This window comes from Tamandua tetradactyla, chromosome 11, assembly GCF_023851605.1.
Source record: "Tamandua tetradactyla isolate mTamTet1 chromosome 11, mTamTet1.pri, whole genome shotgun sequence".
Lineage (NCBI taxonomy): Eukaryota > Metazoa > Chordata > Mammalia > Pilosa > Myrmecophagidae > Tamandua > Tamandua tetradactyla.
This window is the reverse complement of record NC_135337.1, coordinates 60,876,239-61,331,376: the sequence shown is the minus strand read 5'-3', so window position 1 is coordinate 61,331,376 and position 455,138 is coordinate 60,876,239. Positions and strand designations below refer to the sequence as shown.

Sequence of the window (455,138 nt, the reverse complement as noted above, 5' to 3'; positions counted from 1 at the left end):
TGTTCTGGGATACACAACAGTTTCAAATTTGCACACGGTCATATGGTGATTCTGTACTTAAGTTTCTGAAGAACTGCCAAACTATTTTCTGCAGCATCTGCAACATTTTATATTCCTGGCACAAGGGTTCCTGTTTCTACACATCCCTTCTAACATTTCTATCTGTTTTTAAAAACAGTCCATTCTAGTGGATGTGAGGTGATATCTCATTGTGGTTTTGATTTGCCTTTCCCTAATGGCAAATCATGTTGAGTATCTTTTCCTGGACCTATTAGCCATTTGTTTATCTACTTTTAAGAAACATCTTTTCAAGTCCCTTGCCCAGTTTTTAAATTGGATTGTTCGTCTTTTTGTTAAATTGCAGCAGCTCTTTATATATTCTTGATATTAAACCCTTAACAGATATATGGTTTCCAAATACTTTTTCCCATTCTGTAAGTTTTCTTTTCACCTTCTTGATAATGTCCTTTGCACTAATGCCATCTAGTTTTGTTGTTATTGTTGCCCTGCTTTTGGTGGAAAGTTGTATGTCAGGGTTCACCCATCTTATAGCATACATCATAACTTTATTCCTTTTATATCTGAATAACTATTCCATTGTACGTTTATACCATGTTGTGTTTAGCCATTTTTCCATTGATGAAATTTGTCCATTTCATCTAGGTTATCTAGTTTGTTATCATACAATTGTTTCTTAGAATTCTTTCTATTTCTATGGTGTTAGTAGTAATTTCCTTCTTTCATTTCTAATTTTAGTTACTTGTGTCCTCTCTCTCTTTTTCTTTCTCAGTATAGTTAAGGTTTGTAAAATTTATTGATGTTTTCAAAGAACCACTTTTGGTTTCATTGATTCTTGATACTGTTTTGATTGTTTATTTGTTTTTTCTTTTTCATTTACCTCCTGTCTAATCTTTATTCCTTTCATTCTGTTATTTTGTGTGTAGTTTGCTCTTTTTCTATTTCCTACAGGTATGAGGGTAGGTCACTGATTTTAATTCTTTCTTCTTTTTAAATGCATTTAGAGCTATAAATTATCCTGTTGGCACTGCCTTTGCTGCATCCCAGAAGTTTTGGTGTCTTGTGTTTTTATTTTCATTTGCTTCAAGATATTTTTACTGATTTCACTTGTGATTTTCTTCTTCGACCTATTGGTTGTTTAAGAATGTGTGGCTTCATTTCCAACCATTTGTATCTTCTCTCTCTCTCTCTCTCTCTCTGTCTCTCTCTTTTACTGGTTACTAGCTCCATTCTATTGTGGTCAGAGAAGATACATTGTATGATTTCAATCTTTTTAAATTTATTGAGACTTGCTTTGTGACCTAACGTATGGTCTGTCCTGGAGAATGATCCATATGTGCTCAAAAAGAATGAATCTTTTGCTGCTGTTGTGTGAAGACTTCTATATATGTGTGTTAAGTGAAATTGTTAACAGTATTGTTCAAGTCTTTTATTTCCTTATTGATCTTCTGTCTGCATGTTCTATCCCAATTATTGTAAGTGGTGTATTGACGTTTCCTGCTATTAATGTAGAACCATATTTCTCCTTCAAATCTGTTAATATTTGCTTCATATATTTGGTAGCTCCACTTTTAGGTGTATATATATTTATGACTTTTATATCTTCTTGTTCTGTTGACCCATTTATCTGTATGTAGTGTTCTCCTCTGTCCTTTGTAAAAGTTGTTGACTCAAAGCCTATTTGAGCTGATATTAGTATACCTACCCTAGCTGTCTTTTCTTTACTATTTGCATGAAATAATTTTTCTTTCTATTCACTGCAGTCCACTCATGTCTTTAAATTTGATGTGGGTTTCTTGTAGAGAGCACATAGTTGGGTCATGATTTTTATTGATTCTGCCAAACTCTGCTTTTGAACTAATGTATTTACATTAAAGTAACTGCTGATAATGTAGGATTTCCTTCTGCCATTTTGTTATTTGGTTATTTAAGTCTTATACCTTTCTTTCTCTAAGTTCTCCAATTACTGCCCTTCTTCATCTTTACTTAATCTTTTTAGTGAATCATTTTTAATTCCTTCACTTTTTCTTCTGTTGTGTTTTCAGACATTTTCTTTGTGGTTACTATGGGGCTGAAATGTAACATCTTAAGTCTATTACAATCTCATTTGATTTGATATCAACTTGACTTCAATAATGTCATAAATCTTTTTATTCCCCCTACCTTTTTGTTGTTCTTGTCACAAATTATTTATTTATATATTGTATGTCCAGAACTATAGCTTTATCTTATACACTTACATTTTCATTCCTATAAAAAGTAGAAAATGTAGTTATATACTAAAAATACAACATGCTGGTGTTCATAATTACCCACGTGGTCTTTGTTTCTTTATGCCATTTTCAGTCTCCTGTCTAGAGTCTTTTCCCTTCACTCTGAAGAACTCCTTTTAGCATTGCTTGTAGGGCAGGCCTAGTGGTGATATCCTCTCTCAACTTTTGTCTAGCTGGGAATGTCTTAATTTCTCCCTCCTTTTGAAAAAAAGAAATAAAATTCTTGGCTGGCAATAATTTTCTTCCAGTACTTCAAATATTTCCTTCTTTCCTCCATGGTTTCTGACAGGAAATTGGCAGTTATCTTATTGGGCCACACTCTTATATCACACATTGCTTCTCTCTGGCAGCATTCAGGATTTTCTCTTGTCTTTGGTGTCCAACAATTTGATTTTAATGATTATAATATGTCTAGATATGGATCTCTTTGCATTTACTCTGTTTGTGGTTTACTGGTCTTCTTGAATATGTATAGTTATATCTTTCATTAAATTTGGGAAGTTCCTGGATTTCTCTGAATATTCTTTCTGCCCCTTTCTCTCTTTGTTCTCCTTCTGAGATTCCCATAATACATATATTTTTTTTTAATTTTTTTTATTAATCAAAAAAAAGAAAAGAAATTAACACAGCATTTAGAAATCATTCCATTCTACACATGCACTCAGTAATTCTTAGTATCATCACATAGATGTATGATCATCATTTCTTAGTACATTTGCATCGATTTAGGAAAAGAACTAGCAGAACAGCAGAAAAAGATATAGAATGTTAATACAGAGAAGAGAATTAAAATAATAATACTAATAAAAAATATATATATAAAAAGGAAAAAGAAAAAAAATAAAAACAAAAGATACAAACACACAAACAAACAAAAAACCATATTTCAGATGCAGCTTCATTCAGTGTTCCAACCTAGTTACATTACACTTAGGTATTATTGTGCTGTCCATTTTTGAGTTTTTGTATCTAGTCCTGTTGCACAGTCTGTATCGCTTCAGCTCCAATTACCCATTATCTTACCCTGTTTCTAACTCCTGCTGGTCTCTGTTACCAATGATATATTCCAAGCTGATTCTCGAATGTCGGTTCACATCAGTGGGACCATACAGTATTTGTCCTTTAGTTTTGGGCTAGACTCACTCAGCATAATGTTCTCTAGGTCCATCCATGTTGTTACATGCTTCATAAGTTTAGTCTGTCTTAAAGCTGCATAATATTCCATCGTAGGTATATACCACAGTTTGTTTAGCCACTCGTCTGTTGATGGACATTTTGGCTGTTTCCATCTCTTTGCAATTGTAGATAATGCTGCTATAAACACTGGTGTGCAAATGTCCGTCGGTGTCTTTGCCCTTAAGTCCTTTGAGTAGATACCTAGCAGTGGTATTGCTGGGTCGTAATCCATTCTGCCATTCTATGTCTTTTGATTGGGAAATTCAGTCCATTAACTTTTAGTGTTATTACTGTTAGGATAATATTTTCCTCTACCATTTTGGCTTTTGTATTATATATATCATATCTGATTTTCCTTCTTTCTACACTTTACTCCATACCTCTCTCTTCTGTCTTTTCGTATCTGACTCTAGTGCTCCCTTTAGTATTTCTTGCAGAGCTGGTCTCTTGGTCACAAATTCTCGCAGTGACTTTTTGTCTATAAATGTTTTAATTTCTCCTTCATTTTTGAAGGACAATTTTGCTGGATATAGGAGTCTTGGTTGGCAGTTTTTCTCTTTTAGTAATTTAAATATATCATCCCACTGTCTTCTAGCCTCCATGGTTTCTGCTGAGAAATCTACACATAGTCTTATTGGGTTTCCCTTGTATGTGACAGATTGTTTTTCTCTTGCTGCTTTCAAGATCCTCTCTTTCTCTTTGACCTCTGACATTCTAACTAGTAAATGTCTTGGAGAACGCCTATTTGGGTCTATTCTCTTTGGGGTGCGCTGCACTTCTTGGATCTGTAATTTTAGGTCTTTCATAAGAGTTGGGAAATTTTCAGTGATAATTTCTTCCATTAGTTTTTCTCCTCCTTTTCCCTTCTCTTCTCCTTCTGGGACACCCACAACACGTATATTTGTGCGCTTCATATTGTCATTCAGTTCCCTGATTCCCTGCTCAAGTTTTTCCATTCTTTTCCCTATAGTTTCTGTTTCTTTTTGGAATTCAGATGTTCCATCCTCCAATTCACTAATTGTAGCTTCTGTCTCTTTAGATCTACCATTGTAGGTATCCATTGTTTTTTCCATTTTTTCTTCTTTGTCCTTCACTCCCATAAGTTCTGTGATTTGTTTTTTCAGATTTTCTATTTCTTCTTTTTGTTCAGCCCATGTCTTCTTCATGTCCTCCCTCAATTTATTGATTTGGTTTTTGAAGAGTTTTTCCATTTCTGTTCGTATATTCAGCATTAGTTGTCTCAGCTCCTGTATCTCATTTGAACTATTGGTTTGTTCCTTTGACTGGGCCATATCTTCAATTTTCCGAGCGTCATCCATTATTTTCTGCTGGTGTCTGGGCATTTGATCAGATTTCCCTGGGTGTGGGACCCAGCTGGTTGAAAGGTTTTTCTGTGGAATCTCTGGGCTCTGTTTTTCTTTTCCTGCGCTTGTGGCGGTCGTCTGTCTGCGGGGCAGTCGGCCCGGAAAACCGCGAGTGGAGGCGGGGGTCGCTGGCCGCCGCGGCTTGGGGGAGTGCCGGTCCAAATTGCCCAGCTGGCCCGAAACGCCAAGCGTGACGGGAGGGCCCCGCTATCCAATGTTCCCAGTCAGACCGGGGAGCCACGTGCGTGGAGGGGACCCCAGTCGCCAGCCACCCCAGTCGCCAGCCGCCCCGGCCAGGAAAACGTGCGCCCCTCGGGTATCTCACCGCAGTGGATTCTCCCTGCCCGTTCAGCTGTTCCAGAATGGGGTACGCTGTCTTTTTGGTCTCTGTCGTGACTCCGGGAGCTGTTTCGTATTGTTTCTGTTTCTTTAGTTGCTTTTCTGGAGGAGAAACTAAGACCCGCGCGTCTTACTAAGCCGCCATCTTCTCCGGAAGTCCCATAATACATATATTAGTACACTTGATGGCTGTACCACAATACAGACCTTAGGATCTATTCACTTTTCTTCATTCTTCTTTCTTTCTCTCTCAGCCTGAATCATTTCAATTGTATTACCTTCAGATTTACTAGTTTCTTCTGTGAGTGCCAATCTGCAATTGAATCCCTCTAGGAAATTTTGAATATCAGTTATTGTGGTCTTCAGGTCTGTTTAGTTCCTTTTTGTAATTTCTATCTCTTTCCTGTTTAGCCTCAATTTGTCCATATATCATTTTCCTAACATCCTTTAGTTCTTTCTCTGTGCTTTCCTTTAGTTCTTTGAGCATATTTAAGATCATCATTTTTAAAAAAGTCTTGTCTGATATGTCCAAAGTCTGCTGTTCTTTACTGATCATTTTTGATGTTTTTCTTCTTCTTTTGGATAGGCCAGCACCTTCTGTTTCTTTGCCTCGAGATCTTGTCGCACGCTGTACATTTTAATGTTTTAATGTGTTACCTCTGGAATTTAATACCTGAGCTATCTGTTCCTTGTGTTTGTGTCCTGCTACTGTTAGGACAGATTTCCTTGAGTGCTAGGACTTAACAAAGACAAGCAAATCAAGACAATGGGCATCCTTCCCAGTCTTTGAAAATTGGTTCTGTGTTGGCTGGTGCTTCCCAGAACTTAGCCCTCTCACCAAGAAGATAAGCTGAATGTGAAAGCGCAGGTTCTCTCCAGCATTTTCTGAACATGTGTCTTATCCTGGGCGTGAGCTCATGGCCTTAGGAATAGTCCTGTTTGCAGGGATCTGAATGTTCCCTCTTCTCCCTAGGAAATAGACCTTCCTTCTCTCTGGGGTGCTCAGTTTTGTGTCCCAAAGCTGGCAATCCTTTGTCCCAGGCCTCTTCAATCTGATTTCTTCTTGTATAGTTTTGGTTGTCACAAATTGCCTCTGTGTGCTAGGCACATCTCTGGGTGGTGAGCCAGAGACGAATGTCCTAGTTCAGTCTTTCAGCTGCAACCAGATAGATTGTCACAGACATGCGTGCACCGCCGGATGTTGATAGGGGTTACTCTGCTCCCCCCTGAAAGGGGTCAGGTTGCCAAGCTGAGAGCACAGGGTCCAGCAAGGGCACCATTTGTTTTTCCTACCAAATTAAGGTTGTATTTTCTTGTTTTGGTGCTGACCGAGATACTGCAGCCATTAACTCTTTTCCTGAGCTCTGAGGATGATAGCTCTGCCAGTTTTTACTAGCTGGTCAAAGATTCTGTGGGGAAATAGAAACCCAGCCATCTTGGTCAACTAGAACTCTGTCTTAGAGTCTTAACACTGACTGACCCCTCTGCTGAAACCTTTTCCTCCAGAAACCCTGTAGTGCCAATGCCTCTACCTCTTTCATGTCTTTGCTCAACTATCACCTTTTCAATGCGACCTGTCCCCTCTATCTGAATTTTTTATTCCCTCTATCCTGCTCTATTTTTTGATCAAGCACTTATCATCTTCTAACACTCTATGTAATTTACTTAGTTATTTTGTTTAGTATCTGTTTTCTGTCTGTCCCTACTAAATATAAACTCCATGAAGCCAGAGATTTTTATTTTTGTTTTTGTTTTTTCACCGATGTATCTCAGGTGTCTAGAACAGCGTCAGCTTGTAATAAGTATTTATTGTTGAATTTACCCCCTTGTACAGGATGTATTTTATCCAGGTCCCTTAGCAGCCAATCAACCAGATGCTGATCCTGCTTTTCTGTTACACTAGGAAATAGATAAAAAACTCTTAAATAAGTTAGGATAATGATAATAGCTAAGACTGATACTGTTTTAAGGGCTGTATGTTTTTTAAATAATTTAATCCTCACAATAACCCTAGGAGGTGGGTGCTATTATTGTCCCCACTACAGATGAGAAACCTAAGGCACAGAGAGGTTAAGTGTTATGTCCAGTGTCACACAGCCACTGAGAAGCAAAGTCACCCTTTGAATCCAGATAATCTGGAAACTGAGTCTGTGGTTGTCACCACTACCCTCTATATCTCTCAAAAGCACATGCATCTAGGGAATAAAGCTCGCAAATAACTCTAGATGCTAGATGTTTATGACAAGTATTTGTTGAAGGTCAAAATGGTTTCCTTTTGGCATCATCTCCAATATAGTGTGAGATTGTTCAGAAATTTTTAAATTAATGAAATGTTCAAAGATCAAATTAATAACAATTTGTTTTGCTATTTTGACATTTCTTTGCTTTTTCTCATTAGTAAGGGCAAAAAACACATATCTTCCCAGCATTCATCTCTTTTTAATATATTTCCTTCAATAAATTATTTTCCCAAGTCAATTTGTTACTTCAGTTTAATAACGTATACATTAAAGGGAAAAAGCTTTTTAGGGACAACCTGATTTTTATGTTAATAATAATGCTATTAACCTTGGGAAAAAATACACTTTTCATGTATACCATGAAGGAAAAAAAAAGCAGTGTACAATTTTCCCCACAAAACTTCTATCCATAAAATGGAAATTGGTTAAATTGTTTTTTCTAGTTCTGTTTGGATATTTTTATTGCTACTCTTGTGGGAGTTTTATATAATCCTTTCCTTCTGTGTTCATCTTCCATGATGATCAAAAATTTAAATAAGTTTGCCAGTAGACCTATCTGGCAGCTGTTGGGCCTATTAAATAGAGTACATCTTTAGAGCATTCCATTCACAGCTAAGTGGAAAGAATGTTTTTTTTAAACTAACCTACTTCCAGAGAAGTGAGAGGGCTACACATAATCTAAATGAAATTGGAGATGCGATGAGTTCATTATGAATTGATGTTATTGTAATAGGCAAAGAATCTCAAGTCTAACTATAACTTTGTGATTAAAACTTCCTTAACTATGGAGAAGGTATCTAAAATCACATTTGATGTACTTCTCTTTGTGCTTCCTAAAATCTGAAGTTGCCTTGGGCAGGTTCAAAGTGAAAAAAACTCCATTATTTCAATATTTGGGCCATGTGAAATATCTAGATGCAATAAAATTAGTTATTGCTTATAGCTCTGATAGCATGCAAATAAGATTATATGACTTCTTCATAACCCACTTTCATACATATATCAGAGAACTAGGAAGTGTTCCTTCTTCAGAGGCCATTATATATATATATATGTACACACACACGAGTATTGTCTATGTGGTGCTTTTATTTATGAGACCCTCTATATATAAGCAGTATACATCTTACTACTAAGATTTTCATTTACTGTAATGCTTACAGCAGTATAAAAAGAAAGCATTTATTCCTAAAAAGTGGGATGGGGCTGGCAAGATGAGAATCACCCGGGGAGCATTTCAAAATGCAGAGTCCTGGGCCTTGCATTTTCTCGAATATTCTGATTCCACAGCTGGGGTGAGGCTAGGCCGGGAGGCTCGCTTCCCACCGGGGTCAGTGGGCTGGCAGGCTCGGGGGGCTCCTCTGCTCTTCCGTCACGTGGTGCTGCACGTCATGTCCTCTCCTTTTTCCTCCGAGCCCTGCGGACGTCCAGCTTCTGGCTGTTGGCCAGGGCTTCTTTCTCCACCCCAGTTTCACTCTGCTTATAAAGGAGTCCAGGAATCCAGCATTAAACCCAGGCTGGGTTGCCCTCGGGCCCCGGCTACCTGCAGTGACATCTCGAAGAGATCTTAAGCCGGGTGGGTCCGCACTCACCAGAACGCCCACGGCGACCGCGAACGCGTCCGAGCCAGGCGCACAGGTCAATGTACATCAGTCCCTGACTCAGCCGTTTCCCAGCCTGATGGCCCGGTGGGAAAGGGCGCCGCGTGCGGGGCAGACACACCTACCACCAGGTGCGACTCTGTCCCCGACTCCTCAGCATGCAGTGAGCCCCTTCAGCCTGCTTCCTCATCTGTGTCATGGGTGCAACAGCAACCATTTAGGACCCTGGCAAGGATTAAATTAGAAAGTGTACGTTAGGTGCTTGCTACACAGAAGGTGTTAAATAAATGTAAATTGCCTACATTATATCTCTGTTTTCTTCCATGTGGGAGGGAATCTTATGGTTCCCTGGTAAGAACAGTGAGAGACCAGTGGTGAGCCATGCATCCCCAACCAAAGCAATATCTGCCCTCCCTCTGGACTCCTGTAGGAATTACAATAAAAATGAAGCACTCGCCATACAGCGTACAAAAAAATAAAAATGAAGCACGAACATCATACTCATAGCTGTGCTGTGCTAGCTGTTGATTTTAGTGATAGCCTCAAGCAATGCTTCACTGATCAGCTGTGGCAGAGACTTAGCTATCCCCCCCAACCTATTCTTCCTTAGTGATCTAAAACAACTTTTAGTTAGACCCAGAGTTGTCCAAAATAAAGACTTTGTTTCTCAGCCTTGCAGCTGGGTGTGAGCATGTGACTAAGCTCTGGCCGATAAGAGGCAAGTAGATGCGCGGTATCGTCATTAAAGGAAGGAACTCCTCTTCTTCCTTCTTCCTCCCTCTTGCTTCCTCGGATGTAGACCTGGTGGCTTGACTTGAGTGGCCATTTGGATGCTAATATGGGAGACCCATGTTGAGAATTCTAAGCGCCTGGACTCCTAACAGTTTCATGAAGCTGCCATCCTCTGAACTGTTTCCTACCGGGCCTTAGTGTCAGACAGAAATAAATTCTGCCTTCCATAAGTCCTTTTTGATGGGGGATTTTCTGCCACAGATAGCTGAACTTAGTTTTAAGGAGTACACCATCTGTTTTCTGTTACGTGGTGTATTCGAGGTTTCAAACCTCAGAATTAAAACAATCGGAATTGTACTGGGCATTGTGATAAATGTCTCATAATTCCGAATGATGAGACTTCTATCTCAGGGACTTAAGGTCATTATAACCATATTGATTAAGTTAATAACTTAGTGAAATATTATGTCATGGTCATGGGTTTTATTGACTTCCTAAAATTCTTGTTCTGAGACAAAGCAGATAAGATAATATGCCTGCTGTGGCCCCAACCCTGTGCTGGGCTGGGCTATGGCTCTGTGGAAATCCAGGAAAACCATTCACAGTGGCGTCTCCTCAGGGCATCGCTGTAGTGTGAGCGGCGCCCCCAGCAGGTGTGCGATAGAGCGGCCCCTGTGCTAGTTTCAAAGCACTACTGGGAATATAAAAGAAGTAGAAGATGATTCCATTCGTTAGAGACTGTTAATGATCTTGTGAGCAAAACAGTTTTGTTGTATGTTTAAACTGTTATATCAGTGTCATATTCCTGGGAATAATTGCCCAGGGTTCAATTACAGAAAATAGAATTCACCGTAGATAGTTTAAGAAGAAACGGACTTAGTACCAGTTGTTTGATGGCTTCTGGGATTTTTCAGGGTCATCTGGGCTGGGCTACAGTAACCGACAGATCCCAAATCTCAGTTTTGTAAACCAGCGAAGGTTTATTTCTCACCCACGCAATGTGAACTAGTGGGAAACTGGGAAGTCTGTTCTGTGGTGTCCTCATTCCAGACTGAGATTGGAACGCTGCCGCTAGCCGTGGCAGAAAGGAAGAGAAAGGGGGTGATTGTGCTTGCTCTCCTAAAGCTTCCCTCCGGGATAGACATGCCCCGCTTCTCTCACGTTTCCTGGACTCGAGCAGGTGACACTGCCAGTGTAACTCCAGCGCCTGGGGTCGAGGCCCCCTCCCATGTGCCCTGAAAGCCAGAATAACACCTGATAAATAGCCCTAATGCCTTCTCCACCAGATCGTCAAGAGGACGGGAGGGCAGAGGTAGCTAAGTTGAGCTCCCGCAACCAGCTGTCAGAGCAACACTGTGGAACTGGTCCTTCAAGCCTGCTGCTGCCTCTGCCGTGAGCAGGAAGCTGCAACCAACTCAGGTCCGTGCAGATGTGCAGAGCACACCCTGAGCTTCCAAATACCTTCAGAGTTTGTCTTCCAGCCCACAAAGTTCACTTCAATCTTCCAGTTTTTTCCTAGTGTGTCCACAGGGAGGAAGTAAGGTTATGATGGGAAGTGAGCCGTAAGGAAGCCTGAAATGCGCAGCCTCTGGTGGTCAGCAAGGGGGCTGGATGCACTGAGTGAGCTAGCCCACGTTACCTGTCACCCCCACAGCATTCACCTGTTCTTTCATACGTTCTCCACCCACCTTTTCTTTTGTTCTTTCAGCTGACAAAGGTTGGACACCTTCTACTTCTAGGTAAGGTACGAGATGGTCGTGGCGGAGTCACGGTGGGTGGACACAGCAGGGAAAGAGATAGCAATAATGACCTGGCTTATAATTATGATCTTTGTTTTTGGATCAGACTTAGCAATCTACCTCACTAAATTAAGAAGCAAGTTTGAAACCGAGCTGTGGAAGCAGGTCTTTTTTTCACACATACCACAGGAAGCTGCTTTTTTTTTTTCAATCATCCAAAATTAAATAATTTAAAATGTGTAGAAATCAAATGGTTTACATGGCCAGAAGGGGGAGGTGGTTGTTGCGACAGCAAAATACATGAGTAGGTGTTGGGAGACAAAAAGCATTTAGCAGATTACTTCCTTATAAATGCTAACTGGTACTTGAGGGTTTTCCCTAGTATAAGTAATGAAGTCAATAACGTTTATTTTAATGAGCTACATAAGCAGTCCCAGGGGAGCAAGTTAAGCCTCTGGTTCACCCCCAAGAGAACAGGAATATTTGCTTGAGGATGCAAAGATGTTCATAAATGTTTAGAGCCCGGTGAACATGCCTATTGTGTTGGATGAAACTCCACAGCTGCCCAAGCGCCGTTATTAAGTGCACAGAAGCAGTGCTCCCCGCTGCGGCGGCCGCTCCTCCCTGCCCCCAGCCCACCGCCTGTCAACATCTCTGCAGTGTTTTCCTTTGGAGATGAAAAGTTCTTGATTGAAAGCCATTTCATCGTTCATTTAATCTCTCATTCTCGACTAGTTCTTTTTATGTCAGCATTTAAACGTGGCCAAGTCTCTCACTTAAAAAAAAAAAAAAAAAAAGCGAAAACAGCTTTCCTCTTACTCCTTATTTCCCCCTGAGCTACCCCCTTATGTCCTCTCTTCTCCTGATAGCCGCAGTTCTGGAAAAGGATGATGGTGATAGCTCCCCAGGCTGCCTCACCTCCCTTTCACTCCTCAGTCCATTATCATGTGGCTGCTTCTCCACCTTCTACTAAAACCATTTTTTAATGAGATCATCACAAACAGATGTGATTCAAAACTGTTGAATTCAAAACTGCTTTCCTTTTTAAAACATCCTCTTGGCTTCCAAGACCGTAGAGCCTCCTGGTTTTCTTCCTAGTTCTTTGGTAGGTTGTCCCCTGTCTCCTTATAGGTGTAGGAGGATGCTAAATGGGACTTTATCTGATGTTTCAAAATTTAAACTGAAATCTAAAGCGGAGAAACAAATGACCTGTACCCCTGTATTCAAAAGAGAGTTATGACTTGCTAAGAGGGTACCAGTCTTGTCCTGCTTTCCTTTAGTTCGCAGGGGTTTACTACATCCCTTTAGAGGGAGGGGGTTCCTGGGAAGGGATTGTTAGTAAGAAGAGCTGCAGTGTTTCCCCCCATAAGGAGGGATGGGATGGACCACCCCACTTCAAACCAAGGGAGGAGGAGGGCAGTACGTGAATACTTGGAGAGATTGAGGGTTGGTGTTTTCCAGAAATGAAACTTGGTCTCTTATTCCCAGCTGGATGCCTGCTAAAAACTCTTAGTTCTGTATCCAGAAAAAATGCAGCAGAGTCAAGCACAAGTTTATAAGAGAGTCTCATATGGGCTTCCAAGGGCTAAGCATCTCTGTGATAAAGACAGAAGCTGGCCGGAAAGGCTTCTGTCAGCACAGTAGGATAGGGACGTTACCAGGATTTGGAGTGTTTCCTCTGGGTCATCTGGACCATAGGGACGTGGCGGTCACTAGGATTGTTTACACGTATTCCAGTTCTTCTCTCCATCTAGACTTCATTCCAAATAGACTTGAGTATGTGGCCAGCTTTGGCAGGGAGAGGTATTACCTCTGGGTAAAAAAGTGAAGAGCCAGCATGGGATTCCCTACCATGTTCTTTCCTTCTGGCCTGGTGATCAGAGAAGCCGGAGTCAGGATGGAGTCCCCATAAGTCTAGGCTCCTGAATGACTGTGAGAAGGACAGCCCCTCTGCTGACCCACCAGGAACATGAAGCATGAGGAAGAGCACATTTCTTCCAAGATTTAGGAGCCATGGCAGCATAACCCAGCCTATCCTGACTAATACAAGAAGATAGCATGATCTCAGAAGGATCCCGTCGAAGAGGTGGGCTGTGTGGAGGCTACTTACCCCAGCAGACAAAGATGTGCCACTGGAGCAGCAGATGAGAGGAAATGAGAGCAGTCAGTTGATAATGGATTTTCTGAGTCAAGGCAGAGCACTCTGTGGAGGTCCCCAGAAGCTTGGTGGAAGATGAGGGGCAAGTAGTATCTTTAGAGAACTCAAAAAGTACCCCCACAGGAAGAAGAGCATTTTAACACCTGTCATGGCAGAGGGCATCTGACAGTCAAGTATAAAAGAAATGTTTTCGCCACTTTTCTTCTTCTACTACCTTTCTAACCTTAACTGGAAGGAACCAAGAGCCACAAAGACTATGGGGATAACTGTGGAGCAAAAAGAGTGAAAGAGTAGACCAGACCCCTTCCCTACTGCATGACTAGGGAGCCGGTGTCAGGCTCATGCTTAGGGAGGGGAAAAGGTTGGAACTGAATATGAGTTGGAAGTGTTAATTTAGATTGGGCTGAACCTTTCGGTATTTGAAAATGGGGCTATTTTAGCAGTAACCAAAAAATTAATGGAATGCACTCAAGATATTGTCCAGGGCTGGAACAGTTTCAATGAAGTGATAGGAGGAAAATGAAGCTGATTTCTGAATATTCCCTACCAAGTTTGACCAATTCAATAAACAGGCTCTTGTTCCTCAATAAAATCCTTGAATTTTGAATGTTCCTTGGGATTTAACCTGGGCCTGCCTTCAACCACTTGCATGGCTTCTGTGCTGGTTTGCAGCTGTTATGTACCCCTAGAAAAGTCATGCTCTTTCAATCCTAATCTAAACCATGTGGGTTTATACCTGTGGTGGGTGGGACCTTTTGATTAGGTTGCTTCCATGGAGATGTGATCCCACCAATCCAAGGTGGGTCTTAATTAGCTTACTGAGTCCTTTAAGAGGGGAATGTTTTGGAGAAGCCTGGGACACAGAGGCTTGGAGATGCTGAGAGAGCTGTTACAGAGAGCCGAGAGGCTTGGAGACAGACAGAATCTCAGCGAGGAGGCCGCTGAAACCAGAAGCTGAAAGTAATGAAACCAGGAGCTGAAAGCAACGAACCAGGAGCAAAGGACAGCAGGTGTGCCCTGTGTCTTCCCACGTGACAGAGAAATCCCAGAAGTGGCCACCCTTTCTTGAGTGAAGCTATCCTGTTGTTGATACCTTGATTTGGACATTTTCATGGCCTTAGAACTGTAAATTTATAACCTAATAAATTCTCCTTGTAAAAGCCAATCCATCTCTGGTATATTGCATTCTGGCAGCACTAGCAAACCAAAACAGCTTCCAATTTCCATGGCTATGCTTATCCCCAAACTTGAATTTCAGACATTGGCCACACTCCTGTGTAACAGAACAAGAGAAACTGTTACTCATAACTGCCTACTGGACAGTGACACTGGAATAGCTCATGGGAATCATGCCAATTGATGCATTGTCACCCAGCCTGCATTCTTCAAAGCTACTCATTGTTGTGTTCTCTTTATTTCATTGTCCAAGGTAGAAAACTTGGATTTTTCCCCTGAGTGGTTCATAATATCCCATCATTTGTCAAGTTCTATGTACTCTGCTTTCTAATTATTATCTCAAATCTGTACATTTCTCTTCATCCCCACGGTGACATCACTGGTCCAAATCCTCTCCATCTCTCATTTGAATAACTGTACCAGTTTCTCTCTGGACTCTCTGCTTCTAGTCTCACTGAATTCCAATGCATTCTTTTCACTGCAGCCTCAAGTGAGCCTTATAATGTGAGTCATTCATTCAACAAATGTGTATGGCATGCCTACTGTGTGCCAGGACCTGTGCTAAGTTCTAGGGAGAGGAGCAGAGCACAAAACAGAGTTTCTGCCCTCATGGGCTTTACATTTTAATGAGAAGAGGGTAGACATTAAACAAACAAAATCATCTATGTCCGTGATCTAACTACAGTGGCTGTAGTTAGAGGATTCAAAAATATATAATTGTGTACTAAGTATACATGGAACTTATCTGTGTATTGTGTGTATATGCATGCTACATTAATAGAAATACACTATTTTGATTTATTGGGATTATGAGAATTATTTTGGCTGATAAAGTATTTAAAAACACAGACTAGAAAATTGGTTATAAATCGTTTATAATTTCTGCAACCACACAATTGAGCTAAACTAAGAGTATGAGGATTTGACAACATGGTGCCTGAAAAGGAGGTCTTGCTGGGGCTCAGATGTACAGGCACCATTCCCAGGGGCCTGTGTTACAGAACCACCCCATCCCCATATTAATGATATCGTAGTGAGAAAAGCTATGTGCAAATGAAGAACTACAATTAGGGGTGGACAGCCTCTGGAACTTTCTGAGGAGTGAAGATCTGTATACCTCCCATGGATTTAACCCCAACCAGTGTAAGCAGACTGGGTGTCTTTCAATCTACGCTTTTGCCCAGTAGCATCACTTCCTGGAAGTACCCTTGGTCTAAGAGACAGTAAATCTTATTTCCCTGATATTTGTGAATTAGCTTTGGTTATAAATTGATAGCTTGCTACCTGATTGCTCTCTCTGGCCCTGCCAACCTAAAAAGTGTCAAGAGTACACTTTTTAGGGATAAGAGAGATAGGAAATCGCCTTAGTTAGAATAGCCTAGGTTGACTATAGTCACCAACAATCTCCAAATTTCAGAGGCTCAACACATATGATGTTCTTTCCTACTCTCACGCAGACTCTCGCAAGGTTGACAGAGGAGCTCCACGCCACCTAATCACTCAAGGCCTCGGGTGGTGTATTCTGGCTCCATCATCTGGCTTGTGGTTCATCACATTGCATTTGGGGGAGGAGAGTGGAAATTCACATTGGGGTTTTTGCTGTCTCCCCCCTCAAAGTGACAAAGTCCCTTCTGCCCACACTTGATTAGCTTATACTAGCTCCATGACCCAGATTAATTGCAGGGGAGCTGGAAATCAGAGCTTCCTATATGCTCAGGAAGGAAAGGAAGCTGGGTATTGGTGAGAATTGATAATGTCTACCACCTAAGTTAATGGTCACCTTGTTGAGAAAGCCTCTCCTGACCAATACTCCCCAAGTCCCAGACCATGTAAGATGCTATTTACATGTGTTTCCACAGCCCCTGTATGTCCTCTTTCATATCAGTTAGTATACACTATTTATTGCTCGTTTCTGGACTTGACTTATGAGCTCCCCCTCTGCCTAAAACATTCTTGGCCCTCTACCTGGAAAACGCCTACTTTTCCTATAGGTCTCAGCTCAGATGACTTCTCATGGTCATGAGGAAAATTTAAGTTAACCTAGTACCTGGAGTTTTTCTCCTTACAAAATTATTTGATAAAGAAACTAGAGCCTAAGGTGAATGGAAGTGGATCTTAGGGGAGGACAAAGCAAGAAGATATCAAAACATCTTGTTAAAAAAACAAAAACCAAAAAACACAGATATTTTCAGAAATACCTAAATGAGAATTTAAAAATGAGGGAGTCAAGCCTAAAGAGCATCGTTACTGGGCAAAAAGTGGCAAAATTGGCATTAAAAATGGTTACAATTTCTGGTATGATTCCACATACATGAAATACTAGAATAAGTAAATTCACAGAGACAGAAGTCAATTCAGGGTTACCAGGGGCGAGAGGAGAAGGGAATGGGATGTTTTTATCTAATGGGTGCAGTTTCTGTTTTGGGTGATGGCAAAGCTTGGCAGTAGATGAAGGTGATGGTAGTGCTACCTTGTGAGTGTGATTAATTGTCCTAATAAAAATAGTTAAAATGGCAAATTTTATGTTGTAAATATATTAGCACAGTAAAAATTACATCCCCCAAAAATGATTTCAATAATTGGAAAATACTGTATCTGTGAAAGGAGCCATGACCCATGGTGATTTTTCAGAATGTAGAAGGTATGAAAACATTGTTCAAACGGTGGTATGGGATCCTGCTGTGAAGGGCACCCACGTGGGATATGGGGAGGTTAAGGCACTGCCATGGCAGCTGCTGTGGCACCGGTGCCGGTGGAGGGAGTTACTGAAAATCAAGAGAGTCAGTCGGCATCGGGCTGATGAGTTCATCCAAGCACACACCACCCACAAGCTGACAGTCATTTGCTAGAACAATCCAGGAAGGTATTGGAAGATGCTTACAGAGATGCCAACTTGCACCATGTAGCTTGTAATATGGTGGTAAAATCCTGGCAACATTTGTTACCTTTACAAACGGGAGAGCAGTCAGCAATATTTTCTATTATTTCTCCACAGGAATGGGGAACAAGCTGGCCACATGACCTTCTTGGTGACTAGAAGCTACAGCGTAACTTGTCCTGGCCCCCTCATTGAAGATATCACAAAGCAAGATGCTAATGTTGGCATCGTGGACAAGTTGCTAAGCCAGCCAAGGACCCTGCCTCCATGCACTGAACCCCACTTTCAAGGACCGACTCACTGAGGGTGGACTCTGGCCGCAGCTGTCGTGGTGAGGAACTGACTATGACCTCCTTTTTGCCCCAATTTTTTACCTTGATGTCATGAGAGTTGAGGGAATGTAAGTGACTCATGAACTTCTCAGATGAGACCCTGTGTGAATGTAAATGTTGTCTTTGTTATTACTTTTAGTTGGGATGGTAATGAATCACACTGCTCTGTTTTGGGGTGCTTTCTGCGCCACAGGGACCCAAGCAGTCAGTTTCAGAGTGTTGGCCTCTATATTTTCCTTCTCCTTTGGCTCTGTGAATTAAAGCGTTAAAGAAAGAAGAGTTTCTTTTTTCCCCACCCAAAATGCGTCACTTTCCAGAGAGAACTAAGTTTTCATTCGTTTTGAAGCTGGAAATTTGAAGATTGGGGTTGGGACTATTTGACATTTGCCTTTAAAATGATGCAGCTCTAGCTTCAAATTCATCTGGGAATAAGGATGTTGGGTATTGGAGGATGACACACAACTTGGCTTGGCTAGCCTGGAGAGATTCTGGTATTTTTGCACAATTGATGAGGTTTGGCTTATCCCTTCTGCTCTTTTTGCCTGACAAGTGTGAATGGAGAATGTGGGGAAGCAGTAAAGGTCAGGGCTTGGGGATCAGCCTCTAAACTCACAGAATTTTAAAACTGGAAGAGGTGTTAGAGGCTGCCACTAACCATTATATGAAGCCATCTGCCACAGAAAAAATCCATTTAAAATGGCAATTTAAAAAGATTATGGTGACTCAATGGGGCTCAGAGTAAGAAATGAGAAAATCAACAGATTATGAGTTAACGAATTAAAACTCATTTTCACCTAATTATTCAGGAACTTAAAAAAAAAGATGATATGGGACTAGTGAAAATTTATTGAATAAATGAATGAGTTGTATTTTGATACAAATAGAAAATGGTCGTTTATATGAAAATTCCTACTAAAGGAAACAAACAGTGCTGGCATACTTGTGTGAAAAACAATAATTTTTAAACTTTTATTTCAGACATAAAAAAATGGATTTGTTGCATCAGAAGTATTTTTATAATCAAAGAAGAAATTCCTGGCTTTGCTCATTTTTAAACTTTAAAGTAAGGTTATGGACTTATTCTAGGGAGCTTTTATCCCATCTGGGTTGTTTATATATAATTTGGCTCAAGGGCAGAAGAATTCAGCTGAGATAACTTCCTGTAACTACTTCAGGCATATAATTCTTTAAGGTGGTTTTTATGAGTCAGTTATAAATATGTTTATACTATGTTACACTTAATTCAGTGAAAACTTGGGTGAGCTTTTTGAATGGACATCCTGAAAACAAAATGTTTATGATGCATTAAATGTGGATTTGCACCAAAGACATAAGTTTCTATAACGATGGGAACCTGGGAAACTTTCAAAAGTATATATGGAATTAGCACTAACCTAGTTTACTTAAGGTTTTCTATGTTATACCCTAACTTGCAACCATTTTCTGTGTTAGAAATAAGTCCACCAGCCGAAAAATATATTAAAGGAAAGATCTGTGCTCATGTCAAAACTATTCTGGAATAGTACAACTTCAAAGTTTGGGTTTCTATTACTGGGTGAATAAAAGCAAAATGCTGCCCGTAAATGGACAGTTGAGGGCAAAAGCAGAAAGGGTAGCGAAATATTACAACCAAAAAAATAAATGGAAGACCTGGCAAGAGAACTGGGAAACAGTGAACGGGGGGATGTAAAATTAGCTGAAAATAGAGGCAGTTGTAGGAACATTCCTTTTCACTGGGCAGCTCAAGCGCTAATGCTTTTACAAGACGTTCAGGCTTTGACTAAATAATCCTGGGAATTTAGACCCAGAAACATATTTGGGAAGGTATGGGAGAATTAACTTGAAAACCCATACTTCAGTTGGTTCAGATAGGTGATTTTATGTTCATAAAAGCTGTGATGTACTGGCAGAACTGTGATGTACCGTCTACGAAATTATTTACTAAAGTGGCAGGCCCGTGAATCTTTATAGGTTTCTCTTCTCTGCCCTCTGGAGCTCATGTGTCTTACCAAGAGCTCCATCAAACAACCACCTCTTGCCTGTTCTGCCAGATCGGCACTATATCATCTATGTATGGAATCAACTATGATTGAATCAATGTGACTGGATCAATATGATGATGCAGGCTCTTTGGATTAAATTATGACAGAAGGAAGAGAATAAACATCGCCTTGGGGCAAAACTGTGAATGCATATTGTTGTCTCTTCCCTGTCAAAGTGAACTCATTTTGACCCTCTTTTTTGACTTGAGAGAGAAAAGAATGCAATTATCAAATCAATGGCTGCATAGCTGAGGCCTTATTAATATGCCCCATCATCAAGACCATGTTACATAAAGCAGTTGCTATTGGAGCAACTGCTTGATTGAGCTTGTGGAAGTTACTCTCAAGGATCCATATAGTTTCTACAGGGTCAGACTGGTGAATCAAGAGGGTACAGGAGAGGGGCAACCAGCCATGCATTCTCTAGCTCTTCTTTGGTGGTGCTGATCTCTACTATAATTTCTTGGATGCAATATTGGAGGCTTTTTGTTTGTGTCTTAATATTAATTTTATGTACACATACAATATTGTTTTTAATTCACTCTCTTCGTGAATTGCTGGGCAATTTAAGAGGTTCCCATTGGGCTTTCCCACTAGCCAAGATTGTGCCCAACTACCATACATGAAAGTCCTAATTTTGTACTCAAGAATTTGTGCATGTGACCATGTACAGGGTTCATGGACTCTGTAAAGTGGACTTTAGACAGACTCCATAAATTATTGGCTGCTCAAAGCCTCCACTCTGATAGGGTGCTGTGATTACTTGCTACGTATCAATGCCAACTCAGGTGGTGTGTCCGGTAGCCCTTAAGATGTGTGGATATTCCCTTTTCTCCAGGCATTTGAGTAAATGGCTATATGTCCCTTTGGGACAGGACTGGAAAAGTTCTACTTGCCTCTGAGATGCAAAGTTCTGCCTCCCAGGAACTCAGCCACCTCTTCAGTCACTGGATTCTTGATCTGAAAATTCAGGTCTGGGAACTGAACAGTGAATCTTGAATTTTTATTGGGGCAACTACCCTCATTCCTGCTTATCCATCCTTGCCCATTTCTGATTATAATTGTTAAATGGCACTCCCATTGAATTTCCCCTAGGGATACCATATCCTATTAATGATTTTCACAACCTCCCTCTTGACATCTCCTTCACCCATAAGAGTAGCTCCAATAATGGTAGTCTCCTAGCTTCTAGCAGTTAAGTATTCTACTTGACTTCTGTCCTTTAGGCTAGCATCCCTATGGCAACTCATAAGCCCAACTCTCTGGCAACCTCAGCCCTGGCCTTCTGAGGAGAACCACCACTAAACTTCTTAAAGATGCCAGTGTCCCTCTCACCAGTGCATTCCTGATGGTCTTGGAGAATGATGTATCTGCTTGGCCCTCCAGTGGAACATAATTCCTTGTTGGGTCTTCTAGCCTCACATTATAAATCCATTGAATAATATCTGTTCCCCACTTCTTTTTATTCCTTCCTCCACCATCTGCTATGGCAACTCAGACATTTCAACTTCACAAGCCATCACCTCCAGGCTTCTACCCATTTCCTGAGGAGTCCTTTCTTAGTGTTAAATCCCGTGTCCCAAGAAAATGCTCCAAGGCTTTTAGAGAGCCTTTTAAACTTTTTCTGTTTGTTTTTTCCACCTTGCCATTTCCTGTTTGTCAGTTCGCCTTTGTTTTTCATTACCTCTCTATAGAGCATCAATAGAACTCTGAAATAAGCAGCCAACTCCAGTATTTTGGAAGCATTATTTTCTTCATACCTTTCAAATGCCTAAGTCTCTACACTAGCAAAGCCACTTCCCTCCACCAGGATGTTTTCTCAGATCACAACAAGTGAAATATTCAGCAATTTTATGGTCAACTTATGCCAGGAGTACCCATCCCCCACATTCCACTTAGGAGCAGGTCCCCTTGTCATCCTGCTGAGAGTGAATCAGTTCCCAAATTCCATTTTACTGCCTCCTTTTTTGGACCACTTCTACCAACTGTGTCCTCTGAGAAGCAGACAGTAAGCCAACTTTGACATGAAAAATATTTGTTGGGAAAAACATTTGTGAAGGATAAAGGGGAGAAAGAAGAAGAGTAAGTAGGAAGAGGCTTCAGATCATACTGCAGGTCTGAAACCTATGAAAAGAAGGGAAAGGGGGAAGATAGGGCAGGAAGAGCCCTAGGCTGCAGTACAGTTCTGAGAAAGTCTTGGCCATGCTGATGGCAAGTCCTGAGCAGATTACCCATTAGAGGAATCATGTGTCAGACAGAGATGGCCTGGCTTCAGTACCCCACTCTGCTCAACGGTTGGCTAGGAGAGACCAGCAGGGAGCATGTCCTCAGTGTGAATGCTGCAGATTCAGAGGTGTGGCAGCTGGTTAAAGGGTGTCAGCCAACTGTACTTCATACAGTGTGTTCTCATAAATGGAAATCTGAGCAGGATACCTCCACAATCGAGTCTAAGTGTCAGGAGCAGAAAGAAAAGAAGCCAAGGCCAGGAGACCAGGTAGAAAATGGAATGGAATGGGAGACTGGCAGGGAGCATTGAGAGTAATAAGCATAGGGATATACAAATTTTACCAAACATTTACATAGGTATGACTTGGTGAACTGGTTTAATATTACAATAAGCACAAATGAGCCTATGCAGGTACCTGGACAGCCATGAGAAATGAGGCAGGAGATAAAGAAGGAGACAACAAATTTATAAAAGTTGGATGGAAAATTAAGAAGGCATAGCTGTGTAGAGCTATTTAATGTCAGGGGAAATCATCCTATAATTCTCAACAGACCTGGGAGGACAATTATCATCACAAAAAGATAATCTAGGTTGAGAATCATCTGTTTAAAGAGGTAAATAAATACCTCCCTGTTTCTGGCTGCTAAAACAAACACCATGTAATGGTTTGGCTTAAACAGTGAGAATGTACAGGCTCATGGTTTTGAGACTAGGAGACATCCAACATCCAGGATGTCATCCAGGCATCGTCAAGGTGATGCCTTCTCCCAGAAGACAGTGGCATTCAGGGGCTGGCTGCCAGAAATCCCTGATCCTTGGTTTTTCTGTCACTTGAAAATGCACCTGGCAGCCTCTCCTGGATTCCCAGTTCTGTTGACTTCCAGTTTCTGGGTGGTTCCTCAGGCTTCTCTCTCTGTAGCCTTCCCTATAAGGCCTTCTGTATTAGGATTAATACTCATTGTGATTCAGTTGGGCCACAAATTGAATACTTTGAACTAACCTCATCAAAAGGTCCTATTTACAATGGGTTTATACTCACTGGAATGGACTAAGTTAAAAACATGTCTTTTCTGGGGTACATGGCTCCAAGCCACTACACTCGTTAATGTAATGTATGTATTTTTAAAAGATTTTCAACAAGATTTTATTTTATTTGTTTTACCATCACATACTTTAGAGTAAGAGCTTTAAAATATTTTAAAAAATGTGTTTAGATTAAGACAAAAGGAAAGTCTATATACTTTGTGGCTCTATTTAAACTAAGAAAAGGCATTTGTATTAAGGAACATCATTTAGTTGTGGCTTTTAATAGACAATGTGTTTGTGGCACAAAATTAGATTTGAGACTATTATGTGCTGTTAAATTTTGAGCAGCAAAGCATTCATCTCTCTGTTATCATCACCACCACCATCATCTGACCCATCTTATGTATCCTTATTACTACTTACATCAATACTTTCCATTCCCTTGATGGCTTTCCTAAGTCTGGATGCAGTACGGAAACCAAGTATTTGGAGACAGACATGGGTTCTTGTACTCAATCTGACTCACTCTAGCTTCATGACATTAGGCATTGTACTTAACATAACTTTCAGTTACCTTAGCTATAAGATACTCCCATATATATATATATAATATTATTATAATAACCACTTCAACTGTGCCTGTGAGAATTAAATAGATGTAGTCATCTATGTGGACTACAAATTTTAGTGGCCTGCCATTCTTCCTCTTCTGAATGGAAAAAAAAATGAGAAGGCATAAAGTTCAATGCATCCAACTTTCCTATAATAGACTTCTCTCTCACCCCTACTACTTGATTGAAGTCACTCTTATTCAATGATACCAGGAGCTTCCTAACTGCCAAATATGATTCCCTCCTCTTCAGGCTTCATTCTGTTTGTCCCCTCTGCTGCATTGGCAGGTTGGCCGTCGTCTCCTTGAAATATTTTGCTTCCTTAGCTTCTCTGAAGCTCCTCTTTCCAAGTTCACATCCAATTGTTTCCTTTCTAATTTTTGTGGTTTCTTTTATGGCTGGTGTGTCATGGAGTGCAAGGAAAGAAGGGTCAGAAGCAGAGAGCAGTGAGTGGTGAGTTGGTCCAGTTGTGATTCAAGAAGCAAGGCCAAAAAGCAACCAAAGTCAATACTGTGAAGACAAAGGAAGCCAAGGAAGGGATGTGGCAAAAGTTATGACCGAGACACTAGAACCAAGGTTTAGGATCTGGGGTACTCCTCTAATGCGGTAGGAGACAGGAATATACGGAGCAATTCCAAACGGAAGGCAACTATTTTTATTTGATACCTTGTTAATTTTCACCTGGCTCTGTTTTATAGGCTAGCACATAGGTAGTATAAGCAGAGTCCTAACGGGACTGCTAAATACCATCCACTTTCTTTTCCTTCTCCTTGCCTAAAATAATGTTTTCCCCTAAGGTTCTTTTTCTTGGACTTTTCATTCAATCTACATGCTCAGCCTGGATGATTTCATCCTGTCTAATTTTTTAAATACCAAGTTCTCGTCTGGCTACCGTTTATCTTTATTTATATGACCTGCAGTGTTTTAAGCTTTGCAATTGAATTTGGCGTCCTTACTTTCTAAACTTTGTTCTGTTTCAATTGTAGGATCACCACTTTTCCAACCTTTCACATTAGAAACCACAGTGCCATACTTAACTTGTTTCTCACTGCTGACACCCAATATGTCATCAAGACTTTAAAAAAAATTAAATACTTATTAATTATTGTTATTAATATCATCAATGCTATGACAGCCTTTTAGGTAGCCTTTGGGCTGGGCATTCTCCTAAGCTCTTTATATACAGAACCTCATCTAATTCTCATAGCAGCCTTTCATCATAGCCTCATGGGTGATGTTATTTTCTTGGTTTTAGAGAAGAGTCTGTGCTTGGCATATTTAACTTCCTCATTTTTTTCAATAGCTTGCTCTGGTTAAATAATTGAATCTAGGTAGCTTGACTCCAGCTTTTGCTCTCCTCACCATTAGATTCTGCTTCTACATTGCTCTACCATATTCCCCTCAGAAAAGTCTCACAAATCCAGTCCTCCTCTGGCTACAATACACCAGGCTATATATTTGGACTGAAGAAACAGGTGGGTTTGCATTGGACATCTGGGGCTTCTCCCTGCCTGCTGTGTGACTTTAAGCAAGCTACCTGAATGTTTGGCCTTTGATTCCTCAATGGTAAATAGTTACAGTGTTAGCTACTTCATGGGTTGATTATAGAGTTGAAAATGAAATAAAATAAAAAAATAAAGAAAAGAAGAATAAAAGCTTAGGTAATCTTTGAAAAGTGCTATATGCTTAATTGCTGTTATTGTTATTATTTTACTCCAGTACAAGCCCTGAAATGTTCTTACTCTGTTTCAAAAAATTCTTAACTGATCTCCCTGACATATGACACTATTAGTCCCTCCATTGTCATCAGAACTATTTTTTTAAACTTATTTTATTGTGAAAAATAACATATACATAAAAAAGCAATACGTTTCCAAGTCCATCTTAACAAGTAGTTATACAACAGACCTTGAAATTTGATATAGGTTATATTCTTCGAGTTTTCATTTTATTCTAGCTCTCTAAGACACTAGAGACCAAAAGGAATATCAGTATATTGATTCAGCAGTCATATTCGTATGTTAAATCCTATCTTCTCTATTATACTCTTTCTTCCCTTTTTCTTTCTTTTTTTTATGAAAAATAACACATATACAAAACAATAAATTTCAAAGTACATTGCCACAAATAGTTGTAGAACAGATTTCAAAGTTTGGTATGGGTTATAAATCCAAAATTTTAGGTTTTTGTTTCTAGCTGCTCTGAGGTTCTGGAGACTAAAAGAAATATCAACATACTGATTCAGCACTCATACTCATTTGCTAAACCCAACCTTCTCTGTTTAACTTAAACCTTCGATCTCTCTGTTACTCTTTAGGGGTACTTAGGCTATGGCTATTCTAACTTTTTCATGTTGGAAGGGTCCGTCAATAATATGGGATAGGGAGATGTTCTGGAGAGGCTGGTCCCTCTGCATTTCAGGGTTTATCTGGTCTAGGGACCCGTCTGGAGGTTGTAGGTTTCTGGAAAGTTACCCTAGTGAATGGAACCTTTGTAGAATCTTATATAACGCCCTAGGTGTTCTTCAGGATTGGCAGGAATGGTTTTGGTTGGGGTTTGGCAAGTTATGATCATAGCAATGTCTAATTGAAGCTTGCATAAGAGTAACCTCCAGAGTAGCCTCTTGACTCTACTTGAACTCTCTCTGCCACTGAAACCTTATTTGTTCCACTTCTTTTCCCCCTTTTGGTCAGGATGGCATTGTTGATCCCACAGTGCCAGGGCCAGGCTCATCCCTGGGAGTCATCTCCCATACCGCCAGGAAGACTTTTACCCCTGGATGTCATAGTGGGGAGGGCAATGGTTTCACTTGCAGAGTTGGGCTTGGAGAGAGAGAGGCCACATCTGAGCAACAAAGGAGGTCCTCTAGAGGTGACTCTTAGGCATGCCTGTAGGTAGGCTAAGCTTCTCTGCTACATACATAAGTTTCACAAGAGCAAACCTCAAGATCCAGGGCTTGGCCTGTTGATTTGGGTGTTTCTAACACTTGACACGGTATCAGGGGTTTCCCCAGTGGTAAAGTTTAATAGTTCCATATTGTTTCTCCTGTCCCTCAAGGGACTTTGCCAATACTTTTTGATTACCTGCTTAACATATTCTGGGATGTATGCAGGCATTACATTAAACTTTACAGTATTAAAGTCTCTCATTCTTATTCTGGGCTCCCTGTGTTTGGATTGTTTAAATAATCTATCCAGACAGGCTGAGTTAGATTATGTGCTAGTGAAAATTTAGGTTCTGTACAAAATAAACCTTTTTCCTTGGTCTCAAAGACTAGGTGAAGTTCTAAAATACAAACAATGTCTTCCTTACCCTGTATTCTGAATTACCTTAATCCTGACCTGATCAGCTTTGTTCTTATCTCTGTATACTAGGTTATACATATAGAAAACAGCCCCTCAAAATCAAGAAGTAACAATTACCACTCCAGACTAAATGGGACTGCTATATGAGCTTACAGTCTAGACCCCAGTTTTCTTATGAGTATTTTCCAAATCAGATGATACAATGTTTGCTCTTTTGTTTCTGACTTATTTTGCCTCACCAAGTGTCCCACAGGTTCATTCACACTGTTGCATGCCTCACAACTTTGTTCCTTTTTGTAGCAGCACAGTGTTCAATCATATGTTTCCACCATCATTCGTCAATCTGCTTCTCAGTCAGTGCATCTTACAGCCACCTCCATCTGCTGGGCCTCATGTATGATGTCCAAAGTCAACAGTCCATCAATTTTAGATAATTTCATTGTTCCCAGGAGAAAGATAGCCGATACACACACTCTCACCAAATAGAAAGTCCAAACCACCCCCTAAATCTTATCTCTTCCCCTATTATGTACTGCTGGTATTGCTGTGGTACTGTTGATGTTTTCCTGTTAAACTTGGCCCATAGCATGCAACAGCAGTTTTCCCCTATATCCCAAACTTCTACGCTCTTTGTAAAAGATTATCCCTTTGCAGTAGTTCAGGCAAGAACTTGCTTATATTTGCAGTGATAATCAGTGGGACACATGAGCCTTTACAAACCTTTTCAATCATGTTCACCTTCAATATTATTTATAGACCCACTAGTGAACCGCCTTCACTTCTATCTATTCCCTTACATTTAAGTTCAACCTCATTAGCTAATTGTTCACCCATCTCAAGCTTCTGTGTATTTCTATGTTCTGTATATAAGCCTCTGATTTTACCTTTACCATGGTCATAAAAGTGGAATCATACAGTATCTATCCTTTTGTGTCAGGCTTATTTCACTCAGCATTATGTCCTCAAGGCTCGTCCATCTTGTCATGTGCTTCAGGATGTCATTTCGTCTTACTGCTGCATAATATTCCATCATATGTATGTATTACATTTTGCTAATCCACTTGAGAACTTTTTTTTTAAAAGCTAAAACTTATATCACTTCCTCGCCTAACAGGCTCTGATATGCCTCTTCTCTATGGGATTGCCTTTTATGTCACGTTAAAGCAATGACTTAAAATGAAATCAAACTTCTTAAAATGGAATAACATCTGCTATTTTCTTTTTATTTCCTGCTACTTTTAGAGAAGTATCATTTCATTTATTAGCAACAGATTTTCATTCTTTTGTGGACACAGCAGTCCCTTTGATGTCTCTGGGCCTCTTTCTATTCCTTGTTTCAGTACCTGCCCCTTTTTATATAGAAAACTCCTACTTAGTCCTCCAGACACAGCTCCTCACGATGCTTTTTCTTATCAAAATCAAACACTTTTCTGTGCTACTAATAGTACTTTATTCATATCATTTATTATACTGATTTGCAATTGCTCATTTTTGCATGTATTTTCCCCAGGGAAAGGACCACATCTGAATAAAAATCAATCAACTCTGATTGACTGTATAAGATCAAGTATATTGTAAGCACACTTTCTCTCACTCTAAATGTGTATATATATTAGAACGAATAAGTGATAACTAATAGTGTATCATTCTTACAGTTTGCAGCCTTTATACATATTTAATTTATTGTCATTGTACTATCATAATATATGTGTAAGATTGTTTTAGATACTAGAGGGAAATTTTTAAAACTATAAACTGACTAATTAAATTTTTCCAACATTTTCCCCAATCATTGAGCTTTATAAAACAAGGAAAAATAACCTCAATTATTAAAATATAAAGGCAAAAGTGAATATATAGCATATGTTTTAAGTACAATATAATTATATAGATGATGATAATCACCTGTGGATATTGGTAAACACATTGAAGCTTGAAAATTGTACTCCACTTCAAGTTCAGATTAAAGTATTCTTTTACTTTGCCACATAAGCTATTATTTAAAGAGTCAGGCTGAAACCTGGAATGAAGGCAACTCTTTTGAATTATAGTAGCATTTCCAAGTCTTTGCAGCTTCTACTAATTTTCTCTTCTGTGGCAATACCAGTCAATTCAGGTACAAATTTAAAATCAATAGATTCTATCATTCCCCCAGTTTCCTTGAAACACAATCAAGCAACAAGAAGAGATGGTTGCTTTGTACACTAGAGCTGTATTAATCCAAAGTATGAGTAATGACTCTTTAGTGGATCATGAAATTAATTTGGTGTATTACCCCAGCAATTTAAAAAAAAAAGGAACAAACAGAATAGAAAATATTAGTATGCTGCATGAGATGTGTATGCTGTTTTGTGAAATCTTTATTTTGTGTGTGTGTGTGTGTGTGTGTATTTATTGGTGGTGTGACATAAAATACATTTTCCACATATATAACTTTATTTGTCACTGGATTGGGTCAAAAAAAAGTTTGAGAGCCATCATCCTACAGGACTCAGCAATATTGTTCAAGGAGTGGAATTCATACTGAGAAGCCACTTAATGAATTGGTTTAATAACTTCAAAATATTGTGATCATGTTCCAGTTGGGGCTAAAAACCCTTTTACATAATCTTAACCCATAGAACATAATTGACCCCTTATTCATTCACCAGACTTGGCTTCAAATAACATTTAATTTTTTCTCAAAACCGTTTAAGAGATAAACACTTGCTACTCCAGAACTATGCAGAAGAATTGGCTGTAGATTCTGAAGTCAACACCAACAATGTAGTTCCAAAAATGTTTTGAGCAAAAGCTGCAAATCTTCCAAGGCTGCTCCTGAAGTTTCTGCTTGCATGTGTATTACCACATTTAATTGTAATTATTATACATTTTTTTTCCTAAAGGAGACTGAGCCCCTATAACCCAGGAACCTTATTTTATTTGCTCTGTTATTAAAGCCTTTATATATATATATATATATATATATATATATATATATATATATATATATATATATAGTCTAGTAAATAATGGACATTTCATAAATGTCAGGAAGACGGTACTCATTTATGTAAATGCATGTTCTGAGAAGTTAATGAATGGCTCACGGTCATAGCATATACTCAGGCTATTCAAGCTTTTGCCCATTTTAATAGAATATGCTTTTTGAAGTCTCTCAGTGCTCCCAAACAGGGCTTTATTGGAGTTTAGAAGTCGTAACTTTTTGAATCAAAGGAATAACATGTAAAACAATTTAGACCAAATTATCAGGTTCATAAGCAGGGAAATGAACCCTATCATACAATGCTTGTGGTAAGGAAAACTGAGGAAGGTAGTTTAGAAATACATATCAAAAACTTTTAAACATGCTATCATCTGCAGAAATTTTTCTTCTAGTTTACTCCTTGGAAAATTAAGGATGGTCAATATGGACACAAGGATATTAAATTCAGTGTTGCTTACAAATAGAAAAATAACATCTCATAATATATGATTAGTGAAATAAGTTATGGTGATATCACAACAGAATAATATGTAGCCATGAAAAAATAACGATGTTCAATTACATTGGCATGGAAAGATGCTCAGAAAATATGCTCTGAAAAGCATGTTATACTGTTATTTCTAAATTCTGAGACACTGAGCTTTGGGTATATAATCTGGTTGTTCCCAGAAAGTCTGGGTGTTTGTGTGACACCTGAGACCCAGGGTTAGAGCTCTGAAGCTGTGAAAGTCAGCATTATCCCATGCAGCAATTGTCAACAAAAAAAGAAAAACTACAAACGAGATCAGACTTCCACTAGAGATATTAATGAAACTGCTCTGGATAGAACTAATGGAAATCAGAATACAGGATAAAGGATGATATGATCTATATATTAAAACTTCACTCAGTGGCTCAGCAGGCAGAGTTCTCGCCTGCCATGCTGGCGATCTGGGTTCGATTCCCGATGCCTGCCCATACGAAAACAAAGAAAACTTCAGCTTCTCTGTGAGACCAAAGAAGCAATGTTTATTTGGTGCAGAACTTATATTTTGGGTAGCACATTATCTAATTGACTTGTACAGTCAGTTTATTTGAACCTTTCAATTACATGGAATCTTGAATACAACGTGAGATCTTGTTGGTTTATACAGATTAATGTGATAACCCAATATATCCCAGAGTAATTTGGGTAGAGAATAAAAAGTATTTGCAAAGTCCCCTTGGGAAACTGGGGAGAAAGGAGGAAATATTCCCCATCTGGGGAATTCCTGATACTGTCGCAAGCAGTAGGGACAACCAATTCAATAGGCTGAGTTCTTGATCTTGGGGTTTGACCCTATGAAACATTCCTGCAAAGAAGAAGCTAAACCTACTTATAATTATGCCTAAGGGTCACCCCCAAAGAACCTCTTTTGTTGCTCAGATGTGGCCTCTCTCTCCAAGCTAACTCAGCAGGTGAACTCACTGCCCTCCCCCCTACATGGGACATGATTCCCAGGGGTGTAAATTTCCTTGGCAAGGTGGGACATGACCTCATGGGATCGAGAAAACCTTCTTGACCAAAAGGGGGAAGAGAGAAATAAAAGTCTCAGTGGCTGAGAGATTTCAAACAACGTGTAAAGATTACTCTGGAGTTTATTCTTATGCATTCTATAGATATCCCTTTTAGTTTGTGGTGGATTGGAGTGGTTGGTACACAGTACCTGAAAATATTGGAACTAGATTCCAGTACCCTTAACTCTTGAAAATGATTACATAACTAAATTGCTTTTACAAATGTGACAGTATGATTGTGAAACCCTAGTGGCTGATGCTCCCTTTATCCAGGGTATGGACAGATGAGTTAGGGGGAAAAAAAGGACAAAAATTAGATAATAAGGGGGATAAGCGGTAAAAGAAATTGGGTAGATTGCAATACTAGTGATCAATGAGAAGGAAGGGTAATGGGTATGGGATATTTGGGTGTTTTCTTTTTTCTTGTTATTTCTTTTTCTGGAGTGATGCAAATGTTCTAAAAATGATCGTGGTGATAAATACATAACTATGTGATCCTATTGTAAGCCATTGATTGTATACTTTGAATGGACTACGGAATGTGAGATTTTTCAGTAAAAATATTTTTTAAAAAATCAATTGACCACTTTAAAAAAGCATGTTACATGCTTAATGGGTCCAGAGTTTCTGTTTGGGATAATGAAAACATCTTGGTAATCTATGGTGGTAATAACAGCACCGTATTTGTTAATTTAATTACAGCCACTGAAATGTATGGTTGAAAGTGGTTAAAACAGGAAATTTGATGTTGTGTGTATATTACCACAATAAGAAAGCAGATTTCAAAATTGTGAACTGCAGAATCTCATTAAAAGTTTTTGAACTGAAATTCACACAAAAAGTAATCATTTAGAGTGAATAATCAAATAGCATTTGGTTCATTCATGATGTTGTACAACTTCTACCTCTATGTAGATCCAGAATATTTTCATCAACCCCCCGGCCAAACACACAAAAAAAAACTCTGTACCCATTTAGCGGTTGCTCCACATTCTTCCTTTCCCTCAGTCCCTGGCAACCACTAAAACGCATTCTGTCTTTATGGATTAACTTATTCTGGATATTTAGTGTAATTTGAGTCATACAATATATGACCTTGTATGACTGGCTTTTTCCACTTAGCCTAATGTTTTCGAAGTTCATCCACCTTGTAGCATCTATTAGTACATAATTCCTTTTTATGGCCAAGCATCAACAATATGTGTCCATATATATATATATATATATATACACACATACACACCACAATTTGTTTATCCATTCATCAGTTGATGGATTTTTTAATTTTTTTCCATCTTTTGGCTATGGTGAATAGTGCTGCTGTGACCATGTGTGTATGGCAGGTTATCATTTAAAGAACACAAATATCTTCTTAACAGATGAAAAATTCAAGAATATCATCAGTCATTACTTTTGGGTGGAGTGAATCTTATGTATTACTTATTATTAGATAGTATTGATTAAGAGTATCAGGCTTTAGAATTAAGCAGACCAGTCTCCAATTCCTCATATCTCAGGTGAGGAAAAGAAAATCTACTTAATTCTTATGAAAGGTAAATGAAATGTATGTAAAGTACTTAGAAATACCCGAGGGCACATAGTAAGTGTGAACAAATAGTATGTGCTTTTAAGTAAAATTTGTATTCTTTTTAGTTTTTGTACATTTATTGCATTTATTCATTCACTTTGTAAATTTATTCAAAGCACTTTACCTTAACAGAATACATATTGCTGCTAAACACGCTTTTGCTGCGAGTGTGTTTGCCTGCTTAAGTTGCAAGTTGCCCTTTGCCGATGGATCACTGGGGGGTGGGAGCCAAATGCTGGCGGGGTGTTTGACCTGCTATCACTTTGAGTAAGGACTACATAACTTTCCCTTAAGTTTCCATTAAAATGATGTTCCAAGTAACATATTCTCCAGCCCTCTGCTATAGTTCCTCTTCCGTTCTCGTCTTTGTCTCAGCATCGCTTAATATGTCGCTTTCACGACGTTCATTTCCCATTGCATTCATTTGACCTCTTTAGGAAGTGTACAACAGGGACGGCTTTTCCTACACAGCCAGGGAAATGGTCGGCGATTAGGTTTTACCAAAAATATATAATTCCCCCCAGAATATCCCTCTTTTCACTTCCTAGGAAAATCTCAATTTTAATTTTTCTTTGTAGGCTCAAACTTCTTTGCCAAATGTGCATGCACATCTTGCACTAGACAGAAGTGTGTGCGTGCGCAGAGCTGCCGGGAGGCGCCCTGCGCGCCCCCCCGGGGCTGGGAATCCTGACTTCGCGTTTGCAGCCCCCGACCCGCCACGGCTGGGAATTTCGAGGGGTGGGGGTCTTGGGAGAGTTGCAATGTGACGTGGGGAGGCCCCGCGGGGACAGGCGGCTGGGGTGCGCGTTCGCCCGCGAGCCCACAGCCCAGCCGGGCTGTCCGCTGGGGCCTCGCCCGAGGGGGAGCGCGCCCGCCCACGCCAGCGCAGGTGTCCGACCCGCGGCGCCGGGGCCCCGGCGGGCGGGTCGGGGAAAGGGGGCAGGCGCCGCCTGTGCGCGGGCCCGGGGGCCCGAGGGGGAGGTTCCCGCGAGGTGGTTCTCAGGCTCCTCCTGGCGCCTCAGGTTTCCTTTCCCCGCCCGTCAGCGCTCACCCCGCCGGCTGCAGGCTGCGCCGCCGCCCCCCTCCTCCCCTCTCCACGGCTGGGCCCGCTCTCTCCGGCCTCGGTCTGCCTCGCCCCGCCGGGGCCTCCTCCCGCTTTCTCTCTCCGCTTCCCCGCGATCTTACAGAGCAGCCCTCAGGCGCGGGGCGCCCGGGAAGATGGCGGCGACGGTGGGCGGTGGCGGCGAGGGGGGCGCGGGCCTCGGCTGTGCCGCGGAGCCGGGGCCGGGCTTTTCGGCCGAGGCGCGCGAGGGCGCCAGGGGCCCCGCGCTCGCCGCCCTGCACCCGGAGGAGGTCGCCGCGCGGCTGCAGCGGATGCGGCGGGAGCTGAGCAACCGCAGGAAAATCCTAGTGAAAAACCTGCCCCAGGACAGCAATTGCCAGGTTCGGGGACGGAGTGTGGGGCGATGTGTCCGGGGGTGGGGGTGGAGGGGGGCGACGAGAGGGGGCGGGGCGGAGGAGAAGCTGCGCCCGGCGTGGCCGGGATGGGACGCGGCGCCTTGGAACCGTCGGGGAAGGAGGGTGTTGGGGCAGAGTGACGAGGACGGCTCCTCGCTTTTGCATAGCCCTCTGTCACCCTGAACGTGCGGCCACCCAGCGAGGGAAGGTGGCAGGTTGGGAAATTGAGACTCCGTGAGCCGAAGTTGCTGGTCCAAGGTCACGGGGAACCGGGGCGGCTGCCTCCAAGTCCGGCCCTCTCTTTCCTCTCCTGCGGTCCAGGAGTGTGTGCGGGAGAGAGGACTGGGAGGTTGTGGGCGAAAGAGGTGAGGCTGAGCTGTGGAGCACACACTTGGGTGCTGAATCTTCGGAGGCAGATTCAGAGAGGCGGAGGGTCCTGCCCGGGATCCCGGGACTCGAATGTGCCTTGGGGGGCGGGGTCTTTGGAGTGCTGGGAGTTTGGCTGTTGCAGAAGCACTTGACCAAGTTTGTATGAAACATCTCGGCTCCTCAGTTTGCTAAGGCCCCTGAGTAGAGAAGTTATCATTGGGCTTTGGGGAGCCTCTCTGCCATGCCAAGTACTGGAGATTTATTCCTCAATGACTCTAATGGGGTTTAAAAATAGGCTACTCTATGTCTTTGATACAGATTAACTGTTGCTTTCAGATTGGATCTCTGCCATCTGATTACCTTTTTTTTTTCTGATTGCAAAAGTTACATGTTCATTGTAGGGAAATTCACAAGCACAGAGGGAAAACATAGATATTACTGATTTCCTGATATTGAAAGATCGCCGTTGGGAGCATTGCATACGTATCCTTCTTTCTTTTCCTATGTATGTGTATATGTATTTTTGCTTTCCAAAAATTTTGATTTTTCAGAGTTTCTTAATTGTCTAGATGTTAATGTATAATTCACATATAGCTTGATTTTATATTTTATGTGTGGTGGGGACGGGGTGCTGTCCTCAGTAGAGGATGAGGGAATATAGTGAGAACAGTTGTGTGTGTGTACATATATGTTTTCTAGTAGTTGCAGAGATTTGGGTGAATACATCTAGTTCCCCTTGTTACTGGCCACATGAAATTGCAAGAGGGCTGACTATTGATGATTGTAAGGCTGTTCTTTCACCTAACCAATAAAGTAATGAGATCAGTGCCTTGTTACTATGTAATTAGACCCTATGCTTTCACTCCGGATAAATGTGAACATATAACCTTATAATCCATATGCAGGAGGGGCCATTTCATTTCAAATGCAATGTAAAAACAGACTCTTGCTAACGTTGTATGGCTTATCCTTCTCTACCGTTTTCCACTTCCGGTAGTTCAGGAAATGTTGTGATGCTACCTGTGAGACATCTCCAATGGATTGATTTCATGGAATTTACTTTCCCTCCCCTCCCCGGAAAAGTACAGCAAGGGAGTTTGGGAAGAGGAAGGCTTGGAGGAGGCAGAAGGCATTAAAAAAGAAAATTAAAGGAGTAGCTCTGGGCAGATTATCTAGGAGAAGAGAGGTGGAGAGGTGTTTGGTTTTACTTTGTAGAATATCAGCTGTGTTGTTTTCGCATTTCCTTGCGGTAATTCTGAAAATATTTAGATCCAGAATTCTTGCTTTGTGTTCTTGCTTTGCTGTTGGATCTTTCTCAGGAGACACTGGTATAGTGATGGACAGAGGCTTTATGAAAACTTCATTGTGATTTGTATTTTTCAGGTATTCTTTCTCTGTTATAAATTTATGCTTAGTCTAAGTTTTTCTGTAAAGTAGCCAACAGACACTATCAAATAAAATTGGTGTAAGATCTGTATGTCTAGATGAGATTTTTGCTGCTAGGTGAGGTTCTTAAATTCTTATGCCAGGTTACATGTTTTTTGATCATGTTCAGAGTTTCATCTTAAAGTGAAAAAAGTTGTTAGAAACTGGAGATTTGTTTCCAAACTTGTCCTAGCACCTGTTTTTTCTATAATAACTTCCATAGTAAAAGTGTTATTTTTAAGGTTTCAAATATTTAGTTTTAAAATCTAAAAAGACCAGTGTTTGATTACATTTAACTTTTGCTTAACAGTAATTTTTTCTATTACTGTCAGTCCTTTTGCTAGTTTCTGATCACAATCATATTACCACTATTAATGCTGTGTGTTACAGAAATAAGTAGAATAGGCCAAACTGTGCTAATTTCTAAAAGTAAATAAAAGACAATGTTCTCTAGATTATTTAGATTGATAGCTGCTATTTTTAGTGGTCCAATAAAAACATCTCCTGTCTCTCAAGTTGTAATATTTTTATGAATATATTCTGCATGAATTTTAAAATTTTATCTTGTATCAACTTCCTGTAACAATTTTAACATCTTGAATATCACATAAGGATCAAAGACATTTTTAATTCTGGTCCTCAAACTGTATAGTTTTGTTTTAATGTCTGTTTTTTACTGTTAACTTACTAAAGAAGGTGTAACCATTTTATTTTGTGCCCTTTAGCTAAGTCTATATTAAATCACATGGGGTTAAAACAACATATTTATCCCTTATGAAATGACTTGTATGGTTTTAAAAAAGGTTACTATTTTTTAATCAGTTACTAAGTAATCAGGTATTTGAAATACTTAAATTCAAGTTATTTTCCAAAAGAATCTGTGTTTTTCAATAATTTAGTCTTGAATATCACATAAGGATCAAAGACATTTGTAATTCTGGTCCTCAAACTGTATAGTTATGTCTCTAGAGACTATCCATTGGTAACTGATTAGTAGGAGCCCAATAATTTTTAACCATTTTGGAAACATGGATATTTTCTTTATTAAACAGAGTTTTTATTGATCTTACTGAAACCTTAATTTGCAATATAACAGATTTACAGTAGCATCTCACATACCAGTCTTATGATTAGAAGGCACTCTGGAAGTATGCTTAACTGGGAGCTTTTAAAGTTACATGTATCAAATAATCGCTCTAAAAAATGAACACCTTTATATTAATAAGTTCTCAAAAGCACAGAGCTGATCCTGTTGCTCTCCTGCTTGAAAAAAAAAAAACCTGTGGTTCCACATTCTCAACATTGCTTCTCGAAGTTTTCTCAAATTGTCCCTAATAATAGGGAATAGGGAACCTGAATGAATCTACCTCGAGTGAAATTGCTTTGATGTTTCATGTTGTGTCTGAAACATTCAAATTAATTTTATATTCTGCTAATAAGATTGTATTTAATATAAAAACAGTGCTTTAATTTAACTCCCCTCCAAATTCTTTTTTGTACGCAGGACACTTAGGGAAGATGCATCATATTTATCCTGGAGCTTTCCATGCTCTTATATTGCAATGAAATACTTAGACCTCAGTTTGACAAACACAACACAATAGCATAGAAATCTAAGATTTTAGGGTTTATGTGATCTGGCCCCTACCTCCCTTTCCATTTTCATTTCTTACTAGTTCTGCATTGTATTCTGTTCCAGCTTTATCAAGCTATCTGTTTTTTGTTCAGTTATTAAGTAATCATTTAAAATTCATTTAAAAATATCAAGCTTCCTAGATCCCCAAGTGCTATGTGCCACTCTGATTTCAGTATTTGTAGTTACATCTTTGAATGTTCGTGTTTTGGAATGTCATTATTTGAAGGAATGTATCAATGTTGTGAACACTTGTTCTCATTCAGAATATCCATTCTGTATATGTTTCTGTGTATATGCATAGTCTTTTGGAATTCTTAATTGACAAACTTTGATTAGTTACGGCAATGTCCTAACATATATTTTTATTGCATTTCTTTAAATTTTTTGTATCTTATGGTTAACCTGGTTCTGTTTCAGTAGCATTATTACATGTGTTTGAAAATGGAGACAAAGTAGTGTTTTACTTTCTATATCATTAACGTTAAATCAGTGTTTTCGTACATGTCTTATGAATGGTACAAGTGTTGTGCTTTTGTTATGTTACTTTAACATTTCAGAGAGATTTTATTGTGTAATGAGAAGAAAATGTGAAGTGCTTTGGGCTAACAGCCAAGATCAGTAATAGAAGAAACATTCTATTGTTTTACTTTGGATATTATTAACTTTCATTTCAAAGCACCCAATTATGGTAGTTAATTGAGAAGCTTGATGGTTAATTCAAGAGGCCCATTTCAAAGCATAGTATTATCAACTAAGCACTTAAAATCACAAACCACCAAAAGTAGGAAACTCTGGTTGATTTTGTTGTTAAAACATACTTACTCTTTTTTTTTCTTTTACATTCATATAAACAATAGGGCTTCCCTTACATACTTTGTGCTCTTTAACAGTGGGATTTTCCAATAAGTTATTTGTTTTCTCTCACAATATATTCAGTAATTATTGCCTCCCTTTAAAATAGGACGAATTTTCACCACTTTTTCCTGGATAGTATTGAGAGGTTTTCTTACTTTGATATATATATATTTTTTAATGGAGAATGCCACCTTGCTTACTTCCAAAGTTATTTTTCTTAGTATAGTATATAGTACTTAAAAGTTACCTATTATGCATTCTTTTGCTTAAAAATTGTATTTTGGATATGCAACATGTTTTCCCATAGAAAGAATATGGTAAATGGTAATTAGTTTTGCAGATGAGCATTTTAACATCTGCATTAAACTCTGATGCTTTTATAAACTGTAAGATTACACTAATAGTGCAATACATCCGATCACTTTGTATAGGAGCCTGGAAATCCAGGAGCAGAGACTCTTTAGCTGCAAACCACTGATGGCTCCTCCTGTGTCTTATGGCAGAAGCTCAAGAAGGAGCTGTATTTCAGGGAATTCCTCCATAAATAAACAAGACTCAGAATATCAGGGAAGCTTTAACTGAGATCAACTCTGATGGAAGTCTCTTGCTGCAGAAGGGTCCCCATCACTAACCTGAATTTTGTCTCTTGAACCTTCTATCTGCATTTATCTTAACTTCCTTCTAGCCACTGGCCCTTAGAAACTGCCTGGGCCCATTTCTTACCTGTGGACAAAAAGATGTATGCTTTGCAGTTCTTACCTGAGTAGAACCAGGCAAACGAAAGTACATATTTTTTTAAAAAAATAAAGAAAATAAAGTTATTTATGAACCTAAAGATCTTAAGATTGCTTATCAAGAACCCTGACGCTGTTTGTATTTTGTTTCCCTAAAGAGGCAGTTGGGAGGATAATAAGTGAGAAGTAGGACGATCAGACCACCTAGGACGCTTATCTGTACCGTGTATTTTGGCTCATGATCATCTGTAGACAAGGGTCTTTGCTCTTCCAGATCCACTCTCCATCCTTCTCTCCTGCTTTGTCCCCTGGAAGCTAACCTGTCCTCTGGGCTGCTAGCAAGGCCCCTGTAGCTTTCATCCTCTGCTCTTGTTGCATTTGGCCAGCGTGAGCCCCTGGTGGAAGGTAAAAGGGCACAGGAGAGAGAGATTTGGGGCATTTCCTCCCCAGCTCCTTCCCTATTGGGCAGCTGTGGGTTGGCTACTTCGCTCTATGGAAGGCCATAGTTTATATCCAGTGACTCTCAATACAGCTAAGCTTTCTGAGTTCATGTACTCACTTCCGTTGCCTTCTCAGGCGTAGGTGTATTAGGGGACTGTTGGTACTCGCAGGTTTTCTCTAAACCTTTGCAGCTAGTCTCTTTAAAAAATTCTCTCGAATTACTTAGTGTTTGAGTGTGCCACCTGTTTCTTGCTGAGACCCCGGGACTGTTGCCCACCTAGATTGCGTTCTCCCTCTTGCCTTTCATAGTAGCACCCATGTTTTCCTTTGAGGACCTTACTCTCATTATCTAGCAACTGTATGATTTGGGTGGGTTTCATACAGATTCAGGTGGGGTTCATACAGGGGTGACATTAGTCAATGGCATGTGGTTGAAGGATGGACGATAATCTGGACCTAAGCCCGTTGGTATGTGGGAGTCCCCTGGCCACAGTGATTGTTTCAGCCTGGAATAACAGGGAAGCCTAGGACTTTAGTTTGGTGGCTAGAGTAAACCTTTCTCTTTCTCCATCCTGGATGTGAATGCAGAGACATGCAGCCCTGTATGTCTGAGGACAAAGCAGACTTCCAAAGGAAGGATGATCTGAAAAAAAAAGAAATGTTGGGGAAAATGAGCTGGAGAGCTGATCAAACTCTATCTATAGCTTGACTTACCACTAGATTTCTCAGTTATGAAAACCATTAAGTTTCCTTTACTGTTTCATTTATTTCAATTGGGTCTTATGTTATTAGTAACCAATAGCATCTTAACAAGTAGAGCATTTTAATGAAAAACATAAAATGCCAGTGGCAGTAGAAGGGATGGGAGATGAACATATAACCCTTCTGCTGAACATATGATCCTACCTTACAGAGTCCTCAACACATGGATTTTAGCATGTTTTTAACACCTTTAGTTTCAAAGAGATTATTGCTTTATATAGTATCTTCCTCCAATTTCAGACAGCCTTCTCTAAGTTTATTATTTATATTGAATATATAAAACTTATTTCCTTGGAATTTTGATTTTTGATTCAACCTCTCCCCTCCAGCAACATGTAGAACTTATGATATTCTCTTTTTTGTATTTATAACTTCAGTTCCTTCTCACCACTGGTTTTTGGAATGTGATATCAAGATTCCTCACTGTTCTTTTTTTTTTTTTCACTGAACACACACCATTTGTCAGTTATCTCTTAAAAACTGGTACCCAGAATTGAGCATGGTAGTTTAGACGAGATCTTGTAATTCATCAAGCAGAACAAATATTTCCTTTCCTATGGTTATTCATAATAACAGTAATACCTTTTGTTTACTGGGTACCTAGTGTTGCTAGGCAATGTGCTTAGTGTTCCTTTTACATTATATTTACTCTTCACCACAAGACTTTAAGATTAGAATTTTGTATTCCTATTTTCAATTAGAATTTTTCTGGAAACAGATGCAGATATGTCATGCAGTTTGTCCGAGATCATTCAGCAGGGTGCTAGAATGGAGAACTGATGCCTGTCGATTCCAAAGCTCAGTTCTTATCCCACACTGTATTATAATTATAATTCCTCCAATATATTGCATAGATTTCAAAGGGCAGAAACCATGTAATATTTACCTTTGTATCACCAGTGTTTAACCTAGATCCTGACACACTGTGCTGTTCCTAGAAAAATGTAAAACAGGACCTACTTTGTTCCAAAATGCCGTACTTTTATTTATGTGTTTGGCATATAGCAAACTCAGGATTGGTTTATTAGACTAACAGATTTTGCAGTGTATGATTGTGTCAGCTTTCTTTGGTAATGAACTCACTCCATTAACTTACAATTATCCCATTAGCCAACTGTTTTGGCTTAATGAGTATCATGAAAGCTATATATCTTCACTCTGGGAAAGTGGTAATACTCACAAGCACATGAAAATTAGGATTCCATTTCAAGAGTTTCATAGATCTCTTAAACTGATCCTCGATCTCACTGGGAAATTGCAGACCCTAGGTGGAGAAGCACTGTTCCAGGCCAGTGCAACTTTGTTCACGTTTTAGGGATTTTGCCAGAGTATGGATCGCTTGAACAGATCCAAAGCTGCTTTTTGAGAAAAGTTTTCGTTAGAAAGTTCTGTGGCCCACATTTATACCTAGATGGGGTGATTCTCCATCTGGACAAGAATAGAAATCATGTCTCTTAATTCTTTGTTTTTATAAAAATGTCAGCTGTGTCCCTACATATTTAATATAAAAGCTTCTGGCTCTTGATCTCTCAACAATACATGACTGACATTTTGGGCACAGTGCCAGGTACCGAGTAGCTGCTCAGAAAAGTTTGTTCTTAGGAGGGTTTCAAGGAAATACAGTGCAGTGTATTCCCCCTTTATGTATATTAAAAGTCAAAGACTGGTATGAAGAATGTTTCTCATCTTTTAAAGTGATGTCGGTAATATGTCCATTGTGTTGTTGAGGGTTCTTTATGGTAAGAATTTATTACAAAGAAAAAAGTTTCTCACTTTCTTAAATTTTAGCTGTGCGACTCATGATCCCCTAAACTTGTTTTCCAGGCATTTGGTGCTTAATTTTATGCACATTTCCTATCATTATCTTCAAATTAATGAACTTATCTTCCTCTTCCCCATGCTTGTTGATTCTCTTCGTGAGTTTGGAGCTTTCTGTTAAACGTTTGTTACCACTCTGAGTTCCAAAATAGCATTAGAATTCGTTGGAATTTTTTGAGCCTGTATTTGTATGTGTGTTCGTGGTCTCTCTTCATGCCAGCCCTCCTGCCCCAGCCCACCCCACTCCACTCCCCATTCCCTGGCCAGTTGGTTTTTATATCTTTCCTCCACCCACTCCAGTGGTTATCTGTTGTTAGTTCCCAGCTACCTGTATTTCCTGGACTTTGGATGTTCTATAACCCTACCAGTTTAACCACTTACTTTTGATTCTAGCTTAGTCTTCATTTCCTTGACATTACGAGTTCTTTTGTGGCATTGAATGGTGATGGGCTTAGCTAGGGTAGAGGTGAAGGCAATGAACAAGAACATTTGAATCTGGGAACTTTCAAATTTTGAAGTAATCTCAAACTTACAGAAAAGTTGCAAGCACACTACAGAGCATTTCTTTTTCCCCTGAGCCTTTGAGAGGAGTATTGGCCTGATGCCTGTGACACTGAATACATTATTGTGCATTTTCTATAAATGAGGACATTCTCTGACAACCAAAATACTGCTGTCAAAATCAGGAATTAATATTGATGCATTCTTATTCTCAGGTCACAGTTAAGTTTTGCCTTTTGTTCCTGTACTGTCCTTTGTGGTGAAAAGATCAAGTCCAGAAGCATGCATTGCACTTAGTCGTGATGTCTTTGTAATCTCCTTTAGCCTGGAATAATTCTTCGGTCTTTCTTGACTTTCGGGACCTTGGCCCTTTTAATTTTTTTTTTTTTTTTACATGGGCAGGCACCGGGAATTGAACCCAGGTCCTCGGGCTTGGCAGGCAAGCATTCTTACCTGCTGAGCCACTGTGGCCCACCCACCTTGGCCCTTTTGAAGCTTACAGGTCAGTTATTTTGTAGAATGTCCTTCAGTTTGGGTTTGTGGTGATGTTTCCTCATGATTAAATTCAAGTCCTGTGTCTTTGGCAGGAATGTCACAGTGTGGCACACATTTTAGACTTGTCCATTGTTGTTAAAGTTAATTTTTATTACTTTGATTCAGTTTGATTAAGATAATATCTGCCAGTCTTCGCCATGTAAAGTTACCCCTTTTCCCTTTGTAATTAGTAAGGACATTGAGGATGGTACTTTGAGGCTATGTGTCAATATTCTGTTTCTCCTTCCAACATTCAATTTATTAATTTATATCAGTGTAGGCTCATGGCTTCGTCATTTATTCAGTAGGTTATAATCTGTTACTATCATTATTTATTTTGAGGCCTTAATTGTTTCACATTTGGGAGTGGGAACTTCTTTGAGCTAGCTCCTGTCCTTTTTTTTTATTTATTTATTTTTATTTTTATTTTTATTTTATTTTTTTTGCTCCTGTCCTTTTAAGTAAACTTTTTAAAAAATGTATTTTTTTGATAAATCTTCACACATATAGAGAGTACAAATCAGTGGCGCACAATGTCATTACATAGTTGTGTATTCATCACCATGATCATTTTTAGAACATTTACATCACCCCAGAAAAAGAAATAAAAAATAAATAAAACTCAAATATCACATACCCCTTACCCCTCCTTCTCATTGACTGCGAGTACTACAATCTATCCAATTTATTTTACCCCTATCCCCTGTTATTTACTTATTTTTTATCATTCATCTCTCAATACCCTGGGTAAGAGGAACATCAGACACAAGGCTTTCACATAATCACATTGTAAAAGTTATATCGTTATACAGTTGTCTTCAAGAAACAAGGTTACTAGAACATACCTCAGCAGTTTCAGGTACTTCCTTCCAGCCACTCCAGTATACCATAAACCAAAAAGGGATAGCTTTATAATGCATAAGAATAACCTCCAGAATACCCTCTTGACTCTGTTTGCAATCTCTCAGCCACTGAGACTTTATTTTGTCTCATTTCTCTCTTCCCCCTTTTGGTCAAGAAGGCTTTCTCAGTCCCATAATGCCGGGTCCCAGCTCATCCGGGGAGTTCTGTCCCACATTGCTGAGGGGATTTACACTCCTGGGGGTCATGTCCCACATAGGTGGGAGGGAAGTGAGTTCACTTGCCGAGTTGGCCTAGCAAGAGAGGCCACATCTGAGCAAAAGAAGAGTCTCTGGGGGTGAATCTTAGGCATAATTATAAGTAGGCTTAGCCTGTCTTTTATAGGAAGAAATTTCATAGGGGCGAACCCCAAGATTGAGGGCTCAGCCTATTGATTTGGTTGTCCCCACTGCTTGCGAGAATATCAGGAATTCTCCAAATGTGGAAGTTGAATATTTCCTCCTTTCTCCCCAGTCCCCCAAGGGAACTTTGCAAATACTTCTTTATTCACTGCCCAAATTACTCTGGGATGTATCTGGCCATCAGACTAACCTGGACAAACCAACAAGATCTCATGCCCTATTCAAGATTCCATGTACTTGTGGTGTTCAACTAAATTGACCATACTAGTTAAATTAAGAAATGTGCCACCCAAAATATAAATTTTGCACCAAATAGACATCTCTCTGCCTTTGGTCTCACACAGAAGTTGTAGTTTTGAAATATAGATGATATAATCCTTTTCCCTGTATTCTCATCTGCTTTAGTCCCGTCCAGGTCAGCTTCCTTCACATCTCTAGTTGATGTCTGATCTTTCTCAACTTTTAACCAGTTCCTGTATGGGGTACTGCTGACTTTCATAGCTTCAGAGCTCTAACTCTGAGTCTCAGGTGTCACATAAATACCCAGAGTTTCTGGGAATGACCTGGTTATGAACAAACAGCTCGGTATTTCAGAATTTAGAATTAACAGTTACAACTCCTGAATATATACGACTGCTGTAAGAGTTTACAATCTAGGACCCTTTACAATAGGCCCCAACCTGTAACCCGTGCTCTCAACATCAGTTCACCGAGTTTGAACTTTGTAATTAGTCCGTATGAGTGAGGCATGATAATATTTGTCATGTTGCTTCTGACTTAAGTAAATTTTTTAGTTTGGAATAACTTTAGATTTACAGAAACATTGCAAAGTTAATAGAGACAGGTCTCATATATCCTTTACCCCATTTCCCCTGAGGTTACCATCTTATATAACCGAGCCATTTGTCAAAATTAAGAAATTAACGTTGGTACATTGCTATTAACTGATTCAGATTTCATCAGTTTTTATCACAGGTGCCCCTTTCTGTTCCAGGACCTGGTCCAGGGCCCCACATTGCATGAAGTGGTTTAGTCTTCTTACTCTTCTTTCTGTGACAGTTTTTCAATCTTTCCTTGTTTTTCATGATCTCAGCAGTTTGGGTTAGGTCTTTTTTAGAATGTCTGTCAGTTTGGGTTTGTCTCATGTTTTTCTCATGATTAAAGAGACCTGAGCTGCAGTATCTTGTATCAGGGTTAACGTGGCTTATCACAGGTGATGTTAACCTTGATCGTTTGGTTCAGGTGATACCTGCCAGGCTGCTCCTCTGAAAGGTTTTGTTTTCTCCTTTCTTTATTCTTTGGAAATGAATTGCTAAGCCCAGCGCACACTCAGGGGAAAAGTTCTGTGTCTAGTTAGAATGTCCCCTTCATGCATCTTGAGCACTTCTTTGCTTTTTTTTGGCACAAAAAAAGTTTTTTTTGCAACTTCGGTTTGTACTTTCTGTGCTCCAGCTCTGGAATCAGGCATTTCATTAAGATCTAGTGTCTTTTAGGGGAAATATTATTTAGAAGCCAAGATCTGGGAGTTAGGTGTACTCATTGCTAGTGTGGTATCACTGCTCCCAGACCCTTCCAGGAGACAGAGCTAGAAAATATATAAATGTATGTATGGGTATATACACGCACATTTTTATCTGTATTTATTTCTGAATACATATTGAGTACATACATATTGAAGGGAACGAGCCCGTGTTGATTCATCAGTTCACAGTCTAACTCCGTAGAGTTCATTGTAGTTTTCATACGTTTTGTAATTGCAACTCCTTTCTCTGACAATGAGAAATTTAGTGCTCCTTATCCTTAATGTATTTACCTATTAAATACCCTCCTTTCTGCAGTGAATCTCCCCTCCCCCATGTGGATGCTCACTCCACAATTTAGGCTCCATCCTGCAGCGCTGGAATTCTCCAGCTGCCTGAAGCCCTCCTCACTGCAGTTGAACTCTGAAACTTGAGCTTTCCCACCTTAATTCCTGGGACTGTGACTATGATGATGTCTCCCATGTGTGATTATGATTATGTGACATGGCAAAAAGGGATTGTTGAGATGTAATTAACATTATTAATCAGTTGATATGGGGTTAATTAAAAAAGAGATTATCCAGGTGGGCCCAATCTAATCGCACATACCTTTAAAAGCAGCCCTTCCCAGCTGGTAGCAGAAGGGAAGGTCAGAGAGGTTGGAAGTGCAAGATCCTGACCAGCTGTTGGTGGCTTTGAAGATGGAGAGGTCCCTGGGTCAGGACCTGAGGGGAGGTCCTGTAAGAGCAGAGGGTGGTCCCTGGCCAGCAGCCAGCAGGGAGACAGAACTTCGGTCCCATACCGTGGAATTCTGCTAACAGCCTGGTGAGTAGAGGCGAATCCTTCCTTGGAGCCTGTGAGTGAGAGCCCAGCCTGCCTGTGGCTTGGTTTTGGCCTTCGAAGATCTGAGCAGAGAACTCAGCTGAACTTGCCGGACCGCTGACCTCAAGAACTGTGAGACGATAAATGGGTGTTGTTTTAAGCTGCTAAGTTTGTGGTACTTTGTTATATGGCGATAGAAAACTAGTGCTGTCGTATATCCAGCTGATCCTTGAAAGAAAAAAGTTACGAAGGTCGGGGAAGAAGAGTTTGTGATGTGTGTGTGATTCTTCTTTGGGGTGGGTGACTATCGGAAACTGTCTCCTGGAGACCGAAATGTTCTTCCTTGGAACATCCGCAAGTGCAAAAACTGCTCAAAAAAACTGCGTATGGTTAGATAGATAGTGTTAATTAATTTGAGGTATTTAAGTATTTTCTTTTAAAATAAAAGTGAGATTTATGTTAGGTTGGTATATAATAAGAGTTTTCAGTTTTTTTTTTTCCTTTAAACATTGACTTGTGTTTAGAGTGTGAGGCTCTCAGAAAATATAGTTCATGTGGAGTTGATGAAGACACTCTATGGAAACACATTGCGTGTCAGCTTTTAGCTGGATGTTGAGGACCTGTTTAGAAATAAGGCAGATATGTGGTATTTGCTATTACTAAGCCTACAATCTGATACATGTTCCGTAAGAGAGAAAAATAAAAACAACATAATTTTACTATTCGACAGCTAGAAATCTCTTTGCATCACTCCCTTTGCATCACTCCCTTGTTTAAATCTTTCTATAGATCCTTGAAATAAAATCCAAAATCCCCAAGATAGCTTACAAACTTTTAATCATTGGTCCCTGCTTAATGTACCAGCTTCATACTTCAGCACTTTCCTCTCAAACTCTATGCTTCAGCAGCAATGAACAGCTAAATCTTGGCCATGATTTTTCCTGTGTGTAGGGCTTGGTACATCTTGTTACCACTGCCGTTAATATTCTCCACTTTTCTCTTTCTCTCTCTTTCCTTAGCTACCTTAGGTTTGCCTTAGGTAAATTTCTCAAAGAAGGCATTCCTTGTCTGGATTTTTTCAAAGTCTGGATTTTTTTCCCCTTGTGCTTCCACAATACCTTTTACTCTCCCCATCATACTTTTAACACCTAACATCCATATTTTAACTGTGCTTGGGCCAATAAAAATCATCCTGTGTGGAACATCCAAATGCAGCTCCAGGCAGCAATATCACATAGAATTTTGTATCCTAGGAGAGAAGTTTGAGGTGGAAATAAGAATTTCGAGATCACCAGCATCAAGATGAGACTTGGGTCATCACAATAGATACAGAAAAAATATTTGACAAAATTCGAGATCACCAGCATCAAGATGAGACTTGGGTCATCACAATAGATACAGAAAAAGTATTTGACAAAATTTGACACCCATTTCTAATGAAAACTGAGAGCCATCAGGAATAGAAGTTACTCAAGCCTGAAGATTATCTAGAAAAACCACAGTCGGTTGTATTCAGTGGTACAAAGTAAGACCATTGTTGCATACACCTGCAGTTCAGCCAGGATGGCTAAAATTAAAAAGCCAACCTAGACCAGGTGTTTGGCCACACCGGGCATTGGCTGGACTGTGGAGCAGTTAGAACTCATACTCTGCTGGTGGATATTTAAATTTGCTTAGCTATTTTGGAGAAGTGTTTGGCAGTTCTGTTAAAGCTAAACATGTACCTACTGTATAAGTTAGCAATTCTGATCAGACCTTGGTTCTTCATAGCCCCAAATTGTCAGCAATCCAAATACCCGTCAATAGGAGATTGTCTAAACAAACTGTGTTATATTCCTACAAAGGAGTATTATACAACAATAAAAAAGAACAAATCACCAGTACGTGCAACAACATGGATGGATCTCATAGACATCTTGTTGACAAGGAAGCTGGACACAAAATACATTCATTGATTCCACTTATATGAAAGTTTATGAACAGTCAGAATAGTGGTTATCTGGGCAGGGGTAGGGGGATCGTGACAGAGTGGGACTGTCTGCAATGGGTACTAGTCTATTGGTAATAACAGGTGATGGAAATGTTCTGTATCTTGTTTTGGGTGGTGACTATACTGGTGTATACATACATAAAAATTAATCATGCTGTACACTTAAGATTTGTATATTTTATTTTATTATTTGTATATTTTATGGAAGTTATCCCTTAATTTAAAAAACCTTAGGTATGTGTTCTAGTTTGCTAACTGCCAGAATGCAATATACCAGAAACCAAATGGCTTTTAAAAAGGGGAATTTACTAAGTTGCTAGTTTACAGTTCTAAGGCCAAGAAAATGTCCCAATTGCAACAAGTCTATAGAAATGTCCAATCACAGGCATCCAGGGAAAGATACCTTGGTTCAAGAAGGCCAGTGAAGTTCAGGGTTTCTCTCTCAAGTGAGAAGGCTCATGGCAAACACAGTCAGAATTCCTCTCTCATCTGGAAGGGCACATGGTGAACACAGCATCATCTGCTAGCTTTCTCTCCTGGCTTCCTGTTTCATGAAGCTCCCCAGGAGGCATTTTCCTTCTTCATCTCCAAAGCGCTGGCTAGTGGATTCTCTGCTTCATGGTGCTGCAACGTTCTCTGCTCTCTCCAAATCTCCTTCATTCTCTAAAAAGTTTCCTCTTTTATAGGACTCGAGAAACTTCTCAAGACCCACCCAAATGGGTGGAGACATGTCGCCATCTAATCCAGCTTAACAACCACTCTTGATTAAATCACACCATCCAGGGAGATGATCTGATTACAGTTTTAAACATGCAATATTGAATAGGGATTATTCTATCTTTATGAAATGGGATTTTGATTAAAACATGGTTTTTCTAGGGGACTTACATCCTTTCAAACCAGCACAGTATGGGATTGCAAATATCCCAGTGAATGATATATGGGGATTTGTCTACCAATATCAAGGATTATAAAGCTAATATTTTTTAAGATGATATAATATTAGCACAGAATAAAAAAATGTCCAAAATAATAGAATAGAAGCAAGAGATCAGAAACAGATCCACACATATCTGGGAACTTGATTTAAGAGAGAGATGGCTTTCCTGATTATTGAGGAAAGGGTGGACTGTATAATAGGTGCTGCCATGGCAATCAGTTATCCATATGGGAAAAATGAAATTAGTTCTCATATTTGAGCAAAAGATTACCTATCTTACATTGCACAAAACCTGACCAAATTGACTGAAAATTGAAATGTGAAAGAAAAATTCTTAAAACCATTAGAAAAGAAAGTATTTTTTTTTTATTAATTAAAAAAAGAATTAACAAAACAATTAGAAATCATTCCAATCTACATGTACAATCAGTAATTCTTAATAACATCACATAGTTGCATATTCATCATTTCTTAGTACATTTGCATCGATTTAGAAAAAGAAATAAAAAGACAACAGAATAAGAATTAAAACAATAATAGAAAGAAAAAAAAACAAAAAAACAAAAACAAAAAACCTATACCTCACATGCAGCTTCATTCAGTGTTTTTTTTTTTTTTTAAAGGAAAGACAGAGAGAAGGAAGGAAGGATAGAAGGAAGGAAGGAAGGAAGAAAGGGAAACATCTTTAAACATTTTCTTGTTTTATTGTATTCTGTTTCTCCGTTTTTTGTTACATGGGCTGGGGCCGGGAATCGAACCGAGGTCCTCCGGCTCAGCAGGCAAGCACTTTGCCCGCTGAGCCACCGCGGCCCGCCCCTTCATTCAGTGTTTTAACATAATTGCATTACAATTGGGTAGTATTGTGCTGTCCATTTCTGAGTTTTTATATCCAGTCCCGTTGTACAGTCTGTATCCCTTCATCTCCAATTATCCCTTCTCTTTTTTTTTTTTTTTTAATTAACGGAAAAAAAGAAATTAACCCAACATTTAGAGATCATACCATTCTACACATGCAATCATTAATTCTTAACATCATCACATAGATGCATGATCATCATTTCTTAGTACATTTGCATTGGTTTAGAAGAACTAGCAACATAACCGAAAAAGATATAGAATGTTAATATAGAGAAAAAAATAAAAGTAATAATAGTAAAATCAAAACAAAACAAAACAAAACAAAAACCTATAGCTCAGATGCAGCTTCATTCAGTGTTTTAACATGATTACTTTACAATTAGGTATTATTGTGCTGTCCATTTTTGAGTTTTTGTATCTAGTCCTGTTGCACAGTCTGTATCCCTTCAGCTTCAATTACCCATTGTCTTACCCTGTTTCTAACTCCTGCTGAACTCTGTTACCAATGACATATTTCAAGTTTATTCTCGAATGTCCGTTCACATCAGTGGGACCATACAGTATTTGTCCTTTAGTTTTTGGCTGGATTCACTCAGCATAATATTCTCTAGGTCCATCCATGTTATTACATGGTTCATAAGTTTATCTTGTCTTAAAGCTGCATAATATTCCATCGTATGTATATACCACAGTTTGTTTAGCCACTCTTCTGTTGATGGAGATTTTGGCTGTTTCCATCTCTTTGCAATTGTAAATAATGCTGCTATAAACATTGGTGTGCAAATGTCCGTTTGTGTCTTTGCCCTTAAGTCCTTTGAGTAGATACCTAGCAATGGTATTGCTGGGTCGTATGGCAATTCTATATTCAGCTTTTTGAGGAACCGCCAAACTGCCTTCCACAGTGGTTGCACCCTTTGACATTCCCACCAACAGTGGATAAGTGTGCCTCTTTCTCCACATCCTCTCCAGCACTTGTCATTTTCTGTTTTGTTGATAATGGCCATTCTGGTGGGTGTGAGATGATATCTCATTGTGGTTTTGATTTGCATTTCTCTAATGGCCAGGGACATTGAGCATCTCTTCATGTGCCTCTTGGCAAGAAAGTATTTTTATGACCTTGGGTAGAAAAGGATTTCTTAGGGCACAAAAAGCACAACTTGAAAAGGTTGAGAAATTTGACTTCACAACATTTCTCAAAATGAAGGACAACTTTTCACCAAAGTAACCCTCAAATAGACACAATGACCACACTGGGTGAATACATTTAGAGTACAGTAACCAACAAAAGATTAGTATCCAGAATATAAAAATATTCCTGCGAGTCGGTGAGAAAGAGACAAACAATAGAAAAACAGGCAAATGAGATCGATTTGATATTTTTCAGAAGAGGAAATATGAATGGCAAATAAGAAAAGATACCCTGCCTTGTTACTTAAAGAAATGCAAACTAAGACCAAAAAGATACGATTTTACATCTATTAGATTGACGAAACCTGAGGATCTGTTAACACCAGGCCTTGGGTAGATGTGGAGCAGTGGGTCTCCTATGGTGTTGAGGAGAACGTAGACCTGTACAGTCACTCTAGCAAACAAGTGGTCCTTTGTAAAGTAAGACTGTGATGGTTTATGTTGCACGTGTACACTTAGGAATTTCACTCCTTGAGAGACTGTTGTGCACAAACACCAGGAGATATGTACAATTTACAAGAATGTGATTGTAGTAGCTTTAAAAAAAAAAAATGGCAAAACAGCTACTGCTACCACTGGATACAAACCAAAACAGCCTACAATCACAAAAGAGATATCAAATGTGAGTGAATAAAATGAACATAAGTGAATTTTAGAAACATGATATTGAGTATAAAAAGCAAAGCATAGAGATGGAAGATTAAAAATAGCAAAACAACATTTTTAAAATAAAGCTCAAAAACAAAGCAAACCAAACAACATGTCGGGGGCCCGTACCTATGTGAGAAATTCAAGCTGGTGGGGAGTGGGGTTGGGGAGGCAGGACGGGAGAGGGAAGTGGATGGGTGGGTGGGCTGGAGAAGGAACCCCCTGGGCTAAGCAGCAGAGCTGACAGTCTTCTGTTAGGCTGGGTGGTGAGATGCTGATGTTTATTTTGTTAGTATGCCTCATAACTATGTATTACAGATATCTTTTTTGTGTTAGGAAATTCCTTAAAATTTTAAAAGAAAATTTAGCTCAAATATTTATTTCCCTTTTTTCAATCCAAAACCTAGGCTTTTAAAAGTAATATGCTTTAATCTTACGAAAGCCTTTCTTAAAACAAAAACAAACAAACAAAAAAAAGTCAATGTGTAAAAAGTCTCATAGACTATTGGACAGTGTGATGAGGTTTCATTCAGGAAGAAGCCAGAGCAGCTGGGATGATGGTTATTTAACTTTTGGGGGTGAAGAGAGGCCATTGAGTTGAAAACTTTTGATCCTCCCTCTAGAAAGTGCAAAGCTTCTTTTGTGCAAAACTTCTTATTTAATTCCAGGGAGTGAGAGTGCACCCGATCTGAAAATAGGTTACTAAAGCTATTTAACGTCATCAATTTTGATTAACTCTAAATATAAAAGAAATTTGTAGCTGATATTCTGATCAGAACACAAAGTGTTTTCATCAAAGGTGCTACTTCTTTCCTTACCATTTACTTTAAGTTGTTAGAAATCACAAATGTTACAAAGTTGGATTGGTCCTTTTTGTTGTGTGTGGCAGAGCATAGTGGAATTTTGGTGAATGGTGGTCAGGACTCTCTTTCAGGTTTTAAGTTTTTAATTTGGCTGCCTTACCAATGCTCAAATTGAGAGGTTGACCTACTTTTGCCTGGGTCAAAACAACCAGGACATGGAAAAAAATAATCATTTTTCTTTCTTTGTAGGAAACATGGTTTTCCATTTGGCAAATTGGGTACCCGCATCTGATACATAGCAAAGCTATTTTTAGAAATGTGGTATTTTCAAAATTTTCTAAGATGCAAAATGTGTCTTTGAATACTGTGAATACTGTTAGGTAATTTTCTTAGCTGAATGAGTCACGTAACATGTCATTTGTTTACGGATACTTGCTAATGTGAAGAGTAGGATCATGTTTTCTTTATCTAGCATTAGACAGCTGCTAACCAGTGAAATGAGAGCTCAGAGTCTGTGCAACTGAGTACACACACTGGATCCTGTCAAACAAAACCGTGTCGTCTTCTATATAAAGTATTAAATTAGCTGATTGGCAAGATGTAGATGTTATGCTTTCTTAATGAAGAATACAGTGTATGTTATTGTAAATCCAAGAAAACATGGAAGCTTACAAGATAAAAATTACCATAATATATAAAACCAATCTGCCTATTAAATATAATTAATCAAATGATATCTTACAAACTGGTGTGTATAATTTTTAACATTTCTAATTACGTAGTATTGTCTAATAGGGAGTACTAAATGATCTGTTTTACCTTTCTTATATTTCTTATCAAAGATGATTATTCTTTATTCACCTAGCTTTATATCCATCCTTTGTCTATTGTTGCTGTTTTTGCCCTTGCATTGGATAAATAGGGGAATACTTGGATACTTGTGACAGCCCTCTTATTTATGTTTCATTTCCATATTGCTCTTATGGTCCCTTACTGGGTAGGTGGTGCTTTTGTTTTTGCAGCCATTGTGGTAGGATACTGTCTGTAAGGTCAGCCCTGGAGGAAACAGTGCGTTAGGCGTGGAGGCTGAGAGCATGGCCCTGGAGCCAGCCCAACTGGGGACCCCCACTTGGCCGGTCACTCGCTGTGTGACTGTGGCAAGTCACTAACTGCCCCTCTGCTCTGGTTCTCATATTTGCAGTAAAAGAGGTAAATTCAGTGCCTGGTCCTAGAAAAAGCTAAATAAATATTAACTATCATAATTAATTATTACTATTAAACTTTTTAGCTTGTAAAGTTGAAATGCTAGCACTTGGGTTGTTTTTTGTGACGTAGAACATGTGGCCTGCAACTCTCCATCCGGAGTCACAATGGCCACCTATGTGGTAGTAATTCCTTTAAAAAATAACTATCTTTTTGGTATTATAAGTAAAAATTTCAGGGCTAATATCAACTCAGTAACAAAGCAAGTAAATGAAACTCACTTTAACATGTTTCTGAGTACTTACCACATGCAAAGCAATATAGATATATATTATAGCCATATTTATATTACTCATATTCCTAAGTATTATCGATATAACAGGAAGGATTAGGGAAACAGAAAGGAAATCTACTGTTTTAAGGCAGATGGTTAGAAGAAGGATATCAGAAGAGAAAAATTCAGGCTGGCTTAGTAATAGAAGGAGAGCAAACCAGAAAGCCGATTTAAACGTCTTGGAATGCCAACTGGAAAATCAGTTGGACTATGCATGGTAACTTGATGGTTGTTAGATGTTTTGATATCCAGGGATCTCCAAGTTAGGTTTGCAGTCTGCATTTATTTCTTCTACATGCTAGTATTCACAAGCATCTCTATCTGTCTTAAGTATTGAATACTCACTGTATAACACACAGACAAAAATGAATATAATGCTTATTTGTATAAGAGAGGCGTAAACAAGAGGTATGACCATTGTTAGCACAAAGGAGGGAGATGTCCCTTTCAGTGGGAGAAAATCGGGAAAACCTTCGTGGAAGAGCATTAGAGCTGGGCTTTCAAAGGATGCATGTGATCTTGGGTGAAGTTTGGAGGCTTTAGTGGCATGGATGCCCCATGCTAGGTCAGTGTTTCAGCAGGAACAGAAAAATAGTGTGGGCACTGTGCATGGTACGTTTATGAGACAGAGAGCACCCCGTGGTAGGCAGTGCGTACTCCATTTGAACAGGAGGATGTGATATGTGTAGGGGTTGTACTGGAAAATGTATTTGGAGAAAGATTGGCAGTATAACTGGTGGACCTTGAGTGCCTTTCATTTGATAGATCATGAGGATCCACAGAAGATTTTTTACATGGGGCAGGGATGGGCGGTAATGGTGGTAGGCTGATACAGCTGAATTATCCACTAACTGCATTCGTGTGTCTGAGGAATTTATGGTTTTGTCTCTTTTAGGAAGTTCATGATTTGTTACAAGACTATGAGTTAAAGTATTGTTATGTGGACCGAAATAAACGAACAGGTAAGATCTCAGTTCTAAGAATCTAATTTCATTTTGATTCTACATATGTGATAGTCATAACCAAAAAGGATTAGTGACTTTTCCTGCTTAAGCTAGTCTTTGAAATTATTAAGGATTTAACTATATAAATGTTACTTAGATAATATATTTTCTGAAAGTAATAATAGTAATCCTAAGTTTTAATCATGTAGACAGTATACTGTTACTGGAGGCTTATGAATTTTTGTAAGGAATGAATGTTTTTCGTATGCTTCATGTCCCTCAATTTTAATGATATACTTTTGGACTTGCTGAGTAGACTGTGATTTGACCTTTAACTAGCTTTGCATATTGCCTGCTTTTCTGAGTATTAGTTTTATAATCTTGAAATTAAAGGACTAAACTACGTGATTTCTTTTGTGTTCATGTGATATGTAAATTTTTTAAAAATGTGTTTTTGAAATGACAGACCAAGTCATGGAGAAGTATGGAGGATGATCACTACCTACCACTTTCAAATTAGAAAATATTAATATTTTACCATTTAAAACCTAGAAGCTGAGTTCTCATGTAGACATACTGAATAAAAGTCTCTGGCAGCGTGGTCAGAGATTTTATGTTCTTTTTTTTATATGAAGAAGATATATAGTAAAAAGGAACATTATAGATAGCTATAAGTCCTGTTTCTACTCCTCTGATTCCATCCCCTCCCTCCTTAGATGGAGACAACACCTCTGAGTTTGGCATGTGCTTTGTAGTCTGTAGTTGTTAGAGCTGTTCAGATTCTTGGTCTTTTTCTTCTGTCCCCCTTTGAAGTTACATGTGGATATATGATTTGGGTTTTTGATGAATGAATTGAGAGTAAAAATGATCAGCATTCCTTTTAGGTAGAAGATTTCAAAGCCAGCATGCAATTCACTGCTCTCCCTTCCCCTGCCGGAGTACCTGGGAAAGGTTGCAGGACCCCTTGTAGCCTAAATCCCAGATTGGCTGTAATGAGGACGGCCTCCTTCCTTCCTTCCCTTTGGCATGAGAGCTGCAGCATGAACACGAAAAAAATCCTTTTGTTTTCTTAAGCATTTACCCAACTATATTGACTAAGACTGTACCTTTACTGCATAGAAACAACTAATGGTATTCTTCTCTGTATTTTTTTTTAACTTTACACAAATGGCATTCTATTATTATATATCTCATTTGGCAACTTGATTATTTTTACTCAACATTGTTTTTTTTAGAACTTTCCCTGTTGATACATAGGGCTCTAGCTCATTAATTGAAACCAGTACATATTATTCTTTCATGTGAATTTATCACTATTGATTTATCCATTACTGAGAGACATTTAAAAAGTTTTCATTTTTTCAGTACTTCAAACAGTCCTCCAATGAACATCTTTTTGTTTGTCTTCTAATGTACATTGCACCTGTTCTCCACAAGTGAACTGCTGGTTTATAGGTTGTGCACAATACCAGTGTTACTAGATGTTGCCAAAGGGGTTAGAACTAACAGTTCTCGCAGGTTACACCGGGCCAGGAATAGTGCCATTTCTACAAGCCAGAATGATAAACCTCATAATTCCTGAGGCATCAGCAAAGAGTATGCAGAAGGGTTTTGTTTCAGTAATGGGGAAAGTTAACTCGAGATTAAATGATGCTCTGGTCATACCTGCTTAACAAAGCTTAAAAGTAAGACCAGAAAGGATCCAACTGTTTCCAGGTAACTTAATCACATCCCAGCACAAAGCTCAAGAAAAGTCATGTGAATACAAGAATATCCAGTACCCAAAATAGCAAATTCACAAGTCTGCCGTCCAATAAAAAGTTACCAGATATGCAAAGAGAAGGGAAAATACCAAACATGTAGGAAATATCAGTTGAAACTGACCTAGAATTAACACAGATTAATTATTGTATAAGGATATTAAAACAGTTTTTATAGCTGTGTTCCATATGTACGAATTCATAAGGTATATTGAACGTGTTAAGTAGAAATATGGACGATATTAAAAAATATCTAAATCAAACATCTGAAGACGGAAATTACCATGTCTGAGATGAAAGATACATTGGATGAGATTAATAAGTAAACATTGCAGAAGAAAAGATTAATGAACTTGAAGACATAGCAATAGAAATGATCTAAAATAAAGCACAGAGAAAAAGTCTGAAAAATATGAACAGAGCATTAATGAACTGAGAAAACTTCAAGAGTCCTAATGTTGGAGTAATTGGAGTCCCTGAAGGAAGAGGTGTAGTTCAGAAAACATATTTAAGAATTAACATAAAAATTTCCATATTTAAAGAAAACTATAAACCCAGAGATCCACAATACAGAAACAACTCCCCAAGCATAAGAAGCATGAAAAAAATTATCTGGAAGATCATATGTCGCTCATAACTACTGATAAATAGGAGGGGGTTGGGGAGGAGCAAGGAAGGAACAAAGATATGAATAACCACAAATTTCTTGGGAATATTGCAAGTGAGAAGACGTGGAGCAACATCTCTTCTTTACTTACTAAAAAAATAAATTATTTCCTTACCCAGTGAAAATAACTTTGAAAGATGAGGGTGAAATAAAGGCATTTTTCATACTTATAAAAAAAATTTTAAATGTATCACCAGCAGACCTGTAATTCAAGAAATACTTAAGTCCCTTAAACAGAAAGAAATGATACTAGATGGAAATCTGGATCTAGACAAAAATATAAAGAATACCACACATGCTACTTATATGAATAAATTTTTTTTTCTTAATATTGAAATCATTTGAAAAGATAATTGACAAGCAAAAAGATGCTGAGCATCAGTAATCACCAGGGAAATGCGAATAAAAACATGAGATACCATTTAATACATGGGGTAGCTATAATCACAAAAAAATGGGAAATAAGTGTTGGCAAGCACGTGGAGAAATTGGAATCCTTGTGCATTGCTGGTGGGAATATAGAATGGTTTAGCCGCTATGGGGAACAGTTTGGGGGTTCCTCAAAGAGTTAAACATAGAATTACCTTCTGACCTGGCATTTCCACTCATTGTATGTATCCAAAGAATCGAAAACAAGTACTCAAATAAATCCTTTTGCACAAGTTGTTATAGTAGTGTATTCAGAGTATCTAAATGGTGGAAACAGCCCGATGTCCATCCACAGATGAATGAATAAGCAAATTATGGTATATGCATATAATGGGATAGTACTCAGCCATAAAAAGAGTGAAGTACTGATACATGCTACAACATATATGAACCTCAAAAACATGCTACGGAAAAGAACCCAGCCACAATAGTCATATATTATATGATTCCATTTATATGAAATATCTGGAATAGGTGAATCCATAAAAATAGAAAGCAGAGTGGTGGTTGCCAGAGGGCTTCATGGGTATAAGGTTTTAGTTTGGAGTGATGAAAATGTTTTGGGACTAGATTGAGAAAGTGGTTGCACAACACTATGTGTTAATGCTACTAAATTGTTCACTTTAAAGTGGTAAATTTTATGTTCATGAATTCTCCTCAATTAAAAAAAATGCTAAGTTATTAGAAAGGTTAAAAAAAAGTCAATAATTATAACAACAGCATAAGCTCCACTTCCTTCTATTCAAATGATATCTTCATTTTTTGAAAATGTCCCAATTGGGATTCATAAACTATGAGAAAATATTGGGAAAATTGACTGTTTACAACAGAAATAATGTAAACACACGAGAACAATAACACAAAGGCTGGAAGGAGAGAAATGGAAGTATTCTGCTATAAAGCTTTTATACTGTACATGAAGTGGTATAATATCACTTGAAAGTAGACTGTGATGAGTTAAAAATGCATACTATTAACCCTATAAAGCAACCACTAAATAAAGTATCTTATTCTATTAAATGGTACTGTCTTGGACTTCAGTAGCTATTGTGATGTTTGTAGATCAGCTCATTAATAATAGATTGATAAAAGGTAGTTACAATTGTAAACTATAGTCTTACAGTGCAGAGCTTTCTGTAGTAGTTATCAGGAAATATTTCTATTAAAACAGGGTACATTGAAGAAAAAACTCTTGGTGTGCCTGGTATTAAATTTGTTCCAGTAATAATCTAATAGACCAAGCAATGGGACAGAGTAAATAAAATTATGACTTATGAAAGGATTGGAACTTGTGGATTATTTAAATTTGGATAGGAAAATAGTTATAAATTAATCTCAAATTCCCTCACAGCTTTCCCTCTGTAGAGTGACACCTGCCACTTCCATGGGAGCCAGTATAAGAAAAATTAGATTTTTTAGAGAATTTATAATCTTGGAGAGAAATAGAAAGGAGTCAGTGACCTCATTTCCCTATTTTGTTTGAACTTTTAAATTTACTTCATTATGTTTTCTTACCCCTACCATAAAAGAACTTATTTGGGTTGAACAAATGCACATATACAAGGGGAGGGAAATAAAAGCTTATCATTTTTTAAAATATTAGTCATTGAATGAATAAGCAAATTGTGGTGTATGCATATAATGGAATAGTATTCAGCTATTAAAGAATGAGGTACCAATGCATGCCACAATGTAGATGAACCTCAAAACCATTACGCTTGCCAGAAACCCGGGTTCAATTCCTGGTGCCTGCCCGTGTTAAAAACGAAACAAAACATCATGCTAAGGGAAAGAAGCAGACACAATATCTAGAATTGGTGAATCTATAGAAATAGAAAGCAGATTGGTGGTTGCCAGGGGGCAACATTTATGGAGAATCTACTGTGGGCCCCACGCTGTGGTAGCTCATATTGATACTTTGATTAGTAATTTAGGAAACTCACAGTTTAGTATTGTAGCAGGCATCTGAACAAATAGATTACAGCACCGCAAGATCTGTACAACTGTCCAACCAAGCACAGAGGTGTGATCACTCAGGGACCATTGGGTAACTGGGAGGGGATCAGAAAAACCTGGCCAGAGGTCTCAGTGCATAATCTCTGCTCTGGATTTGAAAGCCGCTTGCATGGTTTGGGTTGGCTGGAATAGGGGCAGCATCTTGCAGGCAGGGGAAATACATGTATAATGCCTAGACACATAAAACAATTTAATCTCTACAGGGAGCTGCAAGCAATTCAGTATTGTGGAAGATAAAGAACACTTTATGTGAGCAGGGGAGGCTGAAGTCAGATCATAAAGGGTTTTATAGGGCAAGAGAACTGAGCTGGGACTCAGCTTTGTTGACAATACCAAACTATTGCCGTTTGGGAAGTAGACACAACTAAATTTCTATTTTTGAGCGTTCCTTTTTATTGTGGAAATAAGATTAACGAAGGAAAAGATAGAAGAATGAAGTAAGGAGGATGGATTAAAAAACTATATACAGGATAGAATTTGAGGTTTTTATTTTTATTTTTTTAATGTGGGAGGTGAAGGAGACAGAATCTTTGGTAACTCCCAGTTCTTGATGTGAGTATGGTGGGACCACCTAAAATAGGGAAGGAGGCAGACAAACCATATTGAAATGTTTCTGGCAGACGAAAGTGAAAATCCTGAGTTAATTTGGGCAGTCTGGGGGATTGGTATGTGAATGTATATGGAAATGAAGGTTAAAATTATAGATTTGGGAGTTATCGGGGTATAGAAGGTCTTCTGTGAGTCCCAGTTTGCTGCGTTAGTTTGTTCTATTTAATTGCTTCCTTAGCCTTCATACTCCCTCTTCGATGACACATTTGTAACTCTTTATTCAATATCTAGCCTCCACTCCTGAAATGTGAGCTCTGTGGTGAAAGACATCTTACCTGTTTTGTCCACCAACTCATTTCCAGTGCCTAAGTCACTTGGCGCATTGTACTGAATAAATGGGAGTGGGCATGATTGTCATAAGAAAGAAGGCATAGAATGAGAGACGAGGGACTCAGTCGGGCAGGGCTGCCAGGTACCACTGTACGGGTGTTACCAGGTGTGACTCTGCTGTGAAGTCACCTGGAGGGGCCTTCCTATGAGCTGAGAAGAAGGACCTAGCAAAAGAAATGGAGGAAGGAGTACTTGATCAAATATGAAGAGACTCAGGAAAGAATGTATTAAGGAAATCATGTCAAATGTCATGAAAATTCACATCAAATATGGACTAATGATTTTATGGGCTGGTAAGGGATCAGAACCAGTATTTACAAAGTGTTTATCTGTTGCTTGTTTGGGGAAAATAGAATAAATTTGTATTTTATGTCAGAGTAAGGAGAAAAATGCATAGAATCAAAATAACTCAAGTCCTTTAAGAAGGATTTTGGGAATCAAGAAACATTCTCTTAGTAAATGCAACAAAGCCAGTGGCCAGTTCCTCCCAACTCCCCTCAAACTACCCCCCCTCCCCCCCAGCATTGCAAGAGTTACCTGTTTCTTTGGTCATTGTTTCCTTGCATGTGAAGACCGTGGTAACTAAAAACTGTGTTTCTTAAATTTTGGCACCACGCTCAGTGCAGTGTAGTGTTCACACTCTGAGAGCCGAATAAGCTCTGAGACCAACTGAGGGAGCAGCAGGTTGATTCACTGACAGGTAGAAGAATTGCCAGGCTGTGCTCATTCTTTCTTTCTCTCTCCTTCATATACATTTTCCATATTTTAATTGAATTTGGGCGAGTTAAATGCTTATATCACACAACTCTGTTGTGTGTTCTATACTGAGAGGAAGAAAGCGAATGAATGCAGAAGGGAGGGAGAGACTTTTAGAGAACGATTTATTTGTGACTTGTGGATTACCTGTGTTCTGTGTGTTTGTGTGTGTTGTGTTATTTCTTTTAATGGGAGCTTTAAACTTTTCTCATAAAATTGCTTGAATTTTTATGTTCTTTATTTTTATAACTGATACATTGATATGGCTAAATTTTAGTTTTACAAGGATTATCACTGTATTGTACATGATATTTCATTGGTTTACGACCTTACATTTGTATCATGTTTTAGATTTTTCAGATTATGTATATGTACAGCAATTATTTGCTGGAGCAATTTCATTAGACAGGACAGATTTTTTAAAATTGTTTTACAAAGATTCAGAGTGAAACAACTTGTTCAGGATCATAATCCTGGGCTCTTTTCCTACATCATTCATCAAAAAAGTATACCAAGTTATGTGTGTATTGTTTCGATATAATTAATCAGATTTTAAGAAACCATGTAAACTAACTGGAAATAGAACTGCCCTCCTGTGGGGCATTTTTTTACTATACCTTTATTTGTTTCAGGTCTTTGCTTTCATATAGGGTCTTTTAGAACTCCCTGAGAAGAAAGAAAGACTTCATAATCCTATCTTTATTTCAGTGACGGTTTTTGTAAAAACTTCATAATCTTACTTCATAGGCTGTTGGGGGAAAAATCGAATCTGTATGCAGTCAGAAAAGATTACTAAAGTGAAAAAGACTATTTTAAAATTTTATAGTGAAATTCTTCAGCTAATCACTGTTACGTTTTGAGTTACTGGTCAGGAAATTAGTTTAGTGGAGTGTCAGTGTTAAAAGCCACAGTGAAAAAGAAGAGAAAACTCCAGAGTACCTTGTAGAAGATACTTTTCAGAAATATGTGTATGTATGTATAGAATGAATTATAGACAAAAATTGTATTTCTTACTGTGGGTCATAGTCAAAAAACTTTGAAAACACTGACCTAGAGAACTCTTGGATTTATTTTATCTTCCAGCTTTTGTTACCTTACTGAATGGGGAACAAGCTCAGAATGCAATTCAGATGTTTCATCAATATTCTTTTCGAGGAAAAGATTTAAGAGTCCAGCTCCAGCCTACAGACGCTTTGCTGTGCATCACCAATCTTCCCATTTCTTTTACCTTAGAAGAATTTGAAGAACTTGTTCGTGCTTACGGAAATATTGAGAGATGTTTTCTGGTCTATAGTGAAGTTACTGGCCATTCCAAGGGCTATGGATTTGTGGAATACATGAAAAAGGATTTCGCTGCCAAGGCTAGACTGGAGCTTCTGGGTAAACAGCTGGGAGCATCAGCTCTCTTTGCACAGTGGATGGATGTTAATCTGTTGGCTTCAGAGCTCATTCATTCTAAGTGCCTTTGTATAGATAAACTGCCTAGTGACTACAGAGATTCAGAGGAGCTGTTGCAATTTTTTTCCAGTATCCATAAACCTGTGTTTTGCCAGGTATGTATTTTTAAGATATCACTAGAAATATTTACAAATATGTATATATGCATCTATTCCACATGCACTAACAAATTTATCATACCCCTGTGAATATTACCAGGCATAATCTAATTCTACTTTGATGACTTTAATCTCTGGGAAATTTTTAACCCATTCCTTTTGTTGATGAGCCAGATTATATTGTTGTACAGTTAAGCATGCCTTAGCAAATCCATCACTCATTCATCTGTCTTCTCATTCCATGGCTTACCCATTCATCCATTGATCCCTCAGCCGTTCAAGTTTCATTTGCTATCTTCTGTGTGCCAGACACTACACTAAGTGTCAGAAATGTAGAGATTAGAAAGCTACATAGTGTCTCTCAGTTTTGTGAGAGGGATTGACAAATAAGCAAATAATTGCAAATCCTGTATGATGGGGATATAATAGAGGATAAAAAAAGTGTTATGAGGTTTAAAAGGAATGTGCTATTCTATCTGTATGGGTCATGGTAGGTGAGAATTTTAGAGAGGATCCTGAAAACTAACAACACTGGTGAGAACTTTCAAACACTTCATCATCGCAAAATTAAATTTATTCTCATAGCGACAAAAGCATATATTGTATGTAATCCCATTTCTTAAAGATTTTTCAATAGCAATTCATGATCTTTTTTTCCCTCCCTTCTCTGAATTTGTTCATTCTCTTCCTGGCTCTTCCCCCCCACCAACCTTTTTCTTTCTACACCCCCCCCCCCCCCCCCACCCCGCATGGACAGGCACTGGGAACTGATCTCCAGCATGGCAGGCAAGAACTCTGGCACTGAGCCACTGTGGCTCTTCCCTTCCCTTTTGTCACCCTTCGTTCTCTCCTTTCCTTCCCATCCACCCTTCTTCCTCCCTTCCTCCCCCCTTTTTCTTTAGTCATATACTTGTTGAATCCCTAGTATTACAGTAGAAATTTTGGATTATATGCTGTATAAATCTTTTTTAAGTCAATGCTACTGTCTTCCTTTTTTCTTTTCTTTTTTTTTTTTAACTCCTCCACCCCTTCAATCTCAATAGAAGTACCAGAGAAACCAAAGAAACATTTTATAAAATTAGAATATTTGGGACAAATCGTTTAACAAATTGTGCCCAGATATTGAAAGTTAACCGGTTTATTAATAAGCGGTTCTTTAATGCAAAGAATTGTGTAGTAATAGCCTATGGCTATGCATGATTCTCTGGAGCTTTAGTTGAGGCTTTTCAAGCAAATGTGAGGGAAGCCACTAATCACAAATTATATTTGAATTATGAATCCCAGAGTTGGAGGAAACCTTAGAGCTTATTGGGCTAGCTTCACGCCTAGTACAAATATGTTTGCTACAGTATTTTTGAGTGACCATGTAGATTCTGCTAAAATACATCAAAATAATGGAAAATTAAAAAAATTCAAAGTGAGACCAATGCATCTTTGAATGGCTCTAAAATATTCTTTTCTGAAATTACTGATGCTGTACACTTAAAATAACTTTGTGTATTGAAAGAATGGTTTTTACAAATCTGATTTTAAGATCTGGTTTAGATTATAAGAGGAATGGGGTTGTTAGAGAAATGTTTGGAATAGATAGATATTTTCCCTTTCTCCCATGTGTTTGGAAAAACTTTATGAAGGAAAAGGCATTTGAGGACAATTTTAAAGGGAAGGAAGAATGTGAAAAATAGAATTTTGGTCCAGTTATACAAAGAAGAAGAAAGTGAGGCTTTAAAAATAGAATAAAATAAAAAAGGGCTAAAAATGTTTTAATTGTAATATTAACTTATGAAATACTAAATCCAAATAGAAGTGTTATAGATGTATCTTCTCATAGATGCGCCATGCTGAATTTTTTCACAGTACTCACTTTATAGTGTAAATGTTATTTAAGGTAATTCAGATGTATTCAAAACTTAGAAACTTTTTAGTCTTTTGGTCTTATTTTGCTCTTTGTACCAGTCTTTACAGCTCCAGTATCCTTTACACTCTTGCAGGTAGGTAACTGGAAATAAATCAAGTTCTACATGCAAGGCGTTTATTTAGGGCACATTCAGAAATAAAGATTGTGTGTTGCATGTGGTATTTTTAATAAACCAGGGGCGCAGTTTCCTAAACAACGTTTGCGTTGGTATACTTGATCAAATACCTGGAATCTGCCTAAAACATTGAAATACAAGTAGAATAGGGTTCCATCTACCTCCCTTCCCTTGATAATACTATTTTATATAGATATATGCTCAAATAATTGTCTGATATGTTTCATTGCCCATGTTTCTGGTGAATTTTATTTTAAAGAAAGTTTTAATTTTGTGTCCCTTATCTTGCCCATAATTTTCAGTTATATATATTTCATAACATGTAAGACAATTATCATTTGGGTTTTGATTTTTAAAATAAGTTAAAGAATCAAAGAATCGAAAAGAAACTTGTTGGGACCTTGTTTGTTGTCCTGTCTTCAGGAAGGACTGCATCTAAGCAACAGTATACTTTTCAGTGAGGAAAAAAAGGGTCTATTACTTTCACCAGTACCGTGTTCTGTCACGCGTTTGTTCTTGAATTTGAAAATTATGTATTGCAAATGAATGTTTCTTAGTAAATATCAGAATTTCCCTGTTAATGAAGTGCATTGTGTTAGCTCGCACAGGATGAAGGTAGTTACGTCGGCGGCTTTGCTGTAGTTGAGTATAACACTGCAGAGCACGCCGAAGAGGTTCAGCAGGCGGCCGACGGTATGACCATCAAGGGCAGCAGAGTCCAGGTTTCCTTCTGTGCCCCAGGAGCGCCGGGCCGAAGCACGCTGGCAGCGCTGATAGCAGCGCAGCATGCGGTAAGCTTCTTGTTGTTGTTGTTTTAAGGGTGTAGAACAATTCTAATACCACTTCAATCTATCCGATTTATCTAAACTATTTCCTCATTGGTTGGACCATCATTTTATTTCCATTACATTGAAGACATTCTTCTTTTTTCATTTTTTTTTTTTTAAAGGCTTAATGATGTCTCTGTCCGATCAAGCCAAGAGTCATTACAGTGGGAGAAGTTGTTTAGTAAAGTGATTTAATCTTAGGAAGTTTTTCAGAAGTATTTTCATTCATTCAGCAACTGAGTTCCTCATTGTTCTGCATTTGCACGAACGTGCCCCTTGTTTTCAGGAAGCATTCAGAAGTAACTGTAGTGCATGTAGAAGGCGTACCTCCTTTTTCACTCACATGACCCTTTACTTCCGCCCTTTACTTCTCTGGTCTGGAAGTTCATTGGAGATAGAGTCTATACCTTCTGCACAGTTTTTATCTCTGATACTTAGTGTAGTAACTATTTGTTGGTTGAACGGTGACACGAAGGGTTGCACATTTTGAAGGGATCAGGGAAGACTTTCTTTGTGGCATGTGGTATTTGAGGGACATTAAAGGACAGACGAGATTTTGCTGTGTGTTGGTGGATATGAAGGACAGGATTCACAAATGACTGATTTTGCACAAGACGTACTGGTATTAAGAGATTATTTGTTTATATTAACTTCAGATTAACTGGGCAGTCTATTTTTACTTGTACATTCTGGCAGCCCTCGGAAGGAGAGTGAGTGGAACAAAAAAACACCTGAAGAGCACTTAGCATGAGGTGAATTTGCATGCTCAGAGTGGTAAGTGGTTGAAAGAGGCATATAAAAGGACTTGGTGAAGTGGTAGATTGATGCCAAAGCGTGGCGGACTATCGAACACTCAGGCAAGCGTGGTGGACTATCGAACACTCAGGCGAGCAATTCAGATTGAATTTAATTAGCTGTGAGGAATTTGTAACCTATGTAAACAGGTGGTGACGGGATCAGACTGAAACCATAGGGAGGTTAATTGTGAAAGGGAACTGGGGAGAAAGGATATTAGAGGAGGGAGAAACAGGAAATCATAGTTAGTCCTTTACTCTCACATCTCTAGTCCACCTCCTCTTGCACTCTGATTCCACTTCTCATCCCAGATATCTTCTCCCTTTTACTTTAGTCTGTCCATTCCCTTACAGGTGTGTCTTCCATTCACATATCCTTGCTTCCATAATTCACTGCTTCAGTCGTTCTTTCACAATTAACTTCATTTCCTCTAATTACGGTGTTTCACTGTTGGATTGAATTTATAGAGTTTACAATTCTGAATCTATCCAGTCACTCTCTTCTTTAGCCAGACCACCACATCTTCTTGGCGAAAAATGTACTCTGGCATAAAGCTATTACAAATGTGTGGCATACGTTTATAGCTGGCCCCTTTAAATCTCCAGTTCATCTTGCATCAGCTCTATTATATTTTTTATAACAACTATCTCAAATACACTATATATTCCTGCTTCTTTCCTCCTTTCTCCTACTTTATCATGGCTTTTACATTTTTTTAACTTTATATATTGAAATCATTTCAAATTTACAGAACATTTGCAAAAATAATATAAAGCTAATACAAAGAATCAACATATACCCCAGTCACATACCCAAATTCACCAACTTTTAACATTTTGCCACATTTGCCATCTCTTATCCTCTGTTCTAAGCATCTGAGAGTAGGTTATATACATCAAACTTGAGCACTTAATACTTCCATATACATTTCCTAAGAACAAGGATATTCACAATTGTAGCAGCTAATTTAACATTGATAAAATGCTTACAGGCGATATTCCAATTTTTACATATGACTCAATAATGTCCTTTGAGGCCTTTTCTCTTCCATTTTTAGATCCAACCCAGAATCATGCATTGCATTTGCCATTATCTTCTTAGTTTCTCTTTTAAAATTTTAGAAGCATAGCAGACAATAATTTTCCCATCTCAACCACTCCCAAGCATACAATTCACTGGGATTCATCACATTTACAATATTGTACTGCCTTTACCACTATCCATTGCCGGCACTTTCCTGTCACCTCAAACCATAACTGCACAACCATTATGCATTAACACCCCATTCCACCCCACCCCACCCCACCCCACCCCTGGTAACCTGTACTCTGCATTCTGTCTATATGATGCTGCATATTCTGGCTATTTCATATAAGTGGAATCATACAATATCTGTGCCTTTGTGTTTTATTTCACTCAACATGATGTTTTCATAGTTCATCCACAGGGTAACATGTATCAGAAATTCATTCCCTATCAAGGTCAAATAATTCTCTTGTGTATATATACCACATTTTATTTATCCATTCATCTACTTTGTGTTGCTCCCACCTTTTGGCTATTGTGAATAACGTTGCTATGAACATTGGTGTACAAATATCTGTCTGACTCCTCGCTTTCAGTTATTTTTGGTATGCATCTAGAAATGCGATTGGTATGTCAAATGGTAATTCTATGTTTAACTTTTTGAGGAACTACTGAACTGTTTTCCACAGTGGCTGCCCCATTTTACATTCCCACCAGCAGTGTACGGTGGGAAATGTACCAGTTCTCTATATTCTTGCTGTTCCGTTTTTTGTTTGTTTGTTTGGGTATTATTTAAAAAAACATTCTAGTGGGCATGAGGTGGTATCTCATTGTGGTTTTGATTTTGATTTCCCTAAAGGATAATGATACTGAGTATCTTTTTGTGTGTTTATTTGCCATTTGTATCTCATTTTGTGTGTATATATATATATATATACACATATATACACATATATATATACGTACACACACAAATATATATATTTAATTATTATTTTTTTGTATAATGTATGGTGGGGTCACATTTCATTCTTTTTCCATGTGAGTATCCCATTATTGCAGCACCATTTTTTGAATTTTTTTGTTTAATTTTTGTTTGTTTGCTTGCTTGTTTGTTTGTTACTGAGAAGTACGTGGGCTGGGAATCAAACCTGGGTCTCCCACTTGACAGTTAAGAATTCTACCACTGAACTACCCTTGTACCCCTGTGTCTCTTCTTCAGAGAAATGTCTGTTCAAGTCCTTTGCCCACTTATAAGTTGGAGTCTTCGTCTTTCTGTTGTATTTATATATTCTGGATATTAAACTCTTATCAAGTATATGGTGTTCTAGTTTGCTAAGTTGCTGGAATGCAACATACCAGAGACAGATTGACTTTCAATAAAAGGGGATTTATTTCGTTAACATATATTTCTTCAGAGGAAAGGCAGCTAACTTTCAATTGAGGTTCTTTCTTACATGGGAAGGCACAGGGTGATCTCTGCTGGCCTTCTCTCCAGACCTCTAGGGTCGAACTATCTTTCCCCGGGGTAATTTGTTTCTGCATCTCCAAAGGCCTGGGCTGAGCTGCAAGTGCTGAGATGAGGTATGCTGAGCTGTTCCGGCTGTGCTACATTGAGCTCTCTCATTTAAGCACCAACCAATTAAACATCATTCATTGCAGCAGGCATGCCTCCTAGCTGATTGCAAATGTAATCAGCAACAGATGAGATTCACATGCCATTGGCTCATGTCCACAGCAATAGAATTAGGCACCTTCACCTAGCCAAGTTGACACCTGAATCTAACTACCATATATGGTTTCAGAATATTTTCTCCCATTCTCTTGGTTGCATTTTTACTTTCTTTTTAATGTCCTTTGCTGTGCAAGAGTTTTAAATTTTAATTAAACAAATCTATTGGTTTTCTTTTGTTGCTTGTGCTTTTCATGTGAAGTCTAAGAATCCATTGCCTAATACAGGGTCCTGACATAACATATTATCCTCTATTTTCTTCTAAGAGTTTTGTAGTTTTAGCTCTTTCATTTAGGTCATTGATCCATTTTGGATCATTTTTATATATGGTGTGAGGTAAGGGTGTACTTTCATTCCTTTGCAGGTGAATATCTAGTTTTTCCAGCACCATTTGTTGAAGAGATTATTCTTTTCCCATTGAATGGACTTGGCGCTCTTGTCACAGATCAGTTGGTCATAGATGTGCTTGTTTCCATGGTCTCAGTTCTGTTCCATTGGCCCATATGTCTGTCCTTGTGCCAGAACCACATTGTTTCAATTTCTAACTTTGTAAAAAATTTTGAAATCAGAAGGTGTGATTCCTCAAACTTTTTTTCCCCCTTGATTACTTTGGCCATTGGGGGTCCCATATGAATTTGATGGTTGATTTTTCCATTTCCATGATGAAGGCTGATGAAATTTTGATTGTGACTGAGTTAAATCTGTAAATCTCTTTGGGTAGTATTGACATAAAAATGATATTGAGTTTTCCAGTCCATGAGCATGGAATATCTTTCCATTTATTTAGGTTTTCTTCCATTTCTTTCAGTAACTTGTAGTTTTTTGTTTTTGTGTACAGAAATTTCTTTCAGTAATGACTTATAGTTTTCTGTAGTTGCTGTTGTTAGTGGAAGTGTTTTCTTGGTGTCTTTTTCATATTTTGTCATTGCTGATATATACAGACACCCTTGATTTTGTGTTTAGGATCATGTATCCTGCCATTTTGCTGAATTCATATATTAGCTCTAGTAGCTTTCTTGTTGATTTTTTGAGATTTTCTATATAGAGAATCATGCCATCTATTAATAGGGATAGTTTTACTTTTTCCTTTCCAAAATGGATATCTTTTCCTTTTCTTACCTAATTCCTCTGGCTAAATTTTCCAGTACAGTATTTAATAGCAATGGTAATAGCAGGTATCCTTGTCTTGTTCCTGATCTGAGGGGGAAAATTTTAAGTCTTTCATTGTTGAATATGATGTTTGCTATGGATTTTTAATATATGCCGTTTATCATGTTGAGGATGCTTCCTATTTCATAGAAATGTAAAGGCTATCTGTTGGACTCATTCATTAAACTCTTCTCATACCCACCAGCCAATGTACTTCTTTGTGTCATTTTTTTTTTACTTACTTCTTTCTTTGGTAGCATTCATTTCACAAATATTTACTAGTGTCCACTAAATGCTAGAGACTTTTATAGATGTATAGCATTCATCAGTGATGAAGAAAGCAGGCAAAGGTCTTTACTCTCTTGGATGAAGAGCTATGCCTTGTAACTATGACCACCATCTTCAGGGTTCTTAAACGTCACCTTTCTATTTATTTTCACTGGTTGCTTGACCAGTTCCTTCCCATGTACTTGTAAACATGTTCAGATCTTTTCTTTTAAAAATACACATTCCCTTCACAACTGAACTTCTAGAACAGTTAAGTCCCCCATGTGGCCATTTCTCCATTTTCCATTTCCCTCTCAGGCTAATGCAGTGTATTTCTGCCTCCACTATTCCAGTGAAACTGCTTTCATTATGATTAACAGTGACTTCTTAACATTCATATCTAATGGGTACTTTTCAGCCCTTTTAGCCCTTTTATTCTTGCTGAATTTCCTTGCAATGTCTAAAACTCTATACTACCTTGAATTCTGCCACACCATCCTTTTTCTACCTGTCCAGCTATTCCTTCAGTTCTTCTTCTCTTTTCCTTAACAGTGAGTATCAGTATATTTCTGCCTTTGGCCTTCTCTCTTCCTCTTATATACACCATCAAAGGTAACTTCCAAGAATATATTTTCAGACCAAACTGCTCCCCCAAGTACTAAATCTGTATTTCCAGATGTTTGTAAGACATTGCCACCTTTGTGTTTTAGAAATACTTCAATTTCAGCATTTCCAAAGGAGAACGTTAAAATACGTTTTATTTTTCTCTGGGACTTAGTTTTCTTTTTATGTTCTGTAATATCTGTGTAGGGCATCGGTTCATCCAGTAAGTAACCCAAATTTGAAAAATCAGTCAATCACGATTAGTCTCCCTCATTCACCCCTCGAATCTAGATGTTAAAAATAATAGCAGATACTTTCAGTTCTCCTCATATCTCTCAAATCCTTGAGACCTTGTCACCATCTTCGTTACTTCCCATGGGATCTCATATTTTTTCACCTAGATGATTAAAAATATCCCGAACCTAGATCTGATGTCATTAGTCTCTCACTTCTTATGTGTCGTCCACAGTGCCATGAGATGATCTTTCTCATCCTGAAATCTGATTGTCATTCTCTTGCTTAATATTCTTTAATACATCTGGGAAAAGTCCAAATTCCTTAGCATGGCATAAGAGACTTGCACGATTTGATTCTTATTCCCTTTTCAGTCTAAGCTCCAGACCCAGCTGCCTGCTCGAGATCTCCACCCCAAAGTCCGCACCTAAGAAACTGAATTTATCATCGTCCCACTCAAATATGCTTCTACTCCTTAGCTGCCAGGCTTAGAAGCTGGCATCATCTACATAAACATCCAAACCAGATAACTGAGAGACACGTCATATTCTTTACCTTCTGATTTAGTTTGTTGAAGATGCCAGAATGCAATATGCCAGACATGAAATGGCTTTTAAAAGGGGAATTTATTACGAGTTTACAGTTCTAAGTCCATAAAAAATGTCCAAATTAAGACATCCAGAGAAGGATATCTTGACTTAAGAAAGGCCAGTGGGTCCAGAAGATATCAGTCATTTGGAAAGGTGTGGGACTCGGTCTGCTGGGGTCTTTGGCTTCTGGTATCAAACAGCTTCCCTGGTGGGGGGCGGGGAGCATTTACTCTGCATCTCCAAATGTCTAGGTTTCATTTTGGCTCTGTGGGCTCTGAACTTGCTGCAGAATGTTTCCCTTTTTAAAATTCTCCAGCAAACTAATCAAGGCACACCTTGAATGGGTAGAGTCACAGCTCCATCTACTCAAAAAGTCACACCCACAATCGAATGGGTTGTATCTTCATGGAAACAATCTGATCAAAGGCTTCCACCCTAAACAATGTTGAATGAGGTGTTAAGAGAACAAGGCTTTTCTTGGGGGTACATAACATTTTCAAACCAGCACAACTTCCATATTCAAAACCAGGTCCCAGTGGTTTCACCTTCTAGATATTTTTGGTGTCCATCTCTTTCTTTGCTTTCTACCACTTTAGTTCAGACCTTTATATTGTCTTGCCTGAACCATTATATCCTCCTCAGTGGTCCTTTTGTCTGTTTCTAGTTTGGGTCCTTTCCAGTGTATTTTTTCCACTGTTGCCAGGGTGCCCCTATTAAAATACAGCTCTGATTGTATCTCTTCCCTGCTTAGATTTTTTTTTAGTGACACTTAGCATTGCCACCAGATAATATCTTAAACTTCTTTGTGTAATGAAGTAGGACTCTCATGGTTAGCTCCTGCTTTGCTAATCAGCTTCATCCTCTGCCGAACTACTTCACTGAACGAATCTAAATGATTTTGTAATACCTTTTTCTCCTTCTAACTTGCCCTCAATCTGCTTGTCTACCAGGCCAATTCTTCTCCCCTCACGTAAGTTTATTCACTCTTTTATTTACAAATATTCTTTGAGTACTCATTCTGTGCTAGATACCATCCTAGGTACTTTTGTATTGCTCATTTGGAATATTTCTGCAACAAGCATCATACTATTATTTTTGTTTTGTTTTAAACAATGGGAGTGTGTATACTGCCTGCCTTCTGGAAACATGAAACTTCACTTGCTACTTCTCTTCAAAATATTCTTCTTGCTACTTGTCTTCAACTATTTGTGGACATTTCTTTCTGTATGAATTGTAAAATAACTTTGTCAAATTTCTAAAAAACAAACAAAACAAAAAACAGCCTGCTGGAATTTTATTGTGATTGTATGGAATCTATAGATTTAAATTGGATTTGAATTGATTTCTTCACAAGGTCATCTATAAGCATGGTATATTTAGTCAAGACTCCTTTTACACTTTTTTAATAGTTAAGTCTCTTTTTTATAAAGATCTTTCTTAGCTTAATTTCTAGGTATGTTCAGTTACTGTTGCTATTGTGAGTGGTATCTTATTTTTTAATTGTTTTCCAGTTTGTTACTGCTGATATAGAGAAGTGCTATTGATTTTTCTAAGCTTCTCTTGTTTTTTATATCATATGGCAATAATAACATTTATTTCTTGCCTCTTACTTCTTTGTCTTTTTGAAAAAATTATGATGGCAATACCTTAATATACTGAATTGTAGCAGTGATATGGGAGAGATCAAAATTTTCTCAATCCTGGAAGTAATGTATCATGTGATGTTGTTGGTAGATATCCTTTGTCAAGTTTTCTGAGATTTTTTTTTGACATGAGCAGGCTCCAGAAATGGAACCCAGGTCTCTGGCATGGTAGGTGAGAATTCTGCCACTGAGCCACCGTTGCACCGCTCTTTTTCTGAGGTTTTGAAACAATCATAAATCACTACTAAACTTTATCAGAGTATTTCTACAACTATTAAGAAGATCGTGTGACTTCTCCCTAAGTTCGTTATGTGGCGAATTACATTGATGACTGTTGTAACATTAATATATCCTTGTATTGTAAATCCCTATTGATAATGATGTGATTTTTTTCCCCCAATGCATTGTTGGACTTGATTTAGATAATATTTTTTTTTGTTATATGTGCAACTGTGCTCATCAGTAAAAAGAATTTACATTTTTTTCTATCTTAATTTTGGAATCAAGATTACACTGACATCATAAAATGAAATTTCGGTAATTCATCCCACCCCACATTTCCCATTTTTCTGTTTGACAGATCAAATTGAACAAAATAAGAATTGTCCATTCTTGGAGAATTTAAGAGGTATTATCTATGAAACCTAGTCCCTAAGCCTCTTCTGATGGGGAATCATTGATTAGCATTTCAGTTTCTTCTGTGGATATTTAAAAATTTTAGTTTTATTTTTCTCTCTGAGTCACATTCTATCCATTTTGTCTGTTTCAATTTATAATTCTTTTATTTTTAAAACATATGTCAACTCTAGTTTCTTCCTTTTGATTCTGTATTTTGTTTATCTACAGTTTTTTTTCCTTGAACAGTCTTGCAAAAGATTGATAAATCTTGTCTTTTCAAAGAACTATCTTTTGATTATTCATGTTTCTGTATTTCTCTCTCTTTTTGGCATATTTCTGCCCTTTATAATTTCCTCATTTCTGTCTTCTTCACATTTATTCTTTTTCTCATCTTTATTGATGGGAATGTCTAGCTCATTTGCTTTCACTTTTGCCTGTTTTCTGATAAATGTATTTAAAGTTATGTTTCCTTCTAACTACTGCTATACTATGTGCCATAAAGTTTAGATGTTTCAATTTTTTATTCCAATTTTCTATTGAACTCACAGCAGTGATTTTAAGTTTGTAGGTGCTTGGAAGTTTTAAAAAGCGATTCCTCTATTACAGATACTCAATTTTATCGTGATATGTTCAGAGATCCTTGTATCCAGTGTTGATTTGGCTGGTGGTGGGTATTGTGGTTTCCTTGTGGTTTGGTATGTGGTTGATTTCTGTGAATGTAACGTGTGTTTGAAAGCAATGTGTACTCTCTATTTATTGGTTGTATTTATGTGTGCACGTGTGTGTAAATATTAATTTTGAGTTATTGTTATTCATATCTTTTGTATCTTTGCCTATTTTTTTGTCTCCTTGAGCTGTTGGTTTCTGAGAGGACTGAATTAAAAATTTCCTATTTGATTGTTGATTTTTCTATTTGTCCCAATTCTTTTAGTTGTTACTATATATATTTGAGGATATAGTTTTAGTTATATATTTGTTCACAATCATATTGATCATTTTATGTGTATTCCACCCTGAATATTTTTTTTCTGATATTAGAATTGCTACCTCAGCTTTTTTTTGTATACTGAATAGCGGGGTCACATTTCATTATTTTTCCATGTGAGTATCCCGTTATTGCAGCACCATTTGTTGAATGTTTGTTTGCTTGTTTTGCTTGCTTGTTTGTTTTTTGGGAAAGTTCATGAACTGAGAATTGAACCCAGGTCTCCTGCATGGCAGGTGAGAATTCTACCAGTGAACCACCCTTGTACCTCCTACTTTAGCTATTTTTCCCAGTTCATATTTGCCATGTCTTTATTATCGACTTCTCTATGTATTTTGTTTTGGATATGTGTCTTTTAGACATCATGTTGTTGGACCTTTTTAAAAATCAAATACATGAATGCTTATCTTTTTTAGTCAGTGCATTTAGGCCATTTACTTATGTGTTGATTATTACTCTATTAGGATCATTTTTGCCATCTTATTTCATGTTTTTTTTTTTTTTTACATGTACAGGCACCGGGAAACAAACCCAGGTCTCCAGCATGGCAGGCGAGAGCTCTACCACTGAGCCACCATTGCCCCATGTTTTCTTTTAACTATACATTTTCCCCTTTATTTTCATCTCCTGTCTGCTGTTGGACAGATAAGACTTTTCTGGTTTGAGAGTTACACATTTTATTTTTATCCCTAATTAATTAACACCCCTAAGTTTATCAGTATCTCTGTCTTCCCTGTAGCTCATTCTCACCTCCATCCTGCTTTTCCTTCTTACACAACCTAATACCATATTGGTGTCTGCAGCTTAATTTTAAAAGTGTCTTAAATATGTTTTTGTCTGTATGGCCCTGGCTTTTTAATACAAATTAAAAGGAACTGTGTTATTATATAGCTTAATATCCATGAATCATGTAATATTGTTTTGCGTTTATTTATTTTTCTTGCTGAACTACTTCCTTTGAGCACATTTTCAGAGAGGGTTTTTGTGTGGTAAAAACTTTTGAGGACGTATATGACTGAGATTATTTTTTATTTACGTCTCATATTTAGGTAATTGCGTAGCTGAATATAAAATCTAAGATGAAAGTTCCTTTCCTGCCATGCTTTGAAAATACTAATTCATTTTCTTCTTGAATCCAGTGTTGATGTTTTGAGGTAGAAGGTTGGTTTTAGTCTGCATCCTGTTCCTTTGGATATCTGCTTTCACACTGGAAGCTTTTAGTATTATTTATTTATTTGGCTTTGATGTTCTTCAGTTTCACACCCCAAAATGTGACCTTAGGTGTGTTTTCCTTTGTGCGTCATGTTTGGAAAACTTTAAACCCTTTCATCTTTGGTCTTAAGTTTTTCTTTAGTATTGGAAAATTCTCAGGCGTTATTTCTTCAAATATTTCCTTCTTTTTTCTTCTCCTTTGGGGGCTCCTTTTATACAGTTGTTGACCCTTTTACTTCTATCTTCTTCATCCCCTTTCTTTTTCTTGTTTCTTTGCCATTTCCATTTCTTTATTCTTTCCTGATGTCTTCTGAGAGTGTTCTATGACCTAATCTTTCAGTTCACTATTTTATTTATCAGTCACATATATTCTGTTTAACCTTTCTTTTAAAGCATAGAATAGAGGTTAACCATGATGGTTTGTGAGTTTTCTCAGTTTCTTTATCTGTAGACTGGGAATAATAGTACCTACTCTGTAGAGTTGCTTTTGAGGATTAAGGGACCTTAAAGGGCTTAGAACAATGCCAGGTATTTAAGTGAGGGCTACTGTTGTTTTCCAACCCAGCCAGGCAGCCTTCCACCTTAGAGAACTTCTCTTCATCTCTACCCCCCCACCCCCCACTGACTCTGTTCTTGTCCAAGACCGCAGTGCTTCTAGCCTGCATGGTGGGTGCAGTAAGGAGGGCGGGGGGAGTTGATGTGGTGGGAATGAAATTTTCAGTGACCAGCTGGTCTGGCTGCACCTAGTGTTGTCTGTTTCCCACCATCTCGGACCTGGAGTCCCACCTACTCTTTATTCATTAGTCCAGTGGCCGGCCCTGGCACCATGCGGGACCATAACACAGCTAAAAAGCCCGTCCCTAAGCTGTTCCCCTGCCTGTCCAGTCAGTAGGTCTAGGCTATTTTGTGCTCTCTGCTGTTGTTACCTCCACATTGGCACCCACTACCTTCTCCCTTTCTAGTGTTTTCTTGAAGGTTTTGTGTGTGAGTTCTTAGATCTGTCAATATCAACCTCTCAATTCTATGGCATCTGGGTTGAGAGAGGGATCCATTATTGTTCCCCCCTTCTCCATTTGCTCATGACTAGAGGTAGATAGTTCTCTTTTTATAAGCAGTATTATATTAATATTCCCATCGATCGTGCTTGTTTTTTCAACTGAAAACAATTCCACATTTGTAAGAAGCAACTCTGTTACATAGCGTGGATGTAAGGCCAATTCATCTTAGTCACATTTTAGAAGATTAAGTTAATGAGATAGAAGCCTTCACTACAAAATTTGTCTGCAGGGCCACCTTCATTATTAAGCTTTAGATCAACATTATAACAGATTCTTTTGTTGTATCAAGGTATTCATATTGTCAACAAGTTATCTCTGTGTTAATAAATTCAGATATCCTTGTCATTTTTGTATTTTGTTACTTTATGAAGAGATTTATCTTATTAAATTGTCAATCCTCTTAAAGTAAATTTGTGTTTAACTGAGAAATTCCATGAGAATTCCAGCAAATAATGTATGGCAAAGCATATAACATATTCCAGTTGGTAATGGTGAAAAGTAAACAACAAATTAATAATATTAAGCATATTGTCTTTATTATAACAATAGATCGTTTAGATTAATGAGAATTTCTGGGAGAAAGCATGGAAAAACTATATTCTTTGTATTTATCCTTGTTCTAACGTTTTGTATTTCTGTATTCGTTAAAGATGCACAGTAATCAAAAGGGCTTACTTCCAGAACCAAATCCAGTACAAATTATGAAAAGTTTAAACAATCCTGCCATGTTACAAGTTCTTCTACAACCTCAGTTATGTGGACGTGCTGTTAAATCAGGTAAGCATTTATATTTAAATTAAAAATAGAATGTGGGCTTGACGTTGTATTGCTTTACTTAAGAAAGCACATTTAAATTAGTTTAAATATGTTTAATTATTCTAGGGCCTGTCAATGAATTTTAATCCATAATCTGAGGTGATACAATGTTTTGACTATTTTTGGCAGGCACAACCTGCTATGTGTTTCCTGTTTTTGTTTTTTTTTTCCAACATAACAATAATGAATTTTAAATATTAAACGTTCAGTTTAGTTCCCAGCTGATAGAAATTTATAGACCAGGTAATGATTAACATACTGCATTGTTACAGCCTATATCAAAAAAAAAGATGTACTACTTTTATATGTATGTAACATTTTTAGCAAAATTGCTTTGTTGAAAAAAGCTAAAGGTCTTTTTTTTTGCTTCGCTTTATTTTCTTTATTTTTTTAGAAGAGTTTTAGTTTTGCAGAAAAATTAAGCATATGGCACAGAAAATTCCCACGTGCCTCCCTCTCCCCCACAGTTGCTCGAATTATTAACATGTTAGTGTGCTATATTTATTGCAGCTAATCTGCATTGATACCATTACAATTAATCAGCATTGATACCATATCAGTAACAAAAGTCCACAGTCTGTATTGAAGTTCACTTTTTGCGTCATGCAGGTCTGTGGTTTTTGACAAATGTATAATGTTATATTTATACCATTCCCAGTATCATGCCCAATGGTTTCATTTTCCTAAAAAATGCTGTTCACCTATTTATCCCTCCCCTCTTTGCACACATGCCTGGTAGTTACTCATCTTTTGCTACCTCTATAATTTTGTCTTTTTCAGGATGTCATATAGCTGGAATCATGTAGGATGAAGCCTTTTCAGACAGGCTTCTTTCCCTTAACAATATGTATGCATTTAAGTTCCTCCTTGCCTTTCTGCAGCGTCATAGCTCATTGCTTTCTATTGCAGAGTGATAGTGCACTCTGGGGATGTGCCACCATTGTTTATCCATTGACCCATTCAGGAACATCTTGATTGCATCCAGCTTTTGGCAATTGTGAATAAAGCTGTCGTAAATATTCACATGCAGATTTTTGTGTAGATATACATTTTCAAGTCATTTAGGTAAATTCCTAGGAGCATGAGTGCTGGAACCTATGGTAAGACTGTGTTTAGCTTTGTAAGAGACCACCAAAAGCCTTCCAAAATGGTCATACCATCTTGCATTCTGCTGACAATGGACGAGTTGCTGTTATTCCAGTCCTTGTTAGCATTTGGAATTTGCTAGTTTTAAAAAAAACTTTTTACCCATTCTCATAGGTGTGAAGTAGTATCTCGTTGTTTTAATTCCTGTTCTTTTTATTATAAAATTGTTTCCCTTTGTAAAAAATGACAAAGCCATTATTTTCTAAATATTATGCAAATGTTAGTATTCATAAATTATCCACCTATTTAGTATTTTTTCCTGTAAGAAATTACCTTTTGATGTGCACAACTGTAACATATATAAAAACGATATTTTAGCATTTCAGTGAAAACCATGGCTGTATTCAGTGCCAAGGTTTAAGGTAAATGTTTAGTGTATTCATATTTTAAATATATTAAATACTTCATATAATCATCAATTATTTGTATGCAAAAAGCATGTTTAGAGATTTTATTTGCCCAGCCTATTATATAATCGTGTATCTCTTCTATAATTTTAATGGTATACAGACACCCTCTTTTGTCTTGAATACTCGAATTATAAAAAGGTCATTATTTCCCAAGACAGTTTATTTCCTGGCTTGATAATTTTAATTACTGGAAAGTTCATTATATTAGATGGAAATCCCTGTAACTTCAAGAGACTTCTGCTAGTCCTGACTCTGCAGAAACGTAGAATAAATCAATTTCCTTTTATGTAGGAAATCACTTCAAGTATTTTTAGTGTAATTTCAATGAGATATATTCACACACACCATACCGACTGTCTGAAATATGCAGTCAGTGGCTCAGTGTCATGACATAGTTGTGCATATATCACCATGATCAACTTTAGAACACTTTCATTACTGCAGAGAAAACAAACAAAAAACGTCCCTTTCTTCTTATCCCCCCTATTATTGCTGCATAGTATTGTTGTGGTACTTTTGTTACTATTGATGAAAGAATATTCAGATATACTGTTATCTGTAGTCCATTGTTTTGGTGTAGGTTTTTCCTGGTATGCCCCTTCTATTATACATTCTTTGCAGTAGTGTTGTATGTTTGTTCTAGTTCATGAATTAACTTTTTTGTATTTTTACAGTTAATCACAATCATTGTCCACCACAAGATTCACCGTGATATACATTCCCATGTTTTACCTCCAACATTCCTTCTGGTGACACACATGACTCTAAACTTCCCTTTTCTACTACAATCGTTCACAATTCAGTACTGTCCATTATTCTCACAAAAACGTGCTTCTGTCACCTTTATCCATTTTCAAATATTTATGTTTGGCCTAATTAAACATTCTGCACGTATCAAACATCTACTCTCCAATCTCTGGCTTCATCCTATCCCCGGTAACCTATATTCTATATTTTATGTCTATGACTTTACATATAATTAGTAGCTAGGATATTATTAGGGAGATCATATGATATTAAATAACCTTTTGTGTCTGGCCTATTTTGCCAGTATAATGTCCTGAAGGTTCATCAGTGTTGACGCGTGCTGCTGAACTTCATTCTTCTTATTGCCGAATGATATTCCATCGTATGTATAGAGCATATTTTGTTCAACCATTCATCTGTTGATGGGCACTTGGATTGTTTCCATCTTTGGGCAACTGTGAATAATGCCACTGTGAACATCGGCGTGCAAATGTCTGTTCATGTCCCTGCTTTCGGATCTTTTGGGTATATAGCAAGTAGTGGGGTTGCCGGGTGGTACGTTCTATACTTAGCTTCCAGGGGAAACATGAAACCATCCTTCACAACTGCTGTACCATTTTACATTCCATCCAGCAGTGAATAAGTGTTCTTATTTCTCCACATACTCTCCAGTATTTGTAGTCCCCTGTTTATTTAATTGCGGCCATTCTAGTAGGTGTGACATGATATCTCATTATAATTTTGACTTGCATTTCCCTAGTAGCTAGTGAAGGTGAGCATGCTTTTCATGTGCTTTTTTAGCCTTTTTTGTGTGTGTGGAAAAATGTCTGTTCATGTCTTTCTTTTTATTGTCTAGTTGAAAGATTTTATATATTCTGGATATTAAGTCATTATCAGATATATGGTTTCCAAATATTTTCTCCCATTGAGTAGGCTGCCTTTTTACCCTTTTGACAAAGTTCTTTGCAGCACAGAAGTATTTGGTTTTGAGGAGTTCCCATTTATCTATTTTTTTTGTTTGTTTCGTTGCTTGTGCTTTGGGTGTAAAGTCTAAGAAACTACCACATATCACTAGATCTTGAAGATGTTTCCCTACATTTTCTTTCAGGGGTTTTATGGTATTGGTTCTTATACTTAGGTCTTTTATCCATTTTGAGTTAATTTTTATGTAGAGTGTGAGATGGAGTCCTTGTGCATTCTTTTGGTTAGTGATATTCAGTTCTGCCAACCATTTATGGAAGAGACTGTTCTCTCCCGGTTGAATGGACTTGGGAGTCTTGTCAAAAATCATAGACCATACCTGGATCAGATAAGTCCTGAAACCTAGAGGGCCCAGCCTCTCCAGAACATCAGAAAGTTCCATCTCCCTACCCCATATTAGTGACAGTCCCTTCCAACATGAAAAAGTTAGAATGGCCATAGCTCAAACACCCCTAAAGAGAGGGATAGAAAGATCAAAGGTGATGGTAGAGTTATACAGAGAAGATAGGATTTAACAAATGAACATGAATGCTGAATCATTAAATCAATATCTCTTTTAGTCTCCAGTATCTTAGAGCAGCTAGAAGTAAAAACCTAAAATTGTGGAATTGTAACCTATACCAAACTCTGAAATATGTTCTACAACTAATTGTGGTGCTGTGCTTTGAAATTTATTGCTTTTTTGTATATATGCTATTTTTCACAAAAAAGAAAAAAAAAGTCAATTGTGATGATAAAAATATTTATTCCTTCTAGCCTCCTATATTCTGGAGCAGCTAGAAGAAAAAGTCTGAGATGATGGCGTCGTAGCCCATGATAAACTCTGGGATCTGTCGTGTAACTCCTTGTTGAAGAGTGCTTTGAAAACTATTGCTTTTTTCTTTCTTCGATTTGCTTTGTATATATGTTATTATTTTTTTATTATTATTATTTTTTTAATACATGGGCTGGCACTGGGAATCGAACCTGGATCCTCTGGCATTCCAGGCAAGCGTTCTTGCCTGCTGAGCTACTGTGGCCCACCCTGTATATATGTTATTTTATACAGAAAAGCGGTTTAAAAAAAAATGAATAGTTGGGCAGGTTGTGGTGGCTCAGCACGCAGAGTTCTCGCCTGCCATGTCAGAGATCTGGGTTCGAGTCCTGGTGCCTGCCCATGCAAAAAAAAAAAAAAATGAATAGACCATTGAACTAAAAGTTTATTTCTAAACTTTCCATTTGATTCCATTAATCGATATGTTTATCTTTATGCCAGTACCATGCTATTTTGACCACTGTGGCTTTATAATGCTTTAAGATCAGGAAGCATTAGTCCTCTCACTTCTTTTTCAAGTTCTTTTTTGGCTATTCAAGAACCCTGCCCTTCCAAATAAATTTAATAATCGGCTTTTCCATTTCTGAAAAGTAGGCTTTTGGGATTTTGATTTGTATTACGTTGAATCTGTAAATCAGTTTGGGTAGGATTGACATCTGTATGACATATATTTTCCAATCCATGAACACAAAATGTCTTTTCATTTATTTAGATCTTCTTTGATTTCTTTTAGCAGTGCTTTTTATTTTTATGTGTGTAAGTCTTTTACATCCTTGGTTAAGCTTATTCGTAGACAGTTGATTCTTTTAGCTGCTATTGTAAGTGGAATTTTTTCTAGCCTACCTCCTCAGATACCGCATTACTAGTGTATAGAAACACTGCTGATTTTTGCATTTGATTTTGTATCCTGCCAGTTTGCCGAAGTTATTTATTAGCTCAAGCAGCTTTGTCATGTTTTTTCCAGAATTTTAAAAATATAGGATCATACTGTCTGCAAAAAGTGAAAGCTTTAGTATTCTTTTCCAATTTAGATGCCTTTTATTTATTTTTCTTGCCTAAATGCTCTAGCTAGAACTAGCACAATGTTGAATAACAATAATGAAGAAATAACAATCATAAATATTTATGCACCTAATCAAGGTGCTCCAAAGTATGCTCCTTCGCAAAACTGAAGGGTGTACTAGACATCTCTACAGTAATAACAGGAGACAGTCTAGCTTCTGTCAGATTTCTCAGCTCCTGGTGTCTCCTGAGGCTGCATTTCCAAACATCTGCCTATAAGGTTTCTCCCAAATGTTCCCCTGTGTCAGCTCTTTTAAGGACTCCTGTGAACTAATCAAACCCACCTTGAGTGAGCAGTGTCACATCTCCATCTAATCGAAAGGTCACACCCACAACTAGGTGTTGCTACATATGCATGGAAACAACCTAATCAAAAGGTCCCACCCTACAATACTGGGTTTGAATTAGAAGAACAAGCCTTTTCTGGGGCACATAACAGTTTCAAACCAGCACAGTTGTGTTCTTATTTTCATTCATCTCAAGATACTTACTAATTTCTCTTGCAAATTCTTCTTTGACCTCCTGACTAAGAGTGTGTTGTTTAACTTCCTTATATTTGTGGATTTTCCAGTTCTCTGTCTATTATTGATTTCCAGCTTCCTTCATTATAGTCAGAGAAGATGATTTGTATGATTGCAATCCTTCTAAACTTATTGAGACTTGTTTTGTGACCCAATATGTGGCCTATCCTGGAGAATGATCTGTATGCACTTGAGAAGAATGCATACCCTGCTGTTTTGGGTGGCAGTGTTCTGTATATGTCTGAAAGACCTAATCCATTTATCATATTGTTTGGGTTCTTTATTTCCTTTGATTCTCTGTTTAGATGTTCTGTCTATTGACGAGAGTGATGTGTTGAAGTCTCCTGTTATTACTGTAGAGATGTCTATTACACCCTTCAGTTTTGCAAAGGAGCGTACTTTGGAGCACCTTGATTAGGTGCATAAATATTTACGATTGTTATTTCTTCCTGGTGAATTGCCCATTTTATTAATACGTAATGTCCTTCTTTATCTCTTATAACAGTTTTGCACTTAAAGTCTATTTTGTCTGATATTAATATAGCTACCCCAGTAACTTTTTTTATTACTGTTTGTATGGAAAATCTTTTTCCATTCTTTCACATTCAGCCTATTTCTATCTTTGTGTATAAAATGAGTTTCTGGTAAACAGCATATAGAGGAATCATATTTTCCATATCCATTCTGCCAATCTGTGTCTTTTTATTGGGAATCTAATCCATTAACATTCATTGCTATTACTGTAAAGGCAGTACTTACTTCAAACATTTCATCTGTTGGCTTTTGTTTGTCATATCTATTTTTTTCCCTCTTTTAATCCTTTTAGTTACCCTTACTAGTACTCTTCATTTCTGTACCCTCCTCCAGGCTTCTCTTTCCTGTCTTTTCTTTTCAGCCAGGAGAACTCCCTTTAGTAGTTCTTGTAGGGCTGGTCTCTTGTTAATGAACTCTCTCAGCTTCTGTTTAGCTGTGTATATTTTAAACTCTCCCTCATTCTTGAAGGACAGCTTTGCTGGATAGAGAATTAATCCTAGTATCTTAAATTTTTTTCTCCTAGTATCTTAAATATATTGTACCAGGACCTTCTCACCTCCATGGTATCTGATGAGAAATCAGCACTTAGTGTTACTTGGCTTCCCTTGGATGTGGTTAATTGCTTTTCTCTTGCTGCTTTTTAAATTTTCTCTATTTTTTTTGGCATTTGATGGTTTGATAAGTATGTATTTGGGAGTGAGTCTATTTAGATATATTGTTTGGACTGTATTCTGTCTCTTGGATTCGCACGTTTATGTCTTCTATAAGGGTTGGGAAAATTTCAGCCATTATTTCCTGGAATATTATTTTTGGCCCCTTTTCCTTCTTTTCTCCTTCTGGAACACTTATTATGTGTTTATTTGTAAGCTTTGTGTTATCCATCATTTCCCTAAACCCTGCTTAAGTTTTTCCGTTTTTTTCTCCATTTGTGCTTTTGTCTGCTCACATTTGATTGCTCTTTTTTCTGGGCTTTCAAGTTTGTTGTGTGTCTCTAGTATACTTTTAATTTCATCTTCAGTGTCTTTTATTTCCTTAGTATCTGTTCTTTTTCTATGTATTTTTCTTTATGTTCTCCTAGTGTCTTCTTCTTTATGCATAGTTTCCTTCAAGATTGTTTCAAGAGATTTGTTTGAATATCTTTGATTAGTTCTAGATTCTGTGTCTCCTCCGACTTTTTGATTTGTTCCCTTGACTGGGCCATTTCTTCCTGCATTTTAAAATTCCGTGTGATTTTTTTGCTGATATCTGGTCATCTGATTCTCTTGATGATTATTATTCAGATTATCCTGAAGGTCAGTTTCTCTCTCTTCTCCAGGATTTAATTGTTGTCTGGGTTTGTATTAGGGCGCTGCTTTGACAGTTGGGTCCTCAGTATTTCTCAGTCAGAACATGCTGAGTATCCATGCAGGGGTGTAGACCACTTCCAATGGGGTGGGATCTGAAGAGGCTCTGGAAATAGATTTTGTTGTTCCCTCCTAATCTTCCGTTTTTGAGAGCTCCTCTTTTGTACCCTTTTGTATTCTGCCCTCCTCAGCAGCTTGAGTCCTGCCATGAGTCCCTCAGTGTCTGGATATAGGTGGGGATCACTGCTCTGAGATTTTAAAGTCTGTGTCCCCAGCAGGAAGTGGGAGGGATCCTGGTCGGTGCCTCTGAGTACTTTCCAAGCTACCTGGGACTGAATGAGGGAAAGGGAGAAGGACTGGCCAGTCTGGAAAGAAACTTTCCTACGTGATATTTTTCTCTTTCTTCGATTGAGCATTTGTGGGATCCTTTTCTAGTCTTTTCCTTCCTCCAGAGTTCTGAACAAGTGAGATTTATCCTTTTTTTCCCGCTGAATCTCTAAGGAGAGGTTTTCAATAGCTGTCCTGCATCACCATATTGATGACATCACTGTCAACTTGAAATATTTGGAGACAACCACCATGTAACCTCAGTCATCTTTGGTTTTTCCCTGCTTCTATTCCCAGACCCAGTGGTCTCTAGTTTTTTTTTAACTGTGTAGTCATATCCATAAAATATTTTCCAGCAGATGCCTGTATATGTCAGTTATGTATCAATCATATACATGTACCATTGTCAATCCACATATCATAGAATGGTAAAGTTTAATATTTTTATTTTTTAAGATGAAAAATATAAATGTTCTTATATTTTCTCTCTATACCTTGCCTTTTGTATGTTTTATCCACTTTGGAAACTGTAGTTTTATATTTGACTTTCCATAGTATGTTATAGGACATGCTCCATAGATCCCTCCACAGGTTGATCTCTTGTGGATGTACCGTAGATTTTTTGTGTTGTTCTGACCTATGGGGCACACTGACACAAGCATTTCTGTAAATGGGCTCTGATTATCCCAGAGTGCAGTCGTATTTTCTTCCTGTGATCATTTCTGTTAATGCAATCCAAGATTATGTTAGTGCTTAAAGAAGTATAACATACTCTTGGGTCTTTTGGAAAATGTTGTTCTCATCTTTGGACTCTGGGCTGGCTTTAATCCCCCCTTTCTCTTCTTTTCACTTAAGTTAAATATTCCCTATTCTGCTTTTCTACTCAGATTGACCTATGGCCATATGGAAGTATGCTTCTTTGTTTCGTGCTTTTTCCCCAATTTTGAGAAAAACTGTTTTAATATTACACCAGATATGGCTTGTTCTTTGTTGAGGTAACAAGAGATGAGGATTAAATTCCTACCTCACTTTAGCACACGCAAGGCTTCCTGGAGAATGTTTCTTGGTGTTCAGGAAAGACAGTGTTCACTACGTCTTGTAGTGTCTTAACAAAACTCCTCACAGAGGCTTTTCTCAGCAAACTGAAATTAACCTGATCATTCTTTATACCTTTCCTTAATTCTCATCATTTCATTCTTCAGACACTAACGTGTCATATTTATTTGTCTGTTTTCTAAGATCTTGCCTATATGAATAGAGCTCCATAAGGGTAGGATTTGTCTGTCTTGTTCCTTGTAAGCATCTTGAACAGAACTGTTATTTGTAGTTATAGGTGATCAATAAATACTTGTGTGCTGATTAAATTATTTCCTTTTCATCTCTGTCCCATAACTTATACATAGCCTGCTACTCAAATATGATCTAGTCCACAAATTATTAACTCCTTTTCTTTTTTTTTTTTTTAACTTTTTTTGTTAAAATAAAAAGTTTAAGGAAAAAACATATATACAAAGCAAAGAAAGAAAAAAGCAACAATTCTCAAAGCACTCTTCAACAAGCAGTTAAAGGACGCATCCCAGAGTTTGTCATGGGCTACCATACCATCCTCTCAGATCCCTCCCTCTAGCTTCTCCAAAACACTAGAGGCTAGAAGGAAAAAACTTTTCTTTTTAATCAACACAATTGACTCCCTTTCTCTTCTTTCTGAAAAATGACATATATATATATATATAAAAGAAAGCAATAAATTTCAAAACACAGGGCCACAATTAGTTGTAGAACAGATTTCAGGGTTTGGTATGGGTTATAATCCCACAATTTTAGGTTTTTACTTCTAGCTGCACTGTGATACTGGAGACTAAAAGAAATATCAATATAATGTTTCAGCAATCATACTCATTTGTTAAAGCTTACCTTCACCTTTGATCTTTCTCCCACTCTTTAAGGGTATTTGGGCTGTGTGCATTCTAACTTTTTCACATTGGAAGGGCTGTCAGTGATATGGGGTAGGGAGATGGAACTAGCTGATGTTCTGCGCCTCTAGGTTTTAGGACTCTTCTGGTTCATGGACCCATCTGGAGGTTGTAGGTTTCCAGAAAGTTACCCTAGTGCGTGGAACCTTTGTAGAATCTTATATAATGCTTTAGATGTTCTTTAGGATTGGCAGGAATGGTTTTGGCTGGGGTTTGACAAGTTATGACAGGTAGCAATGTCTAACTGAAGCTTGCACAAGAGTGACCTCCAGTAGCCTCTCAACTGTATTTGAACTCTTTCAGCCATTGATACCTTATTTGTTACGCTTCCTTTCCCCCTTTTGGTCAGGATGTAATTGTTGATCCCATAGTGCTAGGGCCAGATTCATCCCTGGGAGTCATCTCCCATGCCACCAGGGAGACTTTCATTCCTGGATATCATGTCTCACATGGCAGGGTGGGGGGTGAAGCGGGGCAGTGATTTCACATACAGACTAACTCTTTTCTTATCTAACTTGTTTTTCCATCTAATCTGTTCAGCACAGTGCCGTCAGGTTGATTTTCCTCCCAAACCCTGTGTGGTTATGTCACTCTTACCGTACTGATTTTTTCCCTTCAATCCAGAGTTTTTAAGTACCTTCAAAAATATAATGTAACTATTTCAGATCTTATGCATGCTCCCTCTCTCCAAATAAATTAGTATATAATCTTTTATGATCTAAACTGTATTTTTAAAATATGTTTGACATATAATTGTACATTAAACTGCACATATTTAAATTTTCTTAAACTTGATAACTATGCTTAAGGTGGTTACTTGAGTGTGAGTATCCTCGTTCTTAGGAAAAATACATGGAAATATGTGTTTAAGGAGTCTGATATATACAACCTACTCTCAAATGTTATAAAATAGAAAGATGTTGATAGATAGAGAGAATGATGCAGTAAATGTGGCAAAATGTTAAAATTGGTGGATCTGGGTATCTGGTGGAGATAGGGGGAGGTATGTTGTAGTTCTGTGAATGGGTTTTGTGTTATTTTTGCAGTTACCCTGTAAGTTCAAAATTATTTCAGAACAAAAAGTTTAAGGAAAAAACCCTGCACATATTTTAAGTGTACAGTCTTACAAGTTTGATGTATATATGCTACGATGATATCATCACCACAAGCAAAATAGCAAGTACACCCGTCATCTTCTGTTTCCTCACGCTCCTTGGTAATCCATCTTCCATCCTTCCCCCAGCAAACAACTAGTCTTCCTGTCATTGTAGAATAGTTTGCATTTTCCAAAAATGTACGTAAATGGGATCATTTGTACTACAAATGATATGTACTACTTGGTTTCTTTCACTCAGCTTATTATTTTGAGATTCATCGTTGTATTCCATTCCCCAATTTGTTTATCTGTGGACTTGATGAATATTTGGGTTATTTCCAGGTTCGGACATTACAAATAAAATTGCTATGAAATTTGTATACTATTCTTTGTGTAGTCTTACACTTTTATTTCTCTTGTGTAAATGCATAGGAGTAGAATGGCTAGGTCATTAGATAGATGTATGTTTAAGTTGTAAGAAATTACCTAATTGTTTTTAATGTAGTTGTACCATTTTTAAATTCCCATCAGCAGTGTACAGTGTTCCAGTTTGCTTAATATACTTGCCAACATTCGGTATGTCAGTCTTTTAAATTTTAACCATTCTATTGGGTGTGCAATAATATCTCATTGTCATTTTAATGTGCATATTTCTTATGGCTAATGATTTGAGCATCTTTTCCTGTGCTTATTTGCCATCTGTATCTTTGATGACATTTCTGTTCATTTTACACATTTTAACATGTTATTTTTCTTATTAAGTTTGTAAGAGTTTTTTTTTTTTAATTCTAAATACAGGTCTTTTATTTGGCTTACATTTTGCAAATATTATCTTCCAGTCTGTAGGTTGTCCTTTTATTTTCTTAATATGTCTTTAGAAAAGAGAAATTTTTACTTTTATAAAGTCCAATATTTTTTTCCTTTTACAATTTGTGCTTAAGTCAGTGAATAAATCATTGCCAAATTCAAGATTGCGATGATTTTCTCCTATGTTTTCTTTTGGAAGTTTTTAAATTTTTTTTTTTTTTTTTTTTTTTTTTTTAAAAGGAAAGACAGAGAGAAGGAAGGAAGGATAGAAGGAAGGAAGGAAGGAAGAAAGGGAAACATCTTTTAAACATTTTCTTGTTTTATTGTATTCTGTTTCTCCGTTTTTGTTACATGGGCTGGGGCCGGGAATCGAACCAGGTCCTCCGGCATAGCAGGCAAGCACTTTGCCCGCTGAGCCACCGCGGCCCGCCCAAGTTTTTAAATTTTAACTCCTAAATTTAGGTCTGTCTGTGATCCAGTTTGAGCTAATTTATTTTATGGAATGAAGTGTGCAGTCCTTTTTTTGCATATGGCCTCCAGTTGTCCACCTGTCATTTGTTACAAAGATCATCATCTGTTAAAGAATATGATTTGTTAAAAGTTTTGAAGTTGTATAGTGTAAGTCTTCCAACATCGTTCTTCTTTTTTCAAAGTTTTAACTGTTAGAGATCCTTTGCATTTGCAAAAGAAATGCTTGCTGAAATTTTGGTAGGGATTGTTTATGCTAATTTGGACAGAAGTGGGAACCATTTTGAGTTTTATGATCCATAAACATGGTATATCTCTCCATTTATTTAGGTCGTCTTTAATTTCTGCAATATTTTGTAGTTTTCACTAAACAGATCTTATACATCTGTTGTCAAATTTATCCATAGCATTTCCTATTTCTTGATAAGTGGTATTGGTTTTTTATTTCCATTTCCTATTGCTAATTGCTAGAATACAGACAAACTATTTTATTTATCTTGCAACCTTGCTAAACTTATTCTAGTAACTTTTGTAGATTTCTTAGGATTTTCTTTATCATATCATCTGTGAATAAACACAGTCTTACTTCTTCCTTCCAAATATGTATGTCTTCTATTTAATTTTCTTTCCTTAATGCAATAGATAGAAATTCCAGTAACATTGCGTATGGAAGTAGAGTGTACATCCTTACCTTGTTCCAAATGATAGGAGAAAGCATTCATGCTTTCATTATTATGTATTATGTTTGTTATAGTTTTTTACCAATTTCCTTTATCAAATTGGGAAGTTCCCTTCTATTCTTAGATTGCTGAGAAATCTTGATGAATGTTGGAATTTGTTAAATCTTTTTCTCCATTGAGATGTTTTTCTTTCATGACTGTTAATATGATGAATTACTTTGAATGATTTTTGAATGTTAAACCAACCTTTCATTCCTAGGGTAAATTCCACTTGGCCATGGCATATATTAAAATCCTTTCAATGTATTGTTGGATTTGGTGTGGCAAAATTTAATTTAGAATTTGTATATCTATGCTCATGAGGGATATTGGTCCATAATTTGCTTGTAACATTTTTCTTGGTTTGAATATCAGGATAATGCTGGCCTTAGAATGATTTGGGAAATATTCCTTCCTCTTAAATTTTCAGGAAGAACTGGTAAACAATGGATATTTTTTTTCCTTATATATTTGGTATATCTCACTAATAAAATCATCTGTGTCTTGAATTTTCTTGAAGATTTCTAACTAAAAATTAATTCATTTCTAAGAAATATATAAATGCTATTCAGGCTATCTATTTCTCTTGAGTAAACTTTGGTAATTAGTGTCTTTTCTAGTTTGCTAGGTGCTGGAATGAGATAGAAACAGAACGGCTTTTGAAAAGGGGAATTAATAAGTTGCTAGTTTACAGTTTTAAGGCCGTGAAAATGTCCAGATTAAGGTAAGACTATGAAAATATCCAAATTAAGGCACCAACAAGAGGTTACTTTTACTCAAAGAAGGCCGATGAAGTTTGGGGTTTCTCTCTCAGCTGGAGGGGCACATGGCAACATCTGCTAGCTTCTCTTTTGGCTTTGCATTTTCCTTCTTTATCTCCAAAGGTCTCTGGCTGCATGGGCTCTAAAGCTTTTCCTAAATGGTTCCCTCTTCAAAGGCTCCAGTAAGCAAACCCCACCTTGAATGGATGGAGATGCATCTCCATGGAAACCATTTAATCAAGAGTTAGCCCCACACAGTTGGGTGGATCACAGCTCCATGGAAACAATCAGAAAGCTCCCATCCAGCAATATTGAATGAGGATTAAAGAACTTGGCTTTTCTGGGGTACACAACAGTTTCATACTGGCACAGTAACTTTCAAGGAAATTATCAGTTTGGGGTAAATTGTCATATATTGATATAATGTTGTTAATAGCATTCTCTTATTATTTTAGTATTTTTAGGGTCTATAATGATATGCCCTTCCTTATTCCTGATATTGGTGATTTGTATCTTCTCTCTTTTTTCCTGATCTGTCTGGTTGTAGGTTTATCAGTATTATTGATCATCTGAAAGAATCAGTTTTGGTTTCATTAATTTATTTGTTTTATGTTTTCTTTTTCACTTTAATTTTTATTTCATCTGCTTATTTTCAGCTTTACGTGTTCTGCTTTTTTTCTGGTTTCTTAAGGTAGAAATAGGTTATTCCTCTTTTCTAATAGGTATTTAATATCGCAAATTTCCCTCTTAGAACTGCATCACATGGGCGTTGACATGTCATGTTTCCATTTTCAGTCAGTTCAGAACACTTCCTAGTTTCCATTTTTGATTTTTGACCCATGGGTTATTTATAGGTGTGTTATTGAGACTCCAAAATATTTGCGATTTTTCAAATAACTTTGGTTACTGAATTAAAATCGCATCCATCTGTGGTCAGAGAACATACTGTGCATAATTTAAATTCTTTTATGCTTATTGAGACTTGTTTCATGGCTGAGAACATGGCTACATGGCACATGCCCCATGTGTGCAGGGATGTTTCTGTGCGCATGTTCCATGTGTAGCCTGCCTTGGCGGGGTGGAGTGTTTTGTCGGTTTGGTTGATGGTCATGTTCACATCTTCCATTTATTACTGATTTCCTGTCAAGTTACTCTATTACTTAACTGAGAGGAGGAGTGGGGCACAGGCAGGGTCCTAGTTAAGGGTAAGGGGGCAGGTAGGTTGTGAGGCTGTAAACATTTTTGCGGTGTTTTGGTTCCTGTTGTTGTTTAAAAAAATGGGCACTGTTATCTTCAGTTACAAGTTGTGAAGAAAAGTGTATTTCATTGTTTTACAGTAAAATGCAAGTTTCTGAAAATAGGAAGAAAGGGAAGTGTAGAAACTCTAACCATAATAGTGAATTTATCTACTTTTTCTTTTAAGTCTCAGTTTCTGATGCTTTGATATTACTATAGCCACTGCAATTTTCTTTTCATTAATGCTGCATAACTTTATATATATTATTAGTAAGAGTATCTTCTAATCTTCCAAGTGGGTTTGTATTTTAGGTGACCTTGGAAAATCCTGTTCTTAGGTTTCTCATGTGATATAGTCATATGGAAATTCTGGCAGAGCTCTAATAATCTGTGACTTTAAAACTAAAATGTAGTTTTAAAAATTTTGGCATCTGTTACTTATTATTCCCATAATTTTTTGAGGAAGAAGATTTTCATTTCTCTTTGAAAGAGAATAAATCTAGGTCTTTGTAATTAGATGATTTGCTTCAGATTGTCATTAATATAAGTGTGGATGTGTCTTAACTCTACTTCAAATCCAGAATTAAGAAAACAAAGCTATTAGTCAAGTAATATTTTTCCCAATTTTCTACACATAACTCTCTAACATTTTATTGGCAAGGCAGCTGCTTTCTATATTTCCACCCAGAAGTGCCTTTTTCCTACATTGGAATAGATAACAGAATCCTAGAAGGATCCTCTTCTCTGTATCTTCTCTTTCTCATAAATCCCGTAAACTGGTACCATAATTAAATGTTCCCTCCATTTCCACACACTCTGGGAATTTCCTCCTTTGCTAGAGAAAATATTTGAAACTGTTGAATTAGTGGTTCTTGTGAGTTAACTGATTTTAATTCTGTTCCTGAAACCAAGATCATTTACCACCCTTGCTCTCTGAGATTATCCAAGTATTTACCGCGCTGGACGCAACAAGTATTCTTTTCACTAGTCTTTCAAGTTCAATGTTTATATTTGCCAAGTTTTTTCATTGCAGAAAGATATTACGGGGATGTTTTCTGGACTCTAAATACTTAGTTTTTAAAAAATATGGCGCTTTTCCAGCCAGCATAAACCTTCACAGCAACCTTTACTCTTTTAACATTTTTTATTGTTAAATATAACATTGTTTTTACTACAAAGAAAAGAAAAAAAAGCACTGATTTTCAAAGTATTTTCAACAAGTAGATTCAGAACAGAGGGGAGTTTGTTATGGGTTATCATTCCACTATTTCAGATTTTTCCTTCTAACTGCTCCAAAACACTGGAGCATAGAAGAAATATCTCTGTGTGTGTGTGTGTGTGTGTGTAAAATAACAAATATTCAAAAAAGCAATAAATTCAAAGGACATTGCAACGATTGCTGGTAGGGCAGATTTCAGAGTTTGTTATGGGTTACAATTTCACAATTTTAGGTTTTTACTTCTAGCTGCTCTAAGATACTGGCCACTAAAACAAATATCAGTCTAATGATCCAGCAATCATACTTGTTTGTTTAAACTCTACCTTCTTTGTATAACTCCACCATCCCCTTTGATCTTTCTCCCACTTTTTAGGGGTATTTGGGCTGTGCCCATTCTAGCTTTTTTATGTTGAAAGGGGCTGTTGATAATATGAGATGAGGGATTGAACTAGCTGATCTTCTAGAGTGCCTGGCCCCTCAAGGTGTCAGGACTTATCTGGTACAGGGACCCATCTGAAGGTTGTAGGTTTCTAGAAAGTTACCCTAGTGCATGGAACCTTTGTAGAATCTTATATATTGCCCTACGTGTTCTTTAGGGTTGGCTAGAGTGGTTTTGTTTGGGGTTTGGCAAATTATGATAGGTAGTAATGTCTAACTGAAGCTTGCATAAGATGACCTCCAGAGTAGCCTCTCCACTCTATTTGAACTCTCTCAGCCACTGATACCTTATTTGTTACACTTCTTTTCTCCTTTTTGGTCACGATGGCATTGTTGATCCCACGGTGCTAGGGCCAGACTCCCAAGCCACCAGGGAGACTTTCACCCGTGGATGTCATGTCCTATGTAGCGGGGAGGGCAATAGTTTCCCTTACAGAGCTGAGTATAGCAACCTTTTAGTTAGGTTATAAATGTTTTTATTAATGAACAGTGGCTTCCTAATAAGCCACTCATCCTAATGATCAAATCTTCCATATTAACTACAGTGAAAACATGGCTCATTCTAAAGGAAGCACTTTTTACAGTTAATTTTCCAAAGACGTAATTGACTGCGTCAACAAGTAAATTCTTTGAAATACTCTTCAAAGCATGGAATGAACCTGTGGAGATATTATATATAATTTTCAAATATTTTTGATCATTGCATTAGATGGTTTGTGAAGTAACATCTAATATGACATTCTGTCATGCTAGTTAACTGTTGCATTGCTAGAGAATTTGTTATGACTTTTCAGTTATTTCATAATAATCAGATGAAATGGCTTCATATGTTTTGTATCTCATGGTACTTCTTGCCTATGTATATTATCTATTCTAAAATAATCTCTTCTGAAATGTACTCTGATATTTAAACTCCTGGATTTAATTAAAAGTATAATTACTGTTTATTTTTTATCAATTATATTGTGTTTTATTTCTTTTGTGTTTTTATTATGTAAATAATTTTTCTACATTTTTCTTATCAAATGAATCATAAAGTTTTCAAGGACAGGGGATTGTATCTTGTACTTGTCCTTTCCCCAGATCCCCTACCCCTACCAAAATTGACCAAACACCTAAAAATTACTGAACAAACAACAGGGGTTCAATAAATATTTTCTTGCTAAAATAAAAGATGGACTTACTTTTGTTGTATTTAGAGAAAAATAAGCCTAGGTTTGGTGTTTGTTAACATTATCCCAAAAGGCATAGTAATTTTAAAATAAATTCCAGGGTTGATTCACAAGAAAAGGATTCTGCTACTTTTTGACCAATAACAAGGTCAGTATATTATTGAATTTCCAATGGATTTGTTTAAAGAAATATTCACTTACCCATTTTGGAGCTTGTTTTATTTTTTAATCCCATATATATCATAAAGTTAAATTTTTACTTTTATTTTCTCAAAGCAGTTCTTGGAACACCTCACAGCTTGCCACATCTGATGAATCCATCCATCTCCCCTGCATTTTTACATTTGAATAAAGCACATCAGGTATATAAATAGCATTGAGTACTAAAGCATCAAAAATTTGGAGTAAATATTTTGTTTTTTCTTAACACTTGAAGTTCTCAAGAAATTAAATGAGTATCTTGCTTTTTAAAAAATCCTTAATAAAAAGTTCAGCCACGTTAAACAAAGAGAGTGCATTGGATCAAATAAAGCTAATCAAGATAGTATGTATGTGTGTATTTATATACATTCCTATTTCTAGGGCATTAAGAGGGGAAGAGGGATATTTTGTGGTGTAGTTGGTCTAGAAGTAAATCATTAGTTTAAAACAAGCCTTCTTAGGTAGTCTTAACTCAAAAAAGATTTCCAGAAAGAAAAAATAAATGAATAAACAGTAATTCTTAAAAATTTAATCAATGTTATTAAAAATAATTCGTATACCTAGGTTAGTTAAGAATGTTTTTCTTACGTTTCTCAGATAAGAGCTTTTAAAATGTGTTATTATTTGTAAATAACCATAATATTGGACATAAATATTATACATTAATGCAGGGACTGTTTAAGGCTGTGTATATATAGAATCCTAAGAACACATCAAACCTAATGCATTATAGGTGCTTAATGGAGATTGAACAAACGAATATCTGTTCCTAATCCTGGTTATTTTTTTTAATGAATGAAGACCTGCCCTTATTCACTATTGCAAGTCTAATATGTACTAGTAGATGCTCTGCTAGCATTGAGACAACAGCATTAAACAAAGCATTCATAGTCCCATTCTTGCAGCATTTCAGCAAATCGGAAAAACAAACATTAAACCAGTTAATTGCAGCAAGGTGTAAAGAGTGATGAGAGGCGTTCAGAGTATGAGAATATTCCCATTGTTTTAGGATAAAAACTGAAGTGTTTAATTTTACCTGTACGGCACGGTTCACCTGGTTCCTCCTGCTTCTCAAGTTCATTGGCCATCACTGTCTGCAGCTCCAGTGACCCACTTTTGGGCCTCGAGCAACACTGTTCCCTCCTCTTGGATCTTTCTCCTGATGTTCCTTCTGCCTGGAACGTTTCCCAACCCCAACGCCTAATTCCCCCAGAGTTCACCAAGTTATTCCTGTGCAGCTTTCAGATCTCAGCTCAGGAGTTAGTTCCTCAAGGAAATCTTCCTTGACCCTTCCAGTCTAAATCAAGTCCTCCATTATTTGTTTATTTACTTCTTGTATTTTTCCTTCATACACATATCATCATTAGCAATTAAATTTTGTTTTATTACTAATTAGAGTCTCCCTTCCCAGGAGTCTATAAAATCCATAAAGGCAGGCCATCTTGTAGTTCTCACTCGGTAGCTCAGTGCCTGACGCATAGAAAGTGCTCAATAAATATTTGAATGATTAAATGAACAAATACACAATTAAATATAATTAACACTGTTACTAAAGGCAGAAAGGGGAGAGGGAAGGGAGGAAAGGATTAAAAGCAAGAAAGAAGGGATGTGGAATTAGTCAAGTTGTGTATTTGGAAATAATTTATTAACATCACCCTAAATTGGAAACTGGGATACTAAGAAGCTGTTGCTTAGATCAACTGCAGAATTGAACTTTAAAGTTAATTGGCTTATACAACAAACAATTTTTCAAAATTAAGCTAACTTAATGTTTTGTCATTTTTACAGAGCTCAGTTATGGGTAATACCTGTAATTTATTCCTTCAGAATCTTTCTCATGTATCATTGGCTCAGCAATCATTAGTGAAGTTTGAGACTATTCATTCTAATAATGTAAGTATTATAGTATTTTTTTCTTTTGAGAATGCATTTTTCTTTTCTATAATAAGATTGTTGAACACATTGTTTATGAATTTGTAGCCTTCTGATTATGTTTGATTATGTTACATCTTCCCTTTACTTCCAATGGAAAAAGTTGTAATTATTTTTCTTCTTTTGTAGAAGCCTGGCTTACTTGGAGAACCCCCAGCTATGGTCATTCAAACTGCTTTAGGGATGGGGTCAGCACTTCCATTGAAAACGGAGTTGGGGCATCACGGAGAAGCACATAAAAGTAAATGATATGTATTTACTGAACAATCAGTAAACACTTAGTTTTAAGATTCAGATATAGTCAATCTATCTATATTCTTTTATCTACAAAAAAGATCCAATTTGAATTTTATTTGGGAAGACATTTAAAATTTTGGGAAGCCTCCTGGCATTTCTATTTTTAGAAATTATATTATATTAGAAAACTGTTGATAAGTTATTGATGGACTTGTTTTCATGCTCAGATAAGACTTTCCCCGTTGGGTGTGCTTTAATATTTTATGAATGTTCACAGTGGTATGAGATGAAGACTTAAGATCTGTTTGAAATAACATGCTGCCCACTGGGCGGACAGGATGTTACATAAACATCTGTTTAATTTTGGCCTGGCAAAGAAAACCTGGGCTTTTGAAAAAGAAATATCTGGTATTTGTAAATTTGAAGTTTTATTACCTATTTGTATCATTTTAAAAATCTATTCTCTACATTACTAGAAAGAAAATAACACTATCTGCCCCTGAAAATAGGACAAAGTAAACAAAAATTATTTTGGAAAAATAAGAACATGGTCATATTCCAAGATTTCTTATTTGAATGAGATTTTGAAATGTCGTTTTAGTTTTAAGCATAATTGAAATTTGCTTAGAATTGAGTGTGCTGAGGAAAAACACTCAGAACACATCAGTAATAAAAAATAGTCGATTAAATATAGGTAGCTTCCTAGCCTGTTGTACATAAAACCAGCTAGTCAGATGATCAGACAGCTCAGTCAATTATGACTGCCGGATAAAAGTTAAACCAGTATACAGACAGATACAGAATTTTTAATGCATGATAGGGTCCGTCTTTTCAAAAATTAAATGTTCTGCAACTGGGCATTGATGCCGATGTTTATTATTTACAGTGGATTAAAACATAAGCCTTTTGCTTTCATCTGTGCTGACAAGAACACTGAAAATGCAGTGTCTAAATATAATGAAGTAGTGAGTAATTTGTGTCAAAGAGGTATTTATTAAGGGTGTGCTTCATCTTAATCTGTAATTATACATTCTGACTATTAGATTTTAATCCGTCTTGAGTCTTCCTCTGAAAAGATAATTTACTATAGTCTATAAAGAAAGAATATATGAAAATATACTGCTAAAGGATAGAACCGAAGTATCCATGTCTAAGTATACTTGTAGTTTTACTGAATTTGTAAAATGTAAGTTGGACTTGAAATATTTATCAAAACTAGCTCTTTTCATTTAATTTTGACCTGTCGATTTTTTTTTTAAGTGGTGTGATTCTTCAGGGCTTTCTTATTAAAGGTTTAATTTCTTCCAGAATTTCTTGTTCCCTGTAAATAAAAGCATAAAACTTTAATCTGTTAAATTTAGTTCTTATCAATTCACAAATAGTAATTTTTTTTAACTAGTAATGTGGCTAGTGTTTAATAATCAACTCTAGCATTCGCGAATTTCTGCACGTAAGAATTCCAGCAAGAGCCGATTTCAGGTTCCCAGTGTGAAGACACTGAGCTTGCGAGTTGGGAAGAGATGTGCACAGTCCCCTCTCATGAGCTGGTTGGTGTGAGCCGGCTAACCAAATTTAGTGTTGGATTCAGTTAAACTTTAACTTTTAAGTGTCAGAGAACTTTTTAAATGAAGACTTAACTTAATTTTTCCCTTCAAGTAAGGAAGCAGGCGTATCACAATGATTAGGCATGAAACAAGTCCGTATGTAATTTAAATGCCTGAAGTGCATAAATTTTGCCTTCAGCCTTCTAAAATACACAATTAAAACTTGGATTTTTTAAGACGTAATATCACTGTGGCTGCCTAGGAAGCTGTTGAAAATACGAAGAGTATCATTATTGTTATAGGTATCGGTTTTTCGTAGAGGAATTTCCTAACTTACAATCTCTCTCTCATTTTTTGAGCATAAGAGTTCTGTAATAAGCACTAAGAAGGTTTTCAGTATTTTGTCCCCTGATTAACAGCATCAAAGGGACCAATGTGAATGAGTCTTGTCTAAATTGTGCTTCTCTGCAGCCTCGAATCTGATCCCAGCTCAAGCAGCTGTCACCGCAGGGATGGGCATAGTACCCTTCTTTCCAAATCAGCACGTGGTTGGACAGGCTGGGCCAGGCCACAGCTGTTCTCAGGAGAAGAAGTCGGTCACAGCGGGACTGGCAGAGGGAGTGTTCTCAGGGTCACAGGCTCATCTTCAGAGCTTTGCAGGTCTCACCGCTGGAGGTTTGCTGATGGGGCCCCACAAGCACCAGCAGAGTCAGCCAAAAGGCACTGAGGTGAGTTCAGGGGTGAGGAAATGCTGTGTGTGTGCACATGCGTGCGCGCGTGCGCGTGTATTCCTTTTCATTGTATCTTTTTTTAAAAATATTTTTATTGTAAACTTTAACAAACATACAAACTTTCTTGACATATGACATACAAACATTCTATACATGGTGTATAATCAGTGGCTTATAATATCACGTAGTTGTGTATTCATCACCATGATCATTTTTTTAGAACATTTGCATCGCTCTAGAAAAAGAAATAAAAAGTAAAAAAAACTCATACATAACATTCCCCTTACCCCTCCCTCTCATTGACCACTAGTATTTCCATCTACCCAATATTTTTTTTTATTTTATTTTTTTAAATACCGAAAAACACCAAATAACACAAACATTCCTATTTTGGTCATTCCGTTCTACATATATAATCAGTAATTCACAGTATCATCACGTAGTTGCATATTCATCATCATGATCATTTCTTGGAACATTTGCTTCTATTCAGAAAAAGAAAACAAAAACAGAAAAAAAAAATTATACACACCATACCCCTTACCCCTCCCTTTCATTGATCACTAGCATTTCAAACTAAATTTATTTTAACATTTGTTCCCCCTATTATTTATTTTTATTCCATGTGTTCTACTCATCTGTTGACAAGGTAGACAAAAGGAGCTGCAGACACAAGGTTTTCACAATCACACAGTCACATTGTGAAAGCTCTATCATTATACAATCATCTTCAAGAAACGTGGCTACTGGAACACAGCTCTACATTTTCAGGCAGTTCCCTCCAGCCTCTCCATTACATCTTGAATACCAAGGTGATATCTACTTAATTATAAGAATAACCTCCAGGATAACCTCTCGACTCTGTTTGGAATCTCTCAGCCATTGACACTTTGTCTTATTTCACTCTTCCTCCTTTTGGTCGAGAAGGTTTTCTCAGTTCCTTAATGCTGAGTCTCGGCTCATTCTAGGGTTTTTCTCAATCCCTTGATGCTGAGTCTCAGCTCATTCTAGGATTTCTGTCCCATGTTGCCAGGAAGGTCCACACCCCTGGGAGTCATGTCCCATGTAGACGGGGAGGGTGGTGAGTTTGCTTGTTGTGTTGGCTGGAGAGAGAGGCCACATCTGAGCAACAAAAGAGGTTCTCCTGGGGACGACACTTAGGCCTAATTTTGAATGGTCTTGACCTATCCGTTGTGGGGTTAAGTTTCATATGAACAAACCTCAAGACTGGGGGCTCAGCCTTTAGCTTTGGTTGTCCACACTGCTTGTGAGAATATCAAGAATTCAACTTGGAGAGGTTGAATTTTCCCCTATTCTCACCATTCCCCGAAGGGGACTTTGCAAATACTTTTTTATTCACTGATCATATCACTCTGGGATTTATCAGGGCATCACTCTGGACAAACCAACAAAATCTCATGTCCTACTCAGGGTTCCATGTACTTATATAGTGTTCAATTAAGCTGTCTACCTAAGTTATATTAAGAAATGCACTAGTCAAAATATAAATTTTATACCAAATAAACGTTTTTTGCTTTTGTGTCTCACATAAGTTGAAATTTTAAAATATTAATTACCATCTATTTTCAGCACCCTGCAGTAATGACATTCCTTTGTTCTTCCTCATGCAAAAACATTTTTAAAATTTGTACATTTAGTCACTATCATTATACACTCTAGGCATTCCCAGATTATACCATCTCAATCTTTATTGTCTATCTTTCTTTCTGATTTCATTTGTGCCCCTTTCATTGTATCTTAAGTGAAATTACTCTAATTTTGGAGTAGTCCATTTTGGAGTGTTGTTTAACAGGTGGCATAATTTATGAAATATTATAAAGTAATCTGAGCTAATCTTGAGTTTCAGAGGAAGTTAATAATATAACTGAGTTATACAAATGTGAATTGCAGATTTGATAATTGCTATGTCAAGGAAATGATTGCTTCCCCATAGTTTATGTTTATTTCTCAAGATACAAGAAGAAAGGTTACATTCTTTTAAAGAAGCACCTATTATAAACAAAATTAAGAAAACCTCCTTCTGGTAAGTTGTGTCAGCTCAGTTTTGAGACTATGCTTGATTTCTTGGCACTCTGCAAGGAGAATAATTTTTGTTTGAGTAAAATGAGTTTGTTATGTTTATGATAATTTAAATGATTCTTCTTATAAATATTCTACTTTCTGAAAATTTTAAGAAAAATGTGTATGGCTTTTAGAAACACTATATTTTTAAAATAGATTTTGATTAATAAACTAATCGAAGTTCAAAAATTTTTTGGAAAAGCTTATGTGTATCATTAAAACTTTAAAAAATATATACTGTTATTACTTAAAAGTCTTTCTAAGTAAATAAATACTGTTCTTTAAAACTCATTCATTTTTCTCTATTTAAATGATATACGGCCAATTAAGGCATTATTTTAATATTTAAGACAGAACAGTTATATTTTACCTGAGAAATATGTCAGTTATTGAAGTCTGTTCTGTTCAAAATAATCTGCTCTGTGTTTTAATTTTGGAAGTTTTATATCATTCAATTGGTTCATATACCAATGACATTATAAATATTATAATTAGCAGGTAGAATAAAGTATTTTTAGTTTTTAACGTTTTTGTATTCTAAAACGTTCTTTGGTTTGTAAGTGGTATAAAACTTAGGCTATAAATAGTATGTGGGGGAAAAAATTAAGATAGTTGATTGTTTTCAAATACGAAAATATTAATATGGAATATGTAAGGGGCTTTGGTGTCACCGAGTCAGAGCAGGAGTTATGGATAGAGTGTCCTGCAAAGGTACATTGAGAAGGCAAAGGCGATTCTTTATAAAATGAATTTTAAAAATTCATCTGCCATGTCAGTCGGTTGTTGAGGGAAATTAAGCATGTAGCTCCCACATACACTGCAGTTTTCTGCATAGGTTCTTTAGTTCATTGAAAGCACCAGTGTCTTTAGAAAGCCTGGATTTGAGAGGAGTCACATAATGGGCACATGGAAAACTCTCTGGAAGAGGGTGGTAGACATGGGACAGGGACTGGAAAACAAGTCATGTGAAGAATTGGGAGAAGTGCCTATCTGGAACCTGGAAAAGGAAAGACTGGTTGGACATAATTTTTGAAATATTCAAAGAGTAATAATATGATATTTTGTGTTTCTCCAGTGGACAGAACTAGTCCAGTAAGTTTAACAAAAAGTAAGGCAAACTTAGGCTCAGTAAGGAAGAATAATTCAAGCTTTCAAACAGATAAAAGTATGATTACTTTACAGACATGTGAACATTGTATCACTGCAAACATGTAGACTCCGGGTGAGCGTCTGAGACGGATGTTGTATAAGAGATGTCTCTTAGAATAGAGGGTTGGACCAGGTAATCTCAGAGTGTGTTTTTCAGTTGTAAGATTTTATACCATGCTTAGGATCCGCCTTACCTTGGCTTTAGACTTTCAGATCTCATTTTTAAATTATGTTGACTAGCGATTCCTGATTCTGCCTTTTTGTCAGTCATCTCTGAAATTAAAAAAATAACAATACATAGAGGATGCCAGGCCCTACCTCCCTGCCCTTGAGATTTTTATTCAAGAAGTTAGGAGTGAGATTCCAGCATGTATTTTTCCTTGTTTGTTTCTAACTTGGTGATTCTAAGACCCAGCCTGAGTTGAGAACTCCTGATACGGATATAACCTGGTTGCCTTAGCAGTCTGAGTACTTTAGGAACAAAAGTGTGAGACTTGTTTGCTGGCTACCTTTCCTCCACTCACTCAGTCACTGGATTTTCTTACTCTCCGCCCTTCCCAGGCTGTAGCTCTTCTCTGGTGGTTCCACTCTGTCATGGTTTTAGCTCATACCTATAAACGTAAGGTTCTAGCTTGGTCATCTTTTGAGCTTTCTTCTCCACTGTACTCTGAACTTCTGCAGAGTAGAGACTTGTCTTCCTCATTTTTGTATTGCCAATACTTACCACAATGCCTGGCACATACTAAATATTCAGTAAATGCATGTGGAATGAGTGAATACATCTAAATCTGTGATTTGTACATCATAAACAAAGATGAACTTCTTCAGGGCTTATCGATATATACAAGACAGACTTCTACAATACTGGCCAGATAAGAGGCACATGTAATTAACGCTGGTTCTCAAATGTAGAAATAAGCACGTGGGATTATAGTTTCTTCATTCTGGTCGGAGATCAAAATAAAAATTAATTTAAAATAAAAACTTAGCTAGTAGCTTTCACTTTGGTTATAGTAACCTGGAGTGTGTCCATTTTAAAGTGTTCACTTAACATTAGAAATGATAAATAAAATTTTCTAACAGAAGAAAATGACGTACACTGAAGAGCCATACAATTTATTCTCGTTTTTTTCTGTTGAAGAAATACTATAGTCTTTACACTTAAATCATTACATAAAAAATACTGACATAATTTTAAGAAGAGTGTGTTTCTAGGACTGTACTTAACTCTAAATGTGGAATATGGGTTTGTTAAATCCATTTATTTTGTTAGGTATTATTTTTAGTACAAGAAGTAAATAAGTTTTTGCTTGGAGCATCTGGTTGTCCCCATGCAATATTAGATAAGAATCTTAACTGAAAACGTGATGGATCATTTCTGGGCATGAGGTATAGAAGTTTTTTGCAATGAATATGACTTGTCTCCTGGTTTGAGTGAGAAAGTTAGACAAGATGACCTGTAATTCCCTTTCAGTTCTCAAGTTTGATGGTTCTAGAATTGTTTAAAATGAACAAAAAATTGAAAATATAATAGCAAGTCTTCCAGCTTTTGGCCTGGCACGTGTGGTGCATAGAAGTTTTCTCTCCCATCCTTACAACAAGATAAAAGCTGAAAGACAACTCTTCTTAGATTCTTCAGAGAATTGAGGTCACAGGGCAAACCACTGCCCTGAAGGCAGGAGGCAGATAAAGAGAAGCACGGCTGACCTAGAGAAGCAGCCCAGTGGCAGAGCGGCTCTGCTGGGGCCAGGACTGAGAACTGCAGTGGAAAGAACTGCAAGGCTGAGACCTTACTTTAAGAAGTTTTAGGAAAACCCAAAACAACAGGGGAAACAAAAACCAAAGACACCAGAGGAAATTCTAGTCTTTGACACCTGCAGCCACTGCAAACAGTAAACACAGCCTAACTCCTGGCCAGATGAACGTAAGTCCATACACTGAAGACCTGAAAAGACTGCATATGGTGTATGAGTCCAGCTGTGTGACATTGTGGAAAAGGTAAAACTAGAGAGACAGTAAAAAGATCAGGGGTTGTCATGGGCTCCAGGGGGTGGGTGGGAACAAGGGGTGAATAGTGGAGCATGGGGCATTTTTGAGGCCATGAAACTATGCTGTAGAGTACCATGTTGGTGGAAACATGACATTATGCATTTGTCAAAAACCACAAAATTGTAGACGCAGTGAACCCTAATGTAATCTGTGGACTTTAGGCACTAAAAATGTAGCTAATAGTGGATCAGTATTATATTAGCTCAACAAATATACCACACTAAAGCAGGCTACTAGTAGGGGACTACCCTGGTGTGGGGGTAATTGGAAATTGTACTGCTGTTAAGTGTTCTGTAAACTTAAAATTGCTCTGAAGATACATTTTATTAATAGAATAATAGGTAGAATATAATCATTTTTATCAACATTGTTTCAGTTTGTTAAAGCTGCTGGAATGCAATATATCAGAAATGGACTGGCTTTTACAAAGGGCATTTGTTAAATTACAAGTTACAATTCTGAGGCCATGAAAATGTCTAAATTAAGGCACCAACGTGAGGATATGTTCTTGGGGAAAGGCTGCTGGCATCCGGGGTTGCCCTGTCACACGGAAAGGCACATATTTTGATGTCTGCTAGTCCTTCTCCCCAAAATGTCCCTGTGGGCATTTTCTTCCTCTCTTCTTGTGGCTGTGAGCTCTCTACAAGATGTCTCTCCCTTACAGGTCTCCAGCTAACAGATTAAGACCCACCTTGGATGGACAGAGGGCTACATCTCCGTGGAAACAACCTAATCTAAAAGTCCCTCCCAATAATAGGTCTGCCCCCACAAGACTGGATTAAAAGAACATAAGTTTTTCTGGGCCCATAACAGATTCAGTCTGGCACAAACATCCATAAATATTTCATTTGTTTATATCCTCAAAGATTAGGTTTCATAAATTTTTTATCACACTAGACTAGATTATTGAAGAATAGTTATTTTCTCTACTTCTGTATTTTTATTTCCTCGTATTTCTTAAATACCCTCTCTTTTGTTTTTGACAACTAGGCTGTCTCTAAAAGTCAGACATCACTCTTGGGAGAGCCACCAAAAGAAATTCGGCTCAGTAAAAATCCATACTTGAACTTGGCAAGTGTGCTGCCCAGCATGTGTTTATCATGTAAGTAAGGCTCTGGATTAATATTTAGGAGTGTCATTGACTTATTTCCATAGTGAATTTTACTTTACTTTTTAACTTAATAGAAGCAAATAATGCCTATTCATCTAATTAAGGTCTAAATTTTGACCCTAGTCTTTAAATAAAAATAACTGACTCTTAAAATACACACTATTTTATTTGTTGAAAACATACAGTATTTTAAAAGACTATAATCAAGTTATTGAATTATATGTAATTATTATTAAAGTAATTGGGGGAAAAGAAGTATTTGGTAATACTGTAATTCTTTACAATAGAGAAAGAGTTGTATTTCTAAATCAGAGGTAAAACCTCAAAGGAATCTAAAGTACCCAGAATGCTTGCTAGGTTTAAGTCTCAAAAACACAAGCAAAAATACCCCAAAGTATTTGTACTACTGATAATTAGCAAAAGGGGAATTATCATTTGGTTTTTTGTAGGATTCTTTCATTTCTTCAATCAAATATTAACTATTTAAATATAGTTTTAAGGGAAAAATCACAAACATGTTGTGCTCTAGGTAGGAAGGTATTCACTGCATCATTGATTGTTAATACTGAAGAACCAGACTTTAATGGTCATCAATAAGGAGCAGTTAAATAAATGATTCATTATAAAATGAAATATTATGGGACTTTTTTTTGATTGAGGGATTTCTACATGTACAAATATGAATTGATCTCCAGAGCATATTGTTAAGTGAAAAAAGCAAATGTATATTTACTATGACTACATTTATGTTTATTTTCATTTATATGGCATTAACAAGAATGGTTAATTTATGGGTTTTTTCCTTTTTTTGCCTGGGCAGGCACTGGAAATCAAATCCGGGTCTCCTGCATGGCAGGCGAGGATTCTGCCTGCTAAGCCACCGTGGCCCTAATTTATGTTTTTTATGGCTTGTTTTAGAGATTAGACATATATATTTTTAAATGTTCCCCTCAAAATTATTTATCCCTAGGACAAATTTCCATTTTGTATTTCAAGTAAGTGAAGCAATATCATGTAGTATATATATCTGTATGTATTTTTTTTCCCCTTGGGGATAATAAATATAATGTACTGGCAAATTAAAATTTGTCTTCTGTTTGAGATTTGAACTGAGTTTTGTACTCTATAATAAAGTAACCTAAATAAAATAAACTTACTGATTTTGCTTTTAGCCCCTGCAAGTAAAACCACTCTGCAGAAGACCGGAATTGCAGGCAACCTTCTAGATGCAATCTCTCAGGGAAATGATTCACAACACGCTTTGGAAAAGTGCATTGCTTATTCTCAGCCTTTTGGTGATTATGCACAGGTAAATAATTTTCAGGTTCTGATGTTATTTAGAAAAATTCGTTCAAATATCTGTATTCTCTGAATATGAAGTTGTGATTTCCATCATCGTAGTCAAGTAAAATTGCGTAATCTGCACAATATTTCTTGCTTACCATTGGCAGTTTGGGGACATAGAGATTTTGCAGTATCGTTTTGCACTAGATATTTACTCCTCATTGTTTACACCAGCAGTTGGCAAGCTGTAGCCCACAGTCTATAACTGGCCCACCACCTGTTTTTTTTGTTTGTTTGTTTGTTTGTTTTTAATACATGGGCAGGCACCGGGAATCAAACCCAGGTCCTCTGGCATTCCAGGCAAGTGTTCTTGCCTGCTGAGCCACTGTGGCCCTCACCACCTGTTTTTATAAATAAAGTTTTATTGGAACACAGCCACATCCATTCATTTAGATGTTGTCTATGCTGCTTTCATGCTACAATAGCAGAGACTGTTTGGCCTGCAAGACTCAAATGTTTACTCTCTGGCCCTTTACAGAAAAAGTCAGCTAACCTCTGATTTATACCAGTGTAGACCTGACTAAGAAACCCAAGGAATATGCTCCTCTAGACATAAGCCTAAGTAAAGCCACACCTATACTCACTTTTACACCAACCAGTCCATCAATATTAAAAATTAGATTCAAAAGATATACTGTGTCATTACTTAAATATCTCAGTTTTGCTTTGGCTCTTTCTTCTCCATTATGCTTAGAGACTTATACTGAGAGTAATTGTCATGTTAGCATTATATGAGTATGGAATTATGAGAGTCTTATAATTAACAGTTCTGATTCCTATTTCTCAGACCAGTCAGCTTCTTTTCAGCTCTGACCGTTGGAGGAATGCCTCCACTTTAATGCCTGGTAACTTGCATTTTAGTTTCTGACTCTGAATTTACTTATTCTAATTATTTCACGTCAGTGAGGTGTCAGTGAGATCATAAATTTGCCCTTTTGTACCTGGCTTAGTTTACTCAACATGATATCTTCCAGGTTTATCCATGCTGTCGCATGTATCAGAACTTCATTCCTTTTTATAGCTGAATAATATTCCTTTGTATTTATATACCACAATCCATTGTATGCTTATACCACATTTTGTTTATCTGTTGTCTGTTGTGTTTATCTTTGAAAATGTGAGTAATGTCACTATAAAATCAGTGTGAAAATGTCTCTTCAAGTCTCTGCTTTCAGTTCTTCTGGGTATAAACCTAGAAATAGGAATTGTCAGGTCGTATGGTAATTCTGTAGTTAACTTTATGAGGACCCACCAAACTGTCTCCACAGTGACTGTACCATTTTACATTCTCTCCAACAATGAACAAGTGTTCCTATTTCTCTGCATCTTCTCCAATACTTTATTTTCTGTCTTTTTAATAGTAGCACTTCTAGAGGGTGTGAAATAGTATCTCACTGTGGTTCTGATTTGCATTTCCCTGATGGCTAATGATATTGAGCATCTTTCCATGTGTTTTTTTTTTATTGTTGTTGTTGTTTTGTTTTTGCTGTTTGTATGTCTTCATTGGAGAAATATCTCTTCAACTTTTTAGCTAATTTTTTAATTGGGTTGTGTGTCTTTTTGTTGTCAAGTTGTAGGATTTCTTTATATGTTCTGGGTTTTTTACTCCCTTGTCAGATATGTGGTTTCCAAACATTTTCTTCCATTCTGTAAGTTGTCTTTCTAGTTTCATGATGAAGTACTTTGTGCAAAAGTTTTTAATTTTGATGAAGTCATATTACCTATTTTTCCTTTGGCTGCTCATGCTTTTGGTATAAAGTCTAAGAAATCGTTGCCTAATACAAGGTCCTGAAGATGCTTTCGTATGTTTTCTTCTAGGAATTGTATAGTTTTAGTTCTTCAATTTAGGTCTTTGATCCATTTTGGGGTTTATTTTTATATATGGTGTGGGGTAGGGGTCCTCTTGCATTCTTTTGCTTATGGGTTTTCCTAGTACCATTTGTTGAAGAAACTGTTCTTTTCCAATTAAGTGAAAACTTGACTTGGCACCCGTGTCAAAAATCAGTTGGCTGTAGATATGAGAGTTTACTTCTGAACTGTCAGTTTTTTCCATTGTGCCAGTACCATATTGTTTTGATTACTGTGGCTTTGTAATAACTTTTAAAATTGGAAAGTGTAAGTCTTTCAACTTTGTTCTTTTTCAGAATGTTTTTGGCTATTTTGGGCTTCCTACAGTCCCCTGTAAATTTCTTTTTTTTTTTTTTTTTCCCACATGGGCAGGCACCGGGAATCAAACCCGGGTCCTCTGGCATCGCAGGCAAGCATTCCTGCCTGCTGAGCCACCATGGCCTGCCCCCCTGTAAATTTCATGATTATTTTTTCCATTTCTGTAAAGAAAGCTGTTGGAATTTTTATCGAGATTACATTGAATCTGTAAGTTGCTTTGGATAGAATAGACATTGTAGTAACATTTAGTCTTCCAGTCCATGAACACATAATTTCCTACCATTTATAAAGGTCATCTTTGATTTATTTTAGCATTGTTTTGTAGTTTTTCATGTACAAGTTCTTTACATCCTTGATTAAATTTTTTCTTAGACATTTTATCTTTTTAGTTGTTATTATAAAGGGATTTGTTTTCTTGATTTCCTTTTTGGATTTATAGTTGATGTATAGAAACATAACTGGTTTTCGCTCATTGATCTTGTACCCTGCCACTTTGTTGAATTCATTTCTTAGTTCTAGCAGTGTTGTTGTGGTTTTTCAGGAATTTTAAAATATAGGATCATGTACTAGATAAAGACTTAAATCACTTATTTTGAATATGGTCAGAGAATTTAAAGGGAATCATCTAAGGAACTATGAGGGTAATATCTCACCAAATAGAGAATATCAATAAGAGATAGAAATTATATTTTAAAAGAATCAAATAGAAATTCTAGAATTGAAAAGGGTGATTGAAATGGAGAATTCATTAGTGGTACTCAACAGCATGTTTGAACAGGCAGAAAAAGACTCAGCAAATTTGGAGATAGAGCAATTGAGATTATCCAGACTGGGAAACAGAAGATGAAGAGAATGAAGAAACAGGCAGGAGCTTTAAGATGTATGGGGCACCATGAAGCATAATGGGAGTCACAGACTAATTGCACAGAGTTAGTTTAGAAAGAACAAATGAGGAAATAATGGCTCAAACTTTCTACACATCCAAGAAACTTAGTGAACTCAAGTAAGAGAAACCAAAAAAGATCATCACCTAAGCATAAATAATCAAACTATCAAAAACCAAAGACAAGAAAAAAATGTTTAGGCAATAAAAGAGTAGTGATTCATGAGATACAAGGAAATCTCTATAAGATTAAAGCTGTGTTCTCATTAGAAATGGAGAATCAGAAGGGAATGGAATGGCATGTGCCTCAAAGAGCTGAAAGAAAAAGTGTCAACCAACAGCTTTATGCCCAACAAAACTGTCCTTCAAAAATGAAGAAGTTAAGACATTCCTGGATAAACAAAAACTGAGAGAATCTGTCATGAACAGACCTACTGTCTCTCTCTCACACACACACACACACACACACACGCAAAACCACTAAAGAAAGTCCTTCATGTTGGAATGAAAGGACACTAGACAGTAACTTGAACCCACATGAAGAAATAGAGCATTATATAAAATAGTATAAAAGTCTTTTTAATTGTAAATGTGTTTTTTTGTATCTTAACACAAGTTCTTCAAGCAATAATGATAAATTTGTGTTGTTGGGCATACAGTGTATACAGATGTAGTTTTTATGACAGTAACATCAAATTAGACATGAAGAGAAAACAGATCTACATAGAAACAAAGTTCCTGTATACTATTTAAATTAATTTTTGTTAAGTTGAACAAGATTGTTATAAATTAAGATGTTAATGTACTCCCTAGGCCAATCACTAAGAAATTATCTCAAAAACATACAGTGAGAGAAACACCAAGGTAATTAAAATGGTATATGAAAAAGTATCTATTTAACACACAAAAAAGCAGTAATGGAGGCATACAAAAACAAAAAGACATAACGTAAAAGAAAGCAAATGGCAAAATGTCACTTGTAAATTCTATTTTGAGTAATTATAACAAATGTAAATGGATAAACATTCCAATTAAAAGGCAGAGATTAACAGAATTTTTAAAAATTTAGAAAGAAACATGACCCAAGTTTATACTGTCTGTAAGAGATTCACTTTAGCTTCAAAGACACAAATAGATTGAAGGTAAAACAATATACCATGCAAAGAGTAACCAAATGAGAGCTGGAGTTGCTATATTAATTTTAGATGAAATATATTTTTAAGATCATAATTGTTATTGGAGACAAATAAGGACATTTAAAAATGATAAAATGTCAGTCCACCATGAAGATATTGAAAGATGCACCCATATCTGCACCTATAAACAGAGCCCCAAAACATATGAAACGCAGATTGTCAGAAATAAAGGGAGGACTGGACAATTTGACCGAAATGCTTGGAGACTTCATTACTTCCCTTTCCATAATGGATAAAACAACTGTAGAGAATATCATTAAGGAAAGAGAAGACATGAACAACGTCTTCTAGTTATTATACACTAGGTGGGCATAACACAACTGTAGAATAGTCTGCCCAATGACAGCAGAATGCATATTCTTCTCAAGTGCACATAGAACATTCTCCTGAATAAATCATACATTAGGCCATAAAATGTTTCAGTAAATTTAAAAGAAAGAATTAAAATAATAAAATGCATGTTCTCTAACTGCAGCAGATTAGAAATAGCAATAAGTAACAGAAGGATATTGGGGAAATCTGCAACTATGGGGAAATTAAACAACCCCCCACATAACCAGTGGGTCAGAGAAGAAGTCACAAGTGAAATGAAAAAAAAATATGCTGAAATGAATTAAAACAAAAATACAATGGACTGAAATTTATGGGATACTGCAAATGTAGTGCTTAAGAGGGCACTTTATAGCTGTTAATGCCTATGTTGGAAAAGATGAAAGATCTCAAATCCGTAAATAACCTAACATTCCATCTTTTTATAAAACTTTTTTTATTGTGTAGTACAACATATATACAAAGCAAAGAAATAAAAAAGCAATAGTTTTCAAAGCACTCTTCAAAAAATGGTTACAGGATAGATCCAAGAGTTTGTCATGGACTACCATACAACCTCTCATGTTTTTCCTTCTAGCTGCTCCAGAATATAGGAGGCTAGATGGCTTAAATACTTTTTTATCATCACAACCGACTTTTTTTCCTTCTTTTTTTTGTGGACAATAACGTATATACATAAAAGCTATAAATTTCCAAACACAGGACCACAATTAGTTTTAGAACATATTTCAGACTTTGAAATGGGTTACAATTTCATGATTTTAGGTTTTTAATTCTAGCCGCTCTAAAATACTAGCGACTAAAAGAGATATCGGTTTATTGATTCAGCATTCGTATTCATTTGTTAAATCCTGTCTTTTATGTATAATTTCACCATCACCTTTGATCTTTCCATACCACTCATTGGAGTTGTTTGGGCTATGGCAATTCTAAATTTTTGATATTGGAAGGGTCTGTCACTAATATGCGGTAGGAAGATAGAACTAACTGATGTTCTGGAGAGACTGGGCTAGGTTTCAGGACTTACCTGAACCAGGGAACCATCTGGAGGTTGTAGATTTCTGGCAGGTTACTCTAGTGCCTGGAACCCTTGTGGAATCTTATAAATTGCCCTAGGTGTTCTTTTAGCATTGACTGGAATGGTCCTGGTTGGGGGTTGGCAGGTTATGATGGGTAGCAAGGTCTACCTGAAGCTGTGTAAGAGCAACCTCCAGAGTAGCCTCTAGACTCTATTTGAACTCTACCACTGATGCGTTATTAGTTGTACTTCTTTTCCCCCTTTTGGTCAGGATGGAATTGTTGATCCCATGGTGCCAGGTCTGGATTCATCCCTGGGAGTCATCTCCCACGTCACAGGGAGACTTTTACCCCTAGATGTCATGTCCCACTTAGTGGGGAGGGCAATGATTTCACTTGCAGAGTTGGGCTTAGACTGATGCCACATCTGAGCAACAACAGAGGTCCTCCAGAAGTAACTCTTAGGCATGCCTATAGTTAGTCTATGCTTCTATGCTACCTACATAAGCTTCACAAGAGTAAGCCTCATGATTGAGGGCATGGTCTATTGATTTGAGTATCACTAAAGTTTGACACAGTATCGGCATTCTCTGTTGGTAAGGTTTAATTGTTCCATATTCTTTCTTCCTTCCCTCAGGGGACTTTGCCAATACTTTTTATCTGGTTAATGTATTCTAGGATGTTTCCAGGCATTACAATAATCTGTATAAAATGAAAGGACCTCTTTCTCATTCTGTGCTCCCTGTGTTTCAGTTGTTCAAATGAGCTATACAGATAGGTTGAATTAGATTATGCACTACAGAAAATTTCAGTTCCAGATCAAATAAACCTTTATCTTCCACTGGTCTCAAAGAGTATGTGTGGTTCGAAAATACAATCACTGTCTTTCTTACCCCTGTGTTCTGAATCATGTTAATCCCAATCTGTTGGGTTTATCTCTAAATATCTAAATATCTTATCTCTAAATATCAAGTTTAAACAGCCTCTCAAAATTTAGAAATAATAATCACCACTCTGGACTTAATGTGTCTGCTCTAAAAGCTTACAATCTAAGCCCCTGTTTTCTTATAAGCATTTTCTAAAGGTGACCACACCATTGTTGTTTCTTTGTTTCTGGCTTATTTTGTCTCACCAAATGTCCCGCATGTTCATTCACATCCTTGCACACCTCACAACATTGTTCCTTTTTGTAGCAGCACAGCCTTCGTTCATAAGTATGCACCATCGTTTGCCATTCTACTCCATCAGTGCATCCTTCAGCTGCCTGCATTCATTGGGCATCACGTAGAGGGCCCAAAGTCCACAGTCCATCCACATTCTCAATTTTAGATAATTGCATTGTTCCCAGGAGAAGAAAACCAATAAACATACCCTCAACAAACAGATCTAAACCAAACCTCCTCTTAACTCTTGTCCCTCACCCCATTACTTACCTCTGCTGTTGCTGTGGTAGTGCTGATGGTTTCCTTTTGAACATAGCTCATAGCATGCAATAGCAGTTTTCCCCTCTGTACCCTGGACTTAAGCACTCTTTATATAAGAATCATATCTTTGAAGTAATTCTTAGAAGAACTCATTTATATTTCTAGTGTGAGTTAGTGGGACACGTAGGTCTCTACAACCCCTTTCAGTCTTGTTCATCTTCAGTATGGTGATATTACTTCTAGATGCACTAGAGAATCACCTTTGTTCCTATCTATTCCCTTACATTGGAGTTCAACCTCATTAGCTAACAGTTCACCCATGTCTAGTTTCTATGTATCTCTATGTATTCTGTATTTTGAGTCTCTGATCATACCTTTATGCTGGTCATAAAAGTGGAATCATATAGTATCTGTCCTTTTGTGTCTGGCTAATTTCACTCAGCATTATGTCCTCAAGGCTCATACATCTTGTCACATGCTTCAGGACGTCATTTTGTCTTACTGCTGCATAATATTCCGTTGTATGTATATACCACATTTTGTTGATCCACTCGTCTGTTGATGGGCGTTTGGTTTGTTTCCATCTTTTGGCGATTGTGAATAATGCTACTATGAACATCAGTGTACAAATGTCTGTGTCATTGCTTTCAGCTCTTCTGGGTATATACCAACTAGTCCTATTGCTGGGTCTTAGGGCAGCTCAATATTTAGTTTCCTAAGGAACCGCCAAACAGTCTTCCATAGCGGCTGCACCATTGTACATTCCCACCAGCAGTGCATAAGTGTCCCAGTTTCTCCACATCCTCTCCAACGTTTATAGTTTTCTGATTGTTTAACAGCAGCCATTCTAATAGGTGTGAGGTGGTATCTCATTGTAGTCTTAATCTGCATTTCCCTTATAGCCGTGAAAATGAGCATCTTTTCATGTGCTTTTGAGCCATCTGTATTTGCTTGTCAGAAAAATGCCTACTCATATCTTTAGCCCATTTCGTAATTGGATTGTTTGTTCTTTTGTTGTTGAGTTGTATGATTTCTGTGTATATAAAGAAAATCAAACCTTTGTCTGATTGTGATTTCCAAATATTTTCTCCCATTGAGTTGGCTGCTTCATCACCTTTCTGACACAGTCTTTTGAGGTGCAGAAGCATTTGAGTTTGAGGAGTTCCCATTTATCTATTTTTTCTTTTCTTGCTTGTGGTTTGGGTGTAGAGTTTAGGAAGCTATCTCCTATTACTAGGTCTTGAAGATGTTTCCTACATTTTCTTGTAGAAGCTTTATGGTGCTAGTTCCTATATTTAGGTGTTTGATCCACTTTGAGTTAATTTTTTTTTTTATTAATTAAAAAAATTAACTAACACAACAATAGAAATCAATCCATTCTACATATGCAATCAGTAATTCTTAATATCATCACATAGGTGTATGGTCATCATTTCTCAGTACATATGCATCGATTTAGAGAAAGAAATAGCACTACAACAGAAAAAGAAATAAAGTGATAACACAGAGAGAAAACACAAATAAAAATAAAAAGTACAAAAATATATAAGAGAAAAAAACAAACAAACAAACAAACAAAAACTATAGATCAGATGCAGCTTCATTCAGCGTTCCAAGATAATTACATTACAATTAGGCAGTATTGTGCTGACCATTTTTTTTTTTTAGACGTCATACCATTCTACATATGCAATCAGTAATTCTTAACATCATCACATAGATGCATGATCATCGTTTCTTAGTACATTTGCATCGGTTTAGAAGAACCAGCATTATAACAGAAAAAGATATAGAATGTTAATATAGAGAAAAAAAATAAAAGTAATAATAATAAGAACAAAACAAACAAAACAAAACAAAACAAAAACCTATAGCTCGGATGCAGCTTCGTTCAGTATTTTAACATGATTACTTTACAATTAGGTATTATTGTACTGTCCATTTTTGAGTTTTTGTATCTAGTCCTATTGCACCGTCTGTATTCCATCAGCTCCAATTACCCATTATCTTACCCTGTTTCTAACTCCTGCTGAACTCTGTTACCAATGACATATTCCAAGTTTATTCTCGAGTGTCAATTCACATCATTGGGACCATACAGTATTTGTCTTTTAGCTTTTGGCTAGACTCACTCAGCATAATGTTTTCTAGGTCCATCCATGTTATTACATGCTTCATAAGTTTATCCTGTCTTAACGCTGCATAATATTCCATCGTACGTATATACCACAGTTTGTTTAGCCACTCGTCTGTTGATGGACATTTTGGCTGTTTCCATCTCTTTGCAATTGTAAATAACGCTGCTATAAACATTGGTGTGCAAATGTCTGTTTGAGTTTTTGCCCTTAATTCCTTTGAGTAGATTCCCAGCAATGGTATTGCTGGATCGTATGGCAATTCTATATTCAGCTTTTTGAGGAACCGCCAAACTGCTTTCCACAGTGGTTGCACCATTTGACATTCCCACCAACAGTGGATAAGTGTGCCTCTTTCTCCGCATCCTCTCCAGCACTTGTCATTTTCTGTTTTGTTGATAATGGCCATTCTAGTGGGTGTGAGATGATATCTCATTGTGGTTTTGATTTGCATTTCTCTAATGGCCAGGGACATTGAGCATCTCTTCATGTGTCTTTTGGCCATTTGTATTTCCTCCTCTGAGAGGTGTCTATTCAAGTCTTTTTCCCATTTTGTAATTGGGTTGGCTATCTTTTTGTTGTTGAGTTGAACAATCTCATTATAAATTCTGGATACTAGACCTTTATCTGATATGTCGTTTCCAAATATTGATTCCCATTGTGTAGGCTGTCTTTCTACTTTCTTGATGAAGTTCTTTGATGCACAAAAGTGTTTAATTTTGAGGAGTTCCCATTTATTTATTTCCTTCTTCAGTGCTCTTGCTTTAGGTGTAAGGTCCATAAAACCGCCTCCAATTGTAAGATTCACAAGATATCTCCCTACATTTTCCTCTAACTGTTCTATGGTCTTAGACCTAATGTTTAGATCTTTGATCCATTTTGAGTTAACTTTTGTATAGGGTGTGAGATATGGGTCTTCTTTCATTCTTTTGCATATGGATATCCAGTTCTCTAGGCACCATTTATTGAAGAGACTGTTCTGTCCCAGGTGAGTTGGCTTGACTCCCTTATCAAAGATCAAATGACCATAGATGAGAGGGTCTATATCTGAGCACTCTATTCGATTCCATTGGTCGATATATCTATCTTTATGCCAATACCATGCTGTTTTGACCACTGTGGCTTCATAATATGCCTTAAAGTCTGGCAGCGCAAGACCTCCAGCTTCGTTTTTTTTCCTCAAGATGTTTTTAGCAATTCGGGGCACCCTGCCCTTCCAGATAAATTTGCTTATTGGTTTTTCTATTTCTGAAAAATAAGTTGTTGGGATTTTGATTGGTATTGCATTGAATCTGTAAATCAATTTAGGTAGGATTGACATCTTAACTATATTTAGTCTTCCAATCCATGAACACGGTATGCCCTTCCATCTGTTTAGGTCTTCTGTGATTTCTTTTAGCAGTTTTTTGTAGTTTTCTTTGTATAGGTCTTTTGTCTCTTTAGTTAAATTTATTCCTAGGTATTTTATTCTTTTAGTTGCAATTGTAAATGGGATTCGTTTCTTGATTTCCCCCTCTGCTTGTTCATTGCTAGTGTATAGAAATGCTACAGATTTTTGAATGTTGATCTTGTAACCTGCTACTTTGCTGTACTCATTTATTAGCTCTAGTAGTTTTGTTGTGGATTTTTCCGGGTTTTCGACGTATAGTATCATATCGTCTGCAAACAGTGATAGTTTTACTTCTTCCTTTCCAATTTTGATGCCTTGTATTTCTTTTTCTTGTCTAATTGCTCTGGCTAGAACCTCCAACACAATGTTGAATAATAGTGGTGATAGTGGACATCCTTGTCTTGTTCCTGATCTTAGGGGGAATGTTTTCAATTTTTCCCCATTAAGGATGATATTAGCTGTGGGTTTTTCATATATTCCCTCTATCATTTTAAGAAAGTTCCCTTGTATTCCTATCCTTTGAAGTGTTTTCATCAGGAAAGGATGTTGAATCTTGTCAAATGCCTTCTCTGCATCAATTGAGATAATCATGTGATTTTTGTGCTTTAATTTGTTGATATGGTGTATTACAGTAATTGATTTTCTTATGTTGAACCATCCTTGCATACCTGGGATGAATCCTACTTGGTCATGATGAATAATTCTTTTAATGTGTTGTTGGATATGATTTGCTAGAATTTTATTGAGGATTTTGGCATCAATATTCATTAGAGAGATCGGCCTGTAGTTTTCTTTTCTTGTAATATCTTTGCCTGGTTTTGGTATGAGGGTAATGTTGGCTTCATAGAATGAATTAGGTAGTTTTCCCTCCACTTCGATTTTTTTTAAGAGTTTGAGGAGAGTTGGTACTAATTCTTTCTGGAATGTTTGATAGAATTCACATGTGAAGCCGTCTGGTCCTGGACTTTTCTTTTTAGGAAGCTTTTGAATGACTGCTTCGATTTCTTTACTTGTGATTGGTTTGTTGAGATCATCTATCTCTTCTTGAGTCAAAGTTGGTTGTTCATGTCTTTCCAGGAACCCGTCCATTTCTTCTAAATTGTTGTATTTATTAGCGTAAAGTTGTTCATAGTATCCTGTTATTACCTCCTTTATTTCTGTGAGGTCAGTAGTTATGTCTCCTCTTCCATTTCTGATCTTATTTATTTGCATCCTCTCTCTTCTTCTTTTTGTCAATCTTGCTAAGGGCCCATCAATCTTATTGATTTTCTCATAGAACCAACTTCTGGCCTTATTGATTTTCTCTATTGTTTTCATGTTTTCAATTTCATTTATTTGTGCTCTAATCTTTGTTATTTCTTTCCTTTTGCTTGCTTTGGGGTTAGCTTGCTGTTCTTTCTCCAGTTCTTCCAAATGGATAGTTAATTCCTGAATTTTTGCCTTTTCTTCTTTTCTGATATAGGCATTTAGAGCAATAAATTTCCCTCTTAGCACTGCCTTTGCTGTGTCCCATAAGTTTTGATATGTTGTGTTTTCATTTTCATTCGCCTCGAGGTATTTCCTAATTTCTCTAGCAATTTCTTCTTTGACCCACTCGTTGTTTAGGAGTGTGTTGTTGAGCCTCCACGTATTTGTGAATTTTCTGGCACTCTGCCTATTATTGATTTCCAACTTCATTCCTTTATGGTCCGAGAAAGTGTTGTGTAAGATTTCAATCTTTTTAAATTTGTTAAGACTTGCTTTGTGACCCAGCATATGGTCTAGTTTTGAGAATGATCCATGAGCACTTGAGAAAAAGGTGTATCCTGCTGTTGTGGGATGTAATGTCCTATAAATGTCTATTAAGTCTAGTTCATTTATAGTAATATTCAGATTCTCTGTTTCTTTGTTGATCTTCTGTCTAGATGTTCTGTCCCTTGATGAGAGTGGTGAGTTGAAGTCTCCAACTATTATAGTATATGAGTCTATTCCCCTTTTCAGTGTTTGCAGTGTATTCCTCACTATTTTGGGGCATTCTGATTCGGTGCGTAAATATTTATGATTGTTATGTCTTCTTGTTTAATTGTTCCTTTTATTAGTATATAGTGTCCTTCTTTGTCTCTTTTAACTGCTTTACATTTGAAGTCTAATTTGTTGGATATTAGTATAGCCACTCCTGCTCTTTTCTGGTTGTTATTTGCATGAAATATCTTTTCCCAACCTTTCACTTTCAACCTATGTTTATCTTTGGGTCTAAGATGTGTTTCCTGTAGACAGCATATAGAAGGATCCTGTTTTTTAATCCATTCTGCCAATCTATGTCTTTTGATTGGGGAATTCAGTCCATTGACATTTAGTGTTATTACTGTTTGGATAATATTTTCCTCTAACATTTTGCCTTTTGTATTATATATATCATATCTGATTTTCCTTCTTTCTACACTCTTTTCCATATCTCTCTCTTCTGTCTTTTTGTATCTGACTCTAATGCTCCCTTTAGTATTTCTTGCAGAGCTGGTCTCTTGGTCACGAATTCTTTCAGTGACTTTTTGTCTGAGAATGTTTTAATTTCTCCCTCATTTTTGAAGGATAATTTTGCTGGATATAGGAGTCTTGGTTGGCAGTTTTTCTCTTTTAGTATTTTAAATATATCATCCCACTGTCTTCTAGCTTCCATGGTTTCTGCTGAGAAATCTACACATAGTCTTATTGGGTTTCCCTTGTATGTGATGGATTGTTTTTCTCTTGCTGCTTTCAAGATCCTCTCTTTCTCATTGACCTCTGACATTCTAACTAGTAAGTGTCTTGGAGAACGCCTATTTGGGTCTAATCTCTTTGGGGTGCGCTGCACTTCTTGGATCTGTAATTTTAGGTCTTTCATAAGAGTTGGGAAATTTTCAGTGAAAATTTCTTCCATTAGTTTTTCTCCTCCTTTTCCCTTCTCTTCTCCTTCTGGGACACCCACAACACGTATATTTGTGCGGTTCATATTGTCCTTGAGTTCCCTGATACCCTGTTCAAATTTCTCCATTCTTTTCCCTATAGTTTCTGTTTCTTTTTGGAATTCAGATGTTCCATCCTCCAAATCACTAATTCTATCTTCTGTCTCTTTAAATCTATCATTGTAACTATCCATTATTTTTTCTATGTTTGCTACTTTATCCTTCACTTCCATAAGTTCTGCGATTTGTTTTTTCAGTTTTTCTATTTCTTCTTTATGTTCAGCCCATGTCCTCTTCGTGTCCTCCCTCAATTTATCGATTTCATTTTTGAAGAGGTTTTCCATTTCTGTTCGTATATTCAGGATTAGTTGTCTCAGCTCTTGTGTCTCATTTGAGCTATTGGTTTGTTCCTTTGACTGGGCCATATTCTCAATCTTTTGAGCGTGGACAGTTATCTTCTGCTGCTGGCGTCTGGGCATTTATTCAGATTTCTCTGGGTGTTGGACCCAGCAAGGTTGTAAGATTTTTCTGTGAAATCTCTGGGATCTGTTTTTCTTATCTTGCCCAGTACGTGGCGCACGTGGCACACGTTTGTCTCAAGTGTTTGGAATGGGTCTCCCCCAGTCACCGATCTCCGTGCCCTGGGGCTTTCGGATCCAAATCTCCCCGTTGGTTCAGGGGCCGCACGTGGTGGGGGCGTCAGCTGCCGCGGCTTGAGGGGACCCTGTGGCTGGTTGCGGGCTGCAGCGGGCCTGGGGGATTCCCCACCGGACCAGGAAGCCTCCCGTGGGGGGGGGGCTTCCGCGGCTTGGATAGCCCTCCTATCTGAGACTCGTATCCGCGGACTCGAAGCAGAGACTCGAAGCCGCCCGCAAAAGAGGGGTGCCACCTGCCTCGGCTTGGGAAACTTGCTTCTCCAATACTCTCAGCCGGCCCGGAAAGGGGGGAGGGAGTAGCTCGGACCACCGCAGCTGCCGCTGATCGGGAGATCGCACGTCGCTCGGGGGTCTCACTGCAGCCGAGTCTCGCAGTCAGTCTAGCCAGCCCAGACTTTGGGTAGCCCTCTGATCCGGGACTCGTAGCCGCGGACTTAAAGCCGAGACTCGAAGCCGCCCGCAAAAGAAGGGCGCCGCCTGCCTCGGCTTGGGGAACTTACTTCTCCGATACTCTCAGCCGGCCCGGGAAGGAGGGAGGGATTAGCTCGGACCGCCGCAGCTGCGACCGCGCGGGGGTCTCGCCGCAGCCACGTCTCGCAATCAGACTTGCCAGCCCAGACTTTGGATAGCCCTCTGATCTGAGACTTGTAGTCGCGGACTCGAAGCCGCCTGCAAAAGTGTGGCGCCGGCCGCCTTGGCTGGGAAGCTTGTCTCTCCGAGTCTCTCAGCCAGCCCCGGAAGGAGGGAGGGATTAGCTCGGACCGCCGCAGCTGCGGCCGCTCGGGGGTCTCGCCGCAGCCAAGACTCGGAATCAGATTTGCCAGCCCAGACTTTGGATAGCCCTCTGATCCGAGACTTGTAGTCGCGGACTCGAAGCCGCCTGCAAAAGTGTGGCGCCGGCCGCCTTGGCTGGGAAGCTTGTCTCTCCGAGTCTCTCAGCCAGCCCCGGAAGGAGGGAGGGATTAGCTTGGACCGCCGCAGCTGCGGCCGCTCGGGGGTCTCGCCGCAGCCAAGACTCGGAATCAGATTTGCCAGCCCAGACTTTGGATAGCCCTCTGATCCGAGACTTGTAGTCGCGGACTCGAAGCCGCCCGCAAAAGTGTGGCGCCGGCCGCCTTGGCTGGGAAGCTCGTCTCTCCGAGTCTCTCAGCCAGCCCCGGAAGGAGGGAGGGATTAGCTCGGACCGCCGCAGCTGCGGCCGCTCGGGGGTCTCGCCGCAGCCAAGACTCGGAATCAGATTTGCCAGCCCAGACTTTGGATAGCCCTCTGATCTGAGACTTGTAGTCGCGGACTCGAAGCCGCCTGCAAAAGTGTGGCGCCAGCCGCCTTGGCTGGGAAGCTTGTCTCTCCGAGTCTCTCAGCCAGCCCCGGAAAGAGGGAGGGATTAGCTCGGACCGCCGCAGCTGCGGCTGCTCGGGAAATCGCCCGCCGCTCGGGGATCTCACTCACCGCAGCTGAGTTTCGCAGTCAGACTAGCCAGCCCAGACTTGGTTACGCTGTGTGTCCATTCCCTGCTGTAGCCCCGGGAGTTGTTTTGTACTGTTTCTGTTCACCTATTAGTTGATTTGGAGTCGGAGGAACTAAGACGCATGTACCTTACTAAGACGCCATCTTGGATCTCTCTGAGTTAATTTTTGTGTAGGGTATAAGATAGGGGTCCTCTTTCATTCTCTTGGCTATTCATATCCAGTTCTTCCATGCCCAATTATTGAAAAGTCTATCTTGTCCCAGTTCAGAGGATTTGGGGGCCTTGTCAAAAATCAGTCGATCATACATTTGGTGGTAATAATTTGTGCACTTTCGATTCTATTCCATTGGTCAATGCTTCTCTCTTTGTGCCAGTACCATGCTGTTTTCACCAGTATGGCTTTATAATAGGTTTTAAAGTCAGGGAATGTTAGCCTTCCACTTCGTTCTTCTTTTTCAGGAAGCTTTTAGCTATTCGGGGTTTCTTTCCCTTCCAGATGAGTTTGATAGTTAGCTTTTCCAAATCTTCAGAGTAGTTTGTTGAATTTTTGATTGGTACTGTGTTGAATCTGTACATAAATTTGGGGAGAATTGACATCTTAACTATATTTAGCCTTCCTATCCATGAGCAGGGAATGTCTTGCCACATATCTAGATCTCCTTTGATTTCTTTTAGCAGTGTTATGTAGTTTTCTGTGTACAAGTCCTTGGCATCCTTAGTTAAGTTCTTTCCTAAGAATTTGATTCTTTTAGTTGCTATTTTGAATGGAATTTTTTCCTTAAGTGACCCCTCAACTAGCTCACTGCTTGAATACAGAAATGTTACTGATTGTTGCACATTTATTTTGTATCCTGCCGTCTTGCTGAATTTGTTTATTAGCTCAAATAACTTTGCTGTAGATTTCTCAGGATCTTCCAGGTATAGTATCATATCATCTGCAAATAATGAGAGTTGTACTTCTTCCTTTCCAAATTGGATGTCTTTATTTCTTTGTCCTGCCTGATTGCTCTAGCTAGAACTTCTCACACAGTGTTGAATAATAGTGGTGGCTCTGGGTATCCTTGTCTTGTACCTGATCTTAGGGGAAAGGCTTTCAGTCTCTCTCCATTGAGTACATGCTGGATATTGATTTTTCATATATTCCCTTTATCATATTGAGGTCGTTACCTTTGATTCCTATCTTTTGGAGTATTTTTATCAGAAAAGGGTTTTGAATTTTGTTGAATGCTTTTTCAGCATCAATTGAGATGATCATGTGATTTTCCCCTTTCCATTTGTTAATGTGCTGTATTACATTCATTGATTTTCTTGCATTGAACCATCCTTGTATTCTAGGTATAAACCCAACTTGGTTATGGTGTATAATTTTTTTAATGTATTGTTGGATTTGATTTGCTAATATTTTATTGAGAATTTTTGCATCTGTGTTCATTAGGAAGATTGGTCTGTAGTTTTCCTTTCTTATAGCATCTTTACCCTGTTTTGGTATTAAAATGATATTAGCTTCATAAAATGAGTTAGGTAGAATTCCTTTTACCTCAATTTTTTGGAAGAGTTTGAGCAGGATTGGTGTTAGTTCTTTCTTGAATGTTTGATAAAATTCCCCTGTGAAGCCCTCTGGCCCTGGGCTTTTCTTGGTGGGAAGATTTTTGATGACTGACTGAATCGCTTTACTTGCGTTTGGTTTGTTGAGATCTTCTATTTCTTCCTAAGTCAGAGTAGCTTGTTTGTGTGTCTCCAGGAATTTGTCAATTTCATCTAAGTTGTCTAGTTTGTTGGCGTATAGTTGTTCATAGTATCCTCTTATGATTTATTTTATTTCTTCAGGGTCTGTGGTAATGCACCCCTTCTCATTTCTGATTTTGTTTATTTGCATCCTCTCTCTCTTTTTCTTTGTCAGTCTTGCTAGTGGCCCATCAAGTTTATTGGTTTTTCTCAAAGGACCAACTTTTGGTTTTATTGATTCTTTCTGTTGTTCTTTTGTTCTCCCATTCATTTACCTCTGCTTTAATCTTTGTTATTTCTCTTCTTATATTTGCTTTATGGTTAGTTTGCTGTTCTTTCTCAAGTTCCTCCAGATTTGCTAAATCCTCGATTTTTGCTCTTTCTGGTTTTTTAATATAAGCATTTGAGGCCTATAATAAAATAAATTTCCTTCTCAGCACAGCCTTTGCCACATCACATAAGTTCTGATAAGTTGTGTTCTCATGTTCATTCGTCTCCAGATAGCCGCTGATTTCTCTAGCAGTTTCTTCTTTGATCCACTGGTTGTTTAAGAGTTTGTTATTTAATCTCCATATATTTGTGAATGTTCTCGTTCTTTGGTGGTTATTGAGATCCACCTTCATCCCATTGTGATAAGAGAAAGTGCTTTTAATAATTTCAGTGTTTTTAAATTTGTAAAGACCTGTTTTGTACCCCAGCATATGATATCCTAGAGAATGTTCCATGAGCACTAGAGAAGAAAGTATAACCTTGTGCTTTGAGGTGCAATGACCTATATATGTCTGATAGGTCTAATTCATTTTTCAAGTTATTTAACTTCTCTGTTTCCTTGTTGATCTTCTGTCTGGTTATTCTATCTATAGAGGAGAGTGGGGTAATAAAGTCTCCTACTATTACTGTTGAAACGTCTATGGCTACCTTCAGTTTTGCCAACGTCTGTCTCATGTACTTTGGAGCTCCTTGATTGGGAGCATAAACATTTATGATAGTTATATCATAAATGGTGAATTGACCCTTTAATTAGTATATAGTGTCCTTCTTTGTCTCTTATGATGTCTTTACATTTAAAGTCGATTTTGTCCACTATTAGTATAGATACTCCTGCTTTCTTTTGGTTACAACTTGCGTGGAATATCTTTTTCCATCCTTTCACTTTCAATCTATTTGTATCCTTGCATTTTAGATTAGTCTCTTGTAAGCAGGATATGGCTGGATTATGTTTCTTAATCCATTCTGCCAATCTGTATCTTCTAATTGGTAAATTTAGTCTGTTAACATGCAAAGTTATTACTGAAAAGGCGTTTCTTGATTCCACCATCTTATCTTTTTTATTATATTTGTCAGATATATATATTCTTTCCACTCTTTCTCTTTGTATTCTTTAAATTACCCTTAGTGGTACTCTTCAATTCTGTTCCCTCCTCCACACCTCCCTCTCCTGTTTTTCTTTTTCAGCTGGCAGAACCCTTTTTAGTGTTTCTTGTAGGGCCGGTCTCTTGTTGACAGATTCTTTCAGGACCTCTTTCTCTGTGAATGTTTTAATCTCTCCCTCAGTTTTAAAGGACAGTTTGGCTGGATACAGAATTCTTGGCTGGAAGTCTTTCTCTTTCAGGATCTTAAATATATCATACCATTGCTTTCTGTCCTCCAGGATGCTAGTTGAGGAGTCTGAAGTCAGTCTTGTTTGATTTCCCTTGTATGTAGTAGATTGTTTTTCTTTTGCCACTTTCAGGATTTTCTGCTTCTCTTCAATATTTGACAGACTGATTCGTATGTGCCTTGGGGAAGGCCTATTGGATTTATTCTGTTTGGAGATCTTTGCGCTTCCTTGACTTGTATATTTATGTCCTTTATGAGGGTTGGGAAGTTTTCCCTCATTATATCCTCAACTACTCTTCCTTGCCCTTTACTCCTCTCTTCTCCTTCTGGGACACCAATGATTCTTATGTTTCTGCGTTTTGTCTGTCATTTCCCTGAGATCCCATTTGGTTTTTTTTCCATCTTTTTTGCCATTTGCTGTTTTGAGTCTCCGAAGTTAATTATCCTGTCCTCTATATCACTTATTCTTTCTTCTGTCTCTTCAAATCTGGTGTTGTGTGCCTCTAGGATGTTTTTTATTTGGTTAACAGAGTCTTTAATCTCTGTGATTTCTGCCGTTTCCTATTTATTCTTTTAAATTCCTCTTTGTGCTCTTCTGTTGTCTTCTTGATCTCCTTTATGTCATTTACTATCCCTGTTATTTTATTAATTAGAGTTGTATGGATATCTTTGATTAGTTGTTCCAATATCTGAGACTCCTCAGTATTTTAATTGGTCATTAGTCAGGGCTATATCTGTGTGCATTGTGATATGCTTAGTGATCTTCTGCTGTCTTCCTCGCATGAAGATATCTTGTTTGATTTACTTTGGGAGTTGATTTCTTTTAGTGGTCTAAGGCCTTGTGTTTCCAGAATGGTTGTACAGCAGGGAGCAGGGCACAGGGTGGAGCACTCAGTACGGTGATTTGTTTTAGGGCAGGTATGGGCGCAGGTTGGGAATGTTACGCTGATGCTTGTGAATGTGGGTGCCCAGTGTCCAGGGTGGATGTAGCTGTACGGGTACACTGGTCTGGGGGCTTAATCCTGGTGTGTGCTGGTCTAAGGCATGGGGCCCTTTGTGCACATGCGTAGAGCTGTGGCAGCAGGTCAGCATTATGCCTTCGTAGATTGGGGGCAGTTGTGACCTGGCTGTGCAGGTTGAAACTTTCTCAGAGCTAGGAATTGAGGTGGAGGGCTATGTGCATGCATGGTTCTAGGACTGCTGTAACATGCCATTCCCAGAGCTGAATGACGTGATTGGGGACCCATGCACATGCGTGAGCCTGGGAGTGCCATAAACAGATGCGCTGAACTCGGGGAGGGCGGGGTGAGGCTGTGCGACACTATGGGTGGGAGGGTGGAGGTAGCCTAGGTATGGAGGTTAGTGCCTGCAGCCCATATATGCTTGTAACAGCCTGCAGAGAACAGGGAGGGGGAGCTAGTACTTGGGAGGGGTGCAGGAGAGGTGGGTTGGGCTACACTTGGGGTGGGGATGTGGAGTAGGTACGTGCACCGGGGGCTGGTGGGGTGGGGGTGCCTGGAGCCCGGGGAATGGAAGTGGGTAAGGGGGTTCATATGCGTGGGGTATGGGGTGAGTCACTGGTTACGGGGCTGTGCCGGTGAGGGTAGCTTTTGCCCAAGGAACATGGTCTGGCTTACTTCCTACTTCCGTGTACCCGTCCATGCACTCCCACTCCCATGGGCTTCGCCACTCCACCCCTCCATGCCAGGCTCCAGCCCTCTGCCTCGCAGTTCCTTGGCCTCTGCATCTAGGGCTGCTGCATGTGGTGCAAAGGCTCTCCCAGGTCAGCTGTACTCTCAGATTGCTGCTTCAGTCACCCTGTTCCGTCTTTAACTTTTCAATGGAGTAGGGCTAATCTCAAGCTGCCCTAGTCAGCCACCTTCCCGGAAGTCTAACCTTCCATCTTGATGAACTGGAATAAGAAGAACTAAACCCAAAGCAAGCAGAGAGAAAGTGACAGTATGAAGTAACTGTGGTAATAAATAAAATAGAGAATAGAAAAAAAATAAAATCAATGGACCAAAAGTTGGTTCCATGAAAAAATTCAGCACAGTTGACAAAACTTTAACTCTACTGTCTAACCCAAAAAAGAGAGATTTTAATTACTAAAATCAGGAATGACAGAGGCAACATTATAATTGATCTTGCAAAAATAAAGATTTTAAGGAAATACTGTTAATAATCATATACCAATAAATTAGATCAATTTATTGGATGAAATAGACAAACTTCTAAAAAGAGACATGATCTAAGTAGAAATAGGAAATCTAAATAGACCTATAGTAAACAAATTGAATTGATAAACAGAACCACAAAGAAAAGTCTAGAACCTCATGGCTCATTGGTGAATTCTGTCAAACTTTCAACAGTCCTTCACAAACTGTTCCCCAAAAAATAAGAATGAATATGTCCCAACTTATTTTGTGAGGTGAGGATTATCCTGATAGCAAAACCAGACAGGTATTCTAAGAAAAGAAAAATGCAGACAAGTATAATTTATGAATATAGATACGAAAATTCTCAAGACACTAGCAAACTAAATTCATTAGCTTATAAAAAGGTGCGTATGCCATGTCCAAATGGGATTTATCCCAGGAATGCAAGGTTGGTTGAACATCTGAAAGTTAGTCTATGTAATACACCATATTAACAGAGCAAAGGACAAACACCACACAGTTATCTCAATACATGCAGAAAAAAAACATTTGACAAAGTCCAAAATGTTTTCATTATGAAAACACTCAGTACCTGGAAATAATAGGAAATTTCCTCAGTCTGATAAAGGGCATCTGCAAAGAAGCCACAGCCAACATCCTGCTCAATGGTGAGCGTGTGAACATTTTCCCTATGAGAGCAGAGGCAAGACAAGGACACCCGCACTCACTACTTCTGGGAGAAGGCAAGAAAAAGAAAGAAAAGGCATCCAGAATGTAAAGGGAGAAGTAAAACTATCTTTTTTCACAGATGACATGATATTGTATATACAAAATCATAAGGAAAAAACTATTGGAGCCAATAAACAAGCTCAGCAAGGTTGCAGACTACCAGATCAGTTTACAAAAATCAATTTTATTTCCATACATTAACAATAAAAAAATTGAAAAGGAAATTAAGATACCAATTACATCTCTGATAGCATCAAAAATAATAAATTAGGTGTGTGACAGTGGCTCAGTGGCAGAATCCTCTCCTGCCATGCCGAGACCCAGGTTGATTTCCCAATGCCTGCCCATGCAAATAAAGAAATAATTAACAAATAAAAATAACAAATTAGGAATAAATTTAGCAAAAGAAGTATAAAACCCAAACCCTGAAAACCATGAAACAGTGTTGGAGAAATCCAAGAAGCCCTAAATAAATGGAAAGTCATCTTTGTTCATGGATCTGAAGGCTTAATATTATTAATATATAGTTCTACACAAATGGATCTACAAATAAAAATCATTCCCTACTAAATCCCCAGCTCCCTTTTTTGTTTTTTTTATTCTTATTTTTTGCATTAATTGACAAACTGATCCTAAACTTCATGTGGAAATGCAAGGGATCCAGAATAGACAAAACAGTTTTGAAAAAAAGAACAAAGCTGAAAGTCCAGAACCTGGACAGGGCGTGCTTTCTTCTGGAGCGTGTGGCATGCTGTGCTGGCTCACTGCGAATCTTGGGTTTCCTTGGCTTGCATCTCTGCTTCTGTCATGTGACAGGCTTCCTCCTTGATTTCCTCTTATCGCTATCTCTGACTTCTTAGTGTGTCCAGATTAGTTCTGCCTTATAGGAAAACTCCAGTCATGTGGACTAAAGCCCATCCTGGTTCATTTGGGCCTCGTTTAACAAGATTTTGAAATATCCTATTCACAAATGAGTTCACACCTTCACTAATAACATTGGATAGCTTCAGAGGTCCTAGTGACAAAGGGGTTCAAACCCATACGAACATGAGTAAGTCTTCAGTATGTTATTTGTGGGGTATATGATTCAATCCCAAACACTGTATTACTCATAATAGCCCAAAAGTAGAAACAATACAAATTCCCATCGTTTGATGAGTAGATAAACAAAATGTGGTATAGCCATACAGTGGAATATTATCTAGTCAGAAGAGGGAAAGAAATTACTGTGCATGGTACAATGTCTATGAACCTTGAGAAGTTTGCTAAGTGAAGGAAGCCAGGCACAAAAAACATATATTGTATGATTCTGTTTATAGGAAATGTCCAAAATGGGCACAGTCCATAGAGACAGTGTAGATTAGTGGTTGTCAGGGACTGAGAGGAAAGGAATTGGAAAACGAGTACAAGCATTTCTTTGGAGGGTGATGAAGATGTCCTGGCATTCGATGGAGGTAATGGTTGCACAATTTTTAGAATATACTAAAAACCAAGGATGTGCAGTTTAGAAGAATGAATGTTATGGTGTGAATTATACCTCAAAAATACTAAATTATAAAACTTCTAGAAGGACAAACAGGAGACTGTATCCCCATTGAAGTGTTTAGAAATGACAAAGAAAGCAGCAACCATAGAATTATGCTTCATCAAAATTTAAAATGTCTACTCATCAAAAGAAGGCATAGGAAAATGAATAGGCAAGCCACAGACTAGGAAAATAATTTCCCCAAATATATATGTAACAAAATATTTGTATCCAGAATATATAAAGGACTCCTACCACGCACCAAAAGACAAACCAATTAAAACTTTGAAGGGGTGCACGGGTAGTTGTGGTTAGGTTGCCGTCTTCCTTGGGGGAGACCTGGGTTCGATACCCAAACCATGCACCCCCCAAAAACCCAAAACTTTGAAGTTTTCCACAAAAGGAGGTGGACCAGTGGGCAATAAGCACCTGAAAAAGTGCTGACCGTCATTAATTTTTAATACATCCACTAGGATGGCTCAAGCTAACACCCCCACATAAGGAACAAAAGGATTTCTCCTAAATTGTTGGTGGAAGTGTAAATAGTATCCCTATATTGGGGGAAAAATTGGCAGTTTCTCATATAAACATATATCTCCTTGCACCAACAATTCTATTCTTATGTATCTACCCAGGAGAAGTGATTTTATAGATGTTTACAAAAGGATTTTGTGTGAGAATGTGTGTAGCAATTTTACTCACATAGCAAACAAACTGGAAACAGATGAAATGTATCTCAACAGGAGAATGGATTAGAAATTGTGGTATAGTCAGACAATAGAAAGCTACTTGGTAATAAGAAGGAGCCACAAACAGATGCAGTAACATTTTGATAAGTGACAGAAACTAGGTGGAAAGCACCATCTTTGAATGGATCCCATGTATAAGAACCTTTACAACAAGAAGTATATGCTTTGGTGTAAAAAAAGTTAAGTAGTTGCCTGTGGGAGGTTGGAATTGACCAAGAAGAGATCTGAGGAAACTTTCTGATTTGGTGGAACTCAGAGAGGGATGTGGTTAAAACTCGCTGAATTATACATTTTCCTGTGTGCTAAATTTACCCTAAGAATCTGTAAACAAATACTGAACTCTTCTTTAAAATGGCAACTCTTAACTGTACTAAACAGAGGACAGCTTTTCATTCAATGTTTAGAGATCCTAAAATTATCTAATGATAAGTAAGCAAGTTAAATCAGTTCCAAATAACAGTTCTAATTAGAAACAAATTAAAATGGGCTACTCTGCCCATTTCTCTGGTTAATTATAGTAATTAACTAGAATTGCCATTGCGCTGTCGTTATTTTCTCAAACTGTGTTTCTTAAAATACTTGAAATGTGATTGAGAACACTTAAACCACAAATGTAGTTATTGTAAAATTTCTAGTGCACACTTTAGCAGTGATCCTAGCAGTCTGCTTAGCTCTGTGACTTCCTCATACCAGTGGGGTTTGAAATTTCATGTTCTAGGTGGAGAGTGATAACCTTCTTTTTTTTTTTAGAGAGGTGTACATCTATCAAATGGTTGGGAGAAGCCCACATTATGGGAGGGAATCCTTTACGCCAATTTATTAAAATTTTCTTAAATACCTCAATCTAACACCTAATTATAATCTATCAAAAACAAGACGCCACTGTTTATAAGTAGGTAAACCAGATGAAATTCCTTGGAGGCAACTTTAAAGTTCAGCATAAACATTTTTAAAGTTAGTTTTAGTAATGTCAGGATTATTTAATCTATTTATATATGATTGTTTAAATTATGATTTTGGTTTTTCATTTGTCACTTCTCTTAGTTGGGAATTTTCTGCCAAGCTTTATATTACGACCGGACTACCTGCCTCCATGGTGTGTGCTCGTGTTACTCTGGTTGCAGAGGTCTTTCCTGCCGGGAATTCCAGGGCATCAGCCGCAGAATGGGATGGGAGAAAAGGAAACAAAATGAACAGAAGGGCTTGCGTGATGCCGGGTCCCTTCGTATGGAGCCTCTTGCTGCCACCTGGTGGCGACTGGCACGGCGAGCCTTGCCCAGAGGACACCCGCCGCGTGGGGGCTGTTGACTCTGATGGGTCAGAATTCCATGACAAACACTGACCATATACAGCGATTAAAAACTCGAATCCCGTGCTAATATTTATGGAGCCACGGCTCATATGTATGTTAACCCTAGACAGTAGTCCAGAAAGCTTTAAGAAAGATGATTTTGGCCACAAAGAAAAGCAAGCTTTTGAAACTTAAAATTACTCTCATTACTTTAAAATCTTTAGGTTATAAAGCAAATAAGTCTTATAAATATTCGAAAGTATAGTAAACTCTATAAATCTGGAAATAGCTTTGAATTACAATCCAGATGTGTTAGTCTACTTTTTCAAAGAATTTTAATAGTGTTTGGATTTTTCAGTAGTATTAAATAATCTAAGTTATTCAGTTTATACAGTTTCCTGTAGCCACTGAAGATTAATGGGTAATGATCAAATTTCACATTTTTTTTAAATAGGGAAAACCCTTTTTGGGGGAGGAATAACTAAATCCAAAGTGAAGACTTACCTTATACATATGAAGAAAGGTAGATAGCTAAGAGGAAAACTAATATGAAAATTGAGAACACTTACGTGTATAGATGAGGAAAAGAGATTTCAGTTATATCAGAAAGGTGACAAAATGAAGCATGTTGGTTTTAAATTTTTTTTTAAGATTTGGGGGTAGAGAAAACAGTATTCATTAAATAAAGTTTTAGAAATGAACTATGTTTAATGTAGAACAGAAAAGTCAGTTCATGTTTCATAGGTATGAGATTTATCTCTTATGATGTCTTTACATTTAAAGTCTATTTTGTTTGATATTAATATAGCAACTCCTGCTTTCTTTTGGTTACACTTGCGTGGAACATCTTTTCCATCTTTTTACTTTCAAGCTGTTTGTGTCCTTCTATCTGAGATGAGTCTCTTGTAAGCAGCCTATAGTTGGATTATATTTCTTAATCAGTTCTACCAATCCGTATCTTTTAATTGGTTAAGTTTAGTCCATCAGCATTCAAAGTTATTATTGAAAAGGTGTTTTTTGAATCTACCATCTTATCTTTTTAATTTTATTTGTCAGGTCTATATATTCTTTTCCCTCTTTCTCTTTTTATCCTTTTAATTACTTAGTGGTACTCTTCCATTCTGTGCCCTCTCCCAGACCTCTCTCTCCTGTCGTTTTTTTTCAGCTGGCAGAACTCCTTTTAGTGTTTCTTGTAGGGCCAATCTCTTGTTGACAGATTCTTTCAGGACCTCTTTGTCTGTGAACGTTTTAATCTCTCCCTCAATTTTGAAGGACAGTTTGGCTGGGTACAGAATTCTTAGCTGGAAGTCTATTTCAGGATCTTAAATACATCATACCACTGCTTTCTCTCCTCCAGGATGCTAGTTGAGGAGTCTGAAGTCAGTCTTATTTGATTTCACTTTTATGTAGTAGATTGTTTTTCTCTTGCCACTTTCAGAATTTTTGCTTCCCTTCAACATTTGACAAACTGATTAGTATGTGTCTTGGGGAAGGCCTGTTTGATTTATTCTGTTTGGAGTTCTTTGTACTTCTTTGACTTGTATATTTATATCCTTTATGAGGGTTGGGAAGTTTTCCCCCATTATATCCTCAACTACTCTTCCTAGCCTTTTACTTCTCTCTTCTCCTTCTGGGACACCCGTGATTCTTATGTTTGTGCGCTTTGTTTTTTTGTCTGTCTTTTCCCTGAGATCCAATTCAAATTTTTTCCATCTTTTTTGCCATTTGCTGTTTTCAGTGTTCGAAGTCTGTTATCCTGTCCTCTTTATTGCTTATTCTTCCTTTGGTCTCTCCAGATCTGGTGTTGTGCGCCTCTTGTATGTTATTTGGTCCACAGAGTCTTTAATCTCTGTAATATCCGCTATTTTTCTACTTATTCTTTTCAAATTCCTTTTTGTGCTCTTTTACTGTCTCCTTGATCTCCTTTATGTCGTTTGCCATCCCACTTATTTTACTAAGTAGAGTTGTATGAACATCTTTGATTAGTTGTTCCAATGTCTGTGTCTTCTGTGGTGTTTTAATTTTGTCCTTAGGCCTACGTCTGTCTGCATTGTGATATGCTTAGTGATCTTCTGTTGTTTTTGTCACATGTAAATATCTTGATTGATTTACTTTGGGAGTTGATTTCTTTCAGTAGCCTAAGGCCTTGTGTTTGCGCTGGGGTGGGGAGGGAGCACAACAGTGCAGTGATTCGTTGCAGGGCAGGTGTAGGCGCAGGTTGGGAGTGTTATGCTGATGCTTGTGAACATGGGCACCCAGCGGTCAGGGAGGATGTCGCTGTGCAGGTGCACTGGTGTGGGGGGCATAACCCTGGTGTGCGCTGCTCTAGGGCATGGGGCCCTTTGTGTGTATGTGCAGAGCTGTGGCAGCAGGTCGGTGTTATGCCTTCGTTTGTGGGGGGCAGATGTGATTGGGTCTGCCCCCAATCACATGGGTCGGCCCTTTCTCAGAGCTGGGAAGTGAGGGTGAGGGCTGTGCGCATGCATGGTTCTAGCACTGCTGAAAGTGCAGTTCTCAGAGCTGAATGATGTGATTGGGGGCCTAGGAGTGGCATAAACTGATGTTCCCAGAGCTGAGGGGTGTGACTGGAGGCCAAGCACACGCACGGGTCTAGGAGTGCCGTAAACAGATGTGCAGAGCTCAGGGAGGGCGGGGTGAGGCTGTGCAACACTATGGGCAGGGGGCAGGGGTAGCCTGTGTATAGAGGTTAGTACCCACAGCCTTTATGTGCTGGCAACAGCCTGCAGGGAGTAGGGAGGGGGAGGTAGTGCTCAGGAGGGGTGTCTGAGAGGTGGGTTGGGCTGCACTTGGTGTGGGCGTGTAGGGCTGGTATGCACTGGGGGCTGTTGGGGCAGGGGTGCTTGGAATGTGGGGAGTGGGGGGGGCAGGTAATGGGGTTCAGGTGCATGAGGTGTAGGGCAAATTGCCAGTCATGGGGCTGCACAGGTGAGGGTAACACCCATTGAACGCAGCCTGGCTTACTTCCTAGTCCCAAGCTCCTATCTGTACACTCCTGCAGGCTCCATGGTTCCACGCCAGGCTCCGGCGTTTTGCTTCTCAGTTCCTTGGCCTGTGCAACCAGGGCTGCCCCACGTGGTGCAGAAGGCTCTCCCAGGTTAGTTGCACTCTTGGATCACTGTCTCAGTTGCCCTCCCATCCCTTCTCCAACTTTCCTGTGGAGCAGGGCTAATCTTGAGCTACTCTATAGGCCATCTTCCCAGAAGTGTAGGTATGAGATTTAAAAGCTGGACTTTAGGCTATAAGAAAGGACTCTGTGATTTGATTCAGATTTCAGAAGAATTATTGTATTTCTTCATTTTAGATTTTCCATCCAACGTAACTCCATTAAAGAGATAAGATTTAGAATAGGTAGAGGGAGGCCAAAGGTCAAGGTGAGTGACACCTTCTAAATAGTGGCAGAATTTTCTGACAATCAATAGATTTTGCATTTAGAGGGTTACATTCTTTTCAGAAGAGCCATAATGTTTTATATTATTAAAAGAATTTATAATTTTTATTTAAAAAAGCCTTAATTTTTTAAAACTTTTTATTTGAAAAAATTTCAAGCATAAAGTACAGTTGCAAAAACAATTCAAACCCCATACAGAGAATTCCAGCATACCTCCCTACCACTGATACCCAGATCCACCGAATTGTCTGTTTCCTAAACATTTGAGAGTAGGTTATATACACCATACTTCTTGAGCACTTAACATTTCCATGTATAATTTCTAAGAATAAGAATATTCACCTTAAATAGAATGATCAAGGTCAAACAATTTAATGTTGATATAAAATTTGCAGTCAACATTATTTTCTTATGTCCCACCAATGACCTTTTAGGCCTTTTCTGCTCCATTTTAAGTTCCAGTCCAGGCAGGATCATAGATTGCATTTAACTGTCCTTGTCTTTTAGTTACTCTTTTTTCTCTTCTTTGTGGAAACCTGTATATAACATAAACTTTCCCATCTCAACTATTCCCAGTCATAATATTTGGATTAGTCACATTCACCATGTTGTGTTATCCTCATCACCATCCATTACCACAACTTTCCCATCCCCTAAACAGAAACCGTATATGCTTTATGCATTAAATGCCCCACCCCCCACCCCAGCCCTAATAACCTGTGCGCTACTATGAATTTGCACCTATGAATTTGCACATTCTAGCTATTTCATGTAAGTGGACTCAATATCTATGTATCTGACTTGTTTCACTCAACACAATTCCTTCAGTGTTTATTCATGTAGTGGCATATATTAGGCCTTCATTCTTTTCTGAGTACATTTCATCGTGTGCATGTATCACATTTTTTCCATGCCTCTGCCGATGGTCATGTGGGTTAGTTGTCGCTTTAGGCCGTTGTGAACAGGCTGCTATGAACACTGGTGCACAGAGGTCCGGCCAGCCCCCACCCCCACCCCTTCTGCGTATGTACCTAGAAGGGGAATTGCTGGTCATGTGCTAGTTCTGTGTTTAATTTTTTGAAGAATCACCAGACTGTTTTCCAGTGGCTGGACCATTTCACATTCCCACTGGTAGTATACTAGGGTTCCAGTGTTGCATTCTTACCAACACTTATTTTTGTTCGTTTAAAAAAAAAATAGCTATCCTAGTGTGTGTGAAGTGGTGTTAGGGTGAGGGCTAGAGAGTGTTTGAGCACTGTCTGCTGTTTAATTTGTGGTCAAGGAAGACCTCATCGTTAAGTTACTTGGGCAAAGTCCAGAAGTTTAGGAAGTATGCCATCTGAGTATCTATGTGACATGCATTCCAGGGAGCGGGGCCAGCAGGAGTAGAGAGGCTGAGATGGGAATGGGCATGGTTTGTTCTAGGAACAGTGAAGAGAACATGTGGAACAGAAGAGGAGTAAGCCAAGTGGAGGGTAAGATATGAGGCCTGGGGAGAGTTTGGCAGACCATATAGGGCCTTTGACATCCAAGTGGAGAAGTTGTTATTGGTGTCAGTTTGTTAAACAAGTCTGTAGATGAGGGGAAAGAAATGGGCAGAGCTATCTATCTGGGAAACATCATCATGTGGAAGGGTGGGTTGTAAATTCCTTGAGATTAGGCAGGACCCACGGAGTAAGGATAAAGAGACCAGGGGTAGGTTACTAGACTTCTCAGGATGCCTCTTTTGATGTTTTCTTCACTTGAGAATGAAGATAAGGGGAGAGTTGGTGGAGGCTCAGGTAGAGGGGAGGTGTAAAGTAGCAGAGTGAGCCACCAGGGAGTGGGGTGCCTCGCAGTGCCTCCTGGGAAGAAAGGGCTCCCCTGAAGGGAGGAGGAAGGCTATGTGGGCGGAGGAAATATAGGACTTGGGTTGTAGTTCTTAAGGACAGATTGGAATCACTGGGTGAAAACTACATAGGGTGGCTTCAGCTTGCCATGAAGAGGATTAGAATCCTCCAAATATGAAATATTCTTTTGGAAGAGCCCACACTGAAAGGGGCAGTAACCCCTTATGGAAGATGAGGTCTGGGGATTAAACCATTGTGTAGGATTTCAACTAGATGCTCTTCAGAATTCTTCAGACTGGGATGGGACTCAACTTCAAGCTGAAAATACAAATGCCAATGCAGGCTATGCAACCTTGGTGAGTTACTTTCTGAGCTCCTCCCTCACGGATAGTAATTTGCTGAAACCAAGGAATGAACATTTTTGCCACAAATGAGAAATCTTTAAATTTTTAAAAATGTTACCTCCTGCTCAGTCACCCTGACGGTGGTAGTGACAAATTTTTATATTACCTGTAACTAGATGCAGAAAGCTGTAGTGATAGTGGAAGGTGCTCCTGCAGTAGCTATGCTCTTACACCTCAGAATGTTACATCAGAGTAACTAATATGTTCTATTTGTTATCATAGAAACTGCATTAAAAGTCTAGATTTTAATATATGGATATATAGACCATTTGTCCAAAGACAAGAAAAAATCCCTTACTTTGTTCTTCACATGATTTCCCTGCCCTTTTTCTCTAGCCCCACCCGTTTCTAATGATATCCAGAAGACAATGAAAAATTAATATCTGAATGCTTTATTTAAAACTTCAAAAAAGCTTTATTGTAGTAATTCCATATTTAGCTGCTGTCTTGATTTTTTTGAAAGGCAGATCTGTATAATAAAAACAACACTTAAGTGAGAGAGAGTCGACTGGAGTCACAACTCTGATACGTAACAGCTGTCATTTAGCCAAGTCACATGAGTTGTCTGAGTTTTGTTTTCTCATCTTTTCAAAGGAGATAATTTTTCTCTGCCAACTGCAAAGGGGCTGCTACAAAGATCAGTAATATGATGGGCATAAAAGTACTTCCTATAAAATATTAGTGACATCATAATTATATCAATTTATACTTCATCAAATATACCATTGTTTGGTTATTTTGTTGATATGGTTGCCACCTGAGTATTAGATATTCAAAAGAGGATCAGTATCAAGTATCTTCCCGTTCTTTGGACCTTCCAAGGCATAAGTGTACACAAATTGTTTCTTTTCAGATTTTCTAAATATACTAAATTCTTTCTCACCTTCATAGTCCATACAAAATCATAAACTAAATTTTATATCATATAATCTGTGGGCTTGCCCACAGGTGTGTATGTAATAATGGGACAAGTATCGTGGCCTCCTGGCAGGACCTCCTAATGTCCGTCTTTCCCACTGCCACGTTTCGTATGGAACTAGCAGATTTATCTTTCCAAATGCCAAGATTGAGCATATCGTTCCCTGTTCATAACCCATAGCCAGGCATTCCAGCCCGTGATTGAGGCTGTGTGCCATCACACACCCGTGCTTTCCTGCCACCTGCCTGTGCTCATGTTATTTCCTTCTCCAAGAAAGGTAACTCCCTTGTCTCCACATGTCCGTGTCTGACCTCGCCTGCAAATCTTAGCTCACAGGCCATCTCATCTGTGACAACACTGCTGGGATCCTTGCAACCTCGTCTCCCGTTTTGACTTCTCTAAAGTTAGCACCTCGCATGTATTTCTCTCTGACGTGGTAACTTTCTCCTTTTCCAATTATTTTGTCCTGTCCTTACGGAAGGACAAAACCCTCTTCTGCTGTGAGAACTCAGAGGGCATGGCCTGTGCACCTCAGGTGCCTGCCACAGCCCCAGGCCCCTGCCCTCAGCAGCTACACTGAAGGACGGGATGTCCAAATTTTGAAAATTTTAGAAGGAAAAATATTTGCTTGCTTTATGCTTTTCTTCTCTTTTGTGGTTTATCTTTCCTTTTTTGTTTCTTGGATACAGATTTATTTTCCCCAGAAGCACTGAGCTGTTTTAAAAATCTTAAACCAACTGTCACCATTCCTCCTTTAACCATGTGGAGCTGCACTGAAAACTAGGCGTCTCTGATAGTGTATCAGAGTTCCTTTCTCCCCGTGCCATCAGTGATAACTGCATCATTTTCATTTTCTGTTGTTACCTATGTTTATTCTATGCTGTTCCGTAAAGTTTTTTGTTGCTCTCGTATCTCATTTGGTTCGTTCTCTACTTGGGATGATAGCACCGATGGGAAGCCTTTTGAATGAAAGTATCCAATAAATTTCCTACCTGGCTTCTGAGAATAAAGATGGTATAGAGGGAAAAACTCAGACGGTTGCTTTTCTTTACACTAGACATAGAACAGTGCTTACTACACTAGCAGGAGTAGCAACCAGGGGAGGGAACTGAGATGAGAAATAGTCTTTTCCCAGATCTCAGAATGAGGTGCTTACTGTTTATCTCCCCTTATTTTTGGGGGGGGGGGGTAGGGAGAAACTCCTATATGTGGGGAGACTGATAATTTATTAGAGGAAAAAGGCTGATAGGAAAGTTTTTTATACCTTAAAGGACTGACAGTGCTAGTGGGTGGTCCTAAGCACAGTGAAAACCTCAGCCCAGCCCAGGGACTGTGCCAATGTAGGCAGCTGGAGAGAACAGATAAGGGCTGAGAGGGGCAGGAGGGGACCTGAGGTAAACAGACTCCAGCTAAGCGAGTGAGCAAGCAGTTTTACTGCAGGCAGCTCTTCACTGAAATAGTGGCCCTGGTGGGGAACTTAAATCAACCTTGTTATAGAATGCTTCAAATATCTACAGAAGTAGAGAGGATGGTTATGAATCTCTTATACCCATTAAACCAAATTCAACCATTACCAACTCATGGCCAGTTTTTTACCCTCTATACTCCCATCTGCTCTTCTTCTCAGATTATTCCAGAGCAAATTGCAGGCATATTTTATTACCAGGAAAAAAAAATTTAATAACCTATTTAACACTTAAAATTTTCCCTAGACCCACTTCATTTCTATTGTTATATAGAGGTTCCCATGGTCTGAGCAGGAAGCAGCAGGTAGCTTGCTGGTGGGCAAAGGGGACTTGCACTTTACCTGTAGTGCTCTAATATTTTTAGGAGGATTGAGTCATGAATTGTATGCAGAATTAAAAATGAATAAGCACAACAGTAAAACTGCCTGTTAGCTGAAGGGCACAGGCTTGTGTTAGGAGGCGTCTGTGATCCTTCTGAAGCAGAGGATGGGCTCTGGGAGTCAGCACCGCTTCCCAAAAGTAGGGCCTCAGGCGCTGATGGAGCGAGTTCTAGCAGGCGAGTCAGAAAGCCCAGCAGACCAGGTCATTTCCTACCAGGAAAAGTTTTGAAGCAGGAGTTAAAGCCAAACTATCTTTGCTAGTCAGTGTTTCATTTTGTGAAACATTCCTTTAAGATTATGTGAAGAGGGATTTTACTGTGTTGTCACAATAGACCACACCAAAATAGCAGACCAAAGTAGATGGATTTTTCTCCTTTTCAATCTTCTGTCCTCCATCTTCTTTACGTGGATGACTGAGACTCAACTATTTTATCTACAAGTGGTTCTGTGAGAAACTCATCATCTGCTCCTTCTGAGGTTTGCCCCAGTTTCTAAAACGTGTTCCTTGTTGGTTCAAAAACAACTAATTTTTTATTGCAACAGGGAAGGCTCTTCTGCTTGCTGGAAGCTTTCCCCAGCAGTCAGTTCTGCTTGTGTATTAAGTTACATAATTCTGCTTCACCAAGCTTGTCACACTTGGTAAAAACTAAAACTAAGAGAGACCAGGAAATGGTGAATTTGTGTCGTACAGAAATTTACTGTATGACATACAGAAATTTACATACCGATTTACTGTATTGATTACTACAGCCAATGTGAGGAGCATTTGGCCTTTATCATAAACACTTCGAATCACAATCTCTGAGGACAGAGAATGAAAATCTGCAGTTAACATGCTCCCCACCCCCACCCCCGTGAGTACTCCATAGCCCAAAGTTTGAGTTTCCATTGCTCTCCAGAGTGTATCATATTATAGAATTGACCTCATTTGCAAGTTTTTACAACTGCTGGTTTTTCTTGCTATGCCTTTATTACTTGGCCAACATACTATCTAATTTGACGTGCAACTTGGCTTCTTCGTCATTCTTCCTCCACATAGGAATACCAGTGTTCGGATGCAGTGGGCTTACCTAGAGCACAACAGAAGCAAATGTAGTGTGTGTTTTTTTTTTCTTTCCCCAAAATATGGGGGTGAGGAGGCCTGCTTGTATTTTACAGAAGTCCCACGGGTCTTTTTGATATTGAAATGTTTTTATCTTCTAATTGGTTTTCACAAAGTTTGGGTATTTTTTAGAATTGCTTTTCTTATAAATATGTTTAATGAAAAAAACAATTATCGTTTATATCTTAAATTGCTTGTGTTCTTTTTTTTTCCCTCATAGGTGTCATCTTTAAGAAATGAAAAACGAGGCTCATCATATCTTATTTCTGCCCCAGAGAGTGGTTCATTGGAATTTGTTGACCAGCATTCTCAGGGCACAGGAACATATTATGTGGAAACCTACTTAAAAAAGAAGCGAGTGTACTGAGTTAAACTCTCTCCTTATAGCCTCATAAGGTCCTTTGCTGTACCTCTGCTGTTCATCGCTGCCTTAACTTCATTCAAACTAGCCATATCCTTTAAATACGGGTTTATAATATCCCAGAAAGAACGTGTGTTGTGCAGCAGGCAAAATTGCCAAATGAAAAATAAATAGCAATAAGAAGAGAGATCCATTGAGGACATTTCCCAGTAGAATTAGATGCATCTTAATCAATGTGATACTAACTTGCAGTTCACTGAAGAAATTAACAACGTTCCAATACTTGCTTTAGGACTGGGAATAATTTTAACACCATATATAAAAATTTGAAGCAATAAGTGGGGAACAGTTTTGTTTCCTGCGCCTTAGGAAAATGAGTTTTTTATAAGCTAATGTGCATTTCAATTTACTCTTCCTAGAAGTGATCTGGTTTATAGATTTTTAGGACTACAAAAGTATAGATTCCTAGAGCTACAAAAGTGCAAACCAAGTGCAGCAACAGGAACATTATAAAGATGTTCTACCTGCAAACTAAATTATTGCCCACACCAGCCATGCAATATAAAACCCAAACACAGACTGATGATGACATCCATGGTACATACTACCCAACAGATGCTTTACCTTTAATGTTATTTAGCATTTATACCTTTTGTGAAAATCACAAGGTATTTTAAGAAAAGTAGCTTTGGTAATCTAAAATGGGTTTGCAAACTACATACACCCTGTGGGCCAAATTCAGTCCACCCCTTTTTTTACTGCCCACAAGCTAAGAATGTTAACATTTTTAAATGGTTGGGAGGGGGATATTCATTTGATGTTAACATTCTATGAAACTCAAATTTCAGTGTCCACTAATAAAATTTTATTGGACTACAGCCATACTCATTCATTTACATATCATCCATGGCTACTTTCATAATACAAAAATAAAGTTCAGTAGTTGTGATAGAGACCATATGGCCCACAAAGTTTAAGATATTTACTATCTAGTCCTTGACAGAAAAAGTTTGCTAACCCCTGGCCTAATAGCATTAATTCCTTGTTCCTTTTACTTCACCTAAAGAAAGACCCTTACTTTTGTGACAGCCTCGTAAGTGGTAAGGAACTTCAGTTTCTATGCCTCGTTTCATAGCATGGACTAATGATGATCTAATAACTAGAACAGGGCCTATTTTGATCATCAGATGTCGTTCCACAATGTAGTAGTAAAGCAGTCAATTCTGCCCTTTCTGAAGAAGTTTGATGGCATAACAATATTTATAACCATTTTGATCTAATAACCTATACCTCACACTCGCTGCTCTTTCTCTTTTTCTTTCGTAGTATTAGGATTAAAAATTATCAGTTATTTAACCCCATTTATTTCTGAATTCTTTTTGTTCTTATTGCATGACTTTTGATAACACCATTTCCTGATGACCTTGCTATTAAATGCACGAGAAACTCTTTGCCATCTAGAAATTTCTAAGTTTGCTCATTGTTATGAGATTGTGAAGGTCTCAATGATCCATTCTTTTTGAAATCAGAGCATTAAATATTGTCATTTGGGGGACTTATTTTTGACTGATAAAAAGTTATCTATCCTGTTATAATTATGAAGTCTAGAACTGATACATATGGTATATACTTTGTGAAGAATTCTTTTGTCTAATTTATTGCATCTACTAACATCTGTTGGAAAATGGCATCTAGGAGATTGACATCTAAGAAACATCCTCTCTACAAGTAACTGATCGAGTTTGGACATCACTCAGTTAAACAGCAGATGACCAATGGGTTCCCCAGGTCCTGCACTTCTTCCCCTACTTCCTGTTGCATTTAGCCTCTTCAGTGCTTAGTCACCCTCTGATAAAGTGCGAACAGAAAAAAAAGGGAGATGGTGAATTAAATGAAAGCAGGAGGAGGCTGAAAGAACAAAAATGAAGAATCTGGGGATTTCAGCACATGGATTTGCCATCCATACTGGCTTGTGCCCTGTTACCGTTGGACAGAACAGAGAAGTGCAAATCAAGTGGTGTTGGTAATGAGGACCATTATCATGCCACAAAATCTAACGTGTTATTTTTCTATGTAAGTGAACTGCCTGAATGCTTTGAAAATGAAATCTTAATATTAAAAGGCATATGCATGTGAAGTCTTTAGTACATTTATTTGTATAAAGAGTAAACAAAGTGCATATAGAGTGGCCACAGGTTTGATATGACAGAGACCTTAGTGATGTAGGGCTACTGAACAAATTAAATGGCATGTATATTGTTGCCACTGAAACAATCCTGAACAGTTTTTCAGGCTAAAAAAAGTGAAAAGTAACAATTTTGAACAACGGCTAGATAGCATTAACAATGCTTTTCAGGCTCTTGGTTGTAAAGGTCTTTATGGTTCACATTAAATCAGATTCTAACCAGTTTTGATTACTCAGCTACCTCCAAGGAAACTGAAAACTGTCTAGTAGATCCTGACCTCCATAGTGCCTCTAGCTGGACCTTACCTTTCAAGTGCCACAGGGTGATGGTAAAAATAGTGATCGATCCATGTAGGTGGAGGGTAAGTACTGAAACACTCTAAGAAGTATAGTGTATGTGGTATATTCTGACTAGGTGCATACAGCATCCAAAACAAAAGCTGGAACAACTTGCCCTGAAGTGGGAGAGCTATGAAAGGATATACATTGACACTTCTTTAAAGCATGTATGATAGCGCCCAGGCTCTTGAGATCAGTCCCGATTAAAGGTATACTGCGTAAGAAAGCAGCGGCACAGGCTGAGTTCTCAAGTTAATATCATGCAGCAAAGTATATATTCCATGGCTGCCCCCCCCCCAGCACATATTCAGTTTTCTAAGAAATGGGGTACCACTGGTCACCCAAGGGGACAGGAGCTAAGCCACAATTGGAGAAACAACTCAAAGTTTAAGTCCTACTTGTGACAGGAATATACTCATCTTTGTACAGAAACAACAGTATACTAACAGGTATCTAACATTTCAAGAATGCTTGGTCTATCACTGTACAGGTATTGAAATTTGAGGGTATATTAGAGTACTGGCTAAGTCCATTTTTGTTTGATTTACATGCCAGAAATATCTTTCATATCAACCGGCAGCTATTACTTTGGTCAACTCCTCAAAGCCCATTTTGTTATGCTGGGTAAAGGTAAAGCAGTCAGATGAAAGGGTAGCATATTCATTCTGAAAGGAGGAAGTGCCTACGTGTTTTCTGATATATTGTCACAAAGTTGCCAGATTTAAAATCCTTATTAAGCACAACCGGTGTGCCTTAAACACAGATATAGACTCCGAAATTTGTTGTGTCTTTCAGACAGGATACATACTTTTTCCATTAAATTTTTTTGTTGTTGCTGGATATTTGTTAGGGAGAAAGGGAAACTGATAAAACAGTGAAATTTATATGTTATACATGCTTATTTTTAAAAGTGCTTCAAATCCTTCAATAAGGTTCTGAAAGGTTGTCCGATTAGATGGTTGGAATTCCCAGCATTTTCTCATAAGCTGATAAACCTGCAAAAAGAAGAAAAACAAATAGCAACAATAAAAACTTTGTTGGATTCGGGAGCTCTTTTTTAAAAAAATATAGAAACTGAGAGGTAAGAAAATTTTGAAAATATATCTGAATTACCTAAAATACAGAAAATGTGACAAAATATTATTATGAGCTATATTTAACATTTGACAAGCTCATGGGTTAATGACCCTTCAGAACAGATCCAGGTCATTACTGGAATAAAAGTCAAGTTAAATCTCAATTGAGATGCTAAATTTCAAGACTGCTTCATTCTTTGACTCAGTTTTTATAATACATGTAAAATAGTCTAGAGTTCGGTCTTAAAGTTACAATTCACTTTAGAGTTAAAAGTGAACAAATATGATAAATGCTATTAATAAATGGAAAACATACATACAAAATGGCCATGACATCTGTCACCGACTACAAATAAAGTATGTTCCTTTTGAGTAGACAAGTGAATAAACAGTGAAGTGAGCTACCTTTGGAGGGAATCATTGCTTTGAACGTAACTTAGGATTGTCATATGCCCTAAGATGATTTCTCAGATATCTTATTTGAAATTCAACTACAGAAAATATTTCAAATGAGTTTTCTACCCCATTCCTTTCCATCCTCCATTGCTGATAACTCAAGTTGTGAAAACAATAAAATTTGAGTTTTATTATTGTGAAGTGGCTATAAATACCTCATCTGGACAGTTAGGTGGACATGGCAAACGTTTTCCTTCTTTTAATGTATTCACAAGTCTTGTTACTGTCATCTGGCCGTGAGTTGGGCCTATCATTTTCAGGAACAACTATGTAAAATAAAACCAAACAAAATGCTTTTATTTCATATATTTTGATAAACATCACAGAGATTAAAGTGAAATTACTAGTGTTAACAGGAAATTCAAAATCCTTAGCGTAGCTCTCCATTATAGTTTTGGTAACCAACTTCTCAGACTCTACCTTCCACTCTTCCAGGAGCCTGTTCCAGTAAAAATGACCTCATTTGGGAATAAACAAGCCATAGACTAGTAGGAGCTACCCAATTCTCTCTTCACTTAACTGACTAATTCTCCCATAAAATTGTACCTGGTCTCCTGATAAGATCCTTGAAAGTCAGGGTCATTTTACAGAACTTTGGGCTCTTCCAAAACCAATGCATGAGCGAGCTACAAATAATTGTTAAGTAACAAACCAAGTTGAAAAGTGGTACTTCCCCTATCTATTAAAATATGTCAACTGGATTCCTTTTTAAAACAAAGCTTAAAAAGCAAGGGAAGGGATGGACACATTTTAATTCGATCTCAGATACAAATTAAGAGACTAGTAAAATTTACCGCCATGGGACTGGAGTCCGAATCACAGTAAGTCAGCAGCTCATGCAGAGTCACTCCGAAAGACCAGACATCAGAGGCGATGTAAAATTTACACTGAATTAAACATTCTGGAGCATACCTGAAGAACAACAGAATATGAAACTTCATTTTTTGGGAGGGATATTCCAACAGGCGTTATAGGGTAACCCAGGGGAAAAAAATCACCTCTCTGGTTTTTCCTAGCATTTAATATTCAAGGCATCTAAGTGTATATCATATATTAATCATGATATGCTGCTGGGGTATACATCTGACTTCTGAAACAATATCCCTTACAGGCTCTCAATAGGATGTATTTGCCCCAAACAGTAAGCAGCCTCCATTCCTCTGCCACATTTGTGCTGTTCATGTCACTGAGCAGATGCTCTCCACGTGGAGGAGGACAAGGTCAGGTGAAGACAACCCCAGGTTTCAGTTGCCTACAAGCTCATAAAGACAGCAGGGATCTCACTTCCAAATCTTCCTCCTATGTGTCCACTTTGATGAATGGTAACCTCATGCACCAAGCCAGAACAGAAACCTAGGCGTCCCTATATCCAATTTCTAAATACTCCCCAAACTACACACTTCTCTTAAAACTGTCACAATCCACATCACTGTCCTAGCTCACACCACCACTGACTCTAGCTTGGGTTGTTAAAACAGCCTAATCAGACTCCCTGGTGATCTTTTTAAAACAAAATCCCCCATCATTAAACCCTCCAATGACATCTCAATGCTCTTGAAGTGAAGTCCAGGCTCCTTAACACAGCTTACAGAGCTCTGCAGGAGTATCCCCTGCAAATCTCTTATCCCTTCACAATCCAGCCACGCTGAATTTATTTCAGTCCCTGCGACTTTCAGTACTCTTGTCTCATTCTTGTTAGTCACACATGCCTTCTTTCACTCATCTTGACAAACTCCCATAAATCTTTCAGATTTCATCTTAATAGCCATGTCTTCCAGAAAACCAAACATGAACCCTCCTCTGCTAATCAAACCACAAACTGGACTTCTTGTTCATTAAACTAAACTCTGTCTTGTTCGCCATCAAATCCCCAGTACCTGGCACGATGCAGGCCCTGGTACATATTTATTTAAAGAATGAATGAAGGTTTAGACTTCATGGGTGAGAGGGTTCTATGATCGAGTCTATACAGAATACACCTAGGGACAGCTGATCTATTCAAACAGCATAAAGCCTATGGAACACTGGTGAGATCTAACTCTATTTGATTCAGGTACCAAAACACAGGGCTGTCCCGATCATCCTTGACTGTGTAGTACTCCTTATCAGTTTCAATTGCTTTAGTTAAACCAAAGTCTCCAATTTTCACTTGATGTTCACTCTCAACAAGGACATTTCTTGCTGCTAAATCCCGGTGAACATATTGCCGGGAACCCAAATAGTCCATTCCCTAAAGAAGAGAAATAAAGATAGAACACGTTGTTAGAAGTCATTTCATGCCTGCCCATGCAAAAAAAAAGGAAAAGTCATTTCATTCGCATATCACTGGTGACTCTGTGTTTTATTTTTATGAAAGAAAAGCAAGACCAGTCTGATTTGAAGAAATATATATCAAATCAGCTACACTTAACAAATCAGTTTACTTCTATAGTAGAGACTAATTTTTCATCCAAACAATGCAGAGCAAAATAAATTCAGAGCAATCATTAGAAAGTCTGCCACTTGCAGTCTAATTACAAACCAACTCCCCAGGACAGAGTACCCAATCTTTAATTTAATCTTTAGTAAGCTTTTTTTTTTTTTACCTTACAAATCTGAACAGCATATTTTAGCTGCTGTTTGAGGTTGATTTTGTTCTTATTCTTTGGAAGATATTCTTTAAGGCTACCTGAAGGTAGGAATTCCATGATGAGCTTAATACCATTTCCTCCTGTTTAGAAAAAACACCCATCAGTATGATGTTGCCAAATGAAGGAACTGTGAGGGAGAAAAGGGCACAGGATGTGGGACTGACTATGGTGATTTTGGCTTCACCCCTTCCTCACAGGTAAGATGCTTAACCCCAGAGCCTCAGGCTGCTCAACAGGGAACAGGGTCAGAGTCAGAAGCACTCAGGGAGGCAGCACAGAGGGCTCTGGAAACCATTAGGCAAATAATATTTTAAAATTATAAGCCACATCCTTATGTGGGGGGGCGGGGAGGGTCAGTTTCACATGACATAAGGGAAAGTTTAGTTCCCAGTGTGGGTGAATGACTAACCTAGAGGGACAATGCTGAAATCACCCCCTGGCTGAGAAAAGAAGTCGGGTCGCTACAGGTAGCTTCCCTGAGAGCTCTTTAGCTGCCAAGGAATTTCACAGTGTATACAACTTTGAAGCCCCAAGAGCTCAAGGGCTGTCAGCTGGTGCAGCCTGATGGCCCCAAAAAGGCTGAGGGCTGCCTACTCTGCACCAATCTTTATGACCCCACAGAGCCACTGAGTCCTTAAACCCTAAAAACCCATTTTGTACAACATACCGTCTTCTGTGCAGATCCCTTTGTATTTCACAATGTTCTCATGATAGAGGTTCCTTAAGATTTCTATTTCCTTCTTCAGATCAGCTATGTGATTGCCTCCACTCTCAGGCTTCAGGGATTTGACAGCCACCTGCTCACCTGTATTATCCCCTTCGGGGTCATACCTGCAGAGTTCAACCTTTCCAAAGTGGCCCTGGAGGAAAAGATGCATGTGCTCTTAGGAACAAATTTAGAAGGAGAGCCTTGCTGCTTAATGCTCTTCCTCTGAAGGCCAGGAATTAACTCGCACGGTCTGACCTTCAGGTAGAAGGCTCTGCCTCCTTACCATGGCCCCCTTCTTCCCTTAGCTTCACATACCTTCCCCTTTATTACTGAGCTAAGACAGGAAAGCACTGGGTGACCAGTGCACCAAAACAGTAATCCTAGTTTCCATGAAATTGTAACCTCAACGGAAATGAAGTTTATTTCAGGACCTGTAGGGCAAGTGTGGCATTTTCTGAAAGCCCTGTGCCCATGCTATAGGAGAGGTACCATATGAAGCTGAGAAGAGCACTGCATAAGGAGTCACTAGAAGACTTGGGATCAGATCCCAGTTGAGCCACCTACACAGTCTTTGCTTAGTAAGGTGAACTACAGAAAATCTGTATAAAGAGCAAATCCCACAAGCTTCTTTAGTTACATTAACTGTTAGGAAACTCTCATTCGAAGTCCAAAGGGAAAGCTGATACTCTTTCGGTATTCTGTGTAGTAATTCCATCCCTCATTAAAACAGCCTCATAGGTACATGTGCCCAGAAAACACAGAGGAATTTTTTTACTTCCCCCATTTCTCTTCTGCCCCAGATAGAAAAATCAAGTCTCTCAAAGAAGTTAGCGAATTGTGCATATGCAATCACATGTACAAGCAAGGTATGCATTTTTTGTTTCTGTGTGTACATCAAATGTAGAAGACACAATCCCTTGTGATAAAGTGGTTCAAAGAAAATGCAGCATTCCTCTTATAAACTTTGATCCATAATGAGAAAGATGGAGAGCAGCTTTATGTGCAGAAAGAAGTAAGCAGGGGACTCTAGTCATTAGTGAGTGGGGGGCCTAACTTGCCTCTCCCAAGTCACGGATCCTCTTTAAGAACCGCTTTTCAAAGTGTGTGGGATCCACTTCTGTTGCTGGTTTTCTTTCTGAAACAATGTCTGGATCTAATAGAAAAGACAACAGATTAAAGGCAAAGGATTGCCACTCACACTCAGAGTTACTCCCCACCTTCACCAGCTCTCCACGGTATTTGCTGACTCAGTAATCAGCACAAGTAGGGTCTTACTCTGCTCTTCAAGCTTATTAATGTCTCTCATAATGGCTCGGAAGAACGGTCTCTGATTGGGGTCGTAGTTCATACAGCGGGTCATAAGGTCAGCCAGCTCCTTACAAGACGGTGTTACTGGCCTGCAACGGCTTTCATAAAATCTCTCTTTCTGTAAGGAAGAGGAATACACGGAAGACACCAAAGGAATCACACACATACCTTTTAGTCCCAGGTCAGAGGGTATTAACAATCCCTAATTTAATTCCCAACCTCTCTGCTTAAAGGTGGATTTCATAAATGTGTGTTTTACTGTTGTCTTAACCAGCCTAAGTTGGAATCTCTGGCCTGATTCTAAAATAATCTAAATTCAAGGAGGCTGGGCAGTATGTCCCACTCCCGACGAGTTAATTCCAGTAACGTGGTACAACCTTTCTAGAATACAACTTGGCAACGTATAAAAATCTTCATATTCTTCAAATTCTCTGACTCATTAATTCAAATTACTGAAATAAATCAGATATAAACAAAGATTTAGTAGCAAAAATATTCCCTGCAGGAGTACGTAGACTTTCGGAAATATGACAACAACCTAAATGCCAAATATAAAATTCATTAAACTAGAGTTTAATGAATAAATTAACTCATATTAAATTTGTAAAGGTTTTAAGACACTCAATGTTGTGGGTAAGTACAATATTAAATGAAAAAACTCAGGATTTAGAGTTGAATCTAGTATAGCCACAATTCTGTTTTAAAAAGAGAAATGGGGCAGGCAATGCTGGCTCAGTGGCAAAGTTCTCGCCTGCCATGCCGGAGACCTGGGTTCGATTCCCAGAGCCTTCCCATTTCAAAAAAAAAAAGAGAAATGCTTTCAGACTGGAAGACGATATTCTAGAGTGATAATAACAGTCAGAGATGGTGGGACTATAGTGACCACTAAATTTTTTTTGGTTTTCCCTATCTTCTAAATTTTCTTAACAACTGTTTATTACTTTAAAATGCTGAAACAATAACTGATGCCACTTTTCAACACTGAGTGAACTCACTACACTGCAGTTTCTATCCTGTAGCTAGGTACCCACCAAGGGTTCTCGTTTCTCTTCCAGCCCCTATGGGGCATGGGAAGGGGCTGCCTCTGAGGGTCACTCCCCTGTTCCAGTGCAGCCAGGCTGGAAGGTATCTCACTCAAGAGTATTTGTGAGGAGAGAGGGGCCCCTCTTAGCAAAGGCGTTGGGCCCTTCCTTAAGCCATCCCTATATACTCAGACCCCAGGACACCAGCAGATGGTCAGTGCATGCTGATTGTCAACAAAGGGTATGTTGTTTTGTTTCCAAGGAATTTAAAAATAAAACGAGTTCCCCAAAAGCCTAAACTGAAAACTCCTAACAGCACCTTAGACAGTCTCCCTGATGGGATTTTTTTTTCATCCTGGTAACAACTGTAAAACAGAAAATTTGTCATTTTAACCATTTTCAAATGTACAGTTAATGAGCTTTAATTGCCTTCGCAATGTGCTACCATCATTTCCATCCACTACCAAAACTTTTTCATCACCCCAAACAGAAACTGTGCACCCATTAAGCAATAACTCCCTCTCCACTTCTTCCCCCAGCCCTTCTCAGGTAACCCAACCACTAATCTATTTTATGTCTCAATGAATTTGTTTATTCTGGATATTTCATATAAGTGGAATCATACAATATTTGTCCTTTTGTGTCTGGCTTATTCATTCACCATAAGTTTTCAAGGTTCATCATGTTGTAGCATGTATTAGAATTTCATTCCCTTTTATAGCTAACTAGCATCCCTTTGTATGGAGATAGCCACATTTTGGTTATCCCTTCATCTGTTACTGGGCCTTTGGGCTGTTTCCACCTTTTGACTATTATGAGTAGCGCTGCTATGATCGCTGGTGTACAAGTACCTGCTCAAGTTCCTGCTCTCAATTCTTTGAGGTTCATATACCTAGAAGTGAACTGCCGAGTCATAAGGTAACTCTATGTTTTAACTTTTTGAAGAACCACCAAACTGTTTTCCGCAGTGGAGGCACTATTTTACATTCCTACCTGCAATACATGGAGTTCCAATTCCTCTACAACCTCACCAGCACTTCCCCGTTGGACCTTGTGTAACTTCTCTCCCCCAAGTCCCGCACCACCTTCAACTGGCAAGTCTTCAAGACACTACTTCTTCAAATGTCTCTGATACTGGCACCCTCCCCTCTGATTCCCACTGCCACTTCCTGCCTGCTGGGTCTTGTCCCCCTGCCCTCAGAGCACATGTCTCCCTGTGGGCCTCTCCTCGCCCCATCGGTCCCAACTACTGCATCAGATGAACTATCAAATGGCTGACCTCCCAGCACCTCGTTCCTTCACCCAAATCCCTCAATGTTTTCATATCACCCCCACCTCCATCCCCAATAAAACACCGACTTGCTGCCTGGAATTCAGGGGTTAACAATTTCACCCCAAAAACCTTTTCTAATTTACCTCCCATTATTCCTCCTGACATCCCCTGTGCTTTAGAGGTCTAGACAAACTCAACTCCCCATCAGTTCCCCTGTAAGCTGTAAAGTCTCCTTCCCCTTACTCTTTGATCAGTCCCTCCCAGCCTAACATGGCACCTGCCCCCCTTGAAACACATAAGGCACATTCTAATCATTTCAGTCACTGAGGCAGCAGGTCAGTGACCCTTTACTTACTTTTCCTACTCTATCCCTTTGGAGTTAGACTTCCTATTTTAAATGTAAAGGAGGTTCAAGCCTCCCCTGTCTCACATTCTAGCTGTGTACCCAGGCCAGCTTCTTGGGTCTGGAAATCCTGACTAATGTTATTTTAACCTAATTCCCCTTCCAGACCCCCTAAGCTCCTTCAGGGAAGGCAAAGCTATGTATATTTAATCTGTGAGCCCCAAACTTTTACCTAAAATGATATCTGACACACAGTAGATAGTCAATAACTATTTGTTCATTTTGCTGAATAGCAGGAACAAAAATCTCAGGCAAATGAATAATATCAGAGCAATTTCTGACTGTGTGCTTGGTACTCTACACATATTGCATATTGTCTTCATAACAACCCCACAGAGTCGACAGTATTCATCTCCGTTTTACAGATGATGACACTGAGGCTCAGGGAAGTTAAATAACTTTCTAAAGTCACACAGCCCACAAACCTGTGGAAGAGATCCAAGCCTATCCTCATCTCTTCCCACAATGTGTGGCTTCCTCATGACCCCACAGAAGTCCATGAGTGCCTAAGGAGTCTGCACCCACGCAAACCCTGGAAAACAGCTGCTCACCTCAATCAGTGTCTTGTCTTTCAGGGGGATCTCGCCATTGTAACAGATTTCCCAGAGTGTGGTTCCAAAGCTCCACTTGTCAGCAGCCACACTCAGGTTCTTGGAGTCTTCAACACACTCAGGAGCAATCCACGGGATTCGTTCTATGCACTCTGGAAAAAGACAACCCATAAATGTGCACATCAGCTTTTGTGATCATCTGAAGGGCACTGTCAAATCAGCAAGAACTGTGTGCTTGTCCATTGTTGTATCAATAAAAATTTTTTTAAAAAGGCAAAAAAACCCAGCAAGAACTAGGAGCTTTCATGAGCCACAATGAAGAAACTCTTCCAAACAGTATTTCCCAAGCATGATCCACGGCTGCATTAGTCCGCAGGGAGCTTTTAACCGTGTAGTTTTCGAGACCCCCACCCCTGGAGCTTCTCATCCAGTAGGTGTGAGTCAGGGCAGTAGAAGACCATTTATCACAGTGCCCCACAAGGATAGTGTGCAGCCAGTGTTCTGAGGCCCTGGCCTAAGACAGGGCTAAGCTACCCTGGGTGGAGGTCGTCAACCTACAGAGGGAAAGCAGGGGGTCATGTAGACAAAGGCCCAGGAAGGAGAAGGCAGCAGGGAGAAGAGGCCAATGCACACAGAGGCAGGACCAGGCTGACCTCATGTTGGTTTTCTTTCACTTGGGAAGAGGGAAAACAAGGGAAACAGGGACAAAGAACCCACACTGTCTTACACACAGCTCTCTGTTGCTGTTGTTTCTGGCTCCCAACCAAGACAATGCCACCCAGGCAGGCACACTTGACTTCCCAGCCTCTCTTCCTCCTGGCACGCTCTGACCTGCTTGTTGGCTACAGGGCAGGCCATGCCCTACAGTCACCTTGCCCCAGACCCACTTTACTGACCTGCAAGAGCCAGATGAAGTCCCACTGCCTCCCTGAGCACCTTCTGCCCACCAGCTGGAGACTCTCTCTTCTGAATTCCCACAGCATTTCACTGGTATCTCCCGTGGGGCATGCAGGCTACTCTACTTCTACTAGAATCATCCTTGTCTGCATCTCAGACTCTTGCTGAACTATCAGCTCCTTGAATACAGGGCCCCTAGCAGGTATATCTGCCTCAAGACTGCTGGATGATGAAAGATGATAAATGTCAAAAATGTACTATTCCCTTTCAAGGAATGGATGATTAGGGTATTATCTTTAAACCTTGAATTCAACCTGGTTCCCTCCCAAATTTAGCATATTCCTTGATGGGATTACTGAGCAGCTCCCTAAATGCCAGGCACTGTACTCAATGAGAGAGACAGTGCTGACCATGACAGGCCACCAACACCAGCCTGAGGCATGCTGGTATTCCACATAGGGACTGCAAGGTAGAGGTGACTTTGCAACCCTGGTTTCAATGTCTCAGCTCCCAGGTCTGCCTTTCCGCTGATCCCACAGCTCCTGATAACCAATTTTAAATAGATGATGTAGGAAGCCCACAGCAACAGCTCAGGTTAAAGGAGAAAAGTCCTCCCCAAATTGCTCATTAACTACAGTGGATTTCAAAAGAAAACAGAGGTCCAATCCCTCCCACCCCTCTCTGACCACCCCCAGACACATTCGGCCTCCCTCACGCTACCCCAGCAACTTATCCACAAAGGCCAACACATACAACACACATTGCTCCCCATCTCAAGTAGGGACATGCTAAGAGTGAGCTGTTTTCCCCACTGCACTGCCAGTGGGGGCCCTTCCTTGAGAGCAGGGACCAAGTCCTATTAAGCCTCATAGCTGCCTTCCCCCCAGGGCCAGAGTTGGCACTCCCCACACCTGTTTGTTGAATAGGACTTTCTAAAAGGAGAGACAACACCAGGCCCACACCCTTCTCACCTCTGGCTTGACTGTGGCTTGAGGCTGGAGAGTGAGGGATGGGGGAAGGGAGACATACCTTGCCTGGACAGCACCGTGATGGGGATGCCCGGGTCACTAAGCTTGATGAAGGGGCCGCACTCACTGTCAATGCCCTCGCGGGCCAGGAGAAGGTTTTTAGTGCACACATTTCCATGGACGAGGTCTTTATCCTCCTGCGCAATAGAAAGGGACGTGTTGCACAGAGTTGTCAGGCGGGCTGCCTGTCTTCCCACCTCCATGCTGTGTTTCCAATCCCGACCCTGCAGAGCTTCTCTCCCCACTCCCCTGCTTCAGCCAGACCTGGGCAGCCCAGCTCTTCCACCAAATGTCCGCGTAACTTGGGCACATTACATAATCTCCCTCTGCTCTAGTTCCCTCCCTCATCAGTGAAACAGGGTTAACAGGGAAACATACTTTGTAGGGTTTTTGTGAAAATTAAGTTGACAGAATCAGTAAAACACTTGAGTAGCTGACTCATAGTACATACTCTACGTTAGCTACCATTGACATGAACAATTTCATTCACTCGTAAGTATTGCACTATTTCTACTCAGCACATACTGCAATACAGAAGTCAGTTCTCTGACATAATAAAACTTCCCTCTAAACAGAATTACCAATCGAGCACGTGGAATAGCCCCACATTACCATCTTTCACAGGGGATAAATCACTAAGTGTTAGGCACCTGTGTGTTTAAATACAGAGACCTGCCCCAAGTAACCCAGGGATGATGCACCTCCAGGAAAGCTGGTTAGCAGCTCCTTCCTGCCACCCTCTACTAGGACATTCTGGCTCCTGGGGATATTAGAACAAACTTACCAAGTAACTCAGGGCACTGGCTAGCTGTTTGGCGACTTTGAACTTCCATGGTGTGGTGAGAACATGACTCTTGCGGTGCATGAAGAGATCTAGGGGTCCCCCCTCCACAAATTCTTCCACCATGATATCTACAGTCACACAAAAAATAGGCACACCTGGAACCTTCTGTCAGTTTGGGACAGAAATCTATCTCATCCCCTTATGGGAGTCCACTTTAGTACTCAAGCTAGTACTTAAACTTCTCTATAAACAGGATTTATACGTAAGCACACAGGATTTATATGTAAGCACACAGAATAGTTCACATTATCATACTTCACAGGAAATAAATGACTTGAGATTAAAAAATTCCTCTCCCTCCAAATTTACATGTCAAGAATTTGGAGGTAGAGACGGTTCATCTCATTTACAGCAGCTCCAACCAAACACAGGTGAGCAGCAATAGTCCAAAGGTCTCTCCCCACCGCAGCCCAACACCAAGACAGGCCTAAGCCTGCACTTGCCAACTCCGCCCAGGGCCCCTTGGCTGACTCTCAGGACGAGGCCCTCATTTTACTCAGTTCAACCCCCAGGTCTAGCACAGCATGGAGACAAAGTTGGCAAGAAATGGGTAAAAACAAATGGGTTTTAATTCCATATCCAGCATTAACTTAAGAAGATGATGTATTCAGTTCCATGATTTCCTCAACTATAAAAAGAAAAGCAAGAGACCTGGGCAATATGAAGCCTCCAGCCACCCTCACAGCACCAAATAAAGCACACATACTCCGCAGACCAGGAGCCCTTCAAGAGAATACACTTACTCTCCACATCTCGAACACAGACGCCATAGAGGTACACAATGTGTTTGTGAGAGACCTGTCTCATCATGCTGGCTGCCTCAAAGAAGGCCTGTGGGAAAAGAGGACAGAGGAACATTAAGGGTCAGCCAGCCTCCACGAGTGTGATCCCAAAGGGACTCTCAGCTGAGAGGAAAGTCAATGGATCCCAGGAAACCTCACTACCAGCACTATCTGGGGCCCTAAGAACATCCCCTGGCCTTGAAGGCTAGGTCAATGCCAAACCTTTCTCTCTGGACAGATATGGCCCAGTTACAGGACTTATTTAGGAAACCTAACAAGATACAGAGCAAGGCTTAGTGGGATAGACAAGTTGACAATTTTCCCTGGATAATTTCCTTTGGATACTCAAGCCCATTCCTCTCTCCTCCTTTAAACACTAGGAAATTTAACTGTCCAGCGTGATATTAGAAGTCAAGAGAAACGAAAGCAACAGCTCTCTGTGCAACCCTGGCTTGATCACTAACAGTTTGTGGGATACTGAGCAAGTTATTTTACTACTCCAGAGTTTAATTATCCAGACTGTGAAATGAACGTCCTGGACTATATCAGGGATTCTGAGACTATTCAGCTGGAGTCCTTGGGATTCATGGTACTGCCTCAGGGACCTCTATTTAGGGAACAGGAGGAGAGTAGTATGGGTGGGAAGGAAGCAGGCCAAGTGTGAGGGGTGCTACTCAGTCCACTTCCATCTTCAGTCCTCCCTCATTTCTTTTTAAACTGGGTATATCAAAGATCTGAAGAAAGCAATCCTGGCTAAAAAACACATTTGAAAACCATTAGGCCCAAGTAAAGGCAAAGGGTCTCCTAGCCCACTGTGCTCCACAGGCTACTGGAAATGGAGGAGAGGAACCAGGGGGTTATGAGGAAGACACTTGCCAGAGAAATGTCCCTGTGACTGGGGTCTAAGACTTTGAGGATGACTTTTATTCTCTTCTCTTCAGAAGTTCCTTCGTCATCCTTGTAATCCACGAAGGTCCCAGAGTAGATGTGCGTTCGCGTACCTCTCCCAAGATGCTCACCCTGAGGAAGGAAGCAGAAGGCTGGGGTGACCTCTCTCTGGAGCTGCAGTAATGGCCAGAAGTCTAGAGTTGAATTCTTAGTGGCACACAGGAAACTGGATGGTTTGGGATAAAGGCAAAAGGGCCCTAACAGTTCACAACCTCCTAGTGCCTTATCCTTGTCAGGCCTCCAGAGGAAACAAAAAACTTTTTAGCCAAGACAGCATGGCACTCCTGGGGCCCCATGAGACTCTCCTCATAGTCCCTAAACTGCTTTTTTGCTTTCTCTCTCCAGGAAGAGCTTGTGGACTGAACACAACCCTCACCTACCCCACCATGCAAACAGCACCAACAGCCGTCATACAGCCCTACCCAGGGCTTCCAGAGCAGAATCCACCAAGGGGCTCCTTGACCCCCAAGTTGGAGTGCAAAGAGAAGGGGCTTGTAAGTCCTGCTGCTACTATTTGCTGAGGAGTGTTACTTCAGCATGTTCAATCTCTGCCTACTTTCTGTAAAAGAAAAAAAACCCTCAAAAGTCTCAAATAATTTGATTCTTGTTGTACAAAGGCTCCTGGTAGAGAATCTGGCATATGTCGGGTCAAGTTGTTTAGTCTGATAGTCCTCTAGACCACGCGCTCATCACTTCTCACACCTGAACTGTGCATTTCTATTCAGTGTGTACACATGTTGAGCTTTAAAATCAGTAACACAAATTACACAGCATTTGCCCTAGCAAATTCACTCCAGGTATTGACCTCAAACACACAACGGCAAAAATACAAAAAGATTTATGCCCTAGGCTACTTATGTGTGCACTATTTTTTATAGCAAAAGATAGGAAAGAGCTATCAAATTCCATCAAGAGGGAACTGGGTTGAGTAAACTAAGATACATCCATACAGTAGAATACTATGGAACTAAAAAAAAGGAATGAAGATAATTTCTATACTGTGCATGAACTCCAAAATATGTTAAGCAAAAAAAACCACACTGGGAACAAACTACCATTTATTTAAAAAAGGATATAAAAATAAACATTTTAATTCAAAAAATAATGGGAGGATAAGCAAAAACTTTTTGAGGAAGCAAATAAGGTGGAGGAGACAGATACTGAAGTCAGACATCTTTGAATATGCCTTTCTTTGTAGATTGGACTTTGGAACTATGTTAAATATTTTACGTATTTATAAAGTAAAATTCAGTTTTAAAAGGAAGACTTCAAAATCCAAAGTGAAATAAAACATGAACCTAAATGTGGTATGATTATACCACCATTCAAAGACAGAAACAACTCGCGATGACTTAAACAAGTATATCCCCAATCAAACATGTCCTAAGCACAAACAAAAACTTCAAAAAAAAAACCCCAAAACTCAAACAGGTTTCCAGTAATCCCACTGCTGGTGGTGCCATTTGTCCTATCACTATGAGACTGTGGGATATGTAGTGTGGGACAAAGCAAATGAGCACAGCAACATGATTAAGAACTGGAATTTTCAGTGTGAAAGGAAGTACAGGGACCAGTTTAATGAACTTAAATAAAAACCCTATAGCTGCCCTGAATGTGAGTTGGAAGAATCACTCTGAAAGATGATATATTCTATATTTAAAAAAGAAAACCAAAAAACTTAGCTCTGTCTTCTGAAAAGGTCCAGAGATGATGACAAACACATCTCCTTTTGAGGCAAGGTAGCTAACAAAAACCACCAGGCTAATGTCAAAACACTCAGGGGCCAGTTTGACTAGGAACCCCCTGGCTCAACCTGGGACAATTTAAGCATCAATAAGGATAACAGTTAAGGATTAAAACAAATTCAATGTTTAAATCCATGAGTCCATATGATGCTTTAGAAAAACCCAAAAACTCTATCAGTCACCTCTAGTGAATACTTAAGGACCCACTCATTTTGAAAATTATAACTAAAGAAAGAGAATTAAACATTTATCCTGCCCTTCCTATAAGAACTATACCTCAGGGTAACAAAAATACTGATGAAGAGAGGTTTCTCTCAATATAAGTACTTCAGCTAATAAATAAAGAAGAAATGATAGAGTTACAACTCACCATTTTTCCTAATGAATTAAAGAATTCAGAATGTGATCTATCGGTAATTAACAACTCAAAAAGAGTGACGAGATATTGTGTAACTTCTAATGAAAGTAGACAAAAGCAATTATGAAGTAGCCTTGGGGAAAAAAAAAAAGAAGGAAGGAAGGAAAGAAAAAGAATCTAACTGATAAAGTCTCTGGGTCTAACTACCAATTTACAAGAAATACAAGGGAAGAGAACCAGTAGGATACAATCAGCAAAATCCAGAAAGTGGGAAACTATAGGACAAATGACTCAAATTTCTTTAACAAAATAAGAAAAAGACAAAAATGAAGAAAAATATGAGGGAACCCACAGACGAAGACAGACAAGAGACGTATCAACCAACTGCAACACAGGACGTTATTTGGATTCAGAGTCAAACTATTTAAAAATTCACAAGACAATCAGGAAATAAGAACACTGGTGAGTATTTGATGACAGAAAGGAATTACCATTAATTACTCTAGCTGTGATAATGGTGTTAAGGTCTGTGTTGAAATACTGAAATATTTACAGATTGTAGTGGGCTGAATGGTGGCCACAAAGATATGTTCACATCTTAATTCCCAGAATCTGTGATTTATCTGATATGGCAAAAGAGCGAATCTTATCTTATATGGCAAAAGGTACAATTTAAAGTTAAGGATTTTGAGAAGAGGTGCTAATCCTGAATTATCTGGATAGGCCCTAAATACTACCACAGATATTCTTATAAGAGACAAGCATAGGGAGTTTTGAGACAGACACACAAAGGAGAAAATACAGAGGAGAAGGCAATGAAAATGGAGGCAGAGATTGAAGAGATGGGCCCTCAGTTTCCTCACGTGTGAAAAGGGATAGGATAATCTGTATAAAGCCCTTAACACAAAATGATAAGTCTCTAAAGGATTGTTCTTGTGCAAGGATCAATAATTCTGATTTTAAGTTCTGAATATTTGGAGAGCAAATGTGATTCATGAAACTTAGGAATTGCCAAGCCACTGACATTAGCCCTACACAACTTGGAAACTGAAGTTCTATTAGTCTAGAATCTCCTGTAAATGGAGAAAATGGAATGTGACAGATTCCTAGGGAATCAACCCTGTCCCCCAAAGGAACATACAAAGTGGTTAATCGGGTATATTAATTTGCACATATGCCACCACTTGTCATCTGTCAAAGCAGAATGGTGATCCATCCACTTAGTCTGCTACACTCTGGCAAGGGCCTGTGACTATTCATTAAAGCTATATCTGTCATGAAGTAATCCATCAAGGGTTATGGGAGCTGTGTTCCCAGAACATCCTGTAAAAGCCATATGCTTTCAGATGCTCTTCTCCAGAAGGCTTATCTATTCTCGTGTTCAAGTCATGGCACTATATTCCCAGGATTCTGCTACAATCCACGTAGGTCCCTGGCATGTCCCATGTCTGAGCTTCTTCTGTTCATGTACTTCCTTCAGCCCTCTTTCCACACTGTTTCCTCTGCCTCTGCCTACTTGTTGCTGCTGGTTCTCGGGGTCTCTGCTTCAATACCATTTCTTCTAGGAAGTTATTCCTGTTCTCCCAAGGATAACCCTCTGTAATGTTCCCACTTCCTGCTGAACTTCTCTACATTAGGTCTTATTGTTTGATAATGTAATTACCTGCTACAGAAAGACAAGAGTCTGCCTCCCCACTAGACTGAGCCTCCTGAGGTTAGCAAGCATGCCTGGCATGCAGAAATGCTCAGTCACTGTTGGCTAAGTAAATGCTGAAAGGATGGAGCATGGTCAAACGCCCAGAGGTTCAAGGGGAAGGAAAGAAAAAAGGCCGCAAGAGCAGACGCAGTCTCTAGGGGGGAAAGAGGCCTAGGTGTGGCTGCTCTAGCGTTCTTAATCTCAGGCCATACAGCCATGACACCACTAGACAGACAGAAGGCAACAATAAGATTTGGCCTTTCGTGAAAACATTCAACATAATAGAAGTGAGGCAGCTGTAGTCATGGACTTTCACTCCTGCAAAACCCAACCCAACAGTTTCAAAACTTGAAAATAAACCAACAAACAAATCTCATGACCATCCCCTCCCTCAGGCTCCTTCATGGCAGTGAGCCCATGATCCTCCCTCTAAGAGTCCCAGACTCTCCCAGGGGTAAATGACCCTGTGCAGATTCCTTCTTTCCAAGGCTGCTGGCATATACCATCCCTAGAATTCCTCGGTGCATGGCTCAGTGTAAGGGGAGTGCAGAGTGGGTTGCAGATCACCAAGTGGGATTTACCATGGGCCTCTCACTCCCAAGGCCTATGGCACTGCAGGGAAAATTCTGGCCAAAGGCCTCCAAAGGCTGGTACACTGAGGAATCTGTTTTACAAGTAGTTTTTCATGTCTAAAGTATGTGTCTCTTCCTTTCTCTTCACTGTATTCTATGTTTCCCCAGTTTTGCTCCTTCTGGAAACATGAGAAAGCCCAGGACTGAACATTACAAGCACTTTGACAAAGAGCATCTCGAGGACCACTGAGAGTCATCTGCCCACACTCTGATGTGGGGACCCAAGTCTTGTTGCCTTGTCAGCACTGCGGTGAATTCTCAATGTCCCTCCCCAGGCAGGAGGCCCAAAACATAAAGTACACTACTCTCCCTACCCATACTGAATGGTCCCTGCAACCCTAGGTTACCCCACAAAGCCTGACCCATCCACTTCCTTCAAGGAAAAACATCATCAGAGAGGCCAGATAGGATGGCATGGTGCCACTGAACTGTTTTAACTGTGAACAGAAAATTCATCAACTTGGTTTCCCACTAGGATTTTCCAAAACCAACTTTGATTCCCCAAAATCCCAGGCCTATCCATTGTGGGGAGGCAGGGACAAGGCAAGACACAGAAATTATAGCCATTACTCACTTGTACAATATCTTTTTTGAGGATCCGGTCAAAACTCAGCTGGCTCATGGGGTAGACGGGCTGCCACTCCTGGGCTTTCTTTGTGGCTACAAGCAGATTGGAGATTTCTGTGGAAGAGATTGGAGATGTCCATGCATGGCACCAAAGGCTAAGCTCCCAGCCAGCCAATGTCTGCTGAGTCATGTGGCTCACTAAACACTAAATTGCCATTTACTGGCTCAGTCATTCAATGAATATTTAAGTAACTACTTGATTCCTGCCCTCTTAGAGCTCAAAGGCTATTAACAGAGCCAAAAATCAACCAAATAATCAGCCAAGCAAATGTAAAGCTACATTGTGAGCAGCTACTATAAAGGACAGTCACATGGTACTCCGAGGTCAACAACAGCAGGCTCTGCCCTAGTAAGAGATCAGTGAAGATTTTCCCAAAGAAATGAAACTTCTGTTCTCTGCTCTACATCTCCCACCCACTCCCACTCCACCCCCAACCCCAACAAAAGGTAGGCACTCAATGCACATTTGTTAAATGTAAGAATGAATCATCTGGGTATGAGCGGAAGAAAGAGAACTGATGAAGGAGGAAACAGCCTTTTGGGCCTAAGGAGTGATGGCAAACAAGACAGGAGGGTGGAGAATACTGGTTTTGTGCCAGCGGAACAAGGCAGGTGACCCAGAAAGAGGGCTGTGTCTGAGCTTCTCTGGGCTCCCAGCAAGGCCTGATCCAGAGGACACAAGTAACAAATGTTTGCTGAGTATACAAACTGAGTCAAGACCATCCCCCAAATTCTACAGATTCAAATAGCAAACCAAATTCATTACAAAATCTTCCCGGCCAATTGGTACAGGGAGTAACTGGATATTTATAATCCACAGAGGTTGCCTTTCCCACCATGTAGCCACTGTGAGCCATGGAGAGCAGCTACAAGGAAGAAAGGACCTTCCAGCTAGAGCAGTGGAAGTATTCTGAGACCCCCTGATGACTTTTACGAAGTCACTGATTTTTTTTTTTTAATGAAACAGGAATATTCCAGAAATGACAACTAACAGGTGCTTTCCCTTTCCTTCCTCTTCTCTGTACTAGAAGTTAGTAAGTAGGGAAAAAATGTAGGCATTCAAGTCCTGATTCTTGGAATTTAACAGCAGGAGTTTCCCAAAAGAATAGCCAGGCAAAATCCATGGAGGCTGCCTCCACGCATCACTGCAAAGTAACAGTTGCCAAGTACCTGGTCCCAAGTGACTCAGATGTGGCCTCTCAAATCCCTACTACCTAGGGTTTCCTTTTCCTTTCTTTTTAATGCTCACGTTTTCTGACTTCTTTCTCTGCTGTTCTAAGAGCTTTACATATATTAATTCCTTTATCCTTAAGACAATCCTATGAGGCATGTAGAATTCTTATCCCCATTTTAAAGATCAGAGATTTAGAGAGATTTAAACTGTTTGCCCAAGGTTAGGTAACCAGTAAGCCACAGACTGACGGCTGGGATGGCTTGGATCTCTTCCTTTCTCACAACACTATCAGGCCCAAGTGGGGGTGGAGGTGTGGGTGCAAATCTGGGTGTGTACAGATACAGGTTCCTCCTCATTATCATAACCCCGTTCTTCTTTCTCCAGAGTTCACTTTTCTCCACCACACTATTACCCTAACCCATCTTATTTGCTGAGTAAAATCATATTAAATCAAGCAACTCAGGGCTACCCTGATGCAAAAAAGACACCAAGAAAAGGGTCACTTGAATAGTATTCACAGGGAAAGGCTCAAGGGCAATGGAGCCATTAGAGAACAAGAGAGGAGGGTGGAGAAGGGACGACTTATGGACTGATCATTGTATGGGAGCTTCAGGAAACATGGTATTAGGGTCAACTGTGTGAACTGGGGAAGTCTTGCTTAACCTCTATGAACCTGTTCTCTCACTAGTAAAATGGGGGTTATAGTATGCCCCTCCCCTTCAGGTTAAAATTGGTGATAATGGGAGAGTGCACATGAAGGGCTGGTGTGGGATGAATATCAAGGACTGGTAAGTGCTGTCATTATGGCCAGTATTATATCTTAGTCGTCTTTCTCTTTGTGATATCACCTACTTCCCCAAACCTTGGGCAGTGATCCACAGGTGTGCTCAGCATCAGAACTGAAAGCTGTAGATACCAAGCACAAAGCTTGATTGCACTGTTGAGAATGTGAGATGATCAGTAGTGAACAGGACAATGATTCCTTTGAGCCCTTACCTATTTCTTTAATATGGTCACCCTCAGGTTTGGTTATGAGCAGAGGAGAGTGGAAACAGGACAAGGGATTCTGGGTTTGTTAAACTGTCACACCCATTTGGAATAGCCTCCTGCTTTTCCTCTTTGCTTTTTATTCATTCCATCAGGAGTTTCCTGGCTACATTTTCAAATTGAAAAACCATGTCAGGGTCTGCTGTCAGAACCCTGTGGTTACATGACAGAGGATCTGGGAGACCCAAAATGACATTCTCCTTAATTTTCATGGTTTTACTACTTCTCTAATTTGCAGGTGGCAGAGGGAAGATAGAGGTCTTCTGAGAGTCTATATGAGGAAACCTCACCCACAGAGTTTATTTTTACATTCCCTGCCCCCAGTACCTTTTCCCCCAGGCCAAGAAAGATGGGTCTTATCCTAGAGCTTTGAGCTGATGGCTGCCCCTGCAGCCTTTGCAGAGACAGGAATATGTAGGGGAAAGATCACTATTTGGAATTAGAACACACGAGTGCAAATCCCACTATTTAACTAGCTAAGTGAACTATATCCCCAAATATAATGGGTTGTTCTATTGATTAAATGAGTTAATAATTGAAACACCTTCAGAGACTACCTGACCTATGGCAAACATTACTCACAGGAGAGCAACCATTATCATCATCGTTATTTATTGAGACTATTACTATCAGTACTACTGCTACTTCTAGCAGTGTGGCCTTGAACAAGCCATTTAACATCTCTGCACCTCAAGGGACAAAATTATCAGCTACAAAGAACTACAGTGTGGATTAAAGAAATGCAAATACACATGCAAACTGCTCAGATCATAGTAAGTACCTGATAAATGGTAGCTACTGCTCTAATTATTCATGTGGTAGATATCATTGAACACTGACTCTGTAGGGGCCACTAGACTTCCCACAATCACAGAGTGGTGAGTGAGACCCACCTACTGTATGAACAGTCCACAACTGAATGGGAAAGACAAACACTAAACATATTCAGTGCTGAGTTCCAGGAGTCTCAACAGAAGCCATGAGAGAGGAGCTCAATTCCATTCTTGTGCTGCAACCTCCACAGATACTGACCCCCAAAATTGGGCTAGTGGTGGTGACATCTAAACCTGAGACCGCTGCCCCAACCTGAATCCTACAAAAAAAAATCATATCCCAATTTGTGACCCACCACTACCTTCTCTCTTCTATGGCTGCTGTTTTCTACCTCCTCAAACTCAATGAGAGATTTCTAATCCCTAGGAAAGTAAAAGCGATTTTGAATACTCAGAAAAGGAGATTATGAGTGAATAGCGTCATTGGGCTTGAAGCTTTTAACTAGCACTGACATCTCATGACCAAATGGCAGATGTGTTTTCACCTTTATAGTACATCTTCAAGTACAAAAACAGGTTGCAGTTATTCCCCCAAGACTGGCAGGAAACCTTATCTGATCACTGAGAACACATCAAGTCCGTCCTCTTTCACAGAGATCAGTGGTAAGCCCCTTGCTGAGAGACCAAGTAATTCAAACATCAAGAACCCATAAAATAAGAACCTATCTTATCCATAAAATAAGATGCCCAGGTGGACAATGGTGGCACAGTGGTAGAGTTCTCACCTACCATGCAGGAAGCCCGGTGCCTGCCCATACCAAAAAAAAAAAAAAAAAAAAAGAACCCAGGCCCCCTTCTGTCCTGATCTTGCTTCCTCAGCCCATCCTTGACATAAAGACTCACCAATGCATTCCCTTAAAAGAACAAGAGTATCTCAGGCAAAGAGACTCCTCGGGGTATCTCTACTGACACTTGAGGTCCTGATGTGCAACTACACTGCCCTTTATTTGTAGCATGTCAAGGTGGGGGAGTGACAAAACACATATATTCAAAGGCACTGGCATTTGGGATAGACCTGGCTCTCAAACTTCTCTTTGACCTTGATCCTCAATGAGACTTTCTTCAGTTCTCTGAACCTCATTGTTCTTATCCATAAAATAAGACGCCTGTCCAGGTAACCTCTAAGGGTCTTTCCAACCCTCACATCCTAGGAGATTATGAGTCCTGGACATCAATGGCGTGTTAATGGGGCTGCTAAGTACCTCCCCACTCTTATCCATTTTATTCCCTGGTCCTCCCATGGCTCCACTGCTTGCAGGATAAGGTCAAGGCCTCCCAGAATCCAAAATCTACCCTTTCCCAGTTTATCCATATTAGCCTTTTAGAATCTTCCTGTAGCCCCTGCTTTGGCTTATCACTATGTCTCTGCACACGCTCTCTGCCCTGATGGAAACCCTTAACTGGCAACCTCCTGCTCATTGCCCTACACTCAGATCAAGTGCTGCCTCCTCCATGCAGCCTTCCATATGACTCAGGGATTTTAACTATCTCCTTTGTGACACTGGGTTATGATATATATGTATTGATTAAAATGTTCATCACATACCACAGTGACATCCTTATTTATTTGTAACATTAATGTGGAAACCCTTGGAGAATGGGGACTGGGTCTTACACATTTCTGATTCTTTGAATCTAGCATTAGCATGGTTGTTGGCCCAAAGAAGACATGCCAGAAACATTTATCAAATATATAAACCATGACAGAGCAACTTTCAAGATATTTTATATTACGGAACAAGGAAGTAAATTTTTGCTTACTAGCCTGAAGTATATCTCTTTCTGCAGCCTGAGATATTTAAAAAAGTTCTTTTCTGTAGAAAAGCTGAATTTTTGAGGAAAGGGATTTGAATTGGGGACAGATTTGTAAGAAAACTCAATGAAGAACACCTAGAAACTGTGAGAAAAAGCCATTTTTTTAAAGTCAGCCTGCATCTTTTGGTTGATTTGGGTCTTGGAGCACCACAAGCAACACTGACGGGCAAGGGCATCACTTAAGAGGGTAAGGCCTGGCTCCGGCCTGGGGAGACAAACCTCGGGGCTTGGGCTGGCAACAGCGTTTCAGCACGAAGCTGATGTTGTCCGTGCGCAGGATCTGCTTCTTGAGGTGGCTCATAAGGTCTCCCAGGCTGGGAAAGCGGCGGTCTGAGCCATGCAGGCTGTAGCAGCCCTTCTGTACCTCGATCTGAAAGTTTTTGAACTGCTTCTGGCCACCCAACACCTATCATTCAAGAAAATGACCAGAATTTATTTCATTAAAAAGGGGTTATGATAACCCTAATAGAGGTATCATAAAACATGATGAGTGAGACATTAACATTAAGGAAAGTTGGGTAAAGGGAGCATAGAAACTATGCTATCTCTGTAACTTTTCTGTATATCGAAAATTATTCAAAAATGAGAAATTTAATATAAATTAAAAAATTAACCAATGAATGAATCCATCATTAATAAACAGGGGGCCAAGGAAAAAATACTGATGATATCAGAGAGGCAATACTAAGGAGACAGCATAACAGCAGTTATTTCCAAAATAGCGTCACTTGTTTTTGAACCTGTAAGATAAAGATCATGAAAATACCAGATTCATAGGATTGCTGCCAGGATTATATGACATAGCACATGTAAAAATTTACTAAACACTCCATAACGTTTAGAAAATATCATTATATTTGAAATATTTGTTATAGCAAAATTTATCCAGGAGCTCCCTCAAACTGAGCCCTCTGGGCCACGTATCTATTTTAGGAGGACCACCCTGGGAACTGCCTGGGTGTTTAGCTGCCTTGATCAAGTTCCTGGGGTCAACGGTGCCACAGCAGGGAAGTATAAGCAGAAGTTTTCTGTCATGGGCGCGTTCATATAAAGGAAATTATTTTAGTGGTTAAGAATGAGGGTCAGAAAGACCTACTTACAGTATAAACAAGGACAAGTTATTTAATATCTCCATGCCTTAGCTTCCTCACCTGTACAATGGGGATAACATCATCTATTTCATAGGACAATTGTGAGGTTTAAACTAGAACATGTAGGTAAAGTGCTTAGCACAGTGCCTTATGAGCAAAAATAAAGTGTAGTTCATCGTATCCACCAGGTAATCTGACAGAGGCAGGCCACGTGACTGCATCACTGACATTCACAGGACTTGGGTGGATCCACTTCAGGAGGTCGGGCTGTCTCATCTGTGTTAAAAAGATTAAACTTCCTCCAAACACTGATGAATCAAGAAAACAGGCATCCTATCAAGGTAACAAGCCATAAGGTTCTGCATTCCTGAGCCCATATCAGCCACTCGGCCCAGCTGCACAGAAACAGCCCCGGGCAGGGAGCAGCCCCTGGAGACCACCCAGAACACGTGGCATCACTGGGTTACTTCTACCACTTCCTCTCCTCACCCTTGTCTGAGTGCAGTCCCTAGAGGCTCTCAAATACTTTACTTTCCTGAGTCTGAGGTCTACAATAGGCTAATGTGTTAACATCTGTCTCACATGTGCCTCCCCTGCCCCCGCTCTCCCAATTCATGTTGAAACCATCAATACTATGTATTTATTTAGACTTATTCTGTAAAATTCATCATCTTTTTCTTTTTCTTTTTTTTTGCATGGGGAGGCACTGGGAATCGAACCCACGTCTCTGGCATGGCAGTCAAGAACTCTGCCTGCTGAGCCACCATGGCCTGCCCTTCATTATCTTTTAAAATATTTTCTTTCTTGTATTTCAAACCATTTATGAGTAACAATGAATGGTTTAGTGAGGTAAAGTCAAGAATTCTGGCTCATATCTTAGCCTTCAGGATTTCTCACACTTCATTTCTGACTTTCAGATACACCTGAATTATTAACAGATTTCTCTACTTGTCAAAAACTGGGACAGCAATTTGTTAAAATGTCAGAAGTCACCATTTAGGGAAAACTGTGTTGGGCCACACTGATAAGGTGACATGATGCATGATGACCTTGGCACCAAGTATAAAATAAATTATATTATTATACTAAAGTCCTGAAGTACTTGATACGAACTGGTTTCCTGGTCATGTCCTGGCTTCCATGGAAGAAGACAGGACCATGTGGAGAAAAGGGGATGAGCTCTGGCAGCAGCCTCCTTTTGGAGAGTGGTTGCTTTAGCCAGCTCTCCCCAGGGATCCTTTCAGAGATCCAGATTTTTCTACCCATTCCCAAGGTGGCCCTCCCTGCAGTAATTCCTGGACCACATGGGCTTAACCAGTGGCCTGACTGACCTCAGACTTTTCAAAGCAGGTGACGGTCATGAGGATGTTGTCAAAGTCAGTGCAGCTCCATCTCAGCACATACATCCCCTCTTCACTTCCTTCTTGCCGCAATTTGTTGATAGCATACTCTGTGCTAGAGGGGGAGATAGGGAAAGGGAGAAAGAGTTCACACCTAGCAAGAGCACTCTAAGTCCCCAGGATATCCACTTCCCTGAGCTGCCTCAAGTCTTACAGCCCCATCAGGTGACTGCCCCTACTTCTAAAGACCTTTGTGACAAGATAGATGAGACATGTGGGGATCCTGGCGAGCCTCGACACAGATCAAGTTTCCAAGATTTAAATAAGGACTCAAACCTGCTGCCCAAGACACTAAGCCCTCCATGTCCCCAAGTTCCTATACATGCTGACCCAGGTCCAGCCAAGGCTGGTAACTGGGAGCTGTCAAAGATGCAATGGTGGGGATCCCCAACCAGCACAACTAGAACAGAAGCCTCAGAAAGGCAGGAATTTGTAGTTATTTTGTTCACTGCTATAGCTCCACTAACCAGAACAGGCCTAGATCATAACAAGTGTTTAATAATACATGTTGAATGAATAAATCAATAAAGCAATGAAAATCAGAAAGACATTAGTGGGGAATTTGCCTGATTTACACACCCATGTATCCCCAGGTCCTGGCACACAGAGGGCACTGAATAGTTATTAAATAAACCAATGAATGAGATTACTAGCATCTAATCAGTGAGTGTTGTTTAAAGAAGAGTGATGTGGTCAATATGCTTTAGAAAGGCAGAGACATTAGGACTTGCCAATTACTTCATGGTCTTTGACATCTCTGTCTTTACTCATGCTAATCCCTTGTCTGGGAAATCTCCTCTCTCTTTATGACCAGATAAACTGTCAGTGATTCCTCAAAGTTTAACCCAACTTGAATGCTGCCAACTTTGAGAGGGATCCTTAGGCAATGAGTTTCAGCTTCCCACAGAACATAAAACATTCAGTCATTCAACAAATATTTACTAGGTCTCTACAATGTGCCAGGCCCTGCTATGGGTGCTAAGGAAAAGCAATGAGCCAAACAGACAAAGCCCTTGCCTTGGAAGCTCATATTCTGAGGGTGAGGGTAGTGAGACAAGAAACAATTAGACATATGAATAAATATGCTAATGAAAAGTAAAGCCGAGTGAAGGGCCAGCAAGTGCTGTGTGGTGCAAGAGTAGAGGCACTATTATTTTACATAAAGAGGTCAAAGAAGACTGTACTGATAAGGAGACATTTGAGTGACACCTGAAGGAAGTGGGGGCTGTGCAGTTTCTGGAGGAAGAGCATGCCAGCCCAAGGGAGCAGCAAGTGCCAGGGCATGAAGTGGAACCCGAGTTGGGATATCTGAGAAACAAGCTTTAAAATAATCCTCAATCCCCTACTCTGCAACTATTTGTGTGTCTGTCTCCTTGTGAGACTGGGACTTCTCACGGCCAGAGACTACACTAATAACAAACTACTTGTCCAAGAGGTAACTGGGATAGGGAAGAAGGTGAGAGCCTTGTCATGTGGAAGGCAGTTGAAGAGATGCTTCCCAGGCACATTTTGGTCTGGGAGGAGAGGCACAGAAGAAACTTGGCAGCTATTTTCCTTTGCCTGAGCACGCTCGTGTAAGAGGAAGTAAACTGAATCCAGTTGCCTCAAATAGCAGAACTCAGATGAATGCACAGAACTCACAGTGAAGCAAAGGTTACTCTGTATCAGAAAGTCATGTATACTGTAATGGTGACAGCTGCAACCTAGGGGCTGCCTTGGGTTGTACTAAGTACCCCACCATCAGAGGTTATGTGAGCACCGTGTAGCAATTCTAAGATGCAGGTGGGACAGGACATCCTGCAAAGCCACTTCCAGCCAGGAGGCTCCTACACTCCCATGGTCCACACCATTCACCTGGTACTTGAGGACAAGCCGTTCAGGATTCCATTTACTACACTGTCTGATGCTGATATCTGAATCCTGTCTTTCTTTAATCACCCACACTGTTCGGCACAGCAAGCGTTTGGGAAAAAGTGTAGCACTACTTGGTCAGCTGTAGAGAAATGAGGGGACTGGACTGGGAGGAGAAACCCGAGTAAGGGGGAAGCGATGAAGATCTGCTGTAACAATCCAAGTAAGAGTTGCTAGCAGTGCCTCACCAAGGTTAGGATGGCAAGGATAGAAAAGCAGGCAGCAAGGAAGTGCTAATAAACATGTTCAACTGGCTCCAAGTCAAACAATTGATGAATCTATGAAGGAGGGCACATGCCCCGTAACTAAAACATGGGTTCTTTCCAAAAACAACTTAAAACACTCTAATACCAACCAAATTGGACCATGACAGCCATTCTGTATATTGTGGACAATCAATGGGGGAGCCACATCAGTGCAAAGGTAATGATGGGCGTCTGCCGTGAGCCGGAAGTAGCCATCCACCAGGGACACAAAGGACAAGGCTTCTTCGTGGGAAGAGAGCTTCAGTTCCTGGTGAGAGAGAAGAAATTCCCATGGTTACAAGCGTGTCTATCATCTTCAGCAGCTGATTTGGGGGGGGCAGGGGCACAAGGTGGGAAGATATTTAAAACAGAATGAAGACTATGTAACCCTATACAGAAACCCTTTTTGTTGTCAGTAACCAAACTGCTTAAATAGGAATTTTGCTCTTCAACACACTTTTCTATCTTTTTTCTCATTCCATAAATATTATCTCAAAACTATCAGATTATGAACAGTGTTTTTTGGGGGGAGGGACGGGAAGGAAGGGAAGCCTGTCGCAAGATCTATGGAGAAGCTGCCATGAGTCCAGATAGGAGAAAAGGAAACCTGAATGAACGTGGGAGCAGCATAAAAGTGGAATTTAGAGGGACAGAGGGTATATAAGTGGCAGTCTGGTGTTGGCACTAAATGACCCACAAAGTCAACATCATCCCTGTTGTAGAGATAAGGAAATAGAGGCATAGGTGCTTCATCTCATGTCAGAGTTGGTCTAGAAAGTGAAACTCCTAGAGTCTAATCCAAGAATGGTCCCAGATACAACTAGAAAGAAGCTAGAAAAAGTCCGGTGACCTCTGGGTGTTTAGAGAAGGCAGAGGGTCTTAGAATAGGAAGAAACAAAAGCAGAAAGGGAATAGGGACAGAATTTCCATAGAAGGAAAGTAGTCAGAAAAATGCTTGCAGGTGAAGACAGGTCTAATTTTCATCTTAATCATATAGTCCTAAGCACATATTACCCATTTAACAGGAGTCATGGGGTCAACCAGGTTCACCTCTTGTGAAGGAAGACATGCAAGGCCACAATTTGGGGCTCTGCCTCACAAAAATACTAAAAAACATCTGAGCTTCAAAAAAGGACAAAAGGACAAAATGACAATTGAGAATTGTGACCCTTTCCACAGCACTGAAGGAAGGAGAGGGTGGTGGCAAAGACAGACAGAGATGAGACCTGTGAAGGGGAAAGGAGACAGAATATAAGAAATTATGCAAGAAGGAAGTAAAGGGGCCTGGTGACAGTTGTGATGTGTCAAAGGAAAAGTAGGCTCATTAGGAGCCAAGGAGGCCAAGAGAAGGGAGGACCACCAGGGGATGGCAACACAAGAAGGGCTGACTTGGGCAGTCCCTCACCCAGCCACATGATAAAGGCCACGTATGCACTTAAGTTCCCTGAGAGTAAAAGAGTAAATGGGAATAGGAGATATCAACAAGGGCAGCAAGAAGAGAAAATTCCTGTTAATGAACAGCTAATATATGCTCACACAATATGCTGCTCTCCTGAAAGACCAGTAGCCAAAGTATTGCCTGATTAAAAGGCTTAGAATCTCACATCTGGGAAGGAACATGGGAGCAAGATACTGGAGAGGCAGTATCACACAGTGGTTAATCCATAAACTCTGGAGTCAGCTCACCTGGGTTCAAATATCAGCATCCCCACCTGCTATTAGGTTGAAACACATGAAATCACATCTTCATAGATCAAAAATTATCAAATTCGCCATATCATATGGTTCAACCTAATAGCTGGATGACCTGGGCAAGTTATTCAATCTCTTTGTGCCTGTTTCTTCCTTCATAATACAGGGATAATAATCTACCCACCACATAGAGCTGAGATGAAATGAAGAGTTGATATTCATGAAGTGCTGAGAAGAGAAGTGCTTGGTACACAGTAGGAGCTATATAAGTGTTTTTAAGAAAAATTAAGTAATAGGGATATCACCTCCCTACACAACATTATATTTTGGCACAGAGTTGCTGGCCCATGTGTCCAGGTGAGCTCTGACTCATATGATGGGTGAGCCTACTGAGTCTTGGACTTCAAAGACAGGACACGATAGGGGCAGGTTCACAGCAGTTGGCCACGGATTCTTCCTCTGCTCATGTGCCTTAAAGAGTCTGTCTGGCCAAGTTGAAGAGCCAAGTCATAGGTGTGCCAATCTCTCTCACTACAGAGTCCTTATGGATGATAGTGCCTTAGAGGCCAAAGCAGCAAGGACAAAATCCACAGGCTTAAGGCTGCATAAATGCTTGCCACTTTCTCACCTTGTGACCACGGACAAGTTTCTGCACCTTTCGAGAAGTCTCAGAGTCCCAATTGAAATGGAGACAATATTCCTACATCTAAAGTTCTTATCAGGATTAAATGAGATAATGTAGGCACAGCGTATAACACAGTGCCCAATATATATAATATGCTCAGTAAATAGCATTTAGTGTTTTCTCCCTCCCTCCATTTTTTTATCTTTCCACTACCATCTAATCTGGGCTTTTTTTTTTCTTCCTTTACTTTTGTTCTTCCCTGATAAAATTACTGCATGCTTATTTTTAAAACTGGGGAAAAAATAAGAAAATTAAAATCACTCCTAATTCCACCATAAATAAACAGCTGTGAATACTTGATTATACTATGTGCAGGGTATATGTGAACATACCTTTTAAAACTTTTTTTAAACAAAACTGACACCATGCTATGAAGTTTCATATTCTGCTTTTTTCCAATAACAGAAACATTTTTCCAGATCTCTAGAAAATTTAGCAATTTGTTCGTAAGATATTTTCACTACTCTGATGAACTGTGATTTATTTTCCTACTGTCTTATTGTTATACAATTATTTTCAATTATTTAGGTTATTTTAAATTATTTTGATGCTGCAAACCCTACCGGAAAGAATATTCTCATTCATAAGCCACTGCTCACATTCCTCATTGTTTCTGGAAGACAGAGCCCCAGATTCCTGAATAGAAGGATATAAATATTTTTAAGACTCTTAATATAGAGCCAACCAAAAGGTTATGCCAAAAAGACAGCTACCCTGTTGAAGAGAGTGACTATCCACCCCAAACCACATTACCAGACTCTTCTTGTCCAGCACTGTTATTTTGACATGGAATTTGCCAAAATTTAAGCAAAATATGGTATTTCACTAGTGTTGACTACCTTCACTTTGTGAGCGTGCCTCCATCTTATCATCCTGTTTGCTCCACTTGGTGTTGGCCATGACTTCCCCTGACACAAACATCTTTGTTTTGACAGGGTTCCCACTTCCCCTGCCAAACTGGTCTGCCTATGTAGATTATGTCAAGTGATATCAAAAAGAAGAAGTCAGACCCCTTCTTCTGTCTAAGAGCCATTTAGTTAAGCCTAACACCACGACAAGGACCACCACTATGGCCACAGTCATTCACCTGCAAAGTGGGGCTTCCCACGGACTTGAACCTAGATGAGTCATCCAAATCAGCAGACAGGTCACACAATAGCCCTTGGAGGAAAACACTGATGTTCACTGACTTTCCTGTCCTTCAAATTCACCAACTTTGTGAATTAAATATTGATGCTGAAATGCCTTTGGAAAGGCAGTAACCCCAAGGTACATTCACATTTGCAAGACCAAATAAAGGCGTTAGAATGTAAAACACTGGTAATGCTTCAGCAATAGGGACTTTTTGGTTTACATATGACAGTCATCAGATTTTCTCTTTGGAACAGAACTCTGAAAAACATATGTACATAACTGCCTTCAGTAAGTCTCCCTTTCATCACCAGGTCCAGGGTTAATAGCTTCTGGAGCAAACATACCATTTTTCTGTTATCCTGCTTATTAATGCTGACCACAGACTCTTTTATTACAATGTGAGTGATTTCAGGAAAGTATGAAAAATTGTTCCACTCTTCCCAGAGTTTGTTTTTCTCCTCATCCTTCTTGTGTTTATTTTCCAGTTTTTTCCGCTTCAATTTATTTTTTTCCTTTTCAACAGGAACAACCTAATAAAATGCAAAAAAAGTGAGAGAGATAAGTTGGCTTTCTTATTTTCTATTGATAAAAGGTCAATGCCATTGGCAAAGCAATTACAAAGAAATTGGGGGAGTTGGTGTCAGCCAGTTTGGGACCACAGAATTGGAGAATTTGGGGTTTTTACCAGGGAATTTGGGAAGAGTCTGGAAGAGACCTTAATGAATGCAATAACCAGACTCTTTACATAATATATAATATGCACGTAAATTCAGAAAGGGAAATAACTGCTTGCTAGACATGAATCTACAATCACATCCGCTCACTCCCAAATGAATACTTGTGCTTTAATACCGAGAACATATTTGTCTCAAATATGACTGGACAGAACCTGGGATTTCTCCATTTAGTTATTAATCACTACTCATCTTTACGTTATAACAATACTCACGCTGGGATTTCAAGAGAACATATAAATCCCATGCTTGAGCAATCTAAGGAGTCATACATATCTGCGCAAGTTCAAACATTTGCATAGCACAACCCCTGGAGGCCAGACATTAGGTTAAGATCCTACTCTGCATAGAGGGAGGAGGCCTGGGAGCACAAATGAAATCAGAAGGAAAGACAGACAATAAAGACTGAGATGGTATAATCTAGGAATGTCCTAGAGTGTGTAATAATAGTGATTAAACGTACAAATTAAAAAATGTTTTTGCATGAAGAAAAACAAAGGAACGTTAATACTGCTAGGGCGCTGAAAATAGATGGTAATTAATATTTTAAAACGTTAGCTTATGTGTGAGACTAAAGCAAAAAATGTTTATTTGGTACAAAATGTATATTTTGACTAGTGCATTTCCTAATATAACTCATGCGAATAGCTTAAATGGAACCTTGAATAGGGCATGAGATTTTGTAGGTTTGTTCAGAGTGATGCCCGGTAAATCCCAGAGTGATCTGAACAATGAATAAAAAAGTATTTTTTTATACCAAAGTCCTCTTGGGGGAATGGTAAGAAAGGGGGAAATTTAACTTCCCCAAATGGAGAATTCTTGATATTCTCACAAGCAGTGGGGACAACCAAAGCAATAGGCTGAGCTCCAAATCTTGGGGTTTGTTCATATGAAACTCAACCCTGCAAAGGATAGGCTAAGCCTACTTAAAATTGGGCCTAAGAGTCACCCCCAAGAGAACCTCTTTTGTTGCTCAGATGTGGCCTCTCTCTCTCAGCCAACATGACAAGCAAACTCACTGCCCTCCCCCTGTCAAATGGGACATGACTCCCAAGGGTGTGGACCTTCCTGGCAACATGGGACAGAAATTCTAGAATGAGCTGGGACTCAGCATCAAGGGATTGAGCAAACCTTCTTAACCAAAAGGGGGAAGAAAGAAATGAGACAAAATAAAGTGTCAAAAGTCGAGAGGTTATCCTGGAGGTTATTCTTACGCATTATATAGATATCACCTTTTTAGTTAAGGTGTAATGGAGAGGCTGGAGGGAACTGCCTGAAAATGCAGAGCGGTGTTCTAGTAGCCATGTTTCTTGAAGATGATTGTATAATGATACAGCTTTCACAATGTGACTGTGTGATTGTGAAAACCTTGTATCTGATGCTCCTTTTATCTACCTTATCTACAGATGAGTAAACCATATGGATTAAAAATAAATAAATAATGGGGGGGAGATCCTACTCTGCCAGCTACTTAACAAATCATCTCTTTGAACCTCCATTTCCCCATTTATAAATCAGAGTTCTTACCTCCTCACCAAGGTTGTTCGAGGATTAGGAAATTGCTTATTAACAGAGTACCAGCTATGTAGAATTAACTCACTGTTAAGCCATTGTTATTTAGGCATGAGAATAAAACAGGAGGAAAAAAATGAATCTCACATTTACTTTACTATAACTATTTATAACAGTATGATCTATCGCCTCACCACTATGCTCTATTGTCTCATCCAACAAACACCTTGTTAAAGAAGCTGCAGAAGGCAAAATCAATTACCAAGTTCAATTCTTGGGATATCACTTATTTAGTTACGCCCTTGGGCAATGTGCCAGTTTGAATCTGTTGGGTACCCCAGAAAAGCCATGTCCTTTAATCCCTATTCAATACTACTGACAATCTTTTTGACTGCTGCCACAGAGATGTGACCCACTCAGTTGTGGGTGGTAACTTCTGATTAGATGGTTTCCATGAAGATGTCTCTCTCCCCATTTAAGGTGGGGTTGCTTACTGGGGCCCTTTAAGAGGCAACTATTTTGGAAAAAGCTTTAGACCCACGAGAGCCACCACAAAGCCCCCATTGAAAGGACCTGGAGAGAAGCTAGCAGACATCACCCTGTGCGTTTCCAGCTGAGAGAGAAACCCTGAGTATCATCAGCCTTCTTAAACCAAGGTTCGTTTCCCTGGATGCCTTAACTTGGACATTTTCATAGCTTCGCCGTAAATGGACATTTTCACAGCCTTAGAACCATAAATTTGCAACCCAATAAACTCCCCTTTTTAAAAGCCATTCTGTTTCTGGTATATCACATTCCGGCAGCTTGCAAACTAGAACAGGCAAATTACTTAAAATTCTCTGTGCCTCTTTGTGCGCCTCTGTGAATCTCCAGTCACATTCCCTCACTCTTTGTGGGAATCTTTAAAATGGGAATAATAATGGTACTTTCTTCAAAGGGTTTTTTTTGGGGGGGGGGACTAAGTGAGTTAATACATGTAAAATATGTACCTGGTACATGGTAAACACTCCGTGAACATCTACTGTATTATTATTACATATTTTGTGTTAGCATTATATTTCTCAATTTTCCTATAGAACTCAGTAACATTTATTGAGAACTTGTGCTATGTGAACACAATAAAGGATGAATGATAGAAGGTCTTTAGCCTAAAAGAACTCAGTCTATGAAGGTGATAGACATGCAAGTAGATCATTTCAACAATACAAACAAAATGCATCATGTGACCCACAAGATGTTCTGTTCTGATCAGCCACCTAAAGCCACTTACGTTTGGTTTCTGCCTCCACTGAATTCCAAGATTTCCAGTCACCATCACTTCATAGCAGAGAATGTTTCCACTGTCATTTGAATGAAACCGATTCATTTCATTTTCTGATGAAATCAACAACATGGGTGTCTCAAATATTTCAGCACCGTAATGTTTTGTCAAAGTTTCCAATGTAGCCAGATATTTCACCTTCAGGTCATGTGTGGACACACTGCTGTCACAAATGGTCTTGTTGTTAAATTCCTTAAGGAAATCCTTAAAAACATTATTTATTCGCATCCTGGTGAGGAGGTTCCTCTGTCTGATGGACTTATTCAATGTTTCTGGAATATATCGCTTGTAGCTAAAAAAAAAAAAGTAAGAAAACATATCTCTTTCACATGTTTAGGTTAGCAGGAAATAGTTTATAAACAGACTAATGTCTATAAATTTTCCTTGTATCTGGTGCCAAATGAAACAGGAGGATCTACTCCCAGAGGGTCTTAAACGGTAACTAAGGAGACAGAGGCGAATAGGACTGAGAGAGGATAGAAAAGCACATATTCCACAGATTTTACTAAAATGGAAATTCCTACAGATATCATCACATTTTCTGGGATAAATGGCAGATAGCAAAACAGACATCTATATTTTTTTGCCTGCTAAGTTTACCATTCTTATGTATACTAGTACTCACACATACAACATTATTAAGCTCTAGCATCAGTCAAAAATCAGTCTGAGAGGTGTCAAGAGTGGTTATCTCTGGGTGGAATCACAGACGTTTTTTAAGTTCTATGTGCATGTCAATTTTAAAACTTTTCTACAAAGATCACATACTGTTTTTGTAAGAAGTGGGAAAAATGCATAAAAGTTAATCAAACATAAAAATATGTGAACATGTCCCAGACATATTACTGAATGGATCAGCAAGTATCTGAAAGATTAGTTACCCATCCAGGTGCTAATGGGAAAGTAGCTATAATAAAAGATTCTCAACAAATATCCACTGACCAAACAGGACCCAGCCCTAAAAAGAACATGAATACCCACAGATAGAAGAACAAGTCCACTGGGAGCCAACCAAGTAGGGAGACGGGCTGCTCATTACCCCCAGACCTGTGACAGCACCTGGCACAAAGGAGTCTTTGCTGTACAAATGTTTCATACCAGTGGAAAAGTATGCAGTGTGGGATTTATTCCCCCAAAATAGCCGAATTTTTTCTTTAGACTATATATATAATACGGTAGAAGAGAAGATTAGAGGAGAGTTGTCATTTTTTACTTTAGTCTCATGAAAAACAGAGGAGGAACCCAAAGTGAAGGCCATAGAAAAAGAGACAGCAGCAGCGCATGATGCACCTAATCAGTCCCCACACTGGGAGGATGCACCATGTGATCTGCTCCAGATTCTGAACAAGGGCAGACAGATACAAGAAGTAACCTTATGAGAAAATACGTTCCACCCATCACAAATGACGCAGCTAGAAATAATTTACTGTGTCTTCATTTATGACAATAACAACAGCCCACTGGTAATGAAAAAACTATTACAGAGATGGGCAGGTTACACAGAGTATACTTTCCTTTACAAAGACTCACCCTCAAATGGTATTCTGAAGTAAATACAACTATCTTAAAATAACAGTTGGTCATCCCTTGCATCAGAATTAACAGTTCTATTGATAGTTAAAGTTCAGGATGAGGGTGGTATTAACTGCCTACATCATATTGAGAAGGGTTTTAAGATGTATCCAGCACAAAAATACAAATTATACTCATGGACAGCAACGCCTAACATGGGTTGGGAAGGGTGGGGAAGAGACTGCGACCACTAATTTGATTGGCAGGCCAAACCCAGAACTTTTATTCTAGCACCTATTTGAGGTTGTCAGCCAACATTCAAAATCAAGACACAATTAAAATTGTGGTACCATTTATAAGTATTCTAAATAAGACTGGGGCTTTTTGGAGATCCAGGGTCAGTCAAAGCTGGCAGTGGTTAAATTGAGATGTCTGTGAACATGTAAAAATAATACCATTCCCAAAACAGTTATGCAGTCTGCTGGGCAGGTTTACCTGATGTCCTTAGGTAGTTCTGGCAACTGCATCTTCTTCATCATGGCATAGTGCGAGATGGCCAGGACAGCCATTCCCAGACACTCATTCTCGATATCATGACCATCCTGCTCAGTCTTGGGGTCTCGAATAGGAGCCAGGCACTTGACCAAATCATACTGTCCCTTTGGAGAGGAGGTAAGAAGAAATTAATGACAACTTATGTCTCAAAAGCCCAAACCATGTTTCTGAACTTCAGAAGAAGGCACTACCTAGGAGAACAGTACAACAACGAGATGAATCAGATTTACAGTTTCCTGGGATCAAAGCTCTTTTTCAACAAAGTTGGGCAAAAAGGAACTCAGGAAAGGTACTCCTCAGGTTAATTCAGTCATTTAACAAATATCAAATACTGAGTCTTGTGTTATGAGTTGGTGAACAGTTTAAAAACAGGAAGTCCCTTCAATGGGGCTTACTGTTTCAATGATGATGAAAAGCAGGAGCCAACGTATATATTAAGCATGGATTGGCATTGAGGCAAGGTAAGGTGACACTTGGCTGGAATTTGTTCTTTAATTTCACAAACACAAACATGGTGATCTCCCCAATGTTTGGAGATGTCGGAGCCCTCACCTCAGTGTTTGGAGAGAGAACGGCTGCCGCACAAGCCCTTGGAAAGGGTGGGACTGCCACTCTCCGAAGCCCTGAGGATAAAACATCACTCTGTAGTTGACTGTCAGTCCTTAAAATCTAATGGAGTATGCCCTGCAGCTTTTCTGAAATGTTTGGGTCTGGTGACCCTGTTTTACTTCCAGTCTCTCACTACAGAAATGGGAACGTTTATCCTATGACTGTCCCTCCTTTGTATACTGGAAGCAGACAACTGCTTTCAGTTTCACAAGTTTGTAGCAAGAGGAGAATTTTACCTTATGAAGATCGTGCCTGTAACTGATCTTGATGAGACTCTGTACTTAATATTTTTACAGAAATGATTTAAGACTTTTGTGATACTGTGATGGAATGAATGTATTTTGCATATGAAAGAAACATGTCATTGGGGGATCCAGAGGGAGGAGTGTGCTGGCTGGAAGCTGTTATGTACCCAAGAAAAGGCCACATCCTTTTAAATGATTCCTGTGGGAGAAGACCTATTGTGGGTGGGACCTTTGGGTTAGGTAATTTCAACTGAGATATGAACCACCCCATTCAAGGTGGGTCTTAATCCTTTTACTAGAGATGTTTGTGAGAGGAAAAAAGACAGAAAAGGCCTAGAGAGCTCAGAGAGAGCTTACAGAAAAAGACCCTGTGGAGAGCCGAGAGGCAAAAGCCCCAAAGATGCTAAGAAAGGACCCACAGAAGTTTGACAGAAGAGGCCACTGGAACCAGGAGCTGAAGGCAACGAAACCTGGAAGTGAAGGACCATCAGAAGCCTGCCACATGCCTTGCTAACTGGCAGAGGAATTTGGATGCCAGTAGCCTTTCTTCAGCCTTAACTGGGACACTTTCACGGCCTTAGAACTGTAAATCTGTAAACTAATAAATTCCCATTGTAAAAGCCAACTCACTGCTGGTATATTGCATTCCAGCAGCTTTAGCAAACAAACAATTCATTTGGTAACTGAGGACCAATCATGGGCCAAATGTTATTCCAGGTGCTAGGGACTTAGCAATAAAACCAAACCAAGACCCTGACCTCATGGAGATTTTATTCTAAAAAGAAAGAAAAGAATAAATAAATATAAATGTACAATGTCAGTTAATTCTAAAAGAAATATAAATCAATATAAAGTCAAGTAAAAGGAGAGAGCATGATAGGAGCCAGGGGCCTAGTGAGTAGTCAGGGTGAGATTCAAACCTAGTTCTGTCTGACTCCAGGGCTATTTTTCTTCAACACTCAATCTTTGCTACCTGATAAAGTATACAAAATTGTAGGGATTGTGAACTTTCTCTAGCTTGGAAAGGGAGTAGACATGAATTCTGGAGTAGGTGCTCCTGCATAAATATGGTGCTCACTTTCTCTGAAGGGACTTCAGTTTAATGGCTTGGGGCTAGAGGGTCCCCAGTGCTATGGTTCTCCTTCTTTCCAAGATAATACCTCTTGTTTCTCTCAGGTAAGGGAAGCTCACTGACCATTTCCACAAACTACTGAGGACCAACAGCAATGATCTAAGCTGGCAAGGCCAAAGTGCAAAGAGCAGAACAAAGTCTGAAGCTATTTTGTTTGGATTTTCTGCAAGCATTCACTGTACAACTACCTCAAATAACTCATTCCCAGGCCTCCAGAAGGGTCAGATTCTAAAGTAATACTTATTCCTTAAAGTATGGAGAACTGCTTCCTTTACACCTCTGCCCCAAAGAAAAGTAAAACAGTAAAGCTCAGATATGGATAGATAAAACAAGAAAGTTGAATTCAAAAAAGATGAATCAGAAAATAGCGAGCTCATTTTTTTTTTCCAACACAATACCTGTGCAGGATTGTATATTATCTCTAAAGTCAATACTAAGGAATGGATGGAAAGGAAATAATCTGCAACAAGTAACTAAAGCCCTAGATGGGGCATAACTCTGACACAAAAATCACATCTAAAACTATATCCTAAAGAAATAAGAAATGGAGTACATACATAAACACATATGCACCAAGTTGCTTATAACAACCTGTAACAGTGACAGCATAATAGGGAAAAACTGAGAAAAACCTACAATGTCCAGAAATAGAAGATTAAATAAATGATGGTCTTTCCTTTGTACCCTAGCCTCATTACTCAAATGCCTACATTTCCCCACCTCTCTTAGAATTGCTGACTCCTTTTTAATTCTTCAAGTTTCAGCATGTCACCTCCTCAAGAGACCTTCTCTGATCACACCATTTAAAGTAGGTCTACCCATTCAAACCTCCCCTCCAATATTCTCTTTCATAAAAGTTTGTTCCTTTATCTTATGTATTATTGCAATATTTTATTTATTTGCTAACTTATTTTCTGTGAGATATGATGTAGGCAAGGACCACTTCTACTTTGTTCACCACAGTATCTCCAGAGTCTTAGCAAGTACCTGAGGCAAACACTACACTGACATATGATAAGTATTTGTGAATGAATGGGATGATATGTAGTCATTAAAATAATGAAGATCTATATTTCTAGTTGACACGTGAAGGATGATAAAATAGGATGAATAAAAATAGTACAAATAATAAGTTTATAAAATGATACAAACGGTAATATATTGCTTTTTAAAAATACATAATACATAGTATATGTATTTGCATGATAAAATCAGGATGCATATAAAAAACATGTTAGTTGTCTCAGAGTAATGGAATTTTAGACAATTCTAACTTCCCTTTTGGCTTTTATCTAGTGTCTAATCTTTCTACCTACCCACCATTGTGGCTCAGAGTGGCTCACCTTCTCCCCCCGCCCCCCAAGAATTACTATGACTACTAGGAAGTGCCTTCATTAGCCAATTTGAGCTACTTCCTCTAGCTTACAGCTGCCCTTTGTCCTTTGCATGGATGGTGCAGCAGGACGCGAGAAAAAAAGAAAGAACAAGGAAGAAGTAAAGCCTGAAAGCCCACAAGGTGGTTAACCAGCTCCTCAGGACATTGAATTGCTGGTGTTCCTGTTCTCATTTGGGGCAAGTCCAGGTATGGCCAGAACTTCCTGCAGAACAGGCCATAAAGTGTCCTAGCTACCAACAAGTTCAACTGCAGGAGGAAGTATGCACCGGGGAACCTGAGCCCTACAATCCTTCACCCAGGTGACAAACTCTAGGTCCTCTCGGGCCAAACTTCGTACCTGAGCAAACAGATACTCCAACGAGCTGGCATCAAGGAGAGGGGTTGCATCTGGAACTTTTTTTTTCTCATAGCCATTTTTCTGCTTCTTTGGAGAATGTCTCCATACTGACTGCTCATTGTCATTGGTTCCATGCCAGTTGGTGAAATAGAACCTGGAAGGCAGGAAAATGAATGTCAATTATGGATAAGGAGATCGTAGAATGAGCTGGAGAGGTGCCCTGGTTCTAACCCAGGGTGAGCAGTGGCAGAGGCTAAACTTCCCTGAGAAAACTCCAGCAGTTCCTTTTCTAACATCCCTCAGTTGGGGTTCCGGCCACTTAGTCTGTCAGAGACTGGAAAACAAAAGAAAATAAGCAAACAGACAAACCTTTCATCTGGGTATCACTTCATTGTTTATAAGGTTCTTTGCTGTTCATTCTTACAAGCACTTTGTGAAGAGCCTCATGTCAGCACCTCCTCTATGACTGAGGGAAATAAAGTGATTTCCTTAAAATCACAAACATAGTATAAGACTTCACTTCCAGCTCCTCTAAGTTTCCATCACCTCTTCCCAAATAGAAAAATATCTGCTGAAACAATCAGATGCCATCCCGGCAACTCCATTCTCCTTTACCATTAGAGATGCACTGCAAATAACAAACTTCCTCAAATTCAAGGCATACTTTGCTCACATTTTAACATCTATGAAATTGATTTTCATCCTACCATCAAGGTGCACAGTTAATATAGCAGTGTTTCCTATTTCCTAGGTTGCTGTTATTAAACAGATGATGTATCTTAAAATCAACAGTGTCTTAAAATAGAACACTACAAGCATCAACTGAAGTGTCATGAATTAAATTATAAACACTTTACATGCACTTAATCCTCATAGTCATTCTACAAGGTAGACTTCATTATTCCCACTTTATAGAGGAGGAAACCTCAGATTCCTAGAGGCCAGGAGACCTAACACTATCAGCATGTTCTTTTAACTACTACTTTCGTCTGTCACCTGTGAGGCAATGTCTGACACAGCAGGTTCTGGAATGTGTGGAAGTGACTGAGCCAAGCCGGGACATGCCATCTATTCTACAGGCTCAAATGGTACCTGTGCCTCTCTCCTTTCACATGTTTGTGTGTTGATGACAAAACATGTCATGGAGAAGTAGCAAATAAACTTTTCCCACCAAAAAGAGCTATCATTAAATTTTGCCTTTTATCGCTGAGCTATATTCGCAGAGCTGAGGACATACCAGGCCCTAGGCTGGGCCCTGAAATGCAGTGTTCTCAGACACAGGCAACTGTCCTCTGTGAATTTCCTATTTATAGAGGCAATCAGTCACGTCCAACAACAACAACAATACAAAGTGCAAAGTGGCATGTGCCATAAGCGGGGCTGCATCTGTGACTTTTATGACCTCATGAATTTTTCCCTTCTTCTATTCAAAAATATTACAAGTTGTATTTTACAATTCTGTTGGCATAAAAATAAATATAATACAAGTTGAATTTTTTTCTGATTTTAAACAAAATTAAAACATTTCAGTGGGCCCATGATATTATTAGGGTCCACATAAGAGATTAGATGAGGTGCTAAGGAGAGAGAGGTTGCCCACCATTGCGAGGAGAGATGAAAGGAGAAGGAAAGGATCAGGAAAGGGAGGTTGGGACCAGAATGTATAAAAATATAAATGTCAGTTTTTAAAGCCTGGACCATATGCAGTAGGCAGAGGGAGAAACATGAGTCAAGCTGATGTGAGGCAGCATCCTCCTAAAAAACAGTTTGAGAAAGAGGGACTGAAATGGGAAAGGTCAAGAGACACGCAAGTGCCTATGATAGCAATCTGGACAATGCCATAAGCTTCATGGGGGAAGATGACTTAGGTGTCTTGCTCATCACTGAATCCCTAGCACCTAGCACAAAACAGGTGCTTAATACATGCTTATTGGATGAATTAAAAACAAACGAACAAAGTAGGAGAGTAACAATTAACATGAAGACGAAAAGCTAGATAAGGAAATTACATGTTTTAAAAGTAAAATCAACATTTAACTTTTGTTGATTTGATGTAGCCTACATTCCCTGTGAATTATAAAAGTGACCGATAATCTGACTCTGGGGTTTGGTGTCATCACATGGAAAGGACTACACACCCACAGAGCCTTCATGCAGCATAGATGATGCCAGCTCTTTAGAAACTGCTGGACTGTCCCCTCACTCTCTGTGTATAAGAGAGGGGATCAGGCCCTGATAACAACAGAAGCCTGAGGCTATTAGCTGATGAGGAGATTGGCATTCACACAGTCACCAGTTTAAGGAGCACTGCTTTTCAAGGACAGAACACAGCACAGGCTTGGGAGGAGTAAGCTGAGATACATTCTCCTGGGCAGGGAGAAAGTAAGGGCTGAACTAGTACCTACAGGAAAACCTGACATTGGGGCAAAGAAAACTGAGTCAGGACATGGCTGACTCCACGAACTGCTGAAGACAATCCAAAATGAAGAGTTTCAATTATTCACACAATAACTAGAGAGCCACTTAGAGGTTCTGGGGATCTACCTGGAAGGAGAGAGGAAAACGGGTCTAAACAAGCTAGGGAGGACAGTAGCAGCTAAAGGCTTTTAGTGTTTACTCTGTGCCAGATACTTCATATACAAAGGTTCAAAGCAGAGCTCTGAGAGAACAGCTTATAGGACAGGTAAATTTGGTTTGGTGGTGGAGGAAGGTGGTGACAGGAGAATGAGAATTAGGAGCAACATATGGAAGGTTTGCTGGGGAAAAGGTAAAAAAGGACTTCAAAGACGGAGAAGGCTGTCTGAAAGAGAAGCACTAAAAATAGATTTTCCCTGGATCAAGCCAAGCCATGGTTCTCTTCATCCTCATTCCACTGAGTCTTCTATGAGAATGAGTCCTTGTACCTGGTAAAACCAAGAGCCCCAAAACACAATCTTCAACAGGACCTGAACAGCGATGTTCTGGGCTACTACTATCTCAGCCCTGTGGGACCAGCCTTGGCTTAATAGCCTTTCGACAAGATGTTCAGCTAAGATGAGGCTAAGTAGATAGCAAATAATGTACAGCTTCTCCTCTTTAACAGTTCAGACTGAAGCAAAGAGAAGCTAAGTAAGCCACAAACAGGATGGATCTCTATCACCTGCATAGTCAAAGGCTGACAGCTTTACCTTTACTAAGACATCAAAATAAAAGGAAAACTTTCAATCACCACCAAAATCAAAACATTTCCAATCCAAAACTAGAAGGTGCAATGAAGACAAATTCTAAATTCTTTAAATTAATTATTGGAGTATTAATAACTGGACACACAAATTCCTGATACTATACTGTACTAGGGGAAAAATAATTTTTAATGGCATAAACCAACCTAGTGTGATAGCTACCTTGATTCCTTTTCAGAATGATAGGAAATGATACAGAAAGGAAGGAGAGAGGGAAGGAGGGAGGGAAGGAAAGATAAATAAACACACAGATATACAGATACATCAACTAGAGATATACCTTTCAAGTTTCTGAGAAAATTAATTCTATAACGATGACCGCATATTCTAAGCCTGTGTAGAGATAATGCACACAATAAATTCTCTTTAGGCTTCTACGGACTTTTATTAAAGGATAGGGAAATCCATTTGGATGGAAAAGCAAGAAAAGGCTGTTTTTTTTTCCTTAAAAGGGAATAAAGAATATGCTTTTCTTATATTAAAATCTAACATAAGGCAATAATTATTAAAAAATCATTATCTAACAGAAAACCATAATCATAATCTAACAGAAAACCATAATTAAAGTACAAGAATATTTCCCCAAGACAGAGCTGGGATTCCAATGAAATTGCCACCAATATATTTTCATATTGCACCTTCTTTAGTGGTGAGATTATGAGGTTTCAAATTTTTTGTAATTTGCTGCAATACAAATGTTTTAGCTTAAGGTGGTTTCTTTTAATCCAAGCTCAAAGAGCCTGTGGTAACAAAGCAATATCCTGTTGAAGCATACTGACAGGTACAAAGTCAAGGTGCCAAAAACAAAGCACTTCCTGGCAGCTAACAGAACCAGGGAGCAAGCAAAAACGGCTTTTAACAATGAAGCAGTCACACAACCAGTAAAAAGAATGCCTCAAAGCAGATTGTAGTGCTAAGATTCCCATTCTCTAGCTGTGTGACTTTGGGAAACTCACTTCCATTTTCTGGGTGTCACTCTTCCCACTGGAAAAAAGTAAGAGTTGAATCAGGTATTCAGTTCTCTTCCAAGTCCCCAAATCTACACTTCTAGATTCTGAATCAAGTGTAGAAAAGACTAGAACTCAGTGATATGCCCCTACCCCCAAGCCACTTCCTAGACTGCAAGCTGCAAAGAGATGTTTCAATGCTGGATCACAGAACCAACCCCTAGACTAAAAGGAAGATTACACTTTGAAAAACAAATCCAAATATAGTCAGAAGGCTCAGGTGGGTAGGGTGAGTGTTTTACTACATCTGGGGTATGAAATCTTGCATGGCACACACCTCTTCTCTAAGGTAAGACCCAGAGTAAGCATAGAATGAAGAGAATAAGTTAGCCTTTGGATGATTATCAAAGGAAGTAGATCTGGTTCGGTTTCCACTGATAAAAATTATCCCAGTCATTCTTGACTTTACAGACTTTCCAGAGGAAAGAGCAGCTAAATACTGAGGAGAGCCCCGGAGATTTCCACGGGATTCTCCAACATGTCTCTCTTTTCATTAGCATCTGAGCTAATTTACTGACTTAATCACATGTGCATAAAATAAGATCCATTTCAGAAATGTCCACCCTACTTACAGGGTCCTCTGATAATACATGCCAATTTGCACTTAACTAGAATCTAACAAAAATACTTTCAATTCTAGTTAATGAAAAATACATTTGCAAACTCAAGAGAATGCAGCTATGCGGTATTAACTGTCTATGTCACCTTGGGAGATGCTATGACATTAACATGTTTACAATATACACAAAAAGGCAAATATCCACCAGACAAATATCCACAAGGCAAATTAAATCCCACACAGTCAAAAATTCTGGGGCAATTGATCAAATCACCCTCTCCTTCAGAGAAACCAACCTAGAATTCTGTTTCTACCAGTGTTTCTCTAATTTTTCATGCAATGCTAAGAAATATATTTTATATCATGACCTAGCATATACATATACATACATCAAATAAAAGTTTTAAAAAAATCAATATTCTATTATATGTAGTATACTCTGATCTATTCTCTCCTATTTCTTTATTTTCTTTTAATTCTAGCCACAACCTACTAAAATAACCATATACCACCATTTGAAAAGCGCTGCTATTGGATACTGATTCTATTTAAAATCCTCTCTGTATTAAAAGATTTCTTTTCTGAAGTGTGGAAGAGGAAGACAACCAAACATCTTGAATTGTATTTCAAAAACTGAAGAAGGCTTTTCTCATACAAAACACAGGTAAAATTCAAATATTACAAAAAAATGACTATACTTCTTGATAAATGACTCAGGGTTCCAGGGTAATAATCCCTTTTCGCATGAAGAAGCCAGGCAGGTACGAGCCCCACACTTTCCATACCTCATTCGGTAGTGGAGCCGGAGCAACGTCTTGTCATCAACAGTGATGGTGCGATTCGGAGCGTACCAGAGCCTGGTGTCCTCATCATGCAGAGCAAAAAGGTTGTGACACAGAGGAGAGATTTCTAGGGAAAAGCAAAGAATACATCAGAAAACAACAGACACACAGATTTAGCCATCTGTTTCCAAAGCATAACATACACAGAGATAAGGAATTCTCTCATCCAAAAAGAATCTAAGTCACATTTATGTCCTTTCAGGGCAAATATGACTTCTAACCATGTTCAATCAGGCAATTTTAATAAGTAAAAACTTTGGCTTCCCAGGAATATACACTGGAGCTCCGTGAAAACCAGATCATAACCACTTTAAAACACAAGTTTAACAATATTACTCATTATGGTGTCTATGATGGAGTCTTCCCAAATCCAGCATTTAAAAAAAGGCCACGTGAGGAGTTTGCAGATTATACATGACGTGTACCTTGCTAATCTTAGACAGAAATATTCTGGGAGTTTGGAAAATCCCCAAGCTGTTTCCTACAGAAAATGCTGAAGCAATTATAACTCACTGTGATTATACATTAGACATGCAAAGGCATTCCTGGCAGGAGTGTAAAGATGTTTTAGAATAAATAATAAAGTGATTTCTGCCAGTGATCTATTAACACTATTAATGAATAGACTTCTTAAATATTCTATACAGCTACCATAAATATTTTTTTATTAGTAGCCAGCTAACAAGAAGATACACGCTTAATGAAACTGGTCACTGAACAGTACCATCCTTGCCTCCCTGCTGCCCGCCCACCCCCTAACCAACTGCTTCCTTCAATACCAGAATGATAGAAAAGATAAGGGAGATTACGAAGCCAAGAAAGCACCTTTCCACTCACTTCCAAGTCATGATAAAAACCATCCAGACCTATACTCTAAACAAGGTGGGAGATTATTCACAATAATCAATTATTATTGATATTTTCATGTGCAGCCAGTCCCAAACTAAAACAGTGAGTAAATCTAAATAAACAAAAAAAGTGGGCAAATATACAGTAATTGAATTTGTTTTCCCTATCAGGCATCTGAAGTGAAATTGGCAGAGGCTCTCTCTACTGCAGATACTGAATTAAGAACTCTGGGACACCTTGGCAACTCAGTGTCTTCTCCTGAATATCTCAATTTGGACCTCTCAAGAAATTATTACGGTGTGGTCCTTAATAATTGCACCCCTTCAGAAGCTAGTATACTTCCTTACAAACAGAGAAGAAGGAGCTAAACTTTTAAGAGCATTCTCCATTAGGAAAAATGACAAATGCCTTTTGGGTTCAGTATTATTTGGCCTATGTTTCAGGTATACTATAGTGTTTCATTCGTAAACTGACTTTTATGGATCATTCTGGAAACCTAGCCTTTCCTTATAATACGCTTATATGTATTTGAATGTGCATTTACACATACATATTTGTGGCACAACTTATCTATAATTATGGAATTATACATAACTCTAGCATAGTTCTGATTCTAACAATATTCCTATCCTTAAATAGCAAGATCAAAGACACTGTTTATATAAAAGTATTGAATAATAATAACAATAATACTAACATCTACCAAAGACTAAGTGACAGCCATCAGGCTGAAGCACTTTACATATATTATTCTTTAATCTTCCTAACACCCAATGAGGTATGATTTTTTCCATTCTACAAATGAAGAAACTGACCTCCGGAGGATTAGAATGTGATTCAAGGTTACTCAGCTAATAAAATGCAGAGATGGGATTCAAACCATATGGAGCTACTGAAGGCATGGAGCATTAAAAACTAAAAGAATAAAATTTTACCAGCCACTGATTTAAAAAAAAAAAAAAAAGCTTAGGGAAGAACACAATACCACCCCCAAAATAGCATTTACTACAACAGCTGTGAGAATACCAAGATTCTCTGTCATTCTGTGTTTATATTCCCGAGTCAGTTATAGAAAAGAATATGCTAACTCTCTACACACTTGGCTTAGAAACTGATGCCCCCAAAATGAATACCCCTGATTCAGAGTACAGGTGATTGATTCAGCAGCCACAAGTTCCCTATCATCTTTTTTAGCAGCAATTTCTTGACTCCCTCATTAATTGAACAGCACAGATCATCCCTACTAATGAACTAACTAGGTTTAATATCTGCTATACTAATGGCAAGAAGTTTAGCTAAGAGAATAAACACTATAAACCAAATTTCAAGGGGCGGGAGAAAAATAATTAAAGGCTCAAAAAATAGGTTAGAAGCACTGATTTACAGGAGGATGTTTTGCTAATCATAAATACTTTTAAAGCTGCTGTCTAAAGCCGATTTCTTGTATAAATTTTGCTGCTTATTCAAAACAACTTTAAAATAATTCTGTATTTTCTTCTAGTAATCTATAATTCAGCCAATTTTATACCTATGTTTACTTAGTGAGTGTCTACCATACTCTTCCCTACAGCAATCTTTTCATTGAAATTCTGGTATTTAAAGCATTTTAAGTAGAAATATATCCATGAGGAAGAAAACAGGTTTTCTTGACAAGCTCTATTCACTAACAAAATAGGTGATTTTTGGAATAACTGTACTATCCCCAGAGTTATGGTGAAGGCTCAAGATGGCATATGTAAAGCATGGATCAAACTGTTTGACATCAAGCTAGTTACTTCATCATTATAAAATAAGTAGGTTAGATCTTTTTTAAAAAAACAGCTTTCTTGAGATATAGCTTATCATAAAATCCACCCATGTTAAGTATACAATTCAATGAATTTTAGTATAGTTACAAAGCTGTACAATCATCACCACAATCTAAGTGGATTAAATCTTATGACTAAGCTCCTATAAGTTGACTTTGCTTGTCACTTAAAATTAGGTAAGCAAAAACTGCCAAAGACCCTAAGTTTAAAGGACAGTGGAAGAGTTTTACGTTGTTAGTCAGTTTGATTTCCTACCTTCTGAGGGTGATAGGCTAAATTCAGAAGAACAAACCACACTTTAGGGAAAGAAAAAAAAGAAAAGGATTGTGTTGTTCACAGCCTCAGTGTCCTTTTCACAACTTCGCAACTTGATAAAGCCACAAAGCAACACTCAGCTTCTCACTTCAATTCAGCATCACATGAAGGAAAGGGGGCAGGGAAGAAATAGTTCACAGCAAGAGAAGAATGGATCAAAATTTTCAAAGTTTTAAATAATCAAGATGAAGAGGTATACCACTGGTTAGTTTGTAACTCTGCCCATTGCCAGCTGCTTTACATATCATCTCATTTAGTGCTGATATTATTTCAACCCTACAGACGGGGGTGGGAACAGGCTCCACAGGAGTCAAGCGTCATTCCCTAGGATCTGACAGCTCATTAGTGACAGAGCAAGAAAAGGGCACTTTAGAGATGAACAAAGTGAAACACTCAGAAGTGAAATCACTGGACTAAGGTGACATGCAAGTAAGTGGTTGAGGGAGAATGGAATGCCTGACCCCCAGAGCCCACTCCTCTTCCCACTCAGCTGGGACACAACGGGCAGAGATGCCTGGATCTGCTTTCGGGACAGTGTGCCATCAGAACCTTCCCCAAACCCTGGGCAGCTGCCAGTACTCACGGCATTCCTGCGCAGCCTTGATGCACAGTTCCTCTGCTGTGTACTCTCCGCTGCCCAGCCGGAGGGGCTCTCTATCAGACAGATAGAAGAATACCTCCACCCCTGGCTCAGGGGCCTCCAGATTCACCTCCATCTTCTTGGAGCTCCTCATTTTAGCACAGAAAGCCATGGCATTGCAGTCCTCTTTTATATTTAGATACTGTAGTAGAAGAAAAACAAGACTATGTGGTCATTTATTGCATGAAAAGTTCAAGTGGCAAAAGAGGACGTTATGAAGGTAAGCAAACAGAAATACTGATTTGGGGATAAAGACCTCCCCCTGGCTCCTTCCCTCCCTGAAAATCAAATACATCAGAGCTTATTAGAGGTGAAATTAAAAGAAATAATTAATTACAGCAATTCTCAAAAATCAGAATAATTTTAGACACAGCCCCAAATTTACTTGCACACATGTCATAATTGAAAAATGTGGCCCTTTCTAGAACCACTGATGTTCATGGAGTTGATGTTAGTTATTAATATTGCTGCTACCTCTACTGGAACCACACAACCTTTCAATACACCTTCCTCATATGGCATGAATCACATCATATGTAAGTTTTATGTCTGCTATCCCCATGAAACAGCAAGATCCATGAACCATGAACCATGTCTTATTTATTTTCACATCCCAGAACACACCATAGGGTTGGCTCCAAGAGTCTACCCAAATGACTAGCAATTCATGTTTGTAAATCAAATAGAAGGGCCAAGAAAATTAATGAATGCAGCCAGGTCCCCATAACCACATAGGCAGGCAAGAAGACAGGCAGCACTTTGTGGCAATGTAACAAGAATGGGAAGCTTTGCTTTTGGAAAGGTCAGAATTCACCGGAGAGAAGCATGCAAGTAATTCATTTCTGTGGGCTCCCTTCAAAAGGGAGAGCAACCTAGACCAAAGAACCAACCTCAGCAACTGAGCTTATGGCAGGGCCAGAAAAGAGGAAAGAAAAGAGGGAAAACCCTACATATTCTTTCTTCCTTTCTCCCCAGTGCCCATGGCCTACAAACATATCACCCTGACCCTCAATCCTTACTTTCCTTGTGCCTACCAAGCCAACATTCGCTTAGCCCCCAAAGTGATCTTTCAGTGGCTTCCCATTAGCATACAGCTCAATTCCCAAGCTCCTTAACAGAGTCTGTCCTCCATCTGACCCCAGCCAGCCTCACTAGCCTCATTTTTTAACACCACCTGTCTCTTCAGACTTGTTACCTATGTAGCTGCCCTCTGTTCTCACAGCCCCCCATCATGCTATTTCTCACCTTCTTAACTTTGATCACACTTACTCCTCAACCAAGAATACTTTTCCACCTCATCTACTTTATAGTAGATTCAACTCTCTTTAGGACTCAGCTCAGGCATTACTCAAGAAAGCCTTCTCTGAACCTCAACCCCATCTCCTAAGTTGCCTTCTCTTCAATGCTCCCAAATTCACCACACTGCACTAATCACACTGAAACATAACCATCTTATTTATGTCTGTCTGTCTCTGTCTCTCTCACTTCCTCCCTCTTTCATCTCAGGTATTATAAGTTTCTTGAGAACGAGACAGTGTCAGTCACCTTTGTACCTTGTGCAAAGACTGTGAATGATCCAAGGAAGCCCCCCCAAAACAAATGAAGTCATCCAGGTGGACAGCTGTCATTCCTCTCTTACCAAATTGATTTGCTGGTGATATGAGATGCTTAAAGGAGGGACACGTGCCAGATAGGCCACAATGCTACACAGTTAAGAGGCATTCAACTTTTATTGTTTAATCTCCAAAGTAAATCTGAAAACCAGAATCTTCCAGGAACCAGGCTAAGAGACTAAGCTCATAACTTACCTTGAGGTTCATTATCAACAGGCAAGATAGTTTATAAAGATGGTTCTAAGCCCCAAATCCTACCCCATGCTGAGAAATAGAGGTAGAAAACAAAGTAGCTAAAAGCCTGTTTCATAAAACAAGATAAATCTTTATCCTGAAATTCTTCACGGACATGACATGCCCTAAGGAAATAAATAGGCAAGTATACATAATTATACTTGCTAGATATGGGTGTCTAGATTTGAAAGAAAAAAAAATACAACCCACAATGTCCAACTGAAGACTTACCACACAAAACAAGGTCTATCAACACAAAGGAATACAAGCAGTTGTTAAAAAGGATGACGTAAACCAACACAAAGATGTGTGATGTATTGCAAAGTGAAGAAAAATAAAAGATGTATATAGTATGATTCTTTTGGTATGAACATCCATATAAAAATCTAGAAGGACAAACAATAAATTGTTAACAATGATGAGCATCAGGAGAAATTACAAGAGAAATTTTACTTCCATTTCATACTTCATATACTTTTTTTTAACCTGTGTACAACATGAGATGAACCAAAATTAAAACACCAACTTTTAAAGATTAATGGAAATAATACAGATAAAGCCCTACAGGTTCAAGATCACAATTTCATTATTCTTTTTCTTTTATTTAACATGCAAATCTACATACCTGCATTTATTCGGCTGTTCAGTGTTCCCCCAAAACAGACTGGATTTTCTTCTCCACTTTACAAAGCCTGTTCAGAGCTAAGCTAAAGACAAAGATAAAGAAATGTATCAGTTGCAGAGGTAATTACACCAGAAAATAACAGGACAGTATCATTAAGGAAGTTGCCCAAACCATATGCAGGCAGTAAAAAGCATTTGGAAGGAAGAAGGGGAAGAAAAAAAATTGATGGGGACAACGAGAGGACAGAAAGGCATCTTAGGTTGTAAACATCAAAGAAGATATTATTTTCAATGCTTTGAGAAAGGAAGCCAGGGACTTTTGCTTCCTGGCGTAAAGTGCCTTCTCAAGTGTAAGTGAAAACTGTGTGCTTTTGCCGTCAACAACCTCTCTCCTGAGGCTGTGAGCAATACCTTAGGACATCCAGAAATGTGCACTTTTACTTCATGTTCCTATTTCCTTTAGAATTCCCCTCTTCCCAAATTATGTCCTTGGCATAATTTTAATGGTGAAACAAAATAAGGTAGGTGAAAGGGGTGAGCCAGAACATAAATCTGACAAATATGCTTTCAGTTTAACAAATATTTTTTGAACTATTCTTACATGGAAATTTTGGTAGCAAACAAAGCCCCATCCCAGATCCCCCCCAGCCCCACCCCGCCCCCAAGCCTAATAACTCTGAGTGAGAACAGCAGCTTGGTTCTGAAGAATACAAATAAGCTGATCCCATCTTACCACCAACCACCAGCACAACCACTATTCCTAACAAAAAAAAAGTTCTGTATTGTTCTAACATTACTTGTTGTTTCCTACAAATTCTTTTTTTTTAACAGTACAAATTATTTTGGCAAATAAGAAGCAACCATCTTAAGTGATTCAAAAGTGGTTTCAAAGATAATACTATTATCTTAGTCTTCTGTCAGTCATTCCACATTTTATTAAAATTCAGCTTTCAGAAGAACACAGCCGCAGGTATTACATGGAAGTGGAAGAGGGCCTGGGGGAGGTGGACTGAGGGTGGGTTACCATGGAGAAGGTGAGGCCAGCATTCCCACAGAGTCTCACGCTGAAAGGTGGGAAAGAGCACAGATGAAAACAACCTAAAATATAGACTGAGCCAATCACGATGTCATCTTCTAGAATTCTTGCTAACCCTGGTGACTAATGCTGCAAGAGCTGGTATGGGAAGGCTTTCTGCAGTGGGTGAGACATAAACAAAAGTAAAAATGGAAAGTCAGGCAGGGGATGCAAATATGAATTCTGATGTGGCTACTCTGACTTGGCTATTCTGACAGAACTATTTTAACAAGATTCAAAGGAAAAATTGTTCTACTTTCGCTTTCTAAAAATCAATACAATTCACTGCTTTAAGTATGAAATAGATGCTCTGGCCTGTATCAAACCAGCAATCAAAATCAGTTATAAAATAATGCCTTGCTTTGCTCAGAAGCAGGGCCTCAAGTGCCACACTGAGGAGAATCATTCACTCAACAGTATTTTCTGTGCTTGATCGTGAGGGCTACAATGAAGAACAAGAGAGATATAGTCCTGCCTAAATGGAGTTTACAATCTAACGGACAAATGGGATCAAACAAAGATGCACAGAAAGGTAAAGAGATAAAAATGCTACAAAGGAAAAAAAAAGAAGGCATGCAATAAGGGGAACGTGATCTGGGCTTGGGGGTCAAGAGAGACATACTATTGATCTGAGATATAATAGACTACAGGGGAGTGGTGGGAAGGTGGGTGGGATGAAACTGGTAGGGAGACAGCAGTCCGGGTGAGAGGATCAGCATGTACAAAGGCCCTGTCGAGAGAAAGAATTCATTTGATCTCTCCAGCTGCATAAAGGTGGAAATGTTTTTTAATACACCTCTGTATACAGAGTACCGGTCACAGAAGAATACCAACTGATTCCCATGGGCAGAATTTGCTAGAAGCACGTCTGGGGGCTTTCTACCCAATTTCCAACAGCACACCACCATCTGCTACCACCAAGGATGAATGAATGAAAATTAAACAGAAGGGCTACCTGCCTCGAAGCATTAAGAAACCTGCCCCAAACAGGAGAGGTTCACAGACTCAGAACCTTTTAGAGTAGGAAGAGACTGAGAGGTTCCACCAGACCCAGGCTCCTTTCAGAAGGGCTAAGGCAAGGAACCTTTTGGAACTTAAAAATATCAGATCATGGTGGTGATGGCATGGCTCTGGGAGTATAACAGTAACCACTGATTTTTTCCTTAAGTTGGATTGTATGATGTGCGAATGAGATGCTTAAAAATTGTAAGAAAATTAAGTTTAGCTTTCACACAAGGTGGCAACAGGAAAGGGCTCCAGGGCAACTCAAACTGGTCTTGCAGGCAGGGAAGGAGAAAGCCTCTGATTTAAGCCTAGAATTGGTGCCAATTATGTGGAAACAAGTTTAAATAAGTAATGGCTAGGGTCACTGAAATGTAAAGCATAATTAAAAGTGGAAACCTTCCATAGGATATTTGAATTAGTTAAAACCATCCAGATAGGCTGTAACCTCTGCAATAACTAATCAGTGGAGAAACAGATGAAGGACTTGTGGGCTAGGTGTAGGTATAAGATCCGTGGCATTCTATTGTTTGATACACCAGCCACCATTTTTAAGCTGGGCATTCATTCTTGCAAGATCATGAATAAATTCTTTTCTTCTCCACACACACACAAAAAATGTATCAGATTGTGCATCACTTGAATATAGGAGTCACGAACTTTTTCTAAGCCTCATGTAAGATCTGAGCGTCAGACTAAAATCACGAAGATCTTTCTAGAAGGATTCTTTGAAAACCAATACCTGTAACCAAAGAGAATGGTTTTTCCATTATTACTACTGCAAACAATACTATATCGAAACCATATTGTACCTGATCCTTAAACTGACTTCCAGTTTTACTGAACAGTGTAATAAAATGATACAGATTTGTGATACTTAGGTCTAGATATTTTTCTCAGATACTTTTCTGAGACGACCAGATTAGCAACAGAATATACAGTATGGTGTTTTTGTATGCCGACTCAGTAACAACCAAAAAGTATTTATTGGATTCTTGCTACATGCAACAAACACAATTCCTGTTCTCACAGAATTGACATAATAAAAATAAAAAGCACCCACATAGCAGTAGCTGCAGTTCTAAACACTTTCAACCAAGAATTGTTGATCTCTTTTCTATGAAATGAACATAGTTCTCATTTAGGATAAGTATTTTTTTAACTGCTAAAGCATTTAACAACATTCAAATAACATTTCTTTCAAAATAAATCATATGATATGATCTAGCTGAATATTTTTAGAGCAGGTAGGAAATCAGCAAGATCAGTTTAAAAATGCTTTGGATCACTCAAAAAGACCAAATCAAGTTTCTTGCTACAAGATATAAAAGAAAAATATTGGATGCTAGAAAAATTGATCAAGAAGCATCATAAATACCCTTTAAAAAATAACATGATTCACAGAGTCCTAATTTCCAACTCAAATGAATACAAAGAAGCTTAAAAACTGGTAAGAATAAAGGTAACTGAAAGCTTTCTGGTGATAGCGAATTCTTTTACCCTAATTTACTACGAATTTTCAAGGATTTGAAAGAAAACATGAGTATGCAGAAGAAAATAAAAAGTACTAGGTAAGGTGTCTCCTTGGTGACATGGAAGATGACTCTCAGGGATGAGCCTGGCCCTGGCATGGTGGGACCAACAATGTCATCTTGACCAAAGGGAGAGGAAAGAAGTGGAACAAATAAGGTATCCGTGGCTGAGAGAGTTCAAACAGAGTAGAGAGGCTACTCTAGAGGTCATGCTTATGCAAGCTTCAGTTAGACATTGCTACCTACCACAGCTTACCAAATCCCAACCAAAACCATCCCTGCCAACTCTAAAGAACATCTAGAGCATTACAGAAGGTTCTACAAAGGTTCCATGCACTAGGGTAACTTTCCAGAAACCTACAACCTCCAGATGGGTCCCTGGACAAGATAAGTCCTGAAATGCAGAGGGGCCAGCCTTCCCAGGACATCAGCTAGTTCCAGCCCCTCTTCCATATTACTGACAGCCCCTTCCAACATGGAAAAAGCTAGAATAGGCATAGCCCCTAAACCCTAAAGACTGGGAGAAAGATAAAAGGTATGGTGGAGTTACACAGAGAAGGTAGGGTTTAATAAATGAGTATGACTGCTGAATCATTATATTGATATTTCCTTTAGTCTCCAGTATCTTATAGCAGCTAGAAGCAAAAACCTAAAATTGTGGAATTGTAACCCATACCAAACTCTGAAATCTGTTCTATAATTAATTGTTGTGGTGTGCTTTGAAATTTATTGCTTTTTTTGTATGTATGTTATTTTTCACAGAAAAAGAAGAAATAGATTGTGATGATAAGTGCACAGCTATATGATGATATAGTGAACTATTGATTGTACACTTTGGAGGATTACATGGTATGTGAATATACAATTTATATCAATAAGAATTTTTTTTTTTTAAAAAAAAAGCATTGGTTAATTTCATGGCTCAAACTTGTAGGTGCTACCTTATACGAAACAAAAAGTTAAGAGAGATTTTATAGAGTCTCAAATTTCTTTAGTTTACCAAATTCCTATGCAAGAGACAAGTATATCTGAAATTTTCTGAATGGGGGAAAAGGAAAAGAAATCAAATACAATTCTATGAGTGCTAACAAAAACTAGCTGCAACAGATGAACCATCACAGATGTTTTTTCAAGATGCAAAAATTCCAGATATTCTATGCCTGAAGATATGAAAATCCTCTTAAATTTTCAAGTACCTCTTTTGAAATACTGACATCCATGTAAGGGAGCAGCATAAAGTTAAATTTTGGACAGAACACAAGAGAAATAAAAATAAACCATATAAATATTTACAAATATGATCAACAGAATGTTACTACTGTGGCCCAAAGGCCACTGCCAGATTTATATGGTAAAAACAAACTGGGTGATGGTTAAAATCAATGACAAGAGTCAAAATAATAAAATAAAATAAAGATTCACTTACAAGGAATTACTTTATGTATGCTTTAAAGAGATCAAAGGCTTTGATTTCTGAAGTAAAAAATATAATGTTGATAAATTAAGGTATGAGCTCAGAAAAATTGAAAAGAAATAAGGTAACTTAGAAAATGTCCTGAAACAAGTTATATAATACCTTAAATTTTAAGAATAAAGATCTTAAACCTCAAAAAACTATTTCAGCAAGCAAAAAGTATTAAGGTTGATGAGGAAACATAAAAATATAAGTTCCAGGAGGACAGGGACTCTTGTCTCTTTTATTTAGTGCTGGATCCCTAGCAAATACAAAGTGCCGAATAAGTAAACTGTTATTAAATGAAAGAAGGGTGACTTAACAAGGCAAGCAACAATACACAATGGAAAAAAATTACTGTAATCCAGGCTGTGTGAGTTTTTATGAGCTCTATAAACAACTATCAAGTACATCTCTGGGCAAATCATACAATCTCTCAACGGCAGCTTCCTTATCCGTTAACCTGAGAAGAAAATGTTCTGCTAAAACATTGGTGTTAGGATCAAAAAAGCTTACCAAAAATTTTCCTCACCAAACACTGTGAATTTAATTAATGCCACTGAATTGTAAACTTTAAAAATGGGAATTTTATGTTACATCTATAATACCACAATGTTGTATTATAACCCAAGCACTTAGAAAATGCCCTTTTCAGAGGAAGGTGTAAATGCGAAAGTGCTCAGAAAGATGCTGAGGGCTAAAGCAATGTAATGTAGACTTATTACGGCAGAGCACTAAAGTAGGCTGTGAGCCTACTTACAAGAGGCAAAAGAATAAATATGGATTCTGGGCAAAAGCCTGGTCACAAACCAAAGTCCGAGTTAAGTCTCAGATAAGGACACAACAGAGCAGTTTGGAACACAGGTTACAGTCATAATGATCTTGGTTTGAATTCCGGATACCCCACCTACTAGCTATGTAACTTTAGGCAAGATATTTACCATCTCTAAGCCTCAATGTTCTCAACTGTAAATGAAGAGCAAAAATGACACTATTACAAGTCTGTTAAGAGTTAAATGAATGAATGTACATAAAGTGCCTAACAGAGAACTTAGTATGCAGTAAGCTTCATATAATGGTCATAATTCCGGTTAAGCTGATTAGAGCTTGAGGGAATACAGTTCCAGTCAAAGAGAAGGAATGTCAATATACACTTGGCTTCTCTGACATCTCATGCATGAAACTAGGCACTTGCACTTAATTCTTAAAATAAGCATGAGAGGCTTTAGGCCAATCAATGGGAGTGCCAAGAGTCAAGTACATGACTCCTGATTCCAAAGACCCTGCTCTTTCCACATGGTGTGAGGTGGGGAAGGGGCATGGGGGGTGGGGGGGGTGGCCTAATCTAAAATATACCCCACCATCACCACCACCATTTTCTCTAGCATTTTAGTACTTTTCATAGCCACATCTACCTAAGAGACTGATCTCATTCCAATGCCTTTCCCACCAGCGAACAAAAGAATTATCATTAAAAATCACTGAAGAGGCCCAGAATTGTCTGTGTCCCAGTTCACAACACATCTGGAACCACTATGGCAGGTGCAGAGAGGAAATTCTGGTGGCAGGTGGCACAGGCCTGCCTCACATGGACATGGAACTACTCTGAGGCCTAACATACCAAACCAAGGAAAACATCTTTGCTTCTCTTTTTGGTCTTCAACAGTAGCTTTGCATTCACAGGAGCCACTGAAATGACTTGTAACTGTTACTCTCTTTACCCCACTGCTTTGCCAAGACCAGGAATAATGGCTCTGATGAAAGATTACAAAATATTGTAAGGCAGTAGATTCCAGCCAAAGGGACGACATAATATAAATACAAAAACCTGCTATTTTTTTTCCTGTCAGCAAGTCAGAATTATGGCTTTTCTATATGCCACTCCTGACACACAGAATAACTCATTTTTAACTACAGCAGCAATTCCAGGAATACCCCAAACCGTAAGTGCCGCTTCATTTACAATAAATTTCTAGGGAAGATCAAATAATCAATGCCAACTCGATGGTTCAGGGCTCTCTGCACTGCTCCCTACCAGTGTGCCTTCGCTGAGAGACAGTTTCTGATAAAAGTAAACACAGTACTTTGCTCAATTAAAGTCAGTAAGTATTTTCTTAAAAGCCACACTGTATGAAGATACTTTGCTACTTTGTCTTCTTTTAAACCTGATTACCACTAATGCATCTATAACGTTATTACGGAGCAGAGAATATAAGACTCAGAGAAGACATCCATGTCCTCATTCATAGGTCAAAAACATGGTGGTAGAGCAGACACAGGGGTGTGGGAAATGGCTTATCTTCATGGTGTATTTTAATCACATATTCTTAAAATATTTATTAAATAGCAATTGTACCATTACAAGAAAACCTTGCTTTTAACCAGTACTCTACAAATTAAAAAGGGCTTTCACACCTATAACCACATTCGAGTCTCGAAGTCTCCTCTCACAGATGAGAAGACTGAGCTTCAGACTTTCCTACGGTCAACTACCTGACCAGTGAGCCGTGAGACCTAAGTTTCAAGCACTTTTCTCAGCTTCCAGCTTCATTGACCTGTTTACCACACTGCACTAGGCAATGATCTAAGCTCTGGGAAATAAAAAAATAAGTAAAAGCGAAGCCCACCAAAACCTTGCAGTTTATAAAGTAAATACATATGCAGGGAACCTCAAGCAAAAAGATGTGGAAGAGATGGTGAAAGACAATAAGAACTATGGGAAACAAGAAGAGAGGGCAATGCCTGCCTTGGCCTGGGAAATGATCAGGGAGAGTGGAATCTACTCCAGCTCTGCCATTATCTGGTCTTTAGCAAGACTCTTAATAAGCTCTCTGAGTTCAACTCCTGCACAGTGAAAAGGTAAAGATTCATATTAGATGACCTCTAAAATTCCTACAGAATAGAAGCAGTTAGAAGCCCAGGCCTGGAGTCATTCTAACCCAGGTTCAGCTCTAACATTGGGCACATTTCTTAAACTCTCTGACAGGTTTCTGTTTCTTCCTCCATAAAATGGGAATAATAAAAGCACCTACATCACAAAAGGGATGTTTTGTTGATTCAAGACTTCCCTAGATATCTAACACTAAAGTAATAAGTTTTTGACGATCTTATAATCCAAAAACTCAAGCACATTAGGAAATCAATTACTGTGAGAGCAATCAAGGTTTTAAAAACCTTTAGACTTAAAAAAAAAACTTACAAACCATATTTCAAAACCATATTTTGCTGCACCCAAACAGCTAATTTTCTATCAATTTGCATTTCCAAAATGTGATGAGGCAGACACAATCTCTTGCTGATAAGCTATCTATAAAAAACTCAAAAATAACCATAACTTTAAAAAAACATGAAGAAAACAACCCTGCATCTTCCCATTCCTAATTTGTATTAATTTATTTGACGACTACTGTATATTCATCTACTCCCTCCTGTTATGCACTAAATTCTTTTGGACCAGAAACCCATCTAACATGCTTCCTGTAACTCTTACACCACCCAGGGTTTCTGGATGCAAACAACAGAAGTGAGCACTGCTTACCTGAGAGTAAGAAAGAATTTAAGAGGAAGATGTCAGAACATAGGGAAAGTCTTGTAAGAACCCCACTGCTCACATGGCACCACTGGTAATCAGCCACTCCATGACTCACCACTGGTAATAGGCCACCTCCATGACTGGAATTTGATCTCCGTTGTTTCCACAAATGAACTGGAGTCACCCCTCTGTATTTTCACCATTCTCTCCAGATTTAAAGCCATAGGAAGGAGGAATACAAGAAGTTGAACCTAGTCCACCTTCAGTCATGTATCTGTACCTCCTTCAGCTTCCATAGTAGCAATGGAAGATCACCCCAGGATAAAAGGGGATTCCTGGACAACCCCCTAAATGGTAAAAATCCACTTTGGTCTATACCCCAGAGAAACTCAACTATCTCCTCAAAATATGTGTGAAGTTGGGATAGAAAAATAAAAATAAGAGGAAATCCCAAGGAAGATGTTTTCCTTAAATAGTCCCCTAAACCTCTCCTCAACCAAAGAAGCATAATCATTATTTACATTTAGGTTTGAAACAGCCCTACCAACAAAATTTCCAATCTTAAAATGCAGGCAGACTCTTTTGTTGCTCAGATGTGGCCTCTCTCTCCAGCCAACACGAAGAGCAGTCTCACCACCCTCCCCCTCTCTGCATGGGACATGCCTCCCAGGGGTGTGGACCTTCCGGCAACGTGGGACAGAGATCCTGGAATGAGCTGAGAATTAACATCAGGGATTGAGAGAAACTTCTCGATCAAAAGGGGGAAGAGTAAAATGAGACAAAGTGTCAATGGCTGAGAAATTCCAAACAGAGTCCAGAGGTTATCCTGGAGGTTATTCTTACGCATTAAGTAGATATCACCTTGTTGTTCAAGATGTAGTGGAGAGGCTGGAGGGAACTGCCTGAAAACGTAGTGCTGTGTTCCAGTAGCCATGTTTCTTGATGATAATTGAACAATGATATAGCTTTCACAATGAGACTCTGTGAATGTGAAAACCTTATGTCTGATGCTCCTTTTAGCTACTATATCAACAGAAGAGTAGAACATATGGAATAAAAATAAATAATAGGGGGAACAAACGTTAAAATAAATTCAGTTTGAAATGCTAGTGGTAAATGAAAGCGAGGGGTAAGGGGTATGGTATGTATAGTCTTTTTTTTCTCTATTATCATTTTATTTCTTTTTCTGTTGTCTTTTTATTTCTTTTTCTAAATCAATGCAAATGTACTAAGAAATGATGAATATGCAACTATGTGATGATATTAAGAATTACTGATTGTATATGTAGAATGGAATGATATCTAAATGTTTTGTTTGCTAATTTTTTTTAATTAATTAAAAAAATGCAGGCAGAGCTCTCAGAGAACACTGTTTGCTTAATGAGTACTGTATACAGTCTTCACCAAAGCAGCGGCCAGGGCAAGATCACCAGGTCAATACTGCTTCTCCTGAGCCGCTGAGACACCTCTCACCTCCTCATCCCATCTGTCCCAGTTTTCTCTAGCATCAGCACATAATCCAATAAAGGGTACATATCACCATATGATACCCCAGAAGCCTATGTTTACTTATGCTTTAAAACAGTAGTTTTCAAACTTTTGTATCCTTGATTCAAAGCAAGAAATATATTATACAGTGTATGTGTTTGCATGGTAAACAAGTTTCACTAAAAGATATTCACCCTTATTGTATGCAATGTACTCTGATGTATTCTATTCTGTTTTATTTTCTTCTACTTACCTTCTTTTTGAACACTAAACAAGACCCAAAATCTAGATGTTACAGCACATTAATGGACCAATTTGATAAACATCAGGTTAAAGGATTCAACAAAATTACCAATGTATCTTACCAATGTATCTTATTTTCACTGTTTTTATTCAATGCATATACCTTAACCAGGTGAACATAAAATAGTGAGATTTATTTTATCTGTAGTTTCTTTGACCACAAGAAGATTATTCCTATTTTCTCCCAATGTATGGTCTATGATGTTTCAAACACAAAGATGAAATCAGATACACTGCACAATGCCCAACCTGCAGCTTTCCTTTCACAGTTCAACTTCTCCTTCCAGAAAGCTCTTCAATTCATTACCTCATAGATACATATAATGGTGCCACCATGAGATGGAGATCTAGAAAATGTAGGAATTGTACCCACAAACATGAAAGATTCATGTTTTAAATCCTGACAATTATCATTATTCTTACCTAAAATTTATTCCCATAGTCCACAGATTCCAGTTTCTAACTTTGTGATCACATTTCCTAGTGATCCTTTTGCAGGAACCCAAAGAATTAAAAACCCATTCTATTTACTTTGTATCTGGGTAAAATTTTCAATGGAGATTACAAAAATAACCACTATGAATGGAGAGAACAGTTCAACATATGACCATCAACAGGAACTTTTGAGGACAGAGGGAGATTTCCAATTCTTAGAGATTTAGATGGACAATTACATATATATATATAATGAACTATATATATGAGTCTTCTGTAGCAACTTCTAATTACTTTTCTATTTCCCTACCAATGAACTGAATGAACTAATTATATTTCCCCACCAATGAATTGAAAAAGGTGATAAGATATAGCTATTCTTTCCCAAGATAAATGTTCACTTCCCACCCTGCACATAAAAAGAAAGAAGCTCAGTAAGACATGTTTTTGAATTCCGGAAGTGAGTTCTCAAGCAAGCCCAGAGCATGACCCCACCCATTACTCTTTTTATCAAATTAGTCTGACAAAAAACACTTGAATTTAGCCAAATTAGCATTCATCTCACTGCCCCAAATTATTTGAGGGCAAGGCCTGGTCTTCTTTCATTTCACTTCATTTTTTTTTTGTGGGGGGGGAGTGGAGGGACAGAGGATGGAGGGTGGGAGTGAGGAAGAGTAGAGATACACCAGCCACCAAGCTTATTTTCTCCCCTTTCAAGGAAGTAAAAGAACAGAAAGAGAAAAGGGGAGGATAACTTGCTAAGGCTACTGTGAGGGTAAATATTATAATAGGATGTTAATGACTAAATATAAAAATATAATATTTTATATTTTATATATAAAATATATATATAATAACCACTAAGTATATAATATAATATAATAACCAAATATAATAACCACTAGGAAGAATTTGATTTGTTAAAGCTTGCTTGTTCATGGGCATCATTAAGTAAAACAAACAATAACTCATCATGTAAAGCCTGCATTAAAACATAGTGGGGAGAAAAGAATACAATAAAAGTATATCACCAGAAAAGGGTTAGCAACCCAAGAACATGATAAGGTAGCAGGATTGATTGTGAAATATGGGACACACCTAACCAAGGCAAAACAGCATGTTCAGAGTAGGTGTGAGGGTGGGCTCACACAGTGTAGTCTAATCTAGCATTGTGCAGTTACATGCTCAGGTCAAGAAAACCTGAGCTAGAACCTTAGACCTGTCACTCAGGAGCTGATTTCAAGCAACTTTTAACTTAATGTGATTGCTTTCTTGTCTTCAAATAAGGATAATAGTCATTATTTTACAGGATTGCTAAGCTCTGGGGAAAATGTATATATAGGTCCAGTAGAACAGCTGGCCAACCTTGGGAATGTAATACTCCAGCTGCCATGGAAGAGGAGGGATCTGGGCTAGCTCTCTAGGGATAGGGAGGATACAATTAAACAAGAACAGGAGCTGACTGAGGGAAGCGTACTTCCCAATATCAGAAATGTCACTAAGGAACAGCAAGAAGACAGGGCAGCATGAAGCACTTTGGCTGGAAACTGAACAGGAGGTTTTGTAAAAGAACAGAAAGAGCTTGAGGTAAGGGAGAAAGTTGGGACTTGTTTACAGGGGAACACGCATGCTCCACTGGACTTTCCTCTAAGGAGACAATCCCCAAGAAGAACTCAAATCTCCAGACTTACATGAATTCCTCAGAAACAAGGAAGTCCCCCTGTTTCTGAATGTGTGCAATGTGGGATAGGGGCTCTCAAATATAGAGACAACAAGGCAGCACGAGTACAGAACCCTTGAAATTGAACTGTATACAAATAATATCCTATTTAAATAGTTTAAATGAATCAACTAGTTTCTGGTGTATGTACACAGGCACTGTCCACTGAGATTCCTCCCTCTCACTTTTATTCAACATTCCACAACAGTAAAAGTTAACTGAACAAATAACCTCAAATAGTGCTACTGGAGAGCCAATATGAATACTCATTTGGGGATCCATTATCTCCCTTCCTATACGTATGTACACACACACACACACACACACACACACACACACACACACAGAGAGAGAGAGAGAGAGAGAGAGAGAGAGAGAGAGAAGGAACTTCTTTCTTTAAAAAAATAAAATGAGAAGCTGTATAAGTTTTCATCTGTGAATCATGCTATGAATGAGTCAGAAAAACTTTCCCAAAGCTTTTGTCCTCACAGTTGAAAGCCTCCTTGGACATTTACTAATAGCACTGAGGGAATCAACACTCTGCTGGTGGTGATTCACCCTCCTCCACCAGCGTAGTCCCAGGGAGGAGTTCATGGGGCTGCCCTTGGGAGTCGCTCTGAATTATTTTTGTAACATTTTGTCCCTGGGTAAAAGGGAAGGCAGAGTCAGAAATAGGAGGTCGGAAGGCTATCTATTACTCAGCAGAGTTGTCTGCACAGCCCTGTTCACCTATTATTCAGAATACAGTGTACTGGATAATTGAAAGATAAGTTACTTATGTTCCCAAGAATCTGAATACAGAATATGGCATAATGCACAAAAATGATGATGAATGGAATTTTATGTGCCTTTGATGATTCAGAAGACAATTTCAAGACTTTTTCAGGCCTATGAATTACAATTTTTGGTCAATTTTCATTTAATAAGAGGATGAGGGGTAGAGTTAGGAGGAAGGGGATATTTCCAGTTAGTAGAATTTGCATGAACAAGTTTCCCTGTTCTATCATCCAGTTAAATAGTCCCATGAGCTTGCATGAATGGTTATCAGCTAACTGAGCTCTCTGATATATATCCAGCCAGGTGTCCCCTCAACATTCCTGATCCTGGTCAAGAGAACGGTTTGTCCAGTGTATTCAGCTGTATAGATGATGTGGCACAACACCAGGTCCTCAGATAGCAAATCACCAGCTCCCACAATAAATATTAATGGAGGAATCTCAGCCTTTTTAGCTCTTCTCCAAAGGAATGCAAAAAAGCAAAGTCAACTTAATTGTTCATGACTATTAACTAATACAAAATCAATAAATACAATTTATATATCCTTTTTACAACTTAAAAAGCACTTTCAACCCATAGTGTCCATTAATCCTTATGATAATCTTAAGTATCATTCCTCTTATTTTACTCATAAGCAAACTAAGGCCTAGAGATACTAAATGACTCGTGAAAGTTCACTGTACTTATTAAAACTAGGACTCAAATTCAAGTCATTACAAGGCAAAAGAAATGGAAAGAGAAACAAAAAAGGACAAATGATCATGGTAAGTAGGTCAAATTCCATGAACAGTGAAATTAAAATAACAGAATGACATTTTTTATCCATGTAGTCAGTAAAGTCTGTGCTGAGGTTGTTTATACACCTCATCACAAGCCCAGAGTAGGTAGAAGTATAAATTACTGACATATTCAAACAATAGAAGTTATTTAGCCTCATACTAATGCATATTCAACAATATAAAAAATCATAGTTGAAAAGCAGAAGTTTCCTTCCCTCTCCCAGAGAGAATCATTGTTCTTTTTTTTTTTGATGCAAACTTCTTTGAGGATCATTTGGTCCCACGTCAATATGGACTTAACAGTGCTTATGTTTTGACTCAGCAACCTCCAAAATACATTAATGGAAAAAGCAGGTTACAAAACAGCATGCACGGGTGGGCCACGGTGGCTCAGCAGGCAGAGTTTTCTCACCTGCCATGCTGGAGACCCAGGTTCGATTCCCACTGCATGCCCATGCAAAAAAAAAACACAGCATGCACAAGATGAGCCTCGTTATACTACGTATATATATGTAATCCTAAAGAGAAAAAATAATGATTTTTCAAATTTTTTGAAAACTAGTCGCAAACTTTTTGAGATTTTTTCAAGTATTCTATAACAAGTATGTGTTACTATCCCAACCAGGGGGAAAAGGACCTTCCCCAGGTTACACAGGGATTAGGGCCTTGGCATTCAGGAAAGTCAATTCGCAGTCCACTATTTAAGCCACCATACTAATATATTATTCTGCCTGCTGTAATTTTAAAACAGTTCAAAAGTTACTAACAACCCAAAACGATTAAGAGAAATAACAGGCATAACGCAATTATTTGCCCATGAGTGATAGAGATGAATGCTATAACTTCAGAGGAAAAGGAGACCATTGTAGCACGGTATCATTCCTAAATCTTCCTAGTAAGGGTTTTGGATAAGTAGGGAGTAGAGGTGAAGTCCATTCCAGGTGAAAATAAGGTATGAACAAAGGGAAGAGGAAGAAAATCACCAAAAATGCTTTGGAACAGTAAGCAGACTGAAGCATATTCAAGAAGAGAAGTAGGAAATAACATTGAAGAGGAAGGCTAGGGTCACTTCAATGTTGCAGTGGACAGAGGTCCGAGTCATAGACTTGCTCGTACATCCAACTGGTCAGCAAGTACTAGTTATTCCAACTCCTTAATCTTCAGCCACTTCTCTCCATCACTACACAATTTCTCTTCCAAATTACAGCAACAATCTCCTGAAAAGTTCCTGCCTTCCTTCCCATCTGCCTGTATTCTAATCCCCACAATGCAGCTAGTCATATTTCTAAACTGCAAATCTGAAAATCTTAAACCAAATCTGAAAGTCTATGCCCTCACTTAATCTCCTTTATTTTGTACTCTCTCAGAAAATACGACTGATAAGAGTACTTGTGATCTAGCCTCTCATGGCAGAGACTGTAGTATTGTCTAGGTATATGCAACACCAAGCAGCACCTGGGGCACTACAGATATTCAATAAATGCTTGTGGAAGGAACAAATGCTTAAACATTTTCTTTCCCAGGATGCCTTCCTTGGCCATCCCCACCACCCTCCAGAAGTACCCTTCCTAATCCACTTGGAGACCAACTGCATTTAAGAAACTGTTTTATAATATTGATATGTAGTTTATATGCCTAACTGAATTGTGAAGAAATATTTAATTTTACATTTTTACATCCTCCCCCACCGTTGTATGCATGGTGCAGTCCACAGACTTATTCTTTTTCCTAATAAGAACCACCAAGCCCTGACATTTCCCAATGTTCCTGGAATTGCCTAGGCCTGGAATGATAAAGAAAATCAAATATACTATGTGAAATCAATTTAATTCAGGCAGCAACTGAAAAAACTTAAACTCATAATAGGTATGGTATGAACGTTGGTTTCTGTTATGAAGAATCAATGATAAGTTGTAAATCAAAATTTCTACAGTTTTAATATTCTCTTATTTATAATTACATTGTCCCGTCATAGCATTTAATTTTTAATTATTTTTAAGTGTACAACTCACTGGTTTTTAGTACATTCACAGAATGTACAACCATTACCATAATCTAATCTGAGAATATTTTCATCACCCCAAAAAACACCCCATACATAGCAGCAGTCATTCGCCATTTCCCCCCAACCCAACCTGTGGCAACCATTAACCTGCTTTCTGTCTCTATAGATTGTCTATTCTGGATATTTGACATAAATGAAATCAAACAATATGTGGTCTTTTGTTTGCCTTTTTTCATGTAATATAATATCTTCAAGGTTCATTCATTTTCTGTCATGTAGCATGTATTCTTTTAATGGTTGAATAATATTTCATTGTATGGAGGCATGTAAATCTTTAAAAACCACTTGAGATAAAATAATAAGTATAAATATATTCCTTGTCTTAGAAAACTAAAGTAGTATTATCAGAAGTGTATTCTTTACAATTGCTTTCTCATTTGTGAGGTCAGTGGAGTCTTCATTTTACTGAGGCTCACAGAGATTACATAATTTACTAAATGTCAATGTAGCTAATAAGTGATAGAGCCAAAACTGTCAATACGTTTTATTCTCTTTGGTACTCTCAGCAGTAAAATCAGTCCTATTATTTTTGCCATGGGTAAAACCGGGCAGCATCTCTGTCAACCACCCGGTAAAAGCTACAGGACAATGCTCACTCATCCACTTCTCAACAAATAGCTATTGAAAAGCTCCTGTGTACCATGCCTTATACAAGGAACTGGGGATGAACATGACCACTGGGGATACACAGTGCCTTTATTCATATGTTGTTTTGTTGTGCTGTTTTATGTTAAGATGAGAGAAACTTGAGAACATTTCATCGATGATGGGAAGATAATCAAAAGGATGAGGGTGAAAGCATTAGAGGGAGAAGAGATGATCTACTAACCAAGGCTGGAAAAGAGAAGCCAATGGGCATCAGAGATTGCTAGCTGCATGCCATAATCCATCCTCTCTATCTTCTACAGTAATTTTTAGGCATGCCCCTATATCTCTGAGCCTTGGTTCCCTTATCTATACAATGGAAATAATACTAGCTCTTATCTCCTAGTGCCGGTGGTATAAGGTCCTGGCCAGGGATAAAAGAATAATATTTTTCTCTATAGATGCACAGCATAGAAATCTTAAGGAGCAAATCCAAGAAGAAAAAATCACATTGTAGAAAACAGAAGCTATGACCAGAATTCTAAATGGCACATCTTGTCATGAAAGTCATGTTAACATGATCCACATGTGTTCTAGTCCAGATCATAGCAATCAAAATCTAATCTGGGTTCGCTCACTGGCACTAACATCAACATCACCTCTCTCTGTGTTTCTGTAAACGTTATAAGCTCGACTACAAGTGCCTTGCAAGAACAAGATCCTTTTTTGTCTACAGCCTCAAGGCATGAGTGCTCTGAACTTACAAGTATTTATTTGTTCAATAAAATTTACTGAGATGCTACTATATGTTAGGCACTGCACTAGGTGCTTTTTTTATGTTGGGAACAAGAAAGACAAGGTTCTCTGTTGGTTTAGTTAATGATTCAGAACTAGAAAATGTCATAGCCAGAAGTGACACCAGTGATTAATACATACAACTTATTTATATTATAAATGAGGACACCGACCAAGAGAAGTTAAGTGGCAAACAATTAAAATTTAAGGATTAGATTAAATCAGCATTCCTAAACTGTTTGCTAGAACCCTATACTTCTCATCAATGATAATAATTGCAGTTATAAAGCACTTTGTTTAGAAGTATAAGATCAGAGTTGACAGGCCTTCTGAGAAAATTGGTTGCTTCCTAATGCCATCTGCATGAACAACTTTTGAAGAGAGACTAAGAATTGGATTATTCTAATGCTTTTGAGCTTAAGAAAAATGGATAGAGATTTTGAATTCTGACTTAGATAAGTAACACAGATAAAACCCATTTATTAACATAGATTTTAGTCTGTCATTTCCTATTCAAAAAAGAAGAGAATTGATTTCCCATGTTCCACTTATATTCAGAAATTCTGATTCTTTACCTTTTATTATTATCACTTAAATAAGCCAGTGCTGATTTAAATCTTTTGTGGACCCCAGAAAATCCATGTCTTTAATCCTCATTCAGTAAGTTCTATATACTTACTCTTCAAAAAAGGGATAGGAGGATCAGGGTTAAATGAAATTAATCTTTTTTAACAACAAGAACTCTCAAACCTTTAGTATGTTAATGTATTTAGTGATTCTCCAACTTTCAAAAACTTATTTGGTCAAGGAACTTTTTTACTGGAGTATATACTTGGGAAGGTCTGAATAAGATGATTTCTATTCTTTCTTTCATTTCTCAAATTTTATAAATAAATTTATCTGAGAGTACTAACCTCAGGTGACCTCCTTTCCCAGGAAGATAGTATACCAGATTATCCATTAATTCACTCACATTCATTTATACTCTCTCTGTGCCACCCCACTCCCACTCTAAAATGGGATAGATAGAAGCATGGGGATAAAAATCTAACATTTCAGTTTATTCAATTCAGACTAAAATAGTATTCAGAAAAGTGGGGTAGAAAAGGGCATTTCTGCAATGTCATCTCAAGGAGGTGTTCTGGAAGGTAATGTATGGGAAAAGTAACTTTCATCTATTTCTCAATAAACCAAACACCTGGTGGAAAGGCCTTGCAAATCTAATATTAGCAAGGTACAAAGTACTTACTTTGCGTACAAAATAAGTAAGTCACCTAAGGGTGACTTTCCAGCCTCCCTCCCAAATCACCCTCTGCATTTACTTGCCTCTGCCCTTCTTGTATTTTCCCCCTTGGCCCACTTGATTTTCCTGTTTTCATGCCCCATCTTTTCTCAAGTCTTCTCTCTTTTCACCTTGTGACTGGATGAGTTATATGACACACTGGCAGCTGGCCAGAGTCTTCCCAGAATAGGGCCCACTTTTCAGGAAACCCTGCCTCATTTCCAGTGAGGGGGAGATGATAGAGAAAGGAGGGGATTGAAAATGAGATGATGGCATGTTCGAACAGCTTACTAACCAAGCAGATGTTATTCACAAAACAATGTCAACTGTACACAAATTGTATTTAATATGCAGGCATATTTTTATACATCTTTATATATGCTAAATATCAGTGTTAAATTATTTGAGTATGTCAATGCTTTTAATGACAACTGTTCACAGATCCCTCTGCTGTATATATTTCTTTGACTAATACAGACAAAGGTAATCATATTGGAGGCACGCATCATGTGGTAGGTCTCTTGTAAAATTTCCCTAGCATTTTCCTCCCCTCTTTTCCCCAGAGTTCCCTAATCTGCCTGCCCATTGGGACCCCCTACTATATACCAAATTCTCTCTGTCTGTCTGTCTCTCTCTCTCTCACATACACACACACACAAACCATCCAATCCCATACAAACAGATTTTCAAAAGAAAAATCACTTCTCTACATAACTTCAACCACTTATATATTCATTCATGCAACCAAAAATTAAACAATTTTCAATGTGTGTGTAAAATCTTAAATTATCCCTATTTTTATTTCAGTTCTGACGGAATGAATAACCTTGGGAGGAAAAAGCAATCAGGTTGTGGCATCCTTATTTTCAGAGGCTCTTCGTCCACTCCCCAATCTCCAAATGTTGGTGTACGGTAGTACCCAGACTTCAATCTTCACCTTTTCTCTATCTACACCCACTACCAAAGTAATCTCACCCAGTTGCATGGATTAAATGTCACTTGCATGCTGACAATTTCCAAACTTGTATCTAGAATCCCAATCACAAATATTCAACAACCTCTTTACCATCACTACTTCAGAGTGTAATAGGCATCTAAAACATCACCTGTATAAAAATCAATGCATGATCCCACACCACCACTAAACACTTCTCTCCCTACCTTAGTGCTCTCCATTTCAGTAAATGCCATCACTATTCACCAAGTTGCTCAGGCAAAAAAAAAAAAAAAAACAGAATACATTCTTGTCACATCTCTTTCTCATACATTCAACATCCAAACCATAATAAATTCTATCAGCTTCAGTTTCAAAATATGTCCCACATTTAACGAGTTCTCACCACCTTCCCTGCTACCATCCATTCTCATCTACCAACATCTTCTTAACATTAGCACCAAGAAGACAGGGGCTTTGCCAGTTTTATTCTCTTTTATATTTGCAGCGTCTGGCACACAATAAGTGATCGATAAATATTGGAAAATTAAACGAATGATGGTTCAGAGCACTGAAATGCTTCATGGAGTAAATTAGTGGCAAAAAACGGATCTCGAACTCAGATCTTCAGGTACTTAGCAAAAGACTGTTTGGACTATTTCACTCTAACCCTTTAAAGGAAAAGAGAGGGAAAGGGAGTAAATACCTGTCATTCTTGTGTTTACTTGTTTTTTTTTTCATTTTACCTCTCTCTCATACATGTATACACTCAAAACTTATTTTCCAACAGACTTCTATTCTAAGAAGTGAAGAAATACATACAACGGAGAGAAATGTTTGTGGGTCCAACATACAATAAATGTTTCAAGTAACAGCTCTACAACTGAGTCAATGTTTTGGTAAAATACAGCAAAAAAAAATTAAAAGATTAACAAAAATGACAGGAGAGGAGGCCAGTTCAGATGCTTCCTTTACCTAACTGAAAGGACTGAAAATATCAGGACACAGGTTAGGGAGAAGTACAGAAGTAAAGAGATATACACATATATTTAATCATATATTAATAAAGATGTCACATATATTCCTAGTGACATCCTTAAAGAAGGAATAGCTATTAGAAAACGAAAAGGCTGGGTTTTTATTTCAATTCTGGAATAATACTTTTCTAAGCATAACGTATCGCTGAGACTATTTCAGATCTGCAGCAAAGCAGTATTTACAAAAATGTGCTGACAGCAGAATATTCTTCTCAAGTGCACACAGATCATTTTCTAGGTTAGAGTGTTGGACCCAATTCCAGGCTCTGACACAATAAATCTCTTCACCTCTCTGAGCCTCAGGTAGCTTTTCCATTCAACAGAGCATACAAATAAGATGTTTTATGAGTGTCCTCCCAGCCCTGACATGTCAGGATTCCCCTAATTTTATAGAACTGGGGCCCCTAAGAAGACACAGGAGCTACCTACAAGTGCAATAGCATATACCAGTGAAATGTACACGTGTTCATTACTACCAGGTAGTAAGGACTACTAAAAATCTACCAAAATTGTATTTTCTGATTGGAATATAATTACGACTCTAATTACTATCCTCAATAGCCTAAATCCTTCTAAATCAGATTTTTTCCAGTTTGCAATTGGAAACATAATCAAAAGTGTTTAGCATCGCACCATCTGTTCAAAATGAAACTGGCAAAGCAAAAGAGAACAGTTACAGAGTAAAGGAGACTACTGACATTTCTTGGCAGAAATGTCCATATATCTCTAAGATAGTATTGGTCATTTGAAGAGAAGTCAGTCATCACTGCTCAGGTCTATTAAATCATGAATAAAACTAATTTTGCTAGCTGTTAATCTCATTTTAAATTTTATGTATTCTCTGACTTTAATACACCAGGTTCTAAGGCAGTTCACAAGAATATGTTTAATAAAACAAAAATATATAGAAATAAAGATCCAGAACCAAGGAAATTATAATATAGGACAAAAAGTCAAGACTGGGGGCAAGTTATCTGCAGGCTATAGCTTTCCACACAGACATTAAAGATGAGACAGAAATTTGACTGAGTTTCCTAGAGGTCAAAGAGAAAAGGGAAATCTGGTCAAATGCCTTAACCTCATTTAACAAAAGAGGAAAAACAAAGATACACCAGTTTTTTGGGGAACGGAAAGTTTTTCTGGCCTTAATCCTGTAAGAAATATTTTCTGGCAGAGAAGAGGCGATTTGAAATTTGATCCCCTGAGGTTTTTGTGGTTGTCCCAAATTGCATGAGGATAATGCTTAATTCTAATTACTTGGAGATTTATACTATACTTGGAAATATCAACATAGTACATTTTTATTTCAAAATACCAAACCAGGCCACGAGCCAAAGAACTTTATATCTCTTCCCTTTTTAGTACATTTCACTCCTCTTCCACAAAGTCCTTTCTCCTTAAGGTTCCTCTGTTCTCTCCTTGTACTTGAAGTTTACTTACTTAGGACAGACACATCAGTCAAAATGGACAAATAAAGCACCTAATATACTAAATCCATAACCAATCTAGAAAATTATCCAGGAAGGGGAAAACAAACATTTCACATCCACTGACCAATCTAGTTGGAAAGGTGAGATTTACACAAAATTGGGGAAAATTACCAGAACATATCTAACAGGTGCTAGGATTATTTAGTGAGGAGTTTGGGGCTACAGGAATGAAGCCAGAAAATCTTCCTACTGGGACAGATTAAGAGCAAACAATGGATAGGTATTACGAGTACAGGATGACATATAGCTCATCATCCAAACTGGAACACCTGAGAATTAAAGAAGATACTATTTACTATAATTACACTCAACAGGCATAACCCATGTCGTCCCAGGCAAACAGAAACAATGGTCACTTCTACGTATCTATCACGGCTTTACTTCCTATCACATATTTCCTCATTATACTTCCAACATCAATGAAGAAGGCCAATAATATTCTCCCTATTTTACAGATAAGAAAACACACACTGAAGAGATCAGTTAAGTAATTAACTCATGATCACAAAGAGAAACATCAGAGTTGAGGCTAACCCAATCTAAGTAAGACCTAGAGCAGCCAAATAACAGTGATATGGAGCTAAGTTCTTTCTCTTTTCCAATAACAATGATAAAAGCTGAAGAACTTTTTAAATAAAGGGAGAAAATATCTTTCTTTATGTTTTAAATATAAACATACATGGGCTTATCTTTTAACCATGTCACATAGGACTTTCTGACTGGTCCTTATTTCATAACTTTCTTTGTTATTTCATTTCAAATACTCTAAATATAGACAAGAGTCCTGGATAATAGCAACATAAATGCATAACAGGCTTAAAATTGAAAATACTCACACATTTTAATTTGTGCTCTCCACTTTAATACATCAACAATCATCTGTCTGATTTCTAACCCCTAAAATGAGGCTATCAGTGTCATCACCTACCCTAAATTAAACAGCAAATGAGCAGGAATTATTCTATAGAGTTATTGGCAATAAATGGTCATCTAATTTAGTAATTCTCAAACCTAGCACTCAGAATCTCCTAGGAGCCTTTTAAAAAACACATGGGTTTCAAAAGGGTGCATGGTGGTCCAGTGGTAAATGCTCACCTGCCATGCAGGAGACCCAGGTTCAATTTCCAGACCATGCACCCAAAAAAAACCAAAAAAACCCCATGGGTTTCAACCTCTATCCTGGTCCTACTAATACAGGTCTCCAGAAATGGAACCCAGAGAAGTATATACATTTTTTAATTAAAAATATATAATACTTAATTAAAATATTATATATATATATTTTGTAAGCTATATGGCAGGGTCACATTTCGTTATTTTTCCATGTGAGTATCCTGTTATTACAGCACCATTTGTTGAATTTTTAGTTTGTTTGGTTTTTGTTTTGCTTGTTTTGGGGGGAAGTACATTGACCAGGAATCTAACCTGAGTCTCCTGCATGGCAGGCGAGAATTCTACCACTGAATGACCCTTGTATCCCCAAGAACTATATATTTTTAAAACTCTCCAAGTGACTCTGAGGCCAGGTCCTTCTAATTCCAATCCAAATCTGGCCTACCCAAAACTCCCAAGGTAAATATAAGTAACACTCAATCCACCATCTACCACAGTTATGTCATTCTACTCTCCTGTCTGCAACCCACATGATTTCTTTCTATTGATTTTCTTTTTCTCCTCTCTGCATTGCAGGAGCATCTAGTACTTTCAGGCAGTCAAGGACCTGCATGTTGTAACAGAAAGCATGGAGCAGGTCCTATTCACTCCTCCGCACCTAGTACTCACCAGCATCCTCAGAACCAGCCTATGTAGAAAGCTAATGCTGGAGATTGAACACTGCCCACCACAAGCAAAAAATGCAAATCTTAATCAGCATTCCTTTTGTTATGAAACCATTCATAAAGAGGACCTTTAGAAGATGGTATTAGTTAGAATGCGGCCAAAGTGAATCAGTGTGGGTCTTATCCGAATACTAAAGGCCTTATAAAGATAGGAAATTCGGACAGTTAGAAAAGCCAGAAGCCAGAGAAGAAAGAGAGATCACCACATGACAGAGATGCTATCACCAGCATGCTACTGACTCCAGGAGAAAAGCATAACCTTGCCAACATCCTGATTTTGGCCTTTCAGCCTTCAAACAGGAGACACTAAGCAGCTGTTGTTTAAGCCAACCCATTGTGTGATATTTTATCTTAGCATCTGCTGGCAAACTAAGATAATAATGGTTACGATCATTAACAATAACAAAAACAGATATTTGCTAAGCACTTGCTATGCCACTAACTGTGTTAATTACTTTACATGCAAGGTCTCCCTTAATCTCCACATTAACCCTGAAAAGTGGGAACGTTATTTCCATTTTACACTCTGAGAAAGGGTAAAATACCTTCCCAAAGGTCATACTGGTAGGAAGTGGCAAAGACTTGAACCTAGATGCCAAATTCTTCTCAGTATATCCCCCCACTGAAGCCATTTTGAGTCTCCTGGTAGTATTGGGATTTTAAACTTGGTTTTGACCAACGCCAAGAAACTTTTCTTATCAAACACATAAGACCAAATCTTGGTGATATAGGCAATGGAATGTGGACAAAATTCTAACCCTGCATCTGCCATAAGCCAGCTCTGGACCTTCAACAAGTCAGGTAACCATGCCCGCCTCAATTTCTCCCATGGTAAAAGAGGTGGGCAGAAAAATGACCATGAATCTCTGAAGGCCACAGGATTGTAGGACTCCATACGTTCCTGCTTTTGGATTCACTGTCTCTTTAAGTGTGAGAACAGTATACAGGGACAAGTCCAATGAAAAACCACCTCCAATATCCTTCTGATACAAAAATTAAACAATGCAGCCTCAAATCAGGGTGCTTTTACACTGAGTTTAAGTCCTAAAAGCTTTTTATAAATGCTATGCTTTAAGATACTTACATGTATCCAGTGACTTTGAACCTGAAAACTGCTAAAGCCAAGGAAAATAACGTAAGTTGAATCCATGCCCATTTCTATTGTGATTCCATTTTTTAAAGTAACTCATAAACGGGGATGACTCACACACCTGAATATGAGACATTCCTTTATCATTTCATCTTTGGGTGCCAGTAATCCTACATTACAGCATGCCAAGCCCTTTAATAGGTGTAGCACGTGTTTGGCCACGCTCCAAAAATCAGCACAGGACTGCTACAATAGGAGAAAACCTAAATAAGGATTTCTGGGCTTCAGAATACATGACTGCCACTTGTCAAAAATGTGATTTCTCCCCTCAATGCATTGCTACCCTCCATGCACTGCCACACTGACCCCTGAGAGCATAATAACAATTATCCCTCCAGCTTCTCCAGTCATTTGAAGTTTACAAAGCACTTTCACATCTATTAATCTAGATGATCCCCAATGACCCCCTAGAATACATAGGGCAGATGTTACTGTGCTTATTTTACAGATGAAGAAACTGAGTCAGAGAGTTAAAGTGATTTTCATAAGGTTATACAATTAGCAAATGTGAAGCTGGCACTTGTACCAGGTCATCCAAAAGCAAAAACTGGACTTTCCTCACCAAATTGCTTTGTAACCTGGGGATAAGAAAATTAGTGATCAAAATGAAACCTATTGGAAACTCTTATGATTTTACTTATAGGAGTAGTACAATCTTTGTAAACACTATAGACAAGAACAATGATTCTTACATTTATTTCTTCCTTTCTCATTGCCTCTGTACCATGCGTTGCTGGAGTTTCCAACTCCTAAGAAGCGTCAACTTAAGGAAGCTACCTGCCCCTATGCCCAATCTCACCTCACTTGCCCCTATGCCCAACTTCACCTCATTTGCCCCATTCCCAACCTCACCCCTCTATTTCCAAAATAATATAGATGGGACCAAATCCCATCTATTTCCAAAAATAATAATAATAATAACAAGTGATTAAACCGAAATAGAACAGCTCCAATGATGGTTCTATGACTAAATCCAATCCAAGTCACTGCCATCACCTTTCTTTCCTGCCTCTCTCAAAGTAGATCAGGAGAATCCAGCAGCCTAAAAAGAGCAGCTTTTTTAGACTAGGAACTGAGACAGCCTACCCATTTGAACTTGACCCCAAATGTGTACATCTTTCATTCCCAACTAAGAAGGCAATTCTGGAAATCAGCCCTCAAAACACAAATTGCTAGTTTCAGCGTCATGACTTGAGTCAACTGAGACAAAGAGAGACTAAGTAATTGGCCTCAAATCACAGAGAATTGCAGGCAATGTGGAATAGCATGGAGCCTTCAATTCTCTCCCTACAGGTAGACCTTAAGAGATTCAATAACCCTACCTGAGAAATGGGGTCTTCAGAGACAAAAATCCCCTAAACAGTCAAAGGTGTTATTAGGTTCCTCATTTGATAATTTTAAGGGAAAAGAATACTATTGAATGTCCTTCCTAGTTAGTTACTTCAGAACAGCTAGCCAGACCATAGCTGTTTAAAAACAAGATTCTTTTCATTGATGGGACAGTTTCATTGGCAGCTACAACTAACTTTTCAATAGTTGAGGGTATGAAAATTTACTCTGTATCCTTACCTTTGACTGTAGAACAAGGGCTGAAATCCCCTGTCAGTTTATTCAGCCAAGTTTATAAGAAGTCGAAATTGGGGAATTTCCAAAACCAGTCAAACATCAATAGTATCAATGCAACTCACCTAAATTTCTCAGTTTACAAACATATTTTTTAAAGCTGACTAGTAACAATATAGTGATCTCCCTAAGCCTTCACCACTTCAAACATTTAATATGATTTAGGGTTTTGGTTAACCAAAGCTTGTCAAATGCTATTAAGTTACTAAATTACTAACTGGGCTGAAACATTCTAACCACACCTCATTTAAATACAATTACAGACGGTGTGTCAAAAATCTCCAACTCATGGGCCAAAAGAGATCTTACAATCTGGGTAAAAAATGGTGAGTAAACAAGCTAATTGTGATTACCATTCCGGAAAAAAGATACAGAAAGGTCTTAAGGAATGGTTTTGGCATTGGTCAAACAACAGTTTAAATCCCAGCCCTAGCACTTGTGAGCTAGCTGTATGACAATGGACACATGGGTTTCAGAACCTCAAGTTTCTACATCTATAATACAAATTACCCCTCACTGGGCTATTACCAAGGACCAAGAACAGTGTACATCGCATGTAAGATACTAAATAAAAGGTATCTATTAATGACCATAAATGTAAATACAGAATATAAGCCAATGTGACTGCTTGAGTAATAATAGCAACGGAAATTCAGAATAGGAAAAAAGGCCCAGTTACAACTTTTTTATATTCTACTTTCCTTCCTTCAAGGTCCATCCCAATCTAATTTCCTCCGCTACAGTTTAACTCAATCAACTCCAACCTACAATGATTGACACATACATAATTAACACTTTATTAAACTTTTTTTTGCTTGTTTCCCTGACCACTACTCGCTGGTCCTCACACGTATTCATTCAAGGAGGGGCTTCAAGTGAAGGATTCTCAGCTATATCCCCGACTTGTTTCTATAGCTCCTGGATTCATTACCTTTCATAATTCTGGCTGATTATAAACTACACTGAGACCACAAAGCAATTACACAATGCCATTTAATTAGAATTGAAGAAGGTGGAAAATGCTGAAGTCACTCTTGGATAGTAACAGATACTTTAATTTATTAAACAAACATGCCAACACTCCAAAACCACTTCTGCTAGGATCACATGGGGATGCTCCCATTGGTTTGCTGTGGTAAATGTGACACAGATTCTAGTCCCTTCAGCTATGGTTCTCAGGCCCAGCATGTTGTGAATTAAACCACTGTAACCACTTCACATCCATTCAGCTACACCCATTTTCTAAAACTTCAAAACCACCAGCTACAAACAACTCTTTATTCAAATGAGCTATGAAATCAAGCCACACACACCATGACTTAAAACAAAATAGACTTAAATATCCATATGCACTTTTCTGCCACTTAGCCAAGTCTGACTGATATGGTTCCAATACCTTGGACCCAATGGTTCTTAGAACCACCCTTTTTACAAAAATATATTTTGTAATGTCCCCTTTACTACCTGAAATAAAAATTCAAATATAAATGATTTACCAGCACAATTTAAAAATAATCAATAATTGAATCCAGCCAGATCAACAATTCCATCCTGACCAAAAGGGGGAAAAGAAGTATAATTGATAAAGTATCAGTGGCTGAGAGAGTTCAAATAGAGTCGAGAGACTACTCTGGAGGTTGCTCTTATGCAAGCTTCAGTTAAGACATTGCTACCTATCATAGCTTATCAAACCTCAACCAAAACCATTCCTGCCAATCCTGAAGAACACCCAGGGTTTAATATAAGATTCTACAAATGTTCTATGCACTAGGGTAATTTTCCAGAAACCTACAACCCCGAAATGGGTCCTTGGACCAGATAAGTCCTGAAATCTAGAGGGCCAAGACTCTCCAGAACATCAGCTAGTTTCATTTCCCCATCCCATATTATTAACAGCCCTTTCCAACACGAAAAGGTTAGAATAGCCATAGCCCAAATACCCCTAAAAAATGGGATAGAAAGATCAAAGATGATGGTGGAGTTATATAGAGAAGGTAGGGTTTAACAAATATGATTGCTGAATCATCAAATCGATATTTCTTTTAGTCTCCAATATCTTACAGTAGCTAGAAGTAAAAACCTAAAATAGTGGAATTATTACCCACACCAAACTCTGAAATCTAGAGTTTGCTAGGCCCAGACATTTTCTTACCTGACATTATCTTATCTACAAAACATTGAAAAATCAGATAGTCCCAACACTAGTTAAAATATTTTAGAACACAAAAAGAAACTACTTTGCTAAGACCTTTTATGAACTGAATATAACATTATTCTACAAAACTCAGCAAAGAATGCACAGAAAGAAAAGTACAGACCAATATCTATTTAAAAATCTTAAATATTAGCAAACTGGAAAAAAAAAAAAAAACCCTGAAATCTACTCTACAACTGTTTTGTTGTGCTTTGAAATTTATTGCTTTTCTGTACGTATGTTATTTTTCACAAAAAAGTTGATTATGATGATAAAAAATATCTATTTCTTCTAGTCTCCTATATTCTGGAGCAGTTAGAAGGAAAAATCTGAGAGGATGGTATGGTAGCCCATAACAAACTCTGGGATCTGTCTGGTAACTACTTGTTGAAGAGTGCTTTGAAAACTACTGCTTTTCTCTTTCTTTGCTTTGTATATATGTTATATCATACAATAAAAAATTTTTAAAAATCAATAACCTAACTATAAATAATAGGGAATTAAAGAAATGTTTAAGAATATGTATTTCTTTCAATATGTTATTTCTGATATAATTATAGTAGGAGACATACTAAAGTCAAATGGCTAAGAATGTAATAACCACAAATGCAGACAGATACCGGTCCGTTCTTGGTGACACAATACAAGCCACACCAACATCTAACAAGATTTCCCAAAATAGTAACTAGCTATTGGTAAAGTACCAAATCAAAATAAAGTATAACAGTGTATCAATTTATATAGTAGTCAAATACCTTTAAGAATCAGGGTATCTCAAAACAATGCAAAAAATGCTTCATATTAGAAGATATTAGGTTCTAGGCTCAAAAACATTACGAACAGGTTTTTTTTATATAAGGAATGACTGGATGGATGTTTGAAAGTCATGCAGACTACTGAAAAATTCTTGCACAGGACTCTCTCACACATGATAGGATATACTCAGTGGTTCCTCATTACGCTCTCTACTAAATGCCAAAGGAACCCAACTCTGCCACTGATGATACAACCCACAAGGCCTCACATAAAATCAAGGTAACAGTTGTGCGCTGCTGGGAGGCCAAGTGGAGTCTCACCATCACTGTATTTCATACACTGAACTGAGAACTATGCTTGGTTCATAAGTAGGGGCTCAATAAGTGTCTCAGGAACAGGATGGAAATCCTTCTAAAACTCCTCCTTCACTCACTCCGAGGTAGCAGAAAAACAGAGTCAATATTTTCAGTCAATAAGAAAAGGGCATCTACAGAAATGGAATGCACAACTGCTGGCATTTCACTCACAATCAGAAACACTTTATAGGATGCTATTGTTCCTACTCTATAATGGTGAGCCTAAGACTAGGATGGCAAATACACATTACACCATGATGTCCCACTTGAGTCTGGAAATGGTTTTAAAATCCATCTCAACAAGGGTCCAGTGAGTTCTGCCAACTTATTAGGCTTCCTAATTCCAAAAATAGCGGAAAAGATGATCAGCACAACTCACGTAGACCTTCCATACTATGCAACCTAATAACAGTAACTCTCACTTCCATGATCTGAACATTTATTATGTGTTTAGCACTTAGTGATCTTCAATGTACAAATCCCTATTTCACAGGGAGCTAAGTGAGGTCCAAATAAAAGTCCCAAAGTCAAAAGTTGACAACACAGCCTAGATTTCAGCCCAGAAGTATCCAGCGTCAAAGCCTGTGCTCTCAACATCTCTGAGTTATTTTTCTGCAACTACCTGTAAAACTAACTACACTCCAGAGGAACGGGTAGGTTAATAAAGTTTCCTTCTCAAGTGGTACCTCTCCCTCTGCATGGACCCAGAGGTGAGCTCACATCTATCAAAAGACAGCTAGACAACATGGCAAATAAAAGCAAAAAAAAAATAAAATAATTTTTTTTTAATCTTCTCAGTGACTCAACAAGAGGCACAGAGACTTGAGAGGATTCTCAAATTAAATCTTTAAACCATGATGCAGACACCAGAAATGCACATTCCCTGATGAGACCTAAAGCTTGAGGACATCAGGTAAAGACAGCTAGCCCTACTGAATGCTGGTTCCACTCTGCCTTTACCTGGCACTGTTTCTTTCCTTGGAATGGCCAGTGCTGCTGTCCCTGAACCCTACTTTCCAGCCTCCAAACCCAAAGCTCTTTGCTCATTCAATAGCTTAGAGGAAACACTCCATTCTTATCTGCGTTTGTGAATCCTGCCCATGTTTCAAGGCTCAAGAAAAAGGTATCTTGCCCCTCCCACCCATGCCTCCCTCTCATACCCCAGGTGGAAGGGAATGACCCCACATCAGAGCCTCCAAAACACTGTTTGTACATGCATACCTTCTTCAGAGGCCCTACTCCACTCCTCCTTGCATCTTATAATCAATCAGTATACATGTCCCTTCCCTAAAGTGTTAGTTTCTTATTTACCAACACCAGATAAAAGGTCCACTTAATGAGTGCCTATTAATATCCCAGGTACACCATATACGTCCTCTTGTTTAATCCATATATTAGTTTCATTTTATGAATAAACTAAGGCCATAATCTAGCCCCTACTGGCATTATAGTTGAGCAGATATGAACAGAGTCTGGAATCAGATTGCCTGAGTCTGAATCCCAGCTCTAATCCTGGGTAATTATTTAGCACCTACCACAGCGGTGGGGCACAAGGCTGAACGGCTGTGCCGTGAGCATTACCAGGTGCTGGGACATCATCCTCTGGGTGCTGCTCAGGCCAACATTCAACGAAGGCCTTTAGCTTTAGCTCTTCTGTGCAAGTGGTGCCCTCTCCTCCTCAAGCCCCAGCTCTGTGTCAAAAACATGTCCTCTACACTACAGTGGAAATGGTACATTGTTACAAACTACTTGGAGGCTATTTGGTAAAGGAATAAAATGACCTAAAAAATAGGAACCCCTGTGAATCCCAGAAATTTATCCTAAGAAAACAAAATGTATGTACAAAGAGGTTTAACTCTAAGGCTATTAATCACAGTGCTGTTTATAAGAGAAAAAAACTAAAAGCAACTTAAATGTACAAAAAAAGGAGCGGGGGGTGGTGGTTACTGGCTAAATAAAGGAATATCCAAATAAAAGAAGGCCAATACTACCAATAACAATAATAATATATTTTAGAGTATTTACGATATGCTAGATCCTCTGGTAAGATTCTTTACATCTCATTCAATGCTCACACCAATGCTACGAAGTAGATATTTTTGTACTTTTTAAATAACAAAACTGAGATTTATAAAAAATAATTTGGCCAAAGGTCACATAGCTATTAAGTGTCAGAGTCAGGTTCAAACCATAATACAATCACTTTTATATTCAGCAAACATTTATTAAGCATCAACTATATACCAGGCATGGTGTTACATTTTACCTTTGTTGCTGTGACTTAAAAAAAAAAAAGTTTTTATTTTGAAATAATTTTTTATTTACAGCAGACCAGCATAGACATTACAAAGTGTCCTTATATACCTTCACTCAGCTTCCTCTAATACTAAAGCTATGGTATCCTTCTAATTGACAAAATCTAATAATCACTGATTCCTTAATCAAATAAAACCAAGAGCACAACTATGCGCCAGGCACTAAATAGCTCCAGTGGGCATGTCTGCCCCTGACTACTCACACCTTCTGCTCCCCACTGACTTCTGGCCCTGCACTGCCTTTTCCACTGCATCACCCTAATGCAGTAAAATTAAGAAACTTTCTAGGAACCTAAGATTCTTCCTCCCAGTGAGAATCCATATGCCATTATGGATGAAGCCTAAAACCATGGTAGGAGGTACACTTGTAAAATGAGTACAGATCCTCAGGGAAATCTCAAGAATAAACAACAATGAGAAAAAATAATAAATATAAGTAAGCACTGTGTCAGTGTATACCAGAAATCATGCCAAATGTTTTACCTTTATTAATTCATTTAATCCAAAAAAGTCCCATAAAGCAGGTCCCACTGTTATCCCCATTTACAGATGATTAAACCCAGATGTAAAGATTTAAGTAATTTGCCTAAACTCTACAGTTAGGTAAAACACCTCACTTCCCTAGTGAGAAAGTGCAGAGAACCCCACCCCTCTACTTTGGACTGCTCCATTCCTAGGTTCCTGGACTGGGAAAGTTCTTTTAATAACACGGACCACCATCCAGATATCAGATCTGACCAGTATCTAGATTGGCAAAATTACTCCCGAATACAGCATTTTTCAGCCCCTGAGTAAGCTTTGCATGAGAGTGAGGTATTCTTCTTTTGTATGCACTTCCAGGATAAGTGAAGAAATTTCTGAGAGACTTTCCCAAAGCTACAAATAAAGCAGGATTCCACAAGGTCTTTCCCATGTTATCCTAAAGCTCCTGCCCTGCATCCTTCCCACAGTGATCTGTGCCTCATGCTGATGCTCAGGCTTCAAAAGAAATGCAAAGGACAGACCAGATGCCCTTTCTACTCATGACATTATCGCTAGTTGTAGCCACAAAATTGTGACAAAGCAAAGGATCTTCATGTCTCACACAATATAGTAGGACAGAGGATATAAAGAGGGAATCATATCCTTCTGGCACCACAAAATACAATCCATTTGCTTCATCAAACACACTGCCCTAAAGACAGATGTTTGCTTTCCAAGAATCTTTGCTTTGCCTGACTTTGTTTCATGCAGATGTGACTAATTATTCAAATCTACCTTGGTCTTCAGAATTTTCAGAGTATATAAAACGAGTATATAATTACTATACAAATATACACCCTCAAGTAACACAAGCACACTAACAAGACACACAGCCAAGGGCTTAACTCAGGCTTATTTGTACAATTGGAGAACAAGCAGAAAGTGATCCAGAATCCACTAAGAGAACAGGAGGAAAGCGAAAGACTCACCAAACCTTAGGAAAGGAAATGGGGTCTTAGGAAGCCAGAAAACACATGGAGATATGAGAAAGGAGGGAGCAGCCCTTTTTCCTGACCTGGAGTTATTAACTCAAGGGCTGATTCATACCTTTATCCATGTTTGGAGAAGGTAAGAACTCAGTTTTTAAACCCTTACTAAAACCCAGGGTCCGTTAGTCTCCAGAAATATATGATAAATGGACATTTATTCTTACATTCCACAAATATTTACTGAGCATCTACTCTGGATAAATCAAAGGACAAGACACAAGATATCTGCTTCATTAACATTCTAGGTGGTAAGCTGCACTTAGATTTTAAAAATAAGTAAAAATTAAGAATTTAAGATGGTGTTAGGTACAATGACAAAAAAAGAATACTAGGATAGTGGAAGTAGTTTTATTTAAAGATAAGTGGGTGGGAAAAGCCTCTCTGAGAGCTGCCATAAAGCTGAGACCTGAAGACGAGAGCACTGTGATGGTAAGATACCCATTCTACACGTAGAGGATCCAAAGCCTCAGAAAGCATCAGTGACTTTGCCCAGGACAACACAGCTCCAAATCAAGGACTGAGTGAAGACTTCAAACCCCTTCCTCTCTCCACTGTGCTTCCTCTAACAGTCCAGACCATATCGTACTCTTGTTGGTGCACTGCCCTTTAGGATTTATAAAATGTACTATTTCTATATCGTACTTCAGAGAGGCAGAGTGCTTTGGTACTTACACACACAGGCAGACCTGGGTCACAGTTCTTTCACAGATGAGTGACCTTACGCAAGCCACTTAACCTCACGGAGCCTCAGTAGCTGCCCCTCGATTATAATGCTGCTTATTTCATAGGACTACCATGAAAATTAAATGAACAGGTACAAGGAAACTGGCACAGTGCCTAGTAAAACTAGTACTCAATACAACTGAGCTATCAGTATTATTATTATTTCATTTAAACCAGCAACTGCTTGCATTTATTACATCCTATGTCAATTCTATATTTCAAATCCAAGTCGACATATCAACTGACAAATATATTTTTCTAAATTGTCCACTTATTTATACTGAGTCTTTCAAAGGATATAAATTCAATATATTACATGTTTCATGATTCAAACAGGAGTCATTTATTTAAAAAAATTCAAATTGCATCAAATTGGGGCTCTCTCAGAAAATCAAATATTGGCATAACTCTAAGGTGGCAAAAATATAAAACTACTAAACCTTTTATACAGTATTTGACAGTCTTTATTTTAAATATCCATATAAGACCACACTCTGTTTTTAGGGCTAATTCAATCTTTGGAATTTCTAGTGAAAATACTTTAATCCTTTCACTGGCTTTTCTGAAGAAAGGCAGACATTATATGTATACTACTTCTAAGGCGTTCTCTCTCCAGTAACCCAAGATCATTTAGCCTACACAGATTATTTAACATCTAGGCAATCTGAACTCCTATAACAGCAGGTTTTCAATCTCATTCTGACCAAAAACCTAAAGCACCAGACTTGGAAGGTGTTAAAATCTATTTATAAAATAGATTTCTAACCTGTTCCTTCCTCTGCCCATCAGAGGATGAAACCAGAAAGACAGAGAGATTGAGACATTCCTGGATAAACAAAGCTGAAGGAGTTCATCACCACTAGACCAGCCCTACAAGAGATGCTAAGAGATTAAAAGAAAGGACAAAAGAAAGAAAACAGACCATAGATTGAATCCACATGAAGAAATAGAGGTCTCCAGTGAGGGTAATGACATGGTTAAATATAAATGTCAGAACCATTGTATTTCTAGTTTGTAACTCCACTTTCTACCTCCTACAGACTCTAAAAGGCAAATGCATAAAATGTAATGATAAATCAATGGTTTAGGACTCATAATATATAAACACGTAATTTGTGACAGGAACTACATAAAGGTGGAGGACAGAGTGTTATAGAAACAGTTTGGGAACACTATGATGTTAAAGTGGTATCAAAGCAAACAAAATCTTACAGATTTAGGATGTTAAACTTAGTCCCATGGTAATTAAAAAAAAAAAATCAGAGAATATGCAAGATCATACATCAGAAATTAGAATACAGGTGGACGAGGGAGGTGCCTGAGGAGTTGATGCCATATGGATGGAGGGTTCTATTCAGAGAGATGGGAAAGTTTTAGAGATGAAAGGCAGTGAGGGTATCACAATATTGTGAATGTGATTAATGGTATGCTTGGGAGCGGCTGAAATAAGATAATTTATGTTGTGTATATGTTTCCACAATTAAAAAAAAAAAGAAGGAAGAGCAACTAAAGAGATGATGCAATTAAATGCAGTACATGATCTTGGATGAGATCTAACAAGGAAGGAAGAATTCAAAAGTTTTTCAAACTAAAAAGTTTAAAGAAGAAAAAAAGGATCAAATATCTGTATGAAGCTGATCCTCCCAAACCCCAGTTTGGTCTGCAGGACCTTGTGAAGGCTGAACAACCTTGGCTATTTGGGGATCCAAACAGCTGCCCAACTGGCGCCTAGCCATCACCTGTTTCTTGAACAGCTGTAGCTTGAGGGTTACCAGGACCATTTGCAAAACCCTCAGCACCTACAGGAAACTCAAAGGCTGAAGAGGCCCAAACCACAGCAACCAAACAACTCCACTGCCATTCTCCTTCTTCTAATGGTGCTTCTGGCTTCCAATAAAACCACTTCATGTTCACAACACAAATCACAATCTTACCAACACCATCTGAACTGCAGCAATTATTTCAGTTATACCTGGAATCATTCAGAAAAACTAGTTCAAAAGAAGTTTCAGGAAACCAACACTGAGCATTGTTTATCTTTACTGCTTTTTCAATAAATCTAAAATCTCTAAAAACTAGAGAGAAAAAGTATATCGCTTACATTATAGTTCAATTATACAATACAGGACCTCTCCGTACTATCTCTGCAACTTCCTGTGAATCTTGTAATTATTTCAAAATAAAAATTTTTAATTCAATCATACAAATACACAAGAAACGAGCTGCCTTTTAGTAAAGAATGATATAATCAAATCTTTTAGCCACAGAGTATGATTTTATTACTTCTTTTCATTAATAACAGAAAGGTTCTTTTAAACTACTGGCCCAGTAATAATGTAATAATAGCAGTATCTTTCTATGGTCTATAAACTAAGCCTAGAAAAAAAATATCCAGAAGTACTTGTCTTTGTTTGAACCCTTGATTCTGTGTTGTTTCATGATATAAGTGAATGCTTGGACCAAAATTCACTTTATATTAAAGACACACAGATAAATGATCTGACTATCTTGGGCTTAACCACCATGTTTCAGCTTGATTTCTGTTGCTCCACTTTCCTCAACACCAGAACTATTTATCTTCTCTACTCCCTCAACATTCAAACCATTTACAGCGCCCTAAACAGTATGAGGTCTGAATGAAACTGGTAAGTAAACTTTTTCACATGAGATCTATGTATTTTCATGTTTCTCAGCTAAAAGTCGAGTTCACTACAAAAGAAACAGAGTGCTTCCTCATGAAGACCCTCTTAGCATTTTTGTCTACACATGGTTGATGGGGGGTGGGGATGGGGGGCAGCCCATACTGTCTCAGGACAGGCTTCCTAGTGGCCCAGTACAGAATCATGAGCATTTGCTTTCCCTTGGCAGTATTAAAATACTGTTTTAATAGGGTTAAGCTTCATTGTTTTAGAACCAACACAGAATATGAGTTGACCAAAGGAAATGATACAGGAAAAAAAAAGTTTACATTATTTAATACAATAATCTGTTATTTAATAATTATTTGATTAATTGAACTAAACTTAAGAACTGCCTAGCACTCTTTCCATATGGACTCTGTTGACTCATGCGTGTTTAGAGCACTAATGTCTAAAAGTCACCAATATATTCTGCCCTAAGGGCATCCTTATTACCTCGGTGCACTGTTCTGACCACCGCTAACTTCTTTTCCTAGGCAGTAATAAGCTACAAGTAAATAGAAAGGTAGATACCAGAGGATTTGGTGAGCAGATCTGTGTATAGATGTATATGTACATGTAAAATCCACCTCTAAGGGTGACCACGCAGTTAGGAATAGCAGATGGCAGCTTACTGCCCATTAAACCGGACAAGGGAAGAAAGATAAACATCTACCCCACCCCAATTCCAATACTCAAGTTCACAAGAGCTGTGCAGTTTTGCACAAGTTTGGAATTACCTGTTTGGAGCTAGGAGATAGAATGATTAAGTGGTAAAAAGCATAAGCTTTGAAGTCAAATAGGTATTAATTATTTACAAAACCGAATAAGATACTTCATTCCTCTAAATTTTATTTTCCTCATGTTTAAGAGGGGATAATACCATCCAACACCCAAGACTGTTCAAGGATTAAATGAGGTAAATACCAGTACCTGGCACACAACAGATATGTAATTCACAAGGTCAAGGTAACGGATATAATCACATTCGAGGCTTTAAAAACAAAAACTCACAGAAAACCACATGGTTTCAATCTGTACTCTAAAACTCAGATGTTATTATATCACTAGTGTATGCAGGCCACAAGTCAGTAAAAAAGGGAGCCAGAGAGGGAACAAAAGAAAAACTGGAACTGTGGTCCTCCTTACTGGGTGGCTCAATACTGTGCCTTTCTAAACTAAGACCAGCAGGCACAAATACTGTTTTAATAGGGCTAAGCTTCACTGTTTTAGAGCCCACATAGAATATTAGTTCACCAAAGAAGGAAAATGACACAGAAATTCCACAAAAATATTCACCAGCATTACAGGTTGCCAGGCTGTCTCATTAGAGGTGTGTACAAAATAAGGACTAGATGCAAATAAGTTTGTAAATCCTGTGGGAACAGGCTCAACACACAGGCAACTGATAGCTTTAAAAAGTGAAAACAGGGAATTTAATAGAAAAACTACAGAAAGCACAATGAGAATTCTAATACAAAGCTAGCTGCTACAGAACAAATTCAGTATGTACATATATACCCTGAAGAGCATCTAATAATAATAAAAGCTATCATTTATATGACTTATTTTATATGTTTTTTTTTTTCAATTTCTTAAAAATAAAGAAAGTGAGGTTAAAAGAGGTTTGTTGATTCAAGGCAACAGAATCAGTAAGCAGTAAAACCTAAATTTAAACTCAGGTCTTCCTATTTTCAAATCTATGCCCCTAAAAGCACAGAGCTCCGCTCAACAATTTATGTTCATAACAGAACTTGATTAATTTAAAAAAAAAAAAAAAACTGTATTCAGTCATCTTGGTACAAGTATTTTGAACTTTTTCATCAAAATAGTTAATTTTTTAAAAATATGGTGAATATCAGAATAAATTCCCACACACCTAGAAAATTTGGTTACCCCCAAAATGATTCATCCCCTTAAGGCTTCAAAAAAGCCAAGATCTTACTGTAATTTGCATCCATATCTGAGAAAAAACTCATTCTTTTGCTCTTAGGGAAACATTTTTAAACATAGAATGTAACAACATTACTGGAAATTCTTTCATTGAGAGCTTTCATTGGGGCTTATCAATTTATAACTTTGATAATAAGTAGAAATGAAATGTAAAACAAAGACCATTTGTCTTGACCAACTAAGCATCTTAGAGACAAAAAAAAAATTAAGTAAACCAAGTCAACAAATTTCCCATGGTTAGAATGCAAGGTGGCCTTCATTTCAGAGTCCTCTATTCCTCATTATCAGAGAAACTGGCTGGAAAGAGGGTCTTGGAGCTATGATATATAACCTTCTCCCACCATAAGCATTCAAGCACCAACAAAGGAGCTTCATTTTACAGATGAAGAAATTGAAGCTCAGAGGCACAATATGACTTGAATGTGGCCTCAAAGTCAGTTACTGTCAGATCCCTAACATCAATCAGGTGCCTGATCAGTAGTGGAAATGTCTGAATCTAAAGCCCAAATCCAAAGCCCAACCCCAGGCAATGCTCCAGTTTCTTTCAGCGTCCTGGGGTTAAGGGGGGAATGGGGCATGGCATAAGGGCGAGTCCAGGACCACCACAGGAAGCCCCATGATTGAAGCTCCACCACCCGGGCCCCGTGGCCCAGCAGCCTAGAACAACTGTGTCAACTGTTATCTTTTACCAGAAAATAGATGCTGACAAGAAGAATAATGATCCAGAATTAGAAAAAATCCAAAAACAGAGAAACTACTCTTGGATGGACATAGTAACTATATGCGAAGATAAACTGCCAAATTATGAAGAAAAGATTAAGACGTTTTATGAGGAACATTTACATTTGGATGACGACATTCAATATAATCTGGGCAGAAGTGGATATTTTGATGTACTAGATAAAGGGTGACAAGTGGATCCAGATTTTCATGGAGAAGGGGACATGATAACATTTTCTGCATGAATTTACCACTGCTTCACACGGAATGAAAAGAAATATGTAAAGACAATCTGGCTAGTTCTTAGAGAACCAGCATGGACCATTTTGATCTCAACAACAGTACATGAAATTTCTGGCACATACAGCCTAGTGCTCTCTGGAAATAATACACTGCTTATAATGTCATAAATATGGTAAATGAGCAGAAAATTAATCATTTTCTCTTTGCTTTTATACTGTAGGCTTGAGGCTACGTTACTTTCCTTTACAAGATTATTTCATTAGAATATCTTTCGTGAAAGCAACAATAAACTGATTTTTACCTGAAGGAACTATGAAAATATGAACATATCACATTCATTTTCACTAACTGAATCTAGAATAATGGTTGAGTAGCCCTGTGTTAGTACATGCATTCAACTTTCACACGAATCAAAGTTTAATGTGTGAGTGAGTTGCAATTCTATGTATTTAATTTTATGTATATAAAATTATTATTCTAAGAGAAAGCTCATGACCTTCAACAACTACCAAAGGGGTCAATGGCACAAAATAAAACAAAAAATTCCTGATTTTGGAGATCTGAGCTAGGGCAAGAGAGGAAAACCTAAAGAAAGACAGGAGGGATGGGGATGGAAAAGCAAGGAGATATTAGAATTGTGTTTCTCAAGCTCAATTTCATATTAGTAACTGTTAAGTTGAAAAGACGATTTTTCGATTAAACATATTTAGTAAAAAGTTGATTAAGTAACATACAATTAAGTTTCTTTGCTGCAAGACTTCTAGAAGCGTTAGCATGTTAACGAACATTCTGATTCTCCAAGAAGGGGATAAACTAGGTAGCATCATGACATTTCCCAAACTTACCTGATCATAAAATTATTTTTTCATGAACACCTAAGAACATAAACACTCAAGAAACACTGGGTTAAACAGACATTTAGGAGCTAAAAATCCATAAAACTTGGTGACTAATGAACTGAGAGATAAATAAAAGACAAGTCCCAAATTCTGCTGAGAGGCCAGGTAATGTGATTGGGAGTTTAAGAGGAAGGGCAGTTTTTAAGGGAGAAAATGAACTTAGTTTTGGATCTGCTTGAGCATTGTCTAAAAAACTGCCAGTTCAACATGTGAACTTTTGTTACTTTTATCTATCTAGAAACCCTGAATCCCATGTGGTTCTGTTAGGACTCTGATCACAGTGTCCTGCCTGACTTCTATTCATCATCCAGGCTTAACCAAACACTGTCCACCCATGGGTGCAAGTGGTGACCTAAGCAAGAATTTTTCAATGATATGTGATAAATGGAAACCATAAGATCATGATCTTGGGGCAGCCAGTTGTTCTCTTTCAAGCCATTTGGAAACAATTCTGTTATAACAGGAAATAAAATCAGTGAAAGAGGAGAAACAAGCAGGACTCCTAATGAAGAGAGTATGCCTTGAAATTATTGGAGTCCATGGATTTAGTCATGCCTAGAGCCACTGTCCCCCTCTCCTCCTTTAATATATCCCAGTTACATGGGCCAATAATCTCCCCAACAAGTTTGTTGTTTTTTGTTTTTTGTTTTGCTTAAGCCACTGAAAGAGAACTAATATGGACATCCAATATAAAAGCAATCTCACTGACCAACTGGCAGTGAATAGGAATTTTTTTCTATACAGTTCCTTCTGGAATTATACTTGTAGTATCCACACCCTTTTACTAGGACGATAGTACATACTTCCAAATATAACATACTCTTTCCATCCAGTACATATATCATTATGTTAGAACAGAATACTATTATATGTCTCAAGTAAAAAAAAATTTTTTTTAAATAAAAAAATATCAGGAGTGCACGGGTAGTTCAGTGGCAGAATTCTCACCTGCCATGTGGCAGATCAGGGTTCAATTCCCAGCCCAGCCTATGCACTCAAAAAAGAAATCCAACAAATGGTGCTGCAATAACAGGTATTCTCACAGAAAAAGAATGAAATGTGACTCCAACCGCACAGTATACAAAAAAGAAAACTATAGATAGATAGACAGCTAGAGAGATAGATATAGATCCATATACATATATATCATCATTATCAGTCTAAATCTACACTATACTATACAGGGAGAAATAAACAATGCATGAAAGCTTTATATAAAATAGATGTAAATATATAAATGTTTCCAAATTCCCTGATGTATATTAGACAGAAGAGAGAGCCTAGGTATTATCCTGAAATTAAGTTCTGAGAAGAATATTCTAACATGTAAGTCAAAGTATAGGAAAATAATGCACAGATAAAACCCTTTATCTATGCCTTACATCTATGCCTTTTTCTGTGTCTTCACTTTTTTTCCAGCTCTTCCATGTAATACTCCATTTACTATAGATTCTCTTCTTGAGTTAGGCTCTGCAGAGTTCATCTGACTTAATGAAAAAGGATTATCTAAAATACCAAACCAGTTTCATATCTAGAATCTAAAGGCTCAACTGCATAAAGCTGCTCGGAGATGCCTGAAGCAAAATCTAAAAGGTAAACTGCGCTCCCTGGGGAATATACTTAAGAGCCTATTGTCACAAGTCTTAGCAAAGATAAACTAGCCTTGTTGAAGTCACTGAAGCTGCTGTAACCAATAAAATAACTTGAGAACACTAGGAATATTATCAGTGTAAAATCTTTATAACCACTAATCAGTATAAAATCCATCTTCTAAAATCACTCTGGGCTTGTTTCCTTACCAGGAAAGAACTGCAGTCAGCATTTTAATTATAAGGAAAAAAAAAAACTTTTTTAATGACCTTATTTTACCTGGAAGGGTCTTCAAGATTCACTGCAACACACCTAGTAAACACAAAATGACAAAACTTGTCTATTCCTCGGGATTATCCTCCAGCCATTTAAGGTGCCTCTAACCTCACACCTTCCAGAATAAATTTTGGAATCTGGCAGCCCAGAATGTTTACGGTGCTCTGGGAAAAAAATCTAAACGTTAGAAATGCTGCTCAAGCATCCCACAGTCCTCAGGACTGAATATCTACCAAGGAACCTACAAAACTCACTGTCCTAGAAAACCAACCAGGCATATTTATGATGTTTCATTAAAGTACAGTATGTGCCTTTTAAATCATGGTGTAGATAAATATCCAAAATGCGAAGACCTTTCAGACAACACCACTTACCGTATCCTAAGAAAATAATCACAAAAGTGCACAAAAACAGAGGTACAAGGATGTTATAACATGATTACTTATAGTAGGAAAAACAGTATGTATGCCCAACAGTAGAGGGTTATTAGGTAAATGAACTTTCATGTATCGGTACAATGGGACACTGGCACCATAAAAAGTTATGACACCCTGTACTTATTCCCATAGAGGGGAAGAGAAGAGAATGTAAGCAGTCATTTCGTGAAAGAGCCAGGTTACAAAACAGTATTATGTTCTATTATCTCCTTTAAAAAATAATGTTTTACTTTATGGCACAAATATGCATAGAACAAAGTCTGAAAGGATAAACACCAAAATATTAACAGAATGTTTATTGGTGAGTGGCAAGTCTTAGATTTTTTTTTAAATTTTTCTAAAATGCAAATAATTATCTGAATAATTTATTTAAAACGCTAAGTAAAGTTGAAAAAAAAGAGCTTAGCAGCCATAGCAAATTTTGAATGTGTGCTGAGGAAGGGCCAATTATTAGGCTATGTCGTGACTTCTCTGAAAGAAAATGCAAGAATGGCTACCAGTATAGTATGAGATTATAACTACTTGTTGATCACGTCTTGCATAAATAAATAATCTAAAATTAATTCAAAAATAAATTTTTGAAAGATCTTATAAAGTATTGTTTCTTGTACAATATCTAAAGGTTACGATTATTTTAAATTCATAGCCAGTAGCTTTTTAAAGACCTAAATAAAAAAGGAAACAAAAACCTCTCTCTCTTCAGAGGCCCAAGTCAGAGTTAGCAGACTTTCTGCTTTCAAGCACCCTGTTTCAGCCAGAAACATCTTGAATGAATTACTTCCACAGGCTGTCTTTCCACAGTGACATGCTGAGAGCAGGACATTGCAAGAAAAGAGGAAGGACAGGTAAATTCTGACACAGGCATTTGGTCAGAGCTTTGACAGGAGGCCACAGGTGCCAAAGGTGGAGGCTGAAGCAACTGGGAGGATATGTGGGACCAGGGGTCAGCGAGGGGTCAGTGAGCAGCTGGACTTGAGCAAAATGCAACAGGATGACACATCACAAGACCTACTATACCTACAGGCTGTGCTGCTCCCAGAGATCAGAGTCAAGGTACTAGAAGATTAGAACTGCTTTGCCTCTCTGAAACTCAGTTTTCTTTATACAAGAGGGTGCCTTTTAATCTGTAATGAGCTCTCAACACTTTTTTGTTGCTGCTGTTCTAAGTCAAGTGACTTTTCTCTTGATAAAAAAGAACAAAATGAGAAGAAAATGCAGTCAAACAGGCATTTCACAAGACATAGTACAGTTAGGATCTTATGATTGGCATTCATTTGCGCAATAATATTTTTCCGACCATCTGCTTGAGAACAGACACTGGGCTGAACTGGGACAAGAAAGATAAGCAAGAGGAATTTGGTCCTAAATCTCTGGAGCTTCCAGTGTGGCAGGGAACACGGCTAACAACAATTACTGTAAGAGCTATGACAGGAAAGACCAGGATACTGTCCTAAAACAAAGAAGCAATTGAGCACCTTGGAGGATGAGGGAAGACATCAGGGAATCAGGGAATAAATGACAAAACAATTCATACCTAAAGGGTAAGCAGGAACCGGGGAATAGAAAGGATGTTGCCAGCAGAAGAAACTGCATGTGCAAAGAACAGGGCCAAGATGAGAGATCATAAGCATGAGACTGAAAAACAGCCAACAGGGCTGGAATGTAGACTGCAAGAATGGGAACAGAAGGAAAGCGAGGCTGGTGACCACGAGGGGCCTTTTAACCTATGCTAAGAAGTCTGGATCCTAACAGCCAAGGGCAGTAAATGAAAAATTTAAGCAAGGTATTCAGCTTTGCATTACCGAATGATTACGCTGGCGCACAAAAAGTATTCCCACCAAGCAGGAAGACATCAGATGCTGAAAGAAGAAGAATCCATTTCCCAAGTAACAAAAAGGCAAGCAAAGAGAGGGTGCAAGGGTAACTCAGGGGTAGAATTCTCACCCACCATGCGGGAAACCTGGGTTCAATTCCCAGCCCATGCATTCCCAATACAAACAAAAGAAACCAACAAAAACAAACAAAACTTCAATAAATGGTGCTGCAATAACGGGATATTCTCATGGAAAAAGAATGAGATATGTGACCCTGCCATACAGCATACCAAAAAAAAAAAAAAAAAAAAGCAAGCAAATTAAGATACATGAACACTCCAGCAGGCTTTCATGATTTTACGTCTGACTGGTATGGAAGTAATTCATATTAGTCATGCAATAATCATTTACTAAGGATTTTCCACCAGTCTAAAACTGACCTAAAGTTCTTTCCCTTTGTTATGACTAAATTATACAACAGATAATAAAAATCCTCACCACAATTTCACATTCATAGCTTCCGCTACACTCACAAAATCCCATTTCTACTAAGAAAAAGTATCAAAACAAAAGCAAATCAATTCCTTTCAAATCATTTGAAGAAAACCGTATCTGCCAGTGATGGGTCAGTATATTACATGTTACTGGCCAGCTGGCCAGCACATTGCCTAAACAACAGTTAAGAAATTAGCAGCTTCCTGCAAAGCTTAACACCACTTGTGATCCAATTTTTTGTTTTTAATTATCCAGAATTACATATTAAAAGCCATAAAATTGGTTATATCCTTGGTTATATCCCTTATTAGGATAAATTCTATGCATTTGTCCTAAGAAAGTAATCAGAACAAAATTGCTATTTATATGCTTTAAAAAGTTCCCTACAGTATTCTATAAAAATAGACATAGCTTAAGTATCCGATAATGGGGGATTTAGTTAAGCAAAAATATACTGACCCAACTGATCCAACTATCTATTATATACCCACTGAAAATAATTACTATAAAGACTATATTACAATAGAATAAAAAAAGTTTAAGTGAGAAAAGAAGGCAGATACATATGCATCTTGCAATTCAAATCACATAAAGCCTATTCATTCATTTCAGCCAAAGACTAGAAGAGAATAAGTGAAAACAGCTTCAGTAGTCAAGAAGATTAGGTAGGAAACATTTTATTAAAGACTTAGAGAATTATTAAAATTTTTAAAAGAACAAAAAGCAAGACTTAGAGAATTATGATTTAAAAAAAATAAGAGTACAAATTATTATCACTCAGGAAAAAAATAAGCTTGTTTGTTCTTAAGCAAACCACCCAGGCTGGCTTGGTGATCGCTATCTATCCAACCCAGCCCCCAGAAGGGGCACCCAGAAACCTCAGACAAATAGTTTGAGCCCTCTTTTCCCATGAGACACTTGCCTTTATAACATAACATCTAAGGCAATAAACTGACTCTAGATAATCCTAATTTCTCTTAACCTCTAAATCTCCTGCCCATAATTACTTTTCTTTCTCAGACCTATTTTAAAAAAATGGACAGTTTCCTAAATTCTGCATGCAACCACCTTCTGTATCATTTTATCACTCAATTACAAATCCAGCTGATGTATAAAAAAACTGAAGTGGTTGCCTAGAGAGGTCTTGGGCAAGTCACGTAAGAATTCTGATTATTAGTATTCTCCATTGTAAAACTGGAGAATAGGGTGTACTGAATGACTTTCATTTCTTCTAACTCTTGAAGATCATTATGTGCTAATAACCCTTAAATAGCAATTATTAGACCGCGTCTATACACTTAGAACTAAATATGCTTGGGCTCATGCCAGACCTGTTTCCACGGTCTCTCAAAACTAAAAAGGTATCAGGTCTAACCTGAGAAAAATAATCAAAACTGCACGCCAAGAAGGAACTTGTTTGACTGCTTTCCTTGTCTCCCAATAATCAAAGCAATATTCTCGCAAGTGTCTGGTTCCCAAATACCTTCATACATCTCAATTGGACCTAGCATAAGCAGTTTTTTCACGTGGTTGGCAACTGTGACAATGTTCCTCTTTCAATGTTGTCGACCTCCATTGATTTGTTTAGTGAAATATGTCAAGCATCCAGAGAATTATAAAAAACTATCATTATTTCCTGAGCCATGGCACTTAAACATTTTTTAAATTTTTCATTCTGAAATAATTTCAAACTTAGAATTAACAGTTGCAAAAATAACGAATAAAAAAAAAGGCCCCCCCCCCCAAAAAAAGCCAGGCCCCAACGAAGATGGCAAAGTACCAGACTTCAAGGATCTGTCACCCCTCTGAACCTAGCAACACCTGGCAAAAAACATCTTTCTTAGTGCTCCAGAAAACAGCTAAAGGACTGCATTAATAGGGCAAGCACTGAACCAAGAAAAGGGCTACTTAATAGCGGTAGTATCTCATGGCGCCCTGGCTGGCCCCTCCTCCATTGCTCACCAGCTTGGTGCAGTGCCAGTCTGTGCTCAAAGTACAGCCCTGGTCCTGGTTCCTCTTGTACATACTGGGAGCATATATGTTTGGCCCAATCTATCCAGGGCTGGCCTAAGGAAGTTGACCATCCCAGAACCTACACTGTGTATAGAAGGCCGCTGAAGGAGCTGTCATACACTGTTGAATAGCAGTCAAATCATGCAGAGTAAGGCAAGGGAGTGCTGGCCGTAGATCATACTGTGCAGTGCCCAGGACCGTGAGGAATCTAATTCTTAGGAAAAAAAGGGCATTCGTACCCATATAGATGGAGGAATTCCTAGGGTCACACATGCATGCCCAAGACAAGACCCATGCACACAAAGGATCAGAGTGGTCCTTATGCTTTGGTCAGGAACTACTCTCTAAATTTACTGTATGGATAAGCCCCAAAAGAGAGCGCACACATAGGCAAATATGCAAAGACTAGAAAAAATGTTTTCTTTTTTCCTTTTATTTTTCCTGTTAGCTCCTGCCAGTCAAGGAAAGTCTATCATAATGCTAGATGAATACAAGCTTAAGGAACAGATGCCTCGGTATCTAAATTCCTACAGTAACACAATACAATATCAAGATGTTCAGGTTTCAACAAAAGGTTACAAAACATACAAAGAAATAAGAAGCAAGCGTCCAGGCAAAACAGAAGATTAAAGTATTAGAAACTATCAATGAGGAAGATCAAACCTGGGATATACCAAAGACTTTTCAAAAATTGTCCTAAATATGCTAAAAGAGCTAGAGGAAAACATGAACAAGGAACTAAAAAAAATCACGATAATGACAGATGAACACAAAGAGGCTATCAACAGGGAGATGGAAATTATGAAGAGAAGAGAAACCAAACATAGCTGAAGACCACAGTAACAAAAATTCACCAATTCCCTAGAGGCATTCAACAGCATATTGGAGCTAAAAGAAGAAGGAATCAGTGAACTTGAAGATAAAACAACTGAAATCATCCAGTCTGAGGAGCAAAAAGAAGAAAGAATGAAAAACAGAGAACAGAGCCTGAGGAACCTGTGGGACAAGATTAAGCATATGAAAACATACATTGTAGGAGTCCTAGAAGGAGAAGAGAGAAAGAAAGGGGCATAGAGAATGTTCAAAGAAATAACAGATGAAAACTTCTAAAATGTAACGAGAAAAATGAACATATACATCCAAGACGCTCAACGAACTCCAAACAGGAAAAACCCAAACTATGACATATAATCAAACTTTTGAATGACAAAGATAAAGAGAGAATTCTGAAAGCTGCAAGAGAGAAGCTATGTGTCACATACAAGGGAACCTCATAAAATTAAATGCCCATTTCTCACTGGAAACCACGGAGGCATGGTTTGTATTTTTGTAACTAACGTATTTCAAAATCAAAAATTAAAAAATTTTTATCTGTAATAAACATGATCAATTATTTATGGAAAAATATACACACAAAACATAAAGAGAACTCCAACATATCCACCACCTCAATAACCAGATCCATAACTTGTGACATTTTGATAAATTTGCTGTATCATTCTAAGTATTCACCTATCTATCCATACATCTATTTATCTATTAACATTTGAGAGTAGATTGTATACATCATGCTCTTTGAACACACGAAAATGTCCATGTATATTTCCCAAGGACAAGGATACTTACTTTTTAACCAGCTTAAGTACATGACACATTAGCCTTTAAAGTATATGAGTGCAGGTAACAAACACATTCACCCAAACACAAAATCTGCAGGTTATAAACTGTTGCATTAAAAAAAAATTCATTCCCACTCAGTTGTCTGAAACTTGGAGCACATTTGCCCCTACAAACATTGTTATAAATGTGGTTAGGTTTCCAAATCAACAACACAAAAGGACAATTTAACATATAAAGTATCTGGAACACTATACACATGCCTGGCCAAAAGAGCAGAAAACATTATGGCAGCCAATGAGAATTGTGAGGGATTTTGTCATCTTGAAAGTTGGGGCTAGAGAGGAAACAGAATGTAAGTTAATAAGGGATGTAGATGGAATCTTAAGGAGGTGCCTGGAAGCTTTAAGGCAACAGAAGCTCAGGGATTTTGAGACCGAGAGTCAGGTAGGTCTAGATTCAATCAAATCCAGGGTCCCGCAGAAGGTGGGTGCCTTTGAACATGGTATTTAACTATTCTAAGCCTTGGATTACTCATCTAAATGTATGGCACAGGGTAAGCATTCAATAAACAATAAAGGTGCTTTGTTTTGTTTTGTGTTTTCACTTGCTTGAGACTATATGGTTTACATCTTCCTGGGCATAAGAACATCTTTAACAAATGGTTGGGCTTATCAGTCATTATTAGAGAATGTTCTGTTTCCACATAAAACAAAAACAGATTTTTAAAAGGATCCAGGCAAGAAATATAGAAGAAAAGGAATTAATGAGAATGTATATTACCCTTGAAAAAAGAATAGTTGCAGTTTTTGTTTTTAATAAAGTAACAAGGAAGAAACTGAAGATAAACAAAAAAGGAAGGTATATGAAGTACAAAAGATTCTTCTGAAGATAGAAGATATGAGGGGGAATTCCAAGGAATTTCCAGATGATTTACGGCCTTTCTACACAGGGATGAGAGGAGGGACAGTAAATAATAACAGTTACAAACTCTTATACAGTGGTGGGACACATGCATGCACACAACCACTTCATCCTTATAACCCTGTAAGGTATATGCTATTATTACCTTCATTTTACATATGGGAAAATCACAGCACAAAGAAGGTGAGTAATTTTCCCAGGCTTTCTCAGTAAATTACTGAGCCAGGATTCAAGCCCACAGACTACAGTTCTAAATTTAGGAGTCTGAATTTTATAGTGAAGTTTTCATCATAGTGGGAAGCCAACTATTTGCATAAGTGGGATTTCCTACATCAGAAGTTCACAACTTGAGTAATATCTATCTATACAGTTCCCACTTATGAAGGTGTAAATATTAGGTAATCATTTTCAGGTTCTCTGGCACTGTTCAATATTTGAAAGCAGAAGTTAGCTAATTAACCTTGATTGATTCTGCCGCAACACAGGAACTGTCTGAAACTATGTCATATGCTTCACCTTATTTAACGTTCACAAAATTCCCTTTGAGATGAGTACTATTAAACCCATTTTACAGTTGAGAAAAAACTGAATATCAATTATGAGCCCAAAGTCACAGTGTCAGAGAGTGACAGAGGCCAGCCTCATACCTGCCTCCTTCTGGTTCTAAGTTCAGCATGCTTTTCCTAAGACAACATCTGGTATATTCAGATTCACACAGTAAACACAGGACATGTTATATAATAACTAGGTAATAAAATAATAGTAAATCAAGTTTGATTCAAAATGTCAAAAACATCAGTGCAACTTTTAAATAAACATTTCACAAGAAAATACAAAACTCTCTTCAGGTCAGCTAAGTGATCCCAACTGCTCCACCCCCACCCCAAAAAATCCTTTCAGATGTTTTTTATTACTTGGCATAGAATAATACCAAATACAATATAGGTGTATCAAGGCAGTTCTCCAAGAAGCTAAAACTGCTCCAGAAACATCAGGTTAAAGGAACAGGATGGAACATGTTCATAGATTCTCATTTTAAATGCCACTGTCAGCAGAAAAAGGGACCAGTGACAGAACAAGAGAAAGAACATGGGTTCTTAAATTAGAGAGCATCAAATCTGAATTCCAGCTCTGCCATTTACTAGCTTTGTTTGTTCATCTGGAAAATGTCGCTAAGATCCAACTCTTGGCTATTATAAAGATTAAATTAAATATCAAATGTAAAGCACGTAACCCAAGAGCTGATACACAGTGAACGCTTACTAAGCATTAGTCTCATTCCCCTGCACCTTCTCTCCTCCCCATTCAGGAAGATGTACCACATATCCCATAACACCTGGAAGACATGACCTAACCTAGGCACTTAGTGTTAAACTACAGACCAGCAAGACATTTAAAAGTGCTTTTCTCATTTTCCACCAATTCCACATCATAATTCCCGTATTTCCCCATAGGCTTTTTGCCTTTTGCTTCCAGGAGACGTATCTCTTTCACAATCTCGGTGTCACTTCAAGTTGGGGAAATTAAGGGATATTCATCATTTATATTTCTATCACCAAAAAAAAAGAATTGAGGTTGTCTATAAAAATATAAAAGTTACATATAAAAGAATCATTACAAGAAGGATTTAACACCATGAGAAAAGTAATCTGGTGAGACTGAGGAAGAGATATTATTGTAAGAAAAATGGACAATACTCTAAAACAAGCAAATAACTTAGACCCAAGGTTTCTGGCAAGAAAACATAATGAGTTACAGAGCACTTCTTCCATCCTTTTTTAATAGAAGGAAACATATCAGTTCCTGAGTGCAGATATCTACAACTTGCCTAAAATTTATCTAAGCCTTCAGGAGGACCAAGAATACAACCAAAGACTTCAAAAATACATGTCATCTTTCAGAAAACTGTACCAATTTATACAGGAATCAAGGATTTAATTTGGCCAAACCCTCTTTCGCAAAATATTTCCATTTGAACTTCTACAAGTTGTACATATATACACAAGACTTTGCATTTATTCAAGAAACACTCAAGTGCCTACTGAAAGGAAACACAACAATGAATGTCGGTTCCTGTCTTCAAGTACCCTGTGAAGGCACAGTGGAGATAAGTCTAAACAAGAACTGAAACACAAGCAGAAATGATGCACTAGAAAAGAGGATCACATACCACAGAGTACATGGGTATACACACCTTTTGGGGGTGTATACTTGAATGACCTTCAAAGTTACATAATTTTGACAGATAAAGAGCATGATGCATGGGCAGACTGTTAACATTTTTTTTAATCTAGAAAAGCATGGGAAATGTTTGAGGTCTGAGTGTGAACAATGAATATTACATTTTGGCATGGGGTAGAAAGAGAGAAATGGGAGAATCAGCTGAAAAGGTAAGATGGAGTCTTATCACAAGAAGCCTTGAATACCAAAATAAGGGAGAGCCTGAACTTTCTCTATAGAAAACAGGGGTTTATGATCTGGGGAATTATAGGATCTGACTCAAACTTCTGGTAGATTACTCAACACCTGTGAAGAGAACAGACTGCAGGGTAAAGGCTAGAGCAGGGAGACTAGACCAAATCACTACAGTTGCCCAGGTTAAAAAAAAAAAAGTTCAAACTAAGGTGGCAGGAGAGGGAATGGTGAGAAAGCAAAATGCAAAAGACTGAGGAGGGAGCACTGAAAGGGCCTAACAAACTGTTGGGTGTGAGATGGGGAAAGGGAAAAATCAAGGATAAGTATAAGGCAGGGGTCAGCAAACCATGGCCCATAAGCCAAACCTGGCCAGCCACCTGCTTTTGCATAGTATGCAAGCTGTATAAATTTTGCATTTTTAAATGTTTGAAGAAAAAAGAATATTTTGTAACAGTGGAAATTCAAACTTTTGCATCCATATATAAAGATTTTTTTTTTATTAGAGAAGTTGTGGGTTCAGAGAACAATCATGCATAACATACATAAAGCTGTACTGGAACAAAGCAACACACATTAGTTTACATATTGTCTATGTCTGCTTTAGTGCTACAACAGCAGACTGCCAGTGCAAGGCTGAAAATATTTTTTCTTCCCCTGTACAGAAAAAGTTTGCTTACGCCCAATCTAAGGTTTTGAAGATGGTAGGCAGAGACAATAGTGTATTAAAAGAAACACAGAAATCATGGCTGGCTTAAGAAGGGAGATAACAATTTTGGAGCAATTAAATGGGAAGTATCAACCAGAAATCCAGGTAAGGAGGTCCAGCAGGAAATGGGAAGACCATACCACCTCATCCTCTAGATCTCGTCATGGCCTGGCTCATGTCACGCATCCTTTATTTCTGAGCGCACATATAACTACCTCAGAAAAGCTGTCCCTCCCACCTAGTCATTCTCTACCTATTCCTTGTTATTTTCTTTTACTGCATTTATCACCACCTAAAATTATGTTGTTTATTTATCAATATAATTATTATCTTAAAATATTAGCTCCTCAAGGGCAGGGGCCTTGTCCCTCTTATTCTCCCACAATACCACCAATGTCATGAATAAGTGCCTGAACTAAGGTAGGGAGCAGAGAGGAAGGAATATAAATAAAGGAGACAAATGGAGCTCAGGTGAAAAGTAGGTGATCTGCACAGTTTTAAGAACAAATGAGATCTCCCATTCTCAGAACCTTTAGGAAAGTCATCATTGAGGGGGCAGTGAGAGAAAGAGAAGGCACCTAGAAGGAGAGCAAATACACAGTTACAGAGGGAAACGGAAAGTACTGAAGACCTGGGGCTGGGGAACATTTTTCAGGAAGGGGTCAGCAGATAATGAGGACAGAAAAAAAGTTGTTAAAATATGGCAGCAAGAGGTCACTGGTGACCTCAAAGAAAGAGTCTCGAATGCAGACGTGACAGATCACAGAGTTAAAGAATGAGTGGGTGGGAGGAAGTGAAGGCTTTCAAAGCTGCTGACGGCAGACTGGAGGGGAAAGGGGCTCCAGAGGCAGCAGTGGGGGTGGGGAGGGAGAGATCATTCTTTTCTTCACACAATGACACAAACCACACCATGTAGCTGTCCTGTTAAAAAGCATTCAATTTCCTCCGCTTTCTTATTCTAAGGCCCAACACAATATCACCCTTAAGGTTCTGCTGGATCAGGTTCCCGCCCACCTTACCAGCCTACACCTTTAGGACTGGTTATACCGCAGGTCCGTTGCACATGCTATTCCCTCTGGCTGGAAAACCTCCTCACTCTCTTACCTCGGCTAACTTCTTCACCCTTCAGATTTCGGTGCAAAAAAATGTATCACAGAAACCTCCTCTTCTTCCTGTCTTCACCTCTGCCTCAGAGCAAACTAGACATCTTTCCTGGTACTTAGCATAATTTTAACAAATAACTGTGTAATTGTTGAAATATTGTCTTTCCTACTAGCAAGGAAGCTTCCTAAGGGCAGGCGCCAGGGTCTGTCATGTTTCATATAGTATGTCCTCTATAGATAATTCCTGAATAAAGAAATGACATGGAAGCCTGAGAGCATTTTTATCTCGGCCAGCTTATGCATTACAAGTGGCCTATTTCTTTAGTCTACATGAAGTGAATTTACAACTTATGTTTAGTACAATACATTTTCCTCTGCCCTCCCCCTCCCGCTTTCAACCAACCTGAGCAAATAGTCATCCTAAACAAGTAAAAAAGATGGGGCTCTTTGGGGGTTACCATCATACTTCAAATGATTTTCCCAATAAGACAGCTGATATGCAGTGGTTACTGAAGGACTTTAACTGAACAAAATCACACAGAATATTAAATTTAGGTATTATGCATCTTACTTTTTAAAGCCTACTTATGTAAATTAACCATAAAATAGCTTTGCAGGTGTACTTGTCAAAAGATCCACTACATGTCTTTATAATATGAATCACATCTTTGCTTCCCTGTGTATGATACATCAAATTACTTTATACAAGATTTTTTATTGGGGAAATACACATTGGACAGATTGTTTTTTCCCTGATGTTTTTCATTTGTCTTTTGTCTTACCATAACATAAAAGATTATTATAAATTCTAATAATTGAAAAAAACTGCTATAAATTACAGTCTGAGCAAATTAACTATGCAAACAAGACTGCAGATACAATTGTGCTTAATTAATACTTTGTCCTTAAGCCCTTTATAGCACCATCAAAAAAAAAAAGAGCTGTGTTAATTACAAAATTATCCTTATCTGTATCCACCTAATATATTCAGAATGGTCTGAGTTACCAGAAAATAACAGAACTAAATTTATTCTTTTTAAATACCTATAGGACAGCCTTTTCACCATTTAAAGCAGACAAGGAGTAGCTTATATATTCTATATTAGAAAGGCTTCAATTAGAAATGGGTAAATCTAAAGAGTTTAGGCACTTAAAGAAGGCAGTTTCTCAAATATACCCAATGCCTTACCCCAAATTCAAATTAGGGGAGTTTTACTATCTTTTTCATTTCAAATGGGAAGACTGAGGAAAGACACAGCTAACTTCTTTGATGCCAAAGCTCACGAGATGAGAATGATATAAAGAACTCTTTTTCAACCACGAACGTTCTCTGAGAACATGAATAGTTCCCAATACCAGGAAACCTGTTCAACATAAATATCACAGAGAAGGAAATAAGGATACATTTAAAATGTGATTAGGAGGTAGTGCTAACTCTTTGCACAAGTTTATATTTTGATTTATATTTAAGATTTTCCTTAAATCTTGTTTAAGGAAAACACAATATACAGAAATAAAAACTAATAAAAACATCATTCAGGGGAAACAGAAATATATTCTCAAGAGTTCCCTTAAACTCTCTTAATTCTTTAAATGGCAAAATTCTCTGGAACATTATCAGATTTTTAATTTCCACACAACTGTGAAGACTCCATTTTACAAAGATATGCCTGGTACATTTCTGCCAAGAGCTGACCATACTCGCTAAGTAAACTCAATCAGTAAGGTCAAGAGTATCTTCATATTGACTTTCCCAGGAAGTCCAAGACATTTCTACCAAATTATATACCTGGGATGGAATTTAAAGATAAAATAAAAGCATCTTTATTTTTCATTTTCCTTAAAAATTGAGGAAGATCTTATTTATCTGATATTTTTGGTGACAGTTATATAACAAACTAAAAATTTGAGAAACTGTTTTAAAAGCCTAAACTCTTCACTTATCCATTTCTAATTGAAGCTTAATACAAAATACTACTCTTTATTGATCTACTGGGTGCCACCTATTATCTTAAAACATTCTAAATATAATTTGATCTTTTTCCATTTCAAAACAAAGTATATTTACCAAATTTTTTTTAAGTTAATATTTTTACCCTGGCACCATTTCAAACTTTAGGTATAGTCTGTCAATCCCCAAAACAATCCTAGCGGTAGCAGCTATTATCTCCTTTTTACCAATAAGAAAACTGATGGGTTAACTTGCCCAAATTCTCACAATTCGGATCAAACCAGGCAGTTTGGAGAGTCTCCAAAAACAGACGGTCACAACCAAGATAAAAAACAAAGCTAAAACCCAGTAAGTCAGTCTGTTTTCAATCTAGAGGTGTAATACATTGACCTGATTTAGTTTTCTCCCACAGAGGGGTACAAGTTATTGGCATCTCTGCTGACAGCCACATCAGCTATGGCTCTCTGCAGACCCAGCCTCTTGGGGATGACTTTTGAGTCTTTCCCTGAAGAGTTAAAGACTCTTTTAGAGCAAAAATTCCTCACTAGCTTTTCATTCTGAAGAAATTTCTTCTTTTAGAAAGCCTCTAACTGCTTATACTGCCTCCAGCCCTTGCTACTACCTTCAGACCACCCAATCCCTACACCAGGTATCTTAAGTTACTGTTTTCCACTAGAGACCTGAACTATCTCACCTAAGTTCAATGACACTCTCACAACTTGAGATCTTGGTCATAAAACCAAATGGCTTGGTCATCATTACCAATACCAATTACTGTACTGTATCAGGATACTGACACCTTTCACTTGACAGGGTATTTCCAGTAGCATTTACTCCTCCACTAAATGGCCCCAGATTGATGTTTTGAATTGCTGGTTTGCTTATCATAAGGCTTCTACTCTTCATTCACTTCCAAGATAAAAATTAATACTGCTTGCCTCTGTGAATGTGCCTTCCCAAGATCATTCTCTTAACTCCTATCCCTTATGTTAATCTATGGACTTGAAGAATCCTTTGTAAATGAATTTATTCTACTATATATAAGGAAAGCACATATGGGCTTCATGACATCTGTTTTGGCTCTAAGTATTACCTGTTTCCTAGCAGTCTTCTGGATAGTTGAAAGTAAGTGAGCATTTTCTGTCAATGGGGAGGAAGAAAAGAGTAGCACAATGGTCAGATAAACCTGAACTTTTACAGAACTTTGAATGCTTCAGTTGTTCCATTTGTTAATGATGTTATCCTTGAGCTCAAAACCTTGAAAGGTTTCCCATTTTCCCTCCTTATTCGTTTAACACAGGTCTGACTTCGCACTTTCTACACTTGTTTAGAGGGAGTGACAGTTTTCACAACCTGGCCCCAATCTGCATTTCCAGCTTCACCTCAGTCCAATGCTTTCAAATGGTCTGCACTGCAGTCAGAGAGACAGCCTCCAAGATTGTCACCTGCACTATATACACACCCACCTTTGTGCTTTTTGCTCATGCTGCACCTCTGCCTAGAATTCCTTCTTACCCTGAAAAAAGGGAAACTCCTATTTATTCTTCAAGGCCCAACTTAATGAAGCCTCTTCAAAAAAAGCGGTCAACAAGGGCTCTGAGAAGGATTATCTCTCTTCAGGGCCCAAGTGCTCTTAATTTCAACCTTTACTACAGCATCACACTGTGTTATATCTATGTACAGAAGCTTATTTCCATATAAACTGTGTCCTATCCATCTGTCAGGCACTTTGTTAGGTGTGGGAGAGAAATCTGTGTATTAAAAAGAAAGAAAGAATTAGCGTGTAATATAAAGAAGCAAGGAAAAAACACAGGAAGCTACCCCTTAGTCTTCAGCCTTTAAAGGAGTGCCATGAAAGTTTCTAGGAAACACTTCTCAATCAAAGGATTTATTCATTTATATGTGTATAATCTGCAACTGCAAAACTCTGAATGAACAAACCCCAAAGTGATATTCACCAGATTGTAAACTCTGTGAGGGCAGAGATTTTTCCCTGTTTTACTGTTTATTCACTCATAGAACAGTCCCTGGCTCACAGAAACAGGTCAACAAATATTTACACAGTGAATAAATGAATGGACAAAGTTTTGTATGCATATCATTCTTAAGTAAATTCTGTTACCACAGATTTAAAATATCCCAATAAAGACCAGCTCTGTTTCTGGGGCCAGTGTAGACTTAAAAGACATTTTCATTTTATTTCTAAAGCAGGTCTTGCCTGGGGACTGGACAATTTACTTGTAGAGCACTAAGGAAGAATATGTTCCCAGTGTCAGCTGCAAAGAATCACAGATCATGAAACCTGAAGAGTGAATGTTTCATGGAAATGAGCTTAATGTTTTGTGCTCTCTTGTTGCATCAAACTGCCAAACTGCCAAAACTGCTGGTGTACTTCAGAAGGAAAATACTCACAGGAAAACAATTTCTTGCCCCGAAATACGATTATTTCAACATGGCAGCTGTTTAAAGCCCCCATGTTACAGAAGCGTTTCGAAACAGGAAGCAATAGTGGCACACCTAGCCGACAGGGGAGTGCAAGAAGCAGGGAGGAAACAACAGGCAGAATGAGAACAGGGCCTGGATGTTATTACACAAAGTACGAAAACCATAAAACAATTTCTTTAATTCCTGCTATAATGGAATTTACCTTTACAGCCTAATTATTAAAAAAGAAGGATAAAGAAACAAGCAGCATCTTCCTAGGTCACCAGCAGCTCTCCTTTTTTCCATCTTTAATTTTTATTTCAATTTTAACAGACTTTAGAGACACTAGTAAGAATATAATTGTCCTTAAATGGGAAAGAGAGCAGACTATGGGTGACTTTTTTCTCTATGTTCTACTTTTCTATACTTTCTAATTCTTCTACAGTGAGTTTTCCCTCTTGTTATAACAAGAAAACAATCTTTTGTTTAAAGAACTTACAGAGCTAAAAAGTTTATGTTCTACCAATAAGAAAACCAAGCATACTAAATAAAACCATTACACCAAAAAATGAATAATAAAGAATTCAATAACACCAAACCATCCAGCCCATCTTTTACTTTGCGTATTACCTTAACCCTCTCCCCTGCTCCCAGATACCTGTACCTGTGTATCTTTCTAATAATTCACTTAGGAAAATAAATGTCTTTGTAATAGGAACAGCCGGTGTAGCACTCCAGTTTCCATACATTATATATGCACTAAACCTTGTGAAGTGGCCAAGGGGGATATTTTTATATCTATTTTACAGACAAGGAAAATAGGTTCCTGAAGTGAAGCGATATGCCCACTTGTTCTCATTCCTTAGCTCATATTCCAAAACAGGTTTTCTCAATGTTAGCATTACTGGCATTTTGAGCCAGAAAATTTGTGTTGGGGGGCTGACCTATACATTATAGGATGTTTAGCACCATCCCTGGCCTCCACCACCTGATGCCAGTAGCACTGCTCTTTATTCCCCATTTTGTAACAACCAAAGATGTCTCCAGATTTTGCAGATGTCTCTTTGGGGGCAAAATCACCCCCAGCTGAGAAGCAATGGTCCAAAAGAATCCACAAAGTTCCTTCTAGCGCCCTATTCTATGATGTCCCCTTATACCATTGAGGCCCAATAAATCACAGAACATCAGATGATGCTTGCTCAGCAAGATTCAGCTAATTAACCAATTCTCGGTCCACTTAAAACAATTGTTTTAAATGTGGAAATGAACAAGAAAATTTATTTGTACACACACTCATATCTCAGACAATAAATCTTTTAAAAACCTATTCGTTTCTCATTAGAACATAAGAAGGGTATACAGAACGTGCGGGGAGTGGGGGACAACAGAAGAATCAGTGTCAGAAAACACAGATCTTGATTTTTGCTAATAAACTTTATTAAGGCAGATATACCTTAGCATCCTTTCTATAATAATGGGCATAAATCTATACATGTTCGCAATACTTGCTTCAACTGGATTTCTGACAAATAAATGTGTTATTTAAGCTATCTAGAGGTAATGAAGTGATAACTCTGGGAAATTATTAAAATTTGTAACTGGTAGTCTACAGTTGAAATCACTAGCGTTTATATATTCATAATCTAACTGGCAGACACCACAATTCTACTTAGAAGCACTCAAAGTTTCTTCATGCCATTTAATCCAAGTCACTATTCCTGCAAATGCAACACCACCCTCAAAACCCCTTCTTTTCACCAGCTTTTCAAAGATTTTGCAAACTAATCCCCTTTAGCAATAGAGACAGACTTTAATGAACTAAGTCTCCCAATTCATTCCTTACTTAAATCTGTAATGGGGGGATACCAAATGATCAGAGAAATAATGACAAGCATATCTTAATACCTTAATACAAAATTAATATTTAATTAATACTTAATACATTAATATCTTAATGATATTAAGATTGCCTAAATCACAGCAAAACACTTTAAGAAATGTTTGATTATTTTATGTACGTATAATGAATACAGTCTCTCCATCATAACTTCTCAATGATAGTATATTAGAATGCTGTGTAGTGGGGGAAACAATTTAAACTGTGTCCAAAGTGAAATGTCACACTACAACCCTAGTATTAAAAATACAGTTTGCAGTTATTCAGAGAAATTAAAATGCAATAAGTGTGCTTAGTTAATGTAATATATAGAATTAAGAAGAGGTTGTGATTACTCCTACTCATAAAATTCACAACCACTCAGGTCTTTAAATGTGATCAGGATCTATACATGGGAGACATTTTCTCCATATTACAAAGCATATTCTACCAGAAGTGTCTGGTACTCTTATGATCTCCATTAACCTTCACCACAAAGTACAAAAGAACACATTGATCTTTCAACGAAAATAACTCCCTTGTCTTGGAAAACATCAGGGTTACCAAAAGCAAAAGCCAACAAACAACGACAAAATGAGGTTTTGAAAAGAAAGGAGCAAAGATTTAATCAATATAAATGCTCATCTTAAAAAGTTTCGACACTGTATATGCCTATACATAACGTAAATCCTTTCCTAAAAACAACAGCCAACAACGGAAGACTGTCACAACTATCTCTGAATTATACGCATAATTTAACTACCCAAGGTTTTTAATGATTTCCTCCCTGAAAACAGTAGTGACAACTTTATATCACTGCAAACTTCCGCCACTTAGAGGGAAAACCTATGACTAAAAAAACATGGTAATAGCATGTATAATGAAATATCAACCCGGGGCGGAAGGCGGCTTACAGCCACGTATTAAAAGATGCGGCAGAAGAGGACGGGGATCCCCTCCCTAGGGACACACAGGAAATCATGAAAAATACCATCAAAAAACGTGTACACTGTATACTCTGGAACCCACAGCTTCTCTAATAAAAAAAAAAAAAACGACAAAACTGTGTGCACAAACACCTGGCGACAATTAAACCTTGTATCTGGTAAACACACCTCCAACGAACCCGATCCCGGGAACCTCGGGGAGCGACTTGAGAGGGGGCCCCGCTGACGCGTTGCCTCCCCGGCTGCGCCCACCTGCTGCGCCCAGCCCGCGACTGCGCGCGGATGGCGTGCGGGAGCAGCCCCGCTCGCAGCTTATCCACGGCTCCCGGCAGGATTCGCAATTCCCCGGGGGGCTCCACCACGCTCTTCCCCCCTAGCCGGGTCCTCTCGCCCCTACGCCCTCCAAGCTGACTGCTGGGGCCGGGGTTCTAACAGAAACTGAAAAGGGAGGGGGTATTTCCTGAGTCCACGGACATCCCGTTCTCGGTGCGACAAGTGAGGGACGTCAAACCTCAAGCCTGCGCCGGTTTCTCGGGGTGGTATAAACAGGATGTCAGTCAGCGCGCTCCCGGTTTGTTTATGAAAACTTGGTGTGCGCTCTATGGGAGGGGGCGGCGACGCTTAACCTTTCACCCCCCTCCCCGCCCCCCGACCTCTCCACAGCCCGCCCGCTCCACTGAGCTGGAAATCCCCCGCCTCAGCCGCCCCCAACCTCAGCCCCCACCCACCCACCCACGCCCACCCGGGTCCCGTGAGGCGCTCGCGGAGCAGCCCCCGGACTAACCACGCGCGAAACCCGGGAGCGGCGGCCGCGCCTCCCACCAGCGCCGGGCTCCGCGCCCCTCGCCTTGTCGCCCGCGGCGCCGTCGCTCCTCCACCTCCTCTCCTTGACACTCACCACTTCCGTATGCGACCGGGCCGAGCTGCTCCGGGTCGCCTCGCGGTTCGGCTCAGGTGGCCGGCCCGCTCAGAGGCCAGCCCCGCGGGACCCCGCCGTGCGCGCGCCCGGGGCTGAGGAGGGGGCGCGGGGAGGGCTTGCGGGGCCGGGATGCAGGCCCGCGCTTTCAGCGGCTCCGACTACTCGGCGGCCGCCGCGGCCTGCGCTCCGCGACGCACCCGCCTCCCGCCTCGCCCCGCCCCGCCCAGCCCGCTGCCGGGCCCGCCCCCCGTGTCGTCACGAGGCGCAGCCAGGGAGGGGGCGGGGCCGCGGCGGAGGCGGTTGTACCGCCTGCGCACAGGAGTCGGCACCCCTATCCGGCCTTGCTCCCGCCCCCGCCTCTAGTGTGTCTCTTTTTACCAAGTCTTCTGAACACCCAGCCTAGGAGTGAGAGGTCAGCCCGCGCAGGAGGTAAAATTATCGGGATTGGGGCATAGATTGTCTCCTCCCAAGTTTGGAATCCCTTTCGCCACCTCTCTGTGCCTTTCGATGTATTTGTCAGAGTGCTCTGTGTATGCCTTTTGTTCCTCATCCCAGTCGACTAAGAGGCAACCTCTTGGAGGGCTTGACGAGTAAGAATTTAACAGTAAATAAGTCCTCCAACTTTGACAAGTTACTGCAGATCTAACCCACTTCGTATTAGAAGAGAACTTCAGAAATAAAAATCTTTAAAACCTCTGTGCCAGTTTGAAACGATTAAGTACCCCAGAGCAGCCATGTTTTAATCCTGATCCAATCTTGTGCAGGCAGCCTTGTTTCTTTTAATTTTGAGTCAATATTGTGGGGTGGAAACCTTTGATTACATTGTTTCCATGGAGACCGACCAACTCAGTTGTGGGCGTGACCTTTTGATTAGATGGAGAAAGGCTCCCCCTGCTCAGGTTGGGTCTTGGTAAGGTTACTAGAGTCCTTTAAAAGGGGAAACATTTTGGAGGAAGCTCAGACACTTGGAGAACAGTTACTTCAGAGCTGACAGAGACTCGGACTGTGCCAACAGAGAGGGCAGATGCCTGAACATGGACATTTGGAGATGGAGAGCAGAGCAGTGGCAGCCATGTGCCTTCCCATGAGATGCTAGGCAAGCCAGAACCCAGAATTGTGTCCCAGAGGAGCTAAGTGAAGGCCCACAGATGCTTAGAGGGAAACCATTGGCATCAAAAGCTGAAAGCAATAGAACCGGGGACAAGGACCAGTAAATGCGAGTCATGTGCCTTCCCATGTGACAGACATGGGCATTCTTGAGTCAAGGTATCTGTCCCTGTCTGCCTTTAGATATTTTTATGGCCTTAGAACTGTAAACTTGTAACTTAATAAATTCACTCTTTAAAAGCCATTCCATTTCTGATATATTGCATTCCAGCAGCATTTAACCAAAACAATCTCTTAATTTATGAGTAAAAAGACTAACATTTGTTGCTGCTGTGTGCCCATTGCTTTTCATTGTTTACTGATAATCCCTCGAAGTAGATATAATTATTTTTTCCATGAAAAAAAAATTGAGGTTTCAGTAGCCTAGATTCATACCCTACTATAGGCAATCTATGGCCAAATAGTGACAATTTTACTTCCTAAATATCTCTTCAGTCCCATTCACTTCTCTAAGTGTTCCAGCAACATTGTCCAAGATGCCACCACCTCTCTCCTGAAGAACCACAATAACGTCCTGAATTGTCATGCTGCATTCGTTCCGGCCCCAATTAATTCAAAGTTCACACCTGTTCCACTCACTCCCAGAATTGAAACCCTCAGTGCCTTCACTCTGAAAATCCTTAGACAAAAAGCCTCATAGATCATGCATGACCAGACTTCTGCAAATTCAGGTCACTGTGGACTGAGTCTGTTTCATCTGCTCTAACTCCGCTAATCCTGCTGGACAGTCTCTGAGGACTTAACCTCATACTCAGCGAAAGTGAGGTGTGTGTGGTGGGTGGGGGTGCAAAGAGCATCAGAACCTAGACTCCTGGAGTTTAGTTCTGGCTCCACCATTAATCGTATGTGTTACCCTGAACAATTCACACTTCACTTATAAAAGTGGAGAGGCAGACTAAATGATTTCCGAAAAGGAGAAGGAGCAAAGAGGCAGAAGAACTGACAGAGAAGACAGGAGAATCAAGCAGGGAAGGATACGGGCTGGGGATTTGTGTGCATGCCTTGTCTTGCCAGCCACATTATTAGTAAACCCAGGGCTGTTTCCATCATTTTTCTCATTTGTTAGATAGGGATATGTCTTCCTTTTAGGGGTTATGCTGAAGGTCAACTAAGATAATGCCTTGCCTGGCACACAGCATGAACTCAATGAACTGTAATGATTACTAATGAGCTGGACCTTAAAGAACATGTGGGAATAACATAGATAGAGACACAAAAGAACCACGTATCAGATGAGGCAAAAACTAATCTGGCCACTCTGCAGGGCTTATGAAGTAAAATGAGGGGAGAGGATTTGATTGAGTGGATCCACTCCTTTGCACCAGACATTGCACTAGGTGCGGAGGATTCAGAGGGAAAAAAGATCCCATTCCTGACCTCTCTGGACAAGTGACAATTCATTGAGATACATGTGCTTGGAGAGATGATCATGAAGGAAGCTCACGAAGCCCAGGAGAAGCTTTAAATAACAAGACAAGTCACAAAAAACAGAGAACTTGACCTTTTGGGGAAGTAGTAAGTATATGCTGTGTAGCCAGGGAATGTTAGAAGATGAAGCTGATGTAAAAAACTTTTGCCAAACAGATATAGAGTGCTAGTGAGGGATTTAGCAGATTTTTAGTTTAGAAGAATCACTCTACGGCAGTGTCCATCAACACGTAGTAATGAGATCCTTTCCCATTGCTTTGTACCATGTAAACTAAGCCATATAAAATACATATTCCCTATGACAGAGTGAAAGTAAGAAAAGAAAAGTCTGATTAAATGGTAATGGGAAGAAAAGGAAACATAGAAAAGAATTTTGTCTTGAAAATATCATGCATTATATACAGTAAAATCTTAATGGATATTGGCTAAAGGCATAATTCATCAAAAGAGAAAAAGATTAAAAGCACATAATCACATATATATGATTGTGAATGCCCACTTTAAAATCTTTCCAGACTAAAATTATTGAGAGAATACTGTCCAGAGTAGAACTTTGGTAACTCTATCATACACTTGACAAGGTATTAATAGTGTCTTAAAATTATTGCTTGAAAAAACCCTTGGTACTGATTTGAACTTCTTAGCCCCACTTCTGTAAGAGATGAGGTGCATTCTCCTCAGGTACTTCAGTTCCTGTAAGAAGATGCAACTCTGCCATCAGCCTAACTGTTTCTAGGAAGTAGAGCTGAGTAATTGAGGTGACTTTGGTTTAAATTCCACTTCTGCCACTTACTAGCTGTGTAGCCCAGGCAGATTCCTAAATTAATTCCCAGTTTCCTGATAGGCAAAATTGGAATCATTCTACCCAGCCCATTTACCTCATTAAATGATTGTGGATATTAGATAAGTAGGTATATACAAACTCACTGTTGCTACTATGCTGTGGAACATGGATGTACACTTAACCAGCCAGTATTTAGCTGAAAAGCATGAATTAGCTCAGGTCCATCAAGAAGCAGATAAGACAGGATTAGAGATACTAAGAGATGTGTTGGGGGACTGCCTGTAAAGGATAAAGGGGAAGGAGTAGGAGGAGGTGAGAAGCCTCAGGACCAGGATGCAGGTCTGCTGTGTGGAAGAAGAGAAGGAAAAGGGGAGGATTTGGAGTAGAAAGAGTCTAGGACTGCAGCACGGTTCCAATAGAGCCTTGATGTAGGCCAACCAGGAGTCCTCAAGCTGAAGTGGCAACTGCTTGCTGGGTTTGGCCTACCCTAGTGCCCTTGCCACCCTCAGTCATTGGCAAGGGAAACCCAGTCTGCACACAAACATGGTGGTGAACGGATAGAGGCAGCAGCTGGGGCCATCAATCAGTTATGCTCCCCTCAGCAGCTGACCTGAGTGGCACACTTCCATGGCAGCCATGTTACACCTCTTGCACTGCACAGGTCCACTTCTAATGTAGGAAATAGCACCTCCACATATCCCGTGGACCACTCTTCCTGAGAAGAAACTTAGACAGGAAAAACGATGGCCAAGTCACTGCAGGAAGTCTTGGGCCATGGGGGGTTCTCATCTTCTCCTTCTTCCACTGTCCATTCTAAATTCACCTCACCATTAGCTATTACCTCAGCAGATCCTAATGGCTTACTGGGTGATATGACAGGAGCCTGCATTCCTGAGGGGGTCTGAGCCCTTCACAGTCATGCCATTGTCAGGCTGGGGTGCTATACACATGCATTCACTGTTGCAGTGGGGCAAAGAAGTATTGGAGAGGCCCATTTGGATGTTCTGAGTTCCACACATATTCCTTCCTAGTCCCATTGTTTAAAAGGAATTCCATGTTCTCCTGCTGATGATGCCTAATTCCCTCTACCTCACTGATCATGACTCTTTTCCCAGCTGGACCCTAAAGACAAGGAATCCGAAATGCCCTGGTAGCAGTTGTCATTTGTAGGGTTCAATGGGACTTTGTTGTATTCCCTGGTAGGAGCGCACCCTTCTGACAACCAGGACTTCTTACCTTGAGAAGTTCAGAGTTGTAGCAACAGGAAAGACAAAGTTCCACTGGGAGTGATAGTAAGTGGGACCATTCTTGCTTTAACCCCTTCATTCCTGCATCCTTATATGTTTCCTGTGGTAGACACAGTACCATAGAGGTCTCAAATGTATATCCTGGAGGATGACAACCAGGCTTTCAGAGTGTTACCTCTTCATCTGTCATTTTAGGTGTGCCTTTCAAAGGGCGTTCCACCACTGTATGAGGTCAGCTGCTCTGGATGGTATTTGTGAGATGTATAATTAATGGATCCCATAGCCATGGGCCCACTCCTGCAATTCTGTCTCTGTGAAGAGGGTCCCCTTTTTAGATACTCTGTTGTCTGTGGATCAGGTGTTCTACAGGTCCCTAAAGAATGGTGCTGCCTGTGGACACAAAAGGTAAACCTATTCCTGAGATAGCTATCTGACAGTGGGACCCTTTCAGAACAAAAGGGACCCAAAGTAATCATCTTGTCAACAAAAACCTTGTACTTTGAGGGTTAATGCCATGTTGGATGATCAATGGTTGTGGTTGGCAGAGTACCTCAAAGATGCTGGTATCCTAATCCCTGGAACCTGTAAATATGTTTCCTTGCATAGCAAAAAAGACTATGCAGAAGTTAATGACCTTGATATGGAGAAATTATCCTGGATTAGCCAGGTGGGCCGATGTAATCACAAAGGTCCTCATATGAGGGAGGCAGGAGACCCAAAGTTAGTGAAGGAGATATGACAATGGAAGCAGAGGTTGGAATGATGCAGCCACAAACCAAGGAATGGTGGCAGCCTGTAGAAGCTAGGAAAGGAAAAGAACAAATCCTCTTCTAGAGTCTCCAAAAGAAACAGCTTTTCCAACACCTTGATTTTAGCCCTATAAGATCCATTTCAGACTTATCTCCAGTCCTATAATATAATAAATGTTTGATGTTCTAATCCATACATTTGTGGTATTTTGTAATGGTGGCAATAAGAAACTAATACATTGTTCATCTCTACTGCCGATATGTTGGACACTCAGGACAGCTGTAACTATACCAGCTTGATAAATGGGAGTCCATGCTGTTGAGCCCATGTTTAGTCTCCTTTTTTGCCACTGTGGCCACTCCATACATAGGCCCACTTTGGAGGCTGTCTAAATGGCAAACAGCAAAGGCTGTCTAATATTAATTAGCACCACAGCCTATATACAACCTCTTCCCTGCCCTGAGACCCCCTCAATGGTAGAAGCTTTCCAAATCAACCAGCCTATGGGCTGGAGCAGTATTCCTAGGGGTGGATTTGTGTTGCCTCCAGAAACCAAAAAGGAAAACCAGGTATGTGCTTCCATCTTTGTGTTAGAGGATGTAAGATGCAGCAATTTTTTTTTTTGTATGCTGTATGGCAGGGGTTACACTTCGGTTTTTTGTCCATGTGAGTATCCTGTTATTGCAGCGTCATTGGTTGAATTTTCATTTGTTTGTTTTTGTTGGTTGGTTTGTTTGGGAAGTGCATGGGTCAGGAGTCAAACCGGGGTCTCCCTCATGGCAGGCGAGAATTCTACCACTGAACTACCCTCGCACCCCCATTTAAACACTCTTACAGCACCCAGTATTTCTAGGCGGTTTCCCATCCAAGTCTCCCAGGCCCAACCCTGCTTAGCATCCAAGATCAGATGAGATCGGGCACATTCAGGGTGATATGACTGTAGACAAGATGGAGCAATTTTTATTTTACTTTGGAGACTATATCCCAGCGTGTCCCTGCTTACAGGGTATCTGAAAACTTCACTGAAGTGGCAGGTCCTTTCCTCTTCATAATGTTTATTTCCTGTTCTCTAGAGCCTACAGAATACAAGCCATTCCTCTGTCATCCTTTCTAATCAGTCTGATGTCATGAAGTCTGATGTGATGGATCAGTGTGATGTATGGAAGGATGATGTAGAGATGGTTCAAATCTCTTCTGACTACATGATGAGAGAAGATAGGAGAGTTAACATGGCCCTGAGGCAAAAACTACAAATAAATATTGTTGTCCCATTTGAATGTGAACTTTTGTTCCTCTTTTCTGACAAGAATGGAGAAGAATGCATGTATCAAAACAATTGCTGCATACCGTGTACCTGAGCCTTATTAATCTGCTCTAGCAACAAAAACATATCTAGCATAGTAGCAATGATGAATCATGCTAAAACTTTGTTGAGCTTCTCCAGGATCCACTCAGTTTCTGCAGAGATCAGACTGACAAATTAAATGTAGATACAATGGGGACCACCACCCCTGCATCCTTTAGATCACATGGTGGCACTAATGTCTGCCATTTTCCTCTACATGGTATTGTTTTGATTTATTATTTTGGCTGAGGTTAAGGGGAAGGGTGGATATTGTGTCAGAGTTTTTCTGCTTAGCCCTCCCCATTATGATAGCTCTTACCCCACAGACCAAGACCCCAATATGAGTTTTCTCCAACTTCCAAGTATATTAACTCCAACTAGACACTTAGACACTTGGGAAAGGACTACTGGGTAGATCTGCAGACCCAATGGGCCCACCATGAATCAGACTTCAGACAGGTGTCCTTAAGTTCCCACTCTAATAGGGAAGCCATGATCATGATGCTTTGAGTTACTTAATATCAAAGTCAACTCAGACCCTGTCTCCAACAATAGTCTTCAAAATGTTTCCCTAGGAAGAGCTGTTCCCTTCTCTATGGTATAGTTGCCCAAGTAAATGGCTATAGGTCTTTTAAAGGAAGGACTGAAGGAATAATTGCAGTATATCCTTGCTATGGTGTTGTGGAGTCCTCCTTTCTAGGGGCCCAGTTATTCTTCAATGGATTTTAGATCTGATTCTAGATTCTAGGTCTAGGAACTGGGCAAAAGACTGTGACTTTATTGGGGGGACTACCCTAGTCTCCTGCTCCTCCATTCTTATCTTTTTTAGGTTGTTGGTTGTTGGCTGCACATTTGCCCACTGGGACACTATTTTATTAACCGTCTCCACAATTCCTACAGATCAAGCCCCCTTGACAGCCCCTCTGACTATGTTGATTTTTATGAAAATTTTGGTCTCCTGGCCTATGACAATTAAGCACTTCCATTTGGCTTCTATTACTTGGGAGAGACTTCATCATGCCCATGGCTATTAAGGAGCCCAGCTCTGGGATCTCTCTCCAGCTGTGAGCCGTGGCCTGCAGAGGAGGCCACCACTAACTTCTTTGTGATGCTATATCTCTCTCACCATAGCATCGTAACAGACTTGGTGAATGGTAAGTCCTTTGGGCCTCCCATGAAACATAGTCCTCTGTTGGGTCTTCTGGCCTTACATAATAGTTCCCATTCTAGCATGCCTCTTTCCTCTACTTCATAATCCTTCCTCTGCTTACTACCAAGGTGATTTATGCTTCCCCACTTCTCTTTGTCTTAGTTTGCTAGAGATGCTATGACAATGACCACACAAGGGATTGGCCTTACAACAGGTATTTATTGTCACAGTTTTAGAGGCTAGAAGTTCAAAATCACCTTATTAGAAAGGCCATGCTTTCTCCAGAGATCAGTAGTGTCCTGGTGCTAGTACTCCCCAGGTACATGGAGACCTCACTCTCCTCTCTGGCTTCTTCTTACTGACTGTCCAAATTTCTTCTCTTTATAAGGTCTCCAGTTATATGGATATAGGCCCATCCTGATTCAGTTTGGCCTCATACAAAATAGTATCTTCGAAGATCCTATTCGTAAATGAGACCACACCTTAATAACAGCATCATCTAAGGTCCTATTTACAAATGGGTTCGCATCCACAGGAATGCAGATTAAGACTTGAATATGTCTTTTGCGGGGATGTGATTCAATCCCCAACAGTCTGGTTTGACCATTGCTTTTTCCAGATTTCTAAGAATCATCCCACAGTGACTCTGGCTCATCTTTTGGGGTCCTTGCTAGGTAGAGTGTTAATCCTTGAGTCCTGAAAAAGTGCCCTTTAGGTTTCAGTTCCAGAAATACCTATAGTTCTGTTGAATAAGGTTACTTGTCACTTACATAATTAATTAAGCATTGCTTCCTTTGATTTGATTGTTAGAAAGCTCAGAATCAAATTTTAGTTATATTTCTATTAAATATAATGTGACTTATTGCATGTCCTTTATGTACTATCCTCACAAAGGCTTCATCTTATTTTCCTTCACTTACTCTTACTTCATACTGAATTTTCCACTTAACATCTATTCCACAACCTACCTGCCCAACACCGCGGTAAGTACTTTACATATATATTATTTCATTTAATCCTGGCTTCCCCTATTGTAGAATCTTGAGCAAAAAAAATGGAATTTCTATAAGCTTTGATTTCTTCATCTGTAAGTAAGGGATAATCATGAGGATTAATGATGATAGTTAACATTACTAGTTATCGGCAGGCATTCAAATGTTATTGCCTAAAATACATCAAAATATCTGACATAATTATTTTATAGAATGTCAGTGTAATAATTTCTGAAAAGATAAATATCAGCTTATTATAAAGGCATTCAACACACAGAACAGAATAAATACTACTAATCTTATTTATTATGGCTTTAATCTAATTGAAGGTTTTTGTGGTTCCTGTAATTAACAGCAATATAATGGAATCAATAAAGCTAAGATATAGCAAATGTCCATATAAAAGGGCTCATTTACATTTTTTATAGGACAAATGAGATGAGGGCCCCCTCCAAGGGCAGTGAGCCCAAGGGTGCTTTACTTCAAAATCTGTTCAGTTTTACGGGAACATCAGATTGCTTTGGACTGACTTACTAGCAACTATAACAAGGCTTATTCTCCTCCAGGGGCTTAGAATACTGTGTTAATAATTAAAACACCTTGTAAGGAAGTGCTAGTCTGACAACCAAGCTCTGAAAAGAGCTCTAGATCAGAGAGCAAGAGACCCACATGCTAGTTTGAGACTCACAATAGTCTGAATAACCTTGTGACAGTCCCTCTAACCTCTCTGAACTTAGATTTCTCCTTGAATTGGATCGTATGATTTTATGATGCCTGTCAGTATCAAAATTTATGAATCTTTATTTTTATAGTATCCATTAAAATTTATTGGCCAAAAATTATTATGTTTGCATTTGATATATGGGATCACTGGAGCAGAAGGCTTAAGTTACTGCCCAAAAGCAATAGGAAAATGAATTATAACAAGAATTAGATTTCATTTCTTCCCAAATACTAATTTTCTGTTATTCTGCTAGGAGGCTAATATCAAAGAATTATATATTCTCAGAGATCGGTAGCACCCAACAATTCAACTCAATTCAACAAATATTGAGTACTGTTATATGTCAAGTACTGGGCTAGTTTCTGAGAATATGGTGCAGGACATACATGGCCAGAACCAATCAATGAAATAGGCACACATATAGGGCACTATGCTAAGCCTTTGGAAGGGAGGGCCACTCTCCCTGTCCTTGAGGACTGTAGTGTATAGTAAAAAAGGCAAGACACCCTCTGAAAAATAAATGACCGAGTGTTAAATGGCTGATATAGGCAGGGAATGTCTGAAGATTTCAGAGACAGGAAATTTCACTGAAAAATCCAGATAGACTTCTTGGAGGAGGTGAGATGTGAGCTGAACCTTGAAGGACAGTGAAAATTCAAAGAGGCAGGAAAGGGTTAGTTTCATTTAGTTGGCATTTAAATCCTTCCCGGAACTGTTACAACTGGGTTTAGCTTTATGTGTGAAATATCTGTGTTGTCCTCATTAGGTTTTAATACAATATCAGACACCTTGCATACTATTTCTTTATATTCAATTGAGCACCACAGACACTTAGGGAGTGCCTACTATGTGTCAGGCATGTCCTGGGTAAACTGTGACGGGGAAGGAAAGATAAGGAAGAAAGAAGAAAGGCGTTAAATATAAAGCTCAGCTGTCAGCTGGCACCCGTCAGCTTCTCCAAGATCTGGATAAACTTGGTTTGAATCTGCAGCCTGTTACCAGGCCTGCGGAAGTATGAAGCCCTTTCAAGAGGGACTCCTCTACCTCATGTCTACTCTGTGCTGCACAATGTTGAAATGAAATTGTTCCTTCACGATTTTCCCATGAGAAGGCCCTCACCAGAGTTACCTGGATTTGGTATCATTTACTAAAGACACAAGCAGTTGTGGAGAGAAATCAGCTCTTCTATATGCTACATGGCAGCTGCTCTCTCTTTCCTTCCTCCTCTCTTCTCGTGGTCTCCGTCCATGATTACCCCTAAAAATTCCACATGCTCCCTCCGTTTACACATAGCAAGTTGCTCCTCCTGTAATGTCCAGGTCCTCCGGTCTCAGTCTTCCTCTGAAAGTACCTTTTAACCTGGTCTGTTACACCTAATTTTCCAGCCTATGTTCCAAACCTAGATGCTTCCATCCCCAAGAGGAATTTTGGCTCCAGCCATTAACAGATGCTGATAAGTCCTTCACCTTGTTATTACAGATAAGTGGATTGATGATAAGAAGGATCAAAGGGCTGTGAAGGGACGGAAGAAGGAGTGTACATCAGTCTGGGAAATGGGTCCTGAAGGGTTTCTTGGCCCTTTCTAAGTGGTCACACTCTTTTCCAGATTCACACATGTATTGCCTGCATCGCTCCTTGGCAACTTGTCCTTTATTGCCTTCTACTGTTATTATATCTCTTTCATCTGTACATGTGTTTATCTCCCTGACCAGATTTTTAGCAGCTCTTGCCCAGCAGGCTTTTCTCATGCCCTCCCAGAAGTCTCACTTTGCTTCACCTTCTAGCACCTCCTGGGTAACGGGCCTCACTGATGGATCTGTTGCTTCTCAACCCATGGGAGCAGTATGATTTGCATAGTTTCACAATAACTTCCTTAAATTTCCCTAAAAATACCACAGAGCGGGAAGTTTTTGTGTTTTGTCTTTTTTAATTACAATAGATTGAAATGCCTCTAAGAATGTATTGAGGATTTAAGCATTTTACTTGAGACTGCTGGGAAGTTTCTCTTGCATTACATTTAGGAGAAACTGGAAAAGACTAAGATGTATTTAAGAACCCACTAGGGACCTGCCATCTGCATATATCCTCACACTCACCCTTGAGGTGAGACTAGGCAATTTGCCAAAAGTCACACCACTACATGACGGGAACTGAAATTTTGACCCAAGACCACCTGGCTTCAAAACTCCATTCTTTTCAGTACACCATATTTCTACAATAATAATGCCCCTTAGAGACATCCAAAATCTCAACATTAATAAGAAGGGTAGTTATGCACCAGGATACAAACTAACCAAGACCCTTCCAGAGTTAGAATCCTAGTGGAGTAGATGGAAATTTGTCTATGAACTTGAACAAATGGCTTCCCCTTTCTGAGCTTCAGGCTGCATATTTGCGCATGCATAATTTCACAGGGTTGCTGTCAACCCTAAATTAATAATATGTGGTGATGAGTCTTTCCACTGAGTGAAAAGAAAGGTCGGGTGGACTCTTCAAAGATTCTGAGTAAGTTGAAATCTCCCTCTTTTCTTTGACAGAGAATAAAAGGGGAGTTGACACTCAAGTCTGACATCAGTTTAGCTTGGTCAGTGTTTTTCAGCTGAGTTAATGTGTTACAGTGTTTGGGGAGGGCGTGCTCTGACTCACACAGGAGCAGATTAATAACCCAACACCACCCAGCAGCAGACATAGTCCTAGAAGGTTGACACTGGTCTCAAAATCTTTGAAGCCCTTCTCCATAGTAACTACTATTCCTCCCCAAATAGGGAGCGCTCAGATTGTTGCTATTGGCCCCAGGTAGGATTACAAAATGCCAGGCACTATACGACATGTTGTACATTCATTATTTAACTTAATCTTTACAACAATCTTAGAAGACAAAATAATATTGCTCCCATTTTACAAATAAGAAAACTGAGGCTTAATGAGGTATTCAAAGTCACACAACTAGGAGCAGGCAGAGCTAAAACCGAGCTCTGCTGAACTGCTAAGCTTGTGCTCTTAGATGCATGAGCCAGCAGGACTCGGACTTGGTGTAACTGAGAGCTCGGCAAGACTGGTTCCCCCTCAAAAATAAATAAATAAATAAATAAATAAACTATTTATTTTATAGTTTATTTAAACTATAAAATAGTTTATAGGGAGCAAATAGGGAGCGCTCAGATTGTTGCTATTGGCCCCAGGTAGGAGGTAACATGGCTTAAGATGTGAGCATTACAAAATGTTGGGAAGTTTATTTATTTATTTATTTATTTATTTTTGAGGGGGAACCAGTCTTGCCGAGCTCTCAGTTACACCAAGTCCGAGTCCTGCTGGCTCATGCATCTAAGAGCACAAGCTTAGCAGTTCAGCACAGCTCGGTTTTAGCTCTGCCTGCTCCTAGTTGTGTGACTTTGAATACCTCATTAAGCCTCAGTTTTCTTATTTGTAAAATGGGAGCAATATTATTTCGTCTTCTAAGATTGTTGTAAAGATTAAGTTAAATAATGAATGTACAACATGTCGTATAGTGCCTGGCATTTTGTAAGCCCTAAGAACAGTTGATTATTTTATTACCAGCAGAGCCTGGGGGCTTGGAGTCCTAAGATGCATGACAATAAAAGAGGAAAGGAAAGAAAGTCTTCCTGTTGCTGGAGGATCGAGTCCAGTGTCACAGATGGGCCCACATGGTCTACAGTAACCTGGCCCCAAGCCTCTACTTTGCCCTGTGGTTAACTGCACACATTCTGTGAAAACTACCTTAGTTCCCTAGGCAGACAGAATTCTTCCTACATTTTCCCAGCTTACTTTGCATATGCTTCTGCCCTTTCCCTGATCACACTATATTCCATTTGTTTATGTATTTATCTCTACTTTACCCACCCCTAGCCTGTGAGTTTATGGATAGTGGGGACCTTGGAGTCACCTTCATATTCTCAGCCATAGGACTCATAAATCTTGGATGGAAGGATGGATGGGTGGATGGATGATGGGGAACATGGGATAATAGTCAGTTAGTAAAGGAAATAGGGCTGGGTACCCAGTGGACTGGGTAAGATAGTCTTTGTTTATTTCACAAGTTTGCATAAGCTGGGTGTGAGCAGAAGTGTAGATGACACATTTGCAGAATTATTGGTCTGGCCAGGGTGCTTGGCAATCTGTGTGCAACTTCCAGGGAAAAGCTTGGCTGGCTGGTGACTGCTGGAAGAGCCAATAGCAGGCAGGACACCCTGGCAACCAAGGAGCCAAGGCAGGATGATGCGTCTAAGTTTTCTGCAGACTGCAAGGTTAGTAGGTTAACTAATCAGCAAGTCCTTTTGGGCGTGGACAGCTGCCAACAGGGCAGACTGACTTGTGGGTAAGGACCATCCTTCCTGTAAACAAGATCTCGAGATTTAGAGATAGAAAGGCTATGTTAAATGTGATTCTCACTGAGGATAGGCCATTTGAAGACAATATCTCAAAGTGCCTAAAATATCAGTTTTTTAGATCATAGGAAGGACAATGTAGAGGGAGATTACATAGTTTGACTTTTCAGAAATCATCCCATTTTCATTTTAATTCTTTATGTTCAAGGAAGCTGAAGATATTTATTGACCACTTATATATACCTTGCATTTTTTTTTTGTTTTGCTTTTGGATGTTTCTTTGATAACATATACGTGATGATCTGCTCACATCATGGTACTGAGACCTCTATTGAAACCTCCACGTTACCATCATGTTACACATAGAAGAACATGATTTGCTATAGCTTAAAAAAAGCCTATCCATTTTTACAGCCTATTCAATTTTTTTTAACTTTTTATTTTGAAATAATTTTAAGCTTACAGAACAGTTGCAAAAATAACACATAAAGAGAATTCCAACATAGCCCCATTCCTCCAGATACCCATATCCACCAGTTTTAACATTTTGCCACCTCACTTAATTATCTGTCTATCTATCTATCTATCTATCTATCTATCTATCTATCTATCTATCTATCTATCATATTCTCTGAATATTTGAGAGACATATCATATTTTGAGCACACATAATACTTCATGTATATATCATAAGAACAAGAATATTCACTTATGTAATCACCTTAGGTATAGTTATAAAGTTCAAGACATTCTACATTTAATATAAAGCTTACATTCTATGTTCCCATTTTTTCTTATCTTCCAAAATGTCCCTTTGAACTTCGTCCTTAGAACCCACATCCAGTATCATGTATCATACTTAATTATCATTATCTCTTTGATTTCTCTTTCTTTTTTTTTAATTGTGGAAACTTATATGAAATGTAAACTTTCCCATCCCAGCGCCTCCCAAGTATATCATTCAATGGGATTAATCACATTCACCATGTTTCAGTACACTCGCCACCTTCCATTACCATACCTTTCCTTTCACTCCCAACAGAAACCTTACTTACACTCATTCTACATGAATTTCCCATTCCCCCACCCCCTCCCTTAGAAGTCTGTACTCTATTTTGTTTCTACGAGTTTGAATATTCTTTGATATTTTCCTTGTGATTACAATGGGGCTTAAATTTAATACCCTATATCTATAACAATCTCATCTGCTTTGTACCAACTTAACTTCAGTAGCATATACAATGGAAATTAAGTTTCTATACCCCCATTCTCCCCCCACCTTTATGTCATTCTTGCCCAAAATTACATACTAATACATTATAAGTTCGGAACCATTGGTTTTTCATTATGTTTTATGCATTTGTCTTTCAGACCCTGTAGGAAGTAAAAAGTGGAGTTACAAACCAAAAAATGCAACAATACTGGTATTTATATTCATCCATGTCATTATCTTTACTGGGGATTTTTATTTTTTCATAAGGCTTCAGTCAATTGTCTACTGTCTTTTCCTGTCAACCTGCAAAAGTCCCTTTATCATTTCTTGTAGGGCTGGTCTAATGATGGCAAAGTCTCTCAGCTTTTGTTTATCTGGGAATGTCTTACTCCCTCCCTCATTTTTGAAAAACAGTTTTACCGGATATAGAATTCTTCTTTAGAAATTTTTGCTTTCAGCACTTTAAATGTCTTCTCGCTGACTTCTTGCCATCTCGGTATCTGATGAGAAAGCAACACTTGATCATATAGAAGCTTCCTTGTAAGTGACACATTGCTTCTCCTTTGTGGTTTTTCAGAATTTGCTATCTTTTGCATTTGATAGTTTGGAGTTCTTTGAATGTCTTGGATTGTACACTTGATACCACACAAGTTCCTCAGGCTCTGTTCACTTTTCTTCATTTATTTTCTCTACTATTCAGACTAGATTATTTCAATTGTCTTACCTTCAAGTTCACTGATTCTTCCTTTCTGCCAGTTCTAATTGGCTGTTGAATGCCTGTAGGGATATTTTACTTTCTATTACTGTGGTCTCCATCTCTGTTTGGCTCCTTTTCATAATTTCCAACTCCGTATTGCTATTCTCTGTTTATGTGTTGTTTTCCTCATCTCCTTTAGTTATTTGTCCATATTTTCCTTTAGCTCTTTGAGATATTTATGACTATCTTTTAAAATAAAGCCTTTGTCTGGTATGCTCCCAGTCTGATCTGCCTCACTGATGGTTTCTAATGCTTCCATGTTATCATTTTCCTGGGCCATTGCTTCTTGTTTCTTTGTACATTTTGTAATCTTTTGATGAAACCTGGACATCTTAATATTTTAATGTGTAATTGCAGGAATTTGGACTCAGGGACATCTATTCCTTAAATTTGTATGCAGCTATTATTATGACAGAGGTTTCCTTGAGTGCCAGGAGCTTTAAAAAAAAAAAAGGGAAAAGAAAAAAGAAAATGTCCCAGACTTTGAAGACTGACATGTGTGAGTGCTCTCCTTCAGGGCTTATCCATACAATGAGTTTGGAGAATAGCTCCAGGCCCAAGCTTAGGCACCTCCCTGGTGCCTTCTGTGCCTGAATCTCATCTGGCATGCACATTTGGCCTGAGGAATTGCTGTTTACACAGGTTTGAATGTCCAAATGTCTGCTCTTCCCTAGGAAAACAATTTACTCATGGTCTAGGGACTGCACTGTATGTCCTATAGCCAGCAATACCTTGCCCCAGCAGCGACTTAACTACTTTCCCATGTGTTCTGTAGGAGAACTACACAGGGCAGGCTCTGGGGCGGCAAGTCCCTCAGGTCACCGCCAGACAGGTTGGGTCAGACGTACATGCTCCCAGTATGTGCAGGAGATTATTCTGTCCTCTCTGGAACCAGGACCAGGAGTGTGCATTAGAGGTAGCCTGGAGAGGGATGGAAGAGAGGCCAGCCAGGGTGTTTCAAGATTCTACCACTTGAATCAGGCTCACCCTGTTACTAGTCTTTTACTTGTTTTCTGAAACTCTGAAAGGATGTTTATGCCAACTCTTGCTGGTTGTTCAAAGGTTCTGTGGATGGATCGAGCCTTGAAGCTCATCACTCCACCATCTTTATATCTTATACTTTTAAAAAGAATTATGTCCTAGAGTTGGCTCCCACAGGCTCATGATAGTGATGATGTGTATAACTTCTCAAGTCTGCATTAGGTGATTTTGGATGGCATCTTAAAATTAGCCACAGTGGGAATATTTATACCACAGAAATTGGGAAACACTACAAACCAGGTTTCTCTCCTTAACTCTGCCTGAGAGCTGACTGTTGAACATTTACAAGCACAATTCTGAGTTGAAAATGAATGACCCCTATATTCCTTCCAACACCCCTACTTTGTGGACAGTAAACTTGTTTAGAGAGTTTAAATAGCTAACTTGTTACAAGTTTTCGTGACAAAGACATGATGAAAATTCAGGCCATCCACCTCCAAAGTTCATTCATTTAACCGTTTAAAGCTTTACAGCACTTTTTCTTTTTAAAACTTTTTTATACATCAGAAAATACTATTATAGCTCTTAATTTCAAGATTTCAAAGTCCTAGTTGTTTATGTCTGTCAACCACCTAATTTTCCAGCATTTTCTTATCATCTGTAATAGTCAGGTTTATGTGTCAACTTGGCCAGGTGGTGTTGCCTGGTTGTCTGGTCAGGCAAGCACTGGCCTGGCTATTACTATGAGGACATTTCATGGACTTAAATCATGACCATGTTGGCTGCATGCACGGCTGATTACATCTGCAATCAACTAAGGGGAGTGTCTTCTGCAATGCGTGATGCTTAATCTAATCACCAGAAGACTTTTAAGGAGGATTCAGAGGAGACAATCACTCTTTCTGCTTCAGCCAACCAGTCTCTCCTGAGAGTTTGTTGAGACCTTCATTGAGGCCTGCCCTACAGACCTTGAACTCTTACATCCCCACAGTTGTGTGAGGCACTTTTATAAATCTTATATTTACAGATATCTCCTGCTGATTCTGTTTCTCTAGAGAACTCCAGCTAATACACCATCTTTTGAGACAACTGACCTAATGTTGCTCACATCTCTCCCACTTGCTTGAAGCCTTTCTTTTCCATGCTTTTGGCAATTCCACCCATCCCACTGCCTCCATGGAGAGGGGTGCAACTAGCACTGTGTGCTTATCAAGGTGCTATGGTGTTGACAAAAACTATGCTGGCATAGAAAATAGGATATTAGGGAAAGACATTAAAATAGTACAAAATGTGTACAAAAAGCACATTAAATAAAAGTTCTAGAAAGCACAGGAAAAACATATCTATAAGCTTTACAAACATGTCCACAGAGATGATCTTCCTCCTAGTTCACCTCCTTCAATAGTCCAAGAGACAAAGTTGGGGCATCTCGACCTCCTGAAAACAAACTGTGTCCCAAGAATTAGGCCACAAAGACTGTGTCTCTCTAAAACATTTAGACAAGCCCTTATGTACTTCCTTTAATGTCCTCTGTACTTAAATTCTCTCTCATTTCAGTTTCTCAAGTTTGGAAAAATGTTTAACTATTTGGCTTTCTTACAATTATCTCAAAGCTTAAGGGTATTTTTGGGGTATATGGAACAAGACTTTCTTCTATAAAGTGAGAGGATGGAACAAAAAATATATCTCACTCTGTACTGTCCCACAGACCTGCCCACTTGTCAAAGGAAAAGGGAACTCTGTTTTGATTTAGAGGACTAGACACAATATTGCATATACTGAAAATAAGATTTCACAATTTATGTAATAAAAATTCATGTGCTGCAGTGGTTAGGGATTGAAGCACTGGTGTCCCATGGTCCTGTGTTAGAGTCTTGGCTGTGCCCAGTACTGTGGCCTGAACACAGTCCCCCACCTCTCTAAGGATTGAGTGTCTCATCTGCAACGTGCAGGTTATAACACTGACCTCAGAGGACAGTGGTGAGATTTGAGTGCCCAACAGGGCTTAGGGTCTCAAAAGAGTTGGTTCTTTGTTTCCTTATTTATTGTAAGCATCCATAACCCCCACAGGCCTCCTCCATTAAGGATTCTCCAAAGAACAGTCCAGACGATTTCTCCTTTCTGTACATTCTTAAAATAGTTGATGAAAATATAATTCATGTATATAAGCTTTCATTCAATAATCTTTAAGTCCTTTGAGGGCAGTGGCAGTGTTCAGCCTTCCTGTGGTCCTCAGAGCCTGAGACAGCCACACACATAATGGGCCTTCAAGGAACATTCAGTAAATTAAATGACTGAGAAAAAAATTTGGGGCCCTGGCAAAAGCACTGGATTTGTTGTCATAAAATTTGGGTTCAACCCCGCGTTTGGACCCCCGGGCCGGCTGGCACTCTTCCAAGACGCTTCGGCTGCCAAACTCCCCTACGGCGAGAGTTTTCCAGAGTTAAAGGACCCACAGCAACTTTTACTAGTGGATCCCGTACACAAATGTGTGCCACGAGCGCCACCTACTGGGCAGGATAAGAAAAACAGAACCCAGAGATTTCGCAGAAAAATCTTACAACCTGTGGGGTCCAACACTCAGGGAAATCTAACTAAATGCCCAGATGCCAGCAGAAGATAACAGATCACGCTCAGAAAATTGAAAATATGGTCCAGTCAAAGGAACAAACCAATAGTTCAAATGAGATACAGGAGCTGAAACAACTAATGCTGAATATACGAACAGAAATGGAAAACCTCTTCAAAAACGAAATCGATAAATTGAGGGAGGACATGAAGAAGACATGGGCTGAACATAAAGAAGAAATAGAAAAACTGAAAAAACAAATCACAGAGCTTATGGAAGTGAAGGATAAAGTAGAAAAGATGGAAAAACTATGGATACCTACAATGATAGGTTTAAAGAGACAGAAGATAGAATTAGTGATTTGGAGGATACAACATCTGAATTCCAAAAAGAAACAGAAACTATCCGGAAAAGAATGGAAAAATTTGAACAGGGTATCAGGGAACTCAAGGACAATATGAACCGCACAAATATTCGTGTTGTGGGTGTCCCAAAGGAGAAGAGAAGGGAAAAGGAGGAGAAAAACTAATGGAAGAAATTATCACTGAAAATTTCCCAACTCTTATGAAAGACCTAAAATTACAGATCCAAGAAGTGCAGTGCACCCCAAAGAGATTAGACCCAAATAGGCGTTCCCCAAGACACTTATTAGTTAGAATGTTGGAGGTCAAGGAGAAAGAGAGGATCTTGAAAGCAGCGAGAGAGAAGCAATCCATCACATACAAGGGAAACCCAATAAGACTATGTGTAGATTTCTCAGCAGAAACCATGGAAGCTAGAAGACAGTGGGATGATATATTTAAGTTACTAAAAGAGAAAAACTGCCAACCAAGACTCCTATATCCAGCAAAATTGTCCTTCAAAAATGAGGGAGAAATTAAAACATTCTCAGACAAAAAGTCACTGAGAGAATTTGTGACCAAGAGACCAGCTCTGCAAGAAATACTAAAGGGAGCACTAGAGTCAGATACAAAAAGACAGAAGAGAGAGGTATGGAGAAGAGTGTAGAAAGAAGGAAAGTCAGATATGATATATATAATACAAAAGACAAAATGGTAGAGGAAAATATTATCCAAATAGTAATAACTCTAAATGTTAATGGACTGAATTCCCCACTCAAAAGACATAGACTGGCAGAATGGATTAAAAAACAGGATCCTTCTATATGCTGTCTACAGGAAACGCATCTTAGACCCAAAGATAAATATAGGTTGAAAGTGAGAGGTTGGGAAAAGATATTTCATGCAAATAACAACCAGAAAAGAGCAGGAGTGGCTATACTAATATCCAACAAATTAGACTTCAAATGTAAAACAGTTAAAAGAGACAAAGAAGGACACTATATACTAATAAAAGGAACAATTAAACAAGAAGACATAACAATCATAAATATTTATACACTGAACCAGAATGCCCCAAAATACGTGAGGAATACACTGTAAACACTGAAAAGGGAAATAGACACATATACCATAATAGTTGGAGACTTCAATTCACCACTCTCATCAATGGACAGAACATCTAGACAGAGGATCAATAAAGAGATAGAGAATCTGAATATTACTATAAATGAGCTAGACTTAACAGACATCTATAGGACATTACATCCCACAACAGCAGGATAAACCTTTTTTTCAAGTGCTCATGGATCATTCTCAAAGATAGACCATATGCTGGGTCACAAAGCAAGTCTTAACAAATTTAAAAAGATTGAAATCATACACAACACTTTCTCGGATCATAAAGGAATGAAGTTGGAAATCAATAATAGGCGGAGTGCCAGAAAATTCACAAATACATGGAGGCTCAACAACACACTCTTAAACAACAAGTGGGTCAAAAAAGAAATTGCAAGAGAAATTAGTAAATACCTAGAGGCGAATGAAAATGAAAACACAACATATCAAAACTTATGGGACACAGCAAAGGCAGTGCTAAGAGGGAAATTTATTGCCCTAAATGCCTTTATCAGAAAAGAAGAAAAGGCAAAAATGCAGGAATTAACTGTCCACTTGGAAGAACTGGAGAAAGAACAGCAAACTAATCCCAAAGCAAGCAAAAGGAAAGAAATAACAAAGATCAGAGCAGAAATAAATGAAATTGAAAACACGAAAACAATAGAGAAAATCAATAAGACCAGAAGTTGGTTCTATGAGAAAATCAATAAGATTGATGGGCCCTTAGCAAGATTGACAAAAAGAAGAAGAGAGAGGATGCAAATAAATAAGATCAGAAATGGAAGAGGAGACATAACTACTGACCTCACAGAAATAAAGGAGGTAATAACAGGATACTATGAACAACTTTACGCTAATAAATACAACAACATAGATGAAATGGACGGGTTCCTGGAAAGACATGAACAACCAACTTTGACTCAAGAAGAAATAGATGACCTCAACAAACCAATCACAAGTAAAGAGATTGAATTAGTCATTCAAAAGCTCCCTAAAAAGAAAAGTCCAGGACCAGACGGCTTCACATGTGAATTCTATCAAACATTCCAGAAGGAATTAGTACCAACTCTCCTCAAACTCTTCAAAATAATCGAAGTGGAGGGAAAACTACCTAATTCATTCTATGAAGCCAACATCACCCTCATACCAAAACCAGGCAAAGATATTACGAAAAAAGAAAACTACAGACCAATCTCTCTAATGAATATAGATGCAAAAATCCTCAATAAAATTCTAGCAAATCGTATCCAACAACACATTAAAAGAATTATACATCATGACCAAGTAGGATTCATCCCAGGTATGCAAGGATGGTTCAACATAAGAAAATCAATTAATGTAATAAACCACATCAAATCAAAGCAGAAAAATCACATGATCATCTCAATTGATGCAGAGAAGGCATTTGACAAGATTCAACATCCTTTCCTGTTGAAAACACTTCAAAAGATAGGAATACAAGGGAACTTCCTTAAAATGATAGAGGGAATATATGAAAAACCCACAGCTAATATCATCCTCAATGGGGAAAAATTGAAAACTTTCCCCCTAAGATCAGGAACAAGACAAGGATGTCCACTATCACCACTATTATTCAACATTGTGTTAGAAGTTCTAGCCAAAGCAATTAGACAAGAAAAAGAAATACAAGGCATCAAAATTGGAAAGAAAGAAGTAAAACTATCACTGTTTGCAGACGATATGATACTATACGTCGAAAACCCGGGAAAATCCACAACAAAACTACTAGAGCTAATAAATGAGTACAGCAAAGTAGCAGGCTACAAGATCAACATTCAAAAATCTGTAGCTTTTCTATACACTAGTAATGAACAAGCTGAGGGGGAAATCAAGAAATGAATCCCATTTACAATCGCAACTAAAAGAATAAAATACCTAGGAATAAATTTAACCAAAGAGACAAAAAGCCTATATAAAGAAAACTACAAAAAACTGCTAAAAGAAATCACAGAAGACCTAAATAGATGGAAGGGCATACCGTGTTCATGGATTGGAAGACTAAATATAATTAAGATGTCAATCCTACCTAAACTGATCTACAGATTCAATGCAATACCAATCAAAATCCCAACAACTTATTTTTCAGAATTAGAAAAACCAATAAGCAAATTTATCTGGAAGGGCAGGGTGCCCCGAATTGCTAAAAACATCTTGAGGAAAAAAAACGGAGCTGGAGGTCTCGCGCTGCCTGACTTTAAGGCATATTATGAAGCCACAGTGGTCAAAACAGCATGGTATTGGCATAAAGATAGATATATCGACCAATGGAATCGAATAGAGTGCTCAGATATAGACCCTCTCATCTATGGACATTTGATCTTTGATAAGGCAGTCAAGCCAACTCACCTGGGACAGAACAGTCTCTTCAATAAATGGTGCCTAGAGAACTGGATATCCATATATAAAAGAATGAAAGAAGACCCGCACCTCACACCTTATACAAAAGTTAACTCAAAATGGATCAAAGATCTAAACATTAGGTCTAAGACCATAAAACAGTTAGAGGAAAATGTAGGGAGATATCTTATGAATCTTACAACTGGAGGTGGTTTTATGGACCTTAAACCTAAAGTAAAAGCACTGAAGAAAGAAATAAATAAATGGGAGCTCCTCAAAATTAAACACTTTTGTGCATCAAAGAACTTCATCAAGAAAGTAGAAAGACAGCCTACACAATGGGAGATAATATTTGGAAATGACATATCAGATAAAGGTCTAGTATCCAGAATATATAAAGAGATTGTTCAACTCAACAACAAAAAGACAGCCAACCCAATTACAAAATGGGAAAAAGACTTGAACAGACACCTACCAGAAGAGGAAATACGGATGGCCAAGAGGCACATGAAGAAATGCTCAATGTCCCTGGCCATTAGAGAAATGCAAATCAAAACCACAATGAGATATCATCTCACATCCACCAGAATGGCCATTATCAACAAAACAGAAAATGACAAGTGCTGGAGAGGATGCGGAGAAAGAGGCACACTTATCCACTGTTGGTGGGAATGTCAAATGGTGCAACCACTGTGGAAGGCAGTTTGGCGGTTCCTCAAAAAGCTGAATACAGAATTGCCATACGACCCAGCAATACCATTGCTAGGTATCTACTCAAAGGACTTAAGGGCAAAGACACAAACGGACATTTGCACACCAATGTTTATAGCAGCGTTATTTACAATTGCAAAGAGATGGAAACAGCCAAAATGTCCATCAACAGAAGAATGGCTAAATAAACTGTGGTATATACATACGATGGAATATTATGCAGCTTTAAGACAAGATAAACTTATGAAGCATGTAATAACATGGATGGACCTAGAGAATATTATGCTGAGTGAGTCCAGCCAAAAACTAAAGGACAAATACTGTATGGTCCCACTGTTGTGAACGGACATTCGAGAATAAACTTGAAATATGTCATTGGTAACAGAGTCCAGCAGGAGTTAGAAACAGGGTAAGATAATGGGTAATTGGAGCGGAAGGGATACAGACTGTGCAACAGGACTAGATACAAAAACTCAAAAATGGACAGCACAATAATACCTAATTGTAAAGTAATCATGTTAAAACACTGAATGAAGCTGCATCTGAGCTATAGGGTTTTTTTGTTGTTGTTTTTTACTATTATTACTACTTTTATTTCTTTTCTCTATATTAACATTTTATATCTTTTTCTGTTGTGTTGCTAGTTCCTCTAAACTGATGCAAATGTACTAAGAAACGATGATCATGCATCTATGTGATGATGTTAAGAATTACTGAATGCATATGTAGAACGGTATGATTTCTAAATGTTGTGTTATTTTCTTTTTTTTTTCTTTTTTTCTTTCTTTCCGTTAATAAAAAAAAAAAAAAAAATTTTGGGTTCTAGTTCTGGTCTCACATACTCCAGTGTTGTGACACTGGGCAAGAAATGTCAATGAGACTCTGTTCATCAATCTTAAATTTGGTCTAATAGGCCTGTCCAACTTGTTTTCAGGATGGAGCTGCAGGGACATTCAAAGGTAACACTACTTGGTAATTGCTAAAGTGCTAAACATGAACCTACTCCGATTCCCGTGTTGTGTCTTGAATCTACACAAGCAACCAAATTCTCTTTATGGTGGTTTTATTCTAGGCTGTTGATAAATGCACCTTCATTCTGATGCTAGAAGGGGGCAGAGTTGGGGGGAAAAACCTTTTGGATGCCAATCATTTACAGTCAGACCATAGTCCCAACCAATTAACCAATTACACCTAAAGTTAAAGCCCATCTGCGACCTACTGTTTGGGTTAGGAGACTGACAGATTCTTAGTGGTAAATTTGAAATACAACAAGGCTTATGCTCAAAACTCCCATTGATAATTATGGGACTAGAGAGTAACTGTGATTCATAATATATCTTATTTAAAGGGAAGCTGATGATATTAAATATTTGATGTCAAACAATCAGACATCACTGAAATGCCATAAGTGGAACTAAATAGCATTGAGTTAGGAGAATATGATGGTCTATTTCAATAACACCTCCCAACGTGAGAAGCCTAGAGATATTTCAAAATCTTGTTGTGCCTGTGCACATTTATTTTTGTTTATTAAATGAAGAAGTAGATTCTTTATGATGAGAAATCACTAAAAGAGGACAATATACACAGACACATCAACCAAAACATTTCCCCTAAAATTTGTATTCTTCCTTTCTTCTCACTATGGATATAAAAATTAATTACTCTTGTTGAGCTACTTAAAATTACAAAATCTCTTATTGCTTTTGCTTTACAAAAAAGAAAAAGTAATATTGGACTTTTATTTCCCTCAAAATAACCATTTACGACAACTTTAAACATTCATAAAACATTCTTGGTTAGAATTTTTCCAATCACATAAGCACACAAAAAAGTCTCTCCCTTATTCTTACCCCACATTCATTTACTTATCAACTGCTGTCACTTCTTCCTTTAAATACTTGAAATACTATTGTCCCTTTCCTTCCAGTCCCATCATACCCACCCTTTTCAGGCCCTGTTAAAGCAGACTACACTGAGGCACTGATATCCTAGCTGCTTCTTTAAATCGATACTCCAGTACATCTTGCACATTCTTTTTTTTTATTATTTAATTTTATTGTGAAATATAACACATATACAAAAAAAGCAATAAATTTTAAAGTACATTGAAACTAGTAGTTATAGAACAGATTTTAGAGTTTGGTATGGGTTTTAGTTCCACAATTATAGGTTCTTCCTTCTAGCTGCCTTTTTTTATTTTTAAATACTAGATTTTCATTGTAAAAGCAAAACAAGTTCATGATAAAAATTTAAAGAGAACAAAAGGGTAAAAATTAAAATGGCATTCCAACTACAAGGAGTAAAATCACTATTAGGAGTTTCTAGCATTTATTTTCTGAAATGTCCAATAAGTCTGCATCTCAAGAACATGTTTTTTGTTATTGTTTTTTTTAACTTTTTTATCGTATGGTATAACATACATACAAAGCAAAGAAATAAAAAGCAATTGTTTTGGGGTGTCTGGGTGGCTCAGTGGTGGAATACCCGCCTTCCATGTGGGAGACCTGGGTTCAATTCCCAAACCAAGCATCTAAAAAATAAAGCAATAGCTTTCAAAGCACTCTTCAACAAGCAGGACAGATTCCAGGGTCTGTCATGGGCTACCACATGATCCTCTCAGATTTTTCCTTCTAGCTGCTCTAGAATATAGGAGGCTAGAAGTCGTAAATATTTTTTTATCACCACAATCAACTTTTTATCTTTCTTTTCTGTGAAAAATCACATATATATAACAAAGCAATAAATTTCAAAGCACAGCACCACAATGAGTTGTAGAACATATTTCAGAGTATGACATGGGTTGCAATTCCACAGTTTTAGGTTTTTACTTCTAGCTGCTCTAAGATACTGGAGACTAAGAGAGATCAATTTAATGATTCAGCAATCATATTCGCTTCTTAAATCCTACCTTCTCTGTATAACTCCACCAACCCCCTTTGATGTTTCCATCCCTCTCTTTAGGGCCCATCTGGCACATTCTTAAATGCATAAAATGCAAAATCTTTGAGGACTGGGGCTAGGTCTTGCATGTCCTTGTATTGTAGACACTCTGACCACAGTTCCTAAATCGAAAGTCTAGATACGTATCTGGAAAGTACTTTCACAACGGGGGAAAAGAAGAACCTGAAACTGCGCTTTTCCCTCTCCATCTGTGGTGACTGTATCTAATCAAGGCATTCTAATCCTCCTTGGTAGACATGACATACATATGAGTTGATTGCCTACTCTGCCTAGAACAGAGGCTGTGAACTGCCAGATAAAGGTCAAATACCACGCAGGGTAATGTTTTTTTTTTTTTTGGCTAACACATTGTTTTTATAAATTTGAACTGCTTGCCAACATTTGAAAATTGGTGACTTCACATAAAAATCAAGCTTCTGTAAGAAATCTGAAGATCTAAGAACATTGGATTCTTAGAACTCTGCTTATGCAAAAGCCCTCCAGAGTGGGGAAATCTAACAAAGTTGGAGAGCTGAAGGATTTAGTAATGAAAACCATTGCACAGAAAAGGACAATAAGGAAACTTGCCCATCTTGACCTTGGCAGCTAGTAAAGAAAAGTTGTACTTTTCTTCTTACGCTCTCACGTGATACTTCTCATTCACAAACATTATCCCCACACATGTTGGTTTGCAGCCCAATTTACCCTACTCATATAGTTTAAAAAAAAAAAACTCACAGAGAGATATTATTTTGGTCCTGGGTGAGTACAATCTTGGGCAATATATTATAAGAAAACACACATGATTTCTGGATGAAGACTATGTCAATTCCTTTGCCCCATGCCTCAAAGACATTGTAGACAAAATTCCAAGGAACACAAACTGAGTCCAAAGCCACAAAACACATAAAGAAGGCACAATGAGTAACAGCTACAGCAACAGCTGGCAAAGATCAGACCTGCTAAATATTAAGATACGGTATGATAAGACACAGAATATTAAATAAGAATGGCTACTGCTAATTTGGCTCAACAAATCTTTTTGAGTATCTTTTATTTTCAGGTTCTCTTCTCAGCTCTGGGGATAAAGTGGTGATTCTGTGAAAACACAGAATCATCCCAGACCCTAAGGAGCTTCCATTGTAGGAGGAGGACACAAGCAAACAACTGAGAAAAATATATGACAGGTGGTGAAAAAAATAAAGCTCAGAGAGGGATATGGGGTAGAATGGTAGGAGAGAACTGACTGCCCTTGGAACTGCCTGGGGATTAGCTGTGGGTTTGGAAGGTGACCTGAGAGTTCTGGGCTCGCGTGGGACTGACACAAACAGGAACAAAGGTCTAATGAGATGGTGCAGTGGAAAGACTGTACAGGCAAGGGGGGAGGGAGCGGGTCTCTTCCAATAAGCCTACAGAATCTTGGTCTCCCTCACCATTCCTGAGGACACTTATATGAGGGATACGAAAGGAATGTTCTCGTCTGAAGCCCAGGTTACTCCAGGGACCCTCTTGCTTCCTGCTGATGGAGGCTTAGAGGCCAGGCGAGAGGTAGCCTGACCTTTAAACTCTTTAACTAAATAGAAGTCTTGAAAATTGGAGCAAGAAACAACAGACAATACAAAATTATCCAAGCAGCTCTGCAAAAGGAATGAAAAATATAATAGAAATGAAAAATTCAAATTAAAAAGGAGATTCAATCCTGCCTAAGAATTTGTGAATTGAAAGACAGAGATAACTATCCTAAACACAGCCTAGAGGGTAAAATAGACAATATGAAATAGAGATTACGGGACTTGGACTTAGAATGGGCAGGTCGAATATACATGCAATCAGAATTCCTAAAGGAAATCATAGAGAAAATGAGGGAGGGGAAATATTCAAAGAGATAGTGACCAGGAATTTTCCAGTATTGTTGAAAGTCACTACTTACCTGGCCACTGTAGGCTTTTGAGTTTTTGACCCTTTGGCTATAAGTGTTTTTATTAAATCATCTTCCAGAAATATATCCTTCTTTGAATACTACTTAACAGTTTACAAAGTGCTTTTACATACAGAAGTCTATGCAACATATTTTTAGATTTACTGGAAGCCTTGGATTGGCTTCCCTGATAGGAACTGAAATAATCTCTGGGCATGTATCAGCACGAAGGCCAGTTTCTTTAAAATAGAATAGAAAGTGGACAACCAAAGCTATAGGCTGAGCCCCCAATCTTGGGGTTTGTTCATATGAAACTTAATCCCACAAAGGATAGGTCAAGCCTACTTAAAATTATGCCTAAGAGTCACCCCCCAAGAGAACCTCTTTTGTTGCTCAGATGTGGCCTCTCTCTCTCCAGTCAACACAACAGGCAAACTCACTGCCCTCCCCTTCTCTACATGGGACATGACTCCCAGGGGTGTGGACCTTCCTGGCAACGTGGGACAGAAATCCTAGAATGAGCTGGGACTCAGCATCAAGGGATTGAGAAAACCTTCTCGATCAAAAGGGGGAAGAACAAAATGAAACAAAATAAAATGTCAGTGGCTGAGAGATTCCAAACAGAGTCAAAAGGTTATCCTGGAGGTTATTCTTAGGCATTAAATAGACATCACCTTATTAGTCAAGATGTAATGGAGAGGCTGGAGGGAACTGCCTGAAAAGGTAGAGCTGTGTTCCAGTAGCCATGTTTCTTGAAGATGATTGTATAATGACATAGCTTTCACAATGTGACTGTGCGATTGTGAAAACCTTGTGTCTGATGCTCCTTTTATTTACCTTATCAACAGACGAGTAAAACATACGGAATAAAAATAAATAATAGGAGGAACAAATGTTAAACTCAGATTGAAATGCTAGTGATCAATGACAGGGAGGGGTAAGGGGTATGGTATGTATGATTTTTTTCTGTTGTCTTTTTCTTTTTCTGAATAGATGCAAATGTTCTAAGAAATGATTATGATGATGACTATGCAACTATGTGATGATATTGTGAGTTACTGATTATATATGTAGAACGGAATGATCATAAGTTAAGAATGTTTGCGTTGTTACATTTTAAAAAAAAATTTTAAACTTAATTTAAAAAATGGAATAAGAAAGTTTCTCATGACCAAACATACTGATGAAAATGATGGTGCACTCTAGGTGTGGTGGACATGGTAGTTATACCAGTGACTTTGGTTGATTCTCTGCAGTTTTCATTTCAACACTCTTTTGGGATATTTCACTTGCAAATTTTCCTATCCTTTGTTTCTATCTTCCGAGGAATGATCTTGGGATCACCAAGCACAGCGGATTAAGTGATGAGCCCTAATTTCACCATGATCCTGGTAGTTCCATAAACCACTTCCTCCATTTGATATGTGAATAAAGTCCAAAATGTCTTAGCATGACATAATAAGCAATTTCTTTGTCTTCTGTCACTGCCCACCTCTACAGCCCACCTCTCAGAACAGGCACATACAACTCACAATTTCCCCCAAATAAATGAATGCACACAAGAGTCTCAGGCCTCTGTGCTTTTGCACAAGAAATTTCTCTCTGACTCTCCCTGGCTCTTCCATACTTCTCCAATACTCCCCCCTAACATCCCCTTACCTAAAATCTGTGGACCTCAAGAAGGTCTACTATCCTTCAGGACTCTCCTCAAACTGGGCACCAGGTTGCTCAAGACTCTCTCAGCAGCTACTGCACCCTGTGCTATAACGCATTCACCTCTGGGTTCTCACATGTTTGGCATGGCATGGGAGTCCAACAAATTCTTGGGGGAACCAATGGTACAGAAAGTCTGGGGAAAACTCTGGGAAAAAAACATGAAGTTTAAAAGGTCGCCCTTAAACAATCCTCATGTTCGGACACAGCCATACCATTTATAGGAAAATCTCCTACGTAAATAATTGAATGTGCTCAAAGATTTAGCCAGAAGTCTGCCCGCTTCAATGCAAAATCTGACAGTTTTGAATCCTTCAATTGGGCTGAGGTTAAATAAATGTACAATGGAATACTAAATAGCCATTTAAAGACACTTGCGGAACAAATTCAATAACATATTTTAGGGAAAAGAAAAAGTTACAAAGCAGTGTGTGCAGTCTGAACACACATACACATTATCCGGGGATCCTAAACATCAAACATCACCACGGATGTTTGGGATTTCAACACTTTTCTTCTTTCTGCTTCTGAAAAACGTAATTTTCCTAGAAAGAGTAACCATTGGGGGGAAAAAAAGGTTCTGTTTTTAAAAGGAGAGACTCCTGCCTTTTCTTGCCCCTATTTCCCTTTGAAGCTCCAGCTCGACTAAAAAGGCATTCACGTTTGAACCTTCTAGGCTGCCCGAGGGAGAAGGCTGACCAACTATTTCAGCCGCATTTCACAGAACCGAGCCTTGGACGGGGAAATCTACATAGACTCGGACATTCCTCAGCGCGCCCCGCAACCGCGTACACCCTCACCTGGGACTGGGGTATAGCTCGTTCTGGGAGCCGGCAGGAGGGCGCGCGCCGGGGCCGGCAGGGCAGCCACACCTCCCGCGGGCGCCCAGCGCGCTGCCTCCCCTTGCTCTGCGGGCCTTCCCGGAGGTCCCCCACCCACACCACGCCACCCAGTCTCCCGGGAAGTCACGTTCAGCCATCGGAGCTGGCCTGAAGCTTCTAGGAGGAAAAGGGAGGTTGAGGTCGCGAGAGCCGTGACACGGACCCAGAGGCGAGGCCCCCTAGGCCACTGCCTGCCACGCAGGGAAGTGATTTCCCCTTCGAGTGAATCAGCTTTGTCATCTGTCAGAGTACGTGTGGCTTTGGAATGACTGCACAGGTCCCCTTTCTTTGTGAAAGAGGATGAGGTGCCCAGATGATCCCGGGAGCGCTGCAAAGAGAAGAGACTATATCTATCGTTACTGAGCTGCCTGGGTCCATTGTAAACCCGGTCTTATTTCACCCTCCAACGACCCTTTAGGATAGGTGTGGGTGAACCCAATATACAGATGGAAAGGCGAGACACAGCCAGGTCTGCAGAATCCTTTCCAACCTTTCCGCCTTTCGACACGCACGGGAAAAAAATTTTTTTTTTTTTTTTTGTACAGCACCCTTGGGCAAATGAGTGATGACCAGCATGAAGCAAATGTCCCCACAGCCCCAGGCGGAGAGATGGCGGCTCACCTGGCCCACGGAAATGGAGGCAATAAAGTGGCAGAGCCAAAAGAAATAAGACAGACCTGGATTTGATACGCGCGCGGCTCGACGCTTTGTCTGACTTATTCGAGCAAGCGACTTAACCTTTTGGGGCCAGTTTCCCAACCTAGATGTGGAGCTAATAATAGTCCGGACGTCACGAGGACTGTGACGCGAGGAATGACCGAACCCAGCGACCGCTTAGCAACCCCGGCTTGCAACGCCTGCCAAGCGTCCGTTCCCCGCGCCACGCGGGGTCCCTGACCTCTCGGCGCGTGGGGCCGAGCAGTTCCCCGGGAGCGGAAGGGCGGCGCTGGGCCGCGGCCGCGGGGCGGAGGCTGGAAGGAGGCAGCCGGCGGCGGCGCGGCAGGGTGGAGGCGAGGGGGCTTCCAGGTTTCCGCGCAGCCTTCTGCGAAGTCGGCCCAGCTGCGTCACCCGGCGACAGTGCGCGGCCGGCGGCGGGGGCGGGGGCGCGGCGCGGCTGGAAGCCCCGCGGCTCTTACGGAAAGCGCGCGCCTCTGCCGCGAAGCCCGGGTGGCCGGGAGTTCCCGGCCGCCGGCCGCGTGGCGAGTCTGCGTCCTGCCGCTGGCCGCTGGCCGCGTGCGAGCCTGGGCGCGCTTCCCGCCCGCTGCCCCCCTCCGGGAGGGGCGGGAAACGCTGGGGTGCGGGTCCGACATCCAGCCAGCGCACGATGCCCCCGTACCTCCCCGCCCCCGGCCCTGGGAGGGACGTGACTTGGGGCCCGCGGAAACCCCGTGGCCTGGCTGGGTGGTTGCCTCTTGCGCGGCCGGAGGCTGACGTTCCACTCCCCAGGTTTTGGTTTTTGTTTGAAGGCCCTATGAAAGCCTCCCGGTTTCTTCCCACACCTCAACGCTTGGTCGCCTCGCCCCATTACATAATCCCTGTCGTGGAGTTGCCGCGTGACTCGGTTAGACGCCAAGAATGTTTCCGAGGTTTCCCCAGCCCAGAAACTGAGCGGTTGGCTGTCCCGACGTGACCGCAGGCGCCCTTCACTATTGGATTTCGGCGGGGGACCGGGTTCCCCTTTAAAATGTGGAGGGACACGTGTCCCTTCCAAAGGAAAACTGACTAGTCCGAAAACTGACTCAGCTCTCCAGCGGCGCCGAGCGAGCGACTTGCGACTGACGCGTTTCTTTTCCCGTGGATATTTTCAGACCACAAAAACGTGTTTCGACCTGGCGGGGGCGAATTCAGTATCCAGTTTTAAAGGAGGAAGGGGAATGATGCTTAAAGGCATCGGAGACACAGTCTAGAGCTCTCCAAGATCACAGGGTTATTATAACACTGATTGCACGACGTATAGGTAAGTAAGTAGCGAATGAATGAATTCTTGGAGCACGGTTTGAAAGGCTGTCCATACACTAAAGGTCTGATTTTCAGAGGAGGAAACCTAGCGGTGAAGTGACTTGCCCAAGGCCACCCAACTAATTAACGTGGAAGGCAGGAATAGGAGCTATGACACGTTTCAACTGTAAAGACTTGTAATTATGAGGTGGTGTACTTTTTCCTCTCTATGAAAATAAAATGCCTTCTCCGGTAAGCTCTGTCAAGCCTTGATCCACTCTCTCTCCCTAGCCATCCAAATAAGCAAAAATGAAACAAAACACGCCTTCTTCTCCCCAAATCAAATATACGTATATAAAAGGCTAAATACAGTAGGGACAATGCAAGGTATTAGCAAGACATTTTAGCTTTTATTCCCATAAGTTAATAGTGATTCTTCATCACCCAAAATATGCATGTGCACACACGCAATGCAGCAAAAACAAAAACAAAACTGTGCTTCTCCAATATGTGGGAAGATACAGCCTTCCCACTAACTTTACTTTTGGAAGTGTGGTATTTGAGATTCTCTGCATAGAAACTGACTTATGTGTGACTGTCAGGGTTGCTCTAAATCTGGTCAGTTATTTTACTCAGGCTTGGAATAGATTTGTTGCTCGCTTTCATAATAGACAAACTGCAATCTGTGAGAACACGAGAGACTTTGTTGACAGTCTGGCATATGGCTGGACAGCTTGTTGTCTTTGAAGCTTCAAGGCTGACCAACTAAACCAAATGTCTAATTTAAAGTCCAGAGTTGCCAAATAAGTAGATGTGAAGATCAAAGGAATCAAAATGGTAAGTGATAATTATGAGTTAAACTTAATTCTTTTGTGGGTTGTCAGTAATGGTTTCCACACAACGATGATTACATACATGATGTTATAATAATACAAATTCAAGTTTTCATCCAGAAGATGCTGGGTTTTCCAGGAGTGGACAGAATTGCATATCACATTATGAAATGTTTCATTTAAAGGTCAGCCAGATGTACTCTGACATGGGCAATCCTCTTTAACTCTTAATCTTCTCTAGCTTAGTCTACATCTGGTATCTTGAAAGTGGGCATGAATACTAATTTCTAGATATTTTTTAAATTCTAGGCAGCTAGGAAAATACATATTAATTCTGTTTCATATAATCTGATACAAAGATCCTGAATCAAAGCATCACCTCCTATATTTTTCGCACATAGTGACTTATAGTTTGCCATTACATCAGGCAATTGAAACTGAACTCTAGAAACACAAGTTGCTGGCCCCTGTAATTGTCCTGCATTGCAACTTGAGAAAAAGCAACTGATGAAAATCCATCTTTTTCCAAGTCAGATTTTAAGAATAACAACGTATTTGGATGCACAAGATCTTTTCAAAAATTATATTACATATTTCATTCAGTACCATTACATAATTGGTGTTGAAACATTTTTGCAAAGAAAATATCTCAGAACAATTTCAACTATTGTCATTAATTTAGAACGATGATATTTTAGCTAAAAGATGATAATTATCAATATCATGGTAGGACTTTTGGGAATTGTTATTAGAGAAATATTTCTGTAATATTTCATTAGAGAAAATATGTATTTCTCCATCTTATAGAGGAGAAATTGAGGCCTATTGATCGACATATGGAGTTTCTGGCAGAGCCAAAAATGAAGCTGAGGATGCTGATTTGCCCTGTTTTACAAAATCATCATCATAACCCTTATTTCATGAGTATCTGCTTTTGTGTAAGACATAGGGCTTGGAACTGGGGATATGAAAAGGTATAAGGAGCTGTCAGAGATTTTATAACCTAATTGGTAATGTAGGTCAGAGCTTCTCAAGCTTTAAAATCCATATGAATGGACCTGGAGTCTTGTTAAAATTCAGATTCTGATTCATTCTGGGATGAAGCTTGAGATTTTCCTTTGCTGCTAACATGCTCCCAGGGGATGCCAAGTATGCTGGTCCATAGACCACACTTTGAGTAGCAAAGTGTAGGACATACACGTTTAAGTGGAAAGATAATTAACAGCCTAGCAACCTGAAATCTTTGGAACACAGAGAAACAAACAAACAAAACTGATAAAAGCTTCTGCGCATCTGAAGTGGTTGTTACAAAGCTCATGAGCTTTACTTCTGGAGATTTTCCTCAGGCACTCAGAGCATACGTACTATTATCTTACAAAACAGTAACATATTCTTGTCTCTGGGTGCACAGCAGACTATATATGCTTTAATAACCTAAAGAAATAATGGGGCAAGGAGAAAAGAAGGGACAAAAGTGACAGGAGCAAGAAATAACATCAAAAGAAGAAACAGAGACACCATTAAAAGTTGAAAGTATTTAAAAGCATGACTGTCAAGATATTAATAGTTCTTAAGAACATCACTGAAAGTGTGATATTCTAGAGTGGGTGACTGGATTCAGGGTCAGGAAGTTTTTGTTTGTTTGTTTTTGCATGGGCAAGCACTGGGAATTGAACCTGGGTCTCTGGTATGGCAGGTGAGAACTCTGCCTGCTGAGCCACCGTGGCCCACCCTGGGTCAGGAAGTTTTGAATCAAGTTCTGGCCTGCCACTTAGCAGCTATAATCTCTTTAGGCAGTTATGCAACCTATTTTAGCTTCAGCTTCCCTATGAGGAAAAAAAAAGAGAGTTTACACCGCCAATCTCTCTGGCTTGAATGATTAAATGCATTAAGATAATATATAAAAGTGCTTGACATATGTGTTGAAGAAAGCACAAAGCTTCATGGTGTATTTTAGGGTTAGAAACTATCAGAAGCAATTTCAGTAAAACCAATGTAGGAACAAATAATTCCAAACTTACACAAACTATTTGAGAGAATAGAAAAAGGAGGTACCCTCTGGAACTCATTTTATGAGGCTATTAAAACCTAGATATCATAACCTAACAGGCCTATATACTCATTAGCAAAAATGCATTACCAAGTTTGGTTTATCTCAGGAATGGAGGTTGGTTTAACATTAGGAAGGCAGTTAAGGTAATTCACGATGCTAACAGATTAAAGGAGAAAAATCAAAACTCATTCAATAATTTCAGGGGAAAAAAGTCTACAGCAATTATTATACTTAATAGTGAGAGTGTGAAAACATTCCATTTGAGATAAGCAAGATAGGGTTGGCTGATATGACCACTCATTCCATGTTATAAAGGACTTCCTACCCAGAGATTAAAGGGACACACACACACACACACACTCACATACAGTAAAGGACAGAGCAAAACTGCCATTTGGAAATTATGTGATTGTATCTGTAGAAAATTCAACAGAACCTATAGACAAATGAGAAGACTTCATGGATTTTTAGTGAGCTTGCAGGATACAATACAAAATCAATATTGTAGTAGGCAGAATGATGCCCCACCAAAGATACCCATGCCCCAGTTCCCAGAACCTGTGAATATGTTGCTTTACATGGCAAAAGGGACTTTGCAGATGTGTGTTAAGGACCTGAGATGGGAAGATTATACAGGTGGGTCTAATGTAATCACAAGGGTCCTTAAAAATGAAAGAGGGAGGCAGAAGACTCAGAATGAGGAATATGAAAAGAACTCAACTTGCTGTTGCTGACTTTGAAAATGGAGAAAGAGAGCCATGATCCAAGGAATGTGGGTAGCTTCTGGAAGTTGGAAAAGGCAAGGAAATGGATTCTCCCCTTGAGCCTTCAAAAGGGAATGCAGCCCTGCCAACATTTTGATTTTAGCCCACTGAGACCCATTTCAGACTCCTGCTTATCAGAACTATAAGATAATAAATTTGTATTGTTTTAAGCTGCTAAATTTGTGCTAATTCATTATAGCAGCCATAGAAACCTAATACAATTTCAAAACAATTGAGTTCTAAATACCAGCTTACACACACAGAAAGTTAAGATAATATGACATTTGACGTGGCATCAAAATTTATAAAAATCCACAAGAATAAATCTGACAAAGATAGTCAATAAAATTATAAAACTTATTGAAACATTTTGAAGAGGGTCTGTATAAATGGGGAGATATACTATGTTCATGGATTGGAAGGCTTACCATTGTAATATGTGAATTCTCCCCAAATTTATGGATTCAATCACAATCCCAATCAAAATCCCAATAGGATTTTATTTTTAGTGTTACTTAACAACTTGATTCTAACATTTATATAGAAGTGTAAAGGACCAAAAATAGCCAAAACATTCTTGAAGAAGATAAATAAGTTAGAGCACTTGCTATACCAAATTTAAAATTTATAAATTCATACTAAGATAATATTGTATTGGTGCAGATGTAGAAAAATAGATGAATGGATTTGAGGAGAGAGCTCAGACTTAGATCCACAAAAATACAAAGGAGTGACTGCAGAATAAACGACAAAGAAATGCACTTTCTTTCCTTCCTTGGGTTGATAGGGCATTCACATTTACAAAAATGAAATTGGATCCCTACTTCTACCAAACACAGAAATCATTTTCAAGTGAATTAAAAATCTAATGTAAAAGACAAATTGTAAAGATTTTTAGAAAATAATGTAGGAGAAAATTTTCATGACCTTGGGATAAGGAAAGTTTTCTTAAATAAGAAGCAAAAGCACAAACCATAAAAGAAAATTCTGATAAACTGAACTATGATTAAAACATTTTTTCATCTAAAAGCTTCATAAAATACCTGGCATCAACTGGGAGAAAATACCTATTAGCAACACTTTAGGTTGTAAAAGACTAGTATCAAAAAACATACAAAGAATGCTTCTGAATCAATAACAGAGAAATACCAGAGAGGAAAGAATGGGCAAAAGGCTAAAATAGGTACAGTCAGTTCTCCTTGTTCGCAGTTCTGTTCTATAAAGTCCCCGCAAGTGCTGAATTGGCAGGTATGGAACCTTCGCTCTTAAGGGAAATATAAGTTAGGCTCCTGCAAGACTCTAGTCACAACATTTTCATCAGTCAGTCAATATATAACTTTGGGGCCACGGTGGCTCAGCAGGCAAGAATGCTTGCCTGCCATGCCAGAGGACCTGGGTTCGCTTCCCGGTGCCTGCCCATGTAAAAAAAAAAAAAAATATATATATATATATATATATATATATATGTATATATAAAAACTTTGTTTTATGTGTGTTTCTTTTAAAAGACACCTTATTTAATACATATTGTTGGTTCATTAACAATGAACTCATGGCCAGCTGAGCTATAACTCATACCCAAATGAGGCATATCTAACATGGTTTCTCCTTAAGGCGTATCGCAGCCTTCTTGTGCTTAGGAACACTAGAAGGCCCTTTGGAATTATGTTTGGGGGTCATTTTAAACAGCAAAACCACCCACAAAAAGTAAAAAAAAAAAAAAAAAAAAAAGTGAAAAAAGATGGCAGAAAATGACCCCAAATGATTACTTGTGTACTGTATGGAAGCTGAAAAAAAAGACCACAGAAAAACAAAATGGAGCATTGCCTCGTTCCACCCCAGCTGGGAATGTATGAATGGTGGCTCGAATTCTTCGCTGTGCCACACACGTCTGTGCATGTCCATCGCAGCACTGCAAGTATTGATTTTGGGGTCACAGATAAATTGTAGGAAGGAGGCAACATTCACAAACCAAGAATCTGTAAATAATGAAGATCTACTACTTCTCTAAAGAGGAAACTCAAATGGTCATTAAACATGTGTAAAGAGACTTAAACTTATGAACAAGAAGGGAAATTCAAAGTAAAATCATGCCGAAGTATTTTCACATATCCACTAGATTGATAAAAATCATAGTCTGAGAATTCCAAATGTTGGAAATGCCGCAGAACAATGGAAACTCTTATCTGCTGTAAGAGTGTGAATTTGTATAAATACTTAGAAAAACAATTTTCCATTAACTAGTAAGAATGAGTGCATGTACATATCCTATAACTCAGCAGTTTTGCTCCCAGTTCTATACCCTAGAGAAACTCTTGCATAAGGAAACATTAACAGGAATGTTCATAGCAGCATTGTTTATAATAATGAAAAGCTGGTAGCAATTCAAATGTCCATCAAGAGTAGAACAAATAATTAACCATATATATATATATATATATATATATATATATATATATAGGAATATTATACAGCAATGAAAACAATGAACCAACTGCTATACACATCGATAGTAGATCCAAACACGATGTTGAAAAAAGAAAGTCAAGGAAGAAAACCTGCAAAATGACTCGATTTATAAGAGCTTCAAAATAGACGAAACTAAACATTTTGTTTAGGGATGCACACAGGTGATAAAGGTAAAGAAAACTAAGGTTGTGATTATCCCAAAAGCAGGACAATGATGACCTCAGGGGTGTGGGGAGGGGTGAGCAATCGAGGAGGCCCATGCAAGAAACTCCTGCAAAAGCAGACCATGTTCTGTATTGTAGACTTTGGGAGGTTACACCGAGTGCTCACTCTGTGTTTATTCTTGAAAATATACATTTATGTCTTATACATTCTTCTGTGAGTACTGTCCATTTTAAAAACACATCAATTTAAAAACAGAACAAATGAAATTACACTGGGGGCTTTGCAGTTGGAAACAAGGGACCTAGCTCTAAACCAAACCACACAGAATAAGATCATTGTAAGCTTAGCAGTAAATATCGTTTACGAATTGTCATAGTCTGACAACAGCCACACCCGTTTTAGGCCATCCACAGACCCATTTCACCAACTTTGTTGTCTATACTAACATCGAGGTAAACAATGAATAGCAGCTTTGTAGCAAAAGAGATGGTCTCTCCTTACACTAGAATGAGGAAACAACAGAGAAAATACATTTCTTATGACAGAGAGTTGAGTTTAGTAAAATTAAATCTTATTTGGTGACTTAATTGATGGATCATTTAAGCCTCTGTGAGTAGTTCATGAAGTCATAATCTTTGCTTCCCCATCTGCATAGACTAAGTCTGTGTGGTTTGCTTGTAGTTCTTCTTTAATTAAAAGTTTCTGTTCTTATAGGAGGATTCAAGTTTGTCTTTCTCAAACAGGGGGCTTATTTTATTCCATTTCAATAGCGGGCACTCATTACAAGTTAATTGACTCCGCAGACTCACTGAATTATGCTTTGTGCATAAAATGTTTGATCTTCATAATGTTTACTTTGAATCATCAAGAAATGATTACACTAAATTACACTCAGTAAGCTAGGGACTTTTTTTTTTTGTCATCTGCCTTAGTGAGCTCCATCCAAGATGATTAAATGTTAAAAAAAGAAGAAATATTGATCTTTAACTTCCTTATTTAGAATCTCTCTTTGAACACTAATGTTGACTAAACATGGTTTTGAAACAAAGTGGCTAAAATCAGTGGTTTAAATTCTGAGCAAATGCTGCAGATGTAGGCAGGGGGCTGGGGTGGTCAAGGAAACCTTTCACCTTAGCTCAGACTTGAAAAAGAAACAATGGAAGCTATTCTTTTAAATAAAAATGGGAAAACCAGCTTAAGTAAGTCTACTCTCTGAAAGAATCCAAGGTAATAGTATAGCTAGTTCTCGGGAAGGGAGGAGATCTATGTGTAATATTGGGAAAACATCTACCTCCTGCCTGTTCTCTGTAGGTCTAGCTCATTCTTCTCTCTCAGTCTACCAGCTTTGGTTCCATTTCTGGCCCCATGAATCAGATGCCCACCTCGCAGCCTCCATGCTGACACAGATCTGCCCACCTGGAGAGAGGCTGACCCTCACTCTTGGTCCCAATTCCAAGTTCCCAGGGGAGAGACTGCAATGAGGAAAGTTGGGATCTGGTAGCAACTCCTGGTCCGAACAGTAGTGATCAGGGTAAGAGGGTAGGAAGCTAGGAAACCACACCTATGGGATGGACTGACCACCCAGTGGCCACCCACTAAAGAAGAGACAAGAGAAGGGAGCAGGAAGGCCTTTAGCCTGCAAAGAGAAGAGCCAGGCATAGGCCTGAAGGCAGAATGGTGTATGGTGTGTTCCAGTAACATGGCATAGGATAATTGGTATCTAAATGTAAGTACTAGGAGATGAAATTGGAGAAATAAATTGAGACCAACATTGGAGAAATTCCTGCATGTCACCCTAAAAGGTTTACATATTCTGCAGACTTTGTCATCAGAGCTATATACATTCAATGAATATAACATGCCTTTAAAACATCTATATTTTTATATATATTCATAAAATCTTTGATGATTAGGAAGTCTGTTTAAAGGCCATATTTATAAGAATGCTTATTTCACAATTGTTTATAATAATAAAAATTTGGAAACATCTAAATGTCCATCAATAGAAGAATGGTTCAAGAATCTATGGTATATCCATCCTACAGAATTTTATACAGTCATTAAAAGGGATGATGTAATGCTATATTCACTAACATGAAAAGATCTGTTAAATTAAGTGAAAAAAGGCAAAGTAGGTGGTAGAATGATACTACAGCATGATTTTATTTTATGTCAAATTGTACCTTAAATATGGAACTTTTAAATAGGTAGAAGAGTTCTGACAATATACGTGGACCTGTTAAAGTGGTTTCCTCTGAGGAAGGAAGTGGGATTGATGAGTGGGTGGGGGTGGAGGTGAACAGTCACATTCACATTTTACTACTTATTTACATGCTTAAAAATAAAGAGTACCAACATATCAAACAGTCAATAACAAAGAAAGCTAATTCAATTTTTAACAAGACACAGATAAGGACATGCATGTGAAATTAGAATAATAATTAAAAGACTATAATACCTTCTATTTCTCAAGCAGCTTGCAGTTTACAACTGTCATGATAACTAATACTTTATGTGCTCCAGATACTTTTTAAGCCTTTTACATTTGTTAAGTCATTTAATCCCCACAAGCACCCTATGATGTAGTACTGTTATTTTCCCACAATACCCATGAGGAAACTGAGGCATGGAATGGCTTCTGGCCCATGGTCACATAGCCAGTAAGTGACAGAGTTGGGATTGAATGAGGCATTCTGACTCTTGAGTCTCAGCTCTTGGTTATTTTTGCTAAACTATTGCTTATATAAGAGCATTTTCCTATGCATTGACTTGAGTACTCAAGCATCTATTGTACCCCATGTTACAGGGGAGAAAATTAGGTCCTCATTCTCTGTGTTTTATGACCAACTGTTTTCTGCTAGACTTTGAGCTCCATCAGGCAAGACATCTGGCTTTTGTTGCTGTTATGACCCAGTTTAGCATTCTGGCACATAGGAAGTCAGCAATAAATGACTCCGAACGCTTCGGCGATTTGAAATGTCAAAATCTTTTTACATTCCCTTTAAAAGATGGAGCCTAATTCCCCTCCCCTGGGTTATGGGCTGGGCTTAGTGACTTGCTTCTAAAGAATAGAATGAAAAAAAAAGTGACAGTGTGTGACTTCAGAGCCTGGGTTCTAAACGGCACAGTGGTTTCCTGCTTGCTTGCTCTCTCTCTTTTTCTCACTTTCTTTCTCAGATCACTCCCTCTGAGGGAAGCCAGTGACCATATCATGAGGAGAGGCCCACAGTGTAAGAACCTGAGGCCCTCAGCCAACGACCAACAGGGAAATGAGGACTCATGTTAATAGCTGTGTGACTGGACTTAGAAGTTGATCCACCAACTTCAGTCAAGTCTTCAAATGAGTGCAGCCCCAGCTCTCATCTCCACTGTAATCTCCTGAAAGACCCTGAGCCAGAATCACCCAGCTAAACTGCTTCCAAAGTCATGACCCACAGAAACTGAGAAACAATAACATTGTTTTAAGCCACTACTTTTGGGGGTAATTTGTTACACAGCAACAGATTAATACAAATGATTTTGATTTAAAAATAACATATACAATGTAGAATGGAATGATCAAAATAGGAATGTTTGTGCTTGGTATTTAAAAAAATAAAAATAACATATACATAGGTATATATGTGTAATATGGATCTTTATGGATCATAATGTGCTTTTCTCTTTTGCATTTTCATGCATATGATGTTTTCTTTATATGGCCGTGTCATGGTTAGGGACAGGTGTCAACTTGACCAAGTTGTGGTACCTGTTCATCTGATTGGGCAAGCGCTGGCCTGTCTGTTGCAATGAGGACATTTCATAGGATTAGGTCATGATCACATCAGCTACATCCACAGCTGATTCCATTTGTAATCAGCCAAGGGGGAGTGTCTTCTGCAATTAGTGATGCTAAATGCAATCATGGGAAGCCTTTTAAGGAGGACTCAGAGGAGACAGGTTCCATTCCTGCTTTGGCTGGTGAGCCTCTCCTGTGGGGTTCATCCGGGCCATCCGTCGGAGTCGTCGGCTTCGCAGCTTGCCCTGTGGATTTTGGACTCTGCGTTCCTGCGGTCACGTGAGACACTTTCATAAATTTTATATTTGCAAGTGTTCCCTGTTGATTCTGTTTCTCTAGAGAACCCTAACTAATACAGGCCGTAAGTATCCATTTGCCCAAGGGTGGTATATGGAAGGTGGGATAAGGATTGGTAAAGCAGAAATTAAAAGAGGGAGTGTTAAAATCAGCTTCTGACATCTGAAACAGGATATTTGATCAAGATAGTTATTCAGAAGGTCATAAAAAATATGAAAGCAAAACAATTTTCCACTTTCCTTTTACTACTATTGACATATCAAGGAATAAACATGAGATGAGATATTAGAATTTCTTCCATAGTATGGGGAAATGACTTTATCCACTGATGCTGATTAGACCATTGGGCTAGCTGTCCGAGGACGGAACAAAGGGCTAATGCTGAGGAAATGAAATGTTTGCGTTTCTTCCTGTTCCAATGGATTGTGAGAAGAGGGGAAATGGACTTTAGAAGGCCAGGCAGAGAGACATTCTCTCGATCCCAGGAACAAGTCCCAGAAAGGGAGATGTGTTAGATTAGTTGTGGGAATGGCTGAGGCCAGAAGGGCTTCGCCCCACTTCCCACTTGGGATTCCAAAAAAAAAAATCACTTTCAGGTTGAACCAGCAGCACAGTGGAGTAGTCCCAAAAGAGGAAAGAGAGTATAGCAGCATAATCAGGCAAAAAGAGGGCCAAAGTTGAGACCTATGTGGAGTGGAAGGGATTCAGAATTTCCTACAACATCCTGGAGGACACAGAACGCAGCTCATTTGAGAGGTAAGAGATCTGTCATGGAGAGGTTAAGGTGACTCCACACCAGAAGCTGAGATGACATAGCTGGACAGAGGATGTAGCAGAGTTTCAGAGAAGTCTGTGGTACCAAAGAGAACTGTGGTTGGCCCGAGTGAACCAAGGCATACTGCCAGGTCCTGACCGAGTGGGGAAAAACAGCCATCCCATGAAATACCCCAGCTACAGACTTAAGCAACAGATACCCCAGAAAGTAAGAAATGGCATCCATGATACCTTAGTGGTCACTAGTCCAGGGAGCCCAATTCAGGGACCAGTAAAATGTGGAATTCAAAGGACTACCTTGTCCCCAACTCTCCACCCATAGGTATCTGCTAAACAGTACAATGGGGAAACAAGTTCATCCTTGAAAATTTGTAGTCACAAGCTGAACTTTTGCAGATGGCAGCAATCAAATTTATCAATTTTTTATGTTTTTTTTTTTTGTATTTAAGAACTCTTTCCAATGCTAGTGGTAAATGAAAGCGAGGGGTAAGGGGTATGGTATGTATAGTCTCCTTTTTCTCTATTATCATTTTATTTCTTTTTCTGTTGTCTTTTTATTTCTTTTTCTAAATTGATGCAAATGTACTAAGAAATGATGAATATGCAACTATGTGATGATATTAAGAATTACTGATTGTATATGTAGAATGGAATGATATCTTAATGTTTTGCTTGTTAATTTTTTTTAATTAATAAAAAAAGTTTAAAAAAAAAGAACTCTTTCCAGATTCCTAGGCAATAAAAATATTTTTCCTTATTTTCTTCCTAAGCTTTATAGTTTTGTCTTTTTTTTTCCATGAAAACACATTATTTCTGTTACCATGTGTTTTAGTTTGAAAGTTGCTGGAATGCAATATACCAGAAAAAGAGAATTTAATAAGTTGAAAGTTTATAGTTCTAATACTGGGAAAATGTCCAAATTAAAGCAAGGCTATAGAAATGTCTAATCTAAGGCATCCAGGGAAAGATACCCTGGTTCAAAAAGGCCAATGACATTTAGGGTTTCTCTCTCAACTGGAAAGGCACATGGCAAATATGGCGGCATCTGCTAGCTTGTTTCATGAAGCTCCCCCAGGGGTGTTTTCCTTCTTTATCTCCAAAGGTCTCTGGCTGTGTTGGCTCTTGTGGCTCTTTCCAAAATGGTTCCCTCTTAAAAGGCTCCAGTAAGCTACCCCATCTTGAATGGGTGGAGACATACCTCCATGGAAACCATCTCATCAAGTTACCGCCCACAATTGGGTAGGTCACATCTCCATAGATAATCAAAAAGCTCCCACCCATTCAATATTGAATGAAGATTAAAGGACATGGCTTTTCTGGGGTACGCCACAGATTCAAACCAGCACTCCATGGAATGGGTTTATTATTGTTATTTTAAATAAATATAATTTTTTTTCTATTTTAATTTCTAGTGCAGCAAATATTGACAGATATAACCCACATAAATAAAAAAATAAAAATAAAATAATTTTTAAGAGTGTGAAGATGTCCTGAGACCAAAAATGAGATGAATCACTGTCCTAGAGAAACTCTTGCATTGTGCACTAGAGCTAAGCACAAGAATCTTTTCTTAGCAACACAGAAACGGAAAACAAATCAAATTCATGAACAGTAGGATGGATAAAGTGTTGAATATTCTTAGAGTGGAGCAGCACACAGCGAAAGTGAATGAAGCACACTCTGACGACGTGGATGCCCAACGACATGGATGAATCTAACACAATAGCGAGCAAAAGAAGCAAGATACCAAAGACTATGAGTCCATTTATCTAACTTCTCTAACAGGCAAAATGACACCATGAAGTTAAGAGATGCTTACATAGTTGGTAGAAGGCACATTAGTTGGTAAGATACAGAAAAGCAATATGATTATCATAAATGTTAGAAAAAAGAACAAAAAAGGTCAGAATAAAGAAAACACACACAAATAATACCCCTTAGCAGGGGAGAGAGAACAGTGCTTGCGCTCCTGGACACCAGCAATATTGTGCCTATTTTTTATTAAAAAACTCATTTGATCTTACAATTACCCTTTGAGGTAGCTGTGAAAAATCCATCTGCATTAGTCAAGTTCACCAGAAAAGAAATGGTATTTTATTTGTACAGTACAAATTTGGTAATTTGAGGAAGGTTTAAGAAACAGACTCTTTACAAAGGTATGGACAGAGGATAAGGAACCCATAAATAATAAGACTATGTCCTAATATTAGTAACTTGGGATACCATCACCAACCCTAGACTGGAGGGCACAGGGGGCCATTACTTGCATCCGGAGATAGAGCGTGGACAGAGCCACTTGACAGGAGCTGTGACCTCTAGCAGAGGGAAGTAGCTGCTCCATAGCATGGTGACTTTAAAGAAGGGACCTATACCCTGACCGTACTCCTGTCCCTTCCTTCCTCTGGTCCTGAGTCTGTGCTCCCTGCTGCAGACCCACCTGGAAGCCAGAAAGCAAGAGAACCTGTGGCTGCAGTTCCTGTAGCTCAGCCGCCCAGGGAACGGGGCAGAATGGAGACGGGTGGAGAGAAGATCTGGAGTGATGGGACGTTGGTCATATGCCCACGTGACCCGAAAATGTCAGCCACTCCAGTGTCTTTCTTTTAAAGTAGCAGAGCTGGAAGAGAGGGGGAAATGACTAAGCAACATAAAACATAGCTGGTGCAATCCGTACTTCTGTGACTGGTCACAAAGCCTGAACTGCTACTCGAGGCTCCTTCTCTCCCCCATTTCAGTGCTTCGACTGGATGTGGTTCTTAACCTGTCCCCTTGTACCACGCTGCAGGAGGAAAGATGCTCTTGCCTGCTTTTCCAAAGCAGATTTGGAGAGACCCAAACCCGACGTCCTGCCTGTGGGATCTGAGGCATTGCTAATCTTGTCTTTATTGGGCTGCTGCACATTTCCATTGACTTTCCTCTGGGCTAAGGAGTGCTAAGAGGTTTTCCATGGAATCCCTGAGTCCTAAACATAGTTCTCCCCTGCCCCAAATCCACCAGGTAAGAGCAACCCAATTTATGCTAATAAGGATCTATTGCCCCTTCTCCACCTATTGTTCAGCCTGAGCAACTGCTCATGGGGGAAGTTTTAACTTTTCACTGGAATGATGTCTATTATGTTTCCTATTTTTCAGAGAAGGAAACTGAAGCCAGCAGAATTTGAGGGATTTACCCGAGATTGCACAGTTATTACAAGAGCACAGCTTAGAAGTCAACCTCCTTACTCAGACTAATTCGTTTCCACCACCCTGGAGGAGTACATCTGTGTCTTATCACTGTATCAGGTGGACCTGGGAAACAGCAGTAGCATAAACAGCAGTCGGCTGTGATAAAGGTGACTCAGAGGAGGGAGAAGCACACGGTAGCAGATGTTTTTTAAAACATTAAGGCACCATAGGGAATAATAAGACATTTGTCATCCTGCTGTCTCATTGTGCCAAGCTACAGGAATGACGATGTCTTTTGCCCTGTGCTTTTCCACAGCAGAGCCTTTCCAAAACAACTCAGCATGTTGTTTTGGACTGCTTGAGTGCATTTTAATGTTTGTTAATGAATTTCCTTGGTTTTGGAAAATAATACAATTTTCCTTTTGTAATGACTCTTCTTTATTCCCCCAAAGGAGCTCATATGGCTTTTGTTGCTCACAGAGAAGTCCAAACTAGTGAAGCAATAAGGGCTCTTTCTAACCAGGGAAGTACCATCTAAATTGATTTCCCAGTGACCCCTTCGGGATTGCAGGGATAATGCTAGAGAAGTGTGTGGGTGACTCTGCATTTTAGGTTTCCATTGCCTTTCTGAGGCCCATTAAATTCATCAGTAAGTGGTAAGTGTTGAGGCTGGGAGGTGAGAGTGAAGTAAAAAAACAAAAAAGAATTGAAGAAACGAGAGTGAGTTAATCAGAGTTGAAGTTCGGTGTATAAGAGTTGGTGGCTCCTCATCTACTTTCCTGGTGAGTTGCTGATGGCATCACTGCTCTAGCCCTTTTGTTAACCCTTTCATTTCTGGAATTTTAAAAGCCACCTACTCTATTGAGCTGAGTGCTGTGGAATGAAGAATTTTGCCACAATATTTTGTAAGAAAGGAATGGAGGTTGGAAGTTCATGGTGCATAAATATATTCCATTATAATACAAGGGAAGGAGACTTGAACAGGCTGATTGCCTTAGTCAATAGTGGGTTGAGGCCCTTTGCTACAAAGGCAGAGAAGAACCAGTGTCCTAACTTAGTGCTGTGCTGAAACAGTCATTGGGGAAATTAATAAGCCATTTTATTTAGGACATATTATATCTTATATAAAAGGAGAAAGAAATCACAGGGAAATTCAATTCATTCTTCAGTTGCTGAGGAAAGATATTTTTGAGATAGAAGAGTTTTTCCCACCTATCAGATCATGTAGGTTCAGTGGCTGCTTTCTTTTCTCACCAGAAGTGAGAAAGCAGTCAATATTTTAAAATAGTATTCATTAGTTATTTTTAAAAAATCTTTGATGTAATAGCATATATAACACGCAATTTCCTGTCTGAACTATTTTCATTTGTACGGTTCAGTGCTATTAATACATCACCAATATTGTGCTACCTTAACCACCATCCATTTTAAAAACATTTTCATCACCCCAAATAGAAACTCTGCAACCATTAAGCAATAATTCTCTATTCTCCACACCCCAATCTGCTCCAGCGCATGGTAACGTGTAATCTATTTCCTCTCTCTCTGATTTTGCTTATTCTAGGTAGTTCAGATAAGTGAATTGATTCAATATTTGTCTTTTTGTGTCTGGTTTATTTCACTCAACATAATGCAAGATATATCAGAATTTCATTCCTTTGTATGGGTGACTGGTAGTCCATTGCATGTAAATATCACATTTTGTTTATCCATTCATCTGCTGATGGATATTGGGATGCTTCCATCTTTTGGCTATTGTGAATAATGCTACTATGAACATTGGTGTACACATAGCTATCTTGGGTCCCTGTTTTCAATTACTTTTGGTATATACCTAGAAGTGGCATTGCTGGATCATGTGATAATTCTATGCTTAACTTTCTAAGGAACCACCAAACTGTTTTCCACAGGTGCTGCATGATTTTACATTCTCATCAGCAATGCACAAGGGTTCCAATTTCTCCATATCCTCACCAGTGTTTGTTCTTTTCTTTCTTTTTAAAGTAATACCCATCCTAGTGGGTGTGAAGTTGTATCTCATTGTGGTTTTGATGTGTGATTCCTTAATGGCTAATTATATTGAGCATCTTACAATTGCTTATTGGCCATTTGTATAACTTCTTTGGGGAAGTATCTATTCCAGTCCTTTCCCTATGTTTTAATTGGATTGTTTTCTTTTTGTTGTTGAGATGTAGGATTTCTTTATATATTCTGGATATTAAACCCTTAACAGATATGTGGTTTCCAAATTTGTCTCCCATTGTGCAGGTTTTTTTACATTCATGATAATGTCTTCTTACATTCATGATAAAGTTCCTTAATGCACAAAAGTTTTTCATTTTGATGAGGTCCCTTTTATCTATTTTTTTAAATCTTGTTGCTCATGCTTTTGTGTAAAGTCTAAGAAATTATTGCCTAACACAAGGTCTTTATGATACTTCCTGTGTTTTCTTTTTGGTATTTTATAGTTTTGGTTCTCATATTTAGGTGTTTGATCCATTTTTATTTAATTTTTGTATGTGGTGTGAGGTAGGGATCCAAACTCATTCTTTTGCATATGGATATCCAGTTTTCCCAGCACCATTTCTGGAAGAAATTATTCTTTCCCCAGTGAGCGAGGATGGGCTGAATATAACATATTTGTGGGTGACTAAGAGAAGTAATATAGCATTGTGTTTTGAAGAAAGTAGGGTAGTATAGATAGAGTGGGGTCAGGCTGGGCTAGATGGCAAGGGATCAGGTTGAAAACAACAAAAAAGAAATGTGACTTGATGTGGGAGGGTAAAAGGAGACTCCATAAATTTTGTAAATTGAATGATCAGGACAGACATAATAAAAGCTTATCACACTAAGCTGTTCATTTTTCCTATGTGATTTTATTTTATAAAAACAATTCACAAGGAAATGACTCTGGTGCCAAATGGAAGATAGAGCATCAGATCCAAAAAAGTAGCCATTAATTTAATGGAAAACTCACCTAAAGTCAAACACTAATCTAGATGTTGGAAAAGTACTTTGAGGTAACTTGAGTCCATATAAGCTTTCGTGCTGTGTTTTTTAAAGGAAATGAGGATTTTGGCATCTGGCAAAGGTATTTGTCACTAAAAAATTTAATCATGCCAATCAGACAAATAGATTACTTTGCATACACCATAAAACACCGGAAGAAATGTACCCATTTTATTTCTAATGGTATTTTTTTCACCATCTCATTAAAAACTCTCTAAGTAATAGTCCATAGTCATAGGAGGGCAAAGGTCATAAAGGCAGAGGAGTTTAGTTATCAGATTCTTATTCAGTGATCTGAAATACAATATTCAGAAATTCTAGTCAGATAGTGGTTGATGCTGAACTCTTTTGATATAGACCTGGATCACTGGCTCCAAGGCAAGTCAAAGCCATGTGCAGGCCCAAGTTATAAGGCAACAGAGAAGCAGGAGTAGGCAGAGGAGATAAATCTTAAGGACTCAAGAGAATGGGAGTACTTGACAATTTACCAGTTTCTATGTATGTGTTACATACTTCATATCTTATGATTGCCCTACGTGCTTATCAACAAAACCTCTTTTATTTATGCTCCTTGAATGAGCTATATAATTTGCAACCATATGAGCTAATTATTTTAACAAAGTATTTCAAAAGAAAAGAGAAGTTTTGCATACAAAAATATTTATAAATATTCCTCTTTATTATAATGAAGCACTGGAAAGAACTGGGCTGTCCAATGACAAAGGAATAATGAATTGCACTATCATGATAAAAGGCATATAAAAAATCCACAGCTAACATCATCCTCAATGGTGAAAGACTGAAAGCTTTCCCTCTAGGATCTGGAACAGAACAAGGATGCCCACTATCACCATTGTTATTTAATATTGTGCTGGAATTTCTAGCTAGAGCAATTAGGCAAGAAAAAGAAATAAAAGGCATCCAAAATGGAAAGGAAACCTTTCGTTGTTCACAGATGAAATTATCTCCTATTTAGAAAGTCCAGAAAAATCTACAACAAAGCTACTAGATCTAATAAACAAGTTCAGAAAAATGGTGGGATACAAGATCAACATACAAAAATCTGTAGTGTGTCTATACACTAGTAAGGAGCAATCTGAGGAGGAAATCAAGAAAAATTCCATTTACAATAGAAACTAAAAGAATAAAAAATCTAGGAATAAATTTAACCAAGGATATAAGGGACTTGAACATAGAAAACTATAAAAGAGTCAAAGGAAGATGTAAATAGATAAAAGGACATACTTTGTTCATGAATTGGAAGACTAAATATCATTAAGATATTAATTCTACCCAAATTGATTTACAAATTTCAAACAATACAAATAAAAATTTCACAGCTTGTTTTTCAGAAATGGAAAAACCAATGAAATTTATTTGGAAGGGCAAGGTGGCTCAAATAGCCAAAACATCTTGAGAATGAAAAACGAAGTTGGAGGACACAAATGTGGTCAAAACAGCATGGGTACCAGTATAACAATAGATGTATTCACCAATGGAATCAAATTGAGAGTTCAGAAATAGACCCTCAGATCAATGGTCCATTGATTTTCAACAAGGTGGCCAATCCACTCAACTGGGATAGAACAGTTTATTCAATAAATGGTGTTGAGATAATTAGATATCCAAATTCAAAAGAATGAAAGAAGACCCATATCTCACATCTTATACAAAAATTAGTTCAAAATGGATCAAAGACCTAAACATTAGAACTTGGACCGTGAAGCTCCTAGAAGAAAATGTAGAGAAGCATCTTCAAGATCTTGTGGTAGGAGGTAGTTTTTAGACCTTACACTCAAAGCAAAAATAATGAAAGAAGAGACAGATAAATAGGATCGCCTCAAAATTGAATACTTTTGTGCTTCAAAGGAGTTTCTTAAGAAAGTAAAATGGCAGCCTACTCAATGGGAGAAAATATTTGCATACCACATATGAAATAAGGGGTTAATATCCAGAATATATAAATTCTTGCATCCTGCAATGCAAAACTAAATAGACAGACAACCCAATTTAAAAATGGGCAAATAACATGGCTAGATACTTTTCCAAAGGGGAAATACAAATAGCTAAAAAGCACATGAAAAGATGCTCAACATCACTAGCTATTGCAGAAATGCAAATCAAAACCACAATGAGGTATCCTTTCATACCTTCTAGAATGGCCATAACAAAAACAAAGCCATAAAACTATAAGTGCTGGAGAAGATGTGTAGAAATAGGAACACTTATTCACTGCTGGTGGGAATGTAGAATTATGCAGATGTCCTGGAATGCAGTTTGGTCATTCCTCAGGAAGCTGGGTAATATAGAACTGCCATATAATCCGGCCATCCCATTACAATGTATATACCCAGAAGAACTGAAAGCAGGGACGCAAATACACATTTGCACACTGATGTTTATAGTGGCATTCTTTACAAGCCAATAGATGGAGACACCCCAAGTGTCCATCAGTTTTAGTAGTTAAGCAAACTGTGGTATATACATATGATGGAACATTATGCAGCTGTCAGAAGGAATGAGGTCTTGATGCGGGCAACAATGTGGGTAAACCTTGAGGACAATATGTCAAGCAAAATAAGACACAAAAGGGCAAATATTGTATTGTCTCACTAATATTAACTAGTTATAATGAACAAACTCTGGGAGTTAAAATCTAGAGCACTGGTTACCAGGAGATACAAGGGAGGTTGAAAAAGGGCAGATGATACTTAATCTCTACAGAATGTTTAGTAAGGAAGATTATAAATGCTCAGAAATGGATAGCAGAATACTATATGATGGCAGCAAAATATTGTAAGTGGATATGACTATAGAGGGAGGGGCCAAGATGGCAGCTTAGTAAGGTACGTGTGTCTTAGTTACTCCTCCAGAGCAACTACTAGGTGAACAGAAACAGTGCAGAACAGCTCCCGGGGCCACGGTAGGGAATGGACACACAGCCTACCCCAGTCTGGGCTGGCTAGACTGACTGCGAGACTCTGCTGCGGTGAGAACCCCGAGCGGCGCGCGATTCCCCGAGCCGCGGCAGCTGTGGCGGCTGGAGCTCCTCCCTCCCTCCTTCCCGGGCCGGCTGAGAGTCTCGGAGAGGCAAGTTTCCCAAGCTGCAGCGGCCGGCGCCCATCTTTTGCGGGAGGCTTCCTGGACCGGCTACGAGTCTCGGATCAGAGGGCTACCCAAGCCGCGGCAGTTGGCGACCGGTGCCCCTCCCCCGCGGGCGGCTTCCTGGTCCGGTGGAGAATTCCCCAGGCTGCAGCGGCCGGCGACTGATGCCCCTCCCCCGCGGGCGGCTTCCTGGTCTGGTGGCGAATTTCCCAGGCTGCAGGGCCGGCGACCGACAGCTTCCTGGTCCGGTGGTGAATTCCCTGGGCCGCTGCAGCCGGCGACCGACACCCCTCCAGGGAGAGGAGGAAATTTCTGACAGTGGCAGGGACTGGGTCCAACCAAACACCAATAGGAGAATTAATAAAGGAGCCACAGGGTCCCCTCAAGCCACGGTGGCTGACGCCCCCACCACGCGCGGCCCCCCGGACCAACTGAGAAATTGGATCGGAAATCCCCAGGTCGCGGAGAACGGTGACGGGGGGGATCCCTTCCAAACACGTGAGACAAACGTGTGCCACGAGCGCCACCTACTGGGCAGGATAAGAAAAACAGAACCCAGAGATTTCACAGAAAAATCTTACAACCTTGTTGGGTCCGACACCCAGGGAAATCTGACTAAATGCCCAGACGCCAGCAGAAGATAACGGTCCACGCTCAGAAGATTGAGAATATGGCCCAGTCAAAGGAACAAACCAATAGTTCAAATGAGATACAAGAGCTGAGACAACTAATGCTGAATATACGAACAGAAATGGAAAACCTCTTCAAAAATGAAATCGATAAATTGAGGGAGGACATGAAGAAGACATGGGCTGAACAAAAAGAAGAAATAGAAAAACTGAAAAAACAAATCACAGAACTTTTGGAAGTGAAGGACAAAGTAGAAAAGATGGAAAAAACAATGGATACCTACAATGATAGATTTAAAGAGACAGAAGATAGAATTAGTGATTTGGAGGATGGAACATCTGAATTCCAAAAAGAAACAGAAACTATCCGGAAAAGAATGGAAAAATTTGAACAGGGTATCAGGGAACTCAAGGACAATATGAACCGCACAAATATACGTGTTATGGGTGTCCCAGAAGGAGGAGAAAAACTAATGGAAGAAATTATCACTGAAAATTTCCCAACTCTTATGAAAGACCTAAAATTACAGATCCAAGAAGTGCAGCGCACCCCAAAGAGATTAGACCCAAATAGGCGTTCTCCAAGACACTTACTAGTTAGAATGTCAGAGGTCAAAGAGAAAGAGAGGATCTTGAAAGCAGCAAGAGAAAAACAATCCATCACATACAAGGGAAACCCAATAAGACTATGTGTAGATTTCTCAGCAGAAACCATGGAAGCTAGAAGACAGTGGGATGATATATTTAAGTTACTAAAAGAGAAAAACTGCCAGCCAAGACTCCTATATCCAGCAAAATTGTCCTTCAAAAATGAGGGAGAAATAAAAACATTCTCAGACAAAAAGTCACTGAGAGAATTTGTGACCAAGAGACCAGCTCTGCAAGAAATACTAAAGGGAGCACTAGAGTCAGATACGAAAAGACAGAAGAGAGAGGTATGGAGAAGAGTGTAGAAAGAAGGAAAGTCAGATATGATATATATAATACAAAAGGCAAAATGTTAGAGGAAAATATTATCCAAACGGTAATAACACTAAATGTTAATGGACTGAATTCCCCAATCAAAAGACATAGATTGACAGAATGGATTAAAAAACAGGATCCTTCTATATGCTGTCTACAGGAAACACATCTTTAGACCCAAAGATAAACATACGTTGAAAGTGAAAGGTTGGGAAAAGATATTTCATGCAAATAACAACCAGAAAAGAGCAGGAGTGGCTATACTAATATCCAACAAATTAGACTTCAAATGTAAAACAGTTAAAAGAGACAAAGAAGGACACTATATACTAATAAAAGGAACAATTAAACAAGAAGACATAACAATCATAAATATTTACGCACCGAACCAGAATGCCCCAAAATACGTGAGGAATACACTGTAAACACTGAAAAGGGAAATAGACTCATATACCATAATAGTTGGAGACTTCAATTCACCACTCTCATCAATGGACAGAACATCTAGACAGAGGATCAGTAAAGAAATAGAGAATCTGAATATTACTATAAATGAGCTAGACTTAACAGACATTTATAGGACATTACATCCCACAACAGCAGGATACACCTTTTTCTCAAGTGCTCATGGATCATTCTCAAAGATAGACCATATGCTGGGTCACAAAGCAAGTCTTAACAAATTTAAAAAGATTGAAATCATACACAACACTTTCTCGGATCATAAAGGAATGAAGTTGGAAATCAATAATAGGCGGAGTGCCAGAAAATTCACAAATACATGGAGGCTCAACAACACACTCTTAAACAACGAGTGGGTCAAAAAAGAAATTGCAAGAGAAATTAGCAAATACCTCGAGGCGAATGAAAATGAAAACACAACATATCAAAACTTATGGGACGCAGCAAAGGCAGTGCTAAGAGGGAAATTTATTGCCCTAAATGCCTATATCAGAAAAGAAGAAAAGGCAAAAATGAAGGAATTAACTGTCCACTGGAAGAACTGGAAAAAAAACAGCAAACTAATCCCAAAGCAAGCGAAAGGAAAGAAATAACAAAGATTAGAGCAGAAATAAATGAAATTGAAAACGTGAAAATAATAGAGAAAATCAATAAGACCAGAAGTTGGTTCTATGAGAAAATCAATAAGATTGATGGGCCCTTAGCAAGATTGACAAAAAGAAGAAGAGAGAGGATGCAAATAAATAAGATCAGAAATGGAAGAGGAGACATAACTACTGACCTCACAGAAATAAAGGAGGTAATAACAGGATACTATGAACAACTTTACGCTAAGAAATACAACAACATAGATGAAATGGATGGGTTCCTGGAAAGACATGAACAACCAACTTTGACTCAAGAAGACATAGATGACCTCAACAAACCAATCACAAGTAAAGAAATTGAATTAGTCATTCAAAAGCTTCCTAAAAAGAAAAGTCCAGGACCAGACGACTTCACATGTGAATTCTATCAAACATTCCAGAAAGAATTAGTACCAACTCTCCTCAAACTCTTCAAAAAAATCGAAGTGGAGGGAAAACTACCTAATTCATTCTATGAAGCCAACATCACCCTCATACCAAAACCAGGCAAAGATATTACAAAAAAAGAAAATTACAGGCCAATCTCTCTAATGAATATAGATGCAAAAATCCTCAACAAAATTCTAGCAAATCGTATCCAACAACACATTAAAAGAATTATACATCATGACCAAGTAGGATTCATCCCAGGTATGCAAGGATGGTTCAACATAAGAAAATCAATTAATGTAATACACCATATCAACAAATCAAAGCAGAAAAATCACATGATCATCTCAATTGATGCAGAGAAGGCATTTGACAAGATTCAACATCCTTTCCTGATGAAAACACTTCAAAAGATAGGAATACAAGGGAACTTCCTTAAAATGATAGAGGGAATATATGAAAAACCCACAGCTAATATCATCCTCAATGGGGAAAAATTGAAAACTTTCCCCCTAAGATCAGGAACAAGACAAGGATGTCCACTATCACCACTATTATTCAACATTGTGTTGGAGGTTCTAGCCAGAGCAATTACACAAGAAAAAGAAATACAAGGCATCAAAATTGGAAAGGAAGAAGTAAAACTATCACTGTTTGCAGACAATATGATACTATACGTTGAAAACCCGGGGAAATCCACAACAAAACTACTAGAGCTAATAAATGAGTACAGCAAAGTAGCAGGTTACAAGATCAACATTCAAAAATCTGTAGCATTTCTATACACTAGTAATGAACAAGCTGAGGGGGAAATCAAGAAACGAATCCCATTTACAATTGCAACTAAAAGAATGAAATACCTAGGAATAAATTTAACTAAAGAGACAAAAAACCTATATAAAGAAAACTACAAAAAACTGTTAAAAGAAATCACAGAAGACCTAAGTAGATGGAAGGGCATACCGCGTTCATGGATTGGAAGACTAAATATAGTTAAGATGTCAATCCTACCTAAATTGATTTACAGATTCAATGCAATACCAATCAAAATCCCAACAACTTATTTTTCAGAAATAGAAAAACCAATAAGCAAATTTATCTGGAAGGGCAGGGTGCCCCGAATTGCTAAAAACATCTTGAGGAAAAAAAACGAAGCTGGAGGTCTTGCACTGCCTGACTTTAAGGCATATTATGAAGCCACAGTGGTCAAAACAGCATGGTATTGGCATAAAGATAGATATATCAACCAATGGAATCGAATAGAGTGCTCAGATATTGACCCTCTCATCTATGGACATTTGATCTTTGATAAGGCAGTCAAGCCAACTCACCTGGGACAGAACAGTCTCTTCAATAAATGGTGCCTAGAGAACTGGATATCCATATGCAAAAGAATGAAAGAAGACCCGTATCTCACACCCTATACAAAAGTTAACTCAAAATGGATCAAAGATCTAAACATTAGGTCTAAGATCATAAAACAGTTAGAGGAAAATGTAGGGAGATATCTTATGAATCTTACAATTGGAGGCGGTTTTATGGACCTTAAACCTAAAGCAAGAGCACTGAAGAAGGAAATAAATAAATGGGAGCTCCTCAAAATTAAACACTTTTGTGCATCAAAGAACTTCATCAAGAAAGTAGAAAGACAGCCTACACAATGGGAGACAATATTTGGAAATGACATATCAGATAAAGGTCTAGTATCCAGAATTTATTTTGTTGTTGTCCAGCTCAACAACAAAAAGACAGCCAACCCAATTACAAAATGGGAAAAAGACTTGAACAGACACCTCTCAGAAGAGGAAATACAAATGGCCAAAAGGCACATGAAGAGATGCTCAATGTCCCTGGCCATTAGAGAAATGCAAATCAAAACCACAATGAGATATCATCTCACACCCACCAGAATGGCCATTATCAACAAACAGGAAATGACAGGTGCTGGAGAGGATGCGGAGAAAGAGGCACACTTATCCACTGTTGGTGGGAATGTCAAATGGTGCAACCACTGTGGAAGGCAGTTTGGTGGTTCCTCAAAAAGCTGAATACAGAATTGCCATACGACCCAGCAATGCCATTGCTGGGTATCTACTCAAAGGACTTAAGGGCAAAGACACAAACGGACATTTGCACGCCAATGTTTATAGCAGCGTTATTTACAATTGCAAAGAGATGGAAACAGCCAAAATGTCCATCAACAGACGAGTGGCTAAACAAACTGTGGTATATACATACGATGGAATATTATGCAGCTTTAAGACAGGATAAACTTATGAAGCATGTAATAACATGGATGGACCTAGAGAACATTATGCTGAGTGAGTCTAGCCAAAAACTAAAGGACAAATACTGTATGGTCCCACTGATGTGAACCGACATTCGAGAATAAAGTTGGAATATGTCATTGGTAACAGAGTCCAGCAGGAGTTAGAAACAGGGTAAGATAATGGGCAATTGGAGCTGAAGGGATACAGACTGTGCAACAGGACTAGATACAAAAACTCAAAAATGGACAGCACAATAATACCTAATTGTAAAGTAATCATGTTAAAACACTGAATGAAGCTGCATCCGAGCTTTAGGTTTTTGTTTTGTTTTGTTTTGTTTTTTACTATTATTACTTTTATTTTTTTCTCTATATTAACATTCTATATCTTTTTCGGTTGTGTTGCTAGTTCTTCTAAATTGATGCAAATGTACTAAGAAACGATGATCATGCATCTATGTGATGATGTTAAGAATTACTGATTGCATATGTAGAATGGTATGATTTCTAAATGTGGGTTAATTTCTTTTTTTCCGTTAATTAATAAAAAAAAATATTGTAAGTGTAACTAACAATGCCAAGTGTGAGTATGGTTGAAAGGGGAAGGCTAGGGTCATATATGTCACTAGTAGGGAAATTAGAAGATAAAACATGGCAAAATCTGTAGCACATGATAATTGTGGTTAATTGTACAAATATAAGAGAGTTCTTACATGAACTAGAACAAATGAACATGACTATTGCAAAATGTTAATAATTGGGTGGTATATGGGAAAAATACAACTACTGTAAACTAAGGACTATAGTTAACAGTGACATTGTAATATTCTTCCATCTATTGTACAAAGGCATTATACCAAAGCTAAGTGTCAATAATGGGTGGGCAGTGTTTAAGGGATAAACAGGATTTTTCCCCCTTTTCTTGGAGAAATAGTGTTCTCATATTGATTGTGGTGGTGAATGCATAACTATGTGATTATACCAGGAGCCACTGATTGTACACTTTGGATAGATTGTATGGTGTGTGAATAAAACTTTTTAAAAAACTGTATTATGTCCATCCATTAGAATGTTATGTAATCATGAAAACATATAAACACAAAAACTGCAAATAAGTGGAATAATCACAATAGATTTTTAAAAAATAGATGTTTCTAAAGATTAGGGAAAAAGCTACAGAAATTTATCAAAAGACATGATGGCAGAAAAGAGTTGCATGTGTGAATTCCATTAAATTTTTGATAAAACTTCAAAAATTCCATTAAATTTTTCCGAAAAGTTTGGGAGCTTTTAACATCCCCTTTAAAAATATTTGATAGGGTGCACAGGGGAGTTCAATGGTAGAATGCTCACCTTCCATGTGGGAGACCATGCACATAAAAAATATATAGGTATATATATATTTGATAGAATTATCAAGTTTCAGAATTGGAAATAATTTTAGAAGTCATTTAGTGTAATTGTTCATTTCTCCAGACTCTTGACTACTTCTAGTGGTGAGGAGTTCTCTCTTTTCAATGCAAAATAAGCGCTCTCTTTCTGCTTGAACATCTTTGGGGACAGAAGCACCAAAGTTGCTCCTCTCTTTGGTTGGTTTGTTAGAAAGTTCTCCCATATAGTATGTCTGTAGTTTCCCTTCTCCACCCTTTAGTTCTAGTTCTTTCTGTTGAGATCAAGTCCATCCCTCCTTACAGGATAATATGGAAGGCTGGCTTCACGGGCATGAGACATGTGCATTGGGGTCCTGTGTTTAAAGGGACCCTGTGTTTAAAAGGGCCCTGTATTACTTTGCTAAGACTGTTGGAATGCAACATAACAGAAATGGAAAGGATTTTAAAAAGGGAATTTATTAAGTTGCAAGTTTACAGTTCTAAGGCCATGAAAATGTCCAAATTAAGGCACCAACAAGAGGTTACCTTCACTCAAGAAAGGGTGATTCAATCCAGGACACCTCTGTCAGCTGGGAAGGTACCTGGCTGGCATCTGTTCTGTTGCTTTCAGCCTCTGTTCCTGCGGGAGTTCCTTACTTGGCTTCTCTAGGGCTGGGTTTCATCTCTTGGCTTCCCTTGGCTCTCTGCAGGTTCTGGCTTACTCAGCATCTCATGGGAAGGCACATGGTGACATCTGCTGGGCTCTGCCCATGTCTAGACATCTGCTCTCTCTGTCGACACTACAAGCATCTCCAAACATCCGTGTCTCTGTCAGCTCTGAAGCAGTTGTTCTCCCGGTGTCTGCATCTCTGTGGGCTCTGTTGCTTTTGAGGTTTTTCCAAAATGTCTCCCCTTCTAAAGGATTCTAGTTAACTATCAAGACCCACCACGAATGGGCAGAGTCACATCTCCATCTAATCAAAAGGCCGCACCCACAATTGGGTGTGTCACATCTCATTGAAGTAATCTAACCAAAAAGTCACATCCACAAATTGAGTGGGTTCATTTCCAAGGAAACAATCTAATCAAAGGTTTCCACCCGAAACAATAGGTCTAGTCCCAAAGGATTGGATCAGGACTAAAACATAGCTTTTTGGGGTGCATAATAGATTCAAACTAGCACAGGCCCCCATGTGAGCCCCACAAATGATGTGGCCATTCCTGAAGATATTTCAAATAGCTTTATCCCAGCTTTCCCCATTTCTTTGAACATTCTTTAAATGAGCTGATTTTTTTAATCTATGATATATAACTACATGCAAACACATTCTTATCATATGCTCACTCCATTCTTGTTATATAATCAATAACTCACACTATCATCACATAGTTGTATATTCATCATCATGATCATTTCTTAGTACATCTGCATTAATTCCGAAAAAGCAATAAAAAGGAAACGGAAAAAAATTCATACATACCATACCCCTTACCCCTCACCTTCAGCAATCACCAGCATTTCAATCTACTAAATTTATTTTAACATTTGTTCCTCCTATTATTTATTTAGTTTTAATCTGTATGTTTTACTTGTCCGTCAATAAGGTAGACAAAAGGAGCACCAGACACAAGGCTCTCACAACCACACAGTCACACTGCAACAGCCGTATCATCATACAATTATCTTCAAGAAACATGGCCACCGGAGCTCAGTTCCACATTTTCAGGCAGTTCCCTCCAGCCTCTCCATTACACCTTAACTAAACAGGTAATATCTTAAATGACCTGATTTTGAGTCTTTAACCATCTGATTGCTCTTTTCTGACTGTGTTGCCAGAACCTTCCATAGTCTCTAGGTTTGCTCTAGTAAGTTTAGAATATAGAGATACCTCAAATATTCTTTTTATACAAGTTCCTAAGAAGGTATATATATATGTTTAGTCATAGATAACATTTATAGAGTGTTTACTATGTAAAAGGCATTATGTCAAGCACAATACATGTGTCATCTTATTTCATCCTCACAATAACCCTACTACTTAAGAAACCGATTTATTCCCAATTTGCAGATAAGAAAACCGTGGTTTAGAGAGGTTACAGACCTTGCTTAGGATGATACAGTTAATAAATGAAGGACTCAAACCCTGGTCTGACTGACTACAGACATACCAGATTCTTTCACACTATGATGCTCTACTATGGTTTTCCCCAAATGATTAGAGACATTCAGTACCGGGGGGTGGGGGTCAGTGGGGTGGGGGGGAGCTAGAGGCAGCACACAATGAGTTGCTTATCAATTCTGAGCATATTGTCAACCAATCTGGATGTAGGCTGATTCAGACTGAGCTGCTCCTACCCAGTCACTTCCTTTTCCAAGTTCATGCTTTTTGTTAGGTTCTTCCCTGAGGTTTTTTTTTTTTTCCTCCTTTCTTTCTTTCTTTCTCCTTTTTTCTGAGTAGTCTAAGGTAGAATATGTCCCTTGCCTTTTCCATGTTGTAGAGGTTCCATCACTCCAACCTCTGCTTCTGTCATCACATCTCTTTCTCTGATTCTTACCCTTCTGCCTCCCTCTTATAAAATCCCTTGTGGCAGGGTGCATGGGTAGTTTAGTGGTTAGAATGCACCCCTTTCATGTGGGAGACCCAGGTTCGATTTCTGGACCATGCACCCCCCCCCCCCCCCCAAAAAAGATCCCTTGTGATTCACTGGCCCACCTGGATATTCCATGATAATCTCCCCAGTTGACTGGTAATCTTAATTCCATCTGCAGCCATGAATTTCCCCCTGGGCAAGGAAGAGAACACGTTTGCAGAATCTGCGGGTTAGGACCTGGGCATCCATTATCCCATCTAGCACAGCCACACCATGCCCCCGCGCTGCCCGCCTCCCTCCACACATCACCCGTCTGCGACCTGAGTTCCAGGGCTCTCCCCATCCTGCTCACCGCCCTGCGGATCCATTTTGGTCCATCTGTGTTCAGTCAACAAACACTGATTGTGCACCTACTATTTGCTAGGCATTTTGCCAGATGTCAAGAAAAAAAGGCAAGTTTCTGCCTCCCAGGAGCTCACGTTTTAGTGCAGTCGACAGAAAATTCATGAAACAGAAGAAAATCTGGCAATTACTGAAATAAAGGGGTGCACAGGAGGTGAAAGGTCACGCAGGGCATGGGGTCCAGGATGGGAGGGAGGGATATACTAAGATATGTGTTTCTGCTCCTAGTCCTACCGCAGATTTAAATCAAGAGAATAGGTGTCATCATGGGAAAAAAGAAAGAAAGAAAAAAAAAAGAGGTCTGAGCTGTGGTGAGCAGAGTGTGGGGCTCAGGCATCCCCAAAATGGCCAGCGCCCTAAGCGGTGCCGGGCAGGGCCGGGCTCCGAGGCCCTGGCTCGCAGGAGCGCGGGGTCCTCCCTACAGGCCCCCGGCGCCGGGCGTGGGCTCAGGGTCCTGCAGCCGGCGGGGCCTGCCGCGTGGGGCCCGCGAGGGAGCTGGTGACAGCGTTCGTGGGGTTCGGGGGTCCTGTGTCTCCTCAGGCTACACCTGACCTAAAGCAAGGTCTTGTTTTGAAAGGTGAAAAGGGAAGACGCTGGCAGATCCAACGCACAAAGGTGGAGTTCATTTCCTCCCTGCATCTCCAAGGTGCAATCCGAGCCTTTTCAAGATGTGTTTGTTTTGGATGCTGCCTCACAGTCGGGCGACTGGCCCTGTGTCCCCACCCGAAGGCCAGTTTTGGTTCCTGTCGTGGCAGCCGCAGAAGCTACCGCCTCTGTCTGCCTGTTCCTGCCCAGGGGTGCTCAGCAGGGACACTGGGCAGGTCCCCAGCTCTGCACGGATCGCTGCCGTCTCCTCACAGAAACTAAAGCAAAAACCTACTTCACCTTAAGGAAAAAAAAAAAACTCTAGAAATTTCCCTTCTGGTGGCACATGACAGAAAAGCTACTTGGAGGAGACTGAATCGTGCTAAATCGGTGACTATGAAATTAGCGCTTCGCATAGGGCTTTAGAGGGGAACAAAGGTTTTCCTAGTCATTGAATTTTGTTCCCCACAGCAGTTGGTGAAGCAGCTGCCTTCAATACCCACCCTAAGCTTTCCGAACCTCAGAATCCCCTAAGATTGTGACTGAATGGGACCTCTTTTATTTTTATTTTATTTTCTGCATTGAATAAAAGAAATTCCTACTCTCAGTCCACAAGGGACTAACGCAGTCATTAGGTGGGGTCTTTGTTTTCAGTCCCACATCTGCTAGGTGGGCATCCGCCCTGGCCTGAACCCTTCCGGGGACCTGCCGTGCCCCTCCCAAGGCAACCCCCGTCTTTGGTTGATCTGACTGAGAAGGTTTGGGTTCTCTGAGTGCTTCTGAAAAAGAACCGCGAGCCGGCGGGCCACGGTGGCTCAGCAGGCAGAGCTCTGCCATGCGGGAGACCTGGGTTCGGTGCCCGGCACTGCCCGTGCAAGAAAAAAAAATCCACGAAAGAAAACAATAGTTTCAAGGTGGCATTAGAACGCAGTCACTAGGGCCAATCCACACGCACTCAGGGATTACACGGGTCCCTTTGGGGCCATCTGAGGCTGCCGACCATAAGGACATATGTCAGATATCTAAACATTTAAAGCCATAAATCAAGCTAATAAAATATGTTCTGTTTTCCCACCATGTCTTCATAACAAAATAAAAGAATATATGTTAAGCTTTATTTTTAATTTGTTTCTTTTTTTCTTTTTATTTTTTTATGCTTTTATTTGGGCTTTGGCTTTAATATGTTTTTATTTGGACTTTGGCTTTAATATGACTAACAGTCATAAAAAACATCAAAGCACTGAGTTTATTACTGAGCATGTCTGGATAGTCTGTTCATAGGCTGCTAATATGTACAGGTGTAATAAAAAGTAAATATGGTATACAACTTATAAACAATTATGTATTTATTTTATAAAATTTATTTTTCCTTCATCTTATCAAAATTATTATGTTACCATCAAGATTGTCGTATAATTTGTGTTCCATTTAGAGTAATAGTTTCCTGGATTAAAAAGAAAATGCAAATATATAAAATTTAAATATATTTTCACCAAACAGGAATTGAAGTAATTGTAAAAAATTTTAAAGCAAAACCGTTTGTGTTCAAATTTCATTTTTTTAAACATTCAACGTAACTATCATTAAAATCTACTAAAATGATTAAAATTTAAAAGTAAAATACAAGTAATAATGATAAGTATTTAAAATAATTTTATAAACATGAATTTTAATTTAATTTTTGAATATTTAATAAAACCTAAAACTATTTGCAGTTGTTGCACTCAACATCCATCTAATAGCCAGTGTAAGAATTAATATCATGCTTCAAACATATTACATCTGGGTTGTTATATATACAAATTTAAGAGGAATATAAAATTGCTCAGTATTACAAAATGTTCCTCAGTCACCAGGTGCCACTTTTGCTAATACTAGGATATTTTGTGAATATCTTCAGAAGCACAATTTGGGACAGGGCGCGAAGTGAAAAAGTGGATTCTGGACCCTACGGGGAAATGAATGATACGCATTAATGCAAGATTCTACTGCCATTCATAGTGAGGGTGAAGGGTTTGAAATTTTCATAAATTTCTATTTTCTTTCACCTGAGAACTTCTGCCATTCAAATCCTCCTCCTTCTCTGGAGCGGTGTCCATCTCTGATTTCCGCAGTGGCCCTGTCCACAAACCTTCCCAGCATTTGGATGTAGTTGTTTCAAGGAGGGAAAGACAGAGAAATGTTTCTTCAGGGCCTGAAGGGGGTGGGTCCTGTGAGCTGCTTTGTGATTGGGTTGTGCCATGGCAGTGCTGAGCTCCAATCCCAAGTGACAACGGTTGGTGAATACATGTCTGTGAGCTTGTGATTTGCAGGCCCTTTAAAGCACGTCTGCCTTATCCTCTGGCCTGAGCCTCAGATAGACAGTCCTGCTTCCCTGTGCATGTGACCGTGTGAGATGGCATGTGACCATGTGAGATGGCATGTGACCAGAAGAGCAGGGAGTTAAGGTCTTTGGCTAATGGGAAACATGTATGAGTTGGTAAAGTCTTATCTGTCCTCAAGATGCCTGCATTTATATGACCTGTCGGAAGGCAGTCCCTCAAGATGATACCCAGCAGTAGCCAGCTTGGTAATATAACATCCTGCTGGTAATATAACACCCTCCTGGGGTGCCTCACTTTCCCCTTACTCCTGCTTCCCTGGAGATGCTCACCCTAATAAAGTCAGAGCACCGAAACCTTGGCCCCATTTTTTGCATTCTGGGAAATCTAGGGTAAGACACCATTTTATATAAAATAGTAATTCTAATTCTGCTCTTCGCTTTCCCCTTAGCCTGATTTATTATTTTCTATATCACATATCACCGTAGTATAGATTTATGTGCTTCTTTCCTTATTGCCTTTCTCTTTTTATAAGAATGTATGCTCCTCTTTCAGACAGTCTTTGGCTGACTACTGCTATATCTCCAGTGTCTAGAAAAGTGCCTGACATTTACTGAGTGAACAGAAATATTTATGGAGCTACTATGTACCAGGCATTGGGCAATTTCTGGGGATACCAGCAAAAGGATCTAATGTTATAATTACGGACAGACATGTACATACAAATAAACAATTTTGTAAACTGTTGAGAGTAAAGTGATAATGATATGCTTAGGGTGCTGAATCTTGAAGAAGGGGTTGAAGTCATCCATGCCAACAAAAACCAGGGGGAGGCACATTCCTACCAGGGGTAGCAGTATGAACAAATGCAGGATAGACCAGCAGCTTCGGTGGAAGAAACCATCACACTGATCTTTTGTTCCTAGAATGCAAAATGGAGGCGGCAGGCTTGAGATGTCACAGTATTCTTTTCGTGGTTTAGACGTGAAATGTTACCAGGTTTGTGGTAGATTCAATTATATACCCCCTCAAAAGACACGTTCTTTGTTTTAGTTTACTGACGTGCTGAAATGTAACATATCAGAAATGGATTGGCTTTTAACGAGGAAGATTTATTAACTTACAAGCTCACAGTTCTGAGATTATGAAAATGTCCAAATCAAGGCATCAACAGGTCTTTCTCTCTGAAGACCAGCCACCAGCAATCTTCAAGGCACATGGAGACATCTGCTTGTCTCTTCTCTCTCTCCCAGGTTTCATTGCTTCCAGCTTCTTGCTTCAGTGGCTTCTCTGTTTCTGTGGCTTCTCTCTGTTTTCTGTATGTCCTCTCTTAGCTTCTTCTGGCCTTTCTCTCTCAGCTTCTCAGTGTATTTTTCGGAATTTCATCTCTTTTTTTTTAATTTTTTTTTTATTAATCAAAAAAAAAGAAAAGAAATTAACACAACATTTAGAAATCATTCCATTCTACACATGCACTCAGTAATTCTTAGTATCATCACATAAATGTATGATCATCATTTCTTAGTACATTTGTATCAATTTAGGAAAAGAACTAGCAAAACAGCAGAAAAAGATATAGAATGTTAATATAGAGAAGAGAATTAAAATAATAATACTAATAAAATATATATATATATATAAAGGAAAAAGAAAAAACAAAAACAAAAGATACAAACAAACAAACAAAAAACTATATTTCAGGTGCAGCTTCATTCAGTGTTCCAACATAGTTACATTACACTTAGGTATTATCGTGCTGTCCATTTTTGAGTTTTTGTATCTAGTCCTGTTGCAGTCTGTATCCCTTCAGCTCCAATTACCCATTATCTTACTCTGTTTCTAACTCCTGCTGGTCTCTGTTATCAATGATATACGGAATTTCATCTCTTAAAAAGAACTCCAGTAAAAGGATTAAAACCTCCCTGGGGCATGCCTCAACTGAAATAACCTAATTGAAAGGTCCCACCAGTGACAGGTTTACACCACAGGAATGGATTAGCTTTGAGAACACGATCCTTTCTGGGGTATACACAGCTTCAAACCATCACATTCTTTTTTTTTTTTTTTTTTTTTTTTTTAAAGAGAGAGGGAGGAAAGGAAGGAAAGAAAGACAGAGAAGGAAGGAAGGATGGAAGGAAGGAAGGGAGGAAGAAAGGGAAACATCTTTATTTTTATTATATTTTTGTTTGCTTGTTCGTTTCTCACATGGGCTGGGGCCGGGAATCGAACCGGGGTCCTCCGGCACGGCAGGCAAGCACTCTTGCCCGCTGAGCCACCGCGGCCCGCCCAAACCATCACATTCTTAATCTTAATCCACATTCCTGTGGATGTGAAACCATTTGTAAATAAAACCTTTTAAAGATGCCATTTATAAGTTAAGGTGTGTGTTTTGGCTTGCTAATGCTGCTGAAATGTAACATACCAGAAATGAAATGGCTTTTATAAAGTGAATGCATGAAGTTGCATGTTTATAGTTCTAAGGCCATAGAAATGTCCAAACTAAGGCATCCAAAGAAAGATACCTTAATTCCAAGGAAAGGCCGATGACTGTCACATGGGAAGGCACATGGCTGGCATCTGCTGGTCCTTGTTCCCGGTTCCATTGCTTCCAGCTTCTGATGCCAGTGGTTTCCTCTCTAAGTGTCTGTGGGCCTTCACTTAGCTTCTCTGGGACACAACCCTGGGTTCTGGCTTGCTTAGCATCTCATGGGAAGGCACATGGTGATGTCTGCCGGGCTCCAAACATCCCTGTCTAGGCATCTGCTCTCTGTGTCAGCACTCCAGGCATCTCCAAGCATCTCTGTTGGCTCTGAAACAATTGTTCTCCAAACATCTGCATCTGAGGTTTCTCCAAATTGTGCCCCCTTTGAAGGGATTCCAGTAAACTAACCAAGATCCCCCTTGAATGGGATCCACTTTGAAGGCCATACCCACAATTAGGTGTGTCACATCTCCATGGAAGCAATCTAACCAAAAAGGTCACATACAAATCTGAGTGTGTCACATCTCCATAGAAACAATCCAATCAAAGTTTCCCACTCTAAACAATAGGTCTAGCTCCAAAAGATTGGATTAAGATTAAAACATGGCTTTTTGGGGGTACATAATAGTTTCAAACTGGCACAGTGTGGCTAAATGAATTAGGGTAGGTCTTAAACCATATCACCAGAGGCCTTATAAAGAGAAGAAACCAAAAGCCAGAAGTCAGAGAAAGGCACTGGGAGGAGCTAGAAGTCTGCAGAAACCAGAAGAGCTGACAAAGGAGAGAGATGTCACCATGTGAAAAGAGGCAGAGACGCAAGTCAAAGAACATCAGGGATTGCAGTCAGCCAGCACCAGGTCACAACTGAATCCAGAAGAATGATTTGTCTTGCCAATGCCTTGATTTTGTCTTCTAGCCTTCCAAACTGTGATCCAATAAGTTCCTGCTGTTAACCTTAAACCAGTTGTGGTATTAGGCATAGTAGTTCTGACAAACTAAGACACCTTTGGAACCATTTTACATCAGAAAAGGGTGATGTTATGAGCAGAAACCCAGGGGTGCATATATCACTTTATGTCATGACCAAGTCTGCTTGCTAAGCAGATGAGCCAAACAACAGGCTTCATAAAAATTGTGATACTGAACAAAGTACCACCTCACATGTATAGTCAGAATCACATTCAAATCCCTTTCTGCCAAATCAAACTGATGCCCTAGAAATGATAGGAGCCCGATTCTGAAAAATTGAGTCTTATTTTAGATAAGAGCTTTTTAGCATTCAAAAGTCAATTTCTCCTTTCAAAACAAGAGATACAATTTTCCTTAGAGGATAAAAAACCCATACAGAGAACTCTAACACACCCCAACCCCAAATATCGAGATCCACCCAGTTTAACAATTGGCAACATTTGCCAGATCATTGTTTGTTTGTTTCTGTCTGCCTATCTCATTTTTCTGAACACTCGAGTGTAGGTTATATATGCTCTTTGAACACTTAATAGTGCCATGTACATTTCCTGAGAACAAGGATATTTACTTATATAACCACCTTAAGTGCAGTTATAAAGCTTAAGAAATTTAACACTGATATAAAATTTATACTGTTTTCCAATTTTTCATGTTATCAAAACAGCCCTTTGAAACTTTTGTCCTCCCTTGCTAGATTACATCTAGATTAATAGTCTGCATTTAATTGCCATCTTCTCTTCAGTTGCTCCTTTTTTTTTTTTAAGCTGGATGGTATTTTTTTATTAATTAAATTTTTTTAAACATAACAAACACAAACATTCTTACCATATGATCATCCCATTCTACATATATAATCAGTACTTCACAATATCATCACACAGTTGCATATTCATCATCATGATCACTTCTTAGAACATTTGTATCAATTCAGAAAAAGAAATAAAAGAAAGCAGAAAAAAATTCATACATACTATACCTCTTACCCCTCCCTTTCAGTGATCACTAGCATTTAATCTACTAAATTTATTTTAACATTTGTTCCCCCTATTATTTATTTTAAATCCATATGTTTTACTCATCTGTCAAAAATATAAAAGATAAAAGGAGCATCAGACACAAGGTTTTCACAATCACACAGTCACATTGCGAAAGCTGTATCATTATACAATCATCTTCAAGAGACATGGCTACTGGAACATAGTTCTACATTTTCAGGCACTTCCCTCCAGCCTCTCCAATACACTTTAACTAAAAGGATGATATATATTTAATGTGTAAGAATAACCTCCAGGATAACCTCTCGACTCTGTTTGGAATTTCTCAGTCATTGACACTTTATTTTGTCTCATTTCGCTCTTCCCCCTTTTGGTCAAGAAGGTTTTCTCAATCCCTTGATGCTGGGTCTCAGCTCATTCTAGGATTTCTGTTCCACGTTGCCAGGAAGGTCCACACCCCTGGGAGTCATCTCCCACACAGAGAGGGTGCTTTTTTTTTTTTTTTTTAATTGTGGGAACATATATGTGATTTAAACTTTCCCGTTTCAACCACTCTCAAATAGACCATTGAATGGAATTAATCACATTTACAATATTGTATTACCCTCACCACCTTCCATTACCAAAACTTTCCCACCTACCCAAACAGAAACCTATACCCATTATGTACTACCTCCCTATTCCCCCTGCTCACCACCACTGGCAACCTGAACTCTCATTTCTGTCTCCATGAGCTTTCATATTCTCCAATATTTTCTTTGTAGTTACTATGGAGCTTAAATTTAATTACTAAACTTACCATAATCTCTTTGCTTTAATAGCAACTTACCTTCAATAGTATATACAAATTATGTTCCTATACTCCTCTGTTCCCCATCTTGTATGGTTCTTGTCACAAATACACATTGAGTCCATAAACACTGATTTTTCATTACATTTAATGTATTTGCTTTTTAGATCCTGTAGGAAGTAAAAAGAAGAGTTGCAAACCAAAAATACAATAGTACTGACATATCTATCTATCTATCTATCTATCTATCTATCTATCTATCTATCTATCTATCTATCTATCTATCTATCTATCTATCTATCTCCATGTTCTTACATTTACCAGAGATCTTTATTTCTTCAAGTGCCTTCAATCCTTTGTGGCTTGAAATAGTGGCTATTGTCCTTCCTTTCAACATGCAGAACTCTCTTTAGAATCTCTTGTAGGGCTTTTCTAATGATGACAAACTCCTTCAGTTTTTGTTCATCTGAGAACATCTGAAACTCTCAGTTTTGAAGGACAGTTTTGGGAGATACAAAATTCATAGTTGGCTTTATTTTTTTTGCTTTCAGCATTTTAAATATATCATCCTTCTGTCTGCTTGCCTCCATTATTTCCAATGAGAAATTGGCACTTAATCTTATTGAAGTTCCCTTGCACATGACATGCTGCTTCTCCCTTAAAACTTTCAGAGTTCTCTTTGTCTTTGATTATAATATGTCACAATGTGGTCTATTGGGTTTACCCTGTTTGGAGTTTGTTAAGTGTCTTGGATGTGTACGCTCTTGTCTTTCATTAAATTTGGGAAGTTTTTCATCTATTATTTCTTTGGGTATTCTATCTGCCCCTTTCTCTCTTTCTTCTCCTTTTGGGACTCCCACAATGCTTACACTAGTAGGCTTAGTACTCTTGATGCTGTCCACAAATTCCACAGACTATTCACTTTTCTTCATTCTTTTTTCTTTCTGCTCCTCAAAATGGATCATTTCAATTGTCTTATCTTCAAGTTCTCTGATTCTTTCTTCTGCCAGCACTATCAACTCTTGAAACTCTGAGAAATTTTAAATTTCTGCTACTGTGGTCTTCAGCTGTTTGGTTCCTTTTCATAATTTCCACCTCTCTATTGATATTCTCTTTGCATTAATCTATTATTTTACTGATTTCTTATAGTTCTTTGTCCATTTTTTTCTTTAGCTCTTTGAGAATACTTAGGATGATTTTTAAAAAGTCTTTTGTCTGATATATTCCAGGTGTGTTCCTCCTCAATGGTGAATTCTAGTATTTTAGTTTTCTCCTTTGCCTGGGCCATCATTTCCTATTTCTCTGGATATTTTTGTAATCTTTTGTTGAAACTTGGACATTTTGATATTTTTGACTTATCATTGGAATTTTAGACTCCAAGGCATTTGTTCCTTAAACTTGTATCCAGCTAGTGTTACGTCAGATATCTCCTTGAATCTTGAATGCCAGGAACTAATACACACACACACACACACACACACACACACACACACACACAACCAAAAAAAAAATAACAAGAAGAGGAGGAAGGAGGAGGAAAAAAAGAAGGGAAAAAAGAAAACACCTTCCCCTGTCTTTTTAGATTTACATGTGCAAATCCTCTTCTTCAGCCAAAGCATAGAAGTCTCCTTAAGCCTTTTTTGTCCATGCATCTTGGGCATGCACATGTGGCTCTAAGAATTTTCCCCTTTGTATGATACTGAATGTCACCTGTTCCCTAGGAAAAGTTTTCTCACAGTCCTATACGTCCAACACCCAGCAATCCCTTGTCCAGGCAGAATGATTTGACTCACCCACAGTGTTCTGTAGAACGTTCCATGAGCTGCTTTCAACCCTCAGGGCAAGTTCTGGGATGGAGAGTCCCTCAGGCCACCACTGGAGAATTAAGGTGTTGTAGTTTGCTAGCTGCCAGAATGTAACACACCAGAGACAGATTGTTTTCTGGAGCATTGAAAAAGATGTTTCTGCTAGTTCGTGCTGGTTATTCAATGTTTCTGTGGCGGGAATAAGCCCTGAAGCAGCTCATTCAGCCATATAGAGTAGGGTGAGACCTGAAGATGTCTTTTTAATTACAATCCTATTCCTACTCACTTGAGAAACTCAGCTGAAATCTGCATTTTCTCTGGAGTCCCCTGCAGTGCTAGGAAGGCACCAGCTGAACCTTATAAAGCCAGCCAAGCACTTATAAAACTGCATGAGTCGTGGTACAGATTTGCACTGGTAATTTTGAATAACTTGCTGGCTGTCCTTTTAATATGACTGTCTTGCCTCATGCACGTTTGGAGTCCTAAACAGTCATGACAACTCTCACTTCCCAACCTCCTCCCTGAAACCCTGTTCTATTCAAAGACAGGCACCAAGCAGGAGGAAAGATTCACCTTTTCTTCTCTCCTCCACTTGAATTCTTCAGTTCCTTCAGGTTTAGCTCAACTCCACCTTAAAGTCTTCCCTGATTCCTTCAGCCTACAGTGATCTCTCCATATCTGATTTTCAACATGAGTTTTATAATGCAATGCATTAGACTTTCTTATTATTTATGTGTCTCCCTAGTCTGATGAATAACCCCTCAGGTTCGAGGATATAAACTATCTATTTAGACTACCATTTTTGACTATATACCATATGTCACGAAATTTATGTTTCTAATTCTCACCTACAATGGAGGTAATGTTGGCTCCATATGAAACATGAGAAGAGTGTAGTTTAGAAAAGATAGCTAACTTTCTAACATTCAGAGTTAGCAGAGGTTCTATTCAAATCAGGTTTGCCCTGCTCTGACCTGGGATCTTCCCACTCTACCACATTGCCTGCTGTGGGTTTTTTTGTTTCGTTTTGTTTTTGCCTCTTTCTTGCCTACAAAAGTGCCCAACACAGTGTCTTGTACAGAGTAGGTACTTAGCAGTTATTAATGGATTATTTTCTATAGGAAACAGTGATATAAAAATTTGGTTGAGCTCTGATTAGGTTTCCCCCAATCCCCTCCCTCATACAGTTCAGGGTTAGAGTTGGCCGAAAGAGAACTTGTATACAATTTAGAAGGTGCGAGTGAAGCAGCAGCCATTGACTCTCTGACGGCTACTGTAGTCAGATGCAATGATGTATGGACAGAGGGATTCCCCATGGGACCCAGCATGTCCTTGCTCTCCTCCACTTCACATCCAGCTCTTCTTCCTGACTGTCCAGTAATCACCCAAGGTCCACCATCAGACTCTTAGCTGTAGATCTACAAAGGCAGTAGCTTCACAGAGACAGCAGCTTCACAAAGCTCTCTGGTATCAGTAAGGGTATATTCAAAAGACAAGAAACCACACAGTAATTTGAACAAGGGGAGTTTAATGTAAAGAACTGCTAACTATAAAAGGGGATTAGAGTAATAGGATAGGCTTCTATGGGGGTAAAGAGAACTCTAAAAAATATAGGAATACACATACAGAGAACAGTCACTACCCCTAGGGCTGAGGCACAGCATGCAAGGAAGGACTAAATATGGAACAGCATCTCCATCCAGTGTTGAGATCCAGAGCTCATTGGAAAGGATGCACCATGCTCACTAGGTGGTGGAGAGGTTCACTAATGTTCTGTGCTGCAGAACTTGCTGTGAAGCTCGTTCTTGAGTGGCCACAGGAAGCCATCTACAAGACAGGAAGATGCTGCACTATGGAACTTTCTGAAACTGTCCTCTGGGATGCTGGGGAAAACTGACATGGGGAAGTGCTGTGTGGTGCTGGATTGACTAGGAAGCCACTAACCAGCGGTGTGCTTGGAGGATGCCTTCTGGGTGCTGGGGAGCTGCTCATGGGAAGATGCCACACTGCTGGCCTCTGCATGCCATGGAAGCCTGCTGAGAGGAGGATATAAAAACCAGGCACAAGAACCCCTTCCTTCTTCAGTGTATTTCCTCTACTGGTAAGTCCTTTACTGACAAAGTTAACTTTGTGCCAGCTGGCATGAAGTTCAAATATCATAAAAAGGGTAATGAAGAGCGGCTTTGGAGCTGAGAGGAATCAAGTGACATCTGATCCACTTTCCTATGATCATCCCAGGCCCACTTTGGTGGCTGAACATGATTGTTTCTTACATTTGTTAATGTCTCCTTTTCTAGTCCTTCAACTTCCCTTCTGGATCTCTGCTTCCCCAGCTCCTCCCACTACTGTGTAAAGTATAATTTCTACGATAAATTCCTTATCCTCTAACACTCATGGTAACTCTGCTCCCCTGACTGAAACTTGACTGGTGCAGTTATTGGTACTGGAAGTGTTTCCAGGGAAACGGAAACTTAAAACTAGGCATCAAGCTCTGTTGGTTTTGACAGTGTGGAAACTATGACTGCCACTTTGGGTTCCTCATGCCACAAACAAACAAATAAAAGGCAGGGGGATGTATTGCATTAGCTGGAGTAACTGATTCTATTAAGGGGATATTGGGTTACTACTACACAATGTGTGTAGTGAGGAATACATCTATAACACAGTAGACCCATTGAGTTGCCTCTCAGCACGCCTGTGTCTTCAGATTAAAATCAACAAAAGAGAGTAGCTCAGTGGTAGAATTCTCACCTGCCATGCTGGAGACCTGGGTTGATTCCCAGTCCACACACTTCCCCAAAAACAAACAAACAAGCAAAACGAACAAACAAAAACCAACCAAACAAAAATTCAACAAATGGTACTGTAATAATGGGATACTCACATGGAAAAATAATGAAATGTGATGCCACAATACAGCATACAAAAAAAAAAAAAAAAAGATCAACAGAAGACTATAATACCTGTTTCAGTTTGCTAAAGCTGTCAGAATGCAATATACCAGAAATGCACTGACTTTTTCAATGGGGATTTATTAGATTACAAATTTTCAGTTCTAAGGCAATGGAAATGTTCTAATTAAGACATTGAGAGGTTAACTTCTCTGAGGAAAGGCTGCTGGCATCTAGGGTTCCTCTGTCACATGGGAAGGCACATGGTGATGTCTGTTGGTCCTTCTCTACTGGTTCTGCTTTCAATGGATGTCTTCAAATGTCTCAGGGCATCTCTCTCTCAGCTTCTTTGAGCTCTCTAAGTTTCATCTGTCTTTTATCCTCTCATAGAATACTCCAGCAAGGGGATTAAGACCTACCTTGAATGGGCTGGGTCACATCTCCATGGAAACACCTAATCAAAAAGTCCCACCCAACAACAGGTCTGCCCCCACAGGGATGGATAAGAGAACATGGTCTTTTATGGGGTACATAACAGCTTCAAATCAGCACATGACCCAGTGCAGGCAGGTTAGCTAATGGCACATACCCTTCATAAATGAAGGTTTGGGTCACACCATCAAGCAATCAATCATGATCAACTGAGGTGATTGCTAAGAAAAAAGGAATACAGAATGGGTAACAGAAGTTGGAAGTTAGAAATATGCAATGACCATGTGACCAGTGCAGAAGTCATGAGTATCTTTTGTTTCTCCAATATACAAATTAGCTATTCTTTTTCTTTTTTATTCTTCAATCTCCCTAACATGATATATAAAACATATTCATAAGGATTAATCTTCTATCTCAGTATTCAAGTTATAGCCTACCAAAGGCAGAATGTGACTCAGCTTAAAGAGGTACGTGACTTACTTCAACATTGATGAAGTGACATTTAGAACTTTGTGTACCCTCTTTTGGGGAGAAAGTTGGGGGTATTTTCAGTTTTGTGAAGGATAGTTATTTCATGTTGTAGAGAAGCACAATTTTGTTATTATCTTTATTAGGAAGTTAAATTTCGTTTTCAAAAAGGTGTGTATGGATGCCAAGCTGACAAGAGGTGGACCTTAGTGGTTTTTGCCATATCAGCATAATTAAGCTCTGAACTAGTTTTCCAGAATCCCCTTCCCTATATGGTTCAGGGTTAGAATTGGCCAAAAGAGAAACTTAAATGAGATTTGAAAGGCAGAAGTGAAGCAGAGTTCATTACTCTGAATGTTGTTGTTAGATACAATTACAGATAGAGGCAGATATGTTCCCCAGGTTCTTACTTGTCCTCACTCTCCTCACTGTTCATCCCAGTGAGCGACAGCAACCCCAGCCCCACGACCACGTTTGGCTATGAACACACAGAAGCAAATGTTCTCTATAGATCACCTCACAAAAGTCCCCTTCATTGTCAGTCCATTTTGGCAGCAAGAGTTTTGGTGTGCAAAAGCTGCCAGAATGCGTTATACCACAAATGGGTTGGCTTTTTACAATGGGGGATTTATTAGGTTACAAATTTATAGTTCTAAGGCTATGAAAATGTCCAAATTAAGGCATCAAGAGGAAGATACCATCTCTGAAGAAAAACTGCTGGCACATGGGAAGTTACATGACATCTGCTGGTCCTTCTCTCCTGGTTGATTTCAAAATGGCTCTCTCAGGTCATATGGATTCTTCTTGCTTCTCCCAGGGCATTTTCTTTCCAAGTTTCCTGGGCTTTTTCTGTCTTTTATCCTCTTCACAAAGGACTCCAGTTAAGGATTAAGACCCAGATGTGAATGGGCTGGATCACATCTCCATGGAAACAGCCTAACCAGAAAGTCCCACACACAACAGGTCTGCCCCCCACAAGGATGGATTACACAAACAGTCTTTTCTGGGGTATGTTACAGATTCAAACCAGTCCATGGAGGTTCTTGGCTTCTTTAATTGACTGGTTAGCGACTCCCTCTTGAATCCTCCATCTTCCCTTCCTGACCTTTACTCCCCCAATTATAATAAATCATATTTCTCACAAAATCATAGTGATTTCAGTTTCCTGACTGGACCTCTAATGATTAGGCTTTTCCACATATCTCGTATCATAAAGAATCTAAAGCAGCAGTCTTGGAGAGGGATGGAGATGGTAGCTTCTACTCACTGGAAAGGGCAGAGTGGGCTTTTGCTCAGATGTTCTTCAGTGAGTTCACCCACAGGAAAGACTTGGTGACCAGGGCAATTTATCAGAGTATTGTCCATCCTAAAGAAATTAAGGGAAGTTGCAAGTATTTCAAGTGGGATTAATATCCAGGTGTTTGCCTGGGGTGGAGTTGAGGGGAATGTTTGTGGCAGTTTGGTGCTGCAGTCAACTGGGAATTTAAGTTAAGGTGAAGATGGATGACGACTTACAGCCCATCATATTGATCTTATGGAAAGTTAGGGTAACCAGATGGCTTGGAAAGTGGAGTGTGAAGAAAGAGCAGTTTCAGCTTGGTCTAGCTGACAGGTCAATGCCAAGGGCAGAGACACACATTTCGGGGAACAAGAGTGGAGTGAATGGAAAAAGGATAAGAGTGCAAGTGCAGGATTCAAGCTCCAATGGGCTGTGACCTGCCTCTGCCCCTTAGAGACTGTGAGGTTCTGAGCAAGTCTCTTAGTCTGAGATTCAGATTCCTCATTTATAAAACATGATTATGAATGCTTGCCCAGCTTATTTTACCAGTTTTCTAGGAAGGCCAAATGGAATAATGTAAGTAAAAAGCATTTTGTGAATATTTAAGTTCTATGCAAATGCAAAGATTAGTAATGCAATGATATAACAGGATTCCTGTTAGTGGTTCCTAAATAAAGAATTTCTGTACCCATGATTTTACAAGTAACTTAATTCAGACTGAAGGCTGGTGGATTCATGGCACTAAAGTGAGCAACACTGAATGATTAAGTCTGGGCAGCAGCTGCTGCACACACATGAATTCATATATGGGGTCATACAGTTGGGGAGGAAGGAGGCATGATAGCCCATATCTGGGCTTGGCAATGAATTACTCTAATAAGAATTCAGCCAACTTCTTACTTTACTTCCATTGCTGACACTTGGCCCAAAACTATGCATTTAGGAAGCCAATACGGTGATATGATTGGCACAAAAACAGCAAGTACAATCCAAATGCCACACCTGGAGTATATGGCTCCAATCTGGGTGACACATTTAGGTCAGACATGCACAAGCTAGAGGCCTTGTCAAGGGGAGCAAGTAAGGTGAGAAAATGGCTGGAAAGATCCCACACAAAAATGTCTGAGAGCCTGGGACAAGAGTGAATATGTATATAAACCAGTATTTGAAGGACTGATATGTGAAAGGGTGATTTTTATTTTATCTGCTCTTTGAGGGCACAATTGAGACAATTGGGTGGAAGTTACTTAGGGATAAAGTTCAGCTCAATACAGAGTTTTGTGATAATAATATCCAGTGATAATGTGGCTGTTCATCAGTAGAATAGGCTGTCCAGTGAAGAAGGATATAAGCCCCAGAAACTGACACCACATGAGGTTAGTCTGAATATCTATTGAGTCATTCTCAAGTCTGGAATTCTATCTAAAGAGAGAGACCCATGACCGTGCCAACAGAAGTAGTCTTGTGATAGTGAACATTTATGTGATTTTTGGCTTTACTGTGTTGTAAACCCTGGGGAGAAGCGAGGTTGGGTGGAACAGAAAGCATATCTTATTTACCTAAAAAGTTACTACTGTAGATGAAAAATTCAATTTATATATTCAACAAACACATAGTGCTTATCTACTCTGAGGAGGCTACATGGAGTGGCAAGCCAATCTCTTTTTGGTGTTGTTTTTCATTCCAACCATAGAGTAGAGGAAAGATGCTGTTATCAGCACTAATATTTAAAAATTGAGGTTAAGTAAAAAATAATTGCTTCCACATCTGACCACATTAATCACACAAAGCTCAGTTTCCTTATCTATAAAATGGGGATGGTAATGATGTTTACCTCTAAGTACTGTTCATGCACTAATTCAACAAATACTTGAACACCTGTTGGGTAGAAGACCTGGTTCTATTTGTTGGAGACTTATATCATTGAACTAAAGACATTCAGCCCTCACGAAGCTTACGTTCTAATGGGAAAAGGCAGCAATAAACACAGTACATAAATCGTAATATGTTAGGATGTGAAACTGCTATGAGAAAAATAAAGTAGAAAAAGGGACAGGGAGTGGGGAGGTGGTTTCTGTGAAAAGCCTAAGTAAGATAACACAGGTAAAAATCAGTGCATGAACTGATTCAGTAGAAAGCTGTCAATCAACATTTTCTATGATTACCACAGGGACTTCTGAGTTTGCAGGACCTAAGTTAGGTGCATCGTCCAACTCTTAAATTATTGAGGAGGTGATGTGTATTCAAAGTCAAAAACAAAAGGAAACGGATATTGTTTGCAGGTAGAAGGAGTCAATGAAAATGACATGACTTGGGAGTTCTGGCACTGCCTCATTTGTACAGGAATACTGATAAACGGTCCAGAGGAAATTGAGAGAAGCTGGATTTGAAACATCATGGAAATGACATAACTTTTCTAAGTTTAGTTTTCCCAAAATTTGACCAGGGGTGTTACGACATAATAAACTAGGTAAAATACCAGGTACACAGCAGGTATAGAATTAGCTTACATTATTGTTATCATTGCCCAAACAAATTAATCTGAACTTTCAGAGATGTTTAGTGTGGTCATGATGAATAAATAAGGAGCTTCCGGGAGATATTCTTCATGAAGGGACATTCCACAACCAGTGTTGTTAGGCTTTGGACTAAGGTCACTTGTTATGAGAATAAACCAGGAAAACAAGAAGTGTTCAACTGATTACATGCTCAATCCAGTGCTCAGCCTTCCTAACTCCTTGGCTGCAGTCTTCAGAATTCCAGAAGATGCAAACAAAGACACAGTGATTCACTCAAAGTAGTTCTTTGTACAAATCTGAGGATTTGGCCAAAAAGCAGTCCAAAACAATTTATGAGGTGTGTTTTCCTCCAAAGAGTATGCAAGTCAAGGAGATACACAGCCTACATTTAATCAGCCAGATTTCTCAGAGACATCTGTAGCATCATCCCTCAGGTTCTCTCTGCTCTGATTGAGAGTGCTGGGAATTGAGAATTTTAATTTGTTCTGTGCTGGATTTTCCTCATGGGGGCAGCTTTACAAGGAAGGAGTTATTTCTGCTTTCCTCTTCTGGGGAAAATCAAATCATGGTCACTCTGGCTTCTGCAAGTTCTAAAGTCAAAATGAAAGTTTTGGGTGGGGGGTAATCATTGGTGTAATTGTCTTTTCCACCAGCCCTCCTCAAGGCAAGGGGAGCTAGTTCTAGAGCCGGAAATCTCCCACTCACTGCAGAAAGAACAATAGCCCTCCTCTCTTGTTAGGGGGTTATGCCCAGCAACATGTCCCTTCTGGGGGCAGCTCAGACCATCTGACACTTCAAAAGGTATAAAGGGACATTATAAAACAAAGGCAATGGCTTTGCTGGGGCTAATCAGTGCTTTTCAGATATCTGTGGTGAAGGATCAGTTTGTTCGTATTTCCAATCTGTGTGGATTGATATTTTGCAATACACAATAAAAATTAATTACTAGAAATTTTGAAAAAGATCTGAAAACACAAGTCAATGTTTTTATTAATAGATTCAAGGGACATAAAATGAGTCAAACTGCAAGTGTTAACTCAGGTTCTGTGCTTCTTCAACTCACTCGTGAACACTTATTCAAAACAAATAAAACACAAAGCCAACTTTCCTATTAAATAAACTGATACATATGAGCACAGGGCTTGGCACAGTAATAACTCATTATTAATTATCACTATTAATTCATGCAGGGCAGGCAAGAAGAGAGGGGGAAACATTAACCAGGAGTCTGAGAACCAGGTTTTCACTCCTACAGACTTTGGACAAGTATCTCCACCTCTCTAGGCTTTAGTTCCAGAATTTACACTAGATAATGAGATGATATACAATCTAGAATGTCACATCTAGATCACCGATTTATGAGCCTGAATGAAAAATACATTTGTGTCTCAGCACACAAACTCACACATACACAAAAGCAGTCAACTGCAATGTTTTATGAAATAATATTATCTTTACCACACACTGTGCATTCAGGTATTTTCTATCTTAATGTATTTTTTTTAATGCTGGTCAAGGCATATTCAATTGATTTCAAACCTGTAGTTTGAAAAACAATGGAGCAAATTATTTCTAGGTGCCACACCCTAGCTAGAATGTGGATGGGACTGACTACAAATTGATTTCTGAGTAGAGCTGACATTATCAAACGCAGGTGAAAGTAAAAGTTCTTATTTTTGCTTCTCAAGCCAGTTTGCTCTATATTGGGATATCATTAACCAATACACTGTTCACAGAGAAAAATGGTCATACATGTGGGTGCCCTGCACTCCCACCACTGAAGGATCACCTCTAAGTCTCAATGGATAAACCCCATGCAAGTTTCCTTCAGGACAAAGGGCCACAGGACAGGTTATGGGAAAACATCCTTATTGGACTCTTCTGACTCACTCCATTGCCTTCCTGCTACATGGAGAAAGGAGAGGCAACAGCAGAGGAAATCCACAGGCCACTCACTGGAAGTGTCGGGAGGACTGAAATGGTGTTTCCACTTCTTTACAGGTTAGGAGCAATGGGCAAAAAGACCTACTAGCGGAAGAAATACTGGCACGCAATCCTGCCTGGAGGGATGTTTTACAACTCATTTTGGGTTTTTTTTTTTTTTTTTTAAAGAATTCTATTTATTAAAGACTGTGAGCTGCTGAACATTTGATCCGCTTCATTTCCTGTGATTGTCACAACAGCCCAGTAAGCGGCACACTATTTCTATCTCCATATTAAAGAAGCAGCAGTTAAGTTATGATAAGAAATTACACAACTCTCCTCAGGTCACAGAGCTGCTGAGGGGCCAGCCGAAATGGAAATCCACATTTATGCCAGAGCCTGTGTTTGTCAACACAGGGTTGCAAGCACTTTTCACAACAAAGGGTTGTAGACAGAGGCAGAGGTGAGGTGTCACACCTGCTGAGAGCCTCCTTTGTTTCTTTTTTTTTTTTACATATGCAATCAGTAATTCTTATCATCACATAGATGCATGATCATCATTTCTTAGTACATTTGCATCGATTTAGGAAAAGAACTAGCAAAACGACAGAAAAAGATATAGAATGTTAATATAGAGAAAAAAATAAAAATAATAATAATAGTAAAAAAAAAGGAAAAAGAAAAAAAAAGACAAACAAACAGAGAGACAAAAAAAAACCTATAGTTCAGATGCAGATTCATTCAGTGTTTTAACATGATTACTTTACAATTAGGTATTATTGTGCTGTCCATTTTTGAGTTTTTGTATCTAGTCCTATTGCACAGTCTGTATCACTTCAGCTCCAATTACCCATTATCTTACCCTGTTTCGAACTCCTGCTGGACTCTGTTACCAATGACATATTCCAAGTTTATTCTCGAATGTCAATTCACATCAGTGGGACCATACAGTATTTGTCCTTTAGTTTTTGGCTAGACTCATTCAGCATAATGTTCTCTAGGTCCATCCATGTTATTACATGCTTCATAAGTTTATTCTGTCTTAAAGCTGCATAATATTCCATCGTATGTATATGCCACAGTTTGTTTAGCCACTCGTCTGTTGATGGACATTTTGGCTGTTTCCATCTCTTTGCAATTGTAAATAACGCTGCTATAAACATTGGTGTGCAAATGTCCGTTTGTGTCTTTGCCCTTAAGTCCTTTGAGTAGATACCCAGCAATGGCATTGCTGGGTCATATGGCAATTCTGTATTCAGCTTTTTGAGGAACCACCAAACTGCCTTCCACAGTGGTTGCACCATTTGACATTCCCACCAACAGTGGATAAGTGTGCCTCTTTCTCCGCATCCTCTCCAGCACCTGTCATTTCCTGTTTTGTTGATAATGGCCATTCTGGTGGGTGTGAGATGATATCTCATTGTGGTTTTGATTTGCATTTCTCTAATGGCCAGGGACATTGAGCATCTCTTCATGTGCCTTTTGGTCATTTGTATTTCCTCTTCTGAGAGGTGTCTGTTCAATTCTTTTTCCCATTTTGTAATTGGGTTGGCTGTCTTTTTGTTGTTGAGCTGGACAACAACAAAATAAATTCTGGATACTAGACCTTTATCTGATATGTCATTTCCAAATATTGTCTCCCATTGTGTAGGCTGTCTTTCTACTTTCTTGATGAAGTTCTTTGATGCACAAAAGTGTTTAATTTTGAGGAGCTCCCATTTATTTATTTCCTTCTTCAGTGCTCTTGCTTTAGGTTTAAGGTCCATAAAACCGCCTCCAATTGAAAGTTTCATAAGATATCTCCCTACATTTTCCTCTAACTGTTTTATGGTCTTAGACCTAATGTTTAGATCTTTGATCCATTTTGAGTTAACTTTTGTATAGGGTGTGAGATACGGGTCTTCTTTCATTCTTTTGCATATGGATATCCAGTTCTCTAGGCACCATTTATTGAAGAGACTGTTCTGTCCCAGGTGAGTTGGCTTGACTGCCTTATCAAAGATCAAATGTCCATAGATGAGAGGGTCTATATCTGAGCACTCTATTCGATTCCATTGGTCGATGTATCTATCTTTATGCCAATACCATGCTGTTTTGACCACTGTGGCTTCATAATATGCCTTAAAGTCAGGCAGCGTGAGACCTCCAGCTCCGTTTTTTTTCCTCAAGATGTTTTTAGCAATTCGGGGCACCCTGCCCTTCCAGATAAATTTGTTTATTGGTTTTTCTATTTCTGAAAAATAAGTTGTTGGGATTTTGATTGGTACTGCATTGAATCTGTAAATCAATTTAGGTAGGATTGACATCTTAACTATATTTAGTCTTCCAATCCATGAACACGGTATGCCCTTCCATCTATTTAGGTCTTCTGTGATTTCTTTTAACAGTTTTTTGTAGTTTTCTTTGTATGGGTTTTTTGTCTCTTTAGTTAAATTTATTCCTAGGTATTTTATTCTTTTAGTTGCAATTGTAAATGGGATTCGTTTCTTGATTTCCCCCTCAGCTTGTTCATTACTACTGTATAGAAATGCTACAGACTTTTGAATGTTGATCTTGTAACCTGCTACTTTGCTGTACTCATTTATTAGCTCTAGTAGTTTTGTTGTGGATTTTTCCGGGTTTTCGACGTATAGTATCATATCGTCTGCAAACAGTGATAGTTTTACTTCTTCCTTTCCAATTTTGATGCCTTGTATTTCTTTTTCTTGTCTAATTGCTCTGGCTAGAACCTCCAACACAATGTTGAATAATAGTGGTGATAGTGGACATCCTTGTCTTGCTCCTGATCTTAGGGGGAAAGTTTTCAATTTTTCCCCATTGAGGATGATATTAGCTGTGGGTTTTTCATATATTCCCTCTATCATTTTAAGGAAGTTCCCTTGTATTCCTATCTTTTGAAGTGTTTTCAACAGAAAAGGATGTTGAATCTTGTCAAATGCCTTCTCTGCATCAATTGAGATGATCATGTGATTTTTCTGCTTTGATTTGTTGATATGGTGTATTACATTAATTGATTTTCTTGTGTTGAACCATCCTTGCATACCTGGGATGAATCCTACTTGGTCATGATGTATAATTCTTTTAATGTGTTGCTGGATTCGATTTGCTAGAATTTTGTTGAGGATTTTTGCATCTATATTCATTAGAGAGATTGGCCTGTAGTTTTCTTTTTTTGTAATATCTTTGCCTGGTTTTGGTATGAGGGTGATGTTGGCTTCATAGAATGAATTAGGTAGTTTTCCCTCCACTTCGATTTTTTTGAAGAGTTTGAGGAGAGTTGGTACTAATTCTTTCTGGAATGTTTGATAGAATTCACATGCGAAGCCGTCTGGTCCTGGACTTTTCTTTTTAGGAAGCTTTTGAATGACTAATTCAATTTCTTTACTTGTGATTGGTTTGTTGAGGTCATCTATTTCTTCTTGAGTCAGTGTTGGTTGTTCATGTCTTTCCAGGAACCCATCCATTTCATCTAAATTGTTGTATTTATTAGCATAAAGTTGTTCATAGTATCCTGTTATTACCTCCTTTATTTCTGTGAGGTCAGTAGTTATGTCTCCTCTTCCATTTCTGATCTTATTTATTTGCATCCTCTCTCTTCTTCTTTTTGTCAATCTTGCTAAGGGCCCATCAATCTTATTTTCTCATAGAACCAACTTCTGGTCTTATTGATTTTCTCTATTGTTTTCATGTTTTCAATTTCATTTATTTCTGCTCTAATCTTTGTTATTTCTTTCCTTTTGCTTGCTTTGGGATTAGTTTGCTGTTCTTTCTCCAATTCTTCCAAGTGGACAGTTAATTCCTGCATTTTTGCCTTTTCTTCTTTTCTGATATAGGCATTCAGGGCAATAAATTTCCCTCTTAGCACTGCCTTTGCTGCGTCCCATAAGGTTTGATATGTTGTGTTTTCGTTTTGATTCGCCTCGAGGTATTTACTAATTTCTCTTGCAATTTCTTCTTTGACCCACTCGTTGTTTAAGAGTCTGTTGTTGAGCCTCCACGTATTTGTGAATTTTCTGGCACTCCGCCTATTATTGATTTCCAACTTCATTCCTTTATGATCCGAGAAAGTGTTGTGTATGATTTCAATCTTTTTAAATTTGTTAAGACTGGCTTTGTGACCCAGCATATGGTCTATCTTTGAGAATGATCCATGAGCAGTTGAGAAAAAGGTGTGTCCTGCTGTTGTGGGATGTAATGTCCTATAAATGTCTGTTAAGTCTAGCTCATTTATAGTAATATTCAGATTCTCTATTTCTTTACTGATCCTCTGTCTAGATGTTCTGTCCATTAATGAGAGTGGTGAATTGAAGTCTCCAACTATTATGGTATATGTGTCTATTTCCCTTTTCAGTGTTTGCAGTGTATTCCTCACGTATTTAGGGGCATTCCGATTCGGTGCATAAATATTTATGATTGTTATGTCTTCTTGTTTAATTGTTCCTTTTCTTAGTATATAGTGTCGTTCTTTGTCTCTTTTAACTGTTTTACATTTGAAGTCTAATTTGTTGGATATTAGTATAGCTATTCCTGTTCTTTTCTGGTTGTTATTTGCATGAAATATCTTTTCCCAACCTTTCATTTTCAACCTATGTTTATCTTTGGGTCTAAGATGTGTTTCCTGTAGACAGCATATAGAAGGATCCTGTTTTTTAATCCATTCTGCCAGTCTATGTCTTTTGATTGGGGAATTCAGTCCATTAACATTTAGTGTTATTACTGTTTGGATAATATTTTCCTCTACCATTTTGCTTTTTGTATTATGTACATCATATCTGATTTTCCTTCTTTCTACACTCTTCTCCATACCTCTCTTCTGTCTTTTCGTAGCTGACTCTAGTGTTTCCTTTAGTATTTCTTGCAGAGCCGGTCTCTTGGTCACAAATTCTCTCAGTGACTTTTTGTCTGAGAGTGTTTTAATTTCTCCCTCATTTTTGAAGGACAGTTTTGCTGGATATAGAAGTCTTGGTTGGCAGTTTTTCTCTTTTAGTAATTTAAATATATCATCCCACTATCTTCTAGCTTCCATGGTTTCTGCTAAGAAATCTACACATAGTCTTATTGGGTTTCCCTTGTATGTGATGGATTGTTTTTCTCTTGCTGCTTTCAAGATCCTCTCTTTCTCTTTGACCTCTGACATTCTAACTAGTAGGTGTCCTGGAGAACGCCTATTTGGGTCTATTCTCTTTGGGGTGCGCTGTACTTCCTGGATCTGTAATTTTAGGTCTTTCATAAGAGTTGGGAAATTTTCATTGATAATTTCTTCCATTAGTTTTTCTCCTCCTTTTCCCTTCTCTTCTCCTTCTGGGACACCCACAACACGTATATTTGTGCGGTTCAAATTGTCCTTCAGTTCCCTGATCCCCTGTTCAAATTTTTCCATTCTTTTCCCTATAGTTTCTGTCTCTTTCTGGAATTCAGATGTTCCATCCTCCAAATCACTAATTCTATCTTCTGTCTCTTTAAATCTATCATTGTAGGTATCCATTGTTTTTTCCATCTTTTCTACTTTATCCTTCACTTCCATAAGCTCTGTGATTTGTTTTTTCAGTTTTTCTATTTCTTCTTTTTGTTCAGCCCATGTCTTCTTCATGTCCTCCCTCAATTTATCGATTTGGTTTTTGAAGGTTTCCATTTCTGTTCGTATATTCAGCATTAGCTGTCTCAGCTCCTCTATCTCATTTGAACTATTGTTTTGTTCCTTTGACTGGGCCCTATTTTCAATTTTCTGAGCATGATCCGTTATCTTCTGCTGGCATCTGGACATTTAGTCAGATTTCCTTGGGTGTTGGACCCAACAGGTTGAAAGGTTTTTCTGTGAAATCTCTGGGTTCTGTTTTTCTTATCCTGCCAGTAGGTGGCGCTCGTGGCACTCGTTTGTCTGCGGGTCCTTTAACTTTGGAAAACTCTCGCCGTGGGGGAGGTTTGCCAGCCAAAGCGGCTTGGAAGAGTGCCAGCCGGCCCGGGGATCCGAACGCGGGGAGGGTCACCGGCCGCCGCAGCCCGGGAGAGTGCCCGTCCGAATCTCCTAGCTGGCCCGGGACGCCAAGTGTGGTGGGAGGGCGCCAGCCACCGCGGCCCAGGAGAGTGCACAGTTCCCAGCTGGACCGGGAAGCCACGTGTTTGGAAGGGACCCCGGTCACCGTTCTCCGCGGCTGGGGATCTCCGATCCAATTCTCCCAGTTGGTCTGGGGGGCCGCGTGGGGGGGCGCCAGCCGCCGCGGCTTGAGGGGACCGCCTGTCCAATTCTCCCAGCTGGCCCGGGAAGGAGGAAGGGAGGGACTCCGGCCGCTTGCCGCCCCGGCCCGGGGAAGCCTGCGCCCCTCGGCAATCTCACCGGAGCGGGTTCTCCCAGCCAGTCAGCCATTCCAGAATGGGGTACGCTGTCTTCTTGATCTCTGTCGTGGCTCCGGGAGCTGTTCTGTATCGTTTCTACTCCCCTAGTAGCTGTTCTGGAGGAGGAACTAACACCCGCGCATCTTACTAAGCCACCATCTTCTCCGGAAGTCTGTTTTTTTTTTTTTTTTTACATGGGCAGGCACCGGGAAATCGAACCTGGGTCTCTGGCATGGCAGGCAAGAACTTTGCTGGCTGAACCACCGTAGCCCGCCCTCAATTCATTTTAACAAATTATTACAACTGTTTTGATTTTCAACCCAATGAAAAATAAATTTCCCATAAATTTCTACCTCTGACTTTTACAGCTTGCAGCTACTTTACTCTTGAGTAATAATAACATCCAAGAGTGACCTTTTACCAACCGAGGTGCTAAGGTGCTTGTTTGGTTAAGGCCTTAGTCTCATAGTCAGTGTCTCCAGTTGAGTTGGGGCTGTGGCTCCAATGGCTTGGGGTAGAGGAGAGAGGTCTGCCTTCTCACTCGTTCCCTCCTCCCTGAGCTGATTCCCTTGGCTGTTTCTTTACATGACTATCCAGTGAGTTTGGGAGTTGGTTCTGCTGAAATGACACATTTCAAACTGCTGGCTCGGGCAGGACACGGTGGCTCAGGAGGCAGGATTCTTGCCTGCCATGCCCAAGATCCAGGTTCGATTCCCGATGCCTGCCCGCCCGTGCAAAAAAAAAAGAAAGAAAAGTTGGCTCACCTCTTTATGAAGGTCAAAAGAGGTCAGTTCTCCATGTGTACTGCCCCACCTTAGTGGGGCCGACTTTTCTAGGTGGCATCCAGCCACATTCTGGCTCACTCCTAGTGACACAAGTTACTTCTTGCTGTGAGGCACCGACAGGTTCCACTCACGGGTTGTGTGGGGCAGTTCTCCCGTGCAGTACTGGCAGGAAGGCTGAGATACCAACCTTCCCTCCACAGATCCATTTGAGACCATGGTATCCAAAGAAACTTCTTTGTCCAACCAAATGTAACAGCATCTCTTTCTCTACTCTTCCTTCTCCACTCCTTCTCTTGGCTTTGCAGGTGGGGGCATGGGGACCTCTTGCTGGGATAGTGCCTCACCAATTTTCAGACAAAAAATGATCTCCAAGTTGAATGCTCTCCTTCTAAGGACATTTCCCCTTAGACATTCTAAGGTGACTTTTCTCCCTCCTCTAGCCCTCTTTTATATGATGGTGAAAGATGGTGTGTTAGTTAGATTCAGTTGTCAACTTGGCCAGGTGAGCATACCTAGTCTTGTTGCTGCTGACATAAGCCAATGGTACGTGAATCTCATCTGTTGCTAATTACATCTGCAGTCAGCTAGGAGGCGTGTCTGCTGCAATGAGTGACGCTTGACTTAATTGGCTGGTGCTTAAATGAGAGAGCGCAATGTTGCACAGCCAAGCAGCTCTGCATTCCTCATCTCAGCACTAGCAGCTCAGCCCAGGCCTTTGGAGATGCAGAAAGAAAGTCACCCCGGGGAAAGTTGTTGGAACCCAGGGGCCTGGAGAGAAGACCAGCAGAGACCATCTTGTGCCTTCCACGTAAGAAAGAACCTCAGTGGAAAGTTAGCTGCCTTTCCTCTGAAGAACCAACAAAATAAATCCCCTTTTATTAAAAGCCAATCCGTCTCTGGTGTGTTGCATTCTGGCAGCTAGCAAACTAGAACAGATGGGGACAGTAGGAAGGATGGTTCTGCTGAAAAAACACCTTTCACTAGAGCTCTGCATGAAAACGCTGGTCATTCAACACAGCTGCAGTTCTCTGAACACAGAAAACTGGGGATTTTAAACTCCTTGTTCTTAGCTGCGGGCTCTTCTCACCCATTCTTAAAAAAACAAATATGATTCCACTCTGCATCTCAAACTCCCGTTAGATTCTACTAAGCCTCAGGCCAGGCTCTGTACCAGGCACTGCAATAGAGCCGCAGAGAGGCGCACCGGAGTCGCCACCCTCGCAGGACTCTCAGCTGGCAAGTGGCATGGACAATGCACCCAGCCCACACGCGCCCATCTATAGGCTTTAGGGTGACAGGTGTTCTAAGGAACAAGGACAGGGTGCCTATTCTAGGGAGTCAGGGAAGGATGCCCTGAGTAATTATTCTTTATTCAGAAACTGAAGGAGAAGAAATAGCAATTGAAGCAAATGAGAAGGTGTCCCAGGCAGACAGAAAAATGCATGTTAAAGAGCTGAGGCAGGAAGGAGCTTGCTTTCCTGGAAAAATAAGCAAAGGACTAGTAAACTGGACCTGAGAGGTAAGTGGGAGTCAAATTACTCAGGACCTAATGGGGCAGGCTAAGGCCAGTAGTCTTTGATCACAAAAGGAAGCCCCAAGTTTTTGTTTTTTTAAAAAGTGGAGCCATGAGTGAATTTTCATTTTTAAAAGGTACCTCTAGCTGCACCACGGAGAATGCATCAGCAGAGGCCAACAGCAGATGGCAGATTGCATTGTATATGGTGGTTTGCAATTTCAAAGCACTTTTATACATACTGGATCTAATACAGTTCCAAAGCCTCACCTATTATCAATATTTAAATGCAGAGTTGTGTTGATTTATATTAACTTAATTTCTTATATTACTTATGTCCTAGCTTCACCCCTCTGCTCCACCATTCACTGTGTGGCTTTGGGACTCTAAGTCTCCTCGATTCTTTAATTATGAAATGTGGACAACTCTTATTTTTTTTAGGATCTGAATGAGGATGAAATGAGTGCCTTGATAAACAGGTGCTCAAATACTGAGTCATTTCAAGCAAATAATCTTGTCAAAGAGAAAAGGAAAAAGGGAAAGTTTGATCTAGCTTGATACAATTACTTAAATAAAATTCAACATATCTAAATTATGCCATGACTGGTCGAAATGCATTTTTTTTAAAGAGTGGCACATTTTGTAGTATTAGGCTAGTGATACTAGAATTTCTAGTTCTAGACCTGATAGGTGTCAGGATTTTTTTTTTTTAAACATAAACCACTGAATGATGATAGTAGAGTAAATGGGAACACACACACAATATATTATACTGGTAGACAAAATAAATTCATGATGCCTTCCCCACAAAAAGGCATCAATATTAGAGCTTTCCAGAAATCCAGTCTTTATCAATATAACTACAAAAATTTCTGTACTCCCAAAGGGTCTGAACCTCAATATGAAAATGTAATGCTATATTATCTAGAAGGAGTCAGCAAATGTACCACTGTTCCTCAATGCTGTGCATGGATATCACTGGCCCTGATAGTTAATCAAGGCAGAGGTTGATAGTTAATTACAGCATTCCTTCATGCAAAGGCCAGAACGGCTACATAAAAGTTCTCAGCAAAGTGCCCCATGCAGCTGACCCCAGCTGATAACTAAGACATTCCTGGTCTAAGCCTATTCATTTTCAAAGTGAAAAAAAAAAAAAAAAAAAAATCAAGCAATGGCAGTTTAAGTAATTTGTCCGGGATTTCATTTACAAACATAATAGCAGAAAAATGAAAATGAACTTCCAAATGACTAAGTTGGAACTGTCCTCTGCTTCTTCCCACTCTCTGACATCATTTTCCATTATCCTTATAAGCTCATGGAAAATAAAAGGGTAGTAATAGTGCAAATGCATAAAGCAAGACATAATCAGCTTACTTTATTTCAATTGTGGTTTTTTCCTTTTTACATTTTACATTAGATGTGTGTATCACAAATCAAAACCCTTTCAAACAACGTAACTAAAGAGAACACTAGCCGAGAATGTTCCACACATCCTCATATTTGGCAAGCCCTTCCTCGATGAACTGTCACCGTCATCATGAGGTGGATGTGGAAGAAAACAACAAGGTGGATTTTGCCTCTCCCTTACTCTTACTCATATTAACGAAGAATCTGTGTGGTAAGAAAGGAATTTAAGTGGAATGATAAGGGTGAGACAAACTATGTTTGGAGAGATGGATTGTGCAAATATGAAGATTTTAAGCAAGCAATTTTTAAGGAAAAAAGAAAACCTCTACAAAAAGCATAGAAACCTAAGATGCTTGCTGTTTTCAAAAAGCAATTTATATGCCACTCTGGAGGTGAGCAGCTTGGGAATGGTCCTTGGTTGGCTGCTACAGAGAAAGGAAGGTGGCAGACCTCTTCCACAAGGACAGGGGTGGGGGACATGCCCAAGTACTGAGCACAGCTTTTAATCAGCAAATTTAGATGGCTGGGACCCAGTACTGAACAGCTGTTTCAGCCCAGCCTGGACAGGGACTTCTGCAACCACTGTTTCAGCCCTGCACCCAACAGGGGCCAAGTTGGGGGAGGTTTAAAGACACAGGGTGTCCTTAAGCACTGTGGAAGTGTGCTGCACAGTGCCATCTGCTGACAGTACAGAAAAGCACAGCTTCTGGGAGCCATCTGAAAGGCTTTTGGTGTCTTTCCCGACTGTCTCCCCAGGGTTCTTTGGAATAGGTTTGCCTCCGCCTTGCAGGTCCTTGGCCCAGTTTTGGCTGATAAACACTGACTTGGATAAGTCCTCTCCAGGGTGGCCCTCCTCCCAAAATTTGCCCTCTAGGCAAAAGCAGCTCAAGGCTACCAAAGGAGAATTAACAAATTTTAAAAAATAATAATTAAAAAAAAGTATACAGGCAAAACAAAAACAAACAGAAGAGATCAAGATTTCTAGAGAAGGAACATAGGAAAGGAATCTTTCTCCTGGGGCAGAAACAACTGCAAAAACAGTGCAATCTTAAAACTTGCACTGCATAACCAAGGCAAGAATCAGAGAAGAAGAGCCTTAAAACAAAGCCAATCAACAGTAAAACCCTAGGTAAGAGAGATAAAACTGAAATTCAGAGTAAACTCATCAAATAATCAGATGCCTAGACATCAGTAAAAATTTACAAGCCATTCTAAGAAACTGAAAGATATGGCCCAGGCAAAGGAACACATTAAAACCTCTGAGGAGACATGGAATTTAGAACAACAAAATCAAAGTTGTGCAAACAAATCTTTCAAATCAATTCAAAGAGATGAAGAAAAATATGGCTAAAAAGATAAAGGATATTAAGAAGACACAGGGTGAGCATGAAGAATTTAAAAGAATGAAAAAAAATAATAACAGACTTATGGGAATGAAAGGGACAACTGAAGGGATTAAAATACATTGGAGGGTGGGCCATGGTGGATCAGTGGCAGAGTTCTTGCCTGCTAGGGTGGAGACCCGGGTTCGATTCCCGGCGTCTGCCCATGCAAAAAAAAAGATACACTGGAGGTATATAATAGCAGATTTGATCAGGCAGAGAAAAAATCAGTGAACTAGAAGAAAGGGCAATCGAAATCTTACAGACAGAAGAAAAGATAGAGAAAATAAATGATAAAATGGAGCAAAGTCACAGGAAACTGAATGACAGAATGAAGCACACAAACATATGTACCACGGTGTCCCAGAAGAAGAAGGAAAAATAGGCAGAAAGAATATTCAAGGAAATAAAGGCCAAAACCATCCCTACTCTTATGAAAGGCATAAATATATATGTCCAAGAAGTTCAAGGTACTCCAAACAGAATAAATCCTGACAGACCTACTCTGAGACACACAGGATAAAGTGGGAATCTTGAAAGCAGCAGAGAAAAAGCAATTAGGTCACACACAAAGGAGAAACAGACACTTTACAGTAATAGTTGGAGACTTCAATGTACCATTCTGATCCACAGACAGAACATCTAGACAGAAGTTCAGTAAGAAAACAGAGAAATTGAAGACTACGATAAATGAACTATACTTAACAGACATATACAGACTGTCACCGTCAGACAGCAGTATATACATTCTTCTCAAGTGCTCATGGACCATTCTCTGGGATAGATTACATGTTGGGTCACAAAACAAGCTTCAATAAATTTTAAAAGACTGAAATTAGAACACTTTTTTGACCATAAGGGAATGACACTGGAAATCAATAACACGCATAGAACTGGAAAATTCATAAAAATAGGGAGGCTAAACAACACACTCTTAAACAATCAGTAGGTCAACAAAGACACTGCAACAGAAATGAGTAAATATCTCAAGACAAATGAAAACAAGAACACAACATATAAAAATATACGGCATGTAGGGAAAGTAGTGCTGATAGGGAAATTTATAGCCCTACAATCAAAGATCTGACTGCATGCCTGCAGAAACTAGAAAAAGAACAGCAAACAAATCCGAGAGCATGAAGCAGGAAATAAATATAGAGCAGAAATAAACAAAATTGAGAATAAAAAGCAATAGAGAATTAACAAAACCAAAAATTCTTTTTGAGATGATCAATAAAATTGACAAGCCCTTAGCTAGACAGAGAAAGAAAAAAAGAAAGAAGATGCAAATAAATAAAATCAGAAATAAGACACCACAAAAATGAAAAGGATCACAAGAGGATACTATGCCAACAAATTAGACAATTTAGATGAAATGGACACACTCCTAGAAACACACAAACGACATATACTGTCTCTAAAAGAAATAGAAGACCTCAACAGACCAACTACAAGTGAAGGGATTGAATCAGTCATCAAAAACCTCCCAACAAAGAAAAGCCCAGAAACTGATGGCAGTTCTATCACTCATTCCAAGAAAAATGAATTCAAATCCTTCTCAAAATCTTCCAAAAAACTGAGAGGGAGGACTACCTCACTTATACTATGAGACCAACATCACCTTCATACCAAAGCCAGATAAAGATACTCCAAGAAAAGAAAATTACAGACCAACTTCTCTAATATAGATGCAAAAATCTTCAACAAAATACTTGCAAATTGAATCCAACAGCACATTAAAGGAATTATACACCATGATCAAGTGGGTTTTATCCCAGGTACACATGGAAGATTCAACACAAGAAAAGCAATTAATGTAATAAGCCACATTAATGTTCAAAGGGGAAAAACCATATGATCATCTCAACTGATACAGAAAGGGCAATTGACAAAATCCAGCATCTTTTCTTGATAAAATCACTTCTAAAGATAGGAATAGAAGGAAACTTCCTCAACATGATTAAGGGCATATATGAAAAACCCACAGCTAACACTGTACTCAATGCTGAGATATTGAAAAAGACAAGATCTGGAAAAAGACAAGAATGCTCATTGTCACTACTATTATTCAACATTGTGCAGAAGTTCTAGCTAGAGCAGTTAGTCCAGAAAACGAAATAAAAAGTATTCAAATTGGAAAGGAAGAAGTAAAACTTATATTATTTGCAGATGACATGATCCTATATATATATAGAAAGCTTAGGAAAATCTACAATAAAGCTACTAGAGATAAACAAGTCCAGCAAAGTGGCAGGATATAACATCAGTACTAAAAACTCAGTAGTATTTCTATACACTGATAATGAGCAAGCTGAGAAGGAAATCAAGAAAAAAAATCCATTTACAGTAGCAACTGGAAGAATCAAACACCTAGGAATCAATTTAACCAACGATGTAATACTAAAAAAAAAACACTGCTAGAAGAAATTAAAGATCTAAACAAATGGAAGGGCATTCTGCATTCATGGATTAGAAGAATAAATATCAGTAAGATATCAATTCTACCGAAGTTGATTTACAGATTCAATGCAATTCCAATAAAAAAAAAAAAAAAATTCCAAAAGCTTACACTGTAGAAATGAAAACTCAATTGTCAAATTTATTTGGAAGAGTAGGGACCCCAAACAGTCAAAAGTTTCTTGAGAAAGAAAAACAAAGCAGGAAGATTCACACTTTCTGACTTTAAAGCATATCACAAAGCTACAGTAGTCAAACCAGTAAGATACTGGCATAACAATCAATATATTGGCCAATGGAATTGAAGTCCAGAAATAGATCCCCACATTTATGAGGAATATCAAATTGGCTTTTGATAAGTCTGCTAAATTCACTCAATTGGGAAATCATTCAACCAATGATGCTAGGAGAGCTGGATATCCATATGCAAAAGAACGAAAGAGGGCTCCTATCTCATGCCTTAAGCAAAAATTAACTCAAAATGGATTGAAGACCTAAATGTAAGAACCAGAACCATAAAACTCCTAGAAGAAAATATAGGATAGTATCTTCAAGACCTTGTGGTAAGCAGTGTTTTTTTTTTTTTAACTTTACACCCAAATAACAGTAGCGAAAGAAAAAATAGATAAATGGGAGCTCTGAACAATGAAAACCTTTGTGCTTCAAAGTGTGCTTTACTTTGTCAAAAATGTGAAATGGCAGTACACTCAATGGGATAACATATCTTCAAACCACATCTCTGAAAAGGGTTTAATATCAAGAATATATAAAGAAATCCTACAACTCAACAATAAAAAGACAACATAGTTAATGGGAAAAAGACTTAAATAGTCATTCTTCCAAAGAGAAAATAAAGATGGCTAAGAATCACGTGAAAAAATATTCAACATCATTAACTGTTAGGGAAATGCAAATTCAAACCACAATGAGTTAACACTTCACACTCAGTAGAATGGCCACTATTTTAAAAAACCAGGAAACTGCAAGTGCTGGAGAGGATGTGGAGAAACAGGAACACTGATTCACTGCTGGTGGGAATGTAAAATAATGCAGCCATTGTGGAAGACAGTTTGGCAGTTCCTCAGGAAGTACAGAATTGCCTGCCATATGATCCAGCAATTCCACCACGTCGTAGACACCCAGAAAACTTGAAAGCAGGAAGTTATTTTTACGTCGACATTCACAGCAGCATTATTCACAATTGCCAAAAGATGGAACCAACTCAAGTGTCCGTCAACCAATGAATGGATAAACAGAATGTGGTTTATACATATGATGAAATATCATCTAGCTACAAAAAGGAAGGAAGTTCTGAGGTAGGCAACAACATGGATGAACCTTGAGGACATCACGTTGCATGAAATAAGCTAGACATGAACGGGCAAATATTTTATGATCTTACTGATATAAACTAATTATAATAAGCAAAGTTGTTGCATAAGAAGGAAGAATACAGGTTACCAGGAGATAGAATGGCATTAGGGAATGGGGAGCTGATGCCTAATTTGTGCAGAATTTCTATTTAGGTTGACTGTAATAGCTAGTGCTGATGGTAGCAAACTTTACTGTGAGTGTAATCAATAGTGCTGAATTAGGTGTTTGAACGTGGTTGAAAGGGGAAGTTTGGAGTAGCGTATGTTACTAGAAGGAAAGTCAGAGGGCACCACGTGGGACTGTGTAACAAGCGACTCCTGCTGAGGATGGTGATTGTGGTTAATGGTACAAATGTGTTTTTTCCTGAGCGAGAACAAATGTCCATCATTTTTTACAAGGAGTTACTAATAGAACGGTCTATGGGAAAAATGCACCTAATACAAACTAGACTAAGTATGGTTAATAGTAATATTTTAATATTCTTTCATCAATTGTAACAAAGGTACCACACCACACGATGTAACAATAATGGGGGAGCATATGAGAATTTTGTGTTTTTATGTGACTTTTATGTAAACCTACTTCTCTAATAATAGAAAAACCAATAAATGTTAAAAAAAACACATTATGCTAAGTGAAATAAATCAGACAAATTAATACAGTGTGATTTCAATTGTATGAGATGTAAATATAAATAAATCTATAGAGACAGAATTAGACTAATGGTTATGTAGGTAGGACTGGGGAAGGAAAAAGGGATTCAGAGGTTACTCTGAGGTATATGCCTCAGAAGAGGTATATACCTCGCCTTTTTGGAGAAAAAAGAAAATGTTCCTTTTCTCTAATCAAAATATTCTAGAATTGATTGTGGCAATAAGTGCATAACTCTGTGATTGTACTTAAAGCCACTAACTGTACATTTTGGATGGATGGTATGGTATGTGAATATATCTAAAAATATTGCTCTAAAAAGACAATTGATCTGGAAGAAATCAGTCTGCGAATAACAGGAACAAATTCATGGTATATTTGTAATTGGCCGGTTATTTACAGAAGCTGAAAATATTCCAGGTAGAGCAAATTTTTTTTTTTTTTGCAGGGAAGTAACCTGCTCTCTGCTCCACCTTTGTGTGGATAATCAAGGCAGAATACTGCATGGGACGTGGTGGGGGGAGTCCAACATGCTTATAACTAAAATCTGACGTTGCCCCCAACTCAGAGCTTTGTGGAGAAGTAGATATGACCCACAAATGAATATATTTTACCTACAGCTAATGATCCTTTAGAAGTTATTCTATTTGTTGTCTATATGCTTTTATTCTCCTTACTGTCAGATTTTAGCATATCAAAAACCAATACAGGGCAGGCCACGGGGGGCTCAGCGGCAGAGTTCTCCCCTGCCATGCCGGAGACCCAGGTTCGTTTCCTGGTGCCATGCAAAACAAACAAACAAACAAAAATCTTCCACGACAGAGAGGTAAGGAACACTCCTTTTAATGAAGCTGTTGGTAATACATGCATTGGAAGACTAATTACAATGTTTATTAAACTATGATTTACTTAAAAATAATACTGTTTTCAGACCTTATGGATCTACATTTTGAGAATAAGAAATAATACATATTAGAATATTGCTTCAGTCATCAAACTAGTCTCATAAATCCATCATTTCACTTTCACCACAACTCCAAAGAGGTGGGCAGAGAAGCAGCTGTGGCACGGCAAGGATGAGAATGCTGCTCAGCCTCACGGGAAAAGTCATAAAGCCAGAAGACAGCTATGTGGTCTTCTTAGCCAGGTCTCTCATTTTGTTTTTACTACTCTTACTGCTACTATATTTAGTTTTATTTATATTTTACAAAATTCTAAAGCTATGCTATGTCAGATGCCTTGAAAATATGTCTACAGGTCTATAGACTACAGAACTTTAATTGCATAAGGACATGGAAATTACTTTTTTTAAATTTTTAAAACAATAACAGCACACGAACACAAACACTCTTATCATATGATCATTCCATTCTTGGTATATAACCAAAAACTCACAGTATTATTACCATGATCATTTCTTAGAACATTTGCATCAGTTCAGAAAAAGAAATAAAAAGAAAAAAGAAAAAAACTCACACATACCATACCCTTTACCCCTTCTTCTCATTGACTGCCAGTATTTCCAACTACCCAATATATTTGTTCTATAGTCTATAGACCCGTAGACATATTTCCAGGGCATCTTACATAGCGTAGCTTTAGAATTTTGTAAAATGTAAATAAAACTAAATATAATAGCAGTAAGAGTAGTAAAAACAGCCTTTGTTTCCCCTATTGTTTTCTATATCCCTTACCACTCCCTTTCATTGACCACTAGCATTTCAATCTACTAAATTTATTTTAACATTTGTTCCCCCTATTATTTATTTTTAATCCATATGTTTTTGGAAATTACATTTTAATTGCTTACTTGAAACAGCAGTTATCGTAACACTAAGGTGAATGTGTAAGGAAGAGAGCAGAAAAACAACTAAACCCTGTCTTTGGCTGCAATCCTGCTGCTACCCTCAACTGTCTGGTTTAACATGGCAGGATCATAGGAATTAATATCTTAACACCTGCCTTCCATTCCTCCTATCCATTAAACCTCATCCAAAGAACACAACAGCGTGCTTATGCTTTAATGAAGGTGGTAGGAAAACCTTTATCAGGTTCCTTTGTCGCATCACTTTTCACTTACCCTATGGGAACATCTCTTATCTCTGAACTGCCTCAAAGGTGTCATGGATCTCTGGGTCTAGACAAGCTTGCAGAGCTCCTGCCACAGACCCAGCTGCAGATTTCCTATTCCAAGAAATGGGAACAGCTATAACTCTGCCAGTTAGTGAAATGCAGGGGTGATTCCGAACGACAGCCAACATTTCAGCTCTGCAACCTCTCACACTCAAATGTAGATTCCGGGGTCAAAGTTGGGTAGGTATGAAACTTGATGAATTTTTATAGAACTCATAAACAGGGGAAACAGGAAGATCAGGCAAGGTGGTGAAATCTTCACCAAGGCCAATGATTACACAACACATCACTCCTTGAAGCATTTTTTCCACTTGCTAAAACACTAAACACTAGGAGTGTTTCAAATTACTCAAGAAATCACCAATCGCAGAACCTTCCCTTCTCAGAAGTTCTTCCAAAGTTTTTGTCAGAAATTCCTTTCCTGTTTAAGAGATTAGAACTCTCAAAAGAATTTCAGGACTGGTAGTATAATACACAACTGGGCAATCTCTCCCATAAATAATAAAAAAAACACAGTCTACAGTTTAGAGAAGTTGTGAATATATGAGGCTATGTGAAGGTATTGGGCCATACTGTGGCCAGTGTATCTGGAGAACAATAGTTCAGTGACAAGCAGGTATGACTCAAGTGGCTACTACCAGGACTGGGTCCTCTGAGAATGGGAGGGGAGAGGCTAAAGTCAGCAAAGGACCACAGTGACCAAGAATGTTTGAGGGGTACAATGAAGGATGAAATGGAACCTCACTGTCCAGAGTGGCAAGACTTTGCCTGCCTACTCTTTTCCTCATTCTGTCCCAGTGGAGGACTTGCTAATGTAATTGCTTCAACCGCATGACATGGTTCAGTGTTCATTAGTGAGAAGGTCATGGTATCTATGTTAAAAAGCCTCATACATGGTTCCCCTCACTGCCCTTATCTCCCTGGTCCAAGGCAAGTTCAAGTTGAACCTGGTGTCAGTAGGCTTTATTCTCTCTTTGCCCAAGAACATGGGTCACTGCTTTAGGTTCTGCACCAGTGTGAATTTGTTGTGTACCCCAGAAAAGCCAAGTTCTTTAACCCTCATTCAATATTGCTGGGTAGGATCTTTTTTATTGTTCCCATGGATATATGACCCACCCAACTGAGGGTGGTAACTTATGATGTGCCTTTCCAGCTGAGAGAGAATCCCCAAACGCCTCTGGCCTTCCTGAACCAAGGTTATCTTTCTCTGAATGCCTTAGTTTGGACATATTTATAGCCTTGCCTTAACTTGGACATTTCCACAGCCTTAGAACTGTAACTTGCAATTTAGTAAATTCCCTTTAGCTGACTGCAGATGCAGTCAGCCATGGATGCAACCAACACGCTCATGATTTAAGTCCATGAAATGTCCTCACAGCCAACAGATAGGCCAGCATTTGCCTGACCAGACAACTGGCCAAGTTGACACATGAACCTGACCTTCACAGGTTCCTATATCAGCCAGCCATCCACAGGGTGGTAAGGCTCCCAGATTTAAAGAGGGAAGAGTTTCCTGTTTAGTTGTGGGGCTTAAACTACATGCTACATGAAATTCTCTGAGCCTTGCAGTGGACTTTAATGTAATAATGTCATGCACTTTGATTCCCCCGTGTTGCCGTCTTATTTGTATAGTACTCTGTGGAGTAGGATGCAAGGGGAAGATAAGTGCTCTTAAATTTCCTAGTCTTCTATGCAACCCGGATGCTGACTTGATATTTAAAGCCTCACAACCTTGAAACTGATTTGCGCCAGATGTCATTATAAAGTTGCCTTAGTTACTTGATAGAGATAAAGTCATTTAAATTTTCTTTTTATGTAAAGTTAACAGTGCAACAAGCACAGGGGCATTCAATAAATGATGCTGAATTAGATTAGATCCTAACCATATTTTTTTGTTACTGAAAGAAGCATGGGATGTCTCTGTATGCTCCTCAACACAAAGATGCAAATTTTGTTCATGCCATAATATCAGTACTGTTCCACCTGTTGGTTTTTTCCCATTTGTTTAAGTTGAATTTAATGCTGAAGATCTAAAAGTGACAAGTGTCAAACTATTCTCATCAGGTTAACTTTTACATTTATTTAAAAAGGTACACATTTCTATGGACACCACTCCAGAAATATTAATTCACACTTAGTACTTATAAAGTATTTATCCCTTAAAGGTATCAAGGTTCTTAAGATCTTAATACATGTTCACTTACTAAGACAGTCTTCAGGCTGCCCGGCAAACAAGTACCCAACTCCTCTTTATCCCCATATTATGAAATAAGGCAAAAAGAGGAGGGATAACATCTCCTACACTCTAGAACAGGTATAATACAACAACAAAGTAAGAGGGTGTCTGGATCCCAGCCACTCGTTTCGCCTTCTTTCACCTCGTCTCCTTCCCGGGCAGGACGCGATTCCTTTGATGGAAGGCAAGATGGCTGCCATCCTTCAGTTATCACAGTACTGTACCTTTAGAATGGACAGCATCAGCACTGTGATAACTGAGCCAGGGCAGCCTGTCAGTCACTGCGACGGCCAGCGGCATCCTCTGTTTGGCTGGGTCACTCCCTCGGAGGGCTTTCCACGGGGGGGAAGGACTGAAAGAGCCCCTTCTGGTTTGCAATGTGGAGGGAAGAAGAAGGGAGAGTAAGATTTCAACAGGCAGTGAAGCCGAAATGTCAAAGGGCCCAAGTGAGTTACACTAGAATGGAAGGTGAATGTGATTTATACATATTAATGACGATGAGCTACCACGTGATTAGGTTTTCACTCAGATAAGACATCAAACATGCAGTAAGCTTTCCAGCTACGGCTGTCGGATCTCTCCCATGCATGGATCTGCATGCACCTCAGTCATCTGTGCAGTAAATATTTATTGAGGGACTACTGCATTCCAAGACTACTTCTTCATGTTGAAGAAACAGCAATAAATAAGATGTGTCCTGTCTCCAAAGGACTCATTATCAAACATGGCAATAAGAATAGTTCACATTTACCAACACTCAATCATTTTCTTTGTGCTTTCTCATTTTGGCTTAACAACCTATGAGGTTGGAAATAAACTGATCATTAATTCATATTTAAAGAATTCTGAAAATAGGGTAATTATCATTGCCCCATATTACAGGTAGAGAAAAAATCAAGAACGGTTAAGTGGTTTTCCTGAGGGCATGTCTCTGAGGTAGCTAACCTAGGCTCAAATCTAAGTCTTATGATTGAGTCTAGTGTTTATTCTTCTACCTCGGCTCCTCAACTCCATCAGTTAGGTATTTCTGACTTACACAATTTAAACAAACAGAAGGATTTCTGAAAACATCTACTTTTACCTAAGATTTTTAGTTTTCTTAGTATTTCAGATGATGAGCAGAAACTACTGGGTTTTTAGGTTTTAGAAAGAAACGCACAGCATTAGCAAAAAAATGGGTTTACTGCTTCTGCCCTAAGTGCTACGACGAATGGACTCAAACTGGGGACAGCGATGCTGATGAAGTGTTTAGTACATCTGTGAGATGTTTTTCTCTATAATCAGTTTAATTCGATTCTACACTTATGATGGTATACGAATTGTTGACAGCCTCTGGAATTTCTTGTAAAAAAAATCAACACGTACACATCATTCACTTTGATACTATCTGTACCTCTGACATATATCTGAAGTCAGTTCAAGGAAGATTCTCACTTTCAGTAAAAGCTACAAAAAGATTCAGAAACTGAAATTTAGGCTTCAGAATATCTACTTATTAAACCATGACTCACTCATTTTTTTTTCCATGTTAGTTACAAGATCTCAAGTGGTTTCAAATGACTAGAACTTGTCAGATATCTGAAAAATAATTATATTTTCAATTAGTCATTTGCTCAATTTCAAAGACTCATTATCTGCAGATTAGATACCAGCACTGTTCTTCAAATAAGTGAGACAGATGAATCAATTTTCTAGATCAGTAGAAGTCAGAAATAGAGTACAGTGAGTCTCACTCCATTACTAACTTTTTGCACCATGAAATGGACCTTATCTTCACAAAAGTGATATCCAATGACATAATCCACCCACACATGATTTTAAAACATTCTCTAAAATGCAAAAAATATTTAAAAGTGGTCATCTAGCCTCAGCCAACTGATGTAATACAGAATTGAAACACAAGAGGGCAATGAAGATTTAAAGCAACAAAAAAGTTGGCTCTCTTAACCTAAGGTTCCTGGAAATAGTTGAACATTTTCACCTAAATTATAAACATCTGCTACATGAATAAAGATATAGCGATTATTTTATAATAAAACTTTAGATAGCTGATCCATCAAAAAGATAAAAAGATTACCACCACCTAACATTTCCTGGCCACAAATTCTGTTGGCTTTGGAAAGATGAATATTCACTATGACATACTGGAGGCTGGATAAGTACGGGAACAAATAAATAATCACGATATACTTAACAGCTATTAGACTGTTCCTCACCAAGATTGGGTATTAGTATAAATGGATGCCTAAACTTGAAATATACATAGGTGGTTTGTAATATACTGCAAAGTTGGAATTCACTTACTAACCATGACCAAGAAACAAACAATGACAACTAAACATTTTTGGTAAATTAAGTAAAGGATGTTTACTTTGTTCCTTATTTTCCTCTAACCATGACCCAAAATCCAAACAACTAAACAGTTTTGGTACAGTAAGAGTGATTTACTTTTTTCCTTATTTTTCTCTCATTTCATTTTTTCTACCTAAGTTGGAAAGCCTGGGGACAAAACCCAACCCTCCAAATGATAAAAAAGTAATAAAAGGAAAACATCATTACCCTGTGATAGATACCTAAATTAATATTATCTCAGAATAATTCTAAAGCAGTTTCAAGGAAGGAAAATATGGGTTTTCTACAACTATATTTTATAAATAATATTAACCAAATACTTTAAAAGTGTTAAGTTTTGTTTCTTCATGGAAACTAATCTTTAAAAAAAAACTAAATCTATCAGATTTTTTCTTTTTCTATAGGTTTTTCTTTAAAAAGCTGAACTGCTTTAATTTAAAGCAAGGTACTCCTGCTACAGTATGAAAGTATACTGCATAGTAAGTGGAGAAAGGAAATAGCGATATAAAATGTAACCCCAGAAGACAAACTGATTTTCAGCTCAGATCACCTATATTTAAAATTATCCCACTAACAATATTTTCTTCATGATACATGCACCAAATAAAACTACCTAGAAATCCAGGTACTTTGGCAAACTGGCACACCAAAGAATTTGATTTAAATAATGTGGGGCAGAGATGTATGTAAAAACATGTCACATTCCTCTTATTTACTGACTGAAAATTAAAATACCATGATTTTAAAAATTAAATATTTGACTATATATGAAATAATTGAAAATATCATGAAATAAATTGCTAGCAATACATAGTATCTGAAAACACTTTTAGACTAAAATAGTTTGCCTTCATTTAAATCCACTGGTCTTTCACCAAAGCGTTTTTTTTTTTTTTTTTTTTTTACAAACGTGAACATCATAATCCATTATAAAATGTGCAAATTTGACCAAACTGTGATGCTATAAAAATGTACTATAAATAAAAATTAGACAAATGTCAACCACTTTTTGTCAGAAGGACATAGAACGTCTGTACTTTATTGCAAAACTTTGCTATATTAAGAATTTTTAAAAACTTGTTCTAAAAAAGTTTAAGAAACCTGGGGTAAAGGGGTTATCAATTTTTTCTCTTATAAAAAGGAGAACAAAATTGGTTAAAAAGTAAGTCAAGGACTGTGCTTTGTGCAACATCAGGTCCAATTCCCACAGAGGCGCATTCCCTGGGAGTAAGCATAGAGGGCTGCCACTGTTCTGCCCTTTCAAGTTCTGGTCTTTAAATACTGTATTAAATTACCAGGCTTCGAGTATAAAAAAAAAAAGGGGATCACAGAAGGTACGTAGACAGTAATGCAGAAAGGATTGAACTTTCCCTGATCAGGATTTTAGTCCTCAGAAACCCAGAGTATCCAGGGGACTAAAAAATTCACAAATAAATGGACTGGTCCATTATTAGCCTATTGCATGGGCTTTTTCCCCCTCAAGCACGTACTCAGCATAAACATTTTGTCCATTTGTCTACTCTACAGTTGTTTTACTTTCTGGTTTTGCTCAAGAGTCCATTTACCCCCCACCCCCCCCCAAGAATTTGGATTTTATACTCTGCTCACAAGGCAGTTTTATTCTGATTTCAGCTCTGCATTGTACCCGTTTAGAATGACTAGCTAAAAATACAGCAGCTGACTTCAAAATGATCTACTCCTGGCCAACTATCTCTAAAATCCTGGACTGGCTCCAATTAATTTATGATTTCCTCACTACTGCAATGCTGCCATTTAATGGACAGCTAAAGGCAGGGGCAATACCAAAGACCTGTACTGAACAAATTCTAAAGCCTACCTTACTCAGTGCTTCCGCTGCGTTTGTAAAAGGAACACAATTTCACTCCTAGCATATGCCACAGTGGTGTGGGATCATTAAGTGCTGTATTTTGTACTGTAGTTCAGTTTCCTGTTGTTTATGTCTTATTTCCTCCAGTCCATAGCATTCTCCCTGAAGTCAGGAACTGTTTGCTTTGTGTCCCTTCGCAGTCCTATCAGAGCCCTCTCCACAAAATGCAAGCTCAACACTTGACTGATTAATTGGTGAACCTCTTCATTTCTCAAGGGCTCTCTAAACAGGGTACTACGAAAGTTTGTATTTAATTCCAGCCTCTGTCTGTCTGATCCTTGACAGTTTGTCATCTATAAAATGAGGGGATACTAAACAGCCCCTACGCCCCTACCGCTGTCATTACTGCATCTCATTAGACCAAGTAAAACCCCAAAGAGCATTATCTCTGTACTTGTCAGCAGAGGAAGGAGAGAAAGATACAGTAGAAAGGGAAGGAGGGGAAAATTAAATAAATAGAAGTGAGTGGTAGGAGAGTGGAATAGCTTAATTTTAGTCGTTACCATGTCACACCTTGTTCTCTGATATATTTTGGTATGTCCACGAGCCTTGTAGAACAGCAACCATGGCCAGTTGTGAGGCGCTCAGATTTTCCCATAACACCCCTACTAGCACTTCTAGGCATAGAAGGCACATCGAGGTGCCCTGCACCTTGCTACTGACCTCCCTGACTAAGGTTTGGCTCCTGCATAGAAATCTGCAAAGCAGGCAACAGCTGGTCTCACATACTGTTAATAGTAACTCTCGGGGTCCCCAAATCTCCAAGTGGAATACAGCACTGGGAGCAGATGGTCGACAAACATGAAACAGCAGTATTTCATGCAGCCACCTCTTTCAAAATTATTCCACGGACAGAAAGGAGCAGACGCTACAGGCCAACCCTGCAAAATGGAAGCATAACGCTAGGCATAAAATTTTAAGTTTTCTAGTAGACATGTTTAAAAAAAAGTAAAAACAGGTGCAATTGTAACAATATATTTTAATTAACCCAATACATCCATAATATTCTCAACTGAACATATAAGCAATATAAAAATTATTGAGATATTTTGCTTTTTTTTATAACGAAATCTGTGAAATTTGGAGTGTATTTTACACTTACAGCACACCTCAATTTGGAGTCAATTACAGAACCCTAAATTTTCATCAGAAATACTCTATTTAGATGTCAAAAATTTACAGTTTAATAAGTAGATGCATGTACCCCAATTGTTTCCAAACACTTAAGTTTTCCAATAACTGAATCAAGTATTAGTTTTTAAATTTAAATTAATAAAATTCAATACAATTAAAAATTCAGTTTATCATCACACTAGCCACATTTCACATGCTCAGAAGCCACATTCTGGGAAGCACAGGTGTCTCTATCACCTGAATTCTTTTAAACCTGAGCCAGAATGAAAGATGTCACCCTGATAACCAGCAGATCCTTATTTAGCACCTACAAGGTGCCCAACTTTATGCCAGGTGTTTTCTGCCCCACTTCTAATCCTTAAATGGTGACTGCTTCAGTGATGATAGTTTAAGTAGCTCTTCCCAAAGACTGAATAACTCTTTAGCACAGAGAAAAACGCACATTTCAACTCAGGGAAAGCATAGTCACATCAAGATTCAAAAACAGAGTTAACATCTAAGGTAAAGGGGGAAAAAATCTTGACATTGTTACTTTTTTGTCCAGGATATGTCACTGCAAAAGTTGTTTTGCAGTGCAAAACACTGCAAAAAAAGAGCCTCTCAATTTACATACTCGAAGCAGCTGTCCCTGCCATCTTCAGATTCTTTACCTTCCTCAAATGCCCCCTCTTAGCTTCCCCCTTTACCTTCTTTGTCTGTAGCAGACTCTGCAGAGCTCATTCCAGGAGCCTCTCTTTAATTCATTCTGACAAGCGCTTGTTATTGTTGACATACCAAAACATATGAATAATTCAATAAATGAATCTCAAACCAGCATATTAATCATTCATTGGCCCAGGTACACAAATCTATCTTGAGAAAAGCTTTTCCTAACTACATGGAAAGTATCCCCCCACTCTTCCCCAAAGGAACCAATTACAAACACTATAGCTCTCTCTCACTTCTCACTCTCTATGTCAAAGTTCACTGTGTCTCTCCTGCAGCTCCTTTAAAAGTTGATCTTCTAAAGGAGCTGGACTCCTAAGGTAGTTCTATTTTGAGTCTTCTTCCTGTTCTGAAACTAAAGTTGGAAGGGCTTGGGAGGTGGTGATGTCATGGAAGCGAAACTGCTGGCTTTTAGAGAAGGGTCTCCTACAACCTTGGGGATGCCCAAATGGGGGAAATGAGAGAGACCCTGCACATCTCATCTCTTTCCCCTTCTTCCCTTTAGAGTCCCTATAATTCCTTAGCCAGCAAGAAAACAAGTTCAGATATAATTTACAAATAACCATGCAAACATACTAACATTTTACTTGCCAAACATCTCAGAAATGAAAACATCGGGAGGAAGGTGATGCCTCACTCTAGGAAAAAGGGGTGACAAGCTCTTACCTTCTTCTCCTGCCCCTCTCTAAATATCTATCATAGGACTAGGGGCAAAAAGAATGGGGGACAGCTGGTAAAAACAAGAAAGGGATTAAAAATTTAGGAGGCTTTAAGAGAAACACATCATTGGGAACATTCAGGACAGAGGTGAGACCCTTGGGTTCCTTCTCTTCTATTGTTTTCTCCTCCCTTTTGGAATGGCTCGACTTGGGACTGGGTGTGCCTTCTGCTCCAGAGGCGTTGGGCTCTGGAGAACCAAGAGGGGCCAGGGTGGGGCTGGGGAAAAGAGAGCTGGAGAGCCAGAGCCTGGCTGCTTGGGCCTGGTTCGAGGCTAACTTCCTAGCAGAAAGAAGAAGGGGTCTTTGGGAGCAGAGCAGAAGACGATTTGATCAGAAGGCCCAATGGACAATAAAGGATGTGCACTGTGCCCAGGCGGGTCACCTCTCTCCCAGCCTAAGCCTAGCAGCTGATGGGTGCAGGTCTACAGGGGAGAGAAAATCCCAACATATCTGCTGAGCACAACTTGGGAGGCTGGGGGTGGGGAGGGGGGTGGACACGCCGAAGGCAATCTGCAGGTGAAGGCAGCGCTTTCTCCGACAATTCTGGGGTGGAGAGTTAGCTACGAATCCCGGGGAACTGGGGTTTCCCTGATGTCTTGGTTCATCTCTCCTCCAAAGCGGGACTGAGCATAGGTGTGGTCCTTCGAGAGGGAGGAGGCGTGCGGGTAGTTGAGTAGGGGAAAGAATTCCGCGTCCGCGAGGGCAGGGGGAAGCCATGGGGTCAGCCACCGCCAGGAGCCGGTGGTTTCCACTAAGTTCCCCTCCGTCCTTCCTGGAAACCGACCTGGACCAGCATAAATCACACCAACGCACCCCCCTCCCCAATAACATTTCTAATAAAAGAAACAGTCTCTCATGCCCACATTTAGGGGGGAAAACAACAACAACCTGTGAGCTCTGGTTGACAGATATGAACAGGTGAACCCGGAGAGAAGTGGGAAAAGATTGGGGGCGAGAGACTGGGGGTGGGGGTGGGGGAGGGGGCTCCCGAACGTGCAGGGTAAATCGAGGCTTCCAGGCTCTCCCTCCGTGCCTCCTTCCCTCCTCCCGGGAGAACGTGCGTGGCAGGTTGCAAGCTAAAAATGCCAGCCTGACAGCACCTCCCTCCTCCCCGCCCCGCGCCCTTTCTTCCTCCTACCCCAGGGTCCCGCATCCCAGCCTCGCGGTAGAGCCCGCTGCCCGGACGCCGCACGGGGCTCGCCCTAGCCCCGGACCACCGCCGCCGCCGCCGCGGGGACTCCGGTCTTCCTCTCTCCTCCCTCCCTCCTCCTCCTCCTCCGCCTCCTCCTCGCAGACTCCTCCCGCCGGATCCTTCATGTAAACAACATCCAGGATCTATTTACAGTCGCCGCCGAACGGCTAGGGACCCACGCCAGGACCCTGGAAGAAGGCGGGGGTAGGGGAAATGCGAGTGCGCAACATTTACACACGCACACACACACACACCCGCCCCGCCCCTCCGTGCCGCTCCCCCCTCCTGGGGGCCAGAGCCGGGCGCTGGGGGGCTACCCGCGCCCTCGTCCAACCTGCCCCGTCCCTGACACCCCGCGAGGGCCAAAAGCAAACCGCGGAAAGGCCCAGAGGCGAAGTCGTCCCCTCTTTCCCCACAGGAAAAAAACAAAACAAAACAAAAACACACCCCAACAACAACAAACCCAGCCGTAGCAACACCCTCGGAGTCCGGCCCGGAGTGCGGAGCCCCGTGCCGGCGCGCCCCGTTTCCTACCCCGGGGTGGCGAGCTGCATGCGGTCCCCCGAGACGGCTGAAAGGCACGAGCCCATCGCCGGGCACTCGCGCTCCCTCGGTCCCCGCAGCCGCGGGGCCCGCCCGCCCGCTCGCCCTCGGCCCGCCCCCCGCGCGGGCGCCGAGCCGGCCGAGCCCCGAGGCTGCGTGTGCGTGTGCGCGCGCGCGCGTCGCCGCCCGCCTCCTTCGAAAGGCTCCTCCGCCGCCACAGCCTCCCGAGCCCCTGGGCCCGACTCCTGCGCCCGGCCGGCCGGCGCCAGGCTCGCAACGCTCCGCGCTCCACACCGGCGCCCGAACGCGCACACACGAGGGGAGATCCAGCCACGCCGAGCCACGCCGAGCCCCGCGCGGCCGCACGCCTCCCGCGGACGTTCGGCCCCGCACGCGCCCCGCGGCTCTGGCCCCCGCCATGCCGCCCCCACACCCACCTGCGCCCCCCGGGGGGGGTCCCAGGCGCCCCCCCTTCCTTTGTTCTTCCTGCTATTTGCATGAAGATTATCTAATGACGCAGCAAGGCCCGCCACAACGTGACCGTCGCCATTTTTCTGTTTTTATTCTATCTCTGCCATGTGATAGATGGGGGGTGGGGGGGGTGGGGAGGGAGTTGGAAAACGGAGAGAGACAGGATTAAAAAAAAAAAAAAAACTTCCGGGTCTCATGACCGGGGAGGGAGAAAAACAAAGGGAGACGAGACTCGACTCCTGGGGAAGGACGTGTGTGCGTGTGTGCGCGCGTGTGTGGTGCGCGCGCGCCCTCCCCTCCCCTCTGCTCTGGGAAGGGAGGCTCCGGCAGCGGGCGGGGAGCATCCTCCTACCCGAGGGAGCCCCGCCGAGCCCCGGCGGCTCCAGCTCGCACCCTCCGCCCGTGGCGGCCGCGCGGCCGGGCCCTACACGCGCCGCAGACGCGCCGCGACGCTGTCACCCTGGTGCGTTCTTCCGGCCGCCGCCGCCCCCAGCTTGTGCGCCCCAGAGCTCACGCTCCGGCTCCGGGGGAGGCTGACGTTCCGAGAAGTCTCGCTGTTACCGTGAGGGGGGAGGACGTCAACTTTAAAGGCCACCGTGTTTCTCGAGTTTTAAAATAGTTTGCTTTGACGCCGTTGTTTCTGACAACCGCGTGGCGACACCAGGCAGAATCTGATACTCGTTCGCGGGCTTCCTCTGGCCCGTTTTCTCCCTCTTCCCGCAGCAGGACACACCCTTGTGTGGTATTCGATGGAGATTTGTTTTGTGGGGCTGGACAATTTATTACGGATTATTAAGGACGACGTTTTAGCTAAGTTGTAGTTCGGGTCCAGAGAGGGTTATTGCAGAAGACAGTGGCAGGGGGCAAGGTGGCCTCGTGTTACATTGATCTTACTCATTGAGGGCGTGAGAGACATTTCATTCTTCTCCAAGTCCCGTGTGTTTCGTAGGTTCTGGAAAAAAAAAGCCTATTTGGAAACTCTGCCACGTTTTTCGGTGAGATAAAATTTCATACTCTTGTTTACTACTGTATTTCCTTTAGGGACTTTCACTTTTGTTTTCTCCTGTTTGCTCTGAGGTTTTTGCTTCTGTTCCATCATTCAGAGCAGAAGTGGACTAGGGTCCCCTCAGTTTACAGGCAAAGCAGCCAAGGCCTTCAGAAGTGATGGGAGTTGCCTCAGGTAACTCATTTATTCTGGTTTGTAAAATTCATATCCCAGAAATTAAATATGGAGAACACTTTCCACGTTATTCCCATCTCAGCGCTGCTGTGAGGCGGATTGCCTCTTCAAATCCTGCTTTCTTTTACTCGACCCAAGTGTGCATCTGTGAATTTTGATTCTGCTTCACTTTACCTTGGGAGAGTTTGTCATTTCTTCTGAGCATCTTCATGTGATTGTTATGCATCCTTTTACCGAGTGGACGACTCCACCTTTGAGCGTCCACTCTGCCCTTTTTACATTTCTTTAATGTTGCCTTTCACACATCAGTGTATAGAACAGTTGGTGTGTATCTCCCTATTACTTAGTAAGCTTTTGATGGCTAGCACCATATCGTAATGGTTTTACATCTCCAGTGTTCGGCTTGGCACCAACAATGAAAGAGAAAATGAAGGCTTGAAGAGGATTTTTTTCCGTAATTCCATCTTGCCATCTCTAGGAAATTCCTTCCATATTTCTGGTGAAGGTAAAACACTGGAGATGCTTCTTGATTCTTGCACCTTTGCAGACCATTATTTGTCAGGCTTCTTATTTACGGAGCCAGTAGTTTAGTTTCCTGGCTGCTGAAACGTATATCATGCACTGGGTTGGCTTAACAACAGGAATTTATTGGGTCAGGGTTTCCAGGCTAGGAGAAGTCCACAACGGAGACATCAACAAAGAGAGGCTTTCTCTCTTGAAGACTGTGGCGTTTTGGGGCTGTCTGCCAGTGATCCTTCGCCCTTGACTATTCTGTCTCATAGCAGTGCACTGGTGGCATCTTCTTTCTGTTCTGGATTCTGTTGACGTCCAGCTGCTGGCTGCATCCCCCATGGCTTCGCCCTCTGTGGCTTTCTGTGTAAGACTCCCAGTATTAGGATTAAGACCATCTGGATTCCCTTTGGCCGTACCCAAACTGAAGTACCCTCAGCAAAGTCGGCTATTAAGAATGGGTCACACCAGTGGAATAAAGATTGAGAACATATTTTGGGGGGTGCCCATAACTCTATGCCACCACAGCCAGTCGAAATATATTTTGCTTTCTCAATTTTTTTTTAACCAAGTGCTTTTTTCTCTCTTAACCTTACTTGGTTCCACATCTTCAAATTCCTTCTAATTCATATAAATGAATTATATGTACCATGACGGCTCTTTAACTTTTGTGTTCCTCGACTCCAAAAGTTTGGTGAAATTTAAATTGTAATTTAGCCCTGCTCAGCCTGGAATCAGAACCAGGCAGCATTCCTAATGTGACTCTGATGCTTGCTGGGGTCCTAGGAACTAGGAAAGGAGGCCGACAGTGGAGAAGGCTGCTGAAAAGAGGGTGAGATGTTTGAAGAACTGATTTGGCAGCCACAGTTCTGAGAATCAATGAAAAATCATTTCTGACTTTGGGGAATGCACAGTAAGGCCCTGGAAATGTGGGCAAGAAAGATAATTTAAAAATGTTTCTAGGAAATTTTCAAGAAAAGATTCTTCATTTAGAAGAATCTCTAGAATGGTAAAGAAAAAGATGATCAAAAAACCCAACAACTTGAAATCTCATATTCAGAGATTGATTAATACAGTTTGATTGGTGAATAATTTTCCCAAATGCTGACAGTTTTTAGGTGATTAGGGATCAATGGGGTTTCTTTAGCCAATATAAGATCAAAGCAAAAATATGTTTTTACAAAGTAAAAAGACTGGAGGATAACTGATATATACAGTTATATTTACAGCTGGGAGGAGGGTCTGTCCATGTACATCTGGAAAGAAGAGGTTCTGTTGCATATGTGAATACAAATCGCATGTATTCCTTTGGCTGGAGCAGAAGAAGTTGGTATGACCAATCATAACTCTAAAGCCTATATGTTTCATCCCGTGTACAACAGTGTGATAAAAGTTTAAATGTAATAGTGTCAACTTCCAGTGAGGTGGAGATGAAGCCTAATTATATTAAAGTCATATGCTCCCTCAAAGTACAAAGCTGAACAGAGAAGAAGGAACACAGCTGGAAATATGATAGGAAATACCTCACATCTCCTGTTTTCCATGCTCATGTTCACATGTGTGCACTTACACATAATTGTAAGGAACAAACAGTTCCTACAGTTGGTTAAAGAGAGCTATGGTAGTTAGATTCAGGTGTCAACTTGGTCAGGTGAAGGTGCCTAGTTTTGTTGCTGTGGACATGAACCAATGGTACCTGAAGCTCATCTGTTGCTGATTACATCTGCAGTCAGCTGTGAGGTGTGCCTGCTGCAGTGAATGATGTTTGATTTAATTGGCTGGTGCTTAAATGAGAGAGATCAACGTAGTTCATAGTGGCCCAAGCAGCTCAGCATACCTCATCTCAGCTCTTGCAGCTCAACCCCAGTCCTTTGGAGATGCTGAAAGGAGTCACCCCGGGGAAAGATGTTGGAACCCAGAGGCGTGGAGAGAAGGCCAGCAGAGAGTACCCTGGGTTCTTCCACGTGAGAAAGAACCTCAGTTGAAAGTTAGCTGCCTTTCCTCTGAAGAACTATACATTAAATCCCGTTTTACTGAAAGCCAATCCATCTTTGGTGTGTCGCATTCTGGCAGCTAGCAAACTAAAATAAGAGCTCTTATGTACTCTAATAATCTTCCATTTATCCAATGAACACTTGAAAAATGATAAATTCTACTGTGTGAAAGTGTGGAATTTGGAGTGGGGTCCTAATCTTAGCTCTACCAATCTACTAGCTGTGTCATCCTGGACAAGTTACTTATCCATTTCTTTACCTAAAAGATGAACATAGTAATACCTAGCTCAGAAAGGATTTTTAGAACTGAAGCATCTAACATGACACCTGTAACTTACTCCTCAATAAATGGTGGCTGCAATTTTTTTTTTTTTTTTATCTCGTGCACTCCCTAGAATTATTCTTTGCCTTTTGTCTGGCTGCTGTAGAAAATTCAATAAATCTTCTGTTAGTGAAAGTTCTGTGACTATGAAGATGAATTAGAATAGGTCCTGCCCTCAAGAAGTTCACACTCCAGCCTTGGAAAAGACATATATACAGGTAACTACAATGATACTGATGAACTGAGGAAGAGCCTTTTATTTGTACCACTTCACAATGATCTTTCTGAGTCATATTTAATTAAGGTCTAGATTTATTAATATCCAGGCAATGGCAAAGCTTATGGAAACAGTTAATAAAATGCCAAAAAAGAAAAAACAGCTCGCATTTTCATCTGAGTAACATTACCTTTTAATTCCATCTAATTAGTATAATTCTGTAGCTTTTAAAAACACTTTTCTGATCCAGTATAACAGGCAAGCTTTTGATTCATGTGAAAAATATGGTGTTGTGCCTTTGAAGTAATGTTCGAGAAATGTAGTTAATAGGAAGTACTTCTGGTTGTTAATTAGATCACTTTAATCAAGAACTGTTTTCTGAGAAACTCCTGATTCCCAGCCCTGGGTCAAGTGTTAAAGAAACAAAGATGATTCTACCCTTAGGGAACTCATAATCTAAGAGAGTTTCATTCAACACATGTTTACTGATGACCTTCTGAGGATGCAGTGGTGAACTAGACCAGTGGGAGGTTGATACTTACGTTTCCGGCTTCCTCAAGAAGTGTGTAATTGACACAGGTTTTTGCAAGACAGAATATATGTGTATGTGTATATATTCTTTTATCCTCAGAACTTTTTTCTTCCTAGAAACAATAGCTCTTGAAAGAATAGTTTTGTCTCTACAACCAAGTGAACCTAGAAATCTTTCTAGTGTAGAATTATGAAGTAGATGAAATGATATTCAACTCCTTGAATTGGACGTTTTCTAATCTCTACATTTCTGTCGATCTCAACTCGATGTTATTCTCCACAGGGCTACTAGAATGGTGGTGCTAAAATGTACATCTGATTATATCTCTCCTCTGCTTAAAAACTTCTACTGGCTCCCCAAGCATGACACATAAGACCCTTAAAGATCTCGCTCTGCCCAGCCCTCCAGCCTCATTCTCCATAAGTCCCTAAATGTGGGGCTGCCAGATTTAATAGATACAAATGCAAGATACCCTGTTAAATTTAAATTTCAGATAAACAATAAATTTGGTGTATAAGTAAGTTCCAAGTATTGCATGAGTTATCCTTTGCTATAATGTATTCATTGTTTACCTGAAATCCAAATTTAATTAGTCTTGTATTTTATCTGGCAACCCTACCCATGGCATAATGATGAATGAATTTGCCCATTACCCACTAATCTCTCCGTGCCTTTGTATGTGCTTGATAACCTATCCACCTGGCCCCTGATTCACTGATATTCTTCTGCTTGTTCTTCAAACTCCAACCACAGGGTTCTGGAACTCTGCAGTATAGTCTTGGTATCCAATGTGCCTGGTGATGGGCCTGACCACCTGTGCACCTCGTGTAATACCTGGGCTTCTCGCCTGATTCCTGCTCATTCCTTTTATCCTCCCTCCTGGAGCTGGAGTTCTCCCCTGTACTCCAGTTTACATGGCTGGGACCTGCACATGGTCTTTCGCCCTTGTCAACTTTCTCCTTGCACTGAGAGCCTCATCCTTTTCCCAGCTGCTGACTAGGCTCCTGATCTAAACTGGATGGATCATTGAAACCTGCTAAAGCTGCTGCCACTTTCTTGTCTTGTCTGCTACAAAGGATGGACAGGAGACTCATGTGATCAAGTTTGTGAAAGTAATTTTTAAACTGCAAAGATTCTATGATTATAATTTAATTTAGAGACTAATTTCAAGCTCTTCCCCTGGTACTCTATTTGAAAGTCTAAAGTATTCTGTATTTCTCTTGTTTTCTGCTCATACCTAGCAACTTAGAAGGTTGAAAATGATGTGGAAATTTACTAACTGTCCTCAAATTTTTTTAGTGCATTCAGCCATACTTGTTATTGTGTTGTGAATGCATCTAGCACTGTGGCTTTATTTTTTTTAATTTTAATTTTATGATCCAGGTCATACCTCTTTGCAATTGAAACCAAAATCCTACAAACTCCGTTTTGCCCTGAATATGTTTCAGATCCTCTGGTATTTTCTATTCTATTCTTTCCTTTTCTATTTTCATTTAAAAAATTGGTCAGCCCACCAAATTAATCTCATAACCCACTGATGGATCATGACATGGCATTTTGCTAAACACTGATCTACACAATCCAATGAGGTTTCCTTTATTTACTGAGTGGCCAGGGTAACTGTCAAATGTCTACCTCATTTGGTGCCGACTTCAATAGGAACCACCTTGCCAACAGAAGGAGCTGGGGACACCTAACTTTGGTTAAGTTGCATTTGCTCCCACTGATAAGAACAGCAAGTAGAGTTCTGCAGCCAGACGTTGTAAGCTTCCTGAGGTTAACGTATGTAATTCCTGGCGAGACCATCTATATGGAGGGAGAGCTGCAAAATTACCACAAATAACTATATTCATCTATGAATGGATAGATGATGTCTAGGGCAATTCTTTCTCAGACGCTTTAAATTATTCCTGGTTGGGTTAAAGAGACTTCTAGCTTTCTGAGGTTTCACATTGATTTCAGAGATAAGAAAACATAAACGAAGACTCTCCCACTCACTACTGTGGTTTGGTTCTCCTTTTCCTGTTCCCTAAATGGTGATCAGCTTCATCAGATATTCAGTTTTCACTCTAGCAGCCTGCTCGAAGAAGCTGAGCAATAGTAGATTCCAGGGGAAAAAAGGAAAATATATGGAAAGAAAGTACAGTGCAAATGGAGTAGAAATAAGATAAACTATTAAAGAATTCGTATGATACAGATAGCTAATCTAACTGCTATAATTCTGAATTCCCCTCCACACCACTTCCCCTAATCAGAGCTGCCTCATTCTTTTTTTTTCTTTTTGATAGAGTTTTAGTTTTGTTTATTTTGTTGACCTTGGAAAGAACAGTTTCAGCTCAGTGGTGGGCATAGAAGCCAGATTGGAGGGAGTTTAAAATAGCATGGGGAAGAGGGATTAGAGACAACTAGTATGGACAGCTGTTTGGCTACAAAGAGATACAGAGAAATGAGATGAGAACCAATGAAGAAAGTGGAGTCGATGATATTTTTGTTCATTTATCTGCTGATGGAAATAACCCGGTACAGGAAAAATTAACGATGTGGGACAAAGAGGGAGGATTTGCTGGTCTGGTGTTCTTGAGTCTGCAAGAGGGGTGGCACCTTGTGCACAAGTGAAGAATTTCACATGGGAGCCCTGAAAGTGCATCCTGAGAGGAGGTAGTGTGAGATCAAAAGGTGCACCTGTATAGATGCATGGGTGTTGTTACAGTGAGTTGAATAGAAATTAGTTTCCGATCTTCAGTTTTCTCAGCAAAGAAAGAAGCAAAGATATCAGCTATAAAATGAGGGTAGAAGAAGGAAGGACCAAGTGTGAAGCCATACTTTAGCAGAGTAGGAAAGTGAATGCACCAGGGAAATATAGGGTGTTAGTGGGGTAACATTTAGGGCTTAATTCGGTTCTTGGTGAGAAGTGTAAAGTGAAAATGGACATCATGGTGTGTGTGCATGTGTGTGTTTTACAGCTATAATCAGCTGCATGGGTACAGGGACAGTGCAGGAGGAAAGTTGGATTAAACCAGGATTTGGATGTTGCCAACAAGTATGACAAAATTAGGGGTGGTCAAGGGAGTTTAAAGAGTGTTGCCTCAAGGGCAACGGGCAGTACATACGAAATTGGTACTCAACCTGCCTCTCCTCTGGAATTTGCATGACTGGCTCCCTCTCGTTCTATCATTTTCTGACATCACCCTTCTTACTGCAGAGTAGTTAAGGTGTTTTTAAATGACTTTCTTTTATTCATCAATATCTATCATCTGTCTAATCAAAGTGTCACCTATGTATCTATCTACCTATATATGTACATATGTATCTATATCCATATCATTTATCTATCTCTGGTCTATTTCACACTAGAATCTAAGCTTCATGAGGGCAAGGGCCTTATCAGTAGTATTCATTGTTTTATATCCCAATATTTATTTGGCATTGAAAAGACCGAAAAGCATTTGACAGAAGGCTGATGAATGACCAGAGCATGATTTTAAGACCGTCGCCATCCTGATCACATTCTTCTAGATGTGATCTAGATGAATGAAAACTCTGGCAATTTTCTCCGTCCAATCCCCAAGGCAGATCCCTCCCCCACTGTTAGAGCTGCTTGCTAAACTATCCACTCCAGGTCTTCTATGAGGTCATACAAGGATGTGGGGAAGAGAACTCAGGATTTTTATCCCAGAGTTATTCAGAACCCAAATGTTTCAAAAATGAGCCAGAGATACCATGAGGTAATAATAGATTTTTATTTTCCTTCATTTAAAACATTTTTATTGAGACTTAACTTGCATACAACAAAATTCACCCATTTTAAGTGTACACTTCATTAAATATTAGTAAATTTATACAATTATGCAACCATCACCACAATCCAGTTTTAGAACGCTTTCATCACCGCAAAAAGTTCCCTCATGCCTGTTTGCAACCCACCTCTGTTCCTGCCCCCAGCCCCAGGCAGACACTAATCTTTCTGTCTCTACAGTTTTGCCTTTGCTAGAATTTTCATATAAATGCAGTCAAATAATAGGCAGTCTTTTTTTTTGCATGGGCAGGCACCTGGAATCGAACTTGGGTCTCCAACATGGCAGGCAAGAGCTCTGCCTGCTGAGCCACAGTGGCCTGCCCAATAGGCAGTCTTTTGTGTCTGACTTCTTTCATTTAGTATAATGTTTCTAAAGTTCATTCATATCATTGTGTATATGAATAGTGCCTTCCTTTTCTTGTTGAATAATATTCCAAGAAATTATTGATTTATAATAATAATCTCACCTGTATGCAACAGTTTGTTTATCTATTCACTGGTTGATGGGCATTTGAATTGTTTCCAGTTTGGGATTATTATGAGTAGCACTATTATGAATATTTGTATACAAATCTTAGTGTGGACATATGTTTTTATTTCTCCTGGGGAAATACCTAGAAGGTGAATTGCTGAGTTGAATGGTAGGTGTTATGTTTAATTTTTATAAACCTGCAAAATAGTTTTCTAAAGCAGTGGTTCCAGTTCCAGTTTTTCTGCATCCTTGCCAACACTTGGCCAGCTTTTTTTTTGTTTTTTTTTTTTAATTTTAGCCATTCTAATGAATGTGTAGTAGAATCTTGTTTTGGTTTTAATATGCATTTATCTGATGATTAGTGGTGTTAGGCTTCCTTTCATGTATTTACTTTTTATTTATTTATTTTCTTCAGTGAAATGGTTATTGAATCTTTTGCTCATTTTTAAATTGGGTTGTTTGTCTTATTATTGAGTTATGAGAATTCTTTATATATACTGAATACAAGTCGTTTACTTGATATATGTTTTGCAAATATTTTTTCTAGACTGTGCTTTGCTTTTTGTTTTCTTAATGGTATCTTTTGAAGAGCAAACATCTTTAATTCTGATGAAGTCCTTTTTGTCAATTTTGTCTGTTATTGTTCATGCTTTTTGCGTCATAAGTAAGAACTCTGCCTAATCCAAGGTTGAAAAGATCTTATCCTGTGTTTTCTTCTAGTTTTTGTTTATGGTGTGAGATAATAATCAAGTTTTAGCTTTTTGCATGTGGTCGTCCAACCATCCCAGCCCTAATTCTTGAAAGGACTATTCTTTCCCTCTTGAATAACTTGGTACCTTTTTAGAAAATCAATTGATCGTATATGTGAAGGTCTATTTCTGGACCCTATTCCCTTCCATTGATTGAAGTGACTATTGTGTTCTTACTACACCTTCTTGATTATTACAGCTGCATAGTAAATTTAAAAATCAGGTAGTATAAATCCTCCAATTTCATTTCTCTTTTTCAAAATTGCTTTGCTATTCTATGTTCTTTGTGTTCCCATGTAAATTTTAGATATAGCTTGTCAATTTATTAAAAAAGAGAGAAAAGCCTGCTGGGATTTTGAAGGGTATTACATTGAATCTATTGATCAATTTGGGAAAATTGCCATCTTAACAATATTGGATCTCCCAACCCATAGACATTATTTATCTCTCCATTTACTTAAGTCATTTTAAACTTTTCCTAGCAATGGTTTGTAGTTTTCAGTGTATAGGTCTTGAACTTCTCTTGTTACATGTATTCCTAGGTATTTTATTCTTTTTGATGCTCTTATGAATGGTATTGATTCCATATTTCATTTTCAAATTGTTTATTGATAGTTTCTAGACAGATAGCTGATTTGTGTATATTGATCTTGTGTCCTGTGACCTCATTAAACAAATTTGTTTCTAGTAGCTTTTTTTAGGTTCTTTGCAATTTTTTACATACAAGATCACAATGTCTGAGAGTCACAATGGCTTTTGAATTCTTTGCTCTCTGCATCTCAGTCAACCCTCCTTCTCCCTCCTGCACCCAACACTGTAGTCCAAAAATATCCCTATTTCTGATAATGTCAGACACTCCTCCTCTGCAGGCAGGAGAAAGTGTCCTTAAATTCCTCCTGAAGACTAAACCGGTCAGCCAGCAAGAGTGTTGATCTCCAGCTATGGTAGTCTGTACATACGTCTCCACTGTAAAGATTAAACAAGCTTATAGAATCCAGTCCTTGCATTCCTGTGTCCACGATCCCTTTCCCCTTTGCCTCTGTGACTTGCATATCCCTTGCTTCCATTGTTGACCAACCCTACAACTAATGTTTTAGATATAACTCTTCCTTTTAGATATAATACATTTAGCCAGATTAAAGTAAATCTTTGCCAGAAAGTTCTATGGTGATTTTGCCTTTGTCTATTCTGATTCATTATTTATTGTTTTACTCTCAAAGGACAGTCGTATTTTTAAAATTTCCCAATAACGTGTATGCATTTGTGTATGTGCAGGATTGGGGCTGGATACCAAATGATTGTATCCAGTTATCACCCTTTACTCAAATCACACTTTCAGTCATGTAAACCCTTTGAGACTCTTCTATATGTATCAGTTTTAAGCCACATAGCCTTCAATTTATCTATTTGTGTACCTCTTTAAGACTTTATGTTTAGTTCTGTTAACGGTAACATTTTGTTAGATTTAGCTCATAATTCCAGACCATTGAGAACTTTTTGGATCCTGATTCTACTATCCAGCGTATTAATTATCCTAACCAAATTCATGTTTTCCCAATTTGGACAGTAGATCACAGTCTTTATCCAAGCAAATATTGAACAAAACACTCAGGGCAGGGGTAGCTCGCTGTGGCATGCCATTGGAGACCTCCCCTCAGGTTGATTTAAATCAACAATTAACACTTTTTAGGAATGGATGCTCAGCTAGTTTCACATTGACTTATCTTTGCTTCCATTTCTTCAATTTCAAAATGGAGATAATAATAACACCTCCCTCGTAGGACTGCTGTAAGGATTAAATGAGTAAACACATATAATGTGCTTAGAACAGGTCGTAGCAGAGAGAATGTGGCCAAGGAGGTAGGTCATTATCATCAGGGGAAGCAAGGGCTTTGCAGTCAATATTTTTACCTTCATCGTTGTTTTGTTACTTTCTAGCTGTGTGTCTTTAGATAAGTTATTTAACTTCCCTGAACCTCAATTTCTTTACCTTAAAATAATAGCAAGAGCCACACTACTTTGCAAGGCTGCTGTGAGGAGTAAATGACATAATGCAGGTAGCGTGTTTAACGCAGTATATGATACTCGATCAGTATCACTGCAGTCATTGTTAACAGTCATCTTGTACACATGCTTTCAGCTCTTACCCCAACTCCCCATCAAGATATTGCCAAAAGCTTGAAGACATTCAGGTGTATTACATCCATAGCATTGCCCTGATCAGTTCTCCTGGTAACTTAATAGCTTTAGTGAAATTTAATGAGTTAAATAAAATCTCTCTACTCACACTTCCCTGGACATCTTTTTAAAGCCCTTCTACATTTCTAAAATGAAAGAAAATAATATTTAAATGTGCAGTTAATATATGTAATAGCCAGAATATTAATTTTAGATTATTTTATGATACACTAGACTTATATATTATATATCCTGTATGTAGAGTTTATAAGAGTACTCAGGGGACCACTGGAAAGATTGTGTTCATTTTATAGGCTGTGAAGCACATTGTAACTGTTCAAAAATGATTATGAAAGTAATCATTTGTGTTTTATGGAGGCGTTTTCTGTTTATTTTTTTGGTGCTAAAACCCAAGACATATATTTGTTTTTACCATTGCTTCCTCCTTTGATTTATTTGGTGCTGAGAACGTAGCTCAGGAATCCAATGATAATGCTGTTTTTAGGAGAACACAGTCTGCCCTACAATGATCAGCTGTGATGTGGGATCTAGGTTTCATGGTGGAGAAAGACAGGCGCTGCTTGCGAGATCACAGTGCTTCTTGTCTGTGATAGGAAACAAAACCTCAGATCTTAAAGGTATGACTTCCACAAAAGAACACAATTCAAAATCTAATGCTTTATGACACTTAAGAAGAAAGGGCTTGATATTTTTTGTCAAAGCACTGTGTGTGTGGTTTTCTAAAAAGTATGTAATACAAAGGCTTGCAAATCTGATACACTTGGATTTTATTCTCAGTTGGTGTACCACTGTTTTGTCCTGTTTTTTTTTTTTTTTTTTAGTTTTAGGCACATTACCTGTCCTTTTGGACCCTCAGTTTCCTTTTCTTTTTCTTCTTACAATAGAAATAATTATCAAAGGGTTGTTTCAAAGATTAGATGATAAGTATAAAATGCAGGGCGCAGTGCTTGGCAGATGGTAGGTGCTCAGTAAATATTAGTTCCTTTCCTTCTTTTTCATTGTCATTGGTAGTCTAATAAAAAAATATGAATGTAGTGGAGAGAAAAAGTGATTATTTTTTAAAACCTGGCTATGATTTGAACTCAAATCTTTTAACTCCTTTAAAAGATGCAAAGAGAAAGCTGTTTTTTTTTTTCCTTTTCTCCTCCTTTTATTCTTTTTTTTCAATTGAAACAATATGCTGGAATTTTTGTCTGTGGAAGGTGAGGTCCTCAGCTGGCTGGTGTGTAACTTCTACCCACAGAGGCTATTGTTTAAGTGGATTAGGGTGTAGCCTAGAAATTAGGATACTATCTTTTAGTATAATTTATATACAATAAATTGCACAGATCTTAAGTGTATAGTTCGATGATGTATTAGTTTGTTAAAGCTGCCAGAATGCAATATACCAAAAATTGAACAGCTATTAAAAAGGGAATTTAGGGTGCACAGGTGGTTCAGTGGTCGAATGCTCACCTTCCATGTAGGATACCCGGGTTCAATTCCCAGACCATGCACCCCTCTCCCCCCAAAAAAGGTATTTACTAGTTACAAGTTTACAGTTCTAAGGCCATGGGAATGTCCAAATTAAGGCACCAAGAAGAGGTTTCCTTCACTCAAGAAAGGCTGATCCTGTCTGGAACACCTTTATCATCTGGGAAAGCATGTGGCTGGCATCTGCTGGTCCTTGTTCCTGGTTCCATTGCTTACAGCTTCTGATGCCAGTGGTTCCTCTCTCAGCATCTGTGGACCTTCACTTAGCTGCTTCAGGACACAACTCTACGTTCTGGCTGGCTTAGCATCCCTTGGGAAGGCGCATAGCAACATATGCTGGGCTCTGTCCATATGTAGGCATCTGCTCTCTCTGTCAGCACTCCAAGCATCTGCAAACATCTATTACTCTTTCAGCTCTGAAGCAACTATTCTCCAAGCGTCTGCATCTGAAGTTTCTCCATAATGTTTCTCCTTTTAAAGGACTGTAGTAAAGTAATCAAGAACCACCTTGAATGGGTGGAGTCATATCTCCATCTAATCAAAGGTCACACCCACATTTGGGCATCCCACATCTCCCTGGATATAATCTAATAAAAATTTCCCACCCTACAATAAATTGAATCAGATTTAAAAGAAACAGCTGGCCTTACAAGATTGGATCAGGATTAAAACATGGCTTTTCTGGGGTACATAATAGTGCAGATGAGTTTTGGCAATTGTTTATCCTTGTGTAGCCACCACCCTAATTAAGATAGAGAACTTTTACATAACCCCAGCAAGTTCCCTCATTTCCCTTTCTTTGTTAGTCTTTCTTGTCCCACCTCCATGATATATTAACAATGTTCTGATTTGTATCGCCATAGATTAGGTGTGACTGTTTTTGGAATTCGTATAAAATCTATCAATGGAATCAAAGTCTGACCACTTTCATTCAGTATAATATTTTTGAGATTTATCAATGTGGGTATGTATATTGGTAATTCATTTTTCTTCTTATTATATTTTTATATACTGAGACATCACAATTTATCATTCTCCTGTTACTGGACATTTGATTTATTTCCAGGTTTTACTCTTATGAAGAAAGATGCCATGAACATTCTTCTATGAATGTTCTTTAGTGGCATATATTTTCTTCTGTCTTTAGTGACATATATTTTCATTTCTCTTGGGTCTATGCCTAGAAAGGACTATATAGGGTAGATATGTTTTACTTTATAGGAAACTGCCAAACAGTTGACTGAAATGGTTGTTCTGTCTTACACCTCTACCACAATGGATGCAAATTCCTGGTGCTCCACATCACTGCCAGCACTTGGTATTTTGTAATTCTTTTACAATTTAGCCATTCTGATGCATGAGAAATGGTCTCTCATGTTTTTAATTTGCATTTCTTTGATGACTAATGATGCCGAACAAAATTTCATGTGCTTGTTGGTGATTCACATATCTTCTTATTTGAAGTGTGTTTTCTGAAATCAAGTATTTTCTCCATTTTAAAAAACTGGGCTGTCTTTTATATTATTGATTTGTAGAAATCCATCCGTTGACTCCTGTGCTGTGCTGTACATGCTTCGGCTATCCTTAGGAAAATAGGTAAGAGTTTGTAACTTACACCATTGCCTGTAGAGCTGTAGAGAACGCAGGGTTCAGTAGAACAGAGAGGAGACAGTCTTAGGAGGCTTGATGGAGTGCAGGGTGGTGAGGAGGAGTCAAGCTGGGGCTAGAATGCTGAGTGAGCCATCCCAGGAGACCCTTTCAAGAAGGAATGCTGGACTTGTACATAGCCCTGAGAACAGGGACCCAGGCATTTTCTTTAAAAATATATATGTGTGTGTGTATATATATATTAAAGGTAAGGATGATGCCAGAAGGCTGGTAGATTTGGGCACTTCTGTGTCAAAGACACAATTCAGGTCCTTTTATAAGTGATTCAGAAGACTAATATATGGCCCAACTGCTACCTTGCTGTGAACTCCCCAAGGGTGGTAACAAATCCTTTTAGAGTTTCTTAGAACAGAGAAAATCCAACTGTGATGCTGCAGAATATTGGCTCCTCTGTCGTGTTCTTGGTTCTCCTCTCAGCAGTGGCCTACTGTGGTTTCTTAGGTTACAGGTACAATTAGTGAACTAAGGCTTTAATGTATGGGTAGAGACTTATTATTATTATCGGCTTTAATGTGACTAAGGCTTAAGTCTTATTATTTCTGGACTTCAATCCTTATTAGAACTGCTGATCATCAGTAATTTCAGGGCCAAAAACAACAAAACACTGGCCACTGGAATACTAAGGACAATATAATTGCCTCTGTTATTCAGGAACTCATTAATTCAAATCCCCAATTTAAAATTTATTAGAATTTCCCAACTGGATCTGCATTCAGGTTTAACTTTGTTCTGTCAGTAGCAAAATACTCTGCAAAGCAAAATAATAAACAAGATTTCAAGAGGAATGTTCAACCTACCAAAGAAAACAGTAGGATGAGAACATCGGGACCACAATAGAGGTTTCCAGTTACTTAAACAAGAATGAAAAGCAAGCATGTATGCACAATCACAATGTATTTTGCTGACCTATTTTCTTGGCTATCTCCTTTATTAGGCTGGGCTTTGTTGAGGGCACAGACGATGTCGCCTTGCATTGTAGGTACCTAGTACATGTTAGCTAAATGCATCCCAGGGCTGCATGGGTGGCTTCAGCGTTAGTCATACCAATGGATCCTTTACCCCCCCAAAAAAGCGTATATATGCTTGCAATTATTGACTTATTGTTTGAAATTATTTCAAGATATAACATTTTAAAAAACATTGTGACTCTGAAATATGTTCTACAACTAATTGTGGTGGTGTGCTTTGAAATGTCTTGCTTTTTTGTATATATATGTTATTTTTTACAATAAAGAAAGAAAGAAAGTCTGTTGTGGTGATAGAAAAATATTTAAGCCTTCTAGCCTCCTATATTCTGGAGCAGCTAGAAGGAAAAATGCAAGAGGATCTTATGCTAGCCCATGACATACTCTGGGATCTGTCCTTAGCTACTTATTGCAGAATGCTTTGAAAACTATTGCTTTTTTTTTTTTTTATTTCTTTGCTTTGTATATATGTTATACTATACAATAAAAAAAGTTAAAAAAAATAGACACAACTAATCTAGAATGTTAGTAATGAGGATAGCATTTATTCTTGCAAGGTAGTGATTGTTAGTAAGCATGAAAGAAGCTTGCGGAGTGCTGGTAATATCCTGATTCATGATTTGGATGCTGGTTGCATGAGTATTTAACACAGGGAAATTCACTGCACTATATTCAGTTCAGTATACTTATCCTATGTGCACTTTTCTGAATATAAGTTATACTTTAATAAAAGCTTTAAAACTTTTTCAATGCCATGCTATTCTTGTGGATTGTATCTGGTAATAATAAATTAAAACAGTATATTAGAAAGCTCTACTTACTATTTGGGCTTTGCAAAAAAACACATAAAATATTGTAATAGGCACTCAATATTAAGGTGAAATCAGTACTATGAGAGAATCAAGAAAGGACTGCCCATCAACCACTTCTAAGTTAGATCTTAATGAGGAAGTTGGCATTCAAGGGAGAAAGATATTCAAGGGTGAGAGAACAGCATGTGCAATCACACAAAAAGCAGAGAGGTATGCTTTCGGAACAGGCTGGCGCTCAGTGAACCAAAGCTGGGGTGTGGAAGGGGCAAGGCTGTGGGAGTGATTGTTTTTCATGCTTTTTTTTTAAATTCAGTGACGTGACTATTAAGTATTAGACCGGGGGGTACAAAGTTGAATAAGACGAGATCTCTACTTCCAAGCAGGTCAGAGTCTTGAGAATGAACCTGGAAATGTTGATTGAGACCTGGAAGAATCATTCATTCTGGGAAACCCACTTTGGCATTTCTCAAAGCCCATCTCCAGCCAGTTACACATTTAGTGATGACCAAATTCTTGGTCTTTCTGTCAAAGAAAATTTGAGTCTGAAATGTAAACATTAACTGAATAATGTAATTTATAATACCGCTTTAATAACAGTTCTTCCTGAAACTTACAGTCTAATCTGTATTTAGCACACAGTTACCACCTGGCCAGATATGTACAAGTGTTTTAATATGTACTCTTATTTTCCCCTTTATAAAACTGATACTTCATCCTGTAGAAATGGGGAGCCATTGAGGGTTTTTGAACAGAGGAGTGATAGGACCAGATTTGTGTTCTAGATAGAAAATTCTGATGTCAACCAGGAGGATGAATTGGAAAGGTGGAAAAGTCACAGCAGAAACTCTACTGAGGCAGCAGCTACCCCAAATGGAGGCACCAGTCCCCTGCCCAAAGTCCTAGAGACATCTAGAGGGTAGGGATACATATGTGAGTTTTTGATGGGGAAATGCACTTTGTACAATTTCACCCGTAGGCCTGAAGTTTAAACTTTGATCACTGCTAGACTAGCCTTTGTGGCCAAGTAGAAGAGCCTGTGCAGGGATCGCTTGGTGTTGAAAACCAGTCTCTTAGAAAGCCGGTACATTTTTTTTCCCCCAAATCTTTGCTTTTCTTTACTTGCTGACTTGCTAGCAGAGATTTCTGCCCTTTGTCTAGGAAAAATTACTTCTTAGAGGGTAGTTAACAGATTCTTATAAATCCAGCATGGGGGCAAAAGAAATTGTTTTGGACTTGACCTAAGGGCTCTAACTCTAGATGTTTTGCAGACAAGCAATTCGATATTGGTTAGGGTTTTTTTTTTATTCCTTTGGGCTTTGATTTGATCATCAGTAAAATGCAAAAAGGAAGAAAACTAACAATTATTTAGTTCTCTGTTAGTATCACCATTTGAGGAATGAGAAAACTAAGGCTTGTCTAGGATTCAAACTCAGGTCAGTCGCTCCAAAGTCCATGCTTTCTAAGGCTCCTTCCAGTTCCAAGATGCAATGAGCAGTATCTGGAACATTTAGGCTTAATAAATGCTAATGATTAATGAAGCCATTATAGTAAAAACAATGGATTGTCCAATGATTACTAAGTGGCTACAGAAGAACCACTCACCCAGTAGGTAATCTTTTTCTCTCACTGGAAGAGAATGTAACAGGCAAAGGGAGGCCAACGATAAATCAGCAGTTTTTAAGCAGCAGTTCGCATTTTCTCAGGTTGATATTGTAGCCTGTGGTGTGGAATTTGACTCCAACTTTGGAGCATGTGAAAACAAATGCTTCAAATCTTGGATGGACTCTTGAGATGAACAGAAGTGTTAGAACCAGGTTAAGGGGCATCTTTTGATACTGCTGCTAAAAGGATTTCTTCCAATAACATGTAACAGGGAAAGAATAATTCAGAGCTGCTAATTCCAAGTCCAGTGTTCTTTCATGGTCCTCTAGTAGTTACTCTGAGGTTGAGAAACCATATGACTTATGTTTGTTCATTCATTCATTTATTTATTCACTTAACAAACACTTAGTGAATACCTCCTGTGTGTCAGAGATATAAAAGCAAGGTCCTTGATGCTCTCCAGGAGGTTATAGTCTTGGGGTGTGTGTGTGGGGAGGCGGGGGGGACAAGAAGGGAAAAAGTGAGGGGGAACCCAGGGAACTATGGGTATACAGAAATGGGGTGTCCAACTCAGACTGCAGAGGGTGGTAGTCAGGAAAAATCCTGGAAGAAGTGGCACTGGAGCAGAGACCTGAAAGGTGAGTAGGAGAAAACTTGAGCGGATACACAGGAAACTATTCATGTAAAGGCATGGAGACCAGTACATGGTACTAAAGGGAACAGCCAACCATCTGAAATGCAACTATTAGAGAAAATGTAACTGCTATCAGGTATTACCTACACAAGCATGTTAGGGTTGCAGAGAAAGGAGACATTATGAACTATTACGATGGTAATATCTTATACATTTTTATAGCATTCTACAGCCTGACAATGCACTTTCTCATATCTTGTCTCACAGGGTCAGCCAAGAGTTTAAACATTTCATAAATAAGGCAAGTGAGTGAGGGTTAGAAAGGCTAAATGACGTCGTCACAGCCTCATAGAAAGTTACTAGCAGAGTCCAGTCTAAAGCCCAGGGCCCTTTCTTTACTCCCCAGTTCAGAGTGGGAGGGTGTGTCCGAGGGCTGTATTTCGGGACCAGCTGAGTTCATTGCCTCCGACTCCTTGCTCATCCAGCTCTACAAAGGGCAGCGTGGGTCAGGAGGGGATTGGGTTTGGTCAGTCCTACCAGAAGGGAAGGAGCTGATGGAAAAGAGAGCCCTAACTGAACCACGGCATCCTAAACAGAACATCTCCTGGGGCAGGGCAAAGAGCTCTGGCCCCTGAGGAAGTGCTTATCTTCTAATCCATTCTGTCCCTAATTAGCTACGTGACCTCAGGCAGGTATTTAAAGCCTTGCACTGTTTCTTCATCTGCCAAAAGAAGACGATGGTAAACCTCCCCCCACACACACCTCCTCCTCCCCTGCCCTCTCTACCTGTCAGGTATATTTCCTAACTCTGGGGTACCCATCCAGGGATCGCCATTGGTACCCTCTACAACTGTTGACCGTCAAGGAAGTACTGCCTCAGAGCTGATGTGATACAAGGTGAAAGAAGGATGGAAAATACAAGGTATGTTGCAAATGCAAGAGACTGCTTTTATCGGTTTGGGTTGGGCTGTGTTTAGGATGCTGGAAGGGGAGAAGGGAAAGACCTCGAGCAGTTCTTTCCACCGCCCTCCTAAGCGGTATCCTGTAGTAGATGCTGTAGGTGCTCCCCCATAGCTCTTGGCCTTAACCGCTTCCACGCCCTCTAACCTGGATATCAGCTGCCAGCACATGGGTCTCTTTGCCTAAGACTTTGGATGCCAGTGCCCACCATGCCTCACCTGCTGCAGGCTAGAAGTTCCAGGGAATTAATGCTCCCTGGTAGTGGCCCTCAACCGATGGGAGTTGCAAGACGAGTACCCTAGCTTCTTCTTCTCTTATGGAAGTTCTCCTGTGAAATTAAGCTCCAGATACCTGTAGTGGTGACTTGCTTGATGATACAATTTCTACTGGCCTCCATTCCTTCCCTATGTCTCCTCTCTACTCCTCTACCAGTAGTTCCTGGGATCACCTCCCGAATAGGCGACTGGCATGCAAACTGGTCTTGTGGCTTGCTTCTGGGGAAACCTAAATTAAGTCAATCCCATCCCATCTAATGGGTTCTCTGCTGCTTTGGACATTGCAGAAGGGGCTGGGGAGGAAAAACGGAGAGAGAAATTCGATTTATGCATTCATTCATACATTCTTCACTCAGCAAATACTTATTAAGCATCTATTTCATTTCAAACACTGTTTAGGTGCTAGCTGGAAATCCCATCTCTGGGGCTCTGAGGAATGACCCAACGCTCAAATCCTAGTGTAGCACGCACTGACTGGAATGGAGGCATGAGTGCCATTGGAGGAGGAGTCATGGAGTATGGGCTTAGAAAGGAGAAGACAGAAGTTCTAAAAGTGGGTGGGAGAATGATGGGTAAATAAAGACCAATGGATAGAATGAAATTCATGCATGAAGGGGGAGAACGTTCCTGGTGAGCATCTGAATCTTGGAGGATCAGCTGCCAGAGCTGAAAAGTGCCTTACAGGTCACTGGAAAATCCCTCTCAGTTATCTTCCAAGGAAACTGAGGACCAAAGAAAAGATAAAATAATTTCCTTAACTCCTTGTGCAGTGAGTGCTTTCTCCTAATGGAAATAAGTCTAGAAAAGTGTTTCTTAAACCTTTTTTTCTACTATCCTCTCCCCTTGAGACATTTTTATTAATCACCTTACCCCAATGAAATCTTAATATTACAGATATATTTTATATCTGTTATATACTTTGCACCTGTTTATGTGCTATACACATAAAAAGGAAAAGTCTTTTTTCAGACCCCAAGAACCAATAATTTCCCCCTTGAGGATGATACTGCCCTGCTGAGAATACATGGGCTAGAAAGACCACATGTGGCCTAGTTATGGAGGCCTTGAAATTCAGGCTGAGAAACTCGACTTGGTACAGTGAGCCATAGGGAGCCACAGTAGGTGCTGGAGCAGGAGGCGGGGGGAAGGGAAGGGAATATAGTGAGGAAAGAGGGAAGAGCCCACCAGACATAATAGTATAATACTGACCACTGTGCCACCTATTCTGTCAGCACTGTAGATATCACTGAGAACAAGGCAGACATGGCCCTGCAAGCAGGAAGCCCTAACCTAGTTCAGAGACATCAGGGACTGAGACTTGAAGCATTAAGATTCGGCTTGACTGGCACTGACTCTGGTTAGCCTGGCTAACTTCATCAGCAAGTGGGCTGTGCCTCCTTTGTGCTCCTCTAGCACCTTGTCCAAAACCCTACCCACAGCAAACAAAAAACCAAATGCTTGTGATTATTAAGTAAGTAGCACTTATCAGTCTTTTGTAATTGTCTATTAATTTACTACCTCCTCCAAAGACTGTGAGCTCTCTAAGGGAAAGGAGCATGTAGTGCTCATTTTTGTCTCTCCAGCCACAAGAAGAGGATCTTGCCAAGGTAGGCCTGCATAAGTGCAATTTGAAGGATGTATGTATATATATATATATGGATGGATGGATATATTTATGTATGAGTGGATATATGTATGTATGGATCAATGTATTTATGGATATCTAGATATGTGTATGTAAATATGGATGGATGGATGTACAGATGTGTGTATAGATGGATGGATAGGAGCACAGAGGAGAGAACAAATAACAGTGTCCAATGGAGGTAAGCAGACAAATTGGATGGGAGGGGCAACAAAAGTTTCAAAAAGCTGTTAACTTTGAGTTGAGCCCTAAGGAATAACCTGCAGTGCTTTTCAAACATTAGTGCACTTACAAATCACCTGGGAATCTTGTTAAGAAGCAGGCTCTAATTCTTTGATCTAGGATGGGTACCACATTCTGCATCTCTAGCCAGCTCCCAGGAGAAGCTGCTGCTGCTGTTTGTCCCTCAGACCAAACTTTGAGTAAAAAGGATGCTGGGGAGTTCTTGGGGAGGGGAATAGGGGAGGGGAAGGGAAAGAGGGAAGAAGACCCAACAGATGGAGTTACTGTGCTCTGGGCTGGCTCGGCCATCTTGCATGTGGGGCCTCTGGGGAGCAGGCTGGAGGAGAAGCCAAAGGGAGAAAGGACGACCCTGGGGCTAGTAGATACACAGGGTGAAGGTGTGGAAAACTCAGGCTTTTATGGATAATTGAAAAGGTCTGGGCCCTAGACCAGGATGAGAACCAAGGTTTCTTGAATATCCACATGTCTCTATCTGTCTCCTTTACTAGGCCCTGTACCTATCTATATCCATCCCTCTCACTTCATTTCCTCCTGGTAGCAGCCCTGAGGAGTAGAGAATGGAGATTCAGAGAGCTGGATTACTTGCCCCAGGACTCACAAAGTTGACAGACAGGGTTGGGATTCCTGTAAGCTCTGAGTAGGGTACCAGGACTCAAATATGTGGATGGGGATTTGCAGAACTCTCAGTCCAGTGGGGAATTGAAGGAATTAAGCATCAGATGCCCACTCTCTACTCCCATTCTATCTCCTAGTAACCTATATTCCAGATTCTAACTCTATGAGTTAGCTAGCTTATTATAAATAGTTCACACCAGTGAGATCACACAATATTTATCCTTTTGTGTCTGGTTTATTTCACTCAGCATAGTGTCCTCAGGGTTCAACCACATTGTCCCATGCATCAGTATTTCATTTTTCTTTTTACAGCTTTTTATAGTGTATCCATTGTGTGTGTATATATATATATATAGATATGTAGATAGATAGATAGATAGATATACCACATTTTGTTTATCCAGTCATTGGTTGATAGACACTTGGGTTGCTTCTATCTTTTGGCAATTGTGAATAATGCTGTTATGAACATGGGTGTAAAAATACATATTTGAGTCCCTGCTTCCACTTCTTCTGGGTATATACCTAGCGGCAGGATTTTCAGATTATATGATAATTACATGCTTGGCTTCCAGAGGAACCACCATTCTGTCGTCCACAGCAGCTGCACCATTTTACATTCCCACCAGCAGTGAATGAGTGCTCCTTTTTCTCCACATCCTCTTCAACATTTGTAGTTTTCTGTTTTTTTTAATAGTGGCTATTCTAGTTTATGTGAAAAGATATCTCGTGGTTTTGATTTGCATCTCCCTAATACCTACTGATGTTGAGTATTTTTTTATGTGGTTCTTAGCCATCTGTATTTTCTCTTCAGAAAAATTCTATTCAAGAATTTTATCCAGTTTTAACTGGGTTGTTTGTGATTTTATAGTAAAGTTGTAGGACTTTATATATTCTGGATATTAAATCCTTATTGAACATGGGTTTTCCAAATACTTTCTCAAATTGAGTTGGCTGCCTGTCCACTTCCTTGATGAAGTCCTTTGAAATGCAAAAGTTTCTTATTTTGAGGAGGTTCCATTAATCTAGTTTTTCTATTGTTGTTTGAACTTTGGATGTAAAATCTAAGAAATTATTGCCTACCCCAAGATTTTAAAGATACTTCCCTACATTTCCTTCTAGGAATTTTATGGCCCTGCTCTTATATTGATGTCTTTGATCCATTTTGAGTTGATTTTTGTATAAGGTGTGAGAAAGGGGTTCTTTCTATTTTTATACATAAAGATATCTAGTTCTCCCGGCACTATTTATTGAAGAGAGTAATTTGTCCTGGTTGAGTGGACTTGGCAGACTTGTCAAATATCAATTGACCATAGAGGTGATGGTCTATTTCTGAACTCTCACTTTGATTCCATTGATCAACATATCTATCTTTATGTCGATGCTGTGATGTTCTGACCACTGCAGTTTTGTAATATGCTTTAAAGTCAGGAAGTGTGAGTCCTCCAATTTTGTTCTTCTTTTTCAAGATGGTCTCTTGTTGATGAACTCTCTCATAGTTCTGTTCATCTGTGAATATTTTAAACTTTCACTCATTTTTAAGGACAATTTTATTTTGATAAAGCATTTTTGGCTGGCAGATTTTCTTTTTCAGTGCCTTAAATATATCATACCACTACCTTCTTGCTTCTATGATTTCAGATAAGAAATTGGCACTTTGTCATATTGAGAATCCCTGTATGTGATAAATCTCTCTTGCTATTTTCAGAGTTCTCTTTATCTTTTATGTACCTTAGAAAAGCCATGTTTTTAATCCTGATGTAATCTTGTTGGGGCAACCTTTCTTTTAATCTTGATTCAATGCTGTAGGTTGGAATCTCTTGATTAGATTATCTCCACTGAGATGTGGCATGTCCAGTTGTGGGTGTGACCTTTGACTAGATGGAGATGTGATTCCACCTAATTCAGGTGGGTCTTGATTTGTTTACTGGGGTCCTTTAAAAGAGGAAGCATTTTGGAGAGAGTCAGAAATGACAGAAACTTCAGAGCTGACAGAAACTTCACAGCAGAGCTGCCTCAGATGTGGACTGTGGAGAAAAGAGACATGGATGTTTGGAGATTCTTGGAGCCCAGCAGACATCATTATGAGATGTTAAGTAGGTCAGAACCTTGAAAGAGCCAAGGAAAGTGAAGAGATCAAAGCCAGCCCTGGAGAAGCAAAGTGAGGAACCCCCACAGGAACAGAGGCTGAAAGCAATGGGGCCCAGGAGCAAGGGACCAGTGGATGCCAGCCACGTGACTACCCAGCTGACAGAGGTGTTCCTGACCCATCAGCCTTTCTTGGGTTCAGGTAACCTCTTGTTGGTGCCTTAATTTGGACACTTTCACTTCCTTAGAAATGTAAGCTTGTAACTTATTAAATTCCTCTTTTAAAAAGCCATTCCAGTTCTGGTATATCACATTCCGGCAGCTTGCAAAATAAAATAGATTTTGATACCAGAGAAATGCGGTGCTGCCATGGTTTGCAAATACCAAAACGTTGGAACAACTTATTAAATGGGTAAGGGAAGACTCTGGAAGAATAACTTAATAGGAAAGGCCTGAATTACTTTGAAGAGATTGTTGATAGAAATGTGGACTTTAAGGATACCTCTAATGACGCTTTAGACAGAAATGAGGACTGTGTCACTGCAAACTGGAAGGTTATCCTTGTTTTAAAACAGCAGATAATTTGATCAAATTGAGTCCTGCTGTTGAATGGAAGTTAGAATATAAAGGCGACGACATAGGATACTTAGCTAAGGAAATTTCCAAACTAAATGTGGAAAAGGCAGCCTAGCTTCTCCTTGTAGCCTATAGTGAAATGCAGGATAAATGACTCTCGGGCTTTGAATTTAATGGGGCTTGTCCTGCAGGTTTTCAGAACTGTCTGGGTCCGGTGATCCCTGTGTTCCTTCAATTTCTCCCTATGGAAATGGAAACAGGTATCCTATGACTGTCCCTCCTTTGTATACAGGCAGCAGATAACTTGTTCTGAGTTTTACAAGTCCAGAGCCAGAAAAAATTATTTTTACCTTAGAATGGACCATGCCTGTAGCTGATTTAGATGAGATTTTGTACCACTTTAATTTTGTATTGTATTTGTATTGTTACTGAAATGGTTTAAGGCTTTTGTCATAGTGTGATGAAGTTAATGTATTTTATATATGGAAAAAAACATGCCTTTTTTAGGGTCCAGGGGGTGGAATGTGCCAGTTTGAAATACCCTAAAAAAGCCATGGTTTAATCCTGATCCAATCTTGTGGGAACAACCTTTTCTTTTAATCTTGATTCCATACAGTAGGTTGGAGTCTTTTGATTAGATTAGGTAGCCTCTTGTTGATGCCTTAATTTAGACACTTTTACTTCCTTAGAACTATAAACTTGTAACTTATTAAAACCTTTTTAAAATCCATTTTAGTTTTGGTATATCACATTCTGGCAGCTTGCAAAATAAAACAGTATGTGTTTTATGATAGGTCTATTGGGATTTATTCTGTGGGAGGACATTGTGCTTTTTGGACATGTATATTATGTCTTTTATAAAAGTTAGGAAATTTTCAACCATTATTTTCTCAAATAGCCTTTCTTTTCCCCTTCCTTTCTCTATTCCTTTTGGGACATCCATGACATGTATGCTTATGCACTTTGTGCTGTCATTCAATTTCCTGAGAACTGTGCACAGTTTTCCCCCATTTTTTCCTGTTTTTCAGTCTGAAAGATTTCAATTGTCCTATCTTGTCATTCACTGATTCTTTCTTATGCCTGCTCAAATATGCTGTTGTATGCTTCTAGTGTATTCTAATCTCTTCAGTTGTACCTTTCATTTCCATAAGTTTTGTTATATTTCTTTTCATACTTTCAAGTTCTTCTTTATGCTTACCTTCTGTAATCATAAAAAAAAATGAAGGAAATCATATTTTCCTTCATCTCCTTGAATTAATTTAGATTTGTTTGAACATCCTTCATTAGCTATTCCAAATTCTGTGTCTCTTTCAAAGGATTAATTTGTTCCTTTGGACCATATCTTCCTGTTTCTTAGTATGGCTTATAATTTTTTGCTGATGTCTAGGCATCTGATTAGACTGATGAGTTTATTCTGGTGGTCAGTTTCTATCTCTTGCCTTGGGTTTTATTGTTGATTAGCTTTGCTTTAAAGTCCTTCTTTGGTACTTGGCTTGTGCTGATTCGAATCTGTTATGTCCCAAAGAAAATCCTATGTTGTTATTTTTTGCATGGGCAGGCACCAGGAATTGGACCTGGCTCTCCAGCATGGCAGGTGAGAATTCTACTAGTGAGCCACTGTTGCACTGCCCAATCCCATGTTATTTTAATACAATCTTGTGGGGCAGACCTATTGTTGGGTGGGACATTTTGATTAGGTTGTTTCCATGGAGATGGTGACCCCGCCCATGAAGAAGGTGGGTCTTAATCTGCCTGCTGGAGTCCTTTAAGAGATATTTTGGAGAGAGCTCAGAGCTGAGAGAAGCTAAGATAGAAAGAAAATATCCACTGAGACATTTTAGGAGAGACGGGCCAGGAGACAGTGCCATTTGCCTTCCCACGTGACAGAGGAAACCTGGATACCAGCAGCCTTTCCTCCAAGAAGTTATCCTCTTATTGATGTCTTAATTTGGACACTTTCATGGTCTTAGAATTGCAACTTGTAACTTAATTAATCCCCTTTATAAAAGCCAATCCATTTCTGGTATATTGCATTCTGGTATGTATGCATTTAGCAAACTGAAAAATGGTTCAACTTATTCTAGACTCTAGAATAGCCCACGTTTATTAGGGAGCAAATTTTTCAGCTCTTTTTCATCTGATTTTTGTCCTGGGTATGTGGTACAGTTTTTAAGATTGAATTATTTGTGCAATTATTTCACTTCCAGGAGAAAACTGCCTTTCCTCTTTTCCTTCTTGATCTGTTCTGTTTGTTCCTGTTTTGCCTCTTTATATTTTTTACTCTCCTTTCATTGCCTCTATCTGCTTTTGCTTGGAAGGTAAATTCTGGTAGAAAAGTAACCCCAGAGAGAACTATTCTAAGTCAGTATCTCCCAGTCAAAATAGGGTCAGTGACCCATAAAGGGGCACAGAGCAATTCCAAAGAGCCCTGTGGAGAGGGTCAGGAAAGACACCAAAAGCCTTTTTGATGGCTTGCTGAAGCTGCACTTTCCTGGCCTGCCTAGCAGATGGTGCTTTCACAGCCCTAAGGAAGCTCTGCATCTTCAAACTTCTACCACCTTTGCCCCTGTTTGGGCTGGGGATGAGACAGTTACTGTAGAGGTCCCTGTGTAGGGCAGGCTTAAACAGCAGTTTAGAGCTGGGACCCAGTGATCTAAATTCACTGATAAAGCTATGATCAGTACCTGTCCATGCCCTCTTCCTTTCTAAGGGATGAAGGCTTCCACGTCCTTCTCCATCTGCAATAGCAGGTAGACAGGGACCAGACCCTAGCTGGCTTGCCTTGAGAATGGAGGGTAGGACCAGAAGCTGCCAGAGACTGAGTTATTCACAGTCCTTTTCTGCAGTTTTTCAGCCTCTTGATCCTGCTTTTCCCTGGATGCTGTACTGTGCTCCCCTGGCCTCTGGAGCCCCAGAACAGTTGTTCCATACTGTTTCTGCCTGTCTACTCGTTGTTTTTGGAGGAAAACTGAGTCCTGGAGCACCCTATTCCATTATTTCCCTGGAAGTTCTCCAAGTAGTAAACTTGATGAGGTTACTTCAGTTAAGATGTGTCCCACCTCAATCAGATTGAATCTGAATCCTTTTACTGGAGTCCTTAATAAGTGAATTCAGAGAGAGAGAAAGCCATGGGGAGCAAAAAGCCGAAATTCCATGAAACCAGGAAGAGAAGGGAGAGACCAATGGATGCTGCCACATGTTTTACCCTGTGACACAGGAGACAAGATCATGGGTAGTCAGTCTGTGGGCAGAAAACATCGCCTTGATGATCCTTGATTTGGACATTTCTTGGCCTCAAATCTGTGAGTAAATAGATTCCCATTGTTAAACCTTACTTATTTCATGGTATTTGCTATGAACAACCTAGCAAACTAGAACAGCTATATTCTATCAAAAGTAAAGGTGGGGAAGATGGCTGACTACAGCAGTTTGAGATTAGCCCTGCTCCACGGAAAAGTTAGAGAAGGGACAGGAGGTCAACTGAGGCAGCAATTTGGGAGTGTGTGTGACCTAGGAGAGCCTTTTGCACCACTTATGGCAGCCCTGGTTGCAGAGACCGAGGAACTGAGGGGCAGAAAGCTGGAGCCTGGAGCAGAGGCGTGGAGCTGCGGAGCCCATGGGAGTACACGGATGGGTACACGCGACTAGGAATTAAGCCAGGCCACGTTCCTTGGGTGTACTGCCCTCACCAGTGCAGCCCTGTGACTGGCGACTCAATCCACACCCCACGCACCTGAACCCCCTCACCTGCTCCCATTCCCCGTGCTCCAGATGCCCCCACCCCACCAACCCCAAGTGCACGTAGCTGCCCCCCACCACCACCCCAAGTGCAGCCAAATACACCTCTCCTGCACCCCTCCCGAGCACTACCTCCCCTCCCTCTTCCCTGCAGGCTGTTGCCAGCACATAAAGGTTGCAGGCACTAACCTCCATACCTAGGTTACCCCTGCCCCCCAGCCCATAGTGTCGTACAGCCTCACCCCACCCTCCCTGCGCTCAGCGCATCCCTTTATGGCACTCCCAGGCCCACACATGCGTATGGGCCCTTGATCACATCATTAGCTCTGGGAACTGCACTTTACAGCAGCCCAAGAACTGTGCATGCACACAGCCCTTAGCCTCATATCTCAGCTCTGAGAAAGAGCTGACCTGCACAGCTGGGTCACATCTGCCCCCAAACCACAAAGATACAATGCAGACCTGCTGCCACAGCTCTACGCATGTGCACAAAGGGCCCATGCACCCCTCAGACCCGTGCACCTGCACAGCTACATCCTCCCTGGTTACTGTGCACTCACATTCACAAGCATCAGTGTAACATCCCCAACCTGCGCCCATACCTGCCCTGAAACTAATCACCATACTGAGTGCCCACCCTGTGCCCTGCTCCCTGCTGTGCAACCATCCCATGAACACAAGGCCTTAGACTACTGAAAGAAATCAACTCCCAAAGTAAATCAATCAAGATATCTACATGTGATGAAGACAGCAGAAGATCACTAAGCATATCACAATGCAGACAGATATAGCCCTGCCTAATGACCAAATTAAAACACCTGAGGAGAAACAGATGTTGGAACAACTAATCAAAGATGTTCATACAACTCTACTTAATAAAATAAATGGGATAGCAAACGACATAAAAGAGATCAAGAAGACAGTAGAAGAGCATAAAGAGAAATTTGAAAGAATAAATAGAAAAATAGCAGAAATCACAGAGATTAAAGACTCTGTTGACCAAATAAAAAATATATCAGAGGCACACAACACCAGACTTGAAGAGACAGAAGAAAGAATAAGTGATATAGAGGACTGGATAATCAACTTCAAAGACTCAAAACAGCAAATTTCAAAAAAGATGGAAAAAATTGAATGGGAACTCAGGAAAATGCTAGATAAAACAAAGCGCAGAAATATAAGAATCATTGGTGTCCCAGAAGGAGAAGAGAGGAGTAAAGAGCTAGGAAGGGTAGTTGAGGATATAATGGGGGAAATCTTCCCAACCTTCATAAAGGACATAAATTTTAAAATGTCAAAGAAACCCAAAGAACTACAAACAGAAAAAATCCAAATAGGCCTTAGCTAAGGCACATAGTAATCAGTCTGTCAAATATTGAAGAGAAGGAGAAAATCCTGAAAGTGGCAAGAGAAAAAGAATCTACTACATACAAGGGAAATCAAATGAGACTGAGTTCAGACCACTCAACTAGCACCCTGGAGGTGAGAAGACAGTGGTATGATAAACTCAAGATCCTGAAAGAGAAAGATTTCCAGCCAAGAATTCTGTACCCAGCCAAATTGTCCTTTAAAATTGAGGGAGAGAGTAAAGCTTAACAGACATAGAAATCCTGAAAGAATTTATCAAGAAGAGACCAGCCCTACAAGAAACACTAAAGAGTTCTGCCAGCTGAAAAAAAAAAAAAAGACAGGAGAGAGAAATCTGGAGGAGGGCACAGAATTGAAGAGTACCACTAAGGGTAATTTAAAGAATGCAAAGAGAAGAGGGAAAAGAATATATAGATCTAACAAATAAAATAAAAAAAGATAAGATGGTGGAATCAAGAAACGCCTTCTCAGTAATAACTTTGAATGTTAATGGACAAAACTTACCAATTAAAAGATACAGCTTGGCAGAATGGATTAAGAAACATAATCCAGCTATATGCTGCTTATAAGAGACTCATTTTAGACACAAGGATACAAATAGATTGAAACTGAAAGAATGGAAAAAGATCTTCCCTGCAAGTTGTAATCAAAAGAAAGTTGCAGATGATATGATACTATACTTGGAAGATTCTGAGAAATCTACAGCAAAGTGGTTTGAGTTAATAAACAAATTCAGTGTGGTGGCGGGATACAAAATTAATGTGCAAAAATCAGTGATGTTTCTATACACAAGCAATGAGCTAGCTGAGGAGTCAGTTAAGGAAAAAATTTCATTCAAAATAGCAACTAAAAGAATCAAATACTTAGGAATGAACTTAACTAGGGATGTAAAGGACTTGTACACAGAAACTACATAACATTGCTAAAAGAAATCAAAGATCTAAATAGGTGGAAAGACATTCCCTGCTCATGGATAGGAAGGCTAAATATAGTTAGAGATGCTAATTACCCCAGATTGATCTACAGATTCAACACAGTGTCCAATCAAAATTCCAACAACCTACTTTGAAGATTTGGAAAAGCTAACTACCAAATTCAACTGGAAGGGAAAGAGACCCCCAATAGCTAAAAGCATCCTAAAAAAGAAGAACAAAGTGGGAGGATTAACACTCCCTGACTTTAAAACCTATTATAAAGCAACAGTGGTCAAAACAGCATGGCACTGTCACAAAGACAGAAGCACTGACCAAAGGAATCGAATTAAGAGTGTAGAAATAGACCACCAAATCTATCGTCAACTGATTTTTGACAAGGCTCCCAAATCCTCTGAACTGGAACAAAATAGTCTTTTCAATAATTGGGCATGGAAGAACTGGATATCAATAGCCAAGAGAATGAAAGAGGACCCCTATGTTACACCCTACACAAAAATGAACTCAAAGTGGATCAAATACCTAAATATAAGAACTAGCACTATTAAGCTTCTAGAAGAAAATATAGGGAAACATCTTTACAACCTAGTAATAGGAGATCATTTCCTAAACTTTACACCCAAAGCACAAGCAACAAAAGAAAAAATAGATAAATAGGAACTCCTCAGAAGCATTTGATTTTCTTTGTCAAAAGGTGAAAAGGCAGTCAACTCGATGGGAGAAAATACTTGGAAATTACATATCAGAGAAAGGTTTAATTTCCTGTATATACAAAGAAATCATGCAACTCAACAACAAAAGAACAAACAATCCAATTATAAAATGGGCTAAAGATATAAATAGGCATTTTTCTGAAGAGAGAAACGGCACATGAAGAGATGCTCATTTTCACTGCTATAAGGGAAATGCAGATCAAGACTACAATGAGATACCACCTCACACCTATAATAATGGCTGCTATTAAACAATCAGGAAACTATAAATGTTGGAGAGGATGTGGAGAAACTGGGACACTTATGCACTGCTGGTGGGAATGTATAATGGTGCAGCCACTATGGAAGACTGTTTGGCTGTTTCTTAGGAAACTAAATATTGAGTTGCCCTATGACCCAGCAATAGCACTACTTGGTATATATCCAGAAGAGCTGAAAGCAACGACACAAACAGACATTTGCACACTGATGTTCATAGCAGCATTATTCACAATCACCAAAAGATGGAAACAAACCAAATGCCCATCAACAGATGAGCAGATCAACAAAATGTGGTATATACATATGATGGATTATTATGCAGCACAAGACAAAATAACATCCTGAAGCACATGACAAGATAGATGAGCCTTGAGGACATAATGCTGAGCGAAATTAGCCAGACACGAAAGGACAGATACTGTATGATTCCACTTTTATGACTAGCATAAAGGTATAATCAGAAACTTATAATACAGAATACAGGGGACTTAGAGATACACAGAAGCTAGAGATGGGTGAACCGTTAGCTAATGAGGTTGAACTCCAATGTAAGGGAATAGATAGGAACAAAGGTGATTCTCTAGTGAGTCTAGAATTAATATTACCATATTGAAGATGAACAAGATTGAAAGGGGTTGTATAGACCTACATGTCCCACTGACTCACACTAGAAATATGAATCAGTTCCTGTAATAATTACTTCAAAGATATGATTCTTGTATAAAGAGTGTTTAAGTCCAGTTTACAAGGGTAAAACTGCTATTGCATACTATGAGCTATGTTCAAAAGGGAACCATCAGCACTACCACAGCAACAGCAGAGATAAATAGTGGGTTGAGGGACAAGAGTTAAGAAGGGGTTTAGATCTCCTATTTGGTGAGGGTGTGTTTATTGGTTTTCTGTCTCTTGGGAAGAATGAAATTATCTAAAATTGAGAATGCTGATGGATTATGGACTTTGGGCCCTTTACACGATGCCCGATGAATGGAGGTGGCTGAAGGATGCACTGACGGAGAAATAGATTGGCGAACGATGGTGTATACTTATGAACGAAGGTTGTGCTGCTGCAAAAAGGAACAATGTCATGAGGCGTGCAATGATGTGAATGAATATGTGGGACATTTGGTGAGACATAATAAGCCAGAAACAACAATGGTATGGTCACCCTTAGAAATCGCTTATAAGAAAGCAGGGCCCTAGATTGTAAGCTTTTAGAGCAGACACATTAAGTCCAGAGTGGTGATTTTTATTTCTGGATTTTGAGAGCCTATTTATATATATAACTTGATATTTAGAGATAAGAACGAAACCGAGCTTGTTGGGGTTAAAGTAGTTTAGAACATAGGGGTAAGGAAGACAGTGACTATATTTTCGAACCACGCATACTCTTTGAGACCAATGGAAGAAAAGGTTTATTTGATCTGGAACTGAAATTTTCTGTAGTGCATAATCTAATTCAACCTATCTGTATAGCCCATGTGAATAACTGAAACACAGAGAGCACAGAATGAGAAAGAGGTCCTTTAACCCTGTATAGATTATTATAATGCCTGGAAACATCCTAGAGTATACTAACCGGATAATTTTAAAGTATTGGCAAAGTCCCCTGAGGGAGGGGAGAAAGAATATGAAATTATTAAATCTTACCATCAGGGAATCCCCTGATACTGTGTCAAACTTTAGGGATACCCAAATCAAAAGGCCATGACCTTGATCATGAGGCTTACTCTTGTGAAGCTTATGTAGGTAGCAGAGAACTTAGACCACCTATAGACATGCCTAAGAGATACTTCTGGAGGACCTCCGTTGTTGCTCAGATGTGACCTCAGTTTCTCTGAGTCCAACTCTGCAAGTGAAATCATTGCCCTCCCCCCTAAGTGGGGCATGACATCCAGGGGTGAACGTCCAGGTAGCAATGTGGGAGATGACTCCCAGGGATGAATCCAGACCTGGCACCATGGGATCAACAATTCCATTCTGATCAAACAAGGGAAAAGAAGTGTAATTAATAAAGTTTCAGTGGTGGAGAGAGTTGAATAGAGTTGAGAGGCTACTCTGGATGTTACTCTTACACAAGCTTCAGGTAGACCTTCCTACCTATCATAACCTGCCAACCCCCAACCAGGACCATTCCAGCCAATCCTAAAGAACACCTAGAGCAATTTATAAGATTCCACAAGGGTTCCAGGCACTAGAGTAACTTTCCAGAAACCTACAACCTCCGGATGGGTCCCTGGTCCAGATAAGTCCTGAAATCTAGCCTGGCCTCTCCAGAACATCAGATCGTTCCATCTTCCTACCCCATATTAGTGGCAGACTCTTCCAATAACAAAAATTTAGAATTGCCACAGCACAAACAACCCCAATGAGAGGTATGGAAAGATCAAAGGTGATGGTGGAATTATACATAGAAGATAGGACTTAACAAATGAATTTGAATGCTGAGTCATTAAATAGATATCTCTTTTAGTCTCCAGTATTTTAGAGCAGGTAGAAGTAAAAACCTAAAATTGTGAAATTGTAACCCATGTCAAAGTCTGAAATAATGTCTACAACTAATTGTGGTGCTATGCTTGGAAATTTGTAGCTTTTTTTTTTTTGTATATATGTTATTGTTCACAAAAAAAAAGAAGGGAAAAAAGTTGATTGTGATGATAAAAAAGTATTTAAGCCCTTTAGTCTCCTATATTCTGGAGTAGCTAGAAGGAAAAATGTGAGAGGATCATATGGTAGCCCATGACAAACTCTGGGATCTGTCCTGTAACCACTTTTTGAAGATTGCTTTGAAAACCATTGCTTTTTTTATTTCTTTGCTTTGTATATGTTATACTATACAATAAAAAAAAGTTAAAAAAAAAAGTAAAGGTGACAATGTTTAGAGTGTGACCCTTGGTAGGAGAGAAAACATGAGAAATCAAGAAAGAAAGAGGCCAGCATGTCAGAAGAATCATCTCTGAGGATGATGCGGATAATGGAATCACAGAAATTATGATGGGAATAGTTTGGGGAGAATCAAACTGAGCTAGGAGCACAATCAGTGACCAGGCTGAAACAAGAAGAATGGTGAGCAGTATTGTCTAGTGATATGAGATTTACTGTTGGGTTTTAAAGTCCTTGAAAATTAATTTAATTCCTTGCACTAAGAGATTAAAAATAGAGACCTTGTGATAGAAACAATTAGGTAATTATGTTTATTTTATTGAACAGTTGTATAGAGCTTACTGTGAACTGGGCATTGTTTGAGCACTTTTAGAAATATTAAGCCACTTAATCCTTACAACAACTACATGAGGAGATATTATTACTATTCACATTTTATAGATGAGGAAACCGGCACAGAGAACTGAGGTCACTTGCTGAAACTTCAGAGCACAGATATTCATTAACTAAGGCCCCAAGAGGTGGAAATATTTGTTCAAAACACAAAATGGGTTTATAGAGAATCAGGAAGGAGCAATAATTCCTCTCTCCTGGGCCTCAGGCAGTTTTTTTTTTTAACTTTTTTTTTCATGGGCTGGAACCAGAAATCGAACCCGGGTCTCCAGCATGGCAAGTGAGAATTCTGCCTGCTGAGCCACCATAGCCCGCCCTTAATTTTTTTTTTAATTTTAAAATGTAACATATATAGAAGGCAAAGAAAGAAAAAAGCAATAGTTTTCAAAGCACTCTTCAACAAGTAGTTACAGGACAGATCCCAGAGTTTGTCATGGGCTACCATATCATCCTCTCAGATTTTTCCTTCTAGCTGCTCAAAATGATAGGAGGCTAGAAGGAATAAATATTTTCTTATCGTGACAATTGTTTTTTTTTTTCTTTTTGGTGAAAAATAAAATAAATACAAAAAAGCAAAAAATTTCAAAGCATGGCACAACAATTAGTTGGAGAACAGATAACAGAGTTTGGTATGGGTTATAATTCCACAATTTTAGGTTTTTACTTCTAGCTGCTCTAATATACTGGAGATGAAAAGAAATATCAATTTAATGATTCAGGAATCATATTCTCTATTTCCTTGTTGATATTATGTGTGGTTGTTCTATCTATAGAGGAGAGTAGTGTATTGAAGTCTCCTACTATTATTGTTGAAACATCTGTCGCTCCCTTCAGTTTTGCCAATGTCTGTTTCATCTACTTTGGAGCTCCTTGATAAACATTTATGATTGTTATATCTTCTTGGTGAATTGACCCTTTAATTAGTATATAGTGTCCTTCTTTGTCTCTTATGATGTCTTTGCATTTAAAGTCTATTTTGTCCGATATTAGTATAGCTACTCCTGTTTTCTTTCGGCTACAACTTGCATGAAACATCCTTTTCCATCCTTACACTTTCAATCTATTTGTATCCTTATGTCTAAGATGAGTCTCTTATAAGCAGCATATAGTTGGATTATGTTTCTTAATCCATTCTGTCAATCTGTATCTTTTAATTGTTAAGTTTCGTCCATTAACCTTCAAAGTTATTACTGAAAAGGCATTTCTTGAATCCACTATCTTATCTTTTGGATTTTATTTGTCAGATCTATATATTCTTTTCCCTCTTGTTCTTTTTATCCTTTAAGTTACCCTTACTGGTACTCTTCAATTCTGTGTACTACTCCAGAACTTCCTCTCCTGTCTTTTTTTTTTTTCAACTGGCAGAACTCCCTTTAGTATTTCTTGTAGGGCCAATCTTTTGTTAACAAATTCTTTCACGATTTGTTTGTCTGTGAAAAATTTAATCTCTCCCTCAGTTTTGAAGGACAATTTGGCTGGGTACAGAATTCTTGGCTGGAAGTCTTTTTCTTTCAGGATCTTAAATATATCATACCACTCCCTTCTCGCCTCCATAGTGCCAGTTGAGGAGTCCGAAGTCAGTCTTACGTGGTTTCCCCTGTATACAGTAGATTGTTTTTCTCTTCCTGCTTTCAGAATTTTCTGCTTCTCTTCAACATTTGACAGACTGAGGAGTATATGCCTTGGGGAAGGCCTATTTGGATTTATTCTATTTGGAGTTTGTTGAGCTTCTTTGACTTGTATATTTATGTCCTTTATAAAGGTTGGGAAGTTTTCCCCCATTATATCTTCAACTAATCTTCCTAGTCCTCTACCCTTCTCTTCTCCTTCTGGGACACCAGTGATTCTTATATTTGTGAGCTTTGTTTTGTCCATCATTTTCCTGAGATCCAATTCAAAGTTTTCCTTCTTTTTTGCAATTTACTGTTCTCAGTGTTCAAAATCAGTTGTCCTGTCCTCTAGGTTTTTTTTAATTCTTTCTTCTGCCTCTTCAAATCTGCTGTTGTGTATCTCTAATATGTTTTTTTTAATTTGGTTTCCAGCATCTTTAATCTCTGTGATATCTGCTATTTTTCTATTATTCTTTCAAATTCCTCTTTATGCTGTTCTATTGTCTTCTTGATTTCCTTTATGTCATTATCCATCCCATTTATTTTATTTAGTAGAGTTACATGAACATCTTTGGTTAGTTGTTCTAACATCTGTGTCTCCTCTGGTGTTTTAATTTGGTCGTTAGTCTGGGCTATGTCTGTCTCTATCATGATATGCTTATGATGTTCTGCTGTCTTTGTGGCATGTAAATATCTTAATTGGTTTATTCTGGAAGTTGATTTCCTTCAGTCATCTAAAACTTGTCTTTGCGGGAGGGATGTGGAGCAGGATGCAGGGCACAGGGCTGGGCACAACAGTGCAGTGATGTGTTGCAGCACAGGTATGGGTGAGGGTTGGGGATGCTATGCTTGTGCCTGCGAGCAGGGGCACCCAGTGGCCGAGAGGATGTGGCAGTGGGGTGCACCTGTCTGGGAGGTGGGGCCCTGGTGTGCGCTGGTCTAGGGGGAGGGTACCTTTGTGCACATGCGCAGTATTAGGGCAGTGGGTCGGTGTTGTGCCTGCATGGGCTGGGCACGGATGTAGCCTGGCTACAGGTCAGAGCTTTCCCAGAGCTGGGGGTGGGGGTGGGGGTGGGGGGGACAATGACTGGAGGCCATGAGCATGCGCAGATCTGGGAGTGTGGTAAACTGATGTAGATGTGTGCAGAGCCCGGGGGGGGGGGGGTGTGCGGGGGGGGGGGCGGGGAGGAGGGGGGGCTGATGGACTGAATGGGCTGGGGGTGGGTTTAACCTGGGTATGGAGGTAAGTGCCCCCAGCCTTTATGCGCTGGAGAGGGCTTGCAGGGGCCTGGGACTCAGAGGTAGGGCTCCAGAGAGGCGGGGCAAGACCCCGCCTACGCAGGAGAGGCGGGTTGGACTACAGGTTGTGGGGCGGGTCCACACGCGAGAGGGGGGCAGGGTGGAGGTGCTTGGAGTGCAGGGAGTGGGCGCGGGTGATGGGATTCAGGTGCCTGGGGTGTGAGGTGAGTCATGGGTCCAGAGACTGTGCTGCTGAGGGTAGCACATTCAAGGAATGTGGCTTGGGTTACTTCCTAGTCCCTGTCTCCCTGTCCCTGCATGCCGGAGGGCTCCGGGCTTCCGAGTAGGCTGTTTGCACCAGCCACTTGGCCTCTGGGTCTCTGTTCCTCAGTTCCTCAGCTTTTGCAACCAGGGCAACCCAATGTGGTGCAGAAGGCTCTCTCAGGTCACTTACACCCTGGAATTGCCATCTCAGTCACCCTCCCATCCCTTTTCTAGCTGTTCTTGGAGCAGGCTTGAACTGGATCTATCCTATACTGCCATCTTCCCGGAACTCCTTATTCTCTGATTTTTAGCCCTTCATTTCAGAGCTTCCCATTTACAGAGGCAGATTTACAAGCAACTGATACAAAGCTTTGTTATAGCCTGAATCAAGTATTGGGCTTAAGTTAACACTCTGTCACTGTAGGCCTGTCTGGTAAATCATAATTCATTAATATGCACATGGCAGTTGGTTTTGAAGCATAGCCTCTGGCCCCTTTCTCAAACATGTGATTTTAGAAACCGGAGGATCATTTCTTTGTGGTCTCCTCCAGTCCTTTGTGCCTCCACTGTGCTTCATAAACACTGACACGTGTGCACTTACTCTGCTGCCTTGTGAACGTCTGTGTCCTTGTCTGCCCTTCTAGGCTGTAAGGTGCTTGCGATCAGCGACTGTCGTTCTCCTTTCTGCATCTGCATCCTTCTCCTTTCTATATCAGCAGCAGCCTTGCACAGTGTCTGGAATATATGAGGTGCTTTGTATTGCTGACTGAATAATCGAAGTCGCGTAAATCCAAAGTTCCTTATTCTTTCCTGACTGCTGGCGCTTTGTTGCCTTGGAATTGCCTTCTTGACACCGAGGAAGCCTGGGCAGGAGGCATCAGAATGGCGCAGCGCATCTGGCTGGCTCTCTGCCATCAGTGTTACATAACCACAGGCTGTGTCCTGCCTGTTACGGGCTTGTCATTATGCCAGGGAGATGTCTGACCTACTGGTCTTCTGGGGGGTAGCTTTGATCTTCTAATTTTCAGCTGTTTTAGTTCCAGTCAGTCTTGTTTTCCTCATATAAGCACTGGGGTTTTCATGTCTTCCTGTCATGTATCTCAGAAAAGCCATGTCCTTTAATCCTCATGCAGTATTACTGGGTGGGATCTCTTTGATTGTTTCCATGGAGATGTGACCCACCCAATAGTGGGTGGTAACTTTTGATTCTATGGTTTCCACCTAATGTATCCACCCATCCAAGGCGAGGTTGCTTACTGAGGTCCTTTAAGAGGGAACCTTTTTGGTAAAAGCTTTAGAACCAACAGAGCCCACACAACCAGAGACCCTTGGAGACATGGAAGGGAAACACCCCAAGGAAGCCCTGAAATGATGAGAGGAAGCTAGCAGACGTCCACCGTGTGCCTTCCCAGCTGAGAGGTGTCCAGAACCCACAGACCCCAGCACACGCCAGTTACATGCCTTCCCAGCTGACAGAGGTGTTCCTGACAGCATCAGCCTTTCTTGAGTGGCGGTAACCTCTTGTTGGTACCTTAATTTGGACATTTTCACAGCCTGAGATCTATAAACTTGCAACTTAATAAATTCTTTTTATAAAAGCTGTTCTATTTCTGGTATATTGCATTCCAGCAACTTAACAAACTGAAACAATTCCTGTATCTTCTTTGTCTTCATTATCCTTGAGTGCTTAGGCTGAGTATATAGTATAAAAATTTAAGACAATATTAATTTATTTTATTTGAGTAACTGAAAACATTAAGCATTTCTTATGTGCCAGGTACCTTACATCCATTAACTCATTTAATCCCAAAACTATGAGAGAATTGGTATTATCCACATTTTACAGATGCTGCAAGTGGAGGCTTAGAGGGCTAAATGACTGAGCCAAGATTATGGAGCTATTAAATGACAGAGCCAACATTCTTACCCAGGTATGTGTTTGGCCACAGAAACTCTTTTCTGCCTGGTTATGTGCCAGTAGATTTTAGAATATCTAAGGAATTTGTATGACAATGACCTTGGGTGAGTTGTCAGTAGGCGCTGCAATAAGAAGTGAGCTAGACTACATGAGCCCACATTGAATGTATCCAGAATGAGGTGACTGTCCAGGCAGTAGTGAACTGCCCACATCTAGAATAGTTCCCCCTACCCTCCCTCCCTCTCTTCTTTCTTCTTTCCTTCCTTCCTTCCTTTCTCCCTTCATCCTTCTCTCCTTCCCTCCCCCTTTCCTTCTTTTCTTACTTCCTTTTTTTCCTTCAGCAAATGTATCAAGTAATTACTTCATGCTATGGCAATTGCTAAGAAATTGGTGAACAAGACAGGCACATTCTCTGCCATCATGGAGCTTATATTTGAGTGGTTATTATTTTCAATTCTGGCAACATCTGTTAAGTTGGAATGTTGTAGAGAAGTAAGACCAGGGTGGTGGAAAACACAGATAGGAACAATTGAAAGAACCAAGAGCAGATAACAGAGACAACCTAGGAATTAGATATATTCTGATATATCTAAGGTATAAGCACAACCCATGGAAAGTAGCTTTCTGGACAGCTAGCATAGAAGGTGAATTTCTCATAATTAGCCCTGAGCTCCACCTAATTACCATAGGTGTCCAAGCAGAGACTGTGGTCACTTGACAGTGGCATCATTAGGAGAGGGAGTGTACTTGGGACAAAGAGCATGGGGTCTAGAGGGTGATTTTCTGATGACCATAATTTACTGCCTGTATGAGTTGGCAGAAGCTACTTAGCCTGTTTTTTCAACCATAAACTGGGAAAAGAACAGCCCCTTCCTGATAAGGATGTTATAGGGGAATACATGAAATAACAGAGCACATAGATATTCAGAAAATGATATGGAGTATTATTAGTATATCAGAAGAGTGTGGGTACAAATGACCACTCAGTCCCTTCCAGTCACTGTGTTTAACCTCTCTGCTCCCAAGTGAAGTTTTACAGAATGTTTCCTGACTCTCTGTAATTCTGTCCTCCTCTGGTTTGGGGATGGTGGAAGCAGAGAAAAGAAAAGGAACCTCCTCTTATGGAAATCAAGTCGTCTAACAGCTGCTAAGGTAGGTTGTTTTGTGAGCAGACAAAGAAATGTCTGATTCTTCTGGATTTGCTTTCCTCGCTGAGCCAGTAGTTCTTCCTGGTTGTTCTGTCCAGACTTCCTTTTGCACTCACCCTAATAGAGGCCATGCCCAGCACCTCTCCAGGGCATTTGCATTTTAAGGAAATACACCTTGAAACTTGAAGGAAGAAAAACAAAAAACAAAACCCCGATTTCTAATAGTGCAAATCAAGGCATGATCCAATGACCACACTTCTGTTATGAGCAGCAAGGGCCCTGAGATCTTCCTGAGTAAATAGGGCTCTGCCTGTGGGAAATGTGATCTGATTTTTCCTCTTCCTTTGCCATGGAAAAATTCCACTCCCACCACTAGCAACTCCTTTGGCTAAGAGCCAAGAGGCAATCAAGCTGCCTTTTTCTACTTTTCTTCTTCCCTAGAACACAGAGTTCCAATGGGCCATTGCAGAGCTTAGACTTCTATAGTCTGAACTGCTGTCACTCAGTGGGCTGGTCGATTTAAGGAAAGATTTGTCAGCCAGGCCATAGGGTTTTAGCCTCCTTTTCTCCCTTTTTTCTCCTCATGTGCTGTTATAACAAGCTAGCCCGGGGAGCCTTTGGAAGGAGTCAAAGGGATCCTGCTTGTTAGAATGCTTTTTAGACATAAAGCACCATTTGAAAGCTTTGCTCTTTTAAATGTGTGTGTTTATGTGTGTAATGTATTTTTAAATTTGGGTTTTTGTTTTAAAGTACAAAAGCAAGTCTAGCTTGAGGCAACAAACCAAACAATACCATCATGTATAGCAGTCAACAGTATCCCCATCTGCTTAGTGCCTCCCAAAAAAACCAATGTGAACGTTTTTGTGTATATATTTTCACATGCTTCTCTATGCTTTTATATAAACAAACAGACAAACATACATACCCAAATACATGTGTGTATATATGTATATCAGAAATGTCTGTATACATGCATATATAGTCACGTTTGTGGGCTTTTGTCATAATCTTTTAAAATGGGACTATATTATGCTCATAAACTCATGAAATGACTTGCTTTGTCATTTACATTTCATTGAAATCCCTCCAGGGTTAATACATGTAGATGTCACTGATTATTTTTCGTAGCTGCATAATATCCATAGTTTGGATATGTCATAATTTATTCAGCTAATTCCTCTATAACAAATAGCCAAGTGATTGTTCATGTTTGTCTTTTGCCACTTCAAATAATATTGCCTTAAAGATCCATATACCTATATTCTTACTTATTCATACTTTTGGTTTATTTGGGAAGATTTCCAAAACTAGAATTTCTGGGTTCACCTGAGGATTTTAGCTATTAACAGAGGGAAAGATTGAGTACCTTAGTAAAACACATAGCTTTTTCCTCTTTGTTGGGAAAGAGACCTGAAAAAATAATGTCCCTTTCTCTTCCTTCCCCACATCACTATTCTCCTGCAGTAGAATGGGTAAGGGTAATACATCCTTTGTAATTCAGCAAAGAATAAGAATTACCACTTTACTGGGTTATTAGAGGATACAAGAGAAGACCAAATTAACAACCACATATTCTCCAGCAAGTCTTTTGTTGTGTGTGTGCATTTTTTTTTTAATAAAAAGGCAGATAATAAAGAAGGAGGCAAAGAAAGATGGATTGGGCATTGCTGGGTTTTAATAGGCAAATGATTAAATGATGGCACCTGCAAAGCCATTGGCTTATCTCCCTTTTAGTGTCTGAATACATCTTTCTTCTCTTTGCTGACCAGAGGAAAGAGGGAGCCAGAAGAATGAGATGAGATTCCAATAAAAGTCCTCATTCATTATTATTTTTGAGTTTTCTCACCCCAGAGACTCATCAAAACTCAAGGTTGAAGGGGCCTTACGTTATCTGGTTTGCTGTTCCCACTCTGCCTGGTTCAGACTTATCCTAGTTTCTGCATTCCTCCTTTGCATAGTTGTATTGTAATTTCTTTCTTCCCTCCCTTCCTTGAGATGAACATTTATTGAATGCTTTCTGTGCTAGACACTGAGCTAGGCTTTGAGAACAAGGAAAAACATAGACCCTAGCTTTAAAAGAGCTTACAAATAAGGGGAAAGACAAATAAGTAGACTTAAAATTGTAAATGAATGGTGGGGATGAGTGCAGGTCCTCAGGCAACACAGAACACAGGGGAGAGATACCTAACACAGCAACAGCTTGGGAGATAGGCAGTGACAAGAGGTTAGTCAAATTAAGCTGTGACTTTTAAGGTTGAATAGAATTTTTCCAGCACTGAAGAAAGGATTGAACATCATATGCAGAAGGTAGAGCATGCACAAAGCCATGGGGATCAGTGAGGGATGGTATATTGAGTTTGTGATTGTGACTGATTTAGAGTAGCAGAAGTATAGGATGCACATGTGGAGTAGTGGAATATGAAGTTAGGAAGGAAGGCAGAGGCCAGATCTTGAACGACCGTATATTACTGGCTAAGTTTGGGTTTTACCCTCAGAGAGATGGGGAGCCATGGAGGAATTTTAAGCATGGAAATGACAAGATCAGGTTTATCATTCATAAATATCATTCCAGGGTCAGCGCAGGAATAAAGTAAGGAGTAAAAGATGAGAAACAGAAAGACAAGTGGGGAAGCTGGCAAGTTGGCAAGAAACGATATTGGAAGACCTGTATTAGGCGGGAATATTAGGCATAGCACACTAGAGAGTAGATAGAATAGACTGATTCTATGACTTCAAATAAAAGGCGGTGAGAGGAATGCTGGAGACCTTTAGGTTTCTGGCTTTGGCAACTAGGTAGATGATGGTACCAACAATTTAGATTGTGAATCCTATGTGTGAAGCTGATTTAGGAGGGACGAGGGTGGGCTCATCTTCAAACATGTTGAGTTTGAGGTTGTGAGTAGAGGTATGAGTGAAATGTAGACCTTGGATTCATCACCAGTGGAAGCCAAAACCGTGGCTGAGATCACACAATGAGAGAATACTGAGTGATAGAAAAGCAAGCAAGAGACAGAGCTCCAGGAACCTACCACTCGCATTTACGAAGTAGGTGGAGGATTAGGAGTTTAAGAACAAAAGTAAGATGGAGTGAAAAAACAGGAAAACTGAAATGGTATGGTAGAACTGAATAGAATATGGATTTTCAAGATACAGAGAGAGATTGATAGCTGGTAAATGTTGCAGAGTCAAATAAGATTAATATTAACTGCTGTTTCTCCTTCTTAAATGCCTTTTCCCATCAGATGCATTTCTTATGCCCTAATTTTCATTACATCTCTACTCAAAAGCCAGATGTTGAAAGAGGCCTTCCCTGAGCATCTTATCTAAAATAACGCCACACTCTCTCTAGTCCTTTTTCCAAATGAATTTCCTTCTATGGCTCTTATTTATACTTAACATTATAATATTTATTTATTAGTCATCTGTCACCTCTACTGCAATGAAAACCCCATAAGGAATGGAAGCTTCTGTTTTGTTTTTGGCAATATTCCCAGGACCTGGTACAGAGTAGGACTTACATAAATATGGTTAAAGAATAGGTAAATAAAGTGTGGTATATACATACAATGGAATATTATTCAACAGTAAAAAGGATTGAAATTCTGATATCTGCAACAACATGGATGACTCTTGAAGACATCATGTTGAATGAAATAAGCCAGACGCAAAAGGACAAATATTGTATGACCTCACTGATATAAATGATTAGAATAAGCAAACTCATAGAGCCAGAACCTGGAATATAGGTTACCAGGGAATAGGGTGCGAGTAGGGAACAGGAGTTAACACTTACATTGTACAGAGTTCTATTCAGGTTGACCTTTAAGTTTTGGTAATGAAGGGTGGTGATGGTAGCACCACATTGTGAATGTAATTAACATCACTGAATTATATATATGGATTTGGTTAAAAGGGGGAAAATTTAGGTTGCATATATGTTACTAGAAAATATTTTAAAAACAAGGCTGTTCAAACAAGCAGTTGAACCCTATTGTGTTTTTCTTTCATGAATTGTAACTATTGTACTACACTAAAGCAAGGTAATAATAGGGTGGTATATGGAAACTCTGTATTGTGTGCATGATTTTTCTGTAAACCTACAATTTCTGTAATAAAAAAAAGCAAGTGACTGGTCGTGTTGGGAAGAGGAACTTCAGTGGGTAGCTGGCTTAGAAGTCAGATAGCAAAAGGCCAAGGCATGAATGACAGATAAGGAAGAAGAGACAGTGAGGGAACATGATTCTTTCTAGAAGGAAGAATAGAGAACACAAGATGTGAGAGACTTGAGTTGGCATATGTAATTAGAGTGGGAAAACAGTAGAGAGGGGTGGAAGATAGAAAAGAAGAGAAAGTTGAGGGAATGGAATTCAGAACAGAAGTGAACGAATTCACTTTGTATTGATAAAGGGACTTTATCCCTCATTTATAAAGTGAAATGAGCAGGGCATTAATGATGAGTGTGATGTAGGTAAGTTTGGGAGTCATGGTTCAGGAATTTCCTCCTCGGATGACTACCATCTATTCAGCACATATTATATGCCAGGCCTGTGCTGTCATTTTATTTCATCTAAACTATGATATGCACTTTACACACAAGAAAATGAAGGCTGAAGAAATCATGTAGTCAGCAGGTTGCAGAGGTGTGATTCAAACCGCAGTCTTCTGATTCAGGCTTTATTTAGCTTTCCCTGTGCCCATTGGCAGAGCTCTCCAAAGTCATCAGGCATCACTCCAGTCTCATTCTCTATTGCCCTCTCACCTAGTGGGGCGTCTGCCTTTTTGTCCTTAGATCTTTTCCCCAGTCCTAATTTTGTCCCTACTTGAATTAGTCCTTGTGGACACTGTTTTGATGGCCAGAACTAATTTCTTCCATCTACATCTGCATTTATGTAAATTCCCACCAGGGCCTGACCGTTCCCTCCCCACTGGATGGATCTAGCACTAGCTCCCAACTCTTCACTACTCTTAGTAATAAAATAAAAGTAATTATAACTATGGATATTATTTTTTAATGGAAAATAAATGTTGGAGAGAATGCAAAGATATAGGAACCCTGTGCATTATTAAGCAGGAATGTAAAATGGTGCAACCGCTGTGAAAAGCAGTATGGTGATTCCTCAAAAAGTTAAATAGAGAATTACAATATGACCTGGCAATTCCGCTCCTAGACATTATTAATTGAGAAATGTTCTAGTTTGCTAGCTGCCAGAATGCAATATACCAGAAACGGAATGGCTTTTAAAAGGGGGGATTTAATAAGTTGCTAGTTTACAGTTCTAAGGCCAAGAAAATGTCCCAATTAAACAAGTCTATAGAAACGTCCAATCACAGGCATCCAGGAAAAGATACCTTGATTCAAGAAGGCTGATGAAGTTCAGAGTTTCTTTCTCAAGTGGAAAGGCACACAGCGAACACTGTCAGGGTTTCTCTCTCAAGTGAGAAGGCACATGGCGAACAGTCACAGTTTCTCTCTCGGCTGGAAGGGCACGTGGCGAGCAAGGTGTCATCTGCCAGCTTTCTCTCCTGGCTTCCTGTTTCATGAAGCTCCCCAGGAGCCGTTTTCCTTTTGCATCTCCAAAGCGTTGGCTGATGGGCAGTCTGCTTCACATGGCTTTGTCATTATTCTTTGCTCTCTCTGAATCTCTCAGAAATCTTGTTCATTCTCCAAAATGTTTCCTTTTTTATAGGACTCCAGAAACTAATCAAGACCCACCCAAATGGGTGGAGACACCCCTCCACCTAATCCATCTTAACAACCGCTCTTGATGAAATCACATCAAGATCACATCAAGATGTGACTCACTAAGTTACATCTCCAGGGAGAGGATCTAATTACAGATTTAGACATACAGTGTTGAATTGGGATTGTTCTGCCTCTACTAAATGGGATTTTTATTGAAACATGGCTTTTCTAGGGTACATACATCCTTTCAAACCAGCACAAGAAATAACTAAGTTGCAAGGCAACAAAGGCATTTATTTAGGGTCTTAGAATTGCAGTTTGGGGAGCACACATCCAGGTAGCAACCCAAATCATGTCCCATCTTGGCATTTCCAGGCAAGGGTTTTTAAAGAAAAATATTACAAAGTTGTTTGTGGTTGGTAGATATTTGGGGTACACCAATTTTACTTCAGGTTAGATAGTTAACTGTTCTTTATGTTATGATTTGTTTTATGGTGTCCAGATATCCTTGGGGTTTTGAGAAACATCGTTGCCTGAGGCTTTGCATATTTTGGCAGTTTGTAGTAACTGGCTGATATTTGCTGAAGAGTCATCTCCAGAATGACCTCTAGACTTCATTTTAAATCTCATAGCCATATAATTATTTTATTTCTTTTTCCATTTCTCCCTTTTGATCAAGATCTTTCTCCAAAAGCACAACTGATCAACACTTGGTATTAATTCTTCAGTACCAGGAAGGCTCATTCTAGGGAACCATGTGCCACCTAGGGTTGGGGGGAGGGTGGTGGTACATAATGAGTTTATTTGCAGAATTTGGCTTAGAGAGGGGCCATATTTGAGAAACAAGGAGGTTTTAAGGGGATGACTATTAGTCATTAATTATAATTAGTTTTAGTTTCATCATTATAGAAATAAGTTTTATAAGTGCAAACTATAAGATCAAGGGCTTGGCACACTAGTGTGACTTGGGAGGTGCAGATGTTATTCTGGAGATGAGACAAGGAATAGTGACTATGACAGAAAAAGGATTAACAAGATTTGAAATATGTACAAATCTAGTCACCCCAAGATCTGAGATTTAGGTAACTAAATAAATGCCTGTGGGTGTGACCAATAATTGGGGCCCTTCCTTGGAGTCTAAATTAGCTAAGACCCAGCAGTTTGATAGATTGGCTGGAGGGGAAATGGTGGTAAATGGCGGTAAATGGCAAGGGATCAGGAAGACTGGGTAAGGGTGAGAATAATGAGGAGTTAAAAAGGGGATAGAATTCATTATGGGAGGAATAGAGAGATGGATTTATTACACACCCAAAGAAGGGATGGGTGTGGAATAAAAAATGTGAATAAGAGAGCTAATAGGATAATAATGAAGATTTAGCAGGCTTTATTGAGTTCATTTCACTCTGATGAAAAATCAGGTCTGGTCCTTGTTCTTGAATTAGGCTGTTTACATTTCGTGCTGGCTGACTTACGTCTAAGATCACCGGTAAGTATTAATTCTGCAGGCTTGGTACTGGGTCTTGGGGTAGCTGTCTACGTCAGAGGTTGTCTACTTCTGATCCTTGGTAATTTCAATCTTTATGTCCCTGTAGGAATGGATTTCCAAGCAAGGCTGGGAGCTTACTTTAAATGAGAAATAAGAATCCAAGAATCAATACCTTCTCATTTAGCTGCATATAGGTTAGTTAAAAGTACTCGATAGGGTCCTTTCCTATGAGGAAAGAGTGCATTTTTATGGAGATGTTTTTTTCAATATCCAAAGTCACCAGGCTGAAGATTGTGGTTTTGGATATTTTCATCTACCAAGAGCACATGGTAAAAGGATTGCTCCACAAGGTTTTTTTTTTTTTAAGTTCTGATTGGTTCCTGACTAAAGGTTAGATATTTCCTTTTACGAGGCAGGGCTTATATAGTCCAGATTTTATTCTCCTATATCTCCCTGTTATAATTTCAAATGGGGATAACTTGTGCTTTCTGAAAGGAGTAAATCTTAGATTTAATAAGGCTATAGGTAAGGCTTTTTTTAGGCCCTGGTAGCCTGAGTTTAGCTAGTTGAGGTTTTTTGTTTTTTTTTTTTTGGAGGGGGGAGGCAGGGACTATACAGAGGCTGGAAATAAAACTCAGAACTCTTGCATGGCAGGTAAGATGTCTACCACTGGACTACTCTTGCACCCCATAGTTGAGATTATTTTTTTTGAGGGGGGGGCGGTGCATGGTCGGGAATTGAACCCGGGTCTCCTGCATGAAAGGTGGGCATTCTAACCATTGAATCACCCGTGCACCCCTTAGTTGAGTTTTAATTATACCATTTGTTGTTGCTATTAAGCCTGAAGATTGGGGGTAATAAACACAATGAAAATATTGTAGAACAGGCCATATGTTGCATATTGTTTTATAAATTGTCTTGTAAAGTGAGTTCCTTAGTCACTGTGAAGTTCTGAGGGGATACCCCAAACTGGAATTTTTTTTTTTTGCTAGCAATATCTTTACGATGGTAGCAACAGTAGCTTTTCTACAAAGACAGGCTTTAGCCAAGTGGAAATACATACAAATCATTATTAAAACATATTTATAGTCTAGGAATAGGGGTAATTAAATAAAATCCAATTGCCAAATTTCGAAAGGTCCAATAGGTAAGGGAAAGTGTCTTTGAGCGCTATGGAAATATTTTCCTGGATTATGCTTGGGACAAATTAAACAACTGTGATATATATTTTATAGCAATTTTTTGGGGGGGTTAGTTTCCCAAAATATTGGTTTCCTCAGCTTACCATTTTATCAGTATTTCAGTGAGACCTATTATGAAAGATTTCCGAAACTGTTTCCTGGTGGCAGTTAGGGAGGAGAACTAGTTTTACCGTTAGGGCCAAATCATGATTTAATTTCAGGTTTATAAGAGGACCCAGAATTTTTCCTTTGATTTTTTTTAAATCTCCTGGGGAGAAGCATTTGGTTGTGCTTCAAGGAGTAATGTTTTTTTGTTTTGTTTTGTTGAACCTAAGAGAATAATGTTTTTATGTTTTCAATAGAATTTTTGGGTTCAACAATCATTATAGAAACAGGAATATGATTAGAATTTATAGCTGCACATTTTGTAACATGTGGTTGCCAGTGTTTCCCCCCATATTTTCCTGAGAATGCCCAGGAATTTTAATTATATCCAAAGCTTTTGGTAAAAGTACAGCATCTAGCAATTTTATTGTACAAGAGTTGTTTGTTTTTCCTCCATGGGAGGTTAAAAAACCTCTTTGTTATGATAACATTCCCAAATCATGGACAATCCCAAAGGCATACTGACCATCACTATATATATTTGTTGGTTTTTATTCCTGTAATATACAAATTCTTGTGAGGGCAAAAAGTTCAGCTTTCTGGGCTGACATAGCATCAGATAAAGAATTTGCTTCTATTATGTCATGGTTAGAGGTAAAAGCATATCCATCTGTGCCAGTATGAAAAGATTGATGTACCCTAGAAAAGCCATGTTTTAATCCTAATACCATTTTGTAAAGGCAGCTGTTTCTTCTAATCCCTATTCAGTACTGTATTTTGGAAACTTTAATCAGATTATCTCCATGGAGATGTGACTCAATCAAGAGTGGTTGTTAAACTGGATTAGATGGAGACGTGTCTCCACCCATTCAGATGGATCTTGATTAGTTTACTGGAATCTATTAAAAGAGGAAACACTTTGGAGAATGTAGGAGATGATGAGAGAGCAGAACAACATAGCCACGAGAAGCAGAGAGTCCACCAGCCAGTGACCTTTGGAGATTGAAGAAAATGCTTCCCAGGGAGCTTCATGAAACAGGAAGCCAGAGAGAAAGCTAGCAGATGATGCCATGTTCACCATGTGCCTTCCAAGATAAAAGAGAAACCCTGACTGTGTTCACCATTGCCTTCTCACTTGAGAGAGAAACCCTGAACTTCATCGGCCTTCTTGAACCGAGGTATCTTTCCCTGGATGCCTTAGATTGAACATTTCTATAGACTTGTTTTAATTGGGACATTTTCTTGGCCTTAGAACTGTAAATTCTATTTTATTTTACAGTTCTATCATTAAATTCCCCTTTTTAACAGCCATTCTGTTTCTGGCATATTGCATTCCGGCAACTAGCAAACTAGAATACCATCTATTGTGTTGATTTCTTTTCATAGTGTACTCTAGTTTGCTAGCTGCCAGAATGCGATATTCCAGAAATGGAATGTCTTTTAAAAGAGGGAATTTATTAAGTTGCAAGATTACAGTTCTAAAGCTCTGAAGATGTCCCAATTAAAGCAAGGCTATAGAAATGTCCAATCTAAGGCATCCAGGGAAAGATACCTTGTTTCAAGAAGGCCAATGACATTCAGAGTTTCTCTCTCAACTGGAAAGACACGTGGCAAACATGAGGGTATCTGCTAGCTTTCTTTCCAGGTTTTTTATTTCATGAAGCTCCCCCAGGGCATTTTCCTTCTTCATCTTCAAGGGTCTCTGGCTACATGGGCTCTTATGATTCTCATGGCTTTGCTGTGACTCTCTCCAAAATGCTTCCTCTTTTAAAGGATTCCAGTAAACTAATCAAGACCCCCTTGGAATAGGTGGAGTCACATCTCCATCTAATCAAAAAGTTAATATGCGCAATTGGGCACATCACATCTCCATGGAGATAATCTGATCCAAAGATTCCGTCCCACATTATTGAACAGGGATTAAAAGAAACAGTTGTTCCCATAAGATTGGATCAGGGTTAAAGCATGGATTTTCCAGGGTACATAATCCTTTCAAATAGCACATAGTGTATACCCAAAGAAATTACAAACAGGAACTCAAACAGATACTTGTACACTGATGATCATAGCAGAATTAATCACAATAACCAAAAGGTGGAAACAGGGGCGGGCCGCGGTGGCTCAGCGGGCAAAGTGCTTGCCTGCTATGCCGGAGGACCTCGGTTCGATTCCCGGCCCCAGCCCATGTAACAAAAACGGAGAAACAGAATACAATAAAACAAGAAAATGTTTCCCTTTCTTCCTTCCTTCCTTCCTTCTATCCTTCCTTCCTTCTCTCTGTCTTTCCTTAAAAAAAAAAAAAAAAAAAAAAAAGGTGGAAACAACTTGTGTCCATCAATAGATGAGTGGATAAACAAATATGCTACATACACACAATAGATTTATGTATTAATTGGCCATAAGAAGGAATGAAACTCTGAGACATGCTGCAACTTGGATGAACTTGAAAACATTAGGCTGAGTGAAATAAGCAAGATGCATAAGGACGAATATGATTTCATGTTCGGTTTCATTTATATGGCATATTTAGAATAAGCAAATGCAGAGAGACAGAAAACAGATGAGAGGGTACCAAGGAATGAGGATGGGGCAAAGGGGTGAGTTTTTGCTTGGTGTTGGTAAATTTTGGAGTTTTTAAAAAAAAATTAATAAAAAGAAAAAGTATTGATAACTAGATGTTAGGGTATGTCTACATTGTGCACTAGACATCTCTTATTGCTAATTCTGACAGCTCCAGATAGGATATAGAAAGACAATGTTCTTTAAACAGGGTTCTGTGTACCCTGTGATTGGAAGGACTCCCTCAGGGGACACAGGCATGGACCATTATAAAGAAATCAATGGCAAAGTCCTGAATTTCCGTATGTCCCTGTCAAAAGTCCATCTGCCTAGGAAAGTGACCCAAGGAGATAGTGGCCCATTTTCCCCACCTTGCCTTCCCTCCCACATTAGGGGAAGAAAGATATACATCTCACCAATCTCAGTCTTACTTCAGGGACGTTGCCCTAGGGTGTAATCGTATCCCAACAAAGAGGCAATTCAAAATATTGGTGAAGGTATTGAGAACTGAGTGACTCTAATAACTGGGCATCAACTCTTTTTGCAAGGCAGATGGTTTCTAATTCTTTGTTTGCAACAAAATTGAAGAAGAACCTCATCAGGTTGATAGTAGATGGATCATAATTATTTCTGATGATGTATAGACTATGGGATACTTGATATGCAATTCAGAAGGAGTTCAGGCACTGAGTGACATTGCTGTACTAAAATTCTTTCCATTCACATCTACTTATTTGTGTGAACAGATTTCTAAGCTCATCTATAAAAATTGTTAAAAATTGGAATAAAATTGAAGCAGAACCTTTTCCAACCTAGCAATAGTTAGTATTAATCCATAGACTCATAAATTGGAAACAAAATAAAGCAAAAACACAACCAACTCATTGAGAGATACATTTCCAATAAAATTTACTTTTAATATTTAATAATTCTCAAAACTTCTGTATGTCTCTTTAAAAAAGAGTTATGTGCAAAGATGATCATCAAATACATTTTATGCATAAGATGTCACCATAGAATATAGTTTTAAAGGGTAAATAATATAAAATATAAGTCCAAGGAGAAAAAAAAAAGTAAAATGTTTGACAATTAAACCTGTGGCTAGTAACTCACTGGGGTTTTTAAATTCCACTGAATATACCTGAAAAAGTGGTGCAGTGGTCCTAAAAATGTCAACATTTATAATATCCTGGAGATGATAACCTTGCAATTAATTAAGCTTATGATTAAAATTCTAGATGTCAACAAGAAAAAGATGCAAGGGGTGCATATTATACAGAATCTTCTTGGGGGTTATGTGAGCAAAGGCATTTGAAGACACAAGTTGAGAGTAAAGGCTTTGAAATCAGGAGGCTTAGAGGCTGCTTCCTAGTTGTGTATCTTTGGGCAAGTTACTTTACCTCTCTCAGTTTGTTTCCTCCTTTGTGCGTGCTGTCTTTAAAATGGATTTTATAATGGCACACATCATGGGGAGGATTAAGCTGGATAATACACGTGAAAGAACTTGAAATATGATAGAACTCAATAAAGGTTACTTCCCTCCTTTCTACAATGGTGGAAAAGGTATTCATTCACTCATTCATTCATACATTCATTCAACAATTTTATTTATTTATTTTTGCATGGGCAGGCATCGGGAATCAAACCTGGGTCTCGAACTCTGCCTGCTGAGCCCCTGTGGCCCACCCTCAACAATTATTTTTAACACCCATGTGTCAGTCACTATTCTAGGACTTAAGGAGATAGATAAGAGTGGATGCTCAGAGTCAGATTCCCTGGTTTTGAATCTTTTCTTTACCAACTGTATAATCATTGACAAATCTTTTAATGTGTCTCAGATTTGTGACCTATGAAACAGGGATAATAGGACTTGGAAGGGTTGTTTTATTGAATCGTAAAGAAGTTAGTACTGTGCCCAGCACACAGCAAGCACATAGCAAATGTTAGCTATTAATGTTATTTTTCACGGAAGTTATAATCTGGTGTGGGGCAAAGGGGATGAGGATATTTGTCTGTAATTTACAGGTAAAGAAACTGAAGTTCAGAAAGGTTAAGTAAACTGCCTAAGTCAAATAGATAATAGGGGTGGTGAAGGCAAGACTTCGTCCTCTGTCCTAACTGACTTCACAGCGTGTGTATACTACTATTTATACACAAAACCAGGCAGATTTTTTGATGGCGTTTCTTATCTAGAAAATTCTCCACTACAAAATTATATTGATGGGAGAAGGGGTTTTAAACAGTTTTCTACTAAGGACTTAGAAAAACCCAAGAACCCAATTAGAAGCCCCAGAGCTCTTCAGTTTCCCAGATCTGTCCACTGCAAAGTCTGCTTTATGTCCCTTTGGGTAAAATAGCATATTTCTCAAACCATCAACAAGTCAGCCGGAAGGAACTCAGAAAACACACAATGCATGAAGACGATAATAATTTTAAACTCAACAAATCATTAACTTTTATTTCTTATGTTCTAAATATTTTTTATTTAAATATTTTTTAATATAAGTCCCAGGGACTCTCCTAAGTGATAATGATATCAGGCCAAATGCCAGCAGTGGAAATCCTGAAAAGGAAGCGATTAGCTCATCTGTAGAGTCAGGCAGGAATTCAAAGGAAGCAACATTTAAGCTGGATATAGAGGGATAAGTAGATGTTTTTCAGGCAGAGAAAGAGAAGAAGAGTCTTCTGGAGACTGAACAAAAGATCTGGAAGTCTGAGAAGGAAGAGGATTTGTCAAAAGGGGCTGGAACCCAATGTGCAGGTAGGAATTATGTGAAGGTGAGAGGGCGGGACTCCACGAGAGCAGCGATTTTCCTTATTCATGCCAATGCCTAAAATGGTCCCCAGCCCATAGCTGATTCATGGTAATTAATTGTTGGCTAATTAAATAGTAAAATCCTGTATCTACAGTCAGTTTCTTTATCTACAGAATCCACAGATTTTGACTGTACTGGTTTGAGATGGGGGCTCGGCATTAGTTTAGAAGCTCCCCGGGTGATTCTAAATACATTTCCAGGGTTGAGCACCATTGGACTAAATGAATGACCTGAGTGAACCACTGCAGATGAGAAAATTTATATTAGCATTTTTCTGGGGAGTCAAAAGCCTTACTTCTGAAAACCCAAAATCAAAGAAAAGTACGGTGATACTTTTTTGTACTATAGAAGGGGAGAAACTGCCAAAGATTTGTTTAGAAATAAGCTTGGCAGGGGTGTACAGGTAGTTTAGTGGTAGAATTCTCCCCTGCCATGCAGGAGACCTGGGTTCGATTTCCAGCCCATGCACTTAAAAGAAAAGAAAAGAAAAATTCGACAGATGGTGCCATGATAACAAGATATTCACATGGAAAAAGAATGAAATGTGACCCCCACTGCACAGCATACAAAAACAAACTTGGCAGATATACTGAAATATTAATGGTGGAAGCTAGGTGGTGGGTACACATGTTTTTTTTTTTAAATTCAGTTGTATTTTGAAGATTTTTCTTAGTAAAATGTTGGTAAAAAATGAGCCTGCAGTAGGGATAAGACATGCTAGTTAAGTCTCATTAAGAAGCTGATAGGAATATGAGTGCTGTTTTGTTCCCGCATCCTGTGAGGAAGCAGAGAGGGGTAGGGGAGGCCTTACAAGTGGAGAGGTAAATGGTGCTGTGGGTGGTGTGCTAGTGTGTTTGGCTTGTCGCATAAAAAACAAATCTGGACTTAGTAAGTGTGCCGGTTTGAAAGGATCATGCACCCTCGAAAAACTGTGTTTTAATCTTGGTCCATCCTGTGGAGGCAGCTGTTTCTTTCAATCCCTATCGAGTATTGTAGGTTGGAAACCTGATTAGATTATCTCCACAGAGGTGTCACATGCCCAATTGTGGGTATTAAACCTTTGATTAGAGGGAGATGGGACTCCACCTATTTGATTAGTTTACTGGAATCCTTTAAAAGAGCAAGCAGTTTGGAAAGACCAAGGGAGCCATGAGAACCACGAGAGCCCATCCAGCCAGAGCCCTTTGGAGATGAAGGAAAACACCCCTGGGGGAACCTCATGAAACAAGAAGCCTGGAGAGAAAGCTAGCAGACATCGCCGTGTCCGCTATGTGCCTTTCCAACTGAGAGAGAAACCCTCAACTTCATCGGCCTTCTTAAACCAAGTATCTTTCCCTGGATGCCTTAGACTGGACATTTCTATATTCTCGCTTTAATAGGGACTTTTTGATGGCTTTAGAACTGCAAACTTGCAACTTAATAAATTCTGCTTTTTAAAAGCCATTCTGTTTCTGCTATATTGAATTCCAGCAGCTTGCAAACTAGAACAGTAAGTAGACACCTTATTAGAAGGATTATTGAAAATGGGGGAAAGAACTATTGCAATACGGAGAAGGGACTACTGCAACAGGGAAAGCTCTGACCATAAGGTCAGAGTTAGGCACAAAAAAGGTTTTATTCTTTTATAGAGAAGAAAGAACTGGGTGTAGGGATATGGGATGAAAGGTTGGCATGAACGGATAGTAGACCTGAGACTATTTTATGCTGAAGAGTGTGTTTTCTGGGAGATGCCCCTAAAGCTCACAGGTCTATAGGAAGAACAGAAGTTTAACAAGCATTTGGCTAACAAGCATTTTGTTCCAAATGACCAGTGGGGACAAGCACTTCTGCTAATCATTTATGAGGCAAAGAATGGAAATATGGAGCGTCTATGTTCAATCTTGTCATAGATAAAAAAGGGGAGCATCCGTGAGTCTTATCTAAATTGTAAAGGGAAGAGTGATTTTTTGCATTACACCATTTTCTAGAATTCAAAGGGGCAGGGGTGATTTCTTTTTTTTTTTAGAAGATAGAGCTTCAATTCTGTTAGAAAGAAAGCCATACCTGAAAGACAATAAATGCTCACCTGATTGCAGAGAAGAAAAGAATTATTCATGATCTTGCAAGAACGGGTGCCCACCTGAAAAAAATGATGGCTGGCATGCCAAGCAACCTGAAGCAGTAGTATTTATTCCCTAAACCTAGCATGCATGTCCCTCCCCCCCCCCTTTTTTTTATTAATTAAAGAAAAAAAAAGAAATTAACCCAACATTTAGAAATCATTTCATTCTACATATGCAATCAGTAATTCTTAACATCATCACATAGATGCATGATCTTCATTTCTTAGTACATTTGCATCGATTTAGGAAAAGAACTAGCAAAACAACAGAAAAAGATATAGAATGTTAATACAGAGAAAAAAATAAAAATAATAATAATAGTAAAAAAAAGAAAAGGAAAAAGAAAAAAAAGACAAACAAACAAACAGACAAAAAAAAACAAACAAAAAACTTATAGCTCAGATGCAGCTTCATTCAGTGTTTTAACATGATTACTTTACAATTAGGTATTATTGTGCTGTCCATTTTTGAGTTTTTGGATCTAGTCCTGTTGCACAGTCTGTATCCTTTCAGCTCCAATTACCCATTATCTCAGGAGTGATTTCTTAACCTTCGCTTTTCTCCAGGATCACAAAGCTCAGGTAAAAATTTAACAGTCAGGTTGCAGCAGAAGCAGGGTAGCTTAAAGAGCTGCGAATTTGGATTAAACTAATTATAAGTGACTTTGATATAATGTTATCATGTCTCTGCACCTTAGTTTCCTCAGCTGTAGAATGGAAGTTATATCAACAGCTATTTTAGGTACCAAATTGGAGAGCTGAAGTGATGATCAAATGGTATAAATCCAATGGTTTCCAAAGCCAAATACAAAGACGTCTAAGAGGTATAATAGCACAGATAATTTTAAAGGACACGGCTTCTGAATCTCAATTTTTATATATATTCTGCTGGAAGGGATTCATCTGAGAATATGCCAGGCATTGAAGTATTATGCCAAGTTTTTTTCACAACTTCCCTTCCATTTGATAAAATAAAAAGGTACGCTCTCTTCCCACCTTATTATGATACATTGCTTTGGGTATAAAAGCCTCCAGAACTCCAGAGACCACTCAAAATATTGGAGTAGGTGAAGCCTTTGCTAATTCCGGTGGCTGAACCCAAGTTAGGATTTTGTGTTTTTCATGACTAATATGCTCTGTGAAGGATGGAGTATGGCATCTGAAATAGGCTTTTTGACCCCTGTTGGGATGTTCTGAATTTAGTTACAATACAGGATTGGGTAGGTGATGATTAATTTTTATTTAACAGCTTCAGACTTTCCATCTCGTATTAATATCTGTCTCGTAAAATATCTGTCCCTCCTGAAGGAAAGGCCTGTGATGGCAAAGAAAAAAGGATATGGGTAAAAAATATCGAAGAGAGTGACGTCTTAAATCATTTAAGAAAAAATTCTTAGCAAGTTTCTTCTTTCTCTGTCTATAGTTTTCCCTTGGTTTGAATTCAGAAGAGAGATGACTGTCATGGGGTTGTGTTTTAACACGTATCTTAACATGAACAACATGAGTTCTTTAAAAAGAGATCTGAATAGAAAAATGTAATGAGCTCTTTTCTGACAAAAAAGTCTGATTTGTTTGGTTTGTTTGAAAGTGAAGACTGACTTTCTAGTTAAGAGTTAGGTGGGCATTTTCTATAAATCAAATGAGTTAATAATACAGTGCTGACATTTTTGAACCAACTATATTTAATCACATAATTAGAAACAAGTACTTTGTCAAAATTCATATTACCCAAATGTTTTAACATAATAATATTTCAGTTTCCCAAACCTCTGAGTATACCAGGTTGATCAAAATGCCTCAAGGTGGAAAAGTAACATATAATTTAATAGTCATTTAATAATTCTTGAAAAACCTTTGATCAACTTCCCCAAAACTGAGAAAATGAATGACTCTCATTACTGGGCAACAGATCCTTCTGCAAGTGAGGTCTTTTCTAATTCTTTCTTAAAACAGAATAGAAGGAATAATCAAGTTTCAGCTAAACAGATTATTAAAAACTGCATTTTCATGATAAATTACTTCGTGATTTTTGAAATGTATCTTGGAAGGAGTTCAGAGAATTATGTGACATTGTCATAATAAAATTCCTTTTATTCCCATCCTCTGATTTATATGAACAAGATTTCTCAACATTTAATAGCTATAAAAATGGAAAATAGATTGGAATGATGTTGAGCACTATCAATGCAGCAATAATATTCATATAAAATTTAAAAATTATATCTCAGATAAATGAATTTCCAATAAAATAATGTTACACAAAATTTGTAATGGGTTTGGTTGTTTTGATCATTATTGTACTACAAATAATTATAACAATTCTGAGGAACTGATCTCCTTAAAAAGACATTAAGGGCACAGAAAACTAACAATTAATTTCCATTTATGTACATGTGTTTGTTGCTGAAAAGTATAGTATGGTGATTAATAAAAGATTTCCAAGATGAAGAATGCATTATACCAAATTAAAAATGAGGGAGCTCCGGGAAGATGGCCTAATAGAGTAGATTTTGTTCAGCCCTGCTCCAAGGAACAGTTAGAGAAGGGATGGAAGGGCGACTGAGACGGTGATTCAAGGGTGCAACTGACCTGGGAGAGCCTTCTGCACCACATAGGGTGGTCCTGGTTGCAACAGCTGAGGAACTGAGAAGAAGAAAACTGGAGCCTAATGCGGAAGCACGGAACCCACAAGAGTGGACAGATGGGGAGACAGGGCTAGGAAATAAGACAAGTCGTGTTCCCTGAATGTGCTACCCTCACCAATGCAGCCCCATCACCCGCGACTCACCCCACATCCCACGCACAAGAACCCCGTTACCCACTCCCATTCCACATGCTCCAGGCGTCCCCACCCCACCAGCTCCCAGTGCACGTGCCTGCCCCCCACCCCCACCCCAAGTGCAGCCCAACCCACCTCTCCTGCACCCTCTCGAGCACTGCCTCCCCCTCCTTGCTCCCTGCAGGCTGTTGCCAGCTCATAGAGGCTGAAGGCGCTAACCTCCATAACCAGGCTACACCCACCACTCAGCCACAGTGTCGCACAGCCTCACCCCGCTGCCTTTGGGCTTTGTGCATCAGTTTATGGCACTCCTAGACCTGCGCATGCGCTCGGCCCCCAGTCATGCCCCTCAGCTCTGGGAACATCAGTTTATGGCACTCCTAGACCCACGCATGTGCACGGCTCTTAGTCACACTTCCCGGCTCTAAGAAAGTGCTTACCTACGCAGCTGGGACACATCTGCCTCCAGCCCATGCAGGTATAATACCTACCTCCTGCCATAGCTCTGCACATGCTCACAAAGGGCCCCACGCCCTAAGACCAGCACACACCAGGGTTACACCCCTTAGACCTGTGCAACCCTGCACAGCTACATCCTCCCTGGCTGCCGGGCACCCACGTTCATGGGCACCAGCTTAGCATCCCCAATGTGCAACGCATCACTGCACTGTTGTGCCCTGCCCTGTGCCCTGCACCCTGCTACACATCCACTCCGCAAATACAAGGTTTTAGACTACTGAAGGAAATCAACTCCTAAAGTAAATCAATCAAGATCTTTACAAGCGATGGAAACCAACAGAAGATCATTAAGCATATTACAATGCAGACAGATATAGCCCAGCCTAATGACCAAATTAAAACACCAGAGAAGACACAGACATTGGAACAACTAATCAGAGAGGTTCATACAACTCTACTTCACAAAATAAGTAGGATAGCAATTGACATAAGGAGATCAAGAAGATAGTAGAAGAGCATTAAGAGGAATTTGAAAGAACAAATAGAAAAATAGCAGATATCACAGAGATTAAAGACTCTGTTGACCAAACAAAAAACATACAGAGGCACACTACAGCAGATTTGAAGAGGCAGAAGAAAGAATAAGCGATCTAGAGGGCAAGATAACTGATTTCAAACACTCAAAACAGCAAACGGCAAAAAGATGGAAAAATTTGAATTGAATCTCAGTGAATTGATAGACAAAACAAAGCATGCAAATATAAGAATCATTTGTGTCCCAGAAGGAGAATAGAGGAGTAAAGGGCTAGTAAGAGTAGTTGAGGATATAATTGGGGGAAAACTTCCCAACCCTTATAAAGGACATAAATAGAGAAGGCAAAGAAGCCCAACGAATGCCAAACAGGATAAAGCCAAATAGGCCTTCCCCAAGACACATACTAAACAGTCTGTCAAATGTTGAAGAGAAGCAGAAAATCCTGAAAGCGGCAAGAGAAAAACAATCTACTACATGCAGGGGAAACCACGTAAGACTGAGTTCAGACTCCTCAACTGGCACCATGGAGGTGAGAAAGCAGTGGTATGATATATCTAAGATCCTGAAAAAAAAAAAAAAGACTTCCAGCCAAGAATTCTGTACCCAGCCAAATTGTCCTTCAAAACTGAGGGAGAGATTAAAATTTTCACAGACAAACAATCCCGACAGAATTTGTCAACAAGAGACTGGCTATACAAGAAATATTTGGGAAGGAAAAAAAAACAGACAGGAGAGGGAGGTCTGGAGGAGGGCACAGAATTGAAGAGTACCAGTAAGGGTAACTTAAAGGATAAAAAGAGAAAGAGGGGAAAGAATATATATACATATCTGACAAATAAAATTTAAAAAGATGGTGGATTCAAGAAACACATTTTCAGTAATAACTTTGGATGTTAATGGACTAAACTTACTAATTAAAAGATACAGATTGGCAAAATGGATTAAGAAATATAATCCAGCTATATTACAAGAGACTCATCTTAGACACAAGGATACAAATAGATTGAAAGTGAAAGGATGGAAAAAGACTTTTCATGCAAGTTGTAACCAGAAGAAGGCAGGAGTAGCTATACTAATAGCGGACAAAATAGACTTTAAATGTAAAGACATCATAAGAGACAAAGAGGGACACTATATATTAATTAAAGGGACAATTCACCAAGAAGAAATAACAATCATGAGGGTTTATGCTGCCAATCAAGGAGCTCCAGAAATATGAGACAGACATTGGCAAAATTGAAGGGAGCAATAGATGTTTCAACCATAATAGTAGGAGACTTTAACATGCCACTCTACCAGACAGAAGACCAACAAGGAAATAGAGAAGTTAAATAACTTGATAAATGAATTAGACCCAACAGACATATATAGGTCATTGTACCCCAAAGCACAAGGTTATACTTCTTTCTCTAGTGCTCATGGAACATTCTCCAGGATAGGTTATCTGCTGGAGCATAAAACAGGTCTTTATAAATTTAAAAACATTGAAATTATTCAAAGTACTTTCTCTGATCACAATGGAATGAAGCTGGAAGTCAATAACCACCAAAAAATGCAAACACTCACAAATATATGGAGATTAAATAACACAATCTTAAACAACCAGTGGGTCAAAAAAGAAATTGCTAGAGAAATCAGTAGCTATCTGGAGATGAATGGAAATGAGAATACAACTTATCAGAACTTATGGGATTTGGCAAAGGCTGTGCTGAGAGGGAAATTTATTGACCTAAATGCCTATAGTAAAAAATAAGAAAGAGCAAAAATCAAGGACCTACCTGCTCATCTGGAGGAACTTGAGAAAGAACAGCAAACTAACCCCAAATCAAATGGAAGGAGAGAAATAACAAATACTAAAGCAGAGATAAATGAATAGGAGAATGAAAGAATAATAGAAAGAATCAATAAAACCAAAAGTTGGTTCTTTGAGAAAATCAATGAAATTGATGGGCCACTAGCAAGACAGACAAAGAAAAAAAGAGAGAGGATGCAAATAAACAAAATCAGAAATGAGAAGGGGTGCATTACCACAGACCCTGAAGAAAGAAATCATAAGAAATAAAAGGCATCCAAATTGGAAAGGAAGAAGTAAAACTTTCATTATTTACAGATGACATGATGCTATTCTTGGAAGTTCCTGAGAAATGTACAGCAAAGTTACCTGAGCTCATAAACAAATACAGGAAGGTGGCGGGATATAAAATTAATGTGTAAAAATCAGTAATGTTTCTATACACAGGCAGTGGCCTAACTGAAGAGTCAGTTAAGGAAAAAATTCCATTCAAAATAGCAACTAAAAGAATCAAATACTTAGGAATAAAATTAACTATGGACGTAAAGGACTTGTACACAGAAAACTACATAACGTTGCTAAAAGAAATCAAAGATCTAAATAGGTGGAAAAACATTCCCTGCTCATGGATAGGAAGGTTAAATATAGTTAAGATGTCAATTCTACCCAAATTGATCTACAGATTCAACACAGTACCAATCAAAATTCCAACAACCTACTTTGAAGACTTGGAAAAGCTAGTTACCAAATTCATCTGGAAGGGAAAAAGACTCCAAATAGCTAAAAGCATCCTAAAAAAGAAGAATGAAGTGGGAGGATTAACACTCCCTGACTTTAAAACCTATCATAAAGCCACAGTGGTCGAAACAGCATGGTCTGGCACAAAGATAGAAGCATTGATCAATGGTATTGAATTGAGAGTGCAGAAATAGACCACCAAATCTATGGTCAACTGATTTTTGACAAGACCCCCAAATCCTCTGAACTGGGACAAAATAGTCTTTTCAATAAATGGGCATGGAAGAACTGGATATCAATAACCAAAAGAATGAAAGAGGACCCCTATCCTACACCCTACACAAAAATTAACTCAAAGTGGATCAAACACCTAAATATAAGAACTAGCACCAGAAAGCTTCTAGAAGAAAATGTAGGGGAACATCTTCAAGACCTAGTCATAGGAGGTAGCTTCTTAAGCTTTACACCCAAAACATAAGCAACAAAAGAAAAAAAAAATAGATAAATGGGAACTCCTCAAACTCAAGTGCTTCTGCACCTCAAAAGACTTTGTCAAAAGGTGAAGAGGTAGTCAACTTAATGGGAGAAAATATTTGGGAATCATATATCAGACAAAGGTTTGATATCCTGTATATATAAAGAAATCATGCAATTCGACAACAAAAGGACAAGCCACCCAATATAAAATGGGCTAAAGATATGAATAGGTATTTTTCTGAAGAGCAAATATAGATGGCTCAAAAGCACATGAAGAGATGTTCATTTTCATTGGCTAAAAGGGAAATACAGATCAAGACTCTAATGAGATACCACCTCACACCTATAAGAATGGCTGCTATTAAACAAACAGGAAACTATAAATGGTGAAGAGGATGTGGAGAAATTGGGACACTTATACACTGCTGGTGGGAATGTATAATGGTGCAGCTACTGTGGAAACTGTTTGGGAGTTCCTTAGGAAACTAAATATCAAGTTGCCCCATGATCCAGTAATAGCGCTACTTGGTATATACCCAGAAGAGCTGAAAGCAATGACACAAACAGACATTTGTACACCGATGTTCACAGTAGTATTATTCACAATCACCAAAAGATGGAAGCATACCAAATGCCCATCAACAGATGAGTGGATTAACAAAATGTGGTATATATATATATAATGGAATATTATGCTTCAGTAAAATGAAATGACGTCCTGAAGCACATGACAAGATGGATGAGACTTGTGGACATAATGCTGAGTTAAATAAGCCAGACACAAAATTAAGGGGTAGTAGGATGGAAAGGTCAGTTAAGGGTGAAAAAGGACTGATGTAAATTTTTGATTGTCATAGAAGGCTCGTTCATGCAATTTCAAGAGGATGACAGTAGCTATTAATTTGCTATGATATTTAGATTCCATTAATTACATTTTAAAGAGTGATGTGTTATCTTAAAATGTCAGTATTTACAGTATGGCTGGAAATTACCCCCTTGCAATTTTTTTTTCATTTATGATATAAAAATTTTAACTATTGATGTTAAAATTACATGTTTCAAAGTTATTTTAGGAGATACTGGAGCACAAGTTCACAGGCAACTGGTCTATATATGTGTAAAGAATTCCTCCATCCCCTCACCTGTTTCTTCTCCTCCACTGTTTCCTGGCTCAGTGAAGGGTGTCATTTTCCCTCCGTCATAAAAGCTGGAAACCTGAGTGCCATCCTTGTTTCTTTCTCTTCTCCTATAACTAAACAATTAATGCTGTTTCTTAGATAATTCTTATATTTATCTTATATCTCCATTGCTATTTAATTCAAGGCCTTACAATCTCTCCTAGCATGTTGCTAACACCTTCTTAAATGTTTTTCTGACATCAGACTCAACCCCTTCCACTGAAGGGTCCACAAGGAAGAAATATTTATCTTTCTAAAGTTCAAAATCAATCACGTCACACTTGTACTTGAATTTTAACTCAATGACTCTCCTTTTCTTTAATAAAAAATCTAAATGTTTAGGACTGTATACACACCTTTCTTTCATCTGGCTCCCATCTCTTCAACCTTTTCTATCCTTACTTCTTTGCACTCTATCCTTGAGTAATTCTGAGCATTTATCTTCTCTATACCCCACTTCTCTCATTTTTGATGCTTTTCCCTTTGCCTGGCATGCGCTTTGTGCTTTTGTCCTTTTATTGGATTCATTCTCTAAGTCTAATACCAAGAATTATTAGTTTCTCTGGGAAGCCTTTCTTGATATCCTCAGGCAGACCTAAATCCCTCCCCCTATTTTCTTTTGTTCTTTCTTTTTTTGTTGTTTTATTCACACACCATAAAATTCATCCAATGGGTATCCAATGAGTATACAATGGCTCTTGGTATAATCACAAGAATTGTGCATTCATCAGTACAATCAATTTGAGAACATGCTCATTACTCTAAAAAGAAAACACCTTCATTGTATTTGATCATATTGCATGAACATAGTAATTTAAGCTGCAGAACGGCAGCTTGTATTTACTGTGTATCACAAATACCTAGAACAGTCATAGTGGTCACTCAATAGATACCTGTTGAATGAATAGTAATGATAACTAATGTTTATTCAATGTTTCCTATGTGCTTCACAGATCATTTAATTTAAAAAATAATCTTATGAAGGAGGCAATAATATTATTTCCCTTTTAGAGATGAGAACACTAAGGTTTAAGCAATGAGTTCAGCTCATTCAGCTAGAAAATGGTGGATCCTGGGTTAAGTTCCCAATAAAGTGAGAGCTGTTCTCTTAAATGAACACTCAGCTGTTCTACAGTTTTTTGGGTTTGCTTTGTTTTATTTCCAATTGTCTCCTCCATTAAACATAGTAAAGGCAGAGACCCTGATCATCTGTATCCTCAACAACTTGCCCAGCGTCTGAAACATGCTAAGAACTCAGTAATATTTGTTGAATGAATGAAGTGTAAAGGGGTTTATTGATAGTTGCCTTTATTGGGGAAGAAAGGAAGACAGGGTTTGCTGGAGCCCAAGTGGAGAAAATCCGTCAATAACCCGAGATGTTCTCTCTTTAAGAAAATAGAACATTTGAGGATGTTTCTACTTAAAAATTCCTGGAGATGTTTTTCTTTTTAAAAAGAAGTTTTACTTTTTAAAAAAAGCAGTTTGTGGAGATATAGTCACATACCATACAATCCATCCAAAGTATACAATGGTTTTTAGTAGAGTTGCAGAGTTGTGCATTCATCACCACAATCAATTTTAGAACATTTTCATTGCTCTAAAAAGAAAAAGCCCATACCTTTCAGCAGTAACCTGTCTATCCATCCCCAGCCATACATAACTACTAAATTAATTTCTGTCTCCTAGATTTATTTATATTTACATTTTATATAAATGGATTCCTACAATATGTAGTACTTTTGTATCTGGTTTCTTTCACTTAGCATGGCTATTTTTTTAATTATTATTAATTTTTTAATTAGAGAGTTGTAGGTTGTACTGGTTTGAAAGGATGTATGCCCCCTAGAAAAGCCATGTTTTAATCAAAATCCTATTTCATAAAGGTAGAATAATCCCTATTCAATACTGTATGTTTGAAACTGTAATCAGATCATCTCCCTGGATGATGTAATTTAGTCAAGAGTGGTTGTTAAACCCGATTAGGTGACGACATGTCTCCACCCATTTGGGTGGGTCTTGATTGGTTTATTGTAGTCCTATAAAAGAGAAAACATTTTGGAGAATGGGAGATTCAGAGAGAGCAGAGAATGCTGCAGCACCATGAAGCAGAGAGTCCATGAGCCAGTGATCTTTGGAGATGAAGAAGGAAAATGCCTCCCAGGGAACTTCATGAAACGGGAAGCCAGAAGAAGTTAGCAGATGACGCCCTGTTCGCCATGTGCCCTTCCAGCTGAGAAACTCTGTGTTCACCATGTGCCTTCTCACTTGAGAGAGAAACCCTGAACTTCATTGGCCTTCCTGAACCAAGGTATCTTTCCCTGGATGCCTTAGATTGGACATTTCTACAGATTTGCTTTAATTGGGACATTTTCTTGGCCTGAGAACTGTAAACTAGCAACTTATTAAATTCCCCCTTTTTAAAAGCCATTCCATTTCTGGTATATTGCATTCTGGCAGCTAGCAAACTAGAACATAGGTTTACAGAAAAGTCATGTAAAAAATACACTGTTCTCGTATCTACTCTATTGTTGACACTTTGCATTGGTGTGGTACCTTTGTTGCGTTGATGAAAGAGTATTAAAATAGTACTAACTGCAGTCTATACTTTACATTAGGTGTATTTTTCTCATATACCCCCCATTATTAGCACCTGTATTAGTCTTGTACATTTGTTATAATTTATGAAAGAACATTCTTATGCTTGTGCTATTAATCCCAGTCCATCACTCAAACAAGGCTCATTGTGTTATACAGTAACATGTTTTATTCTCTAACTTTCCTTCTAGTAACATACACCGCCCAAAACTTCCCCTTTCAAAGAAATTCATATACAATTTAGTGCTGTTAACTACACTCACAATGATGTGCTGTATTTACTGCCATTCATTTGCAAACATTTACAATCAACCTAAATAAAAATTCTACACAAATTAAGCATCAGCTCTCCTTTCTCTAACCCTAATCTATCCATTGGCTACTTATATTCTAGGTATAGGTGTGAGCTGGCTTATTTTGATTAGTTCATATCAGTGAAATCATGCAATATTTGTCCTTTGGTTTCTGGCTTATTTCATTCAGTATAATATCTTCAAGTTTCATCAGTGTTGTCATATGCATCAGAGCTTAATTCCTTTTTTTTTTTCAGTAGACCCATTTATTCAGAAATAGGTGCTTATGAACACCGTAATATATGGACAAGAATGTTTATAGCAGCCTTGTCAATTCTCACAAGGTGGAAATGAGGCAAATATCTATCAACAAAAGAATAGATACATAAGACATAGTGTACTTGCAGAGAAGAGACTATGTGGCAGCTAAATAAACAAATTACAGCTACTGGCAACACTTCAGTTAAATGTAAAGTTCCAAAATAGGCAAAGTTACATTGTATAGTGATATATATCTTAATTACTTTTAAAGTCAACATAATGATTATCAATAGGCAGAGGCAGAGGGATTACTAGCTAGAAGAGTCACTGGGTATTGGGGTGGGAGTGTTCCTTAGAAAAGTCCTATTTCTTTGTTAATTTTTTCTTTAAGAAAATGAACACTATACTTAGAGTCACCAAAAATGGATATCTTAGTTAGCTTAACAATAGGCATATTTAAATAAAGTATCCATATAATCCTTGTAAAGCCTGTGTTTGCGCAGTAAGTTTCATAAACCAATTTAAAATTAAGGTTTTTATTTTTTTTTCCTTGGAAAAAAATCTACATATTCAGATAGCAAAATTCTTAAATTCTAAGTATTAAACACTAATTTACATATTTGACCAGCTGTCAAATCTGTGAATGTTCTCAAAATATTAAGTAGAAAAGAACTTCATTCCTTTTTAACAGCAGAATAATTTTCCACCATACGAATTTACGATATTTTGTTTATCGATTCATTGGTTGATGGCACCAGTGTGGCTTCCATCTGTTGTAATACTAATGCCACTATGAACATTGGTGTGAACATGCTTCCAATTCCTCTGGGTATATACCTAGTGGCAGGATTTCCAGATTATATGACAATTCTACACGTGGCTTCCTGGGGAACCCCCAAGCTGTCTTGTACAACAGCTGCACCATTTTACATTCCCACCAGCAGTAAATGAGTGTTCCTATTTCTCCATATCCTCTCCAACACTTGTAGTTTTCTATTTTTTTAATAGCAGTTATTCTAGTGGGTGTGAAAAATATCTCATTGTGGTTTCGGCTTGCATTTCTCTAATAACTAGTGATGTTGAGCATCGTTTCATATGCTTTTTTTCTTTTTTATTTTTTTATTAATTAACAGAAAAAAAGAAATTAACCCAACATTTAGAGATCATACCATTCTACATATGCAATCAGTAATTCTTAACATCATCACATAGATGCATGATCATCATTTCTTAGTACATTTGCATCGGTTTAGAAGAACTAGCAACACAACAGAAAAAGATATAGAATGTTAATATAGAGAAAAGTAATAATAATAGTAAAAAAAAAAACCTAAAGCTCAGATGCAGCTTCATTCAATGTTTTAACATGATTACTTTACAATTAGGTATTATTGTGCTGTCCATTTTTGAGTTTTTGTATCTAGTCCTGTTGCACAGTCTGTATCACTTCAGCTCCAATTACCCATTATCTTACCCTGTTTCTAACTCCTGCTGGACTCTGTTATCAATGACATATTCCAAGTTTATTCTCGAATGTCGGTTCACATCAGTGGGACCATACAGTATTTGTCCTTTAGTTTTTGGCTAGACTCACTCAGCATAATGTTCTCTAGGTCCATCCATGTTATTACATGCTTCATAAGTTTATCCTGTCTTAAAGCTGCATAATATTCCATTGTATGTATATACCACAGTTTGTTTAGCCACTCGTCTGTTGATGGACATTTTGGCTGTTTCCATCTCTTTGCAATTGTAAATAACGCTGCTATAAACATTGGTGTGCAAATGTCCGTTTGTGTCTTTGCCCTTAAGTCCTTTGAGTAGATACCCAGCAATGGTATTGCTGGGTCGTATGGCAATTCTATATTCAGCTTTTTGAGGAACCGCCAAACTGCCTTCCACAGTGGTTGCACCATTTGACATTCCCACCAACAGTGGATAAGTGTGCCTCTTTCTCCGCATCCTCTCCAGCACTTGTCATTTTCTGTTTTGTTGATAATGGCCATTCTGGTGGGTGTGAGATGATATCTCATTGTGGTTTTGATTTGCATTTCTCTAATGGCCAGGGACATTGAGCATCTCTTCATGCGCCTTTTGGCCATTTGTATTTCCTCTTCTGGTAGGTGTCTGTTCAAGTCTTTTTCCCATTTTGTAATTGGGTTGGCTGTCTTTTTGTTGTTGAGTTGAACAATCTCTTTATAAATTCTGGATACTAGACCTTTATCTGATATGTCATTTCCAAATATTGTCTCCCATTGTGTAGGCTGTCTTTCTACTTTCTTGATGAAGTTCTTTGATGCACAAAAGTGTTTAATTTTGAGGAGCTCCCATTTATTTATTTCCTTCTTCAGTGCTCTTGCTTTAGGTTTAAGGTCCATAAAACCACCTCCAATTGTAAGTTTCATAAGATATTTCCCTACATTTTCCTCTAACTGTTTTATGGTCTTAGACCTAATGTTTAGATCTTTGATCCATTTTGAGTTAACTTTTGTATAGGGTGTGAGATATGGGTCTTCTTTCATTCTTTTGCATATGGATATCCAGTTCTATAGGCACCATTTATTGAAGAGACTGTTCTGTCCCAGGTGAGTTGGCTTGACTGCCTTATCAAAGATCAAATGTCCGTAGATGAGAGGGTCTATATCTGAGCACTCTATTCGATTCCATTGGTCGATATATCTATCTTAATGCCAATACCGTGCTGTTTTGACCACTGTGGCTTCATAATATGCCTTAAAGTCAGGCAGCGTGAGACCTCCAGCTCGTTTTTTTTCCTCAAGATGTTTTTAGCAATTCGGGGCAACCTGCCCTTCCAGATAAATTTGCTTATTGGTTTTTCTATTTCTGAAAAATAAGTTGTTGTGATTTTGATTGGTATTGCATTGAATCTGTAAATCAATTTAGGTAGAATTGACATCTTAACTATATTTAGTCTTCCAATCCATGAACACGGTATGCCCTTCCATCTATTTAGGTCTTCTGTGATTTCTTTTAACAGTTTTTTGTAGTTTTCTTTATATAGGTTTTTTGTCTCTTTAGTTAAATTTATTCCTAGGTATTTCATTCTTTTAGTTGCAATTGTAAATGGGATTTGTTTCTTGATTTCCCCCTCAGCTTGTTCATTACTAGTGTATAGAAATGCTACAGATTTTTGAATGTTGATCTTGTATCCTGCTACTTTGCTGTACTCATTTATTAGCTCTAGTAGTTTTGTTGTGGATTTTTCTGGGTTTTCAACGTATAGTATCATATTGTCTGCAAACAGTGATAGTTTTACTTCTTCCTTTCCAATTTTGATGCCTTGTATTTCTTTTTCTTGTCTAATTGCTCTGGCTAGAACTTCCAACACAATGTTGAATAATACTGGTGATAGTGGACATCCTTGTCTTGCTCCTGATCTTAGGGGGAATGTTTTCAATTTTTCCCCATTGAGGATGATATTAGCTGTGGGTTTTTCATATATTCCCTCTATCATTTTAAGGAAGTTCCCTTGTATTCCTATCTTTTGAAATGTTTTCAACAGGAAAGGATGTTGAATCTTGTCGAATGCCTTCTCTGCATCAATTGAGATGATCATGTGATTTTTCTGCTTTGATTTGTTGATATGGTGTATTACATTAATTGATTTTCTTATGTTGAACCATCCTTGCATACCTGGGATGAATCCTACTTGGTCATGATGTATAATTCTTTTAATGTGTTGTTGGATATGATTTGCTAGAATTTTATTGAGGATTTTTGCATCTATATTCATTAGAGAGATTGGTCTGTAGTTTTCCTTTTTTGTAATATCTTTGCCTGGTTTTGGTATGAGGGTGGTGTTGGCTTCATAGAATGAATTAGGTAGTTTTCCCTCCACTTTGATTTTTTTGAAGAGTTTGAGGAGAGTTGGTACTAATTCTTTCTGGAATGTTTGATAGAATTCACATGTGAAGCCGTCTGGTCCTGGACTTTTCTTTTTAGGGAGCTTTTGAATGACTAATTCAATTTCTTTACTTGTGATTGGTTTGTTGAGGTCATCTATTTCTTCTTGAGTCAAAGTTGGTTGTTCATGTCTTTCCAGGAACCCGTCCATTTCATCTAAATTGTTGTATTTATTAGCGTAAAGTTGTTCATAGTATCCTGTTATTACCTCCTTTATTTCTGAGAGGTCAGTAGTTATGTCTCCTCTTCCATTTCTGATCTTATTTATTTGCATCCTCTCTCTTCTTCTTTTTGTCAATCTTGCTAAGGGCCCATCAATCTTATTGATTTTCTCATAGAACCAACTTCTGGTCTTATTGATTTTCTCTATTGTCTTCATGTTTTCAATTTCATTTATTTCTGCTCTAATCTTTGTTATTTCTTTCCTTTTCCTTGCTTTGGGATTAGTTTGCTGTTCTTTCTCCAGTTCTTCCAAGTGGACAGTTAATTCCTGCATTTTTGCCTTTTCTTCTTTTCTGATATAGGCATTTAGGGCAATAAATTTCCCCCTTAGCACTGCCTTTGCTGCGTCCTATAAGTTTTGATATGTTGTGTTTTCATTTTCATTCACCTCGAGGTATTTACTAATTTCTCTTGCAATTTCTTCTTTGACCCACTGGTTGTTTAAGAGTGTGTTGTTGAGCCTCCACGTATTTGTGAATTTTCTGGCACTCCGCCTACTGTTGATTTCCAACTTCATTCCTTTATGATCCGAGAAAGTGTTGTGTATGATTTCAATCTTTTTAAATTTGTTAAGACTTGCTTTGTGACCCAGCATATGGTCTATCTTTGAGAATGATCCATGAACACTTGAGAAAAAGGTGTATCCTGCTGTTGTGGGATGTAATGTCCTATAAATGTCTGTTAAGTCTAGCTCATTTATAGTAATATTCAGATTCTCTATTTCTTTATTGATCCTTTGTCTAGATGTTCTGTCCATTGATGAGAGTGGTGAATTGAAGTCTCCAACTATTATGGTATATGTGTCTATTTCTCTTTTCAGTGTTTGCAGTGTATTCCTCACATCTTTTGGGGCATTCTGGTTTGGTGCATAAATATTTATGATTGTTATGTCTTCTTGTTTAATTGTTCCTTTTATTAGTATATAGTGTCCTTCTTTGTCTCTTTTAACTGTTTTACATTTGAAGTCTAATTTGTTGGATATTAGTATAGCCACTCCTGCTCTTTTCTGGTTGTTATTTGCATGAAATATCTTTTCCCAACCTCTCACTTTCAACCTATATTTATCTTTGGGTCTAAGATGTGTTTCCTGTAGACAGCATATAGAAGGATCCTGTTTTTTAATCCATTCTGCCAGTCTATGTCTTTTGATTGGGGAATTCAGTCCATTAACATTTAGTGTTTTTACTGTTTGGATAATATTTTCCTCTACCATTTTGCCTTTTGTATTATATATATCATATCTGACTTTCCTTCTTTCTACACTCTTCTCCATACCTCTCTCTTCTGTCTTTTTGTATCTGACTCTAGTGCTCCCTTTAGTATTTCTTGCAGAGCTGGTCTCTTGGTCACAAATTCTCTCAGTGACTTTTTGTCTGAGAATGTTTTAATTTCTCCCTCATTTTTGAATGACAATTTTGCTGGATATAGGAGTCTTGGTTGGCAGTTTTTCTCTTTTAGTAATTTAAATATATCATCCCACTGTCTTCTATCTTCCATGGTTTCTGCTGAGAAATTTACACATAGTCTTATTGGGTTTCCCTTGTATGTGATGGATTGTTTTTCTCTTGCTGCTTTCAAGATCCTCTCTTTCTCTTTGACCTCTGACATTCTAACTAGTAATTGTCTTGGAGAACGCCTATTGGGTCTATTCTCTTTGGGATGCACTGCACTTCTTGGATCTGTAATTTTAGGTCTTTCATAAGAGTTGGGAAGTTTTCAGTGATAATTTCTTCCATTAGTTTTTCTCCTCCTTTTCCCTTCTCTTCTCCTTCTGGGACACCCACTACACGTATATTTGTACGGTTCACATTGATACCTTGTTCAAATTTTTCCATTCTTTTCCTGATAGTTTCTGTTTGTTTTTGGAATTCAGATATTCCATCCTCCAAAGCACTAATTCTATCTTCTGTCTCTTTAAATCTATCATTGTAGGTGTCCATTGTTTTTTCCATCTTTTCTACTTTATCCTTCACTTCCACAAGCTCTGTGATTTGTTTTTTCCGTTTTTCTATTTCTTCTTTTTGTTCAGCCCATGTCTTCTTCATGTCCTCCCTCAATTTATCGATTTCGTTTTTGAAGAGGTTTTCCATTTCTGTTCGTATATTCAGCATTAATTGTCTCAGCTCCTGTATCTCATTTGAACTATTGGATTGTTCCTTTGACTGGGCCATATTTTCAATTTTCTGAGCGTGATCCGTTATCTTCTGCTGGCGTCTGGGCATTTAGTCAGATTTCCCTGGGTGTTGGACCCAACAGGTTGAAAGATTTTTCTGTGAAATCTCTGGGTGTCTGTTTTTCTTATCCTGCCCAGTAGGTGGCGCTCGTGGCACTCGTTTGTCTGCGGGTCCCACCAGTAAAAGGTGCTGTGGGTCCTTTAACTTTGGAAAACTCTCGCCATGGGGGAGGTTCGCCAGCCAAAGCGGCTTGGAAGAGTGCCAGCCGGCCCAGCGGTCCGAACGTGGGGAGGGTCGCCGGCTGCCGCAGCCCGGGAGAGCACCCATCCGAATTTCCTAGTCGGCCCGGGGCACCAAGCGTGGCGGGAGGGCGCCAGCCGCCGCAGCCCGGGAGAGTGCACCGTTCCCAGCCGGACCGGGGAGTCACGTGTTTGGAAGGGACTCCCCCGGTCACCATTCTCCGCGGTCTGGGGATTTCCGATCCAATTCTCTCAGTTGGTCCGGGGGGGCCTCGCGTGGTGGGGGCGCCAGCCGCCGCGGCTTGAGGGGACCGCCTGGCCAATTCTGCCAGCTGGCCCGGGAAGGAGGAAGGGAGGGACCCTGGCCGCTTGCCGCCCCGCCCGGGAAAGCCCGCGCCCCTCGGCAATCTCACCGGAACTAGTTCTCCCAGACAGTCAGCCGTTCCAGGATGGGGTATGCTGTCTTTTTGATCTCTGTCGTGGCTCTGGGAGCTGTTCTGTATCGTTTCTACTCCCCTAGTAGCTGTTCTGGAGGAGGAAAGGTGAGGGTGGCAAGGCTGTCGAGGATGGTGGCGGAGGAGCCGGTGAAGGCGGAAGAGGCACGGTGGTGTTTGGAGAGCCGTTTGTGCAGGGAGCTACACTAAGCACTTAGCTGAACCTGGGAGCCAGAAAAGTCCTTTGAATCTCGACTCTGCCACCCAGAGGAGTCACGTGGCCTTCTGCCCTTCAGCTTCTTGAAACCCTGGGCATCTGAACCAGCGCATGGGAACGTCTCACGTAAGTAGAAGAGGGCAGCTGCAACCCGTCAACATCGCTTTCCCGAGTGGCTTTAATGTAAGTGCGTAGATCTACTGTGCTGGAATCAGGTGGTCCCACTAGCAGCGCTTTGGTGCTCTGAGGTGCGGTACACTCATTTCTTAAATATATAGCATTGCACAGTAGTAACAAACTCCTGCATATTTAGTGATTTTCTTATGTATAATTATAGATACTATAAACAAAAAATATGCCTGGAATTGTGTGTGTGTGTGTGTGTGTGTGTGTGTGTGCGCGCGCGTGTACTCGCAACCTGAAATAGTTGCTAAAGCTTGAAAGCAAGACCGGCTTACAGGACTCGCCCTCCAAGTCCTAAAGGCTGCTGGGCCTCAATCTTAATCGAGGTGGATTTGCACCATGGCAAGATCAGCCAGGATGGTGACGTTTCCCCGGACAGCGACACGCAGTGCTGCGGACGTCGCCTTCATATGCTTTTTAATCATTTTTATATCCTCTTGGAGAAATGTTTATTCAAATCTTTTGCCTATTTTTAATTGGGTTGATAGTCTGTTGTTGAGTTGTAGGATTCCTTTATATATTCTGGATATTAAATCCTTTTTGGATATGTGGTCTCCAAATATTTTCTCCCATTTAGTGAGTTCTTTTTTCACTTTCATGAAAAAGTCCATTGATGTACAAATTTTTTTAATTTTGAGGACATTCCATTTACATGTCATTTCTTTTGTGACTTGTGCTTTGCCTGTAAAGTCTCAGAAACCACTGTTTAACACTAGATCCTGAAGATACTTCCCGATGTTTTCTTCTAGGAGTTTTTATAGTCCTGATACTTATATTGAGGTCTTTGATCCATTTTGAATTGATTTTTGTATGAGATGTGAGATGGTGTCCTCTTTCATTCTTTTGCGTATGGATATCGAGTTCTCCCAGCACCATTTGTCAAAGTGACTGTTCTTTCTCAATTGAGTGGGTTGGGAAGCCTTGTCAAAAATCAAGGTCGTAGGTGTGAGGGTGTATTTGTGAACTCTCAATTCTGTTCCATTGGTCAATATATCTATGCTTGTGTGGGTACTGTTCTGTATTGATTACTGTAGTTTTGTAACTTTGCTTTAAAGTCAGGAAGTATGAGTCCACCAACTACGTTTTCCTAAGATATTTTTGGATATTTGTGGCCAAATTAAGTATCAAATAAATTTGATAATTGGCTTTTCCTCTTCTGCTAAGTAGGCTGTTGGAATTTTGATTGGGATTGCATTAATCTGTACATCAGTTTGGGTAGAATTGACATCTTAATGATATTTAGTCTTCCAATTCGTGAATATGGAATGTCCTTCCATTTATTTAGGTCTCCTTTGATGACTTTTAGCAATGTTTTTTTTTCTTTATGTCCTTCTCAGCTTGCTCACTACTAATATATAGAAAGACTACTGATTTTTGTGCGTTGATCTGTACCCTGCCCCTTTCCTAAATTCATTTATTATCTCTAGTAACTTTGTGGTGGTTTTTCAGGACTTTCTATATGTAGGATCCTGTCATCTGCAAATAGCAAAAGTTTTACTTCTTCCTTTCAATTTGGATGCATTTTATTCTTTTCTCTTGCCTAATTGCTCTGATTAGACTTCCAGTATAATGTTGAGTAACAGTGGTGATAGTGGGCATCATTGTCTTGTTCCAGATCTTAGGGGGAAAGCTTTCAGTCCTTCACCATTGAGTACGATATCAGCTGTGGGTTTTTCATCTGTGCCTTAATCACGTTGAGGACGTTTCCTTCTATTCTTATTTTTCCAAAGGTTTTTATCAAGACAGGGTGCTAAATTTTGTCAAATGGAGACAATAACGTGGGTTTTTTCCCTTTTCATTTTGTTGATGTGGTATATGACAATAATTGATTATCTCATGTTGTACCACATAAAACCCCTTGATCATGGTGCATAGTTCTTTTGATGTGCTGGTGGATTTGATTTGGAAGTATTTTGTTGATGATTTTTGCATCCATATTCAGTAAAGAAATTGGACTATAATTTTCTTTCCTTGATGTGTCTTTATCTGGCTTTGGTATTAAGGTGATACTGGCTTCATAGAATCGAGTTAGGTAGTGTTGCCTTGTCTTCAATTTTTTGGAAGACTTTGAGTAGGATTGGTATTTATTATTCTTGGAATGATTGATAGAATTCACATGTGAAGCCACCTGGTCCTGGACTTTTTTTAGGGGGAGGTTTTTGATGACTGATTTAATCTTTTTATTTGTAATTGGACTGTTGAAATCCAATTTCTAGAGTCTAGAGTCACTGTAGGTTGTTTGTGTATTTCTAGAAGTTTGTCCATTTCACCTAATTTGTCTAATTTGTTGGCATATAGTTGTTCATAGAATCCTCTTACGATCCTTTTTATTTCTGTGGGGTCAGGAATGTTCCCTCTGTCATTTCTGATTTTACTTATTTGCATCTTCTCTCTTTTTTTTCTTCATCCATCTAGCAGAGAGTTTGTCTTTTGGTTTTGTTAATTCTTTCTATTATGAGAAGTTCTATTATTAGTCTTAATTTCATTTCTAATCTTTGCTGTTTCTTTCCTTCTGCGTTATAGCTTTTGCAAAGTGACTGTGTGATTGTGAAAACCTTGTTCTGATGCTCTATGATATATATTTATCTATGATATGGACAGATGAGTAAATATGGATTAAAATAAATTGGGTAGAGGGAAATACTATGGTCAAGAGAGGGA

At 39.1% G+C, this 455,138-nt stretch overlaps 2 protein-coding genes and 2 long non-coding RNA genes across 8 annotated transcripts; 3 read left to right on the top strand and 1 right to left on the bottom strand.

Moving 5' to 3' along the window:
* The first annotated feature begins 34,421 nt into the window (after positions 1 to 34,421).
* On the top strand, positions 34,422 to 147,624 carry RAVER2 (ribonucleoprotein, PTB binding 2). Of its 2 annotated transcripts, none has more exons than XM_077120710.1 (12): positions 34,422 to 34,790; positions 56,344 to 56,410; positions 64,043 to 64,512; positions 67,148 to 67,339; positions 79,938 to 80,064; positions 98,154 to 98,239; positions 99,867 to 99,971; positions 100,140 to 100,251; positions 102,263 to 102,519; positions 108,793 to 108,904; positions 110,086 to 110,222; positions 145,347 to 147,624. In XM_077120710.1, exons 1-12 carry the CDS (start codon positions 34,566 to 34,568, stop codon positions 145,491 to 145,493), a joined length of 2,037 nt encoding a protein of 678 aa, XP_076976825.1. In that variant the 5' UTR covers positions 34,422 to 34,565; the 3' UTR covers positions 145,494 to 147,624. The 2 variants fall into 2 exon arrangements, with proteins under 2 accessions (XP_076976825.1, XP_076976826.1); XM_077120711.1 differs by lacking the exon at positions 34,422 to 34,790 and adding an exon at positions 34,928 to 35,170.
* Positions 146,330 to 375,651, bottom strand: JAK1 (Janus kinase 1). Of its 3 annotated transcripts, none has more exons than XM_077120708.1 (25): positions 375,576 to 375,651; positions 201,090 to 201,171; positions 198,561 to 198,759; positions 194,949 to 195,072; positions 189,377 to 189,530; positions 185,598 to 185,761; positions 183,540 to 183,882; positions 180,368 to 180,553; positions 176,623 to 176,780; positions 174,288 to 174,411; positions 172,085 to 172,271; positions 166,944 to 167,050; positions 161,867 to 162,010; positions 160,952 to 161,039; positions 160,149 to 160,276; positions 159,366 to 159,501; positions 157,440 to 157,591; positions 154,158 to 154,308; positions 153,941 to 154,035; positions 152,841 to 153,033; positions 152,129 to 152,253; positions 151,601 to 151,773; positions 150,338 to 150,455; positions 149,699 to 149,809; positions 146,330 to 149,006 (listed from the first exon to the last, which is right to left on the bottom strand). In XM_077120708.1, the coding sequence occupies exons 2-25, from the start codon at positions 201,093 to 201,095 to the stop codon at positions 148,893 to 148,895; spliced, it is 3,480 nt and encodes a 1,159-aa protein (XP_076976823.1). In that variant the 5' UTR covers positions 201,096 to 201,171; positions 375,576 to 375,651; the 3' UTR covers positions 146,330 to 148,892. The 3 variants fall into 3 exon arrangements, with proteins under 3 accessions (XP_076976823.1, XP_076976822.1, XP_076976824.1); XM_077120707.1 differs by lacking the exon at positions 375,576 to 375,651 and adding an exon at positions 263,818 to 264,027; XM_077120709.1 differs by lacking the exon at positions 375,576 to 375,651 and adding an exon at positions 263,172 to 263,190.
* On the top strand, positions 295,252 to 302,181 carry LOC143650199 (uncharacterized). 2 transcript variants are annotated; one of them, XR_013159436.1, is made up of 4 exons: positions 295,252 to 295,520; positions 295,818 to 296,321; positions 297,081 to 297,229; positions 297,307 to 302,181. It is a non-coding gene; the product is annotated as an uncharacterized LOC143650199 (long non-coding RNA). The 2 variants fall into 2 exon arrangements; XR_013159435.1 differs by lacking the exons at positions 295,252 to 295,520; positions 295,818 to 296,321 and adding an exon at positions 296,527 to 296,833.
* Positions 375,652 to 384,194: 8,543 nt separating the features above from the next.
* Positions 384,195 to 397,137, top strand: LOC143649541 (uncharacterized). Its single transcript, XR_013159094.1, has 4 exons — positions 384,195 to 384,535; positions 391,035 to 391,095; positions 396,006 to 396,102; positions 396,815 to 397,137. It is a non-coding gene; the product is annotated as an uncharacterized LOC143649541 (long non-coding RNA).
* Positions 397,138 to 455,138: the final 58,001 nt, after the last annotated feature.

Coding starts and splice junctions, on each gene's coding strand:
- RAVER2 (XM_077120710.1), top strand. CDS start 34,566: ATGGCGGCGACGGTGGGCGGTGGCGGCGAGGGGGGCGCGGGCCTCGGC. Junction 67,340..79,937: donor TGATAGCAGCGCAGCATGCG/GTAAGCTTCTTG, acceptor TATTCGTTAAAG/ATGCACAGTAATCAAAAGGG. Junction 110,223..145,346: donor CTTTTGGTGATTATGCACAG/GTAAATAATTTT, acceptor TTTCCCTCATAG/GTGTCATCTTTAAGAAATGA.
- JAK1 (XM_077120708.1), bottom strand. Junction 157,592..159,365: donor CACGGTGCTGTCCAGGCAAG/GTATGTCTCCCT, acceptor GTCTTTTTCCAG/AGTGCATAGAACGAATCCCG. Junction 154,309..157,439: donor AAGACAAGACACTGATTGAG/GTGAGCAGCTGT, acceptor TCTTCCTTACAG/AAAGAGAGATTTTATGAAAG.